Source organism: Alligator mississippiensis, chromosome 2, assembly GCF_030867095.1.
Source record: "Alligator mississippiensis isolate rAllMis1 chromosome 2, rAllMis1, whole genome shotgun sequence".
Classification (NCBI taxonomy): Eukaryota; Metazoa; Chordata; order Crocodylia; family Alligatoridae; genus Alligator; species Alligator mississippiensis.
The window spans coordinates 281,827,515-282,377,737 of NC_081825.1; the positions used below are offsets into that span (position 1 = coordinate 281,827,515).

Below are 550,223 nucleotides of genomic sequence, written 5' to 3' on the forward strand. Positions count from 1 at the left end.
TGTTCATTTATTGGTAGTAATATTTATCATCATTGCCATAGTGCCTATGTTTCAGTCAGGGACTGAAACACCACTGCGTAAGGCTTGGTACATACCCTCATAATGAAAACATATCCCTGTCTCTGAGATGCTTATTTAATATACAGTGAAGGATGATATTTTTCCTTTTGGTTTAAAGTGAGCTTAACTCTTGTGAAAAATGCCAAGGCTTATAAACCTGAAGATTTATATCCTCTTTATTCACAGAATATGTGCATCTTGGCCATATAAATGTAACATCCTCCACACTGAGCTGGTTGGAACACATGAAGGTTCAAGAGGTTAGTTGATTTTTCACATCTGTTAAATCTTTGGCCTCTCTCCTGTGATGGGTTTTTTCACGATGTTGACCTGTGTAGGAACTGGGTTTTAGTCAGCAATGCATTTTACATAAGCTACTATGGTCAGTGCAGAGGCAAACAGGGTTAGAAAGCAGTGACCTACAATTTAAAATATTCCCTCCAGTGGGCATGTCTTTAATGCACCTTTGCTACTGCGCATTAAGTTTAGTACTTCTAATATGAAGTACCACATAAATGTGCAGTAGCTGGTGGTAATGCACAGTAGCAACAACATGTGGTCTTTTCATGATGCCTAATGTGCAGTAGACTAATTCTACTGCGCATTAGTGCATTAGCACAGTTTTTGCCATGATGTGCTAATGCACAGTAGATTAATTCTACCGCGCATAAAGTCTCTCATGTAGATGCGCCCACTGGTTCTCAGACTAAGACCCATAGGTTACCCTGGAGGCATTGCCAGTGGCGCCTGGGACCAGAAAAGGTCAGAAAAAAGCTACAAGATTAGAAAAACAACCTTATGCATGCTGAGTTTATTAAAGCTCTCAATCTAGTTTATTCATAAGGATATTAAGAAGTGACTTGATCACAATCCATAACTAACTAGATTGGGAGACAGTTTCTGAGAGTAGAAGGGGTTTTTTGGTGTTTTTTTTTAATCTAACAGATAAGTTCATAGAGATTCAGTGGCTGGAATCTGAATTCAGACACTTCAGCCTAGATATAAGGTGCCAAATTTTTTAACATAACCACTGGGACAACCTACCAAAAGATGTGCTGGAGCCTCCATCACCTAGAGTCCATTATATCAAAAGAAGCTGTGCCTGAAGAGAGAAGCTGTAGCTCAAACAGAAGTTATGGCTTTGATGCAAGCATTGCTAGGTGAAATTATATGGTTTATGAAGGCAGGAGAGAAGCCAGTCAACGAGCTGTGTCTATTATGAAGCTGACCTCACAGTAAATGATGAAATGATTTGTAGCGAAATGATGATAATTATTCAGGATCAGATTATATGTGCATAATGGTCCCTAGTAGCCTTAAATTCCATGGGCTGCCCAGTCCCACTTAGAAACACAGTACCTGGAGGCAGAAAAGATCTGTACAGTCACCTGGTCCATCTCCCAGGTCATGCAGAATTGTTCTGTTCAGTGCATGGAACTGCACTGCTGAGAACACGGCTCTGAAAAGAAATGTTCAAAAGCCATGCAAATATGAAACTCCTGGAGGTAGGGCCTCACTGGGGAGATTTCATACCAGGAATTTTGTATTTATAAAAGAGAGGAAATTTTTTCAAGTTAATTTTAATTTAACATAATTTCCTAACCTACATGAGTTATTACTGAAGGGCTTTAAAACTGATACCATACCTTTCAATTCAAAGCCAACATCAGCTAATGAATCCAGATAACCATCCTGTGAGGCAAATGGCAGTGTTTATTCCCATTTTACAGAATAGGACATTGAACCAGTATGGTTAACTGAGTTACTAAGAACCTGGAAGAGCCTGAGTGCCACTTCATCTCTCAGAATAAAAAACAGCTCAGCACTTAGGCACACCCCCAGAAATATAAATCCAAAGAAATCTATTCATTGAGTATGAGCATGAATGTCCTTGAGAGCCTCTGTTCTTTTCCCATCAAATATCATTTGTTACTTTACAAATCAAAGGCCATTGACATTCTTAAACCTGAGGCACTCATACCCTAATCCTACAACCATTTATTGATTTGCTTAATTTTATGCAGAGGAGGATTGGGGCCTAATTAAAGGTTGGCTTCTACAATATACACTACACACTAGTGCAAAGGGATAATCTCTATTGTTTTGTAGCATACAATGCCTCAATTACTACCATGCTTTACATGCTATTCAATCTCAAAAGTTGTTGAGAGCATATTGTCAATGTGTCTGCCTCACAAACAGTAAAGGATATGTACCTACAATGTTCTCTACACACATCTTCCAGATGAGGAAACTGAGGCACAGATTGTTTTCCCCAAATACAAAGGCAACCTGCAGGAAACACCAGTCTCTTCAATCCCAGTCTCCAAAATGTTAAACACAGAATCATCTTTCCCTTAATTAAGCTGGCTTTGCCCAGCCTTTGATGTTCAAAAGAAGCACTTCTAAATGTATTTCTGCAGCAGTGATATGATATGATCAAATGTTAACAAGATGTAAAATAGTGTTTCCCAAACTTTTGATACCTGGGGTACACTTTTTTCCAAATTAAAATTGGCAGCACACCTCACTCACAGGTCTGCAGACCAGATCTGGCCTGTGTGCCTGATCCCGCTGCATGGAGCAACCAGAGCCGGGGCTCCATGCAGCCCATTTTTCATGGCACACTTTCACCACTCTTGTGGCATACTAGTATGCCATGACACACCCTTTGGGAATTGCTAATATAAGAGTTTCCATGAGCAAGCCAGTAGCCCAGCACTTGGAGGTTTGCATGAGAGATCTAGTTATGACTGTCAGAAAATCCATGGTTGCCATTAGGAATGACAGTCCTTTGCTGTGGTTTCCATTGCCCATACAAAAGTCTCTTCAGAAAAAAAGAGAACAGAAAGCTAATGGATTATTTAGCCGTAATGACCAATGCCACCCTCTCCTGTCCTTGTTCTCTCAGAACCCTGAAGAGCAACGGATGTGCTTCTAGTGGAAATAAATCAGGACCAACAGCACATCAAGAAAGCTAAGGGGGAAAAGGATGTTTCAGTTGCCAAGTCTGATCATCTACATTTTATTGTGCAGGAGTGTCATAATGAGGAAGAGTATGTATAGAAATTAGAGACAGGAAAAGGCTATCAGGTCATTGTGTCCCTCCCCCTTGCAATGAGTGAGTTTCTGAAAGAAATACTGTACTAATGTGGTGCAGAAGAACAGAAGAAAAGGCAGGAATCAAGTGAAAGAAGTTCCAAAAGCATTAGCAGTTGGTGTAGGTAATACAAGTTAATAAGTACCATTAAGCTAGATGCAGCCATTAATTGGCCATTTAGATTTTTGTGTGTGCATGTGTGTGTGTCAAGTTATTAATGCCAGGCAGGTTCTAATATTTCCTGGCTGTGTCCACAGTAAAAGTCAGAAAGACTCCTCTTTCAATAGGATAATGAGGCAGTTAATGGAGGATCTAGCTATTTGATCTTTATTTTTAGTGCATTTAAATAGAATAGCTATAATATGGTGACTGCATTGGGTAACCAGGAAAAAAAAAGACATTTTTAATAGAGAAAAGGGTTGGAAATATTTCTCTTCAAAGTTCATGCTCTGCTTAAGAATGGCAGGAAACATGGAAGAGAGAATGTATCACAAGAAATTCTGTATTTTGGGAACTTCTTTCAAAATACAGACCCCAGTTAACAATGTTATAATTAACAGAATAATTGCTTTCCATTCTGGATTGTTTATGAGTTAGTGTTGTTGGATGTGGTCTGTGTTGGCCCATGATCTATAGTAAAGATTGGTGGGTTGACTTTTAATCAGACAATTATGGGGTTGCAACAGGTTGGCAACAGACTTGGTGTATGGGTGAGGAAGAGTGCAGATTAGTGGGGTGAACTTGGGCACATTCTTCCCCTGAGCTCTATGGAAGGGGTGTACATATTCTCTACGTCAGTGAGAGTATTCTCATTGACAGATCCAGTAGCCTGAATTTCTTCTGTTAAAAGAGAGATAATTCTGAGTTTAGTAGTAGGTTGGTTCTAAATATGGTCTGTGCCTGTTGGCTACATGGTCAATATTTTATTTGTAACCATGGAGACTAACAGTGTTTCACTCCGTCTGTACTTGAACCAGTTCTGCCCACTGTTTGCGGCAAGGAGAGAACCTCACTGCATAACCTGGTGGGTTGCTCCACATGCTGCCAAGCACTCTGCCTCAAAGGCCATCCAAAATTGTATACCTGTGTGCTGCTGGCCTCTAAATAGTCTGCCCGGTCAAAATTATTTCTTTAGTGTACTCATCCAAATAGGTTAGGCAGCATGGTAGATGTCAACATATAAGCCCAGTTCACTGTGATGGAAAGGCACAAAACCTATCGTGTGGATGCAGCATTTGATGAAACTTGGTGAGTAATTCACAAGATGATTAAAAAACTTTCAATTTTTGTGTGGTCAGTGCTAGTGTGTGTGTGTGTGTGTGTGTGTGTGTGTGTGTGTGTGTGTGTGTGTGTGTGTGTGTGACAGAGAGAGAGAGAGAGAGGGAGAGGAGCCTGTCTCAGAAACAGAATATTACTAACACAGTTAAAGAAATAATTGCACAATAAGGGAATTGTGGTGTCCTGTAGCCTAGCACATTGTTTCTTCATGAGTCTGACCTGCCTGTTGACCATCAATCACAAAGAGGTTTCCAATCCTGTATAGGTTCTATTTAACACATTTTTCCCCTGAATTTGAATATATGTGTTTATTTGGCACAATCATTCTAAGGTCTTTAAACTCATAAATATTTAAAAGCTGAGCACTCCTCTGTTCCACTTGCCAATCCAGCTTCAGTTCCTCTGGCCATTTTCTCCTCTTCCCCCCTCCCCCCTCCCTTAACCCCTTCTCATAAAAGATGCATTTCTACAGCCTGATGAAGTAGTCTCAGGATCCTTGCTCATAAGCAGGTTGACTTGGCTGGGCTGCCCAGCAAAGGCAGTGCTAGAAGCTGGAGTTTCTAAAGGAGAAGATGCAATTGCTGGCCATATATTTCTTGCAAAACCATTCAGTGCACATAATACGCAGCCTAGAATGAGGAGGAGGGATCTGGGTCATGATGCCTCTTCCTGGATTTCCTCTAGATTCAAGTAAGGATAAGAAGTCCTAAAACTCCAATTTCAAAGAGAAGATCCCCTATAATACAGTAAATGCCTATAAAAAGCGGTCGATGCCAGCCTATTCATTCCAACAGGCATTTAGTTCTACCAAGGCTTTTTGGTTTGGTATTGCAAAATTATGCTCCTATTTTCCCCTGAGCAATACTATACTTTCCACCTGCCTGGAAAGGGTTAATGAGAAGCCTTTTTCATGCCCCTGACTTTGTCTTTCCCCCTTCTATATTCTTCCTTCCCTTGCTGAATCCATTTGCAAATGATATCACTTGTCTGCATATTGTCACTCGCTGCCTGCCCACCCATTTATCAAGTGTCTGCAGCTCAGAGCAGACTTGCCCTGTCCTCCCTGCTCCATTGTTTTTTTGACCCAAGGGAAGGTGTGTGTGTGAAGGGGGGAGGGGAAGAGGGGTCTCTCCCACAGCAACATGTACCATGTTCATGGGCAGAGACAGGGTGGGGCAGGGAGAGAATGCAGCTGGGAAGACACAATTATACCAGGAGACTGACAGCTTCCCCCCTCCCCCTCTGGCATTGACAGATGACCTTGCAGGGACAGCAGCCCTGGGCCTCCCCACAGACATTAGCTGATATAATGGGCTAGACTGGACATGCCATACTGAGAATGCAGGAGCTAGGTAACTCCCCCCCTGCTCCGCAAAAATAAGCTCCACCACTTACTTCACAATAGGTCTCCCATCAAACTCATAAACTTGTTTCTCAGTAACCCTACAGCAAAATGAATGTAGAATCTGAACACAACATTTACCAAGTCCTAATGAATAACATAATTATCACTTTATGCAAATGAAGCCTCATTTGCATCTGTGAATATTTAACTATTAAAAACAACACTTTGATCTTGAATAAAAATATGTATATCACATAATCATAGCCTTATGGAACTTGCAGTCTCTCTGTTTTTTTTCTTTACCATATAGTTTTGCTACACTTGGGTTTGCTGTTTGAACTTTCTCAGTAGGGACTCCATCTATGGAGCTTCTTCCCTGAGGATGTCCACTGGGTCTCTGTGTGGCTGTTGCCGTGATGGGTGCATGAAGTTTTCCTATTCAGGTCATTTCTTCTTTGATCCAGGTAATCTTTCTTCAGTCTACCTGCTTCTCCTTGTTCTTGTCCCTTTTGTTGGCAGAGTGCATGCCAGCCCCTCTGGTGCCCAACTTAGCAGAGTTTTATAACATTTTGTGCAGTGTTCCCAGTACTGCTGAGAGACGGGCGCTCTATAAATTAATTACCAAATAAAGAACAAAAATCCAACTTCTCTGCATATTTAAATCAAGGCACAATGATGTCTATTCCTCTACTGAGCAGGAAATCAGGCTATGACTGAGGTGACATACCCCTCCAGCGAGAGGTACATTTCCACATCAAAAGCTTTGAGGCAAGTTCACCAGATACACGCTGGCCCCACTTTGGGCCAGATTTCTACACTGGACATGAAGCTAATCACCTAAATACCTTTAAAAATCCCCTTTCGTTGTGGATCTGGTACTGCCAAGCGGTTTAGGTGTACTGGTAAATCCCTCCCCATGTTGTGAAAATTGAATTCTAGATAATCAAACATTTGAGGGTATCATCGCCTATTTTCACAGATTTCTTTTCTCTGTTCCAGCAGCCAGCAACCTTTCAGAGCCGTGGGTCAGAAACCTGGCACAGGTCCAAGGGCAACTGGTGTTTTGACTTGGCCACTGCCACTACTGTTTTTCCCTGCTGCCCAGCTGTGGTAGGGGTGCAGCTCCCTGCTGCCTGGTCCCAGCACAGCTCCTTGCCATCCAGCCCTGGCCTGGACATGGGAAAAGCCCTCTACCCACCCTGTCACCAGAATGCTGCCAAAGACCCTTAGCTTGGTGGGCTGCATCTAGTGGCTAAGCAGGCCATACGTTGCTGGCCCCTGCTCAATTCTCTATCCCATGTTATGCATCGTTCACAATAAAAATTAAGTTTAGAGAAATTACATTCTTAAACACATAATTTCTGATCTATTTTGCTTGCAACACTGTAGGTTAATAAATCAAATAAGCTAATAGTAAACACCATGCAACCAAAAATCTAAATCCTCCCACCCCCAAGGATGCATTAATTAAGACATCAGTTCAGCAAAGTGCTTAAACATGTGCTTAACTTCTAAGCTCTGGAGCAGTCCCATTGACCTCAGTAGGGTTATTTTAGTGCTTAGAGCAGGGGCAGGCAATTATTTCAGGCATAGGGCCACTTACTGAGTTTTGGCAACCCATCGAGGGCCACATGACAGGCAGCCAGAAGCAGATAACTCTTAATTTTCTAAATTTTTAGGGGCCCCGTGGGCCGGATAGAATGGCCTGGTGGGCCCCATCTGTCCTGCGGGCTGTATTTTGCCCACCCCTGGCTTAGAGTAAAGTATATTCTCACAGTACTTTGCTGAAGCGTGGGATCACTCCAATAATAAAAGTTACTGTGACTATCCTATTGTAGTTTCTGAGAGGCTGAGACCTCCATTTTTCAATTTGCCTGTTTAATAGTCAACATGCAACTCTTTGGCTAGCACCTAAACATAAATGGAGTGATTCTTAGAAGTGCTAAATGCTCACTGTCACTATTTACAATAGACACTCTAGGCACCTGGAACCTCTGGAAGGAGGTCACTTTTATTCAGGGCCCTAAATGTGGATTTAGGTACCTACCTTTAGATGCCAACTCTTTCTAAATACTTTGATTAGAAATTCCTCAGGATAAAAGGACTTTAGGCACTTAAATCCAAAACTTAGATGCTCAGAACTTCCAAGGCAGCTGCCGGGTAATACTGGTTATAGATAAATGCCCAATTCCCTTTAAAAGGCAAGGCATCATTTCATTGGCATTTCCTCTAGCTAAGCTTGGCTGCCCCTGTTGCTGACTTCTTCAGATCTCATTCCTGTGCATTGTATAGGGACAAAGCCTGTATCTCCATTCATTGTACAGGGAGCCTAGGTACCTAACTCAGGGCTATAGTTTTCACTGAGGATTGCAAATCCATCTGTGGATCTAGTATTAGTCATCTTCTACAAATGTCCATCATACATCGCATCCAGAGCTCAACAAATCAGCTACTATCAGATCACTTACTGTCAGTGATCTGGGGCATGGGTCAAGGTATTGCCGCCACAGAAAACAATAGGCCAGCTAGAAGTCCTGTGATTGGGGTAAGATCCCATATGGTATGTGTACTTGCAAGAGAGCAAGCTGAACCAAACACCTGATCCTGAACCATCTGAAATCTTACAAGGAGATAAGTCAGACACAGTCATCCCCAACTAAAAGGTGCAAATTTGTAAATGGTGCTACATTGTTCCTTCCTATCTAAACAGTAAACCTCTTTCATTTATTTCCAACTATGACATAAAACAAACCCAAAATTCTTCAATGAACTGAGTCACAACTACACCTGTATTTTTCCTTCCCTTTCTGTCCTTCATAACATGTCTTCTATACTAGTTTTATCCATTAGAATTAATATAACATGTCTCATGATTCCCTGATATTTGAATATTTATAAAATATTTAGTGCATTTCCTACACTGCATGTAATGTGGTATGTTCAGCCATCGATTCAAACACAAAGGATTAAAAAACATCCTAAGATCCTAATCTTTTTAACTGTAGAATTTTATTTGATATCTAGTGAAAGAAGATGATTTTCCTCAAATAAGTGATTGTCTCCTAATGTATATAACTGTGTTTAAGCCATTGTCCCTTCAACTCAGTGATGCACGAGCTCAGATCTCACAGTTCAACTCTGACGGAGTGTGCAACAAATACCACAAGGATACTAGAGCAATTTCTGCTTTTTTTTAATAGAGCAGCCAAAATCATTAAACATATTTTGAGTGGGTGACTATCCTGGCTACCTGCATAACACGATGCTTGTATCCTTGGTGCATTTCTAGGCAAAATCACTTTGTTAGGACACCTCCAGATTTAGGTTTAATAACAGTCCCCTGAGAGTGAAGCAGGAGATGACACATTGAAATTTATGCATGAACATATTGATTCAAAAATATATAGCAAACAAGGAAAATGAGTGCAGTGAATAGAAAGTGTGTTTGATGCTGACACCCATTTTTTTTAAATTATGAAACAATGAGGCACAGATGTTACAGTTGTAGGAATGTTAAAAATTTCATAATTTATTCTCCAGACAAGAGAAGCCAAGGAAGGTCAGGCCAAACATACTTGGGTTTCATGCTGAGCAGAAACTGTTCAGACATTTTCTTTAAATGTTCAGTATCCATTACCAATTGATGTCAGAGATCCTCTTATATATGGACCATTTAATGTTTTTACTTCAAGGTGGAAAAATATCCATAGCGAAGTGTCAACACATGTATTTAGACAGAAAATTGGAACTACATATATAGAGGATAGGGATTTTATTTTGACATGCTAATAATGCTAAATTGAAGTTGTATTCTGCTGCTTTCTATTCTCGTTGTAGGGGCATTATATTTTAAAAATTGCATTTTTTTTTATTGTGCAAAAAAAAGCTTTTGGAGCCTTTTCCTTCAAGAAGGTATGCAAAGCAAGTTAGGAAGCAAGGTAGTTCTTTGTGACAATTCTGTTTCGTTACAATGAATGTACACCAGATTCTGTTTTCTGGAACATAATAGAAGCAAACTCCAGGAAGCAGGTTCCTTGTTCAAAAATCCAAGTCTGCTTTTCCAGCCTGACCTGTGACCCAAGGAGCTCTATCTCTGCTCTGACACAGGGCAATGGTCATAACTGCTCACATTTTTTGCAGCTTTTTCTTTTCTAAAAAAAATACTAAAAGAATAATAATAACCAAGATTGGCTCTGCTTCCTGTATCTTTGTCATATAAAGCAAAAAGCACTGCATGCAAAGATTCTTGTTTGGGTATTACCTTACTTCAGTGAGACAGGTCAGAGCCGTTCACAGCATCTGATGCGGTAAGATCAGGCTCATGAAAACTTATGCTATACATCGCTGATTTAGTTAGTCTATAAGGTGCAAATCTACCCTGCCTTACAGCTGACTAATCATCGGCTACCACTGGCTGTACTCAGAGTATGTCTGCTAGTATAAAAAGAAATTCTTTTAGTCCTTTTTCATAGCTTTGTTTCTCCACCCCCCCCCCCCCATTTTGTCCAGATTTATACAGAGGAATTAAGCTTTCCTGCTATCTACTTGTGTTAGAAATCCATGAAGGCAAGGTGTAGTTGATAATAGTTAAGAGATTATTGGTGAGGAAATGCCACAGTACACTGGTTTGGAATTGTGCTGGAAATAAGCAGGTTTGTGTATTACCCTTGTAGGAAGGAATCCTGGCATATATTGAATTAAAGAAATGTAACCTGCTGGAGCTTTTGGAATAGAGCTGATTGCATTTTGGTATTGGTGAATTTCACAATCCATTTGATAGCTTTATTAACACACCCAAATATGAAATCTCATTGTTACAGAAAGCGGGAAAGAAATTTAACTTAGTGTTTGGGAAGTGATTTTTAAACATAGTGGGAGAAATTACTGTATTTAATGTCAAAATCTTGACAATTACTACTGAACAAATAGCTGCTTGCAAGAAGAATAAACTCTGAACTAAGGCTTTTAATTGATACTTCAGCAAAGGAGACATTTTTATGGAACAGAAATCCCGAAACAGACTTTTACCACTTTTGTCAATTAACCAACAATAAAGGTTACAATCAGCACCGGGAAAGCCTACGACATTATTCCTGTTGGCATCATCTTTTTGATTAAAGATAGAAGAGTTAACCTGCTGACCCTCAGAACAGGAACCAAAAGAGGCAAAACTCTTGTGAGCTTCCTTACACCATCTACTGGATCCAGGAAAGAGTGCAGAAATGTCATTGAAGTCATTAATTGGTTTATGATATACAGCTTGAGGATGAGTGATGCTGAACATGGTGTCATACCAAATGGAAAGTGCCAAAAGCTGCAAACCACCTTTTGCAAGAAGTGGCCCTGACCTTCCCAGGCAGCAAATGGAAAAATCCCATGAAAGATTAGACACAAAGAGCATGTGCATGTCTGTTTCTCTGTTGGCTTTTGTGCCTGCACCTGAGATACAGGTATGTAAGGAATACTTTTGCTAAACTTCAGATCAATCATAAGTATTACATCACTGGAGAAATTCTTCTTTTTTTTTCTTTTTTTAATCAGGAGCAATTGATTCTCAAGGCTTTCACATGAGTTGCACTGGCAATTTTTTTAGGGGATCCAGGTAAAGGGCACTGACAATTAGCTAAGTCCTGTAACTTTCATTTAGTTGAATAATAGGAGGAACCCTTTCCTGGAAACTGTATTTTCCTGTGTACTCTGCATCCTGGAATAAAATATGCACTTTGTTTTTGAAAAGCAAAATGAAGAAAAAATAATAATTCTTTGAGTCTCTGAGTTGCAGCAGCTAGGGAGCCAAGCCTGCTTATTCTGCTCCCTGTGGATCACATGGAGATTTTACTTTTGCTTTTGTCTGGTGCAGCAGAACAAGGTGTGTGTTATATGTGACAAAATATCACAAATATTACCAGCTCCCTTCCAGGCTGAGATGCATTGGCCTTATGTTAATACGGTAAGGCTCTGATTCTACAGCAGGAGTTACAAAATAGTTCTCTTTGTCAGGTGGCATCTTCTGCATCACACCAGCCTAAGGCAGGGAGAGTTTAATTGGGCTGATGAACTGACCAATTGCTGCTTAAATTTTCCTCTTTTCTGCTGGAAAAGCAAAAGCTATCAACTTCCCCCCCCCCACCCCCACCCCTTTAGTCTTGGTGCATTAAAAAAACTTTTTAAATCCTCCCTTTTCTTTTTCCCTTGTGGGAAAAGTTAAAAGGTGACAGAAAGTGTAGTGTTTTTTTACACACACAAACAAATCTGTTTTTTGGGGGAAAAAATACTGATTTTTTTTTCAGAATAAAACTAAACTTTGAGGAAAGCTTCAGACAAAATTAAAAAAACATTAAAATTCTTCTAGAAATACTCTTATTTTTTCATAAGAAATTTCAACCAAGGGCAAAACTAAGTAGCTGTGGTCACAAGCTTAGCAAGCTTTCTGCTGCTGAAAGCTCTGGTCATACCACACCCCCCCCCACCAAGTAATGAGCTCTCGGCCGCACCACTCCCCACTTTCAAAAGCTTAGCTCTGCTGCTGGCCACAGCCCTTGTAACTGAAAAACTGTTTGATTTATAACCTTCTTGGTCTAGAAGGAAGTGTGTGAGTTTAACATCTCCCTTCACCTATTAACACTGCCTCTTCCTCTAAATCATCACACACAGAAGAAAGAACCAGTGAAACTCAGCTGTGCAGAGACCTCAAGCATTTAATTTTAGTCAAAAGGGCAACATATTGCCAAAGGTCTAAGGAGAACTGTACCATTGCATCTTGAGATGCGATCAGTTGTATTACTTTGTTTCCATGCACCAGCCAGAAGTATGGATTTCCCTGAGGATTAATGGCCTCACACTGCAATAAAAAGAGGACCAGCGTGTTGCAATATCTAACACACAGGTGACCTCTTACCTATTGAAATCTTCAGCCCTTAGGTAGGTGATCAGGTTTCCTATACTACTTATGAAGAGAATAAGCTGCTTAAGAACAATTCACAGGTGCTCACATGCAGCACACCTGACTGCCTACACTAGCCAATAAGAAATGCTAAGGAGAGGAATAGGGTCTAACTCCCACCCCTCCAACTTTGTCAAGTGCCCAGCTCTGGGCTGGAATTCCCACCCACAAACCCTTCTCTGGAAACAGAAGATACATTCAATGTAGCTTATACACACCTTATTTTACTCCATTTACCAGTGGGTAGATTGCCTACCTTGTAGATGGAGAACTGCTTTAATTTCCCAACTCTGCCTGATTTGGAACAGAGATCTCTTACATCTGAAGACCTCTCTGGTCCCCAAGTCTAACTCTAATTCAAAGAGTAGAGTAGTCTCTTGAGATGTGGAAGACTTGGATCTAAATTTGTATTCTAAATTAAATGTGGGGGGAGGGCACTTGAGGGATGGGCAAACAGGTTGCCTAGCCATCAGGTGCGTAAATGACTGGATATTTGGTAAAATGGGTTTGGAGCAAATAGCCAGCTCCAAAACTCTTGTCACCATCTATATTTTGCTTGAAGGCCAATGCACAAGATATGTTCTGGGAGTGCTTGCAGGACGTAGCCCTGCCTCCACTCCAGGCCTTGTTTGAGTCTGCCCTGGGGATTAACTGCCAGCTAGAGCTCCACGATATCAGGATTTTAGGTAGTTTTGCATATACTCATTGGCAGAAACTTAATCACCTCAGGGACTTTACTAGAAGAAGCTTAGGTATGTAGGGATCTTAAGTACCTACAGGGTTAGCTTACAGTTGAATTGGGGTTTTGCTGATCTCCACAGTGCCTAGAAGTTACAGAGGCACTGAAATTAGCTCTTAGGCATCTAAGTCCCTATGTGGAGCTAGCACGGGAAGGTCAACATGAATGTTGCAACTCAGGGCAGTCCCAAAAAGGCTTCCCCCAGCTTGTTTGAGCAGAATGATGCTTTGACTGAAGTTCCTGTGGGTCTCACACCCGCACAGGAAATCTAGCTGGAGCACTACTATACCTACAGAAGCCCAACAATGTGGATCATTAGGTTGAGACAGGAACAGAATGAATGTTTGTGTTCACTGCTTCACAATATGTAACAGCAACTGAGAAGCATTTTGCCAAGGAAAAGAAAGACTGGCTGTTCCTCCACCCACCTGCCATGGTAATGGGAAGTATTTGAATCCTTCTTCATTAGGAAAAAATGTGTGGACATGAAAACACAGTGGGAGGATGAAACATCAGACATCCTCCAGTACTACAGATGCCCTGATGATAGGAAAAGGTTGGAGAAGGAGAGAAGCCTGCCTACAAAGCCTGCTGCTACAAGAGTCCTTCAAGGAAAGAGACTATCAGGAGGATGGCTTATAACAGCATTTAAAATAGACCTTGTGCATGCACAATGCCGTCTGGGACCTCAGATCAGCATTTCTTATTCACTAATCAGAAGGGGCCTGGAAGGATAGTGGGACAGTTTCATCAAGTACCAAAAAAGCACATAATGGGGTTCCCACTGGGTGCAGTTAGATCAGAAGCCCCAGAGATTCTTGTGATTCATTCATTACTGACATTATTTATTTACTTATTTATTTATTTATTTGCAATTACTGTGGAACAAGCAGTCTCCTTGTGTTTGGAGTTCAACAAATACGATTCATAAATTAAATGCAACAGGAGACTGAATAAATAATTACACTGGTCTTCTCCAGCATGTGGTGTCACACTCATAGGTCAACTGGGAAATGAAGACCAGTATGTTAGACAGTATAGACCCCATGGCAAATAAAAATAAGGTAGGTTTCTGCTTTGGTTTGCTCGTTTTAATTTCAGTATGGCCAGAGAGTTTTTTACTTACTGGATTTGCATTTCACTTCCGTTTCTCTTTCCAGCCAGGAATTGGAGGAGCTTTGGCATGAGAAAAAGAATGTATATAGATAGCAATTTTTTATGTGAACCCTCAAGTAAATGTTCAGTTCCAGTTTGATTCAAATTTTGGTTGACAGTTTGCAACTGCCAGAGGCAGAAGCCAATAGAATTTGTAAGCCAATTGAATTCAAATTGGCTTATCCTTAATATTGATACTTTAAATATGAATATGCTTATTTTTATCTCTCTATATATATTTGTATAGTACAGAAAAATCTATGTTGCCTTTAAGTGGTGGTGGGGTTCACGGTACTAAATTGCCTAGAGCAGTGGTTTTCAACCTTTTTTCATTTGCAGAACCCTAAAAAAATTTGAATGGAGGCACAGACCCCTTTGAATTGTAAATATGGGTATTTACGTACTTTTGACTGATCATAGTCATCTTTTGCAGACCTCCAGGGGTCCATGGACTACAGGTTGAAAACCACTGATCTACAGAGACCCCAAATGACATCATGGCCACTTGTGTTGGGCACTGGATAAATACACAGTGGGCTCGTCTATGTGAGATACTTCAAGTTCAGTAGACTAATTCTACTGTGCATTAATGTAGCAGGCAAAACCTGTGCTAACATGCAGGAGATTTAGTTTACTAAGTATTAACATCACAAAAAGATTGTTCATTTGCACTGATTGCAATAGCGCCGATTACAGTGCATTAAGTTAGTACTTGTCATTACAGGTACTGAACTTAACATGCCGTAATTACAGCACATTAATAAACATGTAGACGCACCCACAGGGCACACCTACACGAGACATTTATTACGGAGTAGACTAATTAGGTTTGCTGTAAACATCTCCTGTCTGTGTGTGCAGGGCTATTAGGTTGGAGTAAACTAATAAATTCTGCAGCAAGGTAGTAAATACAAGTACTATCCTGCTGCAGAGTTTTTTACTTTGCAGCAGTGCATGAGTTTATTGCTTCAAATTAATTGCAAGTGTAGATGCGCCCAGTGAAAATCAGTCCCTCCTCCAAAGAGTTTATAATATGGACAGCAAAGGCAGCTAAAGGGTGGGAGAAATTAAAAGCTATATGCAAGATTTGCACCTTGGGTACTGCGACACAGACAATTTAAGTGACTTGCCTAGGGTTGCCCAGGTAAGCTGTGGCACAGCAGGGACTGACTCCAGATCTGAGGCCAGTTCAGTACCTTCTCCACCAGCCTGTCCTTCCTCACTGATCAAGTATATCAGATGAGCATCCTCTATATTGTGCACCTCCATGGCAGTGAATATTACTTTGCTCTTTCAGGCCTCACCCACAGAGAATTAGACATGTTTGATAAGGTGCTAAAACAGACTTTAAATACCTCCTTTGTTCTCATGTCAGTTGTTCAATATATGAACATCTAAGGGGTCTGACCCCTGGCACAAGTACTGAGATGCAAAACTGCTAATAGACAAGATAAATCACTATGAAAACCTTGACCCAATTTGTACCACACTAGAAATGGGAGGATGGGCAGCTGGACATGTAGTGCTAATTAAGGTAATCTGGATGGGCTGGTGAGGGAAGCTCATCAACAGTGTCAAAAACAAGATGTCCAACAATAAATTAATGCTTTATGATGTTGATCTGCAGATGGAAGGTGTGTATGGGTCCTGCTTGCATAGTGAAAGCAGGCTGGAAGCTATCAGAAATAATTATGTAAAAGGGATTATTTCAACTGACTACGCAGATTCCTCATCCTGAATAAATCCAAGTGCATCAGAAACTCATATACACAGATGTCCAGAGAAAGGCTCAAGGCCAGATCTTCAGCCACTGCTTCACTGACTACTCTGATTTATATCACTGAAGGATCTGGCCCTTAGTTTCTTAAGAGCAGGTGTCACACATCCTTTTTAAGGCATGATAGAGGGCTGCTATGTGAAAAAGGAAAGTTGACAGAGGAAGCGATAGGCATGACAGGAGCATTTGAGACTCCTTAAGCTAATCATTAAGGCCAAGGATCAAGAAAGCATGTGGTTACATGCAACCTCAGGATAACTCCAACAATCTTGTCAAGAGGGGGAAGAAAGGCAGGGAAAAACTGCTGAAGAAAGGAACAGCTGAAAGGTGAGACTGATGTGACAAGATGGGCGATTCCCGAGGAATAAGAATCAGGCAGGAATATATGCTAATATTATCTAAAAGACATGTAGAAAGCATTCAGCAGCTTCAAAAAATTCTGGAACTGGAATACCTTAGAAAGGAATTGAGAGGTTTGAAGAGACCCATATACTATGACTAGGAAAGCACTGACTGGAATAATAACTATTCTAGTGAAAACACTGAAGTCAAGAGGGGCAAAACTCCCTTTGATTTTACTGGGGCAAAGAACTCAATCCAAGTGTCCTGTCATTTGAAAGGTACATCTTTGTTTACAGCAACTCCAAGTCTTGTGAGAGGTAGATCAGTATGTCACCAAATGCTCTGGTATCTCTCCTGTTGCCAACGACCTGGGTGTCCCAAGGTCTCCAAAATACCAAGCTCATTGCTGATGAGTATATAGCACATAGGGTAAATCTACCTCATACAATTTGGTGCTGTCTAAAGGAGTTCTTGTGGATAGTGGAAACAGTATAGCTCTGTCAGTACAGAGCTCTGAATAGGCTAATTTACTGTGCTAACATATCTCTCCCGCTTCCATGTATTTCTTCAAGGTGCTACATTGTACAGTGTAGATGTACCCAGAGATTTGTTAGGAGCCCAAATATTTCAAGAGCCTGAATGAGGGCGGTCTGAGCCCATCAGAGGGATAACTCAAAACGCACTTGAAGCAGGCTGATCTTTTATTCCACAGTTGGTTTATTTTCTAATTTTTTTAATTGAAGTTCAGCTCTAATATCCTGTGCTGAACAATCTTCAGTTGGCAGGAAGAAGACACTAAGAAAGCTCATTAGGTCTCTTTCCTTTCTATCATTTATTATTCTAGTCAGCAGTCCAGCCCCAACTCACAGCAGAACAAAGGTATCTCAAGGATTGTTGCTTTTTCTCCATAGTTGTGGTGTTTCCATCTACAAAGACCAGAGCATCTACTGTCCTTCAAAAATATTTAATTTAGATTACAGAAAAACAACAACAACAAAGGAGAAAAATATAATTTGTCATTACCAAAAGACAGACTGAATAGTAACAAGTGAGACCAAAATGGCTCCTGTCTCTACAGAATTCATTCATGTTTAAAGAGTTCTTGGAATACTGAATAGTTTCAGGCTGTTCATGCTACACTTGTAGCTTTGATTAGAGAGGATGAAGCTGCTCCCATTATTAAATATTCATACAGATGCTCATAGTTATTTAGTTGTGCCTTTTTGGAACTTGCAAATGACCAAAACTAGGTAAGGAGCAGAGGGAAAATGGCATGTGTCTTTGTATTTGGGATTAAGACTGATATCCACACAAGCAGTCACTTGGCCTACAATCATTTGACAGTGGTAAGGCAGCTGGTGTGCTGAGAGCACTGCCCATCATCCTGACCAATACTGTCTCATTGCTTCCCTGTTCTCCCCCATCTGCCTATATCCATCTGTTGTCTTTTGGTTTATTCTTAATTTGTAAACAATTTGGTATAGGGACAGTCTTGTTCTGTTTCTACAGCATCTAGTACAACAGGGATATTGGCTGAGGCTCATAGTTGCATTCGTAATGCTTATGCTGATACACCTGGTGTAACTGCAGTGAAGTCCGTGGGGTTTACACTGCAGCAACTCAGCTCAGAAGATCTAGGTTAGGTTACAGAGGCATCATTTGACTTGGATTTTAGTGCTCCTCATTCAGATTGGGATGCTGTCTCCAGAGACCTTGTATAAGTAGAGCCATTGGTTCTTCCAGCCTGAGTGGAAGTCTCTCACAGTTAGAAAGCTATTGATCTGTGCGATTTGACATAATGGTAAAGATCCTGCAGTTGTGTTATATATATGAGCATATGAATGGCCTTTTCCTTTCAGCATGGGTATAGTTATTCTTTAATTACATTTGAGATGGCAGAAGATTTAGGAACCAAAAAAAAAAGACAGCACATACCTGCGTAAAGCAGATACCATATTTGCTAGAATAGAAGATGACCCTGATTAAAAGACAGCCCCCAATAACTAGATTCTATATATCAAAATGTATGAATTTGTTATAATTTTCCAGGTATAGAATCGAATTATTCAAGGTTTGCCTTGCATTTGTCCCCCTCACACAGCTACAGAAGAGAAAATAAATCGGGGGGGGGGGGGGGGGGGGGGGGGAGCCGGGGGTCAGGTAGCCCTTTGCTTTCCGCTTTCCCTCAACTTCTTTCCTGTCTGCCCTTTCCCCGTCTCCTTACTGCCAGATCCTGCTCTCTATTTGAAAACAATAACCTTAACATTTAACATGGATATAGCAATTTGCATATAGTACACATACACTTAGTTTATCCAAAATGGATGCACGTTACCTTTTGTTAAAACTGCTGCAAGTTTTAGCACAGGTACTACATAAACACACTTTTGAGCAGCACTTTGGCACCTATGTATATGAAGTACAAACTGGGCATATGAATACACAGTACTTCTGGGAGCAATAAACTCTAGAACAATAAGCTCTGGAGTTTATTCATGCACAGCATGTTGAGCCGGGTCAGAGCAGCCCTGACTGGCAGGGAGTCCAGGGGGTCAGCCTGCCAGCCCAGAGCTGCTCCCCCTGACTCAACGGGCTATCGTGGGGCTGGCTGGGGCACACTAGCCAACAGGCAGCCCCCACACTGAAACACCCTTGTGCGCCTACACATGTGCTGCTGTGGATTTTTTTACTCCACAGCAGGACAGTACTTGTATTTACAAGTCTTATATTTGTAAATACAAGTACTTTCCTGCTGCAGAATAAATTAGTTTACTCCAGCCTAATAGGGGCACACTTGTAGATGCACATTTACTGCACAGCTAATTAGTCAGCTACACAGTAAACATTTTGTATAGACAAAATGTTTACTGTGTAGCTGACTAATACATGTGTATTAGTCAGCTACACAGTAAACAGCTACACAGCTACTGTGTCACTGACTAATAGTGTGTAGCTGACTAATACTAATACTATACATGATATTAGCCCAAAACCAAAGGCTCATGATTTACGATATAGTTCATTGGGATAGGACCCACCAGACTCAACAGTATTTCAAGCTACCGTGACCCCACAGCTCAGCACTGATCTGTTTATGTGTGTACTGAAGATACCCCCACAAAGGATCCATGTGCTAATTAGCCCCCACTCACGACTAAGCAGGTGTTTTTGCCACAAGTCCTGGGATGCTCCAAAAATTTATATGGAAGTAAGGCAAAAATATATATGCAGGGAAACCTGTTCAGCTTTAGTTCATGCAGAGTGGGGTTACATTAATCATATGCACCAGGCTGAGAGGGGGGTCAACAGAGGGATTCTGGGTGAACTTTATGCATTGTTGTAGCTCACCATGACTTGAAAGAGGGGCTGCACTTAATGGGGACTACTCTATGTCTTATTAAGATGGGCTACATTAATTTATCCTTCAGATCAAGCGTAGTGACTTCTTAACCTGGCAGGGGAAATACCATGTATCTGTGTGCATGAAAGCCATTTTCCTGAACCACCCCATGGGAGAACTGCTCTTCTGGCATTGTTCAATTCCCACCAAGGTGTAGCAGCTTTAAGATCAGTTTATGGAAATGAGAGTCTCCTCCCTTGCTTGCTCCGAGGGCCTTATGGCTATGGGCAAGCAAAACTCAGGGGCATCTGAACCCCAAACCTCCAAACTCGGGCCTGCAAGTAGGATGCCCGCCAAAGGATTTGGAAACATCTGTAGCCCCAGGTGTGGGTGGAGGATGTTTGCCGGTAGTAGGGTCACTTATGGTTCTGGATCCTTGGGTTTGGAATTCGGTTAGGCTAATTTGACCTCGGCTACAAATTATAAAAAAAAATAAATGGTAGGTTTACATCAACATGTTTGCTCACTGTGGGCCCTGTGTTTTACAGTCATGCTCAGTGTTAGCTGCATATAAACAGCTTCATAGTTGGTTTCCATTACTAAGCACATGTTGCTTTCAGCATCAGTTTAATGATAGACAATGTATTTAGGAAGATTTAATTGTATGTGGTTATAAGATGAAGGACTTTTTCCCCATACCAATTGGGGGGGAAAAAATCTTGTGTTTCAGTAAATATAGTAGTTGTAGAGATGCATTTTACCTTCCCCCAGTCCCTGCTGCCACCATCACAACACACACGCACACAGTGAAATACTATACAGATATATTCACCTTGAGATTATTATTGACTATTTGATAGGATCAGATAGCCTAAATTAAAAACTCTCCGAAGAAAAGAGTTTGCATATTTCCGTCAGGCAGGGATCTATTACTCATGCTCGACCATCTGTTATTTAATGAGAATATGACAAGCTGATTGTTATTTTTTTTAACATGGCAAATTGAAAAATGTGACTTTTTGATCTATATTTTAATTACACCCCCTCTGACTTTCTCTCACTTGCACTTTCCTAGTAATACATATTGGAAGGGTAAATAAAGCTGTGACTTTCTCTGGTAGCCCTATCTCTCAGATGGGTATTTTGTGTCTTTACATTTTCCTAGTTTACCTGCCTGCTATGAACTGAGGAGGTTTAAGACAAAGTCCCTTTTTTTAAGCTCAAGAGTCAGGGCAAGACTCATGGTGAAAGATGTGCATCCCTGCCTCTCTGTGCAGCTCTCAGTCTTTCGCATTTCTTATCACTTCAGTTCTATTGTACCTCTGTGTTTTCAGCATAAATCAGGAGGAAGAGAAATGTATCCCATGCTATGTGCACCCATGTTATCTGATTGGTTTATACGTTTGATTAACTACTGAAAACATGATGCAAACATTGCCTGCACATTCACCAGAAAAAAAAGTAAATGGAAAGAAAGGGGAAAAACTAGTGGCCCAAGCCTTTGAAATCCAGATTTCAGTCAAATTGACCTCATAGTCAGTTCATGGCAAGTTGCTGCTTGTTTAGATGGGCTTTGTGCCTGCAAGATGCAGTTAAATCTGACTGTAGATGACAGTATTACTTTAAAGTGACTGGACCCAATCACGTGACATGTTTTTGTCCAAGTTCCACTATCATGTGACAATCTACAGTAGATTTATGAAATTAAGCACAGATGGCTACTTTGTTTTTGTTCTTTGAACTGACAGCTGCTGGTGTAAAAATAAATTTCATATAAGTCAGACTTTGGGATATTTTTTCTGTTAAATAATCTTTAAGGGTCCCCCCCACCCCCTGCTTTAATGTTTCATTGATCTCTCCTCCCCCCCTTCTCAGCCCCCCAAGTCTTTTGCATATCCACCGGGCACAAGATAATGGAGCATCCTCAGGCTGCCCTGACAGTGACCTCTGTCCTGATTCGGAGGCACAAAACCTTCTCTAGGGGTGAGTGGAGAGCCACACTCCATGGATGCTGAGTCCTCATTGCCAAGCAGACAGTGAGTGACAATGGAGCCAAACTGTGTCAGCCTTGCGCGTCTCTGGTCTATGTGATGGGCTGAAACAGGGCCGTCAAACCCATTTCCCATAGGAAATGGGGCTGGCTCATTGTGCTAAAAGAGTTGGAAAACCAGGGATTTCTTCACCATATTAGCCTTAGGGAGAAGGGGTTTTATGCCCAAAGGAACCGGTTTCCTGAAAGCTGAATGTGCTGACAAAGGGGAGTATTACTATTAATATAGTTGTTAATACTCCAAACAGCAGAGCAAATGAAAGGAAGTCATTCCAGGTAAGAAACAAATGGCAGGGTCATGAAAGGGAAGATGCCAATTTTTAAGAAAACAATGTTTAAGGCTTAGCCAAAGGCTTCCCCTTTCTTCACAATTCTCTGCGGAGCACTTTAAAGTATTCTGTGTTTGTATCGCTTAAAGTGCAGCTATTTTAGGTCAGTGTAAATAAGTCATGTGTGCCGTCAGCCTTGTACAATGCTTTCTGCTGCTTAATAATACATGTGCTTGTCCATTATAGGGGCTACATGTGTATGTGTTGGGAGGAAGAGGCAGTCATGCAAAGATACCGCCTTTGGGATAGCTGCCTAATGCGTTAGGGGGAGGGCGTACGGTATAGACTCTCAATGACCTTAAGAAGGGCAGAGGCTAAACCTATCTCTGATCACAGCACCTCATGAATAATTCATCAGGAATTATGCCATATATAGAGACAGGCATCACTGCTTTCTTCCCCAGCCGTGTCTGACAGCCCAGTGCAGTTACCTTATAATTTTTTCTTCTCTTTTTCTTCTTTTTTTTTTATATCTTTGTCTTTTTGGTTTTTAATTAGTCAGATTAGAGTTCTGCCATGTCAGTCAATTGCAGCAAATCAGAAATTCAGGAAGCTGGGTTTTTTTAGAGATGGGGTAGCAAGAAAGGTATAATCTCAGGCAACTGAGCAAGGAGCTTAGCAGAGCACTGGATGCTATTCAGATGAAGGATCTGATGGGACGTGTGGCAGGCAGAGCCCCTGAGCCTACACGGAGCTCCATTAGGCACTGAAGTCCACCCACATGTATCACACCGCGAGAGGAAGGCCTAACGCTGGAAACCCAGCCCTCCGTCCTGATGCCACTGAAGTCAGTAAACTCCCAGGGATTTCAGTGGGAGGAGAATGTGGAGCCACTGAAACAATTCAAATAAAAGAAAAGCTAAATGAACTCACAGCCCTACTGTGATGGTTGCAGCCACTGCTTTTGTGCATTTTAACCCTTTCCCAGACTCATTGCCTTATCTTATCTATTTGTATTGAACTCTTCAGTGAAGAGATTCCCTCTCATATGTCTGTATAGGGATTAGCGCAATTGGGAACCTGTTCTCAGTGGGCATCTAAAATATCTGACATCTAGACTGCAGAGGCATAGTTCAGTAATCTGAGCACTGGACAGGGAGCCAGGAATGCCTGCAGTGTGCTTATTTGCTCAGTTATGCAGTGCAAACTGAATGCACAGCAGATAGGAAAGACTGAGTATGTGAGTTAGAAGTTGGTTCCGAGACTTTGGCCTTGGTTAAGTCACTTAATCTCTCAGCCCCAGGCTTCAAAGGGGTCCTGTAAAGGTCAGTCAGTTAAGATACTTGTGAAATATTTCATATTGTGTGGCCATGATTTTGTTCCCAGCAAAATCAGCAGCTTTTCCATAACTCCAACAGAAAGATTAGGCACTGGAAGAGCGAAGTATTATAGTAGAAGAGATCAGTCTCTCAGCGCCAGACCAGTGAAGGTCTTAGAAGCAACAGGAGGCAAGTGCATGTGTACCTTTACACACATCTGAGGGGGTTGTTTTGTTTTGTTTTTTTTAACAAAACCCTATTCATGTTGTTTGGTTTATTGCTTGCAGTATATGACGAAGAATGAATCCCACCTATAATTGCATTTTAGCTGATCTTCTCACGCAGATGAAACGGAGCAAAATATATGAGAAATGAATAATTAAAGAGTAATTTAGTAAAAGAAAATGATGAAAAGAAAAAAAACTGAAATAAGTTTAAAATGATGGACTATTTTTCCTCCTTCAACTGTTACAGATCTGATGCTTTTGACAGAACAATAAGCACATGCTTACATATTTTGAATTCTAAAAAGAGGTTCAAAAATAAGAATTTTAATAGAAAACAAAGGCATTTTAGTTAATAAGGAAGCATTAATATGGAAAAATTGTAATAGTGCTGCCTGTGCATATGTGGGAGTAGGGAGACTGTAAGAACAAGTGGTGGCTTGATGCCTAGGTTTATCAAAGCCCAGTGGGGCAGGATCACCTCTTTGTCTTTGCTGTGCTCAGAGTCACCATTCCCTCCTGTTCCTTCCAGAGCTGTGAAAATGTCAAGGGAGAAACTCCTCCTCCTCGAGCACAGCTGAAGAGACATGAGAGCCCACGATCCAGGCAAATGCCATTGTATATCTTCATAATACCTATAATCCTGCTGGAATACACCTGCACAGGTAACTTGAGTTCTGCTCCCAGGAGATCTATTCCATGGTTGGCCAATGTGACCTGATTACAGAATTAGTATCAATGGCTCAAACCCACAATTATTATTAGTGTGCATAGCCCTTGTGGGTGCATGGGAGGTCTTGGTGCATGGGTGCAAAGGGATGAGAGGGCTAATGAGGAGGACAGGATTTTTCCCTGCTGTTACCCCCTTGCCTCCGCAGCAGTTGCCAGTCATATTTCTATCCCTGAGAGCTGCAAAACTCAAATGCAGACCACCCCAAAAGCAGTAGGGAAGATCTGCCTTCCCCATAGCCCTTCTCTGTAAAGTGACCAACTTTGGAAGAACAAAATCTTGGACATGGTCTAGGATACTCCACGTAGTCTACACCAGTTCCAGCTGAGGTTTGTGCAGACACTTCACTGCAGACCCATGGTCTGGCCAGAGGAGTAACTGGCTAGTTCTCCATCCTAGACAATCCCATGGCCACCCAGCACCTTCCCTGCTCCTCCAAGGGGGAGGGTACAGGAACAGCAGCCAGAGGTCTACTACTGCTGGAGAAAAGATCACTTCCACTTTTGCCACCGATGTACATGCTGAGTGGCCAAAAAAACTAACTTTTTTTGCAGCAAAATAAAAAAGAAAAGGACATCTCCCCCATCAACAGCAAACTCTCTGCCATCACTCCTGTACTACACACCACTACCATGTCTCTGCTCTTCACATTGCTGGGTCAGAAGGCTGCAGGGGGAGAAAGTGGGACAGAGGATGGTTGGAGGAGGCTCCCTTTGGCCCCATTCCACCCTCACCTCCCTTTGGGCATCATCTGGGGTTCATGCCCTGTTTGCACACCTATCATGATCATTACACTACTGTATCTGGCTAGCTCACTCTGCTGAGAGCCAGAAATAATTTAATCACATGAATACAACTCTACTGCTTCCCGTTCAGGAGGTAGAGCATGGCTGGCTCCCAAACTGGAGGTAGTATAACAGTATTTACATAATGCCAGGCAGCTTAAAAGGACACTCTCAGCTAACCTGGAAGGACATTGCCCAACACTGTGGGCATAGGCACCAACTTTGATTTTTGCAGGTGGGTGCTCGCAGACATAAATTAAATAAATAAATAAAACGGTGCTTTACTTTGAACTCAGCACATTCCCACGTTGAGCCCTGCACATGCCCAGAAAAGGCAGTACACTTCTTCAGCCCAGCTCTGCAGCATCTGTAAAGATCAGGCACTTCAGTGGAGCTTTTTTGGTACTTTTATCTAACAGCTGATTGAATCAGCTTTAGCTAAAAGCACCAAAAAACCCCACTGAAATACCTGATCTTGGGTTGAAGTAATGTGCTGCTGCTTCTTCTGGTAATGCATGTTTCTTTTTTGTTTTTTTAGAATATCTGTAAATGCAAAATGGCCGTGGGTCGTGGTCGCTAAGCACCTATTTTCAGTGGGTGCTTGAGCCCCGAAGCATCCATGGAGTTGGTGCCTATGTCTGTAGGAACATTTGGAGAGGAGGATGAGGATCAGGTGACCCAGGACCAATTTTTCAGATTTTGTTCAAAAGTATCATTTCAGAGACTTTTGGGAAGGACCCTAAGATACCTGCCTAAAGGTCAGAAAAGTCTAGGAAACTCCTGGGTGGTTGGTCACTCTAAACCTTACACCCCTCCACAAAACAATCATGTCCTGACACAAGGTGTGCCTTGCAAAGTAGGTCATGATTTTTCTTCTGCTGTCCCATGTAGAGTGACCATATATCCCTAGTTTCAAAATGGGGCATTCCACTTTCTGGCATATTTAGTCTCAGGTGAGTATGCTGGAGAACAGGGCTGTGCTGAACAAAAACTAGACAGATCAGTTCATGGTTTGAATGAGTCTTAAAACTTTGTCGAATTGCCCAAAGATTGTATTAAGGGAGTTTCTTAGTAACCTGGGAGTAAAGGATGTAAATAGTAAATTAGAAAATACCCCTAATGAAACAATTTTTCAGTTGGTCAAAAGGGGCCGTGTCTACTAGGCCTATGTGAAGCGGCTAGTATTTGCTTCGGATTCGAACGATTTGGGGGTGGGGGGGCAGTGGGGATCACCCCCCTCCACCACCACCCAGCAGCACCCCGCGAGTACCAGGACTTTTCTTTAAAGTACTGGGAGCTGGGGCAGGGGTCGAGGGGGGTGGGAGGGTTGGCAGGGGTCTGCCCATGGTCCCTGCCCCCCTCCCCCAGCCTCCCCTCCCCCGCCTCTAGTACTTACCAGCTAGAGTCAGCTGCAGCTCCCTGCTGCAGCCACGGGGGACTGCCCGAATTATCAAAGCTCTCCAAATCTTTCCCTTAGGTTCGGAGAGCTTTGATTCGATTCGGATGCTTAAATTGGTCCCCTGATTCAATTAGGATTCAGAGATTCAGCCACCGAATTGGGCCAAATTTCCTCCAAATCGAATCACCACTCAAAGCTTCACACAGCCCTAATGTCTACATGAGATACTGATTGCACAGTAGCACTGCATCATGGAAAAGCTGTTTGGCGGCACTTGTGCAGCCATTTAGTACTTGTTTATACAGTACAGTGCGGTAACGACTACACAAGCAGTCTCTCATGTAGATATGGCCAGTATGAGCCATGTCAGAAAGACCTGACCAGTAGGGCTGTGCAAAATTTCACCGGCTGTTTCGTTTCAACGCTGCTTCGACTCATTTCAAGCTTCAAATAGCAAAATTGAAAAAAAATGAAGGGCTTCAAAATAGCCTGGAAACAAAATGAGGCTAGTCAAAATGTTTCGAAGCAGCCAGGTGGTGGGAGACAGGGGAGAACCAGGGCTGCACTCCCAGCAGCCCCATGTGGCTCAGCTAAGCTGGGAGCGCAGCCCTGGCTCTCCCCGCCTCCTGTGGCCGGGCTGCGGGAAGATGATCACAGTGCAGGGGAAGGGCACTGTGATCAGGCTGGGGAAGGGAACGTAGCTGAGCTGAGCTGAGTTCCCCTCTCCAGTGCTATTGGGCTGGGGAAAGGAACTCGGCTCAGCTGGACTCAGTTCCTTTCCCCAGCCCGATTGTAGCGCTGGGGAGGGAGACTGAGCAATCAGGCTCAGTTCCCTTCCCCAGCTCCCCGGTCCCAGGCAGCAGCACCGGCTTCCCTCCCTCATCTGGCAGGCAGATCAGAAGCCTGCAGCCCACAGCCCTAGGAGGACTAGCACAGCCCACACAACCCTCCCGGGGTTGTGAGCCCCTGATCTGCCTGCCGGATTAGAGAGGCTGTTTCAAGCTTCCCCATTATAGCCTATGGGCAAAACATCAAAACAGCGTCGAAACAGAGTCACTGTTTCGATAAAACAAAACGGAACAGCACTTTCGAATTGAAACGAAATTCAAAACAAAATGCTGTTCTGTCAAATCTTGAAACACAAGTCAAACGTAATGGTGACATTTCACACCGCCCTACTGACCAGACCATAACCACACAACATGATGGCAGATGAAATTCAGCTAACGCATATGGCAAAAAATAACCTAAACTTTTTATACACACCAAGGGGCTATAAATTAGTTATGCTAAACATCACTGTGGACAGCCTAGTAAAAATCTCTGTATTCAGCGCACCGCACAGGTCAGAAAAGGCATGGGTGGAACCTTAGTGGACACTGTAGGAGAATAGGTTGATATTTAAATTGGAGTAATGTTCTGAGTCAGGAACTTGAGTACAATTTATTGCCTTTATTTCAAATTTGCTTACTGCCCCAGAACCACTTCTCTCCTTTTGTCCCAGTGAGGACTTGCAGTGCTTAGATATACTTGTACATTTTACATATCAGGTGGTCAGAATTAGTTGACAAGCCTCATAAAAGATTTGGATTCTTTCCAATACATCCATAAAAGTCTAATAGTTCAGGATAAGGTCCCTGAGAAGTGGCAGGTATGCAGACAAAGAAGCAAAGCTTGATAATTAAATTACTATGAGCTGGAACTATTTTGTCACATTTCTGTGGACAAGTAACTCCCGATAAGAAATGTCTTCTATCAAACTCTTTAGCTGCTTTAGCAGCTTTGCAGTGAATGAGTTAATTCACACCTTTAATTGTCTTTTTTATGGAAAGGAAGGCAATATTTCAGCATTATCAAAAGCAAATCATCTCACTTATAATATGGAGTGAGAAATGTGGGGGGGGGTTTCCTTTCCTTAGGTAAGGGGCATAAGACAATGGCTGGGAATGTGCACAGTGTAAGTTAATTTGTATTATAATTTCTGCAATGCTTTTGTATATAAATGGAAGTTATGTACATAATTTATGGAGGACAGTATATGTGAATTGGAGTCTGAAACCCCCTTGAACATACTCGCTCAAGCATGATGTGTATAATACTAACACACTTCGACAGTGTGCAGAGTTCACTGGTAAGAGAAATTTACTCTAATACTGTGCATTACAATAATAAATGCAGGAATTAGAGGTTTTTACCTCTCTGTAAATAAATTATGCATCCCCAAGTTTTAAATTAACTAAATTAAATGATTAAAGACACAGCGTTCCTTCATAAACTTGTCTCTGGAGTGAGGCATGCGGAATGCAGCCATGGAGTCCTAGTTCCTCTGAGCCCCTCTCAGTTTCATTTGAAGCAACCTTGTAGATGCTATTTCCTCTCCTCCTGTCTTTGCCATGATAGAAGGTATGTTATCATTAGTTTATTTTCCTGTTTGGAAGACAAAAGCAACTGCTGAGATTAGAAGCACAGATGCTGCTTATGTCCCTCACCAACTCCTATGGTTTTGTGATGTCCAGAACCCAGCCCAACAAATTTCCTCGGGGGCCAAATCAACCTTTGAGCAGTAGCTCCAAGCCTGGTTGCTGGTATGCAAGTGAATCCTTAGCAAATCTTGTGTGCTCAGCCACAGTTTGTGCTCATCTGACATTGTAACAACCTGCAGGTTGAAACTGAGCTTGTAGAGGGACGATTTGGAGGGTGAGAGTGGGAAGTTTCCAGGTGGCTCCATGTCCTTGGGGAATTGTACAACAGCTCTCAGTATACATTTAGGGTTACCATATTTGCAGTTCCAAAAAAGAGGATGCCTGTCAGGGGGGATGCCTCACTCCCAACCCACAGCCCCCTGGCCCTCCCAGTGCCCCTCACTCTCGACCCAGAGTCCCTCACCCCCCTGGGCTATGCTGGTGCCCTCAGTCTCAATCTGCAGGCTCCCATCCCTGCTGCTGACCCTTGCACCCAACCCACAGCCGTCTGCTCCCCCCAGCCCTCCTGGAGGGGGACCCCAGCTGCCCCATCCCACCCGGGCTGGAGTGTGGTGGCTACAGCAGCTCCAGCTTCTGCGGGTGGCGGCACAGCGAGTTGAACCCCAGCACAGGCTGGAACGAGGAGCAGAGACCTGTGACACCCCCTGCCCTGGGTTGGGGTTCCTGTACTGTGCCAGGACGCCTGGCCATGGCCACCACCCTGGGCAATGTCTCCCAGCCGGCCCAGCCATGCAACTCCCTACTGCCCCAAGGGGCCCACTGCCTCCTCCCCACATTGGAGGGGCAGGAAACTTTCCCCTGGTCCCCCTGCCCTGCTACAGCCCCAGCACCCAGCCACACACACACATGCAGAGCCCTCCAGTCTGGCGGCCCCGGACAGTCCAACTCCCTGTAGAATTACCTGTATCCAGCTGCTGGCGCTGCTCCCACCATCCTACCTGGTAGTATGCTGGTCTTGTGTGTCTGCATGTGCATCCCTGTGTCCATCTGTATGTGTATGCACACACAGATGTACATGATTCCCCCTGCTTCCATTTGCCACAAGCGGCATCACATTTTTCTGAGTTTTTCCACAGGAAATGGTAAATTTGGTAAACTTGGACCCCCAACCTGCTTGCCACTAGGCAAGTTGGGAAGTGAAGTTCTTCTACGTACCAGCATCCATGTTGAAAAAGGACTAGCAGAGGAAATCCCAAACATTTGTTCATATTTCAAAAAACTGCTCAAATGGAGGTCAGGGGACCCAAAAAGAGGATGTCTGGGAAAACTCAGAGGTATGGTAATCCTACATACAATGCACTGTATGACTGCAAGCAGCAGCACTGAATATGGTGCCCTTAAAATAAAGATCCAAGTTACTACAGTCTAAATAGAGTCCTTTTTTATTGCACAGAGATCTGTGCATGAAGCAGGCATCAGTGCCCATTTTCACTAGGGAAGGGGCATTGACTCCCCTCCTACTCATTTAAAGTAGTTCTTCATCTTTATTTCTAAATCTAAGTAAGAGACAGCAGGGTAAACTGTCTTCTACAGAAGACATACCTCTTCAAGCCCTGTTGTACTATAGTATTTGTTTTGAAAGCAACATTGTGCACCTGAGATGGGAATGTATGTGAAGCTAAACACTCAGTTAACTTACTATTTCTGTTGACTGTGTCAAAGTCTCCAAGTGTCTTCCTTGTAAATATTGTCATTTCCGTGTTACAGGAGACACAGGAAGATATAGTGACTTGCCTACACTCAGACACTACCTCAGTGGCAAAACTCAGACTAGAGCCTAAGTCACCTGACTATCAAGCCTCAGTTTTATTCACTTGCACTTTACTGCAGTTATGAAGGCAGCGTCGTCACCAGCTGTGGCGTTCGGTTCCATGAACCTCATTGAAACTGCACGGAATATTCTGAAGCAACTTGTTTGCTGGAGGCCTCGAGCATTTACAGACATTTAAACATTTCCAAATACCATGTAACCAGAGAGGTTTATTGAAATTTGCATATTTAAGAATTTGAGAATGTCCCCACAATCTGTCTTTCAAATGAATTTTACACCTCTCCACTTGGGGAGGCACTCTGGGTAAAAATGTTTTTTTTTAGTGCAACTCTTTCCACATAAATCAGTTCAAAGGCAGATGATTTAAGCTGCGTGAAAGCAGAGCTAACAGTGGTGCTAATTGAAGGCTGTGCAGATATGTCACAGTTCAAAGAGCTTGCTAGTATTTCTTCTTTAATTGCACCTTTAACTACAATGCACTGATACTTGCTTTCTTTCATTCATGGCATTTTGACTGTGTTTCCCCTCCTGTTTGCTCCAGAGAGAGCCTTGCTAAATCCTTGGATCAGACCAGTGCCTGGCTTCAAGGAGTACATACAATGCAGATATAGATCTTGATTAGGCTCCACATTTTGCAAATAACCTCTATTTTTAATAACAGAGGGAATTAAACTATCACATCCAGACACTTCTATCTAGAAATCTGGATCAAAATCTAGCAGCTTGAGTCCAATTTTGTCTTTGATGGTGCTTGGCTGATTAAAATGGGAGTGCCCCATAGACCACTCAAGTGAGTGCCCCATAGACCACTGTAATTAGGTCTATAGAAGCATTTATGTTATCTATTTTCAGTTGTATCTAGCAGCAAAACTGCTGTTAGGTACAGTTTGAAGAAGCACTGCAAATTCATGAGCCAAATACTAACCTGGTTTACAGTCTGTGCCATTCTCAAGCTCAAGGGGATTGTGCAGATATTAAAGTCCTGTCTACACAGCAAATAGAGGAGTGATTTGAATGTGGTAGGAATACACAGTTTAGCTTTCATCTTGCTGGATCAGCTGCCAAGAACAATGAAGCCTCAGCAGCCTAGGCTTCAGCATGAACTGTGTTGTGGTGTGTTGCAAGGCATTAGGTACTGAAGCCTAGGGTCTTGGCTTCTAGTCTGCACTTGGAGTGACAGAAAAAGAGGAAGCTAGCAAGGTGATGGCCTGATCAGAAAATTAAGGCCACTACCCAACACTGAGAGCCTGCCAGGTGATGAGACCCAGCCTTAGAAATCCTCACACCCTCTGTTCTGAGCAGCAGTAAGACACCTCCTGTATTAACTCTTTGCAAGTCTGAGGGGGAGAGGAGTCCAGGAGAGCTGGCTGTACTGTAAAGAAAGTACATACTAAGAGTGCAGGAACAAACCATCCCGATGCACAGGAAGATTAGCAAGTGTGGCAGAAGACCAGCTTGGCTTAGGAGGGAACTCTTCAGTAAACTAAATCACAAAAAGGAAGCTTATAAGAAGTGGAAAATTTGACAAACACTAGGGAGGAGTATAAGAGCATTGCTCAGGCCTGCAGGGATGAAATCAGGAAGGCCAAAGCTAGCAAGGGATGTGAAGGGTAACAAGAAGGGTTTATCTAAGTATCTCAGTATCAAGAAGAAAATCAGGGAAAGTGTGGGTCCTTTATTGAATGGGGGAGGCACCCTAGTGACAGAGGATGGAGAAAAGGCTGAAGTGCTCAATGCCTTTTTCACCTCAGTTTTCACAGGCCAGGCCAGGCCAGCTCCCAGACTACTGCACCTGGCAGCACTGTTTGGGGAGGAGGTGAGCAGCCAACAGTAGTAAAAGAACAGGCTAGGGATTATTTAGAAAAGATGGGCATATACAAGTCCATGGGGCTGGATAGGATGCACCCAAGGGTGTTGAAAGAGTTGCTTGACGTGATTGCAGAGCCACTGGCCATCATCTTTGAAAACTCATGGTGATTGGGAGAGGTCCCAGATGATTGGGAAAGGACAAATATAGTGCCCATATTTAATAAAGGGAAAAAGAAGGATCCAGGGAACTATAGACTGGTCAGCCTCACCTCAGTCCCTGGAAAAATCATGGTGCAGGTCCTCAAGGATTTCTAAGCACTTGGAAGAGAAGGAGGTGATTAGGAACAGTCAGCGTGGATTCACCAAGGGAAGTCATGCCTGACCAACCTGATTGCCTTCTGATAAAATGACTGGCTCTGTGGATGCAGGGAGACCAGTGGATGTGGTGTACCTTGATTTAGCAAGGCTTTTGGTACAGTATCCCACAACATTCTTGCAAGCAAGCTATGGAAGTATGGGCTGGATGAATGGATAGAAAGTGGATAGAAAATTGGGCCGAATCTCCTTTGAATCAAATCAGCGACTGAAGCTTCGCACAGCTCTAGTAATAATCAATGGCTCGATGTCTAGTTGGGCAGCTGGTATCAAGTGGAGTGCCCCAGGGATTGGTCAGAAAAGGACATAGGGGTTACAGTGGACAATAAGCCGAATGTGAGCTAACTGTGTGCCCTTGTTGCCAAGAAGGCTAATGGCACACTGGGCTGGATTGGAAGGAGTGTTGCCAGTAGGTCAAGGGAAGTGATTATTCCCCTCTATTCAGCACTGGTGAGGCCACAGTTGGAGTACTTTGTTCAGTTTTGGGCCCCCCACTACAGAAAGGATGTGGACACATTGGAGAGAGTCCAGCTGAGGCAACGAAAATGGTGAGGGGGCTGGGGGACATGACTTACAAGGAGAGGCTGAGGGAGCTGAGCTTAGTTAGTTTAGAGAAGAGAAGACTGAGAGAGGATTTAATAGCAGCCTTTAACTACCTGAAGGGTGATTCAAAAGAGGTCCTGAGGTCCCTGCCAAGGTTCCCTCTAAGGTGCACGCATGCACAGCCGCACACAGCCTTTTCAAGGCTGTGCACCAGGAGAGGCTGGGGCGGGAGCCTGGCGCAGGCTCCACCGGCTCCGGGGAAATGCTCCACTCCCCAGCCCTGATGCAGGGGAGCAGAGCATCGGCTCCAGCCCCCAACCCCCGACTCCAGTTCCTGGCCCCCAGCTCCCAGCTCTGGCCCCTGGCCCCTGGTTCCAGCCCCCGGCCGCAGCCTCTAGCCTCCAGCCACCGGCCCCCAGCTCCAGCCCTTGGCTCCCAGCTCCAGCCTCTGGCCCCCAGCTCCCAGCTCCGGCCCCTGGCTCCAGCCACCAGCCCCTGGCTCCGAGCTCCAGCTCCTGGCCCCCAGCCCCAGCCTCCAGCCCCTGGCCCCAGCCCCTGGCTTCCAGCTTCCCTCAGCCCCCTTCAGTAAGTGTCCCACACTGGACCGAGGCAACGCGCTCACAGACCACTGCTCCTTAGAGGGAACATTGGTCCCTGCCAACCCTAAATTTCTATGATTCTAACTGTCCAAGCCTTTCTCAGGTAGCTAATCCATGCCACCATGGCTAGCAGTATGCAAGCGACCTAAATTATAGTGAGCATAAAGTCACCTACATATGCTGCAGTCGGCCTTCATCCTGGACTGGACTTCATGACCCAAAGGTCTGGTTCATTTTTATGCTCCCATGGGTGTAATGATGATGGTTGAATTAGAATAGTTTTTCTCATTGTAATGAGATATGTGAAATGTGCATAACAATCACGAGAAGGGATAAGGAAGTATAATAAAATGCAAATGAAAAGAAATACTTCTTTGAATCTCAGAAATATCCTAGCATTGAAACAATGGGTGAACGCAAGGAACAATTTCAATCTAAAGAAAATAATGCACTGAGACTCACTTGGTACATGGGCAAGTTAGAAAACCACGTTTGAGCCAAAACACAAGTACATTTTTACCCCTGTAACAAACAAAGCTCAAGCATTTTCCAAAATCTTTTCCCCCTCAATGTTATACAAGATATATTTGTATTAGACTCCTTTTTGCAAGTCTCTAAATACAAAAATAGCTTTGTTATTTAAACTGATACCCTGCAGACTGTTTGTTCATATAGTGTGAACCAGCAGTTTTGGATGTTAATGGGGAAAATAAATTTAAAAATAAGATCAGTTGTGATTCTTTGTTTAGAAATCTGCTTTTCGACATTTTTACACTTTTCGTAGCAAACTTGTTAGGATTTGAAACAGCTGAACTTGAATATGCACACAAATAATGAAAAATTATTAGACCATAAGCTCTGTGGCATTGTTATTTCTTGCACAATGGGGCCCCAGTCCAATTGCAGCCTCTGGTATAGTTATAATACAAATAATTAATGTTACATTTATTGCCAGTTAACAATGCATGTTTTCTCATACCATAACAACTCCATACAAAGCTGTTATGGCCAATTAGATCAATGCCCATGCACCAAAACATACAATTACATGCACATAAAAAACAAATATGTAATGTAATTGATTTTAAAATGACTGATCTTATACACTTGTGGCCAAATTCTGCCAGGAACATACACTAAGGATGAAGCCAGAGCCTTTAACCATGGCAGGGTGAGCTACTGAACAGCTGTCAAGAAGAATAGGTAAAAGGAGTGTAGCAAAACTGCCTCTAAGGTGATCACAGAGGGACAAACTCATGGGCCCTAATGGAAGACAGTATATGCAAAGAGCAGCCCTCAATGGCAGAACTTGTTCACTCCTTATGCAATGTTTGACAGCGTGGCAAGGATTGACAATTTATTCTTGTTTCTACTGACTTCTTTACATCCAAGACCAGAATGATCTTTATGATTTGGAAGCCAAAATATAGTGAGATGAAGTTACATGTTTGGGGTGTCCCCATGGCTAGGTACAGACCATCAAAAAGCCCAAAGCTGAATCAATTCAGTTTTTGCAGATTAGTCTAAAATTCACAGAATAAATTGAAACAGAAGTGAACAGACATTTACCTTTGATTCAGGAAATTCAGCCACATGCCTGCAGTGGCTCAAGCCAGCAGCCAGGGGGGTGTTAGAGCACTGTTCTCTGGCTGTGTGTTCACTTCCTCATCCTGCTGCCCCCAAGGTCTCTGGGATTTGCAGTCCAGAATTACAGCGGCAGGACTCTGCAGTGTTGTTCATTACTTGCTCTTCCTGCTTCCAGGTGCCTCTGGGATTTGTAGTTCACAGTTGTAGCTAGCAGTAAGTTTGAGTGGAGGAAGAAGTGTTTAACCTCTCTCCCTGGCCCCAGATCCCAGCTGTGGTTTGCCTGTGGTGGGGGCAGTTCCCCCACTGTAGACTGGGCTGCATCCTCAGCTGGGCTTGCCCCTTCCCCCCATTTGTCAGCCAGCCCTTACTGCTCCATCTAGGAAGCAGAGTGGTGGGGGCATCTCTGCTCTCTGGAGCAGACAGCCCAGCCCAGGGCTGGAAAGTATTCTGGGATGCTGGGGGACTCTGATTTAACATGAACCAGGAAGGGGTCTGGGACAGAAGTTTCATAAACTGGTTTGACCCAAATCAGTTAAGTCTGATACTACATTCAACCAGGTTTATCTTAAACCAGTTTCATCCGTTTTGAAACTGGTTTATGTGCACTGAGCTTCTGTTCTGCTACAGGTTTAAACCAGTTTCTGATGATTTAGACTGGTTTATGTGTAACTTCTGTCCCTAGCCCATAAGGCCATTGTACATAGCTCCAGCTAAATGCTCATGGACTTTAATTGGGTTCTAACATGAACTTGGCCTGGGTGCTACTTCTATGATGTTTCATCTTCTAGTTCTTCAGGATTTATTAGAAGGTGTAGGGAGATGGATACTCCAGGTAAAAGGAATAACCCTCATCCCAGGTTAAGCTGTGTTCAGTATATAGCACACATACCCCACTATAACATTTGTTGAAAATGTATTTAAGTAATCAGATAATATAAACAATGGGAAATTGGGAAGAAGATTTGCTCATACAGTAGAGCTCCCATCTTCTTCTGTCTAGTACCTGTCTTATTTCCATTTATACAAGGGAGCCCAAGGCAAAAGGTTAGTCTTTCTGCTCTTGAGTTTCTGCCGTAATACAGATTCTATTTTTAGAGTGGAACTTACGAAGTATGCTCTGAAATCAATCAGATGAGATTCAACAAGCACAAGTACAAAGTTTTGCACTTGGGCCAAAATAATTGCATGTACAAATATGGGCTGGGGAATGAGTGGCTAGGCTGCAGGCCTGCAGAGACAGACCTGGGGGTTATAGTAGAGCTAAGCTGAATACAAGCTAACCATGCACTCTTGTCGCCAAAAAAGCCAACAGCATACTGTATCAACAGGGGATGTCACCAGCAAATCAAGGAAGGTGATTGTTTTGCTCCTGGTGAGGTCTCACCTGGAGTACTGTGTCTGGGTTTGGACACCACACTTCAAGGCAGATGTGAACAAATTGCAAAGACTCCAGCACAGAGCAGCAAAAATGATTAGGGGCCTGGAAAGCACAAGTTATAAGAAAAGGCTGAAAGAACTAAAGTTATTTAGTTTGAAGAACAGAAGACTGGTGGGGTGGGGATAGTAGTCTTCAAATACCTGAACAGTGATTTTAAAGAGGATGGAGATGGGTTTTTCTCTGTAGCTTTAGGGGACAGGATTTGAAGCAATGTTCTCAAGCTGCAGCAGGGTAAATTTAGGCTGGAGATTAGGAGGAACTTTCTAACTATGCAGTAGTCAAGCACTGGGATGGACTACCTAGAGAACTTGTGAAATCTTCATACTGGACATTTTTAAAAGCAGGTTGGACAGACACTTGGCTGGTATGGTTCAGTCAGGATGATTCCACATTGAGCAGGAGGCTGAACTAGATGACCTTGTGTGGTCCCTTCCAGCCCTACTTTCCTATGATCCAATGATCCTATGGAGGGTAATTTGCCTGAGAGGGCAGCAGAACAATCCAGAAGTATCATTTTTTTAACACAGTGCATAGTCAACTTGTGGAAGTCATTGCCAGAGGCAGCTGTAGAAGCAGAGTGTATAACCAGGTTCCAAAAGGAATTAGACAGTTTTATGGAGGGCTGTCCCACTAATAGCTGTTAAATAAAGCAGTCATGGATGTGCCCTCTAACCTCCTTGGACCGATACTCTTTAATGTCTTCATCAGTGACTTGGACGAGGGAGTCAAATGTACTCTGTCCAAGTTTGCAGATGACACAAAGCTATGGGGAGAAGTGGACATGCTGGAGGGCAGGGAACAGCTGCAGGCAGACCTGGATAGGTTGGACAAGTGGGCAGAAAACAACAGGATGCAGTTCAACAAGGAGAAATGCAAAGTGCTGCACCTAGGGAGGAAAAATGTCCAGCACACCTACAGCCTAGGGAATGACCTGCTGGGTGGCACAGAGGTGGAAAGGGATCTTGGAGTCCTAGTGGACTCCAAGATGAACATGAGCCGGCAGTGTGACGAAGCCATCAGAAAAGCCAATGGCACTTTATCATGCATCAGCAGATGCATGACGAATAGGTCCAGGGAGGTGATACTTCCCCTCTATCGGGCGCTGGTCAGACCGCAGTTGGAGTACTGCGTGCAATTCTGGGCGCCACACTTCAAGAGGGATGTGGATAACCTGGAGAGGGTCCAGAGAAGGGCAACTCGTATGGTCAAGGGCCTGCAGACCAAGCCCTACGAGGAGAGACTAGAGAAACTGGACCTTTTCAGCCTCCACAAGAGAAGGTTGAGAGGCGACCTTGTGGCTGCCTTTAAGTTCATCACGGGGGCACAGAAGGGAATTGGTGAGTATTTATTCACCAAGGCACCCCCGGGGGTTACAAGAAATAATGGCCACAAGCTAGCAGAGAGCAGATTTAGATTGGACATTAGGAAGAACTTCTTCATAGTTCGGGTGGCCAAGGTCTGGAACGGGCTCCCAAGGGAGGTGGTGCTCTCCCCTACCCTGGGGGTCTTCAAGAGGAGGTTAGATGAGTATCTAGCTGGGGTCATCTAGACCCAGCACTCTTTCCTGCCTATGCAGGGGGTCGGACTGGATGATCTATTGAGGTCCCTTCCGACCCTAACATCTATGAATCTATGAATCCTTAAACAAATAATGACTGATGACAGAGAGATTGCGATAGGATGGATTACTCTAGATAAGCCCTGTACAAATACGCTTCTTCTAAAGCCTCTACTATTTGCCAGTTGCCCAGACAGGATACTGGAATAGATGGGCCATTGGTCTCACCCAGCATGGCACTACTTATGATCTAGTTGTCAAACATCAGAGCAGGAAATCCCAAATGTTGACATGGGTTTTGAAACTGCCTTCCTCTGCACTTCAGGTGAGTTGCCTAACCTCTCTCCCTCAACTTGACCATTTATAATGCAAGGGATATTTATGTCTCATTGGATGTGTCTACATGTGCATTTGCAGCAGTTTTTAAGGTGGCATCTACATGTACAGGGGTTACAGTGCAGTAAGGCTGTGTGTGGACCGACTTGGGAGTAAAGTTAGTCCTAAGTCAGTCCACACACACAGTGTTATTGTGCAGTAGTGCATCTACACATATGTTACTGTGCAGTAAGTGCTTGGGCAGGTAGCAAATTTACACATCATGCAGATAGCATATTTACACCCAAGTAAGAGTAAGTTGCCATGATGCAAAAAAAGAATTCGTCTATGAGGCCATTTTGTTTTCCTTAGTTGTGGAGGGATTGTGAGAAGTCTTGTGGGAGGCTAATGATTTGTCATCACTTTTTAGCCACTGAGGAATGATATAGTATAGCATAACAGAAAAGAGGCACAGTAAACACGTTCCCTTAAGTCTATGTGTAGAATTGTATTTAAACTGTGCTTATGAAAAAACACCTAGTACAAAAGACAAACATTTTCATTTATTGAATAAGGTTGTGCATCAATAACAAGAATAATCTTGGAGATAGCTTCTCCCCAGAGCTATACAGTTCTGGTCCAGTGTGAAACCTGGAGCTTTTGGGGCCTGATGCTTTGGAGGAAAATTTAATTTAGATCCATGGATTTTTATTCAAGCACACCCCTTTGAGCAGGTAGAAAGGATGAATTTTATCCTTTCTGTTTTAAAAACACATTGTAGTTTTAAAAACAACTCTGTTGGAAAAGAACTTGCAAACCATACAAAGCATGGCAAAATAAAGATGAAAACCTGGCAGTCAAATTGAGCCAATTCAAACAAAATGCATTTTAATACAGTCAAATGCAAGGAACAAGGAATGTAAGCTCCGCCTGTAGAATGGGGGTGCACGCTGGAAAGCAGTGACTCTGAGAAGAATTTGGAGATCATAAGTGGGCAAGCATTTCAATACAAGCTCTAAGTGCAATGCAGGCAACCTACAGCCTGTGGGCTGGATCCAGCTCACAGAACCATCTCATTGGATCTGGCCTCTGGAGCTCGGGCTTTCGAGGCATTCAGTGGAGGGGGCTTCATCTATACCACGCCATGCTACTCTGTGGCTGGGCAACAAGGAGATTCCCATCCCATGCTGCAGCCAGATCCTAGCACCCGCCTGCCTCAATTCCAGTTCACTGCTGGGAAACATTGCCAACAGCTGCTATAGTGAAAAGGGCTAATGAGACTGCTGACAGAGAGTTACCAACCAAGAATGTGATATTACCTCTGTATATAGCACAATTCTGCATACAACCTTTTTACTCTCCTGGCAACCCTCTATAACTTTTCTGAATTTAATGGAACCCCATTTCAAAAACTAATTCACTCTTTACAGTGCATAAACTGGAAACACATTTAGTAAACAAAATGGAAAAAAAAGTGTGAAAATTCTTGCATAACCATTAACTAAATCACAGCAAACAACAGTTCACATGAGCTGGTACTGGGCACGCATTATTAAATGGTGGTATGACATCGCACTGCACAAGAAGAGCTGAGCTTAGCCAACTAGTCCTGAGTGGGATGTCTAAGGATGTAGATGCAACTTGCTGGGGCTAGTGGCTTCACACAAAGAAGTGGGAAGTGTCACCCCTTGCCTTTCACTCATTCTTGACTATGGGAAAATAAGGGAGCAATTCTTTGGTTGTAAAGAACTCCAAAAGACCACAACAGGTCAGATTCTTTTTGACACTATTTGATTCCTATTTCAAATCCACGGTTTATCTTGTGAAACATGTATAAGTGCTGGCACACCTAACTGCTAATATTGTGTGGCACCCTGTGTCACCCCAGCTGAAAAGTACTGGCATGCAGCATGGGTGAGACCAATCTTGGAATCCTACTTCCAGTTCTCGTGTCCCCGTTCTGTAAAGAATGTTGTAAAACATAAGAGGGAGTACAAAAAAAAGCCAAAATACTGATTTAAGGGTTGGAGAATATGCCTTACAGTGAGAGACTTAAAGAGCACAAGCTATTTAGCTTATCAAAAAGATTGAGCAATGACATGATTACAGCGTACAAGTAGGCTCATGAGGAGAAAATTCCAGGTACTAAGGGGATCTTTAATATAGCAGGGAAAGACATAATCCAAACAAGGACTGGAAGCTGAGGTTGAACAAATTAAAGTAGAAATAAGGAACAAGTTTTTAAGCAATGAGTTCAATTAAACATTGGAGCCAACCACCAATGGAAGCGATGAATTCTTCATGTCTTGAGGTCTTCAGACAAAGTCTGGATGCTTTTCTGGGAAGTTGACATTAGCAAAATGCAAATTATTGTGCTCAGTGCAGGGAGAATATACAGGAGGCCAGACTAAATGATCTAATTGTCTGTTCTGGCCTGAAACCCTATAATACATCTGTGAATCTAGAGATAAAGAGAGTTCATGCTAACCTATCTTAGAAAGGATGTAAAACCTCTAGGTTTAAAATGATCTCTAATTCTTGGGGATTAAGGTGAACATTTTCACAGGAGCTTATTACCCCACATCTACCTACTGTTGGACTTCTGGCACTTATCTCGGAAGCATCCTGTGCTGACCTCTCCAAGTCAGAAAACTTAACTAGCGGGGGGGGCGGGGGGGTGGATATAGGTTGTAGCCATGTTGGTCTAGTCTAACTAGCAGGATGGGCATTTTCCACTGTGCAACTAGATTAGTTTGTGCCTCTTTTCCATGATGTGTTCACTTAGATCAGCAGGGGCTAATTGTTTTGGCAGGAGTGCCACAAATTGAGTCCCTCACCCTTGCTGGGTGCCACTCCAATCCGCTTTCCCTACTCAGTCTGCTGCTCTGCTTTCTGCACCCTGCCCCATCTGCCTTGTGGTGCTGCCTGCTTCCTCAGATCTGCCACATGCCACATGCAGAGGCTGCCCACACACAGGTTGGCCACCCTCTGAGTTAGATGCACCACAAGGGAGATTCACTAGGGCACATCCTATCCTACATGCCCCCAACTAGTGGAAGTTTTCTGGATAGTTGCTGTAATAGTACTGATTCCTACAAATGGAACTGAGATTCAGAGAGGCCAGCTGCACTTCCACAGGTGCTCCACTGGAATTTGGCATTAGCTAATGAACACCTATATTATAGTACTAGTGAAATATGATTTACATTTTTTTCATTAAAATGTCACCGGAAGTCCAGTCTCCAAGCATTATGGTATTTGAAGCCACTGCCAACAGCATACACATTTGATATTAATTAAAGTGAAAGATGACAGCACTAGGAACACTTTTCTCTGCTCATATAAATGACCTTTAACGAGTGCTTGTTCTTTAGTTAGATTGGGTCATTACTAGACATTACTGAGCATTTTCAATAAAGCTGGAATTTCTGACTCAGATTTCAGACTTAAATTATAACATTGGGAAGGGACAGTCTCTTTTCTGCGTTTTGTACTCAGCCCTGTTGCCTACCACCATGAGCCTGCTCCATCACACCAGACAGCTAAGGATTCACAAGCAGAGTTTGTAGAGGGCGATGGGAAGGGGGCACTGAGCTTCACCCTTCCTCTGTGGCACTGGATTGCGGATAGCCTCTTGGACGGCGTTCCCTTTTTCTGTCAGCTCGTGGCATATTACAAACACAAGAAAAAATACACTCATCTGTCATGCCCTCTCCCTCCAGGGTCACATTCACAAGTTGTGGTACCAGCTGCATTGGAGTACAGAGTTCATGCAGTGTACACTCCAAACCGATCCACCCAAAAAGCTCATCTCTGAATAGCAAATCCTCTTCTTCCTGATGCTTCTGTCCAGCACAGCTACACTAGGACTAATCGCAGCCTGACCCTTCTCCTTTGGCTCAGATGCCATAGCTCATCTTACTTCCCTTAAGGATAGGGAACTCATGAAGATGAAAGAGGTACAAGAGTTTCTTTGCTCCTGGAGAAAAGTATTTTGAGGGAGAGAACCCATCAAGTTTTTGATACCATTGCACATATGCTTTGATGCATCTGAGACAGACAGCAGCCGCAAGCTTGGCACTTGACACAATATTTAGAGAGAGGGATTTCCCTCTCCAGTCCACAGCAAGCAAGTGGACGGAGTGAAATTCCCTAAATTGTTTCTGTGAAAAACTAAGGGAAGTTTCTGGGGCATGCACTGTGCTGAGAAATTATGCTTCCATTTAAGACAGCTGGAGTGCCAGGCCTGCTTGCGAAGCAATTTGAAATTATTGAGAGCAGCACTTCACATTACCACAGCGGAGGCCTTTAGAGGCTGGAAGTCTCAAACCTTGATCACTTCCAATTGAACCACTTATAAAAATTGTGCACTGCTGGAATATTTTAAATGACAGTGTGCAATGTGTACTGACTTAACATTAGGGGCTTCAATTAAATAACAGTTCAGAACATAATGAACTGAAAAATTTCACACTCTCTAAAGCAAGATAAGCATGAAGTGAAGGAGGAGAGAGAATTAAGAAAAAGTACATTAAACATCATACCAGTCACCGGCTGGTGAGATTCAGCTAGAAACTCAGCTTGTGAGCCGTTTTGTTTAATGGATGCCATACAGGGCATGGGAGGAGGGATAACCAACCTTTTGTTTTACGGGATTATGTTAACTTTATTCAAGTTGGGGTGCCCCCTACTCACCCCTTTTGCTTCAACCAGCACTGAAGTTTGGGGGCATCTCAATCTAAGCTATATAGTTGAGCTGACCTGAAATTCTGGACCTCGGATTGGTGGGTTTTGTCCCTATACAATTCATATTCCTCTATACATTCACTCTATAGAAAATGAGTCATCTAACCCAGCAGAGGCCAGCCTTTTGGGCAGACATGCTACAATTAACCCCACAACCTCCTCAAGTGCCATTTAATCCCCTTCCCTGCCCACTGCTCTACTACTGTGCTTTCTGCTCCCCGTGCCATCTGCTACTATGCTCCCTGCTCGTCCCTGATCTGCCACATGCCACACAGTCTGCCTGTGCCACTCGTGGCACCCATGCCAGATTGCACGCCCCTCCCAATCCACTAAGTACTGAGAAAAACCGAGGCACTGTGCTTTCTACCCGGTGAAGCGGTCTTACAAAGGGGTGTCATTTTATCATGAGCTCTCAGCAGTATGAAATTGGTGAAATCAACTTGCACTTGACCGTCTTTGAAGACTTAAAAACTTCAAAAGGAACAAAAGTGAAAACAAAAGCTTTTTAGTGCCTGCTTGGTGCACTTGCCTTTTAACTATTAGTCACAGTAACCTCTGCAGTGTACTAGGCACTTTACATGCATTAGAGATACTCCTTGCTCACAGGAACCTGCAGTTCCCATCTTCCTCCTGAGGATGCATGCACAGGATAGACCTAGAACAAAGGGAAAATATCCACCCTCCAGCCTCCTCCCCACTTCCTAGTTTGTGTGTTTGGAATGTAAGTCAGAGGACGGAGACCATGTGATCCTCAAATGTGTTCATTGTATTTGGAATACCAGTAATGGATGATTATGGCATGAACAAGTCTCCTATTGATACCTCTAATGGACAAGGAGAGCTGCTTCTGTAAAGGTCTTACAAGGCAGAAAAACATGCACACAAACCAAGGAAACCAATATGGTCCTGTGCCTCCTGGTTCTTCTTATTCCTAAGATTTAAAATGCCTTTTAATAATTTAAGATGGGATATTATTGTATCCAACTGACTTACGTTTGTTACTGTGGTTCTGTTACTTCAATTCCAGACTTGGCTGCTCAAAATGACACTTGCAATACCACCACTATGCAGGGAGGAAATTCAAAGAGTTCCCTAAACGAGTAAATACATCTTTCTGCACCTAAAGTCTCTGGGCTAGGCTCTTGAAATATTGCTGTATTGTGCAATTGGTAAGATAATACAGGCTTTGCTTTCACTTGTAAGTATAGTAGCTTTCACAAGGATCAGTTCAGATGGTGGGTGACTACCTCACTTGTCCTTTTGTTTCTGTGGGCACCTGAGAATCTAAGAGGTAACTGTAGATAGCATGTCCAAGGAGAGGTAGAATTTATTCCAGTTTACCAAAGATGAACCTAACACATGAAACAACTGAAACAGAATAAGTCATTAGCATATACTGTAAGCTTAATAAATTAAGGGAATGACTAAAAATTGTAGCTGTGTTCCAATTATAAAAATGGTTTTCAAGCTATATATCTGCAGGCCCAAGTTACAGGACTGAGTCAGTTATCCAAGTTTCAGTCCAATAGGTGTACCAACCCAATTCAGTCCAATTAGGCTCCTGCCCACCATCTCCACTGTTCTGCCCCAGCATTGGACAGAAAATGAACCAAAAGCAATGCAACAAGCACCATCTTTAGATGACTCTACCATGACCTGGCTCATGGGAAGATTTCTGCATACTTATTTATAGAAGGCAAACGCATGCCTTTCACTTTGTATACAGCCTAATTACTTTTTTTCTTCTTGGCTTCATTGAGCACAGTTCTTCATTGAAGTGGCCAGAACTACAATCAACTGTTACTTGAATGCTTAGTAGTTACTTCGAATAAACCAAAGCAACGCTACTGTAGAGTTGCTTTATGCTGCAGTACCATACCCCACCCCCACCCCTTTTTTTAAGTGTCCAGAACTATAGCATCTTTGGTCTGCTTGAACCACAAACCACATATCTAAAAGCCTTGTATGTGCATTCTTATTTCTGTACTGCAGAGATGTTGAATGTTGTTCTACAATGCCTTCCCTTCAACCTGTAGTAATTAAAAGAAAGGGTGACGTTGTGACCAAAGCAGAGGGAGTTAGGGAAACAGTTCTAGCCCTTGAACCTACCAACACAATGGTCTCCTGTGTCACATTCTGCCTGCTGAAAGTGGGGATAAAACTCCCTCATCCGAAAAATTCATTATAAAATGTCACCTTAGTAAGCTTTGTGAAGTGTTTTGAACTTCTCAAAGAAAACCAACCCCATGCTAATAGAGTATTTGTTGTAGTGTGCAACTGTGTCAAAAAGCACAGCCAGATTTCTAAATAGGATTGTCTCAGTGTTTTATTAAAACAGACATGGATGTACTAATTAAATATAATCCTGCTAAGACAAACTGCTTGAATATACCTAGCTCTATAATATTAGCAAGAATTGCAGATGAGAAAGAGCATGCACACAAGCATGTGTGCATTTTGGGGATTTTAAAAAAAATTTTAAACCTTTATTATACAAATAATGAAAACAAACAGTTAAAGTGCACAGATGTGTAGCCGTCCCAGGGGCCAAGCATGAGACACTTGAGCTTGAAAAAATGTCACCAGAAACTGAAACCCCGCTCCTCATTCCCCCCATGGGGTGACACATGCAGGACCAGTTTTCCATCTTCTACCTTGCAGAGGGCCCCATCAATGGCCCAGCATGATATAAACTGGTTCACATTTTGTTGTAAAGTGAAGTGTGCACATTCAAACGTGACAGGTGCCTGGACCAGAAAGCAGAAGAGCTGGAGGGCATAATTGGAGCCAGCCCCTGCTGGTTTCTGTTTTTCAGTCACCATCTTGGCCTGGCACAGCAGAAAATTGGCCAGGGAGATCACACATGCCTTGGCTGCACAGTATGGGATACAGATGTCCAATGTCTCAAAGAAGTGCAGGAGAGATACAGAAGGAAAATTTAGCTGATTTCTTAAGCTACTAAGTCAGGTAGTTAGCAGGATCATCACTGTTTTAATTGAAGTGCCCGTGGGAAAGCTGATACACGTGACACTTCGCTGAAAAATGGCAGCGGAGGCACTTTAACTAAAGCTTGTTGCATAAGCTTTAATGTATCAGCTGGGGGCCATTTTTCAGTGTGGGGATGCTGATGCACATGATCCTGGAGTCTGCTGGAACTTGGTAATTACCACATGCCAGCAGACTCAATTACTTGAGTCTGCTCTGATGCGCTGCAATTACAGTGCATCAGAGCAGCCTGGCTGTATGTGTATAGGCACCCAGAATCGATTATTTTACTTTAGCTGTACTTGAAGTTAGTCTAGTCAGGAACCGCAAATTAGAGTTCCAACAAAATAAGAAAGTTGGTGACTATGACATCTAGTTTTAAGCTAGAAAGTGGACACTTGAATGATTTCATCGTTTCTAAAGATCTGAACACCCCTTATATTATAATTTTATGTAGAAACATACAGGAAACCTTCATGCTTTTACTCATACAGCACTGTGTTATTTGAAAGATGCACCTGCCATTCCTGTCCTCGAATGTTAGGCATCAAACCTATAAAGCTACCATGGAAGTCTTTTATAAAGATTTCTTGAATTGTCTTCTGATATTGGGGAAGATGTTATGTGAGACGATACAGGATAATAGGACTCCAGGCTACACAATCACTCAGCACTTAAAAGTGTAATGTTTTTATTAACAACTGAAATTACTGCTTTTGATGCATTTGCAAACATCTTCACAATGAATGATGTAATTCACAATTAATAATAATTCGCTCATCTATAGCACTTCTCAGAGGATTTCTGAGAGCATATAGTTCCATTTTAATTTTTAATTGCTAATTTCCTTAGCAGTAGTGGTACCATGCGACTGTGGGCTAGAAACTGATGCTACTCTTCAAAGTGAATGAAGGAAGCAGGATTTACTATTACTAAATCCTAGGGAAGAGTGAAGTCCATGTCAAAATCCCCAGGGACTTCAGCAGAACAACGTTCTGGTCTTTTGTGAACGTAAGTACAGTTTCCTTATTTCATTCTCCATTTCACTAGTTTTTGCACATGTACTTGAAATGCTGACTGGGCTGAGAAGATGCTGGTTAGAGGGTGTATGGAGAAATCATGTGTATAAGATGCAGAAAAAGATTTTGAAATAGGCAAATTGTATCTTTGAAGTTTGAGAAGCAGATAATTAGAAGCTACTGTCCTTTAACCAGAACATTCGCTTAAGTCGGTTTACACACATTATTGTGCTTTACATTTTTTCATTTCATTTTTCTGTGATCTGTTTTATGCTTTCCTCTTTTACATCAAATACACAGCAGCTCTACTCCTTTTGCTACTAACTGTTCAGTAGCTATCATGACAGCAGAACTACATCTTCGTTCTCATTTAATAACTATTTATCATTCTGTACCTGCCCATTTTCAAGAAGGAATAAAGTTAAGTGTTCCAGAAATTGGAAAAAATTGAAACTTGACCTTTATTAAGTGGGTTAATTGTCACAATCTTAGCATGTATGAAATTAATGACCAAAAAGTGGAACTTCAGAGTTTCAAAAGACTAGGTTAATGTCCAAAAAAGTCTAAACTTTGACCTTTTTGACATATGCCAAAAGAAACAGCCACCCTAATAAATTACTACCTATGTGCAATTATAATAAACCATTCTTAGCATCCAAGCACTTGAATTAATTGCTGCAAGTCACTGTGGCTTCCTTGGAAGTATTATTCTTGAGAATCCTTTGCACTGTATATGCCAAGTTGTGTGTGTATTTGTTTCAGTTTTAAAGCGTGTTATTTATACCTTTGGACTCCACAAGTACATGCATCATTTATTAGCAATGAAATGAGGAATCCTGGGTGAGTAGCCAGCAGCACTAACATGGTGACTGACAGGGAATAATGCTGGGGAAAGTGAGTTTGACCTAATGATAAACAGGCACTGATCACTGGACTTCATACACCTGGATATCTACAAGATGAACAGGAGAGTGGAGAGACCCTTTCTTTATGCAAAGGCGGCCAACAAATAGCTGAACGGCAGTTTTTATAAAAAATGATGTTTATAAAAACAAAAAAACCAGTGCATTTGAACTGGAGGACGCAGCAGAGATGTAATGCTCTGTTACCTTCTAGGTTAACATTTCAATATAGATTGGTCTGGGTTGGTTAGTGATATGGCATCCTCTCACAGATTTTAAAAATCTTTCTGGAAAGCCACAGAAGCATGTCAATAAACTACTGAAATGTTTAATTTATAAACAAAAGCAGATTAATCGAATAGAAAAACAAGGCATAAGAAGGGAGGTATATTGCTACATTTTACCATGTTTTAATGACCAAGTTGTTCTTGTTCTGTACCAGGACAAACACGGGATTTTGCAAAGATTTATTAGGAAATCCAGGGATGAGAATAGTCAATAGTGCAGTGATTCACCTAGAACTTGGAAAACTTGAGATCCAAGTCTCTAGTGTGCCTCATTAAAGTGGTTCTGCTTTAAATAAATATTAATTAGAACAAAGACAAACATTTATGTCCCACATCTCAGGTGAATCTCTGACCTATCCATCACTCTGGTTCTGAGAGAGATTTAATTCTGGATCTGGAAACTTTCCTGACAAAAAAAATCACCAAACCTGATACATATCTGTGAAAAGTTATTTCTGCATAATTGACATGTTTTGATGAAAAGCAGTATGGTTTTAGGAAGTTGCCAGCCACCTAATTTGAACATATCTGTAAAGGAACATTTTAGTGTACAACACCTCCATGACTTTATAATCAGTGTATGCAAGTGAAAAAATAGGGTTACTGTACTCTCCATACCAGCTACAAAGTTGTTATGAGCATCATCTAACCCAAGTTTCTTCTTAGTCATGTTCAAAAGAAAAAACTCTAAACAAGCAAACAGACAACCCCCCCTCCCCCCCCCAAAAAAACAACACTTTTTTTGTATTAAGAGCAGAGTACTGAGTTTAGGAAGGAACTCCATTCATTAATCATTGGAAAGCCTCATAACTTATTTAAAATATCAATTAATACTTCTGTTTTCACAGCATTAAATGGAAAGGCTATTTTAAACATGACTAACTGAATCCAGATTAGTGATCAGTCCAATTCAAAAGTTTACTAGAATCTAGCAACTTGAAGTGATTGCTAAGGACAGTCAAGCTACCCCCAGCTTTTACATCAAACTAACATTCAACCGGTCACTCATTTTTCTTTCCCTTAAGTGTCTTTGTTTATAGTCCTTAATCAATGATCAACATCAGCACCTTCCAAAAAGTTCTATTCGGCCCCAGTCATGGGGTTTTACTGGCTTAATTGGCCATTGTACAACCACTAGACACAAATTGGACATCCTTTGGTTTGTGATGGTTCAAGTCCTGATGTCACACACGCACCGACTCATTTCCAAGACAGTGCAGATAATCATTTTGTATAAACTTAGTTTCCTCTGTGTATGGTCAGGTCATGATTCATACTGTCATGTGATTTAACAATGATTTAATTTGTAAATACAGTCTGATTTCTAGATATTACAAAAATAAAAGCAAGTTGGTAACATTGAATAATATGCAACACAAAGGCCATTCTAATGCCTCTATTGCTGAGAAACAAGCCCAGCCCCTGTGCCACATTTGCTTCCACTGCATATGCACCCAAGCCCAGCAAATCAGCAGCATAAATTGCTTATGTGGTTCCAAGTGTGTGCTCCATCTCCATTCTGAGGTTCTGTCTGAACACAAATGTTTCTGATAGCAAGTAGGCATGTCTGACTTTGTTTGTCTTTAAATAGTTGTATCACTGTAAAAGCCAATTTAAAAGGAATGCTTGATTTTGCTGTGCCTTTTTCAGTTTCATAGCTGTCACAAGTTCATCGCTATTTTAAGGGAGCCCCACAGAAGATTCTAGTTGTAAGGGGGAAAAAAAAAAAATGAGTCTTTATTGCTTTTTTATTCCACAATAAAGTTTTTCTGAGTTTCATTGCTCATCTTGATGCATGAAAATCTTGAACATGGCCTCCAAGGTGCATGAATAATCAATAGCAAGGAGGAGATGGCAGCAGCAGACTGTGGAAACACCTATGAATCTATACTCTCTCAGTGTTATAATGGTGAAAGCAAACTGTTCATAGAATAGCACATGTAATATAGCATATTAGAAATCTTGCACATTATAAATCAATCACCAAAGCCCTCTCTAGACATATTTGAAATCTCCATTCAGGTAACACCACCTAAATCTACCAAGGAACTGGGGCAGGGTTTGGAATGTTACTATTTCAGAAGTATTTTGTTGAACGTCTTTTTATTTTTAACATTTTTATTTGGCACAGGTAATCTATGAGAAAAAATGGGATGACTGGATACCGGTTGGGTGAACTTCCCATTTCACTCCAGAAAAAAAGCAGTTTATACTGTAATAAAATGTAATGCATCAGATTGAACCAAATCATTTACATTTTGGATTACAACTGAGAGGTTTAGGAAATGCTAATTGTTTCAGAATTCTGCCACCTCCCAGGCAGGTGTGCAACTAGCAGAAGCAGAAGAATGTTCCTTTTAATACACAAATTAGAAGATCTAAAGTACCATGTGTAACAAACTTACTAATGTGTCTTAACACACTTCACAGTGCAACATGCAGTGTCTGTTTGAAGTTCTTTCTATAGTCTGGTTGAGGGCTAATTTTAAAATGTCTAGAGAGAAATACCTAATTTTAGGCCAGTTCCTAAAAGTAAACTTGCATTCTTAGGGGTATGGGTACACAAGTTGTCACAAGGTAAGCTAAAGTGTGAACTTACAGTGCCTCAGTTGCTCCACAGTAACTGCCCCTGTGCATGCTTTCACTCTGTGCTATGTCAGGTAGTTTGACCTCAATGAAAGTGGAATGAGTTACCTCACCATTTCCCACTTGGAAAGAACATGCATGCAGGAGAAGCTGATGGGCTATAAATTCACACCTCATGGTAACTTGAACAAGTGCTTTTACCATACGCTGACCCAAGGAGTCCCAAACTGTGTAATGCATGTGTGGCATGCGTACTTGATGTTCTATCCTTTCATTTTGCAATCATGTTTAAAAAGGTGGTATGAGAACCAACAAAATTCAGAAGCTGCTGCTCTACCTTATAATTTTAGCTCTTAAAGTCTCATCAGTTCTGCTATAAGGACATGGTTATGCTGTACAAAGCCAAAAAGCACAGGTTGTTAGGGAAACGACCCATCGGTAACTAGGTTACATGCAGAATTCAAACATTGTTTATTATTTTATTTTGTTTTTGGAGAACAGTCCGAGAAATCTTACTGCTTCTTACTAACTAAATAGAAGCAACATTTGGCATTTAGCCTGGGAATAGTGTGAACAGCCTCTTACCCAAACATTAAGAAGAAAGTTAACTTTAAAATGCTTTGATAGGTCTGTTTTCATGACAGATGGCAATGAGGGCTTGTCAGTGCCAATTTTATCATTCCCCTTTCCCCGATTTTCAAAGGCTTAAGGAAGTTTTCAATTAGTGTTTCTAAAGGAATCAATTATGTTTGCCGTGTAGGAATGTAAACTGCAAGATTAGACTACTCTGCACTTTTATGGTACTCAGCATGGCTTTTTCCTTCTCTAGGTAACACCAATATGCACCAGAAATAGGAGTTTGAAATCATACAGTAGATCAGTGCTTTCTTCTGCTTATTATGATTACTTGTGTTTATGTTGTGCCCTCCATTTAGTACTGTACTGAGCACCAGCTATAGTTCTTTCTCCTCCTCCTTTAACACAAACACCATGTCAATGCCAAATGCTGGCTTTTGTTTGTATAATACACTTACCACTAAAGACATTGTAGAACTAAGTTTATTCAAGAAAACCCACACGATCTATCCTGTGGTTACCAGAGTTTGCTAAGCCATAGATAACAGCAAACATTGAAACAGAATACAGTGTATCAAACCAAATCATTTAAATTTTGGATTACAGTTATAATGCTCAGGTAACACAAGTTGTTGTTAGGTGTTATCATCTCACCTTCTTTGATATATGTGCAATGCAACTGGCAGAAGCAGAAGTGGATGAATATTGTTTCTAATAAAAAAAACCTGAAGAGTGGTGACTTACATGACATTTAAACTGTCAGGATGAAAATACATACTATTCTACCTACAGGCAGCATATAGTTACAAAAATATTGGTCCAGCCTCTAGTTAATGGGAAAACAATATCCCATGTGTAATGGCCAAACACCATTCTCAGTGAAATATTTAGAAAAAGCTATTTAACTTTTTTTTAATCATAGTTGAACACCGAAGTTGCTATGGCAATATGGAAGTCACTACTTGTCATGTGTATTGCACCAAAGATTTATGCAAAAGCACATTTTTCCAAGTTGTAATTGTAAAAGAAGCAAAAATCTAATAAATAAGACAATAAATATGTCCACTGGCATTTTACTGCCACCAGTCCTAGATGAGTAAGTTGCTATATTTAAGTTTAAACAGTTATCCATACTTTGCCCAGTCTTTCCATTCCTTAGAACTTTTAAAAGATAGTTTTGTTAGGTGGGAAAGTTCTTAAAAATTGAGCAAAAGAATTAAGCTGCGTATTAAAATAGGCCATTTCAAAGCCAAGCCTTGAAACTACGGTCATTTTGGTATTGCACTATAATGCTGGAATAATTTTTACACAGAATTTACTATATGGAGGAGAGGGACAACCAACACTGCTGGATAACAGACTTAATTGGCACTGTATTGGTAAGCCAAGATATGTGCCTCAGACTGCTACACAGTATAAGTGGGAACACATGCAGCAAACTTGGTTTTGGTCTGCCCCAAACCAAAAAAAAAAAACCAGTATTGCTTGCTCTTCTTCCTTTAGGAAAACAGTAGCAAATATATTTCAACGAAAAGATAAAGTTCAAAATAAGGTAAGCTAACTGTTGTCACATTCAGCGTTATATCCAACTACATAAAATGAAAGAATAGCAGACAGGAATATTAAATCATATTTTACTTTTAATAATGGTTCAGTCAAAAAATTAGCTTTGAAAATCTCCAGCTAATTGTGAAAACCTGAAGAAGCTGAGACCTGACCCTACTGAACAACACAGATTAAAGCTGTGGCTTGGCCTATCTGCTTTCAACTTCTCCATTTCCACCTCCGTTGTTGTAAATAAAAAAGTATCGCTTTAAAAGAAAAAAAAAAAAAGTCAGCCTTTAAAATTAGGTGGATGTTGTACTGTAGTAGCCTAACTTTGATTTAAGGAAGAAAGATGAAATGTTCTTAATATAGTAAAAACAAAACATAAAAAAGGAAACGGAAATCCTCAGAAATCACTGTAAGTGTGTTTTTAGGATTCTCATCAACATTTAAAACTATTGAAAATAAGGTTGCCACCTTACCTTTTTTTGGACTGGTGCACCTGATTTTAAACAGGTTTTCTTCCAGTCTCCCAAGTTTCTGATCCTCTTATCCAGTTTTCTGCTGTACTGCTCTCCCACCTTCATGCTGAATACCGAGTCAGTCCTGCCTTCTGCTTTTCTTGGCAGGAGGCAGAGCAAGCTTTTAATTTCGGTAGTCAGAGTGACAGAACAACAAAAGCACAGCAGATAGAAGAGCTTAATTCTTCCCCAGGAAGAAAATACATTTGTTCCACAAAGGGCTGCAAAATCTTCCAAAGGCACCTCTTTCCCCAGGTTTTTGCCTGAAAGCAAGATGGCAATCTTAATTGAAAAAGGATGCTAAATTTTTTAAATAACTTAAAAAAAATCATTTTTTCTTATATAAAGCAGCAAAAACATTTTTCCTCTGCAGAAAGAGAAATGTTAACAAAGAAACACACCAATGTAAATGCACTGTTCATAAACTTCGGCTAATTTTAATTTCACAATAAAGTCAAACTTTATATTCTCTCTATTCTTTAACCTCATCAGTGCTGTCTGAAGAAGATTCTTTGGCATCTTCAGTCTCTCTGTTACTTTCTTCTTGATTTAGATTTTCATTTTCTGATTTGGTCCCATTAAGTAGAGAGTTTTCACCATTTACAAACCCATTCTCTGTGACTTCTGCATCAATGGCTTCACCAATCTTTAAGTTCCCTTGCTCCTCTGCTTCTTCCTCTAGGTTTCTCAAGACAATTGGGAGTCTAGAGTCAGCCACAGTGTTCTCTAGCAAGGCTATATTGCTCTCTTCATATTTTGGAAGGGGGTTTCCATCTGCCATTTGTTTGTTATAGTACTCTCTGTTGGCAGCTGCGCTCTTTACTGCTTTCTCCAAAATCTCTTTTTCACCCAAGCGCAATTTGATAGCCATTGTCGCATGAGAAGTAAGGTCATGGGTCTCCAGGAAGGACTTGTCATCCTTGAGAAAAGAAAAAAACCATGTGTTACCAAAATAAACAATACAACTTATGGGTCTTTGGCCCTTGCAACATGTTACCAGTTAATCACATCTAAAGTTGTTACTCAGCCACATGTTAATGAAATTAGTGGTGTGATAAAACAAGAAATAAGCAACAAAAATTGCACAAAAATTGTGTAATGGTTTTGTGGCTGGTTTTGAACATGCTATTAACTACATGAGAGACCAGGCTGGGGCTCCCAACTGCAGCTGGAAGCCCCATCAGCTGATGGGGCTTCCAGCCATGGGAGCACACCAGGAGATTCTAAGCTACCTCTGCACCAGTAATAATGTGCAATGGGATCTGATGCTGGATCCCACAGTCAGGCCTCCTGCCATGCACAAGTGGCATGGCAAGAAGAGAGACTGTGGGGATCCCACATCAGATCTCATCATGTCTTCACTTGCATGTCTGCCAGGAGCCTTTACTTGCATAAGACAAGGCCTTCAATCTTGCAGGCTTATGTACAGGGGCAGGTTTCGTGCTTCTGTGTAGCCCCAATTAAGTCCATTAAAGAGAAGAGGTATTTTGCACTGATAAGCCTGCAGAATCATAGCATATCAGTAGTTTTAAGGATGATGAACAAATGTGAATAAGAAATGGTATGTTTTCTTTACAGGTTAGACCAGGAGACAGGGAAACTCACAAACATGAAGTTGAAACTGATCATATATAGGACAGAAAAAACAAAGCTTTTTAGTTCTTTGCAGTGGTGCAACTAGGACGGGACAACAGGATCAGGCACCCCAAGTACTGATGGGAGTGGGCAGGGGAAATGCCCCTCCCTCCCCCTGACTTTTCCTGCAATCACAGTGGCAGAGGCAACTGGAAGTCATTGCTGCCCAGGCAGCCCAGCCACATTCTTATACTGCTGATTCTTTAGCTAAGGCAGGGAAGGTTTATATGTAAAAGCACAGGTAATATAAACAGTTATAACAACTTGAAGATGAAGAGATGCTGTTCAGGGAGAAAGGGACTGTGTTTTGCTCGGATCACTATGCAACAAACTTGAGATGACATAAAATGGCAATTTTTTTTTTTTGCTACTTTTACCTCCACAGTGGTTTTGTAGGTTTTCAAAAGAAGGGATGCTCTAGCTTCAAGGAATGTCCAAAGTTTAACCTCGTTGTCCCAGCTAACTGGAAATTCAGAGTTGCCCAGAGTGAAGATTTTGTCAATTGCATGTTCTCCTATCAAGTGCTCTTTCAGCTCTTCTGCAGTAAATATAAAAAAAACAAGCTGTTAAAAATAATCTCATCATTTACTTCAGCAGTTTAAAAACCACAAAGTTTATTTACAAAAATATGATCTGATATTATTCAGAAAAAAATCTCTTCCCTTAATAGAAGTGATCTAATGATGTGCCTATTTTTGGTACTATTCTCAAAGTGGCATCTGGAAGTCTGGAGGTTAACAACAAAATAAACCTTCAACTTTATTCTGACATAAGGTACTGAATATTTTGGCCAAACGTACATATCGTAACTCTTACTTCACAGATGACCACAGATGTATTGTCCTACATAATAATTTATGATAAGCAAAATAGAGAATTTCATGAAAGAGTTGTGTGTATTTGTAGACAATAGAAGAAATATTTGCTGGGAGAGAATGTATAAATACTAGTACAGTTATTTTTCTTATTGTCAAAGGGAATGTCTTTTAGTCAAACAAACTGACAGCTGTTGGTCAAACAGTGCTTCCAATATGTTAGAAGGCATCATGTGGCTTATGATAGATAGCACTGCACACATTCTTTAAATCTTATTCCTTTTAATTATCAAAATTCTCTCCTGAAGAAAAGTTTATCACAAACTTCAAGTAAACATCTGACAGAAGTTGGTAAGAAAATGCTAACACAACAGAACTGAGTGACATGTATTTCAATTCCATTCGCTGATGAAAGGGTCACTGGGAACCAGACTTCATTAATGAATCAACCACTTGCATGTAATACCATTCCTCAGCGAAAAGCTCAACTACAGACAATTACCAGTTTTCATACTGGGAGTTTGGGATGCATCAATGCATTTTATAGCAATAAACATACCATAAGTACGTTTCCTCCAAGAAAATGCATGCCCATCTGGGACTCATAAAAAATAGCCAGCTTGTTACATAATTATGACATCCTCCCTTCAAAAGGGAATCAAAGCTTGGGACCAGAACAAACACAAATACCCAGTTATCCTGGTACATAAAGCCAAACATATCAAAACAAGTTGAAGTCCAAAGCATATCAGGCAACACTTATCCTGGGTTCCTGAACTACCTGAAAAACTCCATCATAGATATATGCCATGAGAACAACTGTGGCATGGATTTGTATCTACATTTAAGAACTCTAGGTTAAAACAGACAGACTGTTTAACTCTACAAAGACTAGCAGTTTGATAAATCAAATTTTGCAATCTACTCTCAAACTTCTCCAGAAGTAATAAATCCATTATATGAATATATGACAAATGAACTCCAGGCTCTACCTAACTGTGAAGATGGTAAATATTTGCTTGGTGAGAAATAAGTAATTCAACAATTCTGTACCTTATATTATGGAAAACAGGACAAAGCTAAATGCTACAACTATTATTGACTTTCACAGGAGAGGCTCTTGTCTTGCAGGTAGGAACAGCACAAAGTGAACTGATGGAGATGTTGACAAATGCTACAGAAGTCCTTTAAAACATCCTCACCTTAATAATACAAAGGTTTCTTTTATAAAGTTCTATAAAATCAAGTAATTATAAATGAATACATATTTGAAAGGTGGACACTTACAGTGCATTTCACAAACTAAGCTTATCATAGATTATGAACTACAAAAAATGCGGTTTTAAATGTTCAAGCTGCTCAACTCTAAGATATCTCTTTTGGATTTTTCTGTTACGTGTTTTGGAATTTTCTAGTCCCATGACCACATCTGGTGGTAAAAGCTGAAATACTGTCATATTAAGTGTGAGCAAGTTTCCAAGTCTTGGTGTGACATTTTTAAGCCTTAAGAAAAAATGATAAGACCACAGAGCAAGTTAATTTTTTGCAATCACGGGGAGATTAAAAAAAGCGGTGGTGATGTGCATATACAGCATCATTCAAAGTGAAGGATTTTATATTATCTGAAGCTTTGTACAGAAGGTCACAACAATTTCTAGAAGCATCAGTACAGTCCCTATGCCAAATGACACAATGTGGAATGATACAATTTTATGTATTTAAAGGCATTGAAGTCTTAAAAGTTCCATTTGTCTAAAGTCTAAACTTATGTTTCATGAGATGCCAAGAGGTATTCTCAATCATTCACTTTAAAAAACTTATTTTCAGTTTGTTTCATATGTCTGTCATCTTTCCATTTAAAACGCATATATATCATAAATTTTTGTAAATTATTTACCTTCACTCATACAAAACACTCGAAGGAAAGCCAAAAGCTGGGCAGAAATTGGAGGCTCAGTAGCGTGCAAGGCAAAAACGCTTGAACTAAAAAAGACCAAACTCATGTTAGACTGTGGCAAGTTCATTATTCTAACATGAAAATACAATGTATAATAAATTCAGTGTTCCTCAGGAACATGTTAAAAAAACAAGGTCAAACCAATTTTTAAGGTTAAACTGAAGAACAACTTCTTTGACCGGTCTTAGAGATGAACAATTATTTTTTTTAAACTGCTTGTTCTTTGGGGAAAACTCAGAATTACTTTTTGTATGGTTTTCATAATAAATTCATGAAGAAGTAACATTTCACAAATCTTCCCCATCATACTGCAGCCTGAACTGAAAGGACTTTCTTCTGAAGATATATTTGTTACTTATACAGATCACAAACTGTACTTTGCAATGTATGTGCAAGGGATAGGAAAGAAAGAAAAAAAACAAACACAAATAGGTTCAAATTAAACTGTTGGCTGATTCTGTTCAAGTATGTATTAAAACCAAAGATGTTCCCTTTCTGTTTACTCCAGATTACACAATGCTACAGCTGATAAAAAAAGCATTAAAACTTCATTATGACATTAAATTTTCTATATAAACTGAAGGCCTAAAAGCAAACTATTACAAAACATATTTAATAATGCTTAACTGGACTTCATACACTTTGAAATATTCAAATATCAAACCCAGCTCATTTTGTTTTACTTACGTTGGGATGCCAGCACGAGCTAAAACCTCAGCCTTCATAGCATACAGCCTGTCACTTTTACTCACTCCAAGCTTTATTTTCACTCTGTCATGTGAATTATTATCAAAGAAAAAACCACTGTGGATCACAAACTCTGCATTTGACCGAGTGCCATAAAAAATGTAAATCTAGAAGGATGAAAAGAGAAGTGAAGAGAGAAAAAAGCTAAAGATAAACTCAAAGAACTGATATAAGTTGAAAGTTATTTCCTGGAAAAGTTATTTTATTGTAATGACATACAATGTTTATGAAGCTATAGAACTGAAACACATATTTGTTTTCATTTGTTTATTCAAAATGCCAGGCAATTTTGTTATACGACTTCAAGTAAGAGGTGTTCAATAGTTGAGATGGACTTCTACAGAGAATGCAAACTCCCCATTACAAGGGGAGGCAACTGCTATTTAAATATACTGGCACATCTCATCTTTTTTTGTGATTTTTTTTATATTACCCTTGGTTTCCCAACACTCTTTCTAAATCAATTTTGTTCCTTTAAGAACACGTTCAGTAATATATTTTAAAAAATATATGTGAATTAATATACTCTGCAGTAAGACTCTGAAGTAAGTGCTTAAAAATAATTAAAGAAAAAAAAATGTTACGGTTTTAAGTTTTTACCTGGCACTGGCTATATAACATTCTCAGTAGAGCAAGACACTATATTACCTGTTGCAGTCTGTATCACCAGGACATTTTTCCTTTCTTTTGATAATGGAATTGTAAACCGAAACCAGTCTTTTATTTCTTATAAAATACCTAGAAGAACATTGCCCAAGTATAAAAGTTCTAGATATGTCTATACTTTCTTTTAGAGGTAGACTCAAGATGCATTAAGAATCCAAACTGTCATCAGGCATGTATGTAAACTTTAGATTGAAATAGTAATTTCCACCTATCCCTAGTTTACAAGATGAGAATTCAATGTTGTTCTTCCCCAAGCCAAGCAAAACTAATCATAAGATCACAGAAAAGTAGGGCTTCAGGGGCCATAAGGTCATTTAGTCCTACCCCCTGCTCAAGGCAGGACCCAAATTTCCAGGGATGGAGATCCTATAACTTCTCTAGGTAGTCTGTTCCAATGCTTAACCAACTAATGATGCAATTATTTTTTTGTTAAGTTTTACATCAGAGATTCTCACCCCTTGTTAGACTCAAAGCACTCAGAAAATGCCAGTTCTTAGCTTTCATTTGTTTGTTGACTACGGAAAAATAAAGGAGCAGTTCTGTAGCAAAGAAACATCACAAGAGGTCAAAAAGGACCAGAACAGAATGTTTCTGATGCTATGGATTCCAATCCGCCTGCCCCACCCTCCAGTGCTGGCTGGGCAACACCCAGAATGAGCTCCTTCTATTTCTACTTCTTCAAGAATTATTTTCAACAATAGGCACATTTCCTATTGTAGGGAATGCTTTGGATTCACTGTTCTTCAGTCTGAATGGGAGGACCAATTAGTCCAAGGCCAGGGAAATTACTTTCAGGTATATTACTTTTTTTATATTTCTTGGGATGAACATGGTACAGGCCAAATAATTGCTGGGAAGGAAAATGGTCTCTGTCACCTATGTTGGTTGGTAACACCACCCTTTATTTGGCAACTGGATAAGTCTTAAGCCAGTGGGGCCAACCTTTTCAGCATGCATGTCACAAATTAAGCCCTGTACCCTCCTTGAGCACACACTGATCCACTTCTCCCATCTAATCAGATGCTCTGCTCTCTGTCTTCTGCCCTTGGCTCCCAGACTGCTTTGCTGCTCTGCTTTCTGCTCCCTGCCCTATCTACTACAGCCAGTTGTCTGCCCCCTTCCTTGATCTACCATGTACCACACAGAGAGACTGTCTGTGCCACTTGTAACATGTGTGCTGTAGGTTGGTCACCTCCATTAGGCTAACACATACCAGTTAAACAATAAAGAAATGTACTGCAAGCTGCTGCTGCTTATGAAAACTGAGGAACTGAGGTATTGTCCTTTAATAATTTCATTTTGAAATGTCTCAATTGGTGTCTAATAATTTGTATACACCTCCCAGTGATTAAATGTTTGTACCAGGCCTTGAGTCTTAAAGAGGATCTCTTCACAGATGTATATAGGATATATTTTATTCTAATTTAATTTTTTTAGTTTTACTAGAACTTGGTCAAAAATTAACCAAGTACAACAAAACCTCTGCGCTGCAAGACCTCACCTACAGTACTTTGCTATTAAATCTTTACATATATTAAGTGCCATTAACTGTACCTGCAAAATACAAAGGCTTTAATTGCAGGTAATTCCAATGTGTTCACTTATCTTGCGCCCTCTTCTTCAGGGGACACAATGCAATGTTGCACAATACTTCTCCGAATAACCACGGTGTAGATAACTGTTCATATTACCTGCTCTCCAGCTTTGAAATCCTGAAGTGCTACACATTCACATCGGTCATCTTCTAAATTGTAACCAGTAGTGATCTATCCAAAAAAAAAAAATACAGATATCTTTAGCATCTTGCATTTGTTTTCTCCCCATTTTGATAAAACTACCTTTTATTAAAGTGGAATTTAAACAGAAGTAACTGCACATGCACATGTTTTCCTTTACCTGACATAGCATAGACGATATTAAATGTTTATGAATTCTAAACAATAATTTCTTAGTTAGGAACATTAAAATCTCTGCATCAGAGAAATTTAAAAAAGCAAAGGAAAAGCACTGAGGAAAGTACCCTCCATAGACCAACACTTGCTGGTCCTGAGCTAAATCCAGCAGCTTATTATAAAGTTCTTGAATGTTAAGACACTACTGTGAGGCACGCTAGAGACCTACAGTGAGTATGCTATTTTGTCTCATATCTTTCAAATATCAATGCATTTTTTTTATCTCTCTCTCTCTCTCAATGAAAAAGGAGTAACTATGACTCTTTAGGGGATACCATCTTCAGAGAACTCCAATTTACTTGCAAATAATTCCCTTTATCTGAAGTTAAGTAATTAATCTTAGAAACTGAAGGGATTTTTTCTGTAAAAGCATATAGCAGAGGAGGGAAAAAGTATTCCTTATTGTCTTTGGAATAAAATCCTTTTCAAAAAGAAAAAGAAGTCACAAAACTAAATGTGCTCGCTAGCAAGTAAAGTCATCCTAAAACTTTTAAACAAAAATTATTTTGTTATAATTACACACTTGAATAATCCCATACAACAAAGAACCCATACTAATCGTAAGAGCTAAAGGGATCTGGACAGAAAAAAAGGTATGCAATAATTGGGCAGTCAGGGAGCAACTTCTCTAAGTTTTCTGAATTTAATTTTTACAGTTACACTGTAGTAAAATAGTCCATTGACCAGAGGGACAAACTGCAGAGTCACACATTCTCTTAAAGGGTCTTGGTACAGTTTGCACTTTGAGCTGTTCAAATGTTGATCAGTGTTAGTGTTAGCTCCAGTTTGGAGCAGTCACAGTGTAAGGCAGTGGTTTCCAACGGTTTTCACTTGTGGACCCCTAAAACATTTCCAATAGAGGTAAGGACCCCTTTGAATTGTAAGTATGGGTATTAACATACTTTTGACTGATCATAGTCGTCTTTCATGGACCCTTTAAGGCAGTCTGTAAACCCCCAGGGGTCTGAGAACCACAGGTTGAAAACCACTGCCTCAGGCTAAAAACCTTCTCCGACTGTCCCCCACTTGCACAGCTGTGACTTGCCATTAGAGGGCTGGGCAAGTAGGGCCCTGAGGAGGAGTGTGAGTTTTCGCTACAGGACAGGCGAGCCAGGACAGGCTTCTGTCCCTGCTCTAGGTGGGTGGGTGTGAGATGGGGGGCTGAGGGGAGGGGAAGAGGGGCATGAAACTGGGAGGCAGAGAGTTAATGGGACAGGGGTGGATAAATGAACTGGGAAGTAAAAAGGAAATGGACATAGGGGAGGGGTAGGGAAATGAAGGATAAGATAAAAACATATACAGTATTAACCTCATAAATCCAGATCTCAAAAACTGAATTCTCAAAAATCCAGCACTTTTTAAGCTTTCCTCTCTACTCCCCGGAAGCTTGCACGTGGTGGCTGCCGCTGCCATCCACCACCCCACTCCGTGTGCAGCCACTGCTCTGGGACTGGCCACTGCTACTCCCCCTCTCCCCCCCCGGCTGCCGCTCCATTTTCAAAAAAACGGAATTTTCAAATTTCTGGCAGGTGCTCAGTCCTGAGCATGCTGGATTTATGAGGTTATACTGTATATTAAAAAAAGATTTTTAAAAGAAATAAGGAAGTTAATTTAAAAAGGTCTCATGTTTTAACAAAGTGGGATCTGACATTTTGGTGTGGGGAAGTGCTGGTTATGCTTCTCAGGGTGGCTGAGAGGTGGAAGCAGTGAGGGAAGGTGCTTTTAGGGGAGCTACTATGTAGCAAGAAACTCTTTTGTCTGCCCCCCCCCAAAATGTGAAGCTCCTTCATATGGCCAAAGCCCCTCTTTTAGTATTTGCCCCCTTTTGGGGATGTTCTCTCTTTTCTACCTTTTCTTCCTTCCTCTCTCTTTTTCTTTTATTCTTTTTACATAAGGTGTACTTGTAGTGAAAATAGAGCTTGTAGATGCTTTCACAAATGTACTTTAAGTTTAAAAGTGAATTGTACCATGTAACAATGTTAGCAAGAGCAGGAATCTCTGTATGAAGCAGGTCCCTGAAAGAATCATGGTTGATTGTGTAACACAGTAGCTAGTCTGGATAAGCATGTTAATGAGCGGCAATTAACACCTACAAAATCAGAGACCAAGGAGAGGAAAGAATCAATAAAGAGCCAGGTATTCCCGGAAACTTCATCCTTACAAGGTATGGAAGCCCCTGTTTGCACTAATCAACGCTGGAAACAGACCCTTGGGGCTGAAATATCCCCTGATCAACCACTTCCAGAGCTCTATTCATCATGGCAGTAAATCTATCAAAATTCATCAACAGACTCTTGAGACTGCATGTACCTGCAGACGTGACCCCTGCCATCCAGCAGGTACCAAGAGGGATGTCCCTCAAGGTCAACAGCCCCTGGACTGGGTAAGCCTGAGAACTGGGGAGTCACTAAAGTCTGCCAGAGAGGTATAAAAGGCAGCGAAGAATGACCCCCAAGGGCGCCCTCTTGACCCAACCAGCACCCTGCCTGTCCAGCCGGAAGGAGCAGCTGGCGACCCCCTTGTGAAGCAACATTGCACTGAAAGAAGCCTCGACTGGCCATCGACGGTAGATTCCAGCGCTTGGGGATAGGTCAAGCTTGATACCAGTGCTTAGTGTTCAGAGCTAGCGTGTGTGTGCACGTGTGGGTGGATCAGCACCACAGTCTATGGTCTGACTTTTGCATCCGTCCAATAAACTATCAACTAAATTTTATAGCAAGTTGGTGCATTGAAGCCAACAACTGCTCCTACCTCGGGAAGGAAGCCCCAGCTCATTGGGAACCAATCTAGTCCCCTGCCCCCCAAATCCCACTCCTGGACCCATCCATGCCCTGTAACTTGGTTAGCTGGCATGCGCTCTGCTGCATCTCTAGGGTGGGAAGGTACATCCTGGGGAGCAGGAGGGGGAGTTGGCTTGGTGTCAGAACTGCCCCCTGGCCAGTAGAGTTCAGGGGTGGAAAGTTTGTCCACTGCGTCCTGGGATGCAGGAAGACTACAACTTGGGTGGGAGTGGCCACGCGTTAATAGAACACAAGTTGGGCAACACGGATCAAAGATAAACCTGCCAAGGATTGGCATAACTTTAGGGAACCAAAAGAGTGCTTAAAACTAGTTCCAGATGTTGTGTGGACAATCCAGGGGTTAAAAGCTCCCAGTGGCTCCCAAAATGAATGTGTAACAAGGCTCTCACACAGAGCACTGCAAGAACTTTGTTTTCTGCTACAGAGATTAGGTCTGAACACAGGTACTATATCATGACTGTCATCTGCCATCTTGGATTTGCTTTGTCTGAGGACAGAACCCTTTGGGCTACTTTGAAAGCTTAGGTGGTGGCTTTACTTTGCTCACATATTCAAATATGCATCTGTAAGCCAAAACTATTCTTTCAAAGTTACCACAAGAAATTTTTCTCAGACAGAAGAAATCCAGAATGGCAGCCATGAGCTAGAGCAATAGGAGTTCACTTTACACTTATAAAATGGCACTGGATATGAATGCCACTGTTTAAGACCTAAGTCAATCTGTGATCTTTGAAGACCCACAGGGCCCATTATGATCATCCAGTCTGAATTCCTGCTTAACACAGACTGCAGCACTTTACCCAGAGATTCTACTATACCACCCTGGATTGGTATTAAAGTTGAGAAAGAAATAAAGCCTCCAAGTTCTAAATGACCCCACACTTTACCCACTCCCCTGTAACCTGTTTCTCTGGTTGTTTATCCCAATTTCAGTGACCGCACTTTAAAAAAAAGAAAAAAAGTCTTCCAACTACAGAAATGAATTTCTGGTAACTTCTTAAGTGCTTGAGATGTTTTACGATTTCTTTAGTTACTGCACAGGCACAAGAAATGTTTTTGAACTCCGAAAAACCCTTAGGGCACATGCACACATGCAGGCACGTGCGCTTACAGCAGCTCATATAGGAGCAACACAAATTTGAGCAGGGAATTTGCGCCTCAGCTCACATGCCAGGACATGCACTTTGGTGTGGGGCAAGTTGTGTCACTTGGGGCAAAATAACCCTGCCCAGCTCCTCCTGGATTTTCAGCCAGGGGGAGCTAGAGCCTGAGGCCAGCACCTGCACTGGTCCCAGCAGTATAAAAAAAAAAAAAAAGCTGCCTTGGCAAGCAGCTCAGGGCTACTCGCTCTCAGGATCTTCTGGGGCCTGGCCAATTGGTATCTAGGAACACTACCCCTTGTGCCAGCTGGACTGCAGAGGCAGCATCCCAAATTCACTCTTTAAAATACCCCAAAATCCATGTTCTTCCACAATTAGAACAAAAACCCACTATATACATAACTGGGGTAGCAGAAGCACCATACAGACTCTCTGGCCAGAAATCAGAGTGTCCCTCTGGAAGACCAGCTTCCCAGTTACCTCAGGGCATAGTCCAGGACCATGCCCTGCCCCACTTTTTCCCCCCCGGGGTATTTTTGGACACCTGAACATTCAGGTATCAAATTTTGAGCACGCGCTGCAAATATGCAGCACATGGAACACTTTTTCCTTCACATCATGCCTCCTACGCCACCTCAAACTGGCTTGGGATGCTGCAAGAGGCACATGAGCAGTGGCGTACTGATGGAGGGGGGTGGTGCGGTGGCCAGAGAAGCCAAGGTGCCTCCCGCATTTTGTGCGTGGCCCAGCCACCCACCCAACGTGTTGTGGGCTTCTTTTGCTGTTCTGGCCGGAAAGTCCAGGAGCCACCCCTCCCCCCCCGCATCTGGTGTGCTGCACTGCTAACTGACCCACAGAAGTGCTGTGGGGTGGGAGCTGACGCCCTGCACAAGCTGATCTGCCTTGGGACCCGCACTCTGCTCGGATCGTCCTGGGAGGAGGGGGACACGCAAATGCAGCATTGGCCCCCAGGCACTGCACACCCATGGGATGCCACTGCATGTGTGCACTCGTCTGGATGTGCCCTCATAGTCAGTCTCCTATAAGACTACTGCAAGGGAAAAATTTGAAACATTAGAGGGAATACCTAGATTCTGGCAGAAGGAGTCTGTCTTGGGGGAAGCTGTAATGTGTTTCCCCAAACTGCCAATCTTTAAAAATAGTTTTTCCAAATAGAATGCTCTGCAAAGTCCAATATAGTGCTAGACTAATTTACATGAAGGAAAGAAAAGACAAAACAAGAACTAAGCTGCTTCCTTCTCCAGAAGATAGATGATAAGTTGGCTCTTTTATGTTTTACTGCTGAAGCAAGTCAGTTAGTGAATTTTAAGTTTTGTGCAGAACACCCAAGTAGTGACCAAGTAACCAAGTTGCTTGGTTAGTGATACAGATGGTCTCATTCCAACAGGCAAAACTAAGCTTATTCATTTAAAGCTCTGCCAGTACCAGTAATCAACCTCTGACTGTCAAAATACAATCCCACTAAAGAATAACAATGAGAAATGCATGAAGACAACCATTTTGACATAGTTCTTAGATGCAGGCTGATCTAATTAGTAGTGTCAGAAGCACGAAAAAGCTGGATGGACCTAACTCCAAAAAATACCCCAAAAAAGCATTTCATTATCAAGCTGGTAGAAAAGAGAACTGTGGGATAGAGCAAGAATAGGGATATTATAGCTGATTGACTGAAGTGGCATTTCAGTACCGTCTTTGGAACAGACAATGGAGGATGAAAACCCATCTTTTTCCTTACTTTCACACAAGTGAATCAAATATTCACTTAATGCTTTTTTATCTGGATGGACCATAATCAGAGCAAAGAGGTTAAGATCTACTCATGTCTATTATAAAAATACAAAATAGAGGTGTAAGAGTAAGCTTTGCGAATATATTTTTTCTTTCTGCTGGTTATTTAAGCAGTCTACATTTTTAATGAAAAGAAAGTTAACAATGAACAGCTTTTTTTTGTCAATGGTTAACAAAATTCAGCCCCTCTACACCACTTTTGAACTAGATCCTGTGGGAAACAGTAAAAAAGTGAAAATGACTGTGTATGCATACTACCTTCGTTGTCTACATTTTAATGTATTCTCTCTCTCCCCTCTCTCTAGGGTAAATTTCTTAAAAGACAAAAATATTGCTGAGACACCTTCCATGCTCTGACAGCTTTAGGTTCCACAGGATGGCTTCACAGAAGGTAGCCTAGAAGTTTACTGCAATAAGATACAATGCAGTAAGCCTCCCCCCCACCCAGGTTTAAAAGTGGGATAGATGTTTCACCTGCCCAGATTCTCAAATGGCTGGTTGACAAGAGGCAAGGAAGTTTGTGGGAGACACCTTTTACTTGACCAACTGTCTAGCTGGAAAGGACAGACATGTTTTCAGGTATCATTGTACCCTTTCTTGCATTCTTCCTGGACCATCATGGCTACAACATTAGCTTATGTTGCAGTAATATTAAGGTAACAGAGATATGCAAACCAGTACTATAGCCTGCTTGCCTAGGTTCTACTTATGCCAATACACTGTCCTGTCACCCAGATCTACACTTTCTTACTGGGACTTTATTACATGAATAGAGAAGACCAAATCACATTTACTGCTGTTTACATCAAGTTATTCAACCCACTAATAATGCAAAATCAAGTATACATTCTTTAGGAGACAGAAGCTTTATGATCAACTAACTGCTGGTAGACTATCCTTTTGCGGACTTCCATTTTCCTCAATTCATGCATTAACCAACCATTTCATGAAGCTGAGACATGATCCTCTATAAGCTGGTAAAAATTCATGAGACACAAATATGTCAGTAGGTCTGACTTTCTATATACACATCACCTTTTAAATGTTTAATATGCCCTAAAGTCGTATTTTAGCTTTTTTTCTTTGATGTGCTAACAGATAAACCGATTTTGTTGAAGTATGCTCTGCTCTTGTCATTGCTACCTCCATAACAAGGCTCTCTGGGCATGGTTAGAGAGCAAGTAGCACTGCTTAGCTTCAAATTTCTATCCTCCTTCCCTGGTGGTACCCAGGGCAGAGTGGCTTTGAGAGACAACCCTCCATCAATCTGTTTTTGTATTCTCAATATAAAATGCATCTAGTCTTGTGGATACCATGGGCAGAATTACCAGAAACAAAATTTTGTATCCATGAAAATGAGAAATACTCAAATTTGACAGGAAAGAAGTCGTCTCCCATAAGTGATAATTCTCTCAAAGTTATTTACTTGTTAAACTTACTTAAGAAAAAGTAACTATACCTTGTTTACAATTATATCTAAAAGCCACTTGATCGTGAGGAAGTGAAACTGCTATATCAAGAACTTTAAATTATTAGATTTCTTTAGAATGTCAGCTGAGAAGATGGAAGCCCAATTTTAAAGAACCATAATGAAAAGCATCATTAAAATACACTACTGAAATTCCTTAGTATATTAAAGTTATATTATTTCCTAATCACACCAAAAAAATCCTTACCAGACCATTGGTATGATTACACATGTCCCATAAAGGAATCAGTGCCAGGGTAACTCGAGAACCATCTTCAGTTGGTATCTGATTTTGTCGTGTCATAACAGAGGAAACCGCCCATCTGCAAAGAATAAAAACTTCAAGATGTCATTATTTAAACCTGGCCAGCTGAAAAGATGCAATCCAGTCTAAAACAATGGTTAGAACAGGGGTGGGCAAAATGCGGCCCGCCAGGCCATTCTATCTGGCCCGCGGGGCCCCTAAAAGATTTAGAAAATTAATATTAATCTGCCCTGAGCTGCCTGTCATGCAGCCCTCCATGGCTTACTGACACTCAGTAAGCGGCCCTGTGTCCAAAATAATTGCCAGCTCCTGGTTTAGAATGATGAACATGTGAAGTTTCCTCCTCGTGAAAAAGCAGCATTCAGATCTCCACTTAAACATTTTTTACACTGTGCATTTCCTATATAACACAAAAATATCAGAATTTTCTAGGTAGTACTTTAGTCAACTAACTGTACCATAAAAATGGTCTGAGGAACTAGAAAACTGAAGGTAAATTACTTCTGTACACTTTATTACTCATATTTTGATCAACCTGGCACTTATATTGGCCTCCCCCCACTGGAAGAGGCATACTGTGGACACAACATCCCAAAGTAGTGACTAAAACACAAAAGGAATACAAGGTCTCTGGGTGAGTTCGTGAATCTTTATTATTCATGGTATTTTACCATTTAATTCAAGTCAAGTACCTTGAACCTCACCTCAACTCCACAATATCTGACACCTCCAAGAGATACTCAGACTTCACATGTACAGCACAAGTTCTCCAGATCTCATACCAACTATAACTGTACATACTGTACTACCTTTTGGGAAATATGTGCACAAAGCCATTGGTAAAAATGTTCCTACACTGTGGATGAATACACTTTATTTAAAAAACTATCCAAACTGCACATGAGGCTATGTTCCATTTGCTTAAATTAACTATTTTTCCCCAAAACAGATTTCTTTGCAACTATTAAAACATGCACACTTATTCACTGTGCCTTTTGGCATTTCTCAAAAAAAGTACAGCAATATGATATACATAGCTATTTTAAATGGTAACAGTAGGGTTCCCACACATATACCCAACAAAGCATCTCAGTTTTCAGGACCTCAAGATTCACTTAAAAAATTGCAAACCAACCTGTAGTCATCATAAGTGAAAGAATCCTTTAAAGGCAGTTTGCTGGCATTAGGATGGGTCTGGAAAATAGAAGTTAAAAAAAAAAAAAAAAGAAAGAAAAAAAGAAGAGGTGAAAAGAGAAAAAAAAATCAGAAATCAGTCTGCAGAATTTCATTATTTAGCTGCCTAACAGATCCTAACAAGAGCCAAATGAAGCAGGAGGCGTCCAGCCGCGCTACAGAGGGATCATCATGCTATTATGCTCTCATACATCACTGTCAACTTAATTTGTTGTGCCCAGCAGCCGCCATAAATCTGTTTCTTCATATTTCAAGACTGGAACCCACAGACACCACACAAAAATAAAAATTTAAGGTAGACTGACTCTGAGAAGGTAGAAAAATCAACCACAGAAAACCTAAGACAAAAATACATTAGGTTTCACCAAATTTTACAATTCCTCTTAAGTCTGTATTTCACATATGTAGGATGAATTTTTAAATCTGCCTTCCCTCACATAAAAGGTTTATTTGCAGAGATTATACTACACTTCAGAAATCTCAACTACTAATTTTTTTTGGTGACTTGCACATATTAGTTGCTTGCTGCATTAAACTCATTGTACAAGTGAAGAAAGATTGTACAATTTCTTTCAGAAACATCCAAAATACAGTAGATTTAATCTAGCATAAACATTCTAGAAATCTGGCTCTCAAGAGACTTTAAAACTTTGTTCCAATTAACAAATGGAAAACTATAACAGCATAATTTTAATCTTCAATTTCAATTAAGTATGATGGGCAGATTGCAGTAAGTGATCAAATGAACAAATGGTTATTTCTAAAGATACAAATGAATTTTTGCTTGGCTGTATCTTTGCAACAGTGTTAATGCATGAAGCTCCATGTAGTATGCAGTTTTTACTCTTGATGCATTAGCATCACAAGTGCATGGTAATTTATCATCTCTCACTGTAATGTACTTTCTGGCACCGTGTGCAGGACAGTAGGGGATGAGGTAAAAGTGGCTCAAACCGTAAATCAATTAGAAAACAAAAGCTTGTGGCTCAGTGCGCAATTTTAGGCAAATTATATATTACAAAAGACTGCCAATTGGGTGTTAGGTCCCAGGTGTCTGCTCGCCCCAATCCCTATAGTTAACCCTTCGGATGGACTCTCTCTGAAATGGGTAATACTTTTAAGGGAAAAAAGTTAAAATTAAAAAAAAATCCTATTGTTAAATTCCACATTTGAGTGGGATTTTTGTGGACATTGTTCAATGTGGATATTGCATTGCAGATTCCAACTTAACTGGATATTTTACAAAAAATGACTTTTTCCTGAGAAAAGCATTAACACAATATTTAATCACAAGCAGCATACTTCAGGAGACACGTTATATCCAGTCAGCCAATACCAGAGTTAACATATTGTAACAATTGAAATGATATATGTTTGTTTACAATTCTACAGCGCCCAAATTATATTATCCTTTATGGCAACTTAATTTCCATTTTGATTACTGAGAGATAGTCTTAAAAGAATTAAAATTGGTATAATGAATTAAGCATCCAAGAAAGCTGTTATTCACAAGTGGATTAAAGATATTAACCAAGTAAAAGTTTCATTTTAAAAGTATTGCCTTAGAAAAGTCATGTCTTGTTCTATTATTAACTATTAATTATCAAAGTCCTAAAACTTATTCTGTGCCTGGAGAGATTAAAGAAAAATGTCTATGAATGGAGAAACTCCTCAAAACTTCTGATTAATTATTTTCCCTTTATATTCAATCCATATATATTTAAGCTATCTAGAAACAAGTCTTCCCTTCTCAACTGCTCACAAAATTGTGTTTCCTGGTTGCACAAAGAATTTTGCTTTTGCAAAGCCACATACTTTTTCAACAACTGTCATATTGATGTTAGCTTCAGTTTTGTGTTTCAGATTCACTGGGCAAGATACTGTAAGTGTAGCACTGATGCCACCTACTGGTACTGAAGCAGAGTAATCACCAATGCTACAAACGCAATTATTAGATTTTTTCCATGTGAACTTGAGTGGAAGTCGCATCACAGCCATGCAAGGCAAGCATCCTTCCAAACTTTCCTTCTTCAAATCACAATGCCTTACTTTTGAATGAAAATGAAGCTTTTTTACATTACAATGATTGTCAAAGGGACTAAAGTCCTCATCTTTAAGGATTTAAGAATTAACTTAAGTAGATGCTACTTTAAAATCAATAGAAAGCATTTGTCTTCCTTGTATATGTTTCCCTTGCTTTATGTGGGTTCTGTACATGTGAATTCGCTCTTATGCGATGACCCTTTTTATACTAAAAATTCATTATATGCAAGGTAAATTCACTTTTATGTGATCGGTGTGGTGGAAGCCCGCAGTCAGCCCACCCCCATGGGAGTGACGCGCACCAAAATATAGTCTCCCGTGTGGGTCTGTGCTCCTCACTCGTTGTCTGTGACACGTGTTTCTGTAGTTGTCATCCCCATTACGATAGTGCCCTGTGCCTGTGTGTACTGTCTGCTGTTGATGAGTACCAAAATTGTCTTGTAAAAGTGGTAGAAATGGTCTGGCGGTCAGTAGGTGAGGTCTTGGAACGTATTCCTATTTGTTAGAGTGTAAAGTGGGTTCCCTTTATGCAAATTCAAGTTAGTCACCATTTTCCAGGAACACATGTACAGCATAAAGCAAGGGAAACCTGTATACCCAATTCTTATGAGAGACTTCTATTCCCACCAAAACAAGTGCCAGATAAGGGGTCGGACTCAATGATCTATTGAGGTCTCTTCCGACCCTAACATCTAACAACACCTATGAATAGCATGAATAATAGTATTAAAACAGCACAGTTTTCAATTGTCAGAAGATACAAAGAAGTTAAAATGCTTAACAGAAAGTTAGATTGTTCAAATTTTTTTTAAGTGAAAAAATGTGCCCTCAGACATTAATTGAACACACTAAAGTACATGCAATTTATGTACATTTATTACACAGAAAGCAACTATGCCAGTGTGCCTGAATGAGAACCTAGAACGAGCAACTATACTGCAACAAGAGAGTACTTCAACTTTACCCCAAGTGAAAATTAGTATTAAATTTTGCTGGAGTAGTTTGCGTGACAGAATTTTGACAACAATGAACTGCACTGAAGCCACTGGCTCATTTCACACAGGCAGCTGAACCACCATAAAGCAGCAGCAACTTCCAGTAACTATAAAAAGGAGTTCTCATTTCAACATGTGATGTATATGTGAAGGCTCTATATTCCATTAAACTCCAATGTCCCTCCTCATTTGTTGAGATTATAGACCACTGTTTCTTAATATAGTTCAACTTATTTTATACAGGCAAAGGGCAAGATGATATTGTCTCATAGTAAAAGATGCAAGACCGAATAAAATTATAAATACACAGTTACCATATTTATAACACTTTCCACAACACAATATCCCAGTAACTATTTTAAAGTAGTTAAAATATACTTAGTCAGCATATCTGGTCATATTAAATTTCTGCCCTAAACTATTTTAGAATATAACTTAAAACCAACTGTATAGATCACAAGACAAAAAAAGAACAATATTCTGATTAAAAAATTGATTTAGCATGCAGCTTCTCTTTATAGTCCCTTGGTAAAAATGAAATCTCCCTAACAAACACTTAATAAAACCTGTCAATATATCTAGAAAGAAAAATGACACAAATGCATTAAGTATTAAATACCCTTGGAAAAAGTCACATATTCCATGAATTTTTGATGTACTATCTTGACATTAATGTAAAACCTTGATATTTATAATTGACAGATATTTAATAAAGTATAGAAGATGGCTGCTGCATAGCATGCAAATTCTTCAGGTTGATCAGAAAAAAACCCAACAGACATGTATTTAAACTAAACAAACACTTAATAAGTAACAAAATCAGATCCAGCTACTGCAGGCTCATGCAGCCAGACCTTTATGCATCAACTATAAAATGAGGCATTTGGCATTACACAAACCCTAATTCAAACTAATCAAGCCTGTGAAACAGCTTTGAATAGCTTTAAAAAGTTGGCTTTGTTTTAATTTAAAATGGGAACATGAAGATGTGAATATTCTTCATTTAAATAAAGGCCCTGACATTCTACTGAAAGAAAGAATCTTCAGAAGAAATAAGCAATATTTAACTAAAAGTTATTTACCCTTTTGTGAAAATACTGTCAGAGTTGGCAATTGGGGTGACAGCCACAGCAAAAAGGGGTGGTGTATAGTCATCCACTGGGTGCTAAATTCACGCTTCCTCATAATGCTGTTTGGCCTAACAACCCTCTTTCCCCGTTCAAAATTTCAAGCCACGCTTTGAGACAGCTGAAAGATGTCTCAAAATAACTAGAAAAATTAAAAGGTAGCAGTGATTGCTGCCAGATTGCCTGCAGCCACTCTGAAGGGAGACAGGCTGCTATTCTAGTCACCTAGAATGCTACCAGTCTAGCAGTCAGTCACTCAGCATGGCAACCAGATTAAGAAAAAAAAAGTTTTAGCCACTTAATATTTTTTTTTTCCTCTCTTGGACAACTGACATCAAGAGGTACAACTGTGCAACTTCAAAAAAGGAAGGTTCACCCTTTCATTTTCTTGGGAGAAGCATTTTCTGCTGATTTTTTCATGTATTTTTGGCTGGACACAACTACGGTCACCTTGCATTATTACAACCTAGAAAGCCGGTGTTGGACTACATCTGCTCTGCCTGTGGGGGCATTTGTTCCCATTTTAAAGGACTTGCTCAAAAGGGTGGGTACAGGTTTCTAATTTTCTTATGCTCAGAGTTACAGTTTAAAGTTAGTTTGTATAGCCAATGGCACACAACACAGAAAGAAGGTTTCTGATTACCGTTATATTTAATAAGTGTTTAAAGAACATTACATTCCTCTGCACACTTTTGTTACTGACTGCCTTTGTATAAATATGAAATACAAGTCCTTCTGCAAAGCTTTTCTGTTAAGATCTGTTGTGTTTGTGAATATTTTCTGCCTCATTATTATAAAGCCATTAAAATATTACCAGTTGCTTCTGCATAGGGTGACACGTTTCAGTTTGGCCAGGACACTCCTGGATTTCATAGGCTGTCCTGGCTGTCCCAGCTGGTTGGTGAAAATTGAAGCAATAGTTCTAGGATTGGCCGGAGCAGGGAGGGGCAAGAGTGTTGCTATCAGCGGAGGTGTGAGTGAGTGAGTGAGTGAGTGAGTGAGTGAGTGAGTGAGTGAGTGAGTGAGTGAGTCCCCCCTGACCACGATGCCATGGGCAATCACCCCTGTCCCCCACCCCTAAAGCCAGCCCGGACTGACTCTACTGCACAAGTTCACCCGCTTGCAGCCCAAAAGTCAGGAACAGGGACCAGCCCCTGCCGCACAAAGCCCAGGTGAGAGTGAGGCTTCCCGGGGGCACGTGGGAGTAGGGAAGCCTGGAGACCTGCCCTGAGGGGAGTGGGGATCCCTTCCCCCCTCCTGGCTACTGGTGGGGACCTATAAACACAGGTTTGGGGGAGCCGCTCTGGGCTCTGCCTTAGAACTGCAGTCCCAGCCAGGCTGGGTCAGGCCAATTGGCGGCAGCAGCAGCAGCAAGAGGCTGCCTGACTGCAGCTGCTGCCATGCCAGTTGCTTGCATGCACTGCCCATGCAGGGAGCAGCAAAGCCATGCATCTGGCCATGCTTGCAGCAGGGGTTCCATATGCCTGGGTCTGCGCGGAGCCTGGCACTCCCTGTGCATGTCTGCATCTCCATCCAGGCAATGCAGTCAGGAGCCCATGTGGTGCCAGATAGCCCTGTGCCAGGTGAGAGCTTTTATGTACTGGGCTGGGGTGGAGGGGAAGGCTTCCATGCCCCCTTGATGTCAAGCTGTGGGTGGGTGATCATTAGGGCTGCGCAAAACAGCACTGTTCTGCTTCGACATTTCAATGCTGTTTCGATGTTTCGCCCATAGACTATTCCACAGCCAGCACTGGGAAGATCGGTGCTGCTGCTGACCCCAACCGGCAGCACCAGCCTCCTGTGATCCAGGAGGCAAATTGGGGGCCTGCAACCCCTGGGAGCAGTCCGGCACAGCCCCCACAGCCCTCCCAGGGGTGCAGGTTGGCCACCTATCTGGCTGTCGGATGACAGGAGGCTGGTGCTGCTGGCTGGGACCAGCACTGAAGCCAAGTAAGCCTGGCTTCGAAACTCAAAATGCTTTGAAACTTTCAAAACGTTTTAAGTACCCTCGTTTCATTTCGAAGGCTTTTGTTTTGATTTCTCAGTTTTGAGCTTGAAACGCATCAGCTTTGAAACTAAACACCAGGCAAAATTTTGCACAGCCCTAGTGGCCATCCCCATGCCATTGGGTTAGCTGCAGTTTTGCAAGGAAGCTCAGAGCTGAGGCACTGATGTCTGATGGCTCCCTGCAGGAATGGGCCCTCTTGGTCAGCTTGCCTGCCCTCGCCAGATGCTTCCAGCCTGTCTTCCCTTGGCATCAGGGATGGTGGGGGGGAGGGGAGGATCCCAGTTTTTCTTAAAAGTAACATGGCGACCCTATTTCTGCAGGGACAAAGATGGAACAAAATCACACAAAAAAACCCCCACAACCCTCCCCCCCAAACCACACACAAAAATTTGGGCCACCAGGACCTTTGATATTGATCATCAAAAAACAGCCTTACTATTAAAGGCAACTTGAAGAATTTCTCTTCCACATTACAGAACGTTATCACCTGGACAAGAGCAAAAGTAGTCATCAAGTTCCTAATTCTCTAAAACACTTCAGCCCAAACACTTCAGCTTTGCTGAATCAATGCCCGAGAAAGGAGGTCAACATTACTTTGTGGCTTAGTTACACATTTCTGATTGAACGATGACAGACACTCCAATGCAGTCTTGGTTCCTGTTCTTGTTAACAAAGAGAGGGTAGACATTCTAAGAGTACTTTCAATTGCCCACATCCAGAGGAAAAGCAATAAGACAATTTCTGCATCAATATTGCTAAATCAGGCTTCAATAGCCTCAAGAAACACTTGGGCATCACTGAAGTAGACATAGTCTTTACTACTTCCATCATCTGAGGAAAGCATTCCATACAGTGTGAAGATTATACTGTGGCCTTCAAAGTAAAAATGCAAGGATACTCGAGGTGCTTAAAGTCAAAACACAGTTTAAGCTTCCACATTGCTAGATTTAATTCCTTTGAACTTAAAAAAATTTAAAGCTCAAGGGTTTGCTTTTTGTCCAAATGTAATTTTCCCCTTCCCTTCCTCAGCGGAATCTTTTCTCTTTCCAATGTACTCATTAACACAGGGAAATTTCATTTAAAGCTAAACTGGATGTCAGTTGATAGTTTCAGGCCACACTGTAGGTGTATGAAAAACACATACACACAAGATACACACACACACACAGGACCAGAAGCAGGAAGATCTGTCAGCACTTGCTGGTTATTGTCCCTTTCCTAGCTGTGTAAATCCTTTGAAGCAGGAGCCTTGAAGAAAAACTCTTCTCTCTGGAGCTGCTGAGGCTGCAGTTGCCCTGAAGCTAAGCAAAATAAAGAATTCAATAAAGAGGATCCTAGTGATCTACAGGGAAACAAGAATTCTCATCTTTTATTGGATATATGCTACCTAACCTAATGAAGTAAACTACTGGTCCAGAATGGTGGACAAAAAATAAAAAAAGCCAGCTGAAGTGAGATTCAGCTGAATCTACCTGAATATCACGATTAACTTGTTCCATTTAACAGCTTATACAGCTATTTTTAAATAGTAAGATGCAAGGTTTTCTAAGGTGAGAAAGATTATCCCAGTTCATAATTTTTAGAATCAGAGTGGAATTCCATGCTCTAAAGGATACTACAGGATTGCAACCGATTAAAGTTAAATTATTCACCTTCTGACTTGATGAGTATCCTAGGAGTACTGTAAATATTTGTCAGTAAGCTTTACTGACTTCATACACACTATACAGATGGCACTGCTCTGAACTTATATCATTCATATGTAACTGCAGGATCCACCTGGTGTATACAGAGTAGAATAACTTTTCCTGGCATAATGGAATTTCACTGCACTTTCCACAATCAAATCAATAAAGCTGTGCTGTAAGAATCCCCATAAACACACACCAACATGATACTACCCACCTGTTTTAGAGCCCAAGGGCTTTCAGCTCAGTAACAGCTGGGGGACCATGAATTTGGCTGACAAAATGAAGCCTTTTTCTCCTCCAGCCATGGTAAAGACTAATAATTCTTAACCTTTTCCAAACTAGTACCCTTCTTCAGTCTGGAAGGGTGCTTCCTCCCATTTAATTACAAAAATTGAAAAAGGATTATGATATAGAGGCATAATCTCAGGTGGGGAAACTCACTATACAGACAATGGACGTGTATTTGTACCTTTAAGGAGCACCGTACAACTGTGTGCATGCTTTCGCTTAAAAACAAAGAAAAACCAAAGGGGGAGGGGAGGAGAGGAGAGGTAAGAGCACAGCTGTTCAGTCCCCATTATAAGCAGAAATCCGAAGAGGATATTAAACCTGTTTCCTTCAGACCAGCGAGAGCATCTAGAAGACTGCCGTGGCTCTTGCATCCAAGCGCTCTAGATCTTGAACTAGAACTTGCTACATGAGCAAGCACTGCAGTTCCAACCAATGTTCCCTTTATGGTCATCACTCTCGTTTATTTATCTCTCTTCTTCTGGAGAATCAAAGAATTGGATTCCTGCAGCAAATCCTTTCACCGCCCAATTTTCCTCATTTTTTCTAGTGGTCAGAAAAATACCATATTTTCCCCACATACAACATACCCTGGATTTTCATATGCATCTTGTGGATTTCACGAAATCCAGCACTGACAGGGAAATCTGCAGGAACCCCCCCTCCCAAAGCAAACAAACTTACTGAAACTAATCCTCAGGTCCCGAAGGGAAGGGGAGTTGGGTGTCCAAGAAGAGTGGTCGTTCCTTAAGGAGATGATCCTCCAAGCCCAAAGGGAGGTAATTCCAACACGGATCAAAGGGGGCAAGAGGGTACAAAAGCCCCAAAGGCATACCAAAGCATACGGGAACGTCTCCTAGCTAAAAAGGAGGTGTACACCCAATGGAAGGGAGGGGCCATCACCAGGGAGGACTATACCTCAGTTGCTCGGGGCTGTAGGGGGGCGGTCAGGAAGGCCAAGGCGGAGATGGAACTGGGACTAGCTACCCGGATCAAGGACAAGTCATCCTTTTTTAAATACACAGGGGGGTAAAAAGAAGGTACCAGGTAATGTAGGGCCTCCGCAGGACACGCTAGGAAATCTGGTCATTGCACCACACGACAAAGCTAACCTATTTAACAATTTCTTTGCCTCCATTTTTCTGAGCAGGGACCAAGTCACCCCCCCACACCAGGACCCCTGTAGGACCCAGGGGAGGTGCACCCAGGCCTAGCGTCAGTGAGGACCTAGTCAGGGAACTTCTGGAGGGACTGGACATATTTAAATCAGCTGGTCCTGACGATCTCCACCCCAGAGTGCTGAGGGAATTAGCAGAGGTCATTGCGGGACCCCTGGCACAGCTTTATAAGCACCCATGGTGCTCTGGCATGGTGCCAGAGGACTGGAAAAGGGCCAACGTGGTCCCCATTTTCAAAAAAGGGAGTAAGGAGGACCCAAGAAACTACACACCTGTTAATCTTACCTCGGTCCTGGGGAAGCTTTTTGAGAGAATTATCCTGGCACATGTCCGCGAGGGGCCAGCAGGGGAGATTATGCTTGGGGCAACCAACACGGGTTCATCAGAGGCAGGTCCTGTCAGACCAACCTGGTGGCCTTCTATGACTAGGTCACAAAATCTTCAGATGCGGGTGTCGCGGTGGACGTAGTCTTTCTGGACTTTAGGAAGGCCTTCGACACTGTCTCTCTCCCCATTCTCGTTAAAAAACACTAGGAGACTGTGGCATCGACATCTACATAGTCAAATGGGTCGCTAATTGGCTGGAGGGCCGCACCCAGAGAGTGGTGGTGGATGGGTCTTATTCAACCTGGAGGGATGTGGGCAGTGGGGTTCCACAGGGATCGGTCCTCGGGCCCGCACTGTTCAACATCTTCATCACTGACTTGGACGGGGGTGTAAAAAGCACCCTGTTCAAATTTGCAAATGACACTAAGATTTGGGGAGAAGTGGGCATGCTAGAAGGGAGGAATAGGCTGTAAATCAGACCTAGGCAGGTTCCAGGGGTGGGCGGATGAGAACAGGATGGGTTTCAACACTGACAAGTGCAAGGTACTGTACCTGGGGAGGAAGAACCAGCAGCATACCTACAGGCTGGGGAACTCCCTTCTTGTCAGTGCAGAGGCAGAAAAGGATCTTGGAGTCATCAGATTCCAAGATGAACATGGGCCAACAGTGTGGGGACGCGGTCAGGAAGGTTAACCGCACCTTGTCATGCATCTACAGATGCATCACGAGCAGGTCCAAGGAGGTGATCCTCCCCCTCTATGCAACACTGGTCAGGCTGCAGTTGGAGTACTGGGTCCAGTTCTGGGCGCCGCACTTCAGGAGGGATGTGGACAACGTGGAGAGGGTCCAGAGGAAGGCCACTCGCATGATCAGGGGTCAGCAAGGCAGGCCATACGAGCAGAGGCGAAGGGACCTGAACCTGTTCAGTCTCCACAAGAGAAGGCTGAGGGGGGGATCTAGTGGCCATTTACAAATTAGTCAGAGGGGACCAGCAGGCATTGGGAGAATCCCTGTTCCCCCAAGCACTTCCAGGTGTGACGAGAAATAACGGTCACAAGCTGACAGAGGGTAGATTTAGGCTGGATATCAGGAGGCGCTACTTCACTGTCAGGACGACTAGGATCTGAAACCAGCTTCCAAGAGAAGTGGTGCTGGCTCCTACCCAGGGCATCTTTAAGAGGAGGCTGGATGAACACCTTGCCGGGGTCATCTGATTCCAGTACTCTTTCCTGCCATGGCAGGGGGTCGGACTTGATGATCTGCTCAGGTCCTTTCTGACCCTACCAACTACGTAAGTATGAAACTAGGACGTTGCAGTAGTGTGCCAGGGTGGGAAGGGTGGGGCTGGCTGCTGGCAAGGTGGCTGCCGCCCCCCACCCTTGCCTTCAATTGGCTATGAGGGCTGCCCATCATATGGCCCTGCCCCTCTCTACCAATTGGCAGTGAGGGGCAGGGCCACGACAGAACTTGCAGCCAATTAGCTGAGGGGTACAGCTGAAAGACAGACAGTCTCAAAGCCAATCAGCAGCAAGGGGCAGGACCCCTGGGGCCCTTGTGCCAGAGACATGGGTCAGTCCACCGTGCTCTGCCTATGAAACGGCTGCTGGCCCCATGTTTTGCCTGTGAAATCGGGAGGTAGCCACCTCAAATTCAGCAGGTCCCTAGTTATGCATAGTATTTTAAATATGGGGTTCCAACATCTGGCCCGTGGACTAAATCCAGCCCACAAAGCTGGAGGGCTTTGTCTGTGTTCACATCTATGCAGGGACTACAAGTGAGGAGCTGCATCATGGACAGGTAGTCTTCAGCTATGCCCATGCTACTGCAGGGGAAGTCCTCTACCACGGACATGCCTCCAAAGCCACCCAGCTTGCACTGGACTGAAGCTGGGTTGTTCTGGCCTGCGGCTTGTACAGGTTGCCAGCCATTGTCCTAAAGCAGGGGTGGGCAAAATGCAGCCCGTGGGCCAGATGCAGCCTGCCAGGCCATTCTACCTGGCCCGTGGAACCCCTAAAAAATTTAGAACGCTAATATTCCTCTGCCCCTGACTGCTTATCATGCGGCCCTTGATTGCTTGCCAAAACTCAGTAAGTGGCCCTCCACCCAAAATAATTGCCCACCCCGTCCTAAAGTGTAATAATGACATTTCTATTGTAAATTCATTCATCTTATTGAGTGGGCTAGAGTGAATACACACACACACACACACACACACACAATAAATAAAAAAAGAAACACATACACAACCCTCCCCCACACCAAAACAAAACCCAAACTGAAACCCAAGGAAAACTTCCATATTATATATATAATTCTATAGTTTTGAACCACTGGTGCTGTGAAGGGGAATCCGAGTGAAGAAATAGCACGTTCCTTTACATATCACATACCACCATCCAATTTGATAGCTTGTGTTAAATACCTTAATGATCTTAATACAGGTTTCGCTCGATTTATGCAGGTTTTGTATATGCAAATTCGCTCTTATGCAATGATCCTCTTTATACCCCAAATTCGTTATAGTGAGATAAATTAACTCCTATGTAACTGGGATAGGCGCCCCCCACAAACAGTTAAGTTTGTTGGGGGGAGGGGAAAGAGTCTTGGGGCCAGGGCCCCCACTCCATGCAGCAGCAACTCTGGGAGCAGCCAATGCCAGCTGCCTGAAATTGCTGGGCTGCACTGTGCCCCGAACCCCCCAGGGCACCACTCAGCCCCATGCACCCGAGCTCCTGGGCTGCTCCTGTGGTGCAAGCAAGTGGTGTCAGCTGTTCCCGGGTTTGCTGCAGCAGGAGCTGGGGGGAGTGGGGAGAAGCGGAGGCCTGGGGCTGCAGCAGGGAGCAAAGTGGAGGGAACTCTAAGTGGGTGCAGGACGGGGAAGGGAGGGGGCGGGGTGCATGGCTCTTGCTGCTGTACCCCAGGAAGGCTGTGTTGGGCTCTTCCTGGGAGGTGTGTGCCCTTGGATCTATGCACAGGACGAGAGCAGGCTAGAGCTGGCAGCAGCACTGGGCTCTTCCCAGTGCTGAAAGGGCAGGTTGGGGGAGCTACAGCGAATTTTGGGGTGGCAGCAGTTCCCCATCCCAGAGCTGCTGCCTGCCCCAAGTGCCAGGAAGAGCCTGGTGCCACCGCTAGCCCCAGCCTGCAGCAGCAGCAGCCTGCTCTTGTCCCATGCGCAGATCCAGGGACACACCGCCCAGGAAGAGCCCAGCACAGCCCCCAGCCTGCATCCCTCTCAGGGTGAGTAGCAGCAAGAGCCATGCCCCCTAGCCCCATGCCCACTTACAGTTCCCTCCGCTTTGCTCCCTGCTGCAGCCCTGGGAGTGGCCAATGGGCTGTACCACACACCTCCCTGGGCCCCTTCCCTTATTCCCAATCTTACTCCCTCCCTCCCTCATGGCTGGGGGAATGTATCCCTATTTGTTACATTGTAAACTGGATTCCCTTTATGCAAATTTGATTTATATGCAGTGTTCTGGGAACACATGTACCACATAAATCAAGGGAAACCTGTACCATTCCTTATGATCTCACCAAACAAGACCATCACTGCAACTTCACCCCGTTTATTAGCCCTGAGAGGAGATGCGCATGCTCACATATTCTTAGTTAAAGGAGCTCTTATTGCCAAGAGACAGGCTTTCCACAATATGATTCTAGATGACCTATTACAAAAATATGGAGAGGCCTGTACTATTAATAATGTATTAAGATTTCAGTCTCCTTAACTTCTTAGCATAATCTACTAAAACCATGTGGTTAAAAAAAGTAAAAAATAAAACCAGAAGGCCTGCTTAACTGTTGGCAGCCCAAATACTAATCCACCTGAAGCCATTATATGTGCACCAGTCAGTTACACACTATACTGCTACTATCCTCTACCTGCCATTAAACAATCTTACATGCAGATTATTCAGTCTTTTCCCTCAACTACAGTTCTTGTTAACTTGCATTTATACATATATTAAAAACATATTTAAAGGGATACCAAACAAAAATATTTAATTTTCATTAGGAAGACAATAGTAATGCATTTTAGGAAGAGAGAAGAAAGTTAAAATAAAACAAACAAAATCCCTTGTTCATTGGTCAGGTTCAGGTTGAAATACTGGTTCATGAACTTGAAGATGGATAAAGGAAAAAAGGAAGCACGATGATCACTCTCAACAAGTCTGTCCTCTGTTTAGTATGGTAAATTCAGGCTCCCTTCCCTTCCCTTCCCTTCCCACTTTTTTTTCCACCTGACCTCACACATCCTGCTGAAAGAAAACAGAGTCCATCATTAAAAGACTCATGAAAACTCAAAATTACTGGCTACTCAGGTTGTGGCATTAAAACCCATAAATGTAGCAAGGAAGCAAGATAGTTGCTGTGAAAAGAAACAAATTTCTGTACTTTGCTGAAGTCACATTTTAAATTTTTTTTACCCACAAATATTAAAAAAAACAAACACATACTGTAATACAGCCAGCTGCTATCAAAGTTTCCCCATAATGTGCCCTTGGTGTAACAAACATATTGAGAAATTTCATTTATTCTTCAGGTTCTTGAAACAGTGCAAGGTTTAATTTTTTCACCTTGCCTATCTGTGTTACAATGATTCCCCTGTACAGTAGATATACATCATAAGGTTCTACTGTTAATTCAGTGGATCACAACTACAACAAATGCTGGGGTAAAAGTCTGAAAAGAAGTGCTTGAAAAGACAGGGAAGTTTTCTCTATTAACTGCATTATCGTTTTCCCCTTTGCTATAGATTAAATAGCAATTTTTTTTTCCAACAAGGAACTCACTGTTTCATCTCTAACTCCCATCCAAATGACAGTACAAAGAATTAAACTTTGGTTTACTTCACATCACGTATTAGTCCTCTGTTGTGCTGAGCAATACCCCCAAGTTTGACTATAGAGGATAATCCTTTTTTTTAATTTAGTTAAATTACTAATTTTAAGAAAGATAAGTCCCCTGTATAATTTTGCAGTGCTTAAAGAATACATCCTTTGAGCATTCTACCCTGAAATACATTAGTCTGCTATCACATTTTAAAATTTATTGAACATTCATAACTGCAGTTACATCAAGGAAAATATTAAATCTGCACAATAAATCCAAGCTTTATACACAAAAATTATGCTTATAAGCAACACGATGATCTCTTCATCTCTACCAGGGCTCCCAATTTCACAACAGGCAGAGGCAACATCTCTAGGGATAAAGCCAGCTGCTCCTGAAAAATGCAACACAGTGACAAGGCGGTAACAATGTTGTTGGCGTTAGAAACAGATGCTCATCTGCATTCTCGGCCAGAAAGAGGGTCTGGGAATCCTATCTTCCAAAAAAGAATGTCTTAAAAGACCATATTTTCTATGGAATATAAATTTTCCTCCCAAGTGTGGTTTAAAATGTACAGAAACAATTTTGTTTAATGCTGGCATGTATGTTTTAAAGCATAGCATCTTTGGTTTGTTTAGAGGGAAGAGGGGGTTTTAGATTAACCTAACATAATCCAAACCATATAGAAATTAAAATAAAGTCTGACACAGTATCTTAGCAATGAATGTCTAAAGGCAGAGACAACACCCACATCCAAAAATTCTGTGATTTTTAAAAGGAAAAGATCTCCCACTCACCCTTCTCCTACCTTCTCTTTTCCCCACCAAACATAAAAGTTGTTTTTAAGGAAGATACTTGATTCATGGTTCTAACATTCTTCCAGTTTAAAGTAAAACTGAACCTTAAAAAAAAAAGCCTGCTGCAAAATAAGAGACCATAAATAAATACAAATGTAATTAAATTTAAAAGCCACAATTAGAATATCTAGATACAAGTGTGCTATAGTTGCAGCTATCTAGGTGCACCAGAACTGCTAGTGTTGGCATAAAACTGAAGTAAAATCTTCCATATTCAGTCTGTTGCTAGGAAAACATAATGGAATCTCTTATTCTGGCCCACAAAACTTTTATAAGTGAGGCTTTAAATACACTCCAGTAGCAAGTACTTAATGGTTTACTTTTGATCTGGATAAAACCTCTCATATCATGAAATTCAGACTAGGTGCGCACACATTTCTGTCCACTGCATTTTATTTTTAACCCATCCAGTGATTTTTAAACCTCTCAGTCTTTATAACTATAGTAGGCAAGTAGCAAAGAGGACATTGCTGACTTTACAGCCATTCTATCTTTTTGCCCAGCCACATTATAGAGTAATGCTGACTTTAGCTCTGAAGAAAGCTATTTGCTCGTCACCCCAAGGAGGGGCAACACTAAAAAAAGGTAATACAAATGAAACAGAAAAACATGCATGCTATGCAATGGGGTTGAATGTAGTTTCCAAAACCTGTGATTTTGACTGCATATTATATGGCCTTGTCGAGAACAGGATTTAGGAACTTTAGCTAATGTCCTAACATGTTTTAGGCAAGGTTTGCTGCCTTTAAAGTGGGCTGAGCAATTTAACATGTTAAAGAAGTGTGACTTTCCCATATTAGACTCTTAAAACATGCAAGTTAACAGGCTACCTAATAGGTAATAACATCACACCTTCAGTTGCACTCCACAAAAAAGATGAGATAACTTAAACGCGATGTACAACCTGGGTCAATGAGATACACAATCTTCCAATACTGATTGGAAACAAATCTGACCAGGGGTCAACAACCTACAACCTATGGGCTGGATCTGACCCATGAAACTATGGCTTCAACAGTGTTTGGCAGCAGGTGCTTTGCTTGTGCTGCAGCCAGGTGGCAGCAAGAAGGGACAGGGAGCAGCAGCAGCGGCTAGGTCCTCCGGCTGGCCCACCACCAAGTTAGTCTGATGTGAGGCTCACATACATTACACAGTACTTCTTACTGCTTATCACTTCAGCTAACTCAAACGTAGAGTCAAAGCCGAGTTACAGATGACATCTGGTAGTATCACTGGGCAATATCAGACTTCAAAGATGTATCACTGAAATCTGTAACACACTGAAGGAAAATGTTTCAAAATACATTCCAAGTCCTAAATGCTATTAATTGGACCCTGTAATTTCACTCTATTTCATGGAATTAATAAGATTTGAGGTCAAACATTATTTTAGCACTTTACAGCTACATTTTCCAGCAGATCATATTATCACCATAGTAGAGGCTGGGAAAGGCTGGTCAGAATATCATTTATAGATCACTTAAAAGCCTGGATATTCATGGGGACCAGAATCAACAGCTCTGTACTGTAACAGCTCTGTTGCTAATGCCAACAAGACCTGAAGTATAAAACTAGTATAGCAGTGCTCTATGGAAGATACTGGTCACTGTATAAAAGTTTATATAAACTATTAAGAACCTCCAACAAAATAAGTTATATACTGTATAAGAATTTGTATTTTTTGTTTCATAGATTTCATAGACATTAGGGCTGAAAGGGACCTCGGAAGATCATCGAGTCCAGCCCCTTGCACAAAGGGCAGGAAGTCAGCTGGGGTCATATAGATTCATAGATGTTAGGGTCAGAAGGGACCTCAATAGATCATCAAGTCCGACCCCCTGCATAAGCAGGAAAGAGTGCTGGGTCTAAATGACCCCAGCTAGATACTCGTCTAACCTCCTCTTGAAGACCCCCAGGGTAGGGGAGAGCACCACCTCCCTTGGGAGCCCGTTCCAGACCTTGGCCACTCGAACTGTGAAGAAGTTCTTCCTAATGTCCAGTCTAAATCTGCTCTCTGCTAGCTTGTGGCCATTGTTTCTTGTAACCCCCGGGGGCGCCTTGGTGAATAAATCCTCACCAATTCCCTTCTGTGCCCCCGTGATGAACTTATAGGCAGCCACAAGGTCGCCTCTCAACCTTCTCTTGCGGAGGCTGAAAAGGTCCAGTTTCTCTAGTCTCTCCTCGTAGGGCTTGGTCTGCAGGCCCTTGACCATACGAGTTGCCCTTCGCTGTACCCTCTCCAGGTTATCCGCATCCTTCTTGAAGTGTGGTGCCCAGAATTGCACGCAGTACTCCAACTGCGGTCTGACCAACGCCCTATAGAGGGGAAGTATCACCTCCCTGGACCTATTCGTCATGCATCTGCTGATGCACGATAAAGTGCCATTGGCTTTTCTGATGGCTTCGTCACACTGCCGGCTCATGTTCAACTTGGAGTCCACTAGGACTCCAAGATCCCTTTCCACCTCCGTGCCACCCAGCAGGTCATTCCCTAGGCTGTAGGTGTGCTGGACATTTTTCCTCCCTAGGTGCAGCACTTTGCATTTCTCCTTGTTGAACTGCATCCTGTTGTTTTCTGCCCACTTGTCCAGCCTATCCAGGTCTGCCTGCAGCTGTTCCCTGCCCTCCGGCATGTCCACTTCTCCCCATAGCTTTGTGTCATCTGCAAACTTGGACAGAGTACATTTCACTCCCACGTCCAAGTCGCTGATGAAGGCATTAAAGAGTATCGGTCCAAGGACCGAACCCTGCGGGACCCCACTGCCCACACCCTTCCAGGTCGAGACCGACCCATCTACCACGACTCTTTGGGTGCGACCCTCTAGCCAATTCGCCACCCACCGGACTGTGCAGTCATCCACATCACAGCCTCTTAATTTGTTCACCAGTATGGGGTGGGATACCGTATCGAAGGCCTTCCTGAAGTCCAGGTATACGACATCCACCCCTCCTCCTGTGTCCAGGTGTTTCGTAACCTGGTCATAGAAAGAGACTAGGTTGGTCAGGCACGATCTGCCCGCCACAAACCCATGCTGGTTTCCCCTCAGCATAATTTGTCCTGCCGGGCTCTCACAAATGTGAGCCTTGATAATTTTTTCAAATACTTTACCAAGGATGGAGGTGAGACTGACCGGCCTATAGTTGCCCGGGTCCTCCTTCCTCCCCTTTTTGAAAATGGGGACCACGTTAATCATAAGCAAACACTGTACAGCTTGCCTGCTTATTTTGGTGACCATTTCCTAATGTGATTAAACCTACTGAAGCCAACAGGATTACTTGTTTGAATAAATTTGCCAACATAGACAGAAGTTGGCAGTTGGACATGGACATAATTGAAGCAATTAATATACTGTCTGAAAACTTCCACTTCTTCTATTTAGGGCCCGATTCCTACAACTCTTAATTGCTGGATTTGACCGTCATTGAAGCATACAGCATGGCTATGTAATAAACTGCAGCAGAAAATTTCAGTGCTAGGATTTCACACAAAAAGCTAACTTTTGCCAGCATTTCTAAGACTACCTGTTGGAATATACCATATACATGAAATGCAGACCAACATAAGAGTAAACAGGAAAACAATTTTTCAAAGTAAGCTAACGTGTTTTAACTGAGTTTTTAAACCAAGGGTGTCAAACCTCTGGCCCACGGGGTGGATCCACGCACAGGGCTTCTCACAGTCTGAAAGACCCACCTCCAGATCCAGCCTGTGGAGCCTGAAACTGTTGGCAGGGCCAAGGCCCCTTCCCCTGCCACAGAATTTCTGCGTTGAGCAGCAGTGGTAGTGTTAAAACCCTTGGGTGCTGGTTAACTCGCAGCTAAATTTCCTTTCAATGACAGCAGGCTGACTGGCAGCAGTGTTAAGCCCCATGCTGACATCAGCCCGGGCAGCTGCAGAGGTTAACACCTGAGCCGCTGTGTCAGCATGGTCAGCATGCTGGGGCTAATTCCACCATTGCAGGTGGTGGGTCACCCAACCCATGGGAAGCCCTGAAGTCCACATCCAGCCCACGATCCTATTAGTTTGACACCTCTGAATTAGTAAGTTATAAATAGAACACACCAACTATAATAGATTATTCATTCAATGCAATGGGGAGATGTACATTTCTTGCATCTGCTAATATCAGGTTATCAAGAAAGGAACTCTTGACATATTTTTAAAAACAATGGGAATTTAAAACATTTTCTTTATTCAAATACAGATGTTAATATTTCTTCACACTGAACTTTAGTTACTTTAATTTGAGAACAAATGTTAATGTTTTTATATATATGTTACAGATTTATCATCATTTTAAACTATATTATTAAAATTACATAACTGCCGTGTCATGGAGGTGCATCAAGAACAGCTGCTTTCACCACTCTTACTGAGAAGGAGTCCTAAACTACAGCTACTGATGGTTTGGCATGAGAGAAAATTAAAGTGGTGTTCTGAGGTTCTCCCTTCTATACACCATTTCTCATTCCAATGCTTTCTAGTGATCTCTGCAGAACAGGGGTTGGCAATGTTTTTAGGCAAAGTGCCAAAAACACCAGCAACCTTGACTTGTAAGATGGTGTGCCAGGGGCAGACGACAGAGGAACTGTGAGGGGCCTGGTCCTTGTTACAGTAGTGCAGCCCTGGCCTCTTCCCTACCCTCTGTCCCAAGGCACACATGCCAAGCAAAATGCCTTTGTGTGCTATACATTGGCACCCGTGCCGGGAGTTGCCAACCCCTGCTGTAGAGACTTCTCTGTACTAGATTTTAAAAAGTTGTCCAAGTGCAGGAAAAAAAAAGCTGAACAAGAAATATACTACATATTCCTCCAAAAAAGCCCGTAATATATTCGTAAAGAAAAAATAAAAATCTCACAGTGAATGTCTGTAAACTACATGGCTCCCTCTTGTGCTTATTACATCACATTTCAATGCACAAAATATCACAACATTAAACCATGAACATTTTGGTTTTTTACCATTTGGCTAGCATGAAGTACCCATAAGAGTTAATGGAAATTACACACTTAGCCATGCACAAGAGAAGAAAACATCTGAATATATAAAAGTTCTCTTTGGAACAAACTATAATAGACTTTTTTTTTCTGAGCTACTGTTTTGACCTTTTGCTGCTTTTTAAAAAGTAATATAGCAAGCAGCAAGTATACCTTAAATTTATCTAAGAACTTTTTCCCCCTAAACTTTTTTAGGTATCAAATTACACATTTTTAAAAGGTGGCACTTTAGTTTATAGGCTCTGGTTAACATGCACAGGAGTTATTTTTGTCTGCTCAACCTCACACCTGTTTTTGCTTATCAAGCCAGACTACAACTTAGCTGGTAACAGCTGTGAAATGCAGAAGTCTGCCCATTCTTCATGTGTATCCAGACTAATCATGTTGGGAAGGATTTAGAACTGGCCGCTTATGCCATCATTTATGGAGAAGCTAGTGAAACATAACAGACTACCACTAGTCAAAAACTTTAAATCTGCAGGCACATCAAAAGCAACCATTTTAACGACTAACCAGCAACCTTATTTGTGAAGAGAGACAAGTACCTAAATGACTGCTCTGTTAATTCCTTAATCCAAGGATCACTAGAGACACTGTCAACTTCACCAGAATGAAGGGCTAAAATCTTTCTACTTCACTCAGTATTTTCATCCTTTCTAATACTTGCAGCCATTACCAAAACATCTTCTATTTTAAGATCCTACAAGTTCTGCCTTCTGTGGTGCAGCAGCCAACAGGAGCCTTGAAGCAGTTGGAGGACTGTTTTGGATTATAAAGTATATGTATTGAATCCAAAAGTAGAGCTTGGGTGCCCACACAATTCTAGAATCCTGATCACACAAGCCAATTTATATACACATTTCTATAATAAAAAAAAAAAAAAAAAACACATAAAATATTGACAACAAGGGGTGTACAAAATTTAAAATTTGCTGTTGAAAAGCACGCAACTTGCATCAGACTACATAGGGCAGAACACTAAGGTTAAAGTACCAATTTTCCCCCTTTTAAATTTTTCTTCCCTCTCTTCTCCAACCCATTACCCACCTGATCATTACTTGTAAAATCATTCACTGGGGAGACCCACAATTTCCAAGGCTTGAATTAGGTCAAAAACAAAAAAAAAGGAGGTTGAGTATTCATAAAATTATCATACAAAATCTTTTGGACCTTTCTGAATGATGAGACAGTATTTTGTTGTCAGGCAAGGTAAACTCTCCCACACTTCTTTTTATTATATACTGCAAATACCAAGTTGTTATTCTGACAACAATCCTATAAAAAAAAAAAAAAATCACACTACAAACCTAGAGATGTGCAGGGTGATACACTTGAAGCTAATCTGTAGCTTCTGCATTTTTCTGACAGATTAAGAGGGGAGATTTAATTTTTTGCTTCACATTTAAATTTCTGTTACTGTGTAGCAGCTGCCCCTGTTATTCAGAAATACCAGGCCTAATTCCACTGTCAGTTACATAAATGTAGCCTCCATCAAAACCATCACACAATAGAAACAGGGCAAACCACAAAACAAATATGGCTCAAGGAGTCTGACATAGCTGTTCCCAACCCCGTCCCCCCTCTCCCCACCCCCTGCTTACAGCCCTAGTATATTGCTGCTGCCCAGAGACAAACAGTAATAGTAAGAAAGCCAAAGTAAACCAGAAATTCTAAACCCAAATCTGTTAATAATTTTCACTGCAACACCACAGGTAAAATGAGCTAAACTAGCAAATCTTCTATTGTAGAACTAACCTAAGTATAGTAGCAAACTCTAAAGATAGCTGCAGCTTATACTACTTTGTCTGAGTAACTGTGCTTAGCTAGAGCTTTTACTCACATAGGTATATTGCAATCCTCCCTCTCTCCCAATATTACTATGCTGGCAAACAAACTAAGGTAGACATGGCTTTCAATTCCTGTTTTTCAGCTTCTAAAATGGAGAAAACACCATCTCTTAAGGGTATTGTGAACATCACATAATCGCTTGTGCTGTTGTTTGGAAATACCTTTGATAACAAAGTGTGTGTTCTTGCTCTAAAATAAGCAGACAGAGTTTAACTGAGTATTTTAGCTAATACACACACACACACACACACACACACACACACAAAGGCTAGAACTTGTCTTTTCAAAGAACAAAATCCATACAAACTGTTCACTAATCATCATCCAAGATGATTATAAAAATGAACAATATATTCAGCTGGACTCCTTGGTGCCACACTCTTACTAGTACATTACTACAGACTATCAGTTAATAAATACACTAGATCAGAATCACTGGTGTGCTCTGGCTGCTGTGTTCAACTGTAGTGATGCAATGCAGCTGTAAAGCCTGCCTTAACCAGACAGTTTAAATGGGTTTACAGTTGCCTGGTGTTGCTGGGATGGCACAAAGGAGCCGAAACATACAAGTGAAGGCAGCCAGATATTAATACATCATTTTCCTTTCCAAACAAAAGCAAAGCACTACAGGCCTACATATAAACGACCCATAAAAGGATCACTTCATCCACTAATGTACAATCTACCTTGGGATGAAACAGCAGCTGTTTAATAGCACAGCTACATTATACAAGAGTTTAAAGCAGGAAGGAAATTATGCCACAGGAGAATTTCAGGTAAAGCAAATCTGGTCAGGAAAACTAACTGAACACCCATGTGTGTGGAAGGAAAATGAGGACCTTTAATGATTCCAAGTGGCTGGGACCTTTGTTTCAAAGGTCCCAGCCTTTGGACTTGTGACTTGGACGAGGGAGTGAAGTGTACTCTGTCCAAGTTTGCAGATGACACAAAGCTATGGGGAGAAGTGGACACGCTGGAGGGCAGGGAACAGCTGCAGGCAGACCTGGATAGATTGGACAAGTGGGCAGAAAACAACAGGATGCAGTTCAACAAGCAGAAATGCAAAGTGCTGCATCTAGGGAGGAAAAATGTCCAGCACACCTACAGCCTAGGGAATGACCTGCTGGGTGGCACAGAGGTGGAGAGGGATCTTGGAGTACTAGTGGACTCCAAGATGAACATGAGCTGGCAGTGTGACGAAGCCATCAGAAAAGCCAATGGCACTTTATCGTGCATCAGCAGATGCATGACGAATAGGTCCAGGGAGGTGATACTTCCCCTCTATAGGGCGCTGGTCAGACCGCAGTTGGAGTACTGCGTGCAATTCTGGGCACCACACTTCAAGAAGGATGTGGATAACCTGGAGAGGGTCCAGAGAAGGGCAACTCATATGGTCAAGGGCCTGCAGACCAAGCCCTATGAGGAGAGACTAGAGAAACTGGACCTTTTCAGCCTCCGCAAGAGAAGGTTGAGAGGTGACCTTGTGGCTGCCTATAAGTTCATCACGGGGGCACAGAAGGGAATTGGTGAGGATTTATTCACCAAGGCGCCCCCGGGGGTTACAAGAAACAATGGCCACAAGCTAGCAGAGAGCAGATTTAGATTGGACATTAGGAAGAACTTCTTCACAGTTAGAGTGGCCAAGGTCTGGAACAGGCTCCCAAGGGAGGTGGTGCTCTCCCCTACCCTGGGGGTCTTCAAGAGGAGGTTAGATGAGTATCTAGCTGGGGTCATCTAGACCCAGCACTCTTTCCTGCTTATGCAGGGGGTCGGACTCAATGATCTATTGAGGTCCCTTCCGACCCTAACATCTATGAATCTATGAATATGAATCTATGAAACAACTCATTCCAAAGGCCACTCTCTGAAAATATATAATGCCACCCCCCAACAACATCCCACTGAGAGTCCTGGATAAGGCTCAGATAGCAGAGCACCTTCATACTGTAGTAGTTATAGCCCATCAGAGCAGCCTCAATTAATCGAGTCTGCTACAGCATGGTAACTGCCATGCTCAAGCAGACTAGCGTTGCATGTAGCATCCCCGTGCTGAAAAATGGCAGCGAAGGCACTTTAACTAAAGCTCATTCAACAGATATGGTTATCACGTAAATCCACACTACAAACAAAGACAGGAGTAGCTTACCACACTTTATATAAATGCAAATATACCTGTATTACCAATGAGGGTATTAGAATCTTAATATATACAGGAGACCTCTATTAGTGCTGTTCTAAAACCAATTACAGATTAATTTTAGATACTTTGCCTTTAAGCCACACGAGATATGTTGTTTTTCTTCCCCCAAACCATCACATTTTCTAATCTAGCATCATCTGTCAAAGGTAAACATAAGCTGTCTTAATTACAGAACTATCTTCATGAGATTTCATAGTTGCTACGGTCAGGAGAGACCTGAACAGATCATCTAGCCTGACCCCCTGCCACAGGCAGGAATGAATGCTGGGTTCACAAGACTCCAGACAGGTGAGCGCCCAACCTCTTCTTGAATTTGCCCAAAGTAGGGATGAGGACCACTTCCCTGGAAAGCTGGTTCCAGATTTTGGCCACCCTAACTGTAAAATATTGCCTTTTGATCTCTAACCTAAACCTATTCTCCATCAGCTTATTACCATTGTTCCTCGTCACCCCAGGTGGTGCTGGGGAGAAAAGGGCTCTGCCTATTTGCTGTTGATATCCCCTGATGAGTTTGTAGGCAGCCACCAGGTCCCCCCTCAGCCTCCTCTTGCTGAGGCTGAACAGGTTCAGGTCCATCAGTCTCTCCTCATAGGGCCTGTCCTGCTGCCCTCTCACCAAGGTAGCCCTCCTCTGAACTCTCTCCAGGCTGGCCACATACCTTTTGAAGTGCGGCACCCAGTACTGGACACAGTACTCCAACGGTGACCTGACCAAAGTCACATAGAGGGGGAGTATCACCTCTCTGGGCCAGCTTGACATGCATCTTTGGATGCATGACAAGGTAGGGCTGGCCTTGCTGGCTGTGGTCTGGCATTGGCAGCTCATGTTCATCTTGGAGTCAATAATGACTCGAAGATCCTGTTCCGCCTCTGTGCTTTCAAGAGGGGAACTCCCCAGCCTGTATGTATGCTGTGGATTCCTTCTCCCAAGGTGCAGCACCCTGCATTTGTCTACATTGAACCCTATCTTATTCTCATCTGCCCACTTTTGTAGTCTGTCTAAATCTAGTTGCAGCCTCTCTCTCCCTTCAAGTGTGTCCACCTCGCCCCACATCTTAGTGTCATCAGCAAACGGACAGCGTGCTTTCCACCCCTTGGCCAAGTCACTGACGAAGATGTTAAACAGTGCAGGCCCGAGGACTGAGCCGTGGAGTACCCCACTGCTCACATCTCACCAGGTTGAGTACAACCTGTCCACACCTACTCTCTGGGTACGCCCTATCAGCCAATTTTTTACCCATCCAATTTTTTACTCACCCATCAATGCCACAGTCACTTAATTTATTGATGAGGATGGGGTGAGAGACAGTGTCAAAGGCCTTCTTAAAGTCTAGATTTAACATACTGACATTTTAAACATAAAAACACGTCAAATATTTTAAAACTTCAAAGGCTGGATTTAAAATAATTTACCTTTTAGAAGGGGCTGATCAGATGCAACTGCTGTGCATGTTCATCATTACATGTTTTTTTTAAAAACCCTTAATCTAACTCAAGCTTGCTACAAACTTGAACTGTGAATAAAAAGGTTTTCCTTCTTAAACTTTGGGGGGGGGGGGGGGATTGGAGGGGATAGGAAGAAACAAAATTAATTGATTTAGCTATTCTGTAATTCAGGGCTGTCCAACTTCAAAGCCCCATGGAACCACAAACTACATGGGCTACATGCATAAGGTGAGGCACAGGCCACACAGATGCTCTCCCCACCTGCCTGCTGCATGGCATGCCTTTGCAGGGACACGCACCCCCACCCCCCACCCTTCCCTACTGCAGCGCAAGGAGGGAGGGATAACCTCAAGACTCCAACTTGTACTGCAGCTGGAATAATGGGGTGGGGGAGTAGCTACAACATCCGGACAGGAGTAAAGGGGCTGGAACTTGACCTCTGTAACTTAACCATGGGATGCATGGGGGCCCACAGGCCACCAGGTGGATAGCACTGCTATAATGAATGATGCTTAAGAAGGTTTTTTATTTGTTTGGAGTCATACCAGCTTAATGGTAACTAATGAGAGGCAGATTTACAGGTACTTGGATTAAAGGAGGGACTATCAGAACTGGAAAAAAATGGATCTGGATGCTCAGATTAATCTAAAACTGAACTGTAGAACATTCCCCATTCCCTACTCCTTTCACACAGGTTTCCCAGATTACAAGAGGCAAAAAGCCAAATAATAACTATTATGTTTGTCAAACAAAAAGTGAAAGCTAAATGCCAACTCTCTCAAGTGGTACAGAACATCTTTATGATTTCTTTTCTTTGCCAAGACATTTAAGCAGTCACTTGCACAGCAAATTATATGCAATAATCTACATAGGTCCTTAAAACAGAGATCATCACCTTAGAATCAGTGTATTCAGATTAAACACAAAGATTATGCAATAATTTCATGTATGAAGAAGTCTGATATAGGGGTGCACCAATAAAGATTTTCTTGGCCAATACTGATAGCCGATTATTAACCAGCCATATCGACCGAAACCAATCAAATAGCCAATTTACAGGAATGCAGCCTGGCAGCTTGGAGAGCAGCCTTCTGCCGTGCGTGTGTGCGTGCGGGGAGATTGAGGCCCCCAGGGTGATGGAGGGAGAGGGGCAGGGGCTGGGGAGACACTGCCCAGCCAAAGCAGTGAATGCGACACTGGGGCCATAAGCAGGAAGGAGCTACGGGTGCAACTCCCTGCCGTTGCATGCACCCCCAGGGGAGGCATGGGGGGCATTGTGCCCCCTGGATGTGTGCAGGACTGCCCACTGCAGGCTTGGGACCAGGGGCTGCACCAGCCTCTTCCCAGCAGGGAAGCTGGGCCAGGGCTGTGCTTGGGGGAGGCTGAGCTGTGTGGGGCAGGCAGCAGCACTTGGAGTGGAAGCTACAGGGAATTTGGGGGTGACTACAGCCCACCAGGCTCCCCCTATCACCTCCACATAGTGCCCTGAGCAGAGACAGTGCTAGGGAGGGCTTGGGGGGCTATGGCCACCCCAAAATTCCCTGTAGACTCCCTCCAGCACCACCACCACTGTCCTTCCCCCACCCCCGCTGCATTGGGAAGCGGCTGGCACAGCCCCTGGCCCCAAGCCTGCAGGGCTTCCCTCACCCTGCACACAAGTCCAGGGTGGAACATGCTCCCCATGACTCCCCCACAGGAGCCACCCCCCTCCCTACTCCCTCAAACAACTAGACAAGCTTCCTGCAGCTCTGTCCCACTCCCTCAGTCTACCCCCCCACCATACCCCTTCCCCCCCAAATACTTACCTGCAGGAAGCTGCTCTCCAAGCTGCATTCCTGGCTGCTTGTATGCTGTGCACACACATAGCATTTATTGATGACATTACTGGACAAAAAAGCCAACTGCCAATAATGTTAAATTTTCCTGTTACTGGTGTTGATCTGATATGTGCCCAATATATCGGTGCACCTCTAGTTTGATAGGCTATTCAGAGTTTCTTTTTCCAGCAAAACAACATTTCTGCGTCAGTCTTCCCTATTTTTAATAACCTAAGGCTCTGAGCGTTCAAATATTGACAAGTACACACAGCTTCACCATCAAGAATAATCCCATTGAAACAAATGGGACTAAACAAGGTAGTAAATGTAAACATCTGTAGAAGCAGTTGTAGGATCAAAAACTTGGTGTGCAGTTCTGCAAACCATTATTAATGGTGAGTAGTACTCTACTATGACAATAACTTGTTAAAGTCAGTTTTACTTTTCAGACGACAAGATGCTCTGCACAGGTGCAATGGAATGCTTATACCCTGAAAGCAGCCTTCCCACTTCAGACACGTTAAATCTCTACTGAAGTAGTGACTCATTATCAGGGATCCAGGTTTTCCATTTCCCTTGGGAAAATGGAAAAAAATGTGGATGTCCACTTTTAACTGAGAGAAACGTGGATTTTTTTCATTTTAATGGAGCTCTCTGGTAGAGTTCCAGCCTGCAAGGGGTTGGGAGGAGTGGAAGAAAGGTGGGTCAGGCAGGGGACACCATGTGCATGTATGTGTGCACTTACACTTGCACAGGGCCACCAGGCAGCCTGGAGAATAGCTCCTGCAGGTAAGTCAGATAGGGGGTGAGGGGGGTGAGGGAAGGGGGATTGAAGCCTGCATAGGGAGGGAGCAAGTTGGGCAGGGCTGGGGCTGCTGCCCAGCTGGGGCCCAGGGCCAGAAAGTGTGGCTACAGGACAGAGCCACGGAAGGCTCATCCAGGGGGTATGGGGTGGAACTGGTTCCTCACCACAGCGCGTGCTCCCAGGAGAGCACGTGCCCCTCAGGTCTGTGCATAGGGTGGGGGCCAGCTGCCTACTGTGGGCTCAGGCTTCCTGCCCTGCTGGCTTCCCCCCAGGGCCTCCAACAAAGCCCAGCAGGTGAAACCTGGCGCGGCAGGGCAGAGTTGGACCAGGCAGGGTAGCTCCAAGGGTAGCTCCTTGCCGCTGCATACCCCACACCACCCAGGAGAAGTGCCCCCTGTCTGCTAGCAGCAGCAGGGGCAGTGGCGCAGAGCTGTGCTTGTCACTGCTACCAGGCGGGCAGGGAGTACCTCACCATGACAACACAGCACTCACAGCAACGGCAATGAGCTTCCCTGCTCAGCCCCACTGCCTTGCTGTGCTGGATCTCACCCGCTGGGCCATGGAAGGCCTGAGGGGAGGGCAGCAGAGTGGGGAGCCTGAGCCCGCAGTGGACAGCCAGTACCCACCTCCACCTCCCAACACAGGATCCATTCTGGCTGTGCTGCCCACGGGGGAGGGGGAGTCACGTTCCACACACCACTCCACCTTGGGTGGCAAGTGGGCCTTGGGTACTGCGGGGGGCAGCAGGCTGTGGCCACGTAGCCTTGGCAACTGGGGGCCTCCTCCAGCAGGGCTGGTGGGGCTGTGGGTGGGAGTGAGAGGCCTGGACCTGCATCCTGGGGTGCAAAGGGGGCAGAGAGAGCTCTGATTTTCCATGATAAAAACCCAAAATCAAATACCAAAATTTATAGGTACTTAGAAATTATTTTATTATAGTGATTGAGGCACGGTTAGGCTTCCAAATGGTTTCAAATTTTTAAATATTAAGAAAACACATTGTGTTCAATTGAGGTGTGTGTGTGTGTGTGTGTGTGTGTGTGTGTGTGTGTGTGTGTGTGTGTGTGTGTGTGTGTGTGTGTGTGTGAGAGATTTAATTTTAATCACAGATTTTTGAATTTTTAAATTCCTTTTTTTCAAATCTGAGATTTTGCAATTTTTAAACAGAAAAAAAACCCAGGAACTCTGCTCATTATTTGTTTTTAAAAGTTATCCCCAAATTCATAAAGGAGTTTCAGTGTTTGACAAAATGGCATTCTAATGGGATGCATCCCAAGTTATTCTGGTCAAGGTTTTGCCATCTGAATAACTTTTGATCTTAGGTGACTGAAACAAATTATTAGCAGGAAAGGCCTGAATGACTACAATTCTTTTTATTTTATCAAAGTTTGGAAAGTAGAAAAAAGATCAAAAGAAGTGCCCTCCAGTCTACCACCCCTATTGTGAACTTGAAAACAGTATCACGTGTCCCTTATATGTGGATTGTGCCACAAGTAGCTCTTTATGCTGGCTACTGATCTTTCCTTAGCAAAGATGCACCACTATTCACTCATAATATTGATTGACATCTAAGCTTAATCAAAGTAGTAGCTCTCTTTGACTTGAGTTTGCAAACAAACTTTTAAAAGCATACTTCAAAAGTACAGTGAAAAAAGTTAACATAAAGCAGTTCTTGTCTTATAATTCTACAGATACATTTTTCTACTAGACAGACACCACTTTTGTATTTAAAGGAAATCTGCTGAAAGTAATCGTATATTGCTATGCACTGATTAAAGACAGACTTATGATAGAGACCCAGGGGTATCAAACTCATCCAGCCATGAGGATGGTAAGGGTCACAGGGCTGGATCAGGTTCACTCCACGTGCAACAGATAATATCATGGGCCAGATGATAGAGCCTGATCTGGCCTGCAGGTCGCACGTGACACCCCGATACAGAAAATGTAATAATAGTAGTAATATCAAAGTATACCATATCAGCTGTTACAACATTACATATGCATGCTTCTGTAACAATCAAAGTATAGCAAAACTACTATGAGTTTACCTTTTAACATTATCTTTTATGGGTCACAAAGCCATAAATTACATTGTAAGAGATTAGGTTCTCCCAAGTAGCAGTTCCTTCTCCTTTTAAAAGGAGTTAAAAGGTAGTTTTGTCCATACTTTTACATAATTAGTTGTTTCCTACTTCAATTAAAATAATTATTTTGCTTTCTTTTAAATACATTTTAACAAACCTACTGACATGTGAAATCCCAACAGTATTTAAACAAAAAAGAAATTATGCAATGACTCAGATCTCTTCAGCTTTCTGAACTGAAAAGATCTATTCATTTATTGCCAGTGTGTTACTTTTCTTCAGAATTCTCAACAACACTGAACACCACAAATTAAGTTTAAGCTACTTACTTGAATGACTTTGTAGAAATAGGCATATTGCCGAGCTGTGTTTTTATATTGGCTGAAGACATCATGTATGGCCTGAGTTGACTGAAGATACTGAACTTCATCTTCTTCAAAATACAGAGGAGTATTATATTCACTAGGGAGAGTTTGAATGTATGGCAGCCAGAAAGAATTAGGACTGGCTCGCTCACAAAGAAGATGAAATGCCAGTGTGATATTGCCCATGGCTTGGAGAATTCGATCTTGAGAATACAACGATGCTGAATTAATCCATTAAAAAAAAGGAGGGGGGAGGAGGGGGAGAAAGAGGGATTAATGACTTATGTTTTCCAAAGGCAAGATGTTATTAAATTTGTGTTAAATTCATATGATTCAAAATTATCAAAAAATATTGAGATTGCCAGCGTATGTAGCTGGCCGAAGCTGATTAAACCGAGTGGTAGAATAAATCTTAAAAACCTGCACTACATCATATATATTTTATCAAAAAGTTATGTTTTGGGTGTGGCTAGGAAAAAGATGAATTAAGAGGTAAGATATCAGCTCAGTAGTTTCATTTAAAAGCACACTTCATCACCAAATACTCTACAAACTGTTAGAGATATTCAGGAATTAAAATTCCATCCCCATTAAAATGCACACCCCGCAGTAGGGTACCTGATGTACACTGGATAGGAAGGAACAGGGGAATTAAATTCTGGTCACTGTCACTTCAAAACTCTAGGTATTTCAAATCTGCTGTTTAGATTACTAAGCCATTCTTGTACTGATTTGCAGGCCTGTGACAAAAGACCCTCCATTGATATGGTCCTGCACATACTTTTCAGAAAGTTTAAAAGTTGGTCTTACCTAACACTGAATTTTTGGCAGATTCAACTGTCATCAGCAATTTCCTAGGAACCCAAAGAAACAGTTCTTCTGCCTGGGAGGAGGAGTAGAAGAAATAGGAGACAACAGAACAAGGAAATTCAAGGCTTAATCTATAATTTACGAGAAATATAACAAGAGTATCTCAAACATAAAAAGCACATCTTTTAAAATCAATTAAGAGGTTTTCTTCTCTCCCCTTTTTTGAATCCTAAAATTAAGCTTAACCAAGACTCTCCTACCATCTGCCACAAAGTAAATTGAAATATGATGGGCACTTTTTTACGTTATGACAGTAAAAACCACAAGTTTAAATAAACAAATGCACAAACCATAGCAAGAAGTTAATACTATATCAGATGACCAGAAGACATCAGTATTTTTTTCCATTAACCCCGAAATTAATATTTTAATGCTCTTCTGCATGACACAGAAACGTGAGTTCTAAGAAGGAATGTGTAATAGTGAATAAATATGGGTCTGTGAATCAATATTTACATTTTCACAAAGCCTATCAGTTAATTATATGAAAAATACTACTCTAACATTATTTCTTGGGAACAGAATTTACAATAAAAGAATTAGTTCTGGTTAACTACATATACAATGTGCAGAAACTGAAATGGAAAAAGTATAGTTTCAGTGTCTTCCAATTATACTTTCAAACATGGTTTTCTAATCTAGTCAAATGTTTGCATGCTTACCTTTATCTCTCTTGTTGCTTTCAAACCAAATCCCTCTTCTTCAAAGTTAGCTATTTCAAAACCCTCTGTGGATGCTCCATTTTCAGTGGCCCACTTCATTAGGTCAGGGAAATAGTCCTCTCTTTTCCCATCAAAGGTAACAGACAAACCTATACACAGTTTTTAAAAAGACACAGAAATAATAAGATCCTATAGGCCAAAAAAATCTAATATAAAAGCACATATAAACAAACTCTTAACTATCTCACAGAAGACCTTCTTTGAAAAGGCTGTCAAAACTAGTCTTTGTTGCAAGTGACTCAGCAGTATAATAGTCATATCTGATTTTAGTCAACCCAGACATTCTGCCGGATTTGTTTACCAGTCATCTTTGAAACATAGCCATTCAAAGTAGCCTGAGAAAAGGTATGCAAGAAAACCACCCTCCTTTTCTCATTTAACTGAGGTCAGAATGAAGACATCCCATTGCTGAGTGTTAATAATAAATGCACTAAGCAGAAAATGCAGGTAAATAGAGACACAGTGACAGACTTAAGCAGTAGGCTACAACTTTAGCAATTTATTGGCAAGATGGGTATTCTAAAATGACTCCATCCGATCCTTCCTCCCCATCATGTATCAAGCATTAACTTCCTCTAGTATGGTGTGCTTCAACTGTATAACCCAGGAATGTCCAACTTCTGAGCAGCTAGGACTGCAAGCTGTTTAGTCACACACTGTGGGCCACACCTGGGCCACAATAATCCCCCCAGCCCTCCTCATTGCAGTGCTTGGGCCCCACCGCATAGGTATTCTGCACCAAACAGGACCCCTATGTCCATGAATAGTATGCAAAACAGCTCTTCGCCACTCCCTCCTCCACTGCATGGCAGGAGACCCACTGCACAGCACTGACGGATGCTGGCTGGGATCAACAGGTCCCTGGGGACTCCAGTGGCAGCAGCAAGAGAGCAAAGGAAAGGATGGTACCTGGTCCAGGAACCTGGGGCTGCAGTGTATCCCTTTAGGGTTGCATGTGGTCCACAGACCAACAGTTGGACAGCACTGGTATAAACCTTGATTACCAGAAGATCCTCCTAAGGCTAACCCTAATATACAGCTCTCCTCCAGATCCTTACTACACTCCTCCCATGAAGGCTTCTTGTTTCCACTTCTCCCACAAGCATAAAGCTGTAAATAAAATCCCAGGTTTTATTTATCTTTTGCATGAGGTGGCCTCCTTAACCTTTATCTGTGCTGAACACCACACAGAGGGTTTGATCGCACTCCCTAGCCCCAGCCCAGATCCAGTCTCTCATGTCAGCCCCCTGCTTCTGACAAATGCAGTCATAATCCCCAAGAAGCTGAAGCCAAATGTACTGAGCACTCATGTGTATGACTGCCAAGCAGTCTGCAAAGAGATTCTAATTAAGCATTAATAAATCTGTTCATGATGAAAAGAAAACTTTAGAATATCCATTTAAGGAAGTCAAAAACTTACTGATTTTACTTTGACTGTATATTTTAAAACCGACTTCTATTATAAAATGACAGTACAAGCATTGTTAACACTCTAATCTTTGACAGATACATTAATAAGAAGTTATATTTGCCATCACTGACAAAATAGTTTTTGAATGAAGTGAGAGTTTAATATATAGTATAGGGCTGAGACACTTCTTTCATTTCATCCTAACTTCTGTTTGTTATCTTTTGTTGAACATATTTAGAGCTGTTGCCTCACACTTCACTGTGTAACTTCAAAGGAATTTGATAGGTGTTTACATTTTCTAGGACATTAAATGAACAAAGCACAACATTTACTGTATAAGGCTGAAGGATTGCATTTAAAATTATTCTATGCCCACTGCAGAAACACTCCTCCTGTTTACAATATACATTTTTCCTATTCAAAGAGTGTTAGCAATCACTTCATGTTGCATGTACTGCTACGAAATGCTTATATTGACCAAAATATCATTTCTTTTACATGTAAAATTTTGCTCAGAAGCTATGAAAAACATTAAAAAACAAACAAACTGTAGGTTCTTATGAGCTCATACTGAAAGTGTTCTAAAAACTTAACTAATTCGGCTTCATAGCCTACAATCAATCCTATTCAAGAGCACTGTAGAATGCACACTTAAGTATGTGCTAACTGGCACAATTCTTCTAATCATTTAAAACTTCTTTGGTAAATCAAGAGTAGGTTGTTCGAATTAGTGATATATGCCACCTGTTAGATACATTTGTATTTTTAGTGACACAGAAAACCCTCTGCAGCCTAACTGCTATGCTCCCTCCAAATAAATGAAACTGGGGAAAACTATATGCCCACCACACAAATGTAAATGAGTTCCCGGAACATGATTATTATGGCTAATCAATTCTACATTTTCACTGCAAAACATCTGGTAATGTAACATTAAATATTCACACTGCTTCCATCCTCCGTAAGATTCTTTTTGCCACTATACCACTCAAGTTGAAACGCAAAGAAATCAAGTAGCATGGGCCCCGATTCAATTCCACTTTTAGGCAGGTATGTAGTACTTGCACAGATAACAGTTAACACAGTTGCACAGAACAGCATTTTAGGCCACTTATTCAGATTACTGACATTACGCCCTTTAGAAAGGTTTTCCTGAAGTCATGAAAAATGCTTTTCATACCTTTTATCCCAATACTTCAGTAACTGGGGCACATACCTAGGACTTGGAAGATCAACATTTTAGGCCCCCATCACCATGAGGGAGTTTAAATCTGTATCTCCCACCTTCCACTAAAGTGCCCTTATTCACCAGGCCAAGGGGTAGGCATGGCCAAGAGAAAACTCCACTCTTCCTATTGAAACTGGTCCCTGTGGGGCCAGAAACAGGGAGCGTCTCAGTGACAAAGACACTGCTCTGGAAGATGAGCAGTCCTGGACTTTGGCCCCTGCTCTGCCCTCCCACCCCCAGCTATTTCTGTGTTTTGCATTTAATAGCCATTGGATAAAAATGGACATACGAGTAGCATAGTTTTTGTCCAGTTTCAAGTGATTAATGCAAATCACTGCTGCTACTAACGTCTCACTCAGAATTCTGTCTTTTTGATAAAGAACTCTAGTCACACGTTGGCTACAGTGATATTATCACACACACATTTACTCGGCCATTAGGAAATTGTCCTATAATTTTTTTCTTTTTAAATAAAAATGCCCTCCTTTTCACACAACCTTTTAAAGGGGGAAAAAAGATAGTTATGCAAGATTTGCTTGTGGATGCCATACTGACTTCAATTTTGTGTCAGTCTACTGATCTTGTCAAATACTATTTTTAACTAGCATTCTTTCCTATGTTTGACAAGATTATTTGGGTAAATGTGACATCTTTTATTAGACCAACTAAATAGTTAGGAAAATTGTTCTTTGCTTTTCCACATCTGATTAGGTATTTTGCATCGATGACAGTGGAATGAATGTTGTGTGTGTGATGCAAGAGTTGCACAACACTTCACTTTGTTTTCATATCCACCTTTTTGTTTTTTGCGGATTTTCTCAACAAAAGCTCGAATCTGCACATACTCTTCCCACTCTTTTCCAGGACCCGGGGTTGGGCTGCTGCATTCTGGAAATAGAAATACTCATATAAGAACATTGTTCAATGGAATATACTTCATTCAGCAGGGAAGGGCCTTGCTTTCAGTTCCCTTTTACTGAACCTGACTGGGAAATGTTTCTTCACTTAAAACACAGGTACACAGCATTTCCTACATTATACATTTCCCAACTTGGATATGTAGATAGCGGATGCTTGAAATTCTCCTATATCACTTGCTTTAAAAAACGTTTTATTTTGATTCATTTGTTTATTTGCCTTCAGAAATAAGATCAAATACTGAAAATTATATGAGGAGGAGGAAAAAAGGGACAGAACTAGCAACAGAAGGTTTTTCTGAAATGGTAAAGATATTTATTGTAATGAAAAAAGGACAATACAGTGATGAATCACCAAGAAGATAAAGCTTAGTATTGCACATATTTAGCCTGCCTATTTTAATACAATGGTGTAAACATCCCTATAGGGGAGAACTAAAAGAAATCTTGTTCTGGACTACATCAACAGCAAAGATTACCTTACTAAACCAATCTGAAAACTAGACTTTCATGCTTGAAGATAATCTTTGCTTTCCAGATATTCATTTAAATTAAATAAATGATGAAGAAAACGGCATGCTCACTTAAGATGCACTGCAGAATTGTTGATGTAGTCCAAAACAAGATTTATTTGGGGGGGGCAGGGGGAGGGGGTTCCCCTATAGGGATGTTTTACACCATTATGTTAACATAGGTAGGCTAAAAATTTATTGATCATGTGCTCTGCCAACTTATTGTCTCACCAGCCTGAGCAACAGTGATTTCAAGACTTTTTAGCACAGCACATTTGGGTATATTCAACAATAGTAAGATTAGGACACACTTTAATGGTGGTGCATGCTGTTGCTGCCACTGTTGTGCCAATAGTGTACACAGAGATCAGATTTTTTTTTTACTGCCATGTCATAAAGACCTGCTGTCCTTCAATAACCAAATTATAAAACCATCCAAGTACCATCAAAGCTGACAAATTCATCAGTAGCAAAAATTTGACTGATATTTTAAGCAAAGAGAAAGACTGGGAGAAATCATTGGGTGTGCTCAAAATCCTTTAAAGCAGGAGTTTTGCTCTATTCGTACAGTATCTCTAGGAACCAGAGCTGAATAATGAAGGATACTAAATAAAGGATACTTTAGCTTCTTGAACAGAGATGTATCAATAAAGAACACGGTTCTGTAAACTTGTGTCAACATTTCCACAGGTAATCCCTAGGGGTGTGTGAAGCGGGCAGTATTCAATTCTGATTTGGCCTGATGAGCAGGACAGTGATTCAATTACCTGATTTGGATCACTGTCCCGATTCAATTCCAATTCAGAGAATCAGCAATTCAGCCATAGACAGAGCTTTATATGTTTTTTCTACAAGTGCAGGATACTCCCGTGGGATGCTCCATCTGCCCCATCATCTCAGCGTTCATGAACTGCGCCTGGTACCTCGAGGTATGTAGAAAAAAAAAAACATATAAAACTGTCTATGGCTGAATCAAATCAGAGGCTTCCGATTTGATTCGGAGAGATTAATGGGTCTCCTGATTCGATTCAGATTCGCAGATTTGGCCATCAAATTGGGCCAAATTGAATCAGCTACTGAAGTTTCATACAGCCCTAGCAATCCCCCTCCTTCACTTGGTACCATAAGCCATTCAATTCAAATATTTTCCATTTTGTTAAGCAGAACTGTATAATCCTCAAGAGGTTCATCTAACACGTGCTTTACTGCAGAGATAATTAGTCAGCTCCACAGTAAAACATAACCATCAACACGTGCACCAGTATTAGGGCACAGGACGCTAATTAACTCCACTGTAAAAACAGGGGACAGTACTCTCTCATAACAGAGTACTTAACTGCACTGAAACACGTGTAGATGTTGACCAGCTGGGGACCAGCACAAGCCTGCTCCCCCTTCGGCTCAAATTACTGCTGTCCCGTGTGCATGTGTAGATGCTGCACCCAGGAGCAATTTATTTTAGCTCAAAGTGCTCCAAAGTTAATCATTTTTCATTAATTGCATATGTAGATGCACCCATGGCCAGCCAATTTAAACAAAGCTGATTTGCCTAGTAGGGTTGCATAGCATTTTTTAAAAACGATATAGGCACTATATAGGTAGGAAGAATAAGCCTGGAGACTGCATGAAGTATTCTACCTGACATAGACTGCATTATCCAAATTGAAATTTGGACTAATTTGAAAAAAAAAATATTCCAAATAATTATGCCATCTGAAAAAAAACTGCATTCATTATTAAAAGAACATAAAAATATTTTTGTTCACTCTGTACACTCTCCCATGGCGTTACACAAATTAAACTTACTTTGTAATAATTCGTTTATTAGATTCAACATTTCTTTTGGAGAAACTGTTGCTGTGGCTCCTGTACCTGACTTCTGAGTTTTGACTCTGCTCTTCTTCCCCATCTTCCAAACTAGAAAAGAAAAAAAAAGAAAAAAAAAAAGGACAAATTGTCTCAGATTACTAAGCAACAAAACACTAATGGAAATATGAAGCAACAGAACCTAACTAATATTAGATGCTCAGGAAAAACAAGCATCATAGCTATCTCTTACCCACAGATAAGAACGCAGAAAATATTATTTAGAGAGCCTGAATGCAAGACAGGCAGCTTGGCACGTTTGAAATAAAAGTTCATAAAGTTTCCAAATAAAACTACAGTTAACATTACAAAAGGGTGGAAAAACATATAGGGTGCATCCAGATGAGCATGCATGTGCCTCTTGCAGCATCTCAAACCCCTTTAAGACACTGCAAGAGGCACGTGCAAGTACAAAAAAAACGTTCTCTGCACTGCAAATATGCAGCACGGGGGGAAAAATGAAACCCCTGGATATCCAGGGGTCAAACAACACCCCGGGGGGAAAAAGTGGGTCAGGGCATGGTCCAGGACCGTGCCCTGAGGCAACCAGAGGCTCAGTCTGCCACACAGACACTCTGGTAGCCTGCCAGAGCGTCTCTGTGGTTGGCCCTTTCCCCAGTGCTGAAGCACACTGCCTGCCCGTGTGGGGCAGGCAGCGGTGCAAGCTGCAGGGACCTGGACTAGCTTTGTGCCAGGTAAGTAGGGGATTGGGGGGGGACCCCACCTGGCCCCAGCCCCCATTCATTCCCCCTATCCCCTATTTGTTTCCCCCGCACTCCCCACACTCACTGGCAATAGGAGAGAAGGAGCAGGAGGCTTCACGCGCACCCCCTGAGCGTAGCGGTGTACCCCTTCAGACTTCAGGCAGCTGCCGCTTGCCACCCCCCCTGCCAGTGGTGGCGTCTGCAGGCAGTCAGCAATCACCGCTGACACTGCTGGTGGCGTGTGCAGGTGGTCACCTATCCCCGGTCGGCGCTTGCCACCCCTGCCCCCCCTATGCTCCCGCTGCCACCAGCGCCACCGTGCCCCCCCTCAGCTGCCAGGGGTACGCGGTGTTCATGCAAGGGCCCACCCCTACCAAGAAGCCCCCACACCCAATCCCCCCACACCTACACGCACACTGACTCGCATCCCCCCACATCCCCCCACCCCCTCCTGCAAACCCCACATCCCCTCCATCACATACCCACCATGTGATAAGGAAACCAAAAGCAAACATTAAAACATAGATATTTAGGATTTATTTTATTATGATGTTAGAGACACTGGTAGGCTTCCAAATTTCTTTAACATAGTAAATATAGTAATAAAACATTGTCCATCTGATCAATCTCTCCCTCTCTTTTGTTCCAATTGTGGAAGAATGTGGATTTTGGAATATTTTAAAAAGTGAATTTGGGATTCTGCTTCAGCAGTCTAGCTAATACAATGGGCTAGTGTCCCCAGATACCAAGTGACTGGGCCTCAGAAGCTCCTGAAGGCAAGTAGCCCTGAGCTGCTGGCCAGAGCAGGGTTTATATACTGCTGGCCTCAGGCTCTAGCTCCCCCTGCTGCAGATCTGGGAGGAGCCAAGCAGGGTTATTTTGCCCCAAATGGCACAATTTGCTCCACAACAAAGTGCATGTCCAGGCACATGCACTGAGGCAAAAAGCCCTGGCTTAAATTTGCACCACTTCTATTTAAGCTGCTGCAAGTGCACATGCTTGCATGTGTGGATGCACCCACAAAGTTGTGCATTCATTATTTTTAATGAATTTGCCATCTTTAAAAGTATCTACGCTGCAAGTATACATCAGAGATTGGGACAAAGCTATCAGTTGAATTAGGGACACTCACTCTCAAATGAGAGCTCAGTTCTCCTGAAGCAAATTGGTATCTGTGACTGTACACACAAACAGTAATTCAAAATGGGAAGAAGATTACCAGTCTATCACAACATGATTTACTTTTGCTACAACTCACCACCAGTGGTTTTATATGAATAATTTGGAAAAATGTTTTCATTGCTACAGTAACTAGAGTATTGGCCTAGTAATTGTTGCACTTTGGGTAATGCATATTAAGTTGTGCCTCCATTGTGAGGTACTAGAAAAATGCCCATTAGCCTATTTTAATGCGCATTAGCTATACAGCATGTTTTTGTGACAGTTTAATGCGCATTAAATAGCATGTGTAGATGAGCCCCTTAAGACTACTTTAGAGTGGGACTAATCATTACAGATATAGCTGCCTGTAAGCTATTTTATATAAGCTTGGTGTTGTGGAGTTACAGGAGGTTGTTTTGTTTTATTTTATAAACATTTCTATATGATGGAACATAAGTTTTGTTTATAGAGAGTTGAATTACTAGATTAATTTAATAGCAGTGGGGAAAAATGCTTGTCTAATGTTGACCGTGACCAAAACAGTTACATTCCATTTAATGTCTATTCAGGTATTCTGTAAGTATTCAATGTCTGCATACTTCTGGTATAAAAAATGCAGAACAGTCATTTATATTTGCATTCAGAATACAGTAATATTAACAGCCAACATAACTATTGTACAGTTAGTTGTTATTCACCCAGCAGTAATCTTTAGATTGGTGGTGCTTAGCTTTCTGGACCTGCAGGCCGACAGAGTTGTTGTGCAAGGCAGTTTTGCAAGATGGATTGGGCCTCACATACCAGGATTGGGCCCTGCACCACTCCTGGGATGGGCCTTAGGTTCCACCCAAGTGCCAGAATTGAGCCCTGGGGATTGGTCAGATGCCGGATCTGATCTGCAGGCCAGGGGTTGAGCATCCCTGCGTTAGATGATCAGATATTACTGGACTCTTTCAAGCTGTTAGCTTCAGTAACATTTCAAGTCTTCTTGATGTGCCTGATTGAGAGATTATGCCATATAATTTTCATGCCCATTTAATACAATACACCTGAAATATCTAAGTTGCAGGGTATCCATTCTTTTCCAACTTCAAACAGCTAATCTAACCCTCTTTATGAAGGCTTGTTTATAAGCATCAAAAGGCAAACAATGGGAAGTCATCCTTTTTCAAAGGCTGACTGAGGCCCAGCTCATTCTTGTAGGAGTTCTAAATGCAGACAGAAAGCACCCTTCTAGCTTACTGTCTGCATTCAGAACTGATACAAGAATGAGCTGGGCCTCAGATGATAGAGGGGAACACATGCCTCTATGATCCTGCAGCTTAGCAAGGCTTGTTTTGGCCTGGGGGGGGCGGGGGGGGGGGGGCAAACAGGGACAGACAGGTTGTGTCAACTTTGACTTGTATCTTTGTTGTTCAAAGAATTTAAAAGGAAATTCAAATAAAGGACCTAGACAAGTTTATTCTGATGTAGTTTCAGTTGATTATGTCTATCACTGTTAACTCCTGTTCAGAATTAACAGAGGATCTTGAGGCAGACAAGGTTCTTTGGGTAAATCCAAAATCTTTTATTAGACCAACTCAAATAGTTGGAACTTGATGCATGCATGAGGAACTCAATGCATGCATAGCCATCACTGGAACTTGAAGACATTTTATATAATTCTTTCCTCTCACTTACCTGACGTTTAACTCCCAAGTATACTATAGTCCAATCCTGGAGAAACCAATGGGAATCTGCATGAACAGATGGGTCTGTGTCATGGATCTAAATGTATGACTAGGAACATAGGTTGGAAGTTCCTGAGGTTATAGGTTGTGCCTTCAGTTGCAGTGTAATGTATAGTATGTACTTCTATAGCACTGAACTAATATGTAATACTAAGCACTATACATACTGCAGATATTATGAATATTAATGACCAAATTATAGAACTATTAGTATTATGTATAGATGCTGTTAAACTATTCCAATTATGTCAATGCAGTATTATTGCAATGATGACAATGCAGTTTATATTACTCAAGATGCCAATGTTGTGTAAAAGGAAAGGGATTTCTGACAAGTGAGATGATTTTGAGCAATTTTGATTTCCTGTCAAGTCATTTGTTAAAGCAAGTCTGAACAAAAATCTAATAAAAAATAGTGCGAGGTGGGTGCTCTCATTTTTTTAGCCTTCTCGTGCAGGATATTTATAAAGAACCTTATAAACTGCCTTGGAGGTTTTAAGGAGCTTAGAGTAACTGTATAGTCCAGTGGTCTCCAACCTTTTTAAGTAGGAGATCACCTTTGGCATTTAAAAATCAACCCAAGATCTACTGTGAGCCACCACATCACCCTCCTCCCTCCAAAGGCAAGTCTATGGGGAGGGAACGGCAGAGAAGCAGATTGAGGCACAGGGAGAAAAAATTATTTGGGGGAGTGCCTCCCCAGCAGCTAAGTCCCATCTGGCCAGGTCCCACTCAACTTACTCCTGCTCCTGCCTGTGGCACTGATCCTTCACTGTGGAGGCCTCGATCTAGACCCTGCCCCTTCCCTCCCCCACGCGCTCAGCCCCTCATCCCAGGCTCAGAGTGACTCCAAAAGGCTCCAAGAACTACTGGTGGATTAAGATCCACTGGTTGATGACCACTGGCATAGTTGGTTGTAAATTTTGTTAGGAGAGGGGAAAAGAGGATATTATATACAAATTAGAAGGATCTGAGATTGTCATAGTTGTTTCATACAAGGAGACAGAAAGAAAAGTAATTGGTTTACCTCACTGATTACATAAATAAATTATGAAGCTATAGTTTATGTGAAAACGTGGTCAATAAGGAGACTATTTGTATTTAAAGATAAAAAGAGAGAGATAGTATTTAAAATAAAACAAAAAAAATAAAGATAAAGAGAACTGGCCTTAAAAAGTAACTCATTGTGGACTTCATCTCCTAAACCATAATAAAAAAAAAAATAGATTTAAATGGGTTTAGTACACCAGAATCAACTTCATAAGGGAAATATATCTATTTATTTTATGATCTGGGATCTTCTTAGGAGAACACAAGCCCCTTGCCTAATACTGTACTGTTCAGACAGCATATAACAAACCCATCACAGGAACTAGTAAAAATTCTGTTTAAACAAAGCGCATGGGCTTCACTGCAGGAGCTCAGGACAAAAAACGAACTTCCCGGGCCACAAAGTCCATTGTACAGTCTTGGCAAACATGTTTTTGTAACAGCAGTTATTTTTACAGCAGATTTTTACTAACAGATGGACATAGATTTATACATATTAGGGTCAGAAGGAACCTCAACAGATCATCGAGTCTGGCCCCCCGCCTAGGCAGGAAAGAGTGCTGGGGTCACATGACCCCAGCCAGATGCCTATCCAGCCTTCTCTTAAAGACCCCCAAGGAAAGCACCACCTCCCTTGGAAGCCCATTCCAAATTCTGGTCACCCTTACCGTGAAGCTCTTCCCAATATCCAGCCTAAATCTGCTCTCTGTCACAGTTTGTGACCATTGTTCCTTGTTACCCCAAGAGGCGCCCTGGTGAACAGAGCATCTCCGATTTCTTGCTGCACCACCCTAAGAACTTGTAGGCAGCCACAAGATCACCTCTTAGCCTTCGCTTGCGGAGGCTGAAGAGATCCAGGTCCCTTAGTATCTCTTCATAGGGCTTAGCCTGCAAACCCTTACCCATATGACTAGCCCTCATCTGGACCCTTTCGATGTTACCCACATCCTTCTTAAAGTACGGCTCCCAAAACTAGATGCAGTACTCCAACTGTGGTCTGACCAATGCCGCACAGAGAGGAAGTATCACCTCCTTGGTTCTATTTGTCATGCATCTGCTAATGCTTGATAAAGTGCAGTTAGCTTTCCTGATGATTTCAGGACACTGACGACTCACTGCAATTCCAAGATCCCTTTCCGCCTCTGTGCTGCTGAGAGGGTCATTCCCTAGCCAGTAAGTGTGCTGGATATTTTTACACCCTAAGTGCAGCACTCTGCATTTGTCCTTGTTGAACTGCATCCTATTGTGTTCTGCCCACTTTTCCAACCTGTTCAGGTCCTACTGCAATCGTTCCCTACCCTCCAGTGTGTTCACTTCACCCCACAATTTAGAATCATCCGCAAAGTTGGATAAAGTACACTTCACACCCATATCCAAGTCACTGATGAAGACACTAAAGAGTACAGGTCCAAGGAACGAGCCGTGCGGGAGCGCACCGACCACATCCTTCCAGGTCGATACCAACCCATCCACCACCAATCTCTGGGTGTATCCCCCAAGCCAATTTGCCATCCACTGGACTGTGTAAACACCTAAATCACAGCCTCTTAATTTATGAGAATGGGATGAGATACCGCAAAGGCCTTCCTAAAACCCAAGTAAACAACATCTACCTCTACTTCTGCATCTAAGCATTTTGTGACCTGGTCATAAAAAGAAACCAGATTAGTCAGACATGATCTACCTGCTATGAATCCATGCTGCCTTTTTCCTGCTAGACTGACACAAATATAATCCTTAATAATTTTTTCAAAGACTTTTCCAAGGATAGAGGTGAGACTAACTGATCTATAATTACTCAGAACCTCCTTCCTCACCTTCTTGAAAATAGGGTCTGCATTGGCCCTTTTCCAGTCCTCCAGGACCCAACCTGAGTGCTCAAACATCTGTGTCAGCAGCTCTGCTATGACACCAGCCAGTTCACACCTCTTTAACAAATTCTTTGCCTCCATCTTTTTGAGCAGGGACCGGGGCATCCCCCCACTGGGATTTCCAACGGACCCAGGGTCAGTGAGGACCTAGTCAGAGAACTTCTGGTGGGTCTAGACGTATTCAAGTCAGCAGGTCCTGATCTCTACCCCAGGGTGCTGAGGGAATTGGCAGAGGTCATTGTGGGACCCCTGGCACAGCTTTACAAGCACTCATGGTGCTCTGGCAAGGTGCCAAAGGACTGGAAAAGGGCCAATGTAGTCCCCATTTTCAAAAAAGGGAGGAAGAAAGACCCAGGAAACTACAGACCTGTTAGTCTTACCTCAGTCCTGGGGAAGCTCTTTGAGAAAATTATCCAGGAGCACATCTGTGAGGGACCAGCAGGGGAGATCATGCTTAGGGGCAACCAACATGGGTTCATTAGAGGCAGGTCCTGTCAGACCAACCTAGTAGCCTTCTACGACTAGGTCACAAAATCCTTGGATGCAGATGTCGCAGAGGACGTAGTCTTTCTGGACTTTAGGAAGGCCTTCGACACTGTCTCTCACCCCATTCTCTTTAAAAAATTAGGAGATTGTGGTGTTGACGCCTACACAGTCAGATGGGTTGCCAATTGGCTGGAGGGCCGCACCCAGAGAGAGGTGGTGGACAGGTCATTTTTGACCTGGAGGGATGTGGGCAGAGGGGTCCCCCAGGGCTCAGTCCTCAGTCCTGCACTGTTCAACATCTTCATTAGTGACTCGGACAAGGGGGTGAAAAGCACCTTGTTCAAATTCGCGGATGACACTAAACTGTGGGGAGAGGTAGGCACACTGGAGGAGAGGGACAGGCTGCAACTAGATCTAGACAGGTTACAGGGGTGGGCGGATGAGAACAGGATGGGTTTCAACACTGACAAGTACAGGGTACTGCACCTGGGGAGGAAGAACCAGCAGCGTACCTACAGGCTGGGGACCTCCCTTCTAGTCAGCATAGAGGCAGAAAAGGATCTTGGGAGTCATTATTGATTCCAAAATGAACATGAGCCGCCAATGTGGGGACGTGGTCAGGAAGGCTAACCACACCTTGTCGTGCATCTACAGATGCATCACGAGCAGATCCAAGGAGGTGATCCTCCCCTCTATGCGACACTGGTCAGGCCGCAGTTGGAGTACTGCATCTAGTTCTGGGCGCCACACTTCAGGAGGGATGTGGACAGCATTGAGAGGGTTCAGAGGAGAGCTGTATGATCAGGGGGCAGCAGGGCAGGCCCTACGAGCAGAGGCTACAGGACCTGAACCTGTTCAGCCTCCACAAGAGAAGGCTGAGAGGGGATCTGGTAGTCATCTACAAACTGGCCGGGGGGGGCAGCAGGCTATGGGAGAGTCCCTGTTCCCCCGAGCACTACCGGGAGTAATGAGAAGTAATGGCCATAAGTTGACCAAGGGTAGATTTAGGCTAGATATCAGGAGGCACTACTTCACAGTCAGGGCGGCTAGGATCTGGAACCAACTTCCAAAGGAAGTGATGCTCACTCGTACCCTGGGGGTCTTCAAAAGGAGGCTAGATAATCACCTAGTCGGGGTCGTTTGACTCCAGCATTCTTTCCTGCCCATGGCAAGGGGTCAGACTTGATGATCTGCTCAGGTCCCTTCCGACCCTACCTATTATGAAACTAAGAGCTTGGCCTTGTCCCCCACCATCTGTCACTAATTGCTCCTACTTGTTCAGTATGGGTCCTATGCTGCCCTGTGCCTTCCTTTTACTCCCTACATTCCCTACATACCTAAACAAAAGATTTTTTGTTGTCTTTAATTTGTGTTGCCAGCCTCAGCTCTGTAGTTGCTCTGGCCTTTCTTATTGCCTCCCTGCAAGTGCAGACCAAGTAGGTATACTCCTCCCTAGGAGCTTCCCCCTGCTTCCACTGCCTATATGCCTCTTTTTTCCCCCCTTAGGCTTCCCTGGATTTCTCTGTTTATAATAACAATGTTTTTTCTAATAATAATTTCCTATCCAAATTTTACATTTTCTCTTTGAAAGATCTATTTGTTAGACCTAGACTCCTTAGAAATCAGAATTTCGATATGGAAACAACATTTTGCCTGGGTGATTAAGTTAGCAGGTCTTTTTCACAAAGGAAAAAAAAAAAGCAACTTCAGACTGGTATTTTAAGATACCAAATAAATTGCCTTTTAAGAAGCCATCTCCTTTGAACTATGTTTTTACTTTGAACTATGCATTTAAACCCAGTTCACTTATCAGAAACTTATCCATCAATATCTTCTTCCCACATGACTCATCATCCCAAACCAATCTTGAATCATCTGTTCATGTCTAATAGATGTTGTTACAATTACTAACACCCTCCTCCACATTTCAGATATACTGAAAAAATGTTAGTTACACCCAGGGGGTCGCTATGTAAGTTTGTGTCAAGAAGGCACCCACAAAACCAAGCCATTTGTAGGGGTGCACCGGTGAAGATTATTTGGGCCAATACCAATGGCCAACTATTAACCAACCATAAATCAGCCAATATTTATCTAACTGCCAATAAGCAGCCCAGCAGCTTGGAAAGCAGCATCTGGCTGGGAAGTCTGTTGGGGGGGAAGAGGCATGGGGGAGGGAAGGGACTGGGGGGGGTAGATCGAGGCCCCTGCAGTGAGGGAGGGAGTGGAGCAAGGGCAGGCGCTGCCCAGCCAGGGTGGGGCAGGGCACAGGACAGAGCCCCAAGCAGCTCATCTGGGAGGGGCAGGGCAGCTCCCACTATAGCACACACCCCAGGGGAGGTATGGAAAGCACGTGGCTCCCCAGATCTGTGTGCGGGGTATGGTGGAGTCAGCTGCCGCTGTGTGCTGGGCTTTGCATGCTGAGCCCTGGTGCAGCCGTCCTGGGAGTGATGCCACATGCGTCCCACTGCTGGACTCAGTTGTGCCCCCTGCCCACCCAGCTGTGGGACGCCCGTGGCACTGCACCGCTCCTGGTGCAGTTGTAGTGGGGCTTGGCACACAAAACCCCCCACATACTTTGACAAGCCACCCAGGCTTCAATCCTCCCACTAGCCAGGGCTCCACTCACCCGGCAGCAAGGGGCATGCCTGGGTGCAAAGGGGGATTGTCCCACTCACCCGCCTCGGCCCCAGTGGCAGGGGGCATGGCTCAGCCCAGCGGTGGGATGCATGTGGTGTTGTGCCACTCCTAGAACACCTGCAGCTCTGTATCTCAGTGAGGGGAGGGGAGGGGAGGGGGGCACTGAATGCATGTGTGCATGCACGCAGGTACGCTCAACCCTCCCAGACTGAGATAGACTGTCAGAGGCTCCACGATCAACAAGTCAATTATGATCAACTGGTTAGTGATTACTGATTTAGAGACTGTAAACCTAAACTCCCCTGCTCAATAGCTACTGATGCACTTTTCCTCCAAAAGTTTGTCCCATCTCTTTTTGAATCTGGTTAAACTGACAGCTTCCACAACACCTTGTGGCAATGAGTTCTGCTTTAATTACACACTATATGAAAAAAGAACTTTCTTCTGTTAGTTTTAAACTTACTACCTACTAATTTAATTTTATGACCTCTAAGTCTTATATTGAGACAGTAAATAATAAATTCCTATTTACTTTCTCTTCCTCATTTAGTATTTTGTAAGCCCTTTATATATCCCTCCCCAAGTGCCACTTCTAAACTGAATAGGCCTAGCCTCTTTAATCTTTCCTCATATGGAAGCCCCTCCATACCACTAACCATTCTTGTTGCCCTTTTCTGCGCCTTGTCTAGTTCTTCTATATCCTTTTTGAGATGTGGAGACCAGAACTGGCCACAATATTAGATGTGTGGATACATTGTAGATTTATAAAGAGGCATAACGATACTTTCAATTTTGTTTATAATTCCCTTCCTAATAATCTCTAACATTTTATTTGCCTCTTCAACAGCTGCTAAAAACTGAGCTGATGTTTTTAGCAAACTGTCTATAATAATTCCCATATCTGTTTCTTAGAATCCATCATAGTGTAGGTACAGCCTGGGTTATTTTTGCCCAGGTGCATCACTTTACACTTACCTACATTAAATTCCATCTGCCATTTAGTTGCCCATTCACTCAACACTTCAAGATCCTTCTGTAATTCCTCTCAGTCCACGGTGGCCTAATTTACCACTTTAAATCATTTTGTGACTTCTGAAAATCTGGCCACCTCACTACTCACCCTGCTTTTCCAGGTCATTTATGAACATGTTAAAACAGCACTGGTGCCAACACAGATCCCTGGGAAAAGCTGCTGTTTACTTCTTTCCATCGTGAAAACTTTATATTCACTCCATTTTCTATCCTTAAAACAATTTCTAATCCACAAATGGATCTTTCTTGTAATCCCATGACTACCTTCCTTCATTAAGAGCCTCTGATAGGAGACCTTGTCAAAGGCTTTTATTCAGATATACTATTTCAACTGGATCACTTCAATCCACCTGCTTATTCACATCCTCAAAGAACTCTGTGCTTCACCAATTTACAAATTTCACACTGACAAAGCTATGCTGATTTCTCACCAGCAAGTCACATTCATCCATAAACAGAACAATTTTTTTTTTTTAAATGGTTTCTACCAGTTTTCCAGGAGTAGACATTAGATTCACTGGCTTGTAGTTCCCTGGGTCCCCTCTAGATCCCTTTTTAAATATTCACACTGAAAACCCTGTGGTCCTCTGGTACCAAGGCTGTTTTTAGTGATAGGTTGCATACTATAGTTAAGAGTTCAGCAATTTCCAATCTGAGCTACTTCAGGATCCTAGGATGAATGCCATCAGATCCTAGTGAATTGCTACCGTTTAGTTTATCAATTTCCTCTGCAGAGTCATCTACTGAAACCTCAATTTGGTCAGTTCTACAGACTTGTCCCTACTGAGGAGTGGATCAAGTAAAGGAATGTCCCCTAACATCTTCCACAATGAAGACTAAATGCATTTATTCATCTGTTTCCCAGCAATGGCCCTTCAGCATTCCTTTTAGACCTTGATCCTCAAAGGCACAAATGACTCCCTGGCAGGCCTTCAGCTTCTAACATACTTAAAGAAATGTTTATTGTTACTTCTTTATGTCTCTAGCAAGTTTCTCCTCAAATTCTCTCTCAACTTGTCTTATTACAGCTTTACATTTGATTTGCCACAGTTTGCCCTCTCTTATTTTCCTTATTAGGATTTGACTTCCACCTTGTGAAAGAAGCCTTTTTTCTACTTAGTGCCTCAAACTCTGCCACTGAACCACTGGCTTTCTTTTGGTCCACTTTTTATATTTTTTTGATTTGCAAATGCAACCTTCACTATGGTGTTTTAAGGAGTTCCCACACTGCTCGCAAGTGTTCACCTCCTTATGGGCCCCTTTTGCCTAACTTCTAACTAGCTTCCTCATTTTGTTATGATCTCCCTTTTAAAGTTAAAAGTTACTGTGGTAGATTTTCTTATCTCCCCTTCTACATGGATATCAAACCCAACTGCAGTGGTCACCATTGTAGAGCGGCTCAGCAACACTTACCCACTGCACCAAATCCTGTGCACTACTATGACTACTTAGAACATATTCTTATGATCTTTAGCTAGATATACATAGAAAAAGTGATGGCAACACAGTACGTTTATAGTTTTACAGCCCACTGTGAACAGGCAGAAGACAGACTGACATAATATTCAAATATTGCTATAATTCTCAATATAGGACTTTAAAGTATCAGGTCATCTTTCAATCTAAAACAGCATCTCCCAAGAACTACTGAAATATTCTGCAGAAAGGACAGACTGACACCAGAGATGAATAAGCTTGGTAATATGCAGCCCAGCTACATTTCCAAATATAGCCTATCAGATATGCTGGGGGGGGGGGGAGGAAGCATCCAAAACAGTAGATATGATAGGTTTAAAAGATCTTCCCTTCCTTTAATACTGCTGGCAAAGAGATGTGTTGTTTTGTCAGACTTTGAACTTTGATTCTGGTAACACACAAAAAGCATTCCCTTAATGAACTGTAAAAAGCTCTCTTCCACTTAATAGTTTTAAAAAGTGAACAAAAGATTTCTACAAAAAATTTCACCCCAAAAGCACTTAGTTTGGTAATTTCCTGTTAAAACAGCATTAGACCTATGAGTTGTTTAAATATTCTATGTGGTTTTATAGATTTTTTTGTCTGTCACAACATTACAGTTCTATACAAGTATATTAAGTCAAAGTTCATTACAGTATTTCTAGAGCAAAACTGTAATTAAGCATGAAAGAAAAAAGTTAAACATAAGACACTATTATCAGATAATGCCCTGTAGTTTACCAATAAATACATAAAAAAGAAAGCAATGCAAGTATTAAGAGAAACAGCCTACACTTGCAACCCCTGCCATTAAAGAGATTTATTCAATAACTAAAGCTAAACAATTCCACAGCAAAGGAGCTCTTTTTAGTATGTGCTGGCATTCATTTTAAATAAGTAAGTAAATAAAGCCATCAAGACTTAAGGTGTGGACACAGATTACATTTCTAGCAGGAGAAATGCTGCTCCCCTGTTAGAAACTGCAAGCATACAGGCACCAGGAGTATGCATGGTTTCTCATAGCAGAAACCTGGTGGATACACAAGATAAGTCTTCCACTTTTGATGAGGAAGATCTCACTTGCACAAGAGGTTCTAACACTAGAATGAATGCCTGTAGTCATGAGGAAATTGCATGGCAGGGAAACATTCTCTGTGCCTTCCCCTTATAGAGGTGGGGATCCACATCTGGGCAAAGCGCAGGGAGCAGCTGTTGCTCAACTCCTTCTGATTCTTGGTCTGGAGAAGGTGCAGGGAGTATTTCCCCACTGCTGGATTTCTTGCAAGAGTACAGGTGTTTGTTCTGGCAAGGGAAACTCTTGCCGAGGCAAGATCTACCTCATCAAAAGTGGAAAATTTTTTGGAAAGAGCAAGGAACTTTTCTCAGTTGCTCAACTCCTCCTGATCATGGGAGAAGTTAAGATGCCGCTGCCCCGCTACACCTTCCCTAGAGCAGGGCCTGGGAGGCATTTCCCCTAAAAGAGAAGCCCCACCCTCGTTTGCCTGCAGGAAATGGGGTGGTTACAGGCTAGAATGTTTGTATGCTCCCCCACTCTTGGATTTCTAGAGCTGCAAATTTCCCAGGCATCCAAGGATAGGCAATTTAGCTCATTACCTTCTAAATACCCTCCTTCCGCCCAGAAAGTAATGGAACACATTATCTGCTGTCATTACATTGCTCAGTTTGCTTATATGTTACACCTCTCACCCCATCTCTTCCATCAGACTAAGTTCTTTGGGCCAGATCCCCATCTACATCTGCTGTAGAGTGTCTGTACAGAGAGCACAATGGAGCCCAGCTCCATTCTTGACTGACCCTTATCCACTACCATAACATTTATAAGCATGCCTGCAAAAATACCAGGATTGACAAAAAGGTGCATGTTCCATGAATAGATCACCCTTATTGATTCATTCACTAACTTGTACGTGCTGTATAATGTGCTGGTTGTTCACAATATAGCCTATATTGCTTCTTGTTTCGGGCACTTCCCCTCCCATATCTTTGCTATTCCAGCGTCAGGAAAGGTTACTTCTGTTCTCCGTTGGTGCTCCAGTTCCCTCATTTCCCCTGTGGCTGCTAATCTGCGCCAACTGGAGAGGTGAGCTCAAAAGGCTGCACCCACTGATTGTTCTTTTGCAAGCTGGCCCCCATCTTCTTCCATAGCCTTGGTCACACTGAAGGAAGAGTCTGGTCAAAGCCTCATTTCCTTTGACTCTTTCCTTCCTTTTCTCCTCCTTTTCCCAGACAGCTAAACAGCTCTCCCCTGAATAGGATCCCCCACCCCCCCAAAAAACAACAAAAAAATCAATGTAAACAGTTACCACCCAGATCCACATTCTCCCTTATCTACTTATTTCTTTAGAGAAGCCAAAACATGGAAAAGGGAATTGGTGCCTAACCCTATTAACTCCTTGAAGGCCATGTCCAGACAAACGCAGCTGTTCGTTTCCCTGGGAATGAGCAACAGCAGCACACCTTACGCTGCCACCATCTGTCCCTGAGGAATACCCATGCCATGCATGCTCTGGCGCGTGCTTTGACATGTAGCAGGTTACCCCAGTGGGGTAGAGGGTCTGAGGCTAGCAACCTAGTTGGCCCCAGCAGCCTTACCTGGGATCCTGGGGGTATCCTGAGGCTATAGCCATGGCACTCCTGCAATTGGTTCTGGCCGGCCAGACTCCTGTGTTGGGCAACACACACTGCTGCCACATGCCACTTTTTTTTGGCATGGATTTTTCTGACCCCAGGATCTCCCAGGGTCAAACTCCACCCCCCTCCTCCCCTGTTGCAAGATAGCAGCAGAGGGAACACCTACATGTACTATACAGCCATGCTCATCTGGACACAGCCAAAATGGACAGCTACATTCACCTTTATGTATTCAAGTTTGATCTTTTTCACCTGTGTCTGTTCCCTGAAGGTGTACCTAAGGAACTTATTTGTTCAGATGACTTCTGAAAATGCCATTAAAAACTATTTCAAAAAGTGTCACAGCCAGGTAGAGGGCAACTTTTATTTCCCTAAGGCTTAAAAATGCAGAGCAGCTCTGTACTTCCAAGAAACACATTCTGTTCTTCCTCAGAACTTATTTCCAATACAAAAAGTATTTTTTTAAATATAGTTTTAAAAACTGGGATAGTTCAGTTAACTACCATAGTTTTTCACATACCACATGCCCCAAATAAAACACATTTTGTTTTCAGAAAGCAGAATGTAGAAAATAAGATTTTTCCACGGTAGGTAACAGAGAAATGACAAAGGAATTCCTCCTGAAACAGAGTGTTTTCCAGGAAGTGCAGCATCCCAGAAGGCAGCAGGAACATTGTGGTGCAGCAGGACATCAACAAGGCTAGGCTCCAGAGCCTTGCAAGGGCAGCAGCAAGATTATTATTTATTTACTGAAAATAGTTCTTTATGTAAATTCATGTAAATAAAACTTGCTTCCAAACTACAAGCCTCATCAAGATACTGCATGCAGCAGCTCACTCACCCTCAGCCAACTCAGTGGCTCTTCAGGCAAAAGGTACTGCCTCACCAGTGTGTCCGAGAGGGTTAACAATGAACTCTGCCCCTGTGGAAGGGGAAACAATAGCTATTTTAGCACGCTGTCTGCTTGCTTTTTTTCTATTCCTGCTTCCATTCCAGGAAAGGTAAAAACAAAACCTTCCTCACTTAAGACCTGCATCCCAATTCTGGAAAGCTGATGCGCAACACAAGTGTGCGCAACACCAGGGAGTAGAGGTACATGACATATGCAAATAAATGCTGTAAATTCAAAGTTTCAAGAACAATGAAGCAACAGAATAAGTCGCTGTGGATGTAAACATATATGTTGCAAAGGAGAAATATATTTCTAAAAAAGTCTTCAGAAGAAATTCAGTTACATATAAATTACTAAGGTAATGACAATTCCAGTATCTTTTTACAATGCAACACACCATTCTCACCAAATTCAACCATAAAGTTAGTTATCCAAACAAATAGTTAAATTCTGAAAGAGTTACAATCTAACTCTAGTCTACCAACTATGTTAAGGGAAAAAAGATTGTAAGAACATTTTCACTGTAACATACACTCCTAAAAATGATCAGATAGAAGGACTGGAAGGGTAAGATCATCAACTCTGGTCCCCTGCCATGGGCAGGAGGTAATTCGGCTAAAATGAGCTCAACAAGGTGCTTGTCCAGCCTCCCCTTGAACACCAACAGGAATGGCGATTGCACCACCTCTGCTGGAAGTGTGTTCCAGATTCTAGTTACTCGTATGGAAAAAGGTTTTCCTTATGTCTAGCCAAAACTTTTCTTTGACTAGCTTGTGTCCATTGGTTCTCGCCCTCCCTCCCAGGGGGTGCTTTTCTGAAAACATCTATTAGATACTAACAAAAATTCTGAGTATACCATATGAACAATGTTTACATGTAAAGTATAATTAAAAATGCTATGTATTAAAAGATCAGAGCATATAGCTCTGCATACACTGTACACCTTCCATCAACATGTTCCTTTGCTTTTTATTAAGCAAGTTTTGAGCTCCCTGGAGTTGAACTGAGGTGACACCACCCATTCATAGCCCCCAAACACTTTTCCTTTTATAATTTCCTAGTCCACACACACAACAGCTACTCCCCTAAACACTTTAAAACTTATGAGGTAAAAATGTGTTTCAAGTTCAAAATGCCACACACAGCTTTTATTTTATTTTTTTTTTAAATATTGTATCAGATTATCTAGATTGAAATATCCCACCGAGTCTGCATGCAATTTCTTATGCATTTTATGAAGATATTAGGACAATGCAGATCGTTTAGTATTCCAATTCTCACTCTACTGCAGTTGCCAGCCCACACACACAAATTCCTGTAAGAGGTAAATGCCCATGAAAAAAGTATTTTTGATGAGGGGGTAGGGGAAGTGTTCCCACACATGTGAATGTGCTCTGTTTGAAAGATTAAGTGATAATCTTTACCTAAAAATAGGAAGACAAGTCTGTCATAAACCTTTATAATTGTAGGGCCCAAAACTCACTTCATAAGATCCAAAAGATATGGAAAACAAGACAAATACTAAGATTAAATTAAGTGTAATTTGATATCTCCATACTAAAAAGTAAAAGCAAGTACTTGAGTTTTCCCTTCACTTTCACTAGTTGACCTTAGATCCAAAGGAAAATGGCTAATATTAATATGCTTGATAATGTGTATAGTGCTAATTCACGTAGACTTACATGGCATGCACTTTTCTAACTGACCAGCACCACTAACTCTTAAAGGGTAGCATGGCCCTAGTGTGGATATCAATTTTCTTCCAACTATGTATCTGTAAAAGGAATAAGCTGTTAATAATGAGCGTTAGTAGAAAAGCTATGCCCACAGATGTGTGCGCTTCTAAAACAGTAGTTTATAGCCCATTTTACCATAAGGATTTAAGCAGACTATACAGTATATGCATTTATTCAATGGAAAGAATCTGCATGGTGCACATCAGGTCGCTACTTAAGATGCATCACAGCTGCAAATTACTATATAGTGGATGTGATGTTTACCATTCACAGCCTATGCATTTGCTGCATTTTTTTTTTTTTTAAAGTCATCAACAAAAGTGCAACAAGAATGAAACCATTAAGTAATATTTTTGTTTGGGTAATTGAGTCAAAAAACTTCAAAGCAGACATAGCATCTGGTTTTCAATGAGGTCCTCCTTGTACCAAACTTACAGCTGGGCTGCAGACTGAGACACAAGACAGTCACATGATCTCCTTGTGCTTCAATCAACCCAGCTGTAAAATACATTAGGATTGTTTGTGGACATATTGCTTTTTTGTTTTGTACTGGAAGAAGGGGAAATATGATGACTGCAAATGTCTTTTTCCTGCAAACCAAAGAATACCAGCAACCCCTTCAACATAAATAAACACTAAAGGGATGAATGCATATCTTAGAGAAAGGGTCCAAAACTGCCTCTCTCATTCAATTTAAAACTCTCCCATACACTATGCTAAGACCTAACCTTCCAACAAGGAAAAAAAAAATCAAGAGCTATGTAAGTGGTCATGCAAAGCAAGAGCAAACAGTTCACTGTGCTATGTATCCATCTATGCTTCTCTTTAAACAAAAAACCCTATGTACCACGTGCTTCCAAAAGTTCATGTGCTAAAATTTAAACTATTGTAAAAAGGTAACAGTTTTGCCTCCACACATAAACCGAGTTATCTCATACTGATAACCTTAGAAACTGAAGTCTCTCTATAATATCCACAAAGCAAGTATGGCACACACACCAGACCTCCTTCTACACCAGTGATTCTCAACCATAGTGTCACAGCACCCTGCGATGCTCTGCGCTCCATTCAACAGTGCCACACAATGGTAGTACTGCTGGGTGTGCAAACATAATTCACAAGATAAACCCAGAAACTTCAAATAAGAATCCATAGTATTTAAAAATGTCTTCCCTGTTGTGGTTTTTCTGAGGTTTTGCAACAGAAAAATTGCTCTAACGTTTTTCTGTAGTCAAAAGGAGTGAAAAGTAGGAATTGGTATCTTACTTTTCAAGGGGTGCTTCAATTTGGATGAAGGGTGCTTTGAGTCCTAAAAGGTTGAGAACCACAGTCCTACACTGACAAATTTAGGTCCTATACCAGCATTAGCTGCGTGTCAGCAAACACCAGTACATTTTTTAACCATGGTCACCCATATCTGTCAGAATACAGTTACATAATAAGAGTAGTATCCATGCTACTTTCTCATTACTGACAAGGATAGGGCTCCAAGAATTAAAAGCTCTAAGGTTTATCATAGTAAGACAATCTTCGTTACACTGCCATGGAGTAAACATCTTTTGGAATAGAAACTGAACTAGAGCTCCTGTTTGTTCCCATAAAGGCTCTTCCACACCGTTTCCAAACAAAGCAACAATTCAGGCCCACTGTGGTAGTGTTGTATGAGATGTACATCAGTCTACTAGAAACTGGATCTAGATGCACATTCTTGTTTCACACAAGCTGTCCGTTATATCAGGTCTGTTCAACCTGAGAGTGGCTGGAGGCCAAATGCCTTCCCTCATCCCCTACTTCGGGCCACATGCAATACAGGCTCTCTCCCCACTGGCTGCATGGTGTCCCCCCCCACACCCCCAGATCACCAGCCTAGGTCCCCCAATTCTCTGGACCATGGGGCAAAGCAGAAAAAGCTGGAGGATGGAGCAGGAGCCCAGAGACGGGCAGCAGGGAGGAGGCATGCATGTAGGGAGTGGTACCTGAACCAGGAGCCACAGTTAAGCCTCCCAGGGACCTTGTATGGTCTGCAGGCTATAAGTTGCACAGCCCTGCATTAGATGTTAACATTTTGTCACTACTAACCTAGAGGCATAAATACCTTTTATCCATTAAGAATCTCCTGAGCCATCATGTCCCCTTTATACTAATTTTTAAAGAGTGTCCCAAAATAAAATGACATATTTCAGTATTGTGTGTGAGTGGCATAAAGAACACAAGAAAAAGGGCACTATGCTATGTTTCACTACCTTTTCCTCTGTTTTATAGGCCCTGAATTACATTTCCTCTGTATCTTGTTGGGCCTTGCTTCACACAATATCAACAATTACAGAATGGTGGAGACTGGGCATGACTAAGAGCAAGTTCTCTCCCTAACATGACAGAGATTTTTTAAAGTTCTCTTTTGAATTGTGTTATGTTCAACAGAGTATAAATAATACAAAACTGAGCAATAACACGTACCCCCAATTAACTGGGATGTCTTCAAGGAACAGATTTAAGGCTAAAGATGCTTAACACTGAAGACTACTGTTTAATTAGGACAATAATTCCTCCTAAGTGGGATGCCCTCAAGCAACTTAATGGCAATTGAGTCCATGTATGTGTCCATGCACTGAGACACTTGTGTTGGTTCTGCTTAGTTTCATCTTCACACCTTCTAATCCATCCATTTTTGCAATGCATTAGCTTTTGCAAACTGAATATCCTATTTTTAAAGTGATTTGAATTCATTTGGGGATGAGGTAGTACAGAAATAGGTTCCCATGGCTGCAGCCATGCTTCAGAGTGCTGGAAAACCTCCAATATATGTCCCACACTGCACTGCTTCATACTGGGAATAACCCGTCTGTTCACCTAAGTACCTTCTCTTGCTTTCGGGTCATGTTAACCAGGTATATCACCTCCCTTTTTAAATGCAGATTCACAGCCAGGAGTACAACATTTGTGATGACATAGCCCGAGACTCATACCTTCTTGAACAAAATAGTCTTGCCTCATGTACTGACAGAGCTGGGCAAAGGTCAAGGATATCCTTGTGATCTTGCTGGAGAAGAAAATCCAGTCTTGCCTTAACAGCAGCCACTGTAATATGATAGTATATAAGCACAGAGTAAAGGAAGCAATGTAAAAGAGTCACTGGGGACATTTCTCAAAAGTTTCATAAAAAAAAGGTGCTCTAAGAGAATTATCAAAAACCAAGGACAGAAAACATCTAGCCATGCTGTATCCATCCTTACTTTGAGAAGCAGGATTGAATTAGTCCTGGGGAGAACACTACTAAAGAAACTCAGGTCCTCAAGCAAAACCAGGACTCTGTTGAGATTTCCCTTGAGAGCCAGGATCCCTTCTCCACACAAGAGCCTGAGGACAATGGATAGCTACCAAAACCCAAATGGACATCCAGAACGGTAATGCATAATAATCCTGGCACAAATGCACACTATGCTAAATAAAAACCATATACGTGATTTTAACAAGCCTCTGCTTGGATGTCTGACAGATGTTGCTGGGCGCTTTTCCAAGTATGTGCAGTTTTTATGCCCCTTTCTCCTCCTGGACACCTCTATTTATTTCAGCTCTGCAACAATTACCATATTATTTCAATTCAAATTCAAACTTATATCTTCAGCTTCATTTTGACAAAAATGAGATTTTCCCCTGCATTTAAATCGATAACTACAAATAAAGTTATCCCCCTTACTAAATTTCACAGGAGAAGCAAGTAAGGAGAGGACCCAAACTGGAACTTCCAGAACTTGGGGAGAGGACCCAAAGGTTTAAAAATGCACAAAACACACTGAAATAAAAGCTGCATTTAACAAACTTCTGATCTGGTATTTTATTGCATGCATAAAGAAGCCACAAGTACATAAGTCAAAACATGTTGGAGACCCAACTACAGGTCAGCCAAACACAAGTTGAGTGCAATTGTTATGGTTTTCTTGGAGGGGGAAAGAGAGAGACTGAAAAAAAATCAGAACACCACAGTATTTTCTCTAACATTTTAATATCCTACAGCTGCTGTACTGTACCAGCACCTAATCCACCCCTCCACCTAGCCTCCTTCCCTTTCCAGCACCCTCTCAGTTGATCACTGCAGCCCTTCCTCCCCCCCCCCCCCCCCCCGCTCCCCATTCAAGCTTGTTGCACTACAATGGCTTTAAATTGGAAACATTTTAATGCAGGTATATTTATTGAAATAAGGCAATATAAAAAAGTTCTTTGCTTCAGTTTGAGCAATGACTTGAGTTTTCAGGTATTCATGAGATAAAATTTCCCAAGACATCAAAACAAAAATTATAAAGCACTCTTAGCTGTAAACAAGCTCTTAACAACTGTAGTCCTTCAGGTCATAACAGTTACTGCAGAACTCTATTTTGCATTGCACTTTTCTATATCTGCAGGCATTATAAAACCAACATTAAAGCAAAGTAGCTCTGAATTCTGACAAACACTGTAAAGCAGGGGGGTCAAAGTCATCAGGCCTTGCAGGCGAGATGAGTGGTGTGGGGCCAATCTGCAGGTTTCATGAGTGGCACAGAGTCAGTCTGGTACACACACTGCATGCAGTACACCTAGAACTGGCCTCTAGATATCACAATGTACGCGTCCAGTCTAAGAGTAGTTACTCCCTGCTGCTGGGGCTCTGCAGGCCCTAGCTTTGACATCCCCACTGTAAAGCAAAGCAGCTTTCACAGGACTTCCTGTGTATTTAATGCCCTTCCAGTCCTGTAACACTACTGGAAGTTCCAGTTTGGGGATCACCACCATGGTATATCCTGCTAGGCTGCTGCTCACTTCCTTTCTGAACAGGCCCCTTTTCTGCATCTTCAAGACGGGATCTTCCTCCAACATGAAAGATGGTTGCAGAGGTATGCTTCAATCATATAAGCATAGGCAGATCTAGGATTTTGAAACGGGAGGTGCAGATAGTGCACCACAACATAACATGACACATTTTTCTCTAGTTAAAAAAAACCAAACAAGCTAGGAAACTTCATTAACAAGCTACGGGGCAAGAGCCATATTATTCAATTAAAGATTCAAGCAAAGAAAACAAACACATTTAGCGGAATGCATATTAATTCACTATCATATACTTATGTATATACACACATACACATACCAGGGGTGCACCAATAGAGATTTTTTGGGCCAATACTGATGGCGGATTTTTAAGGAGTCATATCAGTCGATACTAATCTGATTGCTGATATGCGGCCTGGCTGCTTCCGGCTGGTAAGTCCATTGTGGGGGAGGGGAGAGGGAAGGGGCATTGGGGGGGGAGGGGCAGATAGAGGCCCCAGCGGTGAGGGATGGAGTGGCGCTGGGGCAGGAGCAGGCATGCACAGCCAGGGCGTGGTGTGGAACAGAACGCAGCTTGGCCTAGCCTCCACACCGGGAAGAGCCCAGCCTTAGAGCACCAAGGAGAAATACCCCTTTCTCCTTATGATACAAGGCTGCAGCCTGCAGCCCCAGCCCGCCCTGCCCCATGCACAGATCCAGGGGCACATGCCTTCCATACCTCTCCCAGGGGTGCACGAAGCAGTGAGAGCCACCCCTCTGTGCTCCCTAGACGAGACGCTTGTGGCTCTGTCCCACGTGTTGCTCCGGCAGCACCTGCCCCAACCCTAGTCCCACTCCCTCCCACACTGCAGGGGCCTCGATCTAACCCCGCCCCCCCACGCCCCTTCCCCCACAACAGACTTACCAACCACATGCTGCTGGGCTGTGCTCCTAGCCACCTGTGCACTGTGCTGCAGATGCACACACACACGGGGCATTTATTGGTGACATTATCAGCCAGGTGAGCCAAAAAAAGCTGATTGCTGATACTGTCAATTTTCCTTATATTAGTGCCGATCCAATATGGGACTGATGCATCAGTGCACTTCTAACACACACATACAAAACAACAGGTGCTGTTTTATTAGTCCTAGTCTCCAAACTTTGCTATCACCTACCAAACCCTTCATCATGGGCTCATACACACACCCGAATCTAACACTGCTATCCACTTACCTCCCCAGCTAGCCCCCATGCCAGCAGACTAGGACTGGAACAAGGTTCATTTCCAAAGATGAAAATTCCAAAATTGGAGGGAAATGCAGTATTTTACTGTTACCACAAAGTGGACTTAGTATAACTATTTTTTCCCAGTTTCTCACCCTCCCTGCTCCTGGACTTCAAACCCTGCAGACTCCAAAGACAAAAATATCATCAACTGCAATAACCCGAGTCAAGAAATTAAGACCAAATGAGCAGTATCTGGGGAGCTCTTGTCAGTACACCAGGAAAAAAACAAAAACAAAACTACATGACAGACCAGTGCAGAAAAATTCTCTTATTCTCTTTGCAGAGACGGGGCCAGAGAAACAAAATGCACTGTTAAGATAGTTGTCTAAGTCCACAGCAGGGGGTCAAACTCAATGATCTACTGAGATACCTTCCGACCCATAAAATCTAAAAAGAAAAGAAATCTATGAAGTCTGACAGACAGATATATGCAGAAACAGATGTCCTGCTGAAGAAGTTAGTGCCATGGTTCGACTCAGTCACATCCTACCAGTGAAGAAAAGTGTGTAATGGAAATGGCAGCACACCTCCTAAAGTTTAGGTCACAGGCACTGTTTCCTACTCCATGCCCAGTGACAATGGGGTTTGTTACAGTAGGTAAAGCTTGCAGTTTTATTCAGGACATTTGTTTTATTTAAACTATTAGATATTCAATAAAGGTTATTTTGGACGACCAATTCCTAAAGTTATACATCCGATACACATAATGAAACATCCTTTTCAATAATAACTACAGGCCATTGAAAGGCAAAATAAACTTAAATTTTACTAAATCCATATACACAAAGTACAAAACCCTGCCAGCCTCCATAACAATATTATGTTTCCACATTTCATCTCTTAGCTACAAAGTAAGTTCACCCTGTGTGCCTGACAACTTGCTGCAGATTTTAGAGCAAGCCTCTGACTGCCCGTAATTCTAAAAAATCTTGACACCTTTACTTCTGACAGCTTGGCAGAGCTGTCTCCCTTGCTCTGACAGATGTTGTGCAGCTGTCACACCAAGCAGACATTGCTCAGAAAACTCCAGCCTGGTCATGAGACACCACCATTCCCCTTTTAGCCTTCCAGATACACACTCCACTGTTATAATGCAGCAGCTACTAAGAGTAGAGTTGAACAGCTCCTTTCGCACATTCAAGTGTCCACTTAAAAGTGTCACAAACAAGAGAAGCAGGTGGTAAACCAGGTCTGCCAGAGTGCCCATGAGATTCACATAACTATTAGATGGTAATGCCCTAGGAGCAAAAGTTCAATTTTTCATTAAGAAAAACTGATGCACTAAATAAAACAAAAACAAAAAACAGAACAAAACCCCCCCTCCTAGTCGTCCTGGTCTCAAAAGCTGCTTCCACAATGGCCACATTAAGGCCCGATTGTTCTCAATATTAGAGCACCAAGGAGAAACACCCGTTTCTGCTTGTGATCCAAAGCCTAGATGGGGACAAAAGGGGCACATCCACACATGCAAGCACATGCGCTTGCAGCAGCTCAAACAGAAGCGGTGAAAGTTGAGCTGGGGCTTTTTGCCTCAGCGCACATGCTTGGACATGCACTTTGTTGTGGAGCAAATTGTGCCACTTCGGGCAAAATAACCCTGCCTGGCTACTCCCAGATCTGCAGGGAGGGGGAGCTAGAGTCCCCCAGGCAGCACAGGACAGGAGGGCCCAGGCTGGGACCATCGCTCTGCCCCGCACTGTGTGGGCAGGGCCCCAGTAAGCCACACAGCAGCCAGACTGCTTGTAAGTGCCGGGATTTTTGGGGAGTTTTTTTTAAACTATTGCAGGGGCAGGGAAGTGATCAGGGGAGGGGGAGGCTGGTGGGGGGAGGGGCCAGGCAGGGAAGGGTTTGCAGGGGCTGGGAGGCTGGCAGGGAGCTAGCAGGGGGAGGGGCCATACAGGGAAGTGAGCAGGAGCTCAGGGAGTGGGTGGGGCCGCCCCCCCCCAACCCTTTACTTACAGGCACTGGAACCCTGGTGCTGCAGCACACTGTCTGCCAGGCCACGTGTTTTAGCACCAGGTCGAGGGGCAGCCACAGAGATGCTCTGGCAGCCAGAGCATCTCCATGGAAGACCCAGCCTCTGGTTGCCTCAGGGCATGGTCTGGGACCATGCCCTGCCCCACTTTTTTAACTGGATATCCAGGGGTCAAATTTTCTCCCTGCACTGCAAGTTTGGAGAGGGGCAGTCATTGCTGCATGGGGAACATTTTTTCATTCCTGCATGTGCCTCCTGCCCCTCCTCAAAGAGGTTTAAGACACGCATGTGCCTCTTGCCCCACTCATCTGGATGCACCCAAGGTGAGTTACATCAGTAGTCCAATACCATTCAAGAGCCCCCACCATGTATAACAAACAATATCCTCTCATGCACTGCCAGGCTTTATAACCAACCTTTACAGCAGCACATACCTCTGTGCCTACCAATTACTACTGAGCACAGAGATGAGCTTCCAGATGGTAGTGGATGATTCTCAACACTGAAGGAAGCTCTTACAGTGGCATGTCACTACCCCAGTTCCAGAGGTCTCCAGCAAAAGTACTTTTTGCTGTCCTGAAATTCAGCCACTACAATTGGTCATTATAGCAGCATCCTTTCCCCAGTTTTCCTGAGACCAGAAATGACACTGCTCTGAGAACAGCTGCTGTAGGAAAAGTTCATTCACAATTAGCCACTTTACTTTATCCTCCTACTCTACCAAGACATAATCAGCAGCTCATTTCCAAAGCCACCTATTTGTGTGATTTCAAATATTCATACAAAAACCTCTAAATAGGACCAATTCTTAGGACTGCAAGATACAGCTGGGTTCCCTTTATGATGGTTATGAAGGCACTGCATTCCCTTTATGATTGTTAAAAATGGTGCTAGCTGATCAAAGTACAGAAGAAACAGAGGATAATGGAAATTCGCTTAGTTTGAACCAAAAAGCCAGAATTCTAGTGGCTTTTACTGGCATCTCAAAATGCACAACAAGAACCCTCCCAATATGTATGAAATCTAGTAGCAAGACAAAGCACCATGGAATTTAAAATCTTGGGCACGTATTTTGGAATTCGTGCCATGTGTATACATAGATTTGGAGGGAAGTAGGTTAACTGCCCACCACATGGATGCAATTGTTTCAGAATAGTTCTTCTTCAACACATTTCATGCAAGGGTCATGGCCACCACTCAACACAGGAAAATTTTAGATCTATGATCACTGTTAAAGGGGTACAGCACTTTACTATGGAAGTGCACAAGTATCTACTTTCACTTCCTTCTGCTGAAAGTCAACATGAAACTACTGTCATGAGTTGCTCTCACCAGTATAGTTGGTGTTCAAACTCATGTACGAGGTATTGAAGAGGCAGAGTAACACACTATCTTTGAGTAGGCTTAGTTTCAAAACAAGATATAGCTATTTTCAAAGCTTAGTTTAAATCAAGGAAAACAGAACTAAACTTTCATATAAAGTTTTGCATTGTCTGCCTATCTAGGTTATGAAAAAAATCCTATCTATGCCATATTAGCATCTGGGTAATCATTTTTACTTGGTTATTAAGTATAAATAAAAATAACTGATATTTTGAATATTCCCAACAAAGAGAGCTATTTCTTTAACACTTAACCACTATTTCTTATGCTGCACAATATTATTCCATTTTAAAAACATGTGACATTGAGAGGATTAATAAAGGACCTTATAGAAATGGAGCATTTTTATCTATTCATTTTAAATGGCATTAGGTCATTTCTGAAGCAGAAACCTTTTTGGCTCTCTGAAGCCACAGACTTGTTGTCAGAGAAGGCAACAGAATTTATGAGCAGTAGCTAACTTAGTCGCTTTCAATCCACTCCTAGACCAACTCTGCACAAAATTATTCCCTTTCAATTCATCCAAGAATCAAGACACTGAAAACTAGAAAGTTAGAGAAATTATTCCAATATTTCTAACTCTGAAAAACAGGCAAGCCACCTCTTAATTTTATGATAGTCATCTGCTTAGCAGTCTCCCCTTTGGTCACCTACAGTTGAAATTCTTTTCGCAGGGACAAAGTAATTACTTAGCTCATCCAAAAATACCATCAAGTCAAATTTTAGGGGACAACTAGAGACTCCAATCAGTAGGGATGTACTTAAATCACACAGAGGTGAAGTAAAAATTGTGGGCTGCTCACAACACCCAGCACCAATTTTTGCAGCGAGACCCCTGGCCACCTCACCACTGAATGGCCAAGGGGCTCTGGCGGCCCTGCCCCTAGCCACTGAGAAGACTGCCCTTCATACAGTACCACCCCACACCGCCGACTAGCAGAGAGGGATAGGGCTGCACAAAAGGCAGCCCTCTCAGCCAATCAGCAGCAGAAGGAAGAGAGGGTGGCCACTAGTTTGGCTGCTCCCATTTGTGCTGACTGCTTCGACCCCACCAGTGGACTGCAAGGCCAGGCTGCAGCAGCCATTGGCTCCCACTGGGGAGCCAGCATTATATTTAATAAGTTGTTCTGGTGATTCTATGCAAAATTACAGGGAATGCCAGTTTTCACGGTGATAGAGAACTTAAATTACTAAATTACTCCAAAACCCAGGCCACATTAAATAATTTAACAGTGTCTTGTTCATAACTCTAATATAGACTATCAGATTTTGATTGAAAAGGATAAGTATACTAAATAAATATATTTTTTCTATTTTCAACTGAGTACATAAAATGTGAAGTCACTACCATTAAGAGACAACAGCTCTGATTTACTTGACTATTTCATCTGTATAGTGATATCTGCAGAATTAAAAAAGAAAACACTTTTTATAGGCTCTTATAAGTCTTGGATTTAGAGAACCTTTAAAAACAAAGGAAAAAAAAAGAAAACATAGTATTTCTACTAAGTTTTTACTAAAAGATAAAGGTCTATGTTAATAATGATGCATGTGGTTTATTTCTGCTGGAAAATAACAACTAGATCACAGTATATCATCTCTCAACATATGCCTCACTGCTAGAAAGAAAGACGCCACACTCGAACATAACTGAAAAAGCAAAATCTAAACTCTGTCTTCACCTCAGAACTTCCCTTGAAACAAACATGGACAGTTAATGTTTTATTTTGGTTCTTGATATAATATTCTTGTTCACGAATGGCATAATTTAGAAGTCTTCACTTATAAAGTAAGCATATTTTTAACCTTTTTTTAATTTAAAAATTTGCTCTTCTCTAGCCTCCAATTCTTTTAGGCAGAAGGCATGGCAGTGTGGCTCTTCACTAACTCATTCAGAGAGGCATGAAGCTTCCATAGGCCTTTGTCATCAGATGCTACGAATGGATGAGAGAAGGAGTACTAAACAGAACAAAAATAAGGTTACTTGAATACAAAGGAGAGAGCAGTGCTGACTGGGACAAAGATGAGTTGAAGAGATCAAAAGGGGATAAACCAGTGGTTTTCAGCCAAGCTATAGCTGTGCAATATCTGCACTATTAGGTAAACTTAGAGACTTCAGATAGGAATAGTGTCAAAAACATCCTGCTGCTGTAATCTTTCCAAGTTCACTGCAGCAGTAGAACCGCTCTATTACTTTTTCTAGGGCCAAGAGATGAATGAAAGCTAAGAGCGGGCATTTTCCAAGGGGCACCTTAAGTCTAAAGTAAGCTGAGAACCACTGGGATAAAAAAGCAGTTCAGCCACTAAGGGACACAAGGGTTATAAAAGCTGGTCCAGACAATGGGATAAGAATCCAAAGTCTCCGTTGATACCATACTTTACGCAATCAAGTTCATGGACAATTTCTTGATCTGCAGTTTCATGTTTAATTCAGTTGTTAACATTCTGTTGTTTAAAAACGGTTACTCCGAGGTCAGCGATGAAGTGTCAAGGGAAGTTAAAGTATACTAGTACAGGCTTTTGTATCATTCTAAAATAGGTGACAGATTGGTATCTATTCATTCTTCCACCTAGGAATTGCCCTCTTTATCCAGTTTAACCAGAGACCTACACTGATGATGGCAGGTGACAACATATCTGACACTAGCAGAAGAACAGGTAAAAAACCTGGATGTTATAATCTGTGTCATCTGATCCACTGATGATGTAGTCTGTGCTGATGACAGGGGACAGCTAATACCCCTGCTCTCTGCAAGTCCTTTTATAATAGGGATAGCCAACCTGCAGCATGGGTGCCATAAGTGGCATAGATTCATAGATATTAGGGTCGGAAGGGACCTCAATAGATCATCGAGTCCGACCCCCTGCATAGGCAGGAAAGAGTGCTGGGTTCAGATGACTCCAGCCAGATGCCTATCTAACCTCCTCTTGAAGACCCCCCAGGGTAAGGGAGAGCACCACCTCCCTTGGGAGCCCATTCCAGATTTTGGCCACTCTAACTGTGAAGTTCTTCCTAATGTCCGGTCTAAATCTGCTCTCTGCTAGCTTATGGCCATTATTTCTTGTGACCCCCAGGGGCGCCTTGGTGAGTAGAGCCTCACCAATTCCCTTCTGCGCCCCCATGATGAATTTATAGGCAGCCACAAGGTCGCCTCTCAACCTTCTCTTGCGGAGGCTGAAGAGGTCCAGGTGCCCTAGTCTCTCCTTGTAGGGCTTGGCATGGACAGCCTCTGTCTGTGGCACACAACAGATTGGGAGGTGATAAGCAGCAGTGACAAACAGAGCAGGAAGCAGAAAGAAAAGCAGCAAAATGGGCAGGGAGCACTTGAGGAAGGTGCAGGGCTCATTTATGGCATGCTATAAAACAGAAGAAGCCAACCATTTTTTTGACAAGCATCTGATGAAGTAGCCTGTAGTCCACAAAGGTTAAGCCTCTCTGAACAAGTTACTCTATAAGGTGCTATACTGCCTTGCCTTCTGCCTAACTCCAGACTAACACAGCTAACAATGCCTCTTAATTCTTTTGTCAGACTATTTAATGTGATATAAATCTTTAATACAAAGAGGAGTAATGTAAAAACTGTATTGCTAATTTTCTTTAAAATGCACAAATTCTGTCCTTTGAATCTGGAATACATTAAGTTCCAAAGTTTTTTAGTGAAAACATATTAGAATTAACAATCAGAAAAGGGGAGAAATGATACAAATCAGGAGTCAGCAGCCTCCATCCATGGACAGATGTGACCAGCAGAGCCACTGAATCCAGCCTGTGGATCCAAAAGCTTTTGCCCATGCTGGGGCCAGGCGCAGGAAAAAGCACTGGCACAAAGGGCTGAATTTTAATATCAACCTGCCTCAGACAGGAGCTGAGTCACCCCAGCCCAGAACTGGAAAAGGCTGCCAACCCCCCTGCCCTGATAACATACAGCTTTCTACCATGAAGGCAAAAGATGTGAAGAGTTTGGTGATAAACTTGCCCATCCCAATCAATTAATCAGTCTTTCAAATCATACCAAACCAGAGTAAGAACAGATAAGTAATAGATGTGGTGCAAGCAGCAGCACTAATAGCTAAGGATACCCAATGCTATTTTTAGCTGTTTATAACTTAGCCCATGGCTGTCCAGTTGGCAGCCCACAGGCCAAATGCAGCACATGAGGAGTTAAATGGTGGCACCCAAGCTTCCATCCAGCTCTCTCCAGGGTTCTTCTCCCTCCCTCTTCCCCTTTCCCTTCCCAGCCCGAGAGAAGTACATAGCACAGTGCTGACAGAACCTTTTGCCTGGGGCACCTGAGAGGCATGATGGGGGGGGCCCCACGGCATGGCACGGCAGAGGGGAAACATGCAGCCCCAAAAGGCACAAGGCCCCTACTGGTTCCACCCTTGGCCGCTTAGAAGTTGGACAACCCTGACTTTAACCAGACACTGCCAACCATACCCAATATTATCCATATTAGGCAAGACCGAATTTTTCTGTAAAGTTTAGCTGAAACAGGTCAGCTATTCCTGAAAATGTGATAAAGAAAAAAAATATATGTTCCTGCCTATATTAAAAAAGTCCTACAACCATTTTGTTAAAAAATTCTAGCAACTCCACAGTTTACAGCAGATTCTACCCTGTGTCAGGGACGTGCCTTTTAACATCCCAAGAAAATCTGCCCAAATACAGCCAAGTTTTGAGACTCTGAAAAGCTTTAGTTCACACTCAGTGGAGACTTGTTACAGTTTGACAGCTAAATTTTTGTTAGTTTCAAGATGCAGTGAGTGTGCTCCTGGCCAAGGCTAAGAGGACAAAGCAGAATTTTCCCTCCAACTGATGTTCCTCGCTGTTGGGCTCCACTGTGATACAAGGCACCAGAACCGGGTGCAGCAAGCGCAGCAAGCAGCTGGCACTTGCAGGGGGGGGGGGGGCCACCGGTGCTCCCACCTGCCCATTGCCTAAGCAGCAAGTGCAGCCATCAGGTGGTGCATCAGCACTCTCAGGGGGTGCATATGCACACCCTACGTGTCGCTACTGCAAAGGTGGGAGGGAATGTAAAGAGAGAAAGAAGTGGGGGATACATTAGGTACAAAAAGGGTAGGGATGGGGGAGGAGGGGGAACAGGATGCCAGATGAGAAGAGCTGGATAGCTAGACTGAAAAGTAGACTGAAATAGAGTGGCACAAACACATGCTAGAGATACAGGGGCAGCAGGATCAAGGGCATGAGTCCTTTCAGAATCTGGACTGAATCCAACAGAACAAACATTTCTGAGTTTTGAGTTCTTGACTTTACAGCCTTGCAATTTTAAGTGGTCTCTCTCTCCTTTTATTTTCATTTTTTTAACAAGAATGACACGGCAATGACCATTAGACAGTCTAATTTTAAAAATGTATTTTAATTGTAATTATTTGTCTAAAGCCCTGGACAACAGGCCTAAGAATGAGAAATGTCTCCACCGAGTTAAGCAATTAAGGAGAGAGAGTTAATTTCAGAAACACTGTCTCTATCAAAAGCTGTATCACATAACATCAGAGTTTCTATCATTAGCATATGGTTGAGGCTATCGATGGAAAGTAGGGAAGTCTGCACTGGTAGGGCATGCACTTTTAAGCACCCATTCCATAAAAAGAAAACTTCAGTCTCGATGGCTGTTTAGGAATGCTTTTCATAGTATTACTCTCATTAAAAAAGGAAAAAAAAAATGTTGCCTTTGAAAGTTTCTGCAACATTTGCTATCAATTAGCTTAAATGTACTACATTGGAAAAGTACTGAAAAGCAGCCAGCCTTCAGAAAACTATATCAAAAGAAGTTAATCTCAACCACAGTGGTATGGCACTTTGGGGTACCTTGAGATTCTTTCAAGGGTACCTCACTGTTCAGTGTGCAAACATGAGTCCGAAGATAAACCCAGAGATTTCAAACAGGAATCCATTCAAACAGAATGTTGGCTTAACAACAATCAGACTTAGCCATATATAAAATATCCACAATTTTAAATAGAACATATTTACAAATAAGGTGCTATTACTAATGCCACATTTTTTGACAAAATAATATTCAATAAATATGGTCAGATTTGGTTAAAGAACAGAAATACTGACAAATCCAAATATTAACTACACACCACTAGTTAGAAGACTATTGGTTAGAAATCAATGCAACACACTACGGCACCAGAACTAGCCACACAAAAGTAAGGGACTGAAAAGAGGTTCAAGTCCTTCAGTACCTGCTCCTGTCCACATAATGGGATTTCCACCAGAATATCATCTCCAAATGCTACTCAAGTAGACAGTGAATAAGTGTTGAGTTGTTTGTTTGTTTTTTCATTAGAAGTTTGAATTGTTGGGAGAGAACTTTTAGCTGTAAGTATGCCAGTGATCCTCTCAGGGGAAACATATTTGCCAGTTACAACTGGGCACATGGACTGTCAAGCCTTGTCTCTTGGTGGTTGTAAGTTCTTCTTGACCTCCCACTGAAGTTCTCTGTCTGCAACTGTTAAACTAGATATGTCAAAATATGTACTCTTTATAAAAAATAAAATGCGCTAGTTTTAAAATCACAGTCTTTTATATTTGTATCCAATTTCTGAACTGGCACCTTCTGAAGATTCCCCCACAGAAAATATTCAGTAAATATTACAATTCTTTATCTCTCTCATCAGTCACTAGAAACAAGGTTAATCACTACTTCATATATAGTAAAATTTAGTCTTCATGCAGCGCTTTAAAACCAGAGACTTCAATGTGTTCTTTGTATAGACATTTATCCTAATTTTACAATAGGCGAAACTGAGGCACAGATAAATGCTCAAGTTCATACAGCAGGGCAGTGGTAGAGATGCCTATAAAACCCAGGGGTTTGACTCTCATTTTAGCATCCTGCTTGCTAGATCAGAGGTAGCCAACCTGCAGCACATATGCCACTAGTAGCATGGGCAGCCCCTGCATGTGGCTAGCTAGGGAAAGGGACAGGCAGCACCGTAGCAGCTAGGGCAGGGAGTAGAGAACAGAGCAGCCAGTGAGGCAGGGAGAAGAAAGCAAAGCTGATCAGGCCAGGGAAGGGGATTCGAGTAGCACTCGGGGAGAGTGGAGGGTTAGTTTGTGGCATGCCTGCCAAAAATGTTGGCCCCCCACTGTGCTACATCAGGTTGTCTCTCAACACTGATTATATCATTTTGGTGGAGTAAATACTATGTCCTTTCACAGCCTCCATATGCACAACAAACTACCTTTCATTTCTGAATACAATCCCCCCCAATAATATGTGCACTTGTGACGTGAATTCTAACCTCAGCCTGAGAAAACACACGCTTTGATGAAATAGTTTATTATGTCTATACACTGTATTTAATATTCCACTAATATATAAACAATGCCATGCCTAAAGACCCAAGCTTATTTACATATATAACAATATTTATGTATAGATTTCCCTGTGCCTTTTGAACTAAACCGTTCCGTTTCTTGTTATGTGTCTGTCGTTCTTGCCAGTGACCAGATCTCAATTCAGTCTGCAGCCCAGCCCCTCTCTACTGAGACACGACCTCATTTAGACCCCGTAGGCTGGCGTTTGTGCTGAAATCTTAGAACTAGCCCTGGCTATGCCTTGACCCGCAAAAGGATGCGGTTATCAATTGTGTTAACTCAATCCAGTTAGCTTAATACAGTTCAAAGCCCTGTTCAAATACAGGGTAACGTGTGAAGCCATGTCACGTTCAGTTAGTCCAACAGAGCTAACATGGTTGATAACACGCTGCCTTTTTGTCCATGGAGGCGTACCTTCAGCATACTTCCACGCCGGCATGCCGAGGGGCCGGCTCGCTTAGACTTGGGGCCGGAGTCAGCACATTGGCTCAGACGCCTGCAACCGGCATAGCCCCTTAGTTACTCGCTACAACGGGAAAGTTGCGGTGAGCTGCGAACTGACGAGACTTTACTGTCGCTTTCCCAGGGGGCTCGCTCCTCCTCGCGCACGGACCTGCCCCTGCAGTTACAGCCCGGCCCGCGCTCAGGACAAGACCGAGTAAAACGTCACAGGAAAAAAGTGGCGAGGAGCAGGACTGCGAAGCGCCACCCGGGCTGCCGTGTCCCACCGGGGAGGGCAGCAGGGGGTCCCCGACGGGCAGCTGTAGAAGCAAAAAAGGAGGCAGCAGGACCCGGCCAGGGCTGCGGGGCCTTCGGGCAGGGCCGAGCCGAGGATGCCGGACGCTCCCGCCGGGCTCTGCCTCCCCACCCTATATGGGCCGGGCGCTCCTCTCGGGGGCGTTTTCATTCCCCGCACTCGAGCGGCCCGGCCCGGCCCGGCCCGGGAGGCAGCGTGCCCGGGAGAGCTCTGTCGGCCTCCGAGCTGCTGGGACCGCCCCAGGCTGACGGGGCGGGGGAGAAGGGGGGAAGGGCGGGGCGGGGCGGGGCAGGCGCGGCAGCAGCAGCAGGCCCCGCGGGCCGAGCCGGGCTGGGGGATGGAGGCGCCTGAGGGGAGTGGGGGAGGGGAGGGGAGGGGTGGGTCGAGGAGACGCGGGACGGGCCCGGCCCAGCCCGGTTCTTACCTCCCGCGCGACGGCGGCTCCTGGTGCGGGCGCGGGCCGAGCTGTCCGCGGCGCCTGCTGCTGCTGCCGCCGGGCTGGGGAAGGGCAGGCGGCAGCCGAGCCCCACACTCTCAGCGCCGGCCCCGCCCGCCCACCAGCCCCGAGCCGCGCTGCCGCCATTGGCTGAGCCAGGAGCCCCCGCCCCTACGCGACGCCTCGCCCCCTTCCTGCCGCCGCCAACCAATGGGCCCGGCCGCCCCCTCGCCCCCCATTGGTGAGGGGTTAACCCCTCCCCATGGTTGCATACCTATTGGCTGCGGGCGCTTGGCCTTTCCTCGGATCTGCCGCCCGACTGGTGGGCGTGGCTGCCAGTCTAGCCTCTCCCAATCCGCGTGCCGGGGAGAGGCCCGCGGAGGGGAGGCCGTGCGCGGCGTGGACGCGGTGACGTTGGCGGGGCTCGGACGCTCTGCCCAAGATGGCGCCGTGCAGGGAGTGGGGGTCTTATCGCCCTTAGCGGCTCCGTCGTCCCGGGCGGCTTCTGTGCGTGTTCGAGGCGTGAGTGCGGCCGCGGGACCCGGCCGCCCCCTTAGGGTCGGGGGCCGGTGGAGCGGGCGGTGGGGGCAGCTTGGGCCCAGGCAGGGCGGAGGCGGCAGCTAGAAACGTGTGAGCTCTTCGGACCGGGCCGAGCCCCTTCGCTAGCGACGCCCTTGTAGCCCTCTGCGTGAGGGCAGGAGCCAGGGTAGCGCGGGACGAGCGGTGGGGGGAGAGGGCTGCAGCTTGAGAAACAAAACCCAACCGGTTAGTTGTGCACAGAACAGACGTTTGGGGTGCAGTCAGCTGCCCCATCCCCTAGGCCAGCGGTTCCCAATCTGTGGCATGGGCACCACCTGCGGTACGCTTAACAGAGGCATTATAGTTACTTTATATGACAATAATTTGCTGGCGATACTTAAGGTTGTATCGTTTTAAATTGGGGATGCGCAATCTGTCCGCATTTCACCTGAAAATCATCTGCAGAGAGACTTAGGGAGCAGTCGGATCATGGTGCCAGTACTGTAAATTTCATCTGAAAACTTACATGCTGTGTTTACTGCTCATAGCAAAATCAGGCACTTTCTGAGGTCACTTTCAGGTCTTAGAACTTGCTCACATAATTTGTATAAGTAAAGAAAATTGTTTATCTGAGGGTGGAAATGTTTTTGTTTCTTTACCATTTGTAAAGACCTGTCTGTCTTTTTAGGTTCTGGAGCTGCTACCTGAAAATCTACCCTTTGAAAACTTATCAAGCAGGATCCATTCTACTTCAATAAATGAAGGAGAATAAAGAAAATTCCAGCCCATCTGTAAATTTGGCAAACCTGGACCACACAAAACCATGTTGGTACTGGGATAAAAAAGACTTGGCGCATACACCATCACAGCTAGAAGGCCTTGATCCAGCTACTGAAGCACGATACCGGCGAGAAGGGGCCCGGTTCATATTTGATGTGGGAACACGTCTTGGGTTGTATCCTTTGAGTTGGTTTGAGTCCACTATTTGCATTACAAAATAACAACAACAATAGAAAAATTATTAGTAGCAAGAATAGTTTCTATGTTTTTGATTCGTTCTTGAACTTAAGTCATCTTTTCAAAACATCTTTGACAGTTAAATGTCTGTTTTAATGTATTGTATTTCTACTCTAATTTATTTTTTCTGTTTGATTGACAAGGATTCAGTTGATGAAATGACAGCATAAAGGGGAAACGTGATATAGAGCTGTCAATCATGTATAGTGATTTTGGAGATTAGAAGTATCTGCTTTCTTATTTCAAGCCTTTGCACAAATCCTTCAGGCTTAAGTTTTGGAAGTTTTTCCACTGGACACCTCTAGAGCAACATGAAGGGTCTCCAGGACTATCAAGTCCAATCCTTTGTTTTCTCAGTTGTTTATCTAGGGAATTTCCCAAATCACCATTTCAACCCTCTCACTAACTGTAACACAGAGTAGTAACTGAAACAGTAGGTAAAAGCAGGGAAGGTAAAGTGCACTGCAGATGCCCTGGAACTGCAATGGCTGGGTAGTAGTTAGTTAATATATGTTCAAAAGGATCAAGGCAGGTCAGAGTCCTTCTACCCTTTGTATGACTTGGGTGTCATGATAACTTTATAATGGTAAATGACCCACCTGAAGGCTTACTGTAATTATTTCATTTTTCTGAGCCAGTTCTATGGTTTTTAAGTTAAATGAGTGGAATTACATGGACCCCTCTTAAGCATCATCTTGACTCTCTGCCCATGCCAGCTCATAAGATCTTTAGAGAAGGAGCCTCATATTTTCATGAAGTGAATTTTGTGAAAGTTATTTTGTGAATTATCTCCTGCATATTAAATGCAGTCATTATTAGTTTTAATTTATTTGAATGAAAGCTGGATATTTCTCTCTTTGCTTCTTTCATCCATCTCTTACTTTAAATGTGCTTTATGCTCTGTTTAAATCCTTATCCTGTAGCATAGACACTATGACACTTTGGCAACTGGAATAATATATTTTCATCGGTTTTATATGTTTCATTCCTTCAAGCAGTTCCCAAGATATGTAAGTTTAGAGCATTGGTTTTTTAGTGCAATGGATGTTTTAAGTATGGAGTATTTAAGGTGGTGGCAAATGACTGATGTCAGCCACAGTTATTGAAGTGTCATGTTTTATGGATAGAAAGTTCTGAAAACGGTTGTCAAGATTGCATCTTAAAGTGTACGTGTGTGTGTGTATGTAAAGTTTAAATTGCATGTTGGAGTTGCATAAGTATGTCAGAAAAAGGCTAATATGGAGAATGTTAATTTGTGTGATTTATAATGTTAAGGATAAATCAGATCCTTTAAGCATGTTGCCTTGAAATGAAAATTAAATGTTTTATGTTGAATATCAAACCTTAATATTTACCATTTGTCCCTGTATACGCTCAGTCAGTTAAATGACCTACTGCAAATAAGCCTTGCTATTGTAATTCTGTTAGGCTAATCTCATTCCCAAGGAAGTGTTAAAATGTATGATTTGCAGCTTTTGGTAAATGCTCTATAAAAATAAAAATTACATTACATTTTAAAAACCCTCATGAGGCAATGTTCATTTTATGCTAAGGCCGAAACTGGTTATATTTCTAATCATAAAATGCTGCTTAATGGGCCGTCATCCAAAAGCTTGTATTTACTTTACACATAACTTAGTTTCTACTACTATAGTCAGTGTATCAGCTTTTAATTATGTTAAGTGTTCTATGACAAAGAGCATCTTATAGCCTGGTAGTTGAAATTGGCAATGTTTTACTTAGGATGCTACATCTAAATACATAGACACCTTTCTGAACAAAAGTTTTCTTTGGTAGGTGACTGGAGCCTGCTGTCTCTTCCTGGCAGGAAAAGTTGAGGAAACACCTAAAAAATGTAAAGATATAATCAAAACTGCTCGTAGTTTATTAAATGATGTACAATTTGGACAGTTTGGAGATGACCCAAAGGTAAAAATAAGTTATGCTTAAATTCTTGTCTATGTAATAACAACTTAATATATTGGTAGATTAAGTTAATATTCTTCATATGCTAAGGCTTTATTTCTCTCTGAGATAGAAGGAAAGTTAGATTCTCATTTGAAGGGACACTGACAACTTCAACTTTCATAAAGGTTTGGACATAGAAACAATTTACCATGGGGCAAAAATATGAGGCTTTACTGTAGGAGATTATGCAAAGTTACTGCCATATGCTTGCTCTTATTGCATGACTAGTAGAAGTTAAAGTGATAGCTAGCTGCTTAATACACCTTACTCCTCTTTTATTGAGGGCAAAGCTGCTGCCTTTATTTTCCAATGTAGTTAAGTCTGTAAGGGAAGCCTAAGTCTCTTAATTTTCCTGTTACTTTGAATGGTGTCTTAGGCACAGGAGAACCTGATTTCTTGGGGAAAAGACAATATATTAAGCTGACAATATAAATACACAAAATTGGAAAGCTAAGTAAATACTCTTATAATTTCTTTCAGTTATTAAAATTTTAGGGGCAAACTTGAAACTATAATTCCTACAACTTTTCAGAGAAATATGACTTTTTTTTAATTATAGGCTATCCCTTTAAAAGAAATAAGAAAACTTGAGAGGCATGGATTTTTATGGGTGATACCTTTTATTGGACCAACTACATAGTAGGAGGGACACAGACTAGCTTTCGGGTATCAGCCTAACTATATGCTTGGTCCAATAGGAGATGTTGCCCACAAAAGTCCTTAGCTGTCACCGTTTTCATAGGAAAACTTAGTTTTTCAAAACTCCTTTCAGTTCAGCAAGTGTATGGTATGAGTTTCTAAGAAATATTTCTTATTCTCCACAGTACATTTAGTAGTTTCAGTTGCTTTGACTGATTTTCTTCAGTCGCTACAAAAAGCTACCATTAAAAACACAGTGATTTTTGGATTACTTAGTTCGTAGGTGCTTAATTTGAGACACCTTAAAAGGTTCTTATATTTCACAGAGTGGCCAACTGGTAGTTTTGAAACAGTAAGATTGTCAGGATGGTCATACTGAAGTGAGACGCCCCAAACTGCTCGTCCATTCAGAAAATTGCACGTCAGTTTGCTTCATCTGCCATCCCAAATTCTAGAACAGCAGTCATAATGTATGACTTACAAAGTTTTTAAGATCCTTTAAGAAAACAGATGCTATCTTGTTTATTTTATTTATTTTGTTGATTTTAGTAGAGTTTAGAATCCAATGGACAAGTGGTGATATTTGAAATCCAAAACACATAATTTATTTTTTGTGTTGATTTTGATGCCTCTATATAAATAATAGATGAAGGGAAAGTTGTAAAATACCCTTGAGCCTTTTCACTTAGGCAGAGTTTATAGTTTCATCTTGTTAAGTACGCTTAGCTGTTTATCATGATCATCCTAATGGCACTTCGAGATTTAATTAAAAAATTGATGTCAGATTACCCTATGTGAATCCAGCCTTTCCTGTTTTACTTAAATTATTTGATTTAATGCTTAAATATGATATACAAAATCTTTGTTTTGTTTTGTGCATTTGATGCTTTATGTGCTGTCAGTTTTGCTATTTTTCCCCTGTTCTTCCTTCCTTTTTTACTTGGCTTTTACACCACAATATTGAAAGCTCTTCTAAAAATACTGAATGTAAAATGAAAAAGAAAAGTTGCCTAATTTTTCTGATTTTATTTACTTTGGCATCTCTCATAAATACTGTGTTGAAGTTTCTGTTTTACTACTTGAGGCAGCTGTAATGGAGCAGTCAAACTTTGTTTACCTGGGGATACTGTATAGCAGTGGTCACCAACCAGTGGATCTCGATCCACCAGTAGATCTTAGAGCCTCTTGTGGTAGATCTCAGAGCCTCTTGGAGTCCCTCTGAGGCTGGGATGAGGGGCTGAGTGCCCGCGTGCATGCATGCGCCCCAGCCCAGCAGGTCAGTCTGTAGGAGAGAGAAGGGGCAGGGGCTAGATTGAGGTCCCAGCAGTGAGGGACAGTGCCGCAGAGGTGGGAACAGGGGTAAGTTGAGTAGGGCCCCGGCTGGGTGGGACATAACTGTTGGGGAGATGTGCCCCCAAATAATTTTTTCTCCCTCTACCTCGATCTGCCCCCCGCCTTCCCTCCCCACAGACTTACCTGCTGGGGGGAGATGGGGTGGCAGCTGCGCATGGTAGATCTCGGGTTGCTCTTAAATGCTAAAGTTGTGATCTCCTACTTAAAAAGGTTGGAGACCACTGCTGTATAGTCATATTTGAAACAAATATCAAACGTTCATGAGTGAAAGAAGAGGTAATCTCATTTGTGGTTACTTTGTTATATTTTCTAGGAAGAAGTGATGGTTCTAGAAAGAATCTTGCTACAGACTATAAAGTTTGATTTACAAGTGGAACATCCTTATCAGTTCCTTCTCAAGTATGCCAAACAACTCAAAGGTAATCAATAATAAATAAAATATTTTTAGTGTACTTCAGTAATAGTTGTATACCACTAAAAGAGCAATTTGACCTGAAATTATTTACAAACACTAATCCACCTGATAAACAAAGGAAAAATGAATATTAATCTTATTTTCCTGAAGTGAGTTGAAACGGAGGTTGCCTAGCCCCACAGAGTGAGAGCTAGTAGATATTTTCAAAAATAGATGTTCTTGGCATATCATCCTGCACAAAAATGAGCATACTAAGGCATTTAGTCTTAGTAGATCATATTTCTTTTTCACTTTGTCACTGCTGTTTTTAGATGAGTTGATTTCAGTAGTTCATTTCTCCTGTCATGGAATGCCTTCAGAAGGTCTTGATGGGCTTCCTTAGCCTTGATAGCCCAGGCAAAAGTACTTTTTGACACTATACTTTCTCTTTCCATGCTCAGACCCATTCAACTTCAATTCGTTGTCATCAGAAATCACTAGGGATCCTGGTTTTCCCGGATAAAAAAATCACAAATTTTCTGATGCTAACCCCCAAAATCCATGATTAAAATTAAAGGCCCCCCCTCCCCCCCCAAGCCCTGCTGGTACCTCTCTCTTCCCCCCAACAGCCTCCCCAGCCCCACACATGCAGGCACAGACATACACCCCCCAGCAGGTAAGTGTGTGGGGGAGGGGAAGGGGCGGGGTGGGAAAAAGGGAAGGTGCTGGGGGGGGGAGCCAGAAAGGGAAGGGGCTGGAGGGAGATTGAGAATTAGTGGGGGGAGTGTGTCTCTGCCCGCTCCCAGGAGCGGGGGAGGGTCACACACGGTGGCTGGCACTGCCCTGCACCACTGTGGCTCTGCGGGCAAGCAGCATGACATTGGTGGTGTGGGGTTGTGGTGGTGGCCAGCCACTGTCTGCAAGTCCTGTCTCTTCCCCCTCCCCCAACCCCCGGTCAGTACTCCTCTGCAGGCCACACGCACCTTCCGGCTGAACTGGGGAGGGCTCACACTCAGTGGCTGCCACCACCCCACACCACCAATTCCATGCTGCTTCACACAGAGCTGTATGTGCAACTGGCTGCAGCAAAGCAGTGTGGGGTGGTGGCAGCTGCTATATACAAGCTCCCCCATCCAGCTGGCCAGCCAGTGCATGTACAGAGGGGCACCACTGCCCTTGCCTCTGGCCGGCTGCTGCATGTATGACCCGCAGAGGGGCACTGCTTCCCGGCCCTGGTCCTGGGAGCGAGCACTGAGGCACGTTCCCCCTGCACCCTCATTCTCGATCTGGGTCAGCCCCTAGCCAGCTTCCCCTCCAGCCCTGCCATGCAGCCCCCAAGCCCCACTTACTTTACAGGGTCCAGGAACCAACAGTGAACCTGATCCAAGCCTTGGGTGAGTGCGAGCCTCAGGCCCCACTGTTCCCCCTCTCCCTCTGGACAGGGATGGGATTTCCCCACCCTTTTTGCAATTAGCTCTTGCAGGCTGGAACTCTGCCGGCCTGCAGAGCTCTCTGCAAAGCCAGGAAATCTGCAGGTTTCTCTGCTAAAAAGTAAAATCTGTTTTTTCTCTAATTAAAAACAGGAAATCTGTAGTTTTCTCTGTTTTCCTGTGTGAAACGGAAAACCCGGATCCTTAGAAATCAATTGCTTATCCTACACAACAATCCTATAATGCTCTTGTCCTGTAATGCCATATTTCCCTATTTTCCACTCCAAAAGAAAGAATGCGTCTATTTCATTGAACAGAAAACCACCACTTTGGTGTTCTTTCCACTTAAAAGATAAATGTTGGGTTCCCTATCATTTTGGAAAGCTTGAAAAAATTAGTGCAAAAGGTGAATGTTTTACAGAGAGATGACATATGAAAGCAGTCTTGCAGCTTTAATAACTCACTTGCAACTATTAAACAAAGACCATTACATTTTTCTTGGGATATTCCCAAATATTCCAAAGTCTTTCTTTTTTTATTAGTTTATGCCATTAACATTTTTCAGGCATTTTTAATTTATTATTCAATGTTCTTTTTCTTTTTCAGGAGATAAAAACAAAATCCAGAAACTGGTTCAGATGGCATGGACATTTGTAAATGACAGGTAAAATGTTTCCACGCATTTTCATAATTTTTGACAGTAAAGTATTTCAGTTACTTACCACAACTTTCTTTATTTTGGACCCTGACCTTTCTAATTCCACCTAGATGAACTCAACCTGTACCTTTTTCTGCAAACAGTGGAGGCAGTTCAGATATGTTATAAGTCACTTGGGGGTCTCCCCTTTAAAGAAAAGACTCAAAGACTCTTATTCTAGGGTGAGAGAGTAGATTGGGAACAACAAAGGAAAAGCCAAACATAAGAGTATTTCCACCCCAAATAAGATCCAAAAGCAGCTGGCCAAACCCTTGAGTCACAGAAACAGATCTGAGTTGTCTTTAATTATTATCTGTAGGAAGAGAAGTATATAACTGGTTATCTTAGACTGGGAAAGAGGATTTTTCAAAAAGTTAGCTGTTGAGTGACATATTTTAATAGTTTGGTGCTGTAGGAAGGTAGATTGAGCTGTAAATAATTGTATTCAAGTCTATTACATCAGTCAGCATTTAGAAAAGAAAAACACAAAATATTTGGTTTCATCGTAGTTTGCCATCTGTTACTGCTGAATTGAGCAAACTACTCCCAATTGCAGTTTTAAGTGTGGCTTTATTTTTAAAAGGTTGCTATGTTAATATGACACCTCAATTAATAGATGCAATCTCTGGGTATTGAGTCATTTCTGCTTATTTAGTGGTTAAGCTGTTCCTGGCAGGGCTGCAATGGGAGGGAGCTATGGCAAATTTGTGTGGCTGCAGGCACCCCTCCCCCACCGCACAGCCCTGCTTCACCAGGAAGAGCTTGGTGCGGCCCCAGCCCACCCCGCCCCACGCAGATCTGGGGGCACACGCCCCCTCTGCCCTCCCAGATGAGCCAGTGGCTCCTGGCCGAGCAACGCACAGCAGTGGGAGTCAACCCTCCACACCCCTTGAACTAGCCGCTACTCCATCCTGTGCCCACCCTGCCTGGCTGGACAGCACTTGCCCCTGCCCCAGCCCCATGCCTCCCTTCCCACAGGGGCCTTGATCTGCCCCCTGCAGCTCCTACCCTTCCCCCTCCCTCCACACCAGACTTACCAGCTGGAGGCAGCTCTCCATGCTGCTGGGCTGTGCTCCTCACCACCTGTGCTGTGCCATGGCTGCACGCATGCATGGGCCATTTATCGGCCAAATTATCAGCCTGATGTGGCGTATTTCCAATATATTAAATTTTCTTTATATTGGTGCCAATCCAATATCAGACCCATGTATGGGTGCACCTCTAGTGATTAGGCTCATATTTTCTAGCTCAGGTGCCTAGCTAGAGACAAAAAGTGACCTGATTGACCCAGGGATGTGAGAACCAACAGTTCCTTTTGGCTTTGTTCAACAGTGTTGAGGAACAGCTTCTCTGAAAATAGCTTGCTTTTATTCAAGTATGTTAGGTTCCCACATTTGAGAACGGTAGCATGTGCGCTAAGCTGTGAATACCTGCTTAAGCTAAGTGGGGGTAAAGCAGTTGCACAGAAGGTGGTAACAGTTGTCGTGGAAACACACGCAGCATACTTTTGGGTCAGGTCAGCAGAAGCTTTTATTTAAAAGAAACTACAGCTGTAGGGGAAGTTCCAAAGTGACATGGATTTCCCAAGCACTTGGAAGGGGTCCCCCCCCAAGAGCAAAATCAGGAGGCTTATATACTTTTTAACAGTCGCTTACAACTCACGTGATCATATAGTGAAATTAGCATGAAAAGCGGCTATAATATTACTTCATTATTTCTTTGCTGTAATCAGGATGGGAACTAATGGGGGAGGCGAGGTTAGTTCACAAACCTCCTTCTTGCACCTGGAAATCTACTTTGTACATACTTTTTGCTACCTTCAAGGCCGCGGTGAGCGAAGCAGTTGCAGAGGAGTTACAAAGAACAAACACTTGCCCTTATCTGTTCTACTGTATAGAGCCAGCAATTCTCCACAAAGCAGTTATGTCATCTTATAACTAAAATAATCAAAGTTTAAGGCATATATTTTTTCTGATTCCACAGAGTCTTTTAGAGATGAGCAAGGTGTTTGTCACACGCACGTCAGCACACATAGTTAGGCTTACATCGTATTTATCATAGATAGCGATACTTTAGGAAGAAAAGAAAACAAATTCACTTTCTGATCTCAAGTGAAGCATGCAGGACTAGCATCTATTAGCAGGGGTAGGCAACTCCTGGTACAGGTGCCAGAGCATAGCATATGTGAAGGTATTTTGCTTGGTATTGTGTGCCTTGGGGCAGATGGCAAAGAAGGGTCTGGGACAGTGCAACAAGGAACAGACCCCTCATAGCTCTCCACCCCATCCACTCCTGGCACACCAACATCTTGCAAGTCAGAGTTGCAGGGTTTTTGGCACTGCCCAGAAACATTGCCAACCCCTGTTCTAGGGAAATATTTTTTCCCCATAATTTTGGCCAATGTTAGATGACGACGTGATGGAGGTGATTGTAGGGGCTATATGATGCTTTAACTAATATCTCAGAATATGTGCTTTGAAAAAGCACTGAATTCATCCAGTGTTGTTCATTACTGTCACCAATGTGGATTTCAACTATAGCTAAATTAAGACTCTCTTTCTTTCTTACCTGGTTAAAGGGATTGCTATATAGCATTCGTTAAAATGGGTTAGATTCCCAACAGGGTTAGATTCCCAACAGTAACATAAATATAAATATGTTTATAGTTGCAACATTAAACACGTAAAATCCGCTAAAAGTTTACATCTTACAAGTGTTAAAACTGCGTTTTGCATTTTTACTATTAAAACAATTTTTAAATGAGTCGTTATCAAAGTATACTTCTATTATATGGACTTCAGGCATCCATAATATACGGATTTTTTTTGTTCTGTGCTTTAACCTAAGCTACCTTTTTGTATTTTGATTGCTCTGTGTTTTTTGTAATGCCTCAGTGAAATGTTGTAACCAGCTGGCTAGAACTAAATAATCAAGTTTAGTCTCCCATGATTACATTTAATAATAGAGAAGCTGTAGTAGTATCAGCTTTGGCCTTTGTAGCAATAAATACAATAGTAATCAGGAGGTGACCTGCTGAAATTTTTAGAACTGGATCTAAAAATTTAAGTAATCTAAAACTTTGCTTTGAGGACTTGTTTATTGTCCCTTGTCTCTATTTCCTTGTCGTTTTTGCTTTATTTAAATGCATTTTATCTGTAAGAACTGGGGGGAAAAAAAAGGTAGGCATTCTTTTACAACTGAAGTGAAGCCCTGCATGCATGTCTAGGTCAGAAGACCATATCCAGCTAACATAATAAAAGGATTTTTTTGGCTAAGCAAAATGTAATTATCCAAGCTGGAATTTGATGCAGTTAAATGCATGCCCTTTTCTCCCTCCCTCCCCCTTACATTGTGTGAACTTTATCCTGGTGTGTCAAGCTACATCTAAAACTTCTCAGCTAACTGTTCACTTCTTTCCATGGCTATTATTGCTGAGAGTAATGTTCTTTGTACAGGTAAAATCAAACCTAATTTCTAATTACTGGTACTACATAAAGTCTGAGTCTGGCAAATTAGCTTGTCTAGCAAAGGGATTCCTAGTTTTGTTCATTAACACTGTTTGAATAAGATCTTAAAATGGTCATCTTAAATATTAGTAAATTGTAGATATCACATATTCCTATTTGTGATGTAGCTGTTGGAGCTGACTTAAACTGACTGTTCTTTCATATTCTAGTCTCTGCACTACTTTGTCACTGCAGTGGGAACCTGAGATCATAGCTGTTGCAGTTATGTATCTGGCAGGCCGTTTATGCAAGTTTGAAATTCAGGAGTGGACATCAAAGCCAATGTACAGAAGATGGTGGGAGCAGTTTGTTCAAGATGTACCTGTTGATGTTCTGGAAGGTACCAGCAGTGATTTTTTTTCAAATTAGATACTTGCAGTCTTAAAAAAAAAAAAAAAAAAAAAAAAATGGAATCTGGTCAGTTTCTCCTATAACTTCCTGGTTTGAGTGGCTTTTTTCCCTAAACAGCATGATCACACTTATTGCTCAAAGTAATCTTGTTTAAGTGTATCTGGCACAGGACGTATTCAATGGTGAGCCCAGTAGTCAAATGTTCTGCTTTTATTTTTCCAAGAAAACTGACTCTACCGACAGGACAAGGTATAAAGGGTAAATAGTGATCAGGTTTTCAGTGGGTCTTAGCATGGAGTATATATGTAACTTTATGCCTGAACAATCTTTTTTGTTCAGTGTTTGATTTGTTAATTTTCATTTGTACTACATTTCATTTTACTGCAGTACATCTTACAATGGGGGGGAGGGAATTGGAGTTTAAAAGATGGAGTAAAAACTGCATAATAACTCCTGAACTTTAAAGGCACTCAGATGTTAGTTCTATCCTGACATCTTACAAACAACATTTTTACAAACAGGACTAGCTTGTGAAGAGAAATAGCATGGAGCTCCCATCCTTTCCTAATGCAACATTATTTCCCCTAATGGAGAATGATAAATTGATGCTCCAAAGGAAGTCTGTTCCCTGGTGACACCACAGAATGATGTACTCTGACCCCTGTACTATTGGACAACTGAACTTATTCCTTCATAAGCCATCAAGTCATGTATTAGTACCACCCAGACTGTGTACATAGAGAACTCTGTTAGGACACCAGTATCTGTCTTCTTACATATATATGCATCAAGGTTCCCTCTAAGGTGCACGTGTGTGGCCGCGCTCAACTAACAGCGTGGCTGCGCACAGCCTTTTCAAGGCTGCACACCGGGAAGAGGCTGGGGTGGGAGCCTGGCGCAGGCTCCACCATCTCCAGGGAAGTGCTTCGCTCCCTCGCATCAGAGCTGAGGCATGGAGCACTTCCCCGGAGCTAGCCGAGCCTGCATCAGCCCCCCACCCCAGCCTCCATCCCTGCCTTGCCTCACCTCAGGGAGGAGCCACTGCCTGCCCCAGTGAGCCTCCGCCGGCTTCAGGACACTGCTCCACTCCCCCACATGGCCTTGGGGAGCAAGGAGGCACATGGTGTCAGGGCCGGGGAGCAGAGCAGTGTCCCGGAGCCGGCGGAGCCTCGCTGGGGCAGGCAGTGGCTCCTCCCCGAGGTGAGGTGAGGCAAGATGGAGATGGAGGCTGGTACAGGCTCTGCCAGCCCTGGGGAAGTGCTTCACTCCCCGGCCCTGATGCAGGGGAGTAGAGTACTTCCCCGGAGCCGGCAGAGCCTGCACCGGCCCCCAGCCTCTTGGCTCCAGCTCCTGGCCCCCAGCCTCTTGGCTCCAGGCCCCAGCCTCCGGCCCCCAGCCTCATTCGATAAGTGTCCCATGCCAGACCGAGGCGGCGCGCTCATGGACTGCTACTCCTTAGAGGGAACATTGATATGCATATATTATGCTCCTTAATTTTTTTTTAAAGGAGCCTTCCCCAGTCAATCTCTTCTCAGTTCACATAGCCAACTTAATTTCAAGTTATAGCAAGGCTTGCTATAACATTATTTTATACAGTTTCCCATATCATAAAATAGAACTTTATCACAGCATTTATATTATTATAGTCCCCAGTGTTTATCATCATTGTGCATACGATATACTTTTCTCTTTCTCTGGGTGCATTTGCTTCTCACTTTTTATTTTGTATTTCCTTTTATTCCATTACTTAGCATTTAAAGGCTCCAGCTGCAGTTATAGTTCTGTTTTTTTGGATGCTCTGATGGCAGGCATCCCCCAAGTTCTTTCAATCTAAATATAGAAGAGTGAGAATTATTTCATTTTTATAAAAAACAAAAAAAAAAACCAAACAACCTACACTCAGAGTGAAGTGATTTGTTTGAGATTTGATTGAATCAGAAACCTGACAGAAATTGAACCCAGATCTCCTGAGTCCATACCTTCATCAGTTGCTACAGCTTTTCTGTAAGAATTCTCCTGGTTGCTTTGTTTTTACAATCATGTTTTGTTGCCTTAAATATATATTTATTTCTCCTGTGGTACACAAGACCCCTGCTCCCATACAGACAGAAATTTGCTTTAAAAAGAAAATTGAAATTTACTTTTACTACACAGCAAATTCTGTCAAATGCACAAAGAAAATGTAAAATGCTTACAGTTCTAGTGGTCCATTGTGACAATGGGGAAAATATTTGCAGTCCTAGGTATGATTTTGAAAATGGTGTCCTTGGAAACAGATTTAAGCCAATGTTAACTTTCTTGTTAGAAATGTGTAACCTTTGGGCCTTTTTTTGTTAGACATCTGTCACCAGATCCTGGATCTATACTCACAGGGGAAACAGCAAATGCCTCATCATACACCACACCAACTGCAACAGCCACCATCCCTTCAATCTACACCTCAGGTGCCTGCAATACAGCCAGCACAGCAATCTCAGAGTTCTGAGCAATCACAGACACAGCAAAAGGAGTCCCAACAGTCAGCACAGCAGCAGCAGCAGCAGCAACAGACACAAGCACAGCAATCTAAAAAGCCTTCTCCCCAGTCAAGTCCTCCCAGGCAGGCTAAAAGACCAGCGGTATGTTGACCTGAACTTGTATTTTATATTCAAGTGAATAATGTATTTTCCCTGCCAAAGACTTTGCAACGCAGCAAATCTTATTTTATCAGGCTTGCTTTGTTGCAGACATCTTAATTTCATAGGATACAGCCTTATTGTTATATGTGTTTAATATTTGCTAACTAACAGCTTTGACAACGTAGACAAATTTGGTACATGGTACATTCCACCCAGCAAACATAAATGGCAAATAGACTTCTAATGTAATGTATGAACAGTTGTTTGTGGGTTTCTGTAGAGTTTTTTTTTTCTTGGCTCAAATAATGGTTCTGTTCTGAAAAGTGACTATAGCATGTGGTTTTTAGTTCTGTCCCCTTGGTATATTGAAACGGGCATCTTTGCTTTAGTGGCAAAAGAAGCTTCTTATTCTTGTCAAGACTACTTTGCCAGCACCTTTCTTTATAATCAACCAAGTTGTTTGCTATGCTCTAGTCTGTTCCATATATGCATACCAGTGAAAAGATGGGAGTTTGCATGGGGGTTGACTAGGAGAAACTTTATTCTAAGAGATGATGCAAAAGAAGTGGCAATCCTAACTCTACTTTCAGAAACCAGATCGAGTTTGCAGTATTGGCCATCAGGAAAAAGTCTTCCAAAATGAGTATATTTGCAATTTATATTTATCAGCCTATCCTAGGGAATAGACTGATAATATGGAGCTCTGCTGTTGTTAGATACTTTCATTGGAACCATTTAAAAGTTTTGCATATTCCTATTACTATAGTAAAAAAAAAAAGAGTTTTATGCATTTCAAGTCTTCTGTTTTATATTGTATAGTGTAACCCATTCAGATAAGAGCACAATGGAGCCTAGGCAAAATCTCGGATATTCCAGTCACAACCTAAGTAAACCCGTGTTGAAGTACAGCTCTTGGTCCTCAAACTTGTATGCAATTAGCAAAATTATCTCCTGTATCACATGGGTGTTTTGATAACCTACTCAGACATCAGTGGAATAACCAGGGCATTATCCACACAAGAGCCTCTGACAGCTGTTCTCTCAGCCTATTTAGGATGAGTGTGTTCCATGGTTCTAGATCCTCAAAATAAATCCTTTTATATGCTCTTAATGGCTTATATTGTGACCTACTGCAGCTAATTCAGGTTCACTTTGAGCAAACAAGAGGCAGCCACCCTGCAGAGAAGCAGGAGATAGAGTGCATGATACAAAAATGGGGGAAAGATATATATCCTAGAAACAGGAGCCAGAAAAAAAACAAAGCTGCTTGGGTCTGAATTACTCTTTATAATATGTACAGTAATTTCTGCTGACGAAACAGAGCCAGATCTGCGAAGGAGCTTGCAGCTGTATAGCACTACACAGTAATTCAGTATAGAAATAAGCTTTTTATAATTTGGTATTTTGAGGAAAATTGAGGGAAAATAACATTGTAAAAATATCAAGTAATCCTTGACTGCAGGTGGTTGGAGATGTGTTTTAGGTCTGTTTTACAATTGCACCTTTAGCAGCCTCATGCTTTCAGCCCCATGGTAAAGCATGAGTTCTTAACTAACCCATAAGAGGAATCCAGAGCCAACAATGTAATTTCCTGCAGCTGTCTAGATTTTTGTAAGGGTTCCCTAAAGAGTACTGAATAGGTTTAATCTCACTAAATTTGCATCTGAGGTTCCTGTCAGAAAGCCCAGCTAGTAACAGCCCTGGGAGTGTGAAAAGGTATGAAATGGAAGATAATCCTAGAAATTCCATGGAGTGAAGTAAGAGAGACCCACATTCAGTATAAAATTTTAGGTGAACTGGCATCAGGGTTGTACAAAAGAATGTAGCAGCTGACAAATAAAATAGTAGTTTATATGCTAAATTAACCCCAGGCTAACCACAGCATGATGGGGCAGCAACAAGATGCATATTGTTTAGAGAATTGCTTGTCTCCAGAACATTTTTGGTTGAACTGAGTATATGGCTTCCTGAAACAGCCTGATAGTTCCTATAAGAAGGGGTGATGTAACTTTCACTTCAGCTTTTATACAGGATAAAGGTATGTTCCTGGGAGACACACAAATCACTTAAGCCAATTGTCATAGTTTAATGGAGTTATGACACTTCGTGCCAGTTGAGGTGGCTCCTTATCACCTTAACAAATGTCTGTATAAATCACCTGCACCTGAACCATTAGTCAATTGAGCACTCCAATCTTCTTACCATGGGGCAAAGCTAAGCTATAAGTAGGGGCTGATATTTATATGAATTTCTTAGAGTACCAAAGGAACAGTTGTATGTGAGGCAACCCCCACAACATCTAAAACTGATAAGAATGAACTACTCTCAAACAGCAGCGTGTCTAGTTCAGCACTTGCTAAAATACTACTATTGAACCTGGGAATATTGGCCTGCAACACAGCTGAACAACTAATTTTAAAACAAAAAAACAATTCTCAGTTTGCTAAAATATGTTGGCCAGTATCGGCAGGGCAAGGGACACCAGACAGTTGTTTACCAGGGTAAAATTTTGTGGCCTTGTGCATCAGTGGTAGAAAAATCGCAACAGGCATTCATTTTCATAATTGGGTATGCAACATATATGTAGCTTTACTTGTGATCATACCATACTCAATATGTTTAATGTAATAGCTACATAAAGATTATAGGCAGTTACAAAAGCTTGTGGCTTCATAGTCACTCTGAAGGTTTGAGATGGTTAATACATTTGTAAGTTGCTCACAACTGGACAAGTACTGTTTGTAGAGACACAATAAAATATTTGGATTAGAAGTAGCATATGAAAGTGGGGATGCAACATTTTTTGAATTCGTACACAGTATTAAAGTGGAAGATAATTAGAATTACATAATACGTGCCAACCTCTGGTTTATACAGCCTTTTTTCATAGAGTTCTTCTCACATAATTGCTTTTTTTTTTTTTAAATAATGTTTGGTCCTTTGTCATCACTGACAGACAACTGGCATCCTTGTGAAAACAATTAGAAAACCATCTTGAAATTTGAAACGGCTCACAGCCCTAGTGATTGGCATACAGAAAAGCAGATACTGCCAAAAATGTTATTTAGTTTTGTTACAGTTCATGTTATTTAGAGGCTTTGTAGTGTTTCTTCTGGACAGTCTTATTAAATCATGAACTTCATTAAAATGGATTGCAAGAGGTTCTTTAGAGACGTGGGGATGTGGCACCCTTAAATTCTGTGTTTGTTTGGTTATAGTTATTTAGTGTGTATTAGATTTTTTGGGCAGCTATTTTGAATCTCTGGAAAACTACTTTCTATGGAGGGGATAGACCTGTTTACTCATGGTAAGCTCTAGGGAAAGAATCAATATAATTTTAAATTGGATATCAAAGAAAGCGCCATGTTTGCTTAATGCAGTGGTTCTCAAACTTTTTAGACTCAAGGCACCCCTTGGGGAAAAGCCAACAAAAGGTCAGAATGTTTTTAACAGTATGGATTCCTATTTGAAATCTTTGGGCTTATCTTGTGAATCTTCTTTGCATACTTAACAGTGATAACATTGCAGGACACCGTTGAAATGTGCTCAAGGCACCCCAGGGTGCTGCAGTACCCAGGTTAAGAATCTCTGGTGTAATGATAGTAGTCAGGTTAAATCTAGAACCAGGATTGTGCCTTATTGGGAGGCACTATGGTTACGGGGATGGAACCAGAACAGCACTGCATGTGTGCTAGAAGCAAAGCAGCCTAGGGCTGTCTGCAGGAATGTAGTTGTCTGCATTTAAAATCATGCAGGATGGTTTTGTAGACTTTAAAACTCTGCCTGGCTGTGAGGTATTTAATTCTTGTTTAAATCCCTGTTAGACTACTGAACTTTTCAAATTCCATTGGTTTTCAATGGTTATTTTGACTGTGCATGCAGCATAATTGTGAGGTTTAGGAGTGTGAACTTTAGTCTGCAAAAAAGTTTATGGAATATTGAGGAATTCAGAGACCTTTAAAAAAAATTAAAATGAAATAAAGATATGGAATTTCAGTGCCATGCCAATGTCATGGTAGGATGTTCCAAAGAAAACCACCTTTTAGCGTTGAAAACATTTATTTGGCTAACTCCCACATGTGTAGAACATGTCTGAGTTTGGCAGGTATGCCAGTTTGGTGACATTATGGTAACAGTTGGCTCTTACAGCACTTTCTATATAAGATTTTGAAGCACTTTACAAACTACTTTACAACCTAATGATTAACTAAAGCAGAAAGAGGGGAAGTGACCTAGCAAAGTTCCCACAACAAATGTGAGGGAGAGGCAGGACCAGAACCCAAGTCTCCTGATTCCCAGTGTTTGATTAATTTGGTGGCCTCTGATGCGTCTGCAGTAAATTATGACTAGGTTAAACTAGCTGGTGACACTCACCAACAGGGATTGCAACAGGCAATGTTATGTTTCAAGTAGCTGCATTTTCCAGATATTTTATATTCTCATTTGTAACTATCTGCTTTCCATTCAAACTCCCAACTTTATGCTTCCTGATTCACCATTTTCTGTGGTGTCCAACACTTCTTGCTAAAGGCTTTGGAAATCATTATTCTTGTACTTTTTTATTTTGAAAAAAGAGAACAGAATTGTGTTCTGTTAACACACAGTTCTTGCTCTTGAGTTGAAAACAGATACAGGGAAATCCAGGTATAACAGGCCTTAATAAATTGAATCCTGTTAGTAGAATATATTTGCTAATTATAAGTAATTTCAGAATGTTTCAGATCTTATGTTGTATAGTTCTTGATTTTGACATGAACTCTATTTTCAATAACAGCCTGTGTCCCCAAAGGAAGAAGCTAAGGCATCAGGTAAATATGATATTTTCTGTCCTATACCTTTCACAAAGAAATTGCATATCTCCTGTGGTTGCTTGGTTATTCTTCCTTCCATAATTTGTTTGCACTGATCATGCAGTATTAAATACAGACTCTTTCAATAAAAAAAGTCTTAGTTGTAGAAGTTCCATAAGCAATATTTTTTAAGAGTCCTGTATTGCTTAACCAAATTAACAAACCCTTCTTATCTTCTAATTAAAGAACATAAATATTTTGTAGGTAGTTTTTCACCCAGTACTCCAGTAAATTGTAGCATCTTGATGCTGACTGACAGTGTCATAGTACTGAGTAGCAGTGGGACTAACACTGAACATTGTAAAAGTTCCAGCTACAATACAAGATAACTTAAGTTTGTAACCATTTATTGGCAAGACTGCCTGTAGACACAGTTTTTATCCTTTCTCAGCAAAGTGAGTGTGTAGTGACTTGCATTTAACCATATGTTTCCCTTGTCAGAACTCTGAACTAACATGAAATGCTATTTGCTTCTAATACCAACTTTAAAGCTGTTACTTTGCTGTGCAGTTTAGGATGGGTTTGTGTGTCTGGGTACATGTTCCAGACCTGCTACTCTGGGTTGCCACACCTGAACTGCTGTTCATAGCTGGTTATGCAGCCATGTCTCTAGCTGCTTATAATCATGGTTAAAAGTTACTGTGGAGAGATCCTTTTAATAATTTAATGTATGTTACAACATACAATAAATTCTAATCTGTCTGAAGGCTCATTTGTTGCCTTCCGGTTCAAAGTTATGCAGTTTGTATATTTTTAAAATATCTGTATTAATTTTTTAATACTCATAGCTTCTATACATCTTCTTTTCCAGAACCTCCACCACCATCTAAAATTCCTAAAATTGAGACCTCTCATCCACCAATACCCCCTGTGCATCCACCTCCAGGTAAGTTTTGCTGAGAAGTGTATCCTATAATATTGTTCCTATTGGAGCTCTCTGAGTTGAATGCTTGAATTTTTTTTGTTGACTGGAACTGAAAGCGTCTCCTGTTGCTTTAATCCCTTTGGCAACATTAAGAACACTGTGGATTAGGCTCTAGAGGGAGTTGCATCCTAGCAATGTGGGTTTCTTGTGATCTGGGAAGGTTATCTTGTGGAAATAATATTCTGAAGACTTCAAAAAATAAAAAAAGCTGGGAGACTCCTCAGGTTTGCAAGGAGCATTCAAGAGAAAAAATGCTTTTTGGTTGCAAAGTACCCAGAAGAGTAAATATGACAGGAAACAAATTATTTAATGTGAGGAGCAGCTGCATGCCTTTCTGGCATGGTAGCTGGAACAGGCCTCCATCTCCCAAACGTTTTTGCTTTGCTATATTTGAGACTGATGATACCCAAGCTAGTTTAATGCCAGATACAAAAAACTTTGTCAAAATGTATTTGGGAGAAAAAAGAATGGAAAAAGTAAGGTTATATAGGTTGCATTTTGTTGTAATTTTGGCAATCGCTATCTTTGTGGCTTTGAACATTCAAAGCTATGTATTCTTCATCAGTTTGGATAATCTTTGGAGAACTATAGTAGAACAGCTGCCAGTATTAGGAATATTATGCAGGAACCGGCATTGTAGCATTGTTATTTTGCCTTGGAAGAGCAGCACTATCATGTCTTGAACTTGATGTCTTAAAGAGATTTTTCAGTGGCCATACAAATGTTTGCAAAATGGGAATATTTTTTAGCTGGGTAGAGCTTTGTAAGAATTTTTTTAAGGATCTGACTGTACTTAATTGAGGATCACGTCCATATAGATTTGAAGCTTTAATTTTATGTCGGAGGATCTGCTCATCACACCTGTTGTATGTGGTACATGTTGGATAAGGAGTTCTGTAGTTGCAGTAGTGATGTATAGATTAAGTTTGTCACATATCTGAAAGCCTTAACTTTTGAGGCTTAAGATCTTTGCATAAAGAGGGAACATTTAATCTATTGTGATTGTCAAATGAGCCTGCTTCATGCAACTTAGACTGTCATCAGGATAGAAGAAAAAAAAGGTATGGTTTAAACAGTGGTTGTTCTCTTACCTTAACCCATGTTAACAATCAGAAAATTCTGGCAGGCAGGCTGGGCAGTTAACCTTTCTAGCCATTTTCAGTTACTGTCAGTGTTTTGCTGTTGGCAAAGGTGAAACTGAATTAAGAAGCAAGGGTCTCTGAGTAACAAGGTAAAGAGTCTTAATGAGACATGAGGAGCTGAGAGCAGGCTGCTCCTGCACCAGTTAGCTGGCACACTTAACTGGGCAGAAGAGGCATCTTTTATTATTGAAATCAGTGGCATTTGGCAGATGGTTGGTGTCATTTGTTTTATTTAAATGCCTGCCTGCCTGCCTTATCTAGGGCATCTTCAGTGGCTTATCCTGTAAATAGAAATTTCTCTGAATGCCTTTTTACGGGTTTTGATAGTGATGAATGCACCAGTTAAGAGCCTAGTCAAATCTGTGAACCTTTTCTATGTTGTTTGGTTAAGGTCCACTCCAGTGTAAAGGTCAGAGAAGCCTGCAGAGAGCAGTGCCATGGAAAGGCAAGTTATAGATTGTGAAAGTATAGCAGATCATTTGTTGCATCTTGATGCTTTTTTCTGGAAACAAGGGCCCTTTGGCTTTCCCAAGACATTGAATAGCAGGTAAAAAGAGACATGGAGGCTTTTAAAAGCCAACAGGTGCTGTGTGAACAGTAAGCATCCCTTCGCCTCCACGTCCCATGCCAGGTCTCTAGTATATGTACCTGGACACAGGTTCTGATTCCTCTACAGTGGTAGGCAGCAGGGAACAACTTTTTCCTTGGCTGATCTCCCAAAAGAGAATGACTTCTGCCAGAGGAGCTTGTGATGTGCACACACCATATGGTTTTGAAAGGAATTGTAGTATTGTAAAATGTGTTTCCAGTGCCTTGACACATTAGCCGTCCTTCCACTGACCCTAAGATATGACTTGAATATTTTATAGTGCATGCCACATTTTGAAACCTTAAAATGACAGCTCCTAATGGTACCAACAAGAGGCAGAAAAGCACAGTGGCAGGGTGTGTTAGAACTATAAAAAAGGAACAGTACCTGCTCCTTTCCCACCTGTCTCATGTGTAAAGCTCCAGGTCTTCATAAGTACACTAAATGCATTAGTAAATCACAGTCGGTCTGCATAATTCTGTGTAAATCCTGGCTGTACATACCTGGCAGTTGAGCAGAAGGGTCTGTAAATTGCTCTTTCTCTTGAATGAACTATAGTCTTTATATTAAGTTGTGGGCATTCTTTCTGCTCTGCTTGTGGGTCGTGCCTGTTTTTTAGGCCTGATAAACAGTCCCAACTCCACTGGAGCTAAATTGGTTAGGAATTTGTCTTGGTCCTCTCTGATTACATAAAACAATTTTGCCTGCAAAGACAACCTAGGAAACAGTGTACCGTGGCAGTGACACTTCCCTGACTCAGCAGACTATCTGCAGCAGTTCTAGGAGCTGTCCCAGACATCTCAGAATTGGGAACCCTGAAACATCATCCAAATCCCAGCAGTCACCGTTTCATCATTGTGGCAGATCCGTCCTGAGCAAGTGTGAACCTCTCAGTCCCTCTAGTTGGCAAAGGCCCCAGATGTCCTTGTGGCTAGGCATCATCTGATATCTGTCAAAAAACACTACAAGCTGAAAATGTGTGGAACAAGATTGGAAATAGAAAATATCAGGCCATTGTAATGATTGTGTTCTTTTACATAGTATTACATCCAGAAGTTAAGTGAGGCTGCTGCCGACTGTACCAGGCAATAATTACAGGGTTTAGATGATACTCACTGCTGTAATGTTTAGCTTTTTTTTTTTTTCCAATCCTGCCTCTCGCTTTCATTTAGTTTGCCCCTGTGTGCCACAATGGGGAATGGGAGTGTCATACAGGATCTTTTCACATATGCTGTCTTATCGTCGAGTAAAAAGTGAGAACTGTTTTTAACATAGTCTATCCTGATTTAGTTTCTTATTTCTCTCACATTTTTTTTTTTTAGGATTTAGGCTTAGAGCCAACCTGATTTACCTTTGGGTGAAAGAATTGCTGCCTTAGTTCAAATTGTTGCTTATTCAGCAGTTGAAGAATAGCACAAGTAGCCTGGGTTCTCTCTCCCTTCTTTTATTGCTGTTTTAGTTCTTCTGTCCATCAGCAGTGGAATGGCAGCTCTGTAATACTGCTGCTACATGGTTTTTTGAGTGAGAAAATGTTTTGTACTTCATTCTAATGCTCTTTGCACTCTTGTAATACAAAAGTAAGGCATATGCCTGCCATATACAAGTTTATTTCTAGAAGTCAAGCTTTTTAATACAGGAAACCCTCGCTATTTGCAGGTTGAGCATTCGTAGTTTTAAATGTTTGCAAATGCATCTTAAATACTTACAGGAGCTCCTTGGGAGCTCTGCGCTTGCCACCACCAGGCTCCAGCAATCGCCAACACAGTTGTGCCCCCCCAGCTGCTGGGGGCACTGCGTTCATGAACGCAATGCCGCATTTGCCGATTTTGCCATTCCCAGGGATCTCAAGAACATACCCCCACTAATGGCAAGGGTCGCCTGGGCTCGCTGCTTTATTCTGAAGGGATGTTTCAGTTGAGTCCCATTAAGGAGAAACACTAGTCTACTAAGTATTCAAGCCAGACCAGATTTTTCCTTTTCCCTAACATTTATCCCAATCAGCCTGAAACTTCACCAGTCTGATCTTATTTGGGGATTAACCTCTCCTCCTACCAAATATTTCTTTTAATCTAATGGGTGTGTAGAAAATGAAAGCTAAAAACTCATTTGGTTTGAGCATTTTCCTAACTCCATTCTGGCTTTTTATTTTTTCACCAGTTGTGCTGTTTGGCACCTTGCCCATGTAAGAATTGTCTTAAAAGCTAATATTCCAGTCTAGGGGTGGCCAGGCTGCAGGACGCATGCAACAAGTGGCATACTGCAGATCTTGGAGGGAGCAAGGAAACAATGATAAGGGCAGGGAGCACGGGCCTGGAAACGGAGGAAGAAGAGAGCAGCAGTTAAGCAGAGGAAGAGGTTGGAGTAGCACTCTGGGAGGATGCGGGGCTAACTTGGGGCATGCCTGTCAAAGGTTTACCCCCTCAGTTCTACTCAGTTTTCCTCTCCTGCCTCTGCTGTTTGGTCAGTTTTTCTATGCAGCAAGCTTTTTGAGTTGTGTGCAAGGGAGAAAACAGCAGTGCTCTAGCATGCCAGCAGGTTGGTCATTCTTTTCCCTTAAATGGGAACTAGAGTCAGTAATCAAGAACCCAGTTGAATAAGGCCCATCAGCTTATGCTGGTTTGGCAGGTTTGCATTAAATGCATGTTCTTAAATCTCTGAAGCTGCATGATGAAACCAGATTTGTTAACAAGATGCACTAAAAGTTGTGAAGTGTTGCATCTGATTTTAAGAAGCTAGCATTTTCCAGCATAGGTAGGATTTCATTTTTCTTTAAAGAAATGACCAAGCTTAAATAAGCTCACCTCATGGGAGGGACCAGTACAGTAGCACCTGCCCTTCTTTCAACCTTAAGTGTTACCAGGGTCTGATAGAGTTGATACAAATATTCCAATCCCAAGTAATCAACATGTAGCTAGACAAAATGAGGTCCACGTTTGACACGGAACTCCCTGAAAATACAGTAGCGTAGGCAGAATCCCTTAATTGCTGTGCTGCAGAAAAATCAGTTATGCTTTTTGTCTGTTCCAGAACGCAAACCACCTCTAACAACTGCGGTTTCAATGGGAGAAGCAGAGCAAACTACTACAGTGGACTCTGTAGACATGCCAAAGGTCCAGATTCCTCCTCCAGCTCATCCTGCACCAGTACATCAGCCACCACCTCTGCCTCATCGCCCACCACCACCACCGCCCACCAGCTACATAACAGGGATGTCGACTACAAATTCATATATGTCAGGGGAGGGTTATCAAAGTCTTCAGTCAATGATGAAAGCAGAAGGACCAACTTATGGAGCTTTGCCACCAGCCTATGGACCACCAACTCATTTACCGTACCATCCTCATGTGTATCCTCCTAACCCTCCACCACCTGTTCCACCCCCACCAACATCATTCCCACCACCCAATCTCCCACCTCCTACTCCTGGGTACCCTCCTCCACCTACATACAATCCTAACTTCCCTCCTCCACGACTGCCTCCAACTCATGCAGTTCCACCTCATCCACCACCTCCAGGGCTAGGAATGCCACCAGCTAGTTATCCCCCTCCTGCGGTTCCTCCTGGTGGACAACCACCAGTGCCACCTCCAATACCACCACCTGGTATGCCTCCTGTAGCAGGACTTGGACGTGCTACGTGGATGAGATAGCATGAGAGACTTGCGTACAAATCCTTTAACTTGGAAGAATAATTAAGAGGCTGAATAGTTAAGAAGCGACCATATCGTGAAAATAAATAGGAGGGCAATTTGTATAATCTAGCTTCTGAAACAATACGAGAACATTATGGAACATGGAATCTTAGTTTATCTATTTTCAGTATTGTTAATGGTGAGATTATAGGCTTTTAGTATAGGTATTGCAAAGCAAATTAAAATCCAACTTTATACATTTAGTTTAAACTTGAGTTTTCTGAGTTATTCCAGCATTGGATTACTTCATACTAGGAACAATGTTAACCAGCCATATTGGCTCAATTATATCAATAAGTAAATTTCCTTCTAGAAATCAGTGCCTACTTTTTGAGTATAAAAATAGTCAGATACCTTAATTTTCCACCTAGAGTGAGAAACTTCATTTTCACTGAGCAGTTCTCCTAATTAAATATTAAGTGTCACTGGAGAGTTACTTTATTTTAAATACATGTTTCCAACCACTAGCTGACTAAAATCATTTTGAGGTCTTTGCCTTGCTGATATTTTTTGTTTTGGAATGTACTGGTATCTTGAAAAGCAATGTATGTTTACAGCTATTAACAAATTCCTGTACATAAATATATATATTTTCTAAGTGTGGAAGGTATGAATGTAACATACTGTGATTTACACCTTGGTTATGAGCGGGACTACTTCATTTACCCAAATAAAATTGGTTCTGAATTTAGTGGAAAGTCTTTGTTCCTTTCTCAAATCATCTCCAGGCAAACCATTTCCTTAAGAGTGATATTCCTACTTACATTGTGGCAGAACGTTCTGTCATAGTAGTAGGTGTTGGTGTGCTACAGCTGATATTCACAACCCACTTCAAGAAAAAACAGCAGTGTTCTACCAATATTTAGACTCATATTTTACAAAGAATGTACTTTATTTTATTCAACTGAAAGTATACACTATCACAATCTCTTACTTCATTTTTACTAAAATATTTCAAATGAATGTTTTACACACATTATCAAAAAAATCTGTACTGTTTTTTTTCCTCCCCCAAAAAAGCCAAAGTGGTTCAATAAAAGGTATAAATGCGTGCTAAAGTCTAAAGATTTTTGCTATGTACACAACAGCAGGTGCTAATTTTCTCCAGTTCTCTTTTTGTAAATCATATACAGAAAATATATCAGGGCTGTAAAGATCACAGGTTTAACAGAAATCATAACTTCAAACTGATTTCAAAAGCAGCACAAATAGACTTTCCCCACATTATGAAAAATATACAATTTTATCACTTTACAGTCATGCACTTTGTTTGAAAAAGATCAGTAGTACTTTTTCCCCCCAGTTTCTAAAAAGATAAAAGGTCACTTTAACACTGATTTATATCTAATAATATTTGGATACAAATGTGCCATTCTTAAACAAGGTTGTGCTCAGCAGTCTTACTAAAGGTGCAAAGAGCCACCTGACATGGATTGCACCACAGCATTGCAAAAATTGGCATGGAAATGCTGTTTGCTTCAGTCTCTCAAAGAACTTAACGGTCCTGATTCCACCTTCCTAAGGCAGGCAAAACTCCATTTGAAGTCTCTGGAAGCTTTGCTTGTCGCAGAGCTGCAGGATTTTGGACCTCAAGACTGAGTAAGGAGACTGGGCTAGTAGCCCCAAGTGTATCAATTTAATGGCCACTATTTCAAGGGAGCTTTCCCTCCAACTTATTATACAAAGCTTCTCAGGTAGTTTCACTGCAGACTTGGAGCATAGGTTAAGTGAATTGAATGTGCATATAAAACACTTAGACAACTGAAAATTTAGCACCCAAGTCATCCTGTAAAGTCATTGAGTGTTATTTCCCCCTCCCCCCCGGAAGACGCTTTTAGCTCAAACAGAGCTAATATGATGAGTAGCAAGCTTTAAAAAAGGAAAGAAAACATACAGCACTAGATTTCATGGATGTTTGTAAAATCCACAACGCATGTTGTATATTTGGGGCATATGCCATCAAACAGAATTCTACAAAACATGGTGGCAACTTCTGATCCTCCTGGATCATGGTGTATGCATGAGGGCCACCCAGACCTTTGATGCACATGCCTGGGCAGGAAATTTTTTTTGGAGGAGTGGAGGCTCTACAAAATATACTCTTACCATAATAGTATAAAGGAGCATTCAGTGGTTTGAGTAAAACATTGACTGCCTTGGAAGGCAGCTCTTCAAAGATTTACAGCACAAACAGGTCTCAACTATAGTGCTGCTTCCCCTGTATTTTGAATTTGTAATCTGCAAGTAGAACCAGAAAATCTTGAAGCTACCAAAAGGATTTTGAGAGAGAAAAATCTGATTAAAGGAAAATGTGGGTGAATACTTCATAGCTAGTGAAACTAGTAAACTGGCTAGTGTAGCTCATAGTTTTGTTGAGAGGGAATCACTAAATGCCTATGTGCTAATCTAGTATACTAAAACAGCAAACACTTCATCAGTACAATTAAATCTACAAAGTCTATTGCCAACGTCTGCCCTGCTTTAGCTGCAGTTCACTAAAGTCAGTCAATCCTGCCCCAAAAGCCTTGAAAACTGCCTAATCTTCTGGGCTGGATACTGCTATAATTAAAGTGGTTATTCAACTAGATGGACTAAAGCAGTCCTATATACATTTGATGGCTCACAGGAAAAATTAAACCTTTCCTTGCTCTCTCATTCTGTAAGGAGCAAGCCATATTTCTGCATCACCCCTTCATATTAGAAAAATTCAGGTCAATGAAGAAAAGTCACAAATGGATAGTATAGACAGGCACGTGATGAAAATGGGGCAAAATAAGTCAAAGAGGAGGAAATCTGGAATCCTTTAAAGATGTCGAATATTTAAAAGTAAGCAGAATGCCGTCTTTGAAGATATTTTTTTCTAGGCTACACTGTGCATAAAGCTACTATAGAGTTACACTGGTCAACACAATAGCACCTGACAGGCAAGAAGTGAACTACCTTGAATCAAGAATCAGCTGGTTGGGTTGTTTTGTTTGGTTTTTTTTAATCAATCACTTCTCTGTCATTCTTCATTTCTTGTCCCCAGTTAGACTTCTGTCCTGAGTAAACAAGGGTTCTTTTACATTAACCAGTTAATGTTTATTTTGTCCATCTTCCTTCTTGTTTACCAGTCGAGAACCCAATCCTGCAAAGTCCTTACTCAAGTGAGTGGTCTCATTAGAGACAATGGGATAGACACCTATTTGACAACCTGCAGAACTGGCTCCCTCCCTGCTTTTGGATAGGTGCTTCATAGTAAGAGGCAAACCCTAGTCCAGAACTCACAGCTAATACAAAGAGATGCCTCTACCAGCAATAACTTTTCCAGCTAATTCAACTGCGTTTTAGGCAATTGTGACCGATTCTTCTAGAGGGAAAGTGACAAAATTGGAAGTTATGAAAGCTTCGAACCAATGAAATTTTTGAAGAGGTGGCATTAAGCTTACATGCACCTCCCTTTAAACTTATATTACAAAGGTGGGTTAATAACCAAGCCCAGTTTCCTGTGAACAATCTGGGGGGAAAGGGAAGGAACAGTCAAAGAAATACAGGACCAGGCGTGACAAAATGAAAGAGAAAGGGAAGGTGGGGGAGGGCGGGGAAGACTTACTATGGCTATGCAAGCAGCTACTCCACAATAAAAAAAGGATGAAATATATTGTGTTATATACAGCAGCTCGAAAGAGAAAAACCCACGCATTTTGGTTCATTAACAAAAATAAAGCTTAAATGGCAGCAGCAGTCTTATCTGACAGCCTGTGTTTACATAGTTTTTATTCAGCTTTGAAAGATTGTTGCTTTGGTTACATTGAAAAGTAACCAATTTAGTTGGGGACTTCAACAAGCCCGTTAAAACACTCTTTTCAGCAAGCTACTTATTGAAACACTGGGCTCCAAGGGATGAACTTCCTTCACAGATACTGTGCGCCATAAACACTGCTGAGGAAACTCTTCTCAGTTAAAGTGTTTTACAGCAAAAGCTTTACAGGAACAGTGTTACCGTTTTTATACTGAATACTGGTGTGTGTGGCTAAAGGACTGAAAGTTATTCACATTATGACTGCAGAAATCTTAAGTGTCATATATTCCACAAAGAGCAGTTCACTAGGCAGCTGAGATGGAGCCTCCTCGGGTTATTCTGCATGTCTGCTACTTACTTGTCGTGGTCAACAGAGTTCAACATACCAGGTGCTTTCTCACCGTTTTCTTGCTCCACAAAAGTATTTCATACAGCATCTCCCGAGAACAGTTGCATGTCCCCCCCCTGCCAAAAGTAAGGATCGTGAAGCAGCATTAGTAGCTCAAGAACCGGCTAGCCAACAAGCCAGCGGATTCAGACTGCTGTTTCCTCGGGAGGTTCCAAAACCACGCTGAAAGCTGCCAGCCTAGGTATCAATTAACAACAGGTGGACACAAGCGATACAAATCGTAACATCGCCACAGGTTAAGGTTTCATTTTTTCCTCCTACAAATTCTCTCGTGTTACGTAATTCTACATACAGACCGTACAACGAAGCAGATTCGCACTACAATACAAATGACACAAGTCTGGTTGACCCATTTAATGTAGGTTCCAGAGCACCCAAGCCTGCAGACTAGGCCATTAGCTGCCATATTTACAATATAAACAGTTACCAAAAAAACACCCCCAAAAACTGGCAGCTAGAAACAATTAACTCTCTCGTTCTTTACAGTGTGGTTCCCAGTATTCAATTCAATGTTCCTACAACGGACCCTTGAATTGGTTCCCAGAAAGGTGCTGCCGGATGGATGGTTTGGAGCTGGCTGCATCACCCAGCTTTCGCCAGACAACCTGAAAGACAGGAGAAGAGGGAGGGAGGGAAATAGATTGTAGCTGATGAGCAATATTATTTATGTTAAAGTACAGTTCTGAAAACTATGCTGTAATTCTAAACACAGCCATTAGATGGCACCTATGCGTCGAATTACTGTGCACAGCTTTTCCAGAGTTTATCTAATTAGTCAGTCTTGAAATTAGATCTAGTTTTGCCTTAGGTAATCATACCAAACTAATAAATTAGGCTCGGAAGCCAAGTTCAGTGCTCGGTCAGCACTGGCACACTAACAAAATGATGTTCCTTTAAGACAAAAAAAATTCAATGGTTTATGTTATTTATGTGCTGTGTCCTTTAAAAGCAGATTTTACAATCCGCTAACACAGAAAAGGACCATTGCAGGGCAAAGCAGGTAGGAAAGGACAAGATGCAGTAACATTTCTATGAACCCTGTCGAATGTCAATCAAAAAGTCTCTGAGTTTAGATAAATAAAATCTCCTTTAAATTAAAAAACAACCCATAAATCATGGACTTTTCTGAGATGTAGGATTGCAAAGCTGGCACGCCTCCTGCACTGTTGCTGGAAGAAACTGGCATTAAAAAACATCCATTTTAAAAAACCAGGAGCACATTTTTGTTCAATATTGGAATTTACCTACAACGCTAAATATCTAAAACTGAAGGTCCTCCAGGGGGGATTACCTATAGGATGTGTATATGCAGGAACTAGAAATTATTCTTTTCACCCTTTTCAGGATGGGCTAGAAAGAATTTTTTATTTGCCTTTGCATAGGGTAAGCAAGAATACCCAGCGAGCAAGCAGTTTCTGTGCTAACTGCCTAATGGCATACTTGTAAGGATGCTGTCATGAAAATAAGACATTGAGCTTTCCAGCATTGTTCTTCCATTTCAGGGCTTTAAAACACCCCACAGCAACTGAGAGAAATTTAAGGAAAAATTTGCCTCCTCTCTGCAATATGGATGCACCCAGAAGTCCTAATAACGCTCTGACCTGCAATATAGATTTCAAAGAGAAGGATCCAAGAGTCCTCACCCTTGCTCTGGGAAGTCTGCTATTGTGGAGCAAAAAAACTCTCAAAAGCATGCAACTCAGTTTGGGCAATATTTTAGCAGCAGTTCAGAGCTCACTGTTTATCAGCTGTGTACACCCAAGTCATTTTTCTTATTAAATAATTATGTCTGGAGTTCAAGGTAATAGAGCAGCAGCAGCAAGTAAATGCACCTCAGACACAGCAATGTTCTGGCATCAAGTGCTCAGTTTACATTATGTGGCAACCTCAGTTTACAATGAGGCTGCTAAGCCAAACACACTAATGGTGCCAACAAAATAAAATCATATGTAATTATGTGTCAAAGAGTTTCAAATAAGAGGCTTCTAATTCTAACACCAGAGAGGTTCGGGATTCAGCGTCATTCTGTTTGAATGACTAAGTTTTTACAACATTATAGGTTATTTTCGAGCACAAGGAGCAAGTCCTGATCTCAGGCCAGGGACAGCAAGAGTTCTCCTTGCAAATCGGAGTCAGTGCAGAGGGCTGAGAACTAAATCTTCTAGACAGGTGAACAATGGGACAAGCAACTCCCGCACACAGGTTGAGAGGCTGGTGGTGTCTGCATCTCTTAAGATCGCTCACCGTATGTTTCTTCTAGACAAAAGTTGCCAAGTGCATCAAATCAAGTGTTAGTATTTGATATATGGCTCCTGCCCACAGAGGACGTTAGCAGAGCCTCTATTTATTGCTCTTGTGACTGAATTTCTCTGTGGGTTTCAAACAAAACACGTGAACAGGACTCGCGCACAGAACAGAGGCTACAAGGTATGGATTACAAAACAGTGGAACTAAAACAATGCTACAGAAAATGCTACAAATATGGAGAGAGGTATTACATTGCACATTTCACGAACAATTGCTTTCTCCTTTTCACTCAGGTCTTCTTCATAGTTATCTTGCATTTGCCTGTCCAAATTTTCATGGACTTCAAGGACCTATAGACAAACATATTGCAAAAGTATTATACTTCTCAAAGATCAAATCAAGTCTCTTGGAATTTCACTATCAGGATTTACACTCATAGCGCCTGTTACTCCCCATACTTCAGTGCTTACAGACTATTACCTAATGGAGGGGAGAGGAATCTCCATCCCCGGCCTGTCTGCCAGGGAATCCTGTCACTCTTCAAACCACATGCACTATGCTCCAAGTGGTAAATTGAGGAACCTTTGGATCACTTGTTTTGTCCAGTGTTTTTCACCTGCACTCTGCCCACTGTTTCATTGCCACTGGGAATACATCTAACTTCTGGCCAGTCATCATCATCAAAAAAACCTACCACAAAAATGCATTTTTCCTTTGTCCTCTCTCACAGAAAAGTAGCTCTTCTATTCAAATGATATTGGTCAGAGGAGCAAGGCAAGCAATGTTTCATTTTGAGTTAGCAATGGGTTTAAAGTTCAATATCTCATTAACCATTAGGAAGGGGGTGGGGAAAAAAGATCTTTAATTGCCACTGGAAAGCTGAAAGTTCCCCTCTGTAAAGCATTAGTTTGCAATTTCAGCTGTCAGTTCTAAGATCTTAGCACACACAACCAAATTAATCCCCTTTATCTGAAAAAATTAGCAGTTTCCTAAATGAAATCTCTAAAACTACCTGCAATTACTGACCGTAAAGGTCTGTGTGTACCAGCCCAGAGAGACACACTGGGCCTGCTCCGTGTACTCTTACCTCCCCAAACAAGAGCAACATAGACAACTTAGTATGGCCTGGGTGTGTGCCCACCCCTATATTCTGCCCCTCTAAAGAGTTTACTGGCATGTGCCCAACACTTCACTACCCGATGAGGCTCTAATGTGCACAGAATGGGTACAGCGCCTTTCACTGTGACCACCCTTCACGGGGCTGATACAGACCCCCCCTGGGATGAAAAGATGGTTGTCTAGACACTGTGTTGGGAGACACTGACTCAATTCCCAGCTACACCACAAAGCCTCTGAAGCAGGAATAATCTTCCAACCCTGTGTTTAACCCCCAAACCTGTAAGCTACCACTGCTGGAGATGCACTCACTTCCATTCAGCTCTACCTAAGCACAGCACTCTTCCTTCATACTATCAGAAGTTAAGCTTGAAGTGGATTCAGACAGTTTCTGTCTATTTTAACAACTATATTGGGTCAATGGGACTTCTCATACGCATCAAGTTATTTATGTGTGTAAATGTTTGCTGGGGTGGGGTCCAAGTCAGTCACCTTCTTGGGCTTTTAGCAGAGCAACAAGGGGGAAAAAAAATTTTAAACATAGGAGTATGGGACTATAATAGCACAAAAATAGGCTCATTCCTGTGGAGACAAGCACAGTAGCCAAGCTTACTTCTGACTGACTTTCTTAAATGACTGGATTAAAGGCTGACAGCTGTTGTCAAATCAGGTCATCTTACAACATAAACTGATCTTTAGTTAATGCATAGGTTTGGGTTTTTTTCTTCTCTCTCTCCTCTTGGGACCCAGATGGGTGGGCTAATAGCGTTAGGGCAGCCTGCCTTTTTAGATGGAAAAAGACACACCCACAGACATTTTAAAAGCCTTCTAAACTGCATTTAAATAGCTTCTCTTGTTAAATATACAGCATGTCACACAACCTGGGGTGGGGCTGAAATGAGATTTTGTTGATGTGTTTGGGATTCACTCCATCACTCATGGCTTCACCACCCACGAATCTCAGTGGCCACCTCAGTCTCATGGGAATGAGATCTTCAAACCTCACCACATGGACCATTATGTAAACGCACACATGTGACTATAGGTAGAGTTGTACATGCAGACGTGTTAGCATACGAGTGAACTGCATAACTAGATGCATTACAGGATGGATTTCACTCGAGTGAAGTACTCAGCATTAACTACTGTCAGCAAGGGGATACTAACTAGATTAGTCATGGGTCTGTTCCAGTGCAGCAATCCTGCTGTATGCTAAATGTTTCAGTTACAAAAATAGGTCATTCTCCTAGGGCTCTTAACCTACTTTTAAAAATGTACCAACCAATAATTTAACTAGCATATCTGGAACCAATGGAATTTGAGCTCAAACCTCAACTTAACCTAAATTATCCAAATCTTTAGTCAGGAAGCATGTGAAAGACACATATGTGCTGACAGAGAAAATGTCTATTTTTGTCTTAAAAGGGAAATAATTAATTAATTATTGATCCAGCTGGACTTGCACTTTGAGCAAGCTTGTGTAGAATCCATACACCTCCACTGCTCAGCTGTGAAAGCAACAGCCTGTATTATCCAATCCCAAAGCAGAGCACCAGAAATGGCTTGCTGTAAGCTGAATGCCAGCTGCATCTACAGGGTAAGTGTCCAGGGGCAATGCTGGGTTAGATTAATTATAGTTCACATAGAATCTAGTCTTCGCTGCTTCTGTCAGTCATCAATTTTGCAGGCACAAGAGTCTCAAAGGAAAACAAAATTAACAATATTTTTTACTATTCCAATTTAAAATAAAACCATGCGTCTAAGCTCAAAAGCTCTGGAGGGGCTGTAGACCTTATTTCTTTGCTTTAAATGCAGGTGTCTTTTAATGGGGTAGTACTATTAGACATTTAAGGTCCCAAATGACTCTGGGACTCATTTCTTCAAGAGACCATCTCTCCCCTTGACCCTCTGTAATACTGTCACATTTGTGACCCACACAGTAATCAGGGTGGAGCTGCCTTATCATTAACAGGGGAAGGAGTAGCCAGTTTCATAGATTCACAGATTGTTAGGAGCTGGAAGGGACTTCACAGATCATCGGGTTCAGACCCCCACTGTAGGCAGGAAGACAACTGGGGTTAGGTGACCCCAGCAAGGTGACTGTCCAGTCTCCTCTTGAAAACCTCCAGGGTAGGTGACTGCACTGCCTCTGGAGGGAGTTTATTCCACAGTATGGACACCCTGACTTTTCCTGGTATTATGCCTGAAGCGGCCTTCCAGAAGTTTGTATCCATTAGTCCTGATCTTCCCCAGGGGTGCCCTGGTGAACAGTTGTTCACCGAGCTCCTGATGCAGTCCTCTGATATAGTGGTAAGCTGCTATCAAGTCCCCTCTCAACCTTCTCTTCTTTAGGATAAAGAGGCCCAGGTCCATCAGCCTTTCCTCGTATGGCTTGCCTTGCAAGTCTCTGATCATACAGGTGGCTTTTTTCTGGACCCTCTCAAGTTTTTCCATGTCCTTATTGAAGTGTGGCACCCAGAACTGGATGCAGTACTCCAACTGCGGTTTCACCAGAGCTGAGTACAGCAGGAGTATCACTTCCTTATAGTTTTACATGAGATGCATCAGTTGATGCATGCCATCGTGTTGTTTGCCCTGCTGACCACCGCCTCGCACTGATGGCTTATATTCATGCGATGGTTAATCATTACCCCTTGGTCCCTTTTGGCCATGGTGCAAGTCAAGCCATCACCACCGAGCCTGTATGCATGTTGAGGGTTATTTTTCCTCAGATGAAGCACCTTACACTTGGAAGTGTTAAACTTCATCTGGTTCCACTCTTCCCAACTCTTGAGCCTGTCCCAGTCCACCTGTATCTACAACCTATCTTCTGGCATGACCACACTGCCCCATAACTTGGTGTTGTTCACGAACTTGGCCAGCAAGCTTTTCCCTCCCCTATCCAAATCACTGATACAGTTGGGTCCTATTAACTGTTGAATTTGGTCCCACCATATTTGTTAACCTTCCAAACATGCTGCAGAACTCATCCTCTCCCCCACACATTTACAAAGTAGGTTGTTTAACATATTGAGAGGTTTTCCTATGGTGCTGGAAGGTCTGTTTGTTGTAGTGGGAGAAGCAATTTGTTTATCACATTAGTGTAAACGTATGCATGAGAATGTGACATTTTCCAATTTAATAAAAGCACCTTGGGAGAAGGACAAGCCTTTATTAACTAACCTGAAATAAAATAAGCACAATAAATTCAAGAGTAGTATAGGATTTGAGCAAGCTTCCAAACCCATGTCTTGGATGGGAAAGGGAAATTTGGATGATAAAACTGACAGAAGATCAGAGGTCTTACTGAACTGAAACAAGCAGTAACCAGATTGCTATTGTACAGCAGCAGCTGTTGGGTTCTGCTGTATTTAGAGTGCCATTCCTAGAATGGCATGCTGGAAAAAAGGGTCCCCCATATAAGGGCAATCAGGGGTAGGTTAAGCACTGGAATACATTGCCTGGAGAGGTTGTGGAATCTATCTGAAAATTTTGATTATCAGGACAAGTCCTGACCAGACAAATATTAGTCTGGAATAGTTCAGACAAGGATGATCCTGCCTTGAGCGAGGCAGGTGGACTAGATGACTTCCTGAGGTCCCTTCCAATCCTATTTGCCTGTGATTCTATGAATGGAGGAGATATAGGAGGGAGCAGAAAGATATGTTCTAGATAGAACATTTGTAATATATATTACACACACATCAATGCCTATCAGGGCTTCTGATGTAATAATGTCTCCCTCCTTTTTTTACTTAGTTCACTGGTTCCACAAGACTGCTGTTCCACCTATAACATTCACATATATTAAAACAAATAAATAAATAAATACAATCAAAAGATGCTGGATCATGGGATAGGATGAAACTGAGAGAGAGAAGTATTTAAGCTAAACATCAACAAAAAAATCCTCAGTAGTGGGATCTATTAGATTGTAGAATAATGTCAAAGGATGTCAGCATCACTGATTGCATCTCATAACTGGACTGCACAAAGCACGTGGTTCATTACCCTGCATTCCCATGTTGCTCTGGCAGGCAAATGGACTAAATGCCCTCAGGTCTTTTCCCTAAAGGACAAAGTCTGCTCTCAGTTGATGCGAGTGTAAGTGGTTGAAAAGAATTTGGCTTTCCTGTTTTAAGTAAATCAGTCACACATGGTATGCTTACTTTCAGATGCTTCAAGAACCAGGGCCTACAAACTGGTTTGTTGCTACTTAATCTCTACACCCCTTTCAGAAATACCAATTGGCAGGCTGCTTCCACAGGCATGCCTTTGGATGAACAGCAAGATCAAGTTGGCACCCATTTCACTGAAGGCTCTTATTCTCCTAGTGCGTATATATGATTTACACACCAGATAGGACAGTGACCATTCCAGTCTCTTAACAGTACTATACTATTTCAGAGAAAAATAGCCAACTGTGGAATACCCTGTTCGGATGGGGCCTTTCCTCTTTACCCGTCAATTGGAGCTTAGCTTCAGCTTTAGGATTGAGGCATTATGAGCCAACAGTGTGCTCTTATTGCAAAAAAAGGCCAACAGATTGTATTAACCAGAGGGTCACCTGCAAATCAAAAGAAGTAATTTTTCCACTCTATTCATGAAAAAAGGTTGAACGAGCTAAGGTTATTTAGCCTGGAGAAGGGGTTTGATAAGTCTTCAAATACATGAAGGGTGATTACAGAAAGGATGGAGATGGGCTTTTTCTCCTTGACCATAGGAGACAAGATGAGGTGCAATGGCTTCAAGCTTCAGCAGAAGAAATTTATATTAGAGATTAGGAGGAACTTTCTGATTCTGAGGGTGATCAAGCATTGAAACAGGCAACCTAGGGAATTCATGCAATCCCCATCCGTGCAAGTTCTGAAGAGCAGATTAGACAGACATTTGCCTGGGATGGCTTAGTCAGGAATAATCCTTCCTTCAGCAGGTGGTTGGACTAACTGACTTTCTGAAGAGCCATCTTCTAAACCCTATCTTTCCATGATCCTACTGTAGTTTTTTCCAACCACTGACAGTTATTACACACTCCAAACAACCAGTGATATCTTCTACTATGGAGCAGTCTGTGATCCAGACAGCCAAAGTTTCCTAGGTCAGTGTGGCTATAATGGTATTATTTAGGAGCTCTTACCTGCAGCCTGCACTTAATATCTCCTCTTCCAGCTAATTCTATGATCTACACTGAGGCTTGTAAAGCCTAGCTCAAGGGTAGGAGAGGCTCTTGATGTCCAAACAGCAAATCCTAGGAAGCTTCAGGAATCTGCTCTGTTATGTAATTAATGTCTTTAGCAGGTTTAGAATACTCCAAAGAAAACAGCCTGGATGAGAGATGTTAAGACTTAGCATGTGTGTGTTTTATTCTTGTTAGCAGAAACAACTGTTGAGAGCATCAAGCATTTTTTGCTCCTCAAGTATAAGGCACAATCAAGCAAAATGAAAATACGTCAGAAAATTTAAAAAAGAACTTGCATCCAATCAAAGCCATGAACAACCTCCAGGTTATCACATGTTTAGATGTACACAGACACGAGATGAAACACCTTTGTTGCCATGAGCCCAATTGCAGGATGCTTATGCAGAGGCATAAAAACCCCCCAAATGACCCCTAAATAAGATGACAGAAATTCAAAGTCCAAATCTCCTGGGGTTCTACTGACAAGCTGCTCCCCTTCCTAAATAACTAAAGACTGGTCCATCATCTTGGCCATGTAGCCATCTTTCTATGGATAAACACGTTATGACTTTAGAACCTTGCTCAGTTTGGGCGCTAGGTAGATGCAATCCTGAAATAATTGGGGTTTTTGTTTGGTTTTGGGTTACAGGTGGGGAACAGTCTACATTTATGGGAACAAGGAAGAAACATGAATGCAGCAGACTGATTTTTAAAACAGCTATCTGAGATTGCTCAGTGGTTTGGAGTAAAGTGCTAGGGGAACTGGATTAGTGCGTAGTTAGCAAGTAAGAAGGTCAAAGGGGACATAATATATTAAATCTGTCATATGGTTTTGCAACATACATACAGTAGGGAATTGAAACATAACCCTCCCCCACATGCACATCCACGCACATTCCATTTCAATGAAGGTGCACTGAATTACATCAGATGAGGATCTGGCCTGGAATAAATCTTGTAATATGTATATTTATGCCCCTTCACACAGATGGCAATAGGGGATATCAGTGATTACACAGCACTGACAGACAAGCAATGGCCACCTGGGAATCTAGCCTACAGTGGGTGTGTACTTTGTTCCTACAAGTGTGTACACACACACACACACACACACACACACACATACACACACGCGCGCGCGCGCGCACACGAATTCACCCACACCTGAAATGCAGCCATAGTTTAGGATGGAGCATAACAACTGTTTGACATCACAAAAGCAGTTAAGGACAAGAAAAAAAATAATCTCAGCCAGAAACCACCGGAGAAACCTACATGGGCAGAATGGAACTGTAGCGTGCAATCTGGAAGGTCATACCAGTAATTATACAGCAGGCTCAAACATTAAAGGCCTGGGGAGGTTTGGTGCTGGCTGCTCTGGCCTCACCCACAGAGAATGATGTGATCTAGGTGGTGTTCTCAGATTAGTAGGATTTCTAGTTTGCAAGAATTTAACATTTGGGTTGGATCCAAACCAGGCTGAAACCAAACCTCAATTCAACATTTCCCACAAACCAGAAATTCCAATTTTTGTTTCAGATACTGACACGCAGTGTTTCTGAACTCAGATATGCTGCCTGAATCTTGCAGCAGCTCTGCTACACTGACATTTTCATCAGCTTCACTGCTGGGATTCTTGACATTCTTGTCAGTCTTACTGTTGCCACCTGATGGGTCTGTCCTAGAGCTGGAAACTGGGCCAACACAAACAAGCAAGCTGAAAATACTTCAGAAGAACTTGCCCTGCTTCAAAACCATGAAAATTATTGATGTAATTCAGAACCGAGATGAAGAAACACACAAAGCAAAGTGCCTTAGCTACTATGGGCCACTGGTTCCTGGCCCTGCTGAGTCTGGTTTTATTGCCCTGGTACAGTCTACATGGCAGGTGTATTGTGGGACCGTGGATGCTGAAAGCACCAAGTCTCCAGCTCTTAAGGCAACTTGGAAGTGCAGGATCTCTGGCCCCTGGGACAGTCTACCAGGAGCCATAGGAAAATTCCATGGGAAACCTGCCTTGCCTTTCCTGAAAGCATGTCTAACCTCTGATGTTTCCTACCAAGCATTTTGTGCTCAACAAATCAATATTTTCCAGTTACACTGATTCACTGGCAAATTCCCAACCAATTCTAATGCAGCCATGGTTCAGCATACAAAGGGACATAAATAGCCATGATTTTATATGGTCTATCTAATATGTGCAAGTATTTCTCCATCTAATGGCTGGCCTCAGTGACTTTATAGCTGTCCTTTCCTCAAAAGGGTGGAGATTCTGGGACTTTTTCTGCTGAAGGGTTCTGGTTTCAATCCCCACTGATGACTCAAGTGTCCAGGTGTGTATGTAGCCCTGGTTTTTAGGTACGTAAACAATTCTATATTCTTTGTCTTTGGAAAACTGCAAAGCACTGTCACTCTTATGTGGCACCTTCACTACTGCTTAATCTAATACCTTGAAATGCAGATTCACCAGGACACATTAGGTCAAACAGTAACACATACCTGCAGCACCATGAACTTCCCTTGAAAGGCCCCCTCCCCCTGCACTTCCCTCCAGTAACTGGCCATGCTCATAAATTCTAAATAGACGGCTACTTGAGGTGACACAGCTGTCAGTCAGCATTAATCTGGCTGACCAGCGTTTAAACCTCTCTAATTGCTCTGATTCTAAGACTAAAGAAAATTCTTAATGGTGCAACTATGTATGTGCACCTAGTGTGTGGCTTGGACGCATACCTACCTTCATAGCATGCACGACAGCCTCAGGTTTCTGACCCACAGGGACATATCCTGCTGAAGGAGAGGAAGCAAGATCGGGAGTCATACGAGTAGGGCCCTGTGGAAAAGATAGGGAAAAAAACACATACTTTAAGGCTAGGTACAGACATTCATAAAGCCTGAGATGGAATCAATCTAAGTTACGTGGTTTTCTTTAAGATAGGTAGTGAACATCGGTGGGGAGGAAGGCGGGGGGCAAATGTTTGACCGGGTTCTGCCGTTTTTAAACCAGTCCATGCACCAAACTTCTGTTGTGTTATGGGTATAGACTACTTTGTGTGCCGATCTTCTGTTCTGTTACAGGTATAGGGCAGTTTCTGATCACTTATACTGGTAAAAGTGTAATGTCTGTACCTGGCCGTAGTGTCTTTAACTGAGCGCTTTAAATGAGAGGAGGAAAATGCCTAGAAAGATCAAAATTACTATCATTCCACAAACTGAATCCTTGGAAAAATAAAAGGCCTCACCTGCACACAAAAGTAGCTTAATTTAAAATAATCAGTTTTAAAACTCATTTCATTAAACACAACATAGCTTATTACAATATGGGTGCATCCAGACAAGCATGCATGTGAGTTTTCCCAGGGACAAATAGTAATGGCACATAGTTGTGCCGCTGCTACTTGTCTCTGGGGACAGAGACTCTGTCTCATGCACTCTGGTGCATCGCAAATTGCTCTGGGTTGGGTAGGGGAGGCTGTGGCCAGCACTGGGCCGGCCCCAGCAGCCTTACCTGGGGTTGTGGGGGCCTCCTGAGGCTACAGTGGTGGTGATCCAGGTGCACAGAGCCTGGCCAGCAGCCAATGTAGCTCTGAGCAGCCGTGCTCCTGTTTCAGGCAGCACACACTGCAGCCACTTGTGCAGCCCCCTTTTTTTTTTTTTAAAGATACCAGGATTTCCCAGTATCTAATTTTGGCTCCGTGCTGCAAATATGTAGCATGGAGAACCTTGTCACATGTGCTCCCTGCATTTTGCAGTGCGGCTAAGTGCATGTGTGTGCTTGTCTGGACACGCCCTGCGAGCCAGATGTCAACTGAGGCAAATGTGTCCAAGGAGGTTCAATTAAATCAGTTTAAGAAACAATTCTCTTTGTACTGGTATATTTTTTGTGCATACATAGGCAAAGTCAAAGAGGTTCTCATCCTTCCCTGCAAATGGAACAGTCCAAACGAGATAATATTCCAGCATACCATGGTATCTGGCAAGAAAGAAACAGTTGGCATTTGGTTATTGGTTTCTTGGCAACATTTTCAAATGGGAATTGAGTACCCATCTTCAGCTATGTGGAAAATTGTGAAGGCAGCCTTAAGATAAACAGATGTCCAAACCTGATGTTGGCAGAGTCTATTTTCACCCTCTACAGTCCAGTTTACCTATGTTAAGGATTGCATGAGAGAGTCACAAACATTGCTGCTTTCCTAAAGTATCCAGAGAGCTTGGTAAGCTCCTGGGAGCTGAGCTTTTTCGTGCAAGGTCTTGGTCTTGAATTATATGCAACACAATATCCTCATTCAGGGAGACACATCCTTCCTGTCATTCTTATTAAAACATTTGCATTGTAATACTCAGAGGCCAACAATGAATCTATTAACAAACTCATATTTAGTCTTCACATCCTTTAGGAAAAACAAAGAATGATTATGCTGTTGGTCTGTGAAAGTAAATGAGGATGGCACAGTGATGTGAAGCACCAGTACAGGAATGCTGTGCCCATACAGGGCACATGGGGACTCATTATGGTCATTAGTGAGGTTAAAAAGACAAAATCTATTCCTATCATTTTAATACTAATGCAGAGCCTAATGATTTCCCACAGGATTAAACAATGGCCAACTTGCTGTGTTTTACTTTCTCAAATGTTTTGAGCCTTTATTCCTTTTTTATTTTTAAGTGTTCACACGTGATAAGAAAACAGGACAGTCCATTCTGTTGGACACAGGGTAGTAAGTCAAGATGGGGTTGGAGCCTTCTATATCCAGGCCATGCAGGTAGTGACATAAAACCATTTACTCGTGGGGGCTGTTCTGTGGCCTTTGTGAACGAGTTGCTGGTTGCATTTTAGTTTCTGTTGGCAAGGTAAATATAACTGAAGAACCAGCACTAGGAAATCAGACTACACTCACATCTGGCACCTGATGCAGAAAGGTCTGGTGGTAGCTCATTGTGTGGATAAGAGAAAGAGTTAACTCCTCTTGACTCAGTTATGACCAGGGATCCTGGTTTTCCCTGATAAAAATTACAAATTCTCTGATAAAAATCCTGAAATTCGGGATTAAAATGGAAGGCCCCTCACTCCCCCCACAGTCCCCTGGCCCTGCTCATGCCCTTTGTCCCCCACCCACAGCCCCCTGCCCTCCCAGCCCCGCTGGAGGGGGCCCCCAGCTGCCAGGGCTATGGGGCCAGGGACCCAGGTCCACAGCCCCCTGCTCCTGGAGCAGCTGCTGCAGTGGAGCAGAGCCCAGCTCCCCTACCCTGCTGTCTGCCTACTGCAGGCTTGAGTGGGGTGGGGCTGGCTCCCCACTGCTGTGCACAATCTCAGGAGGGGAGGAAGGAGACCTGCGCCCCCCAGATGTGAGTGGGGTGGGTGCAGGCTGCCCGCTGCGGGCTCAGGCTCCTGCCTTGCTGCCCACTCCTGGGGCCTCCACAGCCCAGCGGGTGCAACCCAGTTCTGCAGGGAACAGCGGGGCCATGTGGGAAGGCTGCTTGCCACTGCAAGCTCGACGCTGCCCTGGCAATGCGTCACCTGCCTGCATGGTACCAGTGATGGCCATAACCCCACGTGGCCACCCCCACTGCTGCCACAGCACAAGGGATGCCTTGCCAGGGCAGCACAGAGCTCACAGCGGCAAGCTCTGTGCCCTGCAGCGCCAGGTCACACCTGCTGGGCTACGGAGGCCCTGGGGGAGGGCAGCCGGGCAGGGAGTCCAAGCCTGCAGTAGGCAGCCTGCCCTCACCCCAAACACATGCACAGGTCTGGGGGCGTGGGTCCCCCTGCCCTCCAGGAGTGTGCGCAGCAGTGGGGAGCCAGCTCTGCCCTTCCTACCCCCTGGATGAGCTACCCACAGCCCCATCCTACTCCCCACTGGGGCCCTGTGGCCATGTATTACATGCACATGGCACCCACTGCCTGACTGCCCTCCTCCTGCTCCCTCCCAGGCTGGAACTCTGCCAGCCTGCAGAGAGCTCTTTGCAAAACTGCAAAGTCCACAAGTTTCTCTGTTAAAGAGAGAAATCCATATTTTCCTCGGGTAAAGGGGGAAATCCGCGTTTTTCTCCATTTTTCCATGGGAAACGGAAAACCCAGATCCCTGGTTATGACTGCCGTGTTGCTGAAGAAAGGACTTTAGTCTTCAGTTCTCAACCAGCTCCTTTAATATAAAATGATAAAGGAGGGGAAATGCAAGTGATGGATCTATTCAGTCTACCAGTTGTCACCTCATATTAAATTGAGAGGCGTGGATGGCGGTCTGCTAAATGCAGTTGGAACCCTGCAGAATCAGTCTTTAATGAAAGGTCACGGGCATCTGTAGCTGTCATTCTTCCAATGTCTGGCCTCATAAATCTAATTTTTCTCCCCTTAATACAATATAGATTTTAAATCACACAGCAACTAAAGGCAAAATTAGGACTCTGTCTCTATAAATCCATATTTGATCCTGAACCCCTTCTCAAAGCGCTTCTTGGCTAGAGCACAGGAAATGTCCTGCAAGATATTAACACACAACCCTGCTGATTACTACAAGTAGAATCCTCATTATCAGCCTACCATGCAACATCCTGAACATGGCTTTCTAAATACAATCAAGTAGATCAAAGGTCTCTCACTTGAGGCAGCAAAATCATAAGATAGCTTCTTCCTCATCATGCTACAAGCATTAATGAGATACTAAGTATTTCCATAGTTATATCCACTCTGAAAATGAATGTGGAAGATGAATATAAAGGAAACGTATACCACAAATTAGAGACAGATTTTTCCAAACCATTTGGTCAAACTCAGCAGATTACCACCATTAATTATTTTTATAATGCCGTTAGTGTGCTGAGTGTTATGAAGACAAATGCCATCAAAATGATGCATAGTGTGTGCTGGATCACAAAAAATGTACTAAAAAACAAAACTTGCTGTTGGGGAGGAATAGCTAAAACTCATCTAGAGTCACTGTTGCTGTACCCAATACACCAGCCAAGAATTTAGCTATAAAAATGCACAAAGATGGAGATACATCCTGACTACTCAGAGTCTGACTCAAGAGAGGACTTCCTTTCCAAGATAAACACAATTCTCAGTTTAGGTTTAGTAATGATCATCACATTTATTCTGTGTTTAATTATTTCTACAGTGGCCACTGTGAAATAGGCTCTGTACAGACATGTAAAAAGACAAAGGGTCAGATTTCTTAAAAGACAGTGCCTAACTCTTACTGATTTCACCAGGAGCCATTAACAGACCTTCTGCAGACCTCTAGCAGCAACTGTCAAGCAAGCTAGAAGAGAAAGGACAGTAATGAGAGGTGAAGGAGAACCAGATTCATGGCAGCAGCAGTGGCGAGATTTTGGAGAGAAAAAACTGAGAGTTTACCAGCACCAACCTGGGGGAAGCAATGGATGGAGATTCCTTGGTTTTAAGCTGGCACCAAAATAACCAGGCTGCTTGACAGGAAGGACGGTGCAATTGCCAGCAGCGGGAAAACGAGAATGAAAGGTGAAGAAGGAATGAGGAGGAGTTATCAAGCAGCAGGACATACCAGATGAGATGCAGGGCCAAAAGAGCTCAAGAGCCTAGAGTAAGTGGAAAACAAAGGTCAGGAGCGCAGAGGGAAACCCCAGATGGATCTCAGCAGACAGGTGGAAGTTGAAGGTTTGTGGCTGGAGAAGATTAGCCATGGCTAAAATAGTCATATTTGGCTGCACTACTCCACTGTGCCCTAGCTACCTGTCTTGCCTATTTCTTGGGCCTCATCGCTGCTATAATCTAAGCCCCTTCTGCACACTCTAGCTGGCACTTCTCAATAGTTTCTCTCTTATATCCTTTCTCTTTTTCCTTCTTCTTTACCCTCTTACCCCACAGTCATATGCTTACATCAGTACATTGCCGCTAAGCAATAAAATGGGTTAATCTGCTTGCCATTTTAAGCAACAGAAACTGTCTGCCCCAACAAAAAATGCTGTGTTTTGGGTTGCAAGGCACATACCATTCTGAATTGTTTCTCCTTAGCTGGCTTTCTTGCACAAGCACACTCTGCATTAGATAGATGTCTTGCTGACTTTTCCACTTGCTAGATTTTCATATCATTCTGTAATCTAAAGCAGGTAAATCCTCTGCCCTCCACCCTGTGGCCTGTGCACCATCTCCAAATGGTAATAAAGAACCATTCAGAAATAAAAAGGAAGCATTTACCTTTATAATAATACTGTTGAAAAATACAAACTTGACCTCCTTTCCCCGTTAACCCTTCTGAGGCCACAGAAGGTAAATGAGAAGGTAGCCATTACTAAATGCAAAGCTTCTTATTTTCTTTGGCCCAGCCTGACGTTAATGGGGTAACTTCCAACGTACCTCAGCAAAAATAGAATCCAGCCCATAAATTAGACAAGTCTACTAATTTAGAAAGGCAGCAATCGTACATTCATTGCACCAGTAGCTATAGGTTATTAGTTTGGTGAAATATCTGATAATAGGACCACCAAGTAGGCTTATATTTATTTCCAGGATAGATCCCTCGGTTTGATCTGCAATAACATTTCCAGCACTACTGTTTCTTACTGAAAGGAAGAATGGAGTAGTGCAGGGGTTTTCAACTGCGGGTACACAGACCAGTCCTAGGGGGTACGCATGGGTGGGCACCTCCCTGCTCTGTGTCCAGCCACGCACTACCCCCGCCTCTCCTCCGGCAGTCAGCAAAGTGCTAAACCACCTCCCCTGCCGCCAGGGGTACTTAGACTAAAAAGGTTGAAAACCCCTGGACTAGTGGTTAGGACATTAGCTTAAGATTTGGCAGATCTGGGTTCAAGTCCCTACTCTATCACCAGCATCTTGTCTAATATTGGGCAAGCCACTTAAGACTAGAGCTGCAGACAGACTTAGATGTCACATCATTTACTTTCAAGGCACCTGGCCCTAACGTGCACTGAACCTGCAGTCCCAGTGCAAGGCTGGGAAAGTTAGGTGCCCCAGTATGGGTTTGACAACAGCCAGCTTGCTGAAGAGGGTCTGCCTAAGCTAGCCAACAGTGAAGAGAGGGGTCTTTCTTAAACCCACCCCTCACCAAACTTTAGGGCCTAATTCAGGGCTGCATGTAAGCACCCCTCTTACATGAGGATTCACATTCTAGAGCCTTCTCTTGGAGTCAGGTGCTTATGCTATTTCTTTAAAAAAAAGAGAGGCTAGGTCACCCCTTTCTTTTCAAAGCTGGCAGAGTAGATAGTGGTGCCTTCCTTCAGTTTACTAGTCCATCTCACTGCCTACCAGCCCTGTGGGAGACTGGGTCAGAGACCATCCTCAGTCTGAGGGAAATCAACTTCACCTCTCATTTCCCAAGAGAGTCACTGACCACCATGCTGTGGAAGAGTGAGTAGAGGTCTCTTTCCCTCCCTTTAGAGCTGTGCCACTATGTAGAAAGGTATTCCAGATGTACCAGGCCAGAGCGGGGGAGCACATGCATGATTTTGTAGCCTTATGATAAAGGAATTCACCGGGGAGGAGATTAAAAAAAGGCATAACATAAGCAAACAGTGGGCATGTCTATGTGAGATGCTTTACCGCACAGTAGAGCCTGTTTCTGTGCACTAAGCATCACCATCTACATATGCAGATGCTTACTGCACAGTAAATTGCTCTACTCAGGAGTTAATCTGTTACCTGTAAATGCAAGTAGCAAATTAACTCCCGAGTAGTTACTGCACAGTAATGCAGGTGTAGACACTGACCAGGAGCAAATTTGCTCCTGGTAAGTTCCACCACCAGAGAGCCATCTGCAGCCTAGCCTCAGAGCCATGGGGATAGGTGTTTCTCCAGCTCCAGGGCTGGAGCAGCTCTTGGTCTGCCCCTGGGAGTCTCTACTGGGGTCCGGGCAGCAGCATAGGGTCTGGCTGGCAGCAGTGCTAAAGCAGCGGGACTGGGACACTGCAGTGAGCCTGGGCAGGCGGCCGCGCTGCACCCGGGGGGGGGGGTGTCGGTCGCCAGGGCTGAGGCTGACCTGGGCCAAGCGGCAGTCACTGTAACTGCAAAGCAGAGCAACTAGGGTGTCCAGCAGAAATGCAGGGTTCTGGATGTTGCTCCCGGGGCCTGGGGGTGGAGCAGCCATGGCATGGTGGGCAGAGGCTCTGGCAACAAAGCCACAGTATGCTGGCACAGTGCTCTGCAGGCTGCTTCGGGCTAGGAAGGCAGGTGGCCAGGGAGCAGGGCTACCTTTTAAAGATGGCCACTGGTCACAGGCAGCTGTGGCCAGAGCCTCTAGCTCTCCCAGGTTGCTGCAGGGGAGCCGGTGCAGGGCCAGAGGGGGTGGGAGGCAGCAAATCTGTTCCCAAATCCCTGCACATGTACTTAAGTCTCCTCCCGGCTTCAAAGAAGGGAATGAAGTGAAGTGTCCTTTCCACAGACTGGCTGATAGCCTGGGGCTTAAGGTATTATCAAAAGACAAGACACAGGTGTGAATCCTGTCAGGGCAGGGAAGAGATTGAGCTCAGGTCTCCCATATCTTATGCAAGTGCTCTGACCACGAGGCAACTACATAAAAGGGGAGCATTTCCTCCCTCCAATATCTACAGCTTTTAATGATGGCTATGACCATCGGTGTATTGCATATGGAGCTTAATCCTGTAGGTGTATGTTAGTTATGTTCAAAGCACATCTACCAAATTGAGTCCCTCAGGGGACTTAGCATAGAAACACCTAGCTGGTGGATTCTGATCACGCAGGTGTGGCACAGGCACTGAACTACTCAGTCCTGACAAGATGGTGACAGCTCTGAACAGATCCTAAATAGGATAACTGACATCACTCATCCACAATTACCACCACAGCAGGCTGCGTTCCACAAAAATAGATGCACCACTGACCAGGTAGTAAGGCTTATTCAAAACATTGAAGATGCTTTTCAAAGGAGGGAAAAAGCAGGCACTGTGCTGGTAGATTTAACAGATGCGTATGATATCGTCTGAATGAAAGGACTAGAGTATAAACTATTCAAGTTGATCCCAGATAGGAGAATGGTGGCTATAATATCAAATAGATCCTTCATCTCCACCAGTGGAGGAGATAGAAGCAGATACAAGTGTATGCATAACAGTGAGCCACAAGGATCAGTGCTTGCACCAACCTTTTTTAACATCTATATATCTGACAGTCCACCCATCACAGCTAAAACGTATATCTATGCAGATGACTTGGCTCTGTCCACCTTCAACAAGTCCATCCCAAAAACAAACTACCTTGTCTCAGGATATGAAACGGTAGCCTCTTTCCTGCCCAATGGAGACTCAATCTCAGACAAACAAAAACTACTGTATCACTGTTCCACCTCTGTAATGCTATGGCACATAAGAGTATCAAGATTGACCTGAATTGTAATGAACTTCCCTTCACAGACAACCCAGTGTACCTGGGAGTAACTCTGGATAGGAGCCTTACCTACAGAGATCACCTGCCGAACAGCACCTTCTTAGTTGTTTAAGACAACTGGCAGGAACAACTTGGGGAACCAATTTCACCACTCTAAGAACATTAACACTTGCACTAGTATACACACCTGCTGAATTGTGCTGTCAAGCATGGGGGCACAGCAGCCACACCAGCAAAGTTGATGTTGTCCTGAACTCAGCAATGAGAATAGTAATGGGGTGTGTAACATATACTCCTGTCAACATGCTGCCAATACTACAAGGGACACTACCTCCCCAACTAAGGAGACAGAAGGCAACTCTTGGCCTTGCTCAGCACACACAACAAAACCCAGAACACTTGCTTCATGAAGTCTTGAAGCAACCAGAACATAAGCAACTAAAGCTGAAAAACTCATTCAGATGGGAGGCACAGGTACTTTTGCAACAGTGTGGAGGTGGGAGCAGCACCCTATGGGTACTTGAACAACATCACAGAAGGTGGGATGAGACTGATTCTCATCTCTTGTGCTTCATAAGCAACCCAACACCCTATCCACCTGGGTACAAGCTCCTTCACAACTTATGGACTAAACTAAACAGGATTCGTTCTAGAGCTGGATGGTTTTATGACACACACTATAAAATTGGCTTAAAGCAGGGGTGGGCAAAATGCGGCCCGCCCGGCCATTCTATCTGGCCCACAGGGCCCCTGGCTGCCTGTCGTGCAGCCCTCGATGGCTTGCTGAAATTCAGTAAGCGGCCCTCTGCCTAAAATAATTGCCCACTCCTGGCTTAAAGAATAGTCAAATTTGTGAGTGTGGTGATGCACCACAGACTGCTGACCACCTCCTCACATGAGCAGCATACACATGCACCCAAGATGAGGACCTAGCAAGCATCAATGATAAGGCAGGCGTGTGGCTCTGCCGCATTAATGATGTGTAGAGGGGGAAATTAAGTATGTAAGAGAAGATGACCCTGAGATGGTAAAGGCCTGGGTTCATTTTCAAAGCCCATGGCTCAAAACATCAAAGGTTGCATTTGCTTTACCAAAGATGGAAATCAGCTGCTATCTGTGCATCAAGTAGCAGCTTTGTGCCTAATAAAATCTGTGAAACTCATTCACAAACAATAGCTATACATCATCAAATTAAAGATGTTGAGATTATTCTAGCCAGTCTTTCAAGTTGCTTTCTCCATTATTACTATTATCTTTCTACTTTGAATTAATCTCCAGGCAACTAGCTCCCATCCAACCTCTGATCTCTTGGGGTCATTGGGACACCTATATCTTACATCACTGGTGTACTGGTACAGTTGAGATACATGGTTGAGTTTCATTCACACTGCACAAAATCATCCATATCACCCCGTTATACCTCATGGTGGCTCATATGCACAGAGTATGAGAGGGGACAGAGGAACCCTGCAGCAGCCCCCAAGGTGAGTGCCCTTAGAGTGGCCTGTCTTTCCCCTTGCTCTACTCCTGTGCAGGACAGAAGGCTCATAGCCTCTTCTACCTGCTGTATGACATCAAAAGCAGCAGACAAGTCTAATAAAATCAGTAGAGGCAAGTCTCCTTGGCCCATACCAGAAAAATCAATGAACATCACGTGTGAGCAGTTTAAGAACATGCAACATAAGAAGTGCCATACCTGTTCATCTAGTCCAGTACTAGGTCTCCAGCAGAGGTGGGTGCTTTACAGAGAGAGCATGTGAACAGGGTATATTTAGAACAGTGATTTCTCAATCTTTTTAGATTCAAGGTACCCCTCAAAGAAAGTGTCAGCTTTTAGATTTCACTCATTTTTTGACTATGGAAAAAACACTAGATTAATTCTTCTGTTGCAAAAAACTTGGGAAGACCACAACTGGTCAGAATGTGTTTTACACTACAGATTCCTGCTTGAAATCGCTAGGTTTATCTTGTGAATCATGTTGGCATACTACAACACGGTGCTATGGCACCCTGTGGCACCACTAAGAGGATCTCAAAGCACCCTCAAGGCCAAAGCACCCTGGCTGAAAATTACTGATCTAGAGCAGTGGTGCTCAATCTTTTTCTCTAGAGGGCCAGATGGGCAATGCCCAGTCTGTCTAGAGGCCAAATTTGGCTGGTGACCCCAATCCAGCATCTGGGGCAGGTGTAGCAGGACCCCATCCACCCAACCCCAATCCAGCTGTGGTGAGGGGAAGCCTAGCTCTGATCCAGCTGCTCGGGGGAAAGATGGCATGACCTGCCCCTAATTCAGCCTCACAGGTGAAGGGGGATTGGCCTGACCTTGATTCAGCCCCACAGCAGAACTGGGCATGGCCTGGCCCTAATTCAGTCCCACAGGAGGAGGGGGCTTGGCCTAATCTTGATTCTGCCCTGGAGAGGGCCGGGGCATGGCTTGGCCCCAATCTGGCTATGCAGAGAGGAGAGGGCATGGGAATTTGGCAGCAGAGAAGGGTGGCAGTATTAATGGACACTGCTCCCCACCACTAAATTTCCCGACCCATGGAGCCCTGTGGGCTATACCTCATGACTCTGTGAACTGCATTTCGCCTGTCATACCCTCCTGGCACCCATCATCATTGGTTTAGAGATGCCAGAGGAATCATCTCTGACTGTTCTCTTTAATCCTTTTTAATAAATCTATTATCCATGAATTTGCCTGGCCCCTGCCCTTTTTGAACCGGCCTATGCTATCTGCATCTACCACCTTCTGTGATGAGTTCCACAAGTTAACTACGTAGTATAAAAAGTACTTTCTCTTGTTAGGTTTAAACCCGTCTCCTACGAATTTCAGTGGGTACCCTTAGTTCTGGTATTCTGGAACTGGTGAATAACAGCTCCCCGTTCACGTTGTCCACAACCGTCTCGATTCCACAGACCTCCACCATACTGCCCCTGCCGAGCCTTCCCCTCTCCACACTGAACAGACCTAGTCTTTTTTTGGTTTCTCTTGATATGGCAACTGCTTCATACTCCGTATCATTTTGGTTGCTCTTCTCTACCTTTTCTAAATCTACTACATCCTTTTTGAGCTTCTGTCCTGTATCCACAACCAAGAAAATCTGGAGAACCCATATATTAGCACAACAGTCTCCCCAACACTTGTTAATTTTACCCCCAAACTGGGGAGAAGCCTTAACTGCAGCTTTTTGAAAATACTGGATGCTCTACCTTCAGTCATAGAGGCCTTGACATCTACACAAGGGGCTGGCAACCTATGGCCCATGGGCCAAATCCTACCCACTAAGCCAGAGGGCTTTAGTGGGGTTTTGTGACAAAAGATACATCTATACCACTGTGCTGCAGCCAGATGGTAGGGAGCTTCATCTGTGCTGCACTGCAACGGGGCAGCAGGCAGAAGTGATGGTGGACAGGTCCTAGTATGGGCCAACCTCAGACCCAAGCTTGTAATTCTGACCAACCACTGGAAAAACACTGACCAGCAAACTACCTGCTGTCTCTCTAGTAGCCTTTTCCAGGCATCCAACATGGCTCCAATGCACAGGAGCTAACGAGCCACACTTTCAGATTATATATACTGAGATGACCAGAAGTGATAATGCCCTCCCTGTAACCACGCCATCTGGTAGGATTTGAAAATGCAAGCTTCCAAACACAAAGATGTATTTTTGAAAATATGATTATTCTCTATCAATAGAATAATTCCATTGGGGTGTCTGTCTACCATTCTCTTCCTGAACAGAAACAGCAATAGCACCCACCTGGAAAATGGGACCAAAACGAAGACTGCCCACAAACATTTTTTTCTAGCACCCTGCAGTGTGGAGGCATATTAGGATTTCTCTCGTGTTATAGGATTATTTTATCAGAATGTAAAGACACATTAACATTCTAAAGCACTCAGAAGGAAGAGTTGCTACCTATGTAATCTAAATGACTATTTTTAATATGCGTTGGCAAATGACCTGGCGGCTGAATCATGACAAACCTCTTTTTTCAAGTTCCTTGAAAAATGAAGTAAAAGGCATGAGATCTTGGTCCTAGCTGCTTTTCAATTTTTTCTCCTCTATTTCACTCTGTATTTAAGTGTTATATGCATATTTAATTATTTCCCCCAACATACACTCTGTTCTACCTCAGGTTCTGGACTGCTGGGAAATGTGCACTGGCTCCTGAATAAACTAACCAGCTTTCAGATCCAGAGTGAAAGCTCTAATGATGGCTCTGCTTCACTAGACTGTCACGGTCCAGGGAGTTCCCAGGAGCTGACAACATCTTAGGCTATTAATAGAATGGAGTCTGTGATTAAATTATGGCTTCTGAATTTTATAGCTTTTGCTTGCCCTGGATTAATTTCTGTCATTTCTTTCAAAATCAGGCACACATTTTTTATTTAAAAAATAGGAGTGCACCAATAAAGATTTTCTTGGCCGATACTTAACAAAGGATAAGGGCCAATGTCAATCCAATAACTGATATTTAGTAACAGTGCAAGGCATTTTAAACTACTAACAAAACCCTGCTCTGGTCCTCGATGAGGAAGGCAGCGACCACCTTATTCCCACTCACATTGCCCCCTCACCCATAGCTCCTACCTGCAGCCCTGCTCCCCCTGCAGCCCATGCTGCCATCCTAGGTAGGCATGGCAGATCCTCACGCAGACACCGGCACCAGGCACATTTAGAGACCCAGTGTATGCCACTGTCTCAGCACTGGTGGGCTCCTGCAACCGCCAGAGAGAAGCCATTTTTGAAGAGATGGCTGGTGCCCAGGGGAGCGGAAATGTCCCTCGTGCGGCACCTTACCCTGCCCGCGTGCAGCCCAACATCTCCACAGCAGCCCCGGCACTCAGGCCCCTGTTGTGTGCATGGTGTTGCCATGTAAGTGGCGGCAGCAGCAGCAAGAATAGGAGCCGGTCACTGTCCCTTTGTTGCTGAGGGCGGTGCCCTGTGACTGCTGCCTGATGCCACCTGCTTGCCAGGACCCGTAGTCTGCCACAGGCTCTGGCCTGCGGCAGGGCACAGGGACCAGAGTACACCTGCCAGGGTGCTCCAGGCACGTTGCCATAATTCTCAGCTACAACAACCAAAAATAGCCAATAGTTGATAACTGTGACCACCTTCAACCTGAGATCCTGGTCCTGCCTTTGTTTCAAGGTAATTTGCATCATCACAGATCCTCAAAGGTCTAATAAAAGATATCGTCTCTACAACGAATCCTGATTGCCAATAGCCAATAACGTCATTTCTCCTTTTATTGGTGCCAATCCGACAGCCACACAATATATCAGTGCACCCCTATTTAACAGGGGAATACATGAATCTCAACATTCAAATATTATAGCTCAACCATTAAGTGTTTAGACACTACCTGTACAAACTAGGGGTGCACTGATAAAAAATTTTGGCTGATACTGATGGCCAATTATTAGCCAGCCATATCAGCCAATACCAATTCAATAGCTGATATGCAGCCCGGCAGCTTGGAGAGTAGTCTCTGGCCAGGGTACAGGATACAGTCGCAGGCAGCTCATCCAGGGGGCACAGAGTGTGGGTGGCTACCTACCACTGCATGCACCCCCAGGAGTGGCAAGAGGTGCATGTGCCCCCAGGATTTGCGCACAGGGTGAGGGCGGGCTGCCTATTGAAGATTTGGGATCAGAGGTTGCAGCCAGCTCTTCCAGGTGGGGGGGGGGGGGGGTTGTACTCAGGGCAGCTGGGGTGGGGGCAATGCTGGGAAGGGAGGTTATGGGGGGGCTATAGGAAATTTTAGGGTGGCTGTAGCCCACCCCATAGCCCCCCCCAGCACTGCTGCTGCCCACCCAACCCCACCCCTACCCTCCCCCAGCGCAGGCCCAGCCCTGCCTTCCCACCAGGAAAAGGCCGACATACACCCTGGCCCTGACCCCACAGCAGGTAGCCTACCCTTGCCCTGCACACAAATCCAGGGGGCATATACCTCTCATGCCTCCCTCAGGGGTGCACGCAGGAGTAGGTAGCCACCCCTCCTCCCCACCCTGTACCCTCCCAAGGAGCTGCCTGGAGCTCCATCTTGTGCCCCGCCCAGTCCCCCCCCCCCCCCCCGGCACGCCAGCTGGGCAGCACCTGTCCCTGCCCCATTCCCTCCCTCACTGTGGGGGCCTCGATCTGCTCCCCCCCATGCCCCTTCCCCCCTACCAATTTACCAGCCAGAAATTGCTCTCCAAGCTGCCAGGCTGCATTCTTGGCCACATGCATGCTGCAACTGTGCACGTGTACACGGTATTTACCAATGACATTATCAGCTACACCAGCCAAAAAAGCTGACTGCTAAACATATCAATTTTCCTTTCATTGGTGCCAATCCAATATGGACCGATACACTGGTGCACCTCTAGTACAGACATATAACAATTAACATGAAGAACTTTACATTAGATTGTACTAAGTAGTTAGGAGCAGGCATGCAATCTGCCTTCCAAACTTGCTGCCCATGGTGGGTATAACAGTAGCAACTCCAATAAGCGGCTAGGTGCAATTTGTACTGACACACAGATACTCTTCACTTTCTGAAGGTCACTTCACCCTGGAGTGGAATGACTTGCATCAGTTTAAAGTTTTGCCTATATATCTGTTCTATTTTTACTCTGAAGAAAAGCCAAATTACCCAGAAATAATATATCATGTGTCCAAACCTGAAGACAAAGACAAATATAATCACATGTGATAATGCATGGTTATATGGCTGCAACTGACTAATGAAAACTACAAGTGAAGTAGAGATGTGTCCACAAATAGCTGGATAAAACTTGGGTATGGATTTAATGTTTCCCATTGGCTTTACAGTTTTTACTTTGCTCTGTTTGGCTTCTTTCCAGATTTTTGTTTGACACCCATCACCTTGACATCCAGGTGCTTCACATACATCATTGATCAGGAAGTCACATTATCTGCACTTCGCAGATTGGAAACCGAGACACAGAGGGCCCATCTAGACCTTTAAGTAAAGGCGTGATAGGATCTGATCAACAATCGACACAATCGCGCTTCCTGCCATGTCACACATGCATGGCAGGGAGTGGGATTGTAGGATCCGGCATCAGATCCTATCACGCCTTACTGCCAGTGCCAGGACAGCCTGCGATCACAATCCCAGGCTCCCCCTGCATCAGCAAGTAGCAGGTTTCTACAGGGGCGAGTCCCACAGCTGATGGGATTCACAGCTGTGGTAGTATCCCACATGGTGCCATGACTGAGATCCCCACACTTGGGACACACAGCCACAGCAATGTGGGGCATGTTGCAGTGGCAGTCTTGTCAGCTGATGGCACTAGCAGCCACAGCAACATATGGGGCACTGCCATGGCTGGGAATCCTGTCAGCTACAGGACTCCCAGCCATGGCAGTGGGTGGTGGTCAGCTCTGGGACTCAGCTGATGGGGCTCCCACCCGCAGAGGCATGGGTATGTTTCTTGCTGCTTGTTCAAATAAAAACTGGATAGAAACCAACTATAAAATTGTTACACATTTTCAAGCTCTATCTGTAGCTGGATGGACCTTTTTATGGAGGGACAACTACTTTGCACATGTAGCTAGACTAAATTCATCATACCAATAACCAGTTAATTGTGTAACATGAGTAGCATGTAGAAGGGGCCTGAGAGACGCAATGTCATCCTCACGATCGCACTGAGGGGAGTGACAGCAGTCAGGCTACGGCAGCAGGGCAGAGCTGTGGCGCGGCACATGAGCAGCTGGAGGCAGGAGGAGGAAAGATCAGCAAGCCCCTCTCCTGTCTGTTACTCCTTCTGCTGCGGGCAGCATGGCTGGTGCAAGGGGCCCAGCAGAAGGTCTTGTTGCCCCGCTGCCTCCCATGCCACAACCCAGCCACTGGGGCGGCTCCTGCCTGTGCCAGTCCAGCAAGACTGCAGCCCCATGCCTGTTGTGAGCACACAAATCTGGGGATGCACGTGCCCTCTTCCCCACACCACCCACCCCATACCCCACGAGCAGGGAGCTGCAGGTCGGGAGTGAGATGCACCGGCAGGGCTGTGGGGATGGAGAGCTGTGGGTTGGGAGTGAGAGGAGCCTTGAGTCCAAAAGGGTACAGAACCACTGCTCTAGCTGATATTTTTATTGTGTGCTCTGTAGTTTAAAACAGCTTAATAAAGAATTAACAGGAATCAAGGCCTACAGGATATATTGTTACAGCACTCCACACCATCACATGCTATGCCACTTATCTTGATCTTTCTGTGTCCTTTTTTACCCTGTCTCTGAAGTACATCAGTTACTATGGAAACACTCATTGGTATATGCAGAGTTTAACTACATCCACAAGTGCAAAATACAGTCAGTTTACACAATGGCTTGGGCAATGTAAATGTATGCTACTGTAACTATGTCCCCGTTCATGGTGTAAGACAACTAGATAATAAAACTGCACCACACATAGCAGTTCTGCACACTGGAGACCCAGGTAATGCGCTATACTAGTCATCTACAACTGAGAAAAGAGAACACTTGGAATCAGAAACAATAGCTCTTGCAATGTAGTAAAAAGACGTTAGCCCCCATAATTTTGCAGTAATGCTTGAGCAACAACCATATGATAGAAGTGTCTTATGACCATCTTATGACCCTTTTGTGTAAAGATCAGGAGGTCTAATGTCCAAGCTGTGGTTCTTACTGCTTGCCTTGCATTTTGAAATTATCTCTGTCCAGTGCCTTAAGGTTACGTTAAGATAAGAAGTTACTAAAGTTTAACTAACTTTGTTGAAATTGCTCTTTTCTTCTGAGCATGCTGCAATTCTACCTTTGAGTGCGCACGTACTAACCCTGATAAGTCACATTAACCAATAACTAGTTAAGTACAGCCTACAAGATAAGACGTCACAATTAGGAACTGGTACTGCAGCCAATAAACTTCTAGTACGTCAAGACTCTGTTGAACGTAAGCTATAAAAATGTGATTCCAGGCCGGACTCATCGTCGGCCCTGATTTGAGCTCTCTGCTCCTCGGTCGAACTGTTTGCAAACAATAAACCTAGATGGACCCAGCCTGTATGTGTGACTCTTTCCTTGAGGGTAATTGAACAAGCCTCCAGGGGAACGAAACTAGCCGTTTTGGCAACAGCAATCATAGCTTGGTGACTCGCTCACTGAGAGACCCAATTTGCATGGATGTGCAATTGCCCATTTTGCATGTGCAGATGGCCATTCTGCAAACCTTGCTGGCACAATCGTGAAGTCCCTGCTGCTGAAACTCAGTCAATTCAAAATACAAACATTGCATGGAAGTGCGAGGTTCCACAGGTAGTGACTAGCCCAGACTCAACAGTATTTGGATTTACAAAGCAATTAATTCAACTTCTGCAAACCTACTTAAAATAACCCAACACTTACTTATCTTAAACTGAAGGATGACTCATTCAGAAACAGAAAGTGCCAACTCACAGCTCAGCTTTAATATGTTATCGTCGCCCACTGAGTAGCAGCTCTGAGAGATTGTGCCGAAAATTTCTCTCCTTTTGATCTTAACATATTCCCACTACCTTGTTAGGGAAAAAAATGTGCCCAATGCAAGCATATCAGAATTGGAGCTGTGCCGGATACAGAAATATCACTTTACTAAACTGAAAGCCTTGCTCAGTTTGATTTAGAGAGCTCTTGAGTAAGACCCAAAATCAGGAGAGAGAAGGGAGATCTATTTCAGCTCTGGTCCGTCCTTTTCTGTACTCTAGGTTGCTCATATTTGGTCTTTGTCTTCAGTGCATAACAGGCTCTTAAAAGGGATTTGAAATACAATTGGCAGTCAGCCTCAAATTTCTTTTATCCATAATACGATGCTCTTTACCATTCTCATTGACAAATCTGGAAGTTTTCATTCACAGCTGACACCTCATTTACCTCCTCTGGCTGCCTTGCAAACACAGAAGGATTAATGGCTGAAACCAAGAGACAGGACAGAGTACATTCCAAGCATGACATGATCTGAAGCTGACATTTCCCCCTCCCTTAGTTTGAAGCCCCCTTCTATCTCGCTGTATGCAGCTCATGCCTGTAGCACAATTTTGCTACTGCTATGTGGTGCACTTGAGAGAACCAGCTCCTCTTATGGCTGATGATGACAGCACCACTTGAAGGCACTCTGACAAGCAACCAAACCTACCTCCTACTAGTGATATTAATGTGGTCTCAAGGAGGGGAGACTGAGTGACAACCATTACAGGTTCCTTTATGATCCACTTAGCCGAGTGCACTATAGACCAATTCCTCCTTACCACCCCGCTGTGTTGCACCAGTCCCCCTCAGCGACCCTTCCTGAGTACAGCACTTGCTTAGGATAGCCATAGCCAGAAAGAAGGGAGATTCTCTGAAATTGTTCTGAACAGTTCTCTGCATGGTTTGTCTGCTCACCAGCACTGCAGTTGATCCAAAGCGATGGTGACACTTCATTATCACATGCCCACTATTCAGAAAGAATGCAGGCATCCAATTTAAAACCAAAGCGCTGTGTGTCTTGTACATTTAAATGGCTACACTGTCCTACATTCCCAAAGTCAGGATACGAGTAAAAAAGCACGTCTCCTTCAGAGGGAAATATGGGGAGAAATCACAGAAAGACAGTTTGTCTTCAATAGAAGGGTATTACTGTACTTCCCTAAACACTTCACTGCTGCTGCTGAAAGGAGTGAGCCATCAAGTCCTTGGTATTAGCATCTTCTCTCCCAAATTCAAGGAACTTTATTCCAGATGCTAATCTCCTTTCAGCATTATTTAATTTGCCTCCTATTAATCATCCAGAGCAGCTGGCCCTGTAAACACTCAAATCCATGAATTAACCATCGGGTATGTCCAGGAGCCAGGCAGTGCCCAGCTGCATAGCTCCACCACCCACTAGTCAGACAAAACCTATCTTCAGGGCCTTGGCAGAGTGGAATGAAATCTACTTAAGCAACAAAAAGGGCTTACATGGCCCATCCGATTAATAAAAAACCAACTTAACTGTTTCAGTGCCTCCTGGACCCAGCCTCCAATACAGCCAGCAGAAAAGCATCCCCTCTCCCTGCAGGCGTGTGTCACATCTCAGACAGCATGGCCAGGGGAGGGGAGCTCCTGTGGTACTGCATAAAAAAGAGAATAAAGGAAAAGCCTGGACATTCTTTTGCAACTAACTCTCACATACAGACAGGATTTAGATGGACTCTACCTACCTGTCCTGCATGAATGCTAGACCAGAGCTCCACTTCCCTGGACTCCCCACAATGCTTTCAACTCCTTGGGCCAAGTTCCACTGGTGTTAGCTCAAAACGCCTGAGTTCTGGTTTTGATTTAAGGGTGCAACACATCTCAATTTGTTATGTGCTGTGTAAAGACATACACACCTCCTCAGAACCCTACAGCATCACATAGGCAACCTGGCCTCTTAAACGTCATTACCAACCATTATTAGTATGATGCATTTAAAGTAGTTTCTGTCAACTAATATATACTCAAAACAAGCTGCAAGTCCAAATACCGATAGCAATAATATTATAGAAGGTTTTCTTCCCCCCCCCCCCGAACAGACAATTACAGTGTGTTAATGCAGTGCTAAGTGACTGGCACTGAGGGATACTTTTTTAAGAAAAAAAAATAGTCCTTTTCAGAATTCTCTATTAAAGAAGTATGAGAGACACATAGAATAGTATTTCTACACTTTAAGGAAGCTCCTGTTGAAAGGATTAAGGGTTTTTCCACTCTCCTGTTCTCTCCCACTGATGTTACGAAAGGTCTTTGGGTGGTCCAAGAGCCAAGCTGCCAAAACTGTTCTACACTTCATGGCCTTTTTGCCATAAATGTGTTATTGGCTGTTTTTCTTAAAGCCCCAGCTCCTGGAATCAGATGGTTCAGGATGGTGACCATAGTACACACCTGAGGTAGCTTTAATCAGCACTCTCACACAAATAGCAGCCACAAAAGCAACAGTGGCACAAACCCCGCAGAGATCCTGTGTATGTTCTCAGTGCCTAAGGCCTCTTTCATCATAGCATTTCACTACCCAAGCCAGCTAAATTAAAATTACTGTAGCTCAGGCATGTCAGCATGTGCTGCAACCACACACCTTTGACAGCACCAGGTCTTCTGCCCTCAGGCAGAATCCCAGCTTCCTTTTAAAAAGAAGTAAATCAGAGAAAAGCTAGAAAATGCATGCAAAGAACAGAAGGCAAGTAGAGAAACAGAGGCCAGAATTATTTTGAAATCTTCAAGACTTTTACGCTAATCTATTCACAGAAGTCATAAAAATTAAGGGCTGGAAGGGACCTGGAAAGATCATTGAGTCCAACCCCCCTGCTCTGGGCGGGAATACTGCTGAGATCAAATGATCCCAGAGAGGTGTCTGTCCAGTCTCCTCTTGAAGACTTCCAAGGTAGGGGACTGCACCACCTCCTTGAGACGTCTATTCCAGACTCTGGTCACCCTTACCATAAAGAAGTTCTTCCTTACACCCAAACTAAACCATCCTCTAACAGTTTATGGCCATTGTTCCTTGTCTTCCCCTAGGGCGCCCTGATGAACAGTTTTTCTCCCAGCCCCCGATATTCACCCCTTACATACTTACAGATGGCCACCAAGTCTCCCCTCAGTCTTCTCTTCCCCAGGCTGAAGAGTCCCAGATCCCTTGCATCTTTCCTCATAAGGTTAGCCCTTCAGGCCCTTAATCATTCTTGTGGCCCTTCTATGGACCCTTTCAAGATTCTCCACATCTTGTTTGAAGTGCAGCACCCACAACTGGACATGGTACTACTGCTGGGGTCTCACCAGCGCCAAGCAGAGGGGAAGTATCAATTCCTTAGCCCTGCTCATGACGTATTGACTAATGCATCCCAGGATGCTATTAGCTCTGTTGACTACAGCATCACACTGGTGGCTCATGTTCATCCTGTGATCAACCATAATCCCAAGATCCTGTTCAGTCATCATGCCGGCAAGGACATCTCCTCCTAACCTATATTCATGATGCTGGTTACTTCTCCCCAGATGAAGCACTCTGCATTAATCCTTATTGAACTGCATCCGGTTCCGCTCTGCCTACCATTCCAGCTTATCCAGATCTGTCTGGATCCGCATCCTATCCCCTAGCATGACCACTTTTCCCCATAATTTATATCATCCACACACTTGGCCAGCGTGCTTTTCACATCCTCATCTAAATCACTGATAAAGATGTTGAACAGCATGGGGCCAAGAACCAAACCCTATGAGACACCAATGGCCACCTCCTGCCAAGATGATATAGACCTGTTCACTAACACTGAGTTCAACCCCTTAGCCAGTTCCCAACTCACCTGACCATGGACTCTGCCAGCCTACAATCCCCCAGTTGTTTGGGGTTTTTTTATAAGAGCATCATGGGAGACCACATTGAAGACCTTTTTGAAATCCAAGTATATGACATCAACCGCATCTCCCACATCTAATCGGTTCATTACTTGCTCATAGAAGGAAACAAGCTTGGTCAGACACAACCCGCCCACAAAAAGACTACGTTGGCTATCCTTCAGCATCATGCCTTCTGCCAGTCTCTCACAAACAGATTTCTTGATAATTTTTTCCAAAATTTTACCCAGTATTGAGGTCAAATTGACCGGCCTATAATTTCCTAGATCCTCCCTCCTCCTCGTCTTAAAGATTGGTTACTACATCTTTTGACTGGGAGAGGAAGGGAAGGGAAAGGAAGGGAGTGATGATTTTTTGCACACCTGGTTCTGGCAATCCTCTTCTAGGCAGCTCCTAACTGCCTGCTACTTTTCCAAGTTTAAGTTACAGCTTTGTTGTTGCCATTACTGGTAAACAGCTGGGGGAAGAATGAGGCCAGAAGGACTTCCTAACAGTGATGTTATCATGCTAATGCATGAGGCAGAAAAATCAAAGCAACTATCCACCAGGTGCTGTCCAAAAGCAAGAAACAAAATAGGGAGATTTCTCTCCTCTTCCTACTCTAAGAGGTTTGGGATGACAACTAAAAGGAGATGGAAATGTGAAGTGTGTGTGAATTGTGGGTCTCTTTTGCTAATCTGATCCTGGAACTCTGTCCTTGGATAACTTCTTGTTGAGTATTTTGGAGAGAAACAATACTCTCTTTTTAAAGCTTTTATAATCACCAATGATATAAGCAATGATCTTTAAAGATGCAGATGCTAGTGATGTGCTTTCTGAAGCTTTCAAATAGCATCCCCTACACTGCAAATTCTGCTGCCCTACTGACAAACCTTTTATTTTATTTTATTTTCCCTTCTTCACCCCCTACTGTTGCAGCAGCAAAAAGACTGCTTTAATTTTTTTCTCTTTGTCTGTTCAATAGCATCATGGTGCTATCAGCATTGTCAGCAGGAATAAGCTTCTCTCTGCTGTGCTCTTCATTCCTTGTTTGCCCTACATTAAAAAAGGAATTGTGTTCATCAGGCAACTGCTGCCTCAGACACAGGCAATCAGCAGACCTGATGGGCTATATCCTGTTCTAAGGTCCTTGTACAAAACTCCAATTGAAGACAGTGGGTATTGATTGCACAAATCCAGGAGCACAGTGGCATGATTCCCTTAGAGTGATGTTTTTTTCTCCATTCACAAAGATGCACAATTGATATTTAAGACAATGTGATCTCAGAGGGGAAGCTCATTCGGGTTCCCCAGTGCTACAACACATATGAATTGGAGATGATTTTTATAATTATAAGATAGGCCCCTTAAAAATGAATACAATCTAATTCTTCTTCCAGTTGTTACCATATTTTCTCACATACAACATACAATTCCCCCCTACCCTCCCAAGAAACAGCTTCTGGAAACTGCAGCGCACCTTCATAGATTTCATAGACATTAGGGCTGGAAGGGACCTCGGAAGATCATCAAGTCCAGCCCCCTGCCTGAAGGGCAGGAAGTCAGCTGGGGTCATAGGATCTCAGCAAGATAAACATCCAAATTTCTCTTGAAGTCATTCAATGTAGGTGCATGAACCACCTCCGGTGGCAGGCTGTTCCAGAGCCTGGGGGCTCGGACAGTGAGGAAATTCTTCCTTGCGTCCAACCTGAAACGGTCTTGCTGGAGTTTATAACCGTTCGACCTTGTCATTCCCTGGGGTGCTGTGGTGAACAATCGTTCCCCCAGACCCTGGTGAACACGCCTGATAAACTTATAGGTGGCCACCAGATCACCCCTGAGCCTGCGCTTTTCCAGGCTAACGAGTCCCAGGGCTCTCAGCCTGTCGTCTGTTTTCCTGACCTCTGATCATGTACGTGGCTCTTCTCTGGACTCTCAAGCTTCTCCACATCCTTTTTGAATTGTGGAGCCCAAAACTGGACGCAGCTGTGGCCTCACCAAGGCCGAGTACAACAGGAAAATGACATCCTGGGATTTGCTTGAGAAGCATCTATGGATGCAAGCCAGCGTTTTTCTTGCTTTACTGGCCGCAGCATCACATTGAAAGCTCATATTCATCTAGTGGTCAATCACCTCATATATCACCTTAAGCGGGGGGCAGCCCCCTTGCTGCCCCCCCCACCTAAGGTGGGGGAGCAGCAAGGAATAGGAGGTACTCTGTTTACCAGGGCATCCCTTGGGGTTACTAGGAACACTGGCCATAAGCTGATGGAGAGCAGATTTAGATTAGACATTAGGAAAAATGTCTTTACAGTGAAGATTTCCACAATCTGGAATGGGCTTCCAAGGGAGGTGGTGCTCTCCCCTACCTTGGAGGTCTTTAAGAGGAGACTAGACAAGCACCCAGGGCAGATAATTGGACTCGATAATCTACTAAGGTCCCTTCCAACCCTAAAAATCTATTAAATCTATGAAAGCCTCTGGATAAAGGTTAGAGGGGACAGCAGCAGGGGAGATGTTATGGTGTGTGCTTGCTACAGGCCTCCAAAACAAGAGGAGGTGGACAAGACCTTATTTACACAGGTGATGGAAGTTTCCAAATCACAGTACTTGGTGAACTTTAATTATCAGGACATCTGCTAAGAGGGAAACACTGCAGTGCACAAGTAGTCCAGAAAGTTTCTGGAGTGTGTTGGGGATAACTTTTTGATTCAGATGGTAGAGATGCCAACGAAGGGAGAAGGTCTTCTTGACTTCCTACACACAAACAGGAGGGAATTGGTTAAGCATGTAAAGGTGGAAGGTAACTTGGGTGACAGTGATCACATAATGATAGAGTTCAAGATCCTACAGGTAGGAAGGAAGGAATAAAGACAATGGACTTCAGAAAAGCAAAACTTTAACAAAATTCAGGGACCTCGTTCGTAGGATCCCTTGGGAGGCAAGTCTCAGGGGAAAGGTGTTCAGGAGAGCTGGCTGCACTTTAAGGAGGCTCTTTTAGGGTTCAGGAACAAGCTATCCTGATGAAAGATAAGAAGTGCAATAAGAGACCACCTGGCTAGACAGCAATCTCTTCAAAGAGCTGAAAACTCAAAAGGGAATCCTATGAAAATTGGAAACTTGGTCATAGTACTAGGGAAAAGTATAAGAGTATCTCACAGGCATGTAGGGAGACATTCTGGAAGGCCAAGGCACAATGTGAGATGCAGCTGGCAAGGGACATAAAAGGCAATAAAAAGGTATTCTATAGGTATGTCAAAAGTAATAAGATGACTAGAGATACCACAGGTCCCTTATGAAATGCGGAATGCAAGCTAGTCACAGAAGGCTGAAGTAGTTAAGCTTTTTTACTTCAGTTTTCATAAATGGGGGCAGCTAACAGCTGATGAGTTCAGTTGGTAGCAGAGATAGGGAAGGAGACAAACAGCCTAGGGTAATGTCAGAACAGGTTAGGAATTACTTAGTTTTCAAGTCAGCAGGGCCAGATGCACCTTAGGGTACTGAAGGAACTGGCTTAGGTAATTTCAGAGCCATTGGCTATCCTCTCCGAGACCTCACAGAGGTTGAGTGAGGTCCCGGACTACTGGAAAAGGGCAAATCTAGTGCCTGCCTTTAAGAAGGGGAAAGAGGATCCAGGGAATCATACCTGGAAAGATTGTGGAACAGATTGTCAAGGAATCCATTGTGAAGCACTTAAAGGAGAACAAGGTAATCAGACAGACAGCATGGATTCCCTAAGAATAAGTCATGCCTGATCAACCTTATTTCCTTCTATGATAAGGTGACAGGGTCTGTGAGTGAGAGGAGAGCAATGGATGTGGCATACCTTGACTTTAGCAAGGCTTGACACTGTTTCCCAAAACATCCTCATTAACGAGCTAAGGACATACAGACTAGATTAAAGATGAATACTTAACTGGTTGGATCATCCTGCTCAATGAGTAGTCATCAGTGGTTCCATGCCCAGTTGGGGGGAGATACCAAGTGGGATTCCCCAGGGGTCTGTCCAGGGTCTAGTATTGTTGAACATATTGATTAATGATTTGTAGGTTGAGATCAAGTGCACAGTTAGGAAATTTGTGGATAACACAAAGTTGGATTGAATTGTGGACACTCTGGAAGGCAAGGCTAGGATCCTGAATGACTTAGATAGACTGGGAAATGGTCTTCAATCAACAGGATGAAATTTAACAAGAAGTGCAAATTCCTGCACTTGGGATGGAATAACCACATGCACAAAAACAGACTGGGGAATGAGTGGCTAGGCTACAGTACTGCAAACAAGGGCCTGGGGTTACAGTGGACCATAAACTGAATACAAGCCAGCAACATGTTCTTATTACAAAAAAAAAAAAAGCCACTACTAGGTTGTATTAATCGGAGTGTCACTTGCAAATCAAGGAAAGTAATTCTTTCTCTCTGTTCAGCACTGATGACTCTCCACCTGGAAGATTGTGTCCAGTTTTGGGCCCACGCTTCAAGAAGGACATGGACAGATTGGAAAGAGTTCAGCACAAGGCAACAAAGACGATTAGGGGCCTCAGAGTCAAGACTTATGAGGAAAGGCTGGAAGAACTAGAGTTATTTAATCTGACAAGACAGAGGGAAGATTTGATAATAGTCTTCACATACCTGAAGGGTGATTATAGAGAGGATGGAGATGGGTTTTCTATGTGGCTGTAAGTGACAGAACTAGGAGTAATGGCCTCAAACTGGAGCTGGAGATTAGGAGGAACTTTCCGAGTATGGGCATTAGAAGAGGCTACCTAGCATAGCAGTGGAATCTCCATGTTAGGAAACTTTCAAAAGCAGGTTAGACAGACACTTGGATGGGATGATTTAGTCAGGGATGATCCTGCCATGATCAGGGACTAAATGACCTTGTGAGGTTCCTTCCAGCCCTACTTTCCTATGATCCTGTATTTTGATTATGGTCTCATCCTTTATGGATTTCAGTGATTATATCAAACATTAGCTTCCTGATATTTCCCTTCAGAGAAAGATGACAAAAGAAGAAATTATTTCCTATTCTTATGCCACTTTTCTTTCTACTCAGTCCTCATATCAAAGATGTCTTGTGTGGGGGTCACTGACTTTCCACCTAAAAGGACCAGACAGGACTCTCATTAGAGCAGTGGTATGAATTCTGGCTGCCATTATCCTGCCTTCCCACACCACCTCAGCAGCAAGCTGAGGCAATATCCCATATATCTTAGAATGTGCTACAGTACAGATCACTGTATTATCCAAGTGCTTCCCTCATACATATACAATAGTGTTTTTTTCTTCATTTAATAATAAAGACATCCACTGCATGGCAAGAGAAAATGCACTTTTCAGAAGTATATCTAGAAAGCGTTCTATAAACAATGAATGAGTTTCTTATGAATATAGTACATATATTTACACAGTAACAAAAGCAATTCCACAAAGTATGGATATTGTGTGTGAACATGTATATTCATATAGGTAAACAGTCTTACCTAAAGACTATATATGTATATGTAAATAAACACACATAGGCCACCAAAAGTATTTTATCTTTGTTAGCAAATTGCTATAAAAGCTCCACATAATTATAATGAATTTAATTTTGTTTCTAATTTTGAAAAAAAACCTCTTCAAATTGACACATTTTCCTGAAACCCTACACCCTATAAGATTCAAGATAATGAATCAAATTACAGAAAAGTGCAATTCTTTTTATGGCTACATTGTTTGCTATGACAAGCAAAATTATACCTCTGGGAGAGTGGTAACAAAAAGCAAATCCCAATGACTTTTCCCTCTGGTAAATCAGGTTTTTTAATTGGTGGAGTGAAGATACTTCATTGTAGGAACATGAGGCCAGGCTATTAAAGTTACCTTTTTCTGTACTAATTCATGAAAGGTAACATGGGAGAGACCTAACTGGAGTAGCAGTAGTGGGCCTCGTATACATCCCCAAAGTCAGATTTGGATATGCTTTGTGATCTCTTCAATGTTACTACAGATAATTACTACTAGGAACCATGTCATTCCTACACTAACTTGCTAGATACATACAGGAAAATAAATACTACCAATTTGGTAAAGCCCAAATATTCCCAACTGTGATACTGGAACTTAAAAGGCTTGGAATCTCTAAATCACATGCAAAATCTACATGGAATTTACATGTCAAGCCAGGGGAAGAACTTGCAGGGAAGGGCTCCTGACCTAATGTGCGTGAACTACCATCTCAAAAAAACAATGTTTGGAGTAAGCAGAGTGAGCTTCTAAGAAAATGGCAAAAAGGTTGACTGGCAAAGAAGCTACATCAGAATGTGCAAGGATAAAGTAAGAATTACCAAAGGTCAAGCTGAGCTAGATTCATCAAAGGAATTTAAAACAAAAGTTCTTCAGCTATATAAATTAAATGAGATAAGTACTGAGGATCCTATGCAATGAGGATAGTGTAAAGTTAAAGATAATATAGATACAACCCAAAATTAAATGAATATTTTGCCTTGTTTTCAATAGCAGGATGATGTAGAACATGGATGCAAAGACAGGATGGCTAGTGGGAATGAGGCCTGGGAAAAGAAATCATCATACGCATGGTGCCAAAACACTGACACATAAAACTGCAAGTCAGCAAAAAGGATTGTCAGGAAAGTCTCAGATCAGAGTGGTTGACTGCAGAACTGCAAATGTCATATTTTTATTTATGAAAAGGAAAACAAGTTATCCTGGCACCTACTGAGGTGTTAATCTGACCTCAATAGCATGTGAGAATTTGGAACAAATTTTGAAGAAAAGATTAAAAACAGGGAAGTATGCAGCACCCATTATCTTTTTTAGGAACTGACTTTTGAGACAAAAATAATGAAATAGTTCTAAATTATCTGGACCCAAGTAGAGCATTTGATGTGGTATTACATGGGAAATTACCAGTTAAACTGAAAGAGAAATAACTGGGTGAAAGGGAAATCACTAGGAGAGTTCCTCCAGTATCAGCCTGGGATGAATCCTATTTAAAGAACCCCATTAGTGACCCTAACACAAAAAACAGGAGCCTGCAAGTAATATTTCTTGATGACACAAGGCAGGGTAGCATCAAATCGATGGTGGTACCAACTGAGTGGAGAAGGACAAACATGTCTGTATTTAAGAAAAGAAAAAACAATTCTGTAATTATTAGTCTATAGTTGGACCTGTTAGTCTCTGCAACTCAGATGATTTCAGAGTATTAAACAGAGAGAACTGGGTGACTGAGGACTAAAATAATAAAATTGGGATGAAATTTAGTAGTAGAAATGGCAAGGTCATGTACTTAAGGATTAACAACAAGAATTTCTGATAAAAGATGGGGATTAATCAGTGAGGAACAAGAGAGGAAGAGAAAATACCTAGATGAATTAGCTGATCACTGGATAATTGTGAGCTACCAATGAATTGCAACTATTAAAAAAAACAAAAAAACAAACAAAAACAATCCTAAAATGCCTCAAGTGAGGTACTTCCAGTAGAGACAGGAAAGGAGTCATGCCATTGTACCAGGCACTTGCAAGACCTCATCTTGAATCCTGCATATAATGCTGGTCACCCTGTGTTCACAAAGGATGAATTCAAACTAGAACAAATGTAGAAAAAACCTAGTGCCATGATCAGAAGGATGGAATGCCTCTTCCCCCAAAAGAGAACTTGGTTTATCTAGCCTACAAAAACGAGGGCTGGGAAAGGATAAGACTGCTCTGTAAAATGTATCATGAGGAAAATAGCAAAGAGGGAGTTAAGTTACAAGGCAATGTTGGCATAACATAGGTATTATCTGAGCATGAATACCCTAGGCTGTAGAGTAGGTGTTTCTGACCCCCAGTGCTGTAAGGTTTTGGAACAGCCTTCTCATAGAAGTGTAGATGAGCGAGGTGGGTTTTGCCCCTTTCACAGCCCAGAAGACCACACTTTCAGTCTCTTGTGCAAGCAGTCACACCCCGCAGTCTCCACTCACCCTTTACGTTGTTGTCCTCATCTCAGCTCCACCATACTTACCCCTCAAGTGTCAAATGGGACTGAAGATTCCCACCCTGACCTGACTTATTCCCTGGCACAGTCTTTATATAGGGTGGATCTGGAAGCAGTCAAGTACCTAAGACTTGAAAGGGATCTGTGTCTGGGCTGCAGCTGAGGTCTTGCTCCTTTATTCCCATGTGGGACTTACAAACCCCATCAACAAGAGGGAAAAAACACTAACTCTCAGCCTGATAAATTTACACGCAGGTTCAGAAGTCATCATCACTGCTTGTGATGACAGGAGAATGTTCCTAGGAACACTGGAATGGTCTGTACTCATCCACAAGAGCTCTGCAGCAACAGTCTTTACCTTTTAACAAGGCTGGATCATGGTATAAACACTGTATTGGCACTTCTCTGAAGCTGCCATTTTGCAGGATCTCAGCTTTCACTTTAATAACAAGCAAGTTGAGCTGCTTGGGAAGAAAACTCAGTATAATTGGAACATAAATGAGGCTGCGAAGAGCCTGGAACAACAGTTCTAAGAAGCAGGAACTGCTCCATCCATCTCACTGAGATGTGAACTCAGTAATATGTCAAGAATATAAGAAAGAACATTAAGAGGAATATATATCACAATTTATCATGAGGGTGGTCCCACCACTTATTTCCCATTTGAGCAGTCCAGAGCAAGCACAACCTGATAGAAGTGAAGAGAGTCAGGTACATCTTTGAAAGGTAACAACTTTGAGGCCCCACTATCCCTTAATTATATTAGCAAGTGCATACTCCATTCTCATACTGTTATGTGCATCATAGAATATCTTGTTTTACTTAAGATCCCAGCTGCTGGAGCCATGTGAATATGTGCATCTCTATTAAAAAAGGAGAAAAAAAAGAATGTATGGTTATGAAGAAAAACCTCCAAAAATGACCCAATGGTGCTTCAAACCCTTTACAATCCTGGGGTTAAATGTCAATATTTAGGAATTTGGCCCTCCTTGTGATCCCCACTTTTAAAAGGTCTCTTTTTACTGTTTCCAGAGAGCAAGAGTATCCTGGTTCTCCGAAAACAAAATAAGATCCATAAAGTTTTCTACTCTTCCACCCCAACAGCCACCTAAGCAATTTGCTAACGTCTCCCTGTTCCGCAGGGACAATCTAGACATTGTAGGCATTATTTTCCCAAATTATTGTTTATTTGTATGCACACACATTATTTATTGACTGACTGATGGACTGGATTAGATTTGTATGCAAATACTGGGCAATACTATGTCCCTTAAAATAGCTGTGGGATGCTGCTATGAATTCAACAAGGTCCTAGACCTGTCTAAAGAGTGACAGAGCAGAGGCACCTCCCAGGATCAAATCAGGTGCAAGTGTTTTAAACCCACCCTAGACTCACTATCTTGAGCTATGAGTCTGTTGGCTCTCACCATCATGTTTAGCTGTGGTCCAAGGCCCTGTCTCTGACAGCAAATGCACAGAAAACAGAAAGTGAGATTTCACACAATCTGAATTGCTAAAATGGCTTTGCTTTTGTGGTGAGAAAAACCGTCACCCCCCACACCCCTGAGGCAGAAATCTGTTTGGGAGAATATTAAAGGCACACAAAGGTGAAGCATTATCACTTTACGAGAATGAGGGATGTGAATTGTTACAATTCCAGTTCCATCTCGTGAGCCTGATCCATCCTTAGATGTTCTAGGACAATATACAAACAAAACAGAACTTGAGAAATTTCCTCTCCAGTGATGGAAAGAAAACTGAGATGCAAAAAAGCAAATGATAGTGTCTGTACTCAGTGAACATATCCTGAAGCACTACTCAGACATAGATTAATTACACCTCAAAAACATCTCTAATGAAGTTGGTAATTATTTCCCCAACCATCACATTTCATGAATGAAGACCTCCAACACAGAGAAGTGAGTGAACTGGGCCAGGTTCACAGAGAAAGCCTAAAGGAGAGCCAGGGGTGTAGGTTGTAGCCATGTTGGTCTAAGGACATAGGCAGACAAGGTTCTTTGGGTGAATCTGATATCTTCTTTTATTAGACCAACTTAAATAGTTGGAAAACAATTATTAAGCAAGCTTTCGGGTTCAAAAACCCTTTGTCAGGCTAAGGAAGTTTCAGCTGAAACTGAAACTGATTCACCCAAAGAACCTTGTCTGCCTAAAGGAGAGCCAGAAATACACATCTAAGTCTCATGACTTTCAAATCCATGCTTCAACCACAAGACCATCTCCTACTATGATACGACTAGCAAGTACCTGATGTCATCATCATTTATTCCTTTCAAAACCTGGTTAGATTTATTTAAATAAAATTCTTCCCCAATCATCTTGAGGACAGAATATATGAACAGAAATCCATACAACTCGGACTAGGCAATTCCTCATATCCAACTCCAATGGCATACACACAACCTCTTACATCCCCAGAGAAATCTGGTGAAAATGGTATTGCTTTCAGTACAAAGTGAAGATCACCAAAGTCTGCACTGTGGTGACCAGTGGGTTCACTCAAGTTTCAAGGACCTCACACTGAGAAAGCCAAGACATTAGCATCCTCCTGCATAAAACAGCAGGATGCTAAGATGCTAATATAAGTCCTTCAGCTTACCCAGGATGAGAAAGAATCCACATAGAAAATGAGCTGCTAAGCAGTCAGGATCTAAATCATTTAGGGCTGTATAAGTCAAAATCAGCATCTAAGACTTCCTCTTCCAAAAGGTTTGGGTAGTCAGTGCATATCACAGGGCATAGATGTGCTCCTGCCCACTTAATTCTTCCACTCTCTGCAGGAGTTAAGTAGACAGCAGTTTACTGCACTGGTTGCAAACTATGAATGTATTCCAGGTGCAACCCTGGTTTGAACCCGGTTTGGGATGCCTTCTATGGTCTAGTTTGCATTAGTCGCTGATCTATACCAGAAGGGTCAGAGCCTCTGGACATGCACAGAGGAGCATCACATACAACTCAAGACACTGCAGCAGTCTTCACTAATATTCCCAGAACACTGCACAGAATGGGACAGAATAGAGACTTCTGCACAACAGAGCCCAAAGGGCAGAACACAAGTTATCTAATACTGCTTGTTGGACCTCTCGAAAAGAAAAGAACAGAGCCTCTTACTTCTGTGTGATCTTATACAAGCCTACAAGCAAACTCATAATGACTTGCAGTTTGCTGTCTTAAGGTGGCAGAGGGGTCTAAAGGAATCAGTATGGCTGTCAGATCTTTTTCCTTCACCAGAAAGGGGACCAGCTACTAACACAGACATTTCTTTCTGTACTAATCAGGAACCTACAAGCAAAGTGACCTGGACTAAAAAAATATAAAATAAAACCAACACTTAAGAAATCCAAATAACATGGGATTTGTTTTGCCTTAACTTTCTCGATAATTTTCCACAAAGGAAGGAATGTTAGAGACAAGTGGAAGTCCACTCAAGGAATAGAATACTCTCTTGAGAAAGGGTTTAATTATGACCTTTTAGAAAAGCCATCACTTTCTCTTAAGTAATAATGGGAAGCACTAACACTCAATTAACACTGAATATGACACCTTTCTATTAGCTTTCACCAGACCAACAACCTATGCATCCCCTGGCAACAGCAGGTTCTCAAGTGTCTTATATGGACTGGAACTCAAGCAGAAAAAAAAATCCCTGCAGACTAATTTCTACTCCCTTGGACTCAGGCAGCTCTGTCCAAATCTATATGTTAAGGATGCTTGAAGAGAAGCAAAAATACTTTCCTCCACAGGCATAATCTTCTAAGAACAAAACTCCTGCCATCGGTTTTCTATCTATAGTCTTGACCCTTTCATCTCTCACAAATCACCTAAATACCATAAGTAGGATAAAGCTAGGCATTTAAGTGAATTCCATTAAATTTATTTAATTTACAAGTTATCATCTTCTCATAACACTAAAATCCAACAGAAAAAAATCTGTAAGTTTATACCTACTGAATATTTCTTATTAAAATATGCAAAGTGACTGATGTTTTCCCTTTCCTTACACAGAATTAGTACTTGCCAAATTGTGATTTTTTTTCCCCCTATCATATTTACACAAAGAAGGCTGAATCTGGAAACCTCTCTAAAATGACATTTGCCATAATGAGGCAATGCTGAGCTCTGCAGTATGCACTGCAAAATCTAGCAAATTCTCAGACTTATCATTATCAATACCTCTCTAAGTATAAAGTGGGCATTTTGTTAAATTCCACACACGTTACTGCGATAAGAATGACTGGGAGCCTGATTCTGAATGATAAAGAACATCTAAAGCTGTATGCAAGATCAGGTCAATTACAACCAGAATGTGACTGGACACTGCATCACATGCTCTTAAGTACAATCTTGGCTGTAATTTAGTTGAACAAATATAATATTCCAAAGTGCGTAGATAAATATTTGAAAAATGATCCTCTAGGACTTTAAATCCATGGTATATTCTCACTGGGCACATTTTGCCCAGCAATTCATGGGTGGTGTAGGACTAGAAGGAGGAGCCCTTAAAATACAATGTTTGGCTCTCTCTGGACTTCTCACTTTTGTCAAACAGGATTCTTTTGTCATTGTAAGGGAAGCAGAACAGGAAAATTTTATGTTACATGAAACCTACTGGCCATGCTGAAAAGGTTAAGAGTAAACATGAAGCACCAAGAATTCAAGCATTAAAGATCTCACAGAATAATTGTTAAGGCACCGGACACGGTGTCTTTTGCTTCTTCAGTGTCAGCTTTTTTGACCTGAGTCAATCAGAAAAGGCAACTTAAGAAAAGCAAGCCACCGGTTTGACTGGCCCTCACCTTGTTTTAAGATTGGCATCTGGGTGACAGAGATCTGTATTACTGGTAAAAGCTAGCACTTCCAGGAACTCCCCCAGCTCTGGAAAAATGCAGCTGCTAAGACTGATGAATGCTGAAGGGTCCACTTCCTCTTTTACACCACAAACGTCAGGGTTCAGAAAAGCTGGAGCTCAGCCTGCCAGCAATTGCATTTAGGGCCTCAGCTCAAGCTCTCTTCTACTGAAAACTCAAGATTTTTTTTCTGTATAAATACACCAAGTAACTAAAAGGCTCTTACATTTTGCATGGCATCTTGATACTGCGGCAATGACGACAGCTGTGATTCAGAGTGGTACGGGGATAACCCTTTTCTTAGAGTCCTCAAATCCCCGGTGCTAGACTGCTGCAAAGACAAAGAAAGAAAATAGGACAGTCTGTATTATTAGCCAGCAGAAAAATGATGCTCATTCTGATTATCATTCTTTATTAGCTTTTTCCCTATGACCATTTCTGTACTGCAGTCTGTTCCCATAGCGACTTCTTGAAATGATGGTTAAAATGACCATCTGAGTTTAAATGATTTTCCTTTTGTCAACACCTGGAAAAACATTTGCAAGCAGTTGGGAATTAAGCTTTTACTATCTACTCTATATACAGACAGCCTAGGAAGATATTTTCTTCTGTCTGGCTCCATCTGAATTCTGGATCACTGAATCAAAATTCTGTTAAGATGCAAATAGGAGGATTATATATGAACTCTGACCGCTTACCTAAAGAATTAAAAAAATGTATCAGTAAAAGAAAGGTCTTTTGCACTTATACAAATTTGGAAGAAAACATTTCTAGTTTTTCCACTGAGTCTACATTGGCTATTTCTATTACAGGCATTTGAAAAAGTAATGAGTTTTTAAATATTGTCACGCGTATTTATTAAAGCTTGCATAGTCTTGTTTGCGAGAGGGACATTATTTATTTGGCTAAGAATTTCTTGTACACAACACATCCTGAACAGATATGCTACATGTCATATACACACATATTATAAATAACACACATTTAAACTAAAAAAACCCAACCCCCCCCCCTCACTCTGACCAGAAAATTACCAGGTATTTTAAGAGCACTGATTAATCCTCTTATGAGGGAGCCTGTCTTGGGCTATTAGTCCTCTCATTCCATGAATCCATAATGAGACACTCTTAGAATGAGAATTCTTCTTAAAAGGACACCCATTAAAGATCCTGTATATCAGAACCTAAAATCAAGGATCTGGGATGAGAATTATATCATTACTTCATTACTCATAAACATGCTCATTAACTTTACAATTTTTTAAGAATATCAAGCAATGTATTGTTCTTGGCTTTAAAGCTATAAAAGCATGACCTTTTAGATTTTTATGCTCCATTAAGATTTTTGACTTGCATTTGCTGCAGAAATGATATTTTCCACTTCAAAAGAACTAAAGAAAAACCACTGGTGCAATAAAATTTAATGGAATGTCTCATAAATCAGCTCAACTGTATATAAAAAGCACAGTAACCCCAAGGGCTTGACCACAACCAAAACCTTTAGGACACAGTCATGTGGTGACTGCACTTCCATTGCTTGCTTCCATTTTGTGCATTCAGAGAAGATGCACCATTTTCTCTCATCAGAGTCCCTTTCCTTGAAGTCAAGTGGCCCATGTGGGAACTCTGAGATTTTCCTGAGCTCTGAACACTTCATTGTTTTTAAAAAGCTCTGATATGATCATGAGTTCACTCCCATAACCCATTCAATCCTATCAATTTTCCCTTTACAAGCTGTGAAAAAGGTGGCCAGTATTCGCAGCAGTCATCCTGAAAAAATTGATGCTACTTTTACCTACCTCAATTAAAGTCTTTAATCTACTACTATGGAATGATTTTGCAGATAGTGGACTTCGGCTTTCCTTCAAGCCATAAGGTGGCACCATAAATGATCATGATCTCATTTTCAAATGCATTTGCAAGTGAAGTTCCAAGGACAGCAATTTTGTGGCCTGGTCACTGCTACAGTTAAAACAGGGGCAGGCAAAGTCCAGCCTGTGGGCCAGATCCAGCTGGCAGTGGACTCCATTTCCCAGCAGTCCCTGCCCACAGGGCTGGGGCTGGTCTCCATGGAGACCCCAGCTGCAGCTGTGCTGTGATAGCCAAGGCTGGGGTTGCCATGGAGTCCAGCCCCAGCCATGCTGGCAGGGCACGCAGCAGGGCAGGGAGCTGCTCCAGAGCCACTGGGATCTTGTGCCGGGGCAGCTTGGTCAGGGCCAGGACAGAGCTGCAGTCTGCACGCTCTGGGCAAAGATGTGCAGGCAGTAGATTGCAGCTCTGCCCCAGCTCTTTGCACAGTCTGTCGCTGGAACAGAGTCACAATCCACTGCCTGCATGTCCCTGCCTGGAGAACGCAGGCTACAGATCACAGCTCTATCCTGGCCCCAACCAAGCTGCCTCTGCCACAAGGTCCCAGCAGCTCAGTAGCAGCCCCCTGCCCTGCCCTGTCACATGTCCTGCCAGCGCGGTTGGGGCTGGTCTCAATGGCAACCCCAGCCTTGTGCTATCACAGGGCAGCTGTAGCTGGGATCTCCATGGAGACTGGCCCCAGCCATGCAGGCAGGGGCTGCTGGGAAATGGAGTCCAGCTGGTGGCCAGATCTGACATTTTGCCCACACCCAAGTTAAAAGTTTCTCATTGCATAACGCCTAGCAGGGCAGTACTGGGGAAGAAGGGTCACATACAATGACTAATTTGCTAACAACAATGCCAGGACGTAGCCTACACCAGTCTGTTGGCTGGTTACATGGGAACAGCAGTTCTGTTCTGGCTGGTTATTCCTCCATGGTCTGGTTTTGTATGTCAGCATCTCTCCCTCACTTACTGAACACAACCCCAAGAGAATGAGTCCGGTAGTACCCAAACTGGATCCAGCAATGTTACCTACCCTTACCCCACATGAAACCTTGGCATCTTTAAGCACAGTGAATTGTTCCCTTTTCCATCTGAGCTAAATGCACATGAGCATGCATATGTGAATGATGGAAGCAAGTGGCACAGCAAGAATTTTTAGGTTTTTTGCTTGAGGAATCATAGATGGTTCATGTCATATCCTACCTTCCCATTCCACTTCCAAAAGACAGCAAATGCTTTTCTGGGGTTTAGGGGTGAGGCCCAGAACGCCTCTTTCTTTCCTAGGCATTACAAGAATCTCCCAGATGTCTGTACTGGGTTAATTAAAACCAGTTTTAAAACAAATGGTAATTAAACTGATGCCTATTCTGCATATAACTAAGTCCCTTGTTTCGTGGTTGCAGTTGGGGAGATGCACAGACTTCAGATCATTGGTATAATTCACATGGAGTTCAACAAACGTTGAACATGGAGTTCAACAAACATTATGAAGGCCTTCAGAAGTTTTGTTTTTTGTTTTTGGTTTTTTTTATTTTTTTTATTTATTTTTTTTTAGGCCAGAGGTAAAGCATATTGATAGGTGACAGTACAGCAGGGGTTGAAAATCTATGCCCTGTAGGCTGGATGCAGCCTGTGGTGACATTGGATACAGGCTGCAGTGGAGGCTTCAGGGACATTCTGGCAGTACTGTAGCTAAGCACTGCACCGCACCACAGCCAGAAATTTTGCCACAGCAGGGTCCTAGAATCGCTTGCCTTCAACCCAAGCCGGGTCATTCTGACCTGCCACCAGAAAGCATTGCCAACCCCTGCAGCAGAGGATCTTCAACTGCGTCTCTATCTGTTCTGAGGACAGTCACCAAGTACTGGTTCAGTACCTTCTATCCATATTATACTCAAGGTTGAAGTGAATTTTTATTTTCCTGTTTTCTGTTTTAAGATGACATACTTCAAAATCTAACGTGTTCCTTGCAAATTGCTTTCCTCCAGCAGCCTATCAATCACAAGTCAGAATGATTATTTCCATTAAAGAAAAAAAGATCACTCTTTTTCCTTTTTTGGCTGCAGTGGAAAAGCATTTTAAATTAAAATGGTGCAATTACTCCAAGTGTGCTCTTCACCCTTTCTAAACATTTACATGCTCATTGGACTTGGCTATCAATGTCTAAAGTTAAATCGGACAAAATGTGAATCCCTCATTAGCAAGCAATATGACTAATGATGCATCAAAATGATCAACCATTATTCCACTTAAATCTAAATTAAAAAACCTGGTATTTGCATTGTCAGTTTGCTCACAAAATGAAAAATCCCTTATTACCTTGCCCAATTTTCATTATCAAGATGGAAGTGTCTCCTAAATTGCTTTTCTAGTCAAAATGGCATTTTAAATCTACAATTGCTGATCATCTCTTTCTTCCATCACTGTTTGGAGATTATCTCAATTAATGGGCAGCATGTCAATAATAAATCACTGCTCAGGTGAAGTCATTTCACATTTTGTAAGAATTCCAAGGGAATGTCCTGACAAAATAGTTTTTCTTCAAAACTAAAGCCCTTCATGGGAATGTGCCACTTTTGTTTAAACTTTGAGAAGGAAAGTTTTCTATGCTGAACAGCAGGAAAAAACACATGTCCCCACCCTTTCCCTCTGCGGTAGACAATAGTTTGATGATCCTGGAAATCACCTAGTCTAGGTCTAAGTTTCTCCTTCGCTTTACTCAGACCAGGGAGTTGAATACCTGGTTTCCTACATCTGAGGGTAGCATCCTAACTACCAAGTTAATTGGCTATTCTGGGGTAGGCCTCTGCAATTTTCTGCAAAAAACAGGGAAAAAAGGTCTTGGTTTTATCCCCAAGCAAAATGGATATATTTTGAAATCTCAAAAGATTAATTTGACAGGAAGGGAAAAACCATTTCTCATGCTTTTCTACATCTTTCTCTAGGGAGAAAACATTCTATGCAATTAAAAGCTTTGCACCACTGAAATTAATAGGGTTTGGTCCTATTTTTTAACAAAGTCAGTAATTTTTACCTATTGGAAGCAATTTTCAAAGAACAAGATTCATTCTAAAGCACACACAGTGATCTACGCCTAATCCAGCCTTTGTTTTACACCTAGAATTTCTCATCAACTTCTTGTGTGCACAAGGTCACAGGTAGAAGTTGAAGAGACGTGTACAACTTTGGCTAACAAAAGTGAATCCTTTAGCTCAGGCAGTACAAGCTTGTGCTTTTAGACCCAGGAGTTCTAGGCTCACTCCCTACTGTTGAAGATCCAACTAAAGGCATGTCATTACAGTGTATTAATTATAGGAGGATTTGGATCAGGCTTCTCATAGACATTTCTCCAATCATGAAAATCAATGGAAAAGGGCCTCATCCACCCAAAAAACATTTTCATAAATTCATAGATGCTTAGGGTCAGAAGGGACCTTAGTAGATCATCAAGTCTGACCCCCTGCCCTGGGCAGGAAAGACCGCTGGCGTTAGACGACCCTAGCCAGGTGCTTGTCCAGTCTCCTCTTAAAGACCTCCAAGGTAGGGGAGAGCAAGACCTCCCTTAGAAGCCCATTCCAGATTTTGGTAACCCTTACTGTAAAGAAGTTCTTCCTAATGTCTAATCTAAATCTGCTCTCTGTTACTTTGTGGTTGTTGTTTCTAGCCCTGGTAAATACAGTATCTCCTATTCCTTGCTGTCCCCCCTGACAAGTTTGTAGACTGCCACTAGATCCCCTCTCAGTCTTCTCTTGCGGAGGCTGAAGAGATCCAGGTCCTTCAATCTCTCCTCGTAGGACCTTATCTCTAGGCCCCTAACCAGACAAGTAGCCCACCTCTGGACCCTCTCAAGGTTTTCTACATCCCTCTTGAAGTGTAGCACCCAAAACTGAATGCAGTACTCCAGCTGCAGCATTACCAATACCACATAGAGGGGAAGTAACACCTCCCTAGACCTGTTCATGATACACCTGCTAATGCATGATAACAGTGCAGCCAGCTTTACTGATCACTTCGTCACGGTGATGACTCATGTTCATCTTGGAGTCATAGTAGACTCCGAGATCCCTTTCCGCTGCTGTGCTGCTTAGAAAGTCGTCTCCCAATCTGTATGCGTGTTGATGGTTCTTTCTTCTCCCTAGGTGCAGTATACCTTGCACTTATCTTTGTTAAACTGCATCCTATTCTGTTCTGTCCACTTTTCCAACCTGTCCAAATCCACCTGAATCAGTTCCCTGCCCACTAGTGTGTATACTTTGCCCCATACTTTGGTGTCATCTGCAAGTTTGGACAGAGTGCTGATGAAGATATTGAACAGCACTGGTCCAAGGACTGAACCTTGGGGGAACCCCACTGCCCACATCTTTCCAGGTCAATACTGACCGTCTACCACCTCTCTCTGGGTGCGACCCCTAAGCCAATTCGCCACCCACCTGACCAAGTAATCATCTACGTCACAGCCGATTAGTTTATGAGAATGGGATGAGACACCGTAATGAAGGCCTTTTTAAAAATCCAACTAAATGACATCAACCTCGACTCCTGTGTCTAAGCATTTTGTGACCTGATCATAAAAGGAAACAATGGAGCAACAGCTGTTCCTTCTTAAACACATTTACTCTCATGTTGTATCCTTCCAACACTGCCAGTTCATCCAAGGTCTGCAAGTTCAGCTATTTTCTTATTCTTTGGGAACGATAATACAAGATGATGATGATTCATATATGTAGGGTCGGAAGGGACCTTGTAGATCTTCTAGTCGACCCCCTGCTCTGGGCAGGAGAGAAAACTGGGCTCAAATGACCCCAGCTAGGTAAATGTCAAGCCTCCTTTTAAAGACCCCCAAGGCAGGAGCCAGCACCACTTCCCTTGGAAGTTGGTTCCAGATCTTAGCCGCCCTGACTGAAGTAGTGCCTTCTAATGTGTAGTCTAAACTTACTCTCTAGCAACTTATGGCCGTTATTCCTTGTTACTCCGGCAGGAGCTCAGGGGAACAAGGTCTCTCCCAATCCCCACTGGTCCCCCCTTAGTAAGTTTATAGAGGGCCACCAGGTCCCCCCTCAGCCTTCTCTTGCGAAGGCTGAACAGGTTGAGGTCCCATAGCCTCTCCTCGTAGGGTCTTCCCTGCTGTCCCCAGATCATGCGAGTGGCCTTCCTCTGAACCCTCTCGGTGCTGGCCACATCCCTTCTGAAGTGCGGCGCCCAGAACTGGACGCAGTACTCTAAATGCGGCCTGACCAGTGTTGCATAGAGGGGGAGGATCACCTCCTTGGCCCTGCCTGTAATGCATCTGTGGATGCAGGACAAGGTACAGTTAGCCCTACTGACCATGTCCTCACATTGTTGGTCCATGTTCCTCTTGGAGTCAATGATAACTCCAAGATTTCTTTCTGCCACCATGCTTTTGAGAAGGGAGTTCCCCAGCCTATACATATGCTGCTGGTTCTTACTGCCTAAGTGCAGCACCCTGCACTTGTCAGTATTGAATCCCATCCTATTTTCATTTGCCCACCCCTGTAACCTGTCCAGGTCCCACTGTAATCTGTCCTTCCCTTCTACCTCACCCCAAATCTTGGTGTCATCTGCAAATTTAAACAGGGTGCTTTTCACCCCGTCATCCAAGTCGCTAATAAAAAAATTGAACAGTGCGGGCCCAAGGACCAAGCCCGAGGGGACTCCACTGCCCACTTCCCTCCAGGTCGAATATAACCCATCCACCATCACTCTCTGAGTATGACCCCTCAGCCAATTTGCAATCCATCTGACTGTGTAGGCATCAATGCCTCAGTCGCCTAGCTTTTTAATGAGAATGGGGTGGGAGACAGTGTCAAAGGCCTTCCTGATGTCCAGAAAGATGATGATACTACAAGATGACAATGATGATAATGATACAACAAGGTGATGATAATGCTGATCTGTCCAGCTTAAATCGATCAGAATAATTTTGTCCAGCATAACAACCACAACAACTTTATTGTTACTAATTTATAATTAATTTAAACTGGACAAAATACTGAAGTCTTGGCTCAAGAAGCACTCTCATAGGACTCTTACAGGTCTTGAGATCTTATTAAAATTCTATTTAAAGCAAAGGATACAAAAAAGTCCAATGGTGAATATTTTTCACATAGAATTACTTCAATTTAATTAAATATTTCCAATTTTTTTAATCAAATTATTCTAATAATAAATTAAAAACAGCACATTAGCACACACCTGAAATCTGAATCAAAGCCTGTTACTCTGTTAGCAGAAAGAATAAATTGTGACCTGTGACTTCTGACCTGCTGTGCTGAGTGATTCAATTTGGAAATAACACAAATCGCATGAGAAGATGGATGATGTTTATGTTGCTGTTTTAAGGTCAAGGTACTAAGAAGAAACATTTATTTTCCCTTTTTTTTTCTTCCTGTCTAATGAAATCAGGTCAGAGCTGTTGCCATGTTGAACCAACTGCACAAATGAGTGTTGAAAAACTTTAGGATAAGTTAGACAAATTATATTTTTGATTGCACTTCATTGCAACTTCTGCCAGACAGAAGAGAAAAGCAGAAATGACCAGAACCTAATTCCTATAGACTATGATGAAATAAAGCAGACCATACCTACACTAAAATTAAATACAGAAAGACACACACATTTGCTTGACAGTCATCCAGATAATTCTCCGCATTTACGAATGGGATTAAGTAAAGCCACGGGAACTATTTAAATTAGAATTATGTTCTAAAATAACTCAGGAATATTAGAAAATGACACTGTCAGCTTCTAGTAATTAAGGAATTAGCATTCAAAATAGGACTTGCATAATGGTCTTTAATTGAAAACGTTATTCTCTCCTTTATCTTCAGTTGTAATAGCTGAATGTCTATACAGGACATAAAAACGTGATCACAAATTTCCAGTTTGTATCTGCATTCCACTGAAATATTAGGACCTTTACTGGAATAATGATTTAATTTTTCCCCCAGATGCTTTATTATTATTATTTTTTAACTTCTGGATCTTTTTTTTCTTCTTCTACCATCCCATGGCCTGTTAGTCTCAACTGAATAGAAAACAGAACAAAGCATCAATCTCATGAAGTTCCACACTGTTAGAAAGCATCTTCTAACAATACTGTACATGTTTGGAGTTCTTATTTCTCACCAAGTGGTTGTGTTTAGGAAGGAATGGAAAGATGTACGAGAAACAATTGGACAACTGCAAACAATGTCACAAACTGCAGACATTCCAGTGGTTCACAATTTTTTTTTATTTTTTTTTTTAAACAGCAATACTACAAGCTTAGTCTTTAGACCGCTGTAAATTACTGATGTTAAGCAAAACAGACAGTAGATTGCACGTTATACTGCTCTGCTCATTGCCTGGCCAAGTGATATAGCTCATCAGCCACTATATCAGGAGGTATTTTTTCCTCCTTATGGAAAAGATTTTTCTCTAGCAAAGTGACAGACCAGGGCCTAACAATGCTTTTTGTTTACCTCTATGAAATCATGTCAGTGGCCGTGGAAACATGTAAAAATGGGACAGAACTTGGCCTGTAGTTCATTAGTATTTATTCTAAGTTAAAAAACAAAACTTTCATTTATTCTAAGTTAAAAAGCAAAAAACTTTCATATAGAAAAGATATAGTCAGACTGCTGTCGGCCATCCCCCGCAGTCGTGAATGACGGTCTTCCATGACTGTCTTATCTGTGAGTCTAAAGATGACTGATGAGACTGATCCAGGATCAAGAGACTACTGCAACTCAGGCACATATTTCCACATGGGGTGGGTGGTTCAAGATTCTTGATTCAGTCCACGACATGCTGTTTCTGCTGCTCCCACTTTTCCATCTCCTGTTCTTGTCATAATGTTTCAAGTACTGAGCTTCCTGCAGCAGACTCTTCCTCGATTTGGGGCTGTCTTGGGCGACAGTCTTCCATAAAAACAGCTTTTACAAACTGTTGTAACTCTTTAGTTAGCAGAATAATTTTGAAAGATGAACAAGAAATCTTAAACATCACTCACTCCATTTTATACACTACTCTATGCCACAGGTGCTCAACCTCCAGTTTACAGAGCCACAACATTCAGTCCATGGGGCTCTCCATGTGTTAGGCAATTTGGCAGCAGGGAGTAGTGGCAAGTAATACTACCAACTCCTCCCCCACTGCCAAATTCTCATGCCCCACATGGCCAAACTAAGCCCTTCCCCCTCATCTCCACATGGCTAGATCAGAGCCAGGTTGCCCCTAGCCACCCTCTGCACAGTCAGATCAGGCCGCTCACACCCAATCTGGTCCACCAGCTAGATCCAGCCTGTGGACAAACTAGGCACTGCACAGCCATCCCGTAGGGCAAAAAGATTTAGCATCACTGCTCTATGTCGTCCTTTTGCCACATCTGAAAATGTGAACTCAAATTCACAAACATTTGTGCCACATCTATGGCACATAAGTTTTCTATATATATGGCACAAGCTTTTGTGAATTTGAGTTCACATTATCAAATGCTGCAAAAGGATAGCATTATATATGTGTATATATGTATGTATATATGTGTCTACATACATACACACATATATACATACACAAATATGTTTCTTATATATACATATGCGTGTATGTGTATACACACGTATATACATATGGACGTGTGCATATGTGCACATGCACTATAACACGTTTAGCATGTGTGCGCGCACACACAAGCTTGTGCTGTATATATCTTATTTAGTTAGTCTATAAGATGCATATCTACCCTGCCTTGAGTGACTTAGGACTAACACACCTAACCACCTCAAACTTAGACATGCATAGAATACACTTCAGATTCCAAATCACCAACCAAATATGTAGAGCAAGTCGTATTTTGAAGCAACAATAACCAAAAGATGTTGTACAGTAGTGGTGGTGTGATGTTGTAGCCATGACAATCCAGGAATTATACAAGGGGCAAGAATGTTTGTGGATGATATCTTGTATTGGACCAACTGTATGGTTGTGATGCATTTGAAAGCTTGTCTAACTTCAAGGCATTTCTTCGGGTGTGAGTAACTGAAGCTTCTTCACTCAGGCATAATGAAAAATACCTTGCGTTCAAAAGTTTGTCTAACTTCATTCTAGGTGCAGACAGAAATTACATTTGCCATGCAATCAGCCCCTTGAAAGTGCTCTACACCCATGCCCAAACAGAAGAGCACAGTTGCAGAGTACTCCAATCATACGACAAATGAACCTCCATTATAATCAAATAAAGGCACGCCAAAGCAGAGCACCTTCATTAACTTCTGTCTGCTCTGGCAGCTGGGCTGAAGCAACTCCCCAGTGCTGTCTCAGGATGAAAGAAGGAGAAGGCAGGGGAGGGAAATCCATTCTGGGGTTGCCGCCATGCTGGAGGGAGGGGCAGTGAGGGGGCCTCCAATCCACCTGCTCCCCCACTTCCACTCCAGTACAACTAGCAAACCAGCAAACCCCTGAATCGACCTCCCTCCCCTGCCTTCTCCCCCTCCCATCCTGAGACAGCACTGGAGCTGGAGGGGTGGGGGGAGCAGAGCAAGGAGAAGAAGCTGCAGACCCATAGTCTCTCTCACTGGATAGGCTCTAAATTAGAGCTGGATTCCCTACTCTCCCAACCCAACAGCTAACATCTTCTGGGCTGGAAGGGTTGGTCTAACTCATGGTGCTTTCTGTAAACTGGCAAAGTTTGTTGATGATACCAAACTATGGGGGAGTCTGGCCACACACAAAGATAAGCTGGCAATACAAGCTAACCCAAGCAGGCTCACGAGGTGGGTAGACTTCAACCTGATGTTATTTAATATGGAGAAATGGCAAGTGCTCCATCTGAACCCACTTACAGGCTCGGCAGTGCTATGCTTGCCAACATCACAACTGAATGAGACCTGGGTGTCGTGACAGACAACAAAATGAACGAGTCACCAATGCAATGTCGTAGCTGGCAGATCTAATCAAACGCTGGCATACATCTACCAAGGCATCTTGAGCAAGGTAAGGATGTCATCCTCCCTCTCTACTCAGCCTTGGTGAGACAGCAGCTGGAGTTCTGCGTCCAGTTCTGGGCACCGCACTTCAGGAAGGATGTGAAAAAGCTCAAGAGAGTCCAAAGGAGGGCCATAAGCACGATTAGAGGCCTAGAGACCAGATCATACAAGGAGAGGCTGAAAGACTTGGGACTATTCAGTCTGGTGAAGAAAAGACTTGGAGGGGACTTGGTGGCAGCCTATAAATACATCAGGGCCTGGGGAAGCATCTATTCACCAAGGCCCCCAGGGGAGGACCAAAAATAATGGACACGAACTGATTGAAGACAGCTTCAGGCTAGACATAAGAAAGAACTTCTTTACAAGTTGAGTGCCAAGAGTTTGGAACAAGCTCCCCCCCACCAAGGTGGTCAACCACCCTGGCGATCTTCACAAACTGTCTTGATGCCCATCTTGCTGGGGTCATCTGACCCCAGCAGTCTTTCTTGCCCAAGTGCAGGAGGACTGGACCCGATGATCTGTAAGGTTCCTTCCAGCCCCTAACAACTACGAAACTATGAGAGCAGGGAGCTGCACTTCTGTCTGTGCCTGCATTTGGTCCACTGGAAGCTATCACCTACAAAAATCCTTGTCTTCAAGAGACATTATGTTACTGTTTACTTACCTGTGTTCCAGTCTCAGATCTCCAGGCATGAGTGGAAACTGCCACTATCATCTAAAATGCAACATTTCCTTGACTGGTTCTCAGTGTTAGCACAGTCATCTACTCTTATAAGAGAGATCCCAATTCCTGAACTTGGAAACTAATAAGAATTATAAATGATCCCCCAAGATAAGGATCTCTTACTTGTCTTTCACCTATTCAAGAGGGCTTTACAAAATCATGTATTTTACCATGCTATATTATGCTGAAGCCTTGGATTTTATATGGAATTCAAAACTTGCAATATACTATATTCCATTATTAACATTATTTTTAAAAGATTTGCTTTTGCCACACTGAACATGCTACACCAGCATCCACACCTTTAGAGAGACTGACAATTTCCATTTTCAGCATCTGTGCTGTTCTTCCAACAGTTCAGAGTTTGATTTTTGCCTAATTAAAAAACATAGGGTGAAGGTCATCCCTATCTGTAAAGCCAGGACAAGTCATCTGAATCAGTTAAGGAACTTTATTGATGTGTATGTCTTAGCCTTCCACACAGCAAAGAATTTTACCTGTATTGAGTATTCTGGCTTCACTGTAGCTAGCTCTATAATGTCATGTTGCAGGCTCCATTTGGGAGACATGGGTAAAGGTCACATTCTGGGCATTAGATTCAGCTCCTGGAAGGTAAGTAGGAGGGAGGGAGTGATGGGGGAGGAGGGATTTTCTACTCAAATAATTACTGACAGTCAGGTATGCAGAGTTGCTAGAAGAAAGAGAAGGATCAGAGGGGAGAAAAATTGTCTTCTGCACTGCCTAGGCACAATTTACCAAGAAAGGTTTGCCCTGTAGGACTCTCACAGTTAATTTAGGGGGAAAAACACACTTAAGGACAGTAGTACAATACATTAAGTCACTTGCCTATTGCTGTGGCATCACTATCACTTACCAGCAGCAATTTATCTCATAATTATTTTCCTACTAGCTGATGTTACCTCGGTTTTGACACTGAGCAATCAGTTGTTTGCATCTGGATAACTAAATTTCAGATTTAGTTTGAATTTTTTGCCGATATTCTAAATATACTGGTTCAGAAATCAGTTAGCTGTAAGCAGCTTTTCATGTTAGTAAATAGCTTTGATTTGAATATTAAATTTTTGATAAGGCTGAGCTTGGACAAACTAACACACATCTTCATTGCCACTGTGGAGTGCAAGTCAGAAATAATTAAGAATATGTTATTAATACATTCAGATGATTAAAAAAATGGAAATTGCCAACATTAGCATCTGAAAGCAAAACCCACTGGAGCCCAAGATAGTCAGCACCAATATTAAAAGGCAGCCCCTAATTTCAAAAAGCTTACACCTTTATGGATATATTATGTTAGATCTCTCTACCTTAATGAAATTTCTTGGCAAGCAGTTGCGGTCAGCCAGCTAGGAGGGAACAAAAGAATATTATGCACTTTATATCTTAATTTAAAATAATGACATGTTATTGTCATGGAGAATTTTAATCTTTATTACAGATGACTAAAATAGAAGGTTTGTGTGTATAAGTTTTCAATAGATAATGTTAATACTAATATTTGAACTCAAAACCCTTTACAAATCATCGGTGAATTAAAGATTCACAGAAGCCCTTGTCAGACAAATAAGCATTCATATTTTAATATATCTTTGTTTTGAATACAGTAACTTCCACATACAAGAGGACAATAGTGATACCCTTAATCAGAATGATTTGTAGTTGTTCCACCCAGTGAATTCAATGGCACACAGAATAGTGTATCCAAGCACAGTTGTAAGCAGAATCTATCCCAGAATTACTTCATTAGCTCGAATACATTTAATACTACAGCATTTAACCACGCAACTCCCTTTGAAACTGATTTAATACACACACATGCACATACATTGTTCTCAGTGGAGTGCTGTTCTCAAACTCAGATCCAAGATGTAATCCCTTAAGAGTCCATGCTCTGGCCACAAAAAACAGTGTACAAAGATGACAAACAGTGATAGCCATGTGTGCTTTGCTACTTTCAGTAGCTAAAATCACTGCCCCTTGCAGCTGATGAAAGTTTTATGCGATTACCTGCTTCAAGTTTGCCTCTGAACATTTTACAGGCCAATATTATGCTTCTTAAATATTCATATAAAAAACACGCATTCTATAACTACATTTTTAAACATGAATAAATATAACCCAAACCCCACTTCTTCCACACCAACAGTACTGGAATACAGTTTCACCACATGAAGTTAACTAGTAACTAAATTAAGTTTCACCAATTAAAAGTTATTGCTACAAATCATGCTTCACAGCACAAGCAGGCAATACCCAGCAAAGCACATACAACTCCACACACGAAGAGTCTTATTAGCTTCAACAGGACTTCACCTGCATGCTGGAAGTCACAGCAAATAGCCATGAATGTACTGGGACCCAAGTGTTTCTTATTTGCTAGTATAAAAAGGAACATCTCAAAATACTGTAGTTAAGGGATGAAACTAAAGAATCCTCTGTTTAAATAAAAACAATCTTTTGCTGCTTCAGGAATTGATTTACAAATGTCTGATCAGTTTCATTATCCCTATTTTACAGTTAGAGAAACTGAGGCAGAGAGTGGGGAAATTACTTGTGCAAGGCTATTCAGCAGATAAGTGGCACAGCCAGGATTAGACTCAATGCTACAGTTCCATGAGCCTTGCACAAGGCTAACGATCCACGCATTAAGCTGCTGGCACAGCGCAGGTTAATACCACTGGTGATTCACCAAAAACTCTTAACTTTTAACTTCTCTGGTTTAAAACAATGGAGGGGACCCTTGAGAGAAAACATCACAGAAGGCTGTGATGTTTCAAAGCCTATCTCGAGTTGCATGCAAATATGTGTGTACGTGCATATGCATGCACATATGCATTTAGGTTTTAACAATACAGCTGGATCCTGGCCTTACTGGCACAAAAGCAAATCAGGAACAGGATCACTAATGTGAATAATAATAAAGCTAGTGTAGGAAAAGAACAGCATGTGTAGACTTCAGAGCCTACATCTTGGCTTTGGCTTCCACAGTGAGATGTTCATGTACTATTTGAAGAGGGAAAGCAGCAGAGATGTTATTCAGCTGAAGTGGTGAAAACTGGAGTTTTTAGTTGACAGAGAAGAGAGAATGCTGTGGGGTAGGTTTAAATGAGTAGCAAAATATTGCTAATAAGAGGTCTGGCAGAAGATTTCAGCATATAAAACTACTATTGTAAAAAAAAAATTATCAGTATCTCCATGGGGCATAGGCAATAAAACAGTAGCTGTAACAATACCGGGTCTTCTGTGGAAATTGAGACAGGGAGCAGATTTACTACATCATTAATATTCAAGGATGTCTGTCTTTTCTTCCCTTTTTTTAAATGAGAAGAGAAAGATCAGACCAGTAACTCATACGGGGCTCATGTAATCGTCTCAAACCAAAATACAGTATATAATCACAGAACTGGCAGTCTTTGCTCAAGAGAGACCCATGCTGGAAACAGCTGAGGCTAGGGTAGGGGCTCCCTCAGCAGAATACACAAAACAAAAGTGGAGTTGTTTCCATTGCTATTTAGTGGCTGGTCTATGGCTCGTGAGCAATGAATTTGGGAGTCTCAGGGCAGTAGAGGCTGACCATAATATGTTAGCCAGCAACCTAATCAGCCATTTCACCCAATAACAGAGAAGCAGACAACAGAACAAACATTGGGGTCAACCCTCCCCACTTTGCTGGCCACTTTTCTTTGCTCATTTGATTGTCTTTGGCTGCAGTTTAATGGAAAAGCCCTCTTGCAGAAGGGAACCACCCAGTAGCATAAATTCAACCAGGTATGGCAGGAGTAAACATGCCCAGTCATACCCAAGCCTCAACTTAGTGGTGGTTTCCAGAAAAAAGCAGATATGGCAGAGCTGGGGGTACACACCTAACAGCATACTGAGTTTCTGCTGCCATAAATTAGAACAACATCTTAGCTGCCCCATAATGACAGCACAGCTAAGTTGGCATGAATCCCTGATGGCTCTGAAACCTAAAGGGCCTGATTCTTTTCTCACATCAGTTGTACAATTACTGATATCAATGGGACTATACAAGGGCTTAAACTATTCTCTGAAGTGGAATTCGAAAGGACAGAAAGAAATACCTAAATTAATGCCTAAGTGGTGGTGGTAGTGATGTTTTAGGAGACATTTTGAACAATTTTTTTTAAATTCCCAACACAAATTTTTAGAGTTAATTTTTTGTTTTATAAAAATTAATTGAAACATGAACAATTATCCATTTCTGAAAACAATTTTGGATAAAAATGCTTAGCTTTTGGTTTGCTGCTTTTTTTGCTCTCTCTCCTCCCCAGCCCAAGCCCAGTATCCAGGTGCTTAAGGAAGAAAGCATGGCTAGTCGTAGACTAGTTGCCCTTGGTATTCTTTGTCCTCCTTGAGGACAGAAATAGTTTTCACTTGTACAAAGCTGGTGGCCATGTTGATAACAGTGGAGAGAATGAAGACTTTCTGGAGAGGAGGCATGAACCATTTCTGCAGACAGCATACCAAAGAATTACAGAGGACTGTGAAGGAGAAACTGAAGAAAAGGCAAGGTACCTGGCAGTTGTGATTTCAGAAGACAAAAGAGAAACACAGTATATCACACACACATAGAAACATGCAATCACTGTCAGAAATTCAGTACAGGTGGTTTTGCTGAGAGTGCTTCAGGATAAATTAACGGGTAGAAGAGATGAGAAGCAGACCCCACTAGTACCGAGAGAGGAACTAGCAGATGGTAAGAGTCACACAGCTCTAGGAATAGGGATTCTACCATCACCACACCCAAAGGAGAAGGATGATGATAGTGGTGACTAGGGACTCCCTCCTGAGTGAAATGGAAGCACCCATTTGTAGCCTAGATCTAGAATCCATTGGAGACATGCTACATGCCCCTTAGCTTGCATTCGGGACATGCTGGAGAGTTTGCCATGACTCACCAAGCCCTTGGTCCTCTACCCCTTCCTACTCATCCACATGGTTACTAATGATGCTGCCAGAAATGACCCCAAGCAATTTAAAGGATACTATGAGGCTCTGGAGAGTGGATTTCCAGGAGCCTGGGGTACTGGTGTTATTCTCGTGGGCCTCTCTCTTTACCAGGGACACAAAGTAGGGATCACTGCATTCTAAAAGCAAAGGAAGGTGTGATTGGTGATGGTGATGTCAACAGGAAGGCTTTGGTTTCTTCAATAATGGGCTGATATTCCACAGAAAAGGATTGAAATCCAATCCAGAGGGTGGGAAGAGCATGTTTGGACATCAACTCAATAACCAACTCGATAATAATTTATCCTGAAGCACTCTCAGCAAAACCACCTGTACTGAATTTCTGACAGTGATTCTGTGTGTGTGTGTGTGTGTGTGTGTGTGTGTGTGTGTGTGTGTGTGTGTGTGTGTGCGCGCGCGCGTTTCTCTTTTGTCTTCTGAAATCACAACTGCCAGGTACCTTGCCTTTTCTTCAGTTTCTTCTTCACAGTGCTCTGTAATTCTTTGGTCAGGCCACAGTTGGAGTACTACGTCCAGTACTGGGCGCCACACTTCAAAAGGGATGTGGCCAGCCTGGAGAGGGTTCAGAGGAGGGCCACCTGCTTGGTGAGAGGGAAGCAGGACAGGCCCTATGAGGAGAGACTGATGGACCTGAACCTATTCAGCCTCAGCAAGAGGAGGCTGAGGGGGGACCTGGTGGCTGCCTACAAGCTCATCAGGGGAGATCAACAGCAAATAGGCAGAGCCCTTTTCTCCCCAGCACCACCTGGGGTGACGAGGAACAATGGTCATAAGCTGATGGAGAATAGGTTTAGGTTGGAGATCAGGAGGCAATATTTTACAGTTAGGGTGGTCAAAATCTGGAACCAGCTTCCTAGGGAAGTGGTCCTCACCCCTACCTTGGGCAAATTCAAGAGGAGGTTGGACGCTCACCTGTCTGGGGTCTTGTGAACCCAGCATTCATTCTTGCCTGTGGCAGGGGGTCAGGCTAGATGATTTGTTCAGGTCCCTCCTGACCCTAGCTACTATGAAACTATGAAACCTGGTGATGAGTGACTTAACCTAGGAGTATGGCAATGGAAAAAAAGACAAACCAAAACAAAAAAACCCCACACATTGGCCAATAAACATTTAGGATCAAGAGATGAAGACCAGGAGAAAGGAATTAACTCTGAAGAAAGGCTAAAATAGATGCAAGAGGAAAAACAGAAGGGCTGTCCACAAAGGCATCTTCAATGCCTATGTAAGAGAATAAGGAGTATTGTAAAAATGCAGAATGGACTGGAAAACAGTCTGTAAAGATAATTATCATCTAAAATAGCTTTACAGAACTTAGTGGAGATAATTCTCCATGACTGGAATATAAATACTGAGATCAGTAGCTTGTTCCAGATGGATAGATATGGAAAGAAAGAAGACAATGCACTACTAGTTAAGAATGCATAGACTTGCTCCAAAGTTCAAGATTAAAAGAAATATTTTTTTTAATAATTGATTTTTTGGTCCACTCTTTTGGTTCTCCCATGCCACAGTGGCCAAAAGTGAAGGAACAATAACAAAACAAGCTCCCAATGGAAGTTATAACAGCTCCTTCACTGCAGGTTTTCAAGGTGAGGATGAATATATATCCTGTTTATATGGGATGCTTTTGGAGTAAAGCATTCCATCTATACAGAGTATAATGGAATAGCATATCCTGTATCTGTGCAAAGGGTTGGACTAGATGACATCTGATATCCTTTCTATGATTTTATGAGGTCAGGATCAAGAGAAACTGCCTTCCTGCTATGCAGATAGAGAATTTCAGCATTGAAGGATGATCCATCTGATACCCCAGAAAATGAAAATACTTTCAAGCCTGCAAAAATAAACAGAGGATCTTTTTCAGATTTTTTTAAATCTCAAATCTGTCAAACTTTATCCTGAATTTGCATTTCAACATGTAGGCAACATTATTGTGAACCAACTCTCAAACCTATCTTTGGCTTTTCTCTGTATCATTCTTCAAATGCTTTTCAGCCTCTAACACTGGCAGTCTGCATATCTGCACCTGTTTATTAATTATAAAATATTACTTCATAGCCTTCCTTGCTGTGATTAACTGGCCTTTTCTAAACTCTGTCCCCATAAACAGATAAAAGTGCAGCTGATAACATTATTAAAAATGTTGGTTAAGCACAGGATATGACTAATCCTGTGTTCACAGCTGGACATTAAACTGAGCCTTGCTAAACATAGTGTTCTTGCTGTCCCATAGAAAAAGTAAATGGACTACGGGAGAGCTTTGTGCATCATCCCCTATCTTGCTACCTTCCCCAGTGAGACACAGAGCCAACCCTAAGCTTTTACTCATGAATTTTGTAGGAAATCACAGAACTGGCTTAGAAATCACGTTTAAAAAAAATATTTAAAAAAAAGATGCCAGTTCTTATTTTCTGTCTCCTGGTTTCAGAATCATTACATTTAAATAATATTGCTCATATTTATCAAGCTTTTTTCTGCAACCATGAGGGCTACGAACTCTCTTTGTAAGTGAAACCTGAGATGCTTACATTGTAACTTGATTCATCAGGTTGTTGCTGTTAAAAATAAAATTGCCAATAAATATTGCAAGACTTACAATAAAAAAAAAAAAGTCACAAGAGTTGGCAACACTGCACATTCGCACCAACTGCCCTCATCACGGACCTGATAACCTAGGCAACTCATCAGGAGTAAACAAGTACCAGGGCAGCAGTCCAAGGTCCTGATTCAGAGCCCAACCAAATCTATAAAATGACTCCCACTGGCTTAATGGACTTTGCCAGTCCATCATCTCCTAGAAAACAGAGTTTTTTTATGAACTCAAATTTGCAACATCCCTATGCTGCTTTTAGCAAACCATGCAGCTCTCATTATGCAAGAACATTTTCTTCAATATTGCTCATTTTATTTTTAATTTCAAGTCTTTTTGTGGGGTTCTAATAGATAATTTATTAGGTATATCAATAGATGGGGGTCTCAGATAAGCAAAGGAAGAGCAGGAATGAAACACACTGATACAGACACTGGTAGTCATTACATTTTTATGCTACATTTTCAGGAAGTACCTAACAATCACTGCTGATCCTGCAGCATGTGCAAAAGAGGCATTTGTGCATATAATATGTGTGTAATTAAGATGGATAAGTGAAAACTGCAGGGTGCAGAGAAAGAATGTCCTATGAAAATCTAGTCCTTTATGAATCATGCCCACATTGCAAGGGCCTGCTCGAAAGTCTATGAAGTCCATGGAGTCTTACCATAGACTTCAAGGGAACATTTGGACAAGGCCCAACATCATTAAGGAAAAAATATAATTAATCAAAAGCCTACATGCATAGTTAGCAAGTAGTTAAAATTTTCAAACAATGCTGGAAAAATAGGTAATACAATAATTTAGGGCATGTTCTCCCTGGTATTTTTTATTTAAAGTGATTCTGAATTTAAATAAGAAGCCAAACACATGGGTAGCATTCAAATCTGACTTGCACTCTGTTCCAAAAAAATCAAATTTCCCTTGCGATATCTTAAATTAAAGTAATGACAATAATCCCCCCCACACACACATGCAAACAGTAGAGGACTTTAGGGAAATAAGACAGGTTTGCAATTTTTTTCTACTTGTGGAGTACACACATACACACACACGCAACACTGCTGGCACAAGTAATTGCCACACAACCAAACTAACAAGCTGAGTTTGAAAGGAAAGCCCAAATGTTAACAGCTGATATGAGCTCTATGAGCTGAGAGGCAAAGGCGCAAGAGGGAGTCATATATTCATAGATTGTAGAGTCGGAAGGGACCACAATGGATCATCATGTCCGACCCCCTGCCCCTGGCAGGAAAGAGGACCGAGGTCAGGTGACCCCAGCCAGGTGACTATCTAGCCTCTTCTTGAAGACCTCCAAGCTAGGTGGTAGCACCACCTCTCTTTGCAGCCCATTCCAGATCCATTCCAGAGTCATTAATGGCAGATTTGACACAGAAGTGGCCTATATTAAAAAAAACGGAAAAAACTGCAACCCACTTCTTTCAGAGCCTGGCACTTGCTAGTAAATTTCTTATCCTTTTTTATCCCCCATCTTCAAGAAAGAGATCAACTCCTTTACCAGGCCATGTTTATTTCCCATTCCATCATCGCTCTGATAGTTCTTGTGGTTTCTTAAATCTAAGGGCAGGTTTCTTTATTTTCAGACAAATGTTTTGGAAAATTCCAGCCAAGTAATGTACATCTGTAAATGACAAAATTGACTAGGAAGATCAAGCCACTCATCACATCCCTTCATTGAAAGCCTAGTCCAAGAACCTAACTTCAATTTTGTTTATAATATTTGCAAGTATTATTACAAATCCTGTTATCTGTACAGTTGCTACTTTAAAAAAATACAATATCTTGAAAATAAGAACAAGCCCAATATTTCGAAAGACTGTATATTCTAGGACAGATTCCTGGGAAGAGCACACACCAACTGCAGAAACTTCCTCAACCTGACAAAGGGTTTTAAAACCCAAAAGCTTGCTTAAAAATTTTTTCCCCACTATTTAAGTTGGTCTAATAAAAGATATCTGATTCACCCAAAGAACCTTGTCTGCATACATTGTAACATATTTAAAGAAAGTGTTTCTAGCGTTTCCACTTGTGCAGAGAGGCTTGAAAATGGAAAACAGCATAAACTATGACTGAAGATCCGTCACTGTGATTATTCCTTAAATTCATGGGGAGACCTTAAATATCACAACAGCTACTCCAACCTGACCTTTCAGACCCATAAACTTAAGTATGGATCCCTTTACTTTTTTGGGGAGGGAAAGGTTGAGGACCAACTTTTACTTGTTGGGACAGCCTGAGATGGGTTCAAGGCAGCCATCTGGACACCTGTAGCTCAGCTAAACAAGCTGTAATCACAGCTTTGGCTGTAAATGATAAATCTGAATAGCAGGGAAGGCGATTCAGGAGATGCAGTAGGTCTTGCTTTATTATGGAATTCAGCACTCAAGAGTTAGCCACTGCTACTTCCAGCATCACCAAGACTAGCCCTGAAAAGGAGCTGCAAATTCCAGTGAGTGGAGACGATGTAGGAGCTGACAAGGAAGGAAGGACATAATATGTGGAGATCATGAATGAAGAGGGAAATGAGAGAAGAATGGAAAGCTTCTTCATGTTCCTTCACTCTCCTCCCCCCTCAAACATGGTCCAGGGAATGGGAGCTTTTGGTCCTTCTCCAAATGGGGAAGAGGTTGGGGAAGTCTTCCTATGAATCTGTTTAAAAGAGCCATCAGAGTAAGAAAAGCTTGTATCCTGCCACACCTGTATCAGTGTTAATATATACAACATGAATGGCAAACTTAATGCTGGAATGCAAATCATCAGTCCCAATGGGGCAGTGCTCTTTTTTCTTGTGTGTTCACAGATGGTGGATTTGTCAGAAAGCAGGATGAGCCACATGGAGAAGCCTTAGATTAACTTAACTTTGTCTGAAGTGACAAAAGGTATTCAACATGTTAAGTAACAGGTCAAATAACAAACCTTTGTCAAGAAGCACCAGCTAATAAATGGACCCTATATCAAAGACCACTGTAGTATAAACCTTGTAATACCATTTGTAGCACCAGCAGCCAAAGGTTTCTCTAGCCGAAGCAGTATTTTGGTCCTATGTTTAGCATCTGGCAAAAAGCCAGGAAGACTTCCATAACCACTCTTCAATTCATCTGTTAATCCCTTGAAGCATAGGTCCTGTTTGTTACTTAGGATGTCAAGTTTCATCATTCCTTCAGTGTCCTGGTGGCAGAGCTTCCTGTCACAGGGGAAGAACTACACACTACTGTGATATCAACATACAAAGAACGAGGCTTAGATGAGTTAAAATGTGATTTGGATGAGAACAAACAAGTCTGGTGACATCAACAGCACCTTGACTAAAAGGTACCTCTCAACGTTAAAACGGAAGACTACACCGGATGAGATTCATTCACAGTCTCTCACCATTAGGGTTACCAAACGACTGGGTTTTCCCAGACATGTCCTCTTTTTGGGTCCTCCCATCTCCATCTGCACTTTTTTTTAAATATCAGCAACTGTCTAAGATTGTGTTCTGCTCAGCAGTGAAGTTTTTCCTAGCACTTCCCAGCTTGCCTTAGGAAGGAGCTGGTGGGGTTGAGGGAGCGGAGGAGAGCAATTGGAGGCAAGGGCATCATGTGCATCTGTGTGCATGCACTGGCAGTTGAAGGTGGGTAAGTCTGTGGGGGGCAGGGTTTGGAGGGCCAGGGCTTGGGGAAATCTATCTGGGCACCAGGGCTGCAGCACAGTGGAGAGGCGAGGGAGATGCCTGCCCCTCCAGCGCGGGGGAAGGGTGGGGAAGGGGGTTCTTCAGGGGTAGCAGGGAACTGCGTGTACAGCAGGGCTAGGGGGGGCAGGAGTGAGGGGCACCAGCATGGTCTCGGGGGTAGGGTACTGTGGTTGGAACTAAGGGGCAGGAGCAGGTCTCTGGGGGGTGGGGGACTGTGGGACGGGAGCACAGGGCATAGGCAGGGCCAGGAGTGAGGGGTATCAGCAGGGATGGGGGGGAGGGGGGCTGTGGCAGGGCATGGGCATATCACTGCCCCCCTCCCCAATAATATTAACCCCCCCACCCCTGGCTGGTGTCCTCGTTTTTGAAACTGGAAATATGGTAACCCTACTCACCTTACGAAGTGAGCCCTAAGTCAAACAATGCAAGAAAGAATCCAAAAAAGCAGGCTAAATTTCCTCAGAAGACTGCTAGAAAGTGAATGCAAGCAGGTGCATACACGCACACACACAACTTTCTTATCGTTCTCCTTTCCTTTCTTTATTGATGTTCTTAAAGGGTGAGGTTAAAAGAATTTTCAACATAATATTGAAGAGGATGAGTTTCAGGAAAAAGGTCCACATGTTGATGCCAGCTACAGTGAAAACTTCCATGTTCCCAAGAATTTTACCTCAAGAAGGACCATTTCATCATTCGTATTAGCACTGTAAAGTGGGCCACATAATTGCCTAGGAGAGACAAATAGATATTGCACAAAGAAGAGGCTATTTTAAGTAGCTTGGTTTTGGTGCCTTGAAGAGCCAGAGATGTTTTGAAAAGCAAATTAAGTTTTGGGGCCGCAAATCCCAGTTGCCACTCTTACAAAGGAGGTGGCTGCTGCACATGCGAGTCCAGAGTTAGTTTGTTTAAGAACACTGTACTCCTAGTTTTAAGAGTCTTTGCAGTAATGCAGCCATGAAGGCCTGGATAACTGAAGACATGACATCAATAGATACTCTAAAGGGTCCAGAACATCAATGCAGAAGGAGCCACAACTACTTGGATGTACAGAAACAGTGTGGAATCAAGTATAAACTCATGCCCCCCAAGTCTGAAAACTGACTTGGATATTTAACAGTAGACTCCCTTCACAGTACGGACAGATGGGTAGTAAGTGGTGGTTCAAAAAAAAAAAAAAAAAAAAAAAAAAAATGTCTTTTCCCTCCAGCATTTAGTTTCAGCTAGTATCCTTTCATTCATGTATTAAGCTGAATTATTTACCAAATGACCAAACAGCCTGGTAGCAAAAGGGACAGTGCCCCCTTCACTTTTCTTTGAAGATGAGGAGAAAAAAGGACTGCAGTCATTTTCTGTTAAATGGTGCAATAAGAACTTTTATTTAAAAAATAAAAATAAAAAGCTGCTAAAAAGATAATCTGTGAAGACTCTGCTTTCTTAAAGTAAGAATTCAGGGTATAAAATCTGGTCTTTCAAACCTGACCATGTCAAGGTGTTGCCTCATGTGAGGCCTACATTAAAAAAAAAAAAAATGCAAAAAACATATTTCAAGTATCTAGCTGGCAGCAACTTGCCAGAGAGAGGAAAATATCTGGACATCTTTTTAGCCCATGAACTCTTCACCTGTTAATTACTTGTCACTCTTCTGACTTTATAAAAACAGCCAGCCAACTCAATCTCCATGTCTTGCAGAAGATAAGAAGTAGTGGTATAACTAGGGTGGGTTATCAGGGCAACTACTCCGGGCTCCAACTGGCAGGGCAGCGAAAGAAAGCAGCTGCTGTTGGTAGCTATGCAAATCGTGACTGCATGGAAACTTGAAGTTGCCCCTGCCCCTGTGCCCTTGGCACCCAGGTGCATCCCTACATTACTGATAGGAGTCATCAAACCAAGGACATACTGAACTGGGAACCAGTAACTAAATCCATGACTGGTTTCTTAGCAACTGTTCAACATGGCCCATCTGTTTATCAATATTTCCAATGAAACTGTCTCAGGGTTTAAATTGCCACCAGCTAAACTTATGGGTGGAAAAATGAGTGCCAGAATTAAATTAGCAATTGACTAATGTTTGAAGGCCACTTGGAAACTGCTGACCGAGTGCCTTTTTGAGCTTTAACTCTTTAGCGCCTGGAGCTGAAAACTTGATGATGCAGATTAACAGACTCCTTTGCTTTAACACCAGACTTGCCATTTAATGACTGCAACAACTTGAAGGAATTTAAAGTATCATAGTTGGGACAAACCACAGCCTGGAATTTAGGTTTTTGATTTTACAAAAACAGCACACTAATAGGAAAAAAATCTCTCAAAGATATAAGCATTATGCCCACATAGGGAAAGAGCTTGACTTTTGATTATCAAATGAACATTTCAGCATCTCTCTCAACCCAAAAGCAAAACCAAAAGTAATACTAAACTGGTCCAGGGATGTTTTCATGGCTCGCTCTCAGTGAAATGGAAGCAGCCAGCAGAACAATGCGAAATGGGAGAAGTCTGGGTTTTTTGTTTTAAGAAAAAAAAAAAAATCTTTGTTTCAATAAATCTAAAGTGACGTTATTAATGCAGGGAATCGGTCCTAAATATTTACTCTGACTCTTTAAATGGGGCAGAAATTGACCTGGGTTTTTTTGTTTGTTTTTTTAGAGAGAGTCACAAAAAATTAACATTACAGAAATTAGGTTTAGAAATTAAGAAACCTAAAAAAACACCATTTAATAAGAAAGCACATGGATAAAAGGAGAAGCCAAGAGGACTAGAGATACAAAGTTAAACTGGAAGCTGATGTAAATAGGTATAATATAACTCTATCATATAGCTGACTTCAATTAATCTGCTCTGGTTTATTTCACCAAAGGATTTGGTCCCCAGGGCTCTATGCTGGAGTCTGTGGAAATGCCAGTTAGGTAAGTGTGGTCTTCCCTACTGATCTCTCATTTGCATTTTCATGCCAGAGCAGCAGAGACGTAATAAAGAACAAAAGCAGCGCAGTGGCAGGCAGGGCGGGCCTGGAAGGATAGATGCAAGCACAACATTCTTAGCTTTGATGGGGGCGGTTTAATTTTAAACCCAGGTATCATAACTAGAAGTTACAAGGAGTGAGGCCCAGTGGTGTCCTTTTACTATCAGCTTCTAATCCAATCCTACACGGTCAAGCACAGATCAGCAGCCAAGACAGCACCCTGTAACAAAGCTCATGGATACACTGGCATTCTCAGTAGACACGTGCGGCCCCTCTGTGTTCCTCCACACATCTTAACATAGCTGTGACAGACTTCTCCAAAGCTCAGCAACATCCTCTCTCACGTGCATACACCTTCTCAGTTTACACTCTCTCCCCACTCCTTCCTCTCATGCAGTTTATTATTAGCGATACAGGTTTTAGCAGTTTATTATTTTCACATACAACTTCGAGACAGCATCTTTCATGGGGACTGTTTGTAAAGCAAAGCCAAAACCTTTGGGAAACAAGTCTGGGAAACATGATTAACAAGGAAAGGCTGAAAGAACTGAGATTATTTGATCTGGAGAAGAGAAGACAGGCAGGATTTGATAACTGTCTTTATAACCATCCTTCAGGTATTAGAAGAGGATGATGATAGATTATTCTTTGTGGCCATATGGGACAGAACAAGAAGCAATGCTTTTAAACCTGCAACAAAGTTAGATATTTAGATTAGATATTTGGAAGAAGTTTCTCACTGTGAGGGTGGTTAACCACTGGAATAGGCTATTCAGAGAAGTTGTGGAGTCTCCATCTCTGAACATTTGAAAAAAGAAGGTTAGACAGGCTCTTGACTAGGGTGACTTAGACAAGGATGATCCTACCTTTAACAGGGGGGTGAACTGAATGACCTTCTGAAGTCCCACCCAGCCCTATGTTTCTACGAGTCTGATCACAACTGAATAAATACAAGTAGACAGATGAACTCCTACAGGGCCTCACTGACCCCGGTGAAGCACGAAGGTCTGTCAGTCTGCATGGAACTAATGGCAGGATCAAGTCACACCAAATATTGACAGCAATCACACTATTAGAAAACCTACCTGAGAAAGGAGTTTATTGTCGTCCTCCAGCAGTTTGACTTTTGTTTCAAGTTGCCTGATATAGTTGGAAGATGAATCTTTAAAGAGAAAACAGAAAAACTGATTAACCCTCCTGTGCTTTAACTTCAGTAATACCATTCTACAACAAGCCTTTTTTTTTTTTTTCTCCCCCCACCCTGTGGAAAGAACCAAAAAATAATGCTCTGGGCTAGGGCTGACTGAAAATTTCTGGCCCAAATTTCTATTAAAACAGGAGGTTCAGGAAAACGGATCTGGGTATTAAATTCATATCAATGTAATGGAATTGTTTATCTCAGGGGGAAAAGAAAAAAGATTCTGAAAAAGCTAAAATTCTCATTTAAACATTTTCTCATTTCAATGTTTCAAAACAGCAGATTTTTTTTTTTTGCTTATAAATTCCCCTCAATCTTTTATTAAAATCTTTTAAAACTTCAGTCAAAATAAAAAATTTTCAGTTTGGGTAAAGTTCATTCCCCTTCTCCTGCTATTTCTGGAACTATTTAGTGAAGCAAAAATCAGTTAATCGCACAGTTCTCTAAAAGGGGTCACAGCTGGAATTCGATGTATTAACGAGGAGAACAAGATGAGTACAGCAAGACGTCAAACCTGAAGCACAGACACAGACAGACAGGTATAGCCAGAAATTCCTGCTAATGTGATCTAACTTGCTACTCCAGAAGTAAGTGAAGCTAGGCATAAATAGTAATAAGGCAGTAAAATGCAATCCCACATAAAGTGGCTGTATTCAACCTGGATAGTGTTATGGCCCGTTTAGCATTACAATAAAACAGCAACATGAGATAGGATGACCTGGTGCATAAGATAGCTTGCCAGAGAGCTCTGTGGGTGGGTTCTACACAGCAGTAACATCTGCTTTTAGTTTTGGAACATGCTTTGAAGCAATATATTTGCAAATTTTACACAATAAAAATGAAAGAGTGGGCAAAATCTTTTAGCTGTTCTCATCACATTTAACCATTTGCTGTACTTTCTTTTGTGTGCGTTAACCTAAAGAACCTTATGTCCGTTTACAATTTTGGTAACAGCAGGCGTGAAGTGTTTTGGGTTAATTCTGTTGCTTAAGCAAGTGGACAACCTGAGCAAAACAGTACTCTTAACATTCTTTGTAAAATACATTTTACTAAATTTTAATTATTTTGAAACTGGTACAAAGCCACAACCCACAGTGGCTCATACTAAGCATGACAGAGAAAAACTAAAGCTCCTGGGCTAAGTACAGACAGTCAAAAAACCCAAGGCTGAATCAATTCAATCTTCACAAATTAGTCTAAACTGCATTAGATTGAACCAATAAGCAAGTGAGCAGACATTCACTTTTGATTCTGGAAATGCAGCCACACACCTGCAGTGGCTCAGGCCAGAAGCTGGGGGGGTGCAAGAGCACAGCTCTCTGCTCAGCTAGAGCAGACAGTTTGGGCCAAGGCTAGCCCACACACTTCTTTGCAAGGTGTGTGTGTGTGTTGGGGGGTGGGGGGAGGGCGGCTACAGAGCAACCTAGGATTCTGGGGGACTGTGAGTTAACTTGAATCTGGAGGGGACATGCTGATTTCTGTGTGCTTTTGAAAGCATCACTCAGAGACAGACCCACTTAAGCAAGGTGCACCAGTAGGAGCTTTTACATGTTGAGCTTCCTCTAAGGATCAGTCCTACACAATGCTAATCTTCCATAGTCATTTGTGGAAACACCAGCTCCCAGCAGAGACACCAAGCACCTTGCAAAATTCTTTTCTGTTTATTCTTTAAGATGCTGTGCAGCCCCGTTAGCATGCAAGATATACCTGATCTCTGACGGTGCTTTGACTATTCATGAGAAAAACTGGAATATGCCTGATGATGTGCCAAGCTGCACGCAAAGAAAAGCATCACAACAAGTTAAATAAGATTTACAAGCATCTACCAGAAAATATAAAATAGCTTCCAGAGAAATGTATTCATGTTGTGTTAAAACTGCTTTGCATTAAACAAGTGATTCTGGATATTCTTCATAACAAAATATAAGAAGTCTATTTGAAACCATGTAAGTTCTCAGGCCCCTAACAATAACAGCTACAGGCTGCTCAGTGCCAGACATGAGCACATTTTACTAGTGAAACACGTACATATTCTTGACTTAAATTAAAGGTTTCAGAGGTACCCAAAGTTGTTTGAAAAAGCAGATGTAGTGTTTTGCAGTTAAATGGTGCGATTGCCCTGTGATTACCTAGAAATTAGATGCCACTGGACTGCACATATTTTTGTACATTCTTTTTTGATTGGGTTTGCGTGCATGTGTGCCTACACAGACACATACACTGAGCTACTGTGGATAAGAAGTGCTCATATGAGCCCTAAAGATGCACAGTAAGATGAGATGCAAGCTCAACAACCACCACAGCATATAGGTGGACTTTTGCTCAGTTTCCCAGAGCAGCATGAACTATGTTGTACCCTGACTCCTAAAGAAAGACTAGCACTATCCTATAAGTTAATTACTTTTTTGTCTTGTACCAGTCTTAAACTAAGATCGCATAAACCATCACACCAAGTACCATATAAACATGGAACAAAAAACCCTTCCTCCTAGCCCAAACAACTTACAGTAACAGTTTTGAGGCCAAAACACTAAACTCCCCATCCACAGTAGCCAGAGTAAACATGCTAGAAACCTGCTGACCACAATCATGTTTTAAAACTGCTGCAGGTTATGTTGAGTGTGTGGAAAGGCACTCATACAGTATTTACAATCCAGCTTTTCCTAGACTCAGCAAGTGATTTGTTCTCTGGCAGACCATAGTTTCTGAGCACACCAGTTAATAAAAAGGACAAAATTATAGAGGAAATGATTTCTCCTTTTTTAAATTATGCCTCTAGTACCCAAAGGTTCCCTGCCCCATCACATACTCAGGGCAACCTGAAGCTGTGGGCACTGCCATCTTTGAAAAATCAAGTGAGAAATATACTAGGTGGAATCTAATCAACCACCACCCCCCCCGTACACTGTAAACCCATGTTTAAATTCAATAATGACTTGATCTTTAAATTCCACCCTCCATAAGATAAAAGTGATCAGAGTAAAATAAAATGCAAAGAGAGAACAAAAGAAAACAAATGAGTTATTTTGCCAGCAGTAAATGATCTGCCTCCAACAGAGCACAGAAAACAAAAGTCAGAGCTGTCAGCTTCTCCATTGTGCTCTCCAAGATTGATCACCAACACCTTATGGACATTCTTTATGTGAGGTAGATGCCAGATGAGCAGTTAACATCATGATTTTTATTTTAAAAGATCCCATAACTCCAACCTGCAGGCGCAAGTGCTCAGCAGCAAGACCTAGGCTGATTTTCTCCCACGTTAGATCAAGAACCACATTCCCAGAATTTTTTTGCCTCTGACCTCCTGGTTATCAGTGAATTCCACCCTGCAACCTCCCAGCAACATTGGAAAAAAGCACTTTATACCTACCCACAACATACTGCTCAGCTGGAATGTTAATGGCTCATACCACTCCCCCCCCCACCCCCGCCACAATCATCATTAGAAATTAAACAAATTATCCCAATCACCATATAAGCGGTGTGTTCAGCCTTTAGGAATGCTTAACCCTGACTCCAAATGCACATGCTTCCCCCTGGTTTCAGTGGCTCTACAGAATCCAAAACTTCATAGCACATAAATGGCACATCTTCAGGCCATACTCTCAGCTGATGTAAAAGGGCACTGCAATAGAGCCATCTGATTTGTACCAGCTGAAGACACAGTACCTTAGTTTAGTTTAGTTTAGTTTAGTTTGAGGCAGCTAAATCAATAGGCTCTGTATCTGCGCAGCATGGTTAGGGGAGGAAAGAGAAATAAGGGAACTCTGTGTGGTCAATTATGCAATGTGCTAAACTCTTATGGTTGCCATGATGTGGGTTTTGCAGGCTACAGTGGAGCTCATCTCCCCTACGGATACTGCTCAGTCAGTCCTGCTCTGCTCTTATCATTTGAATTCTTCACAAGCAATTGTATTAGCAGATGTTTGCCTTTGAAATAAACCAGGGGAGAGGAATTTCTACTCAAAATGTTACACCCCACCCTGATATCCTTCCCATTTCACATGTTCAATTTCCTGACAGCCAGTCATTCTGTGCAGTGCATTTTTCAAAAGCAAAAATCTTTCTTGTCAATGCAGCACGATACAAGTTTGTTTGCCCAAGGGCATTGCTCCTATCCTTGCTTATGGTATGAGAAAAAGTTTCTATTCAAATGAGAGAATAAAGGGATAGAGTCCCTGCTCTGTTTGCCTGTCTCTCCTTGGTACTGACATTTTATCATTAGATAAAAGAGAAAATTACCTGAGGGGAGCCCCTTACAGGAGCCTTCCCCAATCTGGGATCTAACTGGTCAGGAAGTATGTAGGGAAAACATTAGGAAGCACATGTAGAACAGCAGGATTTGTTGGTGGGGTGCTGCCATAAGTCACACAGGGAGTAGGAAGGAGAAACAGTGCAACAGCTCATGTGGGTTAATGTAAAAGGCAGGAGGCTGGAAGAAGTAGAACAGGATCAAGAGTCTGGATTCTCCTGCCAGCAGACACCAGAACCCGGCACAAAGCTGCCAAGTAAGTTGTGCTGACTCATTGTGGGAGGTCCCCTACTCCCAATTTCAAGGGAATTTAACATGGGAAAAGAGCCCCGTCACCGTACATTCATGCACAAGGCAGCAGGGGGATGGGGGGCAGGTAGCTGCTGTGGCTCTGGGCCCCACTGGGGGTTGAGGCCAGAGCTGAGGCTGTAGCTGCCACCTGCCACCCCTCCCCACTGCCTCTACATGCCCTGCCACAGCCCTCAGTCTCCCACACACACACTGCTTCTCCCTCTCTGCTGCACTCCTCATTACCTTTGCTCCACACCAGCAGGCTGTCCCTACGGCAGCCTGGGACATGGAGCATGGCCTCAGCCTGGCCCTGTAGCAGCAGTGTGGTGTCAGCACTGCTGCGCCAGCCCAGCCCCACGGCAGCAGTGCTGGCTCCACACTGCTGCTAGGGGGCAAGGCTGGAGCCACGCTCTGTGCCCCAGGCTGCAGCGGGGACTGAGCCTGATGCTGTGGGGGAAAGGTAAGGGGGGGGGGGGACAGGGGAGAGACAGGCAGGTGAAAAGACTTTGTGGGGGCAAGAATAGAGGAAGGGGCATGGGGACCTGAAGCTGTGGGGACAGAAGTGGTGTGAAGGGGAGAAGAGGGAAATCAGGGCAGTCAGACTGCAGGGCGCAGGCACAATGGAAGGCAAGTGCTGTGGAGAGGAAGAAGAGGGGCGGAGGGCAGGCAGCAGGGGACAAGCTGCCTACCCCACTGCCTCCACATTGCCTGCCTCCTACCACCTGACCCCATGCTGCCTGCCCTACCACATGCCCCCCCCCCCACTACCTCCTACAATGTCCGTCTCCAACCACCTTCCCCTACTGCCCCCCTCATCACCTCTCCCTCCACCACCTGCAGTGTGGGGGTGGCGGAGACTAATTTAAAATGATCTTCCAATAATTAGTTTCCATACATGGAAAGCTATAATACATCTATAAATTTTCCATATGTGGGATCTAATTATTGGGGGCAGAGGGTCACCTTACATTCAGAGTTGTCTTGCATTTGGATAAATACAGTGTATGATCCCAGCCAAGGCTTTGTCTACCCAGATCTTAAAAACCTCTAAGGATGTAAATTCCAAAACCCCTCTGGGTAGCCTGTTCCAGTGTTTGACTACCCTCCTTGTGAGAAAGTTGTTCCTAATATCTAACCTAAACTCCCCTTGCTGCAACTTGAAACCATTGTTGTTTGTTCTGTCATCTGCCACCACTGAGAACAGTCTGGCTCCACCCTCTTTGAAACCATTTACTTATAGAACAGTCATCATTTACTTATCGAGTTTAAGCACTTGAGCTAGATTGTTTATAGAGCTGTAAAATCTGACATCCCCTTTTTCTACTGTGCCTTTGGAAAAAAAAAAAGACTAATTGTACGTAGTTCATAACTTCATCTCTGATAGAGGTTCCTGAATTACTCTCCGAACTCATAAAAGGAGCATTTTTATATTATCTACCCTCATGAATATTTACTGGTCTTTAAAAAAAATTCCACCTGGAATAGGGCATAATACGACTTTGATGTAATCTAGCTGAGTAACTCCTCTCTCTGCAGACAAACCACTTAATGCTCATTACAGCTAAACCAAGGGGACAGGAATCACTCTACCTTGCTTTAACTAAATGGCCTTTGAGGGAGAAAGGGAATTTGTCTCACTCCAGAGGAAACCTTTTTAAAAATACAAATCAGAACCTGTTTTACAATTAAAAAAAAATAATTTCTCTGTGCCAGGAACAGGCAGGGACTGTTGGAGACAAGGCATTACAGTTCCTCATTTTAGATTTCAGAGAAATCCTCCTGACAAACAAGTAAGATGAGCCATCAGTTCATTTTGACAGTACTGAAAAATGATGGTTGTGTTCCCATTGTACATCATTTCACAAATCCAAGCACTCATGGAGCCCAGGTTCTCATTGCAACCCCAGTTTCATATCAAGAAACATTTGTATAAGGAAAACATCCTTCTAAAGATTTCTTATTTTGAACACTTAAGTGAGTTTAATCAAAATCCATATAAAAAGGTACTTCATTAAGATCAGCCTACCACAGAGAGAGAGGAAAAGGCCAATGTAGATGTCTATAAGAATAGAAAATTATGGAACAACCATTGTGAATGTGCTAATTTGCAACTGTATCATACTGCTGAATTAACCGAAGTACTGCACACATGGGCAGTTTGCTGTGCAGCAGCAACAACTACTTAGGATTCTGTCATTTAAGAACAAGCTGGATTTTTTTTAATGATGCCACATACAGCTTCCCAAGGGAAAAGTTCTAGTCCTGCCTCTTGGGTAGCAACATGCAAAACTAGTCTGGAATAAGCTGTAGGCAATGTACTATCAGAAGCAATTATGACCAACCAGAAAGATGAAGTAGATGAGGTGAAACCAGATCTTTTCTACTGGTATTCTACCTGCATGCAGTTTTTCCATTACTATGTGCATTTCAAATCATGAGCCACAGAATTGCCCCTCATGTGGAACAGAAGTGACAAAGTAGGTCCCAAATCTACTGCATTCTATCCCCAAACCCTGAGGTGTCTTCCCCCCCCAACACACACACTTTATCTACCTGTAATTGTGAGATGTTCCACAAATTAGGAAGAGGGATATTTACTTGCCATGGTTTCCCCTTCCCCATGGAAAAAACTTCCACTGAAAATCAAACATAGGAGATTTAACCACATGAAAGTGCATCAGCATTTTATCCCTCTGTCGCCCCACAATGCCAACCAAGATGGCTTTTCCTCTACAAAGTGCAGTGTCCCATCACCAGCACCAGCAGTGTCCACTGATCTGAACCACAGGGAAGAACACCAGAGGAAAGAGGACAAATCCTGCACCCAAACTGCCTGCTTCTGCTCAACTCCTCCATGATCCAGAGGAGTCAAGCAACAGCTTCCCCTGTGCCTTCCCCAGACCAGAGGACTCCAGAGATACCATTTCCCCACAACTCAACTCCTCCTGTGAAGAAATTAAGCTGTTGTTGCCCCCCCCCACACACAACTTTTCTGAGACCAGGAAAGAGTGGGTGGGTAACTTTGCCCTGTGGCTGCTTTCTCCTCCCAAACTGTCCAGGAAGATAATGTTGGAGCAGTCACCAAGGCTCCCCACAGACTGCTCAGACCAGAGACCCCCAATTATTTCAGACAACTGGCGCACAGGTTAGCCTGGCCCAGTTGCGAGTCACCATACTAAAAAACTAAAACTGAGCTACTGTATGATCAAGGATACTGAGCTCTGCTACGACTGAGTCAAGACTTCTTGTGACATACCCCATGGTTCTTCGTAGTACAGTAATCAAACTACTGTACAAATCTTTCCTAACTAAACGAGGGAGAAATGGTTTGTCTTTCTGTGTGCACAGGGCAATTAATGAACAGTACTAGGGGTGTCTCAGTATTTAAGCTCAGTGTGTCCTCACTGAAAAATGGGCAGGTTATCAGCTACAGTAAAAGGATGTCCAAGGAGAAGGTAGAGCAAAACCCAAATAGGAGCCTAAGTTAACTCTAGAGCACAGGCACATTTTTTGGTGTTGGTGGTAGGGTGGAAAAACTCAATGACTTGCAACTTCCACCTCCACATTCCAGTCAGCAGAGGTGTCCAGCTGGCCTCCTGCACCAAATCAAACCCTTCCACTTGCCCCACACGTTCCTTCAATACATCTATAGATGGGTAAACCTGGGCTTGGCTGGGAGAAGAAATACATGACAATAAAGGGGCTGGAAGATGAAATCTTATTGAAGGTCATTCACTCATGTGTCTTTTACCTTACAAGACGTTCAGCATATAAGGGCATGGGCTCCATACATTTCCTCTACCTTTCACAAGACAGTCATACTGGCAACAAGTGCATGCATGGTACTGCTTACCCCTGATCTGTGTATTGCTAAAGAATGTCAAACCCCATGACAAGTGCAACCCATATGCAGAAAGTACAGTTTTCAAAGGTTCATAATTTGATTCAAAAACCCCCAAACTAGCTTCCCCTAGACTGAGACAGATCTAGTAGGGGACGGGGGCAGACAGCAGGTACAGTGGTGCAGTTGCAACCCCCTTTGATTTCTGGTCCGCCATAGTTTAAAACCAATTCCCTGGCAGCAGTAGCATTTCTATTCAGTTGTCAGTGACTTCATAGCTCATTGTAATCTACCCAATTCCTTCCAAACATTTCATTCCACAGCTGTTAACAACTTTCTCTCCTTTTTAATGGTCTTGATGTTCTGTGAATCATGCTGTCATTTCTTCAGCAACTCTGCTTTCTGTTAGCTCTTCCTAGTAATGTAGCTCCTATTTAACAGGGTTGCAGACTGTTTTTAACTCTAGCTAAAAATATGAACTCAGGTGAACATTAACTTAGATAGTGAAAAAACTTTAGGTGAAGCATTGGATGCACTGCCAAGATGCTAAAGATGGTTAGATTTTGTTTGTGGGGGGAGAGAGAGATTTAACTCTAATGACTACAGAGCTAAAGAAACAGCATCTCTTGATTATTTTTTGCCTAGTTTTTTTTTTTTTTTTATACACAATAGAAAATGCATATTTTTCAATAAATGTATATTTGTTTTGATTTTAAAGTAGAATAGAATAGCCCCAGGCCCCTAGTACATTAGTAAACCATCTTCTGTTTTTTTAACTGGAGAAAAATATATGCTGTTATATGGAATGATACACCCCAACATCTGCATTCCCCTGTTCAAAATCCTAGATCCGCCCAGGCCCCCAGGACACTCAAAGGATATTCTCTTTCAGTTTGCTTATGTTGGTTCTTGATACGCTTCCACCAATGTAAATCAGTAAAGCTTCAGTTACTTCAGCAGAGTAGTATCAGTCCTAATGAGATGGCCTTCAAAATATGCCTTTCTACAAGGCCAGATACAGAACACACTGACCTCAATAAGACAACACATGTAAGTGTTATTCACTGTGCTCCCAGGGTTGCAGAGTCAAATCCTTCATTCAAATGTTACTAAAATATGCTTGTAGAACCAACACTGATATGTTTAAGGGTCACTGTGATGCACATAGTTCTCAATTATGGAATAGTTAACATTTTAATTTAAAAAAATGTTAAACAAGCAATTTACCTTGAATATCAGGCAAATAAACACCTAAGTAACCTGATCTCAACCTTAAGATCACACGAAAGTAGAGGTGGAAGGGACCTCACAAGGTCATCTAATCCAGATGCTTGCTCAAGGCAGAATCATTCCTGATTAAACTATCCAGGCTAAGTGTCTAACCTGCTTTTGAAACTTTCTAAGGATGGAGATACCACCAGCTTTTCTAGATAACCTGTTCCAATGCTTGACCACCTTTTGACTGAGAATAGATATTGCATTAGTCCCTGTAACTGAGGTGTACATACACTGTCCTTCTCATCAGGATTTAGTGAGAGGCTGACGGCACTGTCAGTTTTGTGCCACTGATTCAATGATGAAATCCTGGGATAATCATTGAGATGCACTTGGTGATGTCCTGGGATAATCATTGAGATGCACTTGGTGATGTCCTGGGATAATCAATTAGTAATTCTTATTCCATGAACATTTTTAGGTTCATAGGAAAGTAGGGCTGGAAGGGACCCACAGATCACCACTATGCCAGGACAAATTGCACTTTGTCCCTGGATAAAATGGTTTATCCTGGGACAAACTTGATATCTATCTGTTGTAGCCTCATATTCAAAAAGTTCCTCTTAATCTCCAGTCTAAATTTCTGCTGCTACAGACTGAAGCCATTGCTCCTAGTCCTGTACTGTATGACCATAGAGAAAAGCCCATCTCCATCCTCTCTATAATTACTCTGCAGGTATTCGAAAACTGTTATCAACTGTCCCCTTGATTTTCTCTTTTCAAGGCTAAACAGCCTTAGCTCTCTACATCCTTCTTCATGTGTGGGGCCCAAAACTGGACACAGTACTCCAGGTGAAGCCTCAACAATGCTGATTAGAAAGGAAGAATCATTTCCCTTGATTTCCACATGACACTCTTGACGTTGTCTTAATACAACCAAGTATGCTAGTGGCCTTTTTTGCAACAAGAGAACACTCATGGATCATATTCAACTTATGGTCCACTGTAACCTCCAGGTCCTTCTTTGCAGCAAGGCAGCCTCGCCACTCATCCCCAGTTTGTATTTGTATATATAATTATTTAATCCCAAATTCTAGAATTTGAATTTGTCCTTGTTGAATTTGATCTGGTTGATTGCAGACCATTTTTCCAATTTATCCAGGTCATTCTGGATTCTAGCCCTGCCCTCCAGAACATCTGCAATTCCATCCAGTTTGGTGTCATCTGCAAATCTGCAAAGTGTGCACTCAATCCCATTGTCCAAATCATTAAAGAAGATGTTGAACAATGTCAGACATTAGACAGACCTCTGGGGAACCCCACCTGATGCCTCCTAGACACTGAATACTCATTGAGCATGATGATCCAACCAATTATGTATCTACCTTGCAACACTTTCTCATTAACAAGCTAAGGAAATACAGACTAGATGAATGATTCTGAAATTACCTCAACCAATTTATTCAGCACCCTAGGGTGCATCCCATCCTGCCCTATGGACTTGAAAGCATCCAGGCTCTCCAAGTAGTCCCTAACCAATTCTACAACTACTCTGGGCTTCCTAACTCCCTCCCTATCTGGTAGCTATCCCTATTTGTGAAAACAAGTAAAAAAACAAAACAAAAAACACTTCTGACTTCTTTCCATCATCAGTAACTAGACTGCCTTCTGCATTCCATAAGGACTTACAGTTTCTCTGGTCTTCCCCTTCCTCTTGACATATTTGTAGAATCCCTTTCTACTGCTTTTTATGTCCCTTGCCAGTTGCATCTCAAATCGTGCCTTGGCCTTCCTAATTTTCTCCCTTTAAGCCTGTGCAAGTCTTATACTCTGCCATAGTATAGTAGTAATATGACCATGTTTCCACTTCTCGTTGGATTCTTTGTATCACAAGATGCTCATTGTGCATCGAAGTAAGCTGGCATTGCTGTACGTCACTGCATTAACAGGATGGGGGCACATGCCAGAGATATCTAATTAACATTTCCAAGTGAGTCTCTAAATACTAGTTCAAAACTTTTTCAAGACTGCAGATTTCCAACTCTGTTCCAGTTCATTAGGCCTGTCTAAGGGCTTAGTAGCCTCAAGTCAGTCTGTATGAGACTGATAATGTCCCCCCACCAGCTCCACAACTTATGCCTTTACCCTTTTATTGTATAGCTTCCAAAAATTACATCATATTCAAGCATAGTAAAATATCTGCCCACTAAGGCCACGTCCATATGAGCAGAGGCATGTGCTTGCAGTGGCCCAAATGGTAGCAGCACAAATTTGTGCCGCCACGCCTTTGTGCTACAGCATATGTCCCTGCAAATGTCCTTTATTGTGGGCCATGCCCAGCTCCTCCCAGCCAGGCTCTATATGCTGCAGGGGGCACTGGCTGGGGCATAGGTTGCCTCAGCACAGAGCTAGCCAGCATGCAGCACCTGCACTGAGGAATGCTGCGTCCCAGCCAGGCAGGGAGCTGCATGTCAAGATGGGCTGCCTGCTCCTCCAGTCTCTACATCCATCCCAGTGCATGCTATTTTCACAGGCTCTGCCCCGCTTTTTTCCAAGGTTTCTTTTTTTTTTTTTTGCTGTCAGGAAATCCCAGCAGCAAATGTTGCCCCCATGCTGCAAATTAGCAGCACCATGCACAATTTAACATGCAATGTGTGTGGTTTGTGATGCCACAAACCACGTGTGCCTACACATCTGGATGTGCCCTAAGACTGCAAACAGCTTCTGATATCTTATCAGGTTTTCATTAGGAAGAGATGAATAGAAGGAAAATATCACAGTATAATGGTATTTCTCATCCCATCAGAAAAGCAGCCCCTGAATTTTCTCTCTTGGTAGAGTGACATCATGCTGATGCTCTATTTCCCTCTCCTGAATCAGTTGGCAGGAAACTTGTTTAAGTGCTCTTCTCTGAGAGGAAGCAGACTAGACTACTCTGCTATTGCTCCTCAAACATGGACAGAGAGATTCTTGTAAGTCAACTACCAAGATCTGAAACTACCGTGGCATACTATAAAAGTTATCCTGAAACAGAGTCACTGACGTGAGGAAATGAAAGCCACGGTTAACTAGGAAGCTATGGAAATGACCAGATAGATGCGAGTGTCAACGTACGTAAAGCCTTCTGTATTTATTCCCAACAGTTTGTGCTCAGCCCTTCTGAGAAAGCTGTGAGATATTTCAATTTAGGGGAGAATAATCCAGAAAGGTATGAACTGAAGTCTTTAACTCTGAAACAAGGGACTCTCAGAACAAGTAACACTAAGGATATGTCTTAATGGTTTTAACAGTAACGTTTGATGCCACAGTCATATAGAACTGATCCATGAACTTCTTTTTCCTGACTACACCGCTCTACCCTCCTTGGAGACTGTAGGCACATACAAAACAAAGACCTTGTGTCTGGCCTTACAGGCTCTCATTTAATTCCTGACTGTGGTTGAGAGCTGTGAGAGCCCAGCTGTGAGAACCCAGCTTTAGACCTTGTTAACCACTGAACTTTCAAAAAGAAGTTTGTATAATGTGCATCTCAAGGGCTGAATTTAAAAAAAAAAAAAGGAAGAAAACAACAGTGGCAGAAATGTTGATGTTCAATATGTAGAGGACCAGACTGCCAGATGGCATAAAAAGGCATTAGTTTCAATGGAGCAGTGCTGTATTGCGCCTAGTGAGAGCCTGTTTTACTATCTATACTGCTGAATGAACATGAGGCATCTTGTAGTATAAACTCACACATTCAGATGCCATGTTTGTGACGCCCATCACAACACAGCCAGTTAGACCTCAGGTGTATGGGCAGATTTTATTTTGCAGTAGTTTCTTTAAGAAGCTGTTGTCATTTTTAAGAGACTGGCTTCCCCTGTTAATATCAAGCCAATTCAAAAAAAAAAAAGAATAGTTTGCAACCTCCAGGCAGAGTTCAAGCAATTCGTTTATTCCCAAGTACCAGCACTTCTCTTGGATGTTGCTTACTATTTAATATGAACCGGGAAATAAATGATACAACAGCTAGAAAAAGGAAAGGGGAAGTTAAAACCAAGTAGCGGGTGAGATGCTGTATTATTAAAATCTGAAAAAAAAGAGTGAAGAGAAAAGGAGGAGTGGAAATGAGCAAGGACAGCAAACTAGAGGCCCTGCCTGGACTTGTCAGTCTCATTCCAAATTCAGCATACGTCCACCTGCAGGGCTCTGCCTCCCACTCAGACCTACACTGCAGCACAATAAATGCATCACATATGATTTCCAATCCAAACATAAAGAAAAGACAATTTGTTGCCCAATACAGAAGCAGTGAACTGGGCGATCAATATAATCTGTTTTGGGGACCTGGTGACCATCTGGGGACCATCTATAAACTCACTGGGGGGGACCAGAAGGGTTTGGGGGAGACCTTGTTTCCCCTAGCGCCCCCCCTGGGATAACAAGGAATAACGGCCACAAGTTGTTGGAGAGTAGGTTTAGATTAGACATCCGTAAGAACTATTTCACAGTTAGGGCATTTAGGATCTGGAACCGACTTCCAAGGGAAGTGGTGCTGGCTCCTACCCTGGGGGTCTTTAAGAAGAGGCTTGATGCCTACCTGGCTGAGGTCATTTGAGCCCAATTTTCCTCCGGCCCAGGGAGGGGGTTGAACTTGAAGATCTACGAAGTCCGACCCTACTTCTATGATTCTATGATCTTGGACATCCTAGCTATTAACATAGATGGACAAGAGTTGAGCCATTGCAATGTGGCCTCAACAAGGATCATCTCTGAGGTATCTAAATTTAGAGATAGAAAGAGATAAATGCCCTGCTTTTGACAGCTTGGACATCAAGCCACTTGTCATCACTGTGATTAGTATCCTTAGTGCAAAACAATGAGCACTGGACCATTGCCTCTGGGGGAACTCAACAGCCAGGAGGGAGGGTTGTTCCAGATGTTCAACTGAGTTTACATACATCTGAAAGGACACCAGGGAACAGGAAATTCTGTCAACAGTTCCTACTCGAGAAGCAGAACTGAGACTCACTCGGACGAATGGGATTCTGCAGCTTTAATGATTAGTAAAAAGTTAAAATGACCTGCCAGGCACCCTCAGTTGTTTAAGCTTCTTTTCCTTCCTCGTGCTTCTTTAATCTTGGTAACGTGATCACATGACCCAACAAAATGACAACCCAACCCTGAAGCCGATTAATGGCTTTCCACTAGCTACAAAGAGTCAAAACATTCACTACAGTCACAGTTCTCAACCTGATTAGACTCAAGGCACCCCTTGTTAGATTCAAGGCACCCCTCAGAACATCCCAGCTCTTTGTTCTCACCCTGAAAAACAGAGCAATTCTTCTGTTGCAAAGAACTCAAAAGACCACAGCAGGTCAGAATATTGTTAACACTGTGGATGCCTAGTTGAAATCTCTGGTTTTATCTTCTAAATCACGTTTGCACACCCAACAGTGCTAACATTGTGTGGCATGCTGCAGCACCCTGGAGAATCACTGTGTTATAATGTGGGCACATCTACATTATAACACTTTTTACTACGCAGCGAACTAATTTGTTGTACAGTAAAGCATTACCGCCTACATGTGTGCAAGTAGGGAACAGTATATTAATTTATTGCACTGTCAGATAGTCCCATCAGATACAAGTGGTATCCAGCAGTGCAGTAAATTACTCTGCTTAAACGCATGGGTAGACAGTGACATTCGGATTAGTTTACTCTGGCTCAAATTGAGCCAAATACCACAGGTAATATTCAGGTCACATTAATTGCAAGTGTAAATGCACCAAGTAAACAGCAGTAGTGTTGCACTTTGTGCTGCCTTTCTGAGCATATATGACTGCACTTGGGGAGCATCAAATGGATTCTAAGAGGAAAAATCCCAAATGACAAGGGGATAAATGTTATTCCTATCACATAGGAGTCACATTACTCCTATGCTCCCCTGTCCCCAGCAAGACCCCTTGCAGTGCTATAACCACCCAAAATATTGCAAATGCCCCCCACTCCTGGCCTTCAAGCAATCGCCATAACTGACCCAACTCAACGTCAAAAACAAACTCACAGATTTCATAGACATTAGAGATGGAAGGGACCTCGGAAGATCATCGAGTCCAGCCCCCTGCCCCAGGGGCAGGAAGTCAGCTAGCGTCAAAGGATCCCAGCAAGACAGACGTCCAAATGTTTCTTAAAGGAGTCCAGAGTAGGTGCTTGCACCATCTCTGGAGGTAGTCCATTCCAGGCCTTGGGGGCTTGGATAGTAAAGAAGTCTTTCCTTGTGTCCAGCCTGAAACAGTCTTGGAGGAGCCTGTGACCATTGGACCTTGTCATCCCTTGGGGCGCTCTGATGAACAGGCTTTCCCCCAGATCCTGATGTACACCCCTTATATACTTATAGGCAGCCATCAGGTCCCCCCATGAGCCTGTGCTTTTCCAGGCTGAAGAGTCCCATGGCTCTTAGCCTCTCCTCATAGGGCCTGTTCTCTTGCCCTCTGATCATACGCGTGGCTTTCCTCTGGACTGGCCAGGGGGACCTCCTTCTGCTCAAAAGATTTCAAATGGAATACAACCTTGATAATAAAAGCAGAACCTATCAACAAATCTCCGGCATCATAACACTCAACAACCTTCATAACAAGGCTGTCAGAATCCATCCTACATGTATATATCATAAAATGTATGTGATAGCTCTTATCCAGGTCCCTGGTGCACACTACCCTTAAGACATGATTAACCAGTTATCTTAAGTTGTAACCCAGTCACATGTTAAAGCAATTAATGGCATCATAAAACAAGGAATAAGCCATAATTTATTCCACAAAAATGTGTAGTAACTTTGTGACTGGCTCCTATCATGCCATTAATTGAACATGTCACCAGGTGCACTGTTGCCCATCCCCCATAGCTAGGAGTCCCTACCAGCTGCAGGGGCACATCATGTGTTCCCACAGCTGGAAGCCCCATCAGCTGATCTGAACTCCCAGCCATGGGAAGCATATGATGCGTTACCATGGCTGGTAGCCACATCAGCTGCAAGCTCCCAGCCTGGCAGGGGGGTGCTCAAGGTCTGCCTCCACAGCAGGGAGCCCAGATCAGCCAGAGGAACTTGCTACTTTCTGGTGCAGAAGTCCATGATCACAATCGTGGGCTCCTCCTGTGCCCAGCAATAAAGTGTGATAGGATCCCACAATCACAGCTACTGCCATGCATGTGTGTGGCATGGCAAGAAGTACAACGGTGTGGATTGTACATCAGGTCTTATCATGCCTTTACCTGCATGTCTGGCAGGGGTCCCAGTGTACTAGATGCTCTCGTGAAAACTGTAGGTGCAACCAGACAGGAACTACACACCAGAACGAGCTTTCACAAAAAATATAAAAAGGCAAGAACACAGAAGCACCAACAGGAGCATATTTCTCAAACAACCACCATCCCCATTCTCACCATCCCATTCTCTGACCTTACAATCTTTATGCTCAAAGGGAATTTACAAAACACCTCCAGAAGTCAGGCCTGGTTACAGAAATCAGATTCTCAATGTCTAGTAGGGCTAACAGACAGTGGCTTCATGGCTCATTACAACCTAACAAACAGTGCTACTAATCTCTCTGCACTTCACAGGTAATTACTACCTTTCCTTCTTGAATGGTCTTCCTCTGCCAACAACTAGGGGTGTGAACAGACAATAATGCTTAGAATGTTCTAAATACAATTTAAACCCAACGAGTCTAGACGTACGCACCACTTCAGAGCAGTTTAAACTGTCTGGAATGTTTCAAAAGCACAATGGGAAAAATCAAGTTGTTTTGAGCCAGTTTCTCTTGAACCAGTTTAATGTTATGTGTGGACATTGAGCATTCCATGCCTGTTCAGTCCTCCAGGCATCCCAAACTGCATCACGCCTCATTGTGCCCCTTCCCAAAGACAGTGAAAGGCAATGGGTAGGAATCTACTCAAATTGAGGAGCCCAGGGTAGAATTTTGCAGACTCGCCACAGCCCCAGGCTCCAATTTTGTGGGCAGATCATAGCTGCCTCCCCCCACCCCCAACTGGCTGGGGCAGCCAGCAGGCACATGGTCTGCTACTGCCCCACTGACCCCTGGCCCTCCTCCTCATACCCAGCCCTGGCCTTCTGGGAGGGTGGGGAAAAAAGTCTTGCCCCCCTCCCCCATCCCCTCACAGGCATGGGCTGCTTTCACCTCCCTGGCCCCCGACCTGGCCACACTGCCTCCCTGCCCTGACCCAGCTCTGCTCCTCCCAACCCAGTCCTGCTCCCCCTACCCCTCTCTGGCCCCATGTGGGATCGGGCCACTGCTGCCTCACTGCTCCAGCGAGGGCCAGGCCCTGTTGCTGCCTCCCCCCCCCCCAAGTTCCCCCCCAGCCATGGCCCAGCTCTGCTCTCCCCACTAGTCAGATTTTGCGGGGGGGGGAGGAGGAAGCTCTGTATGTAGTCCCTTGCACAAGTGGGATAGGTGATTGTACCTGTAACAGTACATAGATGTCAATTGCTGGGTGATGATGGGAAGAGACAGCGCCCTTGCACAATGGGCACTTAACAGAAAGAATGGCTGTCAATTCCATGCTCAATGTGAAGCGAATTAGCCGGCTAACTGTTAATTGATCCTTGCTCTCTGTGCTGCGCTCTCGCAGCCAGCTCTGCTCTGCAGGTTCCACCCTGCACACACATCTTTAGGCAGCTGCTGGCAATGCAAGGTTACTGGAGTGGTTAGAAAACCCAAGGAGTTCCTGGAGGCAGAAGGGGAGCCCGGAGCATCCAGCCCCCTAGGAACCACATGCAGAGGTCCACATGGACCCCCAGCACATGGCAACCCCCTTCACTCCAACCCCTACCCCAATCCAGGTCTGCCTCTCCAGCTAGAACCCTGGGCAAACCCTGGGTACTGAGCCCTGGAAGGCACAATGGTCTGGGCACTCTACCACTTCCTGGAGGTGTTTTGGCAGCAACGAAGTCCCTAAGAGGTGATGGTTCTAGTCTACTTAAAACCTTTAGCAATGTACATGTAGACACGATTCTACTTCCTTTGTCTGCACTTATTTGGTCTCATAATGGCTCCTAGTAATACTTCTTCACTCCTACTTCACAACCCTCCCTCCAACCCTCCAAGCAGACTGTTTGCATGGAGGCTTTTCGCTAATAATTAGCTCAGCCTACTCCCCTCTTTACACTTGAAGAAGGGCTCAAACGTTCATCAAACAGCTCTCCCAACTATACAGACGGTCCAGTAAAAGACAGCATAAAAAAATCCCTGCTTATCATCAGCACCCTGTATTAGTCATCAGCTTTCCAGACAAGCACAGGATAGGATCTCCCTTTGCTTCAAGTCCTCATGCTATGCAGACAATTGCTAGAGAACAGAAATTCACTCACTCTTGCTCACTCCTCTGGGCATCCTGGCCTGGAAACCTATTCTTCCTGCTCCATGCCTCTGCTCCTTTAGCTAAAAGGAACCTTTCCTTGTCTGGACCAATCCCTTTTCCTGCTAGTGAGTCAGCAATTAAAGGATGCCCTCCCCCCCCCCCCCCCCCCCCCAAAACCAATGCTGGAGCAGGAACATCTTCTCTGGATTCAACATCGCACTTCCAGCATGCTGGAAGATCTGCAGCAACAATGGACTTCTTTTAGCTACTAAATTTGAACCTGAACATCAATATCAAAGTACATGCTACTGATTCCGCTATTAGGTTCAGATTACTTTACAATGTATACAAGTCTTTGGTTTTCACTATGCCCATAGATATTTCTGCTATCAATATGCTGGATGTTCTAACAGTTGGGGGCACCTGGGGAGGACTGAGAAGAATTTTGGGAGATGTATACAAGCTGAATGGTTCAATAAAATAATAATGAATATAATTAACGTTAAAGATTGATGCGAGTGTCATTCAATTCCAGGGTTAATGCCCAATTGCCATGAACCCTCAGTGTTGTTATATCAGGCCTTCTGTAAACCCAGGCAGAGAGCACTACATTATTCATGTTTGGTTCATATTTTCAAAATTATCGTCACAACCATGGGGAGCAGTGCCTTTTGTTATTGGTCTCTAGCAGTTCTATGACAAAAAGTTCATATCATACATGTACCGTATTTGGGGCCCTAATTTCACACAAGTCACTCAGTGCTGCTCTGTTAGCCATTCACAGTCAACCGGGAATTTAAAGGTTCTCCCTGTGCTAGTGCTAAGCACAGAGCCTATTACTGTTTATTATTTGCATGTTTGTGGTGCTTCAGAGCCTTAGCTATGGCCCAGGAGCCTGCTGTCAGAGATGCTGTACAAATTGAGCAACCCCTATGCAAAGGGTTTACAAGTGAAATGTAAGACACAAGTCAGTGCTAGCAAAGAAAAACATCTTGCCTGTGCTCTCTGCAGAGCTCCTAGCCCTATTGCTAAGGACTGCGAGATCCTGTAGGGCTCATGCCAGCGTCATAATGCAACAACTGAGAAGCAATACTACCTTGAAGGGAGAAGCCTACTTTGTTAAACATATCTCAGCTTGGTAATTATTCCCTTTTTGGTTTTATACCCTTGTTTTGTTTCCCTTTTAGCTGTATCCCCATCTCACAGAAGTGCTGTAAACACTGAAATACAATGGGGAGGGAAGTCTGAGAAATACTCTTAAAAAAATAAGGGAAAGGGGAAAGGAAAGGGGATACATGAGGTTATTTTACCCTAATTTCTCCATCAAGAAGTTAAAAGCAGCAGTGGTGCATAGGATGGGCAAAGGAAATGCTGAAGGGTAAATTTAATTCTCAGCAATACATCCTATATAACTCTTAAGTCCCCTGGGTGGCCAGGTTTTGCTGTCCGATGCAGAAATCAAATACACAGCTACCATAATGATTCATATAAAGCCAGTCACTTCTGGAAAGAGATTCTCTGAAGATTTTTTCCACCCTTGCATGCATTTTTTCATTATTGATATCACATCTTCACTAAGAACACCAATCAGTTACCAAGAAATCATTCTCCTCCCTTCCTACCTATGATCTATTCTTTCATCCTAAGTTATTTTATATGCTACTGGAAAAAATTCCCTAAATAATTTGCTGCCTTGCAAATAGTTTAACCTTTGTATGTTCCAAGACAATAAAACCAGGACCCAGAAATACAGCATGTCTGATCCACTAACATCAGTAAGAATTGCAACAGTGACTTAAGTGGGCTGAGACCTTGAGCCTTTCCAGCTTCTGCTAAAGCCAAAATGAGCATGGAACCACTATAGGCCATTTTGAACAATTTATTCAGTGCCTAATGCCTTCCTATTCTGCCCTAGCTCACTACAGTACATAGCAGTTGCTTCTTGGACTATCTAATGCTAGCATTGTCCAAAATATCAGGACTCAACTTTCTGCAGAAGTCCACAATGCCTTCAAAGGGATGCTTCTTAAAGACAGACAGCACATGGTTCAACAGGGAGCATAACTACAGAATCTCTTGGTGTTGGTAAACTGTTTAAGGAGCAATCTTTATGAAAGGAAACAGATTATTTAATAATGCAACTGATTTTGTTTAAAAAAAACAAAACAAAACAAAAAAAAGAACAGAAGCTAACACAGAAACGTGTTAAATTCTAAAGCCCATGCAACAGTTTTTATCTTTCATTTTAAGAAATACAATTATAACTTTTCCAAGTCCTGGAAAAACACTCCTGTTTGACAAGACTCTTTTGGACAATAGCCCTTACAAGCCTGGTGAAAGACTGCATAATTAACTGCTCGGCACAATAGATGTCTGCGAGATCTTCAATAGCCAGGAATCTAAGTTGTGCGATAATTAAAACTCAAAAATCATCCTCTGTCAACTCAAGAGAAATTAAAATTTCATTTCCATTACTCAAATACAGCTATGAAGCTCACTGAGCCCCCGATTTAAAAACAAAACACAAACCTCAAACATGCAAATGATGCCCTTTTCTGTATAGGCAGGGAAAATTTAATTGGCAGCTTGCAAAACTAACGATTAGGTTAATGAAAAATAGGTTCTATTGACTCAGGCCACTCAACCATTCCTGATGAGGGTAAACAATCCTCCCCCACTCCTTCCCTTGTCCCCTTTTCTTTGTCTGCTGCATACTACGAGATCTAGAGAAGAGACTCATTCATGAGTGATGCCTCAGTGGGAAAGGGCTGGAATCGGATCAAAGCCCTTCTCTCTGGAGGCATGCGAGAGCCCACAACTCTGAATGGGCAGCACAGGCTGTGTGCGCGCGTGCAATTTGGTATTTTTTATCCCACACACAGCCACCCACTGCTGCAGGATGGGAGTGCAGGTTATTGGACTGGGCTGAAAGAGCTGGCAGGAAAAAGGACACGGAGCCAAAGAAGGGCTGGACAGTACAAACCAGTTTACAGGCTAATTAGAAAAGTAAAAGAAGTAGGCAGAACGCTCAAAGTTCCAGGTCAAAGACGCAGGGCAGCCTGGCAGAAACTCTTTTCCACAGACGTTAGACTTGGAAAAGACCCACTTAGGTCAACCAGCTCATCTCCCTGCCAGGGCAAACCCATTCCCTTCAGTACAAGCTTTTGTCCACTAAATGCTTCTTGACTGGGGCTACTCTGTAGCTCGATACAGATCACTGTTCAGGTGCTTTTTGCTCAACATGAACCTAAATTTTCCTTTTATTTTCGTCTCTTCCTCCAATTGCCTTCTCCCACTATAAATAATTCAACTTCTTCCTTTACAGCTAGTTGAAGGGTGCTAGTGCTATGTCCCCTCTGTTATTACACTTCCAGTCTTTCCTCATCAGTCAGTCCCTAGATCATTTTTGTTGCTGTTTCTTGAATTCCTTGCAGATTTGGAGCATGGTTCTCTCTGTGCATTCGAGGTCTGTATGTGGCAGAGGGAACATAAGCAGAAAAGGAACTAAAATAATTAACTTGGCTTTTCCAAGCAGTCTGCCGTCATTACTTTGGACTACACTTGCAATACAATAAGCTTCTGGCCAACATAAGCAGAGAGAAGTCTGGATTCATGGCATCATCAGTAGTTCTCACTACATCTAGTTGGGAATTCTTAGACAACACAATCTTTCATTGGAAACTGCCGATTAAAACCAAAAACCTTTTCTCTGAAACATAATAATCCTGAGGAAAGTCTTACCTCAGGGTCCAGGACAGAGTTTCTGGTCAAAACCAGACCAGAGAAAGCCTCGCCATTAAAGCCTTCGCCTGGGATCAGGGAGACTGACTACGGTTCAAAGTCTCAAACACAAATCAGTCACCCCACATTTGGGCTGGGTGCCCTCACTACTTTCATGAAAACTGTCAAAAGGTTTCAGCTTTGTGCTGCTGCAGAACAGGGTAAGTTTTGAACTCTTGAACATTTTTGTGAAAGGGGGGGAGGAAATAATATCACTGCTCAGCTCTAGTCCCGACAGTAAGAGCTTTGTTCTGAAGAACGTAATCTCTCATGCCCCACTTCTCCCCTTTGCAAAAGCACATTCAGGAACATAAGACATTGTTATCACTGGGCAAGAGGATCTGGCTACACTGGGGCTGCAAAAGAAATGGCGATTCCACCCCACAGCTCTCCACGCTGTAACCCAGCACGGGTCTGACATGGGTCCCTTCTACAGTGGTCACCTCCTGCCTTAGTGGTCCAGGGACACCACTCCTGTAGGTACAAATGGCTTGAATCACTTGGGTCAGGGATGTACAGAGGTTTCCACATTCTGCCTCCTGGCAATTCAGAACAGGCGTGCTCCGGAGTAGTAACTGCACAGATCTGAATCAGCCACCACTCTCCTCAGCCCAAATCATTCTTGGGATTTCTAAGGGATAGGGGACCAAAAGTATATTGGCTGGTAAGTCCCACTTAGGCCCAGTCTAAAGAGGGGTGAAGTATCTGTTCAGATCTGTCCCCCCTTACCAGGCTGCGCTGAGGCAAGTCAACAGAAAAAAAACAGAACAACAACAAAAAAGGCATTTGATTTGGCTGCTAGCCTTAATGTTCCCCTCCCTGTCTTTGGGGTACAGGTGGTGTGTAAGAAGTGAGGGGCCTAAACATTTTTGGGTGGGGATAGAGAGGAGAAACCAACAAAAGATTTTTTTGGTGGTGGGTTTTTTGGTTTTTTATTGAGGGTTTTCCTCCCCAGCTACAGCAGTTCACTATCAGATCAGAAAACGTTCAGGTTCATACTCTCCCTCCCTCCACATTAGTTAAACATTATATGTGCACCATTCGCCTCGTAATTTAACTCTCTTTTGATAAACACATTCCAGTGGCAGCGCAGCCACAAGAAGAAGGTGTGTTTCTCTTTAATGCTGTTAAGAAGTCGATACAGATAAGAGACACAGGCACATATGAAAGCCATCAAGCACACAAAATTGGTTAACTGGGAATAATCATCCCAAACTTTAATAGTTCAGCAGCAGGTTGGGAGCAAGTAGAGCGCAGGCCTCTAAGTATTCATCCAAGGAACAATGCTATTCCATTTTTATAACCCAATAGCAGATCCCCATAGTCTTTCCTTTATGCTGTTCAGGTTGTGCAAGGAGATGAGAAAGTGGCTGTATTTTCCTGACATAAGCACAGAGGGGAGTCCCCTTGTGAGGTAGAAACAGTGTAGTCGATTCCTACACTAACCACTCTTCAGGTGCCTGTGCCAAGAGAAGGCAAGGCAGGCAGGAGTAGCAGCTGGAGAGCACTGCGTCCTGGCTACGGTGCATGGCTCCCTAAGGGTAGCTACTACCAGGAGCTGGAACCAAAATTAAGCCATCCAAAAAAATAAAAATCAGCTATGACCTGGTACTGGGGTCAGCAGAGAAACCAGATGCTCAGAGACAATGATACAATAGAACAACAACATAAACCTACTAATATTATGAATGCCTTAAAAGGAAGACTGGAATGAACCCAAACATCTTCTGATAGTAAAAGCTGAGAGGGGATCCCATTGTCCACTTAACGTCTGGAATATAACTGGATCAATACAATATGAGACGGATCAAACCAAATGTAAGAAAATAATATAATGTAATAATATAATATAGCAATGGTCAAATGTGTGAGAATGAGGGAAGGAAAGACAGACAAGGCTGTTCCATGGATGAGAAAATGGGAGGGGACACAGTTTAAGTGATAACTGATTAAATGCTGGTCAATAATACAAAGCCATCTCGATAAAACTAGGTCAAGTAGTCAGCAGCAGAAGGTCAATCAAGAGCTAAATCTCTCTGGCGTGTCTGTGCTGTCACTTTGACAATAATCCTCATCCCATATCTGTCTGCGAGTCTTAGGAAGATCTCAGAGGGGCCAAACGTAGTGGGACACAGATGCTCAGCACCTCTAAGGATCAGTCCTTAAATTATTAGAGAAGAACATGCTGCAGAAGAAGGTTGCTCGCTCGCCCTTGTCTGGGAATATTCAAAGAGAGACTAAACCCCCGGCAACCAGGGGGAATAAAATTTAACCTACTGCAATTCAGGTAGTGAGGGATAGCACTAGAGCCAATGAGCCTATACTATAAATGAAAGAAAATGCATTTTGTGAAAGGCTGTGCTTGTGAAAGTACATCCTGAAACTAACTGGATCAAAATGATCATGCAGCCAAGTCAGTTATTTATTAATGGGCTTACTACCTTCAATTCAAGTACTTTGGACTGCGGGCTGACCGCTCCCACACTACTTGCTGAAAAACTACACACACGCAACAGAGACTGAAACAGGTTCCAAGCTGGGAAAGAGGCAATTTACATTTATGTTAGGTAACTTTAAAACAAGAAAATTGTACGATACTTTCTAGAAACCCAGTGCTGCACGTTCAAAGAGCCTACATGCCAGCATATGAAAATAGCTGCCCACTCAGTCACACAGCTACTGCTGTACAAAAATGAGTGGTTTTGCACATCCATTAAATGCAGCAGCTGCATGATGCAGAAGTCACGAGTATAGAGCTCTCTGGCTGACAGAGGCATGTTGGCAAGCACTGTTGAAATCCACAGTAGCATTTTTTGAGAGTTTGGCTCCCTAGTGCTTTATTCCTGGCAGTGACCTGGGCAGTACAGTGAGGGAAGCCTTCACCAAGATAGATAGAAAAACATAATTACACCAGCCCTGGTTTATGACTGCAACTGCTGAATGCAGGGACACATCATATCGCAATAAAAGTATTTTAGGTCATCTCCCTACTAGAATATGACTATCCTCAGCCCAGTCCAGTTTTAAATGTTTTGTGTAAACAAGCCACCTCGCTTCTCTTGAGAAACTATTGCGCAGCCTACGAGCTTTCACCTTGTGGAAAATGTTTCCCAACTACTTTCTCCTCACTTAATTTCATCCCATTAATCCTAGTTAGACATGCTTGGACCACTCCACACAATGCTGCTCCTTCACTTCGCATATTTGTCCACAGCTATCAGACCCCGCTTTGTCATTGTTTCCCCCACAATACAGGGCCCAATCCTACAGCACTCACAGGGCAAGCAGCCATTTTTAGCACGATCGAGCTCTGAAAGCTAGTGAAGAACGGTTAAGAAATAGTTTGTACAGAGGAATTTATCCTCTTTCCTGTCCCCTCCCCCCTTTTTCCTCCCCCTACACACACACACACACACACACACACACACACACACACACACACGCTCTCTAAAGAGTTTTGAGTTTTAAATGAAAGCCTGTCCCTTCCTTTCTCTGTGGAGGGCTTTGCAATGCCCATTTCCATCACATGATCACAGTTCAAACAATACTATTTGTGTTGACCAACAGAAATTTAATCAACTAACAATAATAAACTGGGTAATACTCAATTGTCTGCCCCCGTCAGTCAGATGGAGGGATTTACAAAGAAAAGATTTATTTTAAAGCCCTGGCAGCTTTCCCACGGTTCCATTCTAAACTGGGGAGTTAGAGAAGACGTGAAAACTCCCAAATCTGGTTTTCCCTGCATAGCAGGTTAAATTATAATAAGTCTCTAGCTGTAGAACTATATGCTTATGCTCTCTGCTTTGCCTATTGCTCATACCTAACTCCAAATGAGCGTTACACTGAACCCACTTAGAGGCAGCAGGCTGATACAGCTGCTAGTTCCACAAGCATGACAATGTTTTCAATGACAAATACAAGCACAGATCAGCAATAGCAATTTTATTATGGAGACCACCACAGCAAAAGTTTATGGTATTCACAGAAATCAATTAGCAGCAGCAGCATTGGTGTAACAGAGACAATCTTTGTTACAGGTTAAGGAACCCTGTTCACTGTTACACAGTAGTGCTGCCTTTGCTGACTTCAGCTGGGATATGCCTTGAAGAAAGGAATCAAAAGACACCGTTGGACATTTTCATTTGCAAACTTGTAAAACAAAGTTCTGGCTAAACGTTATCCCAGCTCACCAAGAGGGCTGAAAGCAGGGCTGGGTGAAGTATCAGGTGTTTTAAGAATCTGCATTGAAATATGCCAAGTTCTGAATTCAAACTATTCATCAGTACCATCATCCTCCTTCCTCAGAGGACCCACCCTGGGATTTAGAAGATGACAATGCAGACAGTTCCCAAAAATAACAGAGAGAAAAGTGGCCTATTCACCAGCTCCAGAGCCAACTAACTTAGTCACACAGGGCATGCAGAATATTTTTTCCGTAGGGAAGAGAATATTATATAGGGGTGGAGGTCCACATAGAAAAGGCCCATATGACCTGGTGGGTCTCTCCATGGATTCAGATAGTCTGGATAAACTGAGAAATCATAGAAATTAAGTGCTGGAAGGGACCTCAAAAGATCGAGTCCACCCCTCCTGCTCTGGGCAGGAATACTGCTGAGATGAAAAAAGGCTCAGGACAACCGTAGTAGTTTCTTAACCTGGCAGGGGAAATACCATGTATCTGTGTCCAAGAAGGCAGTTTTCCTGAACTGCACCCTGGGAGAACTGCTCTTCTAGCGTGGTTCAGTACCTGCCAAAGTGCACCAGCTTTAAGCCCAGTTTATGGAAATGGCAGTCTCCTCTCTTGCTTGCTCCAAGGTCTTTATGGCCAAGGGCAAGCAAAACTGGGGGGGCATCCAAACCCAAGCCTCTGGGCTTGGGCGTGCAAGTAGGATGCCCACCAAAGGTTTTGGAAACATCTGAAGCTCCAGGTGCAGGTGGAGGATGTTTGCCGGTAGTAGAGCCATTTATGGTTCTGGACACTTGGATTTAGAATTAGGTTTTGCTTCATTTGGCTGTGGATACAAATTAAATTAAAAAATATATATCAATCAAGATGTAAGATTACTTGCCCACACTTAGACTTGAACTGCCAAGCCTTTTAATTACCAGCTCACATGGCCCTTCAGCCACAGAAGATGCCCTATGACATCTGCAAGCTGCTCCTACATCCCACCTACAGCCTCCTGCAAGGCTGAACATACTATACATTTATTAACAGCATGGAGCAATGAGCCAAACTTGCTTCCCACATAGGTAGGCAGGGTGTAGCCCTACCTCTAGCAAGAATACATTTAACTTTCTGGCATTTGCCTTAATGCAGCAGACTCTTTTTCCTCAAAGACATGTCAGCCCTTCAAGCTCTACTTGCTCATTCACTCAAGGCAAACAAACTACTGCAGCAAAGGCGCAGTTACACACCCCAGCTAGTTAGAACACCAGACCTACTCCACAGACACACAACCCAACAACCACTGAAAGGAAAGGAAAAATCTCTGATAGGTACTTACAGCTTGTGTCATACAAGTTGGCTGCTTCAGTCCAGTAGAGGGAACTGGTTTGCTTTTCCGATGACCAATTGCTTCCAATATTCAGGTGATATATCGTGCCGAGTTGCAATCCCTATCCCCATTTGAGTGGCAGGCATGTAGGTTCTGTGCCTGGGATAATACACTTTTCTGAATGGTTCTGCCTAGCTTTCCTTTGTACGTGAAAGGCCTACTCTAAACAGGTGTAATTTTGAAATTCTCAAGCACTTAGTGAAGACAATTTATTACTCAAGGCAGACTGGCCATGTGACCACAGCATATTTAATTTAATCACTGCCTACAATTCACAAATTTAATAGCAGAGAAAGAAAGGTACATGGTGTCATGACCCAATGATTGTGTGCGCACTTCGGCACTGCAGAATTATTTCCCGCCACATGGAGCTTTCTTTGCACAGTGCAATTCTCGGCTGCAGAGAGAAAACCCCGGTGCAAAGGAGTTCCCGCCACCCGTATGCAAAATTCGTACCCCACTATTGGCTGTTTCTAAATTATTCCTACGTGGCGGCTAGCGATTGGCTTGCTAGCCATATAGGGGGTTTGAGCAGTTTCCGCCCAAGTTGTAGAGGACTCCACAACCATCTCGTGGGGACTCTGAGCACGCGGCAGAGTAACAGAAACTTTGTGTGCATCTCAGAGGAGTTCGGCGGCCTGATCAACCACCAACCTCTTCCTGTTTCGTTCGTTAAATTCTTCTTAAGACGTATCTACGGTTTTTGCGCGCTCATCAAGGGTATCCAGAGCTCTGTTGTGTTTGTTTTGCGGAGCCTAGCAAACTCCGCTCGTGTCTCTTCAGTGGAGCCTAGTAAACTCCACTTGTGTTTGTCTGTAACTGCAACTCAAAGTTTTTCCTGCCTGCACTGCGACCACCTACGGTGTAAGTAAAACAATCTTTAATTAACCGCTACAAGTCCATGCCTAATTCTAGTCCGTCGTGCAAAAGTACCCGCCCTACCGTTGAGGGCTCCCGGCCACAGCCCACCGTGCGCCCCCGAAAGCCTCAGACCGCTCCCAGCCCACACACACGGAAAAAGCTAGCAGGGTTCTGACTTTGTAGGAATGGAATTAGTATTATTATTAAGAGGAACCTGCTTAGTTAATCATTTATTAGGAGAGTTTGTAATGTCCATATAGCAATGCATGCACACTCGTCTGCTACAGAAACAGGATTTTCCATATGCTTGATCTCCTTGGGTGGTGTCACGTGAATGAACAGCAGGTTGCACAGGAAATGGCACATCCAGTAAGATCCAGGGCTGTACTTCCTCTGTTCACAAAGGAGCCTTGGAGAAGGATTTGAAAGTTTGTGATTATAAGCATCTCAGTCTTCACCTGGGATGGTGATGGCTGGTTGGTAGGAAGCTTAGAACAATTTGCATCTAACAGGGTCCTGAAGATCAGAGGAGCAGTGAAACAAATCACATGCATCAGTCAGTGCTGGAGCTCCTATTGATGATACACGTTTTTGGCCACAAGTGAAGGCACCAACACCTAAGCCATGAATCATAATTCACAGGATTAAGGTTCCACAGCCCTTGCAAAGAGAAGGGTTTGCAAACCAGATGGGGGTTATATACAGTCACAGTGAATAGATCCATGGGACCATTGTGGTACTCCAGGTGCCTGATACATCTGCCCCCCCCCCACCCTCCCCACCCTGCTCCAAAGGCACTGTTTCTCTGAATAGGTAGCAGGACTGGGGATATGCGGGTGGAGAAACAGAGCCCTTGGAAATAAAAGCTGCAGCAAACAGCCTGTCCTTCATTCAGCCCCTCACTGTGAATTACATGGGGTATGAACCCCCAAGCTACGAGCAATCCAGATTCTACTGTCAAACTACCAGGTAGCTTCTGAACCTCAGATGCTCACAGCTCCCTGGTGGAGGCACGTTGTTCTGCTTAGGCAGGCAACGCACAATCACATGCCACATTCACTCTGGGGCTAAAACTGCACCGACTTAACTTACATAGTGATCACTATCCCCTCATCTAATGCACAAAGAAGAGAAGCTCATACAAACAGAAGACTGCACACTGGAGAGGTGCAAGAGAGTGCTGCAGAAGGCAGTGCTTGAAGATTTTGACTTCAGGCTTGAGGTTTAGGCTTAGAGGGGACACGACCACGTTCAGGGCAGGGTCTAGTGTCTCCATGCACCTCTAGACATGGGGACATTTCGAAAAGGGCAGTATTGCGAAGAGAGCAGTTCTGAATATGACCAAGCACAAACCATGGAATCAGCGCTGTGGGGCAGGGTGGGCTTGAGCCCCTCTGAGCACAAGAATATTAAAGCCAGCACCAGAGACAGAATATCTTCCAGAGAGGTGTCAGGAGGAGGAATAACAGCACCACAGGTAGACTGGCACAGGGCCATCCTAGGTAGCTCTGTTGGTAAATTTAAATTAACCAAAATCAAACTCTATCATAGTTTTGTGAGGAAAAAGTCACAGTGGAAGCCACCAGTACAGCACTGCCATCAGAAACAACACCAAAGTTCAATGCCCTCGTGCCAGCCATAGGATGTGCACACAATAGGCATTCGGAAGGTCAGGAAGTGCAGTACTATCTTATCTACACAGAATAACAGGTTATTCAACATGGTTGTAACCTACAGCCCCCTACAGTAACCTACAGAATTACAATGTGGTTGTAACCTACAGCCCCCAGCTTGAACACTTTTGATGCATCTAAAACTGTAACCACTCAAATCAACAGAGCCAGATTCAGACCCCGCTCCAAACTGCTTTAATGTCAACCTTGAGACAAGGACAAGAGAATCCCCCCAGTTGTGACCCGCAGCCCCCAGCCTGAACACCTCAGACACATCACTAACGACCTCCAACCCCTCCTGGAAAATGAGGACCATCTCAAAAAAATATCCACAAAGGACAAAACCGGCCAGAGCTTACAGGTTGGGCAGCCCCCAACCTCAAACAGCATCTCTCCTGCAACAAACTACTCAACTCCTATTCTCACCAAGCACCAGGCTGTGAAATGGACCCAGATGCCAACTGTGCCCCCTCATCAACAGACCACATCATCACTGAACCAAAGAACACAGATTCTTAAACATCCAAGGTTAATTTACCCATACCACTACCAACATCATAAATGCCACCATTGGCTTGCAGTGCCCCTCTGCTGCCTACCCTGGGCAAAATTAACAAACCTGATCTGACATCAGTTCCAGAACAACGCACTGGCCTGCAGCAGAACACTTTAACCTCCCCGGACATGCCAACATTTACCTCAATGTGGCCGTTCTCAGACAACCAAACTTTAAAAATAAACTTGGACAGGAAATTGCTGAACAAGAAATCATGCACAGACTGGATTGTGTTGAGTATGATCTAAAACGGATTCTTATCCCATTACCTGAATTAGCTTTTATAACCCGTATAGCTGCTTTACTTTGCTTTCTCTTACCCACCTTGCCTCTCTCAACAGTGCCCCCTTTTTACTTTCCCCCTTCCCTACCCTTTGTATTCCAATTGCTGCTTTCTATTTATAATCTCTGCTTCCTGCAGTCTCTTCACAGCATCTGATGAAATAAGCCCACTGTTTACAAAAGGTTAACTAAATCAGAGATGCATAATGTAATCTGTAAAGTGCAAAACTATCCTGCCTTCAGCCTCTTTTGCGCCATCCACTTCTGCTTCTTCCTCAGAAGATCATGCCACATCAGAAAGGCAAGCAGGTAGAGATAACAGAGACACAAGTTAAAATGAAGCTATGGAGAGGTAAAATGAGAAGCCCCCTTCCCTGAAATAATAAAAACCAGGACAGCTCTTCTGGCTAAACAGCGTGTGCCTGGCGATTCTCGAAGGAGACCTCAGAAGGGCTCCCTGGTTACACGGCCCACCTGCTCCCACAGAACCAATGGCACCACACTTTATTATAAAGCAGAGGAAAGAAACCTGCGTAGCCCAGAACTGGAAAGAGATCAATTGCCCACAGCATGGATGAAGAGAAAAACAGAAGAAAGAATGGGAGAAAAGACAAAGTTTTACTGCCAAAAAGAGCTGTAGAGAGGAAAAGAAAGCTTGGCAGTTATAGGAGAGAAAAGTACTTAGCCACGTTAGTCTGAAGTTAAGCAGAAGGCAGGGTAAATTTGACTAACTAAATCAGAGATGCATAAACTTTTGTAATCAGCAGTTTACTTTATCAGATGCTATGAAGGGACTGCAGGAAACAACTTCTAAAAAGAAAACAGTGATTAAAATAGAAAGAGTAGGGAAGGGGAGAGGACACTGCAGGGAGAGGCAAGGTGACTGAGTAGGAGAGAGAAAAACAGTGGTTAATCCACTGAGGTTAAACTAATCCAGGTAAGGCGATAAGAATCCATTATAGGAAGAGACAGCGCTACTGCTTTAGTTCCCAACACCAAGATCCGTGTTTTGCAGACACTATTCTTCAGGCCAAGGAGGAATGCACCATTGAATAAGGCTGCCATATCCCTTTCTCAAGCACATTCTCTGCCCTTTCAGGTCCTGTGGTGAGGATCCGTCCAAAGTACACAGCTCACACCAGTACCACGGGGCTGCTCAAAAGTATGCACCTAGCACAGCCTCTTAGATGCAGCTTTCTTCCGCCACTCCCCAGATCTGTACTCATCTACTACCTGTTCTGCAAAAGGTAATTTAGAGGCAGTGGTATGCTCCCTAGCACACAGCCTCTCTCACACAGTAATTAAACACGCATCATTGTCTGGCTGTCCTGTATCCTTGGGGCAGGTGGGATTGTCATAATTTTAAAGTCATGATTTAGAGAGGTAATAATCACTGTACCAGCCTCATTACATGCCCACTTTCTGGAAATTAGGTGATAGATATTATTCATTAACTTGCCACACGATACCCATATCCATCCATCTGTTACAGCTGAGCTAACATTTTTGTTCAGAGTATGCAAGCTAGTAACTTATTTTGGAAGAAGGTAGGCCTCTGTCCTAAAAAAAGGGGCAGGGAGGAGCGCAATGTTTCAGCTGGGAAAAACACTTTTAAAAATGGTCTTCATATTAAAAGATAAGCTTGACAGCTTGGGAGCCTCATGAATATGCAACAAAAGGGTTGTCAGGCCTGTACTTTCCAAAGTACAAGAATAAACATGTTTTAGCAAATTAGCACAGTTCCTAAATAATGAGACACAGGAGGTAAGAGTTCTACTTCCTGGCAAAGGGGCTGCTCTGTAGCTGCATCTATGCTGAGTGTGCATGCACTGGCAGGGTGGCATGCAATATTCAGCTGAAGGAAATCCTCACAGACAGCAGACATGCTATTTTCGGAATACTTTGGCCAGCACGGGGGGTCCCACATAGCACAGCACAGCTGGTGCATAGCCAACTCTCCTGTATTTGTAATCCCCTCACAGGAGGGATTGATGCACAGAGGCAGAGAGAGGTAGCTAGCCAGGTTAGACTTGAGTTTGCTTCATTAGATGCTGTGAAAGGACAGCACAGAACAGTGCATCAAGTGATTTGAATACAAAAGGTAAGAAAAGGGGAGGGAGTAGGGCAGTGCCTTGGGTATTAGAGTGAGAGAGGGATGCAAGGAGATATGGCAGAGGTGTTCCTACTGCCCAGCTAGCCACCAACTGGCAGGTTGGGAATGGCTGGGGCTCTTGTCCACAACATACCCTAACTTTGCAGCTGAAAACCTTCTGGAGCCACAGGCCTGAACAGCCCAGCTTGGGTGTGAGGAGGGCCAGCGTTCTGACCTGGCACCACCACTGCTTCTTCCCATCCCCAGCTATGGTATAAGTGCAGCTCCTTGTTGCCCAGCCCCAATACAGGCACAAGAAAGAGCCCCCTGGCATTGAAGACCCCTCCAAAGCCCCCCCAGTTCCATAGGCCAAGGCCATACACTGCTGACCCCTGCTCTAACTAATCTTGGGAGCCAAACAAAGCCAACAGCTCTGGAATCAGGAAGCCACATATTCTTTGGCTATGCATGGGGCTTCACATCAGTGCAAGAATGAATTCAACACTTCCCATTATTACACACACGTGACAGTGGAGTGGGAGCGAAGATGAGAGCGAAGGCCTGTCCCTGGCCAGAGCAGTCAAAGACAACCACCATTCAGGACATTCCCAACTGCGCAGGAGAGGGAGAAATGGATGACAGAGAGCCTTACAAATAACTTGGCAACTGGTTTCTCTCTCCCCAAAGCCTAATACTTCCTCTGAGCTTCATGCATTTAGGGTCTAATTCTGCTACAGTGCAAATGTTGTAGTACCCTATTCATAGCTAGAATTACTTTTAAATAAAAGAGCAAATTTGAAATGCATCAAAACACTGATGACTTTCATGGTACATATGAAAGCATTATTATTTTTAGTCACTATTACTGTTGCTTCAAGGAGGGTCAGACTTTGGGTGACAGGGCACATCCCAGTTCCTCAGGCAGGCGCTGCACTGCACAGCAGTCTACTCTCACTGGGGAGCTTTCGACTATTAGTCATCATTAGTTAAATAATAAAAACAGTTTCCCAGCAGATTTTCTGGCCTGGGGGGCCTAAAAAGAACTGCTGATGATGCTCCCATAGCTAGTCAGCCTTTGAAAAGGTGGATCTGGCACTCCATTTCTCTGACAAAGGTTTGCAGTCGCAATCTGTTCAAACAGAATGAGGTGAGGGTGGAAGAAATCCACTGGTCTCAAATGGCACAATGGGTTTGTGTCCATAAAACTGAGCCTCTCTGACCCCACTTCAACCCCCTTCCAGCATATGCACTTTCCAGCAGAGTGCATCAATACACACCACACAACTAAAAGGGTTTCTCATGTTCTCTCACTCCCTGAGTGTACAAAAGTGCTATAAATAGAAAATATTAGCTTTCAAAGCTCCCTGTGCCGCAGGGAAGAGGCTTGTGTGTCCAGTGGTTAGAGCAGGCAGTTAGGGGTTCTGTATTTTATTCAGAAGCTGCTGCTCACTATCTCTCTGCATGACCTACAGCTTTATATATACGGAATACTGGTCAGACCTATCCAAGTTTTTTCAGGTATTTTACTATATCTGGATAAAGAGTATTAAAAATAAAATATATTAGAATACCTGAAGAAATAGTGGTAGATCAACTAAAATTGTTATCCAGAAAAGGGAATGTAAGAATAAGTTTTCTACTTGGTCGGGTTAGCATTTCTGATGTTGTACAATATAATGGCACCGATCATATCTCCCCCTTACAATACAATACATCCTTCCCAAACAGGCTAGCCCTGCTATACTTGTATTATGCTATACAGACGCACCTTTAGATTTCTGGCTGTGTGCCTTGACCCCTGTCTTTCTTTGCATGAGTACAGGTTAGCATGGCATGCTAACAAAATTTTAAATGGTTAAGTTTTATGACACATGGTTAGAACTTTGCTTGGGTTCAACTATGTATGTACATACATTATCCTTAATACTAATATTGGGTACTTCTGTGGTAATGCTCCACATGAGGACGTCAGTGTGTATAATGCATATGAAAAAAGTTTGCCTCCATTCTCCATCGAGATAGCCAAGCATCAGCTTCCCTACTTTCCATCTGGGAAAACTGAGGAATACTCAAAAGCTTGAAGTCAAGCTTTTCAAGGTGCTTTTTTTGGATTAACACCTATGCATCACTAAAGTAATTTTTAGAAGAGCCAAGCATCGACTTTATCTGCCCCATAGTTCTTTGCCACAATAACACCACCATGCTAGCTCTCATTCCCCATGGCCCAGTAGAAGAAGTTCTACTCATACGCAGCATGGCCTGCGGGGAAATAAGCCATTAGCCTTTTCCATTCGATGAGGCAGATTAGATTCCTTCCTATGCTTGGCTAAGAAGCATAGATGGGCATGCTGATTCCCAGTTGTGCACATCACAAAAATACAGCACGCAATTCAGCACAATTGTTGGTCTTTTCCACAGAGTGACCTACAGCCAAGACTGGCCTTACAGATGAAAAAGCTGAGGAAAACTGAAAGGTATTGACAGAGCTGCAAGATGAACAGCTGCAAGGCTTATATCATGCACACCTGAACTGAACTAGGACTGGCTCAGACCAGAGTATTGTATCACCTTTTCATGCAAGCGCTAGAACAATTCAAATATGTACTCTAAAATTCTATATTTTGTAAAATTCAAATATTGCTAGTGCTTTCAGTGTCCCCATGAGTATCCTCTTCACTACATTTCTTTATTTATACACTGTACACAGGTAGTTTCACCTGCAAATTATTTAATTTAATGATCCATGTTTTGTAAAACAACACAAAGTGAACAAATACAATAAGCATTTGATTATTCAATATAACACTGGCCTGGCTGGAACAAATGCTTGTTAAATTTTCAGAGAAAATAGGTAGCTGCCTATAGCAGAGGCAGCAAAATGGTCAGTGGCTGAGATAAATGGACAAGAACAAATTCGTAGCAACCAGTCACGACTAAATTTAGGCTGGAAATTAGAAGACTAGGAGAGAGGCTTTTCTAGAATCTTCCAAGACAAACTGTAGGAGCCAAAAAACCCAGCTAATTTTAAGACTGATCGATCAAACTTGATCAGTTCATGAAAGGTATTACATGCTATGGCAGGGGTGGGCAAAATGTGGCCTGGGGGCTAGATATGGCCCACCAGGCCATTTTATCCAGCCCGCAGGGCCCCTAAAAAAATTTAGAAAATTAATATTTATCTGCCCCTGGCTGCCTGTCATGGGGCCCTCAATGGCTTGCCAAAACTTAGTAAATGGCCCTCTGCTTGAAATAACTGCCTGCCTCTGTGCTATGGTCATCTATGACAGAAAGGGATTGGACTCAATGAATTTAGACCAGAGGCAAACAAAATATGGCCTGCGGGTCAGATCCAGCCCATCAGGCCATTCTATCTGGCCCACGGGGCTCCTAAATAATTTAGAAAATTAATATTCATCTGCTCCTGGCTGCCTGCCAAAGATGATAGGAGGCAAGGGCAGTAGGACCCAGGAGCCCAGCCCTGCTTCCCTGCCTGCACACTACTCCGGCACCACATGGCTCCCAGTTGCATAGCTGGATAGCAGGAGCAGGGAGGGAGTGTGTATGCACGCAGGGAGGGACAGTGTGTGTACGTGTGTGTTTGTAGGGCAAGTCCCACATGCACACCCCACTATATACATGCACCCACACCCCGCTTGCACTGCCATACATAGACCCCCACATCCACATCACTTCACACACCCCAGCCACCCTTTCCTCCACAAACCCCATATCTACCACACCACACACACACACACGCTCTCTCACCCCACACCTTCCACCCCCTACAGACACACCCATGCCCTCCCCCAAACCCCACATACCTACAGCCCCCCACAAACCTATACTCACCTCCCATACTCTTGTATATTGGGGGGTGGAAGGTAAGACTTCATTTTAAACTATTGTACAATCACCTCTATGCACACTACATAAATACACAAAATCAGGACAAAAATGTTTTTTGAAATCAAATTAATGAATGTTGTCTACTTATTTTAGAATACAATTTAGTATTTTTCTGGTTTTGAGATGGCAAAACCCCTTGCTGACAGAAGTACTTCTGGGGGGCAAGGGGAGAGACTTCTGGTGGCAAAGTCAGGGGTTACGGGGCAAGACTTCTGGTCACAAGATAGCAACCACAGGGCAGGGCTACACATGCGGCCCTTGATAGCTTGCCAAAACTTGGCAAGCGGCCCCCCACCTGAAATAACTGCCTGCCCCCGATTTAGACAATGGCTGGCAAGCCATGCCCTACAGAATGGATCCAACCCACTGGACCAGCCCATGGACCTTTGGTAGAGCTTCTCCTGCATGACAGTGGGGAGAAACCACAGTGATGGAAGTGGCCAAGACCTAGCACCCACCCAAAGCTGGGTCATTCCAGCCCACAGCTTGAAATGCTTAAAGAGTTCCCTTCACTTCTATGCTTCCAATGGTATCCAATAAAATGCCTGTGTTCCTAGAGATTCACACAGTTGGTAAACATGCACATGTGCACACACGTGTGGGGGCACAGTAAAATCACTAATACCATTCAAGGAGGCTGAGGGAACTGGGCTTATTTAGTCTTCAGAAAAGAAGACTGAGGGGGGGGGATTTACTAAGAGTCTTCAATAGTCTTCAACCCTCAATTGATAGGGTCCAGAGAGGGCCACTCGCATGGTCAGGGGGCAGCGGCCCTATGAGGAAAGGCTACGGGATCCGAACCTGTTCAGCCTCCACAAGAGAAGGCTGAGAGGAGACCTGGTGGCCATCTATAAACTTACCAGGGGAATGGGAGAGGCCTTGTTCCCCCAAGCACTATAAGGAGTAACTAGGAATAACGGCCACAAGTTGATCGAGACTAGGTTCAGGCTAGACATCAAGAGGCACAACTTCACAGTCAGGGTGGCTAGGATCTGGAACCAACTTCCAAGGCAAGTGGTGCTCGCTCCAACCTTGGGGATCTTCAAAAGGAGGCTAGATAAATCACCTAGCTGGGGTCATCTGATCCCAGCATTCATTCCTGCCCATGGCAGTGGGTCACACTTGATGATCTGCTCAGGTCCCTTCCGACCCTATCAACTATGAATCAACTACCTGAAGGGTGGTTTCAAAAGGGATGGAGCTAGACTGTTCTCAGTGGTGGCAGATAATGGAACATGGAACAAAGTTCTCAAGTTGCACCAAGGGAAGTTGAGGTTAGATATTAGGAAGAACTTTCTCACTCAGACAATAGTAAAACACTGGAACAAGCTACCCAGAGACGTTGTGGAGTCTCCATCCTTGGAGGTTTTTAAGACCTGGGTAGACAAAGCCTTGGCTGGGATGATCTAATTGGGATGGTCCTGCTTTGAGCAGGGGGGTGGGCTTGGTGACTTCCTCAGGTTCCTTCCAACCATAATTTTCTATGATTCTAAAGAATATTAATTTAAGGAAGTGAATGTACCCACTTAGCATGCTTGGGGTATTGCAGCATCCTTTAGTTGTGGTAATAAAATCAGGTGTAATTAAAAGTAGACTCCCTCTGAATTAAATTGTGGATGAATTTTGTTCCTGGATCCTTACCTGTGTAAACTTAATTCCACTGGAGTCAATGGAATCATATCAGGAATGATTTTGGCTGCTAGTGGCCTCTCCTTGACATGAGCACATACATCTCATTACAGTAAGATGAGCTATGTACATTTAGAGAGGTACTGGGTCTCTCAAGACAAAACACAATTACATGCAGAGACAGGTATGCCCAAGGAGTGCATCTTGCCTCTGTACACCAAACCTAGAATCCTTTATCATTTGAGCCTGTATTTTTACACAGGTTCTGGTCCAGTCAAAGCTCAATTCTAGTTCAGCTAAAAAATGGAAGAGTAACATACCTGCATAAAACCAAAACCACTCCCCACTGGGTCACTGCCACACTATACCACAGTGTCAGGTGACCTTTTGGGAATTCAAGCTTTCAGACAGATTAATACAGGCTTGGCTGAAGGAGGAGTGAAGACAGACAATTCCTAATAGACTAAAAATTATGCCAACTCTGGTCTTGCTTTGTTGATTTTCTTCATAAATCCTCCTGATCTAAAAATTCTGGTTTAATGTCAGTTTGTACACAAGGAAGAGAAAATACTTCTGCTATTAGTAATTTCTTTTAATTTAAAGCATAGATTTATATTTCTGACTTTTGCTCCCTTTGACTTCATTTTTAGAGGGAGCTCATAATACTCAAATCCTGCAAGCACAGGCTCAGTACTGACAGATTAGTATGTCTACATAATAAAACCTTTCACAAACAACAGCGTATAGCACCTTAACAAGCAACCCAGTGTTCGAACAGGAACACGAAGCCAGCAGGTAGGCTTTATTATAACAAAAACAGGCTGTGGAACCTCTCCTACATAAAAACATTTTTAAAGTGTAGGGAATTTATCATCATTACTAAGCCATTGATTTGTAAGGATATAATTAAAGATATTAAAATGATGCACACCCACACTACTGCTAGTTTGTTTTTGTTTTGGGATTTTTTGTTTTGTTTTTTTTAGCAAGGACTTCATCAAGGACAACAGAACAAAGGCATCATTTTAAGTCCTTAACCCCTCCCCACAAATACTAATTAATCTATTTGTTTCCTAAAACAAGAGCTACAACCTGGCATTATTTATTTTAAAGTAATCTCTTTGATGACCCTGAAAGAGAAATCTAGGGTGTAGGGCTGCAATGCAACCACACACACACACACACACCCCCCCTCCAGGCCTGTACTCTGCATACCAGAGCTCTGTTCACTCAAGTGCACAGGGGAATCCTGCTCTCTCTGGATGATAGCTCAGCGCCCTGCCTTCACTGCTCACAAGAATGGAGAGACTGGCAGAGAGAGGGAGTGAGAAAGGAGCAGCAGCATGAGGCACGCACATTTTGCCAGCACGCCAAGACACACAGCCAGCAGATCTAATTTTACACACAACAGCCTTGACGGTATCTTTTAAAGACTTGTACTGTGCAGCATACACAGTAGGTACAGTCACGTTGCAAAAATTCCAAATATACATTCAAGGGAAACTAAAAATCAAAACACAGTGATTTCCAAGAAAGGGACTGAAAAGATTTTGCAGAAAAAGCTACCTCTTTGGAAAGAGTTCGCAGGCCAGGGGTGAATCATGTGAATGCAGAAATCATCGGCCAAAATTAAACCTTGGTGTGTGGGTTGGTACAACTCCCATTGAGTTCAGTAGTCAATGGGGTTCAATAGTCACTAATGCCTGGCCCCAAATGTTTTGTAGAGGAGTATGCTCACCCCTACTCCTCCCACTTTTATAATCCACAAAATGATACACTGTAGTACCAAAAAGATGCCTGATACTTGAATGAACAAAAAGATCACTGTTTTTTCTAATCAAGAGCAGTCTCACTCGCCTTACAGATAACTTTTGGTAAGAGACCTGCAGGTTTTATTAGATAAGGGCTCTCTCACTTCCACAATAAGGAGCCTCATCTAAATAAAACAATTTTGTTGCAGGCATCTCCCTTCCCATCAACACTTGAATGAGAGACTTCCCTTCCCACCTGCAATTGCATAATCTTCCAGCAATTAGCACAGCAACTGCTTACACAGGAAAATGGTATTAGGAAATTGTTTTGTATGTAGTTACCTGTTTTTTTAATTGGATACAGCCACTGAAAGCAAGAGAACAAAAATCAACAACAGGTGGCCAGCCACCTCTTCATGAACCACCAGAAAATATACGAAAAGGGAACTGCTTCACACTAACACCAAGCAGATGGACTAGAGGATCCAAGAAGTCTTTTCCACCTCTCATTTCCATGATTCTATGAATAGATTTTTCTCCCCTGCCAGGATTTCTAAGAGAAACCACACCCAGCAGTTAAAGTACTAGTTCAGGCAATATTAATTGTTCCATACAAAACAGCTCATCTGCCCAAGACTGAAATTCTGCACAGGGTGGGCATCAACAGCATCTTCCCAATAAACAGCATTCCATGTACTCTTAGCCAGGGGCAAGGGTGTGAAAAGAGCAGGATGTTCAATGCAAATTCATACTGCACCAGCTTTCAAAAGGTGCTCCGGGGAGGTTCTCATGCGTCAACATCCATCGCAGGGGCGACATTTTAGACACCAAAAAGGGAAATCTGACCCCAAAATCTAAAATCAGTTGGGTGGCAGTCCTTGGTCAGACAACATTTTCACATGGGAAGTGGGTCTTTCTACTTGAGTATTATTTCACTATATATGTCCATTACTGGAGTAAAGTATCTTTGCAACCACCAATGAACCAATGTCACGAATGACTGCACTAAAAATGCTTTTCTTCTGGGGACTCGAGTTTCTCCATCAGAAGTAAGCTTTGTGGGTATTTAGTACATTAGACTCCTACTATTCTAGATAGCCCATAACTTGGACATGCACAAAACAGCAGGGTGGTACCACAATGTCTGACAAACATGTTCCAGAACATTTACCAGTTAAAAAGATCATACATAAATAAGAGCCTGACCACATGCATCTAACAAATGGACAGAGTGCATTTTGTAATACACTATCGTGGAATTTTATTTTACTGGATTTGTTTACCTGCTAATTGTCTAACCTTGTCCATGCATGATTAGAGGCCAAGAGAGCAGGCCTTATGAGGAGAGGCTGAGAGCCATGGGCCTCTTCAGCCTGGAGAAGCAAAGGCTCAGGGGGGACTTGGTGGCTGCCGATAAGTACATAAGGGGTGTGCATCAGGAACTGGGAGAACCTCTGTTCACCAGGGCACCCCATGGGAAGACAAGATCTAACTGTCACAAACTCTTGGAACACTGTTTTAGGCTGGACATAAGGAAAAACTTCTTTACTGTCAGAGTTCCCAGAACCAGGAATAGACTCCCCCCAGAAGTGGTGCAAGCACTCATTCTGGACACTTTTAAGAAACACTTGGATGTCTATCTTGCTGTGATCATTTGACCCCAGCTGACTCCCTCCCTCATGGGCAGGGAGCTGAACCTGATGATCTTGCGATGTCCCTTCCAGCCCCAATGTCTATGAAATCTAATAGGCAGAGCTGTCCACAAAGCTTTCATCAGCCTTTGCTGAACATTAATAAGCGGGATAATACGAATGATTAATTACAATGCTCTTTGCATCATAAGAAAATATGAACAATGAACTGACAACATATTTCACATGAAATAATTTTTTTTTTTTATTTACCATCTAACAGACTAATGGCTCATACAAAGAGAGGCCGAGTAAGATAGAGATTGTGTGTTGGCATCCCAAGTGCCAATATCTATTACTCCGTAAGCATTTAAGAGATCATAAAATAAAACAGCTCTTGGGAATATAAATATCGATCAAACAATCACCCTGGGAGCCACAGTGAGCATTCGGTTCATATCTAAACTCATTCCAAGTCTTCAGAGAAGCTCACCTTTCTAAAGTCATTCTGCTGCTTAGCTGCAGAGCAGCAAAACAGTTGCAAATATAATGCCAAATCCTCATGTTCTCACACAAGAAAAAAAAAAAATCATCCTGATTTATGGCTCATAGCCTGTGGCCAGCAAATATGCCACACCTTACACCAGAGTCTTATTTCAAAAGAAACACCAGGAAATCCCAGACAGTAGGCTGAGCAGCCTGGGAGTTTTGAGGTGAATGCATTTGTATATGGATCATAACATACATCACCCGCCCTAGAAAGGAAAAAGAAGACACTCCCCAAAACCCAGTCTGCTGGGCCTTCCCTCTGCATACTAATGGACCACAAGTTATAGGCAAGCAGCTGGTTCTAAGCTTTTGCCTGCCTCTTCTACCTTCTCACTCATGGTAACTGGTTGGGAACATGGAAACTGCTGTTGCTATAACAAAATACTGGCTGCCAAGGAAGTTACAATATGTTTATCAATGAAAAGAAAAAACCACAAGTGTGCAGTGTCAAATGTCTGAATTCTTTTGGGCTGGAGTCACTTCAGCCAGCAATCCAGTTCTGTTAATGCAAGCCTGGGCTGGGCAAACAGCATGTTCTTTGCAGTTTCATGTACTGCCATGCAGCCTCTCGGGGTCAGAATACCACAGGTGAAATTTTGGCTCAGAAAGTCAATGGCTAAACTCCCACTAACTTGAGAGGCCAGGATTTTACCTTTTGACTCTCCAGGATCACCAGGTCAATTCAACTTGTCATCTCTTTCCGAGGTAGATTGCCGATTCGTGCAGGGGCCTTTCAACTAAGACGTATGAGAAACAAGCACCGTCTTCTCCATTCTGGGTAGACTAACATTTCTTGATCCTTACTGTACCTTTCTTGTACCACACACTGGGTGCATCTACATGCAACGCTACGGTGACATAGCAACATGTTACAGCAACCTTGCATCCGCAGGCAAAAACCACCACATGGAAGCTACATCACCATAGTGACATGCTCCCTCAGTATAGTGCATCGCTACAGCAATGCAGCAGCTAAAAATAACTGCACCATGCACACGGCGCAGTACCGGCTGTTACTGCGCCATCATTTAGTATGTCCAACAGGAAGAACTCACTAACGGAGCAATAAGGACACGTGTAGATGCACCCACTGTATCAAAACACCACTGATTTGCAGGACTGCTTAAACAATATTATGTCATACCAAACCTTCAATAAAAACCATGTTGAATGACAGCAACTATATTGCTCTCCGATTCAATCATGTTTTACACCATTGCAAACACCCTGGCTCTCCAAATGCCAAGTTCTACTGATTAATAAGAACAGACCCGTTCAACAGGTGCATGTCACAAGTGAAATGATTGAGTGTGATCTCAGTCCAGGCCTAGGAGATCCTTGTCTATAAGTCCCTACACACAAGGGGCACTTTTACCCATGCTCCTGGGGACTGGGGGGGGGGAAGAAGGGGTGGCACTTCAATTGAAGTGGCTGCTCGACCCACTCTAAAATGCCACAGCATTTCATACTTCATCAGTGGGGGCACTAGAACTAAAGCTTATCTAACAAGTGCCCCATCACCATTTTTAAAGTGCGGAGACACTGATACACGAGACCCGGGAGGCTGCTGGAGCACGGTAATTGCCATGCTCAAGCAGACTCGATTTATCAAGTCTGTTCCAATATGCTATACATACAGCATGCCAAAGCAGCTTCTGTGCTCATGTCCTAGCACCCAAGAACCACAATTTATTTGTATTGCCCAACTCATAGATCAGTGTCCCATCATACTTCAGTACTGAACACCATACTTCAGACTAATCTGTGAATGGAATAAAAGAAGTGATATAAACTGTGAATTGAAGTGACCCAAGAACTGAAGTGGGAGAAAGACTGCTGGTTTTTTGGTTCTGGCCATTGATTTTACAGGCACCTTGTCCACGTAAATCTTTAAAGACAACACACATACACACACACGGAGTCCAATGACATCAATGGAATTCAGTGTTGTCAAACAACAAGCATTCAGTAAACATGAGTCAGACCTTTAAAAAAGCGGTTTGAAAGGCTTAATTGACTTAAATCTCATGAGATTTAAAATTATTATTATTATACAAATATATATATATTTTGAGTCTTCTGCTTGCTTTCTGGTATTTTTCAGCCTTCATGACTCATGTCTTCCAGCTCTTCTATAAGCATAAAATCTAAAACCTTTTAAAAAAAAAAAAATTACAAACTCTGAAATTCTCGCATCCAAAAAAGGCACCAAATATCACAAACCATGAGATGAAAGAGGGCCAACAATATGAAGTCTCTCTTGGTTTATACTAGGGTAACTGTGGATACACTTTGGTTCAATATTTCTACTTAAATCTCTCTCAGATTTAGTCTCAACACTGTTTCCACCAGAACATGGGAATATATGTAGAATAGTAAATTCCAAATGTTCCAGGCTGTTTCTTCCATCAAATAAGGAAGAGTGAGCATTTTACTTTTATAAAAATGGTATTTTAAGTATATTTTAAGTATTTTTTGAAGTCACTTGTAAATGCTGGGACTTTACAAAAAGTTCTCTTATTCACTCTTCTGATCAGTCATGTGTTTTGGTAGCAGTAAACAGACTAAACTCTTACACCACATCCACACAAGCGTTGGTATTTGTTTCCCCAGGAACAAGAAGCAATGACACACCTTATGCCACTGCTACTTGTCCCCAGGGAGCACCTGTGCCACACTCCCTCTAGCAAACAACAAGCTACCCAGGGTGGGGCAGTGGAGGCTGGGCTGACCCCTGGCAGCCTTACCTGGGGTCCTCCCTGGGCTGCAGCAGTGGCAATCCTGCCATTTGGAGCTTGGCCAGAAGCCGGAGCGTGGCTCCGGGCAGCCAGGCTCCAGTTTTGGGCGGCACGCACGGTCCCCGTGTGTGCTATACTGCCTTTTTTTTTTTTTGCACAGGTTTGTTTTTTTTTTTACCCTGAGATCTCCCAGCATCAAGAGAGCCTCCTGTGCTGCTACCTTACATCATGGAGAACAGCTGAATATGTGGTATGTGGCACTGCAGACACGTCTGTGGCACCACATACTGCACAGCTGCACTCACCTGGACACAGCTTTACTGTTTTTCCACAGGTTTTTGATGCTTGCAGACACCTTAAAAACAACAGTCACTACACCACCTCAAAGTTTCCTACATGCTCTGGTCAACAAAAATTAAAGCCAGGTGATTTGAATGTTCAAATTCTTGTAGAAGAGTTCTCATGCACCTTGCAATAAACAAGAAGAAATTATCTAGTTGTAAAACAAGTTAAGAAACACTCTTTTCTAAGTATCAAAACAACAGTCATTCATTGCAGATCCTTCAATAATTCAGTTTAATTACACAGGAGATAAAACTGTCAGACTGTAAAATAAGATTAAAAAAAAAAATCAGTGCAGAAGCAGAATGATTTACTAGATGAGTCTGAACCTAAATAAATGTGTCACACTTTAGAACACTTGCATACTTTCAGGCAATAAAAAGTAGCGCTAAACTTTAAGTGGTTTCAGTAGCAAACAATGCAAATGTCCCAGGATTCAGCTAGCAGCAGGTGACAGTGTCTTGGCTTCAATTTAATCATTATTTTTAAAGACGTAACCCCCCATCCCCTCTGAATCCTTTTGTCCATCAAACAATAGGCCCTGCACAGATGGCACTGACTTGTGAAACAAACCGTTCCAGCTAATTGTTCATCCTGGCTATGAACAGCAGGAATATCAAGGGGAGAATGTGTGTGGAAGCATGGACTGTACTATCACAAATTATCACTAAACACACATCCATGCTAACCCTGAAAAATCAGCCAGTCTCTTCTCTCTCAGGTCTATGAACATGGCACACAGATCACAGGGGGGTCCTCACACCCCAAAAAAACCACAACTTTCATCTGGCATACATAAGAAAGCTCTAGGCACAAAGGAGTCCATCCTACTAATTTTATGAATCACTGCTTCCCTCCAAGCCAATCAGAGAGCTGCATTTACCAGCCTTCCCAGCATGCATATCTTGTTGCCAGTGCGGCTGAAAACGGAATGTTCCATTTTTCTTTCCAGGCATCTTTAGGGTGGGGGTCCTTGAGAAAAGAAAACCCCAAATCAACCTTTGGAATTTCCCTTACCTCCTCCCTCTCCACAAAAATAAATGCCAAGCTATATTTCATAAGCCATTTACAAAACATTAAGAATGGAAACATTAAAAATGGATTCAGGAATCAAAAGTCACATCAGCAGCACGGGGAACAGGGGGTTCAGGGTGAAACAAACAATTGTTCTACTGCATTTGCCAGTCTCATGGCTGACCTCTCATCTGAAGAAGAGGTACATACTCTTGATGGTACCTTTAAAAAGAGCGCGAGAGCGAGAGAGCAAGCAAGAGCATGCACTAGTGATTGAGAAATCTATATTCTTTTATTGGCAGCACTGCTGTGGAACTGAGCAAGTGGATAACATGCTCAGTAACTACTTGCACAAATATAAAAACAGAAAGGAAAGGAAAAGCCTGCGGCAAGACTAATATTAATACCCAGCCATGTCACTCTCAATTACGTTCATGTGTAATGAGCACATTTTCTCCTTGCACTGTCCACTGATGCTGTAAGCAATGTCCAATGAAAAGCATAAAATGCTGCTTCTGGAAAGCAAATGATCTGTACTGGTAGATCTGAATCCAACAAATTCAGAATGTTTTTCAAATGAAGCAAGTGGGTTTTTTTCTCAGTGCCAGTGAGGATGCTGGGAAATCTTCACTTTATTCACTGTATATGAATATTATAGACTCAAAATGTCCAAATGCCAACACACACACACGCTGCTGCTGCCATGTGGTAGATTATCACTCTTACTATAAAGAATCTTCCTCCACACTGTATCTTTCTCATTCAGTTGACAAGACTTCAACACTTAATACTATTTTGACAGGTATGTCTCATCTCTCAAGACTTGCCAATCTTTTCTCCAGATTATATAAAGTATGATTAAGGCTACTGTAACCAATAGTGTATTTAGAGGATCACTGGGTTGGCTATTTCACCCAGTTTTAGTCATGCTTTCTAAAGTTGGTGCATGGGAGATTTACAACATTTGAGTAAAAAAGCCCCTCAAAACTACATACCTAAAATACCTCCTCCACAGAGATTCAATGAAAGGTATTTTTTCTAAATGGAAAGCCAGCCCTCATTATAGTTTAGTCTGTAGTCTTTGCACAGTTAACGTGATCAATCCAGGTCTTACCTGTACTATTGCTTAGTCTCTATGACTGGAGGTTCCTACAAACAACACAGGGTACTTTTCATGGACACAATTCTTGGGTAAACACCCACTCTAGGGTAGCTGTGGGATGCCTCAATATATTTTTCCCTCCTTCTTCATTTTCTAAGGCGGCATCTCAGAGCACCAGGCTAGATTCCAGATCTAATGGATTATGACTGTTCACCATGTGAATGCCTCTCACCCTCCAACTAAAAAACAAGCAAACAATGAAACTGTCTCTTCCCACCACTATAACAGCATTGCATCTTTCATTCGGCCCCTATGCAGTAACAGGATCCAGTGGAAAGACTAAATGGAGGAACAACAATTTAAATTTTTCTCAAAATAATGTTTTCATTTTGTGTCATCAGTGCTATTTTTCCTGTTTTAAGGTATCATGTGATCCACACCTAGGAGAAAAAGGGAGTGAAGAAAGAGATTATTCAGAGCTGCAGTCGCTGCTTCACTGATGAGGTTCTAACACCAACGACACAATGCCCGTTACATGTTCCTGACAAAATATCAATACGAATAAGTAAATACAATATAATACAACACATCATGCCTGTTTCTCATTCCCCCAGCGGGTTTTGCTTAAGATTAAAGGAGGTCAAGGCTTATAGTTTTTTGGAGGAGGGAACAATTGTCCTCGACCAGTCTCAAAGGAATAATTCTGTTATTTTAAAAATTATCCTTCCTTCTGAAGTCAGCCAGCTAGAACTAATCTTTTCCAAACCTCTATGCTTTGTTTTTGCTCACTGCTTAATTTAGGTTTTCAAGATAAGAGAAGTTCAAGGTGAGAGGAAAAAGGACATTTAGCTACCTTCCTCAACAAACATCTAGAATACCCCGTCACTTCTCTCCCCTCTCATGACAATCTGAGATAAGCTCTTCAACTCTTTTAATCCAATTTATCTGCAAGGCCATAAACATCATGGTGTATACCAGCAGAGCCATGATTGAAAGCTAGGTGAGATACCCTACCCGAGTAATTGGCACCCCAAATCACTTTGCTGTTTAATCCTAGAGCAATAAGTGGATGGCACTTTACTGTGCTTGTGCCAGCGCTTCCTAGTGAGCGTAAATGGCAAGAGTTGGGAGAGAGGTGTTCTAGATCTGAAATCTTAGCAATTATGAGAAATAAGGCGGCAAGAAGGGGAAAGAGGGAGGAAATAAAAGCCCCCAAAGATTATCTACAAAAAGTCCAAAAGTTATTATCCATACATGGGTGGTTTGGTCACTCACATATCATAAAACCTGTTGCTGCTCAACAGCAAGAATTTGTTCCTCTATAGCAATGAAGAGGCTGATTTTTGATTTAAGACTGTCCAGCAAAAATGAAAGCTCTGGTAGAAAATTCAAGTCCATTACACACAGATAATTATGCTCCAACCTTTACAATTGTTGCTAGGACAGAAGAGGTGGGAAGTTAGGATGATTGCCTCAAACACTACAATAATAACCTACCCTTCTCTTACAATACCATCAGCAGGTTTGCCTGCGGCACTGAAAACTTTCACAATTCTAGACTTTGGCTTGTGGCCCACCTACCAAAGGAGCAAACACTGAAGCTGTGTTTAACAACTAGTGGTGACAGAGAGAGGAACGTCATTCAGGGCTCAGTGCGTAAGACTGTAGAAACCAATTCAGCTGTTACTTTGCCAGGATCTCCAAGTTCCTCTTCCTGCTTGAGCACTGACTTGCTCCATGACTTTGGACAAATTACTTCACTGCTCAATTTCTCCATTAATAGGCCACCGACTACACTACAGGGACACTGAAGAGCTAATCACGCTTAGAAAGCCACTTCCCTCAAGTTTCTTTAAAATGTGTCAAACAATTAATGATTCCCTTAGACTTCATATTGCTCTATGACTGTGATTGGAATTTCCTGATTCTTGTTTTATCCCCAGTATTTTCTTGCATTGTATTTTCAGTGTTGCTTGCATATAACCAACTGAAATGATCTTCTGGACTTGCTTTGTGGAATTCAATGGAGAGTTAATGCTGATAAATTCCAAAGTAGTTAGAGGACTTGTACATACATATTAAGTAAGAAGGGATTTTCCCCGAGTATATTAGAACAATGAGACCATGACAGGAACAAAGTGCCCAGCTCTGGAACCAACATTTTTAGAAAGGAAGCTTTCTAAAAGACACGCTCTACCCCAAACATCAGCTCTGGGGGCTGTATGCAGAAATATGTAGTAGAGGTCCTTAGACCTATTGACACAGGAGGTCATTATGGACAAACATAATGGCCTGTTCCAGCCTTAAAAACTTCTAGGGATCCAAGTCTCAGAGATAACATTAGTTAGATAGTGTCTTAGGACTGATGCAAGTGTCCCACCATGCCCATAAATGCTCTACAGCTAAGCTCATACTAGCATCTTTCTTAGGCAGCACCCAACGCCCTTTAGCCAAAAAGGCTCTGGCCACACTTTTACAGGCTGTGGTAAAAATAACACTTCACAGATCTCAGAGAAGCCTTGACTGTAAGTGTATGTCTCTTTTGTACTTAGCTGAATACCTGGGAGTAGAGAAAGGATATATAAATCTAGAGCAATGTGTCAAGATTTTAAAGAGGTAACTTAGGAAGCTTTCTAGAAACTCAAATAATTCACTGCAGATACTGAACTCACTGGTCTTTCCTCAACAGGCTGGTCCTCAGGCACAAGATGTCCAGACTAACGCTTAACTTAGGTGACCTGTATGGGGCATGTGTAAACATTTTCCAAAAGTCAAGACTAACTTTTAAAATGTTTTAATCAAATAATAGCCCCTCCCAGCTCTTGTCCTAACTCGCATACATATGGGAGTTTCCTCTGTACAGTGTATGCACAGAATGCCTACCAACAACAAAGAATAGCTGACTACATTTCACATTCATTCAGGATTCCTCAGAGAAAAATCAAGCCAGTAACAACATGTGGATAACACTTATGAATGACCAGAGATTATAAATTGCACTGAAAGCCATACAACCCCTTGAAGGTCAATTCAATCATTACTTTGCCAAAGTATCAGCCTTTGATGGTATCTACACAACCACAACTTTAATTATTTATGATTTTCAAATGATTTTGAGGAAACAAAAAATGACAATGCAGTTATGTCAAGACACCACAAAAGCCACTCCAATGCACTGAATTCTCCAAACTGATCATGAAGTTCAAAAGAGAAATGACCTATTCACAACTAGAGAGAGGTAATGAGAATGATACCCATACATCTCAACACACACAGCATGGAGATGAGCCTTAGCTGCAGCTTCCCATGCTTTGGGGGACTTACTGACTCCTTGGACCCATTTTCCCTGCTTTCATCCTCATACATTGTACCAGCTTCAGTGAAGTCTTAAATTAATGCCTAAGCAGTAAAGACTGACCACAAATCTGGAGCATAAGCCCAGCTCGACAGCTATTATCTAGATCACAGACTGAAAGAAAGAAAAATCTTTTTGTGCACTAGCACACAGGGTACCAGTATTTAATTGCTATATTTACCTCAACATAACCCTCAGATTCAATGCACTGGAGAAAGACTAGGTTCTTCCTGCCAAGGGATGATAATTGTCTGCTCTGTTCACGTTTATACTGAAAAACATGTTCCTGGAGCTTAGGCACCATGCCAATCCACCAAATTTAATAACCCTCGCCTTAATTGTTATGTTACCACAGGACTCTGTATTAGGTATTCAAACACATAATACACATTGTAACATTCAACAAATGTAAACAAGCCTCCAGCTAAAATCTGCATAAAAAGGTCCTAAAGAAATTAGGTGCTATGAAGATTAATAAGAGTCTTTGCAGTTTTAACAACGGGAGATCGAAAGACGCATTCTGGCAGCTTATTGTAGGTCTTTTAAATTGTAGGCCATTTTTCAGCAATATTAGTTCTCTGAGGCTGGTGGTTCACCCCTAATCATCATAGTTTATTTACATGATGAGATGTAATGATGCATCTCAGGAATGTTGTGGTGCTAGTTAAATTAATGAAGACAACTCTGGCAGCAAACTGATGAATTTTAATGTGTCAACATTAAATATGAAAATGCCGTTGCATGAATCTCAGGATTTGCGTGACCATTTGGTTCAGGATCCTAATGAATGCATTTGGAGTCTGTTTCATGTAACATACAGTGCCATTAAATCAATATTTTTCCCACCAAAACTTTCAAAAAGGGCATTTTGCCAAATTGTGTGCTTTAGAGTCAGTAACAGAAGAAAAAAAATATTTCTACCACTGCAAATAATCTCACTGAAGCTCCCAATAGTGTTAGTAAAGTTCCATAACCAGAGGTCCCTCAAAGCTACTACCCACATACCACCACTCCTGTAGCAGCCCCTTAGTTTCTGCTACTTTTCTGCTACAGAGTATGCGACTCTTATTTTAAAAAAGAAACTCATGTTCTATTCATGTGTTGTGAATCGAACAAGCCTCTCAAATGTAAATGCAGCCCAGCCTGCTGATTCTGCAGACTGAAGCAATAGTTATGACAACCGAGAATGCCCCAAATTGGTAGCAGAGACTCTGTGGCTTACTGATATTAATTCATATTGCTAATTGCTGCAAACAATAAGTATTAGTAAGAATCTTCAGCAATTCAGGCACTAGGGTTTGGGGACAGCAACACCATTCCTTCCTCTTCACCATCTGACCTTTGTTCTCAACAAACCACATTTATCCTTCCACTTCAGTACTTAAATGAAACCAAAACAGCATTAAAAAGGAAATAAATAAGTAAATAAAAACAACCCCAAAACTTCTTCTCAGGATTCAGTAAAACTATTCATAGTTCACTGCAACTTTTAAAGATACATTTCAGCATGGAAATCAAACCTCAGGAACAACAAAGAAAGTAAACATAGCTTTGCTATGAAAATGCATCCTAGGGAAAAGCCAGATATGTTAAAAGAAGCTAACAGATGTGATCCAGCTATATCCACTGAAGTCAACAAGACAGCCATTGGACTTGCACAAGCATTGGTTCATCATACCTGAGATAAGCTGGCTTCAAAGCTCAAAGTGCATCTTAGCAAGGATATATTCAAGCAGTGTGAACAGAGAGGATTTTCTCTGATAAGATGGACTTACACTAGTCTTACCAACTTGGATACTAAAAGATAGCCTTGAGAGATTTAAAGATTTTTTTCACTTTCTTTAACAAGACCTACATAAAAGTAGTGGTACTATTGATTTAGGAGCTCAGTTCTGCAAGATACTAAATGCTCATGACATACTTCTGCACAATTGAAGTTTTAAGCGATTAGACAGCATTTGTTTTGCCTCAAAGGGTCAATAAAATCTAATATTTGGATGGGCAAGGATACAGGACCAGTTATACTGCTTTAGAAGAACAGTGAAACAAAAGGGACCATAGAAAACTATGGAAATACAGTGTTACTGACTGTACTTCCAACAATAAGTATGCCAACAAGAAGACAGACAAAAGATAAGGCAGCTTGCCTGCTGTGACCAACCAACTAATATTGATTCATTGTTACCTCTAGTCCACAGGAGTATAAATACAAATCAGTTTACCCAGTGGTAAAGCTAATGGGATTGTACCCTGTCAACTGCTAAGCAGCAACTTCCTGAACATTTGGCACATCTTCACGTGCCTACTAGCATGCAGCAATAAGCTCAAGAGTTTATCATGCCTACACATGCTCCCAGACTGCAGTACATTGAGCCAGGTCAGAGTAGCCCGGGGAGCTACTCTGGGAGTAGGTCAGGGAGCTCGGGGGTCCACCTGCCAGCCCATGGCTGCTCCGGCCAGACTCAATGTACTACAGAAGGGCTGACTGGGGCACAAGGATGCTTAAGTGCAGGGTTAGCCAGCAGGCAGCCCCCCGCAATGAAGCACCCTCATACCCCAGCCACCCAGGTTGGTGTCTACACGTGCACTGCTGCGCATGAAAAAAAACTTATACTTACAAGTATTACCCTGCTACAGAGTTTATTAGTTTCATGTTCCCTAATAGAGAGACACACACATGTAGACAGATGTTTACTTCACAGTTAATTAGTCAAATGCACAATGAACGTCTCATGTAGACAAATCCAGGGTAGCTTGTACTCAGTGGGTTAGTCTCCATTTAGCATGGGCTTAAAAACCACATCACCTGCTGCACCCCCCATGAAGTTGCAGCGTTGTTGCATCTACCAGCCTTTCCATCTTAGATGTCAAACTGAGAAGGGACAGAGCCGCAGAAGGGAAATGGGGCAGGAATTCACAGTAAACAGAGGAAAAAGCATGAGAAGCTGGAGTCTGTAGCATGGAGGCACTTATGTGCTGCTTTCACAGTTCTGTTCAAACAGACAATGTTCCCACACCTTGTCTGCACGTAAGGGGTGGAATAGAGCTGTGCTCTTCACCCCTCAGAAAAAGGTAGGAAAAATGCACTATTTATCCCTTTCTCTAGTGAGGAATAACACTTTCTTTCTGGCTTATAACACTGGAAGATCATTGATCTCATCCACTGTAGCAGTATGGTTTAGGATTAGGGAGATGAGACAAGACTCCATCATTCTCATTTACCTTGTCTGCAATAGCATGAGAATGGCATGCCCTGCATTTGTGCTACTGGACTAGACAACCTTTGAAGTCCCATCCAGCCTTATGATTTGCAATGCTTTCGCATTTACCTGCTTGTGCTGGGAACAGCCTGCTCAAGTCAAAAATCTAAGAAGGCCTCGTACGAGGATGAGATCTTACTTCCTTTCCAGGGTCTCAATCTACATAGCTCTGGCACCCTAAATCCATTCCCAGATCTCAGAGCTTGACTTCTGCATTGAGTCAGCTGGGCTCACTCGATCAAAATAAACAAACAAACCTTTAATTAAAGTTCAAACTATCTCTTGCCACTTGAAAAGCAACAAAAGCAAACAACCCCCCACCAAAACCCAGTCAGCCAAAAGGCAGACAGCTTTGAGAATATTAAAAAAAACCACCTCCTTGTCAGGCACCATCATTCATATAAGGTCATAAAAAACAGGAAGGTGTGGGCACACCCCCCAGAAATCTTTGTATACCAAATTTTCTGAAACAGAACAGCTGTGCAGATGCTTTCATGCTTAGTCTCCCCAACAAGGTGTTAAGGCACAAAAATATGTCTGTGCTAAAGGCTGTAAAATGTGGTTAATATCACGTTGTAAAGGCACGTTACTGATATATTAACCACCACCACCTGCCCCGAACAAGCCTCTGCTTTTGCACTGCAATCTACTACCTTGCACTCCTCTACCTGTTCAGAGTCCCAATCTCTTGCATAAAACCCTGATACAGGATTAAGCCTTTCTAGTGTAAGTACTCTGCGACTGGCAGCATGTTCCCCAGTACGTGCTCTTTATACCCAATGGTCATTTATGTTGTGTAACAGCACCCAAGGACCAGGAGCAACAGCCCCATGGTATGGATCCTCTGGTACACCGTCCTTTTCCTAGGAATTTAGACTGGGTTTAGATGCAAGAGGTGAGCAAACCAACAAATGAGGAGGGATGAAGCAGACAAGGTAACAGCAAAGACAAGTGATATTGTACCAATTAGTCACACCGGTCTCAAGAGTCTCAGATGGCCACACTAGCCTGCCTTACTAGCACAGAAGTTCTCAACCTCGATAGACCCAAGGCATCCCTCAAAATACCTGCTCTCAGTTTTCACTTGTTTTTCAGTTATGGACAAATAATAAAGCAATTCTTCTGTTGCGAAGGACTCAAAGACCACACCATATCAGAACATTTTTAACACTATGGATTCCTATTTGAAATCTCTGGGTTTATTTTGTGAATCATGTTTGTAACACCTAACCATGATAACATTTCTTGGTACTTTGTGGCACCCTCAAAAAAGTCTGAAGGAACCCCAAGATGCTGTGGCACCCTGGTTAAGAATCACTGTTCTAATACATCCTCAATGTATTTAAGAAACAAATATTAAACAACAGTTTAAAAAGAGTACTGAACTTAAAAAAAAAAAAAAAAACACCTTGGAAAACCGACTCACAAATAAGAATAAAACCTTGTTCTTCTGGATCTTAAGGAAGGAAAATGTGCTTTGAATGCTGCCCTTGAGAGAAAGCAATGCGATTTTCTCATAAGAGATACTGTAAAAAAAAAAAAGAGAGAGAGCGAGAGAGAGAAGAGCAGGGGGCTTGTAGGTTCTGCAGCAGCTACACATCACAGTTCCCCGCATGGAACAGAAGCAGCACTATAGCTAAAAAATGTTGCAGATGAATAATGAATCAATATACCGCAATTTTGCTCTCACACAATGGCTCTGATATGCCCAGGCTTTGACACTGCAAAATTTCCAATTAAGGTTTGAAGATGCATTTCTTTAGACATTTAAAATTCATTCCAATCCCAAGGCAGCTCAGATTCTGAAGAAGGGCCTGATCCCAATATTAATGCTAGTCTTCACAGGTAGTCTCACTACAGCAGGGGTGGGCAAAATGCAGCCTTGCCAGGCCATTTATCCGGCCCACGGGGCCCCTAAAAAGTTTAGAAAATTAATAGTTATCTGCCCCTGGCTGCCTGTCACGAGGCTCTCAATGGCTTGCCAAAACTCAGTAAGCAGCCCTCCACCGGAAATAATTGCCTGCCCCTGCACTACACCCTTCTGCTGATGACCCTCCTGGTGCCCTGGGTGAACCCAGGCACCTGGTACTGGACTGCAAGCAGCAACAAGGCAGGGGGCAAGCCCAGGCTGCCCTGCAATCTCTGTCGCCACCTGGAAAGCTACCTGTGGCAGCGCTACATGTCCCTGCCCCCTATTGCTGAGGAAGACATCACTGCCAGCATCAATGCCTTCCTCAGGGTGTGAGAGGTGCATGCCCACCAGGCTGTGGGGACACAGGCTGCTCAGTAAAGTTTTGAACTGTGTCCTGCTTCTCTAGGTGTTGTGAGGGAGAACCTGGGGCGGGGGAGTGCGGGCAGGACAGGCAGGGAGAGGGGGCAGGACAGGTCCTCCCCCTAGTGCAGGGCTTACCATGTGTTTGGGGCTGGCAAAGCTGGTGACTCAGCATGGTCCTCCCCATTGGTGATGGTGTCCAGCTGCACCCGGTGTCCTCAGCCCACGGTGCACAGCATGCAGGCACCCAGCCAGAGGTGGCCCCCGGGAAGGAGCTGGTGCTGCTGACAGCCAGTGGTGTCATGGCTAGCCATTGCTTATGGCTAGGTCTGGGGCTATGAGGGTCCAGAGGCAGATGCTGGCTAGGGATCCCTGAGCTGCTAGTGGTTTGAGCAGCTGGGGAGCTGGGCAAGGTGGGACTCTGAATGCCCATGGGTCTGTCCTCCGGTGACGTGTCACTGGAAGGGTCAGGACACAGCAGGAGCTCAGGCAGGCTGCCCGTGCTGGTGTAAACTGCATAGCTGTGGCCTGGGTCCAAGGGTGCCAAAATACAGGTCAGCTGCTGCATAAAGGGCATGGTCTTTCAGCCATGACTGGACCCATGATTGTGGTTCATCACAGCCACTTGCTGTGCCCGCAAGGCCTTGATTTTGATCAAGGCCTGTGCTCCTGCATCCCGCCCTACAAGGCCTCATAAAAATGGGTGTTGGAGTGCTCACCCCACTCGAACTAGTTCTGCATCTCTGCATTGCCACAGAGAGCCATGAGGTCACCAACCTTCTCTTGGTTCAAGTTGGGGCCCTTGGTGGACAGCACGGGTGTGCACGCACACTGGGGAGGGTCTGGACGGGGAGGATGAGACCATGCTGCCGAGTCCTGCACTGGCTGTCTGGGCCCCTATTGCTCTCTGGACCTCTATTGCCAGCTCTGGGCAGCTGCCAGCAGTGTCAGTGCAGGGACACAACAAGGGAGTGGCAGCTGGGCAGCACCGGCTATGCCCTGCAGCAGCTGCAGGTGCAGGGAAGGCTGCTGGGGTCTGCACAGGCCAGTACTGCTGGCCCTGCTGCCAGATGCCAGTTACAGGCAGCCCTGGGGTGCTGACAGGCTGGCAAGGGCTACAGCAACCTGCAGGAAGAACTGTCTACACTGATGGCCAGACAGCAGTGCCTTGGCAGCTGCAAGGCTGAGCAGGGCCACGCAGCAGCACAGAGCTCTAGGCAGGCACTGACAGCAGGGCAGTGGCTAGCCCGGGGTGGGCACACAGGGTCTGCGCTAACCTCAGGCTGCCTGGGGGATGTGTCCCAGGGCACAAAATGACTGCAAGCTTTTATAGCGTGCAGCTAAGGGCTGCCACAGACACAGCCCAGTCCTGGGCCAGGAGGGTCCCTTCCAGGCCTGGGGCTGGCCTCAGACTGGATCCTAATGGCAGGGCAGAGCCACCAGCAAATCTGCTGCCAGATTGCATCTACATGTGTGTTGCTGTGCAGTAATTAATCACTATTAAATTTGCTACCCGAGTTTGCATTTCTGTTAGTGTAAGGTTTGCATGTGGGTGAGCTAAGTTAGCTAGGCATTCATTGTTTACCCAGTCTAACCCAGGGGTGGGCAAAATGCTGCCTGCGGGCCAGATGTGGCCCACCAGGCCATTCTATCCAGCCCACAGAGCCCCTAAAAAATTTAGAAAATTAATAGTTACCTGCCCCTGGCTGCCTGTCATGTAGCCCTCAATGGCTTGCCAAAACTCAGTAAGTGGCCCTCCACTCAAAATAATTGCCCACCCCTGCACTACAGTATTACAGAAGAATTGTTCACATCTGAGTGCTGCCTCAGTCCCCAACTCCATCCCTCCCTCCCTACCTTTTTGACAATCAGTCAGAATAAACAACATTAAATCTACTTGCAACTTTGAAAAGGCTAAGAGGCTTCAGAAAATGATTTGTTGTGCTGAACTTTCCAAAATGCACTGTTAGCAAGTTTATTTGAAGCAAAATTAAATCTTATTTTATTAAGAGGCAACAGATTCCTTACTGCTTTTGTTATGGAGCTTACTTGGTTCTTACTCAAAATCCTTACTTGCATAGTAAGAGTTATATGACATGACCCTTCCATTTTTAGCCAGGCATAACACTCCCACCGACTCTCAGGCAGGTTGCTCCTGCAAGTCCCTCCTCGGACATAACTCCTGGCAATGTCATGTGAAACTGCAGGGGCAGCATGTCTCGAAGTCACTAGAAGTTATGCCCAAGCAAAGGTTGGGGGTTCAGGCCCCATGCCATGGGCAACCTTTTCCCCAGAAATCTCTAATTCCATTTTGAAGCACAAGCTGTAATTTTCAGAGAATCATTATGAAAAACAAGAATCGCTGGCATGAGATAATCAGCTTTAATTTTAAAAAATACATGAGAAGGATGCTAGTCCCTCTCCCCTTACACAACAAGCAACACTTTCCCCTACTCCACTGAGAGAAGCCATTTGCCACTGTAGTTACATTCACCAGCTTCAATTAAAGCTCATACCACTTCAACTATACCAATATAGAAAGAGAGATACAAGACCTTCCCAGTATGGATGTAGTTACAACAATGATGGGCCAGCCTCTACAAGAAATACGAATGTTGTAATGCACAATACTATATGTATATGGAGAGCCTGACATGAAGAGGCCTGGCTTGGTCCTAGTAAGCTCGAGTAGCTGACCAGTACTGAAGTCCTAGTCAAAAGATTAGCTAACAACTGCACACAGTCACAGAAGAGGTATATTTCTTAACACTGGGAATCTGATGAGAAATAAAAACATTAGCCATTGCAATTTCAAGTATATTTTAATGTGCTTTTCATAGCACAACAAGCTTTTCATGACAATAAAGCTGATGGATTAATATGTGTGGCTTTAAGTAAAGAAGCTAGTAGATGTCTGTACCTTGAAATAAGTGGAGAAAAGTGCATAGCTTATGCATATGCAAATATGGTTAAAAAAAGCATATGTTCAATGGCCTTAGAAGTCTGAAGTAGGGGAGAGAGTATTCACTGGAGTGTCTATTCCACGGGCTTTCCACAGGATGCATGCGTAGACAATCAAACAAGCATTGCTCATTATACCTTATTTCCTTTTTTCCTTCCAATCCATTGTTACAATATTTGTCTCTTGTCATTCTAATAAAGGTTTGCATTCAAGTTACTTGTCCTCACTGGCTACCCTCCGAAGGGTTCTGTAAACATAATATTTTGGAGCAACTGAAGTCAAGTCTATCAAAGAAGGATCTTGGGTTGAATCCCACCACAGGCTATACAACATAGTTCTATCTAGTATAAGAAGGCAAAGTATACCAGTATAACCACATCCCAGCTAGAAGTTCTACCAAAGTAACTGTATCATTATCAGGGATTGCAAAATCAAATACCAACATTTATAGGTATTTATAATTTATTTTATTATAGAGATTGAGGCACTGGAAGGCTTCTAAAAATTAATTTAAAATTGTAAATATATCAGTAAAACATTGGGTTTAACTGATACCTATATATAGCAGCGTTTCATTTGAATCATGGAAAAAAGCGGATTTTGGGGGTTTTAAATCAGAGAATTTGTGGTTTTTAAACAGAGGAAACCAGGATTCTTGATCATTGTCCTCATATCCATAATGAAAATAGTTATACTGGTACAATGCCTATGAATAGAGCAGACCTTAGAGATGTCTCATTTGCAGTGCTCCCAATGTTCACAATTAGTAGAAGAGAAGAGAAGAGATTAAGCCCTATTATTTTTCTTCTCTCCCCACATTTTCTACCTTCTCTTCCTAAACAGCTCTGACGTTTCAGCTGCGAATCATTATAATGATCTAATATTTTAACTGACAAAAAAAGAAGCGTTTGCATTATCCAATGTATAGTCCAATATTTTTCAGCCTTCCCTCTTTTCAGCCAAATAAAGGAAGAAGCAAACCTTAAAATGCAAAAAGAAACCACCCAAAAGGGCAAAACTTAATGAATCAGTTGTGTTGCTTAATTATATCTGTTTCCACAATGTGATCAGGTGCTTATTTAACAAGGATAATAAACCAACTACCCCAGTGTTTTCCCACAATAAGCAGCAGATTGTGCACAATTATAATTTTATCATCTGTAAGAAGATTAGCAGCAACAGCAAGTTTGAGCCAGTTTTGCTAGCAAGGCTTGTGAAGAACGTGCAGTCAGCACAGAATAGGCTGGTATAACGGTACGGGGAACACAGGATCCACGTGACACAGCAGCCTCAGGACAACAAAATAACAATAGACAATAACAATACACTGGCCCTGCCATATATCTACAAACCTCTCTGGTGTTGAAGTCCTCTTGTTCTGCTGTAATTTATTCATACCCTGCTAGCTATTTCAGTCCTGCCTGCCTCTCAAATTTCCATTTCAAAAGGAACACAGAATCTTTTCACTCTGGCTGGCAAACAAAGAGTTAAATGTCTGCACCCAACGGAGCTCAGGGCAGAGAGCGTGCGTTTTACAACTCGTTTGTATGAGCCATAAAATATAGATCTCTGAAACCCCCCAAAAATACACTGACCTCCACTTCCAAAAGCAGGATATGGCAAGTGCAACACGTGCAAGCAAGACCGTCAGCATTCATTTTTGTTAGATTTTGACCAAGCTGGAGAACTCATGATTGGGTTTAACACTAGGACTCACATATCCGAGAGGACTGTACTACTTGCAAGCACTGACAATTTAATCTTCTCCATCTGCATTACTTGGGCTTGTTGTTAGTTACTGACTGCTGTCAGTAGGATCAGTGCTACACCAAACAGAGTAAGATACGGTGTCTGACTTGAGAAACTAACAAATGTATTGTTGCTTAAAACTGTTTTTGCTTCATATTTATGGCACAGTCCAGCCATCAAGTGAACAGGAAAAAGAACAAAGCCGAAGAAATTCCAAAATGCTCAGAAGCTTTCCATCAGAAGATTAAGTCAGCAAAAATTATAAATAGGGATAACCTTGGCCCGGCAGGTAATCTGTCAGTATGCCTCTGTCAATGCATCACAACCCGGAAGGTTACAAACAGGTTCAGCAGGGTCACAATCACAACCCCCTCACCCTTTTCTTGATGGTTAAATGGGAGTGGGGTCCTGAAACCTTTTTCTCCAGCTGCAACTGGCTGGGCTGTGGAAAAGGATCAGAAACACTGATTTCAGTTCTTATAATCCACCCACAACCATGGAATTTTAGCAGTATGGGATGGAGCCTAGAACCCAAGAGACAGTTTTCAGTTCTTATTTCTAGGCTTTAAGATGGGGTGGAAAAATCCGACCTGCAGGCCAAATCTTGGGCCCGTCAGGCCATTCCATCCGGCCTCTGGGGCCCCTAAAAAATTTAGAAAATAAATATTTATCTGCTCCTGGCTGCCTGTCAAAGATGACAGGAGCCAGGGGCAGTAGGACCCAGGAGGAGCTGGCAGTTCCCTACCCCAGCCAGAATCCTCTGCCTACCCCAGCACCATATGGCCCCCAGCTGCATCACTGGACCACAGGGGCACAGGGCCTGCGTTGGTACCCTGGCACAGGAGGGAGAGAGAGAGACAAAGACAGAGAGAATTCATAGGGCGAGTCCTACACCACACACCCCACAATACACATACACCCCCAGCCCCCCCTCGCACTGCCCTACACAGACCCCCACACTCCCTCACACACCCCAGCCACCTTCTACCCACACCCCACATATCCACACAGACCCACATGCTCCCTCCCCCCCACCCCCTACCGCCCCCACAGAACACCCACACCCTCCCCCACAAACCTATACCCACCCCCAGTGCCCCCACAATATAAGAGTAAGACTTCATGTTAAGTTATTGTGCAATCACCTCTATGTGCACTACACAAACACATGTAAATCAGGACAAAAATATTTTTTGAAATCAAATTAATCAATGTTGTAAATGTTCGATTTTTAGAATATCATTTGGTATTTTTCAGGTTCTCACCTGGCAAAACCCCTTGCTGAAAGGAGTACTCCCAGGGACAAGGGGAGGGACTTCTAGTGGCAAAGGTCAGGGGGTTAGGGGGTGGGACTTCCAGTCCCAAGATGGCAACCAGTAGGGGTAGGGGGCACCTGTCAGGGGGTGGGGCTACCCACATGGCCCTGAACAGCTTGCCAAAACCTGGAAAGCAGCCCTCCGCCCAAAATAATTGTCCACCCCTGCTTTAAGAACTAGGCAGAGCCTCATACATATACACGTGCTGGATGCCTGCTTCAATGAATGCTAATTAGCATGCATCAGCATAGACTCAATTAATTGAGTCTGCAGGGGCATGCTACCTAGTATGCTTCAGCAGCATCTGTATCGCATGTATTCAGAATCCCCACACTTCAAAATGGTGGTAGGGGCACTTTAATTAAAACTCATCAAATGAACTTAGTAAAAGTGCCCCTGCTGCCATTCTGAAGTGTGGGGATGCTTAATACAGGTGACGCAGCAAACACTTTAATCAGAGCAGCTCATGACAGCTGCTCTAATTAAGGCACTGCCCCTCCCACCACAGAGCAGATGTGAAGATACCCGTACCTTAGTGCCCCAAAATTAAGGCTTTAATCGTTTAAAACAACCATACTCAACCTTTTTACCCCATGGGCCAGATAAGGGGTATGGGGCTTGTCTGCAGGCCAAACTGGACCCTGCAAACTGGAATTGGCCTCTGGGGCCCTGTGTTGCCCCTGCGCAGGCCCATGTCCTGAGGTTAGGCCCCATGCTTCCCTTGTGTGCCTGAACAAGCATGTAGGGCCATCCACAGGGAACCCCCACAGACCAGGTGACAGCATCAGGGGCTGAGCACCCCTGATCTAAAGCGTTTAATGAATAATCAAACTGTAGGATGGCTCTCCCAAAAATGCAGCCACGCACTAATCAGAGGCAGCCCCAGCCTGAGCAGCTGAAAAGTTCAAAGAATATTTAAGCCTGAAAAACAGCACCAGCAGCATGAGGTGTGAGGAAAGATTAAAACACGAACACCATCCCATACTGCATTACCCAAAAAGCCCATCAGTTTGGTCCACATATGTGAAGACAGCGTGAAAATATTCATAGATTCATAGATGCTAGGGTCGGAAGGGACCTCAACAGATCATCGAGTCCAACCCCCTGCATAAGCAGGAAAGGTGCTGGGTCTAGATGACCCCAGCTAGATGGTTATCTAACCTCTTCTTGAAGACCCCCAGGGTAGGGGAGAGCACCACCTCCCTTGGGAGCCCGTTCCAGACCTTGGCCACTCGAACTGTGAAGAAGTTCTTCCTAATGTCCAATCTAAATCTGCTCTCTGCTAGCTTGTGGCCATTATTTCTTGTAACCCCCAGGGGCGCCTTGGTGAATAAATACTCACCAATTCCCTTCTGTGCCCCCGTGATGAACTTACAGGCAGCCACAAGGTCGCTTCTCAACCTTCTCTTGCGGAGGCTGAAAAGGTCCAGTTTCTCTAGTCTCTCCTCGTAGGGCTTGGTCTGCAGGCCCTTGACCATACGAGTTGCCCTTCTCTGGACCCTCTCCAGGTTATCCGCGTCCTTTTGGAAGTGTAGCACCCAGAATTGCACGCAGTACTCCAACTGCGGTCTGACCAGCGCCCGATAGAGGGGAAGTATCACCTCCTTGGACCTATTTGTCATGCATCTGCTGATGCATGATAAAGTGCCATTGGCTTTTCTGATGGCTTCGTCACACTGCCGACTCATGTTCATCTTGGAGTCCACTAGGACTCCAAGATCCCTTTCCACTTTCGTGCAACCCAGCAGGTCATTCCCTAGGCTGTAGGTGTGCTGGACATTTTTCCTTCCTAGGTGCAGCACTTTGCATTTCTCCTTGTTGAACTGCATTCTGTTGTTTTCTGCCCACTTGTCCAACCTGTCCAGGTCTGCTTGCAGCTGTTCCCTGCCCTCCGGCGTGTCCACTTCTCCCCATAGCTTTGTGTCATCTGCAAACTTGGACAGAGTACACTTCACTCCCTCATCCAAGTCACTGATGAATTGGTTTAGATTGATTGATACAAAGGCTCATGCGCCTTGGTCCTCACTCTTCCTTGGCAAGGTGCCTGTCAGGAACAGTAAACAGCCCTCCCTTGCCAACCCTCCAGGATGTAGCAACACGTGCTATTTAAGCAGGGTGTGACCGGGGCAGACTTTAAATGTATTCAGAAAAGGACTTTTCCTGGTCATTTATGTTCAGGTGGAGGGGGGGAAAAAAAAAGGTCTGTTGGCACATGACAGCAACAACTTCATAAGAGCTCTCTGCCAAGTAAACAGGATCAGTTACTGGCACAAAGAAGCCACGTGACGGTTGTCAAGTTACAGCTTTCAGACACAATTCCAATCTCACTTATACCAGCCCACAATCAGAAGCAGCTCCCATAACATCAGTAAGCTCGCACAGATCAAAAAGCGATGTAAGTAGAGTCAGAGTCAAGCTGTCCATTTCTTTAGTGCACTTAGGATTTCCCATTTGGATCCTTCGAACTAGAGAAGAAATTTCTGTTCGGTCTTTACATGCCAATGTCATCACTTCAGGAGCGGCCAAGAAAAATACTGTAAACCAAACCAGTGTAAGTGATCTCAACCCAGTTTGAAGTGATATGGGGACCAGCAGGTCTAACAACTACGAATTCTGCTTCCTGAGTTGTCCTACAAATAGGTCTCCCCGCTAAGCACTGATCTGTAATGGAGCTAGCCTGCACATTTTGCTGGCACTTGCACAGTTCTGATGATTAAGTTATATCACATGATTGCTCTGACAAATTTTTCTAGCAGAGCACTTCCATGAAACATTCCTGTGATCAGCAGCAGCCACATTATATTCATATTCCAGAGCTTCCAATGCACTGACACATCCTCTCAGGTATTCCCTGTTGGCTCCACAATTTCTACAGAATTTAAGCCTCCTTTTAAAAAGAAAAATCATTTTCTATCCCTCAAAGCAAAGAAAACCTTCAGAATGTGACTCAATGCGTTCTATATTCCTGAGTTTGAAAACATAGCCAGAAAAAATAGTGTATTCAAAGAGAATCCAGACTATACCAGACTTCTCTTAAGTTTCCCGCCATTGCTATCATCAGGTCAGCTCTGCTGGGGGGCAAGAGGGCTGGGGCATTACACGGAATAACACTCCGGTAGCTCTGGCATGCCTGCCAGACCTGCTACGTACAGGACTATCGCACACAAAAGCCCAGCCAGTCAGTCTCTGCCATTGCCATTGAACTGGTGGTAGCAACAGTGGGAAATTTTAAAGGAAAAAAGTTCATGTCAACACAGCCATTATAGGATGCAAACTACTGCCATTCATTTCAGTTTGGCTTGTCAGCCTAACGATGACTATTTAAATACAGTGTGTTAATCATTCTTTAGCTGATCATTTTGCAGGAGGAGAAACACTCAGTTATTCAGAGTGCGTAAGCAGAGTTTGAATGGAATGACACCATTTATTTCCTTATCTATTCTGATTCATGGCTTTTCATACGGGAAACGTGCACTACATTAGTTTAACCTCGATCTACACAAACAAGATGGGTGAAGAATCCGAGAGAAATTCCATCATATCTCACTCTTATACTTAGCTTTGAGAGCTTGTACTACGTGACATCTATGTATTATATTTATACTTTCCCACTCTAAAGAATTTATCATCCACAGTGATTATTTTCCATTTTCTGTCATTTATTATATCTATTGATGCAAGTATCACACATAATGCACCTCATATACCACTTGGAAAAAAAAACAACTTAATACACTTACCTACGCAAGATAAGAATTATCCACAGACAATGAATATCGAATACAGATTTCGGAGAGGCTATTTTAGAAAGGCATAGTTAGACTAGATAGTTTTCAAGGCATCTTCCAACCCTATGACTCTACACTATAAATAAAAACTTGAAAACACCAAAATAATTAATGCAGCTACACAGCAAATATTTAGCACAATTTTAGATCTGCTTTCTGTTTCCCCAAATACTGAAATTGAGGCCCCTTCTCAATTAAAAAAAATAAAAACTAAAACTTCCATAATTATCTATCTACTCTTTCCACTTTCAGTATATTAAATATATTAGAGCTGCCTGCAAATTGTTCCCTGTAATTCTCGTTCTGGTTGAAAACCTGACACCAATATCAAATAGGGATATGTCATCATATAGATCCTGCAATTTGATTTTCAAAAGCAACACATATTTCTACAGCTTATTAATATCAATTTGATATGCAAGTGGCTCCACACCTTTGAAAAAAAAAAATCAGGCCACTGGCTTTCAGACCCACATGTATAATTGCACAGGGTATCAACTCAGAGTTATCATAATTTCATGCAAGTTGAGTATATTCATGCCTAACTGGCCATTTATGTTTCTAGCAGGAGGAACTGTAAAGTCAGTCAGGCACAAAAAGCACACAAGTTCGTGTTTTAAAACCAGGCCTGACATTTAAAAGCACATTAATTTACTGTTTTCCTCATCATTAGGCAGAGACATTCCCTCATATGCAAGGATTTACTTTCACCTAGAAGTATGCATTTACCATGCATTTGTAATGCAACAACTTTTTAAAAAAAATTTTACATTGGAATGATGGGGCATAAGTCTTGTATCCAAACCAACAACACTTCTACCACGGTGAGAACTCCTTAGTCTGTGAACAAGAAGCAGACTCTGGCCCTTTGAGAACAAGTAGTACCACATACTATAATTTTTTTTTTTAAATGGAACCGTATTTCTGGAGTGGGACTACCACCATCACAGTATTAATTAAAATAGCAACTGAATAAACAGATCAGAAGTTGTTGCAGCAAGGTGACCAGAGCCCTCGACTATGGGCACAAGCTCAAAAGCACTGGACCACTGCTGACCTTTTGGCTTTTGACCCTCTGGGTCAGATTCTCTACATACCCTTCTGTGCAATTCTGGCTCTTGTTTAGAGTGGTCTAAGCTCCTTTTTAACATAACTATGAACCAAGGGCTCATCACACACCAGACTCCTAGTGGAATTTCCTTATTTTTACTGGAACTAGGATGTGTTTGGTAAACAGTTTCTATGGACTCTAAAAAAGGCAGAATACTTCAAACAGATATTCTACTAATCTCAACAGTTGCTTCACAACATCAATCATCATGCCTACCTTCTGGGCAGGAAATCATGTTTATACCATCCATAAAAAGGACCTGTGGCCAGGCAGTTTGCATCCTAACTCCACCAATGACAGATGTGGTTTTCTATGCTTTCATGTAGACCACTTAAACATACAGGACTTATCTTGGAAGAAAACAAAATGTGCTTTTGTAGTTGTATCTTTTAATGCAGCAGGGTAAATGTTGCTCATTTAAATCAATGAATGCTCAGACTATCAAGGTCTTCCTCTTTGGTCTGTGTTGCCAGCTTCCCTGAGTACTTAGAAATGCGGTATCATTCAAATGCAAGTACAAGCACCTCAGAATAATGAATCTATATTGCTCCTATGAGAGCTTGGATAGCAGAGAGAGATATGGCATCATTTTATTTTCTTTATTAAGCCAGAACTGTAGTTAAAGAAGTTGGAGCAGATTTTCCCTATGTGCCAGTAATACCTGTCAGAACATCAGATTCTTCAGAATCCTTTATTGCAAATGACATCTCCATTGAAATTAATTCAGCTATTTGGACTGCATTTCCAAATGCATGGAATTTTATTCAGTGACAGAAACAGATTTTTCGGAAAAAAAAGAAAATACCTTTCTTGCCATAAGTTCAGTGTCATTTAGTAGTTTACAATAATTACTATCTAGAAACTTGGTTAGTTTGAACCACAGAGAATTTTCATCTTTATGTATCTGAGGAACACATCCACAGAGTGAACTATTAGAAAATTATCCAATGCCACTCAAACCCACCACTCTTACCAGCTCCCTTCTTCTACTGGTACCTGGGAAATCATATTGTCTGCTTTTTAATAGAGTGCTTATGCAATAAAGGAGGAGGAAAAGTTCCAACTGAATAACAATACTCTTTAGAAAGAAAGGCTTTCCCATGGTTTAAGGTTACAATCTAAATTTTGGTAGAAAAGCGATAGCAGAGTGCCTTACTCACAGGTGTAAGGTGTAATTACAGCAGGCTTTTGGTTCACAGTACAGCATAAATGATGGCACCCACAGGTCCACCTTGGCGTGGGAATGTAAATTGTAGTTCTGTCACTGGTAATCCACCTTCTCAAAATATACTGCTGACCTAAGAGCTCAGGTGCCCCATCTTCTAGGTGGTTTACTTCTTTACAAGAATGTGCCTGGTATTTCTTAGCTCTTGTTTTCATTGCTTAAGGGGATCTCTCTGAGGGATTCTTATGTCCTATAAGCTTTATATGTTCAGAAAGAAGGGTCCACTTTTAGATGCAACCCATAGGAAGGGTAAGAAGTTTTCTTGATAAGATAAACAGCAATCCTTTTCTAACAGTTCAGACAGCAGGATGCTACTTTTCATAAAAATGTAAATGCACTTAATATCTGAAAAATAATGTTTTATTTTACACTTAAAATAATACATCTGTGACTGAAGGTTAAAATTAATAGGAAGCTGATGTTTTAGCAGCGTGTAAGTAATCCTCAAATCTACAATGGAATGCCAGAAAGATAAATGCAAGAGCTAGCCTTGATTTATGTATTAGCTTTACAATTAGTTATGGAGGAGGAGTTTTCATGGTATCTCTTTAGATTTGTTCTATTTATCTGGTGGAGTTACAACCCTGGAATATGCTGGTCTGAAAGTGGAGTCAGATCTGCTTAGTAGTTGGTTTGGGGTTTTTTTTTAAATATAAACAGAAGGACACCTGCGTAAAAATTTGAGTGCCCTTACCAAAATTTAAACTTAAAGTAGTTACACTAAAGCTAACATGCAAATAAACTAACCTCTGCTGCACAGCATCTTTAAATAACTAAATTCAGGTAACAACTAACCTCAGCAATGTAAGGATATAAAATGAAAAAAAAACAAAACAAAACCAAACAATCTCCTGGATGGCCCCTGACCCTAACAAACAAAACAAACCACTGAGGAACATCCTTCCCCTGAAATGCTAACAAACAAATGGCTTTTGAAGCATGCCCCACAAGGTCATCAGATGTGAGCTAGTAAATGGGAGAGGTCAAAACAAAAAACAAACAAACCCGAACAAATAAACAAAAAACCCCCAAGCTTCTAGTACAGCAGGATTCAGGTGGGGGCACTTTCCTTAGTGGTTCACATCAACTTGAATAACACTCCAGAGCACTTGAACTGCTCAAAGTTTTATCCTTTGGGAATTAAGAGTCCAAGATCCTGCCCATTTGTCATCATAACGATGTAAATGCACATGACATACGGTAGGACACCTGCAGTCATTATACAACCTGTACAGCTTTTTGCCACAGTAGTTAATCCTGTTGCACTCAAGTAAATCTCAACTCATATTTGCATTAACCCACATATTCATTTTCTCTTTCCAGACAGATGGACTATTCTTCATTTTCTTTCTGAAAACATTGTTACCAGTATAGGGCTGTGCAAAATGGCACCGTTCCGTTTTGACTTGCATTTCGAGGTTTCAATGGAACAGCATTTTGTTTTGAATTTCATTTCGATTCGAAACTGCTATTCTGTTTCGTTTCGTTGTAACAGTGACTCTGTTTCAACGTTTCACCCATAGGCTATAGTGGGGAAGCTCAAAACAGCCTCTCATCCAGCAGGCAGATCAGGGGCCCGCAACCTTGAGAGGGCAGCAGGGGCTGTCAGATCTGACTGCCAGATTAGGGAGGGAAGCTGGGTGCTGCAGCCTGGGACCAGGGTGCTGGGGAAGGGAACTGAACCCGATCGCTCAGTTCCCTTCCCCTGTACTGCAATCGGCTTCCTGCAGCCTGGCCATGGGAGGCAGGGAGAGCCAGGGCTGCATTCCCTGCCTGGCTGAGCCACGTGAGGCTGCGGAGCCGCTGGGAGTGCAGCCTTGGCTCTCCCGTCTCCCACCAGCTGGCTGCTTCAAAAAGGTTTCAACTAGCCTCGTTTTGTTTCAAGGCTATTTCAATGCCCTTCGTTTAGTTTCGATTTCACTGTATTGAGCTCGAAATGAGTTCAAACAGTGTTGAAACAAAACAGCTGGCGAAATTTCACACAGCTCTAATATACAGTAATGTTGCCGGCACTGATATTGTATCACACTCCACCCAAGATGTGCATTACAGCAATGGCTGGGTACAATACAAGCGTACATATGAAAGCACGTATGTCAACATCTGCTTTGTTAAACTATTTGGAGTTTAGTTTGTTTGGACAAAGTGCTATAAAAGTTCCAAAGACCATCAGCAGCATCAGCAGCAGCATCAGACATAACTGTATATAGCAAATAAAGGGGTAACTTACTTCAGCCACTTGTAGACAGTATTTGTGGCTATGTCTAGTCTGAAGACATCTAGCCCCAACTGTTCTAAGAACTAACAATAACATCTCTCTTCAGAGATGACAATAACGCCTAAGGAGATCAGGAAAGGTTCCAATGTCTCTCTTTTGGCCTGCATTTTTTACTTTATTTTTATTTTTTACTTTAATTCAGTTATTAAGTATGCTGCTGTAATCTAAACCAACAAAATAAAGCCCGAGTTGTGCTCAGGAATCATCCATTCTAATATTTCAAGGTACAGACATCTCTTGACCTATTGCACCCTCTACCAAGCTGGTTTCAAAGCTGACTTGCTCATGTCACATTGTGAAGAATCCAAACCATTCTAGGCGACTTTTCAACCTGAGATTTCATTCAGCTTAGGTTAGAATCCCCCTCCCCTAACCAACATACATGCTCCCCTTTACAGTGCAATAGTGTCCAAGGTACATGCAACTAGAGGGTGAACAAAATCTTAATTCACAGAGAAACCTCCCCCCTACTATTCTTGGCATTCACCCTATGTATTATTGTAACATTGTCTGCAGTCTCTTAGAAGTGCCGACTTCTTTTTTCTAAAATCTTTATTAAAAATTGTCATGCGCTAGGATCTGAAAAGGTCACAGCTAACAATATCAGCAAAGAAATAGAATTATTTTTCCATCCCTGGATTGATATCAAGTTATATGCTCACTTTAGCTCACATTTAAACTGGCATTTTATAGATATATGGGGTCTCATTCTGATCTTACTTCAGCCCCAGTCCTGAAATAAACTGGGTATGGACACAGGTCTTCAGACAAACTAGTCCCACTAACTTCAAATACTCACCAGTTTCTGTTTTCCCTACACTAGGCCTAGGAACTAAAGGGAACAAATTTAGAGAGATGTCAGGGAAACCTCTGGGTGCATGTTGATTTTTCTTAAAGTAAGCACATACCATCCAGAGATCCACTTCCAGAAAGAAGAGTTTGCCAGATGCCTTTCTAGTGGTTTGTTTCAAAGATACTAATCATTGCAAGACAGCAGTTCAGACAGGTCTGAAAAACTTCAAGGGCAGCATAGGAAGGTTACAATCAAGCACTGTGCCCTCCCATCTTTAAAGACAGGTAAGCAAGCAGAGAACAAACACACCTGAAACTGCCAGGTGTGTTCCTCAGATCTGTGGGGCTGTTTTGGGGAGAAGGATGTTATTTCAAAGATGTCTACAGGTGGTTTCAAGCACCAGCTTTTTTTTGTTACCTTTAGAGCCAAGGAACTTGAACATGGTGGGTGGTCCAAGGCCTTGGGAGGATGCCAGGATGACATCTTCATCTTACCAACCTGAGTCAGAAGGGAGCATAGGATGTTGAATGTTTGTACCATGCGAGTCTCGTGAGAGTTGGGCTCTCTTTTGCTTTGAAAAAATATAAAAACTCCAATAGGATTGTACAGGTCTCCTTCTGCAGTGATGAAGCTGTGGAGCAAATATACCCATATCTGCTGCAGGCTCATCAGCAGACAGAGGCAAGTGGAAAAAGGCATAAATTCTGGAGGAAAATGAGTGATTTACATTCATTATCTACCTCAGTGTATAACAGAACAAATAAGATGCAACACATCCCTACTTACATTTATTCTGTGCTATCGCCAATCTCTCTCAGGGCAAAAGCAAAAAAGTGTGAGCTGACTCTAAGTCAATTCCCCTAAAAAGCCTGAATTCAAATCTCCAACTCATGGAACATGAAAGTGGTGAAATCACACCCACCCACTTGACACATCCGAAGAATCGGGGCTGGACTAGATGGTGAAATCCCTCCCAGCCCTATTTTACTATAATTCGATGAAAGGACATGACAAATCAATGCAAGCCATATTGTTGCCATTTGCACTGAATGTGCAGCTTGCATCATTTACACCACCACTGAATTTGACCTGAAGCCAGATTTAGCCTGAGCTTTGCTCAGGGGCTTGGAAACCTCATAATCAGATTCTGCTTTATTCTAGCTCTTCGAAAGGAATCAGCTGCTGCCAAGCCTCCCCACATGGGAAGGGACAACTAGACAGAGGGTTCCCAAATCTGTGGAGGAAATCATGGAAAGGGAGGAGGAATAAATTACAGACACAGAAAAGTTAACCTCCAAGTTAACACACCAACAGAGCCAGCCCAAGGGACCCCTTCTGCCTGGGTGTAGGAACAGTCCTTAGGGAGCTCAGAACTAACTCTGTTCTGGCAGATATATTTTCAAGTTCTGGATGGGTCTTATGAAATCCAGGGGCCAAGAACCAAAACCTTGTCTTCGTTGTGGAGAGAGGACAAACCCTGATGTACAAATATAGAGGAAGCTTGGAGAGAAAACTTGTGGAGCTTCCTGACCACCAACTAGGTATTTCCTGATGGGGGTGCGCACTGTCCCTGTCTAAGGCTCTTCTCCCTGTTCCACCTCACAGGCAGGTGCTCTGATACACATGCAGATCTGTAGCCAAAGTATAACTAATTGGACTGAAAAGAGAACACCAAAGAAGCAGAAATTGCCTGGAGCACCATGGGCAAGGGATGACGGGATGCAGTAACTCTGCCAATGCTGTTTTATGGAAGCGAAAGTGGGTCACTTCCACAACAGATTCCCTTAGATAGGACTGACTAAGTGCCTGTGCGTGCACATCTGTGTCAGTCAGCCTGGTTTCGTCTTTCAAGTGAAGAGGTACTGTACAGCCATTAGCAAGTCATTTCCTGTGACCACCTTAGTTTAGTCTCAGCTCTGTCTAGGTGGCTGTACAGGGAAAGCAAGTGCTGCTCACAAGGATAAGGAAGGGAGCAGAGACTGATAACTGAATAGAAGTTGACAATCCACAGTCCATGGGCCAGATCCAGCCTGCAAGGGAATTGTATCCAGCCCACAGAGCAGGGACGGTGGCAACATATGGTGCCAGCGCTATTCAGTGGCACAAGGTGCCATCTAGCAGCACATGGCAGCAGGGCAAACCAGCAGCTGCAAGGTCACCAGCAGCCAGCAGCAGCTGCCTTAGACTAAGCTTCTTTAATTTGGCCTGCTGCTGCTCAAAGGTTGCTGACACCTGCAATAGAGCAAGCCTGCCAAATATTTTCCTATGCTTATTAAGATATGGCCAGAGACATATGCACAATTCAGGTAGTGGACTGCTCTGGCCACTGGCACCTGCTGGCAGATTACTCTCTCAGCACTAGCTGGACCAGAACTTCCCAGGGAGCAGGTCACTAGACTGACCAGCTGTGGACTAGCCTATGCCTTGCATTAAAAACTTTCCTTTGAGCTAGAGTGAGGTCCACGTTTGCAGTTCTTCATCACACTTTCTTTTCTGCTGGCAGCATTAGGGATGGCAGAGGTACAGCCTGAAACAGGTCCCTATCCAGAATGCTTAATGTGCAGGGGACACCACAGCCTACACCTTTTTGCTAGGTTTGTTTCTTATCCTTGTGACCATTAGTCTCCCCTTTTAGATATCCTTGCCCATGCTCCAGGTTAGTGAAAACAGAGCCATTTTGCAGGTATACCACCGGGACAGACATAGTGCAAGCTGTAAGGGATAATACAAGAGGGAAGAATGGATCCCATGGCTCGGATTGGGAAATACTCAGGACTTAGGCTAACCATAAATATTAGTGTAGACTTCCCCCAAAGTGGCAGAAAGGGAAAGAGAAAAAAAACAACTCCAGAAGACAGGAATTTCCTCAGCTCCAATGGCGGAGGGTGGGGAAAGTAAGGAATAACTCCAAGAGCCTCTGGGGAGTTTGTTCTTCCCCTATCTATTAGCTCCACTATGTAAAATGGCATGGGAGGTCTAACGTCTCACCTGCATTCTATGCTACTCACTCCTGCTCACATGCGATTCAACAGCGATCAGCCCTTGTGCAGGCTGGACAAGCAACTTCACATACTGTGCAAGTCATAAACCCTTACAGAAAAAAGCCAGTCAGCTTGACCTACAGTTGGGTCATTGGGAACACTAGCACAGTAATTGAACTACATGAACAAATTGGCCTACAAATGAGTGAGCCATTTTATTTGCATGAACATCCCAGCCCTTCAGAGTCCAGCATTGGAATTCATATCTTCAAGATCCAGCAATAAGTGTCAGTGCCTACCATTATCTCTGCATTTAAGTGTTAATAAAGTTGCAATCTGGTGCCTTTCTACTCAATTAGGGCTCATTCTGACATTCACATGCTGTCCGCAGCAAACACCATGGACTCTAGTCATTCGTTTTCCCCAATAACTGGGGGTTTTCTGTGTTGTTTTTGTTTATTGCACTTGGCAAGCATTCCCCTTCCCTCCAAATCAGGTCTGCCTTCTCACTCACATTCCCAGCGCCATCAGCAGAAATCCAATTATTGGGACAATGGGGCCCAGCCTGCAACAGGCTGATGGGTCTAGCTGACCTCCCGCCTCAGCGATCCTTGAACAATCACCACTTTTGTTTCAGCATTGCCATTGTTTGTGATTCTCTCGCATCCATGGACACAGGACAAAGGTTGATGTTCAGAGAGATGTTTATGAATGAGGCTTCAGAGCACACACTGCAGGAATATGGGGCTTGACCTTGCACAAAAGAGGTCATCATTTAGAAAAGCCATGTAGAAATTAAAGATGCAATATGCAACCTCCCCAAGAGTGAGGTGTGGAACTTTCTATGAATAAAGACTGAAATCCTGGCCTGGCTGAAGTCTACAGAAGCTTTGCCACGGACTTTGTTTAGAGCCAATTTTACCCAAAATATAGATACAACTCAGAACATGGTAGCAGATTGTTTTAGAAGAAGCTTCAGAACCTGATTGATCTTTTCCTAGTTTTAAAAGAAGACAAATGAAATTTTAAATGACGGTTTTTACCCCAATTAACAATCATTCACAGGAACAGGATTTGTCCCAATGAAAAGGGACAGATTCTCAGCTGGTGACAAGTTGCCTAGCTCCTTTGACTATGGTAAAATGACTCCAGCCGAGGTCTGTTTTGTAAAGTGGTTTAGGCCAGCTGAGGACGACACAGAACAGGGGGTCTATGTCTTGCCCACAATCAGGATACCTAAGAACCTGTAAAGCCAGCTCCTAAGTCTATTAGGTCATTTCTACAACAGAAATTCTCTTTAGGGGAAGGAAGTCTAAATTTGGCTTCAAAACCATGTCTGGTATAATAGAACGACCACATTAACTAAAGCCAAAAGAAAAAGTTCCACTTTTTATAGTCAAACTTCCTCAGGATGGAGAATGGGGACTGACAGCAAACCAGACAGCCACATTAAAACATTCCCTCTTTGTGATGCTCTGTTAAGCAGATGATAGGAATGACTTGAATCATTTCTAGCCCTTGAAGAGTCAAAGCAGTCATATAATTTCATTCAATGAAACATCATATGGTAATAAACAGCAATGGAATAGCCAAGTATAAAGTTCCCATTCACTGCAGTGTCACATGTATAAATCTATTTACCAAGGATTACTTTGTAGCTCCTGCCATAATAAATCATTGGGAAAATGTCTTGTGGAATTGCTAGCTGACTGGAGAGTTTGAAAGGCAGACAAGCAGGCTTTCTTTTGCGGAAAGAAAAACAAATAAAAAAATAAAAAAGGAGTTGTCATTACTCAGCCAGCCTGAGAGTTTGTTAAAAATAACAGGTTTGTCACCATCTTTGTGTGTTTTGGGTTTGTTTTGGGGTTTTTTAAAAATGAAAACTGGACACCTCATGAAAAGCAGCATGATAAAGCTGTGGCCCCACAGACATGATCCAAATCCCACTGAAGTCATTAGAAAGACTTTGATTTGTCTTTTTAGATCAGGCTTTAAATCATCATCTTCAACCACAAGAACATGTTATTCTGGCTTACTTCCTACCCAAAATAAGCTTTTCATGTAGGGTAATCCCAGATAAATAACCATTTTCTTGAATTATCAAGATCTTTCACTACATAGCAGGCGCATGTACATGCAACGCTACGTCTCTATAGCAACAAGCTACAGCAACATAGCATCTGTGGGCAAAAACAGTAAGGCTGCAGCTACGTCATCGTAGCAATGCACTCCCTCAGTATAGCACATTACTATGGTGACATAGCAGCTAAAAATAACCATGCACAGCACGCACAGCGCAGTACGGGCCATTACTGCGCCATTATTTAGTACTTCCAGAAGTAAGTACTAAATCAGTGGCTCCCAACCTCGGGGTGCAACCCAATTCAGGGTTGCGGGGGGTCCACCCCTTGCTCCTCCCCTCCTGCCTGTGGGGCTCCCACGGCGCATGGTGCACGAGGCTCTTGCTGCTGCTGCCCCCCAAGATCTTGGCCCAGCTGAGGCTCTGCTGGTGCCACCAGGCATGAGCGAGTCAGCACCAGGGGTCGTGACCCGGATTTACAGTTGCAGCAAAAAAAGGTTGGGAGCCACTGTACTAAATGATGGTGCAGTAACAATGGCACCATAGGGGCACGTGTAGGGGCCCAATATGGGCCATATTAAGTGCTACACTGTCAAGGAAGAGCCTTTCCAACTCAACAAGGAAGCAACGCTCCAAAATACTCTGTACAACTGTGCTAGCATCTCTTGCCTTGCCAAGTTCTCAAGTTTGACAGCTAGAGTTCAGTTCTTTGCTGCAAACAATATTTCAGAAAAGTTTTTTCAAGCCAGAAAACTAGCAGTACACAGTGTTCAAGCAGCAGTACAGAGAAAGTGGCTCGTGTCAATGTATCATGTCATTTTATTTTATTTATCAAGATCAAATGGAAAACATAAGTTTGGAACCTCCTTACAGAGAAAGCAAACTGCTTTAATGTTGTTTCACACAAAGAGACAGTTTCCTTAGGGTAATAATAGACAGGCACATGGTATTCAGCTCTGCAGCACATCATGTACCATAATTCTCGTATTGTTGGGCCCAGGAGTTTTAATCCTGTCATACAAGAAAACAAAACAAAGCAAAAAAAGCCCAGAGAAAGTTCTGATAATAAGACTTGAATACCGCTGGTACTTCAAACTGTGCTTCTTTTGATTTTGCTTGCCCTTTACACAGTGAATATCTTCTCTTTTCAGACAAACTATCCTCCTACCATCTACATAATGTAAGAACCTGAACAAAATATAATCAAAACATGGTGCTAAATTCATCATTAGTGTAATTCCACTCATTTCAGACAAAAGCCCCAGAGATGTTAAGCAGTTATACTATGCTCTCAGTCTCCTTCAACAGAGCTAAGCAGAAGGCAGCATAGAGGTGTACTTTATAGACTAACTAACTGAATGAGAGAGACATAAGCTTTTTTAGACAGAATTCAGGATCTACCAAATACATGGGAAACCAGACAATGCTAAAGAGCAGTCATCCCTGAAGGTAAGAGAAAGAAAATCTTTATAGTGCCTACTACTATTTGAATGCCAACACATTGATAACTATCTACATGGAAGCCTTCCCAGAATATTACCCACTTTTATTGAAAAGCTACTTGGAAAACTGTAATCCAGTGGGTCTCAACCTTTCTGAGTTCACAACACCCCCTGGCTGCACTTGAAACACCTCTCACTGGACTCGCGGTACCGCTTCATAACTTCTGCGAATTGAGCGGCACCCAATTTCAATACTCAATTAATATACTGCAGTGCTTACCTCCTTACATAAAGACCAGGCAGTGGGGGTGGGATATCAGATAGGCAGAGACGAGCCTCAGCCTGCACTTACCTGCTTATCTCCTCTCACATCCCAAGACCCTTCAAAAGGATCTAGCGGCACACCAAGGTGCTGCAGCACCCTGACTGTGAATCACTGCTGTAACCCCAATCCTGTGTTTTTGTTTGGAAAGTTGTGCTCAAGTTTCTTAGGAAGGGTACAGTAAGCAAAGTTCTAGAAATGCATTTTATGCTTGAGAAAAATCTATTCCACTTTCTTATGAAACAGCCCTTCTCAAAACAGAGTACGAGGAGGAACGAGTTGGAAGGACTGGATAATACTGAAGCTTTCATCTCAATATTTATCTTAGGTCATTATCAGAAATGCAAGCAGTAGTTTCTCAAAGCTTATTTTTTAAAGGCTATTTCAGTGACTCATATAATAAAGCTGCAGAGAATAAAAAGTTCTCCATCCAACTCCCAGGGAAGAGCTATAGAAGACACAAGGAAGTGTTGCCACACATGACCACATCAGGTGCTATGAAACCCTCACCATCCTAACCCCTTCAATCTACTTTATACATAAAAAAGGAAATTTGGTCATGAGGGCTGGGACATTCACACCAAAGCCACGGCCACCCAGTAAACTATAACTCTTACAGACTCCTCATAAACCGTCTCACTGAAGTCCAACGACTGAATAGATGGAATTAATCTTTTCAGGGCAGGAATAAAACAAAGCAACATGAAGAACATGGGGCTCCCTCAATACTTGTCCTGTGGTTAATCAGAGGACTTCCATCTCCAGGTAGAAGAGTAGCTATCCTCTCTCAAGCATTGACTTCACACACAAAAATTAAGAAATAATGACAACAACTGAATATTTTTTTAAAATACACATCACACATGTTCTTATTGGTGTAATATATAACATGAGCTTTCCATCAAAACAAACTTATCTTCACAAGCAGTATAAGTGGTCAGTAAAACACATACTGAAAGCTACAGAAGGCCTCTAACACACAAGAGCTACCCACAATAAAGCTTGACGCAACACGTCATGACGTTAGATTCTTTAGAAGTTCCCACATCTACTCTCAAAGTATTCTTCAGAGGTATCACCGTCACTGTCCGTTGACATTAGTGATCATCTGATACCACACCAGGCTGACCTCACGTCATACCCACCTGAAACTCCTATTCAAAGATAAGAGGAGTTTGAGGTACACAAGGAATGCATGATTCAACTAGGACAAGGGGTCCAACTAGTCTGAACAAAGAAAACAATGTTCACTATGATTTTGTTCCAGTATTGTGCTACCTTTGGACTGAGCAGCTTGTGGAATTGTCAGGTAACAAAGAACTCAACTATAAATTGTTATTAATAAGCTACATTATGCATTGCTTTAAAAATGGACACTAGCAGTCCTGCAAACACAACCTTTCTGCTGGCCCTGCAGATGGAATCTGCAGTAAATGACTCCAATTCTCTCAGCTGTGATGTCACTATCTTGTAGATAAGGCCTAAGACTGGGATGCTGCAGGTATGAGCTCTGTTTCTTGCTCTGTCCACATGTCCTGTGTGAAAAACTAGTCAAAACTGAACCTGAAAAAAAAAAAAAAAGGGGGGGGGGGGGGGGAGAGAGAGATACTTCTCCTCATAAGCATGCTGGAAGCCTGAACTCATTCAAGTCTCTAAAAACACTTGAGGTCCCTGTCTATAAGCAGTTATACAACCATAAAGATTATCCACACAGTGGATAAGTAAAAGCAGAAAAGTACATATTACTGGAAATCCAGCAATAGCTTTTCATGCACCATTGAAGTTCATTACACTGTCTTAATCTAATCATAAGCAGTTCAGGACCTAAATCTATCATTTCAAATATACAGGTATGCCTTTGTCACAGAATTGCCAACTGGGTCAGCTTTATGCAAACATGCACAATTTTCTTCCCCATTTGTGCCATGTCTTGAACTGAATCCTGTTTGTATTTTCAAAACTCTATCATTACAGGTCTCCTGTCTTCTTGCATTATATCCACTTGGGACGAGGACGGCAGATAGGAACAAGTTTAAAGCTGTGACAGCATGTGTGTTTATATACACCACAAAGCAGAGATGGGAGGAGCTACAGACTTCAGATGCCAACTTTCCCCAAATTTCAAATGGTTTTGAACTGTCTAAAGTATAAGTGCTGCATTGCCTCCTTCACTGGCTATTATTAATATGCTTCTTTGGTTAGTGCTTTGAAAATTAATTCTTCATCACTGACAATTCTACTTCCTGGTTTGTTGATAAATAGAGTCCTCATTTCTATCAGGTTTCCTTTTCTTTTGTTCTGGTATGATCTTGGTTTAAAATCCAGATCTCCGGTTTAAAAACAAATAATAAATACATAAATAAATAAAAAGCCATGTCCAATTATTTTCTCTCCGAATGAATATTACACAGAATTCTCTTCTTTGAAATACACACAGATTCGGACTGCATTTTTATATAAAAATCTGAATCCACACCCATCCCAAAATGCATGCCTTTCCTCACTTGGAATCGTCAAAAAGCAGATCCCAGTTTTGTGCAAGTAGGACACAACAAAAGGGTGGAACTGAAGTTTTTCCATCTGAAACATTCCCTATCCAACCTGGCCAAGAGGCCAACGCAGGCGTAAGTTCAGCAACTAAAAAAGGAAAGCAGAAGTCTTCCATGTGGGAACAACAGAATCAGCTCCCATTTAAGTGATCTATCCAAAGAATCCATAGAAGAGGGTCATCTCCATAACTATGGAATGAGAAGGCTCATTAGAGCTACAATACGGGCCAGGGCTGCTACCATTTCCTATTCAGTGCATTTATGGCTGTCACAAGGCTGTCAATCACAAAGAAATGCAGCTGAGATTTATAAAAAGTGACTAGCCACTTCAGGTGCCACTGGTTTCCACCAGCTGAATTTTTGCCAGTCTAACAGGACCCAATCATAGCAAATGCTGAGTACCTCCCTTCTGAAAAAAAAAAAAAAAAAAAAATAGGTGTCCTAAGTGTACCTCATTCTGGGGACTCAAATAATTGATGCCCTCAAAATGACAAGTCATTTAGAAAAGTCTCTGCCTATACCTTTGAAACGAGCAAAAATACTGCATACACACTTGTACAGGTACATACATACATACATACTCCCCTTCAACATCTTCCTACATCTGCCTTGCTCTTAAGCAGTCCTTATTACATCACTGTTAAATACTGTGCCTAGGAAAACTCTCCCCACCCACATCTAAAAAACAAAAACAAAGTAAAAAAATTCCCCTTTATCTATAACAAGGAATTGACCAATACAAGTATTTGCCCTTTAAGCAAGTTAAAACCAATTAATTACAATAAGTGCATCAAGGAATTCATTTTCAGTAGATGCAAATTATGTTCATTACCTGTCATATACAAGATGTCTGACAGTTTCTTTTTCCAACATCATTCAGCTGCAAGTTAGTAAAATGACTGAATTCAGTAATACATTTCACCCCCCACAGGAACTGTATATACACTTTTATTAATTAAACAGTGCTCATTTGGGGTGATCCTTCTCCCCTCCACAAACACTAGTTGGATTTACATATAGAAAACATTTACTGCACAAGGCAAACAAACAGAAACATAATTAGCCCTTTGGAACTGAGATGTTATTTAACTTAACTAATTTAAAAGAGATAAAGCAAAAGCTGGGGTTAGCAGCAAAGTCACAAATGTCCCTTTTCTGAAGCCAATATTGCAGTAATTATATTTTATACAAAGAGTGACTCACAAATCTGTTTTTTAATGAAAATTGTCTGCAAAAAAAATTTGTACTTAAAAAAAAAAAAGATGTTTTGGGTCATTTTAAATGCTGAAAGAAGTGCTTTCTGTTTTGTGGGAGTGCAAGTCATTATGGTTCCAATTCCACGTTAGAATTAAGGCACTTCACTTCCTATACTCACACTAACAACCTTTCATACATAATTGCCTAGGAAGAATTACTGCATTCTTGTCACCCTTCTAATGATTTGCTGGTATACTGACAAATAGATCCTCCCAATGAAATCCACCATGCATGCAAGAATAAGAACCAGGTGATGCTAAGAAACATTGGCTTCAGACAAAAGACTTACTTTGATGAACCCTAATTCAGAATTTATTAGGCATTAACAAATTAGGGGAGTCAGAAACAGAGCAATCAAGGGGCCAGGTGGGAGTTTAGCTGTGAAGGAAAAGAAAGGTATCTTCAGTCGTTATAGCACGGACATTATCAGTTTGTACCAAGATAGAGGAACATGGTAAATGAAGTTTAATTTCCTTCATAACTATGGAACCATGCATCAGCCTGAACTGCATAAGGCAGTAAGATCATCATCATAAAAAATAAATAGGACATAAAATTAAGGGTGTTTAAAACCATAAGCTGGAAGACAACAACTGCTACCACCTGCCAGAGACAGTTAGCCTACCTGTTATTCTTTCAGTCTGCTAAGATGGAAGCATCAGCCTTGCCCATTTCCTATGGGCTATATTGGTACTCTATCCTATCTATTGGAGAATGTCATGTGGGAAACTCCTGTTACTAACAGTTATATTTTAATAGTATCTAGAGGCCTTAATGAGGTCAGGATCCCGTTGTACTTGGCAGGGTAAACACATGCAGTAGGACACTGCCCAAAATTTAAAACAGTGTTAGTGTTTGACTTGAAGTTAACAGGAAATTTGGAGAATATGAGGCTTTGGTTACTGCAAAGATGTAGAAAAAAATCTCTTCGCTACCTTGGTAAAATTCAAGGCATATTCTGTCTGTAGAGTCTACCAATATAGTAATACCAGTAAAAGTGATAAACAGCTCCAAATGATAGTAGGGTGTTATTGTGCTGGGCATTGCACAAACGCATAAAAACCAGTGCCTGCCCCAAACTGCTTAGAATCTAACCAAACTCAGGCACACCAAGGTTGGGTATTATCCTGTTTTACAGATCCAGTGCCACAGCCATAAATCTGTCTTCTCTCCAGTAGCTGTCATTATAAAGCACAATTTAGAACCACCACAAAGATCTTTTAACAGCAGGTTGCATAGAAAGTGACTCTGGGTTTTATTTTGGTTTGAGACTCGAACAAGGAAAAAAAAAAAAAAAAATCAACCATAGATTCATAGATGTTAGGGTCAGAAGGGACCTCAATAGATCATCGAGTCCGACCCCCTGCATAGGCAGGAAAGTGCTCGGTTCAGATGACCCCAGCCTCCTCTTGAAGATCCCCAGGGTAGGGGAGAGCACCACCTCCCTTGGGAGCCCGTTCCAGATTTTGGCCACTCGAACTGTGAAGTTCTTCCTAATGTCCAGTCTAAATCTGCTCTCTGCTAGCTTACAGCCATTATTTCTTGTGACCCCCAGGGGCGCCTTGGTGAGTAGAGCCTCACCAATTCCCCTCTGTACCCCCATGATGAATTTATAGGCAGTCACATGGTCGCCTCTCAACCTTCTCTTGCGGAGGCTGAAGAGGTCCAGATGCCCTAGGCTCTCCTCGTAGGGCTTGGCCTGCAAGCCCTTAACTATACAAGTGACCCTCCTCTGGACCCTCTCCAGGTTATCCACATCCCTCTTAAAGTGTGGCGCCCAAAACTGCATGCAGTATTCCAACTGCGGTCTGACCAGCGTCCGATAGAGGGGAAGTATCACCTCCTTGGTGGTGATGCATAGCGATTAGATTTCCATAGAAACAACATAAAGGCCCCAGAAAACCACTGGGGGGCGAGAGGGCAGAGGGAACAGCCCAACATTTAAAAGATGGTTAAATATATAGTATTAGACACCACTCTGTTCATCTGTAGATATATCAACATAGCCTGGAGGATTGCAAATTGCAGAAGTAATTACAGTTAGAGGTGGAATCTTCAGTCACTCCAGGAAGAACATCTCAAGAAACAAGACATGCATTATCATGTTCCAGGACAAAGAGGAATGAATGTTCAGGCTTAAAGGAAAAAAAAGAAAATAAAAGAAAAATGGATTCCCACATTTTAAAAAGGTGAAACAAGCAGTTGAAAAGATGACAAACTCTAGGATTCCCACTATATTTATGCTATGATTATGTTTATAGTATCATTTGATACATCTTTACATGTAAAACATTTTTATGGCTGACTTTATATGGCATTTTAAATTGAACATGTGAAACCACCAGGGCCAAGGCCAACAATCATCCCACAGGCACCACCAAGTTTTCAACTTGCCAGTGAAGGGGGACCCTGGATCATGATCCCTGGTTCCCCCTACACTGGCAAATATAAAGGGCATGATTGGGATCTGATTCCCCATCCCAAATTTGTGCCTTTTGCAACACACGTGGCATGGCACGAGGCATGATTTGTATGTGCCAGGGGTCCAACACAAAGCTATATTGCATGGGCAATTACAACTGGGAGAGACAAGTCCACAGCAATAGATGAATCATCTAAATAGTTTATAACAAACCAAATTAAAAAAAAAAAAAAAAAAAATCACATCTGAAAGACTGAATAATTCAACAAAAGAAAGGAAGCACATAAGGCCTATGGAACAGCAATGCACAGACTTATCAGTGTCAGTAAATTATCAAACAACTCACTGCAGTGCTGAATTTGAGTTGCAATCAACAGAAAGAACAAGGGGACATTTTAATCTGTATTTTGCACAACATCCCATCTTTGTGGTATATGTGAACCACTGGTGAATGTCATGACCCAAAGGGTATGATTTTGTGTGTGCTTTGGCACTGCAGAATTATTTCCTGCCACGAGGAGCTTTCTTTGCATGGTGCAATTCTCAGTTGCATAGAGAAAACCCCGGTGCAAAGGAGTTCCCGCCATTCGCATGCAAATTTGTTTCCCACTATTGGCTGTTTCTAAATTATTCCCACATGGCAGCTAGCGATTGGCTTGCTAGCTGTATAAGAGGCTTGAGCAGTTTCCGCCCAAGTTGGAGGAGGAGAACTTCACATCCATCTTGTGAAGAACTCTAAGCGCGCTGTGGAGCTTAACAAACCCCGCGTGTGCCTTAGAGGAGGATACAGGGGCCTGATCAACCTCTAGCCTCTCCCCGTCGCCGCCTGATCCCTCGACATACCCTTCCCCGCGTGCTCAGTCCACGGAGCCTAGCAAACTTCGTGTGTGTGTGTGTATCCAGAGCTCTTTCCGGGTTTAAGAGGCTCGAGTTTTCTACGGGTCTTGTTCGTGCGAGTTTTCTTTTCGTTTGTAACTGCAACTTAAGCGAAGTTTTTCCTGCCTGCACCGCGACCATCTACGGCGTAAGTAAAATAATCTTTAATCAACCGCTACGCGTCTGTGCCTAATTCTAGTCAGCCGTGCCGAATTCCCCAACCCACGTGCCAGGGCTGCTGGCCGCAGCCTGCCGCGCGCCCCCGAAAGCCTCGGACCACTCCCGGCCCGCACAGTGAAGACCATATAACCTATAACTCTGTATCACATTCAACTGTGAACAAGGTTTTAGCTCAGTGGGAAGGGATTAAGAAAACTCTACAGATCCAAAGCATAGATCAACGTTATATTCAGCTTCTGGGAAAAATATAAATATAAGAGTCCTCTACAAATTCAAGCACTAGAGAGGATGATAAAAACAAGCGGCTAGGAAGACAAAAGAACACTGTTTCATAAAAGTGTCTTAAGATTCTATATAAATAAGATCATCTTAATACCTTTATCAGGAGCTGAAATGATTCAGCATCAACTAACAAAGGTATTTTCACATAAATTGAGGAAACCGCATCACAAATGGAACCAAAAGAAACTTCCATCAAGCTGAACACAGAGCGGATATGGGAAAACCAGGTACTATAAGAAAATACAGATCTATAACCTGATCAGGTTCTTTGACAGAGAGAAATCAAACTACCACCATTGATCATCTGAGCATATATCGGCCTAATAACTTCTCCGCCATTACAGGGGCAAGACAACGGCAGTACCTCTGGCTCTGCTGCTTTTAACCTGTTACCTGCAGGGCGATTTTGGTTTCATCTTCATAAGCCCCATTGTGCTCATGATGTGAGTGAGGGCCTGGAGCAAATGATTTTTATGACTCCTTGGAAGAAGGGCTGCCTGCAAATTCAAGAGACAGACTAGAAAGGATCTTCTGGACTACTGCATCCAATGTTCCCATGTTCCAAAATGGGCTGGATTGTGTTTGTGTTTATCTGCAGAGCCTGAAGGCATATACATATTAAGATTTAGACAAGTGTCATACAAGACTCTGATCCAAATTCCAGAGGTCACTAGGCATCTTTCCAGTGATTTAAATGGGCCCAGAGCCACATCATATAATTAAAAGGGTTTATAACCTGATCCAAAAAGTTAGTCATTTATTAAGGAAATTAATAAAATACCTTTGCACTTCAAGATGGGGGAGACGACGGCAGCAGGGGTGATGCCCGTTGGGCAGAACACAATTAATGGCAACAAATGTCATGCAACAAATGAAGTACATAGAAAAAAAACTGTGAAAGACTGGTAAAAGTCTTTTAGTGAATGCCTGCAGTTACAACAAAGAAAGCCGGATATAGCTTTGTTATATGTATTAGTGCAGACTGAGAGGGCCTGGGTAGAAGGCTGTAGGTAAGAGAGCAAGTACTTTTGAATCCAGCCAGCATCCATCCACTTTTAAGTAGATCAGTTAAGGACACCGACAGCAAACCTTTTGCTACGCTGGTTTCCATAGAAATACTCAGCATCAAGAATCAGAAATGCCAAAAGGATTACCTTTTTTTTTTTTTTTTTTAAATAGTTGTTTTTATTGATCCGCTTTGACTTGTCCTTTTTATCCTAATCCCCTCCTTTTATAAAATAAGTGCCTAGTGACAGTGTGGAACAACAGCAGCTCTGCAGGTTACTCTCATATTTGCACAGCACAAGCTTCATTATTATTCTGGGGTTGGGCAGACAGCTGTGCCAAACCTATAGGTATGGGACACTCCAGCTCGAGGAGGCCCTTTCCACCCCTCCTGAGACCATCTGAAACTGGAGGCACATCTACACGTGTGCTTTGCTGCACAACAGACTAATTTACTGCACAATAAAGCATCACCATCTATACATGAGCAGCAATTGGGCCGGTGTAAACTAATTTACAGGTACTATCCAGATGCAGAGTAAATAACTGCGCTTAAATGCATGTGTAGACAGTGACATTGAGCCAAAGTAAACTAATCCTAAATTGCACCAGAGTTTATTCAGTCACGTTAGTTGCACACGTATGGTGTCTAATGCTCCTGTTCCAGTGACAAAATGCTTAGTTTTGACTGAGCTCTACAGTGGAAAGAACTTCAACTTCCCTCAGGAGCCAGAAGCCCTTCTCCCCCTTTACTGTGGACGTAACTGGGCTCGTCGATGCTCTCCTCCCCCATCTGCTGTTCTTCTGGCTTGTTTCACAAACACTCACACCACATTTCCCCCTCTGCTGGAGGCCAGATCCATGACAGGGTTAGCACAGAGTTTTGGGGCTGTTGCAAGGGAAGAAAGGAGGCCACACAACATCTTGAACCATCCTACAGCAAGGTGAAAGAGCAGCTGAGCTGCTCTGCAGCGACCCATGTTTCCTTGACCTGGCAAGGCTGCATACAAGTTTTACTGAAGGAATACAGATCACAGGGCAAAAGGGTGGTAAATGGCCTGTGGCCTGAGATGGCAAGCCCTCTAGTCACAACTGTTACTCCCAAAGCCACATGTCTGTAGCTTTGGAAGCCATGCTATGATAATATCACACAAGCTAGTCCCCAATACAAAATGTCAACAGGCCAGAGAAACAGCTAATACATCACTGAGGAGACAGATCCTACAAACCTGTAAAACGCCATGAAAACCAAAGAGTTGCATTTTTCCCTGGTTCAGAATGGTTTCACCAGGCTGCAAGGTAACAGAAACCCATGGCCCACCTGTTGTCTCATCTTGTACCTAGACTATAAGGTCTTCCCAGCCAGAGCTGCTTTTCTTTTGTGGTTTGTACAGAACCTAATACACTGGAGTCCTGATCAAGTACTGGTGCTCCCAGAAAATACCTCAGTACAATGATAATAAATAATAGTCCATCTCATGATCAGGGAACAGGAGCCCAAGGTGTTAGAGGAAGGTGTAGGACTGTGTTCAAAGAGATGGCATTATGAGACCTACATCATCCTAAAAAGGTACCTTGATAGTGTCAATGAGACAAGAGACAGTAGGTCACAGCATGTTAAAAAGTAGCTTTAATTCCACCTCCTTGACTCCCTTTGCCAGGAGTGCTCAGCTGTTGGCCTGTGGCCCAGATCCAGCCCCTGGTGCCATTTCATCCAAATTGTAGGGCACCCCACAATCCATGGACCACACCATGGGCTATAGCTTTGTATACTAGATTGGGTGCACAAGGTCCTGGGGCCCAATCCCAGCACACAGGGGCCAGTCAAGGTTGTGCAGGCCCAATCCTGGTACGTGGGGTCCTATCTAGTCCACACACTGGTGTTGCATCACTCATCTGGCCTGCAAGATCAAAATGTTGAGCACCACTGCCCTATGCAAAAGGCTAGACTGTATGCCCTATGCAGAGGTAGCCTGTAGTCTCATTTTAATTTATGATAGAGCCAGTTGCTTTTGCTAGAGTATTAGTCCTTTTCTTTAGACATGCATGGAGGTAGGGGCAGGGGATTTGCCCTTCAGAAGGAGGAAGAACCAAACAGCCCCTTTTTGCAGAGATTCATTCTGATCAGCTCTTACAACAGCAACATAAGAAAGGAGAGGCCTTTCATGTCCTTCAGTGTCCAATTACCACCTGATTTAACAGACAAGAAAGACCTTAGGATGCCTATACACAAGCCAGGAAGCTGCTCCAATACGCTGTAATTACAACGCATCGGAGGAGACTCGATTAAAATCGGCCATTACCACATTCAGTAACTACCACATTCCAGCCAGCCTCCACGTCTTGTGTATCAGCATCTCCACACTTCAAAATGGTGGTAGAGGTACTTTAACTAAAGCTCGTTCAACAAGCTTTAGATAAAGCACTCCTGCCACCATTTTGAAGCATGGGGATGCTGATACACAAGATGCTCTGAGTGCTTTAATTAGAGCAGCTCTCAGAGCCACTCTAATTAATACCCCCCACGGAGCACATGTAAAAACACCGTTAGATGCTACAGCACTAAGTGCTTCAATACCACTTCAGACCAATCAATATCCCAAGACCATTTCCCAGCCCCATCCCCAACACATCCCATTCACAAATAAAAGCATTCACGAGAAAAACTAAAGTGACATTGTCTCAAACCTCCCTCAGGTAAAGGGGTGCTTTACCAACATAGACAAGTCACGATACTTCTGTTTCTATGGAAAGCAGCGTGCTCACACAACTGTTAATTCAAAAGATAGAGCTAACCTTCCTCTTTTTTCACAATTCAGTAGGCAATGGGAAGACAGATTCTCTGATAGTGTTACTTTTTTCTGCCAGTAGTTATCTATTTGTAGAAATGGGTCAACTTCCTCCGGGAAGACATGTTAGTATGTGAGTGCCTACCAGTGCTGCTTACAGTTTTCTGTCCGTTACACATGCAGTGGAACCTCTGCACATAACGATTTCTATGAACAGAAATCCACATAACCAATACACGTTAAAGATAAGGCTGAGCGTCTGCACTCTAATCCACCTCAATGCAACAAGCGGTGATAGCTTGTGTTTTGCAATGCAACGAGTTTCCAGGATAGAGCAACCATGAATGAGGATGGTATTTCAGCATTAAGTAGCTTTCCTTGAGTCACAGCTGTAATGTTATTTTAAATGGGTTTTTAATCCATTCACTTGCTTTATTCTGCGGCTTGGAAAGTATAGCAGAGATGCTGGTGCCAACTCAGGCTGTGGGTTTATGTGCTGTCCAACAATGGAATTCCTCCCTCTCCCCTTCAGAGCACCTGCACACAAGGCAGCCCTGATGAATAAAGCCTGAACAGCCAGGAGGGACTGCAACAAAAGATCTCATCTGTGGTTTACCTGAGTGCCCACAGATAAGAGTTGTGGCCCCACTCTTTCTAATGCACCAGGTAGCAACAACAGGCAACGGGAACTGTCAGTCACTGTGGTTTGTGGCATATTCTAAGGCAGGGGTGGCCAACCTGTAGTAGGGGTGCCACAAGTGGCACAGGCAGCCTCCAAGTGCAGCATGCAACAGATCAGGAAGGGAACAAGCAGCACAGCAGCAGATAGGGCAAGGAGCAGAGAGCAGAGCAGCAGATTGGGCAGAGGAAGGGAATTGGCATGGCATTTAGGGAGGATGTGGAGCTAATCTGTGATATGATGGCCAGTAAAGTTGGCTGACGCTATCCTAAAGCATGACCACAGACACTGCAACATAACCCACATGTTCCTCCTTTCCCATTTCTGTGGTCATCATGGCCACAGAAAAACATAATTATCCCTTAAGCTTTTAGAAGTCCATTACTTACCTGAGATACCTCAAGCAAGCACAACTCAGTTCAGTGCCCATGCTCCCTCAGTCCCTCCCATGTCCCAAATACTAGACATGCCAAACCTGCATTTTGGGTAACAACAACTGCCACTTAATCAGATCACTCTTTCACAGAATCCACTTTTATTGGCTCAAAAGCCCCCAGAGGAACCAGGTCATTTATACTGTAACAAACACAGCTCACTTGCTTTATTTTGATTGCTTTTGACAGAAGTAAGTGGATAATTTCATCAAGGAAACTGCCTTTTAATTAATTGGGAAGTTTTGCTCCCCAGTAAGACAGCTAAGAACAAAATGTCTCTTTGGAAAGGGGGGCCAAAAGTATGAACAAGATTGAAAAAGAACAACAACAGAGAGATGCCACATAGTAGGGCATAAATATCCAAGGTAGATACCACCAAATTCCAGTGCCCACCTTAAACATCAAGGGCCAACATTTCATAAGTACAAAGCAGTCATAACCCCCCGGGGAGTATGTACTCAGTACCAATGGGTGGGGGAGGAGGTAAGAAAGAGTCAGCCTGTGTGGAGTCTCGAACTGGTCACACAAAATATGGAGATACCCTAAATTAATGAAGAATGATTATCTGGTCTCAAGAGACCCAAACCACAATCTTGGTGTAAACATCTGAAACCTCACCATTTTTAATACCACATTAAGACTACAATAGAAAACGTACAGATTTGAGGGTTTCTTTGTTTTATTGGGGGGGGGGGGTATTTTAAAAAATGGTGATTTTGCTCAGGTCTTACATTCCCAGTTTCAGCCCACAGTAAGGTTCCTTACTTATTCCTGAGGGATCAGTAGCTCCTGCTTTGCAGTACTAGAAATTCTGTCATGGCAAATATAGCAACACCAAAGAATTAATATTTGTAGAGCACTGTGAAATTGAATATTATCAGCATCACAGGATATTATATTGGTCAAGTTGCCAAACACCCATCCAGTGCCTCCATGCTGAGAGGGTCCTTTTGGCTCATTATAAAGAAAAACGCTTTCTGTGAAATTAAAGTCAGGGTTTGGATTCCACTTCCTTCAATTCATAATTCACATGGGGGGGGGGAGGAGGAAAGAGTGTGGGTGTGAACAGCAGAGCTGTTTGATCCAAGTCACTCTCTAAGGGGATCCCATTGATACCACACCAAAATGCCTATACCCTAGAGACATGGAGTGGTCCCCACGGTCCCCACATTTATATCCCTGGTTTCTTCTGAACTGTTCCCTGACTCTGTCTCTTCTTAGTGTCTCAGGCCTCATAAATATGCACATTTACTATAAAGCATTAATTACATATGCTCTAATACAAACAAAGAACTTTGGCCTACAGGGAATGCGAAGGACAAAGGAAGAAAGCAGCACAGCAGTGGCTACATGTCAGATCAATGCCAACCCACAGGGAACAACTATTTCTTTTTAAAAAATGTTTCTTTGCCAACATTTTAAATATATTATATTGTACCCTCTAGTAAAATATGGGAACATTTACAAGTGGGAATCAATAAAACTAGTGATCTTCCCACCTCTCTCCCTTCAGAGATAATTCTTCTTCTGTTGAAGTGGATAGCAGTGATGCACTATTACAGCAGACATATTAATCAATAGCCTAAATGCCAGATTTACAGGTTTCCTGCAGACCTTTAGGACCACTTGTTTTTTTAAAGTCAAATCTACTGGTGTTGGTAGATAAATACTTTAAAATGACAGCCAACTAAAAAGAGGCAAAGAGGTACTGAAAATAGCAAAGCTAGTTAGGAACAAATTGGGTATGCAGAACATAACAACTGCAATGCAAATTCAGTGAGAACCTCCAAGGACAAAGTTTAGCCCATAAGGGAAAAAAAAAAAATAGTCCTAGACCCTTGTGCGTGCTGGGAATTACCGCATCTGCCTTGCTGCTAATCTCTAGCAATGAGAAGAAGAGCCACAATTTGTACTTACCCTTATTCCAAGCGCAGCTCAGCTGAACTAGTGTAAATCAAAGCCAGCTGGACTTTTGACAAAGTATCCAGAGTAATGATAGATTTAATGTACTTCTACCATTAGCAGATTGTGTCATCACTCATATTTATACCATATCTGTTGTTAGCATTTAGTGTCTGGAGTACACTGACCTTCTACTAGGGCCCCCATATGCTGCAAAACTGAGAAGCATTTAAAAAAAAAAAAAGGGAGGGGGGAGGAGGGAAGGCAACGAAAGAGCAAATATATGACAGAGTATGAATGTTCAGGAGAGGGGAAAAGGGATGAAAAAATCTGTACATCAAATGCATCCTCTCACCTTGGACTTGACCTATGGCCCTTAAAGTAAACAGGAAGATGTCCAGTGGGAACTTAAAAAAAACAAACAAACAACCCTTTCATTTCTAACACACTTGCTTTGATGGAAGGAGAACGGGATGGATGGCTGTGGTTTAGACTCCTTTTACTTGTGGAAACCTCATCTAGAGGTTGTTTAACCAACCCAGTGTTTTTGACTCCTTCACAAAACCACCACCCAGCTGAAACCATTCTGCTTAGTGCATGGGAAAGCCTCATACAAAATTGAAGGGAAGGGCAATGCCATTAAGTCCATGCAATTTCAGCATCGTGTCTCATAGTCATAGAAAGGCAGGGCTGGAAACAGTGGTGGCCTTAGGGCTGTTGGGGCCCTGGGCAAGAGAGTCACTTGGGGCCTCTTAGAGGCTTAATTTTGATGACCTATAAGCAAGTCGGACATTTTCAATTTCATTTTGCCCTATCCATAAAACTGCAATGTAAGTATCTTAACATAATATTGATAATACAAATATTTTGTGTAATTGATTTTTAAAGTGTGGGGCCCCGGGTGGTCACCCGGTCTGCCCTCCCCTAAGGCCACTACTGCTGGAAGGGACCTCCAGAGGTCATCTAGTCCACCCCTGCCTGAAGCAGGAATGGATCATTCCTATCCCGACCATCCCATACAACCCTAATCTAAATTCTATAAGAGTACCATCAACCCTGACCCAATATAGACCTCACACCCTAACCTGCCACAGGTAAAGCAGGGGAGCCACAAAAGTCAATGTCCTGCTCCTATGAAATGTTGTCAGTATATGCTCAAGAGGTCCCCAGTAGATGGTCATACCCCCTGCTACAGAGGAAAGCAAACCCCCCCAAATCTGGGTGAAAATTCTTTCCTGACCCCAAATATGGCTTTTGGTGCGACCCTGAGCAGATGGGCAAGACCCTTTAGCCCAGAACCTTCAGCTTTGCTCCCAGCAGAAGCACTGGCACACCCCAGTCAAAGTCCACAGCCTCAGCTGTGGCCAATACCCAATGCCTCTGGGAAGCCTGTAAAAATCACTAGTGATTCTCAACCAAAGTGTCCGGGCACCCTGGGGTGCTGCCAAATCCTTTGAAGGGTGCTGTGAAGTGTGAAGTGATAAGCAGATAAGCTAAATAAATAAGTGCAGTCTCAGGCTTGTCCTCACACGATCAACTTCCACCCCCACTGCCCAATGCCTTTACAAGAAAGTAAGCACTTGTAATACATAAATTTGTTTCTGAAACTGGGTGCCACCCAATTCACAAAAGTTATGAAGGGGTGCCTCTAGTCCAGTGAAGGGTCCCTCAAATCCATAAAGGTTGAGAACCTCTGTACTACACTCTTACTCCAAGTCCTATCTTTGGACTCTGTCACACCTACCTTTCAAATAACCATTTGTGGGACATTTACTCTTTGGGATGTGCAGGCAGAGTGCTTTCTAGTCCACCAGCTGTACCAAGAAATTAAACCCTAACACCAGTGCTGCTCTGCAGTGAGGCAACAAGAAAGTAAACAGGATTTCTAGTACGTAAGTGAACTTCTGCTCTCTATCATGCACCTTCCATTTTATCCAGTGCAAACAGAAAGAATCCCCTTACTGCAGCGGTTTCTCAGTGTCAGCTCAGCTACAAACTTGACTTACTGGATTCTTTCTGTTCACCTGTCTCACTCTCCCACATTGTATTGCAGTCTTAATAGAATTCCAACACAGTCCCAAGCATGCCTCAGTGCCAGACTTCTTGCTGTCAGTTGAAAGTGGTCAGATAAGAGGCTGCATTTGCATATGCATTCACCAGCTTTTCCAAAAGCACATTCAGTCAAATGGCCTTCACTGAATACTGATGCTATCCAAGGACGAAAACTACTTAAATCATTTTACAGCCTTGCTACCTAACAGGCCAGATCAGGCTTATTTGCATCTCACCAAGGATTATTAGTTTAAAGAGTATTGATTATATCTGCCCCATCAGCAGCTATTAAGCTAAGCAAGATGCCAGTGAGAAGTTTGTCAGGATTTGCCCTAGGGGACCACCTTGCATGTCTCAAGCCACAAAAAAACCTAAGGGACTAATGCAGCTATGTATTCTCTCTCTCTCTCTCTCAGACCTAGAGCTCCATTTTCTCCTAGGTGGTTACTTTCACATACAGAAATGGAAGCTTAATTTCAACAGACTGAGTTTCCTTGAAATAATCCTATCAGGGCAAAGTTCCTCACACACATGCCCTGTGGGAGAGAGCAATGCTTCTGTCCTCTAAACCCATTGTTTCCTCATCCTTCCTATTGCCAAGCATATCCTGAGAGAACTGCTGCAGGTCAAAGGTATCCATGTTATGGCCCCTTGCTTCTGCAATGCATTCAGCATTTCATACCTCTTTGGCAGTATCATTTTGCAGAGCTGGACAGATTTCCTCATCCACGGGCAGAGAGAGAACCCAGGCAAGTTACTTCACAAGTTGCAGTCACTTGTATCAGTCTTCCTGGCAAGAGAAGGTTTGGGCAGGGCACTCCGGTCCTGCAACATGTGACACTTAATGGCAAGTTGGAAGGAACAGTTGCATAGGGGAAAGTTGGCATGGAAAGGTAACATTGCTCATTCCCACACCCATGCCCCACTGGGCCCAGCAAGTGCAGGCTCTCCTCTGCAAAAGCAAAGGGAGGCAACTGCCTGTTTTTCTGCAGCGCCCTTGGGATCTAAGCAGTAACATCAGGGCATTCCAACAAAAATGCATGCTTATGCAGGGCATTAGCAAGCAATCCAATTTACAAAAACATACCTGATTAATGTGAATGAGACAAACTCAGCCCTGAGGTCATTCTAATTGAAGTCAGTCGAGAGACACCTATAGGAATTTGGCTTGGGGTATCAAAAAGAGCTTTCTGAGGTTCTCTCTCTCCACAAAACAGAAATTTAGTATTAAACATTGCCAAATGCACATCAGACAAAGCATCTCAAATGTAAGCAGCAAAGCTTCATTAAATAAGATCCAAACACCTGCTTCAAAAGCCTAGGCAGTAGCACACATTTACAAACTGATTCAGGCTCATGACTGAAGGATAGGGAGGGAAGAAAAATATTTCAAGAAACTGCCTATGTCCTGCAATTCCTGATGGCAGCACCAGACTCTAAATCACTATATCCTGGCCTGGGTTAAGCGTGCTCTGTTCAGCTGTCCTAAGGGAAACAGATTTTGCAAGGGACTACAGACAGGGGTGAGGCAGTTAAGGTAAGCAGCGCTCAGGGATCAAACTGGTAAGTGCTGAGTGGCTGCAGAGCCCACTCATGTCCCTCCTGAGGCTTCCAAGTGCATAACCAGCGCCTGAGGTTAAGGGGTCATGTCCTCTGCTCCCCCCAGAGGTGCCAAGACTCCTTCCAGCTGAGGGCTCAGTGACTTGGCAACTCTGCCAAGCCACCCTGTGCCCCATGGTACGGTTCTTGCTACAGGATGGGGATGATCCCTTGCTCTCTTTGAACAAAATATTCTTGCATTTGAAACATGGTGAAGGTGATCATGTCAGAACCACCGTTTCTTCTGTGACATGTCACTCAAGCCTGACTGGCACAAGCAGGCACTACTGTGGCTGAAGTTTCCAGGCATGGCGAAGGGAGCTGCTGTAGCCTGCACCCCACTTACTAGAGAACATCCAAATCTGACCGAATATCCTGGATGTAAAGAGGTTTGAGGAAACTAAAAATGGCTGAGCGATATACAGAAAATTAAGCAGGAGTACAATTACTTATCATTTCATCTCATGAAAATTGCTCCCTTTGGAAGTTCTTCAGGTCTAAATGTGAAATCCTTTTGGTTTCCAGAATACTTCCCTGCTTCCTGCCCCCCCCCAACATATTACAGTTTTGAAGTCAATTCAGGATGGACTATGAACTTTGATCATAAATCCCCAGCTGAACAGAAACTTTGCCTGAATAAGAACAGCAGAAAGAGGCCTGACAACTCTACAGCAGGATTGTTCCATCGTGACCATGTTTTATAAAGAACAATCCCATCCTCACAAGCAGCTCTGCTTCAGAAGAGGGGAATGCCAATCCCAAATATTGTTCAGTTTGAGACAGACAGACAGTCTGCCAGTGAAAGCCCCCATGGAGCTAACAGGTGATGGTTTTATCCATTACCGGCCGATGATGATTTAGACCACTGTTTCCAACAGCCCAAACTCTGCTTTTTATCAGGCTCAACTGACCAGCAAGCAAACAACTAAAGATAAAACAAGCACTAAAGGATGGGGGTAGATGGGTTAGGAATCGATGTTTTTTTTTTGTTTGTTTTTTTTTTCCTGGACTAAGAGAGTTAATTTGTCTGTCAGGGTTTAAAATAAAAACAAGCGTCCCACAGCCCCAGTCATAAATAATGCATCCAATGAACATTTAAACACCAGTATAACTACATCAGAAGAACTCTGCTTTGCACTAGTCATCAGATTAACAGGTTTCATAAAACCACAGATAAGCACAGGGGGCTGCAGCTTCCTATTTCCCAGAAGGGCAATTATTTCTTATTCTAACACTGCTGCTGCTTATCATAAATGATGACATGCATTCCTGTGGCACTGCCTGTCTCAAAGCACTGTCCAAACGTTCATAAACTACACCTTACAACACTCCCTTAAGGCAGATATCATTTACCCCTGTTTTATGGAGTCACAGAAAGGTGAAAGTAGCTTGCCAAGGAAATTAGTGGCAGAGGTAAGGAAAGAACCTGAGAGTAAACCTGCACCTGACTCTCAGTCCCATAAACGCTAGGGCTTGCTTCCTTCTCTATAGCAGAGATATAGTAGGAAAGAGGAACAGACTTACCATTGAGGCCATTGGGGATACTCCTGTGGTGAAGAGGTGCAGACAAATCGTCCATAGATCTCCTTATGGCTCCAGCCTTATTGTCGACAGGTTTGTGATGGTTGAGGTGATGGTGGTGGTGATCTGGGCTCCCTGCACTGCCAGTGCTCGAGGTGCTACTGCCATCCCCCACATCCCTGGTGCCAGAGCCCCCATTCAAATTGGTCAAACTGGCCTGGCTGTCTATGGAGCTCCTGGAGCCAGCTCCATTTCTCTCTTCGTCTAACATGAGGACTATCTCCTTCAGCTCCATGTTCTCCCTCATGAGGGACTCCTGCTTTGCCTCCAGCTCCTTCAGCTTCTGCTGATACACCCCAACTTCCTTCCACATCACGCTGGCCGTGTGCCGCCCAAACCTCTGCCATTCCCTGGACAGCTTCTTGCCCTTCTGCCGATCATCATCCAAGAAGCAGCAGAGCTCTCTCAGTTCGTGGTTGTCATCCTGCAGTTTCTGGTTGACCTCTTTCAGCCCCCTGATCTCGTGCAGGTGAACCTGCAGCCTCCGGTTCACATCCTTCATTAAGTTGCCGTGCTCCACCATCAGGTTCATTTTCTCATTCTCTACTTTCCGCAGCCTTTTCACCAGCTCTTCCTTGCTCCATCTCATCAATTCCTCCTCAGATATTTTGCTCAAGTCTTCTTTCGACTCCTCCAAGGAAATTTTGGCCATGTTCCTGTCTAGAGCAGCGTCCGTTTGTGAGGGGAAAAAAAAGAACTGATTTTCCCCCTGGGGACTTAGTCAAAAAAAAATAAATAAATATATATATATATTGGGGGAAGAAATATTACAGCTTTTCCAAGCGGACCAGGAGGACAAGGCCAACACATCCAAACCAGACGGGTCCCCCCACAGCCCCCATGTCAAAACCAAGCGAACAATGGATTAAAGAAGAAAAGCAAGGAGCGGGGAATCAGGGTGCCAGTGTGCCAAGTGAAGGGATGCACTTCCCCTGGGCGCACCCCCCAGCCTCCTCCTTTCACTTGTTCGCCTGCACCCCCCTCCAGCCAGCGCCGGCAACGCAAAGGGAGCAGCAACTGCGGATAAAAGCGCAGCCCCGGCTCCAGGCACCCGGGGAGGGCTGAACAGCTCCTGATGCAGGAGAGGGAGAGAAACCTGCCCCTGCGCTCCCGGATGATGTCAATGCCTTTGTACCCGGCGGGCGGGCGGGCGGGCGAGTGTCGCTGCGGACGAGCGGGCGGGCGGGCGCGGGCGGTGGCCGCACGCGGCGGGGGAGGCTGCGCTGCGGCCGAGGCGCGGGGAGGCGCCGGGCGCGGGTCCGCTAGGGCTGGAGCTGGGCTGGGGCTGGCGCTGCCCCGTGTCCTCGCCGCGGCCGCGCTGGTGCGAGCTGCCGGGAGGCGGGGCCGCCGCCTGTCCCGCCCGCGGGGCCGCCGCATTGGCTGCGCGGGGCCGGCGCCGGGGCCGAGCTGCGAGCCGGGGGCGGGCTCCCGGCCGCAAGTGACGGCTGCCGCCCGCCAATGCGAGCGCGGCTCGGCGCTTTCAAAAAAGCAGGTACAAAGGCAAAGGTAGGGCCGGGGCGCTGTTAAAGGCACCTCCTCCCTCTGCTCGCGTCGGGGCGGGTGTGTTGGGCCCATTTTACAGGTGGGAAAGCGGAGGCAGGGAGCGTAGGCCGCCTGTGGTGCTGGCCCAGGTGGAGGGGGCTGCGCAACGGCTTGAGGCCCAGCGGCAGAGGTTGTCCACGATGGAGGAGCCGGGGTGGGGGGCTCCGTGCCTGGGTGCCAGCGTGGAAGGAAACGGGCTGGTTCCCGCGGGATGCAGGTGACACTGGAGCAGCCGGTGGGGTCTTGGTCATTAGCACTGGTGGGTGCTGGCTGCAAGGGGCAGGGGCAGGGGCAGGGGCAGGCATGTGCGCTAGTTCCTCTGAGTTCCCTCCTCCTCCTGCGCTGCTTGGGGCGCCTCCTTTCACAGCATCTGATCAGGAGAACTTCAACCTGTGAAACCGCACGTGTCTGTGTTCATCTGCATCTGTCTGTGTCACTCCGCTTTGGTTAGTCTATAAGGTGCCAGTCTCCCTGCTGCCTGCAGGCTAAGGCAGCTAACTATGTATCTCAATGTGCCTTTAGATCATTTCATTGGCCTCTCAGCTGCCAGATTTGAAGGGCACATTAAGAGTGTCCTGGGCAGATAATCATTGTACCTTTGGCTTCTGTCCAGATGCAGCCAAGGCCCCTCTGCCTCTGTCCATGTCCTCTCACTGCCTTTCCCCTCCTCCCCAGCTGCTCTTGTCCCACGCTGCCCGCCTCACTGTTTCTCTCCTCCAAGCAGCACCATGGCATCGATTGGCAGGCTCATTTCCCCAGCCCTTCTCTCCCTGGAAGGCCTGAGGAAGGGTATCGTGATACCCAAATGGCTTGCCTATGTGTATCCCCGTCATACAGCCCAATACAAGATATCCGCAAGAATTCTTGCCTCCACTCTCTTCTGTTCTCATGCTGGTTTCATATTTGGCCACACCATCATGTGGCTTTGGTACCAAGTCAGTGTTCTCTGTTAGCATGTGTCCCAGTGCCTCCAGCTTCTCTAGCGCCTGTCACTGCACCCCTATGACTTCAGGATGAGCTACTATAACTGACTGGTGACTAGCTGTTACAGGGCCCCGCATTGTGCTTGACCCAGAGAGGGTACATTTGTCTATTCCAGTCCTGAGCCAGGAAACTATAGCAGCTCTTGTTTTTAGCTCCACAAGCTCCCAGTTCAGTCCCCAGTATTCAGCCAGGGCAGGGGCAGTTACACCACTACTCTGGTTGGTTGTAGCGTGAGAGGCCAGCCTCACACAAGGGTTTGCTACCATGTTAGCTGGCTCTCTTACCACAATAATGCAACTATCTTAGACATGTCTTTGACCAGACCATACTGAAGGGCTGCTCACTTAAGTCAAGTGTCATCAGCCAGCGTGAAGCTGCAGCTCCTGGAACTAGGAAAGGCCCTGGGGGATGGGACACAACATAGTCAGCTGTATGCAATGGCCCAGACCTCACCCGTTTGTTAAGAAGTGAATTAAAGGTGTGGGAGAGGGATAGGTCAGTTTTAGGTGCTTGGATCTTTCCAGTCCATTATCCAAGATGCCAGAGTAGTTATTAGGATACGACAAGAAATATGACTCTTTGTTTTACAGCTCTTCCCCTTTTGAGGGCCCTTTTCTATCATAACCTGAGGATTACTCGTCTGTGTGCTATGTCAGTTTGTCTATAGCTACAAGATTGGAGGATATGTCACAAATCTAGGCCAGGGTTTGGCAACCTATAGCCTGTGGCCTGGATCTGGCCCATGCAGCTAGGGGGCTCTGGTGGTGTTTGGAGGGGGGGGGATCTTTGCTCATACCATGGGTGGGTGGTGTGTGTGTGTGTAGGCTGCTTAGGAGTAGGGCTAGCCTTGGTGGGGCCACTGAGTCACCAGTTTTGGCTTGAGACCTGGCATTTTTCAACCTGCCGCTAATGGCCTTCCCATCCCCCTTGAACCCAGGCAGGAGCATGAGGGAGAATAGGTGTGCAGGGCAATCCAGGCCTGCAGTGAGTACAGAAGTCAGTGCAGGGCCTACATTTGCCGTAAGAGGGTTGGCTCCACGTAGGTGGAGAAAGGATGGACTGTAGAAGGGATGGGAGCTACAGTAATTCAGCAGGAAAGAGTGAGGGAAGATTTGCAGAACTTGTTTTTGAGCCTTCCTTGATTTAAAAGCTAGCTGAGTGTTTTCATGTGATGCTAGTAGACCACTGGGTAAATCATACAGTGGTTTGAGGGTATCTCATAAAGCCTGCATAATAATAAATAATTATGTTCTGCCCTTATTGGCTGCTTCTGATCCAGAATATGTTGCTCAACCTATTTTACAGATGGAGAAACCAAGGAACAGAGAGTCTTGTATTAAATCAGTAGCATTTCATGGAAGAAAATTCAAGTAAAGTTACTTTGTTGCACACTCAACAAGCAGCTGTGTTTGGGCCTCCCCCCTGCGATCTTTAAGTCTCCTGAGTCATTATAAACTCCAGCAATGTGAATTCCCTTGGCCTGTCTGGCACACTTCCTGGGCACAGGTTCTCTGTTTTTTACTTCTTCATGGAAATAGGACCCTGTAGTCTATATCCCCTTGGTTGCCAAGACCAGCTTGATGCCTTTGATCCAGGGTTCTGGAGCATTCTTTGGACTTTGGTCAGTGTTTTAAGGAAATTCTCCTGCGTATGGGTTCTCCATTGAATCATGGAATCTAGTCTCTCCTGCTCCTTTGTCCTTTGGCTGGTCAGAGATGAAAAAGGAGCCTCTCCTGCCCAAGCCTCCTTCTTCTCCCCTGAGTTTCTCAAGCTTTGTAGCTTTAAGGCCCAGTTCTGACAGCTGATGTCTTGGTTCTGCTTTTGTGGAACTTCTTTCAAATCTGAGTCCCATATCCCTCCATCCCCACCCCACCGCAACAGCAATCAGAGAAAGCTGGCCTTTCCTAGGAGTCAGTTCCATTTTTTGTTCCTCCTTCGTTAAAATCTGTTCAGGTGCTGATAGTCTTTAACCACTGACCCACACATGAAGAGATGGACTAATGCTACTGTTGCACCTCTTTAGTTCAAGGTATAAAAGTAAAAACACAGTAAAAGTCAGTTGTCAGACATAAGGATAGTGACAGTTCATAAAATCAACTGGAATTCATAAGTTGTACATAGACAAATTCCCCAAGTCATTACATTGTGCCTCTTAACTTCCAATCTGTCCTCTGAACCATGCCACCTCTCTCCTGGTCTGCTTTAGCCATGTGTCGTCTTCTGAAAGGGAAAATGCATCAGTTCTCAGTTACAAGTGGTTCTGTTGGCCATTTCCCACATGATCTTACTTCATCTTAGACTAGAGCATCCTATTAAGTACAGATTCCTGAAAAAATGTCAAGGAACCAGCACCCTTCAGATCCAAAAGCAACATTAGTAAATTATTCATTTGCCCCCAACGGTAACATAATGCACTCCTGGTCTCTTGACCTCTGTGAAAAACTGGTAAGGGCTTGTGGCCTTGGTTTGTTTCTGGGAAAGGGCAACATCATGTCTACTGTACTGCTTCTTGATACACAGAGCAGTAGCCCAAGGAGTTTTGTTTTATGCCTATCAGTGGTATATTACTGAGTTTAATTCAATAAACTTGCAGCCTCTTGAACATATTTTTGTGCTAGTCTGTGCTCATTCATTCCTGTCCCCTTCAAACTAAGACAGTTACCTGGTCCTGATTAAAGCAGGAGAGAGGGATTTCCCTGCTCATTCCTCTGGATGAATATTGCTAACTCCATTGCTGTAAGGGAATGACATTTATTCCTGGCCCCTAAAGACTGTAGAATAATGTGAGTTTGAGATAGAGAACACCTGTGTGTTCAGTGCATAGGAGATATCACACTTTACATTCCCAATATCACATATTGCAAATATTAATGTGAAAAAGGCAGGTGAGGTAAGTCTAGTGGAAACAGGGAAGTACATGGCTCTGGTGAGACCTCAGCTGGGATTCTGTATACAGTTCTGATTGTTCCTGCTCAAGAAAAATAAATGTGAACTGGTTTGGGTGCAGAGAAGAACTAGTAGGATGATCAGGAGGAGGGAAGGCCTATCTTGCAAAGGGAGATTAAAAGAGTTTAGCATGTTTAATTTAGCAAAACAAAGGTAGAGGAGGGGACAGACTTGTTCTCCAACTGAATGCTTGGGGGGCAAATATCTGGGAGAGGAAAAAGTGGTTCATGTTAAGGGACAGTATTTTCACAAGAGTCAAACTGGCCATGAATAAAATTAAGCTGCTGCTTAGAAGAAAGCTTTTAACTATAAGAGAAATGATATTCGGGAACTGTCCTGTAGAAGTAGTGATGGCAAACCCCCCCCCCCCCCCAGTTAGTTTTTAATTGGAGCTCAATCAGTCTGAGAAAAATTACAGTACATGGTTGCTTGCAAGATTAGAGGGCTAGGCTAGGACATTCCTTCTAGTCCTATGTCGTATGTTTCTAAATATAGTTATTAACATGCTCATAAACTCCATTAAAGAGATCAAATTTTTGATTTCTAGAGTGACCTAGATTGCATGAAGGATCAGGGCTTATCAACAAAACTGTCCTGCATAGGATTTACTGGTAGCATGGCCTGACATACAGTATTGGTTTATAAAGCAAGAGTCTGTGTTGTCAAAACAGCATTGTGTAAGATCAAGAAAGCGCACTTTTTTTTTAAATAAGAGGTCTTAGGTTGCACCTTATCATTAGCTTAAGTACAAAATAACCCCTGGCCTAATAATGCATCTGTAGAAAGCTTGCTGGGTTTAAATTAGGTTGATTGGATCCCACGTAGCCGTGCAAACTTAGGAAAGGAAGGCTACACTGCCAGATATCGGGGTGAGTGGGGGCTTCAGGTCTGTTAGCAGCTATGCTTCTCTTAGGTTTTTATGAGGCACATGCCTTATAAGGAATAGAATCAATTTAGCTATGGACCACACCTTCCCCAAGGCTAAGCTTAGCTCTGTATTTGTAGTGAGCGCACACTCGGATGCTGCTTACTACATCCTGGTTCCTATCTGGTCAGGAATAATAACAGTCCCTCCCTATTGCTCTTCACTGACAGTCTTGAAAAGTAAAGTCCTCATTACGCTTTCACAGAAACCCAGCATTAAAAAGTGACTGAGCCCTGGCAATGCTGCAGTAGCTCAGGGTAGAGAAGGAAACAAAAACCAGGTCTCCTACTTTCTAGGCCACTGAATCACGCTGCTATAAGATAATAAAAGCTGCAGTGATGTGTTTTGCCACCACTCTGGGTTGCATCATGTCGCAGGCAACTGAGCATTTTCTGAGCCAGGCCTTTTATTTACATGGCTTTAATCACATCCTTTCTTACAGGAAGTGAGAAGTGCTTTTCTTGGTTCTGTGACCTTAGGAGTGCTCAGTCCTTACCAGTACACTTATCTGTAAATTGCCCACAAGTAAAGAGAGGGGAGGGGCAAAAAGGAGATTGCTTAGAGATATCACTCCATGATATCACTGGAGAAAGAGGTCATTGGTGACCGGACGGATGCAGGTGCAAATGCAACCTGGATGTGACTGGATTAGGTGGCATATTGCCAGGGCTGCTCTTGATTTGCAGCCCTCGAGCTAACTGCCAAAAGGGGTTGACCTTGTTCTTCAGGGAAGTGTTGGTGAGTTATTTTCTGGATGAAGCTTTTTTAAACTGCTTGATTGTTGGCTTGATAAAGGAATTAACCAGGTAGATAAGGGCTCCAAGGTAAAAATGAAGGGTGAATGTTACTTTGTACGAAGAAGGTAGATCATTGTGATAGTTAAAACTTAGTATATAAGGATACAGCCATCCATTCACAGCAAACAGTCATTGATGACCTACTTTAGGTGAGGAGGGATCTCAGCCACACAAACTATTACAGCCCATGTCTGTAAACATGGGTGTTAGAAAGCTTTCCAAGAAGAGGGAAGTGCCTCCACCTTGGGAAGGTGATCAGGGAGTGGGGGTTAGCGCACGGGGCTGTGGCTCAGGATTCCAGTATTCTGTTTCCAGTTCTGTCATTTATGCTACCCATGGTTTCTTAGTACCTCGGTTTACCCATGCATAGACTGTGTCTGGGAAGGGCTATGAGACATATTTGCAAAGCATTTTGACATTTTTGAAAGGCAGTGACTGTATCCATGCAACATGCCGTTATCCATTTATGTTGTCAAATAGATCTACTGCTTTTATCACTACAAACAATGCCTGCCCTTGGAATTTCTGATGGATTTGTGCTTTTTGCAAACATCAACAAAGCTAGCTCTTCTCTGTTGTTCAGATAGAATTATGTTTCTTTTGTGCTGATTTAAGATGAAATATAGGAGCGCTTCATAAGCAATGCATTAGGCATTTGGTTTGTTACAGTTGTCTGTGTGGCCCTCCACAAGCTGTGAGTGAAAAGTACTTTTAATATACATGTCAGGCTAAGCTTTTGATGCCTGCATACTACAGCATCAAAGCCTATCCCTTGTATTGAATTTAAAAGTAATTTTTTTTTACATGAATTTTCTTAAGGGAAGTAAAAAATTAAGAGGATTTTAAGGAACAAATTGCTGAGCCAGATTCATCCTAGGTGTTACCTTACAGTATTTAGTGGGTAACTTCAAGGAGGAACGTGGTCCCTGGTATTGTTGACAGCATAGAAAATAACATCTTACCCAAGTGTTCCCTCTACAGGGCTAAACTTGTATTACAAAAAAGCACTACAGCTCTGATCCACGCTAATCCTTTTCCCCCTTAAGATCCTGTGGATCTTCCAGGACCCCGGTCTCAGGAGAGACCTCGGTCTCAGTAGAAAGAAGCAGACATCCCAGCCAGACTCTACTAATTGCCTTGAATGCTTGCAAGGCAGTCCAGGAAGCACTGAACCTCGAGTTGCCAACACATAACCTCAAGTTGCCAGCATCTCTCTTGTTCCTCCTGGTCCCCCAGAGTTGGGAACGAGAAGAGAAAACAGCAAACGAGCACACTGGCTTCTGGAGATTTCTCTGTTCTGCTGCTCCCACAGATGAATTTGGCCCAGTATGTCAGGCAATCTTTTGCAAACCTTAGTTCAACCCAGAGAAGGAGTATCATGACAAAGTCCTTGCAGCAGACTGCTACCATATCACTCCCTTATTCTGGGACTCTCTGTTAATACATTTGCAGACAAAGTGGCTGTCCTGTGTGACTCGGCTGAGAAGTGATAATCTGGACATTCTAGGGTGACGGGCATAGTCCAGGAGGAGCCTTTGGCTAGTGAACACCAAGGACCTCAGGTCTATGGACTGACATCATCTTACACCAGCTGAGGATCTATTCCCTGGAATCACAACTCTATGAATCTTTTCCCCAAGTTAGAAAACCTCAGCCCTAAAAGACTTTCTCATAAATCAGTGCCAAGGACTAATCTTCGGGTGTGTCTACACGTTGCCCTATGGCAACATAGCAATGCAGTACGTCATCATATAGCATGCTATAGCAAAATAGCAATCATATGTGTCTACACGTGATCACCAGCTATGTCACCATAGTGGTGCAATCCCTGGGTATAGCACGCCACTACGGCAATGTAGCACTGAAATATAAGCATACACCACTCGCACAGTGTAGTAACTGCCTGTACTGTGCTGTGCTTTATTTAGTATTTCCAAAAGGAAGTACTAAAGCGCGATGCCGTAGCAACGTTGCTATATGGTGACATGTAGATCCACCCTTTGATTAGTATTTTGAAATACATAAGGCAGGTTAAGACAGTGAAAGTTCTGTTACATGTAACAATGGTGCATGATGAAGCAAACTATGCAATACTAATCTATGCAAATAAGATTTGTCCCTTCCTTCTACTCTAATTTAAACAGCCAGATCCTTTGAAAGCTACCACTCCCGGGAAATGAATCATGTTAAATTCTTCCTTCCTTTGTCTCTCGCCTGCCATATAATCAGGAACAGACCAGCAGGACTACCCTATGAAAGGGCTTCATCAGTTGCCTCCATAACTGGGAGACAGAATAAAGCCAGTATTCAACCAATTTATGCAGTATGTATTAATACTGAGTTCAGATGTTATAGCTTCTTCATATCATTGCTTCAGTCTACTTGGAAATTTTCTATTGAAATGAATGAGGAGTTTCTTCTTACAGGTTAATAGCATCCGTTTACTTTGTGATTCGGGTGATAAAAACGTGTATCAGTAGTAGTAATTTGAAGCAAAGAAGCCTACAACGATAAGTTCACTAATAATCAAGGCTGTCGTCAGCTACTGTTGGCACTCTCTAAACATGTTGTCAGAGAGTATGTTGGTTCGATCTGAGACACACGATCAAATGTTGTGGTCCATACAAGGATAAATGGGAAGGAAGGTGCCCAGTGGATAATCTCTCTATTAAGATGTGGTCTACATTATGAAAGAATTTTTTTTTAAGTTTCTTGTATTCACTTCAATGCATAATTGGGTCCAGATCACTCCAGCTAGGGACCTTTCATACTACTGTGAGCTGCACTCCAAGCCAGCTATTTTCCCTGTCTAACTGTATGCCAACAATGTAGTCATTGCTGTGACTAAGGTATAGTATAGAAGTTTAACTAGCTATCTAGAGTCCCTGTAAATGCTAGTCAGAGTAACAAAGAACTCAAGAAGTTGACCCAAGAATCTAGATAAAGGTTTCGATAGTCAGTTTATGCTGATCTCTATGCTATCCCAGCTACAGTGCTACTAGTGTTCACTCTGTGGTAGTCACTGTGGTATAGACATACACTAGGTGTTAGAGCTACAGTTAGAAAATGGAGAGTTCATCAAAAGTCTCCATATTTCATTTACATTTTTCATCAAGATTGTTTACATTGAAATGTTCCAACCACGTCTACTGAGTGAGTACAAGTGGGATGGTATCCCTATTGCTGGAAGAGACTATTACACTAATCTTTATATAAGTAAAATGATACAGGGGCTGGAGGTTAAGTCTAAGAACAATAGGTATATGCAGCTGCTGACTGGAAGTGACAGGTGATCGACACTTCTCAGAATCATATTTGAAGCTCTGGCAAATTTAATTGACAGGTAAGTGGAAAAAAAAAAATCCCATTGCAGAGTATAATCAGAAAGCTGATTTTTGTGCATGTGATATTAAAGCCATCGTTCAGGTGTTAAGAAAATCTCCAGGCTGCTTTTATGACATTTTAATCAACAGTGTGTATATGAGCTAATGGCAGCATTATAGTGATTAGCTGAGTTACCTCATCTGCCAGAATCTTATAATTTAAAAATGACTTGTGTCATAAAGAGCTTGAAAGTAAACTGTGAATGTTAAAAAACAAAAAACAAAACTTAAAACATTTTTCTCCTCCTGCAGAATTGACACAAAATCAGCAAAAAGGTGGGACTAGGTATTGAAGCAGAATGGTGGTCCAGCTCCGGTCTCTGTATGTGGTCAGGACCAGATGCTTACAAGGTCCACAGAGGAAACCTGCACATAAGGTAAGTTCCTTTCCAAGCACCATCTGTTACTGTTTGGCTTATGCCCAGAAGCATAAAGGTTTACATCCCTTCTCACCCCTGTGAACCCCCTATGCATTGCCACTGAACTGGTTTTTGTACATCTTCTGACCCTAGCCCTAGTGTTTAGTGGCATAGGGGCTATTAGACACAAACAGTTCCAGTACTTTCCAGCAGAGCACAGTAGTGCACACACATACAGTAACAATAATTTACATTACATTCTTTTTAACATTTTCACTTTTTATGTGGACCTCTAGGAACATAGACCTCTAAGTGACTGGAACGTTTTAAAACACATACGCAAGCTAAAGTGATGAAAGCTTCTTTGATACTACGTTTAGGAGTATGATTTAGTTTCCGTATGCAAGACAGAATTTTTGCTGAGGAACTTAATTAGTCTTCTTTAATGTCCTATCTCCCTCTCCTTGACAGTTCAAGGTGGAAAGGAAGCAGGATCATGCCCTGAAATGCCAACATGACCTCCACATACCAGATGAGCTCCTGAATAGTTCATGCCATCGAAAGCAACTTTGTCACAGCAGACAGCTTATATTTCCTTCTTACACTGAAAATCTAAGGAGCACTGTCAAATGAGAACTGCACCGGGATTTTTTTTTTTTCAGTCAAAGTTCATTGTGCGGTATCTCTGCTCTGTTTGTTGCTCTGAGTATTCATCCTTGCAATCTAGTATGTTGTTCCTAAGAGGGAAACACAGTTCCCCCACCCCATAGCCCTCATCAGAGCGAACCATCACTTAGGACCCCTGTTTAGTGTTACATTGGCCTTAGTATCCCTCTCACTTTTCATGCCTGATATTTATGAGTATTAAAACATTGTTGACTTTGGAAGCAGAGGTTATAGACAAAGTTAATTATAGGTAAAACATTGATCCAAACACACCTGAATCTTAAGGAAACACTGAATTGTGAACCACATCTTAATTTTGCAAATAGTCTCTATCTTTACAGAGACCTGAGCCAGGATTCTTTCTTCCCAACCCCTTTAGGGTATCATGGCTTAAACTTCGAATCAGATGTAACAGCTCCAGCTCATCTCTTCATGTTCATGCTAAAGACACTACTCCCGTATAATTTATAGAATTTTGCACTGTTCTTTCTTTCTTGTCCCTTGTTTTGGATCTGTGACCCTCATTGTGTCTGACATTTGGGTCTCAGCAGACTTGAGAGGTATCGAGGGAATAGAAGTCTTGGAAATGTCAACACGTTGCCTGCTGTTCATGAGTTAGAGTGACATGTATGTGCAAACCCAAACAGAGCTGGAATGTCAAATTCTAGGTCTTCTTAACCAGTGCTCTTCTCAGACAATGTCTTTAGAGACTTAATTCAGGAAATCTTCACCTGATGTGTGATCAGCAGTTGCAGTGAGCAGTTCTGGGTGGGCAGGTGACTGACATTTTTTTGTCATCTGTATGGGATTCAAACCCACAAAGGGACATGGATACAGTTACAAACTGTGATACCATCTGCATACAAATTGGAGAAAGAATTCAGCTCTCCCACCATTTGAGCCAAGGGAAGCCCCAGGTGGTGCTTGTGTAATAGGATTGTTATTGCAAGCTTCAGTGGGATAGCTGCGAGTTCAACTTCTGTTCCTTAGCCTGGCAGTACATATTACTAAATTTCCTGCAAACTTGTCATTTGCATGATTCAGTTTGGCATGGTCCCTCTCTGTCTCTGTGGTTTAGAGCCATGCCAATTTGGCTTGTGCTTTTTCCTTGAGCTATCAAGTTCCTTTGCGTTTCGCTGGCTTTTTTGCATTCTTTGTGCATGGTCTTTTGTGTAGTTTACTAAGAAGGGCTTGAATGTTCTGCTCTGAACAGTTCCCGTCTCTCATTCTTACATTGTTTTCTGTCACAAATCTGTTGTTGCCATGCAAGTAAAACTTTGAAAGAAAGGAATTAATTGCCTTAGGGCTATGATAACGTTAACGGCTAGGAGCTCATCTCTCAGGTTCATGAATTCTTCTGCAGAGCAGCCAAAGCAGTAGATTCCTACATTTATGATCTTATTATAAGTCTTTTCTTTTCATTTGCAAAATAGACACATTTTGAATTTAAAAGAACTTACATTTTGGATAACATTTTAATTTCCTCAATAGATATTACTTTAAAGGATTCTGTGGGCTTGTATTTTGATGGTATGTAGAATGTACCAGACTTAATCAATCACCTGTGCTTGTGAATTTGAACTTGGTTAACCTGGTCCCTTACTGTCCCTCATTAAACATAAATTTAATACTCATAAATGTTACAGAATTGACAGCTCTGCAAACTGAATCCCCTTTGCATGAAACAAGTGTGATAAAGGCAGAAGCAGTATAAGCAGCCTACGACAGTATGACCCAGCTAAGATAGACAGACAGCATCTGGGACAATAAGCAAGTCATTTCCTTTGTTTAGGCAGTTCCACCTTTGCTGGAAGCACCAGCAAGGATGCCAGATAGTACCAATGGTGCTTGTTGTGTTTTGTGTTCTGAATCCTTGTCCATTAACATGTGGATCTAAATAACGTGATATGCATTTTACTACTGTACTCTTGTGACCTATAGGTCATTATTGATTGACAGAACTGGACTGCTACTGAAATGAACAATTTTCAAACAAATGCCCTAGAGGTGAAAGACACTATGGGCCAAATCCTTAGCTAGTATAAATTGGGAAGTGCCATTACTGGAGCTGTCAATTTTACATTAGCAAAAACTCTGGCTGATAGCCCATTACAAGTTTCCTAGACTGAAAGCTTTCCTAACCCTTGATCAAGAACCTTGTTTTTTAATGTTTTACAATAGGAAAAGTTCTAAAATCTTAATTTTTGTGGGTTAAGAGAAACATTAGTTACTTCTACACTCAGTAATCTTCGTATTTTTATATTGTTCCACCAGCTTATAAAAAGCCATAGGCCATGTCTGCACTGCCTCCCTACTGAGTCAAGGACTGGTCCCAGGTATGTGGGTGTATGATCACGACCCCTCTGGCCACCTAGGTTACTGAACTGCCAGGCCTGGGCTCAGAGAGCTGGAGTGAGTGGGCAGAGTTTGTTCCTCAGCAACAGACCCGAGCTCACCAGGAAGGTCATATAGGGCTGGCCATGGTTTCTCTAGGTAGGTTTGGTGTCCCAGAGGGTAAAGAATCATGAAAGGGACTGTAATGAGCTCAGATCAGGGCCCAGATGCTCCCAACTGAATAATTAGAGCAATGGATCCTCTGAGGTTGCAGGGAACCAACCCTGCCCCATTGAAGCTCAGATCAATGCCCTGGGCCCAGCAGATTCTAATGGAGTAATCAGAACAACCAGTCCCTGAGGTGGTGGGAAACAGGTCCCACTACTCCAGCCTTTAATAGCTTGTCCCAAATAGCAGTATGCTGACCGGGCAAAGACTTTGATTCTTGTTCCTGACTGATCCATAGTGCTTCAACTACTGGCTCACTCTGACTGTCTTAGGTGTCCAGTTTACCTGGAACTCTGGTCTTGACTCTTGACTGTGACCTTGGTTTTGACTCCTAGCTCCCTATGAAGCCAGTCTATGGACTTTGCCTAATTAACCAAGTGACCTTTCCTGACAGGGACTGTTTTTTTCATTTTTGTTTGGTCAGTACTTAACACAGAGCAGGGCATAGGATGGGGCTGGTCAATCATTGAAGTCTCTAGATAAGACTACAGTACAAATAATAAATAATAGCCGCACCACCACTACACGCTGGCAGAGAGTGTTCTCACTCTTCGGGGTACAGAGCAAGATTTTGCGTGTACCCAGCTGTGCCTCCTTTCTGACTTCAGTGGAGTCAGCTCAGATTTCCTTCAGTGTAAATGAGATCAGAACCTGGCCCCATCTTAAGACAAAGATTTTTTTCCTATTCCCCCTTTCAGGACAGAATGCACCTGAGGGGGGGCCATAAGAGATTTTGCTGAGCTAAGCTGTTTGAAACCACGTGGTTAGCTCACTCTGCCAAACAATTGCACTTTTATTGTTCTTCTTTTACATCTGACCTGACTGACAAGAAAAGCTGCTCACAGCATGGGAGGAGGGTCTGCCATTGAAACATTCTGGTGTGCAGCAATTCCAGGAAGAAGTTGTCTGCACTCTCAAACCACCCCCTTGCAAAAGCCTGGTTACCCAAGAAAAGAACAGGTGTGCTCTCACTTGTCCAGCAACCCTATATGCTAGAAGAGCATCTCATATGGCAATACAGATTCCCAGGCTGGCAACTGGCTTCTCTTGAACAGGCTGAGCTCTCTATCAAGACGGCTTACCAGCATTGGGGATGGGGAGGATTTCCTTTACAAACACATCGTCTCCTCTGGCAATGATTTATTGCCATTTATGTTTCAGTAGCATGCTATCTTAAAGCTTATTCCTGTAAACACTCCTAGGCCTACTGCTTCTTACTCTAGGGGTTAACAAGATCAGACTCCAAGGATTTGGTGCCAAAACGAAGCCATCTTTGGCTGTTGGTATTTCTTTGTATCTTCTCAGAAGGAGATTATTCCTCAATATTTTATTTATCAGTTACTTTAGACAGCAGCATCTATTCATTTTAATCTTGCTGGCGGAGCCTTACTGTAAACAAGATAGGCTAAACTCTCTGGTGGGATGAACAGGAGCAGCTTCATTGACCTTAATGGAGTCCATTTATATCAGCAGATAACTTGGCCTGGTGTCTCTTAGTCGGCTGCATTATATGGATCTCCTTCAAGCTCTTTAATATGCTATAATAAAAAAGTTAAGTAACTCTTCCCTTTGAAAGTGCATTGTTCAGTGTCCAAATAGTTGTGTGTTTGAGTGTCAAAAAACCGAGGGTATTTCTGTAATAGCATAACATTTCTAAGAGTTAGCATTAAGCAATCACTTTGATTTAGAGTTTTTCCCCCCTTGACAAGGAGTAAAGCCAACATTTCATTTTCATGCCAGTATTCTGATACATGATCTTCTAGATTTAAATTACTGAGTCCTGAGCATCAGGCCCTACATCCATTGAAATCAAAGTGGGACCTGCTATTTCAGTGAGTGCAGGATCAGACCTGATACTTTAGGACTAATTTGTGACACTTCTTAGTAGCCCATCTTTTTAGATATGTGGTTGCCTCTCTTTTGACCCTAACGGACGAGACATCTGCTGCTGAGGGACTGGACAGCTCCTGGGACTGGTGATAATGGGAGACAGCTCTTTTGTCTCTGCATAACTGGTTCAAGCTCAGACAAGATTGGCAATGACTGTAGGTCATTACCATCTGACAGCTGTGAAGTGGCCAGGATTAAATGAATTGGTGTCGTTAGTCCGTTTGCTAGTGGACAGGTGTCTGTGCCACAATAACCATCTTCACAATAAGAAGCCCAATTAATAGCCTCATCCATGAAAACAATGAATAGACAAGGAGATAGATTGATTACTCTGATGTCCTTGTAATGGAGGTGGGGGGGGGAAGGGGGATGTGGTGAGAGATGCTCCTTTAGATCAGAGTTGGGACTCATTACCAGGGGAGAAAGGAAGCAGCTTGCTTTGACACTGCCCACACAAAATCTGCCTTGAGGATAAGCAATTTTTATGCTCCCAGGCTGAAAACTTTCTCTTAACTTCATGGAGTTGCTAATGATATCATTTGTATTGGTATCATATCACTGCTATAACATCCTCTTGTACAAACACACAAAGAAGTGGTACCTGTCCACAAAGATTTTATAATATAAGATAAAAGATAGCAGGTGAATACAGTAGTCACGTGGAAAGAACATGAGCTCCCTGTGAAACCATTATGACAAGTGGGATAATCTGAAGTGCAGCACACCAGTAACAACAACTTCAAAATATTAAGATAAGAGTCTGATATTTTTTAAGTGGCTGTCAAACACCTGTCCAAACCTAAGGGCCTGATCTAAAACCAGTTGTAATCAATGAAAGCCCAAAGTACATTACTGAAATGGTTTCAGATAGGAAGCTATTAAATATGACATTCCTTTCAGTTACGTTTACAATGCTGTACCTTAACATCAGTGCTGGGTGAAAAGTTATGCGCTGTAGGTAGATAAATGCTATCTGATCCTTTGACAGAAGAACAATGTATAGATGAAATGCAACTATTTAGTAGTAGTGTTATTGAGAGATGTAGGCTTAAAGTTGCTAAGTGCTGATTACTTGCTGTTCTCAAGCCCTTGCCTACAAAGTGTTCTAACTTTGAACTGTGAACCTGACATAACACAGTTAAAGTAGGGAAAAAACCCTGGGCAACTAATGGAAACATTAGTTTTCATTAGACTTTGTCTGTTCCTATTTTACTTTATTAGCATAATTCATCAAGTGAAATCCAGCTTTCAAATCAGTCTTCCTCTTTCATCCGAGCACATCAGAGTGGTCATTTCTTTCTGAAGAATTGCTGAAAACAATGTCTCACAGGCAGCACATGTGGTTGATGGATGATATTTAAAAACCTGCTGCCCTGAGCTGGATGAAAGCAGCTCATGATATAAGGGTTGACATCAAATCTCACACATAGATGTAGTGGGGATATTGCCTATTCAACACAAGAATAATATTGAACTGCTCAAAGGCAACTTTTAAATCACCCTGTTTTGGAAAATAAAGGGAAACACGTTGGCCTTGCTACAGAAAGATCAAAGAGCAATAGAAACACAGGGACCATTTATAGAACCTTCCTTTTGTCTCATTAGTGTGACTAACATCCTAATTGTTCTTCCTAAGGAGACGGATAAGATGAACCATTATTAAGTAGAATGACTAGGCCAGGCTCATAGGTTAGCCAAAGGAAACAGAGTCCTCTATAAATTAGTTCCCTCCTATAGAAACCCTATGTGTAGACCATATACCATGTGTTAAATGAAAAGGACTCAATAATTATGTTTAGTAAAGAGAGGGATTTCTTGTACTAAATACATTTCACCATGCAAAATAGATTCTTAAACTAGGACCACTGATAAACTTTCAGTAAAAGGCATGATGGGATCTGCTCCCAACAATCACACCTCCTTCCAGGCTACACGTGCATTGCAAGATTGGGGAGCAGATCTCAGTTACACTCTAATTCCAGTGCACAGGGAGCTTCGAATCGTGATCCTGGGCTCCCCCTGCACCGGTAAGTAGTAGGGCTGTTTCATTTTGATGCTGTTTCATTTTGACGCTGTTTTGACTCATTTCCAACTTGAAACAGCAAAATCAAAATGAAACAAGGGACTTCCAGCCGAAACATTTTGAAAGTTTTGAAATGTTTTGAGTTTCAAAGCTGAAGCTGGGCCTACCAGAAAATAAGGAGAGGGAGGGGGAAAAGGGGGAAGGATGCAGGAGGGCAAGCCTTAATACACACGCTGGAAAAGAAGCTCCTGCAGGAGAGGAAAGAAAGGCTTTGTCACAGTTTGGCTGCCTGAGATGCTGCTGGTGCTACTGTGTTGCTGCTCACTGAGTTATTATTTCACCTGCTGTCATTTAAAGGGGTGGACTGGGATGAGGTTGTAGAGGAGGAGGAGGCCTCAGCACCAGTGAGGGTGCGCCTTAACACACACACACACACACACACACAGTTATACGTCACAAGTTATGCTTGTCAGCAGCTTGAAGTGCAGTTTCCTAGAAACCCCTGCACCTATCTCCCTGAAAGCTGGCAGGCTTTATGGCCTCAGCAGGGTCTATCATCCCTGCAGTTTTCACCCCCCTGTGCCTTCACACTTACAAGTGACATGAGTTTTGCTTTCAAGAATTTGAGGTGCAGTTTCCCAGAAATCCCTGTACCTATCCCCTTGACACTTAGCAGGTTTCATGCCCTTAGAGGGGCTACCATCTCTGCTGTTTTCATCCAAATCTGCCAAACAGTGACCAAGTTATAGGCAGTTTTGTGTTTCCCCATTATAGCCCATGGGAGAAGTGGTGAAACAGTGTTGAAACAGCAAAACAGTTTCAACAAAATGAAACAGTGCTTTTGAAACTAAATGAAACTCAAAACAAAACACTGTGCCCTTGAAACAGTGAAATGGAAATCGAAATAAAGTGGTGCTGTTTTGCACAGCCCTAGTAAGTAGCAAGCCAGGTGCCCAGTAGACCTGTGCAAAGCAGCAAGTATTCAATTCGGATTCAGATTCAGCCGATTTGGAGGGACAGTGATTCGATTTGGTGATTCAAATCACTGTCCCTATTCAATTCAGCTGATTCGGATCAGAAGATTCAGCCACAGTCTAAACAGGCAGTGGTCCTCGAAGATGCTGGACACAGCTACCTGCAGCTGGTAAGTCTGTTGTGGTGGGCAGAGAGGGGAGGGAAGGGGTGTGTGGGGGGTGTAGATCAACGCCCCCACAATGAGGGAGGGATTGGGGCTGGGGCTGGGACAAGCTGCCCAGCTGGGGTTGGGAGGAGTGGGACTCAGGGAGGGGGGCTTCTGTCACTGCACACTGCCATGTGCCACCAATCCAGGAGGGCATGGGAGTGGGTGTGTGCCCCCAGATCTGTACGGGGCAGGCTGGGCTGGGCTGTGCTCCAGATGGGCAGCAGAAGGTGCTGGGAGCGGGGGTCTGCCCTTCTGCAGCTTGTCCAGCCAGGGCCAGGGGGTGCAGGATGCAGATGCAGCAGCGCTGGGAGTGGGGGCTATGCTCTGCTGCTGGTTGCCCAGCGGGGACAGGGCTGGGAGTCACGATGCAGGTGTGGTTCGCTCCAGGGGGGAAGGCACTGAGAGTGGGAGCTACGCCCCCCTGTTGCTCACTCAAATGGGGCAGGGAGGCACAGGACGGTGCTACTGTGCTGCCTCGGACAAGTGGCGCACAGTGGCAGAAGCCACTCCAGCCTCCCTGTGCCTCCCAGACAAGCCGCAGTTTCATCCTGCTGCACCCTGGCTGGCTAAGCGGTGTCGGGGCATGGTGTGGGCACGTGTACCCGGATTGGGGAGGGGCTGGCAGCAGGGGGGCTATGGGGAATTTTAGAGTGGCTGCAGACCCTCATAGTCCCCACTCCACTGCACTCTGCAGGGTGGGTGGAGCCAGAGCTGTGCTCTGGGCTGTGGCTGGGGCTAGCTGCCAGGAGTGTAGCTCTGGCTCCATTCATCCCATGGAGTGCAGCCTGGTGACAGGAGGCTGGGGCTAGCCTCCCGGAGTGCAGCCCAGGCCAGCCTACCCCACGCAGATCCGGGGGCACACGCCCACTCCCATGCCCTCCTGGACCGGTGGTGTGGAGTGGCATGCAGTGGCAGGAGCCCCCCTCCCTGAGTTCTGCACCCCCCCACCCTGGCTGGGCAGCTTGTCCCAGCCCCAATCCCTCCCTTGCCGTGGGGGCATTGATCTGCCCTCCCCCATACCTCTTCTCTCCGCCCTTGACCCACCATGACAGACTTACCAGCTGGAGGCAGCTGTGTCCAGTGTCCTCGAGGATTGGTGCCTGTTTAGTCTATGGCCAAATCTCTGAATCAGCACCAAATCTTTTCCAAATCGATTTGGAGGCTTCCGATTTGATTTGGAGCTTTTAATGGGTCTCCCAATTCGATTAGATTCAGATTCAGAGTTTCGGCCGCCAAATCAAGCCAAATCTCCTCCAAATCAAATTGGCTACTGAAGCTTTGCACAGCCCTAGTGCCCAGTGCTCCCATGGCTCAGGGTTTAAGTCAGCTGATTGGTGCTCCCAGCCTCAGGTGTGTCAAACAGCTAACTGGCACTCCTAGGCATGGGAACACACTAGTCTTGAAGAGATCCAGTGCACAGCTGATCAGCGCTCCCAGCCTCAGAAGACTGGCACTCCCGACTCTGAGAACTCCAATCAGGTGATCAGCACTGGTCACATGTTCAATTAAAAGTGCAATGGGAACCAGCCACAAAGTTTTGCATATTTTGTTTGATAACGGTGGCTCATTCCCTGTTTTACTGCACCATTAGTTGTATGAACATGTGACTGGGTTATTATTTAAAATGTGATTGACTGTTTAATCATGTCTTAAGTGTAATGATTGCCAGGGGCCTAGGAGGCAAATAGTGACTGTCAAGTTAATCTTGACCTCAGGTTTTATAGAATTTGATCTGATATGAAACAAATAGCAAAAATTTCCAGTTTTATGTATTTATTATAGAATTACCTGAAGATGCTCATTTGACATACATAACTGTTCTGCTGCAGCATTTACAACCCTGAAATTGTAGCATCCTAATAACATAAGAACCAGAAAATGATGCTGATTTAGGCAACCGACTAGTTGGTTTGTATATCCATGCTCAATGAATTACAAAATCTAAACAAATAGTGTAGATAATAAGCTTCCCCAGGAGCTTGGGGAATAAGCAGGAGGAGTTCATCCTCCTGCTCAGTGCAAATAATTATGATGTCATAGGGATAACAGAGACCTGGTAGGACTCCACCCATGACTGGACCACGGGGATAGATGGCTATACCCTGTACAGGAGGGATCGTGTAGAGAAAAGGGGCGGGGGTGTAGCTCTCTATGTTAAGGAAAGCTACACGTCCCTGCAAGCCAATATTGGCGACCAGGGTGGACGACTGGAGACCCTCTGAGTTAAAATCCGTGGGGAACACGGCACAGGGGACACAATGGTGGGAGTCTACTACAGACCTCCCACCCAAAGTCCTGAGCTTGACCAGGAGTTTGCCCGGGAACTGGCTGAGGCAGCATGTTCCAGGACCATGGTTGTCATGGGTGACTTCAATTACCTGGACATCTCGTGGGAAGATCGCTCAGCAAAATCCGAGAGGTCGCAAAGCTTCCACTCGTGCGTGGATGACCTCTACCTGACTCAAGAAGTCTATGGGCCAACGAGAGGCAAAGCGCTGCTCGACCTGGTGCTGGCTACCGGGGATGACCTAGTTGGCGACCTAGTGTTCGATGGGAAGCTGGGTGACAGCGACCACGAGCTGATCACCTTCACCATCCACCGAAAAGCTGGCAAGTCAGTCAGCAACACGGAAGTCCTTGACTTCAGGAAAGCCGACTTTGACAAGCTCAGGAGGCTTGTCAGTGAGGCCCTAAGGGACCATGACCCCCAGGGAGAGGGGAGTTCAAGAAGAGTGGTTGCTCCTCAAGGGAGCGATCCTCAATGCACAAGCTAAGTCTATTCCATCTCGGAGGAAAGGCAGCAAGAGGGCACAGGAGCCCCCCTGGCTCTCCAGGGACCTAGCAGACCTCCTGAGGCTAAAAAGAGAGGCCTACAAAGGATGGAGGATGGGAGTCACCTCCAAGGAGGATTATTCTGCACTGGTCCGGTCCTGTAGGGAGCATACCAGGAAAGCCAAGGCTGCAACTGAATTCCAACTAGCTTTGAGCATCAAGGACAATAAAAAGTCCTTTTTCAGATATGTGGGGACCCGGAGGAAAAGCAAGGGCAACATTGGACCCCTGCTGAACCAGATGGGGCAACTGACAACTGATGCCCAGGAAAAAGCCAACCTATTAAATAGGTACTTTGCGTCGGTCTTTCATCAGTCCCATGGGACGCCCATGCCTGCTACGGGACAGGGAAGTCCGGGTGAGGGTGATCCCCTGCCCTCCATTAATGCTGACTTTGTGAAGGAACATCTTGAGAAGCTGGATACCTTCAAGTCAGCCGGCCCTGACAATCTTCACCCCAGGGTACTCAAGGAGCTGGTAAGCATCATAGCCCAGTCTCTAGCACGGATCTTTGAAAACTCTTGGCGCTCTGGTGTACTGCCTGAAGACTGGAAGAAGGCCAATGTGGTGCCTATCTTCAGGAAAGGTAGGAAAGTGGATCTGGCTAACTATAGGCCCATCAGCCTGACTTCTATTCCAGGGAGGATCTTAGAAAAGTTTATTAAGAGGCCATCCTTAATGGACTGGCCGACGCCAACATCTTAAGGGATAGCCAGCACGGGTTTGTTGCGGGTAGGTCTTGCTTGACCAATCTCATTTCCTTCTACGACCAGGTGACCTATGACCTGGACAAGGGAGAAGAGATTGATGTCATATATCTTGACTTCAAAAAAGCCTTTGATCTGGTTTCCCATGATCACCTCTTGGAGAAACTGGCCAATTGTCGCTTTGGGTCCTCCACAATCCATTGGCTGGAAAATTGGTTCCGTGGTCGGACCCAGAGGGTAGTAATTGATGGAAGTCACTCATCATGGTGTCCTGTGACCAGTGGGGTCCCCCAAGGCTCTGTCCTTGGACTCATACTGTTCAACATCTTCATTAATGATGTGGACACTGGAGTCAGAAGCAGAATGGCCAAGTTCGCCGATCACACCAAACTTTGGGGCAAAGCATCCACACCAGAGGACAGGCGGGTGATCCAGGCTGACCTGGACAGGCTCAGCAAGTGGGCGGATGAGAATATGATGGTGTTCAATGCTGATAAATGCAAGGTTCTCCACCTTGGGAAGAAAAACCCACAGCATCCTTATAGGCTCAGCAGTGCTATGTTGGCTAGCACTATGGAAGAAAGAGACTTGGGGGTCATCATTGACCACAAGATGAACATGAGCCTGCAGTGCGATGCTGCGGCTAGTAAAGCGACCAAAACACTGGCTTGCATCCATAGATGCTTCTCAAGCAAATCCCGGGACGTCATTCTCCCGTTGTACTCGGCCTTAGTGAGGCCGCAGCTGGAGTACTGTGTCCAGTTTTGGGCTCCACAATTCAAAAAGGATGCGGAGAAGCTTGAGAGAGTCCAGAGAAGAGCCGCACGCATGATCAGAGGTCAGGGAAGCAGACCCTACGATGAGAGGCTGAGAGCCTTGGTGCTCTTTAGCCTGGAAAAGCGCAGACTCAGGGGTGATCTGATGGCCACCTATAAGTTTATCAGGGGTGACCACCAGTATCTGGGGGAACGTTTGTTCACCAGAGCACCCCAAGAGATGACGACTAGGTCGAACTGTCATAAACTACTACAAGACCGTTTCAGGCTGGACATAAGGAAGAATTTCTTTACTGTCCAAGTCCCCAAGGTCTGGAACAGCCTGTCACCAGAGGTGGTTCAAGCGCCTACATTGAACACCTTCAAGAGCAAACTGGATGCTTATCTTGCTGGGATCCTATGACCCCAGCTAACTTCCTGCCCTTTGGGCAGGGGGCTGGACTCGATGATCTTCCAAGGTCTCTTCCAGCCCTAATGTCTATGAAAATCTATGAAAAAAGTAACCTAAGTTTTTTAAGGTGGTTAATTGTTTAATAATCCAAGGACTACTTTTTGTAACGTAGGTAAAGGATATTTTGTTTTTAGAGGTATGTTTTTTTTCTTAAAGAACATATAAAATAATTTCTTCGAAATCCCTCTTCCCTTATAAATATAAACTTTGTTGGTAATTAGGACTTTAATTCTGAAGGTCTTTCCCTATCCTTTGAGTTGATAAATACTAAGTACTCAGGGAATGCATGAATATATTCCTTTACTCCAGTGTTACTTTAAAGGGCCAGCTTCCTTCATGCCGTGTCTTATAATAAATGTTTCTGCCACTGTCTATTTAATATAACATCCTCTACATTATTTAAAATGCAAACATATGGATTAAATAAACCAAACACATTCAGTAAAACTTACATGGGCTTGGCAACTTGTAACCAGAACTTCACCAGCTTTCTACCTTCTCAAGCTATATATATAGAATCCCTGAGCTCTAGGACTACTTTGCACCACTCTACCTGCACAGCTGTCCCTGAAACCAAAGTAAGTGTTCCCTGGAGAAATCAGATTCTACAATGACACTGAACCCAGGTAGGAAAAAGAGATGCAGTCAGGAATCTGACACCTCAGAAATCCCCACCTGTTATTAGACCTCTTGAAGCTATTGGCAGCAGTTTGTATTAGAGTAGCCTTCAGACTGCTCTAATTCACAGCAGAGATTGGTCAGGCACACAAATGGCCCAGGTCCAGATCAATAGGATTCAACAGGGATTCAATGGCACCTGTGCTCTTCTGTTTTCTCCACCTCCCAACTGGTGTTGTGTGCTCTTCAGCCAAAGACCCTTGCATCTATTTTACAGAGATGTACATTACAGTCTTGTGTTTTGGAGTGATAGCTAAACTTTGCTTAACAATAAACAGTATCTGCCCATGTTTAATGGTGGCTGATACAGATATAATTCAATCTCTCTTCCAATTAATTTGGCATGCAGAATTAAATACAAATTTCTTGATCTTAGAAAATATTCTTCATGATTACTTATCACAAAACTTAGATATGGTAACTTAGAAATTCTTTTAGATCTTGGATCTCATTGGAATGAAAATAACCATGCTTTTCAAAATATCCAGTCGATGCATTTTAGTTAATTTCTTAAAACAATGTTAAAAAAGGCAGAAATTAAATTGGCAAAATTTCCCAACTTAGGTGTCAGTGTTTAGGTGCTGAAATAGGTTTCTGAATATCAGTATGAGCAGCTCTTATAGGTACCCTTTCAATATGAATAGTTTCTAGTATCGGAGAGGAGCTTATTAGATTGCTCTGACAGTTTGGGTTTATTTACTGTTTTGGTTGATTATATATGTGGTTATGAATGTAAGATGAATGCATTAACTGGATATTTCTGTTGAAGCAGAGGCATCATTTTATTGTTATTAGTTATTATAGGCAAACCAGTTTGGATTAAATTAGTATTGCATTTGGACTGGTTCTTATCTGAAACAAGTCTAACGTTGGTGATATTTTTCTTTGTAGGTGTTTAACAAATAATGTGCTCAGAGCTGTACAAGATACAGAAAATAGGAATCAAACCCTGCTCAGAAGAACTTATAGTCTAAGCAAGATGGACACTAAGTAGACAGCATGTTCTAAGCAGCCAAGATGATGAAACAAGATTTTTGAGCTCTTGGGAGAAGGAGGTGGATAGGTGGGTTTAGGAGGGATTTGACTGTTTTTATCCAGCCCTTCGAAAGTCATCCCTTAGCAGAGGTGATTGTTGGGGTGTACGTGGGACTTCAAACATGTTCCATTACCCATAACCTTAACCTTATTAATGACTGGGTATTTATTACTGTCTAGCTATGTAGATAGATTATAGATTTCATAGACATTAGGGCTGAAAGGGAACTCGGAAGATCATTGAGTCCAGCCCCCTGCCCCCAAGGCAGGAAGTCAGCAGGGGTCATGGGATCCCAGCAAGATAAACTTCCAAATTTCTCTTGAAGGCATTCAAAGTAGGTGCTTGAACCACCTCCGACGGCAGGCTGTTCCAGACCCTGGGGGTTTGGACAGTAAAGAAGTTCTTCCTTATGTCCAGGCTGAAACAGACTTGCAGGAGTTTATAACCATTTGACCTTGTCATCCCTTTGGGCGCTTTGGCAAACAAACATTCCCCCAGATCCTGGTGAGAACCCCTGATGAACTTATAGGCTGCTACCAGATCACCCCTGAGCCTGTGCATTTCCAGGCTGAAGAATCCCATAGCTCTCAGCCTGTCGTCGTAAGGTTTGTTTTCCTGACCTCTGATCATGCACGTGGCTCTTCTCTGGACTCTCTCAAGCTTCTCCACATTCTTTTTGAATCGTGGAGCCCAAAACTGAATGCAGTACTCCAGCTGTGGCCTCACCAAGGCCAAGTACAACGGGAGAATGACGTCCTGGGATTTGCTTGAGAAGCATCTGTGGATGCAAGCCAGCGTTTTGCTCGCTTTACTAGCCACAGCATCACATTGAAGGCTCATGTTCATCTTGTGGTCAATCATGACCCACAAGTCCCTTTCATCCGTAGTGCTAGCCAGCCTAGCACTGCCGAGCCTATAAGGATGCTGCAGGTTTTTCTTCCCATGGTGGAAAACCTTGCATTTTTCGGTGTTAAACACCATTAGGTTCTCATCTGCCCATTTCATGAGCCTGTCAAGGTCAGCCTGGATCGCCCTCCTGTCCTCAGGTGTGAATGCTTTACGCCAAAGTTTGGTATCATCAGCGAACTTGGCCAGTCCACTTCTGACTCCAATGTCCACATCATTAATGAAGATTTTGAACAATATAGGTCCAAGGACAAAGCCTTAAGAGACCCCACTGGTCACAGGGCACCATGATAATTGACTTCCATCAACCACCACCCTAAGCATCCAACCATGGAGCCAGTTCCCCAGCCAGCAGATTGTGGTGGACCCAAGGCCGCAGTTGGCCGGTTTTGCCAAGAGGTGACCATGGGATACCAAATCAAAGGCTTTTTTGAAGTCAAGATACACAACATCAATCTCCTCTCCCTTGTCCAGGTGATAGGTCACCTGGTTGTAGAAGGAAATAAGATTGGTCAAGCAAGACCTACCTACAACAAACCCGTGCTGGCTGTCCCTCAGGATGTTGCCATCCACCAGTCCATTAAGAATGGCCTCTTTGATAATCTTTTCTAAGACCTTCCCCGGGATAGTGGCCAGTCTGATGGGCCTGTAGTTTGCCAGATCCACTTTTCTCCCTTTCTTGAAGATAGGCACCACATTAGCCTTCTTCCAGTCTTCGGGCACTACACCAAAGCGCCAGGAGTTCTCGAAGATCCATGCCAGGGGCTGGGCTATGAAGCTAGCTAGCTCCTTGAATACCCTGGGGTGTAAATTGTCAGGGCCAGCTGACTTGAAGGTATCCAGCCTCTCAAGGTGTTCCTTCATGAGTTCAGCATTGATGGAGGGCAAGGATTCTCCCTCACCCAGGCCTCCCTGTCCCGTAATGGGCAGGGGCATCCCATGGGACTGATGAAAGAGCGACGCAAAGTACCCATTTAGTAGGTTGGCTTTTTCCTGGGCATCGGTTGTCAGTTGTCCCATCTGGTTTAGCAGGGGTCCAGTGTTGCCCTTGCTTTTCCTCTGGTTCCCCACATATCTAAAAAAGGACTTTTTATTGTCCTTGATACTTGTAGCCAGCTGGAGTTCAGTCACAGCCTTGGCTTCCCTGGTTTGCTCCCTGCTGGTCCAGACCAGTGTCGAATATTCTTCCTTGGAGGTGGATCCCATCCTCCATCCTTTGTAGATCTTCCTTTTTAGCCGCAGCAGGTCCGCTAGTTCCCTGGAGAGCCAAGAGGGCTGCTGTACCCTTTTACTGCATTTCCTCTGAGACAGAATAGCATTAGCTTGTGCACTGAGGATCGCTTCCTTGAGGAGCAACCACTCTCCCTGCACTCCCCTCCGCTGGGGGTCATGGTCCCTTAGGGCCTCACTGACAAGCCTCCTGAGCTTGTCAAAGTCAGCTTTCCTGAAGTCAAGGACTTCTGTATTGCTGACTGACTTGCCAGCTCTATGGCAGATGGTGAAGGTGATCAGCTCGTGGTCGCTGTCACCCAGCTTCCCATCGATTGTTAGGTCGCTGATTAGGTCATCCCCTGTAGCCACTACCAGGTCGAGCAGCGCTTTACCTCTCATCGGCCCGTAGCCTTCTTGTGTCAGATAGAGGTCATCCATGCACAAGAGGAAGCTTTGCGATTGCTTGGATTTAGCTGAGTGCTCTTCCCATGAGATGTCTGGGTAGTTGAAGTCTCCCATGCCAACCATGGACTGGGAGCGTGCGGCCTCATCCAATTCCCTGGCAAACTCCTGGTCCAGCTCTTGACTTTGGGTGGGAGGTCTGTAGTAGACTCCCACCATTGTGTCCCCTGTGCCATGTTCCCCACGGATTTTAACCCAGAGGGTCTCTAGTCATCTACCCTAGTTGCCAATATTGGCTTGCAGGGACACATAGCTCTCCTTGACATAGAGAGCTACACCCCTGCCCCTTTTGTCCACTCGATCTCTCCTGTACAGGTTATAGCCATCTATACCTGTGGTCCAGTCATGGGTGGAGTCCCACCAGGTCTCCGTTATCCCTATGACATCATAATTATTTGTGTTAAGTAGGAGGACAAGTTCCTCCTGTTTATTCTTCAAGCTCCTGGCATTCGTGTACAGGCAGGCAAGTGTCTCTTTGGGGACACAAATGACACAATGTCATTGACACAATTAGTAAAAAGTAGGCACTTTCCCAGGTGAATTTGCCATATATATCATTAACTGGAATTGTGGCTGGATTCCCTAACATAAATACTGGTATGGTAGTAATATAGAAAGCACTTCACCTTTTTAATTGTGTCCCTATATCTTGTCAATGACATTTTTGCCCCCAGTGCCTGTGTGTTCCTCTCTACTGCCTCTCTGATGATCACAGACATGGTACATCAGTACTTCATCACGTTCCCTTTCTTTCATGCAATCATGTCAGACCCGCTGCTTTGTCAGTTGGCTCTTTTGTTTAATTAAGCATTTTCTTTTACTGTTGGATATTTTAATGAATCCAGTGTCTTTCTCAACGTTTCATAATATAAAATGGAAGTAAAATTATCATGGTTTAGCTGGTATATGTATTTTCTGATGCCCCCAGTCTTTCCTGGTCCAGAGATAGGAAATACTAATTGCTCCTGAACTCCTGTTTGTGACATTGTGGATGCATCTACACATGTGCTTTCATGTGTATTAGCCTATTTTAATGTGCATTAAAGCACCACAAAAAACATGCACTTTTGCTGATGTGCATTAAAATAGGCTAATGCACCCTTTTCTAGTATCTCACAATGGAAGTACTAAATGTAATGTGCATTAGGAAAAGCACATTAATGAACATGTAGACACACCCATGTAACTAGTAGAGCTGCTAGTCAGGCCAGAGGGACAGCTTTGTGCTCTCTTTTGCTCTGAGTAAACTTACAGTATGGATTGTATTTTTAGCTGATACCAATTACTATCCCGATTAGTGTTCTATTTAACAAAATGATAACATCATTCTCTTCTGTCACTCAGAGTGACAGCACTTTTAGGCATTTCATGGAATCCTTTCTTACTCCACACCCAGGGCAAGAACTTTTCATAACTAATGTCCTTAATGAGCTTTCATTGGGTGTATCTACGTGAGAAGCTTACTGTGCAGTTAACATCTCAGTGTCTATAGGTACACCCGTATTAGGCTGGAGCAAACTAATTTACTCCACTGTGGAATAGTACTTGTAAGTCCAACTACTAACCTGCTGAGGAATAAAAAACTCCACAGTAGTGCATGTGTAGATGCTGCCCTGGCTGTCTGGGACATGAGGGTGATTCAGTGCTGGGGCTGCCTGCCAGCTAGCCCTGTACTGAAGCACCCTCATGCCCCAGCCAGCCCCTCTGCAGAATGTTGAGCCAGAGGGAGCAGCCAGGAGCTGGCAGGTTGACACCTGCAGGGCCTCCTGGCAGCTGGGACTTCTCTGACCTGGTTCAACATGCTGTGCAGGAGTAAATGCCGGAGCTTATTGCATGTTCAAATGGAGCACCCAGGAGCAATAAACTGAGGAGCAATAAGCTCTGGAGTTTACTCATTCACACTAATACACATGTAGATGCACCCATTGAATGGTTCTTTAACTTTCTCCATGACCCATATGCCAATATTTTTGTTAATTTTTCTTGCAAGGGAGCCTTGGATTTCACACTGGGGATTCAGTACAAAATGCCTGAAGAAAAGCTGGTCCCCAGCTAGCAACCTGTGGACCAAATTTGGTCTGAAACATGGTTGAAGCAAGGGCACTGGCACTGTGCAACTATCCCAAGCTAGCTTTGCACATATTATCCATGAAAGTGGAAGCAGCATAGTTATATTCTTGCAGTGCTATGCCTACTAATTAGCTCTGCTTCTTTCAGACAAAACAATTCAGGATCCCGGCTTTTCCAATTCCATATACATTCTTATAGAGTAGAGCAGAGGTCCTATGTGCTATAATACAAATAATAATAATTTAATTTGGCAAGTGAAAGGTAATGCAACTGTAAGTTATTTGCATTCCTGTTCAAAGCTAAGTCATTTCCTATTGCTCTCTCATTTATTCCAATAGCTCCTCCTCCCATCCAGTCCCAGTATTTTAGAGTGATACTTGTGCTACTTTCTTTGACTTGTTCAGTTTAGTCCCACTAAGAAGGGTGAAAATGCAAATTTAAAGCCTAGTCCTGTATCTTTATCCTGGACATCAAAACAGCAAGAGCTAGACCCACAATCAAGACTGTCCAACACTGAGGCTGAGGCCTGCAGGTGGTGCTGGTGTGTGGCCCCTAGGTCACATGCTCAGGGGACCATCCCCCTAGGGATTCCCACCCATCCCTGCACAGCCTGTGCTAGTGGCACGCAGGCTCCTAAGCTCTCCCCCTCTGCATGGCAGCACAAGAGGCAGCCACCTGGGCCCACAGGCCACAATTTAAGTCTTTAGTTGGACAGTTCTGCCTTAAATAATAGACTGTGTTAAATATTTTCTGAATTGCATTGTAAAATGTTTGGTAAATCTAAGTTGTAACCATTTAAATTGTTTCAAGAACAGATTGGATTCCTGAATTTGTTCAGATCTGGTCTACAGTTGGACAATGATATATTTTGGCAGTAATGACCCAGATTGGTAGTTTGGCATACATTATTTGACAGTGTCCTAATACTAGAGCTTTCTGGTCACCTGTTTTAGATGTTAAAGAAATGCTATGGAAAAAACTGACTATATGGAAGTTATATCTGCTACATGGCTTTAATTTAATCTATGAGGCCACAACGTGTTTTAAATTTCCATGGGTTATATAAAGAGAATCATTCTGAGAAGGTGGAAAAACTCTCATGACCCAGTTTTAAAAGCTTGATTCTGTGACATGGCAGAAAGAGCTTCATAGAAGAATCTGTTTTATAGGATTAATGAAAAAAAAATTCTACTTGTGGGAGAGGAATTTGCAGATAAGAGGGATGTGAGATTGACAGGGAGATATGGCACAGGATGTGTGTGTGTGTGTGTGTTTGTGTGTGTGTGTGTGTTTGTGTACATACAGGCATGTTGCTTTCATGTGTAATTTTGTAGCACTGTTCTGAAACCCATAAACAAAACGACTATGGTGTATATTACTGTTGTACTGTTCGTTGTGCAGACAATGTAGTTATGAGCGCAGAAGAAAAGTCTAGATAGAAAAACATTAACAAATGGTTGTCTTTCATGTGTTCAGATATATCCTGCAATGCTGGCTAGAATGGACAGGAGCCCAGGCACTTTCATGAATTAGGACATGAGGCAATCTCATGCGCAGCTCTAACCAAATAAATAGTAATGGTAAGGCATGAGACTGCTTTGTTTAGTGTTTCATGTATCTGGATTTGATAGTAACCCATTTTAAAGGCTGAAGGAATTTTGTACTCACTAAGCTGATTTTACAAGCAAAAAGCAGTGCTTGTCAGCAAATGTTAGTGTAGCTGTCATTGCGTAAGAACCCTGTGGGTAGAGAGCATCGCATCTGGCTGTTTTTTAAAGGGCAAGAGTCATCACTGTAAAAGAGGAATTTTTCTTTTTCTAGAAGCCTTTTTACATGGTCAAAATGAGCTGCTCTGTAATTCATTGGCTGATATTTTTAGTAACAGTGACTACATTTTCATGATTGTAAATGCTTTGTTTCTCCCAGCTTACACTTCTAAATTTTTAATTTAAAACTGATGGTGTCTAGAATAAATAATAAACACTTTATTAAAACTTAAGGCGCTTGGGGCCTTCATCACCTTAAATAAATTCTATCCTCACAACGTTCTCTGGGATGTCCTATTATCTCCATTTTATAAAAAGAAAATTAGAAACAGAAAATGAGACTCATAAAGGGACTGGAGCTTGGTAGTGATGAGAATTCACATGCCAGGAAGTTAGTTGCCTGGCTTCATTAGTGAAATTCAGAAGCACAAGTTAAGTTATTCAGGAAACCTTCAAGGATCAGGATTCCTAACATTTCAGCCTTCTGAGTGGCGGGGATTGGCCAAAATAAGCAATGGGAAATACTGGACAGAGGAGTATGCCTGTTCTGCAGTTCATGCCTACCAGACTTGAATTTGTTGCCTGAAAGCTACACCTAGGCACAGGCACCTAAGCCATCTCTTTGTATACAAGCAGCTGGTTCGCTCTTAGCTTTTAAATAGTGATGGTAGCACTCACTACTCATCTTTTACCCAAATCACCTCCTGGCTAGCACTGGTACTCTACTCAGCCTGAGGGGATTCAACATATTCTACCCTTGAGGAGACTACACCCACCAGAAAACAGACAAGTGTGGAGATGACACTGAACTTAGACCTCTACTCCTGTCAAATGAGTAGACAGCAGTGCAGGAATCGTGGAGTCAGAGAGAGATCAAGCAAGAGGAAGCATGACTTTAGGCCAGTGATAAGGGCACTTTTCTTATAGGGTGAGGTTTATAGAATCATGGGATTGGAAGAGACCTGCAGAGTCATCTGGTTGACCCCCTGCACAAATGCAGAAGTATTAGTCTTAAACCATCCATGTCCAATGCTTATCCAGGCTTTTCTTGAACCTCCAATGAATGAAATTCCACAACTTTCCCAAGCAGTCTATTCTGCTTCTGACACTAAGGAAGCTTTTCCTGGTATCTAAACTAAATATACTTTGCTGTTGTTTAAAGTTATTGTTTCATATCCTGCCCTTTGCAACAAGGGAGAACAGATGTTCTCCTTCTTCTCAGTGGCACCTTTTCAGATCTTTGAAGACTGCATCAAGTCTCTACTTAATTGCCTCTTCTCCAAGCTAAACATGTCCAGTTTTCTCAACCTTTCATTGTACAGCTTGCCTTCCAACATCTTTATCATTTTTTGTCATCTGCCTCTGGACTCTATCTAATTTCTCCAAGTCCTCCTTAAATTGCAGAGTTAAGAACTGCATATTATAGCTTATATGTGGTCTAGGCAGTGCCAAGTAGAATGGCACTATCACTTCCCTCCACTCCACCCCTATGTTTTACACCTAATACTTCTGTTGTTACAGCCCCAAAATTACATTTTTTTTCAAGTGCAGCCTATTGCTAACTAAAATTTAGACTGTGATCTGCTAACACCCCTCCATCCTTCTCAGGCCTGGTTCTTGTACAAGAGTGAAGTGGCTGAGACTTAATCCAGATTAAGTGTTGGTTTAAGAAGTGAGGAAAAAAACATGCTACCCCGATCCTCTTTAGATTACATGCTTCTGTAATGAAACAGCATATTTATATCTGTCCTTGAAGATAATGTTGTCCTTTGTTCATTTCACAGGGGTATAGAAATGGAATGGAAAGCCAATGACAGTGTGGCCACTAAGGGGCAGATTCTAGTTAATTTATTAGGTATATAAATGGATTTAGCTGCCTAAGTGTGATTCTATTGCACCCTGTGCAAGTCCTTGAAAACCAGTCAATACAAAAGGTGACTCCTCTTAAGTCACTGAAAAGCCACAGTCTTAAGGGTAAAATGATGGGGTGTTACAGGAGTGGGCATGTTAATGCAGTGGTGCCCAACCTGTTTGCCTTGTGGGCTAAATGGGTAGCACTAGGTCTAGCCAGTGGGCTCAATCCAGTATGTGTGGCCAGTACAGCAGGGGCCTGATCCAGCCATGGGGGAAGGTGGGTATAGCTCAACCTTGATACATCTGCCAGGGGGTGGGGGAGGGGCAAGGAACAGCTCCGCCCCAGTCAGGACATGTTGGGGAGGGGGAAGGTTGAAGTGGACCTGATATGGACATAGAATCATAGAATCAGAAATTTAGGGTTGGAAGGGATCTCAGGAGATCATCTAGTCCAATCCCCTGCTCAGCGGGACCATCCCCAACTAAATCACTCCACCCAAGGCTTTGTGGAGGTGGGCCTTAAAAACCTCCAAGGATGGAGATTCCACCACCTGTCTAGGTAACCCATTTCAGTGTTTCAACACTCTCCTGTGATAAAGTTTTTCCTAATATCCAACCTAAACCTCCTTTGCTTCAACTTGAGACCATTGATCCTTATTCTGTCATCTGTCACCACTGGGAACAGTCTAGCTCCATCCTCTTTATAACCACCTTTCATATAGTTAAAGGCTGCCATCAAATCCACCTCAGTCTTCTCTTCTCCAGACTTTTAAAGAAGTCCAGGTCCCTCAGCTTCTCCTCATAAGTCATGTGCCCCAGTCCCCAAACCATTTTGGTTGCCCTCCACTGGACTCTGTCCAACTTGTCCACATCCTTTCTATAGTGGGCGACCCAAAACTGGACACAGTATTGCAGATGTGGCCTCACCAGTGCAGACTAAATGGGAATACAGGAGACCCTCGCCATTCGCGGGGCATACATTCTTGTATCCCCCGCACATGGTGAAATCCGTGACTAAAGCACTGCGTTCATGAATGCAGTGCCCCCGGCAGCTGTGGGGCATGGCTGCACTGGTGATGGCGGAAGCACAGCGGAGATGGCAGGAGCGCAGCGGCGCCAAGCACGGAGCTCCCAAGGAGCTCCTTTAAGGGTATTTAAGATGCAGGTTCGACATTTGCGAATATGTGAAACCACGAATGCCAAACCTGCGAATAGCAAGGGTTTCCTGTAATTACTTCCCTCAATCTGCTGGCAACACTCCTAGCAATACAGCCCAGTATCCTATTAGCCTTCTTGGCACACTGCTGACTCATATTCAGCTTACTGTCCACTGTAACCCCCAGTTGCTTTTCTGCAGCGCTGCTGCTTAGCCAGTTGATCCCAAGCCTGTAGGGGAGCATAGGACTCTTTCATCCTAAGTGTAGAACTTTGCACTTGTCCTTGTTGAACCTCATGAGATTTTTTTTGGCCCAATCCTCCTATTTGTCTAGGTCACTCTGAAACTGAGCCCTACCTTCCAGCATATCTACTATATTCTCCCAGCTTGGCATCATTTGCAAACTTGCTTAGGGTGCAATCCATCCCATCTTCCAGATAGTTAATGAAGATATTGAACAAAATTGGCCCCAGGACCAGCCCCTGGTGGGGCACTCCACTTGTTACCACCTGCCAACTAGACACTGAGCCATTGATTACTACCCAATGATTACAATGATCCAGCCAGATTTCTATCCACCTTACAGTTCATTCATTCAACCCAGACTGTGGGAGACAGTATCAAAAGCCTTGCGAAAATCAAGGTATATCAAGTCCACTGTTTTCCCTGCATCCACAGAGCCAGTTATCTCATCACAGAAGGCAATCAGGTTGGTCAGGCATGACTTGCCCTTGGTGAATCCATGCTGACTGTTCCTGATCATTTTCTTCTCCTCCAATGCAGGGTGCAGGAGTGTAACATACTGGCCCCAATCCAGATGTGTAAGACAGGGGGAACAGGGAGCAGCAGTGGCTCAGGCAAGGCTGGATCTGGCTGCATGGAACTTCCACCGCTATCCCACTGCCAAATTTTTCAACCCATGGAGACCCCTGCAGGGCAGATCCCATGACTCTATGAGCTGGAGGTTGAGTGTCCCTGCATTAATGGATTTTCAGAACTGGAACAGGACAAAATGAGAATTATACTTAGTTGCTTAAGCCCATTTAGGTGCCCAGTATCTGCTTCACAGCATAACCAACTTAATGCTGAGAAGCTCTTGGAAGGAACTATTGGATAGCCCAATAGCTGTGAAGCTGGATCAGGATTCCCTGTGGAACCTAGAAGTGTTTGTTTTTTAGGGGGTTGTGTCCTGCTATATGGGCCTGTTTTCCCATCCATCTGGAAGGAAGGATACATGATCTTGTCCAGGTAGACTTTTGTAAAGTTGTTTTTCTTTTTTTCTTTTTCCATAGCTTTGCTCATGGCAGAAGAACATCTGGTCTTCGGATATTTTCTTTTATTAAAGTCAGGTTGAGGGCCTGTTAGCTCTGACAATGGTATGTACCACTTTGCAATGCCAGGAGGGTTCCAGGAACACACAATTTACAATCTCTGTCTTAGCACAGATGCCAACATGCACCTCAGTATAATCTTCCATGGCTTGTGACTCCAGGCATCCCCCTCAACCACTCCCCAATCACAGCATGCTTTTATTGGCTACGTATTCTTTCAGTTGCTGAAAAACATCTGAACAAACTGTCTACAGCTTCTTATCCTTAGGCAAAGGAGGTGTTTTGACAGGACTGGTTGCTACTTGCTTTATTGCTTGTTCTATTCCATAAATATTTCTCTTTAATTAACAACAATAAAAGTCTTAGTCACTGTTATCTAGAGATGGGGTTAAATATAGCCCTGGATCAGAACATGAACGAACTGTGGCAAAAGTCAGAATTAAACTGGATCTTCTGGTCCCAACTCTACCATTAATCATCTTGTCTCTTAATGGAAGAAGCATAGTCCTGTAATTTTTCTTACATTTTGCAGACTATTTTATATTGTTTTATATCATAGGTAAGTTTTTGGAAAGGCTTGTTTGCAGTTTAATGAGCATGGCTTTTGGCCCATTTCTTGTTACAAGCTCATTTAACAGTTATATGTAATATAGAATACAAAGGATGCGTATATTGCATAATCAATTGCACTCTTTAACAAGTGTCTGATATTTTAATCTTTTTTTGTCCATAAACCTGCTGAAGAAATCCTTCACAGTATATAACAATAGATAGACAGCGTCATTAATGTGAGATTACATAATACTCCGTTTCTTTTATAGGGGAAAGATACCACTCATGATCTCTACATTTCTCTACACACTGCATGAGCTGATAAGAAAACATGTTTCTTAAATGCTATTTAGACTCTGGGGTTTAAATCTCTCATGAATATGTGCAAAGGAATAGGAATGACAGTAAGACAGCGTTAGTACAGAAACCTTGGGAATACCAGAAAACATGAGGTCTGTGCTAATTTATGCCACCTGTAAAACTGATATGGGATCTTGTGCAAGAATTTACTATGACATGCAACACAGGGCCCAGGAATATGCCAATAGAAGGAGTATTTTTAGAGCAATAGGAGATTTATTTAATTTGGAACAGGTACAAAGAAGGGCTGCTAAGATGGTTAAGGGAATAGAAAACCTATTTTATGAAAGGGACATAAAGAGTTTGGCTTTATTAGCTTAGCAAAATGAAGGCTCAAAGGAGATATGACTAATTTCAATCAATATATTCAGGGGGTGAAAAGGGGAATAAGAGCCATTTAAGTTAAAAGGCAACATTGGCTTGAGATCAAATGGCTACAGACTTGTTATGAACAAGTGAGGAACAGTTTGTAACCATTTAGAGGAGCAACATAGCAGAAGCAAAGAACCTAAATCACTTCAAGGTGGAACTCAACAGGTCTATGGAAAGGACAGTATGATAGGACAGAGATGCCTTTGGATCACTAATAAACACATATTATATGAAGATCCGAGTATTAGCAATTCCCATGTTAAGAGTCCAGTGGTATCTCTGGGCCAGAGGTATCTGATAATCCCATGCTCCAGGGCCAGAAGGAATTATCTCTCTTTATTAAATTCAGGAATATTTTTTCCTCTTTCTTTGTAGCACTGGAAATGGCTACAGCTAAAGGTGGGAGTTTTTGAGTTTTATGTACTGGTGCGCCTGCTAGTACTTAGAAACCATTTGGGTACCTGGCTAGAGGATCTTGTTCTTCCACTCTGGGTCAAACTGATCACCAGGTTTGGGATTAGGATGTTTTTCCATATAGGTCAGACTGTGAAACATTGGGGTGGAGGTAGGGTAGGGTAGTTGCCTTCCCTCATAGTGTGAGGCCCAGTCCTCCTAAGATTTTATGAGAATATATTAATTGATTTCTCTGCTATTGATTGGTGATACCCATGGCTCCCCTGCCTTCTACCTATGGCCTGTTGTACAGTATTTCACTTTTGTTTTCATAATGGGTGTAACAAGGTCTCTGATAGAAGCCCTCTTGTGTGAAGTGACTCGCACCCAGGGGGACTGGGTCAGGACTCCCACTGGTCGAGACCCATGGAGGGGGAACAGCCAGAAATGCCCTTCACAGTAATCAGCAGGGGATAAAAGACCTCGTTTGCGTGGGCTGCTAATGAGGTAATTAGCACCGCGAGTCTCCTGGCTGGCACTTACCTTTAGGACAGTGAAGCTGGTGCTCTTTCCTTAAGCATGAGGGTGACTTGGGGAGTAGGAGGGGGATAAGCTGCCGCCTGTGGTCCGGGCCGCTGTAAAAGAAAGACAAGAGAATAAAGCACCTGGAATTACGTGACAGGTCAAGCGTCATTACTCCACGGGTACCTATTAACACTCTCTCTCTTTCCTCCCTTAATAAAATCGAAGTCATGGCAGACGAGAACCAGAGGAACAGGCAGTACCCCGCAGATCCGATAACAATGGGCTTTGGAGTTTTCTCATGTAATAGGTTGGAGTGCATTATTTTTAGTATTCTTGGCATAAATGGTTGACTGTGAACACAGGAGACTCAATGGCCAAGGTTTGCTCTTACTTTCTCCTCCACTCTTAAATCAAAATAAAACATTTTAAAAACAAGTTATCTGTAATACATTCTTTATACAGACACAAGTTCCCATAAGACCTGAAGTAGTAGGTATCTAGGCCATTTCCTCTAGGCTCTGATTCAGCAAAGTACTTAAGCACCTCCTTCATTTTAACCACGTGAGTAGTACCATTGCAGTCAGTGAGCCTTCAGCCACTGCCTAAAGTCAAGGCCATGCCCACATTGCTTGACAAATCAAGCTGAATAGGAAAAATATCCTGCTTGTTTTGACAGTGTTTTTACATGATTCACAATGACTGCTAAAATCTCTGCAGCAAGCTGCTTTGAACTGATCAACTTACTTGCTCACAAATCACAATAAAATGGATTAAAATTAATTCTATTCTAATGGAGTCCTTTGGCTTGTTCTCACTTAATTATTTGTGTAAGCATAGTGTGTTGTGGGTTTTTCGTTGGGAGAGGGGGAGGGAAAAAAAAGGCTTTCTCTCAGCATTTAAAAAATAGAAAACAAGGGGGAAACAAATAACTGACAGCAGGGATTAGAAATTCTGGAAGTAGGTAGGGCTTCATCTTCCACAAGCAGCTGTGTCAATGTATTTAAATCTGCTCTTTTCCCCAATGTGGTGGCTTATAGTTGGTGCTCAACCTATCAGTATTGCACAAATGCCCTATGAATATTAGTTTTACAGCACCAGACTCATCTCTGTTGACTTGAGCCATATTTGAGCCCCAGGTTGCTGGCTTTGGGCCAAATACAGGTCCTATTCCACTTCTAGGTAATGTAAACTATTGTTGGTTTGCCCAATATTTTATCAATCAACTGAATTCTAAAATTTACAAACCTGGCCAAAAAATCTTGGTGCCTCAGCTTCAAGGAGCCTAAGTCTGAGGCTGGTTAATGACTGATCATTTTGAGGTGGCTATATACCTGCAGGTCCCACTGTCTTATTGTTAATTGCCTCAGGCTGGTCACCCCAAATCATTAGCCATTTTTGAGGACATGAGACTTTTATGTCTAAATGTCTGTGGGGTGAACAAGTTAAAGTGATTGTCTAGTCTGCCAATATAAACTGCATCTGCAAACCTACCTACTTGATCTACACCATAAATACACACCTGAATCCTGAATCCAAGGCTTCCCATAAACTTCAGTGGGAGCAGGAGCAGACCAATGCTTATAAACAATGTTTGAAAACCTGGTCTTTGATAACCAGCACAAAGTATTTATCTATTTGGTAGACAAAATGGTCATTTTTTAATCCAAAAACTCAAGTAACAAAGTATCAAATGCTAACAGTAATAGTAAAACACTAGTCAAATGTGCTTATGTTCATGCTCTGTCATTGATCTGCAGAGGATAGATACCCAATATTACTCCCAGGTAAAAAACTTAGCACTTGAACTCAATGTCCAAAATCCCTCTTAAGTGATCCAACTGTGGTTTCAGAAAGACAAATACAACTCTAAATATCAGATTTAAACCCTGAAAGCTTTTCTAAATGATGGAAGTATTAATAAATTTAGACAGACAGAGATAAAATGAGTTAGGTAAAATTACACAGTAAATCTGTTGTAAGATTGAAAATAAAACCAAGATATGTTGATTCCAGGTCCTGGACATGCATTAATCATGTATACTTTTAACTTGAATGATTTGTCAGGGGCTCTTCCTTTTTGGAGATCATGCCACTTTGCAATACTGGACAGATAAATCATTTGGAATCCTTACATTTGGAAACTTGCTTCTAAATATGCACATTTCATTTTCTTTATATTTTTGATATTTTGTGTAGCTACTGTAATCAAACAAAAAGTGGTTATTATAAGTAATAAACTAAATAATGACAAATTGTTAGTATACAGTAAGTTTTGTTTCCTTAACACATTCTGCACATGAAATGTTCTTATTAGGTTAAGTTATATTACAAAAATTAATGTGCTTTTTAAATGGTTATTAAAATCATAAAAAGAGACTACAAGCTATCAATTTCTCATCTACCAAGAGTGTATATAAACAGTGAAAACATGCATAGCTACCAGTTGGGCTTGTAAGGCCTGAGACTGGATAACTGCAGGCCTAATTACTCATCTGTGCATGCAAATGTAAGTTTTCAAGTGCAACAGATGAGATGACAGAGACAGCATGTTGGTCCATGTGGTTTTGGGAGTTTTAGATGAAAGTTTTGTTTTTAAAAAACAAACACAAATGCACTAGATCAAGAGAATTCAGAGATAAGACATCTGATAGTCTACACATGTACATAGCTCTCACAGATGTTAGCAGGAAGTACACATGCATAGGGAGGAAGACAGGCTATTATTAAATGCTGTAGTACATGTGGTCTTCTGCCAAGATATCCCAAACCAAGCAGTGTTCTTACACTCCATATGCACTATACAGCAATACTTTGCTATTCAAGCAGGAATTAATAGCATAGCAGCACGAACTCCCACATCTTTTGCTTCTATAGGTTGTCTGGGTTTTAATATTAGCTTCCTATCTGTATTGTTACTGCTATAAAGGACTTTAGGCGCTTTGTACTAACACCCAACAATGTGATATTAGATGTGACATGAAAAAGTAACAGCCATCTAAATACTCCACCACATTCTCAAGTAAATGTTTACCAGTACTATGTAATAAAATGCCTGTGGCTGGGTAGCCTGAAATTAAAGTAGAACTTGGGTCTCATTGTGGTAGTGTAACACTGCTGGAAAGTTTGATGTAGCCAGCTATGTTACTGCCCTTGTATAGCATCGTCACCGAGTAGCATACATCTGATGCTCCCTCCCATCCCTAATGGATTATCCACAGAAAACGGGATGTCAGGGATGCTATTATTAGCTGCCAGAAAGGGCTCATTGGACCAGATGCAGACAAGCTCAATTAAAACTTTCTGCAGGATCATCTAACTTAAAGAAAGAACCAGAGCAGTCTATGGTTAGTCCCAGTAGCTGAGGTAAAAAAAAAAACAAAACACAATGTAAAAGCCACGCTCCATGCCCTCTGGTTCTTCACAAAGATATGTAATATGGTAATATGGTTTGGTTATGATACCAGACTTACTTACAAATTAGGTACCATAAAAACCACTAGTATTGATCCTGAATTTCTTGCTTATAAATATGTCTTCCACTCCTAAGTAGCCTGAAGGAAGTCATACAAATGCTATATATGATTATTTATTCATTATATTTTCATCAATCTGAGGGTTTGCTGACTGCACTGAACAGAGCCTTGAGGCCAAGGTCTAAAAACACATATTTTCAGAATGCAGCATTGCACTGATTTATGCTACTTGTGATTGCTATATAACAGACAAAGAAACGTGCCCCCCTCCATAATTTAGAGCAGTGTTTCTCACCGATGGGTCGCTACTCAAAAGTGGGTCATATGAATATTTGAAGGGGTTGCAATCTTTAAAAATGGATCAACAAGCTTTAAAAATGGGTTCTCCTTTAAAGAAGAAAAATGTAGGAAGCTGTGGCTTTTCCCTTACAGTCTGACTGAGTTGCAGCTCCCCCCCCTGCCCCATACACCCACCCCTTGTCCCACACACTGGGGGCCTAGGGGCAGGGGCCAGAGGGTCAGGAGTGAGGGGCACTGGGTTGGGAATGGCCATTGATGTTTTCAAATGTGTCCTGGTACAAAAAAAAGTTGAGAACCACTGATTTAAAGGATCTACCCTGCAACTATGCAATACAGACAACTGTTGTGGGGTGGAGAGGAGACATTATTATAGCGGTTGGAATCAGAATGGGCACTTGCCATCATTTATTTACCTATGATAGCAGCTCAGCAGATCTGCTGCAATTTCATAGGAGAGGAAAGTCTAAAAGCTTTTGATATTTATTCCTTTCAATCTAGGCAACACAGTACTGTTATAGACAGGGTTTTAAGGGTATTTTATGTAATTGGCAGATTTCAATCTAGCTGCCATCAAGCTCAGACCTCTCCATTTTCTTTGCAAAATGATCATCCTATTGTTAAAAGGCACATACTGACAATTTCTCCTGTGTGCCATAAATATTGAGTTCACATCTCCAGTGGGGTCCAAGCAGAGAGCTCATGCCACAACCCGGCAGTCCATGGGCTGCTTTTCCTACCCCAACCCTACACGGCCCAGCGGTTGGGAACCTCTGCTCCACGCAACAGACCAATGTATTTGTGCGATTGCCAGGAGAAGCAAACCATGGCTCATGTCCCGAGATGCCCTGTAGCACTGCAGCGCACCCCCAGCACCAAAAGCAGTGGCCTGTGCATAATATTGGGACCAGCCCGTATAGGAAGGCTGCACTGGAGACTTGAAGAAGAGGAAACAGGAAGAAGAAAGAAGTTGTTCACTTTTGGATAGAAAAAGAGGACGGCTCCTCTATGCCTATGGCTGCAAAGAGCTTCTCCAGCCTTCACAACTCTTCAGGACAAAGGTTTTAACTCCGCAGTTTATCAAGGGGGCTCTGGTCCAGCCGGGGAGCCGCACAGCACAGGCTCGGAGCAGCCGGCTCTACCCGCCTGCCCGCCCGCCCTTCCGGAGGGTCCCGCTCGGGGCTGGGTTTGTCCGCTCTCCACCGGGGCTTCCCGGGAGGCGGGAGCAGGCGGCGCTGACGTGGGCGGCGCCGCCCCGGCCCCGGCCCCGGCCCGGGCCCCTTGGGCATCGCATGAGGCGGCGGCGGGGCGATGGGCGGCGGGCGGGCGTGTGTGGCGCTGGCGCTGCTGGCGCTGCTGGCGGCGCTGGGCCCGGGGCGGCCGCACCCGCAGTGCCTGGACTTCAGGCCGCCGTTCCGGCCGGCGCGGCCGCTGGCGCTGTGCGCGCCCTACTCCGCCTTCGGCTGCTGCGACGCGGAGCGCGACCGCGCGCTGCTGCAGCGCTTCTACCACCTCAGCGCCCGCCTCGACCAGCCCGCCTACGCCGCCTGCGCCGGACACCTGCAGGACCTGCTCTGCCAGGTGAGCGCCCCGGCCCCGGCCCCGGCCGGCCCGCGAGTCTCAGCCGGGGGCCGCCAGGCTCGCTGCGCCCCAGCCCGGGGCTTTGCACAACGCAAACACTTGCGCTGTTTCCCCGGAGCCGGAGCGTGGGGGTCCCCCCCCCTCACCCCCGGGGGCTGGTTGCGGCGCGGCGCGGCGCGGCGCAGCCCCCTGGATGCGAGGGGCAGCGTGGGTCGGCAGGCTTGGCCCACCCGCAGTTGTGCTCGGGGCCAGGCGCTTGTCTGGAGGGGGCAGGCGGCGGGGAGACCTGCCCCAGCAGTGCCCAGCCCCTTTTCGCCCTGCAGACAGTGCCAGGACCCTTTGCAGGCTGGATCGGACCCCTGGACTTGATCCAGCTGCAGGGGTTGCATGGCCTGACCCTCATCTGTCCGCACAGGGCGGGGGCAGAGTGGCCCTGATCCAGATGGGAGGTTGGGCAGGGCCCAGAGTCACCTATCCGTATGTATGGGAGGGTGGGAAGCAATCCAGATGTGTGTGGGGGGGGGGGGGGGATAAAACGTTTCTGCCCCGATCCAGATGTGCAGATCAGGGAGGGGTGCGGGGGAAGCAATCCAGCCTGAAGTGCAGTCCAGCCTGAACTGGACATGTCAGGGGTGGGCACAGCTCTGATCCTGCCATGTGGGCAGTGGCCTGGACAAGGCTGGATCTGGCCACGTGGAGCTTCCACCGCTCCCCACTGCCAAGTTTTCCAGCCTGTGGGGATCCCAGTGGGCCAGACGTCTTGGCTTCACAGGCCCAAGGTTGAGTTTCTTTGCTCTAAACTGTCCCATTGTCCTGTGGTGCGGTCACTGCCAAGTCACTGCTTGACTTCTTGGACCCGTTGCTTTAAAAGCATTGATCAAAGAACTGCAGTGTGGATCAGCGTAGCTACAGCGCACAGCAGCAATGCACTGGCACACTCAGGTCTGGCCCATGCCGCAGCAGTTGTGCTAAGTGCTGAATTATTTTCTCTGTGGTGGGTGCCTGTAAAGGAAGGGGGTGAAGACAAAGCAGCAGATCCTAGGCTTTCATTTAGGCCTAGTGGGACTGTAACAGGGTCCCACACCAAGGGTGGCCATGACTCTCTAAAGCCCTGCCCTCACTCCCTGTCCTCTTTACTTTCTTTGGGCAATCCCCACTTTACCTCACCTGACGCACCTTGATGTAATTATGTGTTTAGAATGAAAGGGAGCCTACCCCCAGGCTCCCCACCTGAGATCTCATACTCGTGAACACAGACAGGTATCACTGCTTCTCAACGTTAAGGGCTAATTACATGGTCTTCTCATCTAGTTATGCCCAAACCTCTCAGATATTAGTAATCACTTTCTCAGCATTGGGCCTTAAGCCCCAGTCGAATCACTCTCTCTCCCATGGGCCTTCCACCCCAGGGTCAACTCCAGTCCAGCGGGTCTCTAAACCCAGAGCAATCTGTGCCACTGTTGGGGCCTCCAGCCCCAGTGCCTTTAACTCCTGGGCTTGGGCCTTGGTACCTCAAACAATCTCCACCTATCTTGGGCTTAGACCTGCATTCTCTGTCCCTCCTGGGCTCAGGCCTCTGTCTCTTCCTACAAATACTGCCCCTCGCAGGCTACAGGCTCCCTGGCCCTGCTTGTTCTCACCCCTCATGGGCTATGGATCCCTTGGGCCCTATTCCTCAGACCCTGGTCCTACCCCTAGGCCAGTTGAGACCCCTGCCCCCTCAATTCCTAAACCACTGGTTTTGCTTACCCCAGCTCAGGTGTTAGTCAGGAGCCTGGCTGCAGCCTTGCTGCTCTGGAGCTACCCTCTCCATGACTTCCAAGTCAAACTGCCTGCCCAGCTCAGGCCCTGGGCAAAATCAGGGGTGGGCAAAATGCAGCCCGCAGGTCAGATGCAGCCCACCAGGCCATTCTTTCTGGCCCACGGTTCCCCTAAAAAATTTAGAAAATTAATATTTATCTGCCCCTGGCTGCCTGTCATGCAGCCCTTGATGGCTTGCTAAAACTCAGTAGCTGGCCCTCCACCTGAAATAATGCCTGCCCCCGGTTTATATTCTGCAAGCCTTTTGGGTCATGTGGCTCCCTCAGTTAGCCTCTGCCTCTCCTGCAGCCGCCTTCTTTTCAAGGAGCAAGACCACCAAGCTCCCTGCTACAGGGAATGTGGAGCTTTACAAGGTGGTTGCGACAGAGGGAGATATGACTGTCAGAGCCTGCAGGAAGATGAACTTTCATAGATTTCATAGACATTAGGGCTGGAAGGGACCTTGGAAGATCATCGAGTCCAGCCCTCTGCCCCAGGGGCAGGAAGTCAGCAGCGGTCATAGGATCCCAGCATATAAACATCCACGTTTCTCTTGAAGGTGTTCAAAGTACATGCTTGAAGCACCTCCAGCGTCAGTCTATTCCAAACCCTGGGGACTCGGACAGTAAAGAAGTTCTTCCTTATGTCCAGCCTGAAACGGTCATGAAGGAGTTTATGATTGTTTGACCTTGTCATCCCCTGGAGCGCTCTGGTGAACAGATGTTCCCGCAGATCCTGGTGAGCACCCCGATGAACTTATAGGCAGCCACCAGATCACTCCCGAGCCTGCGTTTTTCCAGGCTGAAGAGTCCCATAGCTGTCAGCCTCTCATCATAAGGTCTGTTTTCCTGACCTCTGGTCATGCATGTGGCTCTTCTCTGCACTCTCTCAAGCTTCTCCACATCCTTTTTGAATTAAGGAGCCCAAAAATGGATGCAGTACTCGAGCTGCGGCCTCACCAAGGCTGAGTACAATGGGAGAATGATGTCCTGGGATTTGCTTGAGAAGCATCTATGGATGCAAGCCAGCATTTTGCTCGCTTTACTAGCCGCAGCATCACACTGAAGGCTCACGTTCATCTTGTGGTCAATCATGACCCCCAAGTCCTTTTTGTCCGTAGTATTGCCAGCATAGCACTGCTGAACCTATAAGCATGCTGCGGGTTTTTCTTCCTAAGGTAGAGAATCTTGCATTTTTCGGTGTTAAACACCATCAGGTTCTTGTCCGCCCATTTCCTGAGCCTGTCAAGGTTAGCCTGGATCGCTCTCCTGTCCTCAGGTATGGACTTTTTACCCCAAAGTTTGGTTTTGTCTGCAAACTTGGCCAGTCCACTTCTGATATCAATGTCCACATCATTAATGAAGATGTTGAATAGTGTTGGCCCAAGGATGAAGCCTTGGAGAACCCCACTGGTCAGAGCGCACCACAACAATTGACTTTCATCAACCACCACCCTCTGGGTCCAGTCACGGAGCCAATTCCCCAGCCAGCAGATCATGGTGAAGCCAAGGCCACAGGTGGCCAGTTTTGCCAAGAAGTGATCATGGGATACTGGATCAAAGGCTTCTTTAAAGTCAAGATATACAACATCAATCTCTTCTCCTTTGTCCAGGTGATAGCTCACCTGGTTGTAGAAGGAAATAAGATTGGTCAAGCAAGACCTATCTACAACAAACCCATGCTGGCTATCCCTCAGGATGCTGCCATCAGCCAGTCTGTTAAGAATGGTCTCTTTCATAATCTTTTCTAAGCCCGGGATAGAGGTCAGGCTGATAGACCTGTAGTTTGCCAGATCCACTTTCCTCCCTTTCTTGAAGATAGGCACCGCATTGGCCTTCTTCCAGTCTTCAGGCACTACACCAGAGCACCAGGAATTTTCAAAGATCCGTGCCAGGGGCTGAGCTATGGTGTTTGCCAGCTCCTTGAGTACCCTCAGGTGTAAACTGTCAGGGCTGGCTGACTTGAAGGTGTCCAGCCTCTCAAGGTGTTCCTTCACAAGGTCAGCATTGATGGAGGGTAAAGAATCACCCTCACCCAGGCATTCCTGTCCTGTAATGGGCACGGGCACCCCTTGGGACTGGTGAAAAACTGAAGCAAAGTACCCATTTATGAAGTTGGCTTTTTCCTGGGCACTGGTTGTTGGTTGTCCCATCTGGTTTAGCAGGTCCCCACATATCTGAAAAAGGACTTCTTATTGTCCTTGATACCTGTAGCTAGTTGGAGTTCAGTCGCAGCCTTTTCTGGTTTGCTCCCTGCAGGTCTGGACCAATGCAGAGTATTCCTCCTTTGAGGTCGATCCAATCCTCCATCCTTTGTAGGTGTTTCTTTTTAGACGCAGAAGGTCCTCTAGTTCCCTGGAAAGCCAAGGGGGCTGCTGTGCCCTTTTGCTGCATTTCCTTTGAGACAGGATAGACTTTGCTTGTGCATCCAGGATCGCTCCCTTGAGGAGCAACCACTTGTCCTGAACTCCCCTCCCCTTTGGGTCGTGGTTCCATAGGGCCTCACTGACAAGCCTCCTGAGCTTGTCAAAGTCAGCTTTCCTGAAGTCGAGGATTTCTGTATTGCTGACTGATTTGCCAGCTTTACAGTGGATGGTGAAGGTGATCAGCTCGTGGTCACTGTCACCCAGCTTCCCTTCGATCTTTAGGTCACTGATTAGGTCGTCCCCTGTAGCCAGTACCAGGTCGAGCAGCGCTTTACCTCTCATTGGCCCATTGACTTCTTGTGTCAGAGCTCATCCATGCATGAGAGAAAGCTTTGCAACCATTTGGATTTGGCCGAGTGCTCTTCCCATGAGATGTCCGGGTAGTTGAAGTCTCCCATGAAAACCATGCACCGGGAGCGTGCGGCCTCAGCCAGTTTTCTGGCGAACTCCTGGTCAAGCTCTTGGTCTTGGGTGGGAGGTCTGTAATAGACTCTCACCATTGTGTCCCCTATGCCGTGTTCCCCACAGATTTTCACCCAGAGGGTTTCCAGTCATCCACCCTGGGCGCCAGTGTTGGCTTGCAGGGATGCGAAGCTTTCCTTGACATAGAGAGCTACACCCCTACCCCTTTTGTCCACTCGATCTCTCCTGTACAGGTTATAGCCATCTATACCTGTGGTCCAGTCATGGGTGGAGTCCCACCAGGTCTCCGTTATCCCTATGACATCGTAATTATTTGTGTTAAGCAGGATGGCAATTTCCTCCTGTTTATTCCCCAAGCTCCTGGCATTTGTGTACAGGCAGGCAAGTGTCCCTTTAGGAGCCCTTGCCTTGCCCACAGCTCATTCCAGGGCTGGGGCTAGGGTGGGCTCCCTTAAGTGCCTTGACCTGCTGGCTTTGCAAGGGTTACTCAGCGGGCCAGCAGTGGCAGTAGTCCCCCCATGTTGGTTCCCAGTTCCTTATTTGCAGTTGGTTCCCAGTTCCTTATTTACAATTCACAGTTCCTTCTTTCAAAATTTCTCTCTCAGCAATTATAAATGTATTAGCAATGAATGAGATAAGACAAAGAGTTTTTTATTTCATCAAACACGTGTATTTGCTAATTAAAAATACACGATCGCATCATCTATAAAATATTCCAGTCATCATCCATAGAAATTTTAAAAAGTTCAGTACATGTATGAAATGGGGCAAAATCTGCAACCAGGGGACTCTCTTGAGGAAACCTGGGCAGGGTGCTGCCCAACCTGAAGCTTGGTTTTTGAGTGGCATGGTGCCACTTAACAGTTCCCCAGTCCTGTGTGCTACATACATTGCACTGAATAAGGAGTTGAGTTGGACTGAGGTTGTGGGGTAAAATCCATCTCAGGTCACCCCAAATGACATACCTCTGTGACCAGAGGACTCTCCTGAAGTCTGAGCAGGGTACTGCCTGACCCGAAGCTTGGTTTTCAAGTGGCTTGGTGCCGCCTGATAGCTTCCCAGGCCTAAGTGCTGTGTACTTTATACTGAATAAAGAGCTAAATTGGGTTGGAGTTGTGGGGCAGAGGTGAAGGGGGATTGGTGACCAGCAGGGGGGTTGAAGATTATCAAGAAAAAATAGGAAGGAAGGCTCCTACCTCTAGCACTATTTATGCAATGCCTGGCTTCAATGCTTGCCTTAGCTTCAGAGGGTTAAAGCATATCCATCATTTCTGAGGTGAGTTCTCTAGGTACCAGACTGCAGAGTTGGTTGTATGGAGACCCTTTCCCTTGAAGCTGGAACATAAAAATCATGGGACCAGAAAACTGGACAAGAAGGAGCATAGCTATGGTTAGGACACTCAACTAGAAAGGGGGAATCCTAAATTGTGGTCCCTGCTCCCAGGACATTAGATAGTAATTTAATTAGACTGCTCTGTCTTGTTTCTGTATCCCACTATAGCTTAGGTGGAAGCTAGGTTAGCACAGGTTTAAATACTTCACACCTCTCAAAGATTTTCTGTCATTGATGAAACTTCCAAGGGGCCAGATAAGGAAGCTTTAGTGCTACAGAACAGATGGAAAGGGACTGAGGATATGATGAGCTATCGGTGATGAAAATATTACTATGTATGTGCACAGTCTTCTGAAAATGTTGGTAAGGAGAGGGAGGGTATAAGTTTTGATTCCCACCAAATTACAATGTCCTAAAAACCAAGGTTTGTTGTGTTTAAGGGTAACATTAATCTGTGTCTTGGGTTGAAATCATAGGAAATATCAAAGATTAGGGAGAAAAGAAAACACTGTTTTAAGAAATTGTATTTAGAATTGCAAGCTGGTTTTATAAACAAAGAGAAACAAGCCTTTTGGTTATATTTTTTTATTGGACCACCTGTCTAATTTAGAGAGGTATTGGATCAGCTTTGAGGCATGAAGTACCCTTCCTCAGGTTACTTATTTATAAGTATTTAAGTTTGCTGGATGTGAATGCCCATCTAGAGTCTGTCGTTTTCAATTGATGTTAATAAATATGTTCTTAACTCTGCAGTTGTTAGCTGTCTAACCAGGTGAAGAAATTCTAATAAATGTAGCCAACTGTTTTAATTAGACAGTGCATTTTTCAATTTTGTTCACGGTATGGGCCTGATTAAGTGCCCATTACAAGTTGTTGGGCACCTGTCCATTGACTCCCCAGGGATTTGGAGGAAAATGTTCTAATATAATATATAATGGAGGAAAAAGAATTTAGAACTTTTGGCCACGCTTTGCTCTGAAGCCAATGGAAAGTTATTGTTAAGACTACCTGAATATAACAATTAAAATAAGATCAAGGGCTGGAACCCAAGCAAAGACATTCAGGACCAAGAGCTAGCATTCATGGGCTGTGGAAATGGAGCCAGATGGACAGTCAACTTTGAGCATGTACATCAAAAGAGTTCAAAGATCTGCCCAACTGTACCAGCCTATAGGACTACCCTGGTTATAACATGCCTGTTTCTGTAGGCAAGAGCACACAAGGCAATGACTTCCCATCCTCAATGACTGGATACTAACAGCAGGGGTGTCTCAGGGAAACCTTTGGCTTGAGTCCAGAATGAAGTTCACTCATGCACTTAGAGGTGTAGCAAGATGCCTTAACCATCCAACCACCAGAAAATACTTCCAGAGCAGGGGTTAGAATAGTACTTAGCTGGTGATTAAACTTGTGTATGTCCAGTATATTATATAGTCAATTATTGATCCTCTGGATCATGGTGTGCATGTAAGAGGTCTAGTCAGATGCCTGATGAATTTGTTTGTAGCTGATAAGCCCAAATCGAGAGTGATACAACTTGTTACAAGTTTCACATATCCATATGTTGTCTGAGTTGGAGTCCAAATTTACAGCATACTGCCTTTTTTCTTGCTTTGCTTCCATCCTCTGAATCAAAGCCGCTTCATATTGAGCTGCATCCAGTGCCATATGTTCCCTCCAGACCAGACAGGATTCCGCGTCCTCCTCCAAGCTTTCTACATTGATGTTGAATGACTTCACATCATTTTTCCACACATTGTGGTGCTGCCATAGAGGGTGACACCGCTTTGAAATACAAAATAGTGAATATTGAATACAAAATATTCTTGGGGATACAGTTTTCTCCCTTTCTTCTTACATGGCTGATCCATCACAACCTTCTCTTCTCGATAGTGGTTTCTAAGCGTTTCAGTTGTGTATGCTCCAATACTTCTGTGTTTGCTATTCTGTCTTTACGTTTTATTTTCAGGATCTTACTCAGACATCTCATGTGGAAACTGTTCAGTCTCTTGATGTACCTGGCATATGTAGGCCATGTTTCTGAACCATAAAGCAGGTATGACTGCAGGTGCTTCTGGTGAACTCAGACTGGTTGGGCAGGTGGAGTGTCACATGGCGGGGGGGGGTTGCAGCCGGCTGGGAGCGGAAGGAGTGCTCCCTGCTCCCAGCTGGAGTGCCCGGCCTGCTGCAATCCCCTTCCCTTCCTCCCTCCCTCCCTCCCCCCACCAGACACACACTCCTGGCCAGCTGCAATCCCCACCCTATTTCCTGTCAGATCAAGATTCCTGCTGACTGTACAAACCAAGTAGGAAAAACTGTCAATGACACCAAGAGATTTATCCTGCAGAGTGAAGCCAGGTATTGCTTCTTCCACCCTTTGGTATGTGATCACAGTCTTCTTGAGATTAATTGCCAACCTGAAGTTCTTGCATGATTAATTGACAAGATAAAACGCCTAGGCAAACTTGCATTTTGGTGCCTCCTTCCTAGCTCCTGTAAAGCAGCAGCGCTTCTGTAGGCAGAGGCAGGTGGGCAGGGGCATGGAGCACAGTCTAATGGGGAGGCAAAGTGGCAAGGTGCCCTGGGCTGGCAGGCAGGTAGGCAGGCACTACTGCTGCTGTGTGGGAGCAAGGTGAGCAGACTGGAGCAGGTGCCACCCTGCATCTTCTGAGCAGTGGCTGGAGGCATTTGGAGGGCTGGGCTGGGCACTGCTCTTCCTGCCTGGGAATCAGCTGGGGCAGGGCAGGGGAAGAGTACTGCTGTGAGTGTGGGCTGCTCACATGTGTATGTGTGTGTGTTTGGCGCACCCCTGACCATGGTGTCCTGGGTAGTCACCCATGTTGCCCACCCCTAAGACTGGCTCTGTTCATAAGCTGTTGTTCATGTTGCAGAACTTACGTATAAGCACTGTTGGGATTCAGGGCTTTTTATGCTAGGCTCTCTCAAATCTCAGAGTGAACCGTCTCTGCTCCTAGAAACTTACACTTGAAGGGCATGTCCCCATGAATGGGAACATTCATTTTTCCAGGGGCCAATAGCAGCAGCACATAGTTGTGCCACTGCTAGTTGTCCCCAGGCATGACCCTGCATGTGCACTTTGGCTCATGGCAGATTGCCCTGGATGGGCCTCACCAGCCTTACCTGGTGTCCTGGGGGCCTGCCAGGCTACAGTGGTGGCGCTCTGGGCATGCAGAGGCCAGCCGGCAGCTGGAGTGTGGCTCTGGCTGTCCAGGCTCCAGTTTCGGGTGGCACACACTGCAGCCATGTTCATCGCCCTGTTATTGTTTTGCTGCAGTTTTTTTAGATACTGGGGGTTCCTGTTATCTAATTTTGCCCCCAGCTGCAAATATGCAGTGTGGAGAACTCTTTCATGTGCGCCACATGCATTTTGCGTTGCCTCAGAAGCCTTTGAAGTGCCACAAAGTGCACATGCTTGCTCATCTGGATGTGCCCTAATAGTCTCAATGTTTTTTGCATTCATTAGGTCAGGCAGTTAGGTATGCAAAAGCAGTTTGTGTTTACAAATCCAGGGCCCTTTTGCACCATGTGTCATTACAGGGGATCATGCTGCTATCACCAATTTAAACACAGTGAAAATCATAGAAGGCTTTGCCTTGGTTGATCTTTACCATCTCCTGTCAGTCTGGAGATTTGTTGCCTGACATTTCACAGTGTTACTCCAGTTCTACAGTTGCTGCTGGGACTCCATGATTGCGTCTGTCCAATTGTAAAATTAAAACAATGGAGTGCCAAATCAACATTTTTTTCTATGAGCTGTCATAGAACTCCCTATAGACCAGCATTTCTCAACCCATGGGTCATGACCCAAAATTGGGTCTCAAGAATTTAGGAAAGGGTCGTGGACAAACTTTAAAAATAGATCAACAAACTTTAAAAATGGATTCTCTAAAGGAGAAAAAAGTGGAAAACTGTGGCTTTTCCCTTGCAGGCTGGCAGAATTCCAGCCTGCAAAGAGCTGCTTGGGGCCTCCCATGCCTCATACACACCCACCCCTGCCATACGCACACACACACCCCTACCCCACACACTGGGGCCTGGGAGCAGGGGGCAGCAGGTTGGGAGTGGGAGGCACTAGGATGGGTCTGGCTGTCAATGTTTACAAGTGGGTCCTGGTGCAAAAAAGGTTGAGAGCCACTGCTATAGACAGCTTCACTTTCCCTGTGTTAGATCTATGTTAGTATATCTTGTATTAGACTTTTGTTCCAGCCTGTGGGGCCATGTCATCCAGCCTGTGGCATTCCATGTGGGTCAAGCATGCAGGACAGGACTGGCCCACTGCAGGATCTGACTTGGTCTGTGGTGGGGTCAGTTTGATCTGTACATGTTGTATACTGGATCTGGATTTGAAACTATGCACTTGCCAGCAGTATGTGAGCTTATTACCTTGATTATTATTGTGATGAACTGGCTTCAGAGATTTTTTCCTATGTAAATATACCTGTTTAGAGAGAGTGTTTTAAATGCATGGTGTTGAGTGAAGGTGAATTTTTGGCAATTTGCTTTCAGCTACTTCTAATTGAGTTTGAAAAAGTGACTATGTTTTTTATGTTCATTCTCTCTCCCTATAGGAATGCTCCCCCTATGCTGCTCACTTATATGATGCTGAGGATCCTTCCACTCCTATGAGGACAATAGCAGGACTCTGTCAAGACTATTGTGTGGAGGTGTGGCAAAAATGCAGGTCCATGTTTCGTTACCTCTCTACAGATAAACAGCTAGCAGCACTGGAAAACAACACGGCAAAATTTTGCCACTATTTGTCCCTCGACGATGTAGACTACTGTTTCCCCCGCCTGTTAACAAATGCAAATCTCAATCATAACCTTGGGTTAGTGACAGCTGACTCAGAGGGCTGTCTCCAGTTGTGCTTAATGGAGGTGGCTAATGGTCTGCGGAATCCTGTTGCTATGGTGCACGCTAATGATGGCACTCACAGATTCTTCATTGCTGAACAAGTTGGCTTAGTTTGGACCTACCTTCCTGATCGGTCAAGGCTTGAAAAGCCATTTCTAAACATCAGTGAAGCTGTACTTACATCGCCTTGGGAAGGAGATGAGAGAGGTTTTCTAGGTATTGTCTTCCATCCCAAATTCAAATTTAACGGTAAAGTGTATGTCTACTATTCAATAGAAGTTGAAGAGGAAGAGAGAATCCGGATCAGCGAGTTCAGAATTTCTTCTGATGACATGAATACTTTGGACCATGGTTCTGAAAGGTACTGTATGCACATTTATCTTTCAAATTCATTTAAGATTTTGGAAGACAGCACATGCATTTTTTTTACTACTAACTATAGTAGATTATATTTATTTGGCTTAAATTAGTCCAACTTCTTTTTATTATAACGTTTAACTTCATGAAGATTAAAATTTTTAATGTACAAAAATCAGAAAATTCAAAATTCTGTTTCCCAGAGTAACTGTAGCTCTTCTATAAGTTGGTACATATATGAGCAATATAGAAGACATGGATGTTACATGAATTGGACTCACTCTAGAATAATATATTTGAATTTCCTGATTTTATGTCACAGTTTTTCACTAAGTTTGCCTTAAAGATTTGATATTTAATTTCCTTGCAGTGTATGTTTCCTAGTTTTTCGTTATTGTTTTGGTTTTTTTGAGGAAAATTTTTATCACACATTCAAATATAATTCTCCACTGTGTGGTTTGAATGTATTTGTATTGAAATGCCATTCAAGTCAGCATGAATGAAGTCAAAGCTATTACAGAAAAGATGAATTTGGGCCCAGTGTACTTAACTGAATTATGACATTCCTTTTGATGTTATCCACTTATTTATTTTAATGAACGTGCTTTCAAAATGTATGTATGTCATTTTTTAAAGCATACTGATTAAAATAAATAAGCTGTGTTTCTTTGAATTATCCCATGCTCTTGGGATAATATTCCATATTCTAATCATATTCTTAGGAGTAATAATCTACAGCTCAGTATGCTTAAAACAACTAGGAAATAACTTCTATTATTTTAACATATAGCTGTTTTGCCCACCAGGTCTGATAATTTCTCTTATGCTTATGCTTATCTAAAAAAAAAATATTTCACTTTCTCTACCCACAATTACATACATATTGATATAAAAGAACTTTCTCCTCTGGTACTACCCTTATATAGATTGCCCATTTGGGATTTACCTGTTTTGGCTAACCATCTCTCCAGATGTTGTCCAAGGGCATGTGTAGATGAAACAGGGGCCCTAAATTGAAGCGGTGGGTTTTAAAAAACACCACTTCCATTTAGGGCTGATTAAACCCCCATGTTGTGCACACACCCCACTGACTTAACTGCTTCTCCAGCGGGGAGGGGAGGGTGAGCTGCTGGTGGGTGGAGTGGTCCCTAGGCTGCAGGGGGGGCTGGTGCTTCCCTCCGCCGCAGCAGCAGCCACCCCAGGCGGCACCTGGTTTGGGTTGTTCCAAGGGGCACTGCAGCCGCAGAGTGAAGTACCGGGCCCCCACGCAGCGGAGGCAGGCAGGCTCTGTGGGGGTGGTGAGGTCAGGTTCATCGCTTTTCTTGGACAGAGCCTGCTTTCCTGGGCTGCTGCCAGGCTGCCTGTGCAGGCTGCCTGCAGAGCTTAATGGAGCCCGCCGCCAAGGCATGCAAACATCGACATCATTAAAGCAGTGCAAAGGCATTTAGCCCGCTTTAAAATATCATGCACACACGCACGTCGTTTCGTTTATACACGGCCCTAATTTCAATTTTCTCCCTTCTTTCTGCTTTTCGGTGCTTTCCTTTATGCTTATAATTATGTACATGTATTATCTGCTTTTATATGTGACTGTGGTAAGCACAGAAGTGAGAAGGATGATTAGGGCTTAAGTCTTGGGAAACCTATGTTTTTCTCCCTGCTGTGTCTCAAACTATCTCTAGCAAGTCACTCAGGCTCTCTGTGGTCCAGTGTCCCAGCTGGAAAATTCCAGGAATGTTGTGGGGATAAATACATTAAAGAGTGTGAGGTACTCAGGTACTACAGTAATGGGGAAAACAAAACAAGTACCTGAGCTACGTGGATAAGAATAATTTATTTCTGTACAACATCCTGCTATACATTTGTATGAGACATTGTCAGATTTCATTGGTTATTATATGAGCTAAACAAATATGCCTGGGGTTATGAAACTGTGGAGTCCTAACAGAATGCATTAAAAAGAATGTATTTTGCACTTAATAACCATAAGTGCTTTTGTACTTGTGGTTAGTAAATAATACAAAAACATTCATATTACAATGAATTGGCCCTTCCTCCTAGTTTTATAATGAGGCACCATTAAGTATAATGTAAAAGGTTTGGCTTCATAAATATTGGTGTATCATTAGATTATACAGTGAATTAAGAGACAGACCAAACCTTTAAGTGAAGCATTTGGAAACAGAGCTTTTTCTGGTATTTAACAGTGTTTATGGTTCTGAGTTTGACTAATCTGATCCTGCTGTTAATACACACTTAAAATGGACACATACTTGGAATTCTGCATGAGAGACAGCAGAACTGGTTTGTAAATCTTATAACCACACAGTTGTGATTTTTATGACAGCAATGAGTTGCATTTATTTTAAGATTTTTATGGTAACATCCTTAATGTGCCAGGTACTTTCAGACACTCACGGATGGATGAGTTTTGCTCCAAAGAGTTCACAGTCTATCGAAAGGCAATGGTCAGGGTAAGAGGAACAGCTTAAATAAAAGTCAGATCAGTTTACTGTAAGCAACACAGAAGCAGTGAATCTTTAAAATAAATTTAAATTTGTACAGTAGACATTGGAAAATGGATAAAGGACTCAAGCCTGTGAGCATGTACTCTTATGAGCTGTCATGTTAAAGACCCATCTGGCTCTAAGTTTGTAACATCCCATCCTTCTGTTACAACCTAAAGAATGAAACTGTGGTCTTGTTATTCTTTCTTGGGTATGACTCCCATTCACTGAAGTAGGTGAATCACAGCCCAGTGACCTTGTGCAGAACTACCTGAGTCGTCTTTAGCATTAAGCATGAGAATACTATACAGTCTGTTTTTGTTTCATAACTACTACTGAAGTCATTTTGTCTTGACCTACTTTAATTTTTTTTTTGCTCTGGGAGAAGTGAATGGAATTCAGTTTTCTATTGAGAACATCATCTTTCTTCATTTCTATAGTTGATGTACTGCTGAAGCACTGCTCTGTGCCAAAGATGAAGTTCAGTAGTGGGTAATGCGATCCCTAGATAGTTAATTTGGCTGTTTACCATGTTCTTTAGGAACTTTCAGAAGTGGGAGGGCTCTCTAAATGTTGTTCTTTAATGAAATAAGTTTACAAATATAAGGAGATGCTCTAAACCTGAAAATCTAATCGGCCTTAAAAGCTAAGGTAAAAACATGCAGATATTTACACCTGTGAATTACACTGCCAAGTTTTATGGCTTTGCAATTGCATCTTTCTATTTTTTTTACTTTTTTTACTACCCAGAAGTGGATGCCAAATGCTTTGAGTAAACAGACGGAAAGCAAAAGATACTTTTTTTTCTTTCAAATTGCTTTCAACTGTTAGATGTTATGAACAATAATCACTATAATACGTTTTGGAGGACTATGAATATACTGATTGTGTATGTTCCCTTTAAAAAGTCCCTATAATTTTTTATTCAGTAATTAACACATTCCAGGAGCAGGTAAATTATTGCTTAAATAATTCTACTTAATAAGTTGAATCTCTACCATCGAATATAATTATTATTTAATAGTTTCATAGTTTCATAGTTGGTAGGGTCGGAAGGGACCTGAGGAGATCATCTAGTCCGACCCCCTGCCGTGGCAGAAAAGACCCCGGCCAGATGTTCGTCCAGCCTTTTTTTAAAGACCCCCAGGGTAGGAGCCAGCACCACTTCTTTTGGAAGTTGGTTCCAGGTCCTAGCCGCCCTGACAGTGAAATAGCACCTCCTAATATCTAGCCTGAAACTACCCTCCGCTAACTTGTGTCTGTTGTTTCTTGTAACTCCCGGGAGTGCTTGGGGAAACAGGGACTCTCCCAATGCTTGCTGGTCCCCCTTGACTAGTTTGTAGACTGCCACTAGATCCCCTCTCAGCCTTCGCTTTAATATTTTTAACGAGTTATTTCTTTGAAAGTAAGAATTGTAGCCCCATTGTGCCATGTACCATACAAATGCACAAGTAAGCCTGGATCAGTACATCTGATTTAAAACAAGGTGCAAAAACTTGTGAGAAAAACAGGAGGAAGAAAGAAGATTAGGACAAAAATAATACAAGACAAAATCACATGGTTACATAGGTTCTATAGTACTGTTCTATAATATGGTTCCATATTATTAAAATTTTTGTGGGATAATCTAAGTATGCTCAACCATTGTAATTTCTAGAATTCCAGATGACAAGTGTTCTTTATTGTACAGGTCAAAAAATGAATCATTTTAAAAAGTATGTTCAGATCAAAATCTAGCTCTGTGCCTGTAATACATAAGAAAAAAAAGTCTCCACTAGTTTCTCTAGAGTTGTGGTGACCAACATTCTGTAATGTGGGAGTGGAGACATTTGAACTGATATTCATACCATTTTGTATGTAAAGGATTGCGTTAGATTAATATGCCTTTTGCTTATAAATTGTCCAACTGATAATACTTCATTCCTGTTTTTGATCAGGATAATTCTGGAGGTAGAAGAGCCAGCTTCTAATCACAATGGAGGAGAGCTACTCTTTGGAGACGATGGCTATCTTTACATATTTACTGGGGATGGAGGAATGGCTGGTGATCCTTTTGGGACATTTGGAAATGCTCAAAACAAGTATGAGCGTCTAAGTCTTTGTGTGCTGCTTGCATCTTCCTTTTTTTTTAAGTAGAAGAGAGAAGCTACGGGAAGTACAGCTGTGTTTTTCTTATGCTTATTGTTTCCTTAACATTATGTATACATCAACATGCACACGTATACATATGTGCACATATATATAATGCTTATTCCCGTAACTAAAATTAGAGCAGCATATTTTAATTTCTCTAGAGAAAAAAATACAGAAATTGTCTCTGATTTTAATGTAAGCACCTATTGAACCTACAAATGTTCTGAACTTAATCCAATTTTCTGGGGGTTTTGAGGTGGAGTTAATTGGTAACGGGACAAGAGAGGTTTTCACCTACAAACCCTTAGTTTAAATCTGCCTAGTTGGTAGTTGTAAAATGTCATTACCATCTGAATCCTGTTCTGTGACCCAAGTAAAATGTAAGGGTCTTGGTTCAATTGCTAATGTTCAGGTCACAAAAACCATCCCCAGAATTGGCATTTTTGCTGGCAGCAACAAGGACAGTGTCTGGTTGGGCAGGGGAACTGCTGTTACACTGGAGGGGATCCCATTAATCCTCACTTCTGGGTCACTGTGGGGAAGCTTGTGCTGCCACCCGTTCTGGGATAAATAGACAGTTGCAGTTTGAAGCATTGTCCAGCCCACATCTTTCATGAAAATAAATTCACTTAGACCCCAATTTTGCCAACTCTTACCTGACAGATTAATTTTTCTCGTATGAGTAGTCTCATTAAAGTCAAACAAACTGATATGTGTTTAAAGTTAAACAAGTAAATGACTGTCTGCAGTATCAGGGCCTCATTTTTTTTCCTTTGGATCACTTTTTCTTTTGCAGAAGGGAGGGAAGATTGTCACCTTCTAACTGGTTCAGAGAGGCATAAATTTATGTAGGAGATGACCTCCTTCAGCTGCTATGAATGGACTTGTAGAAAGCAAGGTGTCTAAACAGAAGGGAAGTTAAATGCAAAAGACAGAAGAGACACTGCCGAGAGATGAAAGTGGCTTGAATAGGTTAATAGGGGTAAAGAAAGCTGCTAAGTCATTTAGGGAAATAGGTTTTTAAAAGCTAGTCCAGGTAATGGGATAAAAATCCATAGTCTTTGTTGAACGCTAACACAGTTCAGTCTGTGGATGAGTTCTTGCTTTGCAGTTTCATGTTCAAGTAGGTTTTAAAAGTTTTTATTTAAGAACAACTACTCTGAGGCCAGGGAAGTTATGAAAAGCTACAAAGGTTTTGCCTATGAAAGCTTATTCCTCTTTCTGGACCAGTTAATCTCAGTGGTTCTCAACCTTATTAGTCTCAAGGCACCTCTTATAAAATGTCAGCCCTTAGCTTTCAATCAGTTTTTAGCTAGGGAAAAATAAGAGAGAAATTCTTTTGTTGCAAAGAGTTCGACAAGACCACAACAGAGCCGAAGGTTTTCAACACTGTGCATTCCTATTTGAAGTCTCTGTGTTTATCATTTGAATCATGTAGGGGTTTGCAAACCTAGCAGTGCCAACATTGAGTGGCAGCCTATGGCACCATGGTTGAGAACTGCTGCTCCAAGGGGACACCTTGCCTGCCTTTTACCTGACTTCAGACTAACACAGCTAACTACCTCTCTTTTTTCCTTTTGTATGATGGTACAGATCCTATTCTCATTTACATCCCTTGCAAAGCTATAGCTTACTTCAGAAAGAGGAAGGTAGCTCCCGTAATAGTCAATGACATGATTTTTTTGATGTATCGAACAATGTATGCTTTCTGAAACAGAACTGAAGTCTTAGAATATCCTTTTTTAATGTTTATCTTTGGATAAGAATGCATGTTCAGTGAGGTGTTGTTTTCTCTCTCTCCCTCTTTTCTTTGTACAAATACAGATCAGCATTGTTAGGCAAAGTGCTCCGGATCAACGTGGACAATAATGACCGTGGGCCTCTCTACAGAATTCCTCCAGACAACCCATTTGTTAATGATCCAACAGCTCGTCCTGAAGTTTATGCCTACGGGGTGAGGAATATGTGGCGCTGTTCTTTTGATAGGGGTGAACCCTATACAAAGGAAGGGAAAGGGCGACTTTTCTGTGGAGATGTAGGACAGAATAAATTTGAAGAAATCGACATCGTAGAGAAAGGAAAAAACTATGGCTGGAGGGCAAGGGAAGGATTCAGCTGCTATGATAAAAAACTTTGCACCAATTCCTCAATAGGTAATTGTACTTTCTAAAGAAATGACTTTAATATCCTGTTGTGCTGCTTCCTTTGCTTACACTTTGATTTTTTCCTTTCACAGGCTTCTGGTTCAGTTGCAAAAACATGTATTTTATGGCTTAAACTTGCCAGATGCAGTCTTGGCCTGGGAGTGAATTGAGCTAAAAAAAACCCAACCAAACATAAAATAACCATTAATACATTACCATTAAGAGTTATGAGAAAAGTGATATTAGCTCTAATGCTCTGGCTGTTCCACTTCTTGGCCCAATGTGCTGCTTATTATACCAAACTGTGCCAAATTTTCATGGAGCTGCTGTAATTTGCACAAATGTGCATATGGGATGATTTTTAATTCTGCTACATCAGCTACATATTATCAAAATTCTGCAAAGCAGGAACAGTTTGCATAACTTAAAGCACTCACTTGTCCCTGAGACATTAATATTTTGCTGCTTTTTCTCCATAACTCATAAATGGTTTCTTTAGAAAAAGTGTTTCTGCATGCAAGTAATCCTGTAGGTGGATTGCTTGCTTTGCCTACTTTTAAAAAGTTATTGTACATGCAACATGCTTTTTTTCCTGCTGCAAAGCAAAAATGCTCATAAATTAATTTTTAACACTTGGACTCAATACAAATGCTAGCTGGCTAAATTTTGATCCACATATTGAATGAGCATGTGTTGTGCTACAAATGCGAAAAACGTGCTGTAAATGAGTCCTCTAGTGTGTACACAAAGTGCATATAGAATACCTTCTCCTCTTCCTGGATTCTTGAGTGATGTACATATGTCATTTTGGGCCTGCTCTTTGGGAGTTGTAGGTGCTTGGGATCTCTCAGGATCAGGTGCCATATTATATAGTAGAAATGGCTTTCTTAATAAGAATGGTTTGTTAGTTTTCTGGCCTACACAAAGGAATTGTCACCTGACCCAAGGAGGTGATGTCCTTGCCCACACTATCCCATGTCAACAATGGAGTGAGTTATATTCTTTGGGACAGAAGAGCTGCTAGATCTCCCTTTATGTCCTATCAATACTAGTTCTAGTGTGACTGTTGTAGTACATGAGAGACTGGATACGCTAAAGCATCAGAGTGAGCACAATTCAGCTGCTTGATGGTCTAACAGAGCCAATTGAACATCACAGGGACACTTGCAGGGGAGACTGCAGGACATGCCAAGCCAGAGCAGGCGGAGTGAAGCCTTCAGGGTTATGAGAAAACAGAGTGGGGAAAACAGGCTAGGGAGAAAAATAGCTTTTCCTTCTCCTGCTTCCTAGCTTTTGTGAAGGGGGGAAAGTAAACACCTCTTGTCTTGATACCCAGAGTGGAAAAGTAGATGGGGAAGGAAAGACAGAAGCATTTATCCTGGACCACAAAATGATCACAGCATGCTTTCAGCCCTAGTAATGCCTTGTGGGCCTTTCATGAGGATTTTACATGAAGCGTGTGATGTTGTCAGGGCATCTTATCATAACTATTGATTCTCTTTAGAATTAAGGTCCTCTGCTTAAGAGAGAGATGAGATATTGGCTCTGGTCCTGACAGGGTCTGAGCATGCTATTTCCTTGCAGCCCTGTTAGAAGACAGAGGGAAGGCAAGGCTCAGGAAAGCAGCTCGGCCTTTCCTGTGGCAGCATTTAGTTAATCACAGAGCATGAAATTATCCTTCATGAAATTATTTTACACAGCAGTTGCCTCTTAGGTCGACTAGCAGCTCCTAGTTATCAAAGCCATTTCAGGGAAGGCATTAGTTAGGGTTAGGGTAGGCATTAGTCAGGGTGGTTTGGAGAAGCTAAAATAAAAATGAAAACAGAAGTAAATGTGATTCTCTTCAGCAGTTGGTTTATCACATAACAAGGGACTGGTAATATCTAATAACTATCCAATCTAATCCAATCTAATAACTATCTACCATTCTCATATGTAGTGACTCTGCCTCATACATAAACAAGGCGAGATACAGTATCTTTTCCCCTCCACAGATGATGTGCTTCCAATTTATGCTTATCCACACAAAATGGGGAAATCTGTTACAGGAGGCTATGTCTATCGGGGTTGTGAGTCTCCAAACTTGAATGGGCTGTACATATTTGGTGATTTTATGAGTGGGTAAGTGCATGTTCCAGTCACTCAGAGAGCATTAACTCCAGCTGAAATTCTCCACTTATGCTGCATATGTCTGCAAATGCTTATGCAGTGTAACCCTTGCTGACTTGCTGCTACTTGCTGGTTATAACCTGAGTGCAAACCCTTACTGCTTATTACAAGAGACTCAAGTAACCTATTTTATGTAACCACATTTCCATGTTAGTGTGCAGTAATGTGATTATCACAACAGCAGTAGATGTTCCTGATTCATTCAGTGCCAGTACAAGCAAGTGGATATCACTTTGACATTTATGTAAAATGATAAAAGTAGAGTACAGTAAATGAGTATTCTGCATTTGGTGCATCCATAAAGACTTCTCCGATGCAAAGTGTCCAACTGCAGAAGATAGTTCCAAAAGTATTTGTCCAGAAGTGTGTACTGTATGTATGCATGAGAATCAATTATCTGATACTGATAAGGCTCACATTGCGTCTAATGTGAACTGAATGCATTCATCCCCTCACAGGGTTGGGTACTCTTTATTAGCCCATCTGGCACTGATAGACTAAATGTATCTTTGCCAATTGCCTAATTCAAGTTAACTTTATTTTTGTCTTGCAGACGTTTGATGTCCCTGAAAGAGAACCGTGCTACTAGAGAATGGCAATACAATGAAATTTGCATGGGAACAGGGCAAACTTGCATGTTCCCTGGTCTTATCAATAACTACTATCAATATATCATCTCTTTTGCAGAAGATGAGGCAGGTAATTGGATAATATGACACTGAATTTTGCTTCGTCTTCAAATGAAACCTCTAGGAGTGAGCAGAGAGAAGGTAGTTAGCCACATTTAGTGCCATAGCAATAAAGTTTGGTGCCTGGGGCAAAGCCCACAGTAGCAGCCCGCCCTCGCCCCATGCACAGGTCCGTGGGACAGATGCCTCCCCATGCTTGTCTGGGAGTGCACACAGAGGCAGAAGCCCTCCCCCCATCTCTGTGCCCCACTAAATGAGCTGCTCGTGGCTCTGCCCTGCACCCTGCCCTGGTTGGGCAGCGCCTGTTGGCATCCCTTCGCTTCGGTGCCCAGGGCAGTCGCTCTGCTTGTCCCTCCCTTGCTATGGCACTGGCCATGTTAGTCTGAAGTCAGGCAAAAAGCAAGATAGAGATGCACCTCATGAAAGCTTATGCATCTCTGATTCAGTTAGTCTATAAGGTGCATCTAGAAATGAAAATACTTTTATAGATAAAGGATACAGATTCTGGGAGGTAGCTCTTGCAGGAGTCACAGAATAGGTGCATTAGACACCAGGTTCTCCAGAAAAAATCTACCAGATGCATTGCTCATAATTTTCAGATAGTGTCATTTTCCCTGAGTGGCCAAAGTGCAGTTACAAGACATCAGGAAATACGCTTGCTATATTTTTACATTGATTCATTTACCTTACCTCCTGAACCACTGTCATTTCAGAAGACAGTGAATACATGGAGCAAATATGTTTAAAGACAATTCAGAGAGGGAAAACTCAAACTTACTCTTGAGAAAACCATAGAAACTGCACCTTAGTACCAGCAGGCTGTACAAGAAGAATGGTATTTGATACAAGTTAATGCTTTTAGCTTGCCTGTTGACTGGCCATGACATTATTAATGGGTAACAGAAAATAATCTGCAATAAGCACATTATAGTGAAACTTGCTCAGACTGTCCTAGAATATTGTTTAATTGAAAGGAAATTTACAAATGAGTTTTACATTGTTAAAGTATCTAGCAATCTATGAATTGAAAACACTTGTTATCTTTACTTTTAGCTTCAGCCTCCAGCTAATCTTATGTTAATGTCAATGAGAGTTTTGCTTAGGTAGGGAAAAAGGATTTGGCCTTAGTTGAGTTATGTTTTAAATAAATATATTTTTAGAGAGATCTCTAAATAAGTTACCTACAGTTTATACTGCAAGAGTGAGTTCTTATGATCTGAAGTCAAGGGAATAGAGGATCTTAGGGCAAAACTTGTCATTGGTTATCTCTGTTAGTACACTGATCTTGTTAATTGCTTGGGACTGAAAGGCCAAGCACACTGTATAATTTATAGTTGTAGACAGATAGAGTTGCTCCACAAATGTTTAGTGTGGTTGCTAAGCAGCAGCATGCACGACTTTGAAATTTGGGATTTTGTGCTTTTATCCATTGAAATGTCTGTTGGCTTTTGATTGTAATGACTCTTGCCAAGAACCCTGAAGAATGTTTCTAAAAATCATTGTTTTTCCTGAAAAGTTGAGCAGACAATGTTTGACATAGATGGTGGGGAATAACTGCATATACAATTTTCCTATTTTTTAGCTCTTTTTTACGTGCTCATTTTAGTAAAATGGAGAGAAAAGGTATCTCTAATTTAGTATATTTCTTTCTGTTGGGTTTTTTTGGGCATCTGCAGAGAATTTGGTTTATAACTTTACTTGTCAGTGATTTGGATAGCACCTTCCTTACTAAAATGTTCATTTATATGGTTATTCCTTAGAAGAGCGTTAACATACTCTCCCATGGAACTGCAAACATACATCTTCTTTGTATATTTTATGGAACTCATGTAAAACTGAATTAATCTTGAAAACCAACTCACTAAAGGAAGATGATGGAACTGTGTCTACATCAGGGGTTGGCAACCTAGGGCCTGCGAGCCAGATCCAGCCCCTGGAGCTATTTGATCTTGTCTGCAGAGCTGGGAGGCTTGGGCAATGGAAGGCTTTGCCCACATTATGGCCAGGATGAGCTTTGTTGCAGCCAGGTGATCGGGAGCTTTGCCTGTCCTAGGCCATGGCCAGGGAGAAGCAGCAGTGGGCAGGCCCTGGTGCTGGTCTACCTCAGACCCTAGCTGAGTTTCCCCAGCCCACTGCTGGAAAATGTTGTCAACCACTGGTTTGTGTATGGCATGCGTAAGAATTAGGGTTTGGTTTTGTTTTTTTATCATTTTTGGAAAGGAAAAGACATGGTGTTGGTTTTGCTATCAAGTCCAAGATTGTTACTCACGTGCCAGAATTGGTGCATCTCATGACCCGTCATCTTCAACTGACCAACAGACAACATGCAGCAGTCATCAGTGCCCCTGCTCTTGATGCAGATGATAAAACTTCTTCTGTAAGTCTGTTCTAAAATGAACCAAGTTCTGTCATCTGTTCCCAAAGAAGATAAGATAATCCTTCTTGGCAATTTCAGTGCTAGAGTGGGCAGGGATCCTGAGCTATGGAAAGGAACCCTGGGAAAGGAAAGGGTGGGGAAAGTCAATTCAAATGGATTTTTTCTCCTGAGCAAGCGTTCAGAACATGATCTCATCACCATGAACTCCTTATCCTGCCAAAGCAACAAACGGAAGACATCAGGGATGCATCCCCAGCTCAAAACACTGGCACCTGATTGACTACATCCCTGCATACCTGGGTCATGTTGTAAAGATGCCTGGTAACTAGCTCCCAAATGGGTCCTATACTCCTAATCACTGACGGTCAGCGCTCTAGAGGCAGGCAAAATAAGAGATACAAGGACACCTTGAAGGCCAATATGAAGAAATGTGATATTAACATCATACCTGGGAGACTCGAGCACTGAATCGCTCCAATGGTGCCATGATGTTTGACAAGACACCAATCATTTTGAGCAAACTCACCTCACTATAGAGGCAGATATATGAGAGAGACCAAGGGAAAGAGCTGTGACCTGACATCATCAGGATTTATTCCTTCCTCATAGAACTGTTTGCCCCATTTGCAGTCAGACATTCAGATGTCAGCCTCCTCAGTCAACTACAGATTCACCATTGATTTCCTTATGTACTGGAAGACTCATCCTCATACCAAAGGACTGGCACCACTGCCAGATGTTATACATGTGTAAGAATTAGTTTGCTTGGTTCAGTTTCTCTGCATGTTTGAATTTGTGAGTAGGGCAATGACTTTAATCAGATGCAAATATTTGGAAAATTACATATGAGTCATGGCACTTGTAGGGACAAAATATGAGAGAGCCTGGGGAATTTCCATAAGTAAACACAATGCAAAACCAGAGTAAAGACCTCAGGATTTCCACATGAGGTACACTAAAGTTTCTGTGTTGACCTGATCTTGGCTCTCCTGCTGCTGTTTCCTTTTCTCATCTTCACTGTGATCTCAGGAGACTCTGTAAAGAATCTAATAGGTTAGCCTTCACCCTCCCCCTCCCTCTCCCCAGCTCAACTGCCTTGTATATCCTTTTTGCTTTCCTGAGAATGATGACCCCTGAGGAGCCCAGAGAATATCCTTTGCAACGTGTCTGAGGCCATGGAGTATCTTCTCTATGCTCTAGAGGTGAAGAATGCAGTACAACCTTATTGCAATGGCAGGACACTGACAGCCCTCACCCCCCTGCTTTACTTATGGCAAGTTAGGATACTCTTGGCATTTTAGGGGCAACATGCCTTGTACTTGTGCAAGGGGTTAATTGTATAGTTTTTAGGAATAGGTTAGACAAGCCCTTGGATGGGTTGGTTTAAACAGAGGTATTCGTGCCTCAGGCAGAGAGTCTAACTAGTTGTCATCTTGAGGGCCCTACTTTTCTATGCTTCTGTGATTTATCAGGCAGGCTGGTCAACAAAGGGAGTGGGGAAGTCAGTGAGTTGTGGCATCAAATTCTCCAGGGTAGATAGGCTGTGTGAATATCTTCATCTAATCTACTGGATAAAAATGGAACTATTAAAAAGCATTTTTCTCCAATTACTTGAAAATGTTTACAAATTAATTCTTGGTACATAACCATCCTGAATACTTTTGTTGTATTTTTATAATCTGCTTTTTCTGAGTCAATGTATGGCTCAAGTGGTGTGTACCCACACAGACTGATTACTGAGCTGGGTTTCCTGAGATGAGTAGTTCTGTTTCTCTACTTGGAAGTTCACTTACCTTGAATATTGTGTAACAGGCACTTTGAAATTTGTACTCTTGCCAGAAAACTCATCTGCTAGATTGTTTGCACAAAGGGAACATGAGAGGAATGCAAACACAGTCAAAAGAACTTTGTTTAAAAATTAAAAATGAAGCAAATATTGGCCAATTTTTTTTGGCTGAATGTACAGCCCTAACTGTACAGTTGATCAGAGCTGTGACAATCCCATTGCCTTTCTCATGAGATACATATCCCATGTATGAGAGCAAACTAAAGATTCAGCAATCATAGTGTTGCTCCTGCATAATTTAATCCAACGGGATACTCCATTTAAAAAGTGAACAATCTTAATTGTAGTTCATTTTATGCTAACATACAGTATTCAGGAGGGAATCATTTTTAAATGAATGAAGTGATTGCACAGAAGACTCAGTTGATAGTTGGTGTGTTGGATGTTTTAATATTTAATGAAGATTTGTCAAAATAATTTATGTTAATGTGTAAACATATATCCACATAAAGTACTTCTTATGTTATGGCTCTAGAATATATTTATGAATACCAATCATTTTTTGTTTAATTACTTGTAACAAAGATATGAATACATTTCTCTGAGCTTCCTTTGAAGCTATGTTGTTGGGGCTGAAGCTGTGCTGCCGTATGATGCAGAGATAATGCCTTCACTCTGTATAGGACTAGCGTTCATGGAAACCTTTCAAATCTGTTTTCATTTATCTTTCTAAGGAGAACTTTACTTCATGTCTACTGGGATTCCAAGTGCCACTGCTCCCAATGGAGTAGTTTACAAGATAGTAGACACGTCTCGGTAAGAAAAGCGTTTATTACAAAAATTGAATTTAATTCTTTGGACTTGGGTTCAAATATAATTGATGACTGTGGGTTAAGTAAATTGCTCTTATTTCCCTTAGCTCCTTGTTGGACAGTAACAGTTTTAATCAGGGTTGGTCTTAAAATGGAGATCTGTTGCCAAAGGGTGGAAACAGATGTTGTCTTCCATTGTCTTTGTGCTGCCATAAAATTTTTTTATGGCAGCACAAAATGACAGCTAATAGATGTTCATACATTTGGTTGCACCACAATGTGGCTGCAACAAAAAGTAGTAATACATTGTGTTGCTTCATTGCAATGGATATCTATTTATTTTATGGTAGGAGAGCATGGGCATCCTAGAACTTCCCACACTCTCCTACCACCCCAGGCAGGCACTCCCAGAGGCCTAATCCTATATGTTCCACAAATTCCTGTGGAGGATTGGGTGTCTCAAACCCTGGGAGCATGTGCCTGGCTTTCCCTGCTTCCAGAGACATGCCCCTGGCATTCCCCAGGAACTGCAGAGGTTGCTGGGAACACATCCCTGGAGGTGGGGGAACATATCTTTCATCCTACAATGTCAACAGGTGGGACAGCAGGCAATGAGTTTTGCTCAGTGAAGTGGATCAGTTATGCTGGGACATATCCCAGCACAGATGATCTGCTTCATTTAGTGACATCTATTTCTAGCCTAAGCGTCACCATGCTGATGTTCTTGGTTCCCATAAGGCTTGCTGTCTGCACCTGCTGATGGTCATGGACTTGCTTTTCAGCAGGTTACTTGTTTTTTGCTGATTGTGAGGATAACCGATTGTCTTCTAAAAAACTAAGCAGCTATTTTACAGTGGGTTAATCTTTAAGAATGACTGATATGTGTTCTCAGCCCCACACTTCCCTGCTGCTCAGGATTTGTAGAATGGTTTACAAGAGTATAGAATATCTAGAAGTCAGTAAGTAAGTGAGAGAGGTGTTCTTCACATCCAGTTACTGCACTCTCATTCCTAGACAAAATATGTACACACTACTCTCTCCTGTAGGGATTATGTACTATATTTGTGCATGTGTAAAGTCAGAATAATTTATCCAGCTGTTGCACAGTTTTGCAAATCCTCAGAAGAGGCCATCAACATAACAAGACAAACATAAGAGAGGAAAAATGGTTGCTTCCCAGGTTTAGCTGCTCAACAGGAAGGAACACTTCCATGGCAAACAAACTTGTGCCAAATTAATGCATCATCTTAAGGGAATGTTTCACTAAAAGATGCACTGAATGTAGAAATCTGACATGAAGTGAATGCACTTCTGGTGCTGTTTAAAAGAGCAACTCATTGTTTGTATCAGCTTCCAGATTTTTTTTCATTTAAATAATTTTGTCTAGCCCCTTTTTATTGCTATGTTGATTATGGTCCAAAGTGAAGTGTTGTGATTGTGTTTTAAATATATAAATAATTTAATGTCATCATGTTTCTATGGAAATAGCTTAGGAACTTGCATGTGGAACATAGCTTTCATTTCAGATAATAAATATTGTGTAGCTTTATAATTATCTTTTCAGTTTGATTAACCTCTTTCCATATTGCTTAAGCCTGGTAATGATTCTTACCTTGATGGGTTAGGCAATGGTAAGTTAAAATGGAGTAAAAATATTTCATATGCTGGTGAATATTTGAACTCTCTGATACCTGGAGAAAAATAGGATTTTTCTGTAGTGTAAAAGTGGCTATTTGGATGATTTAAATATAACTTTTTTCCTTGTAGATGCTAAATTCATTAAGGATGCAATGGAAAGGAAGAATACTCCTGATACCACTGGAAAGCAATTCATCTTGTATTATGTCTCTTTTTCATAGGAGAGCGCCACCAAGAAAATGCCGGGTTGAGCCTTTGCCAGTGAAAGTAAAAAGCAGGCTTGTACAGTTTGTGCCAAAAGAGAGTAAGTAACTTATTGTTTTGTAGTATTGATGCATGTTAGTCAACAATAAATATATTTCTCTGTCTTTGTGCAGATGCAGGGTGCCCAGAGCTTCACCCTTCAATGTATTCTTAACATTGATTTCTACATAAAGCATTTGAATATAAAAAATTAGTTCAGATAAATCATTGGGTATGAATTATTTAACCACTCCCTTCCATAGTAAACATTCTGTCAACTTTATCTTCTTATATGACCTTTTCCCATTCATGCCTGCTTTCCCTGTCTCATGAAGTGTAGCATGGGTTTTTGATTGGGAACATCTAGGGTGCATCTACACAAGATGCTTTACTGCACAGTAAACTAACCTACTGCACAATAAGGCATCACTGTGTAACCATGCACAGCAACTACTGTGCATTAAAATAAGCTAATGCATGGTTTTCTACTACCTGTAAATACAGGTAGTAGATTTACTATGCATTAGCTAGTGTGCAGTAGTGCACAGCTAGATAGATAACTGGGAACAAATTGCTCTCAGTCAGCCCAGGCAGCAGGCAGCAGGGGGTGGAAGAACTGTCCCCTCTGCCAGGCAGCTGCCTGCTTCCCAGCCCACACTCAAGTTGGTAGCTGCCAGGGAAGGGGACAATGTCCCAGCCCCAGTTCCAATCTCAGAGCTGGGCCCCAGCAGCAAGCAGCTGCCAGGGAAGGGGACAGTGTCCCAGCCCTGGCTCTAATCTCAAAGTGATAGCAGGAGGCAGATGCTCGGGGCAGGGGTGTGGGGTGGGAAGCAGCTGCCCTAGAAGTGGAACAGCTTCCTCCCCTGAGCCCAGGCCTAACCTTGGTGACCCCTGCCAGCCCAGGGCTGGCATATGGGGGAGCCTACAGCTCTCCCTGGCTGCCATATGGGAGCAGAGCAGGTCAGGAGTAGCACTGCCCTGAACTGCTCCCATCAGGAGCAAATTTTCTTCCAACAGGAGCACATGTAGACCCGCTCCCAGGGAAAGCTTATTGCGCAGTATTTTACTGAGCAGTAAGCTTTCTGCACATTAAGTACATGTGTAGATGCATCCCTAATATCCAAGTCAAATAGCATGAGCAGTAACAGGCAGATGAGCAGGGACAACATTTGTAAGTGCTTCTCCTCAAATGCCACAAGCTTAAAAAATAAGATGGGTGAACTAGAATGCCTTGTATTAAATAGTGACTTTGATATAATAGGTATCTCAGAGGCCTGATGGAAGGATGATAATCAATAGGATACTGTTATACCAGGTTACAAATAATACAGAAGTGACAGAGTAGTACTATTTGGTGATTTGAACCGGGGGTGGCTGAGTCAGCAGATAGACACTGAGTCCTCAGTGTTTGGCCAGTTTTGTGATAGCACTGAGCACCCAGCCCCAGGTTTGAACCCCTGTTCTCCTAGCAAGGAGATACAGGGAGAGGAGTGGCACTGTATGCTAAATATAGTGTAAACGGTAGCAACACAAAAATCTTATCTGAAAGGAAAACTACCATAGAATTCCTGTGGATAGAAATACCATTCTTGAAGAAAAAGAATATAGTACTTGGATTGTAGTCCCAATTATGATATGAGTAGGGAAATTAGAGAAGCTGCTAAAATGGAACAAGCAATAATAATAGGAGACTTCAACTATCCTCACATAGACTGGGTAAACACATCATCAGAGTGAGATGTGAAGATAACATTTTTGGATGTAATAACTTTTCTGGGAACCCACAAGAGGAAAATCCATTCTGGACTTAATCCTAAGTAACACATAGCACCTGGTTCAAGAGGTATCTTTTGGTGAGCCACTCTTTAATAGCAACCATACCATAATCCCATTCAGCATTCCAGCAGCATTCTAGAGTCAGCCAAAAACATCTACCATACTGATATACTACTTTAGGAATGGAAATTGCACAAAAATGAGGAAGTTCTAAAGAAGTTAGAGGAGTGATCAAAAAGTAAAAGGCCTGCAGCTAGCTCGGAAGCTGTTTAAAAATATCATATCAGAGGCTTGGGAAAAGCGAACACCACAAATCAAAAAGGATGCCAAGCAATCCTATAAAACCCTTGCATGGTTTAATAGTAGAGTTAAGGAAGCAAAAAGGCATCCTTTAAAATTTGGGAGGCATGCCCAAACAAAAAAAAACAGGAAAGCTCACAAAATCTAGCAGGTTACACGTAAAAGTAAAATGGAGCAGGCCAAAAAAGAATTTGAGGAGTGTCTAGCAAAAGATGCTAAAGTTATTCATAAAACTTTTTTAAAGACATCAGAAGCAGGGAGACGGTGAGAGAATCAGTGGGACCATTAGATGACCAAGATATAAAAGGTACACTCAGGAGTGATAAGGCCATGGCTGAGAAGCTAAATGAATTCTTTGTATTGGTTTTGACCTCAGAAGGTGCTAGGGAAATTCCCATGCCAGATCAGTCCTCCTTAGTAGATAGGTCTGAAGAGTTGGACTATGTTCAAGTGACCACAGAAGAAGTTTTAGAACAAATCAATAAATTAAATACCAGTAGTAACCAGGACTGGACGGCATTCACCCAAGAATTCTAAAGGAACTCAAAGGTGAAATTGCAGAACTGTTGGCAATAGTATGTAATCTGTTGTTACAAAATGCCTATCTGCTAGAGGACTGGTGGGTTGCTAACATAATATTCACCTTCAAAAAGGACTCCAGATGTGATCCTGGGAACTAAGTGAGTCTCACTTCCATCCTTGGCAAGTTGGTAGAATGTGTATAAAGAATAAAATCAGCAGTCACATGGACATATAATCGACTGGGGAAAAGTCAGCATAGTTTTTGCAAAAGGAACTCTTGCCTCACCAATCTGATGAAGTTCTTTTAGGGCGTTAACAAACACACAGACAAAGGGGTTGACATAGTATATTTGGACTTTCAAAAAGCTTTTGACAATGCTTTCATCAAAGGCTGTTAAACAAATGGAGTTGCCATGGGATTGGAGTGAAGGGTCTTTTGTGGATTGAGATCTGGTTAAAAGATAGGAAGTGAAGGGTAGCACCAAATAGTCACTTCTGAGGTCAGAAGTGGGGTCCTTCAGGGATCTGTGCTGGGTCCAATTTTGTTCAAAATGTTCATCAATCATCTGGAAACTGGGGTGCGTAGTGAAATCATCAGTTTGCAGATATTACTAAATTATTCTGGGTAATCAAATCTGCAGAAATATCTTACTTACCAAGCTAAGTGAGTGGGCAAAAAAATGACAGATGAATTTTACTGTCAACAATTGCAAAGCAATGCACATGGGGAAAAGATAACTTCCACTGTAAGTATTTGATGCTGGGTTCTGAACTAGCTGTTACTAGCTGTCAGCAAAGAGATGTTGGAGTTTCTGTTGATAGTTCTCTGACAATGGCAGCTTAATAGACTTTCACAGACTTTCATAGACATTAGGGCTGGAAGGGACCTCGGAAGATCATCGAGTCCAGCCCCCTGCCCAAAGGGCAGGAAGTCAGCTGGGGTCATAGTATCCCAGCAAGATAAGCATCCAGTTTGCTTTTGAAAGTTAATGTACAACAGCAACCAAAAAAGCCAATAAAATGTTGGGCATGATTAAGAAGGGAATTGAAAACAAAATGGAGAACCTTATCATGCCATTATACAAATACATAATGCGCGCACATCTTGATTACTTTCCAGTTCTGGTCTCTGTCATCTCAAAAAGGATGTAGTAGAATTAGAAAAGGTACAGAGAAGGACAATCAAAATGATCCGGGGGATGAAGCAGTTGCCATGCCAGAAGAGACTAGAAAGGTTAGGAGTCTTCACTTTGGAAAGGAGAAGGGTGAGGGGGGATATACTAGAGGTCTATAAAATTATGAAGGGTGTGGACACGGTGAAAAGGGAACTGTTATTCACTAAGTCCCAAAATACTAGAACTAGGGGGCGGGCAGACAGTGAAATTTGTAGGAGACAGGTTTAAAACTTACGTGAGAATTCATTGCCACAGGAGGTGGTGGATGCAGATAGCATAGTCAGATTCAAAAGGGGACCAGGCAGATTATGGGTGATAGATCAATGTATAGCCATTGAACGCTACTGTTGAAGATGTTTCCTCTGGTATCCCCAAACCAGTAAGGGTAAATGTCAGGGTGGGTAATGATCATGCTAGGTATACCAGTTCAGTATACTCCCTCTAAGTCATCTGCTCCTGCCACTGTCAGGGACAGGATACTGGGCTAAATGGACCATTGATCTGAAGCAATCTGCCATTTGTATGTTCTTATGGGTTACCTGTCACCATTTCTGCAGTGGGACCTGTCTTTCAATGGTACTTTCCCCTGAGAAACCAATGAATTATGGGGGGGGGTCTCTGAGTAGAGAAGTGCACTGTGGGAGACTCAGTATTGTGTTATTAGAAGGATGTAAAGAGGATTGAAAAGATGTGAGGGAATGGAAAAACATTTGGAGCCATTTCAAAAGGGGAACTGCAGATTGGGAGTGCACAGCAGCTGTTACATTCTACCAGCTACATGTAGACAAGTTGGGAGTGATACAGATTTAGCAAAGCAGCTCCAACCTTAGCACCTCTTCATCCAGGGTTGAAGTTGGAGCAGTTTTGCTACATTTATATGGTCCATCTCCCCCATGCCTGTTTCCACTGGTGCACACATAACTGGTGGAATATAACAGCTGCTGCAGAGTTTAGATTAAGAGTCCCCCTTCTCTTTTTAAAACAGCTCCAGATTTATGTTTGTTCATACCCTGAGCTCCCACTACTTAGAAATAGGAAAAGGATGATGAAAATATTCTCAGAAGAATCTTTTTGATCATTTAATCACCTAAATTTCTGGAAAGATTCATAGATTACTTCAGGCTTTTTCAATTGTGTGCTCCTGGATGAAGTATTGTACTGTTAAACATTGCAGCGTCAACAATGTAGGTGAATTAAAGGTATAGAATCTAGTCACTTACATTAAATGAAGGCAGATAAATGCGTTATTAAGTTTTGACAATTAAAATAAAGCTAGGAAATGCTATATCCATTGTATTCTGTAGTATTTATTTAACCACCTGGGCAATATTTCCTGTACTTGTTTGTGAGTAGGTTAGTATTATATTACTATAGGGAGCTTTTACACTTTTTATAGTTAATTGTAACTGTACAACCTTAAAAATGCATTAACAGTTCCTACTGCTTTGATTTCAGTGACAAGCACTTAGGACCTTATAGAGTGGTGCTTAACTTTCTGGCCCTTTGGGCTGGATGAGCAGCACAGGGCTGATCCAGGGGCGGATTCCAGCACATGCTTGCTGTGCAGAGTTGGTTCACAAGCGTTATCTAGTGCTCTGTGCCAGCTCAGGAAGCCACAGCAATGAGTCACTGCTCTCATGCCACCAAATTTCCAGACCTGTGGAGAGCCCCATGGGCTAGATGCGACAGCCCCATGTACTGAATTTGGCTTGAGGGCTGGAGGTTGAGCTTGACTGCCTTAAAGGGTTAAGCCCAGATAGTGCAACAAGCATTTAAACCAAAACCAAAAGTAGCATTGATTGCATTCAGTATACTCTCTCTAGAAATGTGAAAATCTCAGACTTAGAAAAATATTCTTATATACATGTTCAGTATACAATTGGTAAATGTTCTAAACTTTGTTCATGTTAAAACAGTTTAATCTTGGTTAATTATAAGTAGTTTTCCATGTAAATTTCAAAATTCAGGATTTTTCAGTTTGCACTTCCACATTAAGAAAATACAGTGGTAAAGAAGTTCTGTTTTGTCTTCCTTTCTCAAGTTAGGAAAACATTTTTGTCACTTTCTTTTCTTCTGCTTACTATAAAATGAATGATGAGTGAAGTTGGAGGAGTAAGTGCTAGGATACAAGTCAAGGAATGATGATATCTTTTCAAGTGCAGGTGGCATTGTCAGAACTTAGTTGACTATTATTCTGAATGATGCATCTATCCCTTTTCACTAGCCTAAGTTTATTTTTAAGTTAAAAGTAGAGTTTATATGAATAAGTAAGTCCGGTAACTTTCTGGAAGCTGAGGCAATAAAGTATTTTCAGCCCTTTGTAGTTCAGGGCTGCTTTAAAAAAAACTGTTTTCTGTTGTCCTGGCAACCCAGATCTTTTTGCACATTCCAGTTACCAGAGAGAATTGATTTTGAATGTTCATGAGTCCAGCGCCACTGAATAAAGCATCTGACACAGTGGGGAGGCCAGAGCTCTCACAATCTGGTAATGATCCAATCATTAGTAATGAAGAGGACAGCAGAAGTAGAAGCATGTCTTTACAAATGCTTTTTTTGTGAGAGCCAGGAACAGAGGCAGGGGACTTTATTCCTAACCATGAAACTTCAGAGTTTAACTGTGACTCTTAATGCATACACCTTGGCTGACACCTTATATCCTGTTATTAAATCGTGCATGGAAATTTGTTAATGTATCATCTTTTTTTGTCTTACTTACTGGCATAGAGTGGTGCAGTCATCTGTGGTAGCCAAACATTCCTAAAAACAGTGGAAATTTTTAACTGATTAAATATTGGCTTAAAAAGTTATTCATTACTTACCCCATTCAAATAAGGGAGCCACACGAGAGGAATTGAATAAGCTGTAAGCTCTATTTTTATATAGTTATTTTTAGTTGCCATAGCTCTACAGGTTCATTATTACCTCAATTTTTCCTTAACAGAACTTATTATAAAAACACCAACCCAACCCCCCAGACTAAGACCCACCACCAAAGCTCCAGGGAGGGGTCGGCCAATACCCGAAGCCCCCCGTGCCACTACTCCAGACTGGATCGAACAACTCTTGGACCTTCTTAGAAATCAAAATAGATTGCAGACTACCACCAGAACGCCAACAACCAAGCCCCCAAAGCCCAGGAAAGGAGGAAAGAGTGGGGAAAGAAGAAGGCGGAGAAAGAAAAAACCCAGTGTTCCTCCACAACCCCAGAATGGTGCAGTGCGACTGATGAACAGGCAAGCAAGAGGAAGAGACCGGGGAAGGGTGGAAATTTACATCAATGGAGAGTGGGGCACAGTATGTGATGACTTGTGGAACTCCCATGCAGCGGCTGTGGTGTGTCGTCAGTTAGGGTTCCCCTATGTTGTGAGGGCCACCAAGAAAGCAGAGTTTGGGGAAGGGGATTCACTTAATATTCTTCTTGATGATGTTCAGTGTTCGGGACAGGAGCAGAACCTGCTTGAGTGCGTACATGCAGACATTGGCAAACACAACTGCAGCCATAAAGAAGATGCAGGTGTGATATGCAGTCACGAAGATGTTACAGACACTGAAAATTAGTAACAGCACGTCAGGAAATGCAGAAATGGACTGTGAGCTCATCTTTCTTCCTTGCCTCCCCCCTTGCCCTTTTTAAACAGTGGATGCATTTACAAGGTTGTATTTAACTGTGAGGATGCTACATCTGGTCTATGTAACTCATAGTTTTTTGTTCCTTTACATTCCATAATGTGTGTATTGGAGGGAAGAGAAGGTGCAATGAATTATCATTCGAGTATATATGTGGCAAGGGATTGGATTACAGGTAGAAGAAAAAATATCCTCAGGTAAGAGATTATGGAATAAAAAGAGGTGCTCCTTTGTCATGTCAGATTGAATGAAGCACTGCATATCTTTAGGCATGTCTAGCAGTATTCTACCAAAATCATTCTCAAATGGCTCATTCCCCTTTTGCTTATGTCACTATTCACATTGCCTGCTTAACTGTTCTGTCACCTGTAGTTTCATAGTTTCACAGATGTTAGGGACTGGAAGGGACCTTACAGATCATCAGGTCCAGCCCCCCTGCACTTGGGCAGTAAAGACTGCTGGGATCAGATGACCCCAGCAAAATGGGCGTCAAGACGCTTTTTGAAAATGGCCAGGGTGGATGACTACCACTTCTGGGGGGAGCTTGTTCCAAACCCTTGGCACTTGACTTGTAAAGAAGTTTTTCCTTATGTATAGCCTGAAGTGATCCTCAATCAGCTTGTACCCATTATTTCTTGTCCTCCCCTGGGGGGCATTGGTGAATAAATGCTCCTCCATGCCCTGATGTATTTATAGGCTGCCACCAAGTCCCCTCTGAGTCTTCTCTTTTCCAAGCCGAACAGTCCCAAGTCTTTCAGCCTCTCCTCATACGACCTGGTCTCTAGGCCTCTAATCGTGTGCATGGCCCTCCTTTGGGTTCTCTCAAGCTTCTCCACATCCTTCCTGAAGTGCAGCCCCCAGAACTGGATGCAGTACTCCAGCTGCAGTCTCACCAAGGCTGAGTAGAGAGGGAAAATGACATACTTAGTCTTGTTTGAGATGCATCAGCAGATGCATGCCAGTGTTTGATTAGCTCTGCCAGCTACAGCATTACATTGGTAGCTCATGTGCATTTTGTTGTCTATCATGACACCCAGGTCTCATTCAGATGTGGTGCTAGCAAGTGTAGCACTGCTGAGCCTGTAAGTGTGTTGTGGATTATTTCTCCCCAGATGGAGCACTTGCTATTTCTCCATATTAAATGACATCTAGTTGAGGTCCACCCACCTTGTGAGCCTGTCCAGGTCACCCTGTATTGCCAGCCTGTCGTCGAGTGTGACCAGTTCAGTTGTAGAAACAACTGAACTATGATCTTTAAGCACATACAAGTTAGATATAACAAAGAGGAGTCCGGAGTAATTTTTTGTATTACCTCTCTATCCAGTGGTTTAAAAAAGCATGAAGTCAGGAGACCTGGCTCTTCTCTCACACTGGTTTTACTGTGGTGCAAGTACATTGATTAAATTGGATTATTACTCCTGAATATGCCTGCATTAATGAAAAACGAGCCCTCTCCATATTCTGGATAGTGCCTGGAAGAATTATTTGTTATACTCTACAACTTAATTGAAATTTATCTTTGGAGCATCAGATTTTCACCATCTTATGCCAGTGCGTGTGCATTGATTTCATGGGAGATACTTCCATTTACATGACAGTAAGTGAACCAGATTCTTTTGGCTTCAGTCCTCTTTGCTATAGAGGCATTTGTATCTGATTCTCCATTTGTTGGGCCTTGCTTAGCCATGGCATCTCTGCAATACAGCTGGAAAGCGCTACCAGAAAAGAAATATGTATAGCATGTTGCACCCATTTCATGTAAATGTCTATACAGGGTAAAAAAGAGTGGGACCTATAGCCTGTAGTAGTATTATTTCTGGTAGTATTATTCTCAAAAGGACACCATAAATTTACCCGGGCAGGGGTGGGGCAGGCAATGAGCAGAAAGAAGGCCTCTGTTTGTTTTTGCTTTTTATAGGTATGTCTTAAACTAACCCTAACCATTTGATTGGAGACACATTTTTCTCATTTGTGTCCTTTGTGCATTTAACAGCATCTTGTGGACAATCATTTTTACTTGGAGTCAGGGTTGTTTCCTCTGTTTATTGTTCTTTCCAGCGATATAGATAAAAGGAAAACATGTTTGTAAAAATCAGAAAATCAACTATGGTCAAAAGAAGGGTTGAGACTCTGCAATTACTTGGCTCTATTTTTTTTTTAATGTCCCAGATTACAAGTTGATAGTGTCTTTTTAACACAGATGATAAATAAATGTGTTTGAAATGATCATGCCTGAATTTTCTTGAAAACCCTTTTGATACTCCTTGATGCTAAAGAATGGTGTCTTCTTTATAAGCAAAGATGGTGAAAGGAAGAACAATGAATACATTTTTTTATTCCGTATGAATCAAATTAAAAAGTGGAGGGATAAACAAGGAAAGTGCCTTTTTGTAGAATATTATTCGTATTGCAACAGAAGTCTAAAAATGTCATCAGGGATTAGATTTGCAATGGCATTTTTCACCACAAGCTAATGAATCTGTTGAAAGCTTCTGATACTCATTTTAGATCATTAAAATGTGGTAATACTTAAGTCAGTCTTTTGTATATTCATCTATGAATTCATTGGCACCCAGACAATAGGACTTGTGTGGAAAGAAAAAGTTTGTAAACTTTTTTCCTTCAAAAATGCCCTCTCCTCCTTTCTTTCTTTTCTTTTTTTTTTAAATTGTATTTTAACCAGCTTCAGCTGTGTGATATTCAGAACTTTGGTAAATTATGCTTATCAACAGTTGGCATGATATAGCTTGTATAAATCAATCTATCCAAAATAGTCATGGATGATCTGAGAGCTCAACTAAAAATGAAGCAAAGAACCTTTAGCATGATTCCCCATGTTGAGAGAGATACTTGAGTTTTCCACTGCAGATTAAATACTTTATAAATAGGGCCATAGCTACTGCCTTCCAGAGGCGGATCCAGGCAGGGTGCACTGGTGCAGTTGTACCCTCTCTTTGATTCTTGCTCCTCCTGAAGTTTAAAGCCAACTGCCTGGCAGTGGCAGTAGCATTTCTATTCCGGCAGTAATTGGGGAGTCAACTGAATTAATGTCTCATTAAAATCTAACTGATTCCTTCTAGACTCTTCATTCCACAAGTGTTAACGACCCTCTCCTTTTTAAAGGTCTTGATGTTTTACTAATCAAGCTATCCTTTGTTCTGCGATTCTGCTGCCTGTTAGCTGTTCCTGGTAATGTAGCTCCTGTTTCACTGTCCTGCATACTGTTTTTAACTCTTTCCAATAAAGTTACATTACTTTTTGCTTTGATCTTAAACTGAATAATATAGTCTTAGACCCCTAGCACATGAGTAAAGTTTCTAGTTTCTTTTTACCTGGAGAAATATGTAATTTGTGTTTTATGGGAAGATGCATTACACCATCTACAACCCCACTTTTCAAAATCCTCGGTCTGCCCACGTGCCTCTTTATTGATTTTGTAGCCTGTGAGGATAGTGCAGTGGTGCAGCTGATTACCCTCCTCCCCACCAATATCAAATACAGAGGTCTGCTATCTCAATATTTGCTATGGGGGTTATGAGGGGGTGTCTACAGTTGATCTACTGGAGAATCTACATCGGGGGAAAAAGTAACATAGAGAGAACAACCGTGTGTGCATAGTCTGCATAGTAGTTACTACAGACAAGATAAATACTTCTGATCATAATGGTACCTTAGGGCCTTATGGTCTGTAATAAATCCTGGTATCTATTACTTTCTATTTCTGTTTCTACAGTATTGAGTCAAGGATGCTCAAAGTGTTGAAGTGAATGTTCACTTAAGTACCTGATGCATCATTAACTATTTAATAAGATTCTTGGTAGCATTTTTCATTCCTTTAATACTTCACTTGTATAATGTGTTCAGATATACATTTAGCTTTAGACACAATTTTACATTCTGTTTCCGTATCAGAATATACCACTGTGCAGACGTCTCATCTGGAAGATGTTAATTAAGAACAAGGACTTTAAATCACCTTCAATAATGTTAACTGAAGATGTACTATTCATGTATTAGGGTGACAACATCTGAGCCCTAGCCAAATTATAACATGAAAAATGACTTTCTTTCTCTCCTATCTCCTCTGTATGGTTCAGATTGTCTGTAATATTGGTTTTCTTTGCTTCCCTTATACCATTGTAACATTGTAACATGCTCTGTACTTTCTTCTACCCCAGAACTGGCTGCATATCAATACTAAATTAAGTAATTTCTCTATGTACATGTATGTAAAGTATAGGACATCATTCTTATTCCCTACGTAATAGTGTCAAGATGTATCTGAAAACTAAGCTCTTATATAATTTTTGCCGATACTAAGAATTCCTGGAACTGTCAGTAGATCAAAAAAAAGAAAAAAAAGAAAGAGAGTAGTGCAGATTGTTACACACATGAAATTTCAGGTTTAATTTTTTTAAGAAATGAGCAGTACAGATTTCATAGATTTCATAGACATTAGGGCTGGAAGGGACCTCGGAAGATCATCGAGTCCAGCCCCCCGCCCAAAGGGCAGGACGTCAGCTGGGGTCATAGGATCCCAGCAAGATAAGCATCCAGTTTCATCTTGAAGGTGTTCAATGAAGGCGCTTGAACCACCTCCGGTGGCAGGCTGTTCCAGACCTTGGGGGCTCGGACAGTAAAGAAATTCTTCCTTATGTCCAGCCTGAAACGATCTTGTAGTAGTTTGTGACCATTCGTCCTCGTCATCCCTTGGGGCGCTCTGGTGAACAAACGTTCCCCTAGATACTGGTGGTCACCCCTGATAAACTTGTAGGTGGCCATCAGATCACCCCTGAGCCTGCGCTTTTCCAGGCTAAAGAGCCCCAGGGCTGTCAGCCTCTCATCGTAGGGTCTGCTTCCCTGACCTCTGATCATGCGTGCGGCTCTTCTCTGGACTCTCTCAAGCTTCTCCACATCCTTTTTGAATTGTGGAGCCCAAAACTGGACGCAGTACTCCAGCTGTGGCCTCACTAAGGCCGAGTACAGGGGGAGAATGACGTCCCGGGATTTGCTTGAGAAGCATCTATGGATGCAAGCCAGCGTTTTGGTCGCTTTACTAGCCGCAGCATCGCACTGCAGGCTCATGTTCATCTTGTGGTCAATGATGACCCCCAAGTCTCTTTCTTCCATAGTGCTAGCCAGCATAGCACTGCCGAGCCTATAAGGATGCTGCGGGTTTTTTTTCCCAAGGTGGAGAACCTAGCATTTATCGGCATTGAACACCATCAGATTCTCATCCGCCCACTTGCTGAGCCTGTCCAGGTCAGCCTGGATCATCCGCCTGTCTTCTGGTGTGGATGCTTTGCCCCAAAGTTTGGTGTCATCGGCGAACTTGGCCAGTCCACTTCTGACTCCAGTGTCCACATCATTAATGAAGATGTTGAACAGTATGGGTCCAAGGACAGAGCCTTGGGGGACCCCACTGGTCACAGGACACCACAAAGAGTGACTTCCATCAATTACTACCCTCTGGGTCCGACCTCGGAGCCAATTTTCCAGCCAGTGGATCGTGGGGGACCCAAGGCGACAATTGGCCAGTTTCTCCAAGAGACGATCATGGGACACCAGATCGAAGGCTTTTTTGAAGTCAAGATATATGACATCAATCTCATCTCCCTTGTCCAGGTGATAGGTCACCTGGTCGTAGAAGGAAATGAGATTGGTCAAACAAGACCTACCCGCAACAAACCCGTGCTGGCTATCCCTTAAGATGTTGGCGTCGGCCAGTCCATTAAGGATGGCCTCCTTAATAAACTTTTCTAAGATCTTCCCCGGGATAGAAGTCAGGCTGATGGGCCTATAGTTAGCCGGATCCACTTTCCTCCCTTTCTTGAAGATAGGCACCACATTGGCCTTCTTCCAGTCTTCGGGCACTACACCAGAGCGCCAAGAGTTTTCAAAGATCCGTGCTAGAGGCTGGGCTATGATGCTCGCCAGCTCCTTGAGTACCCTGGGGTGAAGATTGTCAGGGCCGGCTGACTTGAAGGTATCCAGCTTCTCAAGATGTTCCTTCACAAAGTCAGCATTAATGGAGGGCAGGGGATCACCCTCACCCGGACTTCCCGGCCCTGTAGCAGGCACAGGCGTCCCATGGGGCTGATGAAAGACTGACGCAAAGTACCTATTTAATAGGTTGGCTTTTTCCTGGGCATCAGTTGTCAGTTGCCCCATCTGGTTCAGAACCAATGGTATGTTTTTACTGCATCTGGATTTTAACCCAAACAAACCATACCCCCACTTTCACAGAAAAATCCCTTTACCCTGGTGAAAACATGTTCTAAACTCAGGCTACTGTCCTTTGCTGGAGATAAGGTTAAAGCAGTTCTCTACCTTTTTAGACTCAGGCACCCCTTGCTGGCCTGAAGGCATTCTTCCATAACTGTTGTGAATTGAATAGCAGTTTATTTAAAAAACGGACTTGTTTATTACTGTGTTTACTTTCTTGCAGAGGGCAACGGTGGATTAAGATTAATTGGGGCCCTGGGCCCGCCCCTGCCCCCACAGTCCAGGCCCCCCCTGACCTGCGTCCTGCCCCTCAGCTGCAGGCTCCGTCTCTGGCCAGCACGGTGGGAGCAGCCGCTGGAGTGGGATGCACTGCCCCCAAGGCCCGGGGCAGGAGCCACGACCACCCCTGTATGCAGGTCCACACTGGAAGCAGCACCGGAGTTCAGAGACGCTGCCTGCCGGGTGCATGCGGTGTGAATGGAGCTCCAGGGGTGGCCCCTAGACCTGCTGCAGCTCAACTCGGCTGCAGTGGTGCCAGCAGCTATGGCCTGCTACGTTGCACATGCCCAGCCCAGCCCAGGACCTGATTTCATCTTCCCTTTGGACCTTTGGGGTCCTGGGCCGGACCCCAACTCACCTGAAGCCTGAGATTGCTTTTACCTGCTAATCTCCTCTCACTTCCTTTAGCACTCTTTAAAAGACCTCATGGCACCCTAGCATGCCCTGGCACCCTAGTTGAGAGTCACTGGCTTTGCTTTAACTGTGTCTGGAACCTGCCCACTTTGGTGTGTGAACACAGGCAAAGTCACTTGAGTCCTTATAGTGCTCCAGTGTTCTTCTAGTAGTTCCCCACAAAGGACTAACCAATTCCTCTACTAGAGTTGAGGATCTGTGGGTGCTGCTTTAACATTAAAAACCTGTAGATGTGCCACCTAACACGCACAGGCAAGTGCACAAATAGAGAATAATATGTGGGGCTTTGCTGGAGGGATGACAAAACTGGTCTCCCAGATTAACTATGCAATGAAGATCTAACATTAAGAGTAGCCAACAAAAACTGCCTATTTTCTGTGTATTGGATTTCTTAGTACAAACAAGAGCTGCATATTTGTATGCAGTATTACATAAATGGGTTAAAATAATCCCCTGAGTCTGTGACTCAAGATTATTAAATTCAGTATTAAAGCTGCCAGTGACACACTGTTTTTAGCACCTCTGTTTTTAGAAAGGATAAAAACAAAGACACAAGAAAATGGATCAGGAATCTCAGCCTGAGCTTCCCAATCCCTGGCTTTTGATTGAGAGTTACACCCAATATTAAAGTAACTTTTAATTTTGAGTGTGCCTGGCTTTGTGTTTTAGGTTGAAGGGATCATTTAGTAGAAAGCTCTGAAATACAGTTTTGTTTTCTCTAGTCCTGGGATGCTCCCTTAGGAAAGGTGGGCCCAGAACTATTCACTTGAGAAATTTTTTATAACCCGGAAGGCCCCAACATGTCCTTGAACTCAAACATATTCACAGCATAGGCAACTAAAAAAGTTTTTCCACTCATGGAGCAGAAAACATCCTTCCATTCCAAATGCTTGGATTGATCCGGTGAAGATGAGAGTAAGTAACCCAGGGGCAGGCAAAATGGCCCGCAAGCCAGATCTGGCCTGCCAGGCCATTCTAGCCAGCCCACAGGTCCTCTTCAAAAAACATTACGGGCCCATGGCTGCGCCTCTGGAAGCTGGTGGGAGGCATGGGTTTTCAGAGGTGGTGCACTGTGCCTTCAACTCCATGGGGCTTCCAGTACTCCATCTGGGAGTCCCATGTGGAGCCACCGAGAGCAGTGGCACATGACTGGACAGCTGATGAGTGGAGAGCGGGACTTCTGCCTGCATAGGGGGAGTTGGGTGTGGGGTTTGTGGTTGGGTGTGGGGCCCCCACCATGGTGCACAGCCCTGCCACCAGCAGGAGCAGCAAGCAGTAGGCTCTCAGGGCACTCATGGTTGCAGCAGGCAGAGCTCCCCAGCGGCACGCAGCTCAAGCAGAGTCCTGGGGGCTGCATGTGGTGGCATGGAGCTGGCCTGGCCTGCTGGCACAAGCCTTCAGGCCAAACCAGGCTGGCTCTGTGCCAGCACATGGGGCTTGCAGCACTGGAGGCAGGAGTCACATGCCATTGGGCTGGGCCAGGCCAGCTCTGTGCCTTCATGTGGGGCTTCTTGCACCCCAGCAGGGTCAGGCAGCCGCACATGGAGGCACGGAGCCTGCCCGACTCGACGGTGCAGGGACTGGGAGCTGCAGGAACTGCATGCGTCATTGGGCCAGGTGGGCTCCATGTCTTCATGTGCAGCTCCCAGACCCCACTGGAGTGCAGGAAGCCCCACATGGAGGCATGGAGCTGGCCCTGCCCAATGGCACGTAGCTCCTACCTGCAGTGCTGTAATCTGCATGTGCTGGCATGGAGCCAGCCTGGTCTGATGTGAAGACATGCACCAGCAGGCCAGGCTGGGCTGGCTCCATACTGCCATGTGCAGCCCCTGGGACTCAGCTGGGGCTGCACACTACTGAGGGGCTCTGTCTGCCATGGCCATGAGCACCCTGAGGGCCCACCACCTGCTGCTGCTGCCAGCAGTGGGGGCTATGCATGGGTGGGGGCAGAGCGTGTGGCAGGAGGGCCCACAGCCACCCACAAAGCCCACACACACCCATACTCTCACCCTTCCACAAATCCCACATTCTCACACCTGCCCACAACCCCCACACCCACACCCCCCACACCACTTCACAACCCCTCTCACAAGCTCTACACACACCTACGCCTTCACAAGCTCCACCCCCACACCTCACACCCACCGCCCTAACCATGCCCCTCACCCCACCACCCCAGTATACGAGAGTAAGACTTTATTTTGTAGATAAGGCAGGGTGGCACCTTAGAGGCATAAGCTTTTGTAGGCTTTTATAGGCAACAGCTCACTTCGCCAGGTGACAAATGAAGTTGTTGTCTATGAAAGCTTGTGCCTTTCTGAACCAGGTTAGAAATCATTACAAAATTTGGTCCATTATGTTAACAGCTTACTTGAGCTTACCATAAGGTATATTCCAGACTTCTGAAGAATTCAGTGGGAGCTTTGAGAATTTTTTCTACAGTAGTAAAGACCCTTGTATTTCATATGTACACATAACACACATATAATTTAAAATGCAGAAATACAAGGCAAAATGTAGCACTGCAAAACGGTAAAACTCTTTGAAGTTGTCTGCTTACATCAGAGTTAAGTGTGGCCTGCAAGGTTTACGCAGGTTATTTATGGAGTAATCATATGAGAGTTTTACATTCCACTAATCCTTTTAGATACATGGTATAACTGAGTATTTAATGGAATAAGGACAAAGTTTATGGGTTGTCAGCTGTTTGATGAGGGAGCATAGGGCCATTAGTCCATATACTGTGCATATTAACATGCATATGGCAATTTATGATCAGTTTTCTGAAAATGCATAGGTCGGTGTTTAATGGTGATTGTTTTTAATGTTTTCAAGATGAAATCACCCCTACAAAGAGGACAGGATCAAGGAGGAATGCTTACTAAAGTTATATTTTAAAGAGAAAGAGAAAGAGGTTTTACACAGAGATGAAAGGCACCATAAGTGATAATTAATGCAAGCAGAATGATGCATTTTCAAAGCACTACACAGATGCTTTCACTAGTTCTCATAGCTGCACTTTGTGGAAAAGTAAGTAGTCTCCTCATTGTAAGATAAGGAAACTTTGTTGGAAGAGAAGTTCAATGACTAACCCATGGCAGCAGAAGTAGTCCGCCAGGGCTGGAACTCAAGCGGCATGGCTGTACCACAAACCTACCATGCCCAGAGATAAGGTGTTCAAATCCAGTGTGGTATAGATATGCCTCAGGAGATCTGATTCTTGGCCCTTTGTCAAAACCAAGGAACGTTTTTACATGTGAATTTAGAAGTACCTTCACCATTTGCTTCAATGGAATCAAGATCTTTACCCCATATATTTAGATTTACCTATAAAGTGCATAACACTCTACTGACCCTGTAGGAACTACCTACTTTTCAAAAATATCTTTTAAAAATCAATATTTTCTAATAATATATCAACTTAAATGTTTCCAAAACAAGTTTGCCCTATTTTGAATATTTCTGTGCATTTCATATTTTATTTCTGGAGTTTTTCATGTGTATAATTTACCTTTGGACTCAGATAATGTATCCTATATTTCTGCCTTGAACGAATTTCATTGCAGATTTCCCTTTAATACCACTGGAAAAGGGATTAAGATGGAAATTGCAGTTGGTCCGTAACAATAACATGGGGAAATAGGGATATGTGTGTGTGTGTGACTCCAGCCTTCAGCCAGTTGTAGTTACACTGACATCAATCTAGCATGTAATCATTAATACCTCCCTCAGGGAGCACTATCTGCCAGCAGCTATTAAACATACTGTGACCTGGTCTTTTTCCAAGAAGCTGTTGCTCAATATTAATGATCTCCACAATTACTTGTCCTGTCTCTAAACAACCTGGTCTGGAAAAGGTCATTGACAGAGATGGAGGATAGGCAATCTACTTTATCAGGTCTTATGGTTCTTTATGGGTTTTAACTCTGGATATGGCATGGAGGCAGTGCATGTTGTGCTGACTGATTGACTGTCTCAAGGTGAGGAACAGAGAATATATCATTAATAGTGTTCTTAGATTAAAACCTATCTGATCTCAGATTGTAGATCACAATGTGCTGTTGACTCACAGGATTTACTTTGCTTTGAAATGGGTCTGTTTCACCTCTATATATAATTGACTGCTTTCTCTTTTAGGATTTTCCCTTGTGCTGGATATGAACATGGCTGCAGGTCAAAGTTGCAGGTAGCCAACAGCACTCATGACCAGACTCTCTTCACATAGCCATGCTCATGCAATACCTTAGGACAAGAGATGGTTTTATTACTGATTGTGCAAATAATGTGGGGAGGTCATGTAAGGTCATGTCACTCTGTGGGCTGCCATGGAGAGGACGTGTCATTCTATGTGGGCTGCCATTAAGGGCACTTGTACACATGATGGGAATTTAATCCTTAGGGTTGCATTCTTTGCCTCCTAAATTGACATCATGGGTTTTCAATTGAAACCCACCATTCCAATTTAGGGGTTTTATTTTTCTGTCACTGTTATGGCAAGAGGCCCCAATCCTTTTATTTTTCCTGACAGATCCTGCCTGCCTCTCCTGTGACCAGGGGGGTGAGCTGCCAGTGGGGTGAGTGGTTCCTGAGCTGTGGGGGGCTTTGTTTTTTCTGTCCATGGTGGCAGCACCCTCTGGGGCCACCTGGGCAGGCTGCCAAGCAGCCGGGTGCTGCCCCAGCTCAGAAACAGCACCTGGCCTGATCCAACTCTTCCCTGACCCCAAGCTGGGGCAACACCCAGCCTGCTAGCAGCCCACCTGGGTGGCCCCAGGGGGTACTACCACCATGGAGGGAAGGACTGGGGCCACCCCACAACTCAGAGGCCACTCAGCCCACCAGCAGCTCACCCTCCAGCCAAGGAAGAGGCAGGCAGCTCTGCTATAAAAAAGGATTGGGCCCCTTACCACTTCTGCCTTCAGCAGGCAACTGCTAGAGGCAGGAGTGGCAGGAAGCCAGATCCTTTTTTCCTGCCAAGCCTGCCCACTTCTCCCATGGCTGTTGGGGGGGAGGTGGGGAAGCTGACAGCTACGTTGTTGTAATTTGCAACATTGCAAACTCATTTAAAACCCCAAAAACTCTTGAATGTGTACGGTGTGACACCATTAAGCCACTAACATTTTCATCATGTGTACACGGTAATGGTGTCACATGTACAAGCACTCTAAGTCTTTATCTTTAAAGAATGCTGAATTGTCCTTATGCATAGTGCATGTTAGCCAAGTTTAGTAAAATACCCAGTGTCTTAAGCAACTTAATTCTGTGTCGTCAACTGACAAGACAATTGCATAGGATATTTTCATTGCTTCTGATGGACTCTGCATCCCTGAAAAGGCATTTTTCCTAACATTAAATGAAAGGTCAGCCTTTTTCACTCTCTTATCTCTTATTTTTGCATCTCTTCCCCTCTGACAATAAGATTGAAATAATGGGCCAAGTCCCTTCTTTGAATTTTGATGGTTTTAATCCAGATTTATATTGATGTGACTGAGAACATAAACATTGCTCCATTACTTTCTTCCTTTATATCTTCCCTGGGCAAAATAGCTTAGTTATCTGAAAATACAAGTTATGTCTATTGGTGATTTTTATTCCATCAGTATCTGGGCTTCTGTAAATATATATTTTTTAATGCAGTCCTTTATCGTTATAGCGTGAATAACATTATTAAGTAGTACAAATTATAATACTACAGCCGGTATTCTAGAAATAAATATGCTTTAAAAACTATTTAAATCCTTACATATCTTTGAGCATTGGGCATAAAAGATGTATTCACATAAGAACAAATAATGAATATTTTTCTGCATATATTGTAAGTGATTTAAACAAGAATAATAATAAGGAAGTAAACATTTAAATTCCACCATTGGGGTCTAGTGAGATATGGTGTATGTGCTGCTTATAGTTGTGGGGGAAAATGTCATTTGCTTTTACCACCGAATCAGGTAATGGCACCCCAACAGGTGCCATTATTGTTGTTGTTGTTCTTGTTGTTATTATGGGCCCTGTCATGGGCCAGGGTAGTCATCTACGATCCTTGGATATTATTGTAGATTCTAGCCAAGGAGTTATGTTTGAACTCTTGTTGAATACTTAACTGTAGAAATCAAACGAGAAGGAAGCCTTCATTCAGTCCTATTGTTGCTGTTGAGTTGATAGATAGGGATACAATAAAGGAAGGATTCACAGAACAGTATTCTTGGAATATTTTATGTCATATAACCTGCACCTTTCTCCCCAAAACCAGCTGGAGAAAATTGGGGTGCACATTATGTGGAGATAGTTCAGCCTCTTGATGCTTGACAGGACTGAATTTGTCCCTTAGGCCTATGAGGCCTAATTGCCCTGACATAAGTGGGCTAGAGTATATTCACAGAGTTAGCATACATGCACAGGCTATGTGATTATGGAACCTGTTTTTCTACAGAGAAAGGTCAGGTGTAATTTTTTTTTGCAAAAAGTCTGATAAAAACACTTGTTATAGATAAAAGGGTTTGTTATGGTGGCTTCTACCCATATCTGGAGCAGAAGCCTCTTGGTGCCAAGAGAAGGAAAAAATGATGATAAAGTAGAGGCATAACTCAGGTTGTTGATGAAAAACAGAAAACTGGCTTAATTGGTAGCTACCTGACTAAAGGACTATAAATATTACCACGTGAACAAAGGAAAACTCATCCCTTCCCCGTTCCCTTTCACCTTCCCCTCACCCTAACGATGCCTGAGAACTGAAGACTTCTGATCTCCCTTCAAGGAATCAGCCTGCTCTGAGACACCTGGCCAGCTCTTGAGATATGTATTATTAGGACTGGTAATATGCAATTACTTGTTTGCTAAGATTATATCTATATGCACGCTTGGAGTGAATACTTTTATAATACTCAATAAAACTGATTTATTAAAGAATAAACTGGGTTCTTGTTTGGAGAAGATAATGGGGTTCTTGTTTGGAGAAAACTAAAGCATACCTTACTGCAATATCGACTCTGCTGTTTGCTCTCCATTTGGGAGGAGAACCAGCTCGCACCTAGTTCTTAAGGCAACAATTATATGCAAAGAAAAGGGCTCCCCATGTGTCCAGAAATATCTTTAGTGGGGAGGAGTGTCAGCTCTGGGAGCCACAACAATAAATTCTTCCCTTGCTCCCGCCCTTCACCCTCCTCTGCACAAATTTCTGGATGCATAGGATGCCCCCCTCCCCAACCTCATGCTGGATCTGGAAGGCTCATGCAGTTGGTCTACAGCCAGAGCACTGGGCTTGTCTTGGCACACAGCTCTGGACCCAGGACATAGCTCCAGAACCAGTGCACAGGGTTGGGCCCAGCATGCAGCTGGAGTCAGCAGGCTGGATTAGGCCTGGCAGGCTGTGTAGCTCTGGAGCCAGCATGCCAGTTCAGGCCCCAGCCCACCATATAGCCCCAGTGCCAATGTGATGGATTGGGCCCTACTAAGCCATGTGGTTGCAGCCTGGTGCAGTCTCCAGCCCTGGCACATGGCTCCTGGCTCCCAGCACCAGAGAATTCAGACCTCAGCTTCTTACTCATACTCCATGGTAAGATTTTTTTTCATACATTTCATAGACATTAGGGGCTGGAAGGGACCTCGTGAGATCATCGAATCCAGACCGCCCACCATAGGCAGGAAATATGTGGGGATCAAATGATCCCAGCAAGATAAATATCCAAACACCTTTTGAATGAGTCCAGAGTAGGTGCTTGCACCACCTCCAGGGGGGAGTCTGTTCCAGATGCTGGACACATGGACTGTAAAGTTTTTCCTTATGTTCATGGCCTTCTAAGAGTTTGGGGCCTTTGGACCTTGTTATTCCTTGGGGAGCTCAGGTGAACAACTGTTCTCCCAGATCCTGATGCACTCCCCTTATGTACTTGTAGGCTGCCATCAAGTTCCCTCTGAGCCTTCTCTTCTCCAGGCTGGAGTCCCATGTCTGTTAGCCTCTCATAAGGTTTACTCTGTTGGCCTTTAATCATATGGGTGGCTCTCCTCTTGGACTCTCTTGAGCGTATCCATGTCCCTCCTGAACTGTGGGGCCCAAAACTGGATGCAGTACTCCAGTTGTGACCTTACCAAGGCCAAGTAAAGCAAGAGGCAGGGGTGATCCGTAGGGGGTGCACGCAGGTGCACGTGCATCCCCTGAGCGTGGCAGTGCAACCCCTGCAAAAAGGTGCTGATGCTGCCAGCGGCGCCTGTGGGTGGTTGCTGAGCCCTGGTTGGCACTCGCCACGCCACCCCTCCCACCCCCTGACAGAGCCAGCAGCATCCTCAAGAGCTCCCAGCTTACTGCTGCTGCGCTCCCGCTGCCGTGTTCCTGCCGCTGCCAGTGCAGCCGTGCCCCCGCAGCCACCAGGGGCATGCGCCATTCATGGCAAGAGGATGACATCCCTGGTTTTGCTAGAGATGCATTGATGGATGCATGCCAGAGTTTGGTTAGCTTTGCCGGCCACAGCATCACATTGGTGGCTCATGTTCATCTTGTGGTCAGTCAAGACACCCAAGTCTCTTTTGGTTATGGTGCTAGTGAGCATAGCAATGCTGACCCTATAAATATGATGCTGGTTGTTCCTCCCAAGGTGGAGCACACTGCACTTCTCTACGTTAAATGCTATCAGGTTTTGGTCCGCCCACCTTGTGAGCATGTCCAGGTCGGCCTGTAACCCCAGCCTGTCTTCTAGTGTGGCCGTGTTCCCCCATAGTTTAGTGTCATCCGCAAACTTTACCAATCTGCATCTGATGCCTGAATCCAGATCATTAATGAAGCTGTTGAAGAGTTTTTTCTTGGCGCCTTGTAGAAATAGGGTGTATGTTATATTTGGGGGCATGGTATATGTAAAAATATGGAAATAATGCTTTAAAATGTTCATAGATTCATAGATGTTAGGGTCGGAAGGGACCTCAATAGATCATCGAGTCCGACCCCCTGCATAAGCAGGAAAGAGGGCTGGGTCTAGATGACCCCAGCTAGATGCTCATCTAACCTCCTCGTGAAGACCCCCAGGGTATGGGAGAGCACCACCTCCCTTGGGAGCCCGTTCCAGACCTTGGCCACTCGAACTGTGAAGAAGTTCTTCCTAATGTCCAGTCTAAATCTGCTCTCTGCTAGCTTGTGGCCATTATTTCTTGTAACCCCCGGGGGCGCCTTGGTGAATAAATCCTCACCAATTCCCTTCTGTGCCCCCGTGATGAACTTAGAGGCAGCCACAAGGTCGCCTCTCAACCTTCTCTTGCGGAGGCTGAAAAGGTCCAGTTTCTCTAGTCTCTCCTCATAGGGCTTGGTCTACAGGCCCTTGACCATACGAGTGGCCCTTCTCTGGACCCTCTCCAGGTTATCCGCATCCTTCTTGAATTGCCGCACCCAGAATTGCATGCAGTACTCCAACTGCGGTCTGACCAGCGCCCGATAGAGGGGAAGTATCACCTCCTTGGACCTATTCGTCATGCATCTACTGATGCACGATAAAGTGCCACTGGCTTTTTTGATGGCTTCGTCACGCTGCCGACTCATGTTCATCTTGGAGTCCACTAGGACTCCAAGATCCCTTTCCACTTCCGTGCTACTCAGCAGGTCATTCCCTAGGCTGTAGGTGTGCTGGACACTTTTCCTCCCTAGGTGCAGCACTTTGCATTTCTCCTTGTTGAACTGCACCCTGTTGTTTTCTGCCCACTTGTCCAACCTGTCCAGGTCTGCTTGCAGCTGTTCCCTGCCCTCCGGTGTGTCCACCTCTCCCCATAGCTTTGTGTCATCTGCAAACTTGGACAGAGTACATTTGACTCCCTCGTCCAAGCCACTGATGAAGACATTAAAGAGTATCGGTCCAAGGACCGAGCTCTGCGGGACCCCACTGCCCATACCCTTCCAGGTCAAGACCGACCCATCCACCACGACTCTCTGGGTGCGACCCTCCAGCCAATTCGCCACCCACCGGACTGTGTAGTCATCCAAGTCACAGCCTCTTAACTTGTTCACCAGTATGCGGTGGGATACCGTATCGAAGGCCTTGCTGAAGTCTAAGTATACGACATCCACCCCTCCTCCTGTGTCTAGGCGTTTCGTAACCTGGTCATAAAAAGAAACTAGATTGGTCAGGCATGATCTGCCTGCCACAAACCCGTGCTGGTTTCCCCTCAGCATAATTTGTCCTGCTGGGCTCTCACAAATGTGAGCCTTGATAATTTTTTCAAAGACTTTGCCAAGGATGGAGGTGAGACTGACAGGTTTATAGTTGCCTGGGTCCTCCTTCCTCCCCTTTTTGAAAATGGGGACCACGTTGGCCCTTTTCCAGTCCTCCGGGACTTGGCCCGTGTGCCACGAGCTTTCAAATATTCCCACCAGTGGCTCTGCAATGATGTCGGCCAGTGCCTTCAGCACCCTCGGATGGAGCTCATCCGGGCCTGCCGACTTAAACGCATCCAGTTCCTCCAAGTGACTCTGCACCATCTCAGGGTCTACGCATGGAAGTCTGGCGCCTTGCTGCTGCCTCTCTACAACCCCAGTGAGAGACTTGTCGTGCCTCTCACTTAGGAATGCTGAAGCAAAGAACTCGTTGAGGAGTTCAGCCTTGTCCCCCCTGTCTGTCACCAACTGTTTCTGCCCACTTAGCAGGGGTCCTATTCCTCCCTGGGCCTTCCTTTTACTCCCTATATATCTAAAAAACAATTTCTTGTTGTCTTTTACTTGGGTTGCCATCCTCAGCTCCATGGTAGCTTTGGCCTGTCTAACTGCCTCCCTACAAGCACGAGCAGAGGAGGTATATTCATCTTTGGTGATCTCTCCCTGTTTCCACTTTTTATGTGCTCCCCTTTTGGCCCTTAGGCTGCCCTGGATTTCTCTGGTCAGCCATGGAAGCCTCCTGGTCCCTTTCCCTCTTTTGCCTTGCTCGGGGATCGTCTCGCTTTGTGCCCGAAAGATCGTTTCCTTAAGGCACAGCCACCCTTCTTGGGCTTCCATCTCTTCAAATCTCCTACTCTGCAGTGCGTCCTTGACTAATCGCCTGAGTGCATTGAGATCAGCTTTCCTAAAGTCTAGCACTTTCACCCTACTAGTTACCTTACCCACTCGCCGTCTTATGGTGAATTCTATTATTAGGTGATCACTGTCCCCCAGATGGCTACTGATCTGGAGGTCCCCTATCATGTCATCCCCTGTTGCCAATACCAGATCCAGTATGGCATTCCCCCTAGTGGGACCATGTACCTCCTGAGTCAGGTGGAGGTCCTGTACACAGGTTAGAAACCTGCGTGAGTGGTGGGACTTTGCTGTCTGTGACTCCCAGCAGATGTCCGGGTAGTTTAGGTCCCCCATGACTACCGCCTCTTTAGCTTTTATGGTCTACGAGATTTGCCTCAGGAGCCCCGAATCTCTTTCTTCCCCTTGTGGTATGTATGCCATAAATGGCACAGCAGTGTCTGTGTGTGGCACGCAGCAGATCAGGGTGGAGACAGGCAGCACAAGGGCAGAAGAGGCAGAAAGCAGAGCAGTAAATTGGGCAGGAAACAGAAAGCAGAGCAGAAGATTGGTCAGGGGAGAGTAGTATTTGCAGAGGGGGTGAGGCTAATTTGGCTAATATCTGCCAAAAAAAGATTGACCTCCACTGTTCTAATACAACGTAAAACTACTGCTCATAAAAAGGCTGTCAGAGGAAGGAGGTATCTCAACTATTTCTGAAGGCAACATAGATTAGACATACACACTATTTTATAGTCTATTTTAGTGCCAGTGTGATGTGCTATTGATATTAATAGTGAAATGTCTATTTCCAGTGGATATGTCACTCCCTTCAAGTACTTGGATAAGCCCAAAGCCCAGGGACTTTTCATACAGGACTCTCTACAGGCTTTGGGCTGCAAATGTTTCAGGGCAGGGTACAGCTCCATGGTTAACAATCGTGCAGACCATGTTGTTAATGTCTAACGGAATGCAGCAATATTCATTATTCATGTTGGAGATGGATGTCCTAAAAAAAGGTGGGGAAATGGTCCTTTCTTTTAGGCAAATGTAGAAGTATCCCAAGCACAAACACTTCTGCATCTTTCAAGCTAGTGAATTATGCATGGCAGAGACTGCAAACTGTTGTTTTGATTGTACCCTCTCCCTCCTCTTCACATTTAGATCACATATCACTAGCTACATCCTGAGATGGGGAGCCTGGAACTGCTAATCCTGTACCTAATATGGACTCTGCCTTAAGGAAGGTAGTTATTCCCTGCCTCATTTTCCCCAACTGTTAACTCTCACATATCTGCCACACAGGGTGAAGAATTTATATTCACAGAATTCTTGGTAACAACAAGCATTGCATGGCTGAGTCCCTGTCAAACAAAATAATACAGTGGTTTTGACTGATCCTGTATTTGATAAGCGCCATTTCTCCGTATGTAACTCCCTTATCCAAAACAGTTCCCATATCGTGATGCTCATGTCCCTTTTCAAATTGTTGTTATGCTTTTCTGAATCTAGTAAATCCAGCAAAATTCCACTAGGTGGCAGTTTAATACCTCTGTGTTTACTGTTCTTGGTGTGCATTAGTTAACCTGGAACTGACAGAGACCAAGGTTGACTAAATATATGTATCCACAGTATGATGCACATATGTATGTACAGTACGAGGCTTCCAGATCAGATACTATAACGGGAAATATAACCCTTTTATAATGTGTTCGCTTAAATGTAGTGAGACTTCACGATATAACTAATTAATTTGATCAGAGCTTTAAAGGTACTCTTTTGAGTTTAGGTTTGCAGAATATTTGTGGAAAGGCAATTATATAGAGATAATTACACTTGTAAAATGTTCTTCTGAGAGTTAATCTAATCTAATCTGGATGGAGATGGAGAGGAAACAGAAATATACCATGTGGTCTCTGTCCAATCACAACACCTCCAATTACTAAATGTCAAATACACTCAAAGAACTGCTGGCAAACAAGCTATGAATTATCTCCAATGAATAAATCAGAAATAATCATGGCTGGTTCCTGAATTATTCTGAAACAGAAAGAGAAGTAAAGTAAATATAATCCGTGTGGAAAGCTAACCAGCATCATACTTATAGGCTTGGCAGTGCTATGCTCACTAGCACCATAACCGAAAGAGACTTGGGGGTCTTGATCTCAGGTGTCTCCACTGTCTGCCTTAAGAGTTAATTATGTGGCTCCAACCAACCCTTACACCACACCCATGCCTTACAGATGGCGCTGTTCTCTATTGCGCTGTCTCTCTGCCCATGCCCAGACACTTTGCCCATCTCAGCTACTCCCAGGTGTGGCCCTGGGTCCCTGACCCTGCTCTCACCTCTCCTGAGGCACTGGGCGGCTGGCCCTGACTCCACTCCCAGCAGTGGCTTCTCCTGGACCTTTGGCCCTTCCTGGGCCCTGGCTCCACTCCTCAGCCAGTTGAGATCTCCAGGCTCCCTGGCTCTGGCAGTCTCCAGCTGCGGTCTCTCCTTGACCTTTGGCCCCTCCTGGGTCTTAGCCCTTATCCTAGGACAGTTGAGACCTCCAAACTCCCTGGCCCTACTTGCCCCTCGTGGGCTACAAGTTGCTGACTCTTCCTCTTGCCCCTTGCAGGCTGTGAGTCCCTGACCCTCTTTACTCCTTACAACCATCTGCCTACCCTAGCTTTGGTTTTGCCAGGAGCCTGGCTGCAGCCCTGCTGTTCAGGAGTTCTCCACATCTTGGCTGCCAGGGTCAGATTCCTGCCCCAGCTCAGGCTCTGGGCTTATATCCTGGAAGCCCAGCCCCCCTGTTGGGTCACGTGACTCCTGATGGCCTCCTGCAGCATCTACAGACTGCTCCTTCTGAAGTCTGCCTTCTCTTGAAGTAGCAGGAGCACCAAGCCATTGCATGGCAGGAAGCATGGTCCAACACTATTGCACAGTAGTCACGAGCTACTACGCAGTCAGCATCACAAAAAAGCCATTCCTCAGTACAACTGTGCAGTAACTGCAGTTTATACAAGTGCTAAATAACTGTGCAATAACAACTGTGCAGTCAGTGTCTTGTGTAGACATGGCCAGTGATGCATTATGAACTATTCACCCAAATCTTCTTTAGAGCCATTTTATCAAAATGATACTTGATTTTATTCATGTTGTCAGGGAATAGTGTCTACCCTTTCTCCTCTGGCAGCAGTCTATTTCAAACCTTGTGGGCTTGGACAGGGAAGAAGTTCTTTCTTATGTCCAGCCTGAATTGGTCGCGGCAGAGTTTGTGACCGTTCGATCTTGTCATCTCTTGGGGTGCTCTGGTGAACAGACATTTCCCCAGATCCTGATGAGCACCCCTGATAAACTTATAGGTGGCCACCAGATCACCCCTGAGCCTGTGCCTTTCCAGGCTGAAGAGCCCCATGGCTCTCAGCCTCTCATCATAAGGTCTGTTTTCCTGACCTCTGATCATGTGTGTGGCTCTCCTCTGCACCCTCTCAAGCTTCTCCACATCCTTCTTGAATTATGGAGCCCCAAACTGGAGGCAGTACTCCAGCTGCAGCCTCACAAGGCCGAGTACAACGGGAGAATGATGTCCCGAATGATTTGCTTGAGAAGCATCTACAGATGCAAGCCAGCATTTTGCTCACTTTACTAGCTGCAGCATCACACTGAAGGCTCAAGTTCATCTTGTGGTCAATCACGACCCCCAAGTCTCTTTCATCTGTAGTGCTAACCAGTGTAGCACTGCCGAGCCTATAAGCATGCTGCAGGTTTTTCCTCCCAAGGTGGAAAAACTTGCATTTTTCGGTGTTGAACACCATCAGGTATTCATCCAGCCATTCCTGAGCCTGTCAAGATCTGCCTGGATCACCCTCCTGTCCTCAGGTGTGGATGCTTTACCCAAGAGTTTGGTGTCATCAGCAAACTTGGCCAGTCCGCTTCTGACACCAATGTCCACATCATGAAGCAGAGCTAGGGTTGCAGGGGAGGCCTTAATTCTGGTGTTCTCTAACTTTTCAGTGATTCTACTTACAAATGTCATAATGTTCTTCTAACCTAGTTTTTCTGACAGGACGTATACCACAGCTTGTGCTTGGTCATTTCCAAGCAATGGCTATTAATTTATCAGAACTCTAATTTCTAGGTCCACAGAACTGCCTGCTGCTTTCGCCCAATGAAGTTTTATGTGATACACAGTCAGCTGCTTATCTGCTCATTCCTTGCAGTCATAAACTGTGACCTATGGTAAAGGCAGCCAGGGAGCGTTTGAACCCTGAAACGATCATGTCTTGGGCTCAGTGCCAAAAGAACAAAGATGTAAATGAACTAACTCACAGAGACAAGGTCCACCATGCATGAGAAGTTGCTTTCTTCTAAATCTGAATAAGAAGCCTTATCAGAATAAGGAAAGTGAAGGCTTCCCTCCCCCTCTCACTCTCTCCTTATAGAATGTAACATCTAGAACTTTACCCAGACTCCTGTCTGGTTTCCTGCTATGGTTTTAAAGAAAGAGTGCAAGCATCCAGGTAATAATCACTCAGTAAAGACACAAAGCCAGTCTGAAAGGTGTTTTATTCTGGATTTTTAATGGTATAACAGATTTCATTTTACATTATAGATAGATTCATTCTAGTAATTCATAAAACAAGATTATTTACTGTCATCTATATTCCACTTGACACAAACATATAAATCTATATTTTTGCTGCTCCGACAAAGAATAGCCTTGGCTAAAAGTATTTCAGTTGATTTCCAGAACAACAGTTTTTAAGTGTTTCTTCTGCAAATTGCTACTTCAGTGCAATATGTTTCCTGAATGACTGCCTGCATGTTTATCACTGGATCAATGGCAAATTTGCCTGTCAAATTAACTTGTGAAGGAAACACTAGGTGGTTTATAAAAACAAGTGTTTATCAATCCTAAAATTGTTCCCATGCTTAATCCAAAGTAATTCTAATGGAAATGGTTATCATAAAACACTGCTGGAGCTTAACAAATACATGTGATAATTTCTAGACAAGAAGTCATTACGCCACATAGACATCCTCCGAGATATGAATCGGCTACAAGGAACTCTCCAAGCCCCGACTCCTCCAACTCCTTCTGCAAATTACCCTGAGACCCTTGAGACAGTTGGTAAGTCCATAGGACATGGGGAGTTCTGGCAACTGAAAGGATCAAATCCTCTCCCTCTTACTGTATACCTGTACCTCACTTCAGTGTACAATCAACAAGAGGTGGGAGGATAAGGGAGGAACCAGCTGCAGGCCTCACCATCACTGAAGCTGCCTGGGTTCCTCTCTTCCCATAAAGGTTTTCAGAGGTTGTACCTGTTGTTTTACTGTGTATTTTGGTTTTCTTTGGCTAAGTTTGCACCTTGTTCTAACACTAAACATTACATTTACTTCCTCCAAGTAGTCAGCAGGTCTGCAGCTGCACTATTTTCCCTGTAAATATTTGTGACTAATCAAGTTCTGTGTTGGCATAACCACTTACTGCTCAATTCACCGACTGCTAAAAAAACAGAAAGCTGCCATAGCTGTGCTTAAAGATTTTACTGAACCATAAAAAGAAACCAAACCAAAAACCACCAAGCAATTTATGCAAGCCAGTGAACTGGTACTCCATGACTCCAAAGTAGGACCAGAATTGCATTCAAATTGGTACTTAATTCAACAAAGTCTGCCATCACTCCACATAATCCCTAAACCTCATGTGAGACAAAACACATCATGTACCTTAGAAGACCCTTCCTCTCAGAAGTTTTTAAAAATACATCAAATAGGCTATTCCAAGCTTTGAAACAGCATATGTTGCACAAAATCTGACAGTCTACAAAACAACATATGCCTTACCAAGCAAATACATATTAAAATCACCATGTGTAGCATAGAAGTGAGAGCATATGGCACCACTAATTTCCCTTACTTCCCTTGACCCTGTTCCTTTATTGTTTATAAAGTTACTTTGTAGTTGTGGGAATTGGCTTAGTCTTAGTTCATGCAAAAATACTCACCACTGGCTTTTACAGACATTGTGTAGAGCACAGCAGGTCACAGGAAAATGCAATATCAGCAATATTGTCATCCAAGAGATTTTGCGGGTACTGTTATTTGGTCTTCAGGCATCCAAATATACTTTCCACCAACTTCTGTGATCACTAACATGGTTCTGTTCAGCCCTATGTTGTCTGTGTCCAGCTTCAGAAGCCATGGCAGGATAGATAGGTGGGTTCCCATAAAATGGTGGTGCCTACCTGTACACTGTTGACTGCTGTGTCATGGAAGAATAAGGATTTAACTTGTCCAAATGTGACAGAACTTTGTACACCTTTCCAGTGCTTTCCACAGCAGTTCATGAACCTTCCCCTGTGGCCCACCAAGCTTTGCAGCACCTGGGAATAATACCACTTGCAGTTAGCATATTCAGCAGCTTCTTTAGGGGGGCATGCTATGGAAACATAGCCCTTGTTGGGAAATGCCATTATCTGAAAGCCACTTTGATTTAAGGTACATTCCTGACACTGACAACAGCAACCAAGGAGTAAGCAGCTTTCATAACAGCAGTGCAGCCCCCCGCCATCTCCAGCCTGACAGCTGGCTTCCAATGCTAAACTGGTTAGCCTCAGATCTGTACCAGTTCTTGAACAGCCAGTCTCCAGACCACAATAGCAACCTATTTCTCTATAGCTAACAACTGCCTTAGTCATAGAATCATAGAAAATTAGGTTTGGAAAGGACTTCAGGAGGTCATCGAGTCCAACCCCCTGCTCAAAGCAGGACCAACCCCAGCCAAAGCTTTGTCTAGCCAGGTCTTAAACACCTCCAAGGATGGAGATTCCACACCCTCTCTCGGTCATAGGCTTTGGTCCCAGAGGGTTATGGCACGTTCCCCACTTAGGTCCATAAAGGTTTCCTTCTTCCTGTGGAAGTTCTAAGCCACTGCTGGTCATCATTGTTCTCACAATTATATGATATGATCTTGCCACACTGATTCATAGATTCATAGATAGTAAGGCCAGAAGGGACCTCAGAAGATCATTGAGTCCAGCCCCCTGCACCAAGAAGGAAAGACAACAGGGGTCAGGTGACCTCAACAAGGTGACAGTCCAGTCTCCTCTTCAAGGTTTCCAGGGTAGGTGATGGCACTACCTCTGCAGACAGCTTATTCCACAGTCTGGACACCATAGTTGTGAAGTAGTTTTTCCTAATGTTGAGCCTGAAATGGTCTTCCAGGAGTTTGTGACCATTACTCCTAGTTTTTCCCAAGGGTGCTATGGTGAACGGTTGTTCACCAAGCCCTTGATGTACACCTCTGATGTAGTGGTAAACTGCTACCAAGTCCCCTCTCAGCCTTCTTTTTTTCAGGCTGGAGAGTCTCAGATACTTCAGCCTTTCCTCATATGGCTTGCCGTGCAAGTCTCTGATCACATTGGTGGCCCTTCTCTGGACTCTCAAGCTTTACCACATCCCTGTTAAAGTGCAATGCCCAGAACTGGATGCAGCACTCCAGGTGCAGTCTCAAAAATGCCAACTACAGTGGGAGAATCACTTCTTTGGTTTTGCTGGAGATGCGTTGATTGATGCATGCCAGGGTATTGTTAGCCCTGCTGGCTACAGCGTCGCACTGCCGGCTCATGTTTATACTGTGGTTCCATGATTACCCCCAGGTCCCTTTCATTTGTAGTGCTTGTTAGACCCCGACTCCATGTGGTGCCCAACAACTAGGGAGACAACTATTCAATTGCCCATGGATCCTGTTACTCATTAGCCAGAGCAAGCAGGGAGCAAACACCAGCACACATTGCTCACAACAGCTTTATTCAGAATGGAGACAGCTTCGGACTAGCTCCCAAAAAACAAACAAACTGAGGAGCAGCCCCAAACAATAATTTTTTCCACATTTATACACCTTGGTTCATACATATTAACATTCACCTTGCCTATGTCCCTCCTTCAGTTCCACCCATTTCTCCTCCCATCTCAAGCTCTGCCTCTATTTACTGTTTGCTTCCTTAGCATGGTATTGCCTATGCATTTCCTTCATTTACATGTCTCTGCTAAGAGCGCATGCCTAAGGCTTTGACCTTTGCTTCTTTCGGTCACTTGCAGTTTCTCGCTGGTTCTTTCTAGTTTTCTGACTTCAGCACCATCTCCAAGGCCATATTTCTGCTTTGTCTCCTGATGATAGCTGGTGCACCTTTCCCCTGGCAGGAGGTGGCGGCTGCTGCAGCGGAGCAGAGCCCGCCCCCCGCAGCTGCCTGCTGCCTGCCTGCTGTGGGTGCAGACAGTGGGGGCAGCTCCCTGCCACTGTGTGCACTCCCAGAGGGCAGTGGGAATCCATGCCCCCCAGATCTCCCCTGGGGAGGGTGCACACTGCCCGCTGCCTGATGCAGGCTCCTGCCCTGCTGTCCTCTCCCCGGGCCTCTGCAGCCCAGTGGGTGTGACCCAGTGCTGCAGGGCAGAGCAGGGGCCATGCAGGAAAGCTGCTTGCTGTTGCAAGCTCTGCTCTGCACTGACGCTGCATCCCCTGCGCACAGCAGCAGTGGAGGTGGTAGCACGGGATTGTGTCCCTAACTGCTGCTGTGCGCACAGAGGATGCATCGCCAGGGCAGTACAGAGTGCACAGAGGCAAGCAACTTTCATGTGCGACCCCGCTCTGCCCTGCAGCACCAGGTTGCACCTGCTGGGCTGTGGAGGCTACAGGGGAGGGCAGCAGAGTGGGAGCCCAAGCCTGCAGGAGGCAGCCCACACCTGTCCCTGCCACATGCACAGATCTGGGGGGCACAGGTGTCTCCTGCCCCCTGGGAGGGCGTGCAGTGGTGGGGAGCTGGCCCCTGCCCCCCACACCTCAAACAAGGCATCTGTGGCCCCATTCCACTGCTCCCCAGGGCCCTGAGGCTGTGCATGGCAGCCCCAGGCCCCAAGCCCCACACACAGCCTGGCTGGGCAGCAGTCCCAGCCCTCCCAACTCCCTCCCTATGGGGGCCTCAATCCCCCCTGGCACTTACCTGCAGCAGTTGCTCTCCAGACTCCCTGGCAGCCATATGCATCTATATGCACATGGCGTCCTGTGCCTGACTGCCCTCCTCCAGCAACCTGGCACCCCTTGGAGGCTGGACCTCTGCCAGGCTGCAGAGGGCTCGTTGCAAAACTGCAAAATCCACGGGTTTCTCTGCTAAAATGAGAAATCTGCTTTTTACTTTGGTAAGGGGGGAAATCCCCATTTTACTCTGTTTTTCCATGGGAAATGGAAAACCTGGATCCCTGGTGATAAGATATAGCCCCAACTGTCTGTTGAGTGAACTTGCTCTAGGCGACAGGTCCCTTCCTACTAAGTTCTAAGTTACATTGCTCCAATATTTGCCTTGTTTTTCCTGTGGTAAAACACCATGAATAGACTTTCTTGCTGTGATCTAGGTGCAGTGTGTTGCCTCCCTGCATGGCCCAGGTGGTGTGCAAGTGGCTACTGCAGACTCCTGGGGTCTGTAACAGTCTTGGGCTGGAGGCAGCAGGGTTGGAGGAAATGCCTCACACTGCTGCTGTCTCTTTAAGTCTTGTATTACTTTTCCTGGCTCCCTCCTAAGTCTGTGGCAGGGAGCCAGAAACCCACACCGAGCCGGAAACTCACAGCGATCCGTCTTAAAACATACTGAGCAGAGGAGAGGGGGGTCAACGCTGCCCAGAGACCAAGGCCAGAGGCCGGGTTGTGTGTTCTCAGAGGCGATGGATGTGCTGGGGGCCATGTGGGGGCTTCTGCTCCTGTTGCTCTCAGTTTCCCTCCTGGCTTTCAGCTTTTACTGCTGCTACCTGAAATTCATCCACATGAACTATGATCACATCCCAGGACCCCCAAGAGAGAGGTAAGGAGGGAGCCAGCTTCCCCAGGACCCCTGCACAGATGGGGCTGCTGGAGGTCTGGTGTTTTAGTTTCAAGAACCTGAATAGGGGCTTAGCTGTGTGTCAGCCTTGGTGTCTGTCCCCCTGGGGCTGGTCACAGTTGTACACTAGGGCTGTGCAAAGCTTCAGTCTGATTTGATTCGGCAGAGATTCGACCCAATTCAATGGCCGAATCTCTGAATCCAAATCGAATCAGAGGACCCTTTAATCTCTCCAAATTGAATTGGAACCCTCCGAATCAATTCAGAAAGTTTCAGCAATTTGGCCATAGACACAGCTTTAAATGTTTTTTCTACATACCTCGAGGTGCCAGGCGGTTCGCGAATGCTGCAATGCTGGGGCGGATGAAGTGTCCCGCAGGAGCACAGGGGGACCCCAGCGTGCTCGGCAGCAGACCTAGAAGCGGACCAGAAGCACTTCCAGTCCACTTCCAGGTCTACTGAGGAGCACGCAGGGGGGCCCTCCCGTGGACTGGAAGTACTTCCGGGTCTGCCGGGGAGCGCACGGGGTGCCTGGGTGCTCCCCACAGACCCAGGAGGCACCAGTCACTGAGCCGAGGGGGGGGTGAGGCACTTCCAGGTTCACCGCCAAGCCCCCGGGGGCCCCCCTGACCTCCCGTGGGATGCTCCATCCACCCCAGCATCACAGCGTTCACAAGCCGTGTCTGGTACCTCAAGGTATGTAGAAAAAATATTTAAAGCTGTGTCTATGGCTGAATCGCTGATTCTCTGCATCGGCATCCAAACTTCAGATTCGGATTCAGCCAAATCGAATCAGGGACAGTGATCCGAATCAATAAATCAAATCCCTGCCCCTGATTCGAGCCAAATCCATATCGAATAGGGCCCGTGTTGCACACCCCTATTGTACACTGTGCCCCAGGCTGGCTGTCAGGCCTTACTAGCTGGCTTCTGAATATCACAATACCTTCATATAAAAGGTTATGCCAGTTCTGAGCAGAGAGACAACTCACTTCCCAGGGTCAAGTGTGATAACCTGAGAACCTATGGAAGTGATACTCCTGGTCCAGATAAAATCCTGGCTCTGCTGAAGTCATTAGGAGATTCACCCTTGGCTTCTATGGAGCCAGAATTTGTTCTTTCATATAGGGGAAAACCCGGTGTAAAGGTACTTCATGTCTGCCATTGCCACAATTTGGATTGTGCTAAATGTAGGATTTGAGATATATGAAGCAGGATGAATTAGGAGCTTCCAAAGGGCAAACAGTTTAATGAAACCAGTAATTATTGAGTCATGTGATTTTATCACTGTTTTGTAGGCAGGGAAACTGTGACACAGAGATGAAGGCAAGGACTTGCCCCAGGTCAGAGCCCATCTTAGGACTGGCACTGAACTGCTGGGCTCTTGACTCCTACACTTGTGCTTCTACCAGCAGATCATATATTTTCCTCTTCATGCAGAATGTGTTGATATAATGCAGGCTCATGTGAGAAGCAGGGTTTATTTACTAACATCTCTTACTCGACTAATTACATCATTGGGAAAGATTAGACAAGTTGAAGGCCATTCTGTTTACATCTACATGTGCGCTTTACTGAGGAGTTGACTTAATTAGCTGCATAGTAAAGTGTCACTGTCTACACTTGTGCCAATATTACAGCTTAATAAATTATTTAATTAATTTCTACCAGGGACAGTGTTATCTTACAGCAGAGTAAATAAGTGTGTGTCAGGGCTGCCTGCTGCATGGCTCTGGACTTTAGCAGTCTCGTGTCCCAGCTAATCCCTCTATTGCCCAGCACTGGCACCCAGAGGCCGGGGCTCACCCCCTGAGCCTGTTGCCAGCCCAGGACTGCTCTGCCCCAGCTCAACCTGCTGCTGTCCTAGGCTCATGTGCAGACACTGCACCCAGGAGCAGTTGGCACCAGCGCAAACAGTTCCAGAGTTTATTGTGTCATGTTAATCGAACATATAGATGCACCCTTTGGGTGCGTCCAGATGAGCGTAGGCATTTGTTTCCCCAGGCATACCTTGTGCCACTGCTACTTGTCCCTGGGAAAACACTGGGGACAAGATAGTTGTTACATAACACAGACAGTTATTTCACATCAAGGGCTGCGTGGTAAGTCCCTGGCTTCTTTTAAAGTACTGTAATTAGTTCATTTGTCCATAATGTTACAGAGTACCATATACTACCTTACTAAAAAATCTGGTATAAATGATTTTCCTGATATTTATGGTATGGTTCAGACAGCCTCTGTCACTGACATATTTGAGCACCTCATAATTATTAATGTGTTCATCCTCACAGCACCCATGGAAAGAAAGTAAGTGCACTGTCCCCATTTTACAGATGGAGGAATAAGGCCTGGAGAAAGTATAAGTGACTAGCCCAGGGTCACGCAGGAAATTCTGCACAAATGTGCCTTTTACTCCTCCTACCACCAGCGGGTCTAGCAGTACTGAGAAATTTTGAAGAAAAATACTTGCGTTGAAGACAAGAGACATTGAAGCAGTCATATGAAAAGGGAACTAAGGATTGAACCTTGCTACTTATACTAACATGTTTTTAGTGGTTTAGCTAGAGGAGGACTGGTTTGCTAATAGTTGATAACATGTCTCATATCCTCTTTGGTCCAGTTATGAGAAGGGAGCTTCATTCAAACACACAAAAGAATTAAGAAAACTTGTATTATAGATGGTTAGGTGATATTGTTGAGTACTTGATATTTTTAAGTACCTAAAAGAATTTCAGATAAAGAAAGGAATTTAAGCATTATTTGTTCATCAGAAGAGAACAGCAGCAAGGTTATCTGTCTTTGGTGGAAAACAGATCTCCTTAAGCACAGCTGGTTTTAGAAAAATTGCAACAGGAAACTTTCAGATATGTGCGAAGGTGGTGGGAATACCCAGCTTCTCTCTGAAGGAAAGAAAGTGACCCGTGTCTTTTAAACAAAGACGATGCATTTATTCCTTTCTGTAATCTCCATGTTAGCTAGCACCTTCCCTTATAGGATTTCTTCCTTATTTCACCATTTGGGTGACTATAAATATGTAGATTTCACTGGAAAGGGGCTGATTATGGTCACCCCTACCCCAGCTTAATGCCAGTGTCCTACTGTCATTACTAATTTACCACCATGTACAAAATCTCTCTCTCTCATATAGTTACAGCATAGATTCAAGGACTGAAAGGCACAGAATCCCTGTAAGTTAATGGCTGTTCATTGGACACTAGGGCAGCTACTGTCCACAAACCCAAATGTCTCAAATTCTTACACAGACAAAAGGCTCTCTCAACTCACTGGCCAGCAAAGGCTGTGTTTTAAATCTGTATACATTGACCTTCACAAATGCACAGAGCTCCGTGGAATGATTGACGGAGTCCTGCCTTGTAAAGGGTGTGGAGGATGGGGGCAGGGCTTTTGGGCAGGGCTATGGGTTGTTCAAAGGAGAATACAAATGATGCATGTAGCCCATCAACAGAAACCAGAACAATGAAGCTACGTAAATTCAGCCACAGTATACAAGTGTTATGAACTATCCACTCAGAAATATACATGTTATGAATACCATCTCACTGGTTTCATTATCCTTTGTCAAACATTTCAAAGCTCATTTCAAAGGCAAATAAACATCTGCATTGTTACAAAAATGAGAGCAATGTATATGGTACATGAGATAGATAGATAGATAGATAGATAGATAGATAGATAGATAGATAGATAGATAGATAGATAGATAGATAGATAGATAGATCACAGGGAAACAGGTGCACCAGAAGTCTCAGTGGTGCACGTGTCAGCTCATGCAGCAGGGAATGCCAGATCCCCTGAGGCTACGGGAGCTGAACCTGCACATTCTTGTAGGTATTTCTGACCTTAAAATTCACTGTTTTATTCCGTCTGCTGTATTTCCTCCCAAGCCATAATGCTGCATCCTTACGACTTGACTAAGATCTAGCTTTGTTCTCTTTAGCTTTGTACTTGGACACCTGCCAATTTTCTGGAAAATGCAGAGGAAAAATGAGCTGTTGCATCAACTCTTCATGCAATGGTGAGTTGTAACACATCAGGATTGAACGAGGCCATGTATAACCCAGTATTACACACGAGAAAGAAACTTGCTTTTATCATTAAGTGCGTATCACCAATTGGGAAGTTGAGGCAGAGAGAGATAAAAAGCTAAATCTGAATGCGACTACGTAACTACAGGGTTGGGCACTTACACACATTGTGGGATTCTGTTGTGCCCTGCACCAAGACAGAATGCCCCTACAGGCATACCTGCTGAGAACGGCCCTCTTGATTCCTTAGTCCAACTGTTTGGGCATTTTCCCAGGGAGAAGGAGCTTTAGGTTTTAGGCTTCTCAGTCAGAGTGGGGTTGAACCTAGTTTCATAGTTTCATAGTTGGTAGGGTCAGAAGGGACCTGAGCAGCTCATCAAGTCCAACCCCCTGCCATGGGCAGGAAAGAATGCTGGGGCCAAACGACCCTGGCTAGGTGTTCATCTAGCCTCCTTTTGAAGACCCCCAGGGTGGGAGTGAGCACCACTTCCGTTAGAAGTTGGTTCCAGATCCTAGCCGCCCTGACTGTGAAGTAGTGCCTCCTGATGTCTAGTCTGAACCTACTCTCAGTCAACTTGTAGCCATTATTCCTAGTTAATCCCAGTAGTGCTTGGGGGAACAGGGACTCTCCCGTTCCCTGCTGGTTCCCCCTGGTAAGTTTATAGACGGCCACCAGATCCCCTCTCAGCCTTCTCTTGTGGAGGCTGAACAGGTTCAGGTCCTGCAGCCTCCACTTGTAGGGCCTGCCTTGCTGCCCCCTGATCATGTGGGTGACCCTCCTCTGGACCCTCTCAATGCTGTCCACATCCCTCCTGAAGTGCACCGCCCAGAACTGGACACAGTACTCCAAATGCGGCCTGACCAATGTCTCATAGAGGGGGAGGATCACCTCCTTGGACCTGCTCATGGTGCATCTGTGGGTGCATGACAAGGTGTGGTTAGCCTTACTGACCACGTCCTCACATTGGCGGCCCATGTTCATCTTGAAGTCAATAATGACTCCAAGATCTCTTTCTGCCTCTGTGCTGACAAGAAGGGAGTTCCCCAGCCTGTAGATATGCTGCTGGTTCTTCCTCCCCAGGTGCAGTACCTTGCATTTGTCAATGTTGAATCCCATCCTGTTCTCATCCATCCACCCTTGTAACCTGTCTAGATCTAGTTGTAGCCTGTCCCTCCCTTCTAGCATGCCCACCTCTCCCCACATCTTAGTGTCATCTGCCATTGTTCTTTCTGTTTGCTTGCAGGACAGAGACATATGGACCCATTGTACGTTTCAATGCTTTCCACAGAGTCTTGGTAATAGTTTTCAGTCCTGAAGGAGTAAAGGTACTTCATGGTGAAATGCAATAGCTGACTAGAATCAACCAGTCCTGCTGTAACACGAGAGGGCAGTATCTGCCTTATAGAGTCTGAGTGAGGACACCAGGGCTCTATTTCTTGCTGTATCATTTGCCTGGCACTACCTGTCTTGTAAACTGGTTCTGGGAGGTGATGGATGCCTTCACCACCTATTGCATGTGGGTGAGGTATACTCAAGAGCTGGGGATGTGACATAGCCTCAATTTTCCAGTTTCTCCCTTTGAGTCATTTTAATAAGAAGATGATGAGGTTTACACAGTGCTTACTCCTTCAGAGCTATGGAGGAAAGTAGGTTAGCTATAGGCATACAAAGCATTCTTGAATTCGGTAAGCTTAGATTAGACATCTAAGCCACCAACATAATTCCATCCAGTAGGCAGTTGTGTGCCTTCAGATGTTTGATACAATAAGAGTCTTGAATGCTTGAAAAGTCCTTTACATTCTGTTTGGGAAATGGATCATAGGTCATATTTATTGACCTGGTTTGATTTTAGGAATACTTGATGTCACCAGAGTACCCAAAGGATCGAACTGTATATGGTCAACTCAGTCATTTGTTTGGGGTGAGGTAGGTACATTTTTTTTTAATTTCATGTCTCAGGTCAAATTAATATCAGTTCTGAATTATATCGACTGAGCAGAATTCAATCATTTAAGTCTGTGTAGTGCTACCACCGGCAAGTATGTTCTGGGGATTCAGATACTCCAAAATCCATGGCAGGCATCAGATGTGAAGGTCCCAAGCCTGGAGGTCTTTGAGTTTGGATTCCCCCAAGTCTCACTTTCCCTTAGTCCAAAGGCCAAAGGTGCAAGATAGGGAGAGATCTCCCATTTCTATAAAATAGGTGTTTAGCCAAGATCCCCCCATGGGAGGCTACAGTAGACTCTCATAGGAGGTCCTGTCCACAGTGCATTGGACAAGTCTCCACCCTCTACTACACAACACCATGCAAAGGTGATCTTGTCCTGGAGAATAGACCAGTGCAGCCCAGATAAAGTTACTACACTTAATCTTAGACCACAAGAGGCCGAATATCCAGTCAACAGCATCATGTAATAAACATAAATTAGAGCTTAATACAACTTGAGAAAGAGCCAAATTTGTTTGGATTTTTATTTGATTTGAGCTAGCCTCCAGTCACATGTGGACATTGACCAATCACTAAATTACCTTTTTGCTCATGTAGCCAAGTGTCTTGGAACAATGGTGGAGTATACATCGCATTCTTGTAACTGGATCTGTCACATCTCTCCCTTGTGGGATGTTCTTTTATCCTCAGAGCAATTAGGCTTCTCTGGGGTCAGGACCCAAAGAAGATGAAAATTTGCACAACAGTGTGAGCAAAAAAAATTATTCTGAGTTAAAGAAGAGAATTTACTGTGTCAGCCATTCTGCAATAACTGTGTCATGTGTTTACTTCTGAGCCATACTGTGGTATTATACCTTAGTTCGGTTTGTGAGTAAGCCTCCCAGAGTTAGCTTTCACTTAGCACAAGGTAGGGGCAAATATATAAAACAATTACTGCTTGTCAACTGCTCTACAATAAACCCTCTTACCTCAGTATAATTTATTCCTCTCTCTATCACAAACTGTTATTAAAAACTCCACTCGTCTTTTAAAACATCAAATCATTCTGAATAGCACTGGAGTATTTCCATGTTGAGAGGGAATTAACCTCCAGTCTAAGTGTTATCTAATAAAATATTAAAAAACAACACTTATTTCATGAGCTAGAACCAGCACCCTATTGTGGCAATATATACACACAGAACAAAAGGTTTACAGTTCTGTTTTAAAATACTCCCCTTCATCAGTGGGAAGAAGCAAATAATGAACTCAAAGCAATGTAGTGCTTCATGAGATGGGGAAGAATTGTTATATATTTGGTTTAAAAGAACTGAAAACTATATATTGACACCCTTGATAGAAACCATTCATTTTCTTTAATTCTTGCATTTATGTTAGATTTTTAGGGAATGGCTTGGTATCTGATCATGACTATGATCATTGGCACAAGCAGCGAAGGATTGTGGATCCTGCTTTCAGCCGAACGTAAGGCAAATATTTGTCTAAAAGGTCTCTCATTTTCAGGAAGTTATTATTAAAATGTGACAGGAATTTTTTTTCAAATCAGTTTAAATTTTTGTATAGCTACAGACATGTAATGAATACTTGTCAATTTATCCAAAGTTTCATCTTTTCTTCTCACAGCAGCCACAACCTGTCCATATGATACAGACCATAAAATGGGGGCCAGTTTGGTTCTCCTGTTTTCATCCAGACAAGAACTATGACAACATGAGCAGCAGAAGTTCCCATAGAGGTGTCTATCTAGGCACTTTGACAGATTCAAACTGAAATTACAGGTGCCTAAATGGAGGCTAGGTGGAATTAAGCATCCATGTCACAAAAAATCTATCTGCACTGACGCCACCACAGGCAAAACTGCTTGGGTACATAGATGTTAGGCACCCCCATTGTGGTCTGTTAAATTCCTAGGCCTGTAGACCTGGGCTAGTATCTACTACACATACTCAGAAGTAACCAAGATGGCTACCTGTGTGTACCTAAGTCTCTCCTAAAGTCTGTTGCAACCTAATTCAGATCTGGGAGGCCCCTGAAGACAATCTAAATTCCTATCTGCTTAGTGCTGAGAGCAAGCTTGCACTTCATTACAGAGCAAAGGTGGAGAGAAGATGGTGATGCTTACTTAGAGCACTCAGGAAGGGGGAGACTGGGGTTGTAGGCCATTCTCACCTACAGGCCAGAATGAACACGGGGTGGGCTCCAACCCTCTAGTTGAAGTTGGTCCATTGGACAAGAGTGTAAGACTCATGAGGTCAGAAAAAAGGAGCATGATAGGAGCCCAATAAAGAGGGCACTCCAATGGGAGGAGAGAGTCCTGGGGTCTTGTCCCTGTTGCCAGGATTATTTCTGTTTTTTAACAATGACTATATAATGTAAAAGGTAAAAACATAACAGCATAGTCCAGGACCTGACATTTCTCTCCTAGAGCAGTGCCATTACTACTAAGTTACACAGTCACTCTTCATCTTGCTTGCTGTCTGTGTGGCCCCATGGCTCTTGCAGTTTTCCCTGCACAGTGACCCAGGTTCAAGAGGAGGACTGGAGGTTTCTCCCGACTACCTTATCTGGGTGGTCAGGACATTCTCCTGGGAGGTGGGTGTCAGGGATTTGAATTCCCTCCAGGTAAGAAGGACCATGAACCCTGGTGTTCCACTTCCTGAGTTAGAGCTCTAACCACTCAACTGCTGGGAAAAGGATGAGTAGTAACCACCTCCCCCTCAATGTAAAGGGTGTTTTTCATAATGTCATTGTCAGTTAGGTGTTGCACTGCCGTCAGGGGTTTCCTGGATAATCTGGAATACCAGATGATGCAAGTCACCCCTAGCAGTCAGATGCCTAACTCCAGAGAGGAGCATGAGTCTAATGATTTCTGCTGAATTCTGGATATCCCTCCCTGCTGAGCACTTACATGATCTGGATCTCCCCTGCCTGACTCTTAGGTCTCCCATTCACTGGATAGGATGGTAATTCAGATCACCCTCCTGGGATAAGGAACCAAAATTTTGGGTAATGCAGAGACTAAGTAGAGGCATTCACGAAGTTGATTTGCTCTTGGTGGAAGCAGTCTCATGTCATATATGAGCACTCCTCAGATATCTTAAGAGCAACACTATGCCTCATATGGTAAACACACTGATTGCTAGATTTTGTTCTGGTCACGTACAAGTTTGTGTAGAACTCAGAGGCAGAGCTAAGGCTAGGAAAGCATAATGCATTTCAGATCATTGGCCTCAATGACTCTGGATCAATCCACTTACTATGAAAGGATTAGTTCATGGTCATTCTTCTCTCTGACAAAACTGGGTAGCACTGGAGCCAGCATTAGCAGCATATACCGTTTTCTCTTGCTTTAACAAGAGATTGCAATGGGCTATTTTCTTTAATCTGGCAAAAGCATGCAGACTGTTTGAGGCTAAAGGATTATGTGAAGTAGTCTTTGTTTTCTTTTAAATTTTCCTATATAAAAATAAGTGAAGATGTTTCTTCTTTAAAAAATGATTGCCCACTGCAGCCCGTTTGCTAATCTTTATTAACGGTTTAGCTACCTGATGGGTCTGATGGACACATTTAATGAAAAAGCAGAGGAGTTGATGAAGAAGCTGGAGGAAAAAGCAGATGGAAAAACAGAGCTTAGCATTCTGAACATGATGAGCCGTGTGACTCTGGATGTTCTTGCCAAGGTACTGACTGACTCATTTCCTGCAGCTGACCTCAAGTGGGCCTGGCTATGATTGTCAGTATAATTCAGGATCACACTCTACCAGCCTTACTCAGACTTGGATGTAAACTACTCACTAGCTAGACCCACTCAGTCTGCTTGATTCTCTTTTTACAAAATGGTGGTCCAAAGCAAGTCTTCCAGTGTTATATTTTCAAAAGAGCCAGAGTCCCATTTTCAAAAGCATCTAGTATCTCGTGGGCTTTTGAAAACAAGACTCATAGGCTCTAACACTGAGTTGGCTCTTAAGGATGGTTTCTTCTCATATGCCTAATATCCCAAAAGGACACATCAGTATTAATCCATGTGTGGATGTATTGTTTCAGTGTCACGCTCTGGTAGTGGTTCTCGGGCTTTTTAGGCACACGGCACCCCTTGTTAGACTCAAAAAAACCCTTATTACACTGGGAGAATGCCCACTTTTAATTTTCATTTGTTTTTTGACTACAGAAAAATAATAGAGAAATAGTTCTGTTGCAAAGAACTTAGAAAGACTACAGCAAGTCAGAACGTTGTTAACACTGTGGATTTCTGTTTGGGATCTCTGGGTTTATCTTGAGAGTCAAGTTTGAGTGCCTAATAGTGCTAACATTTCTTGGCACCCCACAAGAAAGGATTTTGAAAGGATCTCAAGACACCCTGGTTGGGAATCACTTCTCTATGTCAACCTGACATGTTTATTTATTTATCGGATTTCTCTGCTGCCCCCTCCAACAAAGGCTCGGGGGCGCTTACAACAAAAACATATCATAGAAACAGATAAATAAATGAATTACCAGTTCTCAAGATAATTCCTCAAAACAGCTCCACCTGCTAAAAGCTAGCTAAATAAAAAGGTCTGACCCAGATGTTCTGGGTCAGGTTCTAGGCAGGTGTAGTGCTGCAGTCAGATGCTCGAGGCACCTGTCATACACAGGTCAGTTTACAGTTGCTCTTGTGCCGTGTGATCCCATTTACTATTTCATGACTGAGACAGGAGCTGTGTCATTAGTGACAGGCCTCAAGGAGGAGGGAGCTCCAGAGCTGAGGGGTGGCTACTGAGAATGACCTCCCACATGTATCTTCTAAGTGAACAGATGGTGTTTGCAGGAGGTTGTATTGGAACAAAGGAGTGCCTCTTCCCTTAGACATATAGGTCTGAGGTCTTTTAAGGTCTTGTAAGGCTCTTTTAAGGTCAGGACCAGCACTTTGAATTACACCCAGAAAGCTATTAGAAGCTGGTGCAAACTCTGGCACTTCTCTTACCTAGGCTGTCCTCTCCTTTATGTTAGCCAGCTTGGGATGGGTAGAGGGTAGTAGTAAATGATTATCCCCATTAAACCAGGTGGAGGGACAGGAAGTGGGAGACCCAGGGTGTCTGAAACCTGGGGCTGCCCCTAATGCTCTTCCTCTCACTGGAGCTATGCTTGTAGACTCTAATAATATGCTTCTAGTATGATACTGGAATGTGATAGGGCGTGTTTATCTGCTGCTTAATCTCAGATCCAGTAAATAAAAGGTTTTAATCAGAAATTGCCTTTTTACTCTCAATATCATCCTCAGGTAGCCTTTGGCATGGAACTGAATGCACTGCATGATGACCAGACACCTTTCCCACATGCAGTGACCATGATCATGAAAGGAACAAGTGAGATACGCCTCCCTTTAGCGAAGGTCTGTTCCAATTCCACTCCTGCAAGCCAGCTTTCCTACTGAAATTAAAATTGCTTTCTTTGCATAGTGGTCAGTGAGTTGAAAGAAGCAGAGTTCTTTAGACCTAGTTGTGTTAGCAGAAGCATCAGTAGAGATGGTTCTTGTGCCTCTTTCCTTACAAAGAAATTTCACTAGCCCTTTATGAACTTTGTGCAAGGAACAAAATATTTTTGTTCTTCTCTGGTATCTTCTCTCTCCCTCTCCCTCTCTCTCTCTCTCTCTCTGTGGTCTCCCCATGGAGTATCATATCAGTGATGACATATGAGAATTCAACACCAGGCCTTCCTTTAAGCATGAGTGTTTGCTCTTCTGAGATACACTCTGATGCTTGCTTTACAACTTTATACAAGCCACAAAACTCTCTCTCTCATGCATTTATTATACTCACACATTGCAATATCTAGGATCCAAATGCAAAAATTAAGGGATTCTTAGTATCTTTCTGAAAAGAGCATTAATCTTTATGAGAGATGGTCAGAAAATAAAGTCTCTTTCTGGGATATTTTTTCAGTGTTTGGCAACAGTTCAAATTTCAAAAGCAATGCTGGCTGAACACTGGAAAATTTCATTTTAGAAGTGGTGCCTCCATGCCTGTAGGAGTTGCAGTTCAGAAGCCTCATGTTCCTCTTCTTCTCCATTGGCTTAGCTATATTTCCCATGATGCATCACAGTTTCTTTGCCTGGAATGGGAAAGTGCTGGAGTCCTTAGCCATGGTACATACGGCAACTGAACTACAGCTGCCATGAAGGCACTAGGGCAGCGTACTCAATTTGTTTTCAGCCAAAGTGTTTTAGCTTTGCAGGATGCACATTTTTGTTTACAAAAGCACACAATGTGTTTCAATGGCAGTACTGCATTTTCATTTAAAAATAAATCAATTAGTCAAAAATCCAGTTTTCCATTGAAAAACAGTTATGACAGAAGGTTTTCAATCAGCTCTAGTTTCTACCCCTCTTTAGTTTCTGCTGCAAAAGCAATAAAATGACTATGTACCATTTATATGCAGTACATGCCAGGAAAACAAAAACTGATAAAGGAGATTCAGGAAAGCGTGAGACTGCTGCGCCGTGTGGGAAAGGAATGCATTGAGCAGAGGAGAGAGGACATCCAGAATGGAGAAGAAGCCAGAGTAGATATTCTTACTCAGATACTGAAAGCAGCTGGTAGGAAACTCTGTGCTCTTTGATTTCATTAATTTATACATTGTTTTGTAAAGTTCAAACCTGAAGTCCAGCTGACGTGAAATGTGGGGTGGTTCATTCCTGGCTCTAATATTTGAGGCTCAGTTCTCTCTCTGGTGTATTCAGAATGCTTCTTCCAAGCTGAAGATCCAAACGGGGTGGTTTACAATTGAGAGTTTATTTTGGAGGTTCACTTTGATATGAATTATTTATATTGGGTCAGAATCTGGCTCTAAATCACCACTATGATGCCCCCCACAAACCCCACTATCCATGCCTGACTCCCTGAGGCGGTGCAGTGAGCTTTTGTAACTTCTTTGTTTCTGATCTTGGCAGCTCTGGAAGAGACCAGAGATGATGAAAATATTCTGGATAACTTTGTCACTTTCTTCATTGCTGGTTTGTAGCTATTTTACTACCTCTTTATTTATTTATTTAATTAGTTACTTGATTTATAAGTCAGCTTCCTGACATAGGCTCAAGGCAGCTTACAGAAAAAAGCAAAACAATTTATAAAACAAATGAAAAAGAGAGAAAAATAAAACAGGAGAAACAAAACAATTCATGAAAGCCAATAGAGTATTAAAATAAACTGTACAGCAAAGAGTCCCTAAACATGATCTAAGCTTAACCTTTCCTGCTGAACACCTGCCTAAACAGGAAGGACTTGCAGTGCTTCCTGAAGATGTCCAAGCTAGGGCTCTGGCAGCCTCAAGGGGGAGGGAGTTCCAGAGCTAAGGGGCAACTACCAAGAATGACCTCCCATGTATTTTCACCAAGCGAGCTTGTTGTATTAATGGTATTTGGAGGAAGTTGTTCTTGGCTGACCTTAGGGATCACAGTGGAGCATAAACTAAGATTGCTGGGGGACAGGGATACACACATTCAAACATGTCCAGGGACCAACATACAAGTAAGCCATGTAGGTAGGGACACTGGGAGAGTCACTTCTGTGGGAGGACTCAGGTGCCTATATACTGCCAGGAGCATGGGGAACAAGCATGAGGAGCTAGCCCTCCTACTCTCCAGTGGGCATTATGATCTAGTAGGGATTATGGAGACCTGGTGGGACTCTTCACACAACTGGAGCATAGCTATAGACAGCTACACCCTGCATAGAAGGGAACAGGTGGGGAAGAAAGGTGAAGGTGTTGCTCTCTATGTGAAAGAGCAGCACACCTCCTTGGAGGTTGACATCAGCTTAAAAAATGGACAGCTTGAAACCCTCTGGGTCAAGTTGCAGGGGGGGAGCAGTGAGAGAGACCTAACTGTAGGTGTATACTACAGACCACCTAACTGTAGGTGTATACTACAGACCACGAAACCAGGTGGAGGAACTTGATCTGGAGTTCACCTGAGAATTGACTGAGGCTGCACATGCACGTCACATGGTCGTTGTGGGCAATTTTAATTATCCAGACATCTCCTGGGAGGAACAGTTGCCCGAGCTGGATTGGTCATGATCCTTCCTGACCTGTGTCAAGGAGCTCTTCCTGATTCAGGAGGTACATAGGCCAACCAGAGGTGGCTCTCTGCTAGACTTGGTCCTGGCCAAAAGAGACAATCTCGTGACTGACTTAAATATAGAGGGAAGTCTGGGCAACAGCAACCATCATGTTCACTGTCCAACTTAAGGCAGACAAATCGGATAGCAGGATTGAAGTCTTGGAGTTCAAAAATGCGAATTTCAACAAACTTAGGTCACTAGTAGGGCAAGTGCTGTGGGACCAGGGACCAAAGGCAAAAGATGTGCATGAAGAGTGGTTGTTCCTTAAGGACACGATTCTTGAAGCACAAAGGAAGTCCATTCCAATGCAGAGAAAAAGTAACAGAAGGGCTGGGAAGCCCTCTTGGTTAAACAGGGAAATCACGGTCCTCTTAAGAAAAAAGAAAGAGGTTTATAAACAATGGAAGCTTGGGGCGGGACCCAAGAAGGACTATTCCACGACGGCCTGCATTTGCAAGGAACAGATAAGACAGGCTAAAGTGGTGACCGAACTTAGATTAGCAATGGGAATCAAGGACAATAAGAAGTCCTTCTTTAGGTACATAGGGAACAGGAGGAAAACAAATGGGAGTGTGGGGCCATTGCTCAACAACTCAGGAGAGCCGGTTACCAGTATCCAGGAGAAAGCTAAACTCCTGAATGACTACTTCGCCTTGGTCTTTCACTGGACCAAGGGGAAAACCACGCCAGGTACAGTACAGGATGACCTCGGTAGGAATAATCGCGTTCCTACTATTGTTATAGAATTGGTGTCTGACCAATTAAAAAAATTAGATATATACAAGTCAGCGGGACTGGATGATCTTCATCCAAGAGTGCTGAAGGAACTGGCCAAAGTCATTGTGGAACCCCTGGAGAAACTCTTCCACAACTTCTGGCACTCTGGAGAAGTCCCTGAGGACTGGAAGAGGGCCAATGTTGTGCCCATTCACAAGAAGGGCAGGAGGGAGGACCCGGGTAACTATAGGCCAGTCAGCCTAACTTCCATCCTAGGGACAAATCCTAGAAAAATTCATCAAGGAGTCTATCTGTGATAAGCTAGTGGAAGGTAAGATTCTGAATGACAGCCAGCATGGCTTTGTTGCGGGCAGGTCTTGCTGTACCAACCTCATCTCCTCCTATGACCAGGTAACTCACCACCTGGACATGAGAGAGCAGGTTGGCATTGTATACCTTGACTTCCAAAAGGCCCTTGATCTAGTATCCCACGATGTCCTTGCTAGAAAATTGGAGGATTGTAGGCTTAACTCCAAGACAGTCAAGTGGGTGAGAAACTGGCTGCAAGATAGAACCCAGAGAGTCGTAGTGGACAGATCTGTGTCATCCTGGTGAGAAGTGGGCAGTGGTGTTCCGCAGGGGTTGGTGCTCGGTCCAGTACTTTTCAACAAATCTTTATTAACGATTTGGATGTAGGGGTGAAGAGCTCACTGGCCAAGTTTGTAGACAACACCAAGTTATGGGGGAGTGTGGTCATGCTTGAAGATAGGCTACAGATACAGGCGGACCTAGGCAGGCTAGCAAGTTGGGCAGATCAGAACCTGATGACGTTCAACATCGAGAAATGTAAAGTGCTCCATCTTGGGACAAGCAACCCCCAACACACCTACAGGCTTGGTGGCACCGAACTGACTAGCACCACGAATGAAAGCCACCTGGGGTAATAACAGACCACAGTGTGAATATGAGTTGGCAGTGCAGTGCTGTAGCCAGTAAGGCAAATAATGCTCTGGCATGCACCAATCGATGCATCTCCAGCAAAACCAAGAAGGTGATTCTTCCACTCTACTCAGCATTGGTGAGACTGCTGCTGGAGTACTGCATCCAGTTCTGGGCACCACACTTTAACAAGGACATGGACAAGCTTGAGAGAATCCAAACAAGAGCTATGCATATGATCAGACACTTGCACGGCAAGCCATACGAGGAAAGGGACTTTTCAGCCTGAGGAAAAGAAGGCTGAGAGGGGACCTGGTAGCAACTTACTGCTACACTAGGGGTGTACATCAAGGTCTCGGTGAGGAACTGTTCACCAGGGCACCTGAGGGAAAAACTAGGAGTAATGGCCACAGTTCCTGGAAGACTGATTCAGGCTCAACATTAGGAAAAACTTCTTCACAGTCAGGGTGTCCAGACTGGAATAAGCTCCCTCCAGAGGTCGTGCAATTGCCTACCCTGGAAATCTTCAAGAGCAGACTAGACAGTCACCTTGCTGGGGTCATCTGACCCCCAGTTATCTTTCCTGCTTGGTGCAGGGGGATGGCCCCAATGATCTTCTGAGGTCCCTTCCAGCCTTACAATCTATGAATCTATGAATAAAGGAGATAGTGGTCCCCCAAGGTAGTTTGAGCTTGGACCACTTAAGCCAAAACCAACACCTTGAATTGCTCCCAGAAATTTATTGGGAGCCAGTGCAGACTCTGAAGCACTGGAGTTATATGCTCCTCATGACCAAACCTCATCAAAAGGTGTGCCCCATGTTCTGCATCTGTACCTGCCACAGTGTCTTCAAGGGCAGTCCCACGTAGAGTATATTGCAGTAGTTGCACCTCAGAGTTATGAAAGCATGGACAATGTTGGCCATATCTCAATCTGAAAGAAAGGATCACAACCTTGTCACCAGAAGGAGTTGGTGGAAGATACTCCTAGCCACCAACACCACCAGGAGCACCCCAAGACTGTGAACCAGAGTGACAAGGGGAGGCTGAACCCCATAAATGCTAGGTGTCCCAACCCCACCTCCTCACCTGGTCATGTGGACTGCCCACCACCATCACATGTCTTGTCTGGATTTAACTTCAATTGGTTCATCCATATCCAATCCCCAGCTGTAGCCAAGCAGTGGAAGATGCCTGACACTGTGGGGCCCAGGTCAGGTGAGAAAGAAAGATAGAGCTGGGTCATGAGACACTATAGGGCTCTGGGGCTTGGCTCAAGGGATTGGTGGCACAGGTAGTTTTCTTCTCAGTCCTCCCAGTTGCAGGTCATGGGTACAGGAAGGATAGATGCATAGAAGAAGTAAACAGAAGACTCCGGAGGGCTTCAGCTTCTTCAACCATGGTACACACCTCCAGGACTGTGGCCTGTTGGGAAGGGACAGCATCCACCTCATGCCAAAGGGGAAGAAGCTTTTCTCAGTTAGAATGGTGGACCTCCTGGATAGGGCTTTAAACTGAGATTGCCGGGGGATGGGCCATCAACCAGTAGCACAAGCCCAAAAAATGGCAACCTCAAAACCAGCATCCCATGGTACAATAGGAAGCTTTCTCCAGCACAAGCCAATGGACAGGTTATTCCCCTGCTCAGCCAAAAGCCTAGAGCCTCCAATGGCAGGTTTAGTTGCCTGTACACTAACACTAGAAGCCTGGGAAACAAGCAGGAGGAACTGGCTCTCCTACTAACCAACAACCAATACTATCTTATAGGGATCACAGAGACCAGGTGGGACTCTACCTATGACTAGACCCTGCTCATAGCGGGGTACACCCTGTATAGGAGGGATCGTGTTGGGAAGGGCAGTGGAGTTGCTCTCTATGTAAAGGAACATTACATCTCCTTAGAAGCCAAGATTGGAAACAAAGAAGGGTGACTTGAGACCCTCTCAAGATATGGGGAGAGCATGGGGAAGGGGATTTGATTGTAGGAGTTTATTACAGACCTTCAAACCAAGAGGAACAGCTCAACCAGGAATTCTCTGGAAAACTGGCAGAGGCTGCATGTATGGAGCTTCTGCCAGTATGGAGTATGGTCATCATGGGTGACTTCAACTACTCAGACATCTCGTGGGATGAGTACTCAGCTAGATCCGATCACTCACAAAGCTTCCTCACTTGCGCTGAGGAGCTCTATCTAACACAAGAAGTCTATGGGCCGACCAGGGGCAAGGCACTCCTAGACTTGGTTCTGGCCAAAGGGGATGATCTGAGGAGCAGCCTGAGGATTGAAGGGAAACTCATCGACAGTGACCATGAGATGATCACTTTCTCCAGCTACTATAAGTCAGGGAACTTAGCCAGTAAAGTAGAAATTGGAGGTGTGCCAGTACATCGGTCTGATATTGGATCGGCACCAATATAAAGAAAATTGACTGTATCAGAAATCAGCTTTTTTTGCCTGATGTGGCTGATAATTTGGCCAATAAATGTCCCGTGCATGCACACACCTACAGCACAACACCTAGGCAATGAGGAGCACAGTCCGGCAGCTTGGAAAGCTATGTCTAGCTCGTAAGTCTGTTGTGGTGGAAGGGTAGGGGCAAGAAAAGGGGTGTGGGGGGCAGATCAAGGCCCTCCATGGTGAGGGAGGGCGTGGGGCTGGGGCAGGCATTGTCCAGCTAATGTGGAGCATGGGGTGGAGCTGTGGCTTGTTCGGGGGGAGTGAGGGGAGAGGGCAGCTTCTGCCGCTGTGCACACCCTGGGAGGGCACAGGGAGTGTGTGCCCCTAGATCTGCATGTGGGGCAAGGTAGGCTGCAGCCGTGGGCTGGGGCTGCGCTGGACTCTTCCTGGTGGGGGCTGGGCTGGGCTGGGCTGGGCTGCACTCGGGGCAGGGCAGGTGGCGGCACTGGGACAGAGGGTTGGGGCAGGGCTACAGTGAATTTTGGGGTGGCTGCAGCCCCCTTCCTAGTGCTGTCGCTGCCCCCCCTGAGTGCAGCCCAGCCCAGCCCAGCCCTGCCCCCCTACCAGGAAGAGCCCAGTGTAGCCCCAGCCCCATCCTGCAGCAGCAGCCCACCCTCACCCCACACAGATCCAGAGGCATGTCCCCCATGCCCTCCTGGGGTGCACACCGTGCCAGGAGCTGCCGCCCCCTCTTCACGCCCCTCTGGCTCCATCCCGCACCCCACCCTGCCTGAACTGGGCAGCACCTGCCCCAGCCCCAGGCCCTGCCCCAGCCCCACTCTCTCCCTCACCACAGGGGCCTCAATCTGTCCTCGCTATGCCCCTTCCCTTCCCCCTCCCCTTCCACCACAACAGACTTACCAGACAGACACTGCTCTTCAAGCAGCCAGGCTGTGTATTGAAAATCGGATCAGTATCAGCCGATATGCCTCCTTAAAAATCAGCTTTTGGTATCGGCCCCAAAAATATCTATCAGTGAACCACTAGTAGAAATCCTTGATTTTAGGAAAGCTGACTCTCACAAGCTTAGAGGATTGGTTGATGAGGCCCTGCGGGACCATGGTCCGATGAGGAAGCGGGTACAAGAAAGTCCGTGCCTTTCATAAGAAAAGCAGCAAAAGTGCCGAGAGACCCAGGGAAGTCATGGACCTCTTGAAATTAAAACAAGAAGCCTACAAAGGATGGAAGTTGGGAATAACTACCAAAAAGAAGTACTCGGCAACAGCCCACACCTCTAGGAAGCAGATCAGGACAGCAAAAGCACAAACTGAATACAGATTGGCAACTGGTCTCTCCTGTAAATGGGTTTGACAACTACCATTGTAAACAGTCAATGCTTCATGACTAGTCAATGCCCAAACCAGTGATAGCTTTCCATTGATTCAGCATGAACTATTCCAGAACTGACATGTTTTTAGAGAGGCCTCAACATGTTCTCTATCTTCCTACTCACAATCACAGTGCTTCACTCACTTTATTTTATATACAGCATATTGCTTTATGCTATTTTGTAATCGTTGTCTTCATTTTTAGGTCATGAAACGACGGCCAGTCAGTTGTCATTTACAATAATGGAGCTGACTCGGCAACCTGAAATAATGGAGAGGTATATATGTTCTATACTTAGCTTGCAAAGCTAGCTACGCTGTTCCGGATGAGCATCATAAGCCAAATAATAAATATGAGAACTATTAAAGAGCCAGCACCAATTAATAATCCATCCTGCTCTGTGTTCCAAAATAAATATTTAATAACATGTATGCTGCATAATAACATATAGGAAAATTAAGATTTTTCAGTTCTATATAAGTAATGTATTTCAAAGCTCCATACCAGAGGTGTCAAACAATCCAGCCCACAGAGCTCTAGCATCTGGCTCCCAGTACTGCCCGTGGGGTCTCAGAGTTGACTCACAGGCAGCATGTGGGGCATGCTGGGTGGCCTTGTGTGCCACATGCGGCCCCTGCTCCAGTTAATGTATGGTATGTCCCAGAGTGAGCACTGTGTGCAGCACAGCTCTGCATGGCCAGAGCAGAATCGTGCCCCACATGGCACCCACTCCAGCTGCTCCAGGACACACTGTGGATCTGCCATGCAGGCTGGCCTGTACGTCTAATCCATCCCATGGACCAGCCCTGTGCCACTCATCCAGCCCATAGGACCAGATGAGCTTGACACCCCTGCTTTATACAAAGCTGATTTCTGCAAAGAGGATGTGTCAACTCTGATTACACTACACCTTATACATATTCCTAATGTCCTAATCCTGATACATTTACTCAGGCAGTCTCCCTTTGGAAGCAATAGGAATTTTGCAGGCTCATTATCAGGGAAATTTAAAAAAAAAAAACTTCATGCTGCTTGGCAGGAAATGGGTATCTCTAACTAAAGGTACTTTTTAATGTCTCCTCTAGACTTCAGGCTGAAGTGGATGAGGTTATTGGAACCAAGAGAAATATCAGCTATGCAGACCTTGGGAATCTCCAGTACTTAACACAGGTACTGCAGAATGAGGTCAAACAACAGTCACAGCCTTTTGATGGCACTTTTGCCATGTCATACACAGCCAGTAGATGATCCAAACTGGTGTAATTTTATACAAGGAAAATTAACAATTCTTAATCCCTGCCTGCTTAGTTTAAATATAATTAGACTATAGGACTAGGTGTCTCCCTTCCTACTTGTTTCAGGTAGTTTGACAAGAAACTCCCAAGACTTTGACAACCAAACCTATATCTGGTCAGTCATTGCTAAGGCATTTCTAGCTGATACCTTGCTACAACAGTAAAGTAACCAGTGACTGCTACTTGGATTGGAGACTTTCAAGGAAAATCCAAGAATTGGTTTTGGTAATTCAGAAGTGCCAGTTCTCTTCCTCTTCTTTTCTCTCTCTCTCTCGCTCACAGCTGAGCATGGTACATGATCACCTGATCATGCATCTAGGAGGCTATTTTTTTGGAATGAGGGGTAAAACTGAGGTATGACAAGCTGTCATTATGTATATCCCATGTCTCTTTTTGCAAGGGTAGGGAGACCAGTGAACTTGTATGTACTAAATTCTAGTACTGGGAAATACCATGTCGCTGCCTAATTGCTGTACGAGAATATAGTGGTCACTTTTTTCTTCTCAGCTTGCTGCAAGGTGGCAGTGTTGCTTTTATAACAACTTCCTTGTCCCATCCCACATATGGCTACATTTTGACAGTAGATGACTATCAAAAATATATGTCCATCAAGAAAAGATTTCTCTACGTTCTTGAGAATGCAAATAGGTTTCTGCAGAAGCTCTCCAAACTAGTTTAAGCATCACTGGGCACATCTACACATTCACTTAATGCAACACGATAAACTTCAGAGCTCTCTGAGCTGGAGTCAACTGCTCCTGGGCGCAGCATCTATACATATGCCTGGGCCAGCAGTACTTTGAGTCAGGGCAGAATAGCCCTGGGCTAGCAATAGGCTTGGGGGGTCAGCCTTAGGCCCTGGGTGGCTACGCTGGGCAACAGAGGGGCTGGCTGGGGCATGAGGGTGTAGAACCTGTGGAGCCATGTGGCTAGGCAGCAAGCAGGAGTCTGCCCCCACATGGTCACCGTCTGCATATGCATTTCGGCACAGTAAATAAATTTGACAGTACTATCTTATGGCTGAGTTAATTTACTGCACCCTAATATCAGTGCGTACGTAGACTGTGACGCTTTACTGTGGAGCTAATTACTCAATGCTGCAGTCAAGCTCATGTGTAGATGCTCCCACTGTGACACTTCTTTTGTGATAGGCTTGCACCTGAAATTCCTTCTTATACATGAGGTACTAAGAAGAGAAGAAGTGAGTGTCCTCTGTCACTGTCTTCTTTCTCCTAAATACCTGATGTTCCTTTCTGCTGATATATTGGCCTATAAGAGTCTCTTTAATAATTTTAATGCTGGTTTCAATCTGAGACTGGAGTAGACAAAGGAGATTTGGCCAAAAGTCTGCTCCACCAAAATCTTTGTATGAGTCACTGGCTCTTCTTCCAGAATTCAGAAGCCTCCAATTAGTCCAAGTGGAAGACTATGGAGGAGGAATGAATGTTATTTTTCATTTCCTGGTACTGTATTAATTAACTCTTTCTTACTCTACTCTGACACAGGTTCTCAAAGAATCCCTCCGATTATATCCTCCTGTTCCTGGGACCGTGCGGTGGACAGGAAAGGAAAATATCATTGAAGGCATCAGAATTCCAGCAAATGTGACTCTATTTGTGAGTCTGATAGCTGCCTCCCAAACCCAGCAGTCTGTGGATCTAATCAGATTTTGAGTTAGATAGACACAGCGAGACCAAAATTCTCCACAGGAGTAGTTCAGTTGCTTTCAGTGAAGTTGTCAGCAGGGAATTTGGTCTTGAAGAAAAAAAGGTGTGAATGGGGCACTGGGCCATTTGTAGAAATGTGCCAAATCCAGTGATGGCAAGAGTGGTCTAAGTATGTGTGGAAAGAAACAAGTAGTTTTCTTCTTGTACCTATGAGCCTGCAAAAAGTATTTTCCAGTGTGTTTCATATGAATAATGCAAGCATGCATCCTATTGGCAGTTCAGCTCGTATGTCATGGGAAGGATGGAAACGTTCTTCAAGGACCCAATGAATTTCAATCCTGACCGGTTCAGCAACAGTGCACCCAAGTGAGTGTTTTTTACCATTCTGTCATCAGTACTTAATAAGTAATCATAGAATCATAGAAAATGAGCACTGGAAGGGACCTCAGGAGGTCATCAAGTCCAACTCCCTGCTCAAAGTATAAAGAAAATGATTTAGATGGGAAAACATATATAATTATTGTATATTTTCCCTGTTTTGAGAGTAACACAAGACTTTGCAAAATAATAGTAATATGTGGCTTTTATGCAGCACTTTTCACCATTAGAAGTCCAAGCACAATACAAAGGAAAGCAATAATATTAATGATGATGGTGATGATGATGATATAGTTGCTTATATTATAGTTATGCTAGGGTGGCACCTATTGGTAAAAATCAAAAATGTGTTCTATTGTGAAAGATGCTGTACAAACAAAAATAAATGACATGCACTGGTAAAGTATCATTACCTCAGCAGTATAGCACAAAGACTCAAGATGCCATTCTGCTATTGGTTATTATGACCCAGATGTATAAGGAAGTAATTTATGAACATTTCAAATTATAGTTGTAATAAAATCTTTGATTTAAAAAAACCAAACAGCTTCTCTCTCTACAGTGAAACCACCAGAGTAAATGTTGTGCCTTTTTTTCCTTCATAGGCCATATTTTTCCTATTTTCCATTTTCTTTGGGACCCCGTTCCTGTGTTGGACAGATATTCTCACAGGTAAGCAGACCTCTGGAAGTGCAGTTTCATTAGGAAATGCAGCGTCATAGTGAAACTACTGCTCCTCATCCTTTCAGGTAGGGTCTCTAGGCCTGTCCTGTCACTCATTTGTCAGATGGGGCGAAGCCAGCCTGTGGTTGCTTGTTCTGAAGCTGTTGTGTGAATCCTCTGCTTGTCCAGGCTACCAATCCAGCATGTTTCAGGAGCACTAAATCTACTTGGATTTTAAATCCTTACACAGCCCTTAACTACAATCCAAACCCTTTTGAGAGGAATTGCTGTCAGACAGGGTCGTGGGCCTGCTTTTGGGACAACCCCGTGGGATATGTGGTCCAGATAGAATCATCAAACTACCAGAGACTTCAAGGAGGCAAAGCAGAAAGGGAAGGTGCAGACATGGTTGCTCAGGTTAGGAGAAATGATTTCTTGGCAGAGCATGGGAAGCAGCATCTGCAGGAAATGCAGCAAATCCTGCACTCTAAGGTAGCGCACAGTGAGTGTCTAAATGTTGATACTCAGTGTGCCCCAATTAAAGTATTCTGATCTATACCCTGGTCTTCAAAGAAGACCTAAAACTTAAACAAGTGCCACATCTTTGCATCTGTATTTCTTCTCCAATTTTGGAAGGTGCATGTGACTGAGAAGTGTATTGTTCCTACCCATTCTGAGAGGCAGCTCTTCTTGTAGTTCAGTTGCAATGATACTGTAACATGCTTAGTTCTAAGTTTCTGGGTTCCACAGAACTGTGTCATATTCTGAATTTAAATACTTGCAACCAACCCTGACTCTGCTGAATGCTACTTTCCTATTCTTAACAGATGGAGGCTAAAGTGGTGATGGCGAAACTGCTACAGAGGTTTGAATTCCAGCTGGCACCAGGACAGAGCTTTGAAATTGTGGATACAGGAACCCTCAAACCACGAGATGGTGTTATGTGCATACTGAAACCACGAATACTTCAAATATAGTGGGAGGGGAGGAAAGGAATGAAATGGCATCAATGCTGGAGTTTCCCTCCGATTATTTAAATTCTCTCACTAATCCAGGGTTAGATTTTCCAGTCCATTTTAGCAGCTACTAGATTGGAAGTTAGATCGTTCTTCCCATAAAAAGTTTGAAAACATTTTGGAGGTGCAGTCAAATATCCATTTAAACATCTTTGGTCTGAAAACTGAGCAGAAACTTTGCAAAACAGACTTTTAGTTAGGGACTGCCTATTCTAAATTGAAGTGGAAAAACCAGAAGAATACTTCCTTTCATTAAAGCAGTAATTCTCAAGCAGGACCCTGGGCACTCTGGGATGCCAATGGATCTTTTAAAGGGTGCCATGAGGTGTGAGTTGATAAATTAGGTGTTAAGAGATAAGCAGATAAACTAAACAGATAAGTGCAGGCTCAGGCTTGATGATCTCCCTTTCCCACTGCCAGGCCTCTCAACAAGGAAGCAAGTACTGTAATATATAAACTAGTTTTTGAAATTGGGTGCCATTCAATTCGCAAAAGTGATGAAAGGCTGCTTCACATTAAATGACTGCCTCAAGTCCAAAAAGGTTGAAAATCACTGCATTATAGGTTACAAATTTGGCAAAGGCCAGTCCTGGTCTAATTTTTTACAGCTCTCTCTGGACCCCATGACTCAAGCTTAAATTCACATAAACACTTGTGTAGAGGCACTTGGACCAAATAGGTCTGAGTTTTGGGTGTGAAAATTAGGGTCTGTTCTTCTGACCAGATAATTTTCCCTATCTCCATCTGTGTCCTCACCTGTGATAGTAACCTACTGGGGAAAAACAATGCCTCAGTAAACAGAAATGCTTCCCTTTCAAGACTGTCTCAAGTTTATTCTCTTACCCAGAGAAGGTACTTAGGGTAAATCCAATATTTTTTATTAGACCAACTCAGATAGTTGGAAAAATTCTTCTTAGCAAGATTTCGGGCACAAACACCCTTTGTCAGGCTGAGGAAGCGTCTGCAGATGGTCTGTGCTCTTCTTCTCTTGCCCACTACTTCCACCAGGTGGTAGCCTTTCATTTTTAATGCAGGAGCAAGCCAGGATTTTCCAGACCTGCTAGTTGCTGAAGAGCAAATGTATCCTAAGTAGGGTGGCCATCATAGAGGACCACTGCTTTTGGTGGTTTTCTGCTACTCTGTCCTCCATTGATATGAAACCAGACGCCTTTATGTCCTCTATTTTTCTCTTGAAAATTTCAAGAGAAAAATAGAGGACATAAAGGTGTCGGATTTCATATCAATAGAGACCAGAAGACAACCGGCCTGTGCTCTATGATGGCCACGCTAGTCCTAAGCTAGCCCAGGAAGTAAACTGGGGTGGGGGGGACGACACCCCTGGAGCTGGACTGACACTGTGTATGAACTCTGTTGCAGAGCACTGAGGTGCCCTGCTCCTAAAGAGGGAAAAACTGCCAGGGAAAGAGCCCTAGCAGTGAGTGAGGAGCTCAGCTGTGGGTTGCTGGGGCAACCAGGGAAGGTCAGCTGACCAGAAGGGGCAGGGCCTGGCTCCCTTATAAACCCTAGGGGCTGGGGTCAGAGGCAGTTCACTGCCAGCAGCAAAAGAGGAAGGAGCTGTCTGTCATGGGAGAGAGGAGAAGCTTGATACTGGAGCAGCATCCAACGTTGTTGAGAGCTAAGGGGGCACCAGTAGGATTGCATGTTGTTATGACCGGGCGGCTTCTGTTTAAGTTATAGCCGATGGGCTTGCATTTTGTGTTGCTGTTTATCACCGGTGGTTTGGGTGAGGCTACTAGGGGTTGGAGGAGGACTCATAGGGGACCCACAGCAGAGTGGGGACCCCAGCACCAGTGAGGGCGCAGCATTTGGGGTACATAGACCCCAGCCCCAGAGAAGGGGGTGTTGCTGAGAAGCCCCAGTGTGGGTGTGGTCAGCCCTGGAGAAGGGGGTAGCATTACTGAGAAGCCCCCAGAGGAGGGGCAGTGCTACAGAGAGAAGGCCCTAGAGAAGGTGGCCTTACTGAGGAGCCCGGAGGGAGGGCACAGAGAGGGGGACGGGGCTGCGGAGGCCCAAGTGCCAGAGGGGGCGTGAATACCAAAGAGAAGGACAGAACAACGTCCATTACATCTGCGAGGCTTGGTGCGTGGTATTGGGGTGGTAGGAGCCACGTATAGCCCCTAAGGCTAGGGTGCCCCTTACAGCACCATTTATAGAACGGGACCCCCAAGGGGTCCAGGAAACCACAGGGTCATAGGATCCAACGAGAAATGACTAAGAGGGCATAAAAAGGCAGCCTCCCTAACATATTTGAACATCAAAGACATGGCGGGCAAGAATTTGAGGGTGCCCTTGGGCCAACTTGGCATGGGAAGGGGGGCCTTGAGGAGATCATGGCCCTCCTGCAAGACCCCGCCTGTGACAAACTCATTTGGTCTCCTGCCTCTGGTATGGCAAGTGGTCTCCCTCCCTCTGGGAAAACAACTGTGATGGTTCAAGCATGTGCTGAAAAACAGCTCCCTGGGGCCTTGTGTGCCAGGTGAGAGTGTGCACACACTGACTGGGTCAGGTAGTATTAAGTAACTTGAAGTCCAAAGCCATACAAGATGCAGCTAGGAGTGACTGTTTACACCATCTCCTTGTTCTGGAACAAATACCTTTGCTTTTCCAGGATTCAGCTCCAGTAGCCTGCTTTGCTGGTCGAAGGTAGGATCAGCAGAACAAAGATTCTTACCGCACTTGGCTATCTCCTGCTCTCTCTTCCCCAGCCAGGGAAGGAGGAGTCCTAGTCTTAACAGATAAGAGGAGGAGAAAGAGATATGAAGGGTTTTACTCCCCATATGTGACTGAGAAGGGGCACAATCTCAGCATGTACAAGTGTCAGTGGTCTGGAACGACAGGGATTTCTCAAGTGAAATAGAGCAGCAAGCATCAGACTCAGCAGTGCTAAATAAACACTATAGCATCCACTTGCAAGCAAGAGCCTGCCTCCAAATATAATGGTCTCCTTTCACCCTTCCCCTCCCAGCTAGATGAGCTTGAAGACAGACAAAAACTCTCAGGAGATCTGGTAAGAAACAGCCAGTATGAGCCAAGGCAGCAGCTGCATCAGAGACCTTGGGACATGATGGACACCATCCATTCCCAGCTGCTTCCTACATATTTTAATTCAGACATTCTTCCCCTTTTGCAGATTGAGTATTTGCTGCAAATTTTGTCCACCTTTCACAGGCTCTTTTTTTTCCCTCTATTTCCCCTCAATACCTTGTCTTTGCGCACAGACTTTGTGTAATGCCTCTGCCCTGCTAGACCTATTTTTAGTCCTGCCTTGTTAGGAAATGTCATTGCTGGAACACTGTAGATGGCAGACGTGGTCAGGAACTGAAACACCACAATGACAAATGCAGATGGTGGGCCTAGCATAAGCCTAAATGATGGAGAACATGTACTTAAGCTTCCTTAAATTGAAATGCTCAACGTATAATCAGTGAGCAGTAGTGTGGAAAAGTAGAATAAAAATCTGTTAGTCAAGGCCACCATATTGGACCAGGCCAGATGTGGATAATTGTTTTTTGGAAAACACTAATACTAATTACAGGTAACAGCTGTAGTACCTTGATGTTACTTCTTTTGATGATAAGAAGTGAATTATGTGTAGCATACTAGAGTGTTCTTATTAACTAAATATGGTAAAGTAGAAGTGTAAAATCACTTGCCAACCTTGGCTGTTTTAAAGGGATCTGCGCCCAGCTACAGAAGTGTGACTTACACAGGAAACCCCACAAGCCTGTTTCTGAGTAGCAGGAGTGATTAATGTAACCAAAATGTATTAGATGTAATTTTGTTATAATACATATACTATCATTAAGTTCCTTAGACAAGTTGTGGGATAAAGCAGCCTTGTTAGCGAAGACCATAAACTAAGGTGGAAAAAAAACAGGATTGTGGCAAACAACATTACATGAGGGAAAGAGGTAAGAAATCCTCCCTTTCGGGACCTAAATACCAACTAATTGACACCTTCCAATTAATACCATAAGTGGAACTGAACTGAACCAGTTCTAAAGTGGCTGTGAAACAAGCATGAATAAAACCAATCAGAGGACAATTCTTAGAATATCTAAACAACCCATCTAGAAATATAAGGTACAGACTGGAAGGAAAATTGGAGAGGTCTGCAAAATCAAGCAGACTTGCTACCTCCCAGCTGGTACAAGTGAGAATCTGTAATATGCTATTATGGGTAGAGTGATGGGGCATGACCTTGGGCTCCTATGTCACCCCCTTGATGGCCACCTTAGTCCTGCCCAGCCTTTGCTCCTGCCTCTCAGTCTTCCCCTGATGTCTCATCTGTCAGGCCTTGATGTTGTTAATGAAGACAGGAGACTACCCTTAGAAGCTGGCAAGCTTCAGGTGCTCCTCCTAGTCCTTTTTTGCTACTCCATGGGCTCTCCTTGGCACGCTTGGCTTGGGGCTCAGACCCCAGCACCCAAAGTCTCTCTCTCTCTCCCTCTCTTTCTGCCCTGGACTAACACTGGGCCCCTCAGACCACAGTCCTCATCTAGATCCCAACCCTGCTTGGCTTCAGCCCCTTTTCCCTGTAGCTGAAGGCCCTCAGGCCAGGTCTACTGACTCAGGCCCTGGCTCTTGGGCCTCAGCCTCGCAGCAGAGGGTGCCTACCAGGGACCCCTTTGGTGGTCTCCTCTGCCCCTACAGCCACTCCCAGTCTTCCAGTTCCCAACAAATGTGCATGAACATAAACACCAGCACAGCAGAAACAAGCAAACTGCTTTCACAAAGTTCTTCCCCGCTGTTGGTCAGTACCCTACCATGGGCTACAACTCCCAGCACTAGGCTCGCTCTCACCCCCTGTGGGTAGCTGGGTATCCCTGGGCACTGCTTCCTGCAGTTACCTTCCCTGGGGAATTGTTCTCCCTGCAGCATGCCCTCTCTGGCTCAGGCCCTGGGTTTTTATGTCTCTAAGCCCTATCCCCTTTCTGTCACATGTCTTTCCCCAGCCACACACAGGGGTTTTACCCCCATACTTAAGAGTCAGCCTGCACTCCTGCCACTGTGGCCCTACACAGCCAGCTTAGCCTGCTGCCTTCTCTTAAGGTGACAGGAGCCCCTGGCTCCTTGTTACAGTCCCCTCTCCTCCATCACCATTGTGCCCTAGTAAGAGGGTTTGAGTTCCCTGCCACAGCTGGACAGGCATTGAAATAAGTGTACTTGTGCTTTTGGGGTGTGACATGGGGGGGCACATGCCCCCTCAGATTAGTGCACCCACAGAGGGCATAGCACTGCAGCCTAACCGAACTGGCATGGGCAGGAGCTGTCTACGTAGCCCAGACAGTGGGTGGAGCAGGGCAGTGAGACTCGTTGCTGCTACTGGTGCTGCCAGGACTCCCATGCCAGCTGCGCTGCCAGTAGTATGAGGAGTAATGGATGGGGTAGAGCTGCAGCCTGAGGGGAGTAGTGGTGACAGCAACTGGGCCATGGCAGCAAAGTAGAGCCACAGCCCAGCACTCAAGCAGCTGGTGGTGTCAGAGGTGAGGGCAGCGGAGCCCTGCCCCATGCATTACTCTTTATACTGCTGGTGGGGCGGCTGGTGTGGGAGTCCTGGTGGTGGTGATGGCAGCAATGAGCTTTACTGCCACGCTCTGCCCTCCTGCACCAGATCCTGGCAGTCTGGCCAGGCTGCAGCCCTGTGCCCACTATGGGCACACCATCTGAGAAGGCACATGCCGCCCTCAAACCTCACCGACACATTGCCTGTGCCCCTGCCCCTCTGCTCCCCATAGACATACCTGCAGGAAGCTGCAGATGTTGCTCTCCACTCTGCCTGGCTGTCATGTGTATGTGTGTGCATGTGCACAAGCATGTGGTGCCCCCTGCCTGATTGCCTTCCTCCCACCCCACCCAGCCCCTTGCAGGCTGGAACTCTGCCAGCCTGCAAAGGGACACCCATAGTTTCCCATGTTTTTCTCCTTTAAAGGAAAAAATCCAGATCCTTGGAAATGGAAAACCCAGATCCCTGTTTATTAGTATGCAACAGTGTTATCATATGGTCAAGCACTAGCAGCATCTGTTTTTTTCAAAAATGTATGCAAAATGTGAACCATTTTTTAAGCTTGTTTGTGATCCTTCCATATGTTCTTACAACCCACTTTTGGGTTGCAACCCACAGGTTGAAAAATGCTTGACCTAGATGACCCAGTGAGGTCCCTTCCAGCCCACTTTCCTATGATCCTATGACCAAGGAGCCATTAGAGCCTGAGTCCCTGGCTATTGCATGGAAATTATTAGACAAGATCTGCTGTAATAACCCAGGCTGGTGATCCCTCCTCCATGCTGCAGAGGAGGGGTCTACTAAGCTTTTTTTAATGAGAGCTGAATTTTTCCATTCACTCATCTCTGTATCCCACCCTCTCTAAAGGTCCCCTTCTTTTGTGTTGCAGCTTAACTAATTCCTTCCCATCAAAACTCCACCCAAAGAATTAAAGAACAATCAAACCAATGCTATCCTGAAATACTGAGATCCTCCCTCTGCTCCTGTGTTATATCCCCCTGCCCCACTTTACAGTCTTTGTAAAGTCTATGGGGCTGAGGCTACATTTCCCACTATGGTTAAACAATGCCTTGCACAACTGGGCCAGGATCTTGGCTTGAGTCCTTAAGAACTACTGTAAATCAAAGAAACAAACATCATTATTATTATTTATCTGTGTTTTCCCTGGTGTGCTTTGATATCATTATGTTAATGAGATACTGGAATTAAGCACTACAGCACTCCGTTGGCTTCTATTCCCTTAGAAACACAGGTAGAAATGCTTAATAGCTCTCCAATGGCAGTGAATATTCATGAATATGACACATCCTTATTAAGTATTTGCTTGATTTAGAAATAAGTACTGTAATTAAAAAAGAACTATTGAGGTTAAAAAGCAACAAAGGAAATGCAGGTATTCTGCGCTAGTGTTCAAGACTTTGCCTTACATAAGCAAAGGAATGCATGCTATGGCCTCCCAATTTAGGGTGGCCATCATAGAGGACAGTCCAGTTGTCCGGTTGTCCTCTATTGATGCGAAACCTGATGCCTTTATGTCCTCTATTTTTCTCTTTAAGAGGACATAAAGGCATCAGGTTTCGCATCAATAGAGGACAGAGTAGCAGAAAACCAGAATGTGCTCTATGATGGCCACCCTACCGCCTATCCTCCTAATTCATGTAATGTTTCTGATAGATTACATGCAGCTGTTTAACCAGATTGTCAATGAGCATTTAGTTTTCCTTCTGAATGCTCATGCTTTCTCACCCTTGCATTTACATTGTCAAACAACTCTACTGCATTGGTGCTCTACCCTATTTAGAACGTCCTGTATTCTACCCCCTATATAGTTCCAGTGGGAAGCAGTGTAAAAGTTAAATTTTCTGTCTTCCTTTGGGACAAATGCCACTTTCATAAATTATTTTTCCCTGAACATTTGATTATTTTTATTTGGTATTTCCATTACACTAGTCCCTGGAGTCCCCAGCCAAGATCCAGCGATAAGTCCTGTAGATAGTGCCCTGCAGTCTTTACAGTTTGAGGCTGTAAGCTGTGCTTTCATGTCTAAGCTTAACCTATGTAGCACTGACCAGCTGCAAAGTGTAGCTAAGCAGCAAAAGTCTGCCTCAGTGTAGTGTAAATCTCTCAATATGTAACAACCAGCTTAACCAGCAAATGCCACTAACATGTTTAACAAAACATAATTAAACAATGCATTATACTGTGGCTTTATTTTAATATATTAATAGTGTGTAAGCCAGGGGCAGGCAACGTTTTTCGGCCAGAGTGCCGGCACAGCAGAAAACCAAAATGATGGCAAGGGGTACATGGCAGGATGCCCTGCTTGTGCCCCTTGCCCCCCACCCAAAGCCCCTGCCTCACAACCTGGGCTCTGTGGCTGCCAGCACCTACCCCGGCTCTGGGTAGCTGCTGGAGCCCAGGCTGCTCCCAGCAGGGCTTGCAGTGTCCCAGCTGCCTGCTGGCAGCAGCTCCCCAGAGCCGGGGCCGGCTGCAGACGGGAGGCTCCAAACAGCTGTGCCAGGCTCCGGCATCAGCTCTGCACCGGCGCGTGCACCCATGCCTTGGAGCAGGTGGTGGGGGAGGGGCCTGAGGCAGTGCAGCCCTGGTCTCTCCCCCACTCCTGGCACAGAGCTGATGAGCCCAGCCCAGCTGTTTGTAGCCAGCCTGAGCTCTGGCCAGCTGCAGCGAGCAGAGTGCAAACAGCTGTGCGGGGCTCATGACCTCCGTGCTGGGAGCGAGGGAGAGACCGGGGCTGCACTGCCTCAGGCCCCGCCCACTTGGATACGCGGGTACATGCACCGATGTGGAGCTGATGCCGGAGCCCGGCACAGTTGTTTGGGACGCTGCAAGCCCTGCTGGGAGCAGGCCGGGCTCGTTGCTGGCAGCAGCTACCCAGAGCCGGGGCTGGCCGTGGCGTGCCAAGCAAAATGGCCTCGTGTGCCACGCTCAGCACGCGTGCCAGGGGTTGCTGACCGCGGGTGTAAGCAAATGTATTAAATGTTATTTTGCCATAATAAATGTATTTTAAGTAAAATGCTTAGGTAATTTGTAAAAACAAAGCAGCCTTGTTTAAAAAAATAAAAGCAACAAAAAACGAAAGTGAAAAAGTAACAGGCCAGTAGCATTCCACAGTAAAACAAAAAGAAAATAAGAAGCCCACCTCTTTTACTTTCCCAAGCCTTCTGAGCTAACAAAAATGTAGTTCAATCCAGCTCTAAAAGTTTCATTAAAATAAAAAAAATCAAAACCCAATTATTAAACTATAAAAACTGGCCAATTATTAAAACTGGGCATAGGTTAAAAAAAATCCTTGGACTTCTCTGAAGCTCAGCACATCAACTCATGTCCCCAGAGAAAGAAAAAAGCCTGGCCAGCAAACCTGTTTCTTCCTTAAATCCAAGTCTACATCAGCACTGTCTTTGTTAATACACGTAAGTTTGCTACTGCATATCCTAATACAATTTCAAGTTGCAACTAAAATGGTCTCACTGGTCATCAGTCAATCTCCTCTCACCCACAGTTAAAATTTAAAGTAACAAGGTTTATCCCTTGTACAAATGTTCACAAGCCTATAGGTCTACTCAGAGTGTGTGAAAAATTTGCATAGGCAGACAAGGTTCCTTGGGTAAAGCCAATATCTTTTATTAGACCAACTCAAATAGTTGAAAAATTCTTAGCAAGCTTTCATGCACAAACCCCTTTGTCAGGCTGAGGAAGTGTCTGCAAATGGTCTGTGCTCTTCGTGGATGGAGAGGTAAAGCAGCCAGAGGCTAGGAGCTATGCAAGAAATCCAGTCAGTCAAAATGTAAATTGAGGTGGTGAGTAGGTGACAGACAGGTGTGAGGGGATGAATGTAGCTGTAGTCAAAGGATGGGAGACAGGAGGGTGGAAGGGAAGGGAATGAGAATAGCTGGTAAGTAGTGGAGGGTTTAATCCAGGGGTGGGCAATTATTTTGGGCGGAGAGCTGCTTACCAAGTTGTGGCAAGCTGTCGAGGGCTGCATGGGTAGCCCTGCCCCTTGGCAGGTGCCCCCGCCCCCTGGTCACCATCTTGGGACCAGTGTCCCAATGTCTTGGGACCAGTGTCTCAGGGCCAGCGCCAGTGGGGACCAGAGTGGGGCACAGGTGGGCAGGGGTCTGTGGAGCCTGGCTGGGGTGCACCAGCAGGGAGAAGGGGGCACTGACCTGGCTCCATAGAGCCCCTGCTGGGCGGGACCCTGTACCCCTGCTACCCTGCTCTGGCCCTGCTGGTACTAGGACACCAGCGTGTGCCCTGCTCCCACACCTGCTCACTCCCAGTGCCCCCCAGCCCCGCAGTGCAGGCATGGGGCAGCACGCAGCCCTGACCTCCTGCTCGCTGGCAGGGAAGGAGCTGGGGTGGAGAGCGGGCAAAAACGGCCTCTCGCCTGCCTCATGGCTGGTGCTCCCTGCTGCAGCCACTCACAGCCCATGCGGCTGTCCTGAGCAGGCACAGGCAGCCCCAGGTGGGCAGTGAGCGGTTGCAGCGTGGGGCACCAGCCACAGGGCGGGCAAGGAGCCGCTTTCTCCCCCTCCCCCCACGCTCAGCACCAGCTTGTAACCCGCCCTGCTGCCAGCCTGGGCCCCACACCAGCTCCAGGCTCGCCCGTTGGGGCTGCGCGTGCAGCAGCAGCAGCTGTGACCCCACGCTTGCCACACTGGGCAGCGTTTGCTGCTGCCCCTCCCCACCCCCCCACCGCACCTGTCTGTCACCTACTCACCACCTTAATTTACATTTTGACTGACTGAATTTCTTGCATTGCTTCTGGCCTCTCTACCTGGCCTCTTTACCACTCCATCCAGCAAGAGCACAGACCATCTGCAGATGCTTCTTCCACCTGATGAAGGGGGTTTGTGCCCAAAAGCTTGTTAAGAAGAATTTTTCCAACTATTTGAGTTGGGCTACTAAAAGATATCGGATTTACCCAAAGAACCTTGTCTGCCTATGTCCTTAAACCAACACAGCTACAACCTACACCCCTGAATAATTTGCAGGATCTCTGCAAGAGTGGGCCTTGATAGACATGAGGGACTAAGGGGAAAGAAATAATATTATCCCTTTTTACAAGGGGAAGAAGTGATTCACTTTATACCTGTGTGTTGATGGCCACAAAGTTTAAATATATCCATTCAGGACCTAAAATATTTGCCCAAGATCATATGCACTGAACTGGCACTGTAGTATAGAGATACTCTGGCTTGCTTTAAATGATCTAGCTCATGTATCACTAATAGACCTGCTGTGACAGCACAGAATTATCCATGGGTTCACTTACCCTGCAGAGAAGCAGCTTGAAACCAGCTAACTGCTGGCTCGCTCTCTCCTCTATGCTGCAATCTACACACAACTGCGGTTGGTGGGAGTTGCAGTAAACATACTCCTGGCAGTCCCAGGCCTTTGCTTTAACTATAGCAGTGTTCATCTCGTGAACAGGGATGGAATAAGTGTTCTCAGATGATATCAAGCTACTTCTGTCTGAATTGGCTGGTTTTCTCTGGGAACAGTTATAATTTCCTCCTACAGTTCATATGCAGCAATTTCAATGTAACAGGCCTTACAATGTAATATTAGCCTTCCTAATCTGAGATTGATAGTATTTGCTCTTATTAGACATATTCAGACTAGAGGATCTGGAAACACTGTTCTCAGTTGCTTTAATGGAATTCATTTTTCCAAACCCCTTAGGCAGCTTCACAGATTTTGGCTGTATTTTGTAATAACTTCAATGGGATCCATGAAACTGCTGTAAATAGCCCCGACTGAAAGAGCTGATATCAATCACTCTCATTCACTGCAGCTTTAATCTTACTGGCATCCGAAGAGCAGCCATTCGCATGTTAGCCTATTTACCAAAGGGGTCATGTTTTGCTTTCATTATAAAAAGCTCCTTGCTTGTATTGAACAGTTTTAACCCTTCCTCTTTAACAAGTCAGAGGTGAGTGGCTCACACAAGGGCCTGATGCCTTATCCAGACAAAACTTGCACCAGTTTAGGTAAATATGTGGCAGTCCCTGTGTGAACGCTCGCTCGTCTGTGGGTTTAAGAGTGACTTGTGCCTGCACACAAGGCAGCTCCTTCTGGCTTCAGTTAGAAATGACTGCTTGACTTACAATGTAATGTAGCCACCATTTAAGAATAGTGTACAACACACACTAGGCACATGCAAGATTGAGAGTCTGAAAGTTGTTTGGTGCTTGCCTTGCCAATTTGTGGCTACATCACATTTTTTTAGCACTTGATGCATGTGGATCAGGAAGGAGTTGGCAGGGCATGTTTTCAGGCTGGCACTCCCAGGCAGTACAGATGTGCCAGAGGTGACATAGCCAGTCCTACTACCTTTCCCTGATGTTACTAAAAACAGAGCCAATCAATGGGACCAATTCATTCCTAATTAAATTCTTTCAACATTTGAAGTAAATCTCTGTTTTTGTTGGGGTTTTTTAACATCTGCAAGCAGCTTAAGTGTCAAGGTGTTTTTAAGGGTGCTGGCTATAGCTAAGGCTGGGGACTTTGACTGGGGTCTGCCAATGTTCCTGCTGCAAGCAAAACCAGAGGTTCATGGCTAGTGTCTTACCCCTCTGCTCAGACTGATCCCCATATTTGGGGTCAGGAAGAAATTTTACCCCATGGGCAAATCGGTATTGACTGTGGGGGTTTTGCCTTCCTCTGTAGCAAGGGGCAGGTCTCTCTACCCCGGCCTCTTGAGCATATTCTGACAACACCTCACAGAAGCAGGACACTGGTTCCCCTGCTTTCCCTGTAGCAGCTTTGGGTGTGAGGTCAGTTGTGTCTCATGCAGTGTTTAGATCCCAAACCCCATCAGTTTAGAACGATACATCCTTAAGTACCATCACCATTTTTTTCAGTTCAGCCTTAAGTACCACCAGCAAACTTTTGTCATATAAAGTAATTATATTACTGTATGTTAAGAGGTATGAATCCAAAAAGATGAGAAAGCCAGTAGGGAAATACAGATTACTTGAGTGAGGGATTAGCACGGGGTGGGCAAAATATAGCCCATGGACCGATACGACCCATGAGGCCATTCTATCCGGCCTGAGGGGCCCCTAAAAAACTTTTGAAATTTAAAATTTATCTGTCCTTGGTTCCTGTCAAAAATGACAGGAACTAGGGGCAGTAGGACCCAGGGGAATCCTCGGTGGGCTCCTGCAACAGCAGGGCCTGCCTAGCCCTGCCCCCCCAGGGGAAGCCCCAGGAGGGGCTTCTGGCCTGGGACCAGGTGGCTGCACTGGCACCAGAAACTCAGGGAAGGATCTGGTGCTGAGCACAGGAAAAAGCGGCCCTTCCCCCACCCCGTGCTCCTTGCGGCAGCCACTTGCAGCCCGCGCGGGGCTGTCCTGAGCAGGCACATGAGCTCAGCACTAGCTCCTTCCCTGCTGGCAAGCAGGGGGTCGGGGCTACGAGCTGCCCCCTGCCTGTACCGCGGGGCTGGGGGGCACTGGGAGTGAGTGGGCGCAGGAGCACAGGGCCTGCACCAGTGTCCCAAGGCCAGTGCCAGCAGGGCCCAGAGCAGGGTGGCAGGGGTACAGGGTCCTGGCTGGCAGGGGCTCTGTGGAGCTGAGCCAGCTCCCCCTCTCCTTGCTGGTGCAGCCCAGCCCGGCTCCACAGACCCCTGCCAGCCTGCAATCTGCTCTGGGCCCCGCTGGCGCTGGCCCTGGGACATTGGTCCCAAGACACTGGGACATTGGTCCCAAGATGGTGACTAGGGGCGGGGCACCTGTCAAGGAGTGGGGCTACCCATGCAGCCCTTGACAGCCTGCCAAAACTGGGTAAGTGGCCCTCTCCCGAAATAATTGCCCACCCCTGCACTAACATAAAAGGGATGGGGGTGAGAAGGGCAACACACCTAGGTTACAGAAAATACAATCATAGCCAACTGGGGCAAGGATTACAAGGGCCACGTGAAGTGCACAGGTGAAGATCAGAAACACGGTGGCACGGGGCAGGACGTGAAAACGACCAAAAGTGATGGAAACCAACAGGAGTGGATTCAAACGATTCCCGAAGTAATGAAGAAGCCAAACATTACCCCCAAAGCACGAAACCTTGCCTGTGACAATACTCCAACCTGTTAACACACCTCCCGCTGGGGCCCGCTGCTCGGGAGCCGTGTTTCCCAGCTTTTCCAGCCCTGGGCACACTTACATTAATACAAATCATCGCCTGTGAAGGCATCCCCCATCCTCATGCCTATGGGCGCTGCTTGCCATGGCAAAATCTCGCGGCGCAGATTTGGGGAGGGACGATGCCCGCCAGGCAGGGGGCTGGCCCGGGTGACCTCGGCGGGTCCCTTGCAGCCCCGCCGCAGGAGGGAGGCGCCTGATCCCGCGGCGCGGCAGCACAGGCAGCGGGCAGCGCGGAGCGGCGCGGAGCAGCCTGGCTTGCTGCCCTCCTTCCCCGATGCGGGCGGGCAGGGCCGCCGCGCTCGTGGCCCTGCTGGCGGCGGGCGCGCTGCTGGCGCCGGCGCTGGGCGTGGAGCCGCCGGCGCTGCTGCGGGAGCTGAGCCGGCGGCTGCGGGACGTGCGGCGGCTGGCGGCGGGCGCGGGCGCGGGGCGGCGCGGGGCGCGGGGCGCGGCGGGGGCGCTGGGCTGCGGCGACCTGCGGCGCGCGGCGGCGGGCCCGGAGCTGGGCGCCGGGCTCACCAAGGCGGTGCGGCGCGCGGAGCTGCCGGGCGGGCGCGCGCTGGCGCTCAAGGCGGTGCACGGCGCTGCGGGCGGGGACGTGAGCCGCTGCGTGCGGCGCCACCGGGCTCCCGCCGCCTGCCGCCGCCTGGCCGCCTACAAGCTGCTCAAGGAGCTGGTGCTGCTGCGCCGCCTGCGCCACCCCGGCGTCGTCCAGGCAGGTACCGGGGCCCCTCCGCATCCCTCCCCGGGTTGGTTTGTTGTGCCGCCCTTAGGGCGGCAGTGGCAGGGGTGGCGTGCAGAAGTTCACCGCGCGCTTGTGCAAAGATTCAAGGAGACGCCTGTGAACTTCCGAAGAGCGGCAGGTTGGCCACCCCTCCAGCCCCGACCCTTCTGCACAACCCCTAGTCCTGTGTCCCCCTGGCCACCCCCGCATGGTGCGAGGCGGAGGGAGCGGGGGTGGTTTTCCCTCGCTCCTCTGCCGCGTGCAGCCCTCCGTGTTTAAGGTCGAGGCGGGTCTGAGCTCTCCAGAGGTGCTGGTGGCTCCGAGAGCGGATGCCCTTTACAGAGGAGCAGACAAGGGTCTTTGGGTAAACGTGATATCTTTTATTCCTTGTCTGCCTAGGTCCTTAGGCCAGCAGGGCTACAACCAACACCCCTTTGCAGATGTGGGAGTCCGTTCAATCCACATCCTATAAACTAATCCAAGTGTCTTTCTGGACCTCAAATGGACGTGTTTGATGGTCCAGAAATTATGGGAGAGGCCAGGATTTCCTAGGGTGGTGTCTTCTCTTGGACCAGCTACATAAAGTTAGATAAGCTTGCGAATGCAAGTCTCATCCAGCAGTTCACTTTCTGGCTTAGGAAGAAGATTGGCATCTGGTGGGAGCAACAGTAATAAGGCCAGGTATCAGTGTAACCAGATCAGCCCTCTCTGTTAGTCCAGGGCTTCAGATGCAGAGTTGATTGTATTTTGGCATCTGATTTGACTATTGACATAGTGTCAACACACTTCAAACAGCACAGAGGAAAATGCCTTTTCCTGTCATTGAATCTATTCCCCAAAGAGCAGGCTCATCTAGCCATCAATATTTATTTAATTTTTTCCTTTACTGCTCAGAAATCATGTCTCCTGTGCACTCATACTTGCCTGTGGATGACAAACTCTGCTTTTCTCTCTGTACAGTTGTATGGCCAATGCTATGATAATAGTGCCCATCCTGACATAAGGGTCACAGCAATGCTGGAACTGGGATCCCCTCTGGAGATGATTCAGCTTCTGCAGACCACCTGGGAGGAAAGATTTAAAGTAAGAAAACAAAACAAAAGCAGTTTTATCGGTGGCATTTAGGCCTCAAACTGAGTAAAGGGAAGAGCCCTGATGAGAGCTGGCAAATGGGATTATCCTGTTGGCACTGCTGTTTGCTTCTGCAAATTTTCTTTGAATAATTTTGTTTTCACTCCTGTTAAATTGCATTAACTGTCAGAGCTGGAGCTTCACTGTTGTTAGCTGTTTCGTTATTCCGCCCCCCCCGCCCCCTTCTGTGATTGTAGAGCAGACCTAAATTTAGGAAATGACTCAAGATTCTGGTTTAGGAATCGCACTATTTTTAATACGCCCCATTACACCGAATATCTAGTTCCTTCTGGGTCCCACCCATCTTCACAGAAGCTTATAGCAGTTTTTAGGCAGCCTATGAGTATAAAAGCTTTGGATATTTCTATATTCTGTAAATCCACCAGCACAGTGTCCACAGACACAACTACTGCAGTCAACCTCAGCTGGAGACCATGGGGCCCACACCTTAGCATGGACGGATGGACAATGGCTTTCCATGGCTCTTCCATTGAACTGCTCTGTGATCTCAAGCAAGTTACTTCACCTTTCTGTGCTTCTTTTTTTTCTCCCTTTGTCTGCATTATCTGTTTAGACTGTTAAGTTTATCAGAGCAGGATCTCTCTCTCAGTATGTGTTTGTACAGTGCCTAGCGCAATGGGGCTCTGATCTTGGTTGGGGCCAGTAGTGTATCACAAACAATAATGCATTGTTGTCTCAGCGCTGTAGTTGGCAGGGTCATATCAGTGTCCCTGTGCCCACTGTCTTCCTAAGCTCTAAAAGTAGAGGCTCTTTACTCACAGTATAATTTACATATAGGAGCCGTTACTTTTATTATTAATTGTATTACAGTTGTGCCGAGATAGAGGCCTCAGTTGAGGGCTTCTTGTAACGGTTACTATATATTTGCTTCACTGGAAGGAGATGGTTTGAAGGTAAAACATAACTGCATTCAAGTCAATGAGAAGCTCTTCAGTGACAAAAAACCCACAGGCATGGTGTCCACAAACATGGTACCACAGTCAGAGCCCACTAGATACATGTATCTACAGCTCAGCTTCACTACCAGCTTTACAATTTCCTGCCAGTGTTCCCTCAAAGATGCTTTGTACACATTGCAGGTGACCCTAATAACAGAAGTGACTGAGGCCTTTTAGAAATGTATGGCACCAGATTAGTCTATGCTGGAGTTACATATTAGAAGACCTTATGAAACTTCTTAATGAACAAGACTGTACAGTGTCTTTTGAAAGGAACTGCTGTTTCGGAGCAGATCATCGAACCGTTTGTTCTTGTGATTGTGCTGATCTATAGCCATGGGTTTTCCTTTTTTTGCTGAAATCTCATTCAGAGTGAACAAGCCCTGGTATCTGAACAGACCACCACTGAGTTAATGGGACCCCTGGTGAACATAGTTAGGCATATGAGTCTGGTCAGACAGAAGACAGGGTAGGGTGGCTGCTTAGAGAATAACTGATTCAGGATGCATGCAGCAGCTAGGATTGTCTTTCTTGCTCTCTTCTTGGGGCATATCTGCTTGTTTTGGTACCGAGTGCTTTATGGCTGTGGTGTGCAAGGGGGCTGGAGTGGATGTTTTGGTGGGCACTTTTGGACAGATGTTGCCTACCTGGTTACCTGACATCACGGGCTAGAAGGTCGCCTCTACTCCTGTGTTCCTGGGTTTGAGGCCCAATTTGCTCAATGCCTTACCCTGATGAAAGACACCTCTCTTATTGCAGGTAGCCATCAACATATGCCCTGAAACCTGCAGACTGCCTTTGTTTCCCTTTCTAGTTTTTATTTTATTTAGAGTAACAGAAAATGGTTCTTTTTGTTCATGTACATAATATTGTTAGGCTGGTTTTAGTACTAAGATCCTGTGGCAATATTGACAATCGAACTGGTAACATATTTGTAATATGCATAGAAGTATGAGATTTTTGTCATTAATTTTGTTGAATGTCTTTTCCTGGTTGTCCTTCCAATTTAATAGCTTTTTTTTTCATTTCTATTTTCCATACATATTCATCTCCTCTTTCTCAGGTTTGCCTTAGTCTCGTGAAATTGCTGTTTTACTTGGCACATTCCCCTCTGGGTTCAATAGTCCTCTTGGATTTCCAGCCAAGACAGTTTGTTATGGTGGATGGAAACCTAAAAGTGACAGACTTGGATGATGCCAGCACTGAGGAACTGTCATGCAAAGATGATAATGATTGCATGCTAGACTTCCCTACAAAAAGCTTCATTCTCAAGTGTTCTGCAGCTGGGAAATGTGAAGGAATAAATGAAAAGAAGAATCTTTTCAATGCATATCGGTATGTCCAAATAGAAAAAAATCCAGCATGTTTGAACAAAATTACTTGATCCTATGTAGTGAGCAGTAGCTTATATTTCTTGCATGCACTTCCTCCCAAATTTTCATGCACACAGGTTTGTTTGGGATCTTTTGGTAGAAGGTATTATTTTCCTCATTAAGTAGGAATTGAAAGTAGCTTAGTCATTGGCTAGTAAGAGCACAGAGACCTTTTCTGCACTGTTCTCTTCTTTTATCTCCTATAAACCTGCCCAAAAATCTTTCCCTAATGAATTTCCTGCTTCCTGAAATTGCTGCTGAAAGCATCCCAGCAGCTGAAATCCTCTAACTGTACAGCAAAGGAAGTGTCAGCACAAGCTTCCTTGAATTTACAGTCTGTCCAAGAAGGGCTAGGTTAGTTTTGTGTCCCACGACTGGCCTCTCTGCAGAGATGGGGACAGCAGAGCAGAGTGGTGATAGTAAAACAGACAGGCATCTAAACACTGAGATTGTCAAGTCAGTTCACACAGGGTCAGACATCAGAACATAATGACTTTCACCTACCACTGCTCTGTCTGCATTAAACTGGGTGGTGATCTGCAGGTGAAGACCGTGGTAGCCCATCATTAATATTGCTCTTATCGACAGACTGTTTAAATAAGGGAATTCTCTAATGGAAAAATTACAGTCTTGCAATGATTATCCCCTGGGAGCCGGAGTTTTCTTCAGGGAATGGATGGTTCAAAGAATGAAAACATGGGTTTACCCTGCTATCCAAATTAATGGGCTGCCTAGCCTTTTTAAGGCAAGAAAAAGACTAGGTTGTGTTGGGTGAAGCGCATATGGAGGTTTGTTGTTTTTTTTTATTTGGATAGCTGCTGCTCAAGCCATAAAAGGCTGTGAATGAGTATGAATAGGGGTCTCACAAAGCAAATTAATGAACATTTAATTGCTCAAGTCTTCTAAAATTAATATGTTTAAAGCACTCAGCAGTGCTGTATTATATAGTGACCAGTCTTTCAGACAACGTGACATAGAAGAAGTTAATTAAGGTGCTCAGACTGTAGTGGGTTTGTCATATAGAAAAGTGTGTAATCCTCCCAAAATAGACAATCCGCATAAAATAGCAATGAACACAGGACCACTTGCTATAATGAATTGAGGTCACTAAGTTCTAATAAGCTTGTGGGCTTTTTTTGTAGGTATTTCTTCACATATCTTTTGCCATATACTGCGCCTCCTGGTTTGCAGCCCTTTCTAAGTGATATTCTGAATGCAACAGGTACAAGTTAATATTTACAAACCAATCTTTCTTTGAAGAGACTCTCTAACCTGTATTTCAGTCAGTTACTCACCACTGTCATCTCCTTTTCATGTAGGTGATTTACGATATGGAATAAATGAAACCCTCAGAGCTTTTGAAAAGGTTTTACATTTGTACAAAACTGGGATATATTTGCAGAAAAGGCCTCCTCTATTACAAGGTACAGAATTCCAAAGGCTTTAAGTGTTTTAACTATTGCAGGTGCAATCAGGCTGGGGGGATTTTGTGATTCTTAACAATGGTCAGATTCTGATCTCAGTTCAAACCTGTATAGTCCTAATGAAGTGAGTAAAAATAATTTAGCATTCACGATACTTTTCCTCTCTATGTCTGGAGCAATCTTTGTTGTTTTCTTGGGATCCTGAATTATCTCTTTGTGCAGCTGCATATTTTTGCAAAGTACATGCATTACAAGCAATCTGGTTTACATATGAATGTGTACTGCTATAAGCACTCTACTCGTATCCTATTCAGACTGTGCATCAGTTCATGTTTCAAATGAATGTACATCTTTGACAAATTGTAATAAGCCCTCCAGCAATCTACTTGTCTAGACCTGTGGGGTAAGAGCGACCCCTTCATGAAGTCCCCTCTCCTTGTCACCTTGGTGTCCAAAACCTCATTTTCTTCATGTTATTCTAAAAAACCACTTCCCACTTAGAACATTTGTAGACTGTGGGTTAAAATCTGAGAACCACTTCCCATTCTTTTCACAAGGTTTCCTTTTAACCATGGTGGTGCCCTGCAAATACTTGGAAACCTCTCACAGCTCCTATAGACACATGGGAAGCCTGTTCCAATGCACTGGATTTCCAGTGTGTTGGAGCAGACTCTATTAATTGGAAATTGTGTCACGTGTATCAGTGTCCCTGCACATCCCAACACTGAAAAAAGTGGTGGCAGGGTGCTTTGAAATAAATCATATTTGATAAGTTTTATTTTGAAGAGCCCCACCACCATTTTTTCAGTGTGGGAATGCTGATACACATGACGCATGGGTGCTTTTAATTAGTACAGCTCGCTAATTAAAGCGCTCGACACCGCGTCCCAAAGCACGTGTAAAAATGCCCTCAGATACCTGGCTAGAGGGTCTTGCTTTTTGACTAAGCCGCAAACTGGGCTCATCTACACATTCTTTAATACACTTTTGTTAATATGCATTAAATTTATAACCTCTATTGTAAGGTACTAGAAAAAGGCACATCAGCCTATTTTAATGCAGATTAGTGAAAGTGCATGTTTTTTTGGCGCATGAGCTGGAAAGCTTGCAGAAAAAGATAATATTTGTGATTTCTTAGTTGGTCTAACAAAAGGTATTATCTCTGAACCAAGAGTTCTAGAGTTTTGCATTTCTTTTTGTCTCAGACCAACATGGCTACCAAATACATCTCTGGTTTTTTTGTGACACTTTAATGTGCATTAAAATAGGCTGATGTGCATTAAAGTGCATGTATAGATGCTCCCACTGATTACCAGATTTGAGATCAGGAAGAAATTTCATCTCCCTGGTCAGGTTAGCAAGGAACTGAGGGTTGGGGCTTGCCTTCCTCTCTGAAGTCAGGCATAATCCTCTTCCTAGCATCCTCTGGGCATGCTTTAAGCAAGCACGTCTCTGCTGTTGTAGTGGCAGGGTATTTGCTGTTTGCTGTGTCTTTTTCTCCCCTGCTTTTCACCTGCGGTCTATTGTATGGCAGTTTTGGTTCTGTTTTCACAGTGTGCTTTGTGGTTGTGGTGTGTGAGGGGCAGGGGTGGATGATTTTAGGACTCTTTGGGATAAATGTTTGACTGTGGACGCAGGGAACAGGATTCAATGGCCTGATGGCCCCCTTCATGCTTCTGTGCTCCTTTTACTTTTGGGGAGTTAAGATTAGCCAATCTTTCTCCTCAAGGAACAACAAGAGACTGCTTACTTATCTACCTGGGAGACAGTAGGGCCAGGGCAGGACAAAAGTGAGGATTTCTGATTATTTGCTTGGCTCCTCCAAGGACTCGGTTTGAACAAGTTGCTTTCATTTTGTTCACTCTCATTAAATTAAGGGTTTTGCTGAAATGCAAAGGATAAAACTAATGATGCAACTTAACAAAATATTGCAGTATATATTCTTCTCCAGTCATGTTAAAAGCTTTCCTAATGCCATGTACCTCTTTTCCAGAATATATCTCCTTGCAGGGATTCCGAACCAGGGAAACACAGGACTATAAATGCTGGCCTTCCTATAGCCACCTGGGGTGTTTGCTCTCTGTTCATAATGCAGAGGAAGCTGCAGGAATCTGTAATTCCCAGCCACAGTGCCAAAGTTTTATCGTCACTCAGCAGAGAACATGGACAGGTGAGCTTGACAAGTTCACTTGAAGAATCCCAGCCAAGATGTCTGAGCAGGAATAGTCAGAGCCATCATAAGTTTGGCAGCATGTAGGAGAAATGCCACAGAAGAAAGATTCTCTTTGGATCCTGTTTATTACAAAGTGTAAACCATTCTGCTTCAAGAGTTGCTGTGATTCCCACTGCATAAAAGGTTCTCTCTTAGTAGACCTCCTAAGGGTCACCATGCTGAGTTACTGTCTGGCTAGATTTTGTAAGCTAATAAAGGTCTGCCCTGATTGAGAGTTTGCCATAAATCACCTACAGTATCATAGGAAAAATGTGGGTGACTCAGTAGGTAGCTGTGTTCTCTGAGTCAGGGAACCAATACAATGATGAGGGATATTAGGGACTTACTTAACTTGTGGCGAAATTAAGCCATTTTCACAGTTTGCTCTTGGCACGAAGGGCCAATTTTTGGGGGCATTTCCTGGCAACCCCGCTCTCACCACAAATTGGTTGAGAGGCCACACCATTGCCACAGATTGGTGGAGAGGCCCCCAGTATGCCAAACTGTGTGTGTGTGGAGGGTGTGGGGAGGTTGATGATTTTGTGAGAAATTGCAGTCTATGGAATATTTCCCAGCAATCACAGTTACTGCTGGTTTTCCCAGCTTCCATGAAACCACAAATTAAATAGGTCCCTAATTACCATCTTTGGAAGTACCTTTTTAAAGTACTACCAAACATGGACAATATAGACAGGGTGCTGGCCTGGCACCTGCAGGGTCTTAGTTTTACTGGCAACACTGCTGGCAAGCCATATCATTGCTCTAACTCAGTGTTTTCATCTGTAGAATGGGGATAATAATACTGATGTACTTGGTAGATTGCTTGGAATTGTACAAGTGCAAAAGCAAATGATTTTGCTATTGAGATCAGAAACTGCTTCTCACAGTTATTAAAGGGCCATAGGAGTTTTGTAGGTGATGGTGTTTAGCATCACCGTCCACATATCACCCATGATGTTCTCTGTCCATACACTGCTTCTGTGTTTTCAACCAAATGCAAACATTTTCTTCATTTCTTCTCCCAAAATCTTGCATAGTACTGGTGAAAACTGTTAACTAGCTCCTGTGTTGTGCTCCAGAGATGGCTGCATTGGTGGGAGTTAGGGGGTGAGCCAATTTGTATGGTATGCATAGTTTAGAAAAAACCTTGGGTCCTTTGAGATGAAAGAAGCTGTATAAAAGAAGGTGGCTGGTATTGTTATAATTACAAGGACCATAGTTTACAATAGTTTTGATCCCTTTTATCAAAATAAATCCCCAGACCAATGGATTTCACAAATGTCCCTATAATTATCCCTGATTACAGCCTTCCATTGAAGCTGGCTAGCATGTTTTTAGAATTATACTATAAATTACCTCATTTAGCTGACATTTCAATAGTGGTCTGAACTACTACTCATAATGTGAAGAACTGAATGAAATAGATGAACATTTTGTCTGATGGTGTTTAGAGTCCTAGGCTTTGTCAGCTGACATGACAAATGGGTGCCCTTTTAGGTTCTTGGTTTAAAAAAAATGAAATTTTAATCCCTCCCTACAAGCTTGGATGAAAATTGCACACGAATAGCTTTGTAGAAGAGGACATTCAAGTACTGACAAAACAGTAGAGCTTGGCTTGTGTTTGGAGCCAGGTTCACAAAGCAGTGGATTGGGTGAGTTTTATATAATGCATCCCTTCTGGGTTTTACAACAGTGCTTAATGCCACCAGAAGGCATCTAGGTACTATGGTGATAGGCACTGTATAAAAACTTGTATAAAATAAAATATCCATCTCTATTGTTGTGCTCTGATTCTGCAGTACGCTGCCTGGGATTTACAGCTGTCATTCAGTCTGTTTTGTTTCTCCTAGTAAAGTTTTCCTTTTTGTAGTAAATCTTTCTTTCTCAGTCACCAAGACAGACAAAATGGGGCCTGATTTTGAGGTGCTGATAAGGAGTCCCACATCTTCCATTCAGATTAATGAGAGTATCAGGAACTCAGGAGTGCTTTTTTGGTGTAAATTTGTAGCATGGACTGTGATGTGTGCATGGGCTGTGACTTCTATGCATTCCTGTTGAAGTCAGTGACCATCCTGGGTACACACAGAGGGTGCCTTACATTCATATCTCTTTGCAGTCTAAAGACCACGGGGACTTGATGAACATCTATTCAACTTGCATTTTGATTTTTCTTTCCAGGGCGCCCACTTGCCGCATTTCGAAGTCATTTGCCAGACTTAATACCAGACGCTAATGCTGCCATCTACATTAAACGATCTGCTTCCTCAAGGGAAAAACTTTAAAGAGGGCAAGATCACACAAAGTGATCTGGGAAGGAATCACTGGGGAGAATTCCATCTACTGAAAGGAATGACATATTTTATTTTGCTTTAGGAGGTGAGCTCTGTGCCAGCCTAGATTGTATCACGTAGGGCTGCCTCCTTGATCAAAGCCAAGATTCCCTACAGCACAGCGCTCCCCACCACACAGCCCTGCCAGGTTGTTTATCCGTTCCCAGACTCAGCCCTTCCTTGTAAACATTCCCAATTTTAGTTGAAATATTGCTAGAATCTCCTGCACTTCAGCTTGTTGCTCAAGGAACCAACCTGTCAACCAAGAAATAGAAATGGCCACAAGGGACTCATGCACTGGACCTAGTTAGTTCATCAGTCTTTGAAAACCCATGAATAATGCACCTTCAGAGAGCACAGAGCTCCCAGTTTTGACGAGGGCTCCTTCCACAGCTGCCAAAAGGGATTTAGTAACACTGTAAATGGGAAGCTCTGTTCTTCTGTGTTTGGATTCAGATTCAAAATGAAGGAGGGGGGAAGGGCTGTTCAGAGCAGGGGTGTTGTTCAGCTCGTTGTAGGGGTGAGGGAGATGGATGTTTAGCTCAGAACCAGGGGGTCCCTTTACAGAGCAGGTGTTGCCCAATTTAGATCTTGATCCAAAATCTGGGCCTGATGGTGTGCATTTTGAAATGGTTTCTCATGTACCAACCTTGCAGGTTGTTAGCTTTTACTTTCAGTGAAAGAAATTTTGCTGAGCAAAATGTTCAACATATTTATGTATGAAGTTCTGTCCAGTAAAGAATGATTATATTTATTCTGAATCAGAGGCTTTTGTGTTGTGTTGATGGGATAAGATATTGACTGGGGATCTCTAGTTCCTTTCCTGTGACCAGGATCAAGGATTTTTCTGCATTTCCAACTACAAAAAATTGTGTTGTCATAAATACTGGAGCCAGGTAGGAAGGTCTGGAAGCATGACATCCCCAGCTCCTTTCCAGATCATTTTGTGGCACAACTCAGGAAAAGACAAGATCACAACAAGAATTCATCTGCAGAGGGAAATCCTGCAGCAGGGAGTTCCAGACAGCTTGGCAGAGCTGTCTGCTGCAGGGTAGGCCTGCATGGTATGAGGAAGCATCGTGTTTGGAAGGGAGTCAGTGCCTCCCTACAGTCTAATGCTGAGGGTGCACATTTGCTTCTTACTCATTTGCTGCAGCCAAGGGGCACTTATTTGGTGTGGGCCCCCCACAAATTAATTGCTGAGCACTTGCCTCCTGCTGTACTCTTGTTAGTCAGGATATAGTCCTATTTCTCTTAATGCAGGTGCTCTTCTGTTGGCTCATTAGTGCTCTATTAACCTAACCAATGCCCTTACAGGGCAGCTTTCTCATGTAAGGCACCCCAGCCGCCTCTCCTCCAGAAAGAGGTACCAGTTAAAGAAAATCCCTCTTCAGCACAATAGGGCTGTCCTTGTCATGATGGCCACTCTCTGTAGGCTTTGTGAAGGTAACGCTTCTTAAATGGACAGTTAAAGACTTCTTCCCAATAGACTGGGTCTGCAGAAGTTGAAGGGGAGGGGCTTTCTATTGTCTTCCTGTGGCCCTACTCAGCGAGGCCTTCCGGGCATGTGTCATGTGGTGCTTGTCATTAGCAAGAGTTAATGAGATTTTATTCCATATCTCTCAGCCCCTTGAGATACAAATCAGCGCAGCACTCTCCCAAAGCACCAGGCAAGGGCTATCTGTGGGTCAGGAGAGGGAAGGGGCAGAAACTGAAATCTGCAAGACTGAAGGGATTTCAGTTTGTATCAAAAACTCCCTGCCCTGAAAACTCCTGATGATCAGTCAGAGCCAGGGTTGCACAGGCAATGTACATTGTAATCAGCTAGCACTCATGAGCCTCCCCTCTACACATCGTCCATTTTTCAGCCTGTTTTCTTTGTATTATTTATTTCCCTGCTGACTGAGTCAATCCCAGCCCTCCAACAGATCCTGCTGGGCAAGGTGTTGTTTGTAAATATGTAACTTTCTGCACCAGGCTGGCAATCTAGCCTTAAAGATCCCAGGTGGGGACTGCGTGGGTCTTTCCTGCAAAGAGCTGAGCACATGCTAAGCAAGCTCAGGCTTGAAATCATCACTATTACCTGCAGTTGCTAAGCCAGAAACCACCTATGCAGAACTGAAGGCCACCCTCTCCAAATTACCGGGTAAATGTTCATATAACCTTAACTTCTGCGTGTGTGTGAGCAAACAGCCACTGATTAAGCAAGATGTTTAAGCTCATAGAAATATAAAAACTCAGCTGGTGGCAAACTCCACAGTCATTGAGAGCAACTCCCTACAGCCCACAGCTGCAGTATATGCTTGTCCAGTCCCTCTGGAAAGCTCCAGTGAAGGCAATTCCACAACTGTACTTGCAGACAGGTGAGCAGTCCCACTGTATGTGTAAGATCCATGCTGAATTTGGACCCTTTCTGACTGCACCTGTCATGAATCTTCATGCATGCTCCCAAAAGAGGAGCACCCCTGTACGTGTTAGAATTTGCACCCAGAAAGCTTAATGCCCGTCATTCATTTGGCAAATGTGAATTGCAAACCTGAAAAGACTGCCCATGGCCGAGGACTGGAAGTGTACACATGCAAAGTCTGGGTGCAGGTATGCGTGCTTGGGCCCGGTTCTGTTCCAGCACAAATGGAGAGTTTTGAAATGTGCTGCTTTGAATAGCTCCCTGTGGTGTACACAACAGACTGGCTCTGCAGGCAGAATGATTTCAAATTATGCAGTGTTCTGGAAGTGATAGCAGTTTTGAGTGAAAAATGAATACAGACTCAGAGGCAGACAAGGTTCTTTGGGTAAATGTGATTATTCCAATTTGGAAACTGATATAGCTCTTCTCCTCTAGCCTGCTGCTGGACTAGTATTTGAATCTTGCCTAACAGTGAAGAGAAAGTATGTACAGTGACTGCAAATTCATACCCTTGTGTGTGAAACTTTGTTCTGCCAAAACCCACAAACTCAAGCACTTCCCTTGTGCTCTTTGAGATAGTAACACTAATTGGCCACGTGGTGAGACGGTACAACTCTAAGGAAACAATACAGTGGGTACATCTACACATGTGCTTTACTGCAGAGTAGACTAATTAGTTCTGCAGTAAAGCATCACAGTTTATACGTGTGCTGGTATTAGGGTGCAGTAAACTAACTGCCATAAAATAGTACTGTAGGGAACAGTACTATCTTATGGTGGAGTAATTAACTCCCCTGAAACTCATGCATAGATCCTGACCACGGGTGTACATTGAGCCTTGTCAGCCAGCCAGTAGGGAGCCTGTTCCCTCCTGGATCAAATTGCTGCTGTCCCAGGCGCATGGGTAGACACTGCGCTGAGGAACAGTTTACTTTGGCTCAAACTGTTCCACAGCTTATTGTGTCACATTAATGGCATATGTAGGTGCACCCATTATACCCCATTATAATGCAGATTCAGCATTTTACAAGCATCTTGCTTGTTACAATTTCTGGCGATCTTTCAGTTTGATGATGACTTGGACGTGATATCCTCATTAACAGTAGGAGATTCTGTTCAATTCTCATCTGTCAAATGGGTGTTTTATAGTGTACCCTGTGTAGTTCAATCATTCTGTGTTTACTTTGTCTTTTTGCTAGATTATAAAAATATCAAGCAGCTTATTCATTCCATTCTAATGACACATTAAATTTATACCTAAAATCTTTATTTCAGTAACCACAGTAGACACACATCTAAACAACTGTTGCCCCAAAACTCACAGTTGGTTAAGCCAGTTTATCTTTGCTATCAGTGATCAGTATTTCAAACACCATTTTAGGAGATATAGCATGAGAGAGTGCTTAGAAGAAAACAGCAGGGGGACCAATTGCAATGGAAACCATGCGTGCTGGAGGAACAATATTTACCTAAATGTATCTATCATGGCTTCCAAAAGGGCAATGTTATTTAGAGAAAATGTAAATGAAAATGTCCCAGTACATAAAAGCTAGGAATATCATTTCAAAAGACTTTAATATTCTTAATTCATTCCAGGTTGCAATAACAGAGATAAAGCTATACTTGTAAAAGAAAATATTGCTCACTTCAAAGATACAGACTGCAATTTAATAAATAGCAGCATATGATGAATGACTCATATTAAATATGTGTGTGCAAATGGTGAATTTATACATGATCTAGCACTTGAGGGGAGGGAGCAGAACTTGAGAAAGAAAAAAATAACATGCCATAAATCAATAAAGCTGCATGCCATGATACAGACAATACTGTGCACCTGTCTAACCTCTTCCAGCTGAGGATGGCTATGTTTTACAAACATGAATTAAGTTCTCAATTATTTTATCATCCAAGCAAATGAGTTATCTGAGTCAGCTCAGAATTGTTATAACAAAGGGAGCATTCCAGGTGGTCCTAGATTCAAGTGATACAGCTCATCACACTCTCTGCCTGGTAAGATTGGTTAACAGAGGCTTGGATGTTATTTCACAGAGCAGGTAGTGTTGACTCTAATTAGAAATTGGGATATGAACTGGGACAAAAGACTTTCTTTGTGGTCCAGTGTCAGAGGCTAATGAAACTGAGTGCTTTTAGAGGAGGTTGTGCATAATATGTCATTGGTTGCACACTGCTCTGTTGAGGGTTTAATATACCTTTGAATATAATCTTTTGCCCTAAGCTATCAATGAAATGATCCTTAGCCATCTTCTGCCTTGGATCTGTCTTCACAGATCACCTTGGTCTAAAGATGATCTCCAATAGAGGCAGTGAGAAGGCACTTGAGGAAGTTTCATACAGAAGTTGCTTGATTAAATCAGAATGATTAAAAAAATTCTAAGAAAATTCAAATGCTGTGATGATGTGGGAAGCAAGGAAAAGTTTCTGTACTTCCGCCAAAGTATCAACATAATCTAGGGCAGTGGTTTCACTTTGAATGGTGACTAGTAGGACTGTGCGAATAGGCAGCTATTTGATTCAGCTTCAAATCCAGCCACTTTGGATGCCAGGGATCTGGTCTGGAGCTCCGGATCGGTTTCCCGCTTCAATTTGGCCGAAGTGGCTCCGAAGCTTTGGAGATCCGGCTATAGGGTATAATGGGGAATCAATGAAATAGCTATAACTTTGTTATTTTTTGTCTGATTTAGATGAAGCTCACAGGGATGGTAGCCTCTGCTGAGAGCATGAAACCTGCCAAGTTTCAAGAATATCGGTGCAGCGGTTTGGGGAGAACTGCACCCCAAATTTGTGAAAGCAAAACTCATGTCACGTGTACATGTTACACCACAGGGGGGTGAAAACTGCAGGTGTGCTAGCCCCTGGTGAGGCCACAAAGCCTGCCAAGTTTCAAGAAGATTGGTGCAGGGGTTTGGGGGGGAACTGTACCTCAAGCTGCGGACAGGCAAAACTTGTGACATAGATGACCGTGTACGTTAAGGCACAGCGGGCTGAAAACTGCAGGGGTGGTGGCCCCTGCTGAGGCCACGAAGCCTACCAGCTGTCAAGGAGGTAAGTGCAGGGCTTCTGGGTTCTGGGGCCCTGCACCTCTAGCTGCTTACAGGCAAAACTCGTGACATGGGTGCTTGTGCAACTGACTGTCTCTGTCTTGGGGCAGTTGATTGTCTGTATTGATTATTCCCTCTCCTTAGTCTGTGGTTTTGTAGGTGTTAATCCTTGCTAATTAACTCATTATCTAGTAGCTACTAGAAGCTAGGTACTGTGTATTGAGCTGATCCCTGAGTGAATCACGATTGATTGGTAACACAGTAGCTTAGCAGCCAGGCCTGCAGTAGTTCCCCCCCACCCTGTGCCCCAAGACAGTCACAGTCCCACAAGCACCCATGTCACGAGTTTTTCCTGTAAGCAGCCAGAGGTGCAGGGACCCAGAACTCCCCTGCACCGATCTCCTTGAAAGCTGGCAGGCTTTGTGGCTGCAGCAGGGGCTAGCATCCCTGCAGCTTTCACCCTGCTGTGCCTTAACACACACAGTGTCACCCATGTCATGAGTTTTACTTGTCCGCAGGTTGAGGTGCAGTTTCCCCCAAACCTCTCCACATATCTCCTTGAAACCTGGCAGGCTTCATGGCCTCACCAGGGGCTATCACACCTGCAGTTTTCACTCCCCATAGTGTAACACATACATGTGACATTAGTTCTGCTTTCATGAATTTGGGGTGCAGTTCCCCCCAAACCCCCGTACCTATCTTCTTGAAACTTGGCAGGTTTCATGTTCTCAGCAGAGGCTACTGGATCTGAAAGTTTCATCCAAATCAGACAAAAAACAACAAAGTTATAGATATTTCATTGATTCCCCATTATACCCTATGGCTGGATCTCCAAAGTGGCTCTGAAGCAGTTCGGAAGCTCCAAACCACTTCGCAAAGCCTAAAGAAGCCAGCACTTCAATCCGGACATGCTGCTTCAGCATCTGAAGCACCCAAATCTTCTCCAGATCCAAAGCACAGTCCAAAGCCTTGCAGAGCCATAGTGACTAATTAGTTAATTAACATTTTCCTCTTGGCTATTGGATGGAAATTTCAAGTTATTTTGCTGATTAATATTGATCAGAAGGAGACAAAGGCAATGATGGCCAGAGGGAACAATTGCTGAAGTGTCTTCTTGAGATTCACTCATACATTTTTTTTTTTTATGAGAATTTAATGCCACAACGTGTACTTTGGAGTCTTTAGACCTTTGCCCTTCTTGGTTCCTGGAAGTGGCAAAGCACTGAGCCCACTGGTAGAGGAGATTGTGAGTGTATCTTTTCAGCAGGTCAGGTTGCTGACTGCTTTGAAAGGTTGTTGCAAGACCTCTGGGGATGCTTCTAACCTCCTTGACCCATGGCCACTGGGGCTTTGGCCTGGGTACAGCACTGAGACTAATTTTGCCACATGGCTTGATAATCTCGTCCCAAGAAGGGGCTATAACTGAGGTGTATATGCCGCTATTTTCAATCTAGCAGATGCTTCAGATCCCAAGGAGATATTATCCCAGCTGCTGTTTCTCAGGAGTGTGGAAACATTGTTCTGAAATGTTTTTCTACTGAGTGGCAGTAATATCTAAGGGTATGTCCTCCTGATCTGCAATGGGTCCATCACTGCATGGTGATTTAATGGCAAAGTAGCCTACAACCTGGATTCTTCTGTGTTTTCTTAAGTCAATGCAAGTAACAATGATATGTGCATTTGACCAATACCCCACAGTATTAACCCCACAATAGCTTAATTTAGCTTCATGTTTCTGTGTATGTTTATAGGTGCCTTAAGCAGGTTTCCTCACCTTCCACTGAGGTTAACAATGCATTGCAAATAACTTCACTGCAGAGTTAACTTGGGCTGTTACATGTTGGACCTAGTGTCCATGCAGAAAACCCTTTATCACCTGAATCTGATCATGCCATTAAACCCAGGCTGGTTGGCCCTAGCTAGAGGTATAGGCTGCATGAGGTCAGGTGCTTCTTTCATTCCAGACTGGGCACCTGCACACTTGGAATGAGCGTGCAAGCTAAATCCCTCAAGTGCTAATAGTCCTCCAATGGGTTTCCCATCATTCCTTATTTCCCATATGCCCAAGCAAAGCAACTTAGCAAGGACACAGTAACAAACCTATGGATTTTTAGTGTGGCCGCTCACAGCCATTCCTAGATTTTTTCTAAATTTAATTCTGCAGTAACCTACCCCAAGAATCTTGAGTATTTCATACATGTCCATGATAATCAGAAATAAAACAGATCACCTCACTTCTAGCCCTATGCCTTGACCACTGCTTTGCCTTTTATTGTTAACCTTTTTTATTTGCCTCAAACATTAAGGCCTTGTCTAGGTTATGACTTGTAAGTTGTTAGTTGACACATAAAGAGCCTGGTATAGATAGTTCATGTTAAAGCCACATGTGCTAAAGATGCCTTGCTGTGTCTACACCAGGCCTTTAACATGTGTCAACTAACACCTTCCACAGCCTGGACTAGACAAGTCTCAGAAAAGGACAGATCCCTACATATAGCAGTCAGCATTTATGTCCAAAAACCATACAAATCAGTGCAGTGATTGTCTTGGATTTCAGTATAGTTTAGGTAAAATTTATTGTCCTACTTATTGTGCTACAAATACATGATCTGTCCTCAAACTGGATTTAAAGGCCTTAGCCACTCCCAAAACAAATCAGTGGAATTCCTAAACTTTAATACACTGCAGGTTATTTCTGCTCGTAAAATGTATCAAATGGATCATTTCTCTTTGATGGGAAAAACCATGCTGTGACATCCTTCACTGCTCCTGATGACAGAGCTGAGACTTGTGGCTCAGACTAAAAGCTTGATAAGGAAACCTTGGAATACAAAATAAATGTTCTAGGATATCAGCTGGAAACAACTGAGAAGACTGTCTGATGATAACTAGCTGTTGTGCCTCGTTTGGGTCTGTTCCATGTTTGTGAAAGGAGTCGTGAACTCCCACTCTTAATTAACCTTGCACTCATTTGTTTCTTCTCATTGTATAAATGGACAGGAGGTGATTTGCTGTCCCTCTAGAGTGAAATTAATGCCTTGGATTGAGATCATATTTACATAAAGAAACCAGCTGCTCTGGATTGTCTGAATTTTCTAAATTTGGGGATTTTATCCTCATGTCCCCGAGGACAAATTCAACCTGAATTTCAAAATTGCTGCGCTTGCTAAGCGGACACACTGACACTACCTGGCACTGCTAGAATGCAGCCATTCAGACCAGCTAATTTCATTAAGTCCACTCAGTGAAAATGCATGGGAGGTCATCTTCAGCAGTCACTCCCCAACTCAGGGGTATTGGTTGTAGTCACCCTAGTCTAAGACAGGGGCAGGCAATTATTTCAGGTGGGGGGCCGCTTACTGAGTTTTGGCAAACTGTTGTGGGCCACAGAGGTAGCCCTGCCCCTTGACAGGAGCTCTGCCCCCCTGTTCACCATCTTGTGACCAGAAGTCCCGCCCCCTATCCCCTGACCTTTGCCACCAGAAGTCCTTTCACTTGCCACCAGAAGTACGCCTTTCAGCAAGGGGGTTTGCCATTTTGGAACCAGAAAAATGCCAAATTATATTCTAAAAATCAAACATTTACATCATTCAATAATTTAATTTCAAAAAATATTTTTGTCCTGATTTACATGTGTTTGTGTAGTATACACAGAGGTGATTGTATAATAGCTTAAAATGAAGATATACACTTGTATATTGTGGGAGGGGGTATGGGGGTGGGTATAGATTTGTGGGGGGCTATGGGTGTGTGGGTATGTGGGGTGTGTGGGGGAGATTTATGGGCATGTGGATAGATGGGGGTTGTATGGGGTTGGGGGGTGTATGTGGGGTGAGGGAGCATGTGGGGATGTATGGGGTTTGTGGGGGGCTGTGTGTGTGGGGGAGAGTGGCTGCGTTGTGTGATGGGGATGGTGTGGGGTGTGCATGTATGGTAGTGCAAGGGGGTATGTGGGTACATATGTATGGTGGGGTGTGCGTGTGGGACTCATCCTATGAACACATATACACACACACCCTTCTGCACTGCCTGCAGTCCCCACTGCTTCCCCATTTCTCTCCCCTCCCTCCCTCCCCCGCCCACCGCTCCAGCGCTCTACAGTTCCCAGCTGCATGGCCAAGACTGCAGGACAGAGCAGGAGCCAGCCGAGAATTGTGGGGGCCAGGCTGGGCTGGCTCCTGCTGAGTCCCGCAGTCCCGGTGATATAGCTGGGAACCATGTGTTACTGGAGTGGCCAGTGGGTGCAGGGGAGGTGGGGAGAAGTGGTGGCGGCAGGCAGGAAAGTGGGGAAATGGCAGTGGCAGGTGCGGGGGCAAGTGGCAGCTAGTGGGCAGGCAGGTGTAAACAGGGCTGGCAGGGGCCCAGAGTGGGGCAGCAGGAGCAGGAGGCTCGGGCTGGCATGGGCTCTATGGAGCCAGGCCAGCTCCCCCTGCTCCCTGCTAGCACAGCCCAGCCCAGCTCCATAGAGCCCCTTCCAGACCAAGCCCCGTATTTCCACCACCCTGCTCTGGGTCCCCACCAGCCCTGGCTCTGGGGCACTGGCACCAGCCTCATGCTCCCGCCCAGCTGTCATTGTGCTCATGCCCATCCACCGCTCACTGCCACTCGCCCCCTCTACCTGCTGCTGCTGCCACTGCCATTTCTCCACTTTCCTGCCCACCGCTGCCACTTCTCCCCACGCCGCACCCACCTGCCTGCCAGCCGCTCCAGCACCACATGGTTTCTGGCTGCATCACCAGGTCTGCAGGACGCAGCAGGAGCTGGCCTGGCCCAGACCCAAGGACTGGGGCAATTGCCAGCAGTCCTCCCTTCCCACCACGTTCTTAGCTGACTTGCACTTTCAGGTGGAGGGAGGCAGGGAACAGCCCTAGGGTCGCAGGCCAGAAGACTCTGCTAGGCACAGGCTTCCCATTGCGGGTTAGGGGTGGAGCGGGGCCAGGCAGACCTTGTTGCTGGGTCATGCCACCGGCTCCCCCTGGGTTCTGCTGCTGGTGGTGCCTTGTCATCTTTGACAGGTAGCCAGGGACAAATAATAATTAATTTTCTAATTTTTTTAGGGGCCCCACAGGCTGGATAGAATGGCCTGGACTGGATTCAGACCACGGGCCATATTTTGCCTGCCCCTGGTCTAAAGACATAGGCAGACAAGGTTCTTTGGGTAAATCTGATATCTTTTATTAGACCAACTTCCCAAAGCAGGAACTCCCTCCTTCCTGAAGATGGCCAGAGCCTGAGTTTTTTGGAAGTGCTGCAATACCTTCCTATTTGGACAAGTTTTAGCAAATCAAATTAGATTGAGATATTGGTCAGGGGTCTCTGGCTTATGTTGATATTGTAGTTCTCATTTAAGTTGTCTTGTCATTCTCCTGTTTTATAAGTATTCCATTTTTCTTCTTAAAAGCCACCCTGACCCTTGTTGGGAAGGGAGGTGTATCAATTGAATAAATAAATAAATAAATAAATAATACATTAATATTGCCTTTCAGCTCCATCTGCTGACTATCTTCCAAGCAGCAAGTGGCATGGTCATAGTCACACAACACTGCGCCCAAGGCAATTAGCTCTGCACTGTACTGCAATAGGGTGGCTATAATACAAACTTCTATAATATTATAACAAAGTTTATAATACAAATTAGTTTCAATTCTGGAGGGCTGCGGAGCTTCTGGGACTGTGTCCTGGATTTTATTACCTAAATGTTGGTCGCTTTATATTTATAAGGCCGAATATTGGGGTTTGTCTATCCAGACAAAATGATGGGCATAACTATTATTTAATAATTATACTGTGATTATTACAACCACTTCTGGAGTAAGCAGTATAGACAGACAAACAAATGATCCACATTAAAGAGAGGGGGCATGCACAAACCGGTTACCCTGGAACAGCTGCTGTGCAGTAAGTCCCCATCTCACCACTACCCTGATTCAGGCTGTCCAGCTGGCAGCCCTGTTAAGATAGGCTTAATGTTCAGCCTCCTACCCAACTGCCTCTCCCCCTATGGCTGCTGCTGCAGCTGTGGTCTTTAGGCTCACCCTCCCTCCCTCAGCTTTCCTTTCCTGCTCCTGCCTCAGTGCAGGGTGGCACAACCCACAGCAGGGTTGGGGGAACACATCATGGCACAATGCAGTGAGGTTGCTGAGGGGGGTTGCTTGTATGTGTAGATGCTCACCTGGCCATCGCCCACCCAGCTGTGGGGTGCAATGGCCACCCACATGTGCATTGCAGTGGGGGGAGGGTTGCCACTGTGCATGGGGGGGGAGTGCACAGAGTGCAGCAGCATGGGGCGCTGTCCATGTGTGCAGTACAGCAGAGAAGGGGCTGCATGCCAGGGGGCCATGGTTCATGCTGGTGCAGCCCAGCAGACATGCAGCCCCTGCTGATGTGGCCCAGCAGGCATGTGGCCTCCTGGCCAATTTGAAGTTGGACAGCCTGGATATAACACATTCATCTGTCCATGCTTTCCTTTTAGCATAGAATGGCAAAGCTAAGGGGACTTCAGGAAGTACTCTGAAAATGCAGCCTCATCTAATACGTGGAGCAAGGAACTAAGACTTCTGCTTCTATTCACTGGGCTAATCTGAAAGAAAGAAAGACTGTCAAAACTTTCATTCCCCAATTCATGCTTCAACATACTAATACTTGCCAAATGTAGAGGCTCTCCTATAAAAGGTGCTTCCCATATGGAAGTGGTAACTATTCTTTTTTGTTTTTTTAGGGAGAAATAACTACATTTAGGAACTGAATTTCATTTGGTTTTGTTTCCTCATGGCTGAGCATCCTCCAGTATATCATAGAGGTGTTTGATTTTTGCCATTACTTGCTGCCAATTGCAAAAATAGGGTTTAAAGAAATAACCTCTTGTCCTCAGTGATCCCATGTTTTACAGGGGTGTAGGTTGTAGCCTGTAGTCACATGGGTCTAAGGACATAGGCAGACAAGGTTCTTTGGCTAAATCTGATATATTTTATTAGATCAACTCAAATAAAATAAATAAATTATTAGACAATGTTTTACTATGTTTGTACTTCTGTAACACTAACAGAACATATTACCATGTCACCATGCAGCCAGGACACATCCTTCCCAATAAGAAAGATGTCCTGCAAAGCCTTGCTGCCAACTATCCTGCTTGATGCCCTCACACAGCCTGTCAGAGAAGCTGCCAGTTCTAGGCAAGGGAGACGGATAAGACATTTTCCTTGCCACATTGCTGTGAAGTGAGCCTTGCTATCTCTCAGCAATTCCCCCCTCACAGCATTACCCCCCTTCCACTTCACTACCAAGAGATAAGGGAGGACAATGGCAGCCCCATGGCTCCATTCTGTAGCTGGAATGCATAATTAATGGGAAATGTATGGGGGCTCTGCTGGATTGAGTCTGCATGTGACAGAGAGGTTGAAGACATAACACAGAGGGAGATTGACCACCTATTGTTTTCTCTGGCATTATGAACCAGAGAGAGCAAGCTCCAGCAGCCCACAGATTCTGATTTGGAACAAGGGCTGGTCTCTTATTTTGACATTTAGCTGGGTAGACATTGAGTCACATATCAGTCCAGACACTTCTGTAGACTCGGTGCTAAAATGCTGGCTCTGACACAGATTTTCTAATGAGTGTAACCTGGAACAAAGTCCACAGTTCCTTTATTTTTATATCACGTTATGTATTGTTTGAAATACAGGCACCTAGAAGATTTTTTCCATTGTTTAGTAAACCAGCTAGGATCTATCTAGCACAGAGATGCAGGGAAGTCCAGCAGTTCCTGTCTCTGGAATCAATTAATTTTTTAATCTCAAAACAAGTTTACATGGTTTCTCCCTGCCAGATCTCACACAGCTAAGGATCCATGCCCTATATGGGCCACCTCAGCATTTCTCCTACATTTGTATACAGTTCTGAAACAATACAACCAGGGGAAACCAAAACCAAACTCAATCAGAAGAAAACAACAGCAGCAGCAAAAAAACAACCCTACTCCACTTACTTAAGATCAGAGAGGAAGTTAGGACCAGCCTGGAGGACTAGCATTATGGATTCAGAAGAAACTAGTTATTAAAATGTTATGAAAGTTTTCTTCTCCTTTAAACGCATAAATATGCAGATGAAAGGAGACATGTGATCTGGCTGCTGGCCATCCTGCTGCAGGCGCAGCCTAATTATCGGCGGCCAGATCTGCTGCTTTTTAAAGTGGTGAGAGTGATTAAAGATGCAAGGGTAATTGAAGAAAGTTAGATCAGCTCTCACAAGGACTATCTATTTTGTAACCACATGGCTGCTTGGCCTCAATAATGAATCTGGCCATACAAGCTGGGGGAGAAAACTTCTGCTGATCATACGGTTTCTTTTCAACCACAAGCTCCACGTGCTTTTGAATTTATCACTGTCATCAGGCAGGATCTGCCAGGGCAAACTGCCTTCTTACCCAGAGCCAAGCATGGTGTGTAGAAATCTAGCAAACAAAGCAGGGCTGGCTGGGTGCATGTTAGTGAAGAGCAAACAGCTCAGGCGAGCAGGGGCTTCAGCTAGGGAAGCAGCTGGACATTCATGCTGTCCAAATCAGAGAGATTTTAACTTGAGCTGAACCCACTGTGTAAATGAGTCCTTTTGATTCTACAGGCTTTTCTTCCAGAGCAGACTGCTCTGAAAATCAATCAGAGGTTTCTTGCAGCCTTTGAGGAGGTATGACAATTGTATGATTGAGAACTAGGATTTTTTCTTTCACTGCTTCAATTTTTCCAGCTTAGTCCTGGTACTTCTGCCCAAGTTAGGCCAAGCAACCTGGTAGCATTCATCCTCTTTTGGTCCATGTCACCAGGATCCATAGTCACAGAGCCTGGTCACCCAAAATGAGACTGGGGAGGGGTGTGGGGTAAGGGGTGGCAAGCTTGGAAGAAAAGGTGTATGTGTGAGGTTCATTTTGGATAAGAATCATGGTTTCGGGAACTAGTAGGGGGCTGGCAATCAGCTAACCAGAGTTATTTTATTCTGCTTTGCCAGTGATCTGCTGCATAAACTAAAACAATTCGCTTCACTTGCTTGTCAGGGCAGGGGACATCTCTCCCTCTGTATACATATGCACCAAGCATGTTGGTGCCCTGATCTCTCTCAGAGTTTCATGGCAGCAGCAGAAGAAAAATAACAACAGTAGTAATGCATTGTGTATACATATGAGTTCACATATTTGTGTGTGCACACAGAGCTGAGGCCGTTGTGCAGATCAAGCCTGGCCTTGGGAACCATTTGCACATTCAGGTTCTGATTTGCCCATGCAAAAATAATAAGTACCTGTGCATATGAGTCTGCTATGGAAAACACGACCCTTCCTTCCATTTTTCTGAGTCCCTCATTTCAGAGGTTATAGGAAGCAGAACAGCTCTCTCTCCTCACATCTATGACTCACTACCTATAGACATTATATTTTCCCCTGAAAGAATGGAGCCATATCTATTTCAAACCATTCTCCTCAAGTTTCTTACTGGTGTCACCAGTTTATAGCATTCCCTCAGCATGACACAAAGACAGAAAAGCAAACATTATTATTACAGTGCTGCCAAATCTCTCAGACCTTCAAGTCTACAGAACATTCTTAAATCAGGTCATATTTGTCAGGGGGGGAAACTGTTCAAAGAAATGCAATTACTCTCTTCCAAAATTAAGCTTTAGGAAGCTTCCACTATAATTTTGTGTTCTGTGCCAATGCCTAATGTGTAAACAGAGAGACTGTAGTGTAGCATCATTGCTTTTCCTGAAGTATCTAAGAACCCTTAAAGAGCTCTTATGTGATTACACATTTGATAAGGTTAGGATTTGCATTTTTTCCATTATAGCAGCATTATGCTGCCCCAATTAGATTATATCTTCTAAGAATGAAGTAGTGTTTGGACACTAATTTGTAATCAAAGCTGATTTCACATCATAATCTGTTTTACCATTTTAACAAAAATCTTTTAGGGCTACAGAAGAGTTTATTTATTCCAAAGGATGAACACAGTAAAATGACTGCAATACCAATATTAATTCTTCTATCAAGGACCTGTCCCACTGATCTAATGTATACAATCATGCCACAGAAGTCTGTTTTTAGGGTATTAATAATGCATAAGCATGCTGTTCCTTCTAGTCCCAGCCAGATGCTGGCGTATGAGACTGCCCTTGCTAATCTATTCTCTAGTAGAGGAAAGGAAGGATTAATCACAAGCAACGAATGGCAGAAAATGTTTCTTTTTGGTACTCCTCTGTCTTTGTTTAAATATGAGAACAGTTTTCCAGCTTGAGCTCATCGTACAAATAAAGTCTGGCTGGTCTCTCCTTTGCTTTCAATTTGGTGGCAGCGGGCATTTTCAGAGTTGGTGGCTGCATAGGGAAATGAAGACACAGATCCACTAAGCCAGGATCAAACAGGGGCTTGGACATAGTGCTGCTGAGCATTCCCACTCCTGAAATGTAGCTGCTGCACTCTAGCAGTGGAATTCATCAATGCCCGAGTTCCCTGCACCAGAAAGGAGGATAGTTAGGTGCCTATGACTGAGATTCACAACACTTGGCAGTCGTATCAGCCAACAGGAAATGCTGAAGAGAAGGGTATGTCCAACCCCTTTCCTGGCTTTATCTGCCTACCTGCAACCCTGACTTTGGTGACTGTGAAATCAGGATTTAGGCTTAGGCCCCTAAGACATTGCTACCTGTACAGGTGACTGGCTGGATCTTTGCTTTTAAGACACAGCTGGTAAGGGTGGGGCTGGCCCCTATTTACAGGCAGAAGGCAGGGTAGCTTTGTACCTTTATGGAATAACTAAATCAGATGCATGGCATAAGCTTTCATAAGCAGCCAGCTTATTTCAACAGCTTCACTTATAATGGTAAACCACAGTTAAAATCCCTGCTCAGCCAAAGGGTGCTCAAACTGCCAGCTCCCGCTTCTCAGGATAGTGTCCCAAGCATCTGTTCAGAGGCTAGGGTGGGCTGAGGGCAGTCGTCATCCCTCCAATTGAAACCGAGGCTCTGGGCTGGTTTCTAATCCCTGTTTCTACAACTGCTTATGAGTCTACCTTGTTTTGCAAATAACTCTTTAATGGAAAAGGCATAAGCAGGCCTGGGAGCAGCGACCAGAACCCAAGATCCTCTTACCAGCTGACTGCTGTAACCACTAGGCTTCAGAATCAGCTCTTATCAACCCAAGGAGTCTTGTGGGAAAGGTTTTTTGTTGTGGCCCAGCCTCAAGAGGAAAGGTAGAGAGGGCCCCCTCTTCCTCCCTGAATGCTCATCGCCTGGTGGGTAGGATACTATGCACTGAAACAACTTACGCACTTACCTGATAAGCAGATAACTGCTCTTTGTTACGATGTGAGCAAAAGGAACTGAACTGGGATGGGCCATGTGCTATAGTTCCTTGAATTATGCACTTCCCTAGCATACATGTAAATGGGGTACATTGTAAATGAAAGATTGTTGCTGTTTCAGCAATTATCTCACAATGGGACCGAGTTGCAGTGTCACAGCCAGTGTTTGTATTGGGCCCACTGTAATGCCATATTCAAGTCACTGCCACCTCACCGGTGCCAGACTCCCCAGTCTGTATCCATTACTATAATTTCTGGGAGCATATTCCAGGATTCTCTGACCTGCAGCAACACGAACCCCTCTGTGATTCCTTCACTGTGAACTGTGGTAAATTTGTCTGTCCCAGGCAAACAGAGGGAACTCTGGGAAGGCTTGGAAGATCAGGACATTCAAGGCTGCACTTGTTCAGTTGAACAGTGGCTGGGTTGTTAGCTGAAGTGAAAGCAAGCCTCAAGATCCTACCCATACTCCTAGCTGGCCAAGACATTGAAAGCACAACAAACCTGGGGTGAGAAGACTTTACAGACTGACGGGAAGGCAACAAGCGCTCTGTGCTACTTCCCTCACCAGAGATCCTTATACTGTACACTCCAGCTTTCTGTGTCACAACCGAATAGGTTGTCATTAAAAAACGCTTGGACAATTTACATTTCAAAATCTCCTCTTCTTGAACTGGATTCCTACAAGATGGGGTTTGCCCCAGTATAGACAATGGCTGAGGTTCTAGCTGCCCTGCCTTGACCCTTAGAAAAGGAAAGCAATGGAGATGCATGCTTAACAAATGAAAGTTTCCTGTCTTCCATTTCATTTCCTGTACAAGAGCATAGGTCCATTCTTAGGTTTCACCCAAACTGGAGTAGGGTAGTAATTAACATGGGAACCTCCTTCCGTGACATGACCTCGGATCTCCTGGTCACTGATCAGAGGTTTCAAGTGGTCATTGTCTATCAATCACCTGCAGCGTTCCTTGTCTGCAGCAAGTGAGGCAGGGACGGACCAATGAGCAAGCCTGACTGCCTGTCAGATAACTGTGAGGCATGCTTGTTGCCATGTCTTTCCTTCAGAAAACTGGTATCATATTTAAGTGAGGTTGCCCCATGTTTTCCCAAAGGCCTGGTATGTTTAAAGTAACTGATGGAGGATCTAATTTCCTTTTGAGAACTTTACAATTTGGATCTGTTTGTCTTGTAGTAAATTAATGAAGCAAGTAGATAGTTGGTGTAACTCTTCTTGTTTAATTTGTCTTACACCAGGATGATTTGGCCTTTGTCACAGGCACTACAAGAGAATTTGCAGTACAGCATAGGTATGATGCAGGCAGTCCCCTGGAGTTAGGGAAACAAGAGTTTCACCACACACTCAGCAACTTTCCAGGGCTCTAGTCTACTAAATATTGAGCTATACCCTCTGCTGGTATGTTTATAGTCTATTAAATAGTGATCTATACCCTCACTGCCTATATGAGTGATCTCAGTGGAGATGTACTGATTTAAGGTATGTAGCTGTCTGCTAAACATCTGAGTCATACATTGGAAAAGTTGAAAAATTTAGAACATAAATTAAAAAAATGGACCTCAGTAACATTGTGAATACTGTAAAAAGGAAGCACCTGGGTTAGGAGGAACATGTATTGTATTTGGCCATTTTGTTTGTTATTAATATTTATAGTCTATCTTGCAATAACAACCCCGCATTCCCTTGATGTCATTATGGTGTAACTCCAACATCTTTCCATGGAAGAGTGAGAAGAATTGTTGCTGTTGAGATGACTAACAAAACTGTCAATAGAAATTTCTAAGGCCCAGATTTACATCAAGGTTGGCTGAGTGCTCCCAGCAGGTGACACAGTACTGGTCTGAGTTCCTGGCAGGCTGACTCTGTCCCAAGTGCTAAATCCCGGCTATTTTCCTCAGACCTTATCAACTAAACTGCCTAACACCACCTTTTGCTGTCTGCCAATGCCTAACAGTGCCTGCCCAGGCTAAGCTCACATGTCTGGCTGGTCCCAGTGACAGGCAAGTTGTCAGTCATGTCTGCCCCCCAAACAGTGACTGTGTCTCAGGCATCAGAGTAGGCAGATATTTGAGGTCCATGCAGCCTCCAACATAATAGGGGACAACAACCCTTAGAAACAGCACAATAGTATGCATCATGGTGCTAAAGCAACAATTGCAGGCAAGGGTTTTGTGTCATGCCTTCCACTGTGGGGTACAGCAAGAGACAGCCACATCTTGTTTCTCCATCTGTTCTACTCCGCCTGCCAGGCCCTTCAACCACAGGACACCAGATGGGAAAACAGCTAATCTAAGACACCAGAGAACTGGAGGAGCAGTAGGTCATCCTTCCCCACAAGGAGCCAGTCCCAGCTAGGGGGAAATACGTAGAGACAGAGGGTCACAAAGCCTCACAGTCTCTTCCATTGATCAATACGATTCAGACAAGCACCCACATTCTGAACCATTTGTCTTTGCTTAGTTATGGTTAGGGACAGACATTACACACAAACCGGTTTAAGTGATCATAAACTGGTTTGAGCCTGTAATAGAACATATGTTCAGTGCATATAAACCAGTTTGAAAATAGCTTAAACCAGTTTGTGATAAACCTGGCTGAATGTAGTATCAGACTTAATTGATTTGGGTCAAACCTGTTTATGGATTGTCTGTCCTAGACCCTTTGCTGGTTTGAGATAAACCAGACTCACCGAGCATCCTGGCATGCTCTCTGGGCTGGGTGGGGCTCTCAGGGCTTCACAGCAGGGCTGGTCCCTCCCCTCTGCCCCCTGGCTGCAGCTCCAGCAGAAACTCTGGGCTCCTTCCCTGCCCTTTATCTCACCGCTCCCTGATCTGTGTGCTTAGTTTGGAGGCATCACATGGGACCACAGGTCACATCCTGCACCATATCTGTCCTCCTCTGGCCTACTTTACAAGTGTGTACTGCTTATTTTAAATAGCTGCTTTTCAGGGGGCTTTGCCCCTTTCTGACTTCTCTCCACTAGCAGGGATCTCCAGTGAAGGCTGCCTCTTTGGTGCTACATTCTGTTTTGAATGCGCCAGATTGCAAAATCCAGAGTCCGGAACGAGCTGTGCAATTCCAATCAGAAGGAAACTGGGGGGAATTCTGGAACTCCAAAGCTGCCCAGTGCATGATGGTAACCACAAGGAATGGACAGGCCGTATTTTTAACTCCACTCCCACCAGCCCATTTCAGCTAACCATAACTAACCTTCATTGCACAGCTGGGGAAACTACAGCCTATAGAGCTAGTTTTTTTCCCATGACGACCCACATTCATGGAGGAGCTGAGTATAAAACCACAAGTATGTGCTCTAATCATTAGATCTGCTGCCTTCTAGCTGCAGGTAGGATTTTTCTAGATGCTGCTGAACGATTTATTTTCCTACTGTAATGAGTTATGATGGGACTGAATCACACCCCAGCCTGTTCTGAGACAGACAAGGGGCATGCTATGGAAAACCTATGATTATTTAAAGCCTAAAAGCTATTGGAAGAGTCATTCAATCAAATTACTTCACTATCTGACCTTTCCATTTAGCAATCAATGAAACTTCTTCCTCCAGGGGAAATCCCAGAAAAGACAAGGAGTCGGGCCCATTGTTTTGCTAGAGGTGCCAAAAATAAATAAATCATGATTTACATGTTAATGAACCATTCTCCTTTTGCAATGTGTGCAGCAAGGTGTTGTAGTGAGGGACTCTGAGGTTTATCAGTCAGAGGAAATTAACTCATCACCAAGGCAAGACAGTTGGCTCCCTGGTGAGAACTGTAAATTGGGCATTCAGAGTGTGACAGAGCGTTGGATGGCTCGTCCTCCCCTTAGCATTGCTATTGACAATTACTCTGCTGGCTACTGTCACAATCACCTTGGTTCATTCTCCGCCCTGCCTTATTTATAGAATTTCTGCATTCCTTGCCTGGTATCCAATCAATGCTGTTTTCAATTAGAATAAATGCTTATTGACTGAGATCAGACATGCAACTGATTGGCTCCATAGGAAGTCAAGCACGCTATAGGCATGGGGGGGAGGGGGGGGGGAGTAACAAGCAGGTAGTGTGAGAAAGAGGAAAAGAGCAGGAGGTTTGGAACATTTCCCTTGTGTCGGACTCTTCCTGGAAGAGCTGGTCTCTGGAGATCAGGTTTTATAAAAGATGAACAATTATGTTGGAGGGATTTAACAATAGGCCTGACGTAAAAACCACTGACAGCAGTGAGAATTTTTCCATTGACTGCAGTGGGCATTGGGTCAGACCCAGTGTTTGCTTTAATCCATTTGGAATGTGCCTGTAGTTGGGAAGTTGGTGTGCTTGCTCCCCTCCACCTACTTCAAGTAGAAAGGCCACAGGAGCTGTGCAGAAGGGGATGGACCTTGGGGTCCCTTCTCCATAGCCACTGCTTTCCCTTCCACAGAAACACCACCCTGCAGATGGCCCCACGGAAAAGCTAGGTTAGGCAATTTGTCCACATCGTTTCTGCAGTGCAGGGGTCAAAACTGGACACAGTACTCCAGATGTAGCCTCACCACTGCAGAATAGAGGGGAATAATTACTAGGGCTGTGTAAAATTTTGCTGGCAGTTTCGTTTTGACACTGTTTTGACTTGTTTTGAGCTCGAAACAGCAAAATCGAAACAAAACAGAGAGCTTCAAAAACAGTCTAAAAATGAAACAAGGCAAGTCGAAACGTTTTGAAATGTTCTAAGCATTTCGAGTTTCGAAGCTCAAGCTGGACTTGCCTACAGGGAAACAGAAACTAAAGTAAGGAGTGTAAAGTAAGGAGAGGGAGGGAGAAGGGGAGGGGGGGGGAAGGACTGCTCTCATTATTGACTGTGTAGCTGGTCAGTGACTGTCATCCTTTCCTGAGGTCTCTTCCAATCCCAGTGCTCTGGGGGAGGGATGGAAAAACTGCATAAAAGGCAGCATTGTTTGAACTGCCCTGCTTTCTGCCTTGGTGTCAGTTGGGTGAGGGTGCACACATACACAGTGTCACCCACCCATGTCACGAGTTTTGTCTGTCAGCAGCTAGAGGTACAGGGCCTCAGAACCCAGACTCCCCCTACACTGATCTTCTTGACAGCTGGCAGGCTTTGTGGCCTCAGCAGGGGCTAGCAGGCCTGCAGTTTTCACCCCCCTGTGCCTTAATACACAGTGTCACCCATGTCACAAGTTTTGCTTGTCTGAAGCTTGAGGTGCAGTTTCCCTGAAACCCCTGCACCTATCCTCTTGAAACTTGGCAGGCATCATGGCCTCAGCAGGGGCTAGCATGCCTGCAGCTTTGACCCCACTGTGGCTTAACATGTACACATGACATGAGTTTTTTGCTTTCAAGAGTTTGAGATGCAGTTTCCCTGAAACCCCTATACCTATCTCCTTGGAACTTGGCAGACTTCATGCCCTCAGAAGTGGCTACCATTCCTGCAAGTTTCATACAAATCAAGCCAGAAATGACAAAGTTATAGGCTGTTTCGTGCTTCCCCATTGTAGCCTATGAGTGAAAGGTCGAAACAGTGTTGAAACAGCGAAAACTGTTTTGACAAAACAAAACGGGACAGTGGTTTCGAATCAAAATGAAATTCGAAATGCTGTTCCGTTGAAATGTTGAAATGCAAGTTGAAATGGAACGGTGCCATTTTGCACAGCCCTAATAATTACTTACCACGATCTGCTGGCAACACTCCTGCTAATGCAGCCCAGTATACCGTTAGCCTTCTTAGCAACAGCAGCACACTGTTGAGTCATATTCATCTTAATGTTCACTGTAACCCCTAGACCATTTTCTGCAGATGTGCTGCTTATCTAGTAGGTCCCCAGCCTGTACTGCTGGTTGGTATTCTTCCATCATAAGTGCAGGACTTTGCACTTGTCCTTATTGAACCTCATGAGGTTTCTTTTGGTTCAGTCCTCCTGAATTTTTCCAGGTCTCTGCATCCTAGACCTACCCTCCAGCATATCTACTTTTCCCCCCAGATTGGTATCATGTACAAACTTGCTGAGGGTGCACTCCATCACATCTTCCAGATCACTGATAAAGATACTGAACAAAACCAGCTCCAGGACCAATGGACCTGGGGCACTCCACTTGATACCAGCTGCCAACTAGACATTGAGCCATTGATTACCATTCTTTGAGCCCAACCACCCAGCTAGTTTTTTATCTAGCCATTGACTACTACCCTCTAAGCTCAACTATCCAGCCAGTTTTGTATTGGCCCTACAGTCCATTCACCCAACCCATATTTCCTTAGCTTGCCTCCAAGGATGTTGTGGGAGACTGTATCAAAAGCCTTGCTAAAGTCCAGATATAGCATATCCACTGCTCTTCCCACATCAACAGAGCCAGTCATCTTATCATAGAAGGCAATCAGGTTGGTCAGGGATGACTTGCCCTTCGTGAATCCATGCTAACTGTTCCTAATCACTTCTCCAAAGGCTTCAACATGGATTCCTTGAGACCTGCTCCATTATTTTTCCATGGACTGAGGTTATGCTAATTGATCTGTAGCTCCCTGGATCCTCCTTCTTCCCTTTCTTAAAGATGGACACTATTTTGCCCTTTCCAATTATCTAGGACTACTCTAATCACCACAAGTTTTAAAAGATAATGGGCAGTGGCACTGAAATCACATCAGCACTTTCAGGTCATTGCATCCAGCCCCACGGACTTGTACACATCCAGCTTTTGTAAACAGTCCTTACCCTGTTCTTTCACCACTGTAGGAGCTCACCTGTCCCCAAAATGTGCTGCCCTGTGCAGTATCATAGTAGTCTGGAAGCTAACCTTACCTGTAAAGAATGATGTAAAAAGGCATTGAGGCCTTTTCCTCATCATCTGTCACTAAGTTGCCTCTGCCATTCAGTAAGGGACCCACACTTTCCCTGATCTTCCTCTTGACATACTTGTAGAAACCCTTCTTGTTACCTGTCATGTCCCTAGCTGCAACTCCAGTTGTGTTGTGGCCTTCCTGATTTAATCCCTGGAGGCCCATGCAATACTCTTATACATCTCCCTAGTTGTTTGTCCAAGTTTCCACTTCTTGTAAGCTTTCTTTCTGCAATTTAACCCATTGAAGGTCTCCCTGCTAAACCAAGTTGGTCTTCTGCCATACTTGAAGATCTTCCTGCACATTGGGGTGGTTCATTCCTATGCCCTCAGTAGGGTTGTTTTTTTCAATATAACCTTCTATCCTGGACTCCTCTTCCCCTCAAACTGGCCTCCCTGGGATTCTGCCCATCAGTTCCCTGAGCAAGTCGAAATCTGCTTTTCCGAAGTCCAAGGTCCTTACTCTGCTGCTCTCCTTCCTTCTTTTTTTCAGGATCCTGAACTCAATTATGTCAAGGTTGATGCTGTCCAAGTTGCCACCCACTACTACATTCCCTATCAAGTATTCCCTATTTGTGAGCAGTAGGTCAAGAAGAGCACAGCCCCTAGTGAGCCTCTCTGACACTGCACCAGGACATTGTCCCCAACACTCTCCAAAAACTTCCTGGATTGCCTGTCCACTGCTGTATTGGCCTCCTAGCAGATGTCAGGGTGATTGAAGTCCCCCATGAGAACTAGGGACTCTGAACTACCTGTTTGAAGAAAGCATCATCCACCTTGTCCTCCTGGTCTGGTGGTCTATAGTAGACCCCAACCATGACATCACTCTTGTTGCTCTCCCCTTTGACCCAAACCCAAAGACTTTCAATAGGCCTGTCTCCAGTTTCATACTGGAGCTCTAAGCAATCATACAGTTCTTTTATATAAAGCACGCTCCTCCTCCATTTCTCCCCTGCCTGCCCTTCCTGAACACTTTATACCCATCAATGACAGTGCTCCAGTCATGCGAGCTGTCCCAACAAGTCTCTGTTATTCCAATAATGTCATAGTTATGTGACTGTTTGAGGATTTCCAATTCTTCCTGCTTGTTTCCTGGGCTCTATGGATTCATGTACAGACACCTGATGTAACTGGCCTATTGCCCTACTTTCTCAGGAAGAATTAAATGGCCTCTCCTGTTGCCCCCTCCTGCTTGTGCTTCTTCCAGGTCACCCACTTTCCCACTTACCTCAGGGCTTTGGTCTCCATCCCCCAGTGAACCTAGTTTGAAGCCCTGCAATGTGAGCGGTGTCTCCTGGTGATGTCCCTCAAGGAGGAGGCAAAAGAGGTACCAGCATTGAATCAATGAAGTCCTCATGGCAGAGGGTGTTTCAGAGCTTTGCTGCCTCCTCCTGTACCTCTTTTGCCTGCTCCTTGAGGGACATCACCAGGAGACACTGCTCACATTGCTGGCACTCCCCCACCTGGCTGTCACTGGAAGGAACCTGCAAGCTGCAGACATCACTGTACCAAACCAGGACTTGGGTGGGAGCCTCAGTACTGAGTGGTCCTGCCTGGACAAACGCCTCATAGGTGCAAGCAGAGAAAGAGCTGGCAGTGGCAGGGGCTCTGGTATTGCAACGTCCTCCCACCATTTTTCTGGGTCTCTTAATCCACCGCCCCTCTTTTCCTGCCCCTCTTTCCAAGCAGATTTTCCCTAGCAAATTCTTCTGTAAGCTGGCCTGTTCACTGCTCAGTGGTCCCTGGTAACCTGCTTCCTCTCACCAAGCAAACAGTGAAGTTTTGCTTATGTCGGTAAGTACACAGACACAAGAATGGTTTACACTCAGGCTGTCAGCTAAGAATTGAAAGGCACTTTTCATAGATGGGGAAACTGCAAAACAGAGCAGTGAAGAGACACCTAAGTACAAAGGCAATAAAGAAAAATGGTTTATATGAGCCAGGAATGCAATTCAAGAGTCTTGATTCTTCTTTTTTTCTCACCATGAGGCAACACTTCCAAAATTTCCATAAGTCAGCCAGATGACCTCACATTGCACAGTGCATCCTTTCAGGGAGGCAGATACTATAGCATGGAGAAGAGTATAAATGCCTGGATAGAAAGATGTCTTCCCTCATGGCAAATCAACTCTATGGCACATGCCATGCTAAGGTGAAAGGTTCCTTCAGCAGTAAGGTGATATTTAAAATGATTTGAACTAGACAGCCAAGTTGTAATACTACAATGCAGTCTACTTCCTCCCATCATATAATTGACAAGCATCATTAATATTGTCAGATCTGGGGACTCGCTGCTTGATTTTGCTGCATGTCTTGTTATCTCTCAGGCAGACAAAGTTCTTTGGGGAAATGTAATATCTTTTATTAGACCAACTCAAATAGTTGGAAAAATTCTTCTTTGCAAGAATTTCAAATTGCAAAAATTTTTAAAACTATTTGAGTTGGTCTAATACAAGATACCAGATTTTCTCAAAGAACCTTGGCTGTCTATGTCCTTAGACCAACACAGCTACAGCCTACAACCCTGGTTATCTCTGAGGCACCTTTAACTTGCTAAGAGACTTGTGCTAGTTATTTGATGCACCAGTGACTTGATATACCAGATGCACCACAAGTTTCTTCTAGTCTGAATAAGGCAGTAGCATTTAATTCAAGTGATCACTGCATCTGACTAAATCATTTAGGATCCATACTAATGAAAATATATTAATCCCACAGTTAGCCCAACAGGCAAGCACAGACCTAGGTCATAAATTATTAAGATACTATAGAACAGTAGGTATGTGGTGGATAAAGCATGGATTGGTAAGGTCTTTGTTCTTTGAATCCCTTTAATGCCATCCATTATAGAGCTTGCGAGCTTGCACTGGTTTAGTTTCCAAATGTCATCTGTCTGCTATCACAGTCTTTCTTCGGTAGACTCACCAGTTCTCCTAACCAAGCAGCTCCAATACTTACTACTGAGAAAAGAAGTTCTGTCTGCTGCCACCTAGTGGATTTAACAGGAACTGTCTGAACAGAAAACAGGATAAATTGACTGGTAGACTTGGTTAATTTTCCCAATCTGTCCTGTTTCGCCTTCTCACTCTAGTCTTGTCTTCTGTGTTCTGGGCTTTTCAGGGAAAGGCCTGTCTCTGTGATTGGACAGAAAGAGCCCTCTAGGTGTCTCTGTAAAACAAAAAAATTAACAACAACAGCTCTTACAGCCGGTTGCCCTAATTCTGTGATCAGATGTGTTGTTCAGGCAAGTCCTTGATGGAGCCTCATGAAAATAAATGGCATTCTCCATTGGTGTAAGGGGCTGCTCACATTCATCCAGTTGCAGAACCAAAGCCAATATGTGTCCTGGTGTTCGCTCCACCCAGGTGCTTGCCCATCTCCCTATGGTCTTCTCCAGGACCTGGGCATTTCATTAGCTATGTCTCTAAAGTAATTATTTGAAAGGAAACTGTGGGAAACATATCCATATCAATAGCCTTTTTTTTTACCTGGCCAGGTCACCAACAGCACCCTCCTTGTCTGTGGATTTTGACACTGTTAGCTTCAACAGGAGCTGGATGTGGCCTGGTAAACTTCTGTAACCAACTGGTGACTCTAGGGTACAACTTTCTCTTAGTACCCAAGCAACAGAGGATGATAGGTACAGTCCTGTGAGCAAGACTTATTATTTTAACTCAAAGTATAGCAGTTCATGCTGTTGGGTCTAGAAGTCCCTGGTTCAGCATCCAGTATCCAGTTTTGGTCAAGAAGTTTGCTGGCATGCTGTGTTACCAAGGCCCAGTTTTGGTGATCACAAAGCAGGGCCCAGCCTTTTCCATTTGGACAGTATATTCTTTGCCATGTTGAGCAAACAACAGGTTCTGCCCCTATAGTGGCCTCACTCTCAGCATCCAGGGAAACAAAAGGAAAAAATACAAAGCTGTGTGACTGAGGAGCTACATCTAATACAAAAGAGCAGTCAGAGAATGAACCCATAGAACCATGGATTTCTCCACAGGAGGCAACAGGATCTGTGGGACACAAAACCTCAAACCTTTGAGGTGATAGGATCTTTCCCATCCTGACAAAGTACAGTATGACCTTGTTCATCTCAGAAAGTCAGTGCTTCACATGAGCAGAAGAGGAAGGCTTTAGTGTGAATGTATAATACTGATGAATTCACTGCAATAGCGATTCTCTAAATGATTAATGAATCCCTTTATTATTCATGTCAGTGTCATAGGTGCTGCCAGAGAAAGTCCCATTGCAATCTGACATTGGTTAAATACTGCATAATGGATGCTTCCAATGAGGATGCAGGTGCTATGCTCGCCTCTCAGAGGGCTGCATTTTCTGTGCAGTTTTGCTCTGCCAATACCATATGTCAGTGGCATCGCCAAGTCTGTAGTACTGACGCTCTGTGGGCTTTGTTGGTGTTTTCTCCTGCATATATCTGTGGTGCTCTCATTTCAAAGTGTAATAGTATCAGAGCATTCAACAGACCAGCTCACATGATGGATCCGTGTAATGCATGTGAGGTCAGACTAGATGACTGCCATGGTCTCTTTCTAGCCTTAAAATCTAACTTTTTATGAATACATCCTGTCTAGAGCAGTGAGGAAAGCAACCCTTTGCTTCAAAAATCATGGCAGATGCAGAGCATGAGTCACAAAATTTAACCTGGACTTTCTATAAAAATACAGGAGTTTTCAGCTCTGGCCCTATCTCTACCAGACAAGTGTGCAGTGCAGTACCCAGCAGGGACACTCATGCCTGACTTTCATGGGTCCTGCACCCTGAAGCATGAGCTTTAATTACCACATCATTATCTCAGCATGCACTGTTGGAAACGTTATCTAGGAATGCCGGGATTCGTTAGGAACGTTCATTCCAATGTAGGACAATGTAATTATTATTGCCATCAGAGAAGGGAATAACTAATAAGGATCTTGAGGGACTGTTTCATCCATCCTTCACTCCATGGCTTCAAAGACAACATTAAAAGGCATAATTAAATAGCTCGGCTGCTAAAACTGCCTTGGCTCTTTTCGTTAATTTCTTTCTAATATCAGGACATAAAGTGGACAATCATGTCCCAGCAGGCTTATATCCCCACCTTTAATGAGCTAATGGAGCATACATCTGCCTGCTCTTATATTTTGCTCTTGCTTTGCTTTTCTACCTGCTGTTCAGGCTTTCCCACTGACACAAACTACATAGCACAGTCCAGGTTACTATCTTTTTATCTCAGCTCCAGTGTCTCTCTGAAGGGTGGCATCTTGCAGACAAAATAGTGTTCCTGATGACTGCGCTGAGAATGAGCTGATTTTGGCATGGGATTTGAATGAGCATTTTTATCCCCAGTGTTGCATTTTATCCCCAATTTTATCCCCAGTGTTGCATTTTCACCAGTTTACTAAGGCAAAGTGTATGTTTGAGTCTCTTCTGGGCCCCGAAGAGAGAACAGAGATGAATCTGACAAAATTGGCACAGATCGTCTATCAGGTTGTGTCAGTTGTTGCAGTATTACTTTGCCTGTTGTTACAATGGTAGCATTTTAATGATTGTGAATTAAACCAAGTGCTGTGGTCTCAGTGTTACAGCTGAAATGTCTAATGCATCCAGCCAGATGGTTGCTTTTCACTCCAATCTGCAAGATCTTGTTATGCATTAATGCAGGTTCCTTTGTTTAAAAGGTTTTGTTGCTGTATTCATGATGGAAATGAATCTTTTCTGTAAGGATGAGCATGTAGGGGGAGTTACCATGCGAATCCTTCAGCTTGTGGCTATTCAGTGTCACAAAACAAAATGATCGTGTTGCTCACACACATTAGTATTATTACCAATCTCTTCTATCTCAGGGGTGTGTACCACCATTCATCCCTGTAGCATCTGAGGGGCAAATTTGTAATAGCATTTAAGACAAAGATGCAGGTAGGCCTCCACTCTCATTGAACTCAATGCCAGTGTCCCCTGACTGCCGCAAACAACCAACCTCATTAGGTTTTCCCCATATATCTTTGAATGCTTCCTGTTCAAGTTCCCATTTCTTTTATGCTGTAGAAGGGTGAGCCTGCTGTCTGCACCAACCACCCATTAGTGCTAAACTACAGCCTCCTGTCTCAGTAGGACAGCAGCACTGGTTTAAGCTCTTTCCAACAGGTGGAGTAATAGCCTTCCTGATTCACTTAGGGAAAAGAATCAAGGATGTATGCCTGTGTAAGGGAAATGTAGTTAAACAGAAGATGAACAACAATGATATGATAAAGCAAGCCTTGAATTCAGAAGCTTGTATAACTTTATCCCAACCATGCAGTTGATCCAATAAAAAGATATCAGCCACAAAACTCCTGGCCTCTCATTAAACGGCAGAAGCATTTTCATTCAATAGCTGATGCTTCATGTAATTATAGAAATAAATGAAGGCCATTAGAAGAGTGCAGCTAATTGAAGGTTATTTAGGACTGTGCTGCCATCAAACAAACCTCCTTAACTCAATGAGGAGTGAGCCTGTGCATCTCAAGACAGAATTTAGAATTAGTAGTAGAACTGGGGGGAGGGGGAAGGACAGTGGTAAAATGGTCATTCCCTGAACACATTGGAACAAAAGGAAGGTTTGGGGGTGAGGGAAGAAGCACAGGTCTGAAAGTCACAAATGCTGAAGTCTACTCCTGTCTCGTATAGTGACAGGAGTCGCTGCATTACTTTGAGTAAGTCATTAAACCTCTATACAGAATAGAGTTCACCCAACTGTAAAGTGTACTGAATAAATATTCTTTCATCTCATACTGGTTTATATAAACCATGCTGAAAATTCAAAGTGGTAGGGTGGATCAGGGCACAATGATGAGAGTTTAATGTTTCTAGAATGACATTTTTTTTCAATATTCTGCTGACTTATTTTCCAACAGGAAAAATTCTATTTTAGGAATGGAACAAACTTGCTCTTTCCTCATTTCTGCAACCTGCAAGTGGTTGATAAATATAGGTAATATAGGCAAGATGATTAGACACAAAGAGAATGTGTAAATTAACCCAAAGTTGCCTTTATGGGCTCTTCTGATTGGCTCAGCTTTCAGAGACCATAAGGCAGATGCTCTGGGATTGTTTACACCTGTGTACACTAGGAGTGACACCTTTAGAATCAATGGCGTAACACCAAGTAAAGCAGGTGTAAGGGAATAAGACCCAGTGAGTCTGATTAGCTTTCTGTTACTAGAAAGACTCAGAATGGCTGTCAGGAGATATTGTGAGGTACTTGCAGGCATACAAAGGAAGACCTTTGTGAATGTAATAATGAATATGGGGCAAATCTAATGAGCTTCTTAAATGATTAACTACATGTCCTCTTTCCCACATTGGAGACTAATTAGCCAAGTCAGACATTTTCATTCTGTAGTCGGAACTAGGCCAAGCATTTTGACTGTGCTACTGTACGTTTGCCTTTGTGATGTAACCAAGAAGCACAAGAACTGTTTGCATCTTTGCCATCAATTAGGTATTTGCAGCTGGGGTCTAGATGGAGCACAGTTTGCTTTTGAATTCAGACAAGTCTTTCAACTTGGAGGAGCCCAGTATAAAGGGCAAACTCACAAGGATTATTTGTCCTTAAATAGAAGTTAAATTGGTTTGTGGCTGACCTAATAGCTCTGAGATAGGGAAGAGAGGGATGGGGAGAGAAACACAGTGTGATGATACTGCCCTTTATTAAAGTAGCACCTAAAGGCTGTAGTCAAGACAGGGGCCATTATAGTGTGTACTGTGCACATATGTAAAAAGAGCTGACAATCCAATTAGGCAGGACAGACGACAGAAGGATTATAAGCCCAATTTTATGTTGGGGGAAGTGAGCCACAGACAATTAAGCAGCTTATCGAAGGTCACAAAGGATAATTGCAGACAAGTCAAGAATTGAGCGTCACCATTTCCTGCAGCCCAACATGAGCACAAAACCAACGTTTCTCTCTGTGGCAGAAGGGCCAGATCCAGGGCCTACTTTATGTAATCCTGGCTGATACTTCAACACTTGGAGGGTGAGAGCATTATTGTAACTGATGGCTCAGGAAAAATATGAGAAACAAGGTTTGTTTGTTGAATCTTTTATTGGAACAAGTGTATAGTAGAGGGCAATGTTAGACTAACTTTGAGGCACAACATTCCCTTCTTCAGGTCCCAGGCCTTTTTCAAACCTTAAGCTATAAACATGGGATACAATTTTATATTGCAAAAGGCTTAAGATATCTTGTCTAGCAATACAAGCTTTTACATGGCTGTCACCAAGCTTTCACCAAGCCAGGTAAGCATATAGAGCTATTCTGCCCAAATTAGGATTTGCTTATTTTCGGTACATAACAATATAGTACTTTGCAGTTCTCTAGAAGCTGCTAGCCCATAGCCTTAGCTCACTTTGTAGATGTAGATTCATACAGAAGTGTTTGCAACTTTTCCATTTTAGTTATCATGGAAACAGAAAGTCCTAAGTCTGTGGTTTATGATTCTCCCACTGCTGGACTGTCAGTCAAATTCTATTTTTATTTTAAACAGCAACTCAAAGTAGTTTAGAGATGGATGCAGGTGGATATCTTCCAGCAAATCTGAGAAGCTGGTAAGACTGGTAACTAGAAACAGCACATTAATAAGGTATCCCAAGAATAGGAGGTAAATAAATCTATAACCTGATATTTAGGGATACAGAGAAAGCCCTCTAACTCAACTTTTGGTTCCAAATGTACATATTTGGCCTATGCCAAATGCTAATAGTTCAATCTCTGTAGTTCAGCTAGTTGTGTGGGTGGGCATGGGGGGAGGGTTAGCCCATTAGTAGTTCCATCATGCTCCGATAGAGGGCAGTGATATATGTATGAAGGACTTATATGTGGTAAAAAGTAACCCAGTAGCTACAGATGGAAACTAGGTATTTTAAAAATATTAATAAAAATAACCTACTCCCTGCTGTGGTTTCACTAGGTGTTTTCTTGCTAAAAGGCTGTTCCAGAGTGACAGAATCTACCAGCATTGCATAGACACATTTTTTTCCTAGTCACTGCAGCCACATGTTCTCAGTACCAGAAGCAGCCTCAACAAAGACACCTGTACTTTTACTAAGCAACTGATAGATATTAAAGTATAAAATGCAGTATAAATACTGGTGAGACAAACACTCTGTGTGCACTTGTCCTGAGTGTTTGTGTCTTCCTTATTTAGTGCATGCTGTTGCAGAGAAAAGTGCCCTGTACACGTCACTGAATCCAAGTGTCCTGGCAGCACCTTTGTAACTGGCAGTCTAACAGCAGCTCAGTCCCTGGGAATCTCCTGGAAGGTGTTATTAGTCTCTCTTGTTATGTTAATATGAGGTGGAAGTCAACACAAATATTAATTGTGAACCTGTTTAGTGGAATTGCTCTGAGCCAATAAAGCGGAGATACTTTGTGTTTTATTCTAATTAACTCAACAAGAAAGGCAATTCAAATTAAGTGTTTTGAGTTGCCTTCTCCAGTGCTAATCAGCAGCTCATTATCTTTAATCAACCAGGCATATTTTTCCCTTTTAGAGTTCAGTGATACAGAGACCATGTATGGAGGACCAGCTTGGCCCTGGCCTCTTCCTGGAATATAGACCACTGGGGCAAGGCCCAGGAGAAAGGCAGCCCAGTGGCTGGGTGGAACCAACAGAGCCCTGTGGAGAACACTGAGTCCTTCCACAAAGGAGCAGGCTGGACACTGACCTTGGTCAGAAAAGCAAAATCAAGCTGGTTTCTCCCCACTCCCACTATCCCCATCAACACCTGATACTTCTGCAGCCCACGATGTGCTGGATTGCAGTGTGTGTCCATTTGTGGTCAAGAATTTGTTCCAAAAGGTTCTGTGGAAGGTTTCACAGTCTCTGACACACCAGTAACATAGGTGCTGAGGTTTCTTTTGCTCAAGGCTGTGAGGTCTAAGTGATTTATGCACTTAGGCCCAAATCCTCAAAGGCATTAGTGTCCAGTTCCCATTGCTGACTTGCAGCCAAAGCTCCAACATTGCAGTTGAGTTTAAGTGAGAGCCATTAGCACCTGATTAGCTAATGTTACTGCTTGATTTGCTTAAATATTTAAGGCAAGGGTTTAAAAATGTTCCTGTTTTAAGAAAATATTCTTCATTGTCGATCAGAAATTAGGCTACTAAATACTTTTTAAAAATGGGACATTTAGGTCTTGCATCATTGACTAGTAAAAGGATTAAGTGCCTTTAAAGATCATAGTACTTAGCACTTAATGTAATCAGTCCAGATAAACTGCACACTTGTGCTGTGATAATGGATTCCTGGTGCCAGCAAATGCTTTTGCTGCACTCTTTGGAAGGAGTTTCTGACTGGAAACGGACATATACTGCAACATAGCACATTGAGAGCTGCAGAAAAAAAAGGTTTGATTTGCTTTTCTGACTGGTGTTGGTGGCCATAACTGCTGTTCTGTTAAAGAGTTCAGTCCCCCTCTGCAATCATCTATGAATTCTGCATAGCTATTAGGCTGCTTTGTTTCTCTCCATCCTTGCCTTGCTGGACTGTGTGCATCCAAAGAGTACAGTGCCAGGCTGCTCTCTTATGCCTGGGCTCTGTGTGACTGCGGTCCAAATAGGAGAGGAGTAAACTACATAAAGATCCCCAGAACAGGAATTGGAGCCCAGGACTCCCTCCTTGCCAGAGACAGCACTGGTCACTGAACTCATTCTTGTGCACGATCTTTCTGACAAATCTTGACTTCTCTCCTGCCTAGCGGAACAGTTCCCTGAGGAGGAAGGGGTGGGCAATGCTCCTTCCCCACCATAGCAAACAACCTGGTGGGAGGTAAGATAGTCTCCTGGGAGGCAAGAGGTCAGTTCACCATCTAGCACAGGGTGTCAAAGGCCTGCAGCAAGGCAGCAACCCTGGACTTCAGGAGGGCAGATTTCAATGAGGTAAGGAGAGTGGTCAGGGAGGCACTGAGGTCCTGGAGGGGATGGGAGTTGGGAGTCCAAGAAGAGTCGTCATTTCTTAAGGAGGCGATCCTCCAAGCCCAGAGGGGACAATCCCAATGCAGATCAAAGTGGGCAAGAGTGCTCAAAAGCCCCATGGCTCACCAAAAGCATCCAGGAACATCACAAAGCTAAAAAGGAGGCATACACCAAATGGAAGGGAGGGGTCATCACCAAGTAGGATTATACCTCCATTGCCTGCGATTGTAGGGGGGCTGTTAGGAAGACTAAGGCAAAGACAGAACTGGGACTAGTGCCCCAGATCAAAGATAACAGGAAGTCCTTTTTTAAATACATAGGGGGTAAAAAGAAGGTACCAGGTAACATGGGGCCTCTGCAGGACACGCTTGGAGATCTGGTGGTCGCACCAATCAACAAAGCTAACCTCTTTAACAATTTCTTGAGCAGATCATCAAGTCCGACCCCCTGCCATGGGCAGGAAAGGATGCTGGGGTCAGACGACCCCGACTGGGTGATTATCTAGCCTCCTTTTGAAGACCCCCAGGGCAGGAGTGAGCACCACTTCCCTTGGAAGTTGGTTCCAGCTCCTAGCCACCCTGACTGTGAAGTAATGCCTCCTGATGTCTAGCCTGAACCTACTCTCAGTCAACATATGGCCATTATTCCTTGTTACTCCTGGTAGTGGTCAGGGGAACAGGGACCCTCCCGTTCCCCGCTGGTCCCGCCTGGTAAGTTTATAGGCGGCCACCAGATCCCCTCTCAACCTTCTCTTGTGAAGGCTGAACAGATTCAGGTCCCATAGCCTCCCCTCATAGGGCCTGCCCTGCTGCTCCCTGATCATGCGAGTGGCCCTCCTCTGGACCCTCTTGATGCTGGCCACATCCCTCCTGAAGTGTGGCGCCCAGAACTGGACACAGTACTCCAACTGCGGCCTGACCAATGTCGCATAGACGGGGAGAATCACCTCCTTGGACCTGCTCATGATGCATCTATGGATGCATGACAAGGTGTGGTTAGCCTTCCTGACTGCATCCCCACATTGGCGGCACATGTTCATCTTGGAATCACTAATGACTCCAAGATCCTTTTCTGCCTCTGTGCTGACGAGAAGGGAGTTCCCCAGCCTGTAGGTATGTTGCTGGTTCTTCCTCCCCAGGTGCAATACCCTGCACTTATCAGTATTGAAACCCATCCTGTTCAGCCACCCACCCCTGTAACCTGTCCAGATCTAATTGCAGCCTGTCCTACTCCTCTAGCGTGCCCACTTCTCACCGCATCTTAGCGTCATCCACAAATTTGAACAAGGTGCTTTTCACCCCCTCATCCAAGTCACTGATGAAGATGTTGAACAGTGCGGGCCCGAGGACCGAGCCCTGGGGGACCCCACTGCCCACATCCCTCCAGGTCCACCACCACTCTCTGGGTGCGGCCCTCCAGCCAATTTGTGACCCATCTGACCGTGTAGGCATCGACACCACAGTCGCCTAATTTTTTAATGAGAATGGGGTGAGAGACAGTGTTGAAGGCCTTCCTAAAGTCTAGAAAGAATATGTCCACCACGACACCTGCATCTGAGGATTTTGTGACATGGTCATAGAAGGCAACCAGGTTGATCTGACAGGACCTGCCTCTAATGAACCCATGTTAGTTGCCCCTAAACATAATCTCCCCTACTGGTCCCTCGCAGATATACACCTGGATAATTTTCTCAAAGAGCTTCCCCAGGACTGAGGTAAGACTAACAGGCCTATAGTTTCCTGGGTTCTCCTTCCTCCCTTTTTTGAAAAGGGATTTTTAAAAGATCGAGATTGGGTAACCTGAACTAGGAAATAGTTAACCCAGTCTCCTGAACAGCTGTACACATTTTCAGTACAGGACTGGGGCTGTGCTATTCCCATCCCCCCAACCCTAACTGGGCTATTTATTCCTCCAACTCCCCCTCTGACTGGGCAACCCCCACTTACCACAGATCTACCAAACCCTTCTATGGGCCTGCTAGCCTCCCCTCCTGATCCTGCCTGCCTCTTCCCCTGACCCTAAGTTACTTACACTGCTTTTCCAACATGGTTCCTGGGAGTGGTTCACTTCACATAAAGTGCCATGAGTTAAAGCAACCTCTACCTCAACCCAACAGAAGTTCACTGTTGGGTCGGGGTGGGAGGTGGGAGGGATTGAGCTCCACTTTGGAACCAATCCAGCAAAGGAGCTGCCTGACTACAGCCTCTGTTCCCTAGCCCCAACCCCCTTCCCAGCTCCAGTGCTGTCTGCAAGAAAGGAGAGTATGGGAGAGAGGGAGGGAGTTTCATATTGGGGTGAGGGGCATGAGGTAGGGGACTCCAATCCACCCCGCCCCCAGCTCATACTGGGCAAACCCCAGTCCACAGCTCCCTCCCCCTTCCTTTTCCCACCTCCCTTCCTGCAGGCAGCACTAGGAGGAGGGCTGGGCTGCATCAGCCCAGCCCCAATCAGATTTAGGGACTGACAGAAGTTACCTAAAGTGCTCTGCTTTGGAGCACCTTCATCTGATCCATCATTAGAAGAGTTAATTTATTGCATGATCGGCCACTTTTAAAGCACTTGGCAGTCATGCACATGTGTCACGGCATGGCTGTAGAACGCTTTCAGGGGGGCTGATAGCATGACAAATGTCACTTCTGTCAGACCTCCAAATTTCAAGAGGTAGAGGTGTTGGGTAAAATGTTTTAACATGGCACAGAAGAAACCCTGATTAGCTGATGTTCACCAGAATAAGCTTAAGAGTTGGAAAACAGACTGCATCAGGCCGTGCTATGGGGCATAAAAGACATGTGGGGGAGATTACTAGATGTATTGCAATCAGTAGCAAAGCTCCCATTGACTCCAGTAGTACAGAGTCAGCCTCTGAGTGACTGTACTTCCCTGACATGAATACGAGCAGTCTACATGCACAAATCCCCTTGAGGCTTGACAGTCCTTTGTGCCAAGATTGCATCTGTCCCCTGAGCGAGGGTTGCTGAGTAACTGCAGAATGCTATGGTCTGTGCTGTAGTAAAGAAATCAGGCAGACCTGCCTCATCATTTACTCTCCAGAAGAGCCCTTTGCTGAACTCCGGGGAAACTAATTCCTTCCCAATGGTAGCTTGAAATCTGCAATTTAACCTTGTGGATTCCAGCAACTGTAACTCTCTGCTGTCCACACAGGACACATTCATGCACTGTCAGTTCTGCCTAAAATTAATATCTGTGCATTTTTGTGTAGTCAATACAGGTTGATATTGGTATCTTATACCAGTTAAATAATGAATGAATCATATGAGGATAATTGGTGGAGAGGAAGGTATGGTGTCTATACAGTAAACATTTTGATTGGAACACAGTTTCTTCATTGCTTCTCATATGTTAAAAGGTCCAGGTAACTTTCATTAAGGGTGAGAAGTAAATGACCCTCATCAGTGAAAAATGCAGAATCAAGATCCAAGAACAGTAACAACCCAGAAACAACAGGATATCAAGTGTCTGCCACAGACCAGTCAAGTTCAGATGTGCCTACAGTTCAAGATTTTCTGTCTATAATATTAGATATTATATAAGACTGTAGGCCCAAGGGAGCGCATCTGGGTCACCAGAATTGTACTCACAGGGTGCGTCCACACATGCAAGCACGTGCACTTGCAGCAGCTCAAGTAGAAGCGGTGCAAATTTGAGCCAGGGCTTTTTGCCTCAGCGCACATGCTTGGACATGCACTTTGTTGTGGAGCAAATTGTGCCACTTTGGGTAAAATAACCCTGCCTGGCTCCTCCCAGATCTGCAGGGAGGGGGAGCTAGAGCCCTGGGCCAGCACCTGTGCTGTCCCCAGCAGTATAAAAAGCTGCCCTGTCCTAGCCCCATCCATACAAAAAGCTGCACTGGCAAGCAGCTCAGGGCTACTCGCTCTCAGGAGCTTCTGGGGTCCAGCCAATTGGCACCTGGGGACACTACCCCTTGTGCCAGCTGGACTGCTGCAGCAGCATCCCAAATCCATTTTTAAAAATACCCCAAAATCTGTGCTCTTCCACAGTTAAAACAAAAAACCACTCTACACACACAGACACACATATATCTAGAGAGAGAGAGTGACAGAGACAGAGAGACAGTGATAAGTTGGATAATGCTTTATTGGTGTATTCACAATGTTAAAGCAATTTGGAAGCCTACCAGTGTCTCTATCATCATGAAAAAATAAATTCTAAATACCTATATGTGTCGATGTGTACTTTTTGTTTTCTTCACACATGATTGGTGTGTGATGGGGGGATGTGGTGTTTGTAGAAAGGGGGTGAGAAGGTGTGGGGGGAGGTGGGTGGGTGTGTGTGGAGGGATGTGGGTTGGTTTGTGGGTAGGTGTGGGGCAATTACTGGGGGGATTGTGGGTGTGGGACCTTGTGAGGGGGCTGCTCAGGAGGGGTGGGTCCCCTGGCCCCCACAGGGTGCAGCCCCCCCACCCCCACAGCACATGGGATGCCCCCCCCCTCCACACCCAGGGTCCCAGCTTGCCCCTGGAAGGCCACAGCCCTTATCCCCCACAGGGCCCCAGCCCCACTCCCCTGGGTCCCAGGCACCCTGGAGACCCCCTCCCAAGATCCCAGCTCCACCCTGGAGGGCCCCAGCCCCCCCACCCGGGGCCCATAATGGACCTTTCACAGCAGCAGCGGGGGAACTGTGCGCCAAGCCCAGCTGGGTCCTGCCAGCCCTGGGGATCCTTGTGCCGCCCAGCCAGGCCAGTCTCATGGTAGCAGGACCCAGCACAGCATAAGGGGACTGCATGCCGGGCCCAGCCAGGTCCTGCCACACTTGGGGCTGCTCTGCCACCCGGCACGGCACGTGGGAACCGTATGCCGGGCTCAGCCAGGTCCTGGGGGCCCATGGCACCAAGACCTGGTGCTGGGCCCAGCCGGGCCCATCTGGGTCCTGGGGTCCCTCTGCCACCCAGCCAGGCCAGGCCCATGGCAACAAGACCCAGCCCGGCACGCGGACTCCGTGTGCCGGGCCCAGCTGGGTCCTGCCACCCTTGGGGCTGGCCTGCCACCCATCTGGGCCCTTCCTATAGTGGCAGGACCCGGCTCAGTGCACAGGAACTGCACAGAGCCGAGCCGGGTCCTGCCAGCCCTGGAGCTGCTCATGCCGCCTGGCCGCGCCGGGCAGCACAAGTAGCCGAGGCAGGGCTGGCAGGACCCAGCTCAGCTCTGCACAGTCCCCGCATGCTGGACCAGGCCGGGCAGCACTAGCAGCCTGGGGACCGCATGGAGCTGAGCCAGGTCCTCCCAGCCCTGGGCTGCTTGTGCTGCCCTATATGGCCCGGCACATGGGGACTGAACAGAGCCGAGCCAAGTCTTGCCGGCCCTGGGGCTGCTCATGCTGCATGGCTGGGTCCTCACCCCCCACAGCCCCGGGGACATCCCCCTGCCACTCCCCAAATCCTCCCACATCCCCCTGCCATCCCTCACCCACCCAAACCCATGAACCCCCCCCCCCCCCCCGCACTTACCTTGGACAGCACTGGGGGCCACGGGCAGCAGGAGCACCAAAGAGATGCTCTGGTCAAAACCAGAGCGTCTCTTCTGGAGGACCAACTCCCTGCTGGCTTCGGGCATGGTCTCGAACCGTGCCTTGCTCTGCTCTATTGTGGAGCATTTTTTTTAGACCCCTGGATATCTGGGGGTCTAATTTTCTCCCCATGCTGCAAACTTGCAGCGCGGGGAACCTTTTTTCATTCAATGAAATGGTGCTCTTGCCCTGCCTCAAAGGGGTCTGAGGTGGGGCAAGAGGCATGTGAGTGCTCGTCTGGACTTGCCCACGGTGTTTAATTTAGATTTCATTCCATTTGAATTAGCATTGGTTGTTTCACAAAGCAAGCAGAATTTACCATCAGTTTTCCTTTAATCTCATGCTGTGGGTCCCAGTGCATCATCACTCATCTCTGAAAAATTACACACTTTAGTCCTATTGTATCTATGCAAAATATTCATGAATAGAGAGAGAAATGCAGATAAGCTCTACATCCACTCTTCACTCTACTAAGGAACTGGGTGACATGGAGAAGTTTTGCCAAGGGAAACAGTAGTAGAGAGCTCTGTTGATGTAGATAGAAATAAAAAGTCTGCCCTGAGGACAGCTTGTCAAATGAAACCTCTTGTGTCATTAATTACAATTTTGAGGTGCAGGAGGAATGTGTGTGTGATAGAAGAGGTTTGCTTTTTAATGTTTTCTCTGAGTATATCTTTAAAAAAACAACATTAAGCCAGATTACATTTTGTAAATAATGGGGCTATCTTCCCCTCTTCATCATTATCTGTAATGTTTATTGACTTCTACCCTTCTATTCTCAAAATAGTATTTATAGCACTCGTTGCATCACATATTAGTTGTCATCTTGAGATCTGACCAAAAGGATTCTGAACTAATCTTCTCTCCATGCCCATATCAATTTGAAAAGCAATTTTAGATGAAATCTGTTTGTTAGAGAAATATACTGTTCTTAGATTTATACATGAGATAAGAAAAAATGAATAATAAGGAATATATACCAATACACCTTTTATTTAGTATACCGTATTTCACATAAGCTTTATTTAAAATATTTTATAGAAATAAAATATTCAGGTGCTTACAGGATCATAGAAAATAGGGCTGGATGAGATCTCTGGTCATTTAATCCAGTTTACTCCACAAGAAAGAATCATTCTGTACTGAACAGGCTGAAGCAAACATTTGTCTAGCATGTACTTACAATAATAGAAAACAGGTTAACCAGTTTCAATGTACAGGTTAACTCTCTACGTAACCTGTTCAAGTGCTTGACCACCCCCATAGTTAGAAAGTTGTTGACAAAATTCTAACCAAAATCCTTTGTTGCAATTTAAACCAACTTATTCTCATCCTGTTTCCAGTGCACACAGAGAACAATAGATTACTATCCTTTTTATAACAACACTTTTGAAGCCTGTCATCAACTCCTCTCTCAACCTTCTCTTCACAGTCTTGGTTCTACCCACCTTTCCTCATATGTTACGGTTCTAGACCTCCATCATTTTGTTGCTCTCTAGACTCCTTCTAAGTTGTCCCCATCCTTCTTTAAGTGGCAGGCCCAATCCTAGATACCGTACGCCAAATGGAGGCTTACCAGGGAAGATTAAAATGGAAGTATCACTTCCTGGCACTTTCATATGATACTTCTGATCATATATCCTAGAGTGCTGTTAGGGTTTTTTTGTTGGCTGAGTACGGCACAAGGACAGTGTGGACATACGCTAAACGTCTTGGTCAGGATCACACAGGGAGTCTTTGGCAGAGCTATTAAATAATCTTATGGCCAGTGCCTTGAACACAAAAGAGACAGTCATTCTTTTACGGAGTGGAGGTAAATAAAAGATAGCAGAGGTAGATGGAACTCAAATGGAGCCAAGTGAGAAAGGAGATGCTTGAAATTGGATGAGATTTTAAATAACTTGGAAAGTGATTAGAAGGGAAAGCAGGACCAGAGTAAAATTCTCTTTCACTAGTAGTTCAGGATGGTGGCAAGTAAGTGCCAGGGCTAGAACGGCGCTAGAACAGTGAGGGCTTTGGAAACACTGGGTGATAGAGGAGGCTTGGGTGCAGGGGTGAAGGGAGAGTGGGAAAGGGTTCATGAGAGAGGAAGAGAAAAGTCCAATGTGGCTTTCAAAAACAAAGACAACAATTTTTAGCTAGTTCTCAAAAGGGATGGGGAGCCGTAAGAGGGGATGCTATGACTGCATTGTGTGGTATGAAAAGCCAGCAGGCAGCAGCGCTCTACACATTCTGCAGAGCTGAGACTGGAATAAACCTGTTGGCGCTGAGCAGATGAACACAGGGGGAGGAGGAGACAGTGCTGTTGCTGGAGTTGTCACAGCAAGACGGCAAGGTCTAGTTCAGCTTAGAATTTGTCAGAGGCAAAGCAGTATCGGAAAGTAACTCCCCAGCCTCTTCCTCTGGGGCTTGGCCTTTCTATTTGAATGGCATTCCAGTAAGAGGGTGAGAAATTCATTATCTTCTGGAGTTTATTAGCTAATAAAAGGGAAAAATGGGAAGATTTTTGTTGGCAAGAGAGTGGTGAGACAAATTCAGCCTTTGGACTCAGTAACTTTGGGTGGGAGCAGTGAATGCTTTTCCAAGAGCAGCAAGTCTCACTGCCACTCATACAGTAAAACTACCTGCAGTGTATGGCACAGTATGCCAGTAAGACTAGCCAAAACCCAGCCTTTGCTGTTAGTGGAAAAAAATAATCTTTTCAGAAACGCACAGCCCCTTTTAATATAAATATATTAAAGGGAAAGCTCTTCTGTTGCTTTCTTTCCCATAAAAAAATACAACTTTACTTCAAGCAAAAAGTTCACTCTGACTGGAAGTGCATCTGACATACTGCCCTATACTGAAGAAACAACTTGACACTTGGCTGTAAATAGATGCTTTTGTACGCGGGTTCTGCTGTGAGACAGCTTTCTCATAGGTTTCTGCCGTTCTCTAAATTAAAATATTCCTTAAAGTTTTAATTTTTAGCTTGGTAGGCTTTCGCTTTTCCCGTCTATTCCTGGCAAGTTAACACATTGCCAGCAATAATTTGTAATTGTAATTTTTTTCCCATATAATTGTAATTTTTTCCCATATAATTTTCTGATAATACAACTATAACATTTCCAAAATATGGGGACCCATGATTAGTTCACATTAACTGCTGCCTGCATGGCCCAAAGGTGACATTTCAGCCGGCCTAATTCAGCTCTGCCCAATACAGTAGTAATTTCATACAAACCCCCTGCTGAACAGCTATATTGCAGTATTTTGCAGCCAAGAGTTCACTCACCTGCTTCCACTGATTCCTGTTCTGCCCATGGGTTAATAGAGAGACAGACTGGAGATGGATCCAGTATACAAAGCTCCAGGCCTGGAAGATTTTATGCCAAAAGAGAATAAAGAATAATTTAGAACTAAAATCGGTGGCCAAATAGGGCTGTTTTTAAGACACAGCAGCAGCCCTTGGAATTGCTCTGCCAGGGAGACTCAGTTTGTGCAGACCCTTTGACCCATAAACTAAAGCAGGGGAGCTCAATCCCTGGTCCATGGGCCAGGTCTGGCCTGTGCTGCTCTGTCATGTGGCCTGCAGGGGTTCCCACTGGTCCAGAAATATGGCAGTGGTGGAAGAGTGGAACAGCTCCCCTGCTGCCAAATTTTCAAGCCCCTGGGAAGCCCCAGACCCTGCACACTGAATTGGGCAAACAACCCCAACATCCAGAGCTGGGCAACGGTGGTGTTGGGCCAGGAAGGCAGAAGCCCTAAAAAGGTTTGAGGCTTGAAGGGCTGAGCCAAAGGCCACCCCCCAACAATGATGGAAATCTGCGAGTACTGGGCCTGACTAGGGAGATGGCTGAAGGTCATGATTATTGCTCCTGTGGCACAACTGAGGCTGCCTTAAAGGGGAAACCCACCCTGTAGAGTTTGGGGCAGAGAAGCCCTGAGTGCTGTACACCGAGGAGAGGCACACTAGAAGAGGCTACCTGAGCCACTGGAGGAAGCCTTCACAGTTAAAAGACCTAACATCAAATCTAGCTGGGGCTGGGGCTGGGGCTGGGGCTGGGGCTGGGGCTGGGGCTGGGAGGGCGGGGGAGGGGCTGGGGGCTTAAAAATAGCCTGGTGTCAGGTACAGGTTAGAAAAAACACAGCCCCAGAGCTTGTGCCAGCGGCTGGGCTTTCCCAGCTCTGGGGCTGTGCTTGAAACTGTACAGAAGTTCAGACCCAAGCTAAGTTATACTGCCTCCAAGGTACTGTTAACTTAGATCAGGTCATCCATTTCTAGACTGTCTAACTAGCCTTAACTTCTGTTCAGTTCACATGTAGATCCACCTAACTAGTGTAAGGTCTGCACCTGGGTGAACTAAGTTAGATTGGGTGACCATTTTTAATGCAATCTAACCTCCCCATAACCTCCCAGTGTGTTTATACACATGCTCCAGGAATGGGATGGGGGGGAGGGAAGCGCTTTAATGAGAGCAGCTCCAAGAGCCACTCCAACTAAAGGACCTGGAGTGTCTCGTGTATTAGCATCCCCATGCTTAAAAATGGTGGCAGTGGCGCTTTATCTAAAGCTCATCAAACAAGCTTTACTTAAAGCACCCCCACCATCATATTTCAGTGCAGGGACACTGATACGTGAGCTGCTGGAGGCTGCTGGAGCACAGTAATTACCACATTTCAGCAGACTAAATTAATTTTCTGTTCCAACGTGTTGTAATTACAGCACGTTGGAGCAGTCTTACTACTTGTGTACAGGCATCTCCAGATGTCTGTACTCAGTCACATACTACACTTGATCTGAGCCAAAGGGTGGAGGGTTGGGGCTCAGAAGCAAAAATAAAGCCACAGCAGATATAGATTCACTATCTAGTAAGGCCGAAAGTAGGGCAGGGTGCAACCTTAGAAACAAACTGGTTTGAAGAGGCATAAGCTTTTGTAGCTGACAGACTACTTCGTCAGATGCTAAAAGCTGACCTAAATGCCTCTCTGAGCCAGTGCCACCCTGCCCTGTCTTGTGCCTGACTTCAGACTAAAAGAGCTAACCACCTCTCTACAATCAAATTTGTGGCCAATATGTATAGATATGTCTTTTTATTGCTTTAAAATAAAGTTAAATACAAGCACTTGCTTTCCTCCTCCCTCTTCATTCTCTTCTCTGTCCTTGTCTCTTCTTTATTTCTCTCTTTTTTTCTCCAGCCCCAGATAATTCTTTCACTTTCATTTCCTTGATGGTGATTGTGATGAGGGGGGGTGGAGAGTGGGGTCCGGGCACCCGCAGAGATTGATGCCCCTCCCCTCCAGTTCTAGGGCAGGCTGCCCTCACTCTCCTGCCATGCCTTAATGTAAATGGATGAAAATGCATGAGGCTGCCCTAATTTCAGCCCTGGTGTATGGGGCCAAATACATGGCTCCAAACTGTCCCTATATTATGTCCCATGCCTCACAGATAACACTCACATCTACTACTACTCCCCCAGCCCCTCACTGGGCCGCATTCGGCCTCTGGCCCACACAGGCCTGAGGCCTCTCCAGGTAGACCTTGGCCACTTGGTCCCCCAGTGGACCATTCCCCCAGCCCCTCACTGGACTGTACATCACTCCATCTCTGGGCCACACACCCACACTCTGGGCCTTTTGCCCCTTAGGCCTTAGGTCCCTCTTAGTGGACCTTGGCCCCAAGCCTTTCCCCACTATGGGGTGACCCATAAGGCAGTGGGAGCTGAGACTTTATGGTGCCCCACCTTGCTTTTCACTGGGGAAGCCCAGACATGGTATTTCTTGGGGAATTACCCTGCCACAGGCAGTCCACCACACCATCCAACCCCCAGCAGGGTGCAGTTTCAGGTCTTACCCAGAACCAACAGGAACCTACTCCATCCCCTTAGTTCCTACACTGACCTTCAGGTGTTCCAGGAACTGTGGTCTTTTGGCTGGCAGATATTGCTCCTCCAGCTCCCCAGATGTAATGGCTGGCCCTGCTCCCAGGGTCTGGGCTTATACACACCCTGCCCAGCCCTCTTCCAATCAGGTGGCTGCTTGCAGTCAGGTGACCACCTAATTGGGCCTGCACTCACATGTCAGCTACTTCATAGCCTGCCTGATGTTCTTAAAGCACCAGGCACAAACAGTGCACTGCCACACTCCTCCCTGCTTAACTTCTTGGCCATGGGGTTATCTAATGCATGGTCAGTTTTGTTCCCGGCCAGTGCACCATTGTGACAGGGGGAGTCCCTGGGCATCCACAGAGATTGATGCCACCCCACCACCCCCATTCTATGACAGTCTGCACTCACTTTCCTGCCACGCCTTGATGAAAATCAATGAAAATGCAGGAGGCTTCCCTAATTGCAGCCCTGGTGTACTGGACCAAATACACAGCTCCAAACCAACCCTACAGCATGTCCCATGCCTTGCAGATAGCATCCAAATCTACTCCTACTTCCACGGCCTGTCACTGGGCCACACTCAGCCTCTGTCCATACAGACCTCAGGTCCCTCTAGGTGGACCTTGGCCCCTCACTGGACCACTCCCCTGGCCCCTCACTGGACATCTCTGGGTCATGCACTCACTCCGCCCCATCTCTGGGCCACAGCGATAAACAAGTGTTGCATAACATATTTAAGAACTTTTGCTCATGTGATAAATTGACATACAGACCTGTATAGTGAATTTCTCTATTTGTCAACAGACTAAATTTTGTTGATAGGTCTGATAGACCTATGAGAACTTTGAGATCTGTAGATGGAAAGTGCTGTAGAGTAAGGCATACGCAAGCAGTGAGGCTGCTGCAACATGCTGTAATTATAGCGTGTCAGAGCAGACTGAAGTAATCAAGTCTGCTGGACTGTGGTAATTACTAGGCTCCAGCAGACTCCAAAGTCTCGTGTATCAGTGTCCCCGCACTTCTAAATGGCAGCGGGGGTGCCATTTTGAAGTGCAGGAACACTGGTACACAAGATGCTCTGGACACTTTAATTAGAGGGACTCTTGAAGCTGCCCTAATTAAAGTGCCCCTTCCCCCACAACTCCTGAAGCACGTGTATAAATGTCCTTATATTACATTATAGCAGAGGCAGCCAGTGTTTAAGCTTCATAACTCCTCTCTCAACCTACTTCAGTGTCTGAACTCTGACCTACAG

The 550,223-nt window shown here is 43.7% G+C and overlaps 6 protein-coding genes and 2 long non-coding RNA genes across 15 annotated transcripts; 6 read left to right on the plus strand and 2 right to left on the minus strand.

The window, feature by feature from the left end:
- Positions 1-52,899: 52,899 nt before the first annotated feature.
- SETD3 (SET domain containing 3, actin N3(tau)-histidine methyltransferase) lies at positions 52,900-144,842 on the minus strand. 2 transcript variants are annotated; one of them, XM_059723211.1, is made up of 14 exons: positions 144,713-144,842; positions 124,964-125,044; positions 109,282-109,392; positions 106,842-106,934; positions 103,348-103,496; positions 102,626-102,698; positions 101,780-102,036; positions 70,851-70,909; positions 69,659-69,773; positions 62,012-62,086; positions 59,595-59,761; positions 58,848-58,933; positions 56,513-56,673; positions 52,900-55,419 (listed from the first exon to the last, which is right to left on the minus strand). In XM_059723211.1, exons 3-14 carry the CDS (start codon positions 109,382-109,384, stop codon positions 54,973-54,975), a joined length of 1,785 nt encoding a protein of 594 aa, XP_059579194.1. In that variant the 5' UTR covers positions 109,385-109,392; positions 124,964-125,044; positions 144,713-144,842; the 3' UTR covers positions 52,900-54,972. The 2 variants fall into 2 exon arrangements, with proteins under 2 accessions (XP_059579194.1, XP_059579193.1); XM_059723210.1 differs by lacking the exon at positions 124,964-125,044.
- A 245-nt stretch (positions 144,843-145,087) lies between these two features.
- CCNK (cyclin K) lies at positions 145,088-171,105 on the plus strand. Of its 2 annotated transcripts, none has more exons than XM_006261046.4 (11): positions 145,088-145,246; positions 145,932-146,198; positions 147,189-147,270; positions 148,058-148,189; positions 150,534-150,639; positions 152,651-152,708; positions 156,418-156,587; positions 158,936-159,216; positions 163,991-164,024; positions 164,878-164,952; positions 169,750-171,105. In XM_006261046.4, the coding sequence occupies exons 2-11, from the start codon at positions 146,002-146,004 to the stop codon at positions 170,370-170,372; spliced, it is 1,758 nt and encodes a 585-aa protein (XP_006261108.1). In that variant the 5' UTR covers positions 145,088-145,246; positions 145,932-146,001; the 3' UTR covers positions 170,373-171,105. The 2 variants fall into 2 exon arrangements, with proteins under 2 accessions (XP_006261108.1, XP_014451911.1); XM_014596425.3 differs by having other exon boundaries at positions 145,088-145,231.
- A 170-nt stretch (positions 171,106-171,275) lies between these two features.
- On the minus strand, positions 171,276-348,981 carry CCDC85C (coiled-coil domain containing 85C). 3 transcript variants are annotated; one of them, XM_014596427.3, is made up of 7 exons: positions 347,604-348,980; positions 248,580-248,656; positions 234,564-234,602; positions 220,902-221,006; positions 185,884-185,979; positions 177,103-177,201; positions 171,276-175,209 (listed from the first exon to the last, which is right to left on the minus strand). In XM_014596427.3, the coding sequence occupies exons 1-7, from the start codon at positions 348,310-348,312 to the stop codon at positions 175,120-175,122; spliced, it is 1,215 nt and encodes a 404-aa protein (XP_014451913.1). In that variant the 5' UTR covers positions 348,313-348,980; the 3' UTR covers positions 171,276-175,119. The 3 variants fall into 3 exon arrangements, with proteins under 3 accessions (XP_014451913.1, XP_014451915.1, XP_006261109.1); XM_014596429.3 differs by lacking the exon at positions 177,103-177,201 and having other exon boundaries at positions 347,604-348,981; XM_006261047.4 differs by lacking the exon at positions 234,564-234,602 and having other exon boundaries at positions 347,604-348,978.
- Positions 179,261-198,808, plus strand: LOC109281676 (uncharacterized). The gene is made up of 3 exons (XR_002088417.2): positions 179,261-179,564; positions 185,409-185,504; positions 198,625-198,808. It is a non-coding gene; the product is annotated as an uncharacterized LOC109281676 (long non-coding RNA).
- A 114-nt stretch (positions 348,982-349,095) lies between the features above and the next one.
- On the plus strand, positions 349,096-386,794 carry LOC132248834 (uncharacterized). 2 transcript variants are annotated; one of them, XR_009460286.1, is made up of 3 exons: positions 349,096-349,166; positions 358,490-358,614; positions 386,585-386,794. It is a non-coding gene; the product is annotated as an uncharacterized LOC132248834 (long non-coding RNA). The 2 variants fall into 2 exon arrangements; XR_009460285.1 differs by lacking the exon at positions 386,585-386,794 and adding an exon at positions 359,068-363,389.
- A 4,537-nt stretch (positions 386,795-391,331) lies between these two features.
- On the plus strand, positions 391,332-429,047 carry HHIPL1 (HHIP like 1). Its single transcript, XM_059723212.1, has 9 exons — positions 391,332-391,710; positions 402,281-402,927; positions 407,368-407,511; positions 409,388-409,716; positions 411,702-411,828; positions 412,430-412,575; positions 417,463-417,544; positions 419,400-419,482; positions 426,136-429,047. Exons 1-9 carry the CDS (start codon positions 391,441-391,443, stop codon positions 426,750-426,752), a joined length of 2,445 nt encoding a protein of 814 aa, XP_059579195.1. The 5' UTR covers positions 391,332-391,440; the 3' UTR covers positions 426,753-429,047.
- Positions 429,048-449,712: 20,665 nt separating this feature from the next.
- Positions 449,713-482,784, plus strand: LOC102574122 (cholesterol 24-hydroxylase). 3 transcript variants are annotated; one of them, XM_059723214.1, is made up of 15 exons: positions 449,713-449,816; positions 458,519-458,596; positions 459,851-459,932; positions 460,460-460,533; positions 461,933-462,019; positions 464,097-464,235; positions 465,816-465,926; positions 466,973-467,129; positions 467,484-467,546; positions 474,301-474,373; positions 475,182-475,266; positions 476,897-477,007; positions 477,336-477,424; positions 478,042-478,108; positions 478,927-482,784. In XM_059723214.1, exons 2-15 carry the CDS (start codon positions 458,553-458,555, stop codon positions 479,074-479,076), a joined length of 1,332 nt encoding a protein of 443 aa, XP_059579197.1. In that variant the 5' UTR covers positions 449,713-449,816; positions 458,519-458,552; the 3' UTR covers positions 479,077-482,784. The 3 variants fall into 3 exon arrangements, with proteins under 3 accessions (XP_059579197.1, XP_014451951.2, XP_059579196.1); XM_014596465.3 differs by lacking the exon at positions 449,713-449,816 and adding an exon at positions 454,295-454,542; XM_059723213.1 differs by lacking the exons at positions 449,713-449,816; positions 461,933-462,019 and adding an exon at positions 454,295-454,542.
- Positions 482,785-493,081: 10,297 nt separating this feature from the next.
- On the plus strand, positions 493,082-503,718 carry LOC102571715 (extracellular tyrosine-protein kinase PKDCC). Its single transcript, XM_006267204.3, has 7 exons — positions 493,082-493,519; positions 494,489-494,611; positions 496,682-496,953; positions 498,134-498,213; positions 498,311-498,415; positions 500,409-500,585; positions 502,806-503,718. Exons 1-7 carry the CDS (start codon positions 493,082-493,084, stop codon positions 502,907-502,909), a joined length of 1,299 nt encoding a protein of 432 aa, XP_006267266.3. The 3' UTR covers positions 502,910-503,718.
- The last annotated feature ends 46,505 nt before the right edge of the window (positions 503,719-550,223 follow it).

Excerpts from the sequence above, each read along its gene's own strand:
- SETD3 (XM_059723210.1), bottom strand. The coding sequence starts at position 109,384 with ATGGGGAAGAAGAGCAGAGTCAAAACTCAGAAGTCAGGTACAGGAGCC. Across the intron at positions 102,037-102,625 it reads TGCCAAAAATTCAGTGTTAG|CATCGTTGTATTCTCAAGAT; the intron begins GTAAGACCAACT and ends GGATTAATTCAG. Across the intron at positions 56,674-58,847 it reads AGTGTTTTGTATGAGTGAAG|AAGAGCTGAAAGAGCACTTG; the intron begins GTAAATAATTTA and ends TATTTACTGCAG.
- CCNK (XM_006261046.4), top strand. The coding sequence starts at position 146,002 with ATGAAGGAGAATAAAGAAAATTCCAGCCCATCTGTAAATTTGGCAAAC. Across the intron at positions 156,588-158,935 it reads ACCTGTTGATGTTCTGGAAG|ACATCTGTCACCAGATCCTG; the intron begins GTACCAGCAGTG and ends TTTTTTTGTTAG. Across the intron at positions 164,025-164,877 it reads GGAAGAAGCTAAGGCATCAG|AACCTCCACCACCATCTAAA; the intron begins GTAAATATGATA and ends CTTCTTTTCCAG.
- LOC102571715 (XM_006267204.3), top strand. The coding sequence starts at position 493,082 with ATGCGGGCGGGCAGGGCCGCCGCGCTCGTGGCCCTGCTGGCGGCGGGC. Across the intron at positions 493,520-494,488 it reads GCCACCCCGGCGTCGTCCAG|TTGTATGGCCAATGCTATGA; the intron begins GCAGGTACCGGG and ends CTCTCTGTACAG. Across the intron at positions 498,416-500,408 it reads AAGGCCTCCTCTATTACAAG|AATATATCTCCTTGCAGGGA; the intron begins GTACAGAATTCC and ends CCTCTTTTCCAG.
- HHIPL1 (XM_059723212.1), top strand. The coding sequence starts at position 391,441 with ATGGGCGGCGGGCGGGCGTGTGTGGCGCTGGCGCTGCTGGCGCTGCTG. Across the intron at positions 409,717-411,701 it reads TTGCACCAATTCCTCAATAG|ATGATGTGCTTCCAATTTAT; the intron begins GTAATTGTACTT and ends TCCCCTCCACAG. Across the intron at positions 412,576-417,462 it reads TTTTGCAGAAGATGAGGCAG|GAGAACTTTACTTCATGTCT; the intron begins GTAATTGGATAA and ends TATCTTTCTAAG.
- CCDC85C (XM_014596427.3), bottom strand. The coding sequence starts at position 348,312 with ATGGCCAAAATTTCCTTGGAGGAGTCGAAAGAAGACTTGAGCAAAATA. Across the intron at positions 248,657-347,603 it reads TATCCCCAATGGCCTCAATG|ATTCATCTTCCAACTATATC; the intron begins GTAAGTCTGTTC and ends TTCTCTTTAAAG. Across the intron at positions 185,980-220,901 it reads ATCAAGATGCCATGCAAAAT|GGCCCTACTCGTATGACTCC; the intron begins GTAAGAGCCTTT and ends TCTTTTCCACAG.
- LOC102574122 (XM_014596465.3), top strand. The coding sequence starts at position 454,406 with ATGGATGTGCTGGGGGCCATGTGGGGGCTTCTGCTCCTGTTGCTCTCA. Across the intron at positions 464,236-465,815 it reads CTCTGGATGTTCTTGCCAAG|GTAGCCTTTGGCATGGAACT; the intron begins GTACTGACTGAC and ends TATCATCCTCAG. Across the intron at positions 477,008-477,335 it reads CAGCAAATGTGACTCTATTT|TTCAGCTCGTATGTCATGGG; the intron begins GTGAGTCTGATA and ends TCCTATTGGCAG.